This window comes from Macrosteles quadrilineatus, unplaced genomic scaffold (assembly GCF_028750875.1).
Source record: "Macrosteles quadrilineatus isolate MER2022 unplaced genomic scaffold, UCM_ALF_1.0 Scaffold_1__1_contigs__length_201487025, whole genome shotgun sequence".
In the NCBI taxonomy this organism is placed as follows: domain Eukaryota; kingdom Metazoa; phylum Arthropoda; class Insecta; order Hemiptera; family Cicadellidae; genus Macrosteles; species Macrosteles quadrilineatus.
In genome coordinates, this window is record NW_026542594.1 from 55076299 (window position 1) to 55608991 (window position 532693).

General features: G+C 35.7%; 2 protein-coding genes across 3 annotated transcripts; one reads left to right on the top strand and one right to left on the bottom strand.

The window, feature by feature from the left end:
- Positions 1-9872: 9872 nt before the first annotated feature.
- LOC128983124 (bromodomain adjacent to zinc finger domain protein 1A) lies at positions 9873-228444 on the bottom strand. The gene is made up of 25 exons (XM_054402292.1): positions 228104-228444; positions 226449-226587; positions 216575-216714; positions 216321-216395; positions 214895-215090; positions 214068-214423; positions 197620-197770; positions 172079-172256; positions 159307-159408; positions 146542-146740; positions 131905-132020; positions 119578-119740; positions 119146-119376; positions 118610-118850; positions 107124-107324; positions 105117-105287; positions 97607-97702; positions 96950-97142; positions 77670-77795; positions 62106-62367; positions 51733-51929; positions 35619-35732; positions 31743-31936; positions 27614-27777; positions 9873-13594 (listed from the first exon to the last, which is right to left on the bottom strand). The coding sequence occupies exons 1-25, from the start codon at positions 228214-228216 to the stop codon at positions 13483-13485; spliced, it is 4230 nt and encodes a 1409-aa protein (XP_054258267.1). The 5' UTR covers positions 228217-228444; the 3' UTR covers positions 9873-13482.
- Positions 228445-235787: 7343 nt separating this feature from the next.
- On the top strand, positions 235788-473406 carry LOC128983126 (5'-3' exoribonuclease 2 homolog). Of its 2 annotated transcripts, XM_054402296.1 has the most exons (21): positions 235788-236178; positions 245061-245188; positions 267001-267112; positions 300846-301019; positions 334610-334772; positions 335008-335166; positions 336020-336327; positions 342975-343172; positions 349517-349633; positions 362543-362752; positions 368076-368183; positions 373748-373837; positions 377442-377598; positions 377990-378164; positions 395312-395368; positions 404293-404361; positions 408013-408141; positions 414552-414649; positions 470355-470406; positions 471416-471485; positions 473067-473406. In XM_054402296.1, the coding sequence occupies exons 1-21, from the start codon at positions 236104-236106 to the stop codon at positions 473265-473267; spliced, it is 2850 nt and encodes a 949-aa protein (XP_054258271.1). In that variant the 5' UTR covers positions 235788-236103; the 3' UTR covers positions 473268-473406. The 2 variants fall into 2 exon arrangements, with proteins under 2 accessions (XP_054258271.1, XP_054258272.1); XM_054402297.1 differs by lacking the exon at positions 362543-362752.
- Positions 473407-532693: the final 59287 nt, after the last annotated feature.

Consider the following 532693-nt stretch of genomic DNA (forward strand, 5'->3'; position numbering starts at 1 on the left):
TGTATAACACATCACTCAAGACTTCCATTTATCTCTTGATCAACAGCATTGGAGGAACATGGAAGACAACTCAAACCATCAGTATTCGGAATAGAAATTCCCGGTTTGTGTACAAGATCAAAGTCATATCCATTTATCATCCATCCAAAGTCACAGCGAATCATTCGAGGTGACAGTGTGTTTGGTGTTTGTTTATCCACAGTGAAAAGACCCAGAAGTGGCTTATGATCTGTTCTAATTTCAAAATGCCTCCCATATAAGTAACTAGCTGTACCCGCGGGCCTTGCCCCGTTTAACTTCTTAATTTTCAAGATGAGCTCGTTCGCATGGCTCAATCACGTCCTGGTTGAAGTTCGTTCGCTACGCTCACTCACCTTTAGGTTGGAGCTCGTTCGCTGCGCTCACTTGCCTTCAGGTAAGCTCGTTCGCTACGCTAACTCGCCTTCAGGTTGAAGTTCGTTCGCTACGCTCACTCACCTTTTGGTTGCAAATTAGCTGTTGTCATAAATTAAAAAAAAAATAATAGTGCTGCACCCTGTTGGTAATCCTTGTAACTTTAATGCTATTGAACATCATAGAACAGAACCATCTTGTTTGATTGAAACAGCTGATAAGATTCATCAATTCCTTTTAAATATGAAAAATCATAAGGTTAACATGGGAAAATCCAGAGCCACTGGGGCGGAGTCCGAGAGTCCGATCAGAATAAAAACAACTTAGTTTTCCTATTTAATGCCTAAAGAATCGGTGTACCAAATTTCAGCCTCCTAGGTAAATGGGAAGTGGGAGAATTAGTGATGAGTGTGTCAGTGAGTCAGTGAGGGCTTTGCCTTTTATAAGTATAGATTGTGAAATTTCTTAATCCCTCCAATGATGGAAAGTGCTTCCTTATCTACTTGAGCATATCTTCTTTCTGACAGACTCATTGTCCTGGAATAAAACGCAGTTGGAACTTCCTTTTCCCCTCGAACCTGACTAAGCAAGCACACAACCAATGCCATAAGGAGGAGCATCACAAGTTAGTATAAGATGGCTTGAGGGATTGTAATGAGCCAGTATACTATCGGAAGAAAGGAGCTTCTTTGAAGCATTGAAAGCAAGTTTATGTTTTTCCTCCCACCGCCATTTAACATTTTAGCCCAATATGAGTTTTTTTAAGGTTCTGCAACATTGGCTTTGTTGGGAAAGAAACAGTGATAGACATTGAGTACCTAACCCTAAAAATGCCTGCAGTTGTTCTTTGTTAGTCGGCTCAGGAGCATCTTGGATGGATTTGACTTTGTCCGGGTTAAGACCAATTCCGTCAGAGCACACAACAAATCCCAAGAAGTCCACTGATGTAGATAACAAAGAACACTTTTCGCTAGGGAGTGTGATTCCTGCATCTCTAAAACGAGTGAATACTTGTCTTAATGTGGTAATCGAGTGAAAATTTAAAAACGTACGTTTTCATGTCCCTGGCCTTTTACTTCGTAGATACTGGATTTGTAGTTTATTATTATGTGTTTTAATATTTTTTGGGACGGGGGGAACACGTTACACACATTTATTTGGTTTTAAATAGGTTCTAGGTATTTTTTTCGTATTTTTAAAGTCTCGAGATTCACGACCATGACGTGTCCCTAGGGTACATTTTCCAACTTTCACGCTGTTTTTAGACTAATTATTCATGCCAAAATATATAAAGCCATATTTTTATGTCATCAATGGTTATTAAACTTACAAAAAAGGAGCATATTATAATTTTATTGTCATTACAAACTGACTACCATGACAAAATAAGTCTGTCCCTCGATTTGGCGTCACGACCATTTGGGGAAAATTTTCAACTTTGGAGCACGACAGTGGCAAGCCTGGCGTCGATGGAGTCAGTTGGTTTTAGAGACTAGTTCGGGGTGTACGTCAGGATTGTAGTTCCGGTCGTTTCGAGTTGAAAGGAGGAATTACAAGATTAATAAAGGAAAGATTGTGTTTTTTGTAATTTTGGTGTGTCCATGACCGTACGTAGTCATTCGATGAAGTAGACATGGTGTTAATTTTTGTTTATAAGATATTTCAATTGCTAGATTAACCTAGAAGTCCACTTTGTATCCTCGAACATGGGGTGCAGGGCTACCACCAGAACAGAGCCAAATAACTCGTAATTTCACGACCAAAGTTTCACGACCATCGCAGGTTTTTTCACGACCAATCCAGCCTTATGGATTATAGTGTGTTTGGTCGTGACAAAAACTTTAATATAATTGTAAATTAAACAGTTTAGTGCAATTGAAACACATATTTTTATTATAACTAACAGGATAATTGAAGGATTGTTTGGAAAGATTTAGGTTATTCCAGACAATTCACGACCGTACCGCTTGTCCCTGACCATCACGTTTATGATTTCTATCATAAAAATTTAAAAAATTAAAATATCGTCATATTTCAATGTTTTATACACAAAAGAAACACACCTCTATACAAACATAACGATTTTTCGGGTCTCAGGTAAGTTTTTTCAGAGTTATACAAACTTAAAAAGATTTTATTGGCATTTTTTCAATTTTTTGAGCTTTTTTATTTTTTCCTAGAAAGACCATATATACCAAAAGCTCAGTGACCTTTTTATTGTATAAGGGTCATTAAAGTAAATTAGTTTATAGCAAAACATAGTAATAAAAATAATATTAACTATTTTTAATATTCATTTAAACATCCGTTATGGTCGTGACAGGATTTTGTGTTTTTCCACTAAAGATGCTCTTTTAAAAAGAAACTACCAAACATATTGCATTACCATGGACATTTTATGAAACTTCAAATGTTAATGAAATAAAAAAAATAATAAAAGTTTTGAAAAAAGGGGGAAAAAATTTGCAAAGTGCTTTTCCTGAAAACGTACGTTTTTAAATTTTCACTCAATCAATTCATGTATTGTTCCTGCTTTAACCAAATAAATCATTAGTTCATCAAGTAAATCATCATCAAGTAAATCATTAGTTTACTCTGAAAGCAGGGTTAGTATTGCAGATACATAAATCCATTTCCAAACTCCACACTGCTCGCCTTTACTACTTCCTTCACCACTTCCTATGAAGCGGACCTGTTTTCCTCCCTTTCAATTTCATTTAAAGATTGCAGATACCTTAATCTAATCGTCATAAACAGTACCCACACTCCGGACTACTCGCTTTGACTACTTCCTTCACCACTTCCTACGTCACATACCTGTTTCCCTCCCTTCCCATAGCATTTTAGGATTGCAGATACCCTAATCTTATCGTCATAAACAGTTCCCACACTCCGGACAGCTCGCCTTTACTACTTCTTTCATCACTTCCCACGCCACGGACCTGTTTCCCTCCCTTCCCATAGCATTTTATGATTACAAATACCTTAATCTAATCATCATAAACAGTTCCCACACTCCAGACTACTCGCATTTACTACTTCCTTTACCACTTCCCACGTCACAAACCTGTTTCCCTCCCTTCTCATTGCATTTAAAGATTGCAGATACCTTAATCTAATCGTCATAAACAGTTTCCACACTCCGGACAGCTCGGCTTGACTACTTCCTTCACCACTTCCTACGTCTCGGACCAGTTTCCTTCCCTTCCCATAGCATTTTAGGATTCCAGATACCTTAATCTAATTGTCATAAACAGATCCCACACTCCGGACAGCTTGCCTTGACTACTTCCTTCACCCCTTCCTACGTCGCGGACCTGTTTTCCTCCCTTCCCATAGCATTTTAGGATTGCAAATACCACAATCTAATCGTCATAAACAGTTCCCACACTCTAGACAGCTTGCCTTGACTACTTCCTTCACCACTTCCTACGTCGCTGACCTGTTTCCCTCCCTTCCCATAGCATTTTATCATTGCCAATATCCTTATCTAATCGTCATAAACAGTTCCCACACTCCGGGCTACTCGCTTTGACTACTTCATTCACCACTTCCTACGTCACGGACGTGTTTCCCTCCCTTTCCATAGCATTTTATGATTCAAATACCTTAATCTAATCATCATAAACAGATCCAACACTCCGGACAACTTTCCTTTACTACTTCCTTCACCACTTCCTACGTCTCGGACCAGTTTCCTTCCCTTCCCATAGCATTTTAGGATTCCAGATACCTTAATCTAATTGTCATAAACAGATCCCACACTCCGGACAGCTCGCCTTGACTACTTCCTACGTCGTCGCGGACCTGTTTTCCTCCCTACCCATACCATTTTAGGATTGCAGATACCTTAATCTAATCGTCATAAACAGTTCCCACACTCCGGACTACTCGCCTTGACTACTTCCTTCACCCCTTCCTACGTCGCGGACCTGTTTTCCTCCCTTCCCATAGCATTTTAGGATTGCAAATACCACAATCTAATCGTCATAAACAGTTCCCTGCATTTTAGGATTGCATATAACCTTAATCTAATCGTCATAAACAGATCCCACACTTTGTACTGCTTGCCTTTACTAGGCCTACAATGTATCGAGTAATCTTCAGTATAATCTTTGCTCAATAGTAACAAGTGATTCTTTTCCTTTTGTACTGTATTTATAATTTGCTAGTATACTGTGGGTAGATGGCTTATTGAACACATGCTACAACTTAAAGTCTTTTGTTTACTTTTTCTTTGTTATTTAATTCAACCAACATGGTTACTTAGCAACCCATAAGACTAATGTTAAAAAAATTTTACTTTCAGTTTCATTTTCTACGTAATTAGATTTTTGTTGGCAGTTCTAACTGCAGTAAACTTGTTTTTAGGCCAGAAATAAACTATTTACAACATTTGAAGAAAATCGTCGGAGCCGTTTTTGAGATCTTTGTGCAAGCAAGCATACATACAAGCAAACATTGCTCATATTAGAGTATAGGATATCATCAAAGTAAGGGATTGCACTGTCTAAGCCCAAAAGCAAAACCTCAATAAAATGTTGAAATATAGATGGAGCTGAACTAATACCGAATTGTAGTCTTTTTGGTTTAAAAGCACCCTTGCGTATGATTAGTGTCTGAGCTAGCGCCGACTCCTCGTCAACAACCAATTGTTGATAAGCTTGGGCTAAATCTAACTTAGCAAAATATTTCCCTTGGTTTAATTTGGCTAAGAGCTGAGAGATTGGTGGAATAGGGTACAGATGATCTTTTTTAGCGAATTTCCCTATAGGGAAGTAGCTATTAGCGAATTTCCCTATAGGGAAGTAGCTATTACCGTAGGTGGCACGGTAAGACCTAGACCCGGGACCGATTTACTTTTTCATTTTGATGTCCCCAGAGGCCAAAAACACCATTCGTTCAAATTTTTATATATGTATATATATATAGACTTATATATATATATATATATATATATATATACTAGCTGACCCGGCGAACTTCGTATCGCCTAAGTTATAGGTTTCCCCTAAGACAGACCGATGGAAAGAAAGTACCGTTACGTTTAATTTTCAAGATGATCTCGTTCGCATCGCTCAATCACGTCCTGGTTGAAGTTCGTTCGCTACGCTCACTCACCTTTGGGTTGTAGCTCGTTCGCTACGCTCACTCACCTTTAGGTTGGAGCTCGTTCGCTGCGCTCACTTGCCTTCAGGTTAGCTCGTTCGCTACGCTAACTCGCCTCCAGGATAAAGTTCGTTCGCTACGCTCACTCACCTTTGGGTTGGAGCTCGTTCGCTACGCTCACTCACCTTTAGGTTGGAGCTCGTTCGCTGCGCTCACTTGCCTTCAGGTTAGCTCGTTCGCTACGCTAACTCGCCTCCAGGTTGAAGTTCGTTCGCTACGCTCACTCACCTTTTGGTTGCAAATTAGCTGTTGTCATAAATGTAAAAGAAATAATAGTGCTGCACCCTGTTGGTAATCCTTGTAACTTTAATGCTATTGAACATCATAGAACAGAACCAACTTGTTTAATTGAAACAGCTGTTAAGATTCATTAATTCCATTTCTCATAAGGTTAACATGGGAAACTCCAGAGCCACTGGGGCGGAGCCCTTTTAAGAATTTCGAAACGGGAAATAGTTTACGTCCGATTCGCATACCTACAGAATTCACACACCAAATTTCATAACGATCGGTGAAGTCGTTCCGGAGGAGTTTGCAGACAAACACTGTGACACGAGAATTTTATATATTAGATATACGTCCGTGAACGCGATCGATAACTTGAGTAATTTTTGTCCGATTTTGATGAAATTTGGTTTAAAGGTGTAAAGCGGAATAAACTTGAATGAGTTCGCGAACCAGCACGATCGGACCATGGGAACGGGGCTTTACGGGGGGTTTTATGGGGTAAAAATAGGTTTTTCTCACTTTTGACCCTCAAAACACAAAATTTCCCGATTTCTCTTTAGACCTTTTTAAAGAGCTTAAAAAAACAAATAATTTAGTATATAAAAGTATTTTTGTTCGATTATTAGTAACGGAGAAAATTAAAAAAATTGTAAATTTAAAATTCCCATGTTATTCTTATGGAGAATATTGTCAAATGTTGTAGTTTGCTTGTTTAAGGATATATTTTGATCAAACTTGGCAAATTTATTTATTTTGTACTAAGCTATCAATATTTTACTCAAAAACACACTTTATTAGTTTCCTTGTAGCAGCAAACCTAGGTACTCGTTAAACCTAATGTTATAAAATATATTTAACTGAAAATCAATTCAGACAAATGGAAATTCGCTTAGTCGGCAGGTTTGCTGCGGCGGGGGTATTTTTAAAAAAAAAGAGGTTGGCAGCCTCTTTTAACCTTGCATTTGCCCGTCCACATAGACTAACTGCCCGTGCGTGGATCGTTAACAGCAAAGCAAGGAGTGAGCTGGTACAGTACAAAGGTGAACTGTACTGATAAAATGTATTGACAGTGACCAGGATCCGAACCCACGACATCGCTGCCTTGGGCCCAAAGTCCCCACAACGGAAGTCTGGTATGCATTACCGACTCACTAACACTATGTGATCTTGGATAGCTTTGTTTAACATTGCCTTATAATTACCGCAAATACGTATTTTACCATTGCTTTTTACTGAAACAACTATTGGCGTGTCCCAATCCGATACCTGAACAGGTTCTAACACTCCCTGATTAACTAACTTATTCAGCTCTTCTTCTACTGGGGCCTGCAATGCATAAGGTAAAGGGCGCGCACGCTCTTAAGTGAATTAGGTTATAATTCTGGTCAATTTTCAGCTCAATTGGAGGCCCTTTATAACATAAAGAATTTGAAAATACATCAGAAAATTCACTTTTCAGATGTTGAACATCCAGCTGGGCTTTACTTAGAACATCAGATTCATGGCAGTTGAGTGAAAGTACCCCGTTTACTTCAATATTTAGACATTTTAGCCAGTTACACCCCAATAAACTATTTCTATTGCCTTCAGTTATGACTAACGGAAGGAATCCATTGAACTTACCGTATTTCACGTAAACATTAGTCTGACCTAAAACACTTACAGGTTTACCACTGTAATCCTTGAGTTTCCAGGGAGAAGGTTGCAGTTTACAGTTTTTATGAGAAATTTTATTCCATAGTTCCCCTCCTATGATAGAAACACCTGCACCAGTATCAACTTCCATTAGAACTTTGTGATTATTAATGTTGACAGTTGTACACCGTTCCGGAACTTTAGAGCAATTAACTTCCTGGACGTACTGAGTTGTTTCGTTACTTGATTGAGGTGGAAACGTTTCTTCTTGTTCACAATTGGTTTCTTTTGACAAAACTTCATGAGCCCATTGTCCCTTTGATCCGTGTTTTTGGTTGAAATATTCTTTGGGGCGTGGTCTCCCTCCTTTACAAACTCGTGCTAGATGCCCGATTTTCTTGCAAATATTACAAGTAGTCTGAAGATGGGGACAATCCCTTCTAAAATGTCTTAGTCCACAACCAAGACAAACATTAGGCGTATCAGAGTGAGCTGGACTGTTGTTCAATGCTAATTTCCTGTTTGAATGGTCAATTTTATGTGCGTTAGCAAATCATGAGCTACTAAAAGTAAGTTCCTTACTTTGAGTTTGAAATAGTTCATTTGACTTAGCTGCAATAACAACATCCTGAAGTTTAATAGTAGGTTCTTTCAAGATTTTATTTCTTAACTCATCACTCCTACATCCAATCAAAATTTGCATAATTAATTCCCTATCCAAGTATTTGATTCACAGTTCACAGCTAATGTTCTTAGCTGAGAATAGTAAGAGCTAAACGATTCTGCTTCTGCTTGACAACACTTCCTAAAATTAAATATTTCAAAAAGGACATTTTTGGTAGGAGCGAAATAGTCAGTTAATAATTTTATCACATTTTTGTATGTTATTTCATTAGGTTGTGCTAAGCTGTCAAAAATGTAAGCCACGTCCTCGCCAGCTAGATTAAGTAGTAGTGCAGTTTTCCTTACATCATTGGTAATGTCTGCAGCTAAAGCATACCTCTCAAATTGCTTAATTCACGTACCCCAACGCTGTGCGACACTTGCAGGATTCTATATATTATTACATCAACCTTTAAACACTACCAATTTAGTTTTAACCAGTATGATTTAAATTGTATTTCTGTACGTTTTTTTAACCTGTTCTTATAAAGTACATATCTGGATCCGGATCCTAATTTTTAAAGATAATTTTCTTGGATCCGTACATCACTAATATATTTATACATCTAATGAAAAAACAAAAACATTGTTTATCCACTGGCATTAAATTAAAATAAAATACTCCATTTTTGTTCTATTTTATTATTTTTTGGCATGATATACTTTATTATTTATTGTAAACAACAGATTAACATTTAAAATAATTGCTGTTAGACACAGCATGGCACGCTGGGTAACGCTAGTAAATAAATGAAAAAGGCCAAAAAATCTGGTTTATTGAAGTAGTTTTTCTCACTCTGAGTAACCTTACAACCGATGAAAACAAACCCTTTAGAAGCAAAATGCTTATGGAGAATAATAAAATCAGACTGGAATCAGACTGGAATTTTGCCGCCGAAATAAGCTACTCACAGTCGCCATTAGGATCCCTCGTGTGGCGGCTGCGCTACTTTATCTTTCTCTCTCTCTATGCTAATTCTTTGTCTCACTCAGTCAGCTGACTTGGCCGCGCGCTCACGAGTCTACCTAGCGGCCGCCACGGGAACTATCCAAAATTCAAATATTTCCAGACTGAATTTTTTACAAAGGCATTGCGCTTCTTAAAGGGTTTGTATTCATTGTTACAACTCAATAGACTGGGACGGGTGGCATCGTCCTGTAATCCAGCTACTAGGAGGTCACGAATTGTGGATATTTATAGGCATGCACTGCGGATGCGATGCTCCCTGGTGTGGATTAACGTCCGCACTAGTGAGTACTATGACTATCCGCAGTATTATCCTGATAATTAGACCAATTTGTTAATTACAAGGAAAAATGTGGTTCGGATTCCACTATAAACTGTAGGTCCCTTAGTTGCCATTAGCTGTATGGGCTATTAATTAACAGCTGTCTAAGGAATACGTCGGTCTATTCACTAACAAGACTACAAGATCGCGCCACTCATCCTACACTCATATTTGGGTTAAAATACGCACATAGTGGCATCCCCATCTTAAATAATTGATATAATAATAATTTACATTTATTTAAATGGTTTTAGGCTAGTTTTGGTTTTCTAAAACTCGTTGTTGTGGTGAGCAAGTCCGTTAGAATATCACATGTCCCACATTCACCTTACATTTGGATAGTCATAAGATAAACATAACTACTAGAGTTGACTAGAGTCATACAGCAGGAAATTTTTTGTACAACATAGGGACGACAATTTTAGTCAACACAATACACTTTTTATTGACTACAGGATGTAAAAGGACAGATACAACAACACATAAAATGACTATTTTATTAGATAAACTTTTTAACATAAAAATGTTGCATTTCGTGCAGAAGAAAATGAAGGAACAATAAAAAATAACATAGTGAAAAAAAAATATTTACTGGCATATTGACACATTTTTTTTAAGTCTTCTGACACATTATCTAGAATGAAAAGTGAGAATGTGGCATGATACTTTCATGGGAGGAATGCTATATGGACTTCTAATATGAATCAAATGTTAATTAGTTATGTCAAATGTTAATGTTAATTAGTTTCTGTCAAGCCCTGAAACGGGTCTTCAGATCGTTCTCAAGATAGTCCAGAACATATTTAAAAAAATATATATAAAGCTGAAACTCATTATTATGTTTCTTCCACAAAAACACCCGATTGATAGCAGTATATTGATGTGGTGAGATGTAAGCTCCCTAGACTCTCAATATATGGCATAATAAAAATCCCAAATTCAGTAAAGCTATTACAAACTGGAATTCATATCAGTCAAGGCATTAATTGTTGAGAAAGTCCCCACCTACTTTGTACTTAACTTTATCTGCTTGAAATAAAAAATAAATCTGTCAAGGTCCAGGAATAGTGAATTTGTTGACATTTTAGCTTAGACTTCTAAAAAAAGAATTATAAGATAAGAAGAAAACTAACAACTCTATGGACAAATTTACAAACCTTGTTGAATCTGATGGTTTTGGTACGTAGATTTAAAAACTATCAATTCATTCTTTACAAAAAGATAACATTGAAAAATATATTCAAATTTTGCCCATGCAACAAAATGAAATCTATATATTAATAGTTGTCACTTTTTCGTGTATCTACACCATTAGCGCTAATGTTTTGTTGTTGTTAGGGAATGGTCCAAAGCCTGGTCTTGTTTTTAGATAGCTCAATGACAAGTGGCATCTTGGTCCAGTAACAATGTTATTACTTCATGGACATTAAATTTAGATCAAAGTAATAAAACATCGAAATTGCAAAAAAATAAATTTATTTTAAGTTAGACACATTCATTTTGGTATAACATTTATACAAATAATTTAGTGACAAAACTTTCTTGATTTAAAAATTGCCAAAATGTTTTTAATTATTTTCTCTTATCAGTATTTAACACCATAAATTAAATCGTAAACAAGAAAATCGAGTAGCAAAAAAATATACTACAAAAGAGTAAATCTAATAAAAAAATGTAGGCCTAGTTAAAATATAAATGAAAACAGCAAACCATCCAAGAATATGGTTGTTGGCTTTTTGAATAAAGCTTTTGGCTGATATCTGCTATTATTGAGCTCTGAATAGTAATAGAAAAATTATCAAGCCATTTTTTTCATCAATGTTATCCCTCTTGAATCACAAGTCAATGTTTCAAAAGTTTGAGCGAAAAACATAATTAGATTTTATAAATTCATATCAAAACATTGATAATCTTACTTAGAAAGCGCTCATAACACATGAGGGTGGTAGACGTGGACCACATTTGTCAAACGCGTGTTATCAAAAGTACCAAGGAAATACCTGGCACTTTGAACCAACTCGCCAAAACACAACGCTTGTTATTTTCCCACTTTGAGTTACTAAACTGAGCTTTGAAGTCATGTGTGGTTAGTCGAGTGCGTGCTTTAGGCTAGGTCCGAGGTGAAGTAATTTTTAGCAAAATTCCCATATAGGGAATTAGCTATTACCGTAGGTCTCATGGTTCGACCTAGACCCGAGACCGATTTATTTTTTTGTTTTGAGGTCCCCAGAGGCCAAAAACACCCTCTATTCAAATTCACATATATATATATGTGTGTCCGTTAGCGCGATAACTCAAGAAAAAATTATCCGATTTTGATGAAATTTTGTTTAAATGAGTAAACTTACGTTTAATTGAAGGAGTTTGCGAACCAGCATGATCTATGGGCAGGACTATGGGAACAGAGGTTTATGGGAGGTTCTATAGGGTAAAAATTGGGTTTTCCCATTTTTGACCCTAAAAACACAACATTTCACAATTTCTTTCCAAACTATTTTGTAGAGCTTAAAAAAGAGATAATTTTTATTGTTGAAGCGTTGTTGTATGCCTAACGGGTATGGAGATAATAAAAAAAAAATTTTAATTTAAAATTCCCATATGTTTCTTATGGAGAATAAAAAACTTTTGTAGTTTGCTTGTTTATAGATATATTTTTATCAATTTTGTAAATTTTGTTTATTGTATTCTAAGCTATCAACATATAAAAAAAACACCTCAATACCTTCCCTCTAACAGCAAACCTGTACTCATTAAAGTTAATTTTATTTAAATAGAAAATAAATCTGACAATTTTATGGGAATATTTTAGTAGAAATCCAGCCCGGTAAATGGAAATTCGCTTAGTCTGCAGGTTTACTGCGGCGGGGGTATTGTGTTTTGTAATCTGTTTGTGTAATGTGTATAAATGGATGCGGAAGCGTTTGACACAGAATTGTTTATTGATAAGTCAAAAAGAGAAGATGTATCTGGGACATGGAGTGTCCAGATTACAGAAATGAAGTTTTAAAAAGAGAGTTTGTGATAAAAAATGAAATTATTTTGACATTGCTACCTGCTAAATTTAAAATTTTGTTCTATATTATTATTGGACAGTGGCTCCAATATTCAGAAACCTCTATTAATTAAATTCTGCTTAGAAAATTGAATGAGTTTTACAACATGAATTATTGCATCTTTCTTAGCCTTGACTTGTATCTATGATATAACAACCAAAGACATACTCTTCTAGCTCCATAAAAGAGCTAGTTGTTTACACTAGAGTAGTAAACTGGTTCAACTAATGCCGTATCTAGCGCTGTCATGGGTACGGTTTTACATCTTGCTAACGCGCGCTCAACGTGGCGTCTAACTCCCTTATGTGTACAGTACAAAAAGTTACTCAAGGAAGCCAATTTTCGTTTTGTGAAATGTTATAACTAAAAATCTGTTCATAATTTTTAACTTTAGATTCCTTAAAACTTTCAGCATGTAATTTTTCACTAATATCTTAGAAGCACTCACTGTGATCATAAATTTTGTCAATAAAACAAAATCAATGTTTATTACTAGATTAACACAGACAAACTTGACTTTAAATAACATATATTATCAACAATATAAAAGTCCATTTATAAATGGAATTGTATGCAATAAATAAACTATCTAATTAAGGATTAAAATATATATACAAGGGAATTTTTAAAAAAGATAGTGTTAATACTCGTTATTTATACCTATATTATATACTAATTAAAAAAACCTACTAAATAGTGATACAGTATAACTTAAAACATAAGGCGTAAATAATATATCCAAAGTACCAGAAAATAGCTGGAAAGGGTAGATTTACAATAGGTATGCATTGAATTTTCCAACTCTTGTTTGGTGTAATGTAGACAAATATTAAAGTTGAATACCGAATTAACTAGAATACATTTTTTATGGAATAATCAATAAAAACCATTATTTTGGCATTTAAAAACCTAGGCTTGAGTTGGATCAAACAGATCACACCGTTCTTTACAATTTTAAAAATTGAATTCTTGCTAAAATATAGTATTCAACAAAAAGCACAAAAGTTGGCTGTGTTGAAAATATTATAAGTCTGCAGAGAAATGGGTGAGGTCTACACAGAGAGGCGGGGTTTTTTTGTGACGGGGGCTCTGTCCTCCTCACACAGCTGTAGGCCGCGCTCCTCACATAGCTTCTCTAGCAACTGGTGAAGACGAGCTCCACATCTGCAACAGAACACTCGAGGTATTAGGGCTATTCAAGGGAAGAACTTTTTGGAATGAAATAACAAAATTTGTGTAAGAAATCCTGTTACTATACAGGGTGTCCCGGAACACTTTGAAACATTTGATATAAATTGTTCCTTAGGTTGAGACAAAATTTGTGTAAGAAATCCTGTTACTATACAGGGTGTCCCGGAACACTTTGAAACATTTGATATAAATTGTTCCTTAGGTTGAGACAAACACGTTTCACAATCTAAACATAGTTCTCCGGTGATTAGTCATGGTGTCCACTAGGCCAACCAGAAAAAAATTCATGAGTAATTCCAGGTAGTTCAGGTCGTACTTTTCAGTACTAAACTTTCCAACATGTTTTTAAGCCAACTCCCGCAATGCTGTTTAAGCGCTAAAATAGTTTGCTATTTTAGTTATCGGAAAAAGCATTCTCAGTAAAAGAAACAAAATTTATAATATTATTTTTGTAATATTGCTTGACACAAGTATGCAATTTTTATATATTACTGATTAAATAATCCGAAAAGTAAAAACTAATTCTTAAGCCTGCAATTTATCAATAACTTCTTAACAATAGTGATATGTCGATAGCAAAATTTATAGAATCTCCATACAGACATCTGAAAAATTGATTCTTAATACTGATAATTTTAATTTTACCAATCTTTCTGTAAGGATTACTACACCTAGTTATTTGTAGTAAATTTTATTCTCTTTCAGAATATCACATCAACTTTGGTCGATTTCCCATTCATTTAAAAGTTATTGGCAATAATCTAACTAATCTCCAAATTAATTGTGGTGAGAAAATACCAAATTAGATATATTTTTGTTTAACTTAGTACAACTAAATCTAGACTTCTACTGGACCGATTTTATTACTTAATGTTGGAAAGCCTAATTTATGTAGATTTGCAAATAATTATGAAAGTTTGATTTTATTACATATTTGAGGTGAAACAATAAAAATAAACAATATTACATTTATAACACCTTTTTTTCAAGTTTATATTTCCAAGTTTATATTTGTAGCCAGCTTTAGCCTGCCTTTATTGAGTATTTTCCAGAAATACATAATAGTAAGTTGTAGGAAATTTTATTCTGTATCAGAATATCACCTTCCACTTTGGTCGACTTCCTCACAATCTATAATATTAAAACGAAATAGTGTTTTTTTATTTCACGATTCTGAATCAACCACTCGACGGATTTTCATGATTTTTGTGTTGAAAGAAAGATAATTTTGAGAACTAGGGAATGTCGAAGCCATAATTTTAGTTTAGGGTCCCAGTTTTTTAGAAATTAAGTTTTAATTTTTTTAAAGTCTAGCAGCCGACGCTAAGATTCTAAACTAGCTTTTGGCATAAAATAATTTGTTTAACTCAACAGCTGTAAACATTCAGCTTTTGTGTCATAAATTCAGCATTTGGATAAAATTAAAAGACATACTAAGAGTTGACTTATTTATACTATGTGTAATGCTAATCATTAATACGTTCAATCCTTCGATAAGAGGGTGAAAGATTATTTAAATATACATAGGTATAATACTAGGATGTTCAAAGGATTTTTTAAATAATCTTTGTAATCTTCGGTTTGTTTTAGTGCAATATAATTTTCTTTTAACTAACAGCTGGTTAAATATAAAAATGCTCTGTAGAACTATGAGGTTATTTTTTTTACTCTGATTTGTCATTGATTTTTAGGAAATAAGTAAGATTAGTAGACCACCGAGAAAGGTAACACCATCGATGTATACAAGTCGAGGCTCTGTACACGAGTGTTAAAAAAAGGATATGCAAATTATTATACTGCTAAACTTTTTTAGGAAAGGGTAGGAAAATCCAATTTTACACGTTTTAATTCGTCTTGGTTTGTTTACAATCAATGTTTTTGAATGATTAAACTTTGTTTGGATTAGGCCCGGAATTATTGATGTCATTAAGAAGGAGATCAAGAATCTTTAGGAATACAATTTTAAATTACCACCACAACCCAGACGGGTTTTATCCAAAGATATACAGATATGAATGACATAGATTGAGCACAACGTCATCATTGACCTAGGATACTGCAATTAGACTAACCATCCTTTTATGAAATCTAAAAAGTTGTTTGGCGTGTGTTTAGTTGTGGTTACCTTTGGAGGCGCTGAATATTTTATAGTTTAAATAAATGAATATGGGGAATTAGGGTGTACATTGATTCAATGAGGGTGGTTTAATTAATAAGGATATTAGAACTGATAACGGGATGGATAATAAACATAGACAATTAATTACGTCACTAGCTTTACTAGCGTGTTTTACGTTTTAAATTCCTTTAACATGTGACCAGTTCTTTTGTTCAAATGAATATTATTTTATTTTTGACTCAGCTGTTTACCAAAACAAACTTAATGTTGTTGTTTTTACTTTTCTTTGTTTACACTTATTTATTTAGCAATTGATGCAGTGAAATTGATATAAAGGATATGTGTGGACGATTCGTTTAATGATGTCAGGACACCAACGTTATAATTATGTGTACTGTGAATTTTATTGGATGTTTTAGTTTTATTTTAGGGAGTTTATATTCAGACCTACTGGAAATTGTGTATGGTATGAGTAATTGTATTGTGTTGATATTGATTATGGCAGAGGCAGGTATGCGATAGAAATGGAAGGTGATATCGTTGACTAGGCCTAAACACTTTCTCAATTGATAATTACTCTTTCTACTGTAGGCTGCTATAAAATTTGTCTTTATACGTGTAAGCTAGCTGTTCTGATTTACAGTATACACAGTTTTAACTGACTACTCCCGTACGTAGGACGGGCTAACACCTCGTTTTAAATTTATTTGCAAAAACGTTAAGCAACCTCCAAATTTATAATGGTGAGAAAATACTGAACTAAAGATTTTTTTGTTTAACTTTGTACAATTAAATCTACAGTTCTACCATTGTTCTACTGAACCGATTTTATTAATTAATAGGTCATTGGAAAGCCTAATTAGTGTGGATTTGCAAATAGCAATGAAAGTTTGATTTTTTAAAGATTTACTAGGTGAAACCCGTCAAAGTCTGACAGTTGCTGTTGAGGTTGCAAGCAAGACCATTTGACTATAAATCAATGATAAATAACTCAATAAAAAAAAAAATTAAGTTGTTCTTGATTTAGCAGTGTGCTTTATGTACGTCAGATCTTAGTAATCAATAATTCAAATGAAAGCTATGGTATTTCACTGAAGGTTCTTAGGTCATAACAAATAGAATAACGTAATTAGAATTGAGTAAATATATCTAAAACTAAATTCCATATCCAAGATATAAATAAATTTACGTTTTAACTTTAATTTTTTCAAATGAACTGTGATGTTTGAAAATCAAAAACAATAATTTGGGACCATACTTCATAACAATATAATGGACTGCAATAATTGTTGAATATACAATCCATTTTTAACAAACTGAGATTATACTATTCAAATAACTAATAATTAATAAATTAATAAATAATAATAATTAATAAATAATAATTGAAGGGGTAACGCACTTCAATGGTTTAAAAGTTATCTGTCTCAAAGATCTCAACTTGTATCAATACTTAACACCAACAGTAATATTGAATATGTTAACTATGGAGTGGTTCAAGGCAGTACACTTGGGCCTGTTTTATTTTTAATATATATAAATAATATTTCAATACTTAATATTTTTGGTAAGCTTTTCTTATTTGCTGATGACACTTTAATTTTGAACAGCGGCAAAACTTGGCTTGAGTCCCGAAACAAAGCTTTGCACGACCTAATGGAAACCAAGTTATGGTTAAACCAGAATATACTCTCTTTAAATTCTTCAAAAACTAAGTTTATGCCAATTTCTTTAAGTTTAAAATCTGATTATAATCTAGAAAATCTCGTCATTCGCAGCTGTGGTGATTACCTCGACGCCAACTGTACATGCGAATCTATTGAAAAAGTAGAGTCATTCAAATATTTAGGAGTGGTCTTTGATTACCGTCTTAAGTGGTCTAGCCATATTCAATATTTAAACAGTAAAATTAGAAAATATATTTATGCTAGCTGAATCAGATTCTAAATGAAAGTGAAATGAAATTAATGTACTATGCTTTTGTTCAATCACTTTTATCCTTCGGAATCATAAGCTGGGGGGGGGGGGGGGGTTGTTCTAAAAGTATTTTAGAGCCATTAAACATAACACAAAAGTTAATATTAAAAATTGGTTTTGGGAAGTGCAGGCGTTACCCATCTGACACTCTCTTTAAGGACGTGTCAGTTTTAACGATCAGACAACTTTTCATAAAAAATGTTTTAAGTCATATTTTTAAAAATTATACCAACATTTTCTCTATAATTTCCCATACACATAATACTAGATATTCTACCCGAATTGGAATTACATCACTACAACTGTACAAATCCTTTTCATCGACCAACTCATTTTATATTGCACACGTCCTATTTCGTAACTTACAAAACTATTTTCAAAGTGTTAATCTCTTTCACTCTCCCACTTTAAACATATTTAAAGGCCGTGTCAATGAGTGGTTACTTGGTCTAGGCAGGGACGAGGCTGAGCTTATCATCACAGCTGATTACAGACACAGACGCTCCTGACACGACATGCGACCTGACCATTGTACCCTGACTCGTTCTCCGCCGCCCGCCCCACCTCCTCTAGACACACTTTGAAAGCCGTAGAATTCCTGTCACCATTACATTTCATTTATTTTTATTTAAACTTAGTTATGCCACCTAATATTTTTTTCACATAGCTATTCATCTCACAATTTTTTGTTTCTTGTAACTCCATTTACATCATATTTTCACCACATCATATCACATGTCATTTATTTATTTTTTGCATTTGATTATTAATCTTTATGTTTTGGACACAACTACAGTCGACGCACAGGCTCGCTGCCCATGTCGGCTTATTCCTTATAAACACGTATGCTTTTTTTTTTTAAACATAGATGTAATGCAAAGGTTATTAATTTTATTTTATTCTTAAATTCACTTATGTTTTTTTTCTTCCTTTAAATATTTGTGTACATATCTAATTAACTATACAGCCCGATGTGTAACTCACTCACTGACTCACTGATCAGGTATACTAATGTTTACCCACTTCTAGAATAGCTACGGGGTTGAAACTTGGCACGATTTTAGGTATTGTTCTTAAACCACCAAGAAAATTGCCAAAAGTCACATTTTAAAATTTTAACCCCCCTAAAAAAATTCAAAATGGCGGATTTTTGAAAAGTGCGAAAAAGGCGTTTTTTTAAAACGTTTATTGTGCTTAAACCATTTGTCTAATCAAAAAACGGAGCACACTTACAGTATTAAGAATTAAACGAGCTACAATTTTATAACATAAAGTTTCTTACTATCTCCACCCCTTCCCCCCAATATTTCGCTCTAAACACAAATTTTGGAATTTTTCATCATGTTTTTTTTGTTTAAACAACCGTCGCGGCTCAACCGTAGGTCTGATCAAGAAACGGATAGCACCTACGCATCTTTACTTTTGACGATCTACAACTTTGTAATTTAAAATTTTTTCCATCTTCACTCCTTCACCCCCAAATTCATGCTTAAACTTGAAATTTTGCCATTTCTCCTTGTTTTTTGGGGGGTTGGCTGCCCTGGAGTAGGTTAAAATCCGTTTTGGGTATGTTTGACCTATTACTTGTTTTTAAATATGCCTAAAGTTCATCCTTAACCGATTTCGGAATTTTCACTCACCCTAATTAACCCTCAAAATTAAGGGGATAATTTTAGTTAAAATCAAAAATCCCGATTTTGAAGATTCTCGTAAATTAAAAATTATATAAACGCAAGATTATATATAAACAAACAAATGCTTTGTATACAAAATTTTATGGTGTAAATTTTGTTCTATGGCGCCTTTTACCTATCTATACTCCAACCCCCTCAAAAAACCCCATTTCGATAGTTATGTCCTTTGAATTTAGGAATAAGCCTACTTACACACTCATATTAGCGCTAGAACATTGCAATTTTTAGCGGTCTTGGTATTCGGTCCAAATTACCTTAAATATTATGAAAATCGTTATTTTCTCATATTAAACCCCCTTATGGTTTAAAATATCCCCCATGTTAATCAAATAGAGAATTAGCATGCGAAGAATAAAATGGCATTTCAAGTAAAAATTAGTAAGTTATTCATGGTCGTAAGTCATTTGAAAAATAAAATACCCCCGCCGCAGCAAACCTGCAGACTAAGCGAATTTCCATTTGACTGATTGGATTTACACTGAAATGTCTACTTAAAAATATAACATTTATTCTTGATTTAAATAGAATTAGTTTAACAAGTACTTAGGTTTGCTGCATCAAGGAGGGTAAAACTTTTTTTTGTTTGTAAAATGTGAATAGGTAGTGAAAAATAAAAACATTTTCCAAATTTGATCAAAATATGTTCACAAACAAGCAAACTACAACAGTTTACTTATTCCCCATAAGAATAACATGGGAATTTTAAATTTACAATTTTTTGGAATTTTCTCCGTAACTATTAGGCACATAATAACGCTTCAATATACTAAATTATTTGTTTTTTTAAGCTCTACAAAATGGTTTGGAAAGAAATTGCTAAATTTTATGTTTTTTGGGTAAAAAATAGGAAAAACCTATTTTTACCCCATAAAACCCCCCGTAAACCCCCGTTCCCATGGTCCGATCATGCTGGATCGCGAACTCGTTCGAATAAACGTACGTTTACACATTTGTACCAAATTTCATCCAAATCGGATCATTTTTGCTCGAGTTATCGTGCTGACGGACACATATATATATATATATATAAATATATAAATATATAAATATATAAATATATATATATATATATGAATTTGAAAGGATGGTGTTTTTGGCCTCTAGGGACCTCAAAACGAAAAAAAAAATCGGTCCCGCGTCCAGGTCTTACCATGAGTACTACGGTAATAGCTTATTCCCTATATGGGAAATTCGCTAAAAGAGGCCAATCTCATCTTATACACCCCCAAACCTACAACATCCCCTTAAAAAACTCAAATCTAATGTAAAACTGTTTCTCGTCGTTCTAGATATTTTAATTTGTGTAGGTTTAATGTTGTGAAACGGTAGTTTTTTTTAGTTACAACCAAGTTGGAAGTCGTTGTTTATGTCACCCACCCCCCATAACCCCTCTTGCAGGAACTGTACAAGTGGCAATAATAATAACGTTTATAATAAAAGTAAACGATTTTTTTATGTTTTTATTACAACAGCGTGGCTCTTCTAGATGTGCTAGGGAGTTGAAATTTCGCAAACTTGTAGTTCTTGGGCCCAAACCCCCGGGAAAATCCAAAAAGTCGCATTTTCAAATTTTAACCCCCCCCCCCAAAATTAAGGGTTTCCCCCATGTTATTCTTATGGGGAATAACATTGAAAATTGCATTGCAATTTTAACCCACCGAAAAATCCAAAATGGCGGACCTCTGAAAACAACAAAACACGTTTTTTAAAGGGCTATAGCTCGAAAACGGTAAGAGCTAGAATAGATTTGAAAGAATCTTGCGAACGCAAATTAAATTTTCTACAAAACCCTCTTCGGCGTTTTCCAAAAATCGCACTCCTTAAGCTTCAAAATACGCCCTACTTTCAAAATTTAGTAAATTTCTTTCAAAAGTTTTCCGGTTTTCGCTATTTTTTCATATTTAAATCATTCTTTTTTGCAGAAATTATTAATGCTCTGTATTCTCCTTAATTTACTTTAAATTTTACTCATTTAATGTTTTTTTTATCTTTACTCCTTAACCCCCAAAACTTAGGTTTAATAACAAAATTTAAAGGTTTTTTACCACTTTTACAAGCCCCATGTTATTCTTATGGATAATAACATTGAAAAATGCCTACTTTGGTATGCTCATCTGAACCACTTTTAAACGTGCTAGAGACTTGAAACTTGGTAATAATGTAGTAGGGGATCTTATATAACGGTGAAATTTGCAAAATTCCGATTTTAAAATTTTAACCCCGCCAAAAACCCAAAATGGCGGACCTCTGAAAACGATAAAACACGTTTTTTTCAAACGGATATAGCTCGAAAACAGTAAGAGCTAGAAAAGATTTGAAAGCATAAACAGGAATTAAATTGTCTACAAAACCCTCTTAGGCGTTTTCCGAAAATCGCACTCCTTCGGCTTCGAAAAACGCCCTACTTTCAAAATTTTGTAAATGTCTTTCAATTTTTTTACCGGTTTTCACTATTTTTTCATACTTAAATCATTTTTTTTTGCCTTGTATTATTATTGCCTTGTATTCTCCTTCTTTTACTTTAAATTTTACTTATGACATGAGTTTTCGTAACTTTACTCCTTGACCCCAAAAACTTAATTTTAATGTCAAAAGTTTTTACGAGCCCCATGTTATTCTTATGGAAGATAACATTGAAATTTAATGACTTTGTTATGGTCATCCGAATCGTTTAGAAACGTACTAGAGACTTGTATTTTGTAGTATTGTAGTATGGGATGATAAGCTAAGGGCGAAATTTGCAAAAATCACATTTTAAATTTTTAACCTCCCCAAAAATCCAAAATGGTGGACATCTAAAAACGATAAAACACTGAAAGTTGCCGTCTTTGGTATGCTCATCTGAACCGTTTAGAAAGGTGCTAGAGACTTGAAACTTGGTAGTATTGTATTATGGGATCTTACATTAACGGTTAATATTGCAAAAGTCCCATTTTCACATTTTAACCCCCCAAAAATCCAATATGGCGGACCTCTGAAAACGACAAAACACGTTTTTTTTCAATGGGATATAGCTCGAAAACGGTAAAAGCTAGAATAGATTTAAAAGAATCTTCACGAAAGGGAATTAAACTTTCTACAAAACACTCTTAAGCGTTTTTCGGAAATCGCACACCTTCAACTTTAAAAAATGCCCTACTATTAATATTTGGTATATTTTAATCAATTTTTTTTTACGATTTTCACTACTTTTCCGAATCTAATTAAATTCTTTTTGCAATTATTATTATTATTTTGTATTTACTCTGGTTTACTTAGGGTTTTATCCTCCTATCGTATTTACAACACCCCCCCCAATATTAAATCCTCCACAATGGGGGACTGGGGCTAGACTCTAATCTACTAATGACGACTAACAGCTAGGGGGCCTGGGGGCGGAGCCCCCAGCGAGCCAAAGGCGAGTTCTGTATATACTTTGTTGGAATAATGAAATAATTCATTCATTCATTCATTCAAATACAATTTTAAAAATTATCTTGGTATTTTACTTGGGGTAATGAAGTTATGTAGGCTAGTGTAATTCTCGGTTCATCAAGGTTCTACTGAATTATGTTTGGCAGTGAATAAGTGTAGAATGAAATTTATAAATTCAGGGATACATACCTTTTACAGAGTTATAAAGCCTAATTGCCCTAATTAACTTGCCACAACATCAAATCTAGAGCCCAGCTTAGTGCATTAGTGATGTTTTCTAAACTTGGCAAACCCGCAGAATGCCACTTTAGGCCAATAATCCGTTCCAAAAACGTAAGGAAATACAATGTGAAAAAAAAACTTGAGATAGAACTCCTTGTCTTGTGAGAACCAGGAAACAACATAAAACATAACCTCAAGTAAACAAGCCCAAACGTTTTGACATCAGTCCTGCTAAGTGTTGTGTGAAGATTTTGGCTTCTAGTGTACTAATTCAAGCAACCAACTTTTGAAAATAGATGTTGTGAATTGTGATTTTCAAGAGAGAAAAAACTGTGGACGTGGCTAATTTGAAATTCTATGATTCAAAATCGTCATTTAAGTTTATTTACACAGCTTTACAGTGTTTTATAGGTTAAAAATGCATATGCAGCTTATTATTAACCGCGCCGAACTATCCGAATCCGAAAATATCCAATCCGAAATGAAATTTCACTATCCGCACACCTCTATCGACACGTGTGATTATACCCACAGTCTCCAGTCTTTCAAGTTCCTTCTCTACTTTTTCTTGTAATGCATATTGGCATGTGTCTCGGTTTGATGTTAATTGGCTGGGTTTCGTCTTTGACATTAACCCTAGAGCTGGCAGTCATTTTACTCTGTAGTGGCAAGGGTTTTTTAGGCGCCGCGCAACCATTTTTTAAAACACTTTAAAAAATATATAAATAACCCAGAAAACACATTATATTATATATAATTTTTTTCAGCAAAAAACAAGGAATATTATTATACAAATTTTAGATATGAAATTTTAATTCACAAAAAAGATTTTTTAGTATATTTACTAAGCGGAAACTTTTTATATGTATATGCATATATTATTCCGTAATATAACACAAATCAGTGAACTAAAAAAAAAATTTCAACCGAAACTAACCAAACACAACACAAAATAAACAACAGACGCTGGTAATAAGCGATTGAGTCACCATGACAATGTCGTCAGCTGATGCTTTATTTTCATAGAGTTTTAAGTTTTCCCAAAGGCGTATAAATAGTTGAAATGCACATCAATTGACAGATTATTCATTTCTGAACCGAATAAATACTATATTAAGTGATTTTTTTTTCATTTTCGTGAAAAAATCGGCGATTTCCGTTACGCCCGATATCGGGCGCTGCCGTTTCGGCCGCGGCGTAAATCGCCCGATATCGGGCGCATGCCAGCTCGAGGGTTAAAATTACCCTTTTCGTTTGGTATTTTCCCAATGCCTTCTTTGAAAATTTCTTCGTATCGAATCATCAAATCATCTAGTTCTTGAATGTTTTCGTTTTCTTCACTCGAATTCAATGAATGTATGTCAGCTGCATCAAGTCGAATGTCTCTTAGCCATTCTCTTCCGAATATAGAGTCTACACACTTGTTAACAATGTACAGTTTTCCAACAAAACTTTGATCTTTAAATACTGAACATTTACAAAAACAACTCCTCTTGGATTGATTATTTCCCCAGTGTATGTCTTGAGTTGAACATTTGTCTTAAAAATCCTTTTTGGAGAGTTTAAAAGCCTAAATGTATCATATGATACAATGCTAAGAGCCGCTCCTGTATCTAATTCCATTGTCATGAGTCGAGCGTCGATTGTCTTTTACCTCGAGCATAAACTTGTCATTTGATTTTGAATTAAGTTGGTAAATTTCATGAGTGTCATCGCTTGTATTTTCTGCGATTTCATCTGATGGTTTTACTTCTTTGTTTGGTTTCCTTAGACATACCCTTGCTAAGTGACCAAAACGTTTACAAGAGTTGCATTCTGCATTTTTGAACTTACATTGATGTGCTCTATGTGAATCATCACCACATCTATAGCATTTGTTCCTCAGTTTCTCCAAACGAGAATGATACTCAGAGAGTTGTTTACTTGACTTACTATCTGGTTGTTTGTTCTTGCTCGATACTTGGTGTACTTCCTCTTGATTTTTATTTGTCTTTAGTTGAGCATTAGCGTAAGCTTTTACAGATTCATTACATAATTGGATACGTGTTGTAAATTTGTGCTGACGAGCCCAAATACTGGGTTTTGGTTCTAGTTGAGCCATGTTGAATGTGAACATGTGAATCAATTCCTCATATGGCTTGTTATGTGGGTCATCTGGTATGCAAAGATTGTATAGCTGTTCATGTATTTGTGGGGTGATTGCGTGTAAAAATAAATCCACTTTGACTTTTGGACTTAAGTTTCCTTGTAATTTTGTGTAGTTTTCAAAGCGTCGAGTAAAGTTTTGAAAACTTTCCTCTGGTGTACACGGCTGGAAAGGAATATTAGATACATTTTGAGATGTTGCAGAAGCAGACATTGCTGCATGTGTAATGTACTTTTTCTTTTCTGCTTCAAGGAATATTCGTATCCCTCTATATATTTCTTCTAACTGCCATCGAATTTCTAATTCACTTTCTACTGAATCTGTGTGAAGTTCAATATTTGACTGTGTAACTTCAATTTCAGTCCATATTGCTAAAAGTTTATCTGAGTAGTAAGTGCATCATGTATCTTGAGAATGTTCACATGTACGTAAATCATCCTTGAGTTTGTTCAAGCGTAGTTCTAGTAGTTTCCTTTTCTTTAGATATAGGTCAAATTCTTTTCTACTTACCATTTTACTCGTCGCCAATGTTGATTCCACTAATTTTACTAATAAAAGTTCACATTTTGTATAAGAAAATAGAAAGTAAGTTTTTATTAAATCACAATCTGTAAGTAAACATAAACAATTCAACAAGTAAACAAAATAATAATTTGAACACATGTTAGAAATAAAATGAAAATAAAACATATGTAACAAGACCAAAACATATAAGTTAACTAGCTGTAACCCGCGGGCTTTGCCCCGTTTAACTTCTTAATTTTCAAGATTATCTCGTTCGCATGGCTCAATCACGTCCTGGTTGAAGTTTGTTCGCTACGCTCACTCACCTTTAGGTTGGAGCTCGTTCGCTACGCTCACTCACCTTTAGGTTGGAGCTCGTTCGCTGCGCTCACTTGCCTTCAGGTTAGCTCGTTCGCTACGCTAACTCGCCTCCAGGTTGAAGTTCGTTCGCTACGCTCACTCACCTTTTGGTTGCAAATTAGCTGTTGTCATAAATGTAAAAGAAATAATAGTGCTGCACCCTGTTGGTAATTTTTGTAACTTTAATGCTATTGAACATCACAGAACAGAACCAACTTGTTTAATTGAAACAGCTGTTAAGATTCATTAATTTCATTTCTCATAAGGTTAACATGGGAAACTCCAGAGCCACTGGGGCGGAGCCCGAAAGGATTTTCGAAATAAGAATATGCCTATATGTTAATCGGGAATGTGAGCTATCATCATGCCAAATTTCAGCCCAATCCGAACAGTATTTTTCGCGTTCACTTGTCACAAACATACATCCATACATCCATACATCCATCCATACATCCATACATCCAAACTTTCTCATTTATAATATTAGTAGGATGTAACTAGAACTGCTGGAATACATCTTTAATTGAAGTAAAAAATCCAAAAAAACCAAATTTATATTTTTTTGTTAAGTAATACATTAGATAAATTAATAACGATGATTGATGACAAATATGTGCTTGCATAGCTTTATTTTAAGACAAAAATTATGAAAATCGGGCTGGTAGAAGAGCCAAACAAAATAGAAAAAAAACCAAATTTAACTCCCATAAAAAATGTAAAGGGACGCATTTTTTGCATAACTCAAAATATACGTCAAAATGAATGCTGATGATTGATGGCAAATCTGTGGTGCGTCCATACCTTTAGATTAAGGCCAAAATTATGAAAATCGGTCGGGTAGAAGACCTTTAACCCGACTCGGGAAAAAAACCAATAATTTTTATAGATGGCAATAATTGGTTTACCAGTATGCATAATCTAAACATACAAAACATGTGTTAATAATTTAACAGCTTATTGTTATATTGTTATTTAATTGATTTTTCTTTTGATTAAATGTTGTTGTTAACAATTTGCATTTGTGTTTAAAGTGAGTTCATTATGTTAAGTATGCGATTCTAATGTTGTGTGCTTAATCTGTACCATAAATGTTAGTGAGTAAAGTGGTGTATGGATTTCACAACCATTATTTTACTAGAGGCCGTTGTATTTAACCACAACGGGCTCTGATGCTAGTACATTAGACATTCCATCCCCATGTTAAAGTTGTAGCCAGATTTTTAATAACATTTGTATTAGTTGATGTGAGCCACCTACAGATTGCGCTGATCTAAATTACTGATTTCTGCCGATTACATGATGGTTTTTACCAAGTCAAACAAATGTAATGACTTATTATGAGCTATAGCAACTGTTGTGACCCAGCAACTATGTCAGTAAAAAAAATAAGGTACAAAATAGAGTTTTATACACTAGCACAATCTGTGACTGGCTCACACAACTACATTATTTTTTAGTAAAAAATTGGCGACAGCTGATCCACATAGATGGGATGTCTTCATGATAAAATAAAGAGAAAAAAATTCAAAAGAAATTAACAGAGAAAATTTACTTACTGGTAGATTTCTGTGTCTTCTTTGTTATATGAATAACAATTTTCAAAGATTAAAAGAGCATCTGCCAGGACTTCGCCATTGGTGCTGTACTCCAACATGTTCAGTTTGTGTTTCACAGTTCCAAAGTCCATCGGATGCTTTATAATCTTGTGATAATCCTCCACCTAAACATAAAAATCCTTAAGATTTCAAGAAACCTAAACACAATTGTTCCTAATAACCTTTTAGTAATGATGGCTTTAGGCCTTAGGCCAGGGGTTTTTAAGGATTTTGCAATGGATGGATAGGTTAAACAATATAGATACAATAAAGGTTTTTGAATAAATTAGTGGCAACATGGCGGCCAGTAGTAAGGTGGACAATAAGTGTGGTGCATGTTCAACCAAAGTTACCAATCGTACGGGTGGAATGCATTCTAAGGGCGTTTGTGGAAGATGGTTTCAACTTAAATGCTGTGATATTTCAAGAGAAGAGTGTGTACATTTTGAAGACTTATGTGAAAAGTCGTTTTGGTTCTGCACTTGCTGCAGCAATGAAGTTAGGACAGGGTGTATACTATTTTATTAAAGTGAAATTCCAGGTTTTTTCCAGGTTTTTCCTGGTTTTTCGAAGTTTTTCCAGGTTCCCGCGTCTTTGTTTGGTTCCACTTAAACTATAATCAATTTAAGACTTGCAGCTGAAGTATACAATATAAACTTACATCAAATTTGTTTCAAAGTCCAGTGAGCTAGTGTTGAAAAAGTAATAATCCTTATTATAGTATTCATTTTCATTATCATCATTACTTAAGGCCACGGAAACATCTTCTCTCTCGATAGCAGCAAAATCCTGAATATTATCTTCATTTTTTATGAACACATTATCAACGGCGGCGAAATCCTGAATATATTTCCTGCGGTCGTGTGGTCGCTTCCCACAGTGACATAAACGTCATCACAGTCTTACGTTATCATAGAAAAATCCTGGACGTCTCCCGCGGTATGTATACATCATCGACGTCTCTCGCGATCACGGAAACGTAATCATCGTCATCCACGATCGCGGCAAAATCACGAAAATCTTCCGCGGCCTTGTGGACATCATCATTGACTCCCGCGGTCACGTAAACGTCATCGTCATCGACCGCGATCACGGCAAAATAACGAAAATGTTCCGAGGCTGTGTAGACACCATCATTGACTCCCGCGGTCACGGGAACGTCATCGTTGTCGTCCGCGATCTCGGCAAAATCATGAATATTTCCCGCGGCAGTGTAAACATCATCGTTGATCCCGCGGCCACGTAAACGTCATCGTCGTTGTTCGCGATCTCGGCAAAATCATGAATATTTCCTGCGGCCGTGTAGACATCATCATAGCTTCCCGCAGTCACGGAAACGTCATCGTCCGCGATCTCGGTAAAATCATGAATATTTCCCGCGGCCGTGTCTACTCCCGCGGTCACGGAAACGTCTTCGTCGTCCTCCACGATCTCGCCAAAATAATGAATATTTCCCGTGGCGGTGTAAACATCATCGTTGATCTCGCGGTCACGGAAACGTCATCGTCGTTTCCCGCGGTCACGGAAACCTCATCGTCGTCGGCCGAAATCACGGCAAAATCATGAGCATATCACGCGGCCGTGTAGAAATCATTATCGTCGTCTTTCGCGGTCACGGCAAATCACAAAAATCTTCCGCGGCCGTGTATACATCATCATTGCCTCTCGCAGATATGGAAACGTCATCGCCATCGTCCACGGTCACGGAAACGTCATCGTCGTGGTCCGCGATCTCGGCAAAATCATGAATATTTCCCGCGGCAGTGTATACATCATCGTTGATACCGCGGTCACGTTAACGTCATCGTCGTCTCCCGCGGTCACTGAAACGTCATCATCGTCTCCCGCGGTCACGGAAACGTCATCGTCGTCGGCCGCTATCGCGGCAAAATCATGAGAATTTCACGCGGCCGTGTAGAAATCATCATCGTCATCTTTCGCGGTCACGGCAAATCATGAAAATCTTCCACGGCCGTGTAGACATCATCATTGACTCCAGCGGTTAGGGAAACGTAATCGTCGAAGTACGCGATCGCGGTAAAATCATGAATATTTACCGCAGCCATGTAAACATCATCGTCGTCTCCCACGGTCACGGAATCGTCATCGTTGTCGTCCGCAATCGCGGCAAACCATGAACATTTCCTGCGGACGTGTAGATGTCATTGTCGTATCCCGCGATCACTGAAACGTCATCGTCGTCTCCCGCGGTCATGAAAACGTCATCGTCGTCGCCCGCAATCGCGGCAAGACGTATTTGACGACTACAATCTTCTATCGGGGCTAAAATAAAAATCCCGGCTTTTTCCCGGTTTTTTCCAGGTCCCTTCAAATTCAAGGTTATTTCCCGGTTCTCCCGGTTGGTATACACCCTGTAGGACATGATTGAATAACACAAACAAGCTAAGTTGAACTTAGGCAAGTGTGAGAGTGTTGACATTAAAGTAGTGTTGGATAAAATTGAGAAAATTAACGTGTTTTATTACAATTTAGATAAACATATCAACTTTATTGAGAAATCTAAGGACAACCTAGTCAATCCAGCGAGTTAACAAGTGGTTCTAATGTTTTGAATGAAGAATCAAAAGTTAAGCGATAGGGGTGTGAAAAATTGTTGCGTTGTAGCAGTGAAAAATGTTCGATTTGAAGCAACGATTTGATTCAAAAGATTTTAGATTCGAATCAATGCAACTTGATTCGAAGCAATACAGCTTTTTATTCATAATTGTCAATGGATTGAAATAAAAATAATTAAAATTCTAAATTTACCAAATTTTTTGTGTAATGCAAATTTTTGTTGATGTGGTATTAGACCTATTCATACTTGACATATATGAACATTTTAACTGAAAAAATATTTATTTCAATCATATATTAAGAAGAACCTGTATTGCTGGAAATGTCAGTGAGCTGATTGCCTAGCCTATTTAATAATTTTTTCTTGCAGAATCATATTGTTAAGGCTACTTATTTTATAATATTTATTTTACAAATAAAGATATGTTTTGGTGTAAACAAATAAAAACATTTGTAAGAGTTATACTGAAACTTTCAATTGGTTTATATTGATAAACTGAGAGGATAGAATTAAACCTACAAACTACAAAGGTATACATAGCTTCAGACCTACAAAAATACTAAATTTATCAGTCTAAAACATCAGTCTTGCTAGTTAAGTATGAAGTAAATATTTTTCAGACTTGTGTTATTTTTAGAATGATTTTGGAGTGACTTGTTTTGGCTATGTTTACAGTAGTTAAACATGTCTCAATCTGCTTACACTTAACAAAACTTTTCATAATTTGCAAATTTTTACAAACAAATTAAAAAACAATTAAAGCAATATTTTACACAGTAGAACCCCTTTAATCCGAACTAATTGGGACCGGGGGTAGTTCGGACTATTAGTTCGGATTACAGAACATATTGTTGTTTTTACATAACAATAGCTAGGGAAAGTGAAAAATGCTTTATAAAGTAAAATACAGTGTTTATTTAATACAGTAGTAAACATAGGGAATAAACAGTACTGTACATTACAATTTAAATAATTATGGTTCGTATATCAATAAATACAGTATACAATAAAGAACTACTGTACTGTGTATAGAGTACAGCAATGAGGCGTTCGGATAAGTGGACGTTCGGATAACAGGGGTTTGGATAAAAGAGGTTCAACTGTACCAAAAATTAATTAAAAAAACGCTTCGCAAAGGCATCAACACACTCCTGTATTGTGGGTATTGCATTGACTTTCTGCATGCGTTTTTCGTATCCAGGTACTGATTCCCCCATGAATAAAATAGTTTTTTTACTACCACTGAATCAAATCGGAATTTCGATGCATTTACTATGCATCGCACACCCCTAATAAATTGCAAATGTTTCACAATTCATAAATAAATACTGCTCCGGTTATAAAAAAATAGCGTGTTACTAAAAGTATTGTATCAAAATAGTTTATATCTGAATTTAATGCACTGTTATTCCATGTAGTAGTCCCCGAGCAACCTAGTTATCTTTAATAGTCCCCGAGCAACGGCAGTTTAAAATCCCAGCTTTTTTTCAGACACCCTATAGGTATACATACATCAGCCTTTGTGACAGGTTTGAGGAAGGGCCAAGCATCCTCATGATGCATCAGCTGCTCCAAGATCTCTTGCAGAGTGGCGTTGTCCAAGGGAAGATCCTTGGATGCCGATGTATTGGAGCTTTGTTGCAACAACTCCGCCTCCAGAGAGCGACGTGAACGCCGACGTCCTTCTACTTCCTTCTCCCTATCACCTGAAATGAGATCATGATTCATCGATATCTTTAATGTTAGGAAAAATAATTAATGAATTATCTTGTTGGCCGAGAAGATGTCGTGCTCGTCTGCTAATCTAAGATTGCTGGATAGAACCCACAACCAAAAATATGCAGGATTTGAAAATTGAACTATATAAAAGTAAAAATTGAAGGAATTTATAAAAAACGACTCAATCAGACAAAGTGAAATAATTAATTATCGAATGTAGCCTATACCGTTAAACGATTTGTAAATATAAAATAATATGTAAGAGTGAATAGCCAGTGAAGGGATGAACCATAAGTGTTACAGGGAAAAAATAAAAATAGATAATTGAGAATTAGATAATTGATCAGTGACAGTGACTTGTTAAAATAAAATGAACCTACTCAAGACAGTGTTTATAGAATATAAGATATAGTTTTAAGTTTTTCAACCACACGTGTTTTACAACACATGGTTGAATATTATTTGTAAAAAAAAATGTTTTATGTGAATAAAGATTTTTGAACTGAACTGAACTGAACACCCAAGCAGGTGTCATTCTCGATTTAGATACTATTTTTCACTGAGTAACCAATCTAATTATGCTAAGTAACAAAACATTGACATTATAGTAACAAGACCAGAGTTTGGACTGTTCCCTCACAAAAATAAAAATAAACTAGTGGCTTGTAGGGACATAAGTCCCTAAAGCGCTTAAATGTAAAACAAATTATTGTAAGAATTATATTATCTATGTGTCAGAATATATAATATCCCTGTACAACATATCTTTTGTGGAAAAAAGTGAATAGGGTAGTAATTTATTCAGTTACTAAACAATATTTACTATATTGTATTTATATATATATCCTCAACAGGGTTAAAAAAATAATCATATATATTAAAACGGACAGGGGTTTTTTTTATTAATTATTAACCACTTGACGGATTTTCATGATTTTTGTGTTGAGAGAAAGATAATTTTGAGAACTAGGAAATGTTGAAGCCATTATTTTAGTTTTGGATTCCAGTTTTTTAGAAATTAAGTTTGAATTTTTTTTATCTAGCAGCCGACGCTAACATTCTAAACTAGATTTTGGTATGATATAAATTGCTTAACACAAACAAACAAACACACACAACAACAACGCAACAATGTTTTCAGCTGTAAACATTTGAAGCGTTTTGTGACACAAATTCTGGATTTGGATAAAAATAAAAAGACATAAGTAGAGTTGACTTATTTATAGTATGTGTAATGCCATAATCATTGATACATTCAATTCTTCGATAAGAGAATGACAGATTAATTAAATATACATAGTAAAAACCTAGATAAAATTCCTTAGTAAGAATCCTTTTGTATCTTCTGTTTATTTTAGTGCAATATAATTTGTTTTAACTAACAGCTGGATTGATATAAAAATATTCTATAGAATTATGAGGTTATTTTATTTACTCTATGATTTTGTCATTGATTTTAGGAAATAAGTAAGACCATTGCAAGAAAAAGTATTAATGATAATTGTTTTTGTGTTGATGTCTTAATCCCCATTCCTACAAAAAACAACTATCTAATTTCATATATAGGCTAGTTCAGCGTAAACAAAATGTTCAACAAACAATCATCGTCATTCGGCAGAGCTAGCAAGAGGTTTACTGACTACCACTACTTTCATTTTCCTACAACAGTCAAACAATACGTCTCGATAACGATACGGTAAGTTAAACAAAATAAAGCATTGAATGAATCTATCGAGTTACATTAGTCGATAGTCAACAAGGGAGTCTCGTGATTAGTAAATTATAGGCAGATGATTCTTGAATATAAAGTAGGTACCGGTACAGTGATAGATTTAGTTTGAACTGCCAATCAAAATGAGCTATTATTGCATTATTTTTTTTTCATTTTAATCGGTATTGGTTTTTAGTTTTAGAAACCGATATGTTACTCCAAGGAACATCGACGCATCGTAATCGAATGATACAATCTCATTGGGTCTTGGCAGAAAGATGGGTTACACTTCAGTTGAAACTTCAATCGCGGTGTTGCCAGATGGACAATAATTTTTGTACAACTGTGGTAGTGGCATAATGGTGTAATGATAAATATGGCAACGTCAGCCCTGCAAAACAGCTGTCTAATGGGGAAAACAAAGCAGATGAAGCAAAATGAGCAGTCAGTCAGCAGACCAACTAGGACTAGAAACAACTGAGAGAGAGAGAGAGAGAGAGAGAGAGAGAGAGAGAGAGAGAGAGAGAGAGAGAGAGAGAGAGAGAGAAAGAGAGAGAGGGGGGGAGAGAGCCTAGAGAGAGTGAGAGAGACAGATGTTGCAACAACAAAACATAATGGAATAATCGAATGCAGTGAAATGTAAACGTCAGTTTTGAATGTTTTTACTTTGAAGTGAATTTGAAACTTGCAATTTTAATCTGGTGGCAGAAACATGACAACTACAGTTTAAAGTTGATTTTGTAGCTTAACCTAGAAAGTGGTGATTAAAGGCCAATAGGCTACACCGGCTGCAGTGATATGTGTTTTAATTTTAAATTAATAATTTCATGTGGGATTTTATTTAAAGATAATAGGCTTACTACGATTTTGTTTGAAATTTTTTTCTGCAAAATGCTACAAACTCTCAGACAACTGTGGCAAAAATACTATTCTTTAAGCATTTAAAAATTCCATTATATTAGGTACATGTTTTAACATTCTTCAATTATATTTATAGCTAATTTGCTATAGCCTGCAAAAACAATGTAGGCTGGCATTTTAGAGTTTTTAATAGCAATGAGGTAAAAATGCTACCGCAGCTTAACCCTTCCCGGACGGGCGAAATCGTGACATAGAACGGGGAAAGATTAAAGGAAAAAATAAAAATTAAATTTCCTTATTTGTGTTTTGTTATACAAGTATACATAAAATAAACACAATGGAACACTTCATACTGTCAAAATAATTTTTTACTCGTTTTTAACTATGCGGATATATCCGCTACCCGTCCGCGGATAAGTAGAAAAGCAGCGGATATCCGTCACCCGTCTTTGAAGATATGACCATGACAACGTTAGGCAATAAATAAAGAACAATATGTAGACAGCGTAGTGTTGAGCACGAAAAGTCGAGGGGGGAGCGTAGGAGAGGTGGGTGGTGCGCGGGAGAGGGGGAGGCGCGGAGAGAGGGGGGAGTGCGGGAGAGAGCGCACCCATGGAGAGAGCAGGAAAGTGGCGCCTTGGTACCGTGAAACATCTGGTTACTGCTCAAGCACCTGCCAGTCTGTCTGCAGAAAAGGCGGATATATTCGCTTCCCATCCGGAACATCAAAAACCATAAGCGGATATATCCGCCACCCGTCCTTTATCGCCAAAGAATTAGGCGGATATATCCGTCACCCATCCGTGAAGGGTTAAACCCTGGGCTTAGGACTACTTAACGCGCAACTACTTGACTCGACTAGATACTCGAGTTTTTACTCAAATTATTCGACTCAAATTGAAAAATCACTACTCGCCCACCCCTAGTATCGAGTACAATGAAGCGAAGTATTGAGTATCGGCAATTCTTCGCTACCAATGGTATCGAAGGTATCGAGGTATCGAGAATCGGAATCGGCCCATCCCTACTTTATTGTAAAAGGTTACACCTGTAACAGAAATATTCATAAGACAAAGAAAATTTAATCATAGAATTACCTTCCCAAGAGTTTGTACGCAGTTGCTTGGCGAACTGAGATATCTTGGCAGTGGCTGCCTTGGAACTTCTTCTTCTACTTGTACGCTCTCCATCTGATGAAGGACTTGTCTCCTCTGAACATCACAATCAAGTCATTGACTCAGAATATTGCAAGTAGATTACTGTACTTATCCTAAAGTCTGAAGCATGTTTTGATGTAGGTTTCATGTTGGCTGCGTTTGATTGTGCATATGCCAGCTAAATTTTCTTTCACATTTTAGGGAATATTTTATAATTTGTTCATTTCTCCTTGGTCATAATAAAAGAGTACAAGCAGAAGTTTACAAATTGTTAAGTTGAGTTAAAACAGTTTAAAAGATGGTTAAAACAACTTGGAACACGTAGTAAACAAAAACTTTAACAACTAGACAAATCAAACCCAAAAATTGGCTTTTGCTGATCCGTAAAGATGATTAATCTATAAGAAAAGATGTATCAAGACCAACGTTTATTGAGTCCCATACCGATTTTGAATAATCCATTCTCAATGCTCGATACCAATTAGTGCTGGGTCGGTACTTAACACATTCGCTGCGGCACGTCAAATGGCGGGCATATCCCCAGTGCGGCGCAGCCCTCAGCGTCGAACAAGCCCGATTGCCGCGTGTAATTGGCTTTCCAATTTTGGTCTGACGAATTGCAAATAACGTGCGGTGATGTCCTGCTTTACAACGAGAGTCGACATAGTTCGCTAAACACCCAGAGATAACAGCACTGCTTGGAACGTAGCCGGTCCCATTGGAATTGTATTGCCAAATGGAGGGAAAAAGACGGGACAAAAAGTAGATTTTTGAGATTGCCAGATGGGGATTTTACGGGGAAATTTACTACCAATCTAAGAAACAATTTACAAATTTCCAAAGTTTAGTCTAAGAAACAAACATTTAAATGTACATAAAAAAGTCCAAACACGACTAAACACAAGCGCAAACTAACATAAAGGCAAGCGCGAACTTAAAAATCCGCAAAAAATTTGAGCGCGCCCGAACGAAGGAGCGGCGGCAAAAACAGATTTCTATTGTATTTACAGACCATGCTCAGCAAGTAGTAACGTTCTCCGTCAAACACTAGACTCATACTGGCTGCTTTTGTTTAACAAGGTTGGATGGCTCGGACCCGGGACATGCGCATGCGCAGGACGCTACGTGTGTCCCGAATCCGAGCCACCAACAGCGAATGTGTTAACGTCAAATGTTGGTTCCATAGTTAGAGAATCTACGGCGACATGTCGGTACCAATACCTTCAGTACCAAGTTAATTGGTTATATTTTTATTTACTCAATTACAAAATTCAAATTGTCAACCATGATGATTATTTTTCACTTAAGGCTATTTGAAAGGGCACATTTTTGTTAAATATTATCAATAGTAGTCTATAAGATGATGATTTCAGTGTTAGTTGGTTAAGTTGTCGTCACTATCATCAGCTGATAGAGTGATGCAAACATCAACACCATTTCTCAACCATCTTCAAGCAGATGACAGAATGGAAGCTTAATAAAGACTGGATCAAATAAATTATGTATTATTACACTGCCTTAAAACCAACCTTTCCTTATCTGAGGTTAATTATTAATAACATTAATAGTGATGGGTCGGTACCACTTTTTAAATGTTGGTACCAGTTTCTAACCAAAATCGGTTCTCATATCCGGTACCACATTTTAAATTAGGTTACTTAATTTTTTTTTTTTTTTTATATAGTAAGATAATTTAATATAGATAATTACAAGATAATTACAAATAAATCTAAATTTACAGATATTGCTAAAAATTTTGATTCTTTCAATAAATATGTTGGATGCCTGCTCCATCTTCGAATTCTCGAGCAGATCTCCATTTTTTTCGAGATCTTCTCAGGCACATACTTGTTGCCCTTAAAATTGAGCAAGTCAGTCTCGTTCTGATCCAATTAACTACCAGGCTGTAAGGCTTAACCCATTTTTCTGACAATCTCTCAGCTAGTGCTCTTATTAGTGTTTGAAAATCTTTGCCTAGGATTCCGCAGACTGATGTTATAAAAAAGGAGTGAAAGAGGCATTCCGGCTCTCACAGGCTGAAATATACTTTCTTTTCTTTTCTTCTTCTGCATTTTGTATGACATTGTCATGAGGTTTGGAAGCATATGAGGGAGCATCGGTGTCTACGACACGGATATCAAATAATGCCTCCCTCTGTGTCTCCCATACCCCTCTACATGCCAAGTCAGCTTTAATTGCAGGCCCGTTTGCATTTCTATTCTCTGCTATAAGGGGCTCTTTGATACAATTCCCCCATGCCTGTTCCATAATGTTTCCTAAAGCATCTCTAATTTCATTGTGTCGTTTGATAATAAGGCCACCTATAGGACATGTAAGGGCATGGTCTGTGTTAAATTCTTTCCCACAGCCATCACATTTGGTTGGTAAATGGATCGGTGTCCGACCATATCTCAGTGCCAGGGAATCCCTAAATTCTTGGGGTGACATGTCTAAATTTAATTTCTTCAATGGTACACAGGATAACCAGTTGCTATGTTTTGATTTAGGGTCAGCATTTCGTAGAATTACATTTTGCCTTTGTAGTGAAAAATATTTTAAATTTTCATCGACTCTTGACGATCGATTATCGATAACAAAAATGGCTTAGGAAATTTGTTAAACTAAGTTAATCGGGGCAAAAGCGCAAATTTTTAACTTAATTGTATTCAATTTTTTAAACAAAATATCCCTATTTCAATTTTTTAAACTGATAATTTTAAGGGATTAAGAAAATAAAACTCAGCCCTATTATTAGTAGGCCTACAAAAACACTTTAACAACCAACCAAACACATTCAAATCAAAACAATATATACCATGCCAGAAGTGTTAAATATAGGCCTATATGTTGAAATGATTCAATGCTAAACCAATAAATTTAACATAGGTTACTAACCTTGGAAACAAAAATAGCTTAGGAAATTTGTTAAACTAAGTTAATCGGGGCAAAAGCGCAAATTTTTAAAATTACAGGACTTTTGCAGGCGTGTCGGGTATTGCTAATATTATCGACTCTTGACGATCGATTATCGATACCAAAACCAATGTATAAAATAAGTATTGATACCAATACTAATGGTGGTATCGATAATCGACAAATCTCTATATATAAAGAAGATGTGTGGTAATATAAAGATAAATCTTTGTCAGATGAAACACCTTGTTAGTGAATTTGACCACTGCTAATTTTAAAAAAGTTGTTAATTTTAAACAATTTTTGTTCAGTTTATTTCTCATAATTTTTTCTCATGAGCCTGTAGGGGCAAAATATCAAGTTTCATGTGTTGTGATCTTTCTTTGTTCTTTCAACTACCTGGTACTCTTTTATTAGGTAAGTTAGATTTATAATAATGGGACAGGACAGCTGTTTGAATTATTGCCTCTGCATAAGAATGAAATTTTTCAAAACTTTACTTCAATGGAACTAAAACTATAATGAAATCAAGTTTTGTATGAATATTGGTTTTTGTAGGCCTAAGTACAATATTTTAATTTCAGGGTGCCCATTCTCTCTGACTAACAGTATTCTATTGTCAAGTATAAATTTTACAAGAAACTATATAGTGAAATCGGGCAAGTTTTTGTGAAAATCAAAAATATATTTTTTTTTCTTAGATGAGTTATTATTTTTTAACACTTTCTTTTAAATATAGGATTCAGTCAAGGCCGCACTAGCATACAGGCCGTGCTGCTACTTGTGTGACGTCACAACTGTAGGCGGTCCCGCGGCCGCTACACACACAGGTGCTTATACGTTTGTACTACTGCAGTTAGTTCCCACCATGATTTTAACCATTCAAATGAAGTCGTAATGTAATGCAATTTTGTAGTAATGTTCTATGTTAGTGAAGTGTAGTGATTAGCTAGTTTGTTACACTAAAAGAATTGTTTGTGCAGCGTTAGACATTTATCAGTTAGGCTGCTATTTCTTTCGAGCAGACGTTTTTATATAATTGTTTTCATTATCGGATATGTCCTAGTATTTTTTCATTCCTCATTTTGTATATTTAACCATACGATAGCATAGCAGTTTAATAAATAGTAGGACATATCCGATAATGAAAACAATTATATAAAAACGTCTGCTCGAAAGAAATAGCAGCCTAACTGATAAATGTCTAACGCTGCACAAACAATTCTTTTAGTGTAACAAACTAGCTAATCACTACACTTCACTAACATAGAACATTACTACAAAATTGCATTACATTACGACTTCATTTGAATGGTTAAAATCATGGTGGGAACTAACTGCAGTAGTACAAATTCTTTTTATGTTACAGTATTAAAAACACATGTACCAAACAGTGTTTTATATTGTAAGTAGGCTTATCTAGCTTTAGCTTTTTTGTACGTTTCTTTCCTTCCTCAATTATCCGTTATTTCCCCATTTTACTATAATTATTTAATAAAATATTATAGAATGTAGATAAGCATTTTTTAAACAATAGCTTTAGATCTTTACCACAAGAAGGCACACCTCAAGATTTGTGCCGTCGAGAACATAATACAATACTGACATGAGAACTTTTCTCAGACTTTTACATCTTAAGGGCCGCATTTCCATTTATTTCACCAATTATAACCTTAAAAAATACCTTTAAACCAGTAATCAATGCACTTATAATACGCTTAGAAGGATATTGTAAATTTCAACCATCTATCACGGTAAAATAATAAGAAAGTGACTGTGAATTGAGGAGAGTATTTGCTTATCACTTAACACAAATTTAGATTTACAACAGTTACATTAAAACTGTTTTAATAATTTACTGGTAACCCTCCTATGTAAGTAATTCCAACAACATCATTGTCAGAAATATCAACACTGTCCAACACAAGGTTTGTTCCCCTTCTGGTCCCTCAGTTTCTTCAACATTAAAACCCCCTTATCTTTAATTATTATTATAAAAACCTCCAAATTTTTAGCAGGATGGAGATATTAGGGGTCGCCGGATTTCTACCCCCGGATATTTACCCCCATGAAAAAACGCCTACGTCATTTTGACGTCACGAGGGGCGGGGCTTATACATGGTCGAGAAACAGCCCGCGACTGGAAATCTACCCCCGGACATCTACCCCCAGACATCTACCCCCGGACATCTACCCCCGGACATCTACCCCCGGACATCTACCCCCAGTGGTCAGCTCTGCCACGTATCGGCCAATATTCATTGTTGTAATTGATTTTATTAATTGTTTTATGTAAATCAACGTCTCTTCGGTAAATCATTACCCTCTAATATCTAGTATTAAGCATGTGATATGTCATTGCCTTGTTTAACATTATCTATCTTCCTAATAAAATAAGTTGTAACAGCCCTTTTTCACCCGAACTACTTCACTGATATTTATGATTGAGGTCTAATTTTAAATCTTAAGATTCAGCTCAACGCAAAATGGTGTTTAAAACCATATGTTGATAAAGGGCTTCAAAAGTGTGACCCTTAAGCATTTGATTCATTTCCAGACAGTGATTTAAATGGTTGACAAACTTTCACATACAGTAACAGCTAACAGCGCATGCATGAGCGCGGATCGGAAGTGTTTATCACAAAAGATTGACCAATACGATTTTAATACTATTTAAAGGTTCTTCCAAAAGAAGAGAAACCAGTTAACATTGTAATAATAACTGTTATGACGTACGGTATGGGAAATATTTTATTCATTGAATGATCAACCATATTTTGTAACTAACGCAATAGTCATTATTGCTTTTACACTTATTACTCATCAAAAGAGCTAAATGCTCAAAATTTGTATTACTTCAATCTATTTATCGCAGTTATAAAATGAATTAGCATAAGCCTTGAAAGTAACCGTCAGTGTCGACGGGTTTAACCTAATTCTGTTCTGTATACTACCTTAAAATGCCTCATTTTAACATTTTACTAACAGGAAACCTGCTTATTCACTTCCTATTTGGTATTCTTATGAATGAATCTTTTGAACACTTATTTATGGACATAAGTTGACAAGTTTTGTTTTAAGGCAGGATTTTCCAATAAGACTTTATACATGCTCTGAATATGCGAATGTGCTGCAATGGGGGTATTTAGGCGTATATATATATATATATATATATATATATATATATTAAAAGATGTTAGGCTATGCTTAAAAAATTGAATGTGGCCATTATTTTGAATTTGAATAATTGTCTTATTTTAGGTATTTAAGAGAAAATACTTTAAAATCCTTTATAGTATGGCTACGCATCTAAAATCTTAGAAACTAAATTTTTTTACTACTAGGTGATATGAAAAATTTACCATTATACACCTGACTTTTTATTGATCCTCTTTCTCAATTTAACAGTTTACAACTGAATTGTCTTATTTTAGGTATTTAAGAGAAAATACTTTAAATCCTTTCTTAGTACGCATTTAAATCTTAGAAACTATTTTTTTTACTAGATGATATGAAAAATTTACCATTATACACCTGACTTTTATTGATCCTCTTTCTCAATTTAACAGTTTACAACTGAGTTTTTATTCCTACTAGGCCTACATTGAATAAACCGGAAGGTCACCACAGTTTATTCACTTTATCCTTTAAGAAATGTGTGTAAAAACAATGGTTCAGTACGATGTAACACTTGACCATGTGAAAAGTGCGCAATATTATATTATTTTCATAACTTTTTCATCTCCTGTTTACAGTTGCAGACGATCATTCATGTTTTCACAACCTGACTTAAAAATTGATCTGATGAGTACTCCTCACATTTCACTTTTAAACTGTTACTGTATAGTGTAAAAGTTGGTCAACCATTGGAAGCACCTTCTAGGAATAAATCAAAGGCTTAGGGGTCAACATTTTGAAGCCATAATCGAAATATCCTTTTAATTACCATTTTGTGCTGCGCTAGATCTTAAGCTTTTAAAAGACACCTCAATCGTAAAAATCAGTGAAGTAGGTCGGGTTGAAAAGGACTGTTACAACTTATTGAATTATAAATATGGATAATGTTAAAACAGACATCGACATATCGCATGTTTACTACTGGATATAAGAAGGTAAAGCAATTTATAAAATCAATTATACAACACAATGAATATTGGCCGATACGCGGCAGAGCTGACCAATGGGGGTAGATTTCCGGGGGTAGATGTCCGGAGGTAGATTTCCAGTCGCGGGCTGTTTCTCGAACGTGTATAAGCCCCGCCCCTCGTGACGTCAAAATGACGTAGGCGTTTTTTCATGGGGGTAAATATCCGGGGGTAGAAATCCGCTACCCCGATATTAGCACAACTTATCTGCTAATATTGTCCGAACCTAGCCATTAAATCATCTGTTTAAAATTTTCCCAGTTGCACGTACTTAAAATGTACATCATAAAATAGCATTCCACAATTTCTATTATGTACTGATGGTGTGTGTCCGTGCAAATTGTGTGTCAAGTGTGAGTTTCCCATTCCTTTTTTTTTATTATTTACTGGTTATCCTCGTACCACCACACAACTATTCCACTTCTCCAGTCAAGGAACCAACCCAAAATGAAGAGAAGTACTATTTATCAGCACAAAATTTGTTATTATCAATTAAGCCATCCTGAGTTGTAAAGTTTTGATTTGTATACCTGTAAAATGGAGATGTCCGTTGGAAATAAATAAATAAATAAATCAGTGATTGATGATTTTTCTCATTTCACTAAGTTTATATAGTAGTTTCAAAAGTAAGAACTGATAACGGGAAAGACTTGACTTCAAATTCATTTAAAGAATACTGTACTAAACATGGCATTAGGCATGAATTAACCGCAACATACACCCCACAACAATGTGGTGTAACAGAGCGCATGAATCGTACTTTGCTTGACAAAGTGAGAACTATGTTCGTGGACACAACTCTACCTAAGCACTTATGGGGAGAAGCGATACGGTGTGCTGTATTCCAACTAAATAGATCTCCTACTCGAGCAATTGATGGAAAAGTACCAGCAGAAATTTATCTTGACCACCTTAACCTTGAAAAACTTTCTGTGTTCGGCAGTAAGGCTTGGGTATATAGACTACCCAAAGCAAGCAAAGTTGAGCCTAGAGCCACAGCAATGAGAATGGTAGGCTATGCAGGGGCAGGACATAGGTTATGGAATCCTGAAATTAATGAAATTGTGATATCCAGAGACGTAAGATTTGATGAAAGTGATTATGTATTTAAATTAAATAGACCTTTGATAGTGGAGAACGAAGAAGAAGACAATGATAATCCAGAACCGATCTATGACAGTTCAGAAGATGAAGATACAGTAGACAAAAGTGTGCTATCACCTAGACCTACTACTATACAGAAAATACCATCTCCAACTTGTAGCAAAAGACCAGTTAAAATGCCAAAGCGCTTTGAAGATTACGAAGTATACACAGTCTATTGCCTACTTACATACATGTGATAAAGATCCAGTAACATATAAACAAGCTATACAAGCTGGGATTGAATGGAAAAAGGCTATTGAAACAGAGCTCGAAGCACATAGAAAATTTGAAACATGGACAGTTGCAGATCTACCAGAAAATAAGAAAGCCATTGAAACTAAATGGGTTTTTTGGACAAAAAAATCAGATGGAGTTAAAAAAGCGAGGCTTGTCGCTAAGGGATTTCAAGAAACTAGCTACTCAAATGAACTTTACGCCCCGGTTGCAAAGATGCCTACCGGTGTTAATGAAGGTGTTAATGAAAAAGACAAAGTTTTGAAGCTTAATAAACCTTAATATGGTCTAAAGGAATCACCTCATTGCTGGAACGAATCTTTCGACAGTTTTTCAAAACAGAATGGACTTCAACGATCAAAACATGATGTATGTTTGTACTCTAATGAAGATGTTTGGTTAACACTTTTTGTAGATGACTGTTTGACAACTGATGAAGAAAGTTAAGTCGAAATTTTAGTGAAGAAACTGAAAAATAAGTTTATTGCTAAAGATCTTGGTAATCTGGAACATTTTCTGGGAACCAAAGTGACTCAAAACTGAAGATTGAGTAAAAATAAATCAAGACAAACTAATTGAGAAGATTCTTAAACGTTTCAACATGGAAAACTGCAAAGGTAAAAGTACGCCTATGGAGAGTAATCTACAATTTAACCCTAAAGAGGAGGTTATAACCAATGTACCTTATAGAGAGTTAATTGGCAGTTTGAACTACCTGGCTATGATCTCAAGACCAGATATTTGCTTTTCTGTGTCTTACCTAGGTCGTTTTTTGGACAAACCTAACCTAACTGTGTGGAAAGCTTATTAGATTGAATGTATGGCCTATCTACTAACTATAAATATATCAATCAATTTAATTTATTGTTTACTTTATAGAATACTAAATAAATAACAAATGACATTATTAACAAACGCCTTTATATCAGCAATCAGATTCTTTATCTTTATTTTTAAATGTTTGTACAGTATAAAGAATCTCTTGGTAGCATAACGTGTACCTCTTAACCTCTGCTCTTCGAACTGTCAAATTTAAGTATTTACAGCTGACTGAAATTAATTGATATATTTACACGGTGGGGCACACGGAAGATTTCTCAGGTGCCGTTTGACGTCACTAACTGCTGCGTCTGAAGAAACAGACAATTTTATAATTTTTCTATTATTAAATTAAACTGTCATAACCTAACCAAACTAACCAAACGTGCTGATAATGAAAAAATCTAATGAAGGTTTACTAATCTAAAAAATAGTTTTGTTCATAAAATAAAATTATAAATGCCTAAAATTCAATTTTATAATTTTAAATTTAATTTGATTTAATTTAATTTTTAATTATAAAATTAAACTGTCATAACCTAACCAAACCAACCAAACTTGCTGATATGGAAAAAAAAAATGTTGACAAAAAGTTAGTGCTGCCAGAGGGATTCGAACCCGGTACATTCGGATTGTCAGCCCGCCACGCTAGCCACTACACCACAGAGGCCGACGACTCAATGCCGTATCGTTGCGGTATTGGTGTTCCCTTAAAGTGACGTCAGCAGTTAGTGACGTCAAACGGCACCTGAGAAATCTTCCGTGTGCCGTTTCGTATATTTACATTCTTTCAAAATGTAAACATGGAAAATTTGGAAGCCCATGGGATGTAGCTCAAGGGAAATATGAAAATTAAATTATATAACATTGTATTGTCATCCATTTGTGAGTTATGTTTCAAATTTCAAGTCTCTAGCTCATCGGGAACTTAGTTTAAAATTGATATCAAAATTTGTAGGAAAAGACTAGCGAGCTAATAAAAACAAGCCCATGGGGCGTAGCCCAAATGAAATTTGAAAATTAAATTATATAATATTGCATTGTCATCCATTTGTGAGCTACGTTTCAAGTTTCAAGTCTCTAGCTCATCGGGAAGTATAAAAATTTGCAAGAATGCGAGTTAATAAAAACAAGCCAATGGGGCGTAGCCCAAGGGAAATATGAAAATTAAATGATATAATATAGCATTGTCATCCATTTGTGAGCTATGTTTCAAGTTTCAAGTCTCTAGCTCATCGGGAACTTTGTATAAAATTGATTTCAAAATTTGTACCGGAAAAGAAAGCGAGCTAATAAAAACGTTTTAATAAGAATAACTTTGGGGTCATGCTTTTTTGTCAATTAAGAGTTATGTAACATCTTCACAATGTCCGTTGTAGGTCTACAAGATAAAAATGTAGTTTTATAATAAAGTGAATATTGTAATAATCGTCAGCTTTATTTAGCAACCAAATGAACAGTTTTTCTTTACAAAGGGTGCCGAGTTGTGAAATGCCGGGTTATTGGGAACTAGGGTTAAAAATGAGAACAATAAAATTTTTAAGCTTTTTAACCGCCTTTGTTATTTATATTTATATTACAAGTCAGTATTAAGTCATCAGATACAGTACAACAAATCCTTGGTACGAGTTGCGAATGATTTGACTTGAGTTGGCTTGAGTCCATGTTTAACTCGGACTCAAAAAATCACTAATTTTCTGAGACATGTGATGGCCGAGTTATCCAGACTGCCGGGTTATCGAGTGCCGAGTTTGCGGGACTCTACTGTAGTACCATCAATATTTTTATTCTAATGCCTAAATTGATATTTCTTTAGAGCAGCTGAACCTTTTTTATTGTACGATCTAGCACATAAACTTAAACATGTTGTCTCTCCAGTGAAGTAAGGAAATCAGAAACACTTGCAGTATATATTTAAACATGATTATTAAGGTCTAGTAAGTGGAAAGTCTGTTATAAATCGATCGCTCGATTTAAAAACAAGTTGATATCTATTATATTATTAAAGTGATACAATCAAATTTTATGTAAACGGTTAAGGCCATTTACCAGATAAAAATATAGGCATATGGCATATCAAAATGAAGCGTAGAGTGTGTAGATATGCCGAAAAGTATTGATATGGACGAATTCCCGAAGGGCTCTGTCCCACAGGCTAATTTCCAAAGGGCTACGCCTTGCATGTTTTGGAAGTTAACGTTATTCGATTAATTTAGTGAACAACAGCTGGCCAATGCAATTGACAATATAGTTTGTTTGTTTACATTTTTGTTTAGTTATTTTATTATTTACTTTTATGATCTTAAAAGAGGTGCGGTGAATGGACAGTGAAGCTATTTGTAGCTGTTTGACACAAGTGAGTGATTAAAGGTGTTCGAAACATGATGAATATGAGATTAACACACCATGTATGTTGTTCGTTCCAAGAGGTTGTCACCGATCTTTAACCGGTTGCCATTTCATTGAAAAGTATTACATTAAGTATTAAAGTAATAAAGTCGTCATGAAAGAGAGTGGCAAGTTCAGGTACAACCGTACCCACCTCGGCCACCTTAGGACGTAAAAGGTATTAAAGTTCCATTGCTTTTAACATCCTTTCAGATGATTTTTTTTCACTTGGGCCCTTTAAATGAAATATAAAGTCAAAGTTGATTAAATTAATTTAATGGTGGCTTCTGTACACCCGTGAATCCGCGGGTAGAACCTCTTGTGTTTAATTAAATAGGTGTACAGAATCAAACTGTAAGAACATATTCTGAGTTCTATCAAAATGATTTACAAATCCGGATGGTAATTTTCCCCGCACAAACTTGTAAACATTGACCTATTAATGCGGTTTTTATCTGATACAGGGTGGCGCAGAGAAACGGGAAATTTTGAAATAATCATAATAAACCAAGAAAATTGTACAAAAAAATCTTTAATGGTGAAAATGTGTTGGTCAAGTGTGGAAAATACATAAGAAATGTTGGAAATAGGAATAAAGTAAAAAATCACATTTTTAAAGTCACATCAGTTAAGTGTTGTCTTTTGGGCCTATTCGTTCAATCGATTTTGAAGACTTAGCATTGTGTGACGTAATGTGTCCTCTGGGATGTTGGCGACGGACGTGTTCTTCGATCTGAATCTTGAGCTCAATAAGATTTCTTGGGCTAGTCAGGTACACAACGCTCTTTAGTAGTGATGGGCAGATCCAAGAAAATGTCGGTACCGGATCTTCGGATCCAAATACAGATAAGTTTTTTTTCTTTTTTCAAGGGCGGGTTTTTTAAATAAAATAATTCATATAGCTAGGCAATGTCAAAGACTAACTGTGTCCATATAAAAACACTTAATATGTGCCGTTATTGAAAACAAAGTTATCACAATTCTACGTTGCGCAATGATTATCTGATTATCGATCGTAATTTTGAGGAGATACGAAAGAGACAAACTACCAACTATCGCGTTGTCTTTCTAACACAGCTATTCGTATCGTAATCTACAACGCAGTGCGAGTGCGTGATTGGCTAGTCGCTATGACGACACACGGTTGCCGTGACAACCTACAGTGCGCACTGAGCACTGCGCCTTGTGTGGGAGGGGAGATTATACCAACAAACTATTTCAGGAATTCCATTTTGGGATGGATGAAAGATAAGGAAGAAACAAAAAGTGGTCACATGTGCAAATGTAGTGGGCGAGACAATAAGGCTATAAACGAGTATTGTCGCATCGTTGTTCCTTGTTTGTTTACTTTTTCAGATTCCCTATCAAACGCCCCTATCTGATATCTCTCTCTCTACCCCCTCTCTCTCTAATGATGTACTGATTAAACAGATTATGGTTGACGACTTTTCTACTTATAAGTTTCCCTGCGGTTATTTGAGTTCAATCAATCCCATAACCTTCCATCGTTTATCAAAATAATTAATTAATCTGTTTTGTATTTTATTTCCTTTAAACCAACACCTATTTACCATCTGTATTTTATAAAATAAAATGTTTGTTTATGAGGTTTGACTGGCCACACAATTTTGTACCTATTTTATTTTGTATAAATAAAATAGGTTATTTATCACAGTTACTTTGATGATTATATATATATAATGAATGCTTTTTATTATCAAAATAAGTAATGATTTATTAATATTTGATAATAGGCCTACATGGGTCATTGAATACCATAATGTCATGTAGTTTCCTATTTGTAACTTGCAAATAATAATAATTGATAGTTGATTAGTTAGTCGTGATGGAAAATATCCGCAATAAACCTTTGAACAAAATTGATAGTTAATTCTGGAAAATGAAAAATAGTGAACACATTCATAAACCTGTTGTCAAAACAGCAACGCGGGTGTAAGGGTTTATTGTTTCAGAGGCTAGGGTGTTTCAAGGACAAAGTGTTGGGCCTCCCGCTTAGGGGGGGAGGGGTGGTGGTGAGACAGCAAGAGGGGGAGGAAACTGGTTTTGGCTATTTATTGATTAGTTCACCGACCCTTCTAGACAACAAAATTGAGTGACAGTGTTAAATCATCGTGTTCTATATTTAATTTCTTGTTTAATTTGTGTGTTATTCTATTAATTTTAGTGATTTGGTCTATTCCCTCCTGGCCCCTTGCAAATCGTATTATCAATGCTAAATAATTGTAGTCAATTCAAATTATATTTTTGATTATTCAAATCTCCTACACAAAAAGACAAAAGTCAAACCAGGTATGGAAAAAACCTGCTATTGTAATCCCCGTACCCAGCCATATGGGAAGTGGTGAAAGTCTAGTCCAAATATAGCTCAAAGGTCTCACCCTTCCCTTCCCCCCAACCCCCTACTCAATGTTGCTATTCCGCTCATTTCGAGGTCATTGCTTAACCCCTCCCTCCCTTCTATTGTTTTGCCTTTATAGTGTTTCTATTCTGACTTTTATAAACATAAATTTATTGCTTCCCAAACAAACGTCTCCATGCAGCCATTGACAGATTGGCAGTGTGTGAGGTGGCTCCGTCTTGTTCAAACCAGGTTTGCTATATTTTAATATCTGGAAAAGCATGAAGCCGTGGAGCAAAAAATGCCTCCTTCCAGCATATGAATGTGACGTTAAGATGTGAATAGGGATGGCCAAGTCTCGAAATTTCGGGAAATTTTTGGGAAATTTTAAATCTTGTTACACGAGACGAGATTTCTTTTTGGCCGAGATTTTTACCGAGACGGGAATAAAAAAAAAAACAAAAAATAAAAAACGCCTGCAGAAAGTAAATGCAATACCCGCAATACAGGAGCGTGTTGTAGTTGCGTTTCCTTTGTGAAGGCGTTCTTATTTAAATAATTCTTTAAATGTAAATATTACTTTAATTATTTTAATAATATTACTTCAATAACATTTGAGAAGTTTTGTAAAGTGTAAGCAGTGTGAGAAATGTTTTATTACTATAAAAAGTCAAAACAAGTAACTATTTTATAAAAATTAATATTGCTTTTATTTTATGATTTATTTTATTTTAGGATAAGTTGAACTCTATCCTAACTGATATCACTATGTTTCCTAATCGTAGGCATTTTTAATAAGTTAGGCGTGATTAATAAAAAATGTTATGCTGATGTTTTTAAATAAAAGATTGTAAATATTCTTGCCTATTATCATTATTTTTGTATTTAAACAGTCATCTAACAATGTTACAAAATCAGGTAAACATTTTGAACGTGCATTTCCCGTTGTGTATGAGATTCGTCTCGATCTCGTCTCAAAATTTTATGAGAAATAAAAAATCTCGTCTCGTCTCGAACTAAAAATCCAATCCATCCCTAGATGTGAACTTACAGTGGAACGATATTCATCCTCAAAAAAGTAAGGTCCAATCACACCAAGACAAGGCACTGCAAGCCATACAGTAACTTTGCGACTGTGTAACGGACGTTGATGAAGTTCAGTGGGATTTCGATGAACCCAGTGATGCATGTTCTGCTTATTGACATGTCCATTTAAATGAAAGTGACAGACATTCAAACATTTGCAGCGGTGCACTGTCACCATTTTTGTAGTACGCTCTCACGGCAACTGCACCACTCCACTGTTTCTTCTCAACCAAATGTCCATTACAACTTGGGGTCATAACTTCAGTTTCTCATTCCTACAAAACACGTACTAGTAATGCAAGGTGTACCAACGACTTCAAAATTTCCCGTTTCTCTGCGCCACCCTGTATAATACTAAAAACTCTATAATACAACAATTCTAACAAGACAACAATTCTAATACTTGTAAAGTAAGTTTGTGTAGCCTTTCACCTAATAAATCATTGCAAAGAAATAAAGTCACCACTTCTTTATTGTTTGATATTTACAATGATATCTTAAACGTTTAAATGGTTATGGACGATTTCGTTAGTATACATAATCCCGCACTATGCCTACCGACCACACCCGCCGCCTTCAGTTGTGACGTAGCAGCACGGCCTGTATATCTAGTGCGGCCTTGACTCAGTTTTAAACAATAATACAAAACGTAATTTCTTTTGAGATATATGAGTGCTATATTACAATTTAAATCACAAGAGTTATTTGTTTAAACCATTACCAATATACATCACTGACAGCACTAGAAGTTGTTATTGATATTTATTTGTTATGATATTGGATACTTTAACCTAGACTGTTTACAATAAACATTTTTCATTTTAATGCAATTAGTTTCAAATAAGATTTATTAATACATACTTATAGTATATTACAATATATAAATTTTATCAAACATTTGTAAATTACTTATCAATGAGTATTTTTATAAATATTAGCAAAATTCAAGGACATCTGTAATAACCTTTTTTACTGTTGTTTGGTGGTTTGGGGGGAGGCTGGCCCTTGCGACAACTGTGGCAGTACCAGTTGCCTGTTGGTACCTTACGAAGAGGAGGGTTGATGCAGTCAAAGTGATACTTCTTACTGCATGTCTCACAGGTGATCACTGGACCTTTGGTACGACATACTTTGCACACACCCTGTGGTAATTCTTGTTCTCTGAAAAAAAATCAATGCGTTACATTACAGTAAACTACAAATTGCTAAAAAAAGTGCCTCAAAATAGAGAACATGTTTTACTTTTTTTTAGCCCACTATCTAAAGAGAGCATAGGTATGGGTTGTGTCACAAAACTGTAAACTATTGTTTAAATTAAATTTAAACATTCTTGCATTTAAACTGTAAGGGAGATATAGGTTTTATATTTGTAGATATATGTAAACTAGAGGTTGTAGAGGTTGAATTGTAGATAGTGACCTTGCCAACTAGGAAGCGTGCTGGAGGTGTTTTGGTAAACACTGGGTGCTTTGCACTCAGTAGCTGTCTGGTCAATAAATAGGCCACCTGAGGTAGAGAAAGAGGTCAGTTGCCCGGGGCAAGGTGCCCAGGAGACTAAAAATAGGCTTTACCTTCGTCACTGCAGCTCAAATTCTTGTGGTGTAACTATGTTACGGCCGTTTCGGCATTACAATGCCATCGTCAGACTACAAAAACACAAACTCGGCTGAAGTAGCGTCGTTGAAGTTTAAACACGTAACACATACGAACAATAATATACATTTAAAATATTTACAAAAACCGAACAGGCCTGTCGTACTAACGGGTGACATGTTCCCGTTCCGAGCAAAAACCGACTGGAAGATTTCTATGTCAAGCCCGGTGTGGTGGCGTTATCAGTTGAACTTTGTACTCCTGGCTTCTTGTTGCTTTTCTGATTTAAAATGCTATTGAATATGAAGTGTGACTTGTACTGTAGTTTGTCGTTTAAAATTATATCGTTCAAATTATTTTCGGTGTAAGCTTTGTAAATTTCATACTCTTCTAGGGTGTCCAGTCTATTGCCTTTCTTACTTGTGTGGAGTATTTCTAAGCCAGTGTTCAGATCGTTCATGTCGTGATTTTTGTCAACCAAGTGTTGTGCAAACGATGACTTTTGTTTGTCGGCTCTAGGAAATGGATGGTGCTCTTTGTATCTGGTTTTGAATGAACGTCCAGTCTTTCCTATGTAGTAGCTCGGGCAACTTGCACAATTAATCTTATACACACCTGACTTTTCACCTTTATCAATTACGCCACTTGAAACATTCAATTTGTTAATTGTTTTGTTGTTAGTCCTAAAAGTCAATTGAATGTCGTGTTTCTTCAGCTCCTTCGTGAGCGTGTGTTGAATGGAATGGGAGTATTCCACACATACATACTTTTTCTTTTCCTTTTGTAGATTATTATCTCCTGGCCTTTTGTTTTTCTTTTTAGCTATCAGTCTATCAATCATGTTACTTTTATAACCATTAGCTATGGCTATATGTTTAATTATATTAAGTTCTTTATTATAATTGTTGTCCGACAACAGTACATTCAACAATCTATACACCATACTGTTGTAAGCGGCAAACTTTTGTGATGGCGGATGATAAGACGTGTTGTGGATGGTTTGATCGGAAGTGGTTGGTTTGCGATATATACTGAAGTCTAATCTATTGTCTAATTTTTCTATAGTCAAATCCAAAAAATTGATTTTATTTGCTTCCTCTATTTCCATTGTGAATTTTAAGTTTGACGTGATGCTGTTGAGGTATTTATGTAAGACACGGGAACAAGTCACCCGTTAGTACGACAGGCCTGTTCGGTTTTTGTAAATATTTTAAATGTATATTATTGTTCGTATGTGTTACGTGTTTAAACTTCAACGACGCTACTTCAGCCGAGTTTGTGTTTTTGTAGTCTGACGATGGCATTGTAATGCCGAAACGGCCGTAACATAGTTACACCACAAGAATTTGAGCTGCAGTGACGAAGGTAAAGCCTATTTTTAGTTATTATACAGCTCAGGGGCTAAAACATGGATTTTAATGCCCAGGAGAGTTGGGTGAGTACTGGTTTCTCTATCTTGGGGTTGGGCCCTGTAGTCGGGAGTTTTGTACGGGAAGTTTTGATTTAAAGGGGCCTGTAAGTTAATTGGAGTTTTGTGATTTGAGTTGAAGGAATTCTTTTGGGGATAGATACTTTGGTTTGATTAGATTACAAGGGAATAGTTTCGTTTTGTTTTTGGGGATTATAAATCTAAGATTCAAGCTGCCTCCAGAGCAGTTCCTACCAGGCATTTGTTAGTAGGCTATAAGATAACTATCACTGTATTAAACTTGATTACTTAAAGACAATTAAAAATCCTGTTTGATGAACACGATCTGGTTCTCTTATTGAACAGCTACCCAGCTCATAGCATTAAGTAGAATAAGATTAAAGATTCAGGTTTGCTATAAAGCTACGCTCCCATGTGCGTATGCAGGATAACCTATGAAGAGTGAGGGGGTTTTCTGCATATCACACCACCAAGACTGATTGCATGAATATATGATAGGTTACGTACCTTTGTCCGTCTTCAGTCTTAAAACATTTGAATAAACAGTAGGCTAGCCACATTTAATCATGGGTTGTTTGATCCCTCGTGTAGCTCTCGTTCGTTTGCCCCGCGATTAAATGTGGGTAGCCTAGCCTACTGTTTAGTGTTTATTGAGATGTTTTTACATGTGAACTTATGTGTCAATGTGTATTGATGAAGACATTGTTGGATTTCATGGACTATAATTTGATGTTTTGGATTTTGAGTCTTTTGACTGAAACTGAAACTAGTAATCCCCAAACAACTGTTATAAGGCTGAAGGCAGACAAAGGTACATAGCCTATCAAATATTTATAATTTAAAATCAATCCCAATACAAAAAAATTACAATTATCATATTCCACCTGTCACATAGTATTTTCAACTAACTTAAAAAAAATGATTGCCAAGTATAGAAAGTAATCAAGCAAATAAGGGCACACAACAAAGGTGCAGCGTGAATCTGTGTCAATAGTTCTATTTTATGGTAAAAGTACAACTAACTCATCAGATACTATGTGATATTTCTTGATTAGTGATGGGTCCTTGATTTTAACCTTGCCTTCAAAGTCAATACAGGTACCATTGGTACCTCATTTTAGAATACTTATTTACTACTGCATTTAAACTTTTGAAACCGATTATTTTGTATAAGTGTAGATTGGTCATTAAGTGATTAAAAATTAATTCGTACAAAAACACTTTATTAACCAAACACATTTCACATCAAAATATGTAAGTATAAATACGTACCAGAGAAGGGTGAAATATGACGAAATATTTACATTTATACTTTTAGGGATGTGTCGATTCTCGATACCGATTCTCAATACCACCGATACTTGGCCGATGGTATCGCTATCAATAATCGATTGTCAAAAGACAATTCCGATCAACAACGATACCCACGTGACTGGAAAATCAACCCTCTTGATGCGAACTCGCAAGACTACAAAGACGTTTCCATGACCGCGGGGGGTAAATGATGATGTCTTCTCGGCCGCAGGAGATGTTCATTATTATGCCGCGATCGCGGAAGATGACGATGACGTCTACATGGCCGCAGGAAATATTCATGATTATGCCAAGATCGCGGGAGACAACAATCATGTTTGTGTAATCGCGGGTGACTATAATGAGGACATCACGGCCGCAGAAGAAGTTCATGATTTTCCCCAATTACGGACGATGACATTTCTGTGACCGCAAGAGACAATGATGACGGCCACATGGCCATGTTAAATGTTCATGATTATGCCGGGATCACGTAAAACAACGATTACATTTCCGTGACCGCAGGAGATGATGATATCTAAACGGCCGCGGGATATGTTCATGATTTTGCCGTGATTGCGGACGAAGACGATGACGTCTACATGGTCGCCGCGGGAAATATTCATGATTTTGCAGCGATCGCGGTTCCACAACGTTTCCGTGACCACAGGAGGTAATGATAATGTCAACACGGCCGAGGAGGTTTTTTAAATTTTGCCGCCATTGCGGGAGACGGCGGTCATGTTTGTGTAATTGTGGGAGACGATAATGAAGTCATCGTGGCCGCAGGAAATATACATGATTTTGCATATCATGAAATATAAAGATGTTAGGAAATATACAGATGTTTTCCATGACCGCGGGAGGTAATGATGATGTTTACATGGCTGCGGATGATTTTTGTGATTTTGCCGGGACCGCGGGAGACGACGATCACGTTTGCGTAATTGCGGGAGACGACAATGTCATTTAAAAACTACGATGAGTCGTTTTTAAATGTGTTTAGAAAGGAATGTATCATTGCTGCATAAATTTTTTTTTTTTTTACTTGAAAAACACCACATTACCTAAAAAATACTTAATGGAAGGACATGAAGACAGGGATTGGTGTAGTATAAGCAATCCATCCAGAAAATTTGGAACAATAATACAAAAATTGTATCAGTATCGAGAATCGAGAATTTATTTTTCAGGTATCGGTATTGAGGATCGATAAATTTTGGGATTGATAGTTTGATACATCATTTCAAACAATCTTTATTATTTTAGTACATATTTACAGTACATTGAACAGTGTCAAAAAGTGATTCTTTATTATAACTTAAAACTGTTTTCTAACTTATTTCTACCATTTTTTACCATAAAAAGAAGGCTATTTAAATGAATGAAATGAAATGAAAAATTCTTTATTTTACCAGGCAAAGTTAGGGCCACATGGCCCTCTCTTACACTTAACCTGACAAACTTAAATATAAATAAATAAAAATACAATGACATTTCTTAATCTAATATAAAAATACATATTTAACACATCAAGTACAAGTTAACAAAAATTCAATCTATTTAACTAATTAACTAATTAAAAAAAATTGTAATTATTATAAATTAATAGAATATACAACAGAAAAAACTTTCACACTCTCACACGCATACGCACCAGTAATCGCGCAAAGACGCAGAAGCCCTAGGACACGCCAGCCGAGACCATTTGCTCAAAGTAGAGATTTTTTAGTGCCGCCACAAACTGGGAACGTTTATCAAGGGATTTAATGTGTAGGGGTAGGTTGTTCCAAAGACGGCAAGCGGTAACAACAAAAGCCCTGTCATAAGCGGTGGTCACATGATGAGGTATACGCAATGTGATCGAAGAAGAACGAGAAATTCGTGAACTACCCTGAGACACAAATTTAAAATCTGATGTAAAATATTTCGGGGAGCCTGATTTCAAAATTAAAAAGACTAATGACAAAATTTTGATGGATCTTTGATAATTTAGTTTCAAGATGTTTGCCTCAAGGTAGTATGGCGTGATATGCTCCATACGTCGCAGACCATAGACAAATCTCAAAGCGTAATTCTGAGACCGCTGGAGCATATCCGCCTGAATCACAGTCATGTCATTGATCAATGAGTTGCAGTAACTGAAGTGGGGCAGTACAAGTGATTTGATCAAATGAAGTTTTGTGTGTTGTGGCAAAAAGTTCTGCAATCTTTTCAGTGAATGTATGGAGGCAAAAACCTTTTTTCGTGTGTCCGTAACCGCTGTGTCCCAAGTAAGTGAAGAGTTGAAAGATATGCCAAGATTCTTTACATTGTCAAAGTAGGGCAGTGCTTTGCCACCAACTGTGATTGGGTTTATTGAGTCTAAGTCAATTGAAGGGCGAAGTCGAGGGTGGCAGATTACAATCGGTTTTGTCTTTTCGTGATTTAGTCTCAGTCCATGATTCTCAGTCCAAGTAACTATTCGGTTAACGTCTTCATTGATCCTTCTGACACAGTCATTTTCGTTGTTTGCAGTAAAATAGTCATAGATTTGCAAGTCGTCAGCGTACATGTGGTGTTTACAGTTGGTCAAGGTCGAGTTTATGTCGTTGACGTACAGTACAAAGAGCAGTGGTCCAAGGATTGATCCTTGGGGCACACCGCATGTAACAGTCATCCAGTCTGATCTTGTGTCACCAACCTCCACACATTGCTGCCTATCTGACAGATAAGATCTCAGCCATTTAAGAGAATTCTGGGAAAACCCTATTGCCCTTAATTTCTGCACCAGCAAGTCATGATTAACACAGTCAAATGCTTTGGAAAAATCAAATAGAGTTAGAATCGTTCCTTGTCGACGCTCCATAGCAAGTCTAATGTCTTCAGTCACTCGAAGGAGTGCTGTTTCTGTACTGTGCGCTGATCTGAAACCAGATTGATAGTCAGATAGAATGTTATTTTCAGTGATGAATTCAGTGTTTTGACAGTGAACGATCCTTTCTAGGCCTTTAGATAGAGCGGGCAAAATACTTATCGGCCTGAAATCCCCAACCAGAGTTGGTGCTGAGATCTTTTTTAGGGGACGGACAATGGCAGACTTCCAAAATGAAGGGAAAGAACAGTGCCTCAAAGATGCATTAAAAATGAACGTGATAGTAGGAAGGATTGCGTAGAGGATGTCTTTGATAAAGCGGATAGGTATCCCATCAGAACCGACAGCATTGCTTCGGATTCTGCGAATAGCCATCAAAACATCAGACTGAATAACTGGTTTGAAATTAAACTCGGGATATCCCAGGTGCGGGGTTGGAGAGTTGACTAATTCATTCAAGTAACTATTGACTTTGTGCTGATTGGTATTTTGACTGCTAGAAGAAAAGTAAACGTTTAACTCATTTAGAGGGATGTGTACTGGTTGAGAATCAAATTGTTTCCCAAGCCCAAGACTTTTAACTTTACGCCATAAAACTCTCGATGGCTGTTTTTGATTTTCAAAAAGTGCATGAATGTATCTGAGTTTGGAATTTCGCAAAAGCTGTTTAACTCGATTACGAAGATTACAATATTGTTGTTTTAGTTCGATATTGTTGGAGTGCCTAGCTCTTCTACCTAAGCTATCACGTTTAGCCATCAAACCTTTGATTTCAGGGGTCATCCATGGAACAGGCCTTCTTTTTGTCACGCGCTTTGTTAAGATGGGAGCATGTTTGTCAAAGAGATTTAATATGGAAGAATTTAACTCATGAACCATTTCATCGACGGAATTTAAATTTTGAATGAAGTGCCACGGAGTTTGTTGAACGTCTAACATGAATTGTGCAACATTCATATTTTTAAAATCCCGATATTTAATAAGCTTTGCTTTGGGCTTAGGAGATTTGATTGAGTACACACAGAAAATAAGGTCATGTTTGGATATTGAAGGAACTGGAAGCTGCCCATGGTGAATGATATCTTGATGATTGGACACTACGATTAGATCCAAGAGGGTATCAGAATTGGCAACATGATGTGTGGGATCGAGTGGAAGTACAGTTAGGTTACATGATTCAAACAAAGTAGTCAGCTGTCTGTGTTCAAAGTTATGAGTCGATGATAGTAAGTCAGTGTTGAAATCACCCATGATCAAAACATGACTGTATCTGAACATTTCATTAAGCAAGGCATTTTCAAAATTGAGCAGATGCCCTGATCTTGGTGGGCGGTAGCACACTCCTAGTAACAGCGCATCTGCTCCAGATAAACTAATCTCAATTAATAGGAATTCTGGCCCAGCCGAGTACTCCGATGGTGAAGAAAAAATAGTTTTGAACTTTAAATCCTCCCTGATATACACCGCAACGCCACCGCCCTGTTTACCAATCCTATCATTTCGCTGCAGCACATATCCAGGGAGAGACACCTCATTTGAATGAATACTCGGCTTAAGCCAGGATTCAGAAATGCTAATCAAGTCAAAGTTTCCAGGATAAAAGATTTCTCTAACCTCATCAATGTGAGCACGCAAAGACTGGGCATTGATGTGCGCCGCTTTCAGGTGTTTAGGATATGGAGATAAGGAGCGAGAGAGACAATCAGCGGTGGACAATGTAGGGTGTAGGATGGGGGAGGGGGGAGAGATAAGCGGGTCGCTGTGGCGAGCACTATGCGGCTGTGGACTCGCTATCCCGGGTCCACAGGTCGCGACGTCACGACAGGCGCCCCCAAAACCACTGCACAAGGCGCGATCACTGATACACACTCACACACACACACACATACATACATACTGAAATTAAAGAAAATCCCCGTACAAAACAAAACAACACGCTTGTGTGGCTCCGCTAAAAAATTAACAGAAAAATATGACTTTGTGCAAAAAATAATAGAATATACAGACTCAAAACTAAATAACAGATAATTCAACAATGAAATTTAACTATACTTTGAATTCAATTTCCATATAAATCTAGTATTCTCCAGTATAAGCACTAAATATGTATGTATATAGTGTATATATTTTTAATTACTATTAAATGCATTTCCGTTTTTCTATAAGTTTATGGGAAAACAATACATTATTGATGGATAATTTAACCGTGCAAAATAATATCCTCATCACTAAAATAATAAATATAAATAAATTAGCAATAAATTACGAATATAAACCAAACATTGACTTTTAACTTTAGTTCATTTAACATAACAAATAAACTACATAGTACTAAATATTGTCAGACTCAGAATATTAAAAAAAAGGAATAAAATATATATATACATTCATACCCATGTTTCAGTTAAACAAAAATCATGCAATTTCTACGGTGATTAAGGTATCCAATAATTAATTGTGTAAAATATTCTTGCATTTGAACATTGAGATAAAATGATTGTAACTATACATTTAAAAATTACGGGAAAAATAATAATGATAAAAATATATTAATGATTAAATATAAATAGCTGTGGGAAAAAATAGGCATGACAAAAAATAAATGGTTTAAAAGAAAAATACTGGCAAATAAATCAAAATAAAACCTTAACTGTCACTTGAAGTAGAGTTTTGGACCACAGCTGGTAGATCGGCCAGACGCGTCGCCACCTTCTTCTCCCCGCTCTTGTCGACCCAGAGCACTCTGCCATCCTGGGTCCAGACGTTTCCCACGCCGAACCGTGCCACCGCCTGCTTATACACCTGCTGACGAAAGTGTGTCAGGTCTTCCTTTATTGTGACGCCGGTCCCCTTTAGCCGCTTCTTCACGTCGAAGACAGTCCGTCGGGCCCTGTAGGTGCTGAACCGGACGATGATGGGCCGGTGCCGCTCCCTGCCGTCAGTTCCCGGCTCCTGTAGCTTGCCGACTCTGTGGGAACGGGAGATGGCGTCTTTTGAAAGCTCTACTCCAAGCTTGTCACGGCAAATCTTAACCACTAGGTTGTCAGTGCTCTCATCCTTCGTCTCCTTGACGCCAAATATTCGAATATTTTCCCTCCGCTGATACTGTTCCAGCTCATCTGTTCTTTCTGCTAGTCTGTTGTTTACTTCATCAATCTTCTTCTGTAGGCTCGACACATCGTCCTGTAGCTTGCAAATTTCTTGGTTGAACGAAGCCAAAGCTGCCTCAACGGCTGTCTTCACCGCCCTCTGCACGACCGCCTCAACCGCAGCAAGCAAGGCCGGGTCGATGTTGTCATTGTTGGAGGTAGTCTGCTTAGGCATTGTTGTGACAGACGAGGGCGGGCTGGCGCTGGTGGTTGGAGACGGTGCTGATAAGGAGCGTTGGACGTTCCGCTTCTCCACGGCAGATAGCAGCACTGACTTGCCCTTATGTCCTGACCGCAGGTTCGGAGGTGACCGAATCATGAAAGTCTTAAGTTAGGTTAAGTTCGTATATTGTGCTTTAAAACGCTAATAAAACACGTTATTCACAGTACTCACTATTAAATAGTTAGCGGCACTTTAAAAAAGTATAGTTGTTATAAAAAGTCAATAGTCACTCACGTAATAACTAAAATGTCGTCAAATATAGCGGAGCTGAAACGAACGCGTGTTCTACTCTGACAAGTTCATCCCCTCTCTCCCTATTTTGTTGCTATTTATACTATTACAATAGAAATTCTCAACAAAACAAATAACAATCATAAATAAAATAAGAAAGCAGTAACTCAAAATACTCCAAACATCCAAAAGCCCTTCAAGTCCCAGAAGGTTTTGAATTAAACTCTGGGTCAAGAAATTCTTGTATATTATACATAAGTTAAATTCAGAAAGATTTTATATACTTTGTTTAGAAATAAGTAAAAATTAGTATTTTGTCCTTGTTGAATAAAGTAATAAATGTAACATACTAATCTTGGAAAGAAAAGTGGTTATGTAAATAAATTTGTAAAACTACTGCCTGTTAAGTTCTAGCTAAATGGAGGTTTTATGTGTTAACGATGAGTAATTTTAAAATAATCCACGCTACTATTGATAAGAAATCGTAATAAGTTGGAAACATGTATAGCATGTTGAATAATTGAACAGTTTGACATCATATGTAAGTAGTTGTCTCCTCACTTACACATCGTTCTCCTTCTCCTCATCGTCACTGTCCTCTGTGAAGACTCTGCGGTTTATCTTGACGGGGCTGATCTTCTCCCTGGGCTTACACTTGGCACAGTACCAGTTGCCCTTCGGCACACTGGTCAGTTTAGGCTTGAGGCAGTACATGTGGTGACCTTTGTTACACTCGTCACACAACAGCATCTTCTCAGGGTCGCCTTTCCGCTTGCACAACCGACAATACGCCTTGAGGATGGACCTGGCCCAACTGATACTACTATCTGCAAGTTGCACACAAGTCATGATTGTTAGGGTTTCTTTTGGAAACAAATTATTTGAAATAGTCTTATACTTTTTTAAATTTCATACCAAATTTTATGACTAAGATAATGGAGTCATGATTTACTTGGTAATGTTCCAAAGTTATCAAATCCAGTTAGAGCACAGAAAACATACTACTATAACCCAGAATGCCAACCGCGTTCTATGCTGAGTGCATGGCAACGCTGGTGGCGCTGCCTACGATTGACAGGCAAAGCTCTCTCAAAACACTTAATGCTTTTTACCACGCGGTTGGCATTCTGGGTTATAGTAGTATGTTTTCTGTGGTTAGAGGCAGAAAAATGACATAATGAAAATTAACTGACAGTAATTTTGTCTCTGCTTCTCTTCTGAAACAACACAACCAAATGCGTAATAAAGGCCAATGACCTAAATATCATCATTGTGCAATGTTGTATTTTGATGTAAAAATGCAAATCATGGCATTAATTTGAACATATTTGTAGTTAATTCAAATTATATTTTTGAAAATTCAAAGTTTCTACACGGAAAAAGAGAATCTGAAGTCAAACCAGGCAAAGGATTCCCGAAAATACAACTATGTATCATTGTCCTGCTATTAGAATCCCAGGCCAAGCCACCCCTCTAGTCTAAATATAGCTTCAAGGTTGCACCCTCCACTCCCCCATCGCCATCGCTCCATTCACAGTGGCCCTTTCGAGGTCATTGTCCAACCCATCCCACCCTTCTATTGTTTGTTTTGCTGTATTAGTATTTCTAATCTGACTTTTTCTTTAAACATTAAATTAAATAAATCATGGAAGTCGTAAAGAAATAAAAGTGATAACACTTTTTAACTTTATAGAGCAAAACTACTGACTCAACAAGTTCTTGGAAGTACTTGACTTGCCTACAACAATGTCGTCATAAAATATTAATGGTTTTGGGTTTTGGGACTGCTAATGGTTTTTTATTGTCCCGCAACTCTGGTAATAAAAATTATGAAAATCCTAAACAATAATCTGATAAACCTTTTTATGTGCTCCTAACAACAGTGAATTGAAAGTAATTAATTGTTATAATCTGTACCGGAACCGACTACGGTAGGTAATAAGGCTAGTACCTTGATCGGTGGGTGCACCGCAGACCCCTAACTGAATGCATTTATATGTTTTTAAAGTTTAAAATAAACAACTCGTTATTGTGTTGGTTGGAAAAAAGTAACCAATTGTGTTACATTATTTTGTCAAAATGTTGCTGCAAACATGTTTTTTCCTAAAAATGCTTTACCTAATTTTTAACTACTTTATTATGGCTATGACATGCTATGACCTATCTTAGTTGTAAAATAGGTTAAGCCTTTATCTTAACTGTTTTTTCTTGACATAATCATGTTAGGAGCCAAATGTGTTAATAATGTGTGATACTGTAATTGTTGGTAGAAAACCATAAATGTAGGAACTTATTCATTTTTATAGTAATATCAATTAAATAAAATGAGAAAAATTCCAGTAGCCCTGTACTGTATCCATTTTGTACCAAGAACAAATAAAATAGGTAAGGGCAAAAATCGATTATTTTAAAATGTTACATTGGTTAAAATCAGAATTATTAACATTAGCAGGGTTCCAAAACTGTGATTGGAAAATTCTTTGGAGTCTATCATAATAACATAAATATTCGCTCGGTAATATTCGATATTCGAATATATTATGAAGTATTTGATTCGATTCGAACCCAAAAATCACTATTCGCACACCCCTACTTAGGAAAAAGGACAGTATCCTACATTCAAGGTTTTCTAACAACAATTACTGTCCCACACCATGGTGTCTACTAAACCTGGTTTGAAAAATTCAAGGAGTTTTCCAGGAGAATTCAAGACAAATTCCTGAATTTTAAGAGCTACTATCGGAACCCGTTCAACTAATCGCAACCCACTAATAATAATTTATAATTACTATTAATGATTATTTTAATTTAAAACAAAACTTTTCCAAAGAAAATATTTTATACAACATAATAAAACAGTATATCTAGTAGGTAAGGCGACACCAGCTTTCATCTCCTGCGATCGTGGGAATACCAGTGAGCATATCTTGCAGTCTCGTCAACACAGGCAACCGATCGCGGCAAAACAGGTTCGCATATTTTATGATTTCAGCGACACCGATAATCGTCTCCCGCGATCGCGGCACTACCCGTGAGCATATCCTGCGGTTTCGGCGACACCAATAATCGTCTCCCGCGATCGCGGCAATACCCGTGAGCATATCCTGCGGTTTCGGCGACACCGATAATCGTCTCCCGCGATCGCGGCAATACCCGTGAGCATATCCTGCGGTTTCGGCGACACCGATAATCGTCTCCCGCGATCGCGGCAATACCCGTGAGCATATCCTGCGGTTTCGGCGACACCGATAATCGCCTCCCGCGATCGCGGCAATACCCGTGAGCATATCCTGCGGTTTCGGCGACACCGATAATCGCCTCCCGCGATCGCGGCAATACCCGTGAGGATATCTTGCCGTTTCGGCGACACCGATAATCGTCTCCCGCGATTTCGGCAACAAAAGCGGCAGTGTTTGGTTAGCCGACGATTCCGATGACCGGCTGTGGATTCCCGGAGGTTTGGGTGGATTCCTGGAGTTTTCCAGGACATTTCAAGGTAAGATACAATTCTCGGAGTTTTCCCGGTTTTCCCGAATTTCCCGGAGAGTAGACACCATGCACACATTATTAAAAACTTTTACTCCTAAGCTTAACTATTTTACTCTGAAATACTTCATAGCCATGATAAAGTGGTTTTTTTTTTTAAATTAGGTTAAGAATTTTTAGGAATAAGTATGTTTCAAGCAACAATTTGACAAGATAATTTCACACAACTGGTAAATTATTTCCAACCAACACAATATCTAGTTTTTTTTTTTACCTTAAAAAACATCAATGCATTCAGTTTGAACACAGTGTAGTTGCCAGCTGTTCACTTTCAACAGACAACAATGTCTTGACGTTCCCCACCACACATTTGAGTTGTCTTATTATGGTGTAGTTTTTCTTCAGGAAAAAACTAACCCTTAACATTAAGTTTTGCGACAACGAAAAATGTTTAAGCATGTAAAAATAACTTTGCAAATATTAATGTAAATGTTACACATCTGGCCCTTGATAATCAAGATTATTCTTTTGCAAATCATAATCTTAAGCAGCTTGCTATATATAACAATCATATTTCTACAAAAAAATTAACCATAATAATTATAAATCAGATTTTACAAAAAAAAAAAAAAAACAGCATTCAATCTCAACCTCTGAAAATTCTGTATCAAAATGTTCAACACATCTCATCTCACCTTAATATATCTATCTATCTATCTATTAGCGAATTTCCCTATAGGAAAGTATTAGCGAATTTCCCTATAGGAAAGTAGCTATTACCGTAGGTCTCATGGTAAGACTTAGGCCCGGGACCGATTTACTTTTTCATTTTAATGTCCCCAGAGGCCAAAAACACCATTCGTTCAAATTTGTATATATGTATATATATATATATAGATTTATATATATATATATATGTGTCCGTGAACACGATAACTTGAGTAATTTTTATCCGATTTTGATGAAATTTGGTTTGAAGGTGTAAGGCGGGATAAACTTGAATGAGTTCCCGATCCAGCATGATCGGACCATGGGAACAGGGTTTTATGGGGGGTTTTATGGGGTAAAAATTGGTTTTTCTCACTTCTTACCCTCAAAATACAAAATTTCCCAATTTTTCTCTAAACCTTCTTAAAGAGCTTAAAAAAAACAAACAATTCAGTATATCAAAGTGTTTTTGTACGGTTATTGGTTACGGAGAAAACTAAAAAAATGGTAAATTTAAAATTCCTATGTTATTCTTATGGAGAATATTGTAAAATCTTGTAGTTTGCTTGTTTATGGATATATTTTGATCAAACTTGGCAAATTTATTTATTTTATAGTAAGCTATCAATATTTTACTAAAAACACACTACTTTATTAGTTTCCTTGTAGCATCAAACCTAGGTACTCGTTAAACCTAATGTTATTTAAATAGATCAATTGAAAATCAATTCGGCCAAATGGAAATTCGCTTAGACGGCAGGTTTGCTGCGGCGGGGGTATATTAATTACGTAAGCCGATTCTTTGCGTCAAAATAAAATAGAATAAATTCTATGGTTGGGCAATGTCACAGTACTGTATATTACAACGCCGGATTCGGTGGATTCGAGATCCGGATTCGATACATACCTAGTCGTAATATACAGTACTGTGACATTGCCCAACCATAGAGGTTATTAACGTCGCAATATACAGTACTGTGACATTGCCAACCATAGAAGTTATTAACGTCGTAATATACAGTACTGTGACATTGCCCTACCATAGAGGTTATTGACATCGTAATATACAGTACTGTGACATTGCCCAACTAATATCATCAACTTCTAGTTTCATTTTAAGATTTGGAAAAGTTTTAGTATCCCAAAAAATGAGGGATTATGGGCTCAACTGGAGATTACTCTATATATAAGATATATTAACCTTTAAAAATTACCAATTTAATTTTAAACAGTATGATTTAAATTGGCATTCTGTTAATTACGTTTTTTTTTAAAGCCCTTATGACAGTGTGTAACCATACAGGTTATTGTTATTTTATGTATTATATTATTTTTATGTTGGTTTTCTTAATAATTGACACTATTCATGTATATATTGTAGATTATGAATAAAGGATGATTTGATTTGATTTGATTGACGTCTTAATATACAGTACTGTGACATTGCCCAGCCATACAGGTTATTGACGTCGTAATATACAGTACTGTGACATTGCCCTAACCATAGAGGTTATTGATGTCGTAATATACAGTACTGTGACATTGCCCAGCCATACAGGTTATTGACGTCGTAATATACAGCACTGTGACATTGAGTAAAAAAATCGGTCTTTTACATGGATACAGACAGCTTCGTGTTAGTAAAAAAAATCCGGAAAAAATCGGATCCATCAAAACCGGATCCAGCCCAAGATCCGGAATTTTTTGGATCTGATCCGGTAGTCCGATATCCGGATCCGACCATCACTAGTTTTAATGTATAAGATTTTGAACTGCTTAAACTTTGCTCGAATTAGGAATAGAAATATTGATATAACTATATACAGTTTTAATGTACTACTGGATTCCCTTACGTAGGACGGGCCGACGGCTCGTTCGTCTTTATATTTATTTGACGCTATTCAAATTCAAATTCAAATAATCTTTATTTGTTAGTAGTATACAATACATACATAAATAGTGTCAAATATACAGGTATTGAAAAATGAAAAACAAAGGTTTCTTAGAATTAACAATATAGGCTATGCAAAATTTGACATTACCTCCTACAACTCATCGAAAGAATATATAGCTTTGCTGATGAGGTACTGCTTCAATTTAATTTTGAATTTTTTTGTTGACACCTCATCTGTTATGCTTTTTGGAATTTTGTTATAAAATTTTGAACCAGCATATTTAGGTTTCTTTTTGAAAAGTTCCAGAGTGTGATAGCTCATTGCGATACAGCCCCGATTTCTGGTGTTATATTCATGATTGTTACCGATTAGCTCCAATTCCTGAAATCTATTTTTTATGGATAAAACAGTTTCAAAAACATACATTCCATAAACAGTCATTATGTTTTCTAATTTAAAATAATCTTTAACTGAAGTTCTGGGTTGTAAATTACGAATAATTCTAATGGCTTTTTTTTGCATTATCAAGATAGAGTTTAAGTTTTCTTTAGTAGTTGCACCATAAAGAGATAGCCCAAATGATATCACTGAATGGATGTAAGAGAAATAAACAACTTTTAGAGATTCTTTTTCACAAAAATTTTTCAACCTAACCAATGCATAAAGGCCAGAAGAAATTTTAGTGAGTAATTGTTCAACATGACGGTTCCATTTAAGTGTACTTTCTATTTCTAATCCTAAAAATTTTATGCTGTCTTTAACCTCAATTTTTTTATCAAATATGGTAACATTAGGTTGAGTTATATTTTGAGCTGATTGAGTTTTAAAACAAATAATATTAGTTTTTTCAGGATTTAAAAGCAAATTGTTGGCATTAAAAAATTTTTTAAGAGAGTTAGGTCGGAATTAATTTTAATTTCTAATTCAGCAACGGTTGATGCAGTGATTTTCAAATTGGTGTCATCAGCATAAAGACAAAGTTTACTGAAATCAGAAAGCTGAGGGAAGTCTCTTAAATAGCAAATAAATAAAAGGGGACCTAAAATGGATCCCTGTGGCACCCCATATTTAACTGCTGTAATATCGGAACGATAAGGGATTTTATAATTTTTGTTGTTATGGTAAATAATTTCGACAAACTGTTTTCTATCATGAAGGTAAGATTTTAGCCAGTTTAAAGTATTGTTTTTAATTCCTAATTTACTCAATTTCAAAATTAATAAATCATGTGATATTGAATCAAAGGCTTTACTAATGTCCATGAATAGACCCGCAACTTTACCTTTATTGTCTAGACTATCTATAACAGATTCAATGAAGTCTGTGGCAGCTGTAATAACAGACCGACCATAGCGGAAGCCATGTTGACAGTCCTCAAATAGATGATTTTTTTCCAAAAAATTTACCAGTTGATTATAAACTACTTTTTCATAAATTTTTGAGATAGCTGGTAACAATGCTATAGGGCGATAGTTTGATACAATTTTCTTGTCTCCTTTTTTGAAGAGTGGTTTTAATTTTGTAATCTTAAGTTTGTTGGGGAAAATACCTGAAGTTAAGGAAGAATTTATAAGATGAGTAATAGGTTTTAGTAAGACTGATTTAGCTTTTTTTAGAAGTACCACAGGGACATCATCATACCCCATACTGAAAGAATTTTTTAGGCTGCAGATAATAGCATCTATGTCCTTCTCATCAACAAAGCTAAAACCAAATTTCCTGTCACATGGAAGTATCTCACTCCCAGTATTACTACTGCTATGATCATCTCTGGCTTTCTCTAGATTCGACAAGACACTGTCATCCACAATATTTGCAAAATAATCAATGAACTGATTACAAATCAATAAAGGATCAGAACAAACATCATCATTTATTTTTAAATTTATATTTTCAGTTTTTAAAGAGCCAGTTCCTACTTCAGAATTAATTATCATCCAAGATGTTTTATTAACATTACTAGAATTACTAATTTTCTTTTTGTAATATTCTTTTTTTGAAGATTTTAATTTTTCTTTGTAATGTTTGTTCATTTTTTTAACTTTGTCCAACAAAACTTTGGATTTAATATCTCTCGCTGTTTTACTTAAATCAATAATTTCCTGTCTTTCTGTCTTAAGTTCCTTAGAAATCCATTTCTTTTTAGTGTGCTGTCTTGAAAGAGTTTTAGGGAAGCATTCATTAAAATGACCAATGAAAGTTTTATGAAATGTGTCATACTTATTTTCAACCGGTGATAAGAAAAGATCTAACCAAGTTTCATTTTGTAAAATATTAATAAATTGTTCAATATTAGAGTCGCTGAATTTTCTTTTGAATTCATAATAAAATTGAGAAGAATTATTTAACATTTGATTTTTATGTTTATTTATAATTTCTAGAATTTGTCCATCGTGGTCTGAAAGTTGTGTGTTAATACCGACTAATTTATAAAATTGGCTGTCTAAATTTGTAAAAACATGATCTATTGCTGTTTCAGTTGATTCAGTAATCCTGGTTGGAAAATCAACCAGAAACTTAAATCCATTTGCTACTACAATGTTTAATAACATATTACTATTACTATTATTAAATTGTAATAAGTCAATATTTATATCCCCCATGAAAACCACGTGTTTATATTTAAAATTCAAAACTTCAAGCATTATATTTAGTCTGCGAATAAATTCTGCTTCATTATGTTTAATAGGATTCCTGTAACAACCAATAATGAGTAATTTACCGCCTTTAATTACCTTATCTACCTCTATCATACAACATTCAAAAATATTTTCAGATATAAGGTCTTGGATTTCAGACAAAACAATTTCTTTGCAATGAATATATGGTTTTGATAAAATTACAACCCCGCCACCTCTAGACTTTTTGCGACCAAAACTGGCAACGAGGTTATAGCCATTAATATTTAGTCTTGGGAATGTTGAAGTTAACATTTTGTGCTCAGTCAAGACAACTATACTAGGATCAAGTTCGGTTAAAGTTACATCTAACGGTTCTAATGATGACACTATACCTCTAATATTTTGGTGGTAAATACTTAAAGCTAATTTGTTTTCATTACATTTTGGTTGGGTTGAGCTAAAGCTAAAAAAGTTTTAGCTTAAACTTACAGTTAACTTATTCATTGTATATAAAACTTGTACTGGGAATTAATAAAGAGAATTTGAATTGAATTGAATTGAATGGGGAGAGAGGCCTTGTTTGTCCCTTTGGAGAGGAGTGTCCTCTTTTGGGGGGGAGAGGTTGTGCCGTGACTACTTTCCACTGACGAATGTCATGACTCATTTTCTGTTTTTCTATAGTTTTGCCATGTTTCTGTTCCGACGTCCCCAGTGAAACTGTTTGCCACGCACTTCTTCTTACTACGACCGTGGAGAAGTCAGAGGTTGCGTGACGTTGGCAACCAAGACATAGAAATATTTTCTTATCCATTTTGATCTGTTACCTTGTGTTATATAATATAAAGACTGTTGGATAATTGGAATTTGTATTTCCTTTACTACGCTATGGAGTAAATATACAAGCCGATTGTGCCTGATGGGTAAGTTGTGTGATTATTCTTAGAACTTAGGTTAGTTGGCTTAGTATGGTCTAGAAAAGTTGCTAGAATATTTCCCCCAGCTTTTAAGACCCTTTCAAGCAAATCCGGTCTGTAACTTTTGAAATTATTAATGATAATACATGTGTTGTCAAGCTAGCCTAGAAAGTTTTTTGAAGAATATTAAAAGCTGTTTTTGAAGTGTTTTCCTGTGTTTTAATGTAATTGTTTTGTTGTTTAGTTTTACTTTTGGCCACTTTGGACCAGGTAAATTAAAGCTTTTGTCTTAATTGGTGGTATTTGCCACTTTCATATACTCATATGTCCTGCTAGCAATTTTTTTTAACTCAAATATTAATGTTTTTGATTTTGTACTGAGTTAATGTCTGTTTAAAGGTCTTGGTTAACTTATTTAATACCGGTATTGTTTGAATGTTTAAGATCTATTATAGATACAACTTCTTGAAATTTTAAAATCTTTTATTGAACATGTTAATGGTAGGCACATTGTCATACCGACGATCATGAGTCATAAGGACGATCACGCCGTGACTGTGGAGTTATACCGACAATCACGCCGTGACTGTGGAGTTATACCGACATTCACGCCATTACCGCGAAGTCATACCGACGAGCATGCCGTGACCGTGGAGTCATACCGACAAAAAAATATTTTCCCTTTACCCACTGTCAAACCATTGGAAATTGTGTATGCCCACTGTTACAAAAACCACACCAACTAAGAAAAATGGTAATAAACTTACAAAACTAATGGTGAAAAGGTAGAAAATAAAATTTAAAGTTGTAGAATAAATCTCTAAACCTACTTTATATTGCAATTGCAACCTTAATATCGAATAGATGCAAGTACAGTATTATGTAATATTACTTATCAATAGGGATTAATGTCATTAATTTTTAGATAAATAAATATATGCTCACTTACTTATTTTTTGCAGAAGTAGAAGTTCATTAATGAACTCTATTGTTGTTGTTTTAAAATTATTTTCTATGCATTCTATTGATATGGTACTGCACAAATATTAATAATTAATTCATTTATAATCGTACTTCAGCTTGTAACAAGGTTGTTTTACAAGTTACATGCTCTAGGCCCAAGGAGTTATTTCAACTTACACATCCTCTGATATTTTTGGTTTAAACTCAACTCGAACATCATAGTTTTTTTGCCAATTACTCGACTCGACCTGAAAAACCTGTGCTCGCACATCTCTAAAAACGTCCTTTATAAAGTTTTAAGTATAAAGTACAATTCATACATAAGAACAGGTGTTTTGTCATAGTGATATATTTTAAAATAAAATTAATAGTGACTATCTGTGTCCATATACAAGACTAACTGTATCCATGTACAAGACTATCTGTGTCCATGTACAAGACTATCTGTATCCATGTACAAAACTATCTGTGTCCATGTACAAGATTAGGGGTAGCGGATTTTTACCCCCGGATATTTACCCCCATGAAAAAAACGCCTATGTCATTTTGACGTCACAAGGGGAGGGGCCTATACACGGTCGAGAAACAGCCCGCGACTGGAAATCTACCCCCGGACATCTACCCCCGTTGTCAGCTACGCTACGTATCGGCCAAGATGCATTGTTGTAATTGATTTTTTTAATTGGTTTATGTAGATCAACGGCTCTTCGGTTAATCATTACCCTCTAATATCTAGTATTAAGCATGTGATATTGGTCATTGGCTTGTTTAGCATTATCTATATTCCTAATTCAATAAGCTGTAACAGTCCTTTTTCACCTGACCTACTTCATCGATTTTTACGATTGAGGTGCCATTTTAAAGCTTAAGACCCATTGTAGCACATTCTCATATTCAGAGAATGTATAACGCTTAATAAGTCCTAACTTAATTGGAAAATTCTACCTTAAAACAAAACTTCTCAACTTATGGCCATAAATAAGTGTTCAAAATTAATTCATAAGGTTTAAATGGTTGGTTTAATTTATATCCAACAGAAAACAGTGTATAAATTTGCAGTCAGTGGCGATTAAGTATATTATCCGTTATTTCCCAACCAGCTTTGACAAATATCATAAAATATGTTTTTGTTTTATTTATTTTCAATTAATTCTTTGTGTAAACAACTAGACTTTTAGGCCAATGGCCAATGCAAAACTCCAAGGGATTAGGCTACTTCGTATTATTAGAGGAGAATTGATAATGAAATCATTAATTAATTTATTGATCAACCAGTGGCAGGCTTTTTATCAATATTTAATTGCATTGTATTTTTACCTCTAGTAATAAGAAATAAGCCTCCTTCAATGATATGTATTAAATTTCACGATCTGCGCTCGTGCATGCGCCGCTAGCTGTTACTGTATGTGAAAGTTGGTCAACCATTTAAATCACTGTCTGGAAATAAATCAAATGATTAAGGGTCAAACTTTTGAAGCCCTTTATCAAAATATCATTTTAATTACCATTTTGCGTTGCGCTGGATCTTAAGATTAAAAATTACACCTCAATCATAAAAATCGGTGAAGAAGTTCGGGTGAAAAAGGGCTGTTACAGCTTATTTCATTAGGAAGATAGATAATGTTAAACAAGACGATGACATATCACTAGGGGTGTGTGAGTATTCGAACATCGAGCTTTTTCGAGCCGAATAGGACGCTATTCGGCTCGGCTCGTGATTTTCAAAAAGTTCAAAATGTTCGAGCCGAATACTTATTGAACTAGCAAATAAAAATTAAATTAATAAATAAGGAACTAACTTTCATTTAAATTTACTCTCCTCCGTTTCATAATTGTGTCTTGATAAGCACGAACCTCAGCTCAGTCAAGACGCAATGATTATCGATCGTAATTTTGAGGAAACTACCACCTATCGGTTGTCTTTCTAACACAACTATTCGTATCGTAATTACAACGCAGTGCGAGTGCGTGATTGGCTAAGTCGCTATGACGAGACACGGTTGCCGTGGCAACCTACAGTGCGCACTGAGCACTGCGCCTTGTGTGGGAGGGGAGATTATACCAACAAACAATTTCAGGAATTCTATTTTGGGACGGATGAAAGATAAGGAAGAAACAAAAAGTGGTCACGTGTGCAAATGTAGTGGGCGAGAAAGGCTGTAAACGAGTATCGTCGTGTCGTTGTTCCTTGTTTGTTTACTTTTTCAGATTCCTTATCAAACGCCCCTATCTGCTATCTCTCTTTCTCTCTCTCTCTCTAACAATGTACTGATTAAACAGATTGTGGTTGACGACTTTTCTACTTATAAGTTTCCCTGCGGTTATTTTAGTTCAATCAATCCCATAACCTTTCTAATGTTTATCAAAATAATTAATTAATATGTTTTGTATTTTATTTCCTTTAAACCAACCCCTATTTACCATCTGTATTTTATAGAATAATGTTTGTTTATAAAGTTTGACTGGCCACACAATTTTGTACCTATTTTATTTTGTATAAAGTAACAGTTACTTTGAGGATTATATTAATTTTTGATAGTACATGGGTCATTGAATACCATAATGTGATGTAGTTTCCTATTTGTATCTTGCAAATAATAATAATTGATAGTTAATTCTGGAAATGAAAAATAGTGATCTCATTCATAAACCTGTTGTCAAAACAGCAACGAGGGTGTAAGGGTTTATTGTTTCAGACGCAAGGGTGTTTCAAGGACAAAGTGTTGGGCCACCCGGATTGGGGGGGGGGGAGGGGGGCGGTGAGACTGTGTGAAGGGGAGGCAACTGGTTTTGGCTATTTATTGATTAGTTCCGCCGACCCTTCTAGATAACAAAATTGAGTGACAGTGTTAAATCATCGTATTCTGCATTTCATTTCTTGTTTACTTTGTGTGTTATTCTATTAATTCTAGTGCTTTGGTCTATTTCCTCTATATGCCAATTATATATTTTTTAATATATAAGTAAAACTTGTCTCTCCACCTTTTTGGATCCAAACCAACCATGTTCTTTTTTGATTAATAGGATTCGTAAAACAAAAATATTTTGTGCATGGAAAACAACAGGAATAATCATGTGTTTTTTAATTTATTTTGTATTTATTTATACAAAATAGAATTAAATATTCATAGTAGTTACAATATACATATGTAATCGACTTGCTAGTTGTTTTGTCGTCATTCAAGGTCGCGTTGCTGTTCTGTTATGAAAGACAATCTGATTGTCTCAGTCTGCACTGCATATCTCTTCAGGCCTTCAATCGATATCCTTTTATTTCTTGCATCTTCATTTAGTTCAGTTCAGTTCTTATCGTGATTATCTACTATTTGATGTCTTGACAATTCTCAATGTTTTTAAACATATTAAAATAACATTGTGTTTATTGTAATCAACCTTCAACTTAAGTCTACAATGGAAACTCCATGTACAATTTCGAAACTTAAATTTATTAATTATAATACAAAACTGATAGTAAAAGAAAAGAAAAGGGTTCACAATAAATTGTACAAACAGTGGGAAATGAATTTACTTTAAAATCTTTAGGCTAGGCCTATTACAATGGTTTTAATTGTTTAGGTTCAAGTGTTATAATTTACTGCAAGGATCTTTATCTCAGGTGGGGTGATCGAGCGGCATTTGAATTTAATCTTGTGATATAAGCCTAATTAAATTTTGTTTTAAAATATAAAGTATGTTAGAATTATAGATTGTTTGAATTAATAATAGTTCTGAATAAGTTAAGCTTCTATTAGTTCTTGACTTTGAATTTGAGTACAAATGTCCAAAGGTTAGGCCTAAAAAAAATTGTAATGGCTTCCAAAGGGAAAAATGTCTATTGGAGTGATCTCACCAAAATTGATGTCTTCTTTGAAGTAAAGTTCTTGATGTTATAAATGATTAATGTTCGTAACAAGGATGGGTCTTCTTTCAACAAATTCCACTAATTTTGTCTTAATAATGTACTTTTTTTATAAAATTTTGATATTAAATATGTAGTATCCAATTTACATCTTCATACTATCTTGGCTCTATTGGAAGTGATGACGGTCTGATGCATTGTTGCACTCACATATGTCAATGCTGACTTAATCACATAAAATTGTAGGCCACTGTTTACACATATATATTATAACAAATTTCATTTGCTATAGAGCTATATTATAATTTTGAAAAGTTATTTAAATAAAATTATATTGAATTTGAGGCAATTTTGTTACAAAAGTTAGAGGCTATTATATATTTACATGAAATTATGTTATTTGAAAATTTCTATATTATATTGTATTAAATTGATTACCTATTGGTCTGCATGGACAATTACTATATATGGTTTGAAAAGGGATTGACATTTAGATAAAAATATAAAATGAAAAACATATGGTGGAAATTAACTTATTCTATTAAAAAAAATATTAGTGAAAATATTGAATTGTTACATTATTTAAAAATTGACTGAACATTATTATTATTATGCACTTTTTTAAGAAAAAAAGTTTAATAATTAAGATAAGGTTACGCTAGGAAAAGCTCGGCTCGAAAAAGCTCGAGCTCGAACATTTTTTAAAAAGCTCGGCTCGGCTCGGCTTGAGGTTGAAAATCACTATTCGCACACCCCTACATATCACATGCTTAATACTAGATATTAGAGGGTAACGATTAACCGAAGAGCCGTTGATTTACATAAAGGAATTAATAAAATCAATTACAACAATGAATATTGGCCAATACGTGGCAGAGCTGATACGTGAGGTAGATTTCCGGGGGTAGATGTCCGGGGGTAGATTTCCAGTCGCGAGCTGTTTCTCAACCGTGTATAGGCCCCGCCCCTCGTGACGTCAAAATGACGTAGGCGTTTTTTTCATGGGGGTAAATATCCGAGGGTAGAAATCCGGCGACCCCAAGATTATCTGTGTCCAAAGTCCATATACAAAACTACCAAAGACTCTACATGGACACAGATAGTCTTGTATATGGACACAGTTAGTCTTTGACATTGCCTAGCCATATGAATTATTTTTAAAAACCAGCCCTTGAAAAAAGAAAAAAAAGTATCCGTATTTGGATCCGAAGATCCAGATCCGATGTTTTCAAGATCTGGATCCGGATCTGGTACCGACATTTTCTTGGATCCGCCCATCACTAATATAAATATATATTTATCGTCCTAAAAATAAACAGTATGTGTGTTTCAAGTGTTACTGGACGTATTTTTTTTTTATTTTCTGTAAATAAAACTCTTAAAATTCACAAAAAATAAATATAAACATAAAAAAAGAAATATATCCCATTAATCCTGGGATTAAAAGATGTCAATAATGGGATTTCTAGGCATAAAAAATCGACCGGGATCCTGGAATTGAGACCCCTAACCGCAGACCCCTATTAAATCTTAAACACCGCCAGTGCTTCTGACAATCACCAAACACACAACGTAACTACAACAAAGCCTATCATTAAAACGTTGCTAGTGCTAGAAACGGCATTTACTATATAAGAATATTGATAAAACAAAACTTGACTCTAACTGAGACAGCTGTATTACCTAGAGTTGAGATATGTAGGAACAGCTGAGATATACTGGTACTGGCCATCAGAGAGGTTTCCCACCGCTCTCTCACCAGCTGTGCTGCCTTGCTTCCCTTCTCGTTGCTCTCTTTCTTTTCGAAACCTGTAAAAGCGCAGTGTATAAAACACTGAAATATCAGATGAGATGAAAAGTTTTAACTACGAGTATTACCATTGTCTATTAGATATTACCAAAAGATCACATGTAATTCTAGTACATTTTAAAACATGTCAATATAATAAATAATGATGATGCAGTAGAACCTCGCTAATCCGACCTCTGAACCTCTAATAGACCTCTGATGGTCCCACTCCTCGCTTGGTCCGACCGTGCCGCCAACACAATAGGCTTCCTCTAACATAACCTCATTGTCCAAGAAAAATACCCAGAAAACTTTATAAAGTCTAATGTGTTGACATTTGTTGTATATTTAACCATGTCTGCCCATTGTTAATCTTAAGTAGGCTCCCACATTATTGTTTTTGGAAAATCACAGTTCATTTGACAAAAATAAAATGGAATCAAAACAAAGAAATGTCGAACAAAGCTTCAAGGTCAAGCTATCCGTTTACACTGACAATCGTCTGCTCCTTAGTCCTACACATGACACATCTGTCTGCTGTGCGCTTGCTATGTCACAACATTTTGTTATTGGGTATTTGGTAATCATGAAAACTTAAGTAGCCTGTGATTGGGTGTTTAGGCAACTTGTTGAATAATAGGATGAAGAAAAACTTAAGAAAGAATAGAAGAACAAAGAGAAAAAATAAGCGGTGTTTTTATGTTATTGTTAAGTATATTTATCAGTGTATTTTACGACTGTTATGCTATAAGTAGGCTACTATTATTTTTTATGCGTTATCTAATTTTTTTATCAACATTCTTCTGTCCTCAAACAGCGTAGCAGTAGCACATGACTAGCAGTAACTTACTAGACTTCTGTTCTTTATTTTGCTGTGCAATGTTTGGCAATTTGTTTGTTTGAGTAAAAGTTTAAAAATCCTTTAATTTTAAACGTTACAGTTTTTATTACTGAACTAAGGGTAAAATGACATAACATAATTATTATCATGATTGCGCAATAGCCAACTAATTGTATTTTTATGATGTAATATGCAAATTATTACATTAACGTCCATTTAGTTTATGAGTTGGAAATAACTGTTTTATGCCATGTTGGATTAAACCGTGGTCTGTTCAAAATACAGTTTTACTACGTTTTTATGACAATAGACACGTTTCCTCTGATAATCCGACCTTTTTGCTGTTCCGACCATGCTCCCGGTCCCGTAGGTGACGGATTAGCGAGGTTCTACTGTATGTTTTTATTTATTTATATTTATTGTTTTTATTTTTATTTATTGTTGGCCCTAAAAACACAATACACAAACTATTTATTTTTATTATTATCATATTTAATGGTCGGGACAAAATGATTTGATAAAATAATAATTTAAAGATATAACAGTAGTTGTTTGTAAATATATTTGAAATATAAAAATTAAAATATATGTATTACATTGTTAATGATAGATAGTAAGATTGATTAGATTTTACAAAATAAAAGAGATGAAAAACAATTGATGGTTTATTAACATGGTTGAGAACAAAACTGATAAAATGTAAACAAGTAAGTAAATAGATCATAACAATTAATAAGACATATGACTTTATCCTCAAATGGCAGGCAGTAGAGAGTATACATAGAGTACTTCTAACATACTCCCCCCCAAATTGCAACAGGGAACTGGGCAATTTTATTCTGTGACAGGAAGAGGGCTTGAGTGTTCCAGTAGCTGTCTTCAGTGTTACCAAACGAATGAGGTTGTCAGGTCCGGGATTTTTGGCTGACTCTTTTAGTGGGAGTTGTAACAACATATCTTCCTCTTTCAGTCATAGAGTGCGTCGGTTGAAAGTGTTCTTCCCTTGTTTGATTTTCAGGAGATAAAACTTGAACTGGATCTTTGGCAAAATTCTCCTGTTCCCAAAACTTCTGAAGTAAATCATCTACTTTATTCTCCAGTAGGCAATGATACATTGATGATTTATTGTCATTGATGAATAATCCACATGGCCCAGATAAAACCCAACCAAAGATGGTTGATTGAGCAATAGGAGTTAGAGGCGGACCCTTGATAAGTCCAGGAAGAATGATCCTTCCATAAACATCAGCTCCAAGTATCAAATCTACAGACCCAGGGGTCATGAAATCTTGATCAGCTAGTTGAAGCTTCTTGATATGATGCCAGTTAGATTTACTTGGTGTCATAGTAGGTAACTTAGCAGTGAGTTTTGGCAGAATATGAGCTGTTAACGGACAGATGAATTTGTCATTAGATGGACTCCCAATTATAAGGGACACTGCTCCACGAGTAGTTGATGTTTGATTTCCTCCGATACCGATAAGAGAGAGTGAGGATGAGGAGCGTTCAATATGAAGAGTCTGCACTAGATGTTAGCTGATAAAGGAAATTTCGGAGCCTTGGTCGATTAGAGCTCTACACACAATGTTGTTACCTATCGAGCCGATTACTCTAACTTGAGCAGTAGCTAAAAGAACTGTGTGTCGATTTACAGTGGGGAGAGAGTGATTTGAGGACACTTGAGGCGTGTTTGATGGTTTGCTTTCAGAATTTGGCGGATTTGGGGGTCGATTAGTGGATTTGATTTGACTAGATATATCAAACGATTTACTGACAGCGTCATGAATCAATGAATGGTGGCGATTACAACATTTCACACATGATTTTTGAGATCGGCATTCTTTGAGCAAATGAGGGCCAAGACAGTTGAAACATAACCTGTTACTTGATAAGAAGTCTTTCCTTTGATCTGGTGTTTTAGCATGGAACTCTTTGCAATATGCTATGTAATGAGCATTACTACACAGTTTACATACATATTTTCGTTTCGATTCAGCTACCAAAGCTGTGTTGATGTTTGGATAATGCTGAGGAATACCTTGATGTTTTGGTAGATTTACCATTCCACTCGAGTGAGACACTTCCCTAGCTTCAATATTTTCTAAAGCCCGTACACGTCCCTCGATGAAGGTCTGTAGGTCTTGCAGCGATGATGGTTCTGTCGAGATGCCTTGGTGAAGCTCCCATGCCTCGTGTGTATCAGGATCTAGACGATGAACAGTCAGATATACTAAGATGTGATTCCATTGATCGATCGGCGAGCCAAGAGATTTGAGTGAGCCCAAACTCTCATTTACAGTTGAGATCAGATGATTAAGACCTTTGGCAGATTTTTGTTTTAAAGGTTGGATATTGAAAATGTCATCTAGATGTTTGTTAATCAAGACCCGTTTGTTTTCAAACCTAGCTACTAGTTTTTCCCAAGCTGGAATAAAGTTTTCCCCAGTGATTTGAAAACTAGATATCAACTGAGCAGCCTCGCCTACCAAGCTATTTTTGAGGTAATGTAATCTTGTTACATCAGTTAAGTCAGGATTAGAAATTACTAAAGAAGCGAACAGATCGCTAAACGGTTTCAAGGATTGATAATCTCCTGCAAACTGTGGCAAAGATATTTGAGGCAATTTTGGTCTGAGAAAAGAGTTGGATTTACTACTTTCTGTAATACTTGCATTTTGGAGAGATGACGTTGAGACTAAGTCAAGGAGGTCCAGCATTTCCGATTTGTTGATGAGGTAAGCTTCTTTTCCGCGGCTGTAGTGGTCTTCCTTAAGATAGTCGAGATTTTCCAGCAATTCGGTCTTTGATTCACAGATCCTCTCGTGATCTTTGTCAAATTTTTTCCAATCTGCTTCTAAACTTCAAGTCTTGTTTGTAGTTGAGTCTTATTTATAGTAGATGTATCTTTGTTTTTGAAAAAGGTTGAAGCATTTTCCAGGTGTTGTAGTCTTGATTTTTGGAGTTTGATTTTTGATTCCAGTGATGCCATGATGATTATGAATTTTCAAATTTAGGTAGACATAAAAGAAATTTTGATAAATAAAATCTCAGTGATATAGATACAAATGTTTTGATATGCTGTTGATCCGGCTCGAAGGACCACTAATGTTAATGATAGATAGTAAGATTGATTAGATTTTACAAAATAAAAGAGTTGAAAAACAATTGATGGTTTATTAACATGGTTGAGAACAAAACTGATAAAATGTAAACAAGTAAGTAAATAGATCATAACAATTAATAAGACATATGATTTTATCCTCAAATGGCAGGCAGTAGAGAGTATACATAGAGTACTTCTAACATACATTTTGTTTAACTATAAACTTAAATAACACATACTGTGTTAATATTATTGCTTCCAGCCTTCATGATGATAATAATACTGCCTTTTGCTATAGTTTTTCCTCAAGAAATTGACATTGATTTCTTCCTAAAAAGCCAGTCTTTGTTCTGTTATAAGTTATCAGTAGGGGTTTGCAGGGTGGGCCAGACATTTTTGCTTGAAAAAATATTACAGGGTGTCCACTAGGCCAACCATAAAAAAAATTATGAATAAACAAAAAATGCCAGGTAGTTCAGGTCGTACTTTTATACTAAACTTTCCAACGTGTTTTGCGTCAACTCCCGCAATGCTGTTTTAGCACTAACACAGGTCGCTATTTTAGTTATCGGAAAAAGCATTCTTAGTTAAAGAAACAAAATTTATGATACTGTAATATTGCCTGACACAAGTATATTCATTTGTTTATTTATATTACTGATTAGGAAATCCGAAAATTAAAAACTAATCCTTACACCTGCAATTTATCAATAACTTCTGAAAAAAAAGTGATATGTCGATACAAAAATTTATCGAATCTCCATACAGACACCTGAAAAAAAATTCGTAATACTGATGAATTTTTATTTTACCAAATTTTCTGTAAGGACTACTACACCAACCCCTGTCTTTATGTACTTTCATATAGTATGTATTTTTGGAGTTATGGGTTTTTTTTCAAGTGGCCTACAGAAATAATTAATGCAGAAATTACAAAAATTTCACATAGCCAATTTAAGTTTTAAATAGAGGTGGGCCGATACCGATACTCGATACCAAAATACTCTCGATACCGTCGATACTCGATACTTGCCTGTTTTGGGTTCGATACCGATACTGACACTGAACCACTGAATGCTACGAATCGGTGCGGATTAAGTCAAGTCAGTTCAGTCAGAGCGCCGAGCGGGTAAATTGCCGTTGCCGTTACGAATCCTAGCTGTTTGCCTACTTAGTTAAATATACTCTTAACTCGAGTCGAGTAGTGTAGAGGTTAAGCCGATTTCGTTGATATTTGACAAGTAAATAATAAAAATACCCCCGCCGCAGCAAACCTGCCGTCTAAGCGAATTTCCATTTGGCCGAATTGATTTTCAATTGATCTATTTAAATAACATTAGGTTTAACAAGTACCTAGGTTTGCTGCTACAAGGAAACTAATAAAGTAGTGTGTTTTTAGTAAAATATTGATAGCTTACTATAAAATAAATAAATTTGCCAAGTTTGATCAAAATATATCCATAAACAAGCAAACTACAAGATTTTACAATATTCTCCATAAGAATAACATGGGAATTTTAAATTTACCATTTTTTTAGTTTCTCCGTAACCAATAACCGTACAAAAACACTTTGATATACTGAATTGTTTGTTTTTTTTTAAGCTCTTTAAGAAGGTTTAGAGAAAAATTGGGAAATTTTGTATTTTGAGGGTAAGAAGTGAGAAAAACCAATTTTTACCCCATAAAACCCCCCATAAAACCCTGTTCCCATGGTCCGATCCTGCTGGATCGCGAACTCATTCAAGTTTATCCCGCCTTACACCTTCAAACCAAATTTCATCAAAATCGGATAAAAATTACTCAAGTTATCGTGTTCACGGACACATATATATATATATATATATATATGAATATATATATATATATATATACATATATAAAAATTTGAACGAATGGTGTTTTTGGCCTCTTAGTCCACTGTCAAATGTGCACCCGTATGCTCCTTGATGAGGCAGGTGTGGGAGTAGTCTTAATCTCTTCGTTTGACATTTGAGAAATACAATTTCGATGGTGGTACTCTTGAAAATGGTGCGTTTGAACACTGTGGGTAAAAACAAAATGGCCGCCATTAAAAATGTTTAAAGTCAAATTCCATGAAAACCAGCTATTAAAACACAATTTTTTAACACATTATTTAAAGTCCTTTTTATTACAAATCGAATGACACTTTATTTGCAAAAATCGGATAATAAATAAAAACGTTATGTAACTTTTATTATTAACAGTAATTATCAAAATGGCAGTCATTTTGAAATCACAAAGCTAAATTCCATAGAAACTAGTGACAAAAACATAATAAAAGTTACATAACTTTTATATTTATTATCCGATTTTCGCGAATAAAGTGTCGTTAGATTTGTAATAAAAAGGACTTTACATATTGTGTTTCAAAAATTTGTTTTAATTGCTGGTTTTCATGGAATTTGACTGTAAAGAATTTTAATGGCCACCATTTTGAAATTCGATGAGCCTGATCAAAGATTTTTTCGGAGAATGTTTATAGTTGTAGACTTAATGTTTATACCAAGTTTCATAAAAATATCTCTAAGGGCTTTTGAGTTATGAGTTATTTTCAAAAAATACAAAATGGCGGAATTCGGCTTAACTAAGCCGAAATCGAAACAATGTTATACTACATTTTCGACTTATTTTTGCACATAGAATCTGAATCTGCATAGCCCATCACACTTTACTGAAACACCCTTTATTACTTTTTGAAATATTTAACTGTCCTGGGACATTACATCCACACTGATTAATTTTATTTATGAAAAATATAAAATTATGTTTTATGACAGAATGGTTGATCCTACATAAAAACTGTAATATTTTTTTGGTGCAGATTTAAAATAGCTACATTTTGGTATCAACAATTTTTTCATAACTCTAACGGTTACTGATATATTGTTTTTTACCCACAGCGTTCAAACGCACCATTTTCAAGAGTGCCACCATCGAAATTGTATTTCTCCAAGGTCAAACGAAGAGATTAAGACTACTCCCACACCTGCCTCATTAAGGAGCACATGGGAGCCTGTATATGTACATTTGACAGGGGACTATCTGGGGACATTAAAATGAAAAAGTAAATCGGTCCCGGGCTTAAGTCTTACCATGAGACCTACGGTAATAGCTACTTTCCTATAGGGAAATTCGCTAAAAGGAAAATGTTTGAGTTTTATTTAATCCCTTAACCCCTTTCAATATTAACATACTAGGCCTAATAATAATCGGCAACCTAGACATTGCTTGCGTCATCCATTTTACGAACAGCGACAGCTGACACTGGGTGATAGTGATAGGTAGTGGTGTACAGCGAGTGCGATGCATTGAAATTTCAATTCGATTCTAAAAAGGGATGTGTCGATTATTGTCATCGGTACCACCATCCTTTGGTTACCACTTGGACATTGGTATCGGTTCGGTACCAAGACTCGATTGTCAAAAGTCGATTCCGATGATACCGACACCCGACAGGGATAAATATTTTATTTTAACATTTATTAACTTTTTAGCTAAAGTATTAGTTTGTAATCACGGTTAACAATTTTCATAGCCAACTTAGAAACTATCTAGTTCAAAACAGCGACGGTGCCAGTGACATTGTTTAGCTTCAGCTCATTGCACAACACAATCTACATTTCAAGATGTCAGACACAACTCATGAGACAACCGGCGTGCGAATGTCCTGCCAACACGAAATTAATTATACTAAACAATGTCTGTATCAATAAGTCAGACATTTAGATGAATTATTTTTATTTTTAGTACAAAATAAATAACCTAAACACGTCAAAATGTTCAGTTTCCTCCCTGCACGCATCATTAGAAAAATTATATTCAACCATTAAACTTTAACATCATCATCATCGTATGGTTAGGCTTGCTTTATATTGCGCCAAAAAGTAGGTCCATATTTATCTGTACTATCTACCTGATTAAAGAGTTTAGTGAAGTTTTTAAGTGCTACTATGACATAATGTATTTATTGAAAAATATCATAAGCTTTAGTCGATGTAGATTTTGTTATGTTATAACGAATGTGAATGCTGACAATAAAAGTATGTAACAACAGTTCTCATTGGTCAGGAGGCGACAATGCACTACCATGTCAGCCAATCGACTTTTGTGTTTCAATGGAGCAAATAACGATTGCTTAGACATCGTTTTATGTGCTTACTGCTTATTGTGGGTGGGAAGGGTATTGATAATTTATCGTGGTTCGAGATCCGATATGTAGTACGTGTTCGTTTATGCATAATGAGTATCAAAGTATAAAAAACTAGGTTAGTTACAGACAGGTTCAAAACATCGATTGTTCTGATCCATTTTTGACACCCCTACACGGAAGTTGTAGTGACGTCGTGCATAAGGGGGGAGTGTTGCTGAAGGTCTAAGTCCCGGAAGGTCTAATTAGACCTTCGACACACAATTTGCAGTTTGTACTTGTTGCTGAGGGTCTAATCTGGTAGTATGTCGAAGGTCTAAGTCCCAGAAGGTCTAAGAGTACAGTCAATGCAAAAAACTCATCCACTGATACTGTTTTAGACCTTGCGGGATTAGACCTTGGGCACACAATGTATATTTTGTAAATAAATTATAATAAAATGAGAGTTGCTGAAGGTCTAATTCCCTGAAGGTCTAAGATTCGAGTCCCTGAAGGTCTAAGATTCGAGTCCCTGAAGGTATAAGATTCGAGTGCCGGAAGGTCTAAGATTCGAGTCCCTGAAGGTCTAATTCCCTGAAGGTCTAATTCCCTGAAGGTCTAAGATGCGGGCGGGCATTGCGTCGCCAGAGATGAAGGCTACACAAGCAGGCAATAACGCAACAACTTTTAGAGTTGTAATATTCTTTCTTAGTGATAGTTTTAATAACTCTCACGTCTCTTTTTGCTAGCTCGTTATTACAAGTATGATGGAGATATAAAAAAAAAATCCTTATTTATATTATATCATTGATTATTGGATACTTTAATTTTTGTTATTGGCATAGTTGCTGGGCCATAACAGTTGCTATAGCTCAGAATAAATTATTACATCAGTTTAAATTGGTAATTAAAAACCATTGTGCAATCGGCATAAGTAAGTTAAATAAGTTCGGCAGAAATAAGTTAAAGTTGGTGTTAAAAGAACATCGTTAGTTTCCTTGGTGTTCAGGATTCTGTTTTGTTTATTTCAGCTTATCTTAGCCAATAAATAGTTTCATCCATTGACTTTGTACCACAGATGTTAATGACTAATTTCATATATATGTATGACCATTGATTAATCTAATCTTTATATTTGTGCTTTAACTTATTTGTGAAGATTAATAATGTCACATGTTTTTAATAATATTAAAATGATGGGTAAATAAATAGTGATTGAAATGTTGTACAGAAATTGACTATTCTTATTTTGACTTTGATAATTGACAATTACCACATATAGTCAATGTTTCATCTTACTAATATTATAAATCTAAAAGTTTGTGAATTTTTGCGTGCGTGCGTATAAGGCCGGTTCCGAGGCGATCGATGTGATTTTCCACCGTGGGTCCGAGATCCCCGCTTGTTTCGAGGTTCTGGTGAGGGACCTCGGATCCAAATACAACCGAAAACGTGGTCGTTGCCAGAGAATAATTTTAATATCAATATTAAGTGATTTTGAGCGAGACCTTGGAACCCTAATGGAAAGTTTAAAACTTCTTCGCGGAATTTCCGATAGGAACGTAGCGATAGTTTTTACTTGTACACAGTGTGGCATCTATTTATCTATAATATTAAAACGAAACAGTGTTTTTTTATTTCACGATTCTGAATCAATCACTTGACGGATTTTCATGATTTTTGTGTTGAAAGAAAGATAATTTTGAGAACTAGGGAATGTCGAAGCCATAATTTTAGTTTAGGGTTCCAGTTTTTTAGAAATTAAGTTTTAATTTTTAAAAAGTCTAGCAGCCGACGCTAAGATTCTAAACTAGCTTTTGGCATAAAATAATTTGCTTAATATAACAGCTGTAAACATTCAGCTTTTGTGTCACAAATTCAGCATTTGGATAAAAATGTAAAGACATACTTAGCGTTGACTTATTTATACTATGTGTAATGCTAATCATTGATACGTTCAATTCTTCTGTAAGAGGATGACAGGATTAATTAAATATACATAGTAAAATACTAGGATGTTCAAAATATTTTTTAAAGCAATCTTTGTAATATTGATTTGTTTTAGAGCAATATAATTTGTTTTAACTAACAGCTGGTTAAATATAAACTATAGAACTATGAGGTTATTTTATTTACTCTTATTTTTTCATTGATTATAGGAAATAAGTCAGATTAGTAGAGATAATTAGACCACAGTTTAAAATAGTTTGGACCAAAATTAATTAAACCACAGTACAAATTGAGGCTCTGTACACGAGCCTAATAAAAAAGGATAAATGCAAATTATTTTACTGCTCCACTTTTCAAGGAAAGAATAGAAAAATAACAATGTTTACATGTTTTATGAAATCGTGTTGAGTTGTGGTTACGTTTGGGGGTGCCTATATCAGCGCCCCCAAACGTGAAAATATCACTTTTATTTAAACTATGAATATATTGTAGTTTAAATTAACTAATATGGGAAATTACGATGTACATTTATTCAATGAGGGTGGGTAATTATCAAGGATAGAACTGATAACGGTATGGATAATAAACATTGACAATTACGTCATTAGCTTTACTAGCGTGTTTACTTTTTATATTCCTGCTACATGTGACCAGTTCTTTTTTTTTCAAATGAATGTTATTTGAACCAAACAGCTGTTTCAAAACAAATTGTTATTGTTTTTACTTTTCTTTGTTTAGACTTATTTATTTAGTAATTAATGCAGTGAAATTGATACAAAGGATAGGTGTGATGATTAGTTTGATGTTAGGACACCAAAGTTAAATTATGTGTACTGTGAATTTTATTGGATATTATCGTTTTATTTTAGGTCGTTTCTCCTCAGACCTACTGGAAATTGTGTATAGTAAGTTAGTTGTATTGTGGCATTGTGGTGATAATAATTATGGAAGAGGCAGGTATGCTATAGAAGGTAGTATCGTTGACTAGGTCTATACACTTCTCAATTGACTATTACCTTTGACTATTGGATACAGAAGTTGTATAAGATAAAGAAGTGTTGTATTAATAGTCAAAGCTATTACTCTCTCTACTGTATGCTACTTATATTCAGTGTGCGTCTGTGCGAATCGGCTGCAAATCTCACTTCAACGTTTTTCACATCGTAAAAATTGCAGAATTGCTGTTTTATTGTAAAATTATTGGATTTAAAATGCATAAAAACATATTTGGTCGCACAAAATTTGTTTAAAGATGATTTTTTACATTAAAACTGCAAGAAACTTTGTCTTTTTTAAACTAGCTGATCTGAATTGTACACGGTTTTAACTGACTACTGAATTCCCGTACGTAGGACGGGCTAACACCTCGTACTTATTAATAACACAAACCGGATTTTTGTGACAATTACTCCTCCGAAACTACTGAACCGATTGACATGTTTTTGGTGTCATTGGAAAGAGGGTAACTTGAAGTTGTGCAGGAAACTTTCATTTTAGGGAAATAATGAGAGGTTGAGGCCCTGGAGCCCTTTAAAGTTTCGTATTTCTCCATAAGATTAACATGGGAAACAAATATTGTTATGAAACTCCAGCTGTTGTTAGAAATTAAAAGTGAAGAGAAGAACATATGTTAATTGTAAACAGTCAATAAGTTTGCTAATATTAGTTTGCCACAAACATTTACTTACTCGGTTGAAATGAAATAGTTACTATTTGAATTTGGGTTGGCGTAATTATTACAATGGGAAAAAACGAGAGAGCCTGGATAAATTGATATACTAAAAAGAAAACTGAATTAACACTGTGCTGCATTTCTTAGTAATCATTGAAAGAGACGATTTGCAAACTATGGAAACATAGGAAAGTCATAGAACACCACCAAGGGGAAGAAATAGAAATAATGTGTGTTATAAACACTAAAAAACAAAATCAGCTTTCGAAAAATGATAACATATTTACAAGAAATGTTGATTAGGCTATATCGATCTGTTATCTACATCTTGAGTATTCCATAATCTTTGAGTCGAATCTTTTATAGTCATAAAAAATATGACTGTTTTTCGTTTTAAAATAACGCCTGTAATACTTAGCAATTGCTCGATTTCGAGCAACAGGGACACTAGTTAATTATAAAACATGTTGTTGATATTGTATAAAATGTACAGTAAAATTCAAAAATTATATTCTCTACTTGTTAGTCTACTTATAGAGCTAACTGTACCCATTGCATTGAATGAACAGTGGAGTGAATTAACAGGCAAATAATTTGTAAAATTACTTTTTGGAGTGAACCCTCTTGGAGTGAATGAAACATATCGATAATTACAACTCAAGTTGTTGCGTTATTGCCTGCTTGTATAGCCTTCATCTATGGCGACGCAATGCCCGCCCGCATCTTAGACCTTCCGGGACTCGAATCTTAGACCTTCAGGGACTCAAATCTTAGACCTTCAGAGAATTAGACCTTCCGGGACTCGAACCTTAGACCTTCAGCAACTCTCATTTTATAAACATTTATTTAAAAAAGTAACATTTTGTGCCCAAGGTCTAATCCCGCAAGGTCTAAAACAGTATCAGTGGATAAGTTTTTTGCATTGACTGTACTCTTAGACCTTCCGGGAATTAGACCTTCGACATACTACCAGATTAGACCCTCAGCAACAAGTACAAACTGCAAAATGTGTGTCGAAGGTCTAATTAGACCTTCCGGGAATTAGACCTTCAGCAACTGATCCCATAAGGGCCAGGCAGGCCGGTTCACAGAGAATCCTCTCTGTCGAACCTATACTCTTGGTATCATTGGGAACATAGTCAAACACTTTTGTTACTAAATAAAACTATGGCATGTTTTATAAAAGCACTCTTTTGGAGATTCTAGTCCCAAAACATAATCTTTATTGTAGGCTAAAAGTAAAACTTATCTATTGTCATACATCGACTTATTCTACAATCTCTTTAAAAAATACCAGGTTTCAGTCAAAATACTTTTGTAAAAATTGACAGTGTGCTGTTTTAACACAGTCATTCCTTGACCACGATCGGTTTTACTCACTATAGAGAAAAGACGATTAGATCTCATCATAGTGAAATTCAAACATTCACAGTGTTTTTAAATAATTAACACTCAGAAACGTTTGTGTAATGGAAATCTGCAAGCGACTGATGCTGAGGGTAAGGGAGGGCATGTAAACCAGGCTTTAGAGCAAACTTTCTCTTTTCCTACCCCATGTCCCGTTAGACGGTGGGCGGGGCTTCACACTAAATAAATACTCAGTTCATTCATTCACAGTAGAGAATAGTTTAGTGGCAGTGACGTATGTCTCTTGTCTGCACTTCATAGCTCACACGTAGATTTCTTTCGAGAAATTATAAGTGATAATCTTTATTAAAAATAAGTGAAAAACTGTTGACATTTTCAAGTAAGAAAATTTAAGAATAAAAGTGTTAAAAATAAAAAGGTTGTTTAGTTATTCTGTATTTCAAAAATATCCTCATTTATGAATGTGTTTTCAGCTAGACTTGGTGACTTTTTCATAGTTAAACAAATTTTGAAGATATTAGGGGTGTGCGATGCATCGAAAATGCATCAAAATTTCGATTCGATTCGATGCATCGAATCGCGATTCGATTCAGCATGCATCAAAATCACGATGCATCGATTTGGCCTCGATGCATCGAAAATGACCGATGCATCGGTTAGCTCCCGATGCAACGATTACGTCCCGATGCATATTTAAAACTAATTCAGGACTCCAAAATGAGTTTTAGATAGGGAAGTGTCAATTATCGCTACCACCGATACTCGGACATTGCCGATACTAGGAATATCGGTATCAAGAATCGATTGCCAAACATCGATTTCGCCCGATTCCGCCGATACCGACAGCCGACAGGGATGGATAGATATTTTATTTTAACATTTATTTATTTGATATCTATTAGTTTTGTAATCACGCTAACAACTTTAGTAACCAACTTAGCAAACTATTTAGTTCAAAACAGCTAAAGTTTATTTTCAGCTGTTCTCTCTGCAGGCAGATGATATTGCACAACACAATACTGTACAATCTACATTTCAAGATGTCAGACAGTCAGAATTCAGTCTCAGACAACCGGCGCATGAGTGTCCTCAACACGAAATTATACTCAAAAATTTCTGTATCAATAAGTCAGATCTTTAAATGTATTATTTTTATTTTTAGAACAAAATAAATAACCTAAACTTGTCTAAATGTTCAGTTTCATCCCTGCATTACGCATCATTAGAAAAATTCGATTCAATAAATTACAACATCAAAGTCAGAGGGTTAGGCTTGCACTTGCCTATTGCACCAAAAAGTAGATCCATATTATATCTGTACTATCTACCTAGTTTAAGAGTTTAAGTGAAGTTTTAAGTGCTACTATAACATAAGTTTTGATTGAAAAACACCATACGCATAGTCCATGTCGATTTTGTAATATTATAATGAATGGTAAATGTTGACCATCTAAGATAAATCAAAGTATGTAACAAGAGTTCTCATTGGTCGAGAGGCCACGCTGCACTGTCATGTCAGCCAATCGACGTTCGTGTTTCAATGGAGCAAGTGACGATTGCTAAGATACATTGATAAATATCAAGAACCGTTATGTAGGAGGACGTGTTTGTTTGTAAAGAGTATAAAATTAGGTTAAAGTTTAAAACGGTGTGATTTTCTTTTGTCTTACAAAGACCTAGATTTGACAATAAGGTTATAAACGAGTATTGTCGCGTCGTTGTTCCTTGTTTGTTTACTTTTCAGATCCCTATCAAACGCCCCTATCTGCTATCTCTCTCCCCCCCCCCTCTCTCTAACGATGTACTGATTAAACAGATTGTGGTTGACGACTTTTCTACTTAAGATTGCCTGTGGTTATTTTATCAATCCCATAACCTTTCTATCGTTTATCAAAATAATTAATTAATCTGTTTTGTATTTTATTTCCTTTAAACCAACCCCTATTTACCATCTGTATTTTATAGAATAAAATGTTTGTTTATAAAGTTTGACTGGCCACAAAATTTTGTACCTATTTTATTTTGTATAAAGTAACAGATACTTTTTGATGATTATATATACAGTATATATATATATCAATAAGTGCTGCGTGCTGTAATGAATGCTTTTTATTATCAAAATAAGTAATCAATTATAAATTTTTGATAATACATGGGTCATTGAATAGGTACCATAATGTCATGTAGTTTCCTATTTGTAACTTGCAAATAATAATAATTGATAGTTAACTCTGGAAAATGAAAAATAGTGAACGCATTCATAAACCTGTTGTCAAAACAGCAACGCAGGTGTAAGGGTTTATTGTTTCAGAGGCTAGGGTGTTTCAAGGACAAAGTGTTGGGCCTCCCGGCTTAGGGGGGAGGGGTGGTGGTTAGAGGGGGAGGAAACTGGTTTTGGCTATTTATTGATTAGTTCACCGACCCTTCTAGACAACAAAATTGAGTGACAATGGCAGTGTTAAATCACCATGTTCTGTATTTAATTTGTTGTTTACTTTGTTTGTTATTCTATTAATTTTAGTGTTTTGTTCTATTTCCTCCTGGCCCCTTGCAAATTGTATTATCAATGCTAAATAATTGTGGTCAATTCAAATTATATTTTTGATTATTCAAATCTCCTACACAAAAAGACAAAAGTCAAACCAGGCAAGGAAAAAACCTGCTATTGTAATCCCCGTACCCAGCCATTTGGGAAGTGGTGAAAGTCTAGTCTAAATATAGCTCAAAGGTCTCACCCTTCCCTTCCCCTACTCAATGTTACTATTCCGCTCATTTCGAGGTCATTGCACAACGCCTGCCTCCCGTCTTTTGTTTTGCCTTTATAGTGTTTCTATTCTGACTTTTATAAACATAAATTTATTGCTTACGTAGTTCAGTAGTGAAATTTTCTATTGTGAAACAATAGGCCTACTTTAAAACAAAATCACTACCAGTCATGTCGAGTCATGTCATTCTATTCTGTGTCAAGTCAGTATACCATTGCCATTGCCAGTCAGTCGCCGGCGACTGCTTTGAGTTGACCTATTCTGTCGTGACAGCTATAAAAATAGGTTATGACAACTACCTCTTGCTTATTTCTATATTGTACTTTACTCAAACTCAAAATCTCGAATACTCGCCCATTTTGTGTTAATAGTATAAATAAAATTGGATCCATTAAAACCGAATCCAGCCCAAGATCCGATTTTTTGTGGATACGATCGGGCGTCGGTTCTAGCTCAGATCCGGCGGATCCGGTAGTCCGATATCCGGATCCGACCATCACTAAAATAGACAGTAAACACTGATAATCAACTTTTTTGGTTCGTGCTGATTTAAGAATGAACCAGAAGTATTGAAAGCCAACAAATATAAATGTGAAAACTAAGTAACAATACTACCTACGTCATAAAATAAACTCTATTTTATTTAATACAGGTCAATAATAATAAACTTAAAATTGCTTAATTTAAGCAATTAAATTTAATGACATCTTGGTGAAGCTGATGGAACAGCTGGGATTGGACATCCCAGAGTACTCATGTCTCAACAATAATTTTTAATTTAAATTAATTTTTAATTTTTTTTTATATAATTGGATTGCTTTATTGATATATAGGCTTATTCTAATTGTTAGTGAAGGGTGAATTTCCTTAGGCCAACCATAAAATTAGCAATGTCCATTAATGAGGTTAGGTCAGCAACTATCCTCTTGTTCATAATTTTATTTGGTACATTTTTTACTTTAACTTTTTTTAAGGTAAACGATCCATTACAGAAACACATGTTGTATTTAATTTTTGAAGAAAATCATGCCGTACTGCATCGAATCGAATCGCATCGATGCATCGAATCGAAAAAAATATGCTGCATCGCACACCCCTAGAAGATATATAACTATTTTTCATATAACTAGTGAGAAACTGTCTTTATATAGGAAGTTCGTTTTTACTCTCTTAGGGAAAAAAACTTACAGAGTATTTGTAGGCCAAGATGTACATACTGTAATTTTTTTTAAAATTTATAGCTTAATGAGTTAACCAAGACAGTTGATGCAATTTCAAATAAATACAAAAACTAACAAATGACAGATAAATACTTATATAAGCCTATTTATAAATTAGAGGAAACTTTATTAAATCTCATGCTTTAGTCAAATTCAAACATTTACAGTAGGCCTATTTTAAAATAAACACTTAGTTCCATATTTTTGCAATTGTTTTTTGCAATTAATAATAAACTTTTAACACCAAAATATATATTGTGTTTTTTTATGGTATAACAGTTTATAATATTATTAGTGGAAGAAACTGTGCAAAAAGATAGGTATCGGAAGTATCGGTATCGATAGGTATCGAGAGTACTTTGGTGGTATCAGTATCGGTATCGACAATTTTTGGTATCGGCCCATCTCTAGTTTTAAACCCTTCTAAGTGTTGTTATTGAATTAATTTAAAGAAAGACTAGCTGCTTGCCCGTTCTACGTACGGGAATCTTGTGGTAAGTTGAAACCTTATATTCAGAACAAGAGTTGGTTTGCATATTTAGTGTGCATTTTTCCAGATATGCTGGCAAAACTATTACCGTATAGGAATACATATAAACCTTCGCAACTACAATATCTGACAGTTTCAAAGCCAAAACTAAATGACTGTGATAATGGAATGTTCTAGGGAAAACCTGAGGCTAGGCTTCAGGGACATCAACATTTCCATTTTTACAGGCAGCCTTACAGGCAGCCAGGCTGCCTTCAAAGTGCTTAACTCCTACGAATTTAATTCCAAGGTGGTCTGGGACTGCCTCTCTGCAGTATGCGACCTGGACAGGCGCAACAAGGTTACATTTTATTGGGTTCCTGGGCTCTCAGGGATAGAAGGGAACGAGGTGGCTGACAGGCTAGCAAATGTCGCGTCAGCCTCAGACTTTGTGGGACCACAGCCTTTCTGTGGAATCTCTCGTGGGCATGCATGTCACTCAGTCATGTCATGGGCTCAGGAGGAACACAGGAAAAGATGGGTTAGGCTTCAGTACCACAGGGTAAGTTAGCTCACCCTCTTCTCCCCTTCCCAGACGGTCGCCTCCAATGCTCTTCGTTTAGACAGGAGGCAACTCAGACAGATCACAGAAATGGTCACTGGCCATGGCTTCCTGAAATTGCACCTGCATTTCTTGAGGATCCACAATGGAGACTCTGCGTGTAGGAAATGTGGGCAATCAGAGGAGACTGCTGATCACATACTCTACGACTGCAGTACTCTTGGTGCAGTGACAAGGGGCAGACACCTTCCTCAGGAGGAGCTCATAGACAGGATGCTGAAGTTCATTATGCAACTCAGGTTTGACGGACTCTAAAGTACCATGTGGGGAGCGCAAAAAGCCCATCAGTGGCTGATGTGCAACAGGACAAGGTCCGCCCCTACATAATCAATCAATCAATCATCGTCTCCTGCGGTCACGGAAATGTCATCTTCATGCGAGATGGCGGCAAATTGAAAATTCCCGGTAAAATATGAAATTCACGCATCATTTGCGGTTTTCCAGGTTGGTGGACACCCTGTATTAATTAATTGAGTTAGCCTACTACAATACGTTTATACAAGCTTGTTCTTGCTTTCCACTATATCTTGGTGAAATCGTGAACATATTCCATAGTCTGGTATGATCGAGAACATCATTTGCGCCTTGTGGATACGGCAAATTCTGCGGACAAGGCGACATAGAGAACAAGATCCACCGTCAAGGCAAAATCCTTAACATTTTTCAAAAGCACAGAAAAATTGTAAACATCATCTGCGATTTCGGCGTAATTGAGAATGTCTTCCACGATCGTGTTTAAACTGTGTATGTCACCCGCAACTACGACAAAATTGTACATTTTTAAATGCGATTCTTCACAGAGGCTTAATCACAAAAATAAAAGCTCGGCTCAAAATTATTTCCGGCTCATACCGAAACCTCGGGCCAACTTTTGACCCGACCCGCAAAACCCAATCAGCAACAGTGAGTGCTACATACATATCTACTAGCCTGAACAAACTTGTATGTTGTCTTCTTCTAAGAAAGCCTAGTTGTAATTCGCAAACATGTTAGAGGGAAGGAGAGCTTCAACTTACCGAGGGGTCTCTTGAGGTACTTAGGATCCACACTCTGCTCCAGCTGTAGGACAGCACATGCCAGTTCCTTTACTCTTGTCCTCTGCTCCACGTTGGTGTCCATCACAAGGTCTCTGAAGCTGGCCTCAGAACTGGGAGTGGAAGGCCTACTCGTCTCATCTTCCTCCACTGCCTTGCCATTCATCAGTTCAACCTTTACATACATAACTAGGTAAAAACTACCTCAAAAATGTGAATATCAATATTACTTACTGAAACATGTAATAATAGCATATGGAAACTAGGACCTGGAAACAAAATCTATTGATAAAACTCTTTTTTTGTACCAGCATTTGTGTTGATTCCTTTCACTAAAGATGACTTCAAAAAGAAATAAAAATAGTACCCGGTCAAGACTATTTTGGAACCTTGTTAAATAAAATAGTTTTTGTGTGTTATAGTATTTCAGTAAATAGGCTATATAATATTTTGGTAATTTTATCTGGACTGGACATAAAAACTTGCATCTCAATGAAATTTAGTAAAGAATTAAAATAATCAAAATTTATGTCTTAGAAAGGTACTGTATCTATAACCTAACTACAAAACAAAAAGTTACTTGAGAGAATTATATATATAAATTCAAACGTACAAATTACTCCCCAATGAATATCTTACAGTGTTTTTGCTGTTGCCTCCCCACGTAAGTTTGTCACATTGTTGATCGTATGCTTTATTTACAATTGCTTCCCTCCACGCTTCTCTGTCCTTAACCTGTAAATAGAATTATGTCAACAACTTCATATAAAAACACTGAGACGTTGTCTATAGTTTAAAAGATCAGTTTTTCAATTTTTTTGTTGCAGAGATTGCCCAGTTTATTTTTTACTTATTGCCGACCGCAGGAGATATCCAGGATTTTGTAGTAATCGTGGAAGACTGTGATGAATCAAGACTCAAGAATTTATTTGCGATTAGATTACACAGTTACGAAAGGCTTCGTCAACATATCATTTTTTATTTTATTTATCATTTTTTGATTTAAGTCAAATTAAATCAGCATTACAATACATGATTTAAAAATTAATCAGTTGAAAAAAATGCCTTATCTTTAAGCAACTTACAAACAGTGGTACAAAATTTCTTAAATGGTAACATTTATCTAAAGGCAATTTGTTGTAAAATAAAATCTGATGGTAACTATGTCTATTGAAATATTTTTGCAATCTAATACTAGGCCTAGCTATGTGGTCTCTTTGCCTTGTGTTATAGGAATGGACAGAAGAGATTGTATTAAACTTTTCAATATTCTTCTTAACAAAACAAAGATTGTGAAAGATAAACTAGGGAGAGTAAGTATACCAAGACTAGGGAAAAGGTTACGGCATGAGGCATCTGCATCTAAACCAAACATTGCTCTTATAACCTTTTTTTGCCTAACAAAGGCGGTTTTGGCCGCAGCTGAATTTTCCCATAATCTGACACCGTAGTTGAGATGGGGTATGATCCTGAGATTGTGGGAGAAGATGGTCATGTTTCTGTTACCACTGAGAGATATTCTATTCAGGATTTTACCACAACCACAGAAGACAGTAAAGATGTCTACGCATTGCGGGAGTTGATCATGCTATTACCTTGAGGTGACTCGATTGAAAATCTCCTTGCACACTCCTCTAGTTGTAACAAAATTTTCTTTTTTTAATACTTGTTTGTAAGAGCTTCATTTACTTTTGATATGGTATTTATTAGAGGTGTGCCGATAGTGAAATTTAATTTCGGATCGAATCTTATTGGGAGGTTCGGATTCGGATATTTTCGGAGTCGGATAGTTTGGCGCGGCTAATAATAAGCTGCATATGCATTTTTAACCTATAAAACACTGTAAAGCTGTGTAAATAAACTTAAATGACGATTTCGAATTATAGAATTTAAATTAGCCACGTCCACAGTTTTTTCTCTCTTGAAAATCACAATTCACAACATCTATTTTCAAAAGTTGGTTGCTTGAATTAAGTACGGTACACTAGCAGCTGAAATCTTCCCACAACACTTTAGCTCAGCGGGACTGATGTCAAACGTTTGGGCTTGTTTACTTGAGGTTATGTTTTATGTTGTTTGCTGGTTCTCGCAAGACAAGGAGTTCTATCTCAAGTTTATTTTCACATTGTATTTCCTAACGTTTTTGGAACGGATTATTGGCCTTAAGTGGCATTCTGCGGGTTTGCCAAGTTTAGAAAACATCACTAATGCACTAAGCTGGGCTCTAGATTTGATGTAGTGGCAAGTTAATTAGGGCAATTAGGCTTTATAACTCTGTAAAAGGTGTCTACCCTTGAATTTATAAATTTCATTCTACACTTATTCACTGCCAAACATAATTCAGTAGAACCTTGATGAACAGAGAATTACACTAGCCTACATAACTTCATTACCCCAAGTAAAATATCAAGATAATTTTTAAAATTGTATTTGAATAGTATAATCTTAGTTTGTTAAAAATCAATTGTATATTCAACAATTATTGCAGTCCATTATGGTTATGAAGTATGGTCCCAAATTATTGTTTTTGATTTTGAAACATCACAGTTCATTTGAAAAAATTAAAGTTGAAGCAGCCCAATGTCAAGTCATGCTTGTGCAATAGTTTTTTTACAAGCTTTCTCCAGATCACTGGGGAGGGTCTGGTCTGATAAGCCGTCTATTGTCCACCCCCAAGGCGGTTCAACCCCCTCATTAGTGCCGCTTGGCTGCACTCAGTGGGGAACCCAATACCACAAATCAATCTTTTAAATGAATAAAAATATTTGGTAATAATTGTTTTATTGATATTCACCTTGAAATTTCAATAAATTTGGTGTAAAATTTGACAAAAATCGGCCAATTTATTAATATAGTACCAATAAAGTACATTGGTAATTAAATAATAAGTAAAAATTAACAGATTTTCGTCAAGTTTTACCCCCTGCTGTGCGCTATGTCACAAAAGCTGATAATGACATGGGTGATTAGTAACCATGGCAACTAGGCAACTTGTTGAATGCGTGATGAAGGGAAACCTAAGAAATAGAAGAACAAAGAGAAAGTATAATGGTTGTTATCTTTATACCCTTTTAACAATTGCTGTTATATCTTTATGTAAGATTTTATGATTTTTTTTATAGGTTTATAAAATAAATCTTTTTAACCATGGGAATAGGCTATCGATTTATAATTTATCATTTTATCAACGTGCTTCTCTTCTGAAACAGCAATACCGGATGCATAATAAAGGTCAATGACCTAAAATATAATGATTGTGCAATATTGTATTTTGATGTTGAAATTCAAATCATGACAAAAGTTTGTATATTTCCCCTGGTCCCTATCATTAATCATTATCTATATAATTAATACGCTACATGAAACTTTGTCGGTTGAACTCCTCCGCCATTTCTTAACCTATTTTATCCATTGACGTCTCATTGGAAAGAGCGTGTCGCGTAGATTTGCAAACTGACCTTACATTTGTGAAAAAGTCCCTTGGGATCTGCCCCAGTGGCTTTTAAAGTTCCCATGTTATCATTATGAAGAACATAATTGTTTACATTTTGATCAGCTGTATAATTTAATTGCTGTTATTTATTTTTCAATTCAATGAAACTCATTCGGTAAATTTACTAATTTTGTTGAAATTAAATATTTACTATTTCAATTTACATTCGTACATATTACAATGTAAATACCCCCGCCGCAGCAAACCTGCAGACTAAGCAAATTTCCATTTGACTGATTTGATTTACACTGAAATGTCTACTTAAAAATATAACATTTATTCCCGATTTAAATAGAAGTACCTGGGGACCGAGCTTTACTCGGGGGAAATCATTAGTCCACTCTGAAAGCAGTCTTAGTACTGTATTGGAGACACATAGATCCATTCCCAAACTCCACACGGCTTGCCTTTACTACGTCCTACACCATTTCCTACGTCATGGACCTGTTTCCCTCCATTTCCATAGCACTTTAGGATTGTAGATAAATTAATCTAATCGTTATTAACAGTTCCCACACTCCGGACAGCTCGTCTTTACTACGTCCTACACCATTTCCTACGTCATTGACCTGTTTCCCTCCCTTCCCATAGCATTTCAGAATTGCAGATACCTTAATCTAATCGTCATAAACAGTTCCCACACTACGGACAGCTCGCCTTGACTACTTCCTTCGCCACTTCCTACGTCGCGGACCTGTTTTCCTCCCTTCCCATAGCATTTTAGGATTATAGATACCTTAATCTAATCGTCATAAACAGTTCCCACACTCCGGACAGCTCGCCTTTGACTACATCCTTCACCACTTCCTACGTCGCGGACCCGTTTTCCTCCCTCCCATAGCATTTTAGGACTGTAGAAACCTTAATCTAATCGCATAAACAGTTCCCACACTCCGGACTACTCGCCTTGACTACTTCCTTCACCACTTCCTACGTCGCGGACCTGTTTTCCTCCCTTTCCATAGCATTTTTGGATTGCAAATACTTTAATCTAATCATCATAAACAGTTCCAACACTCCGGCTACTCGCCTTGACTACTTCCTTCACCACTTCCTACGTCGCGGACCTGTTTTCCTCCCTTTCCATAGCATTTTTGGATTGCAAATACCTTAATCCAATCATCATAAACAGTTCCCACGCTCCAGACAACTCACCTTGACTACTTCCTTTACCACTTCCTTCGTCACGGACCTGTTTCCCTCCCTTCCCATAGCATTTTAGGATTGCCCATACCCTTATCTAATCGTCATAAACAGTTCCCACGCTCCGGACTACTCGCCTTGACTACTTCCTTCACCACTTCCTACGTCGCGGACCTGTTTTCCTCCCTTCCCATAGCATTTTAGGATTGTAGAAACCTTAATCTAATCGTCATAAACAGTTCCCACACTCCGGACAGCTCGCCTTGACTACTTCCTTCACCACGTCCTACGTCACGGACCTGTTTCCCTCCCTTCCCATAGCATTTTAGGATTGCCCATACCTTTATCTAATCGTCATAAACAGTTCCCACACTCCGGACAGCTCGCCTTGACTACTTCCTCAACACCTTCCTACGTCGCGGACCTGTTTTCCTTCCTTCCCATAGCATTTTAGGATTGCTGATACCTTAATCTAATCGTCATAAACAGTTCCCACACTCCGGACTACTCGCCTTGACTACTTCCTTCACCACTTCCTACGTCGCGGATCTGTTTCCCTCCCTTCCCATAGCATTTTAGGATTGCAGATACCCTGATCTTATCGTAATAAACAGTCCCCACACTCCGGACTGGTCGCCTTTACTACTTCCTTCATCACTTCCTACGTCACGGACCTGTTTCCCTCCATTCCCATAGCATTTTAGGATTGCCCATACCCTTATCCAATCATCATGAACAGTTCCCACACTCCGGACAGCTCGCCTTGACTTCCTTAACACCTTCCCTCGTCACGGACCTGTTTCCCTCCCTTCCCATAGCATTTTAGGATTGCCCATACCCTTATCTAATCGTCATGAACAGTTCCCACGCTCCGGACTACTCGCCTTGACTATTTCCTTCACCACTTCCTACGTCACGGACCTGTTTCCCTCCCTTCCCATAGCATTTTAGGATTGCCCATACCCTTATCTAATCGTCATAAACAGATCCCAGACTTCTCACTGCTACCCTTGACTACAATCATAGACAATGTATCGAGTAATCTTCAGTATAATCTTTGCTAAATGGTGTTTTTCCTTTTGTACTGTATTTGTAATTTGCTAGTATACTGTGGGTAGTTGGCTTATTATGAACACATGCTACAACTTCAAGTCTTTTGTTTACTTTTTCCTTGTTATTTAATTCAGCCAACAAGGTTACCTAGCAACCCATAAGACTAATGTTAAAAAAATGTGATTTTCAGTTTCATTTTTCTACGTAATTAGATTTTTGTTGGCAGTTCTAACTGCAGTAAACTCGTTTTTAGGCCAGAATTAAACTATTTACAACATTTGAAGAAAATCGTCGGAACCGTTTTCGAGATCTTTGTGCAAGCAAGCATACATACATACATACATACATACAAGCAAACATTGCTCGTATTAGAGTATAGGATTAGTTTACCAAGTACTTAGGTTTGCTGCATAAGGGAGGGTAAAACTGTTTTTTTTTTTTTTTTTTTGTAAAATGTTAATAGTTAGTAAGAAATAAAAACATTTTCCAAATTTGATCAAAATATGTTCATAAACAAGCAAACTACAACAGTTTACTTATTCTCCATAAGAATAACATGGAAATTTTTAATTTACAATTTTTTGGAATTTTCTCCGTAACCATTAGGCGCATAATAACGCTTCAATATACTAAATTATTTTTTTTTTAAGATCTACAAAATGGTTTGGAAATAAATTGCTTTATTTTATGTTTTTTGGGTCAAAAATGGGAAAAACCTATTTTTACCCCATAAAACCCCCCGTAAACCCCCGTTCCAATGGTCCGATCATGCTGGATCGCGAACTCGTTCGAATAAACGTAGGTTTACACGTTTGTACCAAATTTCATCAAAATCGGACCATTTTTGCTTGAGTTATCATGCTAACGGACACACATATATATATATATATAAATATATATATAAATAAATATATATATATATATATATGAATTTATATATATAGGCCTCTAGGGACCTCAAAACGAAAAAAAAATCGGTCCTGCGTCCAGGTCTTACCATGAGTACTACGGTAATAGCTTATTCCCTATATGGGAAATTCGCTAAAAATCGAGAAAGCCTGGACAATTTTATATATTTTACCAAATAAGAAAAATTAGTTGACATAGTACTGTATTTCTTGAGCAATCATTGAAAGAACCGATTTGTTAACCATGGAAACATTGGAAAGTCATAGATCGCTACCAAGTAGGAGAAATAGAGATAAAAATCATACTTCTTTGCAATTGCTCGATTTCAAGCAACATGTACACTAGTATACATTATTAATATACACAATCAATGCTAAATAATCGTGGTTAGTTCTAATTTTATTTTTGATTATTCAAAGTTTCTACACAATAAGACAATCCAAAGTCAAACAACCGGGCAATGAATACCCGAAAAACTATGTATCTTGTCCTGTGATTGGAATTCCACTCGCCAGTACTTTAGGTTTAGGGAAGTAGTGCAAGTCTATATATAGCTTCAAGGTCGTACTCACCCCTTCCCCCCCACGGCCTACTCGAATGATTGTTGCTACCCGGGCTCCTTTCGAGGTCATTGCCCAACCCCTCCCACCCTTCTATTGTGTTGCCTTTCTATTGTTTCTATTCTGACTTTTTTTGGGAAACATTAAATCTATTGTTTACGTAACAGCAAAGAAGTAGGCTAGATTTTTATACTTGAAACTAGTACTGTAAAAAAAAGTATTACGCATAGCGCCCCTAGTATCAGGAGACAAGCACGAGTTGACCATGGTAGTTCTTTTCTGCTTTATGTCTGTTCGTTAAAGCAAAACAGCCGATAACGACTAAACTAGACATCGGTATTGCATCATACGGCTTCTTTGTCGTTTGCTGTTACGTCGTTGGAAACGTAATGCTGTAATTTTGTCTTGGGAAACTAATGATGGTTATGAAGATTTAGTTTTCTGTCCAAAACGTCAAAATATATTGTCTATCCGAAAAAGTCGGATGTATAACGGATAGTGTCGGATATCAAATTTGGGCGTATCCGAACCGAACCAAATCCGACCCGATTTTTCGGATATCCGCACACCTCTAGTATTTATTTAATGTGTTTGGAAATGTTTGAATTTGAATTGGCCAGTTAGAATTCTTCATTGCTGCTTTAAGTTGTTCTTTACTTCATAAACACCCCAAATTACTTTGTGTTGGTAGATACAGACAGGGGTTAATGTAGTAAAACCACTCCATATAGAATATTTGGTCCAATTTATACAATAAATGGTATCGGTATCGAGAATATATATTTCATGTATCGTTATCGAGAATCAATAAATTTTGTATTGATTTCTTATACCAACACAAGTACTGTTTTAAAAATGGTTTACATTCAAAAGTTTATTACTAAAACACCGAGGGGCCAGTAAAGAAATTAGCTCAAATATTCTAATTGGATAAATTTAGTAACAAGTTCATACGATGGGGTTGTGTTGCGGGTGTTTGACTTAGCCTTACCTTTAAGGCTCCCAAACATCCATTATTAATCTTTTCTTCAGTTTCCAAGATGAGATCTCTGAGTATTGATTCTAAGATCTCTTCTGAGGCGGTGCCAGGAGGGAAGTTGAGATTTGCATTATCATACCTTGGATTATTTCTGGCACTCTTTCGGCTTTCATCCACAGGGCACTATCAAACAAAAATCATAAATGAAATTTCTAATCTTCCCCAGTCGATTTGTTAATTAAAAAGTTTAAGAATGAAATGTTACTGTTGAGGATTTTATATTGTGCTATCATTCCATTTGACACAAATATAAAATATCTTTTTCCTACAGTTACCTAACAATGTACATGTTCTCTCACTGATTTGAGAAAGCAAAGTGGCCAATTCGCTCATCAGTGAGACAATGTTAATATTGTCTCACTCACTCCAGATTTGCAACGCGAAGGCACGAAATAGTGAGCGCGTAACATGCAGAAAAGGTCGTACGCGCGCGAAATACGTTGGCAGCACTGGCTGTAAATCAGCTGGTCAGCTGTTGTATTGTTGTATCATTAAATGTAATATTAAAAGTTTACTTCTGTGTAAAAATATGTAACGTTTCTTTACCAATTTATTTGTTTTATGGTAACTGTAGGAAAAATATAAGGTGCAACTCAAGTGCAAAGTGCAATTGCCTCACTCGAGAAACCATTCCTCACTCGCCTACGGCTCGTGAGTAAGTATTTCTCTCGAGTGAGTCAATTGCTCCCTTTGCTCACTAGTTGCACAAATAACTATTCATATTGTTTTTATGTAGCTGATTATTTAATTGTATAATATCAGCTGCTTCATAATGTTTATCCTAATATGTTCACGAAATGAATTATTACAGTGTTAGTATTTGAAAATATTGTTTCAATTATTAATACAGTTGTTATGTATTTGATTGAACCAAAGAATGAAAAACAAAATACCAAAAATATTGCACTCATCACAGACCACAACCAATGACTAAATTTGTTGAATGACATTTTAAAGGAGGGCTTCAAGATCTTCAAAAACTCCAATCACACCATCATTTTTTTTTTTTTTTCTCGTATCTACGCCAGTGGCTTTTTTGTAATGAAGTCAAACATTTTTTAAGGGAAAGTGGTCGAAACCCATTTAAGTTTTGTGGATGTGCCGGTGATTGAACCCATCCCTTCCGCATCGAAGTCCGAGACGCTAACCACTAGGCTAGCAACACACAGAATTTTTTAAGATCCCTCAAACGTTATTTTCAGACAACCACCAACAGATTCAGTCCACCCAAAATTTTCTGACCCGACCAACACACAGCCCTGCTGAAAGCAACACACGTTTTTATCCCTGTAATAGCAGGATGTGCAAACGCCAGTTTTGTAATGCATATGCGTTGCAGGTCTAAAGTGGTCTTTTTTCTCTCTAGGGAGTAAAAATCTTTTTTAGCCCCTAGGGAGTAAAAATCTTTTTTAGCCCCTAGGGAGTAAAAATCAGCTGATGTCAACTCAGTTGTACATTTTGACTGTAAACAATCGCATGTAACAAAAGTATCTATCGATTATAATTTATTGTTGCCTTATTGTAAATAGTTTGACATATTGATAGTATAATGTACTAACACAATCGACGAAACGAATGAAACACTTACTAAACAGCTGCTTCTTTCCATTATCAAATTAAATTGAAACATGTTAGAAGTAGTTTTTTGAGGTTACTTTAAGTGAAAACTATTTAGTTTTGTAACATAATTTGTTCAAATAATGATGCAATATGAGAAAAAATATAGTTCATCACACGGGCAAAAAGTGTCTTTTACACTGACATCAGGTCGAAAAGAGTCACTTTAGGCCCTAGTGATGAAATATATTATTATCAACAACTGTGTAGTCACAGTATGTAGGCATATTTACCAATAGGTGGTATAAGGGCTCATAATATTTCATGGGTAGTTGGGCTTTAGTTAAATATCCTGGACGAAAGGTCACTCTGAGCTGAGTTTAGAACTACAGTATATATTACCAGTGCTGGATTCAGTTTAGACATGGGACACCTGCTGATGCTCTGCAGGATCTTCTCCCTGTCGTCCTCCAGGGCTGCTTGTAGAGCATTCTCTCTCACTCCTCGCTTGTTAAGATGGTTGACCAAGGTGTTAAAGTCAGCCTCATCCTTGATGAAAGCCCAGCAGACTCTTGAATCATTTCTCGAGTGCACAGGACAAATCTTTGGGAAACAGAGCAATTCATTAACTAGTCTTGAGCTTTAAAAACTTAAACAAATACATTATTTATCTATTATTAACTATATATAACTAACATTATTTGTATATTATTAATCAAATTAAATAGTAACTAATTTTAAAATGAGGGATTTGTCGATTCTTGATACGAATTTTTGATACCACTGATACTTGGACTTTGGTATCACAGGGTGTCAACCAGATTTCAAACATTTCGACGTGTTTAGATTATTTATTTTGTACTAAAAATAAAAATAATACATCTAAATGTCTGACTTATTGATACAGACATTGTTTAGTATAATTAATTTCGTGTTGGCAGGACATTCGCGCGCCGGTTGTCTCATGAGTTGATTCTGACATCTTGAAATGTAGATTGTGTTGTGCAATGAGCTGAAGCTAAACAATGTCACCGGCACCGTCGCTGTTTTGAACTAGATAGTTTCTAAGTTGGCTATGAAAATTGTTAACCGAGATTACAAAACTAATACTGTAGCTATAAAGTAAATAAATGTTGAAATAAAATATTTATCCCTGTCGGGTGTCGGTGTCATCGGAATCGACTTTTGGAAATAAAATCTTGGTACCGATACCAATGTCCAAGTGGTAACCAATGGATGGTGGTATCGATGACGATAATCGGCACATCCCTTTTTAGAACTGCATCGTGACCAAATCGATGCATACTGGATCGAATCGGGGTTCGATGCATCGAATTGAAATTTCAATGCATCGCACTCACTGCACACCAGACACCACTACCTATCACTATCACCCAGTGTCAGCTGTCGCTGTCAGTTAAATGGATGACGCAAGTGATGTCTAGGTTGGCGATTATTATTATTTGGCCTAGTATGTCAATATTGAAAGTGGTTGAGGGATTAAATAAAACTCAAACATTTTCCTTTCTTGTTATTTACTTGTCAAATATCAACGAAATCAGCTTAACCTCTACTACTCGACTCGAGTTGCGAGTGTATTTAACTAAGTAGACAAACAAAACAGCTAGGATTCGTAACGGCAACGGCAATTTACCCGCTCTGAACTGACTTAATCCGCACCGATTCATAGCATTCAGTGGTTCAGTGTCAGTATCGGTATCAAACCCAAAACAGGCAAGTATCGAGTATCGACAATACCATTACCATTACCATTACCAACTGGCGATCGTTGACCAGATGTCTGGATTGATCTTGTCAAATAAAATTTACTTTTAAGAATTAATAAAAAATAAACTAATATTTACAGTATTTACACTACATGGCGGCCGGATTCAACTCAAAAGTCCATTGCAGTAGTAAAGTATTCCTCAATGGAATAAAAACACTTCCTACTCAGCCATTGTTTTAGTTTGGTTTTAAAAGGTTCAAGAAGGAGTTCTTTAATGTGAAGGGGCAGTCTATTGTAGAGCTTGTGTGCTAACACTGGAAAGCAGTCCTTGGTCTTTGATAACCTACACCTCGGGACATCCACATTCCTTGCAGAGCGCAGGTTGTAATTGTGGAGTTGGTCTCGTGTAATATGAGGGAGCCTAGGGTCAGTTTTCAAGAGAAGGAGGCAGTCTAGAATGTATTGGCTATGTATCGTGAGAATGCCGAGCTGTTCAAAAAGTGGTCTGGCATGATCTCGTCTACCACTCGAAGATAAAATTCTAACAGCAGTCTTCTGCATAATCAGAGCTCTAGTAGTGTTCGGAGCATGGCCCCATAAGACCAAGCCATAGCTTAAATGGCAATGAAACAAACCAAAATAGGCTAGTTTAAGATAGTCAGACGTCACCTGGGATTTTAGTTTCCTTAAAAGACAATTAACTCGAGATAACTTTTTGCAAATTACATCAATATGCTGGTTCCAGGTAAGTTTCTCATCAATGGTAACACCTTACAGTTTGACTGCACTCACACTAGGCCCATCCAACCTGGCTTCAGGGCGGGTCCACAAGCTGCAGAGCAGCTGCTGAGTTTTCCCCTCATTTAACTGCAGTCCGTTTAGCCTAAACCACTCCTTAGCCTCCCCTAGGCAGAAATTCGACCCCGTTGTTAAATTGGCCATGTTACTACCACGATTAATAATGGTAGTGTCATCTGCATATAATAGGGCATCATAGCTCTCTAGGTTGAAATCATTAATTAAGATGATAAAGAGGCTAGGTCCAAGTGTTGAGCCTTGCGGAACTCCGCTCGTAATCGCAGCCACCCCGGATTTTGCACCTTGAATTGATACCACCTGCTGGCGGCCACTGAAGTAGGACGTAAACATCCGTTGAACAGCCCCCCCAGACCCGTACAAGGAGAGTTTCCTTAGAAGCAATTCATGCGATACGCAGTCGAATGCTTTAGATAAGTCCAATAGTGTTAACAGTACGGACTCTTCGGTTTCAAAGGCATTGTGAATAGTCTCAATAGCAGCCCTCACGGCAGAGATGGTTGAACGTTTCCTACGAAAGCCATGTTGTGAGTTATTCAGCAGATTGTTGGTTTCAAAATGATCAAGAAGCTGCCTATTGATGATAGTCTCGAGCACCTTAGCTAGTATAGGAATGACACTAATAGGCCTATAGCTGTTTAATGATTCAGCATCTCCCTTCTTATACACAGGTACAGTTCGTGATATCTTTAGTTCCTTGGGAAAATGTCCCTGTTCCAAACACAAGTTAAAAACTACAGCCAAAGGGCGGGCAATAGCTCGTATAACAGTCTTCAGGAAGATGGATGACATCCCACATACATCAACACAAGGAGAAGCCTTAAACCTATTTACTATATTTACAATATCATCCGGGGTAACCCTTTTCCATTGGACCCAATCTTGAGGCCTTTCCACAAGTAGGCCTGCTACCTGTGCAGCTGCTTCATTGACCTGAGGTGGGGTATCTGCCACAATACGATTCACAGAGTTCACAAAATGTTGATTGAAAAGATCAGGACTAGCCGAACACTTGAAAGAAGATGACTGGTTTCTATTACAATTGATTATATTCCATGCCGCTTTACAAGGGTTAACCGCATTCTCTATGTATTCTTGATTGGCCACTTTCTTTGCTAAGTTAACAGAGTGCTTATACTGTTTCTTGGTATTTAAATATAGGCTATACAATTTATTATACTCGGTTTGATTATTTGTGACCCTACATAGGTCATGGAGCAACAAAACCCAAGCCTTCAGGGATTTTAATTCCTTGTTCCTTTAATACCTCAATACCGCTGGTATCGAGAGTATTTTGGTATCGAGTATCGGTATCGGCCCACCTCTAAAAAGAATTCAAAATCCATAAAGTCGAGTCAAGATATTGTTTATACAGTAGAACGTCGATTATCCGAATTAATTGGGGATTGGGGGTGTTCGGATAACTGATTTTTTGGATAATCGGTCATTGACGAGAAATGACGGGAATTGACGGGAAATGACGGGAAGGGATAGCGGCCGGCGGCGATTTGCCGATTTTGCGTCAGTGACGTCTGTGGATACTTTACAATAATATAAATTTAATTAATTAACATCCAGATTTATTTTTACAATACAGCAACAAACATGTACAACAGTACTTAGAACTGGACTACAGAATCAGAATGTGTACAGAAAGAAATTTAAAAAAAGTCCAAAATAGATTTTTGCTTTAGTCCAGACACTCGTTTTTTTGCTGCTAAATCTCGCAGTCGTTTTAAAGACATTTACATTTACATTTACATTTTGTTGTCATGAGAGCCGAAGCCCCCTGACTGCTTACCCGGTACCTATCCTTCAGGACATACCCGGGCCCCATGATGTAGGCCGAAGCTTACGCATCAACCTTTAGCACATCATGGGCGGATGACTTAAGGTCATCAGGCTCGCCGGCTGCCGAAGCAGACCCTTCGGAAAGAGGGTTGCCCTTCAATCCTAACCAGGGATTCCGGCTGCTTGTTTAAGCGTCACTCCACCTGGGTTCCACTAGGCAATTGAACAGAATCACATTCTTCTTGCTGCTCTAACCACAGCATTGCAGTCTCTAGGCAGTGAAAGGCTTCATCGTGGGATGGGCCGTTTTCATTAGGGAGGTCGATGTCATAATCCTCTTCTTCATCGTCATCGCCGTTCTCTTGGACGTGAGCTATGATTTCATCGTCCGTCATCACTTCATATCCAGGGTCATCTACATCACATTCAAGCCACTCTTGAATATTGTCTTGATCGCAATCTTCAAATTCTGGAGATTGGTTTATAAGGCCAACCAGTTCTGACACAAATTGGGTCGGGGGCTCTTCAGGTGTAGGAGCAGCCTCAGTTGGGCAAAGCTTATTCCAAGCTTTCTTCAGTGTGGTCTCCTTGACGCAGTCCCAAGCTTCTGCAGCCATATAAACAGCATCCTTCATGTTTATTGCTTTATAGAGCTGAAGAATGGGTTTGTCTTCTTCTTGCCCAAGCAGAACCATCCGTAACAATGCTTTTCTGTAATAACGTTTAAAGCTCTCAATTACCCCTTGGTCCATCGGTTGGAGAACTGAGGTTACATTTGGAGGCAAAAAAACCACCTTGAACTTGCCATCTTCTCTATCGAGGTCCATCGAGGAAGGATGACTTGGAGCATTATCGATGATTAGCAAAACATTTCCAGAGCTCCCAGTTGCGATGTGTTGCTTTTTAACTTCCGGTATAAATACGGTATCATACCATTCGACAAAAATGCTTGTGTCCATCCACGAGTTCTTTTGGCTTTTGTAGGTGAGTGGTAATTTTACAATTCCCTTAAAGCACCTCGGGTTCTTAGATTTCCCAATGATAAGCAAAGGTAGCCTATGAGTTCCAGTTTTATTAGCGCACACCATTGCAGTGATGCGGGACTTGCTTGCCTTAAAACCAGGAGCTGACATCTCTTTCTTAGAAACTAAGGACTTTGTTGGCATTTTCTTCCAATATAGGCCTGTTTCGTCTGCATTATAGACATTGTTATCATCGTAGCCTTCCTCACTGAGCAAACTTGCAAACGAATCTTTGAATTTTTCTCCTGCTTCAGTGTCAGCAGACAGCTTTTCCCCTTGAATATCCAACTCCCTAATACCATGCCTAGATTTAAACCGTTTCAACCAGCCGGTTGATGCCTTAAAGTCAGCGTTACCACCAAGTTTCGCATTCATTTCTAGGGCTTTTTCACAAAGCAAAGGGCCACTTATTGGTTGTCCTTGTCCACGTACCTGCATAAACCAAGTGTACACTGCGGTGTCCAAGTCTTGGTTTTCCGCCATTTTCATGGTTTTCCTATGTAGGCTCCCATCTTCACTGTCGAGAACACACGCAAATTTTGTGATGGATTCACTTTTCTTTTTAATGTCAGATATCGTCGCATTTCCAACTCCATATTCCCGAGCTAAACTCGATCCACTAGCACCTTTTTTTAACTGCTCCAATATCTTAAGTTTATCAGAAACACTAAGCACAACACGACGACATAGTCAGTGTAGAATGAAACAGTACAATAGAAACCCGTACGAACTGTCGCTGTCGAATGCTCACAGGCGACTGAGACTTGAGACGGATACTGAGTCAGTGGCAGTAGGAGTGGCGCGCGCGGCCATAGTGCACGACAATTTCGTCACGTAGGCCCGCCCCGCCTCCCGCCTAGCAGTGTGCGGTGGCGTAGCGCTACGGCCAGTCGTGATTGGCGCGCGATTTTATTGATTTTTGCTTCTGTCTCCCTTTCGGTTAACCGACGTTTCGGATGACCGAGCTTCGGATAATCGACGTTCTACTGTATTGCAATTAATTAGGTACCCTAAAAGGAACTCTAAAATAATTAATATATAGAAGATTATATTAAATCAAGAGAAAAGAAAATTAAATGCCAACTTGGCAACATAATGCAGAGACACTAGTGTCCTAATTAACAGCACAAGTCAGTGTTTTTGAATCTTCAGGGTTTTTTTCTTGGTAGGAAGGGTAGTGGGATGTAAACAAACCATAAATCCCTCTCACCAGCCAGGCAAGGGGCACTCAAGGTCATAGACCCTCCCCCTCCCCTCTTGCACCACCCTGTTGCTTGCTCCAATTGCTGACAAAATTGTGAAATGAAACAATGAAGGACAAAAAGATATATTTCTTTATTCAAAAACATAAAACTGTTACAGATTATTTTCAAAGAAACTAATTCATGGTAGTTTGCGTCTTGTAAATATTTTATTAGAAAGAAATAATTTTACTGTTGTAACATTAACATACGAAAACAGTGACTATAGTTAGAGATTAAACTTAACAGCCATTATAAAAAACTATAATTTTTATGATAAAATAGAATTGGGATATCATAATAATTACTAGGCTAATAATAAATACCCCCGCCGCAGCAAACCTGCCGACCAAGCGAATTTCCATTTGTCTGAATTGATTTTCAATTAAATTTATTTAAATAACATTAGACTTAATGAGTACCTAGGTTTGCTGCTACAAGGAAACTAATAACGGAAAGTGTATTTTTTAGTAAAATATTAATAGCTTAGTGTAAAATAAATAAATTTGCCAAGTTTGATCAAAATATATCCATAAACAAGCAAAATACCACAGTTTACAATATTCTCCATAAGAATAACATGGGAATTTAAAATTTACAATTTTTGAATTTTCTCCGTTACCAATAATCGTACAAAAACACTTTGATATACTAAATTATTTGTTTTTTTAAGCTCTTTAAAAAGGTCTAGAGAGAAATTGGGTAATTTTGTGTTTTGAGGGTCAAAAATGAGAAAAACCATTTTTTACCCCATAAAACCTCCCGTAAAACCCCGTTCCCATGGTCCGATCATGCTGGTTCGCGAACTCATTCAAGTTTATCCTGCCTTACACCTTTAAACCAAATTTCATCAAAATCGGACAAAAATTACTCAAGTTATCGCGTTCACGGACGTATATATATATATATATATATATATAAATCTATATATATATATATATATATATATACATATATAAAAATTTGAACGAATGGTGTTTTTGGCCTCTAGGGACATCAAAATGAATAAGTAAATCGGTCCCGGGCCTAAGTCTTACCGTGCCACCTACGGTAATAGCTACTTCCCTATAGGGAAATTCGCTAAAATTAAAGTCATAAAGGATTAAACGAGATAAAACTCAGAGTTCTTGGAAGTACTTTAATACAACAATTATTGTCGTGATAAAATATTAATGGATTTGGGACTGCTAATGTTTTTTTTATTGCATAACTACCCTGGTAATAAATTATGAAGATCGTAAACAAACATCTGATAAGCCTTTTGTTTTATGTGCTGGAACCAACTGCTGTTGATAGTAAACTAAAAGTAATTTATTATTATAATAGGCTGTATGGAACTGAGTTTGTACCCATAAACTGCTGTACCGAACTGATGATGGTAATTAAGCTAGAACCGAACCGTACCGACTTTTTTGTGCACCGCAGACCCCTATCGTCAACATAATGTCGCGGTCATGGCACCATTGTCAACATGTCCTGCACTCACAGTACCATCACTAACATGTCTCGTAGTCACAGGACCATCGTCAACATGTCCTGCATTCACAGCACCATCGCCAACATGTCTCGTAGTCACAGCACCATCGCCAACATGTCTCGTAGTCACAGCACCATCGTCAACAGGTCCATTAGTCACTGCACTGTCATCAACAAGTCCCGCGGTCACAGAACCGTCATCGACATGTCCCGTGGTCACGGCACCATCGTCAACATTTCCCGCGGTCACGGCACTATCGTCAACATGTCCCGCGGTCACAGCTCCTTCGCCAACATGTCCCGTAGTTACAATCTGATAGGACATGTATCTGATAGGATGAAAGCAGTGTGTAAAATTAGGAGATTATATGGGCAAATGAAAGGTAACTAAAGATGGGGTGCCCCAAGGCACAGTTTAAGGCCCTATCCTTCTTTTAGTTGTAATCAACCTTTAAGCTAAATAATACAATGGAAACTCCATGTACAGTATCTTAAACTTAAATTTATTGAATTACAATACAAAATTGATGACAAAAGAAAGGAAAGGGTTCACAATAAAGTTTACAAAGAGTGGGGAATGAATTTACTTTAAAAGCTTTAGGCTAGGCCTATTACAATAGTTCTAATTTGGGTTCAGGTGTTATATTGCATGGATCTTTATCTCAGGTGGGGGTGATCGAGCGGCGTTTGAATTTAATCTTGTGATTAAATAGCCTAATTAAATTTTGTTTGAAATATAAATTATATTCGAATTATTTTCTGTGTGGTTGAATTAATTAAAGTTCTGAATAAGCTTCTATTAGTTTCTTGACTTTGAATGTTCGTATTTAAATGTTCCAAAAATTAGGCCTAAAAATGTTCTAATGGCTTCCAAGGAAAGAAAATGTCTACTGGAGTGATCTCACCAAAATTGATGTCTTCTTTACGGTAAATTTCTTGATATAGTAATTATTAATGTTCTTAACAAGGACGTTTCCTCTTCAATCAAATTTCACTAATTTAGGTTCAAATATAGGCACTTTTTTATAAATTTTGATATTAAAATAGACAGTTTACAATTTATATCTTCATACTAGCTCAGCTCTCTTGGAAGTGATGAAGGTTTGATGCATTGTTGCATTCACACATGTCAATGCTGACTTAATCACAGAAAATTGTAGGCCACTGTTCACACATATATTATAACAATGTTCAATTACTAGAGAGTTAAATTTGAATTTTGAAAAGTTATTTAAGTAAATTTATATTGAATTTGAAGCAATTTTGTTACAAAAAGTTATAGGCTATTATATATGTACATGAAATTAGGTTATTTGAAAATTTTATATTTTATATTGTATTGGAACAATTACCTATTGGTGGTCTGTTTGGACATATATTTTACAAGGTTTGATAAGGGGAGATGGATTGACATATTGATAAAAATAAGAACATATGGTAAAAATTAAATCATTCTATTGAAAAATATCAGTGGAAATATTGAATTGTTACATAGTGTACGTAAATAAATAGTCTTTGTAATGAAAAATTCAAAGGCAGATTGTTTTCATTTGCCCACAAAAATGTTATATAGGTACACAAATTGTGATCAAAATAAGACTGTCAAAGAGGAAGATTTGATGAAATTAATAAAAAATAGAACCGTTTTAATTACTAATTTTATAAATTTTTCTTTGAAGTCTAATGAAAATACTTTTGATGAATTAGTGTATATACAGGGTGATTGAAAAGTCTGGGTACGGCTTAATATTTTGAAAAATAATAAATGTAGACCTACAAAACTTGGAATCAAGTTATAAGGCATATAAATCTATCTTAACACATATCCAGTGATCCGCTACCTCCTCAGGGGGACGGCCCTGAGTGACAACTGTCATTTTGCGCAGGATCAACCTTTTGAAGTGCAGTTTGCGGCGTTGTATTCTACAAAAATAGACCTTTAATTTGATGTGCATATCAACCTATGCTTACATTTAAGATCTTCTCCTGACTCCTGGCGGGCCGTCCCCCTGAGGAGGTAGCGGATCACTGGATATGTGTTAAGATAGATTTATATGCCTTGTTACTTGATTCCAAGTTTTGTAGGTCTACGTTTATTATTTTTCAAAATATTAAGCCGTACCCAGACTTTCCAATCACCCTGTATATAGGCTTACTAACTACTGTACTGCTCAGTTGTAGCAGTAAAAATAGTTCTTCTGTAAAAAGAGTCAACTCTACGAAGTATCTAGGTTTATTATATTTGGACAAGCTGTTAACATTGAAGGCTTACATTTCGCACCTACAAAAAAAATGAGCTTTGTCTTAAGAATATTTGTTTTCTCAATGAAATAGTCCACCTTTAGATTTAGATTTGTAGAATAAGGAGGATAGTAGCTAGCTTACCTTGAAGAAGTACAGGTAGGTCATAGAACATACAGAAGAGAAACTGAACACACAATATTTCCAAATATTCCCCCCTTGGGAACGAAATATTGTGTGTTAAGTTTCTCTTCTGTATGTTCTATGACCTACCTGTACTTCTTCAAGGTAAGCTAGCTACTATTCCCCTTATTAATTCAAAATCCTGGCCTATATCATTGAACAAAAGTAGTTCCTTTAGAGACCCCTCTAAAAAATGTTATTTTTCTATGGTACAAAGTAGACTGGAATACTGTATGCTATAATTTGTTAGGAGCTACTTATGAGTCCAATTTACAAGCTTATAGATTGCCCATGAAAGGTTTATTAGACTGATTTAAAAAAAGAAATTTGAGCACTCTCGACCTTTGTATTTTAGTTTTAAGGTTTTACCCTTAAGGCATTTGTACATTTTATAAGGTATTAAATGTGTTCTACTGCAGAAGTGGAAATATGCCAATTAGAATATTAATAGAGATAGTTTACATTCTGGTTTAAATTATTGTATTCCTAGGTCTGGGAGAACATGTTTTAGTAATTCTTTCTCATATATCGCTCCAAGAATTTTTAACTATTTGCCTGAAAATATTAAGAGAGCCAGAAATGCTTCCATATTCTCAAAAGAGTAAAAAATGTGTCATCTGAAACGACAGTAATGAGCTGGTTCAACAAGTTGGCAGAATGGTTAAATAAACCACAGATTCACCATTATTGATTTGTTTACTGAATTTCTAGAAATTTTAAAGTCCTTTTTTTTATTTTTTATTAATTTTTTTATTACTTTTGACATTTTTTGTTTTTTTGAATTTTTTTGTTTTTTGAATGTATTGGCGGCCACTTTTCTTGAAGAGGGTATTAAAAAGCTGGTGCACAGATATAGCAAATGTCTCAATCTCTTTGGGGATTATGTCAAAAAGTAACCATAAATGGACCAAACTTTTGGTAATAAATTTAATGTTTTATATGAACTTGTCTTTTGTTCATAGCCTATCGGAGGTTGAAAAAAAAAACAACCCTCATATTTTGTACCTTTTAATAACTCCATTTACCTTGGATATGGCATTTTATTTTATGTGGTTAGAAGGGTTTAAACTTAGATTGGCTAGTTAGAACTTTTCATTGCTACATTCATTTTTACTTTACTTGAAAACACCTCATCACCCTAAAAAAACTTGATGGAGGGACATAAAGACAGGTTGGTGTAGTATAACCAATATATTCAGAAATTTTGGCAAAACTAAAAAAATTGTATCAGTATCAATTTTTCAGGTACCGGTAGGAATATTGATATTGAGAATCAATAAATTTTGGTATCGACACATCAGAGACATCATTTTAGAGGACTTTTTCCATGAGCATTTCATTTTATATATTAATAAAATGAGAATACAAATAAAACAAATTGTTTATTACCTGTTGATCTCCCCAGCAAGTCAGGGGCCTTCTTTCCACAACTGTTTTCTTGCCAGGCGTTGTTGCTCCTTTGCCGGGTGACTTCAGAGAACTTTTAGAGGGAGTTTTAGTAGGAGTAGTTTGTGCCTTTGAAGGTGTCTTCATTAAGTTTTCTTTATTGCTTACTTCTTCAAAAAGCCTTTTGACATAGATTTCTGGATCCTCGCCTTCAATGAGCCCTAAATCCAAGGCTGGCGTACCTCTAAAAGCAGAGATTTACTTGCAGTAAACCAATAGACCAATGCATTTGTTAGAAATAACATACATTTACAATCTGGTTTGTTACATACCTATTATTAGCTGAATCCTGTGACCACCACATTTACAAATTTATGTAGACAATAATTAAACGTAATTAGAATCACAGGCACAATAACAAATCATTCTTTTTGTTTTACATAAAAACACATGTGTATTTAATAAAGTCAAATATGAGCTATAAATACATTTATACAACTATTACAAAGTGCTTAAATATATTATATTTTAATACATACTTAGGTAAGCAGATGCCAGCCTGTAGCTCGTTGTCCTCTACAAACAAGCCCGGCACCGCAGGGAACACCCAGAAGCGGCGGTATGCTCGGTCTATCCCCAGCGGCAGCACCTGGTTGGCTTGGTTCTCCTCACTCAACTCACGCGCTCTACGACCTTGGTCTTGCTTACGACGATGCAACAGTTCTCTCTCATGTTCTAGCTGCTCTGCTGTCCACTCTCCATCCTTGAACCTGCAGAGTGTAACACAATTCTCTCAATACCTATATAAACTTTGATTGATTTTGAAACCTAGAACAACTCAAGTGTTTATAAATAAAAAGTATGCTTCAATAAGATTGTTTCTCTTCGTATTTATATGTGTATGTAAAATTTAAAGAAAAAATGTTACAAAAAATAGCTAAAATACATTAAAATATTAAGGTTTAACTCACTTCTGAACAGCTTCTTGTTCTCTCCTCCTGTCATTGCCACTCAGGGTTCTGAGTTCTACTCTGCCTTGTTTTATTTTGTCCATACTTTCATCAATGCGATCGCGGATAGCAGCAAAAGTCAAAATCTGGCTAACCAGACATGACAAAATAGATAATTTGTCAGCTGTAAAAAAAATTCAATTAATTTCTTGCACATAAAGGATAGTAGTCTAGCAGCTGACAATACTTTGATGTGCAAACTTGCGTATACTAAATATTATTGCATAACATTTTAGTTTAATGTCTAGGGAGTTTAAAAACCAGGGTGTTTACCTCCTATTCCCCTCGTTTTCCAACTATGACATCAACAATATGGCGGCAAAGGATTTCTTTTAAATTATGTATTTCACATACTATTTGTCGGATCGGGATAAACTTTTAGCACTAAAAAGTACGGGTGTGCGGATAGTGAAATTTCAGTTCGGATCCAATAGTTAAGGCTTGGTTCGGATCGGATTGGATAATTAGAGGTTCGAATTTGGATATTTTCGGATTCGGATAGTTTGACATTATTCAAGTACTTAATAAATAAATATTAAGATTGAAGTTTAAGTAATTTTCATTTTTATATACATAAACTATAATATGAATTGTAAACTATTCACTATTGTGATATTATAAGTCATTAATCTCGTCTCAGTAATAAAAACTGAAGGTCAAATTTACAACTCACTCAACTTCACAAAAAAGAATACCGTACCTTATATCTTGGTGAATCAATTTATTTGGCAAGACAATGTCTCAGAGTATACCTTGTATGTTATGCAATTTATATGGCAAGGCTATGTCTCTCAGTGTGTACCTTATATCTTGGTGAAACAATTTATTTGGCAAGACAATGTCTCAGAGTATACCTTGTATGTTATGCAATTTATATGGCAAGGCTATGTCTCTCAGTGTGTACCTTATATCTTGGTGAAACAATTTATTTGGCAAGACAATGTTTCAGAGTATACCTTGTATGTTATGCAATTTATATGTCAAGGCTATGTCTCTCAGTGTGTACCTTATATCTTGGTGAAACAATTTATTTGGCAAGACAATGTCTCAGAGTATACCTTGTATGTTATGCAATTTATATGTGTTTGTTTTGTTGTGAACTGATGTTCTTGAAATGATTATTTAATAGAAAAAATGTAGATTAAATTAAAAACACTGTGATGTGAACAAAAGAATGTGTATTATTATTGAAAACTGTTTACAAAAATTAATAATGATAAATAACATGTGTTAATAACAAAAGTACAAGAGAAAACTGTATAAACAGACCAAGGGATGAAATTAAATGCTTTTAACATAACTCCCCCGCAAAAAAGTGATTTAGTGGGAACTTTTTAACAACTTGTTGATTGGTCCAACAAAACTTGTTCCATTGTCATCTAAAAATAGATTTAAACTTGAAAGTTTACTGTTGGGTTTCACACATTTCTTCTTCTGCAAACATATGAAAGTTTTTTGAATTTGTTTGACAATACATAGAAGAGCATTGTCTAATTCATTTGGGGTAAGTGGTCCATTTTGTACAGGCTGTTTGAGATTGTTTATAAATCTTTGGCAATAAGCAGTAACTCTGATGGCTTTGGTGTATGAACTAAATTTTAAATACCACTCATCAGTACTGTTTTCCATAAGTAAAGCACATTTGACGGATCTTCTTTCAGGTACATATGCATTTTCATTATGAATAGATTCATTTATTTTCATATTTTTATCCAACAGATATGAAGGTCCAAACCACCACAAATCCTGATTGATAAAATTGTTTCCTAAGACACCTGTAGATGCTAGGTCAGCAGGATTATCTTCTGAACAAATGTGATTCCAATCTGATGTGTTGGTGAGGGATTGAATTTGTGACACTCTGCTGCTTACAAATGTTTTCCATGTGTTTGGGGGTTTTGAAATCCATGCCAGCACAACTGTAGAGTCAGTAAATAAATAAGTGTTTGAGGTAGGTAAAATTGGTTTTACTTTGTCAACTAGTTGAGCTAATAGCACTGCGCCACATAACTCCAGCCTGGGGATTGAAACTTTCTTAAGTGGACATACTCTTGACTTAGCACAGATCAATTGAACTTGTACATTTGATGTTGAAACACTTCTGAGGTATAAGACTGCAGCGTATGCCTTTTCTGAAGCATCGCAAAAACCAAATAATTCATAGATAACTTCAGACCCAAATAAAACTAATGGTCTGGGTGTCTGAAGATTCTTGAGGTGTGACAAATTGTTACAATATTGAACAAATTCATTAGATAATTCATCAGAAACTGTCTCATCCCAACCATTATTGCATAACCAGGTTTTTTGCATGATGAGTTTTGCTTTGGTTATTACTGGACACAATAGACCTAATGGATCGAATAGACGGGCAATTTCAGATAAAATTTTACGTTTAGTTATTTTGCTTGGTAAGTCAGGTAAATTAATTGAATACTGATAAGTATCACTTTCGGGATTCCACAGAAGTCCTAATAGTTTGACTGAAGAGTCTTCTGATTGAAATTGAAAAATGGTTTGACTTGGTGTTATTTCATCTAGAACTTCTTTGGCGTTAGATGACCACTTGCGCAATGGAAACCCTGCTTGATTTAGTGTTCGAACTAGTTCATTTTTTATGGATAAAGCTTGATCTACAGTATTGGCTCCACTTACAAGATCGTCAACATAAAAGTCTTCTTTCAATATCCTAGCCACTTCAGGAGAATAATCCTTAATGTGGTCAGATAGTTGATGTAAACAACGTATGGATAAGAATGGTGCGCATGATGTTCCATAAGTAACTGTGTTAAGGTCATAAGACTTAATCGGTTCTTCTGGTGATGATCTCCAAAGTATTCTTTGATAGCATTGATCAGATTTGCTCACTAAAATTTGCCTGTAAAACTTCTCAATGTCTGCCGTAAATACAATTTTATGCAATCGAAATCTAATTAGCAAATTCATTATGTCAGTTTGAAGTTTTGGACCAGTATACAGATGATCATTCAATGATGTACCTGATGTTGTTTTGCATGATGCATCAAAAACAACTCTGGTTTTAGTTGTTGAACTCGAATCTCTATATACTGCATGATGAGGTAGATAGTAGTGTTTGTTACTGTCAATGGACGATAATTCTGTGGGTGTTTGATGCATGTGACCTAAATCACTGTATTCTTTCATGAAAGACTGATAACTTTCATGTTTGTCAGAAGTGAGTGTCGATTCTAAACCTTTAAATCTGCTTAATGCTGTTGAATAAGAATCACCAAGCTCAGTAATTGATGGTTTAAAAGGAAGACAAACACAAAATCTTCCAGATTCATCTCGAGAATGTGTGGTCAGAAAACGATTTTCACAAATGTCATTATCTTGCAATTGAGAAGTAGGTTCATGACTGACCTCTTCTATCTTCCAAAAACGCTCTACTGCAGTGTTTATGTCATTGTTTTGAATAGATAATGTGAATAAATGAATACCTTCAGATGATGGATCTGATAATCTTCCTGACAACAAGTAACCTAGTTTGGAATTGATAGCTGATGGAGTGTTTTCTGGACCTCTAACTATACCATCTATCAATAGATCTACGTAAATGTCAGCTCCTAGAATGATATCTATTTGACCTGATTGGTAGAAGTATGGATCAGCAAGTTCAAGGTTTTGAATGTGAAACCAATGATCAAAGGATGTGTTGAGTGAGGAAACGTTAGTTAGCTTGTTCAAGATGTATGCTGTAACTTGAATGTCTGTATCTTGCTTGGTTTGAATGAAAAGTGACGTTAATCCTCGTGTATAACCAGCATGGCTGTTACCTACTCCGTGGACTAAAACGTTGAATGGTTGTCGTGATAATCCTAACTTTTGAAAACAGGTTTGAGAAATGAAGCTTCCCTCACTCCCGGGATCTATCAAAGCCCTACAGTATTGATACTCACCCCAGCAGTTCTTTACCTTGATCCTGGCTGTGGACAGCATCACTCTTGTAGGAGAACCAATGCCTGCTGATAATAGTTTTGTACTATTACTACATTTTGGATTATTCTTTTCTTCTGATTTGCTGGAACCACTGTTGTGTGAGCTAACTTCAGGTTTGGGCTTAGCTTGAAATCCTGTGTCAAGTTTATGCTTAGAACTAACTTTAGGGTCTAATTCTGGCATATACTCTTTAGAGATATGTAATAAGGTATTGTGAGCTCTGGAGCAGACCTTGCATTTGGATGCTTTGCAAGTGTCAACCATGTGAGTAGCTGATAAGCAATTAAAACATCTATGAAGCTGTTTGATCTTTTGAATTCTATCATAAGGTTTGAGACTTAAAAATTCTGTACATTTAAACAAGGGATGATCTTGTACACATAAAGGACAACTCTGTGTAGTACCTTTAGATATTTCAGTTGAATTTGTTCTAATGTGTCTAAATACATTAGTACCTTTGCTGTTGTCTTGACTAGTTTCTAAAGCTTGAATATACTGATTAAGAAATTGTTCCAATTGTATGAAAGTGCCTACTTCTTTGGTTGTATTACTCAATTCCCATTTGGTTCTTAAATTTTGATATAATTTTGATGTTAGCAAATGAACTAGTAATACATCCCACTCCTCAGTCTTGTACCCAAGGTTGTTTAATGCCCTCACATTTACATTGGTGATGTCTAATAAAGATTTCAAATCTGATAGTGAGTTTACATTGGGCAGTGAAAACAAAGCTTTAAGGTGAGTGTTAACAATTATTTTCTTGTTGCAATACCTCTCTTTTAAGAGTTCAATCGCAACTAAGTAGTTGGACTGAGTCAGGGGCAAAGTTGAAAGGAGATTTAAAGGTTCCCCTTTCAAACATGACTTGAGGTAGAAAAACCTTTGCACATCTGATAAACATTGATTTGCATGAATCGTTGATTGGAATAGGTCGTAAAATGAAACCCAATTTTCATATTTTCCATCAAATGGTTGTAAATTGAATTTAGGAAGTTTTAAAAAATTTGATTCTTGTGACACATTGCCAAATGAACTACCAGAACTTGAATGATTCAAATCAGGCCTTGCAAGATTCTTATTTGTATCCAAAATTCCCTTGAAAGCTACTTTTACCATGTAGTAATTTTCTTCGAATTCATCAAAACTGTTGTCAGTTTCATCTAAAGTGATTGCAACTATTTTGCTATGAATGTCTGTGAATTCACTGTACAACTGTTCTAACTTTTCATTTCTGATTTCAATATCTAATAAATTACCTGTATTGATGTCAAAATTGTTCACGAAGGTCTTCATTTTTGAGAGAGAGCCTTTGATTGAAGCTCTCTTGTTTTGTAGAAGCCTAAGTTCTGCCATGATTGTTTGAAATAAAAATTAAAACTTACTGTGATGATTCAATGAACTGTAGAAAAATAAATCCGTTGGCTCGAAGGACCATGTTTGTTTTGTTGTGAACTGATGTTCTTGAAATATGTCAAGGCTATGTCTCTCAGTGTGTACCTTATATCTTGGTGAAACAATTTATTTGGCAAGACAATGTCTCAGAGTATACCTTGTATGTTATGCAATTTATATGGCAAGGCTATGTCTCTCAGTGTGTACCTTATATCTTGGTGAAACAATTTATTTGGCAAGACAATGTCTCAGAATATACCTTGCATGTTATGCAATTTATATGGCAAGGCTGTCTCTCAGTGTGTACCTTTTATCTTGGTGAAACAATTTAATTGGCAAGACAATGTCTCAGAGTATACCTTGTATGTTATGCAATTTATATGGCAAGGCTATGTCTCTCAGTGTGTACCTTATATCTTGGTAAAACATTTTATTTGGCAAGACAATGTCTCAGAGTATACCTTGTATGTTATGCAATTTATATGGCAAGGCTATGTCTCTCAGTGTGTACCTTATATCTTGGTGAAACAATTTATTTGGCAAGACAATGTCTCAGAGTATACCTTGTATGTTATGCAATTTATATGTCAAGGCTATGTCTCTCAGTATGTACCTTATATCTTGGTGAAACAATTTATTTGGCAAGACAATGTCTCAGAGTATACCTTGTATGTTATGCAATTTATATGGCAAGGCTATGTCTCTCAGTGTGTACCTTATATCTTGGTGAAACAATTTATTTGGCAAGACAATGTCTCAGAATATACCTTGCATGTTATGCAATTTATATGGCAAGGCTGTCTCTCAGTGTGTACCTTATATCTTGGTGAAACAATTTAATTGGGAAGACAATGTCTCAGAGTATACCTTGTATGTTATGCATTTTATATGGCAAGGCTATGTCTCTCAGCACATACTTCTTTTTTCTTTTTTTCTTTTTCTTTCCACATACTTCTTTTGCCGTCAAAAGTGCAGTAAAAGAAGTATGTGGAAACAAACCAAAGATGAAAAAGAGCCCATGGTTTACAGAAGAATGTCAGACGTTGATTGACAAAAGAAAAGAAATTAAGCTTAAGTGGTTATCAAGTAAGAAGGCACTAAACGAAGAAGAACAGTAACAGAGAAGGGCAGAACAGCTAAGAATGGAATACTGTGAAATCAACAGAAACACTAAATTATTACGCAGAAGATGTAAAAGAGAATTCCTCAACAGAAAGTTGACAAAAGCAGAAAGTGATAGAACAACAAATAATGCTAGGTATTTTTACAGAACAATGTGCTTCTTCAAATCTGGATTCTCGGAACGAAACTATGGTATTAAAGACAGAAATGGCAACCTAGTAATGGACAAAGAATCTGGGATTAAAATATGGAGAGACTATTTTAGGGAACTCTTAAACTGTGAGAGCATAGGAAATAGAGACATAGAAGACAATTTAAATTACCACAATGTGCAGCCTAATATTATGCCGCATACTGAAAAAGGAGTAGAAGAAGTCATAAAACAACTGAAAAATAATAAAGCCCCTGGAGAAGATGAAATTACAACTGAGACAATCAAAAGCTGCGGAAAAGTCCTTATGAAAGAAATACACAAACTAATAATTAGGGTATGGGAAACCGAAACTATACCATTGGAGTGGACAGAAGCACTTATAATTCCTATCCACAAGAAAGGTGATACACAGTTATGCTCCAACTATAGGGGTATATCCCTTCTGAATACTGTTTATAAAATATTTAAAAAAAAATTATTATCAAGGCTAAATCCCTTCATGGAGACCATAATTGAAGAACAGCAAACAGGGTTTATGAAATGAAGATCTACAATTGACCAAATCGTTTTGCTGAAACAGGGAATTTCAAAATACTGGGAGTACAATAAAAGTGTATATGGAATCTTTATTGATTTAAGAAAGCATATGACAGCATAGACAGAAAATTACTCTTTAAGAACATGGAAAAGCATGGTATACCAGAAAAGTTGTTAAGATTAACAAGACTATGCATAAATGAGTCCAAAGCAAAAATAAAAATAGATGGAGAAATATCTGAAAGTTTCCACATAAACACAGGGGTAAGACAAGGAAATGGAATTTCTCCAACACTCTTGAGGATAGCTATAGAAGAAGCCTTTAGAAAAGACAAAAACCTTCGAGGAGGCATAAAACTGAGAGTAGACTTAAATATATTGGCATTTGCAGATGATGTGGTAATTTTGTGACGGCCTGGCATATCTGCCTCATTTTGTTGTAATTTGTTAACTTTGAGCTTAAGCTGATTGGCATTACTCCCTAATCCTGGCCCTTGGCTATCACCGAATATTTGCTAGGTTGATGTATCAACCCTATCTAGCAATAATGTATTTTGCTTAACTTCAAATAAATCTCCAAGTGAACCTTATAACTCATACTCCAATTCATTTCATTACTCTGTAACCTTACAATAATCCTAACCAGACGTCATGGCTTGGCCGGATATACCCTGGAATGTGCTGACTTTGCAGCGCACGTGGGTCGCGATAAACAATTCTAGCTTTGTTTCTCGCTTCAATTAGTTTCATTAACGCCTGTTGTAATCGTTAGAGCGCAGCAACAGTCGAGCAACTATTGTTGCATTGAATCATGGGTTGAGCGCTCAGCGTGCGCTGATTGGTTGATGATGGTCATGTGACCATGCTGATGCTCCCGTTCTGACAATGCCGATGCCGCAGATCGCGCCAAGATGTAACGGACGACGGTAAGGTACGCCGCGCGCGGTCTCCCTCTTTCTTTTCTTACTCCTTTCTTTCAAGTCCGTGTACGTTTTAAATTCAGTGTTAAAATCATTTAATATTCTGTCAGTCGCGATTACATAATGTTAGTTGTTTCTTTTCTTGTATCATTGTAAGCGATTGTAATTATGTAAAGTTTCACCGTTTGATAATTAATTAATTTAGTTGATCCCTACTCGCGTGTTCTTCCTGCTCCCACAGGCTAGAAGACCACAAGAGAAGGTGTCGACCTGTGACAACTGGTGTCAGGTGTGGGGTGACTGCGACAATGTCACCTAACCCAGGTAAGTGGGATTAGGGATTTGCTTGATTAAATTTTTAGCAGAAGACTCTGGAAACCTTTGCCTATTAGCTGAAAACTTCATTAAAGAATGTAAGAAGGTAGGATTAGAGCTAAACGAAGAAAAAACTAAAATTGATTACTTCGGCCGAAACGCTAACAATAGAGATGTAAATTTCAACATTGCCAACTGTTCAATTAATTGTGTGGAGAGCTTTAAATATTTAGGAGTTACCGTCAATAGTTCAAATTCTGAAGATTTGGAGATACAAAGTAAACTAGCAAATGCCAATAAGAGCCTTGGGGCCTGTACAAAACTTTTGTCATCCAAACTTTTATCAAGATGCTGAAAAATTAAGATTATACAAGACCATAATACAGCCAGTGTTATTGTATGGAAGTGAAACATGGGTCCTCTCCAAAAGAAATGAAGAACGTTTGATGGTGTTCGAAAATAAGTTACTTCGTCAAATATTCGGCCCAATTTATGAAGAAGGAGTTTGGTGCATTAGGAAAAATAGAGAGCTGTGTGCCCTATATAAAGAGCCTGATATAATAGGGCTTATAAAAGCCAAAATAATTAGTTGGCTAGGTCATGTACTTCGGAGACAGGATGGCACAAGACTGAAGGAGGCCATACCTACAGGAAGACGTCTGTTGGGTAGGCCTAAATTAAGATTTTATGACCAAGTCAAAAAGGATGTGATCCAATGCGGAGGAGGCTAATCTACGAGGCAAAAAATCTACTGAGATTTGTGACGCCCCATCAGTAAGTAAGTATTTCTCTCAGTGTATACCTTACCTTCTATCTTGATGCAAACAATTTATATGGAAAGGCCATGTCTCAGTGGCCTTATAGTCGTCATATGAGTTTAAAGCATCAAAAAACATAGTCTATCCGAAAAATTCAGATATTTAACGGATAGGGTCGGATATCAAATTTGGGCTCGGTTCGGATACTGATATCCGAACCGAACCGGACCCGATTTTTCAGATATCCGCACACCTCTACTATAGTCTGTCTAATATAATTGTGCGGCTGGAATTCAACATATGATTTCCCTATTATGGTAAATCTCCCTCTCATTTACCCTTTTCTACACTAAAATACCCGTAACAATCATCTGTTTTATATTGCAGACAGGTTTTTAGGAAGCATTTGTTTATTATGATTGAACTACACACATAATAAAACAAGAAGATTTATTTTAACATAAATAATCTACGTATTAATTTTAATTTCACTAGAAGTTTTGTTGTAATATAGATAATCTTGGGCTAACATTTATGCTTTATGCTTTTGATGGATTGTTTTAAATACAATTTCAGTTCAGGTAATGTAACTATACATTATTAAATTAGTTAATATCGTGGTGAACTGGTTTCACAATTCTAAAGCGATTCTTCACTTCTTATTTAGTTATTATTTTAATACCGTCGACAATGGGAACTTTGTCAAGGTCTCTAGCGGAGCCCTAAGGTCAGATCAGGATGAAAACCATTGGGTTATCCTCTTTATGTCTGAATAATCAGTGTACAACATCAGAGTAGGCCTACTCATGATGAACAACGGAGTCATTTCATTAAACTTGTTTTATTATACCATACATTATTTGCTATAATTTTTTTTACTGAGGATAAACTAACATAACAAATTGATCATACTATTTGAATGAACGAGTTATGTTTAAAGATACACAAAAATTAAACCATTTGTATGAAACAGCTATATTTAAGTTTTTGCATTTTTTCATTGTTTACTAATTGCATAAATTTTCAAATACCTAATAGTAAAAGCCCAATATGCCTGAGTACACACCAAATAGAAAACAAAACTCGTAAAAATACATAAATATAATTTTATTTATAAAACATATATTAAACCACAAAATGAACACAATGATGTAAATTTAACAAAAGTTAGATGTAATGTGAACGTTAACAAAGTACTGGAAACGTTCCATTACATCATTCACTCTCATAACTGGAAAGTAGATGTTCACCATCATCTTCGCTTAGCCATCAGAGTCAGTGTCATCCTGCAGATTTATAATGAATGGTTCCATAATTTCGTCACGCAGTCCTTCTTAAAAAAAATCTTCTTCCTGGATATTTTCAGCATGAATTACGCATTGCTTCCAGTCTTCTACTGTTACATGGTTCATGACATTTTCAAGAAGGTTCCTGACATCCTTTATTTTAAAAGACGTGTTATTTTGCGCTACCTCCCCTTTCACTTGAGCCCAAATTAGCTCTATGGGATTGTATTGACAATGGTAGGGGGTAGGCGAACAACCTCAAACCCATCTGCAACGCAAGTTCATCCAGTTCGTACTGTGGGGGAAAATCTTGCCTGTGCTGCCGCACGGTGGTAAGGAGTTCTGCTACTGTGTGGACTGGATTGTGTTCAATACCGTTATCTGATAGCCACTTCATAATGTCCTGCCTTTCTTGATTTTGAACTTGTAATTTTGTTAAGTCGTTTCGAATGGTTCATTATCCATTACAATAATCTTTTTATATATTTTCTATATTACAATCTTCGGAGTCCATATTATGTGCTGCAATGCATTTGTTTCCTTCTCCAGTTAAGTTTTGCACTGTTTTGGCTATTTCTAACTAACACTAATCAATTAAACCCAGACTGAATAATATTAAACTGCACAAAATATCATCATAATAATCACAATGTTGTTTACTACTAAAATGTAAACAAAGTGACACATGTTGTAAAATTATGAACAGTATGAATCAGCTGTAGGCTAATATGTGGTGGTGGCAGGGGCCAGGGAGAAAACAGGGGAAAACAAATTTGTCCTTCAACCGCACATTAAACTCAGACAGAGTATAATAAGGTTTATATTACCTGGCTTCTGTCTCCGATTCTCAGTAGTTTTATAAAACTACAGCTGTTTCATGCCTATTATTGGCACATCCTCAGGTTTGTTGAACGCCAGCTTCTCTATAAAATATCCCTCGGTGTTGAGTTCGTCATGGTTTTACAAAAAACATGTTGACATTTACACACACGTAAACACACACGAAACATTTAAACATTAATTAATTAACGACTGCTTAACCTGATGCGGCGCCGGTGATGGATAAGTCGCGGTGAGTGAGTGTAGCAAACGAACTTCAACCTGGAAGCAAGTTAGCTTAGCGAACGAGCTCCAACCTTAAGGTGAGTAAGCGTAGCAAACAAACTTCAACCAGGACGTGATTGAGCCACGCGAACGAGCTCATCTTAAAAATGAACGAGCATTGTCTGACATAAAACCACATTAGGACAGGACGACCTGTCGGGCCAGCTAGTAGGAAATAAATCTGACAATTTTAAGGGAATATTTTCAGCCAGGTAAATGGAAATTCACTTAGTCTGCAGGTTAACACGTTGACTGCTGAAAACCTATACACAGGCGCTCCTAAACTGTGGCGAGGCCCGGGCGGAGCCCCGGCGCGATACTGAATCAGCGGTCGCTATTGATTGGCATTGCAATATCTCAGTAAGACGAATCACAAAAGAGCAAATGTGATTGTTCTGCGTTTCCCCGAAAGTGGATGTAGTTCACTGAAACACCCAAAGGTAGCAGAACTGCCTGCACCAATAACCAGAGTCTTTGTAATATGGCTCGAATAGAGAAAATCCTCGAAAACGAGACAAAAGCTTTGCCAGACGGGATTTTTACTGGAATGTTTAGTACCAACCTACACCAAAATAAAGCTTGTATTCTAAACTACAGCCTGTTTCCGGACGAGTGCTGGGCTCAGACAGACGCATTATTTGGCAGGCGAGCACACTACTGATACAGCAGTAGGCGGCAGTCAACGTGTTAAGGAACTGTATTGCTTTAAGTATTGGAGAGTAATGAGAGGAGGAACTTACGGACAGGCAGGTCACAAAATGGCATTTGAGCCAGATGGTCCAGAATGTGTGGCTGAGAGAGCCGCAGAGTGAGGCCAGGATCATCTAGACTAGAGTAGCCACCACGTTGCTGGTACCTGACAAAATAACTGAGCTTCAGGATACTTTGTGAAACAGTATGTGAGTTATTATATGAGTTAAAATAAAGAACATTTTCATATATTTAATTTACCTTCAACTCCCTTATCTTTTACCTATATTTTTGAAACTTTTAATTACATTCTTGAAGTTTCAAAACTATTACATATTTAATTGCAATAATCAAATGCTATTAGGTGCATCAATCTTCTTTAAATCAAATCACAAATCCTTCAATTTCCGTTCACAATAAATCATCAACAACACAAACATTAGCTAATAAAAGGTTAAATACCTGTAGTACTGTCTGTGATCCTGGTTTAGGTCAGCGACCCAGGTTTATACTGATTCTTATATTGTTTGTTAAAAAAAAATCCAGCAAATTTAGTTATAGTATGTAAGAAGCAAAGTTGATTTATTTTAATTGTTTGTAGTGGTAACATTGTTTCTATTTTCATTTCCTTCACAAGTTTGATTTCATTCATAATTCTGTATCTCATGGCAGGCAAATCTCGTAGACATTGTAAGTACAAAATATTATTATCCATTATAATCTAGGAAAGTTAAATCTGAAATTAAAATTTGTATTAAAAATACTATTGAACATGGATATGGGAAAATAATATTCACTGTTGGTTAACCTCAAATTCTAAAACATGTTAAATTAGGTTATAAGTATGTTAACTTGCAAAAAGCACATTGTACGAAAGAAAATGGTAATTGAAATTTATATTTAGAATAGATATATTAGTAATATTTATGCATTTGTATATTTTTTTTACAGACGAGTTCCTGTATTAAAATAGAGCTCTACGGAAGGTCATCATAAAGTAAGATTGTTTCAATTAAATAATTATTTAGGACCGAGATACAGAGGTATAATTTAACTAAATGAAAAGTGTATATTTGTTATGATTTCATTTATTTTATTAATAAAATGTCAGTGGTGTACACGGAAATGAAATGGCTTCTTTTTAACTTAGGCTAAATCCTATTGAAGTTATATAGTTCTGTAGTATAAATTATCACATTTATACTTGTTTATTCGACCTTACGATTATAGGTTATGAACCTAAAGGTTCATTTTCAAGCTGTCACCAGTTAAAACATACTCCAAACTTCCAACCAAATCCTCTTCATAACTGGGAAGAGTTGTTAAAAACACGAAACACGTACACAAAAACATTAAACAAAATTGGCCAATTATAATACTGATACCGTAGCGTGTGTGGTGTAGCCGGCAAAAGATGGCTACATACTCCTCTTTATAATAGTATGGATAGAATATTAATAGATAATAACTTGATAAGATTGCAGTAGGGATGAATATGAATTTATATGAACTTAATAATTGAATGTAATTGCATTGAACCATGTTAGTGGACAATTCATAAAATGCCTACAGTAGACCCTCTCTAATCCGGCACTGCACCACCGTGGTAATCAGGTAATCTGGCGTCTTTTGACGGGAGGTCTTCTGCGATCGCGGCAAAATTCTGATTATCTCCCGCGGCCGTTTAGACATCATCATTCTCCGGAAAGTAAATAAAGATACGTCTTATTACACTTAAATAAAATATGTAGTGAGCTGGCAGATATATCAGCTGACAGATGTTTTAAATAATTTTATTGAATTTTGGTTGTGACGAAGAGAAAAATAAACAAAGAGACATTCTTTTAGGCTGTTCCAACAAAAGTGGTTCATTTTTATTTGCTCTAAACAAATAATTGTTGATTACTTTTAAAAGTATGATAAATTAAACAATAATATTTAGTGGAAACCTCTAGACTTTTATCTAAGGTATTTCTCCTATTTAAATGAGGTTCTTTCCACTAAAATTGGTGACCCCGATTTGAACACATCAAGAACACATAATGCAAATCAATGAAGAAGTATTGGCAATACTAAAACTGATGGAAGAACAAAACCAAGATCTCAGAAAACAACTTAATGATGTCTTTGGTGTTGACTCTGAACATTAAAATCAAAACCAAATATTGATTCAGAAGATGATCTTTTGGTTAATCCAATAAATCAGAAAACTCAAGAAAGAAACAATTCAGTAAATCCAAGACCATCTAACAACACAACTTCAATGCAATCTCCACAATTAAAATGTCCCCATTTTTGGTGTGAGAAACCAGCACTTTGGTTCATACAGATTGAGGCGATTTTCTCTTTATGGCACATTTTTGATGAGAGCCTTTGTTTCACACATGTTGTGACACACTTAGATGAGATGACTGCTTCCGAAATAGAGGATTTACTTTCAAACCCAAATCTGGAAAACCCTTACACGAGCCTGAAGAAAGAATTAATAAGAAGATTATCAGTCTCAGAATATAAGAGAATTAAACAGTTACTTGTAGAAGAAGAACTCGGTACAGATACGCCATCACACTTTCTCAGAAGACTGAAATCGTTAGCTGGCAGCAGCGTTCAAGATGACTTGCTGAGGATCATCTGGATGCAACGACTTCCTGCGCATATTCAAGGCATCCTGCAAACCCAGTTAGGTGCTGGGGTCAGCACCGAATCATTGGCCGTTACAGCGGATAAGATTCAGGAGGTTCAACCTTTGAGTTCAAATGCAATAGGCTGCGACGCTATTTTGTCAAACCGAGGTAAGCCAACGAATACCTTTCCTCAGATCCCACATAGTCACAACAATCTCAATCAAGGAGGAGGTTTTGAGGCAATTTTGGAGAAACTTTCAATGCTGGAGGAGAAAGTCTTTCAGATGACTTGATGACATATAAAAATAGTAAGTTCAGATCACAGAGTCCACCATGACACCAAGATACTTGGCGGCACGAACGGACTGGACTTCGACGTCCCTCACCCTCAACGGCACAATGGTGTCAATCCGCTTTTTGGTCAGAATCACGATCTCAGTTTTGTTCAGCGCGAGTGAGAGACCGTGATCTGCCATCCATGCGTTTATAGTTCGCATGACTCGGTTTAATTTTAGCTGGGCCAGCTCAACACTACGAGCAGCTATTAAAGCTGCAATGTCATCTGCGTACCCAACTAAAACGGTTTCTTCAGGCATTTCAGACCTAAGGAGGCTGTCGTAGGCAACGTTCCAGAGGTCCGGGCCGAGTATGGAACCTTGGGCAGAACCAGAAGTGACACTCATCGTCCGCGGGCCTTCTGTAGTATCATACATGAGGAGGCGGAACCGGAGGTAATCCTCTATAATGCGCATGAAGTATGCCGGGACGTGGAAGTTGTTCTCCAGAGCGTCTAGCATATCGCACCATCTTGCAGAATTAAATGCGTTTCGCACATCGAGTGTAACGAGCAGCACAACCCTACGAGAGTAGTGATTCAAATCCTCAGCTCTCATCACGGCTTGCTTCACCTCCTCAATAGCGTCGACCGTTGATCGCCCCTTCCTGAAGCCGTATTGGCGAGGGCTCAGGTCCCCCACAGCAACCACGGCTGAATTCAGTCGGGAACGGATCAACTTCTCTAGAACTTTCCCAGCCGTATCCAACATGCAATGGGGTCTGTAAGAGGAAGGCAATTCTGGGTCTCCTTTCCCCTTCCGCACGAGCCTAGCTTTTTTCCAGCACAACGGAAATACCCCCTCTGCCAGGCAGGCGTTGTACATGCTCAGAAGAATCAGGGGATTGATTGAAAAAACCTTCTTAAAAGCCTCGCCAGGTACCCCATCAGGTCCAGGAGCCTTGTTGTTTTTGGGGATAAAACGGCAGTCTCCAGCTCCTTATGAGTGAAGAGTGGGACATAGTCCATCATCTCAAACTCACGCAGTGGGCGCAGAATATGATCTGGAAAAAGGGATTTGACAACCCTCTCCATAGCGGCCCCCTCCATGACGGAAGGTGGAGAGCGAGTGGTGAGTTTTTGGGTTACTAGTTTGTAACCCAGGCCCCACGGGTCGGAATCGACATCATCCCTTAGTGTTTTCCAGCAATTGTGTTTGCTCCGGTAGATGGCCCGGCGGAGAGACTTCCTCGCCACCTTATAGCTCTCCAGCTTACGGCGTCTATCCAAGGGTGCCCTGGCCCTAGTAGCGAGTCGTCTAGCTCTCAAAGCAGCTCGGCGCAAATCCGCGATCTCTGCAGTCCACCAGTATACGGGTCTCCTATCGCAACGGAGTCTCTTGCGGGGCATTGACTCATCACGAGCCGAGGCAATCAGCCCCATCATCGATGTAACTATAGCCTCTGCATAAGCCATGCCAGGTGCGGCAGGCACCGCTGGCACTCCCCGCAGGATGGCCTCGGTGAATTTAGCCACGTCCAGTTTTTTGGTGTTCCACCGAACGGGCACTTCCCAAGATGCAGCAACTTGTCTCGGGAGGCGAGCTAAGACATCAAAAATAATGTATTGATGGTCGCTGGTTGTATAATCCTTCAAGACTCTCCAGGCTGTGATCCTTGGCAGAAGAGACTCAGATGCGAGGGTTATGTCTGGGATCGTTCCCCTCATCCCGGGTCGCCAGAACGTTGGCGTGTTGCCCTCGTAAAACGAGTTCGGCCCTGGCAGCAAAGTCCAGGATGTACTTCCGCCGGGAATTAGTGAGGGTCAGTCCCCACTCGACGGCCCTAGCATTGAAATCGCCAGCCACGACTACATGCCCTGCGGTGTCGTGCACGCTCTCTTCCAAGCGGACTATCTTTTCGCGGAAGTCATGGATAGCCTCGTTAGGGGTGAGGTAGACACTGTAGTAGGTGACGTCCTTGCATCGAACCCAAACAAATCCACAGCCCTGTCCATGACCCCGCATTTGCACTTGAGCTGTATTACGCACCCAGAAAGCAGCAGTACTAAGACTATCGGGGAACCAAAAGGGTGGGACCCTATTCCGGTACTGATACTGTTCGCTGACCAAGAGCGCGTCAACACCGTGTTCGAGTGCAAGCTGACTGAGAAGCGCGTCAGCTGTCCTGGATCGCCCAAGATTACATTGGAGTATTCTTATTTTCGTGGGAGGGCTTTTGCTTGCTGGAGTGCAGTTTTAAAAGCGCTGCACTGCCCAGACCCAGCTATATGTTTGGTGTTTTTGTCCGCGAGCCCATTTTCCTTACAAAGAAAGCAAGATTCGACTTGGCAGTCCCTACGAGCGTGACCCACCCCTCCGCACCGGAGACAGTGCTTGCCTCGGTCGGGCCCCTTGCAATTTCGGGAGGAATGGCCAAAACCGAGGCACCTAAAACACCTGGTTACTTCCACCCTCCGTCTGAGCCTGCAGTTGACCCAACCGACCCTCAAATGCTGGAGTGCTAACACCTTACTAGCGTGTGCGTCTGCTATTTCGGCGACCGCCATCCGCTGCTGGTTTCTATTTGGTTTTGTGAGCCTAACCCTAAGAACAGCCGATGTTCCGGCAAGCTTGGGGACTGCTTCCTTTAGGGCCTAAACCACCTCACTCTCTGTCGACACACCATCTATGTCCCGAACCTCAACAGACGTTTTAGGCTCGAGTGCACGGACGGTGCCCTGGCCTTCCACGGCTGCCTTTAGTTTGTTGAATGTAATTTTATTTTTAATAAACATGTTTGCTGTTACTTGTCCTGTATTTAATTTAATTTATGTTGCTAACAGCTGATCATGTGTAAATAGTTAGGATTGTTTTTATTGTAATGAGAATTCTTGAATAAGTTATGTTTGAGTAAAAATGTTGTGTGTGTGTACTTCAGTAAAATAAAGATAATTATTGTAACAGTAAAACCTTAGGTGTTAGTAATTTACTTTCACTTAAGTCAACAGGTTATGGGCCCAGAAAAATCCATTAATTCAACCATAACTGTAAAAACAAGAAGTAATCTTCTAGTAAAACCCTAAGAGTTAAAGTGTAGTGAAGGTGAGTGAAAAAGTAAAAGTAAGACTAACAATGGCATCAGTAAAAGAAGATGATTTCGTAGAAAAACTCAAAGGAGTTGAAACTTTTCCATTGTGGAAATTTCAGATTAAAATAATATTTCAATCCAGTGATTTGATGAGTATTGTTGATGGTTCTGAGAAACTTGAAGATATGGGCGATGGAAAGAAGAAGGCTGATTGGATTAAAAGAGATGCCAAGGCTCAGAAGTGTATAGTTAGTTCTATTGAGAAGGGACCGATGTTACATATCATTAACTGTGAAAACTCAAGAGAAATGTTTTTGAAGCTGTGTAATATTTATGAAAGAGACTCAGAGCAGCAGAAGTACTCGTTATTACAAGAATTCTTTAACCTCAGGTATGAGCCTAATTCTGATATAAGTTCTCACATAAGTAGAATTGAAAACATAGCACACAGACTAAAAACTTTAAAACAAGATATTGATGAAAAAATGATAATATCAAAAATTCTTGTCAGTCTGCCAGATAGATTTAAGTATTTTGTAACTGCCTGGGAATCAATGCCGAATGAAGAAAAGACATTGGCAAATCTAACAGCGAGACTGTTAGCAGAAGAGTCAAGAAGTGAGTTAAAGGAGGTAAGCCTAGAGAAAAATCTTGCATTCCAAGTTGTTTGTCACAACTGTAAAATTCCAGGCCATAAAGCAAAATACTGCAAGAAACCTACACACAATTGGGCTAACTCTGATAATGAAAGGCGATGTTTTAAATGCAATGCTGTTGGTCATTTAGCAAACACCTGTGGAAATGTAAAAAATGTTGTTAACAAGTTTGAAAAAAGAAATGTAAAGCCAAATTTATTTTGTAATATATGTAAAAAGTCAAATCATAATGAAAAAGATTGTTACTTTAGAAAAAGCCAGAACCTAAATGTCGCTAGTAAAACTGTGTCATTTTTGTCGTATGATGATGGACAAAATGTTCGGGGTATTAGTGGGACTATAAACTTTGTATCTGAATGGGTTGTTGATTCAGGCACATCTTCACATATGACAAATTGTGAAGATTTGTTAAGTAATAAACAAAATATTTCTTCTGAAATATATGTTGCAAAGAAAAATCAAACCATGTTAGCTTCAACGAGTGGAACTGTAAAATCTAAAGAATGTATCCTGAATAATGTGCTATATGTTCCTGAACTCAGTAAAAACTTGTTGTCTGTTTCTGCAATAACTAATAATGGTGGTGAGGTTACTTTCTCTGAAAATAAAGTTATGATAGGACTTAGAAAAACTGGAGATCAAGTGTTGGAAGGCATAAAAAATTCAAATGGATTGTTCACAGTGAAGATCTTTGATATTAATAGTAATTTAAATGCTCAGTTAATAGAAAGAGAAACAAGTAAACCGGTAGTGGATGATAGTGTAATTTTGTGGCATAGAAGAATGGGACATATTAGTTTTGATAGTTTAAATAAACTCATTTCTATGTCAGAAGGTATAAAATTGTCTGGCCAATGTTTGAAGACCTGTGATAGAAGAACGACTTGTGAAGTCTGTTTGAAGGCTAAACAGACAAGGTTACCTTTTAATACTGAAAGAACAAGAGCAACAAGACCACTAGAAATAATTCACACTGATGTATGTGGACCAGTAGAACCAAGTACTCATGATGGTAAAAGATATTTTATCACATTTATTGATGATTACACAAACTTTACTATGGTTTATCTTTTAAAAGGCAAGTATGAAGTGTTTGATGCAGTAAAACAATATTTTGCAGAAGTAGAGGCTAAATGGAACTTAAAAATTCACAAGATCCGATGTGACAATGGTGGAGAATATATTTCGAAGGATCTCCAAGATTTGTGTAAAACCAAGGGTATAGTGTTAGACTACACTGTTCCTTACTCGCCACAGCTAAACGGCAAAGCTGAGAGGATGAACCGAACATTTTTAGAAAAAACAAGAGCACTGCTGTTTGATTCAGAACTAAGTAAAGAGCTATGGGGAGAAGCTATAAGAACAGCCGCATACATTGTAAACAGAAGTCCTTGTGAGTCAGTTGACACTACACCATGTGAAAAATGGTATGGCCAAAAACCAGATCTATCAAGGTTAAGAATTTTCGGCAGCAAAGTTTATGCTCGTATAACCAGGCCTAACTTAGGAAAGTTGGATATCAGAAATAAATCATTTATTTTTGTGGGATATGGACTGAATGCGTATAGGATATGGGATGAACGCTCTAGGAAAATAAAAGTCTCAAGAGATGTGAAATTCGTTGAGTACAAAAGCAAGCATGTTGGCAAAGAACAGGAGAAAACAACAATTATTGAAGACGATGACAGTCACGATGAGAATGACCAGAAAGGAGACAAAAATGAAAATGACAAGAAAGAAGACAAAAATGAAAATGACCAGAAAGAAGACGAAAATGAAAATGAAGATATTGAGAGTGCAGATAATCTAAGTGAGATAAGTAATAATGAAGTAGAGTTTGAGTTGGTTTCAGACAAAAATGAAATCAATGAAGAACAGCCAAGTTCAAGTAATACTGATACTACACAAAGCATCAAACTAAGAAGAAAAACTAAACTACCTGAAAGATATAAAGATTTTGTGATGTTGACATATGAAGAAGCAATCAAAGGACCAGATAAAAAGAATTGGCTACAAGCAATTGAGGATGAAAAAAACTCCCTAATTGAGAATGAAACGTAGGAAGTGGTTGACAAAAAGCAAGCACTAAACAAGAAGATCCTAAGTAACAAGTGGGTATTAACAAGAAAGGATAACGGAAAATACAAAGCGAGACTAGTTGTAAGAGGTTTTGCCCAAGAAAAAGGTATAGACTATGAAGAAACCTACAGCCCAGTTGTAAGTAATTGAACTTTACGTTTGTTATTTTCATTAGCTGCCAAACAAAATCTCAAACTAATGCAATTTGATGTTAAAACTGCTTTTCTCTATGGAAATTTAGATGAAGAAATTTATATGTGTGTACCTGAAGGGTTTGATCATAAAGATAAAGTTTTGAAATTAAGAAAGACTTTATATGGACTTAAACAAGCTCCATTTAAATGGAACCAGTTGTTTACAAACTGCTTACTAAAATATGGCTTAAAACAAACTCAGTCTGACCGTTGTGTTTTTACAAATGGCAGTATTCATCTTGCTATATTTGTTGATGATGGAATTCTTGCTGGTTCAGATGAAAGAGAGATGAAGAAACTTTTGAACGAGCTGTCTAGATATTTTAAAATAAAAACAGACGAAAACCCATCAAACTTTCTTGGAATGGAAATTTTATATTCAAGGGAAGGGATATTGTTAACACAAAAGAACTATTCAAACAGTATTCTCGAAAAATATGGAATGATAGATTGTAAACCTGTAGACACTCCCATTTGTCCAGTGAAAACGAGCAAACCTGATGAAGAAGTAAGCTGCCTGACAAAAGATTATCCTTACAGAGAAGTTGTAGGAAGTTTGCTGTACTTATCCAATAAAACCAGACCTGATCTTACACTTGCTGTGGGATTAGAAAGTAGACGTGTTGAGAATCCAAGCAATGAAGATGTTGTAAATGTCAAACGAACCTTAAGATATATTAAAGGTACTCAAGACGCAGGAATATTATTTTCAGCATCAGGAGAAAATTGCCTAAATGTATTGTGACGCAGACTATGCAAATTGCAAGCATACAAGAAGAAGTACTACTGGATTTGTCATAATGTATGGAGAAGACCCAATAAGCTGGTGTACAAGAAGACAACCGATTGTAGCTTTGTCCAGCACTGAAGCAGAATACATTGCAGCGGCGGAATGTGTCAAAGAAGTGTTATATTTAAAACTTTCTTGCAAGAGTTGAGTGGAACTAATGTTGAAACAAACCTAAACATGGACAATCAAAGTGCTATTAAGCTTTGTAAAAATGGAATTTTTAATAAGCGAAGCAAACACATTGATGTTCGCTACCATTTTTTGACTGAAAATGTAAGGCAAGGTAAAATAAACATTTCTTTTGTTTCTACATCTGGGAATGTTGCGGATATGTTTACAAAACCCTTGAACAATGTTAAGTTTCATCAATTTAGCAAAGCTTTGATCAACTATCCAAAATCTTGAACAGAAGACGATAATCGAGATATTTATTTTTTGTTTCTTGTATAAAATTAAAATTAAGGGAAGGTGTTGAATGTAATTTTATTTTTATATAATACGAGGTGTTAGCCTGTCCTACGTACGGGAATTCAGTAGCCAGTTAAAACCGTGTACAATTCAGATCAGCTAGTTTACACATATAAAGACAAAGTTTCTTGCAGTTTTAATGTAAAAAATCATCTTGTAAACAAATGTTGTGTGACCAAATATGTTTTTATTCCATCATAGGCCTATACGATATGCATTTTAAATCCGTTAATTTTAAAATAAAACAGCAATTCTGCAATTTTTACGATGTGAAAAGCGTTGAAGTGAGATTTGTAGCCGATTCGCACAGACGCACACTGATTATAAGTAGCATATTGTAGAGAGAGTAATAGTCAAAATTGAGAAGTGTATAGACCTAGTCAACGATACCACCTTCCATAGCGCATACCTGCCTCTTCCATAATTATTATCACCACAATACAACTACTATACACAATTTCCAGTAGGTCTGAATAGAAACGACCTAAAACAAAACGATAATATCCAATAAAATTCACAGTACACAAACTTTGGTGTCCTAACATCAAAACGAATCGTCACACCTATCCTTTATATGAATTTCACTGCATTAATTGATAAATAAATATGCGTAAACAAAGAAAAGTAAAAACAATAACAGTTTGTTTTGAAACAGCTGTTTGGTTCAAATAACATTCATTTGAAAATAAGAACTGGTCACATGTAGCAGGAATATAAAAAGTAAACACGCTAGTAAAGCTAATGACGTAATTGTCAATGTTTATTATCTATACCGTTTTCAGTTCTATTCTTGATAATTACACACCCTCATTGAAGAAATGTACATCTTAATTTCCCATATTAGTTAACTTAAACTACAATATATTCATAGTTGAAATAAAAGTGATATTATTTTCACGTTTGGGGGCGCTGATATAGGTGCCCCCAAACGTAACCACAACTGAACACGATTTTAAGGATGGTTTGTCTAATTGCAGTATCCTAGGTCAATGTTGACGTTGTGTTCAATCTATGTCATCCATCTGTTTATCTTTGTATAAAACCCGGCTGAGGTTGTGGTCGTAATTTAAAATCGTGATTCCTGATTATTCTTGATCTTCTTTTTATGACATCAATATTTCCGGGCCTAATCCATACAAAGTTAAAGCAGACAAACATTAATTGTAAACAAAAAGCTACCATGAAAAATTAAAACATGTAAACATTGTTATTTTTCTAATCTTTCCTTGAAAAGTGGAGCAGTAAAATAATTTGCATTTATCCTTTTTTATTAAGACTCGTGTACAGAGCCTCGATTTGTACTGTGGTTTAATTAATATTGGTTTAAACTGTGGTCTAATTATCTCTACTAATCTTACTTATTTCCTATAATCAATGACAAAAATAAAATAACCTCATAGTTCCATAGTTTATATTTAACCAGCTGTTAGTTAAAACAAATTATATTGCTCTAAAACAAATCGAAGATTACAAAGATTGCTTTAAAAAATAATTTGAACATCCTAGTATTTTACTATGTATATTTAATTAATCTGCCATCCTCTTACAGAAGAATTGAACGTATCAATGATTAGCATTACACATAGTATAAATAAGTCAATCCTAAGTATGTCTTTACATTTTTATCCAAATGCTGAATTTGTGACACAAAAGCTGAATGTTTACAGCTGTTATGTTAAGCAAATTATTTTATGCCAAAAGCTAGTTTAGAATCTTAGCGTCGGCTGCTAGACTTTTTAAAAATTAAAACTTAATTTCTAAAAAACTGGGACCCTAAACTAAAATTATGGCTTCGACATTCCCTAGTTCTCAAAATTATCTTTCTTTCAACCCAAAAATCATGAAAATCCGTCGAGTGGTTGATTCAGAATCGTGAAATAAAAAAACACACTTTCGTTTTAATATTATAGATGTTTGCTGTCACTTGTCCTGTATTTAATTTAATTTATGTTGCTAACAGCTGATCATGTGTAAATAGTTAGGATTGTTTTTATTGTAATGAGAATTCTTGAATAAGTTATGTTTGAGTAAAAATGTTGTGTGTGTGTACTTCAGTAAAATAAAGATAATTATTGTAACAGTAAAACCTTAGGTGTTAGTAATTTACTTTCATTTAAGTCAACATAGTTCAGCAGCAGAATCGGATTTGTCCTTTGACTTACCCAGTTCAAGGAGGACGTCCCCGCCCCGGGTTTGCCTAATCGACCGCACAACCGTATCGGTCTGCTCTGGCTTAGCTTTAGCCTTTATTATACCCAAGACTTCAGCGAATGATCTCCCCCCTGAGGGCTTAACCAAGATTGCCTCCGTCCTGGGCATTTTTGGCCGCGACCTTTTAAGAGCGGGGGCCAAACCGGGCCCAATTTGGGCAACGTTTGTTGTTTGCGCCTTTACCTTGTGGTCTGAACAGCCTCTTCCTTTTTTGGAGGGCTTTCCGTAGTGGATGGCCTTCTGCGTTTCTTGGAAGGCAGTGCCCTGTCGTCGGGCATAGACACTACCTTCTCCGCAATCTTCTCCATGGCCACCTTGCTTACCAACCGGCAGGCAAAAACTAATCCAAGGTCATCTTCTAGCTTGGCCATGCCATTTTTGACCACTTGGTTAACAGCTTTCTGGGTCCGAAAGGTGTCCAGCATAGCTTTAATGGTCTCCTCCATGTCTCGAAGCCGGGTTTCGATGCTACTCTCTGCGTCAAGGTATTTCTGACGCAGAAGCACCATCCCTGAGCTCTCCGACTGCAATGTTGTTGTAAGGTGTTCCTCCAACAAACAGCCCTTCACCAGACTTGAATGCTGGCACCGGTGGAGGGGAGACAGTCGCTCCCTTTACCAGCGAAGGTGCCAACGATATATTTTCTACCGTCAGAGGGGGTGACCTTGAAACACACCCTCCCCTCTTAAACGCCTTCTCATCTGACTGCTTGCCAAGCAAGCCCTCCATGCTACCTGAGGTTGAAATAGCCATAAAAATGTTTGCCAGCGCATCGTACGGCAAGGGACGGCCCGGAATAACCAGGAACGGGTATACCCTCGGGGACGTAGCCCCTACCCCAGTTCCCTGGGGCCCGGTCTCCGTTTGCCTAGTACCGAGAATCCTGACGTACCAGGGGTCGCCCGTGGCAGTGCAGAGCCCGAACTCTGCACCCATGCCGCACTCCCTGACTAGGGCCCGAAGGGGCTGGTTCCTGACGACACACCAGAGAGGTCCCATCGGCAGTGCGAGGCACAAAACAGCCCTTTTGCACAGAAAGGGCACTCCCAAGGCTCAATAGTGCTTGCCGGTCAAAAAAAAAAGAAAGGAAAACACCCAAACCGGGGTTGAAAAAAAGAAGTGTAAAAAGGAAAGATGAAAGATTTCGAGGTACAAGCCAAAGGTAAGAAGCAAACTTGGCCTCAGAGAAAGTTGGGAGCATAAAGAGAAGGATCTCCCACCCCCTGTTAGTCAACTTTTACGACAAGCTGAGGGAGGCTGCGGTCCTATTCTAACCCGGTACCGCACGGGGATAGATTGTGAGAGTGGCAGCCCTGCACTTAGGGTTATTTCCGTCTGCTCACATGAAGACGACGGAAGTGAGTCATTACTGCTACAGTCTGTCTTCTTGTATTCACCATTGTGTGTTGTTGCGGGAGTGTTTGCTCTCGTGTTATCCACGATTTATTACTAAATACGTTATTAGTTCGTAGTGTTAGTGTTAGTGAAGTTTGTGTGTGTGTGTATAACAGTAATCTTCATGCATTTTATTATGCATAAATATTACTGAATTGTGTGAAATAGTGTTCATAAAAGGTTTTATTTTTTTAGCATCATGTCTAAAGTGACGATTAGACATGTTAGAAGAAACATGTTATATATCTATGTAGGGAATCAATTAGATTGTCTTCAAAATGTATATAGTGAATTTCCCATAAGAAATCCGTATAAAAATAAATACCAAGGCCGCTTTTGAAAAAAAAAAAAAATCAAATGTTTTATTTTTTTCACTTTCTTAGACAGTGTACTGATAAAATACACTGTCTAAATCATTATGACATTACTATTTCTAGATTCTACTATTCTTTCCGAACAAAATGAATATGAGGTCGGCTAGGTTTACTTGTACGGTTGAATTTTTACGAATTTTCAAAAAAAGGTCTTCGCCAAAATGGGTTGGCCATTTCCCACTTTTAACATTGGCCACTGCTAGGGTTAAACATCATTGTCTACTCCCACGGTCAAGAAAAACGTCATCGTCGTCACGCGCGATCGCGGCAATTTCACGAACATCTTAAACGATCGTAGCAAAATCATAATTATATCCCGCGGCCGTGTAGACGTTATCATCTTCTACCACGATTACGGAAACGTCATCGTCGTCATGCCCGAACGTGATCTTCAAAGACGTGTTTTAATTGCATTTTAAGTGTTTTTAATGATAACACTCCAGTAATCCGGCAGTATCGCGGTACTATATCTGCCAGATTACTGAGAGTCTACTACTGTACTTGTCAAAGTTGATGGGATGGTGTAGTCTTACCTCCACTTTGCACTGTTGTCGCCACATCGGCCCCCAGATGCCAGCAGGTGGAGCCGCAACACTTCACTGAGAGTGCTCGCATCCAGAGTCAACTTGCTAAGCGGAGTGCGATGATATGCCTGGGCCCAACGTGCAGCTATGGTGGCTTGTCTAACAGCTTCCTTGGTCTGTTCATCTCCTGCCACATCGTCTTGCCAGTCTGTTGACACAAAACATCACATAAATTCCATGTTGCCAGCACCTGGTGTTTTAGTGATATGTTGGTATCTGAATGCAATCCCGAGAACAAACAGGTGGTGAATTGTATGAATTTCAACTATAGTACCAACAGGGCTCAGATGTTTAATCATTGTATTTGGGTATTTGGAAATGATAAGTACACAAGTTAACTTGAACCAAACTTATAATGTAATGTGATAATACAAACAAACACAAACTGACCGATAATAACACATGGTATTAAGTAAAATACACAACATATAAAAATTCTCGCCTATGAATTATAGGGGTAATGTAACTCCACATTTTAACAGTTAGTCAATATGACACAGCCAATTTGTCCCAGTATCCACTTTTAGCGAATTTCCCATATAGGGAATAAGCTATTGCCGTAGGTCTCATGGTAACACCTAGACCCGGGACCCAATACCTTTTTGTTTTGAGGTCTCCAGAGGCCAAAAACACCCTCCGTTCAAATTCATATATATGTACATGTTTTTGTGTTCGTTAGCGCGATAACTTGAGAAATTTTGATGAAATTTTGTACTAACGTGTAAACGTTTATTCGAACAAGTTCGAGAACCAGCAGCATGATTGGGCTATGGGAACAGCGGTTTATGGGGGGTTTTATGGGATAAAAATGGGGTTTTCCCATTTTTGACCCTAAAAACACAAAATTTCACAATTTTTTCCCAGACCATTTTGTAGAGCTTTAAAAAAATTAAAAATTGTGTACATTGAAACGTTGTTTTGTATGCCTAACAATTATGCAGTTAATTCAAAAAATTGTAAATTTAAAATTCCCATGTTATTCTTATGGACAATAAATAAACTGTTGTAGTTTGCTTGTTTATGGATATATATTAGAATCAAATCTAGCAATTTTGTTTATTTCATACTTAGCTATCACCATAAAAAAAAACTTCAATACCTTCCCAGTAGCAGCAAATCTAAGTACTCATTAAAATTAATGGAAATAAATCTGAAAACTTTTTTATGGAAATCCAGCCAGGTAAATGGAAATTCGCTTAGTCTGCAGGTTTTCTGCGGCGTGGGTATTACTTTATAAAGGAAGTTAATTTCCCTTTCCAACAACAACTCTATTTGTTTTTTTTAGTAAATTTCTGATATAGGGAATAAGCTAACACCGTAGGTCTCATGGTAAGACCTAGACCCGGGACGGATTTAATTTTTTGTTTTGAGGTCCCCAGAGGCCAAAAACACCATCCGCTCAAATTCATATATATATGTGTGTGTCCGTTAGTGTGATAACTCGAGCAAAAATCATCCGATTTTGATGAAATTTTTTACAAACTATTCGAACGAGTTCGCTAACTAGCAGAAACAGTCTATGGGAAGGGGGGTTTATGAGGGTGAAAATAGATTTTTCACATGTTTAACCCTAAAAACACAAAATTTTATAATTTCTCTTCAAACCATTTTCTAGAGCTTAAAAAAAGAAATAATTTTGTATACTGAAGCGTTGTTGTATGTCCAACGGTTACGGAGATAATTTAAAAAATTGTAAATTTAAAATTACCATGTTATTTATGTAGTTTCAATGTAAGTTAAAGATACTGTATTACTCAATAAAAAACATATTTTACTACCATCATATACATATAACAGTCAAAATGTTCCTGGAATGAATTTCTGTAGACATTTAGCGCGATCGCCAGCGGTAAATTCGCCTTGCAGCAGTTGGTATGACTCCTGGAGAGGTGTCATGAAGGCCGTGAAAGCATTGACGATGACCCTCAAAGTGGACTTCCTTCAACAGCAATCAATGATGTAAACATTGAGCGAGTATGACAATCGGAAATCAACAATTTATGATATTGCATTTGAGGTACATTTATCTCATAAAAGTGTTCACACCATCCTTCATGATTATTTGAACATGCATCGAATTTGATCGTGAATGGTTCCAAAAGTCTCCAGATCACAAAGAATCTTGAATGTTGATTCCTGGTGAATTCGTTGTTATGGCCGATGCAGATCCAATTTTTTTAAACTAAATTGTCACTGGTGACGAAACATGCTGTTATCTCTACGACCCTCTACCAAGTTTGTGCCACTCAATTTGTGGTACACGACTGACAGTAACCGACAAAGTACACTTGCCTTGCAGGTATATAAAAGGCGCTTAACAATGCTGCACTACGGCTCGTCAGCTATCCCCCCTCTACCGATATGCCCTCTCCAGAAGTCGTAGAAACTACTGCGAGGCGAATTTGCCACTGGCGATAGGGCTAAATGTCTACAAAAATTCACTCCGGGAAATTTTTGACTGTAGTAGTATATTAACCCTTCCTGGACGGGTGACGGATATATCCGCCTAAGTCTTTGGCGATAAAGGACGGGTTTTTATGGTTTTTGATGTTCCTGACGGGAAGCGGATATATCCGCCTTCTCTTCAGACAGACTGGCAGGAGCTTGAGCAGTAACCAGATGTTTCGCAGTACCAAGGCGCCACTTTCCTGCTCTCTCCATGGCTGCGCTCTCTCCCGCACTCCCCTCTCTTCCGCGCCTACCCCTCTCCCACGCCTCCCCTTCTCCTGCACACGCCCCACCTCTCCTACGCACCCCCCTCGACGTTTCGCGCTCAACACTACGTTATCTTTATTTATTGTTTACATATTGTTCTTTATTTATAGCCTAACGTCATGGTCATATCTTCTGTGGCAGGTCATATATCAATGGCCTATTTGCAAAACAAATAGCCTAAATAAAAGATAGCCAACATATAAAAGCCTAACTATTTAATCAGTTACTAGCCTAGGCCTAGTTAGGCTCAACTGACTAATTTCTACATTAATGTAAATTATGAATAAATAGTACAAACCTTCTGAAATATATTACATTAGTAGGAAAAATGGATAAAAGGAATGGTATTTATTTAATCAAATAGACAATAGACAATAGACAATAGACAAATAATCTTTATTTACACATTCATTAAGAATAGTAGTAGCGTCAATTTACAATTTTTTCTAAATGTTTGGTTGAGGTGTTGTTTAGTCAAAGACCTGTTGATGGTATTCTTCTAAGGAATAGAAAGGTCGATTAATGAGCCATTGATGCAAAGCTGGTTTGAGGTCATCTTCTGACTTGCTTCTTAGATCTGGAGGTAGCCTGTTGTAGATTTTCATTCCTGCGTATGAAGGTTTCTTTTCAAACTGTGTCGTGCGATGTTGTGGAAGGTTGTACTGCATGGTGTTTCTCAGGTTGTGTTGGTGCATTTCGCCACGCCTTGTAGGGTTATTTCTTACTGCAAATAACACAACTTCCTGGATGTAGAGTGCTACAAGGGTAAGTACTTTGAGTGACCTGAATGCTTCCCTGCAGCTGTCGAGTCTGTGGAGTCCTGCAGTTATTCTGACTGCCTTTTTTTGTTTTCTGAGAACTCTTTGCATGTTAGTGGCAGAGGTTCCACCCCATGCTACAAGTCCATATCTCATATGCGACTCGAAAAGTGCAAAGTATGCTACTTTTGTTGTCATGTCATCTGTTGCATTTTTTATATGTTTAAGAGCATAGATGGTTGAACTTAATTTTTTACATATATTGTCCACATGAGGGGTCCAGGTTAAATTCTTGTCGAGTGTGATGCCCAAAAACTTAGCTTCATCTTCCACTTCTACATCTGGGAGTCGTGGCACTTCTTGAGATTTACGGCCAAAAGCTATTTGAGTTGTTTTAGACGTGTTTACTGCGAGATCATTGTTATAGCAGTATTGGTAGGCCATACTGAGTGACACATAGGATTTTACTTCTAGATTTTCAGCTAGTGGTTCATTAAACACTAAGGTTGTGTCATCAGCATACATAAGAGTAAGGCAGGCGTCTCCTATTTGTTGCGGCAAATCGTTGGTAAAAAGAATAAACAGTACCGGACCCATAACTGAACCTTGGGGAACTCCTCGATTTATTGGTTGAAAATTTGATCTTGTTTTTCTTATTAGGCTGTTATCTCTGTGCCTTAGTTCTACAAACTGACTCCTGTCTGTAAGGTAGCTTTGAAACCATTCTCTTACTATCCCTGATACCCCCAGGGAATCCAGCTTTTTAATGATTAGCTGGTGGTCAAGGCAGTCAAATGCCTTACTGAAATCAAGAAAGATTCCTGTTGTTAGATTTCCTTCATCTAGGCTGTCAATCAGGGACTCAACCATCTGAATTATTGCTGTTGTTGTGGATTTCCCTTTTGTAAATCCATGTTGAAGGTTGTTTAGTAGGTTGTGATTTGTGCAGTGGTCTAAAAGTCTTTTTAAAACAACTTTTTCGTATATTTTGGAGAAGGTGGAAACGAGGGAAATTGGTCTGTAGTTGCTTGCTTCTAATGTGCTACCTTTTTTAAATTTCGGGTATACTTTAGTTATTTTAAGTAGTGAAGGAAAGATGCCTTGTTTTAGGGACTTATTTATCAAATCAGCCAATGGTAGTGCTAGTTCATTGCAGCAATGCTTAAGTATTTTTGACGAGATTTCATCAATTCCAGACGAGTTTTTTGCTTTAAGTTTGTTTATAATCATTTTAACTTCCTTCTCGTCTGTGCTTTGAAAGGAGGAAAACAGTGGACCTGTTTGAGTTACGTCAGGAGTTTGAGCTGTGGTCTTTAGGTGTTTTTGTTTCTCTACTGTTTTTTCTCCTACTTGTGTAAAAAATGTATTCAAATGCTCTGCAACATGGGTCACATTACTTATGAGTTGGCCATCTACTTGAAGGGTTATTTCATTTAGGGATGTTTCCTTTTTGGGCCACACTGTGTTTATTGTTTCCCAGATAGCTTTAGATTTATTTTCAGCTTTCATCAACTGGTCAGAGTTAACCTTTTTCCGCATCGTTTTCAAGTACAGGTCATAGTTCTTTTTATTTTCAATAGAAACCCTTCTGTCATCTGGATTTCCCGTCACCTCAAACTTTCTTAGAGCTTTAAGAAATTCGGCTTTAAGTCTCACTGCTTCTGGGTCCATGGAGAATTTTAGTTTATGTTTTCTTTGTATTTTTATATTCTTTTGGGGGCAGGCTGCATCCATAGCTACTCTCACTATGTTACTAAAAGTTTTAAAAGCTTCTTCGGCATTGTTTATTGAGGTAACACTAAGCCAGTTTTCTTGACTGAGAAGATACTTGAGGTCTTGCAGGTTTTTATTTTTTAGGCAGCGTCCAATTTGGGCAGGATAACTTGAGTTGATGTGTGATTTGAAGTTTACAGTACAGAGTTGAGCAGTATGATCCGAAAGTCCTGCATTGATGATTTCTGGAGTGAGTTGGTTTGTGTCCATATTTGTACATATCCAGTCAATGGAGGTTTGAGTTAGATTTGTTATTCTCGTAGGTGGAAGCTGTAGTCTCTGGATGTTGTGCATAGCAAGAGTTTCATTTAAGATAATGTGTTTCCTGTTTGGGTTACACAAATCAACGTTAATATCTCCCATGATGATAAGAGGGGAATTTTCAATTTTTGTTTCCTCAATTAGTTCTGTAAAGGTGTTTAATGATTCCTCAAGGTCTCCGTTTGGGGGTCTGTAGGTTCCCAGTACAAACAGATTTGAGTTCTTGAATTTTATTTTTATAAGAGCTGCTTCAAATAACAGTTCTTTACAGTACTTGGAAACATCTATGGCTACTGTGCTGCTCTCAAGGCTTTCTTTTACAAGAATGCAAACACCTCCTTTTCTGTGTTCTATTCTACTATAGTGAGCCTTGAGGCAGAATCCAGTAGCTATGACGGTGCTACTTATTGTCTCAGGTTTCAGTCCATGTTCTGTCAGAATTACTATGTCAGGTTTGGTTTCTTCTAAAAGGTGCTGTAGTCTATTTATTTTATTTGAGACTTCCTGTGTATTTTGGTGCAGCAGGATGAGTTTGGAGTTTAAATCCTGACTCGATTGTCTAAAAAACAGTCAGGTTGCGTTTCTCTTGTCTCTGCTGATTTTTGCAGTTTTCTTAAAGTAAAATCAGGCTGCGTTGGAATAATCTGAGAAGGTGAGGAAAAAACAAAGTTATTATCCTGTAGCGATGCAGCCTCCCTTTTTACTAAATATCCATAATGCTTCTTCATATGTTCTGAATAAAATCCTATATTTTTTACAAAGAAATCATTGTAATCCTCGTCTTTGCTCTTTGGCTTAGCATTTAGGGGTGGAAGTTTATTTTTATTTTTAGTCTCTTTCAGGCTTTTTTGAGCTTTTACTGTTTGTGACACTTGTGACAGTTTATGTGGCGGGGTTTGGCTGGTTCCCCCTGTTGATACTTGTTCCGTTGAGGTCTCAGATGACAGTTTTTTCGTAGGAGTTTGTCTGACTCTCCCTGTTGCAGTTTCTGTTGGCAGTTTTTTAGTAGGAGTTTGTCTGACTCTCCCTGTTGTAGTCTCGGTTGGCAGTTTTTTAGTAGGAGTTTGTCTGACTCTCCCTGTTGTAGTCTCGGTTGGCAGTTTTTTAGTAGGAGTTTGTCTGACTCTCCCTGTTGTAGTCTCGGTTGGCAGTTTTTTAGTAGGAGTTTGTCTGACTCTCCATGTTGTAGTCTCGGTTGGCAGTTTTTTAGTAGGAGTTTGTCTGACTCTCCCGGTTGTTGTTTCAGTTTGCAGTTTTTTTGTTGGAGTTTGTCTGGCTCTCCACGTTGTGTTTTTGAAGGTTTTGCTGGTTATTTCTTGGCAGTCAGTAGCAAGTTTGTGATTTGTTTGTTCTAGGTATTTAGCATTTTGCAGGGATACGCTGAATATGTTAGCGTAATTAATATATGTTAATAGAATAATAGAATATGTTAATAGAAATTAACAAACTGTATTCTGATCCTCATAACATGTTAAAAATCTGCATTTATAATAGAACAACCAAATCAGTGGGTAAAAGCGATCGTTCACGACATAAAACCGTGATAAAAAAACTAAATAATGATAATACATATTTTTCTGCCGAAATCGTAAATAAAGGGAATAATTTAGAAACATAACCACAAAACATTGCAGACGGAAAATTAGATTCAAATCAAAAAGGTGGATGACGTCAGAACTCGAGACACCAAAGAGAACTAAAGTGTAGAGGTTAGACCAAAGATCAGGAATGGTTTTCAATCATTTTGCCACAAAATTAAAAAAAAAGCTAGAAAGCTTAATGCAAACAATATATTTAGACTAAACCTCGTAAATTTTTTAAGCCAATAGGATTACGAGTTGAAATTCGAGTCGGTGTTGTTGAACAAATTCTAAAAATTATTTAGTTTTTAACAAGAAAGTAAAAAAAGCTAGCCATCTTGAATCTGATGCAATGAGGAACTAACGTACTTCTCTCTCTTCTTTGGTAACGAGTCAAAGGAAGTGGCCACTGGCCATGGAATGATGTTCTCAATTTTAAGAAATTAACAAACCGTTTTTAAACTTTGAAAATGACATAAATTTGATTAATTAATCAACTACAAGTTAAACAGGCCTACAATTATTAATTATTCATTCAAATTAACCAAGAAGACTACTTTGAAAACCTGCACGTTGACCAAATTCGCAAGTACCTACCAACTTTTTCAAATTGAACTAATAAAAAAAAACTTTTTATAACAATCTAAGTTATTAATACAAGACTTCACTATAAATTCTATGATAACTTTCCCATATAGTTTAAGTCAGGTGTAGGTTTAACCTCAATTATCCCATCCATAATGTAAGTTAGATTAATTTATCATAAACTAGGCTAACTTTATTATTGTATTTAAACTAGGGATGGTCAAGTCTCGAAATTTCGGGAAATTTTCGGGAAATTTTCAATCTCGTTACACGAGACGAGATTACTTTTTGGCCGAGATTTTTATCAAGACGAGAATAAAAAAAAAAAAAAAAAAAAAAAAAAATTAAAAACGCCTGCAGAAAGTCAATGCAATACCCGCAATACAGGAGCGTGTTGTAGTTGCGTTTCCTTTTCGAAGGCGTTCTTATTTAATTAATTCTTTTAATGTAAATATTACTTTAATTCTTTTAATGTAAATATTACTTTCATTATTTTAATAATATTACTTTAATAACATTTGAGAAGTTTTGTTAAGTGTAAGCAGTGTGAGGAATGTTTTATTACTATAAAAAAAGTCAAAACAAGTAACTATTTTATAAAAATTAATATTGCTTTTATTTTATGATTTATTTTATTTTAGGATAAGTTGAACTCTATCCTAACTGATATCACCATGTTTCCTAATCGTAGGCATTTTTAATAAGTTAGGCGTGATTAATAAAAAAATGTTATGCTGATGTTATTTAATGAAAGATTGTAAATATTCTTGCCTATTATCATTATTTTAGTATTTAAACAGTCATCTAACAATGTTACAAAATCAGGTAAAAATTTCGAACGTGCATTTCCCGTTGTGTATGAGAAGAGAAATCTCGTCTCGATCTCGTCTCGAAATTTTATGAGAAATAAAAAATCTCATCTCGTCTCGTCTCGTCTCGAACTAAAAATCCAATCTCGTCCATCCCTAATTTAAACTATACCTTGGGCTTTGTAAAATTATTGTAATTGATTCTAAATTCAAAACATTAAATAACTCTTTCTGTAATTATGTTTTAAGTTATCATTTTCACACAGCTCCACCACGCACCCTAATATTTAAGTTAGACAAGTAAAAACAACCCTGAGATTAAGACAAATTAATTAAAATTTTCCTCCAAAATTTAAATTAGGCTAATAAGAAGAAAAACGCAACACTTCAAAGACGGGTGGCGGATATATCCGCTGCTTTTCTACTCATCCGTGGACAGGTAGCGTATACCTCCGCATAGTTAAAAACGAGTAAAAAATTATTTTGACAGTATGAAGACAAGTGTTCCATTGTGTTTATTTTATGTATCTATATATATAAAAGGCAAAGCCCTCACTGACTCACTCATCACTAATTCTCCCACTTCCCATTTACCTAGGAAGCTGAAATTTGGTACACTGATTCTTTAGGCATTAAATAGGAAAACTAAGCTATTTTTATTCTGATCGGACTCTCGGGCTCCGCCCCAGTGGCTCTGGAGTTTCCCATGTTAAACTTATGAGTACTCATATTTAAATGGAATTAATGAATCTTAACAGCTGTTTCAATTAAACAAGTTGGTTCTGTTCTATGATGTGCAATTAGCATTTAAGTTACAAGGATTACCAACAGGGTGCAGCACACTATTATTTTTTTAAATTTATGACTACAGACATCTAATTTGCAACCAAAAGGCGAGTGAGCGTAGCGAACGAACTTCAACCTGGAGGCGAGTTAGCGTAGCAAACGAGCTAACCTGAACACAAGTGAGCGCAGCGAACGAGCTCCAACCTAAAGGTGAGTGAGCGTAGCGAACGAACTTCAACCAGGACGTGATTGAGCCATGCGAATGAGCTCACTTATGAAGTAAAACGGGGCAAAGCCCGCGGGTACAGCTAGTACTTGTATAACAAAACAAAAATAAGGAAAACAATTTTTCCTGTGTCGAATGGTGTCACGATTTCGCCCGTTCGGGAATATGGCAGGGTTTTTTTCACATTTCTTAATCAACCACTTGATGGATCTTTCATGATTTTTGTGTTGAAAGAAAAATAATTTTGAGAACTAGGGAATGTTGAAGCCATAATTTTAGTTTAGGGTTTCAGCTTTTTAGAAATTAAGTTTACATTTTTTTTATCTAACAGCCAACGCTAACAATCCAGACTAGCTTTTGGTATAATACCATTTGTTTAACGTAACAGCTGTAAACAATTGGCGTTTGTTTTACAAATTCAGCATTTGGATAAAAATGAAATGACGGTTGACTTATTTATACTATGTGTAATGCTATAATTATTTATAAGTTCATTTATTCAGTAAGAGGATGACAGATTATTAAAATATACACAGTGTAGTAATGTTTTTATACAGTACATGATCAACTATGACTTGTAAGTTTCTTATTACTTCATATATTACTCCATGCATTTGGGCCGTTGGCTCTTGCTCAGAATCTATATATTTAATACGCGACATGAAACTTTGTGAACAATAAGGCTTTTTTGTTTCAAGATTTAACCCCACATATTATATACCAAAATGTTCGTCTAGGTGTGTAGATGTGCAAACTGGCTTTAGATTTTCGAAATATATCTTTTTAAGGGTGTAGGCTACCCTCAAAGTTCCTTCCATAAGGATAACATTGTGATTGATTTGAATGTTATTATATTCTGAAACAGATGTCAATACATTAGTTTTTAAAGAAAATTAAATCCCAGCTGTTTCGTTTGGTTTTGAAATGTAAACAGTTTAAATGTTTAAATAATTAGAAACCCGGCAAAGAAATGTTTCCTACAGGACACGACGGGAGAAATGTTTTACATTATATTTTCGTTTAAACATGCCAAAGACCCGACGACAAAGAATTATTGCCAGTCGGACACGGCGATTCAACATACGGCAAGCAATGCAAAACGTAAGGAGCCCAGACGAGGAGCTGGAACAGTTAGTGGCAACGTGTACTTACAAAATTACACTGACAAATACAAGAATTCAGCAGCATTCACTTGCGAGATGGCATTAAAATGTCAGAAATGTGGTTCGCTACATTTTAAAGAACAACAAAGAGGACGAGGCGAAGGATTTTCATCCTGCTGCCAGAAAGGAAAAGTGAATCTACCACCATACCGAGAAATCTATTATATCCAGAGCCTACTAAATGGAGCAAATCATTTAAGCAGAAACTACAAAGAGAACATTAGATCATACAACTCTGCGCTCGCAATGGTCAGCACTCGAGCTAAAATTGAAGAACATAATGGTGGAGAGCCTTTCATGTATAAGGTGCAATACAAAGTTTATCACTAAATGGCAACTTTCAACGTCAGAAGGGGAGCATCCCACATATGCCCAAATTTATATCTACAGACGTCGAAACCGCTGTTCAAGAAAGAATGCTAAAAAAAAGCTAATGGCTCTTGCAGCACTGAACTGATGCACATTTTGACCAACATTTGGTTGATATTAATCCATACGCGCAAGTTTTCAGCTTGATGAGCTCCGTCCTGCAAAATACTCCTACTGAACAGAAAAAAGAACTTAGAATGCATATAGCCTACGATCGAGCTCAAGACCAACGTCGATTCAACGACGCAACTTCTAACGACGTTGCTATAATATCCTAATTTATTATTCGTGCGAATTCGCACGGGTTCACCTAGTAGTCAGAATAAACCAAGATGTCGAGCAACCAAGATGTGCCTTTTAATTATTAAAGCCCTACAAGTCCGACTAGCCCTAGTTCATGGCGCGTTTCAGGTTAGCTTGTTCGCTACGCTAACTCGCCTCCAGGTTGATGTTCGTTCGCTACGCTCACTCACCTTTTGGTTGCAAATTAGCTGTTGTCATAAATTTAAAAAAGTCATCCCTTTTATTGTTTATAATACTTTGATAACAGGTTTTATCTTTTAATATTTAACATTGGAGAATTTAAACGTTGTTAAGTGCACAGGTGTGCTGCGATTGGGGTTTAATACATTTGAACTTATTCAAAAGTAAAATAGTTTTCTGTGCTGCACTCTGTTGAAACACTGTGGCACTATTTCAAAAAATAAGAAATAGCTGAAATATTACGGGTTTTGAATGGGACAAACCTACCTAGCGTCTGCCTTATTCTACCCCATTTTACAATTAAAAACCGAAATATTTCAGCTATTTCTTATTAGATCTTTTTAAATTTGGTATTGATTGATAGGGAACTAAAATTGCTAGGTAAAAGTGTTCTTGACATTTTTTCATAAAATCAGCCAATTTCGAGTAGGCCTTCTTTAAGTAAAAAAGTTAAAAATAGCCGTCATTTGAACATTTAAGTTGGATCGAGATGAATTTTGTTTCAAACATGGGTTTCTTCTACCTTAACATACATACATATTTGCTTTACAATATGATTATCTTAAGTTGAATTAAATATATTTTAAATCAATATGTTTTTAACACTAATTTTATTTTAGAATTAATTGTGTTAGGTTAGGCTAATTGATAGTTAAAATCAGACAGACATAAGGCGAGAGTTATAGACCTATCTCCAAGCGTAATATATTTTGGAATTTTCCTTAAAACAAACTTTTTATATCTATCAGATGAGGTGAAGGCAAATGCACTGGTGAAATGCCAAAGCATTTCGAGGGAGAATGGATTGAAACTAAGCCTAGGTAGCAGCACTGTACTATGTGAAATAAAAGTGTAATATTAGGGGGTAGGCAGCCCTGGCCGCCTTTCCATACAGGTGGCCGCTTTTTAGTGTCGTGGCCGCCACCCCCTGCACAATTCAAGCGTAATGGCCGCCTAACCATGTTGGTCTGGAACTATATATACATATATATATATTGTTGTGTTGTGTGTGTGTATATATATACAAACACACACACACACAAGTCTACTAAATTGCCCCTCCTGCAAATAATTCTTAAGATAATCTAGTCATATTATAAACAAGGAACTGTAAAATAATTTTTTTTATCATACAGTGTGGTGTAGGTTTTACTATAATGGTTGTTTTGTTAAATATAAATTTAGGATGGTTATTTAATTACAAACCTGAGGATTTTAGATCTGAATCATCGCGTATTTCATCATCCTCTCCTTCTTGAAGTTCAAAAATCGCTGTTAATAGCATTTGTAGAATATCACATAATGGACCTATAATAGGAAAATAAAGTTGATTATTTCTCTATGATTTTATACTATTCAAAATTACTGTAAATTGGATTCAAAAATAGTCTTTTGGGAAATTGGATATGATTGAAAATACTCAATGAGTTTTTACGTAGAGATAGCAAGGATATTGTAGTGGATAGGTTCAACAGCAGGCTTACCTTACTAACAAAATTATATGTAAATGCACAAATGAAACCACAACACATATCATTTTTGGAACCACAAGCTCCTTCTTCACTCGTAGAGTCGTTATTTGTTCTTATAGGTTGTCGGTGTTGTGATATTTAATAATGTAACACAAAAATTGTAATAACATCCACACAGACAGACGCAAAAAAAATACCCTCTGCCGCAGCAAACCTGCAGACTAAGCGAATTTCCATTTGCCTGATTGGATTTACACTAAAATGTCTACTTGAAAATATAACATTTATTTCCTATTTAACCCTCCCAGTGTTACTTGACGAAAATTCGACAAGCAGCACACTTTGTGTTAGGGATGGACGGGTCCCGAAATTTCGGGAATTTTTCGGGAAAAAAATATTCCCGATTATCGGGACGGGATTACATTTGACTCGGGAATTTTTCGGGACGGGATTTGGTCCGATCGTCGGCGATTTTTCCGCTTCGCGAGTGCCGATAACGCCGTTATTGCGAGCGATAGGTCCGCGAACGCAGGAGACGAAGTCATACCGACGATCGCGCCGTGACCGCGGAGTCCTACCGACGATCGCGCCGTGACCGCGAGTCATACCGACGATCGCGCCGTGACCGCGAGTCATGACGACGATCGCGCCGTGACCGCGGAGTCATGCTGACGATCGAGCCGTGATCGCGAGTCATGACGACGATCGCGCCGTGACCGTGGAGTCATGCTGACGATCGAGCCGTGATCGCGAGTCATACCGACGATCGCGCCGTGACCGCGAGTCATACCGACGATAACCCCGTGACCGCGGAGTCATACCGACGTTCGCACCGTGACCGCGAGTCATACCGACGATCGCGCTGTGACCGCGAGTCATACCGACGATCGCGCTGTGACCGCGAGTCATACCGACGATCGCGCTGTGACCGCGAGTCATACCGACGATCGCGCTGTGACCGCGAGTCATACCGACGATCGCGCCGTGACCGCGAGTCATACCGACGATCGCGCTGTGACCGCGAGTCATACCGACGATCGCGCTGTGACCGCGAGTCATACCGACGATCGCGCCGTGACCGCGAGTCATGGCGACGATCGCGCCGCGACCGCGAGTCATGACGACGATCGCGTCGTGACCGCGAGTCATACCGACGATCGCGCCGTGATCGCGAGTCATGACGACGATCTCGCCGTGACCGTGAGTCATACAGACGATAACCCCGTGACCCGCGAGTCACAAGTTACTATAGGTACCTTTAAATTGTTACCCATTTTTTGGTTTTTATAGATCAGTGCCACAAATGGTAAAAATTGATTTCGTATGTCTTTTTTTCGTAACTGCAATTCAGTACTTTCTTTTTATGCACAGAAAAAAATCCCGTCCCGAAAGTCGGGAAGGAAATAAAAATCCCGTCCCGTCCCGTCCCGAACTAAAAATTCAATCCCGTCCATCCCTACTTTGTGTAGTGTTACTTGTCGATTTTTCGACAAGCAGACATCGTTTACGGCGAAGGCTCTATAACTGACTGAATCGGATTGAACTGGATCGAGTTAGGTATCGTTCTTTCCGTTTCATTCTAAGCTTTCTCCAGAGGTCTGTCTCAGCGCTGTACGTGTACGTTATCTGAGCCGATCGTAATATGTAGCAGACAGCTGACGTGCGTGTATTTGTAAACAGCTAGGTTACCCTCCGACCGATGACTGATGTGTTTTATTACGTTTATCATTGTTTTAGTGTTAAAAATCAAAAGTAGTGATATACGTGTTGCATTACAAGAAGATTTAAGTGGTTTTGAAGTGCTGGTTGATGATCCTGAAGAAGTAGGTAGTGATATTGATGTATATTATCAGCCAGATTCCTAGCTATGGTTAGGCTATGCATTCTTAGCTAAACGCTATGTACTGAAATCTGTTTTTTGCCCATAACTTATTTATTTGCAAATCTACTTCCTTATATTATTATATATTTGTAATCCTCATAAAATTTAGAACAAAGTGGCTATTTTCAAATATTTATAGGCCTATAATTTATACAATTTCATTGAGCGCGAACTTATTTTTTTTTTGAAAATTTTCGAAATTATATTTTTTTTACCTAAACATTTTTTTTTTTTTTTAATGTTCCTTATGTTTTATATATAGTATTGAAGCCCATGATTTTCCAAACAAAATGGTATATAGAACATTAGAATTAACATTGTTTTAAGCTTCTCAGATCCGTTTTAATAAAACCTTGCAAATGCGCCAAAAATAGGTGGACATTAAGGCCTAAACTATGGACACTTGGAGGGTTAAATAGAATTAGTTTAACAAGTACTTAGGTTTGCTGCATCAGGGAGGATAAAACTGTTTTTTTGTATAATGTTAATAGTTGAGCGGAGCGAGCGAAGCTCTTATACGTCGACTCTTATGCATTTCGTAATACGCAAACTCCTCCTAGACGGCTGAATCAATTGGTTTCAAATTTTGCATGGTGATAAAGACCATACCGGTGAGTGCCAACATCTATATGGCGTTAAAAAAGTCTCTCAGGAATCCGCCCCACTGGGTCTCAAAGTTTCAATGTAATCCTTATGGAAGCAGTATTTGACACATAAACAAAGACATATGATCAGCTGTTTGCTTTTGAATTCAGTAGTTAATGAAATAGCTGAGAGCATTATTCCACAGATATTAGAACAGGAACGGTATGGATCATAAATATAACCAAATGACGACAATAACTTGAGGTCCTTGACGTAGGAAATGGTGAAGGAAGTAGTAAAGGTGAGCAGTCTGGAGGGTGGAAACTGTTTATGACGATTAGATTAGGGGATCTACAATCCTAAAATGCTACGGGAAGGGAGGAAAACAGGTCCGGGACGTAGGAAGTGGTGAAGGAAGTAGTCAAGGTGAGCTGTCCGGAGTGTGGGAACTGTTTATGACGATTAGATTAAGGTATCTGCAGTCCTAAAATGCTATTGGAAGGGAAGGAAACAGGTCCGCGACGTGGGAAGTGCCGATGTGGTGAATTAAGTAGTAAAGGCGAGCTGTTCGGAGTGTGGGATCTGTTTATGACCATTATATTAGGGTATTTGCAATCCTATGATGCTATGGGAAGGGAGGGAAAAAGGTCCGTGATGTAGGATGTGGTGAAGGAAGTAGTAAAGGCAAGCATTCCGGACTGTGGGAACTGTTTGTGACGATTAGATTAAGGTATCTGCAATCCTATGATGCTATGGGAAGGGAGGAACACACGTCCGCGACAGCATAGGAAGTGGTGAAGGAAGTAGTCAAGGCGAGCTGTCCGGACTGTGGAAATTATTTATGACGATTAGATCTGCAATTCTAAAATTCTATAGAAAGGGAGGGAAACAGGTCCGTGACGTAGGAAGTGGTGAAGGAAGTAGTAAAGGCGTGCAGTCCGGAGTGTGGAAACTGTTTATGACAATTAGATTAAGATATCTACAATTCTAAAATGCTAAGTAAAGGGAGGGAAACAGGTCCGTGACGTAGGAAGTGGTAAAGGAAGTAGTAAAGGCGAGCAGTTCGGAGTGTGGGATCTGTTTATGACCAATAGATGAAGGAATTTGCAATCCAATAATGCTAAGGGAAGGGAGGGAAACAGGTCCGTGACGTAGGAAGTGGTGAAGGAAGTAGTAAAGGCAAGCAGTCCGGAGTGTGAGAACTTTTTATGACGATAGATTAAGGTATCTGCAATCCTGAAATGCTATGGGAAGGGAGGTAAACAGGTCCGTGACGTAGGAAGTGGTGAAGGAAGTAGTAAAGGCGAGCAGTCCGGAGGGTGGGAACTGTTTTTGACGATTAGATTAAGGTCTCTACAATCTTACAATGCTATGGAAAGAGAGGGAAACAGGTCCGCGACGTTGGAAGAGGTGAAGGAAGTAGTAAGGTGAGCAGTGTGGAGTGTGGGAACTGGAAACCGTTTGTAGCAGTTAGATTAATGTATCTGCAATGCTGTAATGCTATGGAAGGACTGGAAGCATGCCCACGACATAGGAAATGGTGAAAGAAGTAGTAAAGGCTAGCAGTGCGGAGTGTGTGGAATGTTTGTGGCAATTAGATTAACGTATCTAAAACACTAAATTTTATGGAAAGTGATCAAAACAGGTCCACGACGTAGGAAGTGGCTTAGGAAGTAGTAAAGTATGAGCATAGTGTGAGAACCGTCTGTGGCAGTTGGATTAATGTATCTTCAATCCTAAAATGCTATGAGAAGGGAAGGAAACAGGTCTAAGACGTAGGTAATGGTGAAGGAAGTAGTAAGGCTAGCAGTGCAGAGTGTGGGAACTGTCTTTAGCAAATACATTAACGTATCTGCAATCCTAAAAAGCTATGGGAAGAGAGGGAAACAGGTCCACGACGTAGGGGGTGGTGAAAGAAGTAGTAAAGGTGAGCAGTGTTGAGTGTGGGAATGGAATAATGTATCTGCAATGCTAAAATGCTATGGGAAGAGACTGTAGACAGTAGGTTAAAATGATTATGAAGCACGGAATCGATACTTTTTTTTTATACATTCGATCGTTCACAATCGAAATTTCCAACTGAGTTGACAATAGCTGAGTTTTACTCCATAGAGTTTTATTCCCTAAAGAGTAAAAATGCTACTGTAGACCCACAACGCATGCATTAAAACGACTGTTTTTACTGCAGTATGACAAAAGCAATATAATATGAACCCTTGATGACTCCGCTCAATTTTGTGGATGCCTTTGCGAACACCACCTAGTTACCAGTAGTAAGAAATAAAAACATTTTCCAAATTTGATCAAAATATGTCCATAAACAAGCAAACTACAACAGTTTACTTCATCTCCATAAGGATAACATGGAAATTTTAAATTTACATTTTTTTGGAATTTTCTCCGTAACCATTAGGCTCATAATAACGCTTCAATATACTAAATTATTTGTTTTTTGAAGCTCTACAAAATGGTTTGAAAAGAAATGGCAAAATTTTATGTTTTTTCGGTCAAAAAGGGAAAAAAACCTATTTTTACCCCTTAAAACCCCCGTTCCCATGGTCCAATCATGCTGGTTCACGAACTTCTTTGAATAAATGTAGGTTTACACGTTTATACTAAATTTAATCAAAATCGGATCATTTTTGCTCGAGTTATCGTGCTAACGGACACATCTATTCTATACATAATTATTCATATTTAAAAATCTTTGTACAACTAAATCTAGAGTTCTACTCGACCGATTTTATTAACTAATGCTTAATTAGTGTAGATTTGCAAATAACTATGAAAGTTTGTTTTTGTTATGATTTATGGTGAAAAAAAAAAAAAACATGTTTTCCATAAGAAATACATTAAAAACAGTGTTTTTCACACTTTTATTTGGGTGAGACTTTTGGCTGCCTTTTTAGAGTGTTTCCAAGAAGTGTATGGTATCAATTTGTAGGAAATTTTATTATCTTTCAGAATATCACCTTCCACTTTAGTCAATTCCCTCCCCCATTTAAAAGTTATTTGCAAAAAAGCTAAGCAACCTCCGAATTAATCAATTAATAGTAACGAGAAAATACTGAGTTAGGGATATTTTTGTAAAACTTTGTACAACTAAATCTAGACTTCTACTGGACCGATTTTGTTAATTAATGGGTCATTGGAAAGCCCAACTCATGTAGATTTGCAAATAATTATTAAAGTGTGATTTTATTGCATATTTGTGGTAAAAAAGTAAAAATAACAAAAATACATTAAAAACTGCTTTTTCAAGTTTCTGTTTTCAAATTTCTATTTGTAGCCAGCTTTTGGCTGCCTTTATTAAGTAACTTCAAGAAATGCATAGTATTTATTTGTAGTAAGTTTTATTCTCTTTCAGAATAGAACATCCACTTTGGTCGATATCCCCTTTAAAAGTTATTGGCAATAAGCTAAGTGATCTCCAAATTTATAGTGGTGACAAAATACTGAATTAGATATATTTTTGTTAAACTTTTTACAACTAAATCTAGACTTCTACCGGACCGACTTTGTTACTTAATGGGTCGTTGGAAAGCCTAATTCGTGTAGATTTGCAAATAATTATGAAAGTTTGATTTTATTACATATTTGAGGTAAAACAATAAAAATAAACAATAATACATTTAAAACACATTTTTCCAAGTTTAAATTTTCAAGTTTATATTTGTAGCCAACTTTAGGCTGCCTTAATTGAGTATTTTCCAGAAATACATAATAGTAATTTGTAAGAAATCTTATTCTCTATCACCTTCCACTTTGGTCGATATCCTCACCATTTCAAAGTTATTTGCAAAAACGTTAAGCAACCTCCAAATTTGTAATGGTGATAAAATACTAAACAAATGATTTTGTTGTTAAATTTTGTACAATTAAATCTACAGTTTTACTGAACAGATTTTATTAATTAATAGGTAATTGGAAAGCCTAATTCGTGTAGATTTGCAAATAATTATGAAAGTTTGATTTTTTTAAGATTTACTAGGTGAAACCCGTCAAAGTCTGACAGTTGCTGTTGAGGTTGCAAGCAAGACCGATTGACAAAAAATTGATGATAAATAACTCTTTTTTTTTAATTTGGGTTGTTCGTGATTTAGCAGTGTGCTTTATTTACGTCCGATCTTAATTATCAATAATTCAAATGGAAGCTGGTATTTCACTGAAGGTTCTTAGGTCAAAACAAATAGAATAACGTAATTAGAATTGTGTAAATATATCTAAAACTAAATTCCATATCCAAGATATAATTAAATTTATGTTTTCTGATTGAAATTATTATATATACAGTATATATAAAGATACAGTATATCTTTAACTTAACTGATTAAAACTATAAATATCTCAAGTGAAAGTCTTTTAAGTATTTTAAGATCAAGACTTATAAAATAACTTAAATAAAATTTGAGTTATGTATCATTGATTGCTGGCAAGTATTAAAACGATTATAATTATTGTTGATTCGTGATTCAGCTGTGTGCTTTAGGTATGATTATTAGGATCGGAATATTAATAATCAATTGCTCAAATGAAAGCTGGTATTTCACTAAAGGTGTTTAGACTAAAACATATAGGGTAATGTAATTAGAACTGCTGGAATAGGCTACATCTTTAATTGAAGTAAAAAAACAAAAGAAATCAAATTTATATTTTTTTGTTGAGTAATACATTAGGTGGATAAATTAATAATGATGCTTGATGACAAATATGAGCTTGCATAGCTTTATTTTAAGACCAAAATTATGTAAATCGGGCGGGTAGAAGAGCCAAACGACTTTAACCCGACTCGGAAAAGAAAAACCAATAATTTTTATAATCTAAACATACGAAAAATTTTAATATTTTGATAACATATTTAATTGATTTTTCTTTGATTAAATGTTGTTGTTAACAATTTGCATTTGTGTTTTTTTAAAGTGAGTTCCTTATGTTGAGTATGCGATTCAAATATTATGTGCTTAATCTGTACCATTAATATTAGTGAGTAAAGTGGTGTATGGATTTCACAACCGATAATTTACTAGAGACAGTTGTATTTAACGAAATCGACGGTTACATTCAAGGCTTACGCTAATTCATCTTACTGCAATAAATTAAGTGATATTATACATATTTTGAGCATTTAGCATTGTTTTTTGTTTAAAGAGTAATAAGTGTAAAAACAATAATGTTATTATTGCGTTAGTTACAAAAAATGGTTGATCATTCAACGAATAAAATATTTCCCACACCGTACGTCATCCGAGCTATTATTAGTAGGTTATCTGGTATCTCTTCCTTTGGAAGAACCTTTAAATAGTGTTAAAATCGTATTGGTGGATCTTTTGTAGTTAAATACTTCCGTGATTTCATCAGTGTAATGCAGATTAATCTATGATTTGATTTGAAAAAAATATCTGTTTGTTGGGAAGACACGTTCTAATTTCAAAGAGAGGTATATCCGTTACAGTGTAAGTTAGATTTTTCTTTCGTCACGTCTGGTCAGTTCGTATCGCACTTCTGTGCCAATGAACAACCCTCTGTCATAGTTTTGAGAAATTGGTTGTGGGGTTACTGTAAAAGCTGGAATTTCTTGACATGGGGGATGTCAGTTAGTTGTCTCAGCCTTATCAATAACATAAAGTTGTCAATATAATCTCTCTACGGAATGTTAGGTGTAGTGGAATACTTGAAGTTATGTTGGCTTTTATTCTTGAACTGTTAGGGGCCTCCTAGTTCATATGGTCTTGCGGCTTCATTAGCAACAAATAATGCAAATGACAGAGCAATGGGACATTTCCAAAAAGCAAAAATACTGTAAATTGGCTGTTATGTATATATTGACGTTTACATATTGTTAATCAACTTATCTTATAAAGGATTATGTGATCTAGCTTAAAAGGAATATGACCTTTCTGTCATGACAGTAGCTGCTTAAATAGTATTTTCTCTTTGTACAGTGCAGTCTGGCTAATCCGAACTAATTGGGACAGAACCTCGTTCGGATTAGCCGAAATAATGTAAATAATCAAGAAGGAAGCAATTTTATGCGGTTGTAGTGTCGTAATATGAACGAGCCATACACAAAAACCAATATTAATAGTCCATTTACTACAACAAAATTAAAAAACAAAAGTTAAATAAGCGCATTAGTCAATCAAACTTAGCGTAGAGCGATATGAACGGGTGGGCAGACGTGTATGATGTGACGATAATGCGCGCGGACTGTACGTCTGCTCTGACTGTCGTCAGACTCTGACTGACGATGACATCAGAGCAGCTAGCAGCAGTGACGCAAGATCATGTTCAGGGCGACGAGGGGGAAGGTAGTGATGACAGCCAGGGAGCGGGGGAGGAGAGGAGAAAGTGACACACATTGAGGCAGCTGCAGCGCTTGACCTTGCCCTTCGCTACTTAGAACAACAGTCAAACAGTCTACTGCCACGCCTGCAGATGTGATGTTCATGAGAAAATGGCGGATCTACGCGGCAAAAAAACAGACTTACTAAACTGCAGCAAATGACAATGCGGGATTAAATGTCCAATAACAAGTAGGCCTAACCAAAGTTAATTTTTCAGTAAGGTATGTGCAATATTTCTTACAAAATAATTCTTTGTTTTATTTGTTGTTTTTTATTACGATTTGTAAATTTAAACTTTACATAATAAACAAACCATTGCATTCCTTAATTGATTACTCTGTTTATACTTCATTTCAAGATATTTTACCTTTCCCATTGCATTTTATATAGTGCAAATTTATTAAAAATAATATCGGGAACGTGTTCGGATTAAGCGGACGTTCGGACTAACCGTGTTCGGATTAGCGGGACTCAAGTGTACCATATTTTACAGCCAAAATGTCGTTTTATTTTCAATAATGTTACCAAATAACCAGTGCGCCAAAGTCCGTAATATGGGCAGGTGCAAATAATCTGTCAAGATGGGTACCATTTTTTCTTTTAAAGACACTTAACGGCAAGGACTTGACTTGGGGATGAAGCTTATTAAATAATTTAATACCTAAAACAAAATGACTGTTTGCAGTTTTCTGTAGCCTACAGTGAGGTACATCAACTAGACCCCTATTCCTTGTGTTATAACCATGAATGTCTTGGCGCAAATCAAACTCTTTTTCCTTTTTCTTAACATTAATCAGACAATGCAGGATAAAAACATTAATGACAGTTAATATACCAGTGCCCACAAATAACGGTTTACAATGTGATCTTCGGCGAGATCTAGTTATGATTCTCACAGCCTTCTTTTGAATTAACAATACATTATTTACATGGGTACTATTTCCCCATAACAAAACACCATAACTTAAAATTGAGTGAAAAAAAGCATAATACACAGACTTTAAATAATTCTGAGGCAGACTAGAGCTAAGACATTTAAGAAGATAAATAAACCTAGACAACTTACCACTAATGAAATCAATGTGTTGAGACCAGGTCAAACAGGAATTTAAGGATTTTAGGAAGAAGATAAAACTGAGAAGTGCTGGGGCTGGGGTTGACGAGAAGATTGAGGTTTCATTTAACATTTTTTGTTGGGTACCTTCCAGTAAGAATCAATTGGTCAAATCGGTGTTGAACTTATCTAGTGGATTGTCGCTGAGTGACGAGAAAGTTAAAGCACACTTTAAGAGCTAGAATTGACTAATTTTCATTTAAGAGAAAAGTTGAACTTTCATGATCCTCCTGCAACGACAACAGTGGTGATGAATAAATCAAACTATGTCAGTGAAGTCTACAAACAACTATCTGATCCAAGTACCTACAACCCACTAACTCTACCAAACTAACAACATCCTACGCACTAGCATGAATTGACACAGGCAAGTGATGAAAAATCTATTATTCAAAGACATAGTTGGCCATTCTGCCACCCATAACAACACAGATTTCAACAGCTGCTTCATTACTGAAGTAAAATCCCTTCCCCTAACAGGGTGTCCACCAGGCCAACCAGAAAAAATTCATGAGTAAAAGAAGAAAATTCCAGGTAGTTCGGATCGTACTTGTCATACTAAACTTTCCAACACGTTTTGCGCATAAAGTTATCATCTTCCACGATCGTAGCTTAATTCAAATAATTTCCCGGGTCATCATCTTCAAGCAATGTTTTTTGGACATCATCATCGTTTCCCGCGGTCACGGAAACATCATCCTCGTCAAGCGCGATCTCGGCAAAATTACAAACAAATCCTACGGCTGTTTGGGCATCATTATCGTCTCACGCGGTCATGGCAACGTCATCGTCCCCATGCGTAATCGTGGCAAAATCACTAACAAATCCCACGGCCGTTTGGACATCATCATCTAGGCGGTCACGGAAACGTCATCGTCGTCACTGAAACGTCATCGTCCGCATGCGCGGTCATGGCAAAATTACTAATAAATCCCATGTCTATTTGGAATTTGGACATCATCATTGTCTCAACCTGTCACGGAAACGTCATTGTCATATCCCACGGTCACGGAAACGTCATCGTCCGCATGCACGAGCGCAGAAAAATCACTAACACCACTATCATCATCTTCTCACGTGGTCATGGAAACGTCATCGTCATCTCCCACAGTCACGGAAATGTCATCATCTCCCGCGGTCACGGAAAAGTCATAAAAAAAAATGGAAAAGTTGTTACCCGCGGTCATGAAAACGACATCATCGTTTCCCGCAGTCCCGGAAACGTCATCGTCGTCGTGCGCGATAGTGGCAAAATCACTAACAAATCCCACGGCCGTTTGGACATCATCATCGTCTCTCGCAGACGGAAACCTCATCTTTAAGCGGTCGCGGCCAATTAGAAATAACCCGTAAAAAACAAAATTCAAGCAAAATTTCCGGTTTTCCTGATTTTCTAGGTCGGTGGGACACCCTGCCTAATTTGCAACTCCTCAGAATTGAGAACATAGGAGAACTTTCCCACAAGTGAATAACTAAATCCCAAAATCCACACAACCTAAACCTCAGATAATAATCCTACACCAAAACAGCAGGTTCACTTACTGCAGCTCTGTGATCAATGACATGACTGTAAACCTCGCTGATGCTCTCCAACGCGCTCAGAACTACTGCCTAAGATTCATTTATGATCTAAGACGCAGTGAGCGCATCACCCCTTTCTACATTCATTCTAAGTTATTAAAGCTATGTGACCTGAGATCAATCAAAATTCTTTCGCTAACCTATTCAACATTATTTTCCAAAATATTTTGTAGATGATTTTAGGTTTGTAGCTGAAGAAAGTGTCAGATACTCACGCCATGCACCATTAACTTTGCGTATGCCTCGTCATAGGACCACAGTTTAGGACAGAGCGTTTGTTGTAACTGCTTGCCGTCTTTGGAACGATCTCCCTTTAGCTAATAAATCCCTCAATAGTCGTTCCCGGTTTGTGATAGCACTAAAAATTTCTACTTTGAACGTATGGCCATGGTAGGTTTGTCGTAGAGGCCTGTGCGCATGGCGGTGAGTGTGTATGTGTATGAGTGTGTGTGTGTGTGTGTGTATTTTTAAAATTTACTGATTTTTTATTAAAGTTTCTGTATCTATGATTTCTGTTTTGTTTTATTGTATAAGCTGATTATGTTAAAATATTTATATTATGTTTTAAAATACACTACAGGTTAAGTGTAAGAAAGGGCCATGTGGCCCTATCTTTGCCTGTGTAAATAAATGATTTTTCATTTCATTTCATTTCAGGTTCTTGTGAATATATAATTTGCATGGTATAATTCAGTAATGATTTAGTGATGGTGACCAAAACCCATAGATTAGACGGCATATTCTTCTTCTTCCTTCCACAATCTACAAGAAAGGAACAAAAAATACTCTACTATGGAAGAAGGAGCTAGTGGTAAAAAAATGTATGTGTTATGGATTCATTTGAGCATGTTTATCTATTTTTGTCAGTAAAATAAGCTTGTTGTTAAACCTATTCACTGCAAAATCCTTAAATTCTAACCAAAAATAAAATAAGGAAAATTGAATTAGTTTTTATATTGCCATAATTTATAAGAGTGTTACGCTTGAATTGAAAACTTACCTGCAACCTCTTTTTCCACTAACGCTCGTTCCAGAAGCTCAAGTGTCACACCACTTGGAAAGTAGTCTTTGACATTTACAGTATCTTTAAAGGTGTTGAGAAACTCCAGAATCATGATGAAATCTCCAAACAATTCGTTCGGAAACCTTAGGGCGACGGGCAACGGTTCAGGAAGATCCTAAAGGATATTAATACATAAACAGCTTTCAGAATAGTAAATAAGATCCGTTTTATATGCCATATTGATATTACATAGTAGGTTAAGGATGATCATTAAATAGACTAGACTGAATGAAACAAGCAAATCCATCAGTAGACTAACTGCTGTGAGTAGGAACACATTACTCAGGGCTAGCTAGGTATACTGATTGGCATCCATCTGATCTCACAACAAAGGGTGACTCCAGATCAGAGTTTCAAGTTGTATACTTAACCGGTTAATTTTAATTAACTAGTTATGGCTATGATAATGATAAATGTAGGCTATGATAAGGCATTTTATTATGTAACTAGTGGCTTGTAGGGACACAAGTCCCTAAAAAGCTCAAATGGAAAAGAAATTATTGTACTATTTAAACAAATTTAGAATCAAATTATCTATGTGTCAGGATAGATATCCCAGTACAATATATATTTTGTGTAAAAAAAAAACAAAAAAAAAACTGTTTGTTGTTTGTTTTTGTTGATATTATTTTCAATAAAGAATTTGAATGATTCCAGAGGTTAACTGCTAAAGGCAGCAAACATGTTTATGAATAAATATTGGTTTATTAAGGTAGCTTTGGTTTTTTGGTTAATGCTGATAAAAAGGCTTCCCCAATTGAAATACAGTATTGAAAATTGTCAAAAAGTGGTGTGTTGAGATAAACTTAGTTCTTGGTCAAAACCGCTAAATTAGCATCCCTACCCTACCCAGTTACTATTTCTAAGTCTATGCTCCTTTTGTAAAGGTTTAACAAAATTAGTCTTAAGTAAAGGCATCCCATTGACAGAGATTAACCATAAATTTGTTTCTGATCAACATTAAAATACCCCCGCCGCAGCAAACCTGACGCCTAAGCGAATTTCCATTTGGCTGAATTGATTTTCAATTGATCTATTTCAATAACATTAGGTTTAACGAGTACCTAGGTTTGCTGCTACAAGGAAACTAATAAAGTGTGTGTTTTAAGTAAAATAATTATTGCTTAGTATTAAATGAATATATTTGCCAAGTTTGATCAAAAGATATCCATAAACAAGCAAACTACAACATTTTACAATATTCTCCATAAGAATAACATGGGAATTTTAAATTTACCATTTTTTTAGTTTTCTCCGTAACCAATAACCGTACAAAAACACTTTGATATACTGAATTGTTTGTTTTTTAAGCTCTTTAAGAAGGTTTAGAGAAAAATTGGGAAATTTTGTGTTTTGAGGGTCAAAAGTGAGAAAAACCAATTTTTACCCCATAAAACCCTGTTCCCACGGTCCGATCATGCTGGATCGCGAAATCATTCAAGTTTATCCCGCCTTACACCTTCAAACCAAATTTCATCAAAATCGGATAAAAATTACTCAAGTTATCGTGTTCACGGACACACACACACACACACATATATATATATATATATATATATATATATATATATATATATATATATATATATATTATTTTCTTGCATTTTTAGGGCTACTAATATAATAAAATCAAAACATATATAACAAAGTACCCTTTTAGTAATTATTTTATTTTTCATGACGACATGTTTCGGAACTAAGTCCATTGTCAAGTCATTTTTACCATAACCTCATTCTTTAAACTAACAAAATTAAAAATATAATCATATGTAAAAATAATAAAATATGTTAACTAAATCTTAATACATTTTGGTATTAATTTTTTTTTTCATTATACTATATGAATGTTTTTCTTTCTTTCCTTAGTTTTTTAATTTTATCGTAGATAGGTTGGTTTAATTTTGGAATCATTGTGTTAAGTATGTTGTTGGGGTCCTTTTTGTTGTGTATATAAATATTTAGCTCTTCTTTTACATTAAGTTTCTCACGTTTTTTCATATTCTAAAATTGTTAGATTTTCTTTCATGTTTTCTTTTCATTCATATAGTATAATGAAAAAAAAAATTAATACCAAAATGTATTAAGATTTAGTTAACATATTTTATTATTTTTACATATGATTATATTTTAATTTTGTTAGTTTAAAGAATGAGGTTATGGTAAAAATGACTTGACAATGGACTTAGTTCCGAAACATGTCGTCATGAAAAATAAAATAATTACTAAAAGGGTACTTTGTTATATATGTTTTGATTTTATATATATATATATACATAAATAAAAATTTGAACGAGTGGTGTTTTTGGCCTCTGGGGACATCAAAATGAAAAAGTAAATCGGTCCCGGGCCTAAGTCTTACCATGAGACCTACGGTAATAGCTACTTCCCTATAGGGAAATTCGCTAAAAAACCACTATTAGCCTAGTAATTATCAAGTATCTATATAATAATTTGAAACTGTTTTTCTTTGTCACAGCTATTTTGAGAGAACGGCTGGGCGTAGAAACTCGGTAGAGGTGTCTAAAGAAAGGTCTTGGTCTGTAGATGAGCCATCAAAAGAGGAAAGAGGTAAATTCCCTTGGGGCTCTGCCCCAGAAGCCTTTAAGGTTGCCTCTTCAGATGTGTTTACATTACGACCATATGCATAATTCTACACTACCTTTTAATTCAACAGCTGTTAATATTTAAATTGTGATTTATTGAAGTTGTCAAAATGAAGTACAGTATTTGCAATGGGTTTTTCTGATTGATAAATTGGATTTTCTTCTGCATCGTGTCATGTTTTGCAATATAATGTTCTATTCCCAAATCAGTGAAAAATCCTAATATCACAGTAATTCTTAAAATTATTTCTTTTGGAGTTAACTTATATCTATTGTATGGGTTGGTTTCTGCCTTTTTTACCACTTCTTGGAGATTGTACGTAGGTGATATTCGTTGGCATATTGCATCTGTAGACGAAACTTGGGTTGGTGTAATTATTACAATCGAAAAGAGCGAGAAATCCTGGACAGTTTGATATGGGCTAAAAATAAAACTGAATTAACACTGTTATACATTTCTTGAGCAATCATTGAAATAATCGATTTGCAAACAATGGAATCATAGAAAAAGTCATAGAACACAACCAAGTAGAAGAAATAGAAATAATTTTTTTTCATTTATAATCGTTGTCATAGACAACCTAATGCGGCTATGAGAGGGAAAAATTTGTAGAAAACACAAAAAAAAACAAGATAAGATTTTTGAAAAAAGATAAGATACTGTATTTACAAAAGATTTTGATTATATCCAACTGTTGTGTAGATCGTGAGTATTTCCATAAGCTTTGAGTCGCCTGTAATGCTTCGAAATTGCTCGAATTCGAGCAACAGGTACACTAGTATGTTAATTATTATGTAAGTATATGTTGTGGTAATCCTCCTAAAGGTGCGATTGATTTACATATTCTACCAAAAAAGGACCTAATCAACGTCTAATTACTAACTATTTTGCGACTGGTTAGGGTTCTATTACCCAGTTATCGAAACTAATCACGACATAAATATTTTTGGTTAGTTTTAAGAAACGGAAATTACCTCTATGTTCGACTGTTAAATGTAGGTGCTCCCTTTACTACCGTGCATGCTAGGCTATATTTGTTTAACCTTTTTTGCTTGGAGCAACAAAGTACTTAAGTACTTAATGAACAAATACCTGTACGAACCTACTTCATCTTTATTCCCAAATTGTTTTCTAAGAGTAACCGTTTAGTTATTCCACTTCATACAAAATATTGATTAAACACTACAATAAATCTCAAATATAAATGTTAGTAAATTTACAAAAAAGTGTGGAATCTATATATATAATACGTGAAGCCGTCTTTTGTTAACATAATTCCTCCCTTATTTGTAGACCAATTTTAACGTTTAAGGTGTCAACAGATTTTTCTTAACGGACCTTATGTTTTTATTGTAAACTTTTGTATTGCTCGCTCTACTTCAATTGAGAAAAAACGCAAATGGATTGTTTACTTCTAGGTTATGTTGCCAGTTGCTCTGACAAACTTATACAAAGTTTTTTGACTGAATTCACCAACACAATCCAGACATTTCAAGTCAAAAGTAAGAAGATTCAAAAACTCATTTACTATTGAATGTTTTAGTGGCAATATTAGACCTAGCATAAGTGAAGGAATTAGTGTTTATGTATTCAACGATCGAGTAGTTAAGGTAAAGTTTATTTTTATGATTCAAGAGAGTAAAATAATATACGATGTTCAAAAAGAGAAAATGAAAATTGCTATCCAAATCTTATAGCTACAAGAGTTATCCAACCTATTTCGACAAATGAATCCATACTTTCAAACTTTGGGACAGGTATTAAGAGAAACTCCACTGAACAACGTGAGAATGTTCTCATGCGGGGCATATACTGTGACTGACAGACAACACGTTAAAATACGTTAACCAACTTTCAATGGTGTTGCTGTTTTAGCCTATTCAAAGCAGATTATGGCTGTCCAGTTGGTAGCCCAGAGTTTTTGGGTAAAAAATAGGGGTCTACGGTGCACTGAAAAAGTCGGTTCGGTACGGTACAGGACTAAGTACCGACGTCGGTTCGGGACAACATTTTTTTCGGTACAAATTCGGTTCGGTACAGATTACAATAATACATTAGATTTAATTAACTATCACAGTCAACGGTAGTTTTACTCAAGTCAAACAGTAAACGCAAATTAATGAGGCAAGCAAGATTGTGCAATAGATTATTCGTCACCTAACAATGTGAGCAGACGGCGCGACGTAATGTCCTGAGCAGTTGTAATGGGTTATTAATTGCATTTTGAATATAAATAAATTCGTACTATTATTATGTATGTTGTTTCATTATATCCCCTTGTCCCTTTATTGTGTTTTCATATGAATTACAGCATCTTCAGGACAAGAAAGAAAAGATAAAATACATACAATGAGAATGACACGGATTAACAGTTGGTGAGCTACAACAGGCGACTAACACAATAGTCAAGCTGTCGAGTGTCGACAGTCAGCTGCGAGCGCGAGAGCATCTGTATGTAGAAAGGCCGCGTATGCGCACTAATAGGAAAGTGAGTTGGTAGGTACGCAGCTGCGAGCGCGGGAGCATCTGTATGTAGAAAGGCCGCGCATGCGCACTAATATGAAAATCAGCTGGTATATACGCCATCTACTGTTTGTAGAAATGCCGAGTAAACGAAGCGAATACCAAGTCAACACTCAGGCTCAATATCAAGTATGAATATCAAGGATTCAGGATGAATATCAAGTATGAATATCAAGGATTCAGGATGAATATCAAGTATGCTCAGGGCAATATAGCAAAGCGCACTTGGGACGTTTTTCCCGTAAGAATAAGATGGGGATCATTTTTAGCCACTTTTTCAAAAACCCTTATCTTTCCCTGAACATTTCACATTCACATATATTTTCTAACCATATAAATAATGTTAAATCTTTTTTTACTTTTTGATTTTTTTATGTTGTTATATTGTTTACAATCAAAAGTTGACACCCACGTAGTGTACCAGAATTTCAACCGTTTTGCCGTATCTCAAGCCGTTTTTGAGATATAAGCATTTTTTAACAGTTTTATGGATTTTGAGGTGTGAAAAAATTTCAAAAAGTCTGGACTTTGAAAATGTTCGAGGTTCATTGTTGAGATGTTCCAAAATTATCCTCATTGTTTACTTTTGAATTTGTATATAAGTTTGTAACGAGTTATTTTTCCTAGGGGGGTAAATATTTGCTATTTGGGCCGCGCGTCTGTTGAGGTAAGCAAGTGGCGGCAGCGAACCTGGCTAGCGCCCTTTGACCCGGCTTATCAGTTCGGATAAGCTTGGGTATCCTGGGACTACTGGATAGCCGAGAAGGACATTGGAGTCGTGGATCCCGAAGAGTGAGCAGTTAGCGTGTGTCTAGTGAGACGTCAAGTGATTTGGGTGACATCGGAGTGTGGTGATACCGGTGAACAGTGTTGGTGTTAAGTTGGGTGTTAAGACCCACTGCTGGTGAGTGGACGACGTTCTTTTGATTTTGGTTATAAGCTGATATTATTAGTTTGAATATATTAATCACAGAGGATACGCGTCCCGTAACCAGACGTGGATTAGGCGTCCGGTAGTGACGTCACCGGGTTGTGGGGTCCCGGAACGCCATTACCACAACGATACGAATTTCGGTCAGCGTTGTTCGTGGTGTAGTGGATAGAGTGCTCGGCTGATATCCTAGAGGTCCCTGGTTCGAAATCCATCGGTTTCTTTAACTTTTTGTCACAGATTTTGCTTTGAATGTAATTTCTTCTTAACTGTACATCTTTAGTTAGAATTTTTGGCATTTATAATCTTATGTTATGAAGATAATTGAACCTTCATTTGATTTTTTAATTATCAGCAAGTTTGGTTGGTTAGGTTAGGTTATGACAGTAACTGCCGGACGCCTAATCCACGTCCGGTTACCGGACACGTATCCTCTGCGTATATTAATATCTGATTTTATTGCGAGAGATAGAGTTGTAACCGTGCTGGTCAAAGCCTGACGGTAGTTAGGATTTATATTAGTCAGGAATAATATTGAAGTGTATTCCTGACGGTTCTGGGCAGGTGCTAGAGCGCAAATAATATAATTTATTGACTGTAGTAGTTATTATTTTGCGTTGTACCAAGAGTTAGTTATATTACTAATAACTCTGAGGCCCGACAAACCTAGGCTGCACGATTTAGCGTGCGTAGTTGGAAGCACGTGGCCAGTAGGCTAGTAGCTAATATTATTAGCCTATTAACAGAAGCCCAGCTAAGTAACATAAAGTTGGTAGTAGCAGTAGCAGTAGTAGGGTTGTTATTGTTTATTCATTTGATTATTTTAATTTAACCTGAACAGCTTGTTTGGTAATCCAACACGTTATCTTGGTAGCTTGGATAGCGGAGTACCGGCTATCAGATAAGATAATATATTTATCTAGTGTTTGGAACGTATTTAATATTTATTTATCTGCTACTAAGTAGCTCAATATTTTAATAGTGCAATTGCCATTTAGTTTTGCTTGTTTGGCTTGGTATTTATTGAGACCAGCTACTAGTGGTGTAGTCACTCTACCTATAGTGCACTTGTATTGTTATCTGGTATTATTATTGAGTGAACTGTTTGATTCTTAGCTTGGGCATTAGAGTTGTACATTGGATTATAGTGGCCTAGTAGACCCCGCCTGGTGATAACTCGCGTTGTGGTTTTTATTGGCAAGTCGTCGTGTAACTCACCGTGTTTTAGGCACTCTGGGCTTAACTATTGGATAGTTAGGACGAAGCCCGAGTTGCGTAGTCAGCAACGACCCCCTAGGAGTGTGGAGAATCGGCGTAGGCCTGGTAGTGATTATTGCACGTTTGTTTTGGTGACTTGTTTTTGACTTGTTCACAGTGCCCGTGTATGAGCCAGTCCTATACCGGTTAGACCCGGCTTTTGGCCTAGTGGTTTCCCTGACCTTATCGCAGACCCTGGAACAATACCCAGCCATTGTAGGCTGAGCTATCCCCGGCAAACGGTTGCGACTGCTGCACTTTTAATATTATTTTTCCAGTGCAGAAAACATCGTCGCAAGATGGCAAGATGGCCAGTCCTATACCGGTTAGAGCGTCGCAAGATGGCGCCTGCGAACAGGGAATGAGGTTGGCAGTGGCGCTGAGTTGCTGACGTATTAACGGCGCCCGAACAAAATAATTTTATTTGTGCAGATTTGCTGCGGACTTGTGCAGATTGGCTGCGGACCTGAGCTGTTGAGCAGAATTTTAGGCAGACCTGCTGTGATTTTATAGTCGGTTGGGTAGGCCTAACCTGTTTTCTGTTACAGCGTGGTGTGTTGTGAACCCTAATTTATTTAGTGGTTGTATACATAGATATTAGTTAGTAATATTATTTTGCTAATTAATTGAGCTTTAGTGTTGAATATTATTTGAGTGAGAACCCTTATTGTGTATTTGTGGTTTGACTTTCAACCCTATTATTGGTTTGATTTAATAGAACGGTGTTAAATAGATTTTAATCGGTTTCGCTCTTATTTTTGCGGATTAGTCGTGGTATTTGAGTTTTAAATATGGTTGTCACTACGAGTACGACGTCTGTGCTGGGCGGTACGCCTATTACGTCTGCTATTGTTACAACTAGTTCTGGGGTTAGCTCCGAACTGTCGGTAATGACGACGTCGTCATTGTGGCGTACGTCTTTGCCTATTTGGCTGACTATTTCATCGGTCGTGGGTACGACGGTGACAACTTCTCTGACCTATTCCGCGCCAGCGACTATGTCCTTGGGGTCGCAGCCCCGGGACGGCCGCGTGGGTTGGATATATGACCTCTCGAAAGGGGAGCTCATGAGGACGATGGACCAGTATGGTTTGGTGACCTCTGGGACTTCTGCAGAATTACGGCAGAGATTCTCGTCGTTTTGGAAGCAGCGGAATGCCCGTCGGTACAGCGATGACAGGCTGTGTACGGCTGGGGCTGCTGCACCGACATATGTACCGCCGGCTATTACAACTATGGGGCTTCCTGACCCCACGAGAACCGTACCTCAGGTACTGGGTAATACGAAATCGGACCAAACAGAGACATTCGGGCTTAGCAGGGAGTTAGAGGCGATTAAAGAGATCCTTGGGTTGTCTTCGGAGACCGATACCCGGACTCTTAGAGAACATCTGGCATCGGTGGTGCGACAGGCGAGAGGCTCGCCGAGTAATGAGGTCGGCTATGGGTTCGAAAGACCCGCCAACCCTATGTCCCCTGTTGTGGCTGCTCCCATGCCTACCTTTGGGTTACCAAGTAGACCCGAGGGATGGCAGCGACCTAGTGATCATTCGGAGAGGCCAGTCCGTCCTTCTAGAGTGGAGGTGCCACGTGGATCGGATATGCTCTCGAATGAGGCCAGCAGGGTGGAGCCGAAGAATTGCTCCAAGATATGCGACACGGTCCGGAAGTGGGGTTTGAAGTTTGATGGCCGTAGAGACCCTGTATCATTCCTGGAGCGTCTTGAAGAGCTGATGGGGTCCTATTCCATATCATCAGAGGACCTGCTCAGAGCGCTACCGGAGCTGCTGCAAGGTTCAGCACTTCTTTGGTACAGGAACTGCAAGGAGCTCCTGTATTCCTTCGAAGCTTTCCGGCATCAGTTTGAAATCCAGTTTTTCCCACCAGGATATTGGAGGAACTTGGATGAGGAGATCCGGAAAAGGACACAGGGTGAAGGCGAACACTTCCGAGATTATGTCGTGGCCATAAGTACTTTGCTTAGGCGTAGCGGTACGTTGTCGGAGCATGGTAGATTGGACTTGATCTACAATAATGTGCGTCCAGAGTACAAGCTGATGGTACGCCGGCGTGACTTCAGCAACCTGGCCGAGATGGTGGAGTTGGCCGAAGATTATGAGGCTTATATGCGCGAGAAGGCAGCCTTCTGACCTCCTCCTTCTCCGAACGTAGCGCTGGTTTTGGAAACCGCCTACACACCCAGAAAGAAGGCGGAGAAGCGCTCCGAAACGGCCGCAGTCGAAAAGCGGAGTTTTGAGAGACCATCTCCGGAAGCCGAGTTGCTTGGGCGGGTAGCTTTGAATCGGGTCCGTGATCAACGGCCCGCGGCATCGGCTAGAGCGTCTGAGGGTCCAAAGGGGACGGCAAAATGTTTTAGGTGCCAGGAGATTGGTCACTTTGCCCGAGAATGTGGTAAACCAAGGACCGTCTCCTGTTATGGGTGTGGCAAACCTGGTTTGACGGCGAGTCAGTGTGGATGTCGTGCGGGAAACAGCAGGCCAGCTCTGACATCAGGAGGTCAACTGAGCGAGGCCACCCGAAACGAACGACCTCAGAAGAGTGGTCCGAGTGGCTCGGAAAACTGAACAGCTTGGTTGGTGGAGTAGAGGAGGACCAGCTGATTTCGGAGTCAAGGCCCTTTGTGGAAGTTGTGCTGATGGGCAGCGTTTTTAAGGCATTATTGGACACTGGCTCCGTAGTTAGCTTGGTTGGGCGAGGAGTCGCCAACCATCTTCAGCACCGGGGTGTGGAGCCGTGTAAGCAAATCGCCTCTCTGAGGATGGCAGATGGGTCAACGGCCGAATATTCGTTTCGGCTAGCAGGAGAAGCTGCGGGAAGACGGTGGATGGGAGATGCCTTGTACGTCCCCACTCTGACCACAGACATGATTCTGGGTATGGATGTCATCCGAGACCTTGGATTGGTGACATGTGGGACAGAGGTAGTAAGAATAGGCGTGGGTGATGACTGTTCTGGCCAAGGTGGCCGCATTGAGAGTGTCAAAATTGGTGACGAAGACCCCGAAGGCCCTTGCAATGGAAATCCCCGTCTGGTTCCTGATGCTAAATCATTCAGCACCTTGTTGGCTGGTAGTGGCAAGAAGAAGACTTTTAATTTGTTTTAAGTTTGAGACCTGTGGTGTAGGATTCACCATTGGGTAAGGTGTTGGAGTATTTTGTTTTGGCCGGAGTTTGAATATTTTTTTTTCTTTTTGGCCATTTTCTTTTTTTTCATCCCGATGTAAGTGGGGGATGTAACGAGTTATTTTTCCTAGGGGGGTAAATATTTGCTATTTGGGCCGCGCGTCTGTTGAGGTAAGCAAGTGGCGGCGGCGAACCTGGCTAGCGCCCTTTGACCCGGCTTATCAGTTCGGATAAGCTTGGGTATCCTGGGACTACTGGATAGCCGAGAAGGACATTCGAGTCGTGGATCCCGAAGAGTGAGCAGTTAGCGTGTGTCTAGTGAGACGTCAAGTGATTTGGGTGACATCGGAGTGTGGTGATACCGGTGAACAGTGTTGGTGTTAAGTTGGGTGTTAAGACCCACTGCTGGTGAGTGGACGACGTTCTTTTGATTTTGGTTAAAAGCTGATATTATTAGTTTGAATATATTAATATCTGATTTTATTGCGAGAGTTAGAGTTGTAACCGTGCTGGTCAAAGCCTGACGGTAGTTAGGATTTATATTAGTCAGGAATAATATTGAAGTGTATTCCTGACGGTTCTGGGCAGGTGCTAGAGCGCAAATAATATAATTTATTGACTGTAGTAGTTATTATTTTGCGTTGTACCAAGAGTTAGTTATATTACTAATAACTCTGAGGCCCGACAAACCTAGGCTGCACGATTTAGCGTGCGTAGTTGGAAGCACGTGGCCAGTAGGCTAGTAGCTAATATTATTAGCCTATTAACAGAAGCCCAGCTAAGTAACATAAAGTTGGTAGTAGCAGTAGCAGTAGTAGGGTTGTTATTGTTTATTCATTTGATTATTTTAATTTAACCTGAACAGCTTGTTTGGTAATCCAACACGTTATCTTGGTAGCTTGGATAGCGGAGTACCGGCTATCAGATAAGATAATATATTTATCTAGTGTTTGGAACGTATTTAATATTTATTTATCTGCTACTAAGTAGCTCAATATTTTAATAGTGCAATTGCCATTTAGTTTTGCTTGTTTGGCTTGGTATTTATTGAGACCAGCTACTAGTGGTGTAGTCACTCTACCTATAGTGCACTTGTATTGTTATCTGGTATTATTATTGAGTGAACTGTTTGATTCTTAGCTTGGGCATTAGAGTTGTACATTGGATTATAGTGGCCTAGTAGACCCCGCCTGGTGATAACTCGCGTTGTGGTTTTTATTGGCAAGTCGTCGTGTAACTCACCGTGTTTTAGGCACTCTGGGCTTAACTATTGGATAGTTAGGACGAAGCCCGAGTTGCGTAGTCAGCAACGACCCCCTAGGAGTGTGGAGAATCGGCGTAGGCCTGGTAGTGATTATTGCACGTTTGTTTTGGTGACTTGTTTTTGACTTGTTCACAGTGCCCGTGTATGAGCCAGTCCTATACCGGTTAGACCCGGCTTTTGGCCTAGTGGTTTCCCTGACCTTATCGCAGACCCTGGAACAATACCCAGCCATTGTAGGCTGAGCTATCCCCGGCAAACGGTTGCGACTGCACTTTTAATATTATTTTTCCAGTGCATTGTAGGCAGCGTCGCAAGTTGAATGTTAATAAACCATGTGTTATGTATCCAAATACCTAGGCCTACTATTAGCTAAATTAATACCTCTAAATTATCACATGTGTTTACATACAGTAGAAGGGCAAAAGGTTCCACCTATTGTAAATTTCCATATTTCACATTCTCATCAAACACTGTCATTTATTTAATAAGCTAAACTTATAATCACTGGAAGTTATTTATACAGTTTAAATTATTTTACAAAATTATTCTTCTCTTTCACTTTCAAAAATATAATTAAAATACTTAATATAATACCAACCAATCATAAAAGTAACAGTGAATAGTGACATCAAGAAACCAGTGAACTAATTGTTGAAACAGATGTATGAAATTGAACATAAAGAATCAAGATTTTTTTTTTCAATTGAAATAAGTAATTAAGAAGCAAGACAGGAAGATGATTTAAAAATTTTAATTGGTGATTTAACTTTACAGTATTTAAAATATCAAGATTTTTCTCAATTATTTAATACATATCATTTCTACCTCAAGAAATATATTTGTGGAGAAGACTACTATAAACTTTTGGGTGAGATCAAACTGAACTTGTACTTTGCTAAATACTCACATTCCAAAATTTCTATTGACTTTTGCCGTTTTGAACTTTAACCTAAATTATCATTTTACTAAATTCAAAATTTGAACTTTCTTCTTTTCAAAAGTGTAAATTGAACTGTACATAACTTGTGATGAACATTAGGCTTATGCCTATCCAACATCATATAAGCCTACTTTAAGCCGGCACATTCCTAGAACCCTGAGATTAAGAGTTTCATCTAAATATATAACCCTACTTATTTGTACAATTTAACTAATAAAAGGTTTATATGTATTCATCATTGTAAACCTTGGACATTTATTTATTATTTATTTACCAAATAAAGATTAAAGAACTTTACATTGTGTGTGTGAATTCACTTGTGCTAAGATTTCGAGAATAGGCTACTACAACTAATCTTCAAGAATAACTGGTAATATTGTGTTGAATAAAATTTAAAATAAAGACATTATCACCAAATGAATTTTAATTTCATTGTTCCGTCCGGTGCCACTAGGAACGTGATTTGTAAACATTTTGTTTCTTTTTATTTCAGTTACTTAAACATCGTTTGACCAAATTAAACCATCCTATTAATTTTAAATAACACTTCCCCTCGTCATAAGATATCAAACAAAACGGTAAAGCAGAAATCATAACTAGCGCCCAGTGTCACCAACATCAACTAGACATGAAAAACGAGCTTCACATTTGAGAATGGGATAAGAAGTCTACTTGTTTTTGTTGGTCTATGACAGTATTCAGGACTGTTTCATTCGTCATCGTGATCCATTTTGTTTTGTTTTGATTCATATTCCGTGGAGTTTTAACTTGTACCTTTCTTTGACAATATGTATAATGAATATAGTACGATGTAATTTAATGTACAACGGTATAAGCTAAATAGTATCATTGCAGATATTAAACGAAATTAAAAATTTTACTGCTATGGACTATACTCAAGGTTATGTATTTATCCTCTATGTGACTTCTGCCTACTGTCCCCTTCAGTCTGTCATTTGCTAAAAAAAAAAACTTTGAATATTGGATAAAAGTTAATGTGATCAGCTGACAAAAACAAACTACGACTCCGACTCTGATTAGTCTTCGTGATAACAGATATGTACGGATTGCACCATTGTTGCGTTTTTAAAAGTTCCAAAGACACATTCGTTATTTGAAATTAATTAAGTCTACACTTATCAGTTAATCAGTTATCAGCTTATTGTTTGTGAAATGAATGACATTGACGATCCTCCATCGCCTCAACCAGGTACTTCTGCTGCAAGTGAGGACGATCCTAGAGCGTCTACTTCTAGGCATATAACTGAACCGTCTAAAGGTAAGGCGTCCATTTGGAAATATTACTCAAAAGTTGACAAAGTTAATTCGAAATGTTTAAGCTGTAACAAAGTGATAAAATGTCTATATGGCTCTACTAGTGGTATGCGGAAACATTTGGAAAGAGCTCATCGTTCAACCTTCGTGAAATTCTCTAGTGAGGAAAAGGACTTACAGAAAAAGAAAAGTGAATCATTCACTCTTGTAAATAAGGAGATACCTTCACCTAAAGTGGCTAAAATTGACACCTTTTTCAAATCAAAAGAAAAATATGGTCCACAGCATCCAAAAAAATATAATGCTAAGAAATGCTGTAACAAAGTGGGTCGCCGAGGGACTTCATCCCTTTACAATCACCGAAGAGCCTGGTCTAAGGGAAATAATAAGTATTGCTGATCCTAAATTAACTATTCCGTCTTCAACCACAGTCTCGAGAACACTGATGCCTCAGATGTACTCAGAAACCAAAAATAAATTAATGGCATTAATTTCTGAGGAAAACTTAACATCAATATCAGTGACAACAGGTATGTGGACATCGCAATCCACCTTGTCCTTTTTAGCTGTCACAGCCCATTTCATGGACCAAGGTCTGCAAATGAAAAGTTTTTGTTTGGCTTGTGTTCCTGTTCCCGAGAACCACACTGGGGAAAATATTGCTCAATATTTGAACGAAACTTTAACAGAGTGGGGCTTAGGTAACGTTCAAAACAAATACTGCGTTACTGACAATGCGCGGAACATGAAAACAGCCATTGAAAATACTGGCATGGAGCATTTGTTGTGTTTTGCCCACACATTGAATTTGGTCGTTAAAGATGTCAAGAAAAACCTTAGTGGTTTTGAGGCTCTTATCAAGAAATGTAGAGCCATTGTGGGCCATTTTAAACACAGCTCCACAGCAAAGGCTGCGCTACATATGAAGCAGGATCAGCTAGGACAAGCGAAGCTAGAGCTGATCCAAGACGTGGAAACTCGCTGGAATAGCGAGTATTTGATGATGGAGAGACTTTTAAAAGTCAGAGAGCCTCTGTGTTTGGTTCTCTCAAGACCAGAGTGCCGGGTTGACAACCTTTCCTCGAATGATTGGGGCATGGTAGAGGCATACGTGGAAATCTTAAAACCATTGTATGATACAACTTGTGAAGTATCCTCAGATAAGAAACCCACACGAAGCATGGTCATTCCTCTGATCAATGGCTTGAAAAGCGGTTTGCAAGGGACCATTGACAAAAAAAGTAGTGGAATTATGTTAGCAAAAGCTTTATTACAGGCAATGTCAGCCAGATTCCCAATGTTTGATCAAGTGCTACCGGATCAGCTATGCATGTTAATGGACCCAAGATTTAAGGATTCGGTTTTAGATCCCTGTGTTAAAAATGCGGCCAGGGAAACCATCAAAATGGAACTTAGAACACATGATGCCACACAAATTCCCTCCGGACAATCAACAAAGAATGATGATTTATCATCAAGAAATCTATCAAGTGTTTGGGCAGCCTTCTTAAATGTTGCAAAGCAAGCAGAGAACACTAGTCAAAGTCTTCACCAGGATCAAGCGCAAGGTAATTTTATTTCATTAGCATTGCTAACGAGAAAAGTAACAGTGAATAGTGACATCAAGAAACCAGTGAACTAATTGTTGAAACAGATGTATGAAATTGAACATAAAGAATCAAGATTTTTTTTTTCAATTGAAATAAGTAATTAAGAAGCAAGACAGGAAGATGATTTAAAAATTTTAATTGGTGATTTAACTTTACAGTATTTAAAATATCAAGATTTTTCTCAATTATTTAATACATATCATTTCTACCTCAAGAAATATATTTGTGGAGAAGACTACTATAAACTTTTGGGTGAGATCAAACTGAACTTGTACTTTGCTAAATACTCACATTCCAAAATTTCTATTGACTTTTGCCGTTTTGAACTTTAACCTAAATTATCATTTTACTAAATTCAAAATTTGAACTTTCTTCTTTTCAAAAGTGTAAATTGAACTGTACATAACTTGTGATGAACATTAGGCTTATGCCTATCCAACATCATATAAGCCTACTTTAAGCCGGCACATTCCTAGAACCCTGAGATTAAGAGTTTCATCTAAATATATAACCCTACTTATTTGTACAATTTAACTAATAAAAGGTTTATATGTATTCATCATTGTAAACCTTGGACATTTATTTATTATTTATTTACCAAATAAAGATTAAAGAACTTTACATTGTGTGTGTGAATTCACTTGTGCTAAGATTTCGAGAATAGGCTACTACAACTAATCTTCAAGAATAACTGGTAATATTGTGTTGAATAAAATTTAAAATAAAGACATTATCACCAAATGAATTTTAATTTCATTGTTCCGTCCGGTGCCACTAGGAACGTGATTTGTAAACATTTTGTTTCTTTTTATTTCAGTTACTTAAACATCGTTTGACCAAATTAAACCATCCTATTAATTTTAAATAACACTTCCCCTCGTCATAAGATATCAAACAAAACGGTAAAGCAGAAATCATAACTAGCGCCCAGTGTCACCAACATCAACTAGACATGAAAAACGAGCTTCACATTTGAGAATGGGATAAGAAGTCTACTTGTTTTTGTTGGTCTATGACAGTATTCAGGACTGTTTCATTCGTCATCGTGATCCATTTTGTTTTGTTTTGATTCATATTCCGTGGAGTTTTAACTTGTACCTTTCTTTGACAATATGTATAATGAATATAGTACGATGTAATTTAATGTACAACGGTATAAGCTAAATAGTATCATTGCAGATATTAAACGAAATTAAAAATTTTACTGCTATGGACTATACTCAAGGTTATGTATTTATCCTCTATGTGACTTCTGCCTACTGTCCCCTTCAGTCTGTCATTTGCTAAAAAAAAAAACTTTGAATATTGGATAAAAGTTAATGTGATCAGCTGACAAAAACAAACTACGACTCCGACTCTGATTAGTCTTCGTGATAACAGATATGTACGGATTGCACCATTGTTGCGTTTTTAAAAGTTCCAAAGACACATTCGTTATTTGAAATTAATTAAGTCTACACTTATCAGTTAATCAGTTATCAGCTTATTGTTTGTGAAATGAATGACATTGACGATCCTCCATCGCCTCAACCAGGTACTTCTGCTGCAAGTGAGGACGATCCTAGAGCGTCTACTTCTAGGCATATAACTGAACCGTCTAAAGGTAAGGCGTCCATTTGGAAATATTACTCAAAAGTTGACAAAGTTAATTCGAAATGTTTAAGCTGTAACAAAGTGATAAAATGTCTATATGGCTCTACTAGTGGTATGCGGAAACATTTGGAAAGAGCTCATCGTTCAACCTTCGTGAAATTCTCTAGTGAGGAAAAGGACTTACAGAAAAAGAAAAGTGAATCATTCACTCTTGTAAATAAGGAGATACCTTCACCTAAAGTGGCTAAAATTGACACCTTTTTCAAATCAAAAGAAAAATATGGTCCACAGCATCCAAAAAAATATAATGCTAAGAAATGCTGTAACAAAGTGGGTCGCCGAGGGACTTCATCCCTTTACAATCACCGAAGAGCCTGGTCTAAGGGAAATAATAAGTATTGCTGATCCTAAATTAACTATTCCGTCTTCAACCACAGTCTCGAGAACACTGATGCCTCAGATGTACTCAGAAACCAAAAATAAATTAATGGCATTAATTTCTGAGGAAAACTTAACATCAATATCAGTGACAACAGGTATGTGGACATCGCAATCCACCTTGTCCTTTTTAGCTGTCACAGCCCATTTCATGGACCAAGGTCTGCAAATGAAAAGTTTTTGTTTGGCTTGTGTTCCTGTTCCCGAGAACCACACTGGGGAAAATATTGCTCAATATTTGAACGAAACTTTAACAGAGTGGGGCTTAGGTAACGTTCAAAACAAATACTGCGTTACTGACAATGCGCGGAACATGAAAACAGCCATTGAAAATACTGGCATGGAGCATTTGTTGTGTTTTGCCCACACATTGAATTTGGTCGTTAAAGATGTCAAGAAAAACCTTAGTGGTTTTGAGGCTCTTATCAAGAAATGTAGAGCCATTGTGGGCCATTTTAAACACAGCTCCACAGCAAAGGCTGCGCTACATATGAAGCAGGATCAGCTAGGACAAGCGAAGCTAGAGCTGATCCAAGACGTGGAAACTCGCTGGAATAGCGAGTATTTGATGATGGAGAGACTTTTAAAAGTCAGAGAGCCTCTGTGTTTGGTTCTCTCAAGACCAGAGTGCCGGGTTGACAACCTTTCCTCGAATGATTGGGGCATGGTAGAGGCATACGTGGAAATCTTAAAACCATTGTATGATACAACTTGTGAAGTATCCTCAGATAAGAAACCCACACGAAGCATGGTCATTCCTCTGATCAATGGCTTGAAAAGCGGTTTGCAAGGGACCATTGACAAAAAAAGTAGTGGAATTATGTTAGCAAAAGCTTTATTACAGGCAATGTCAGCCAGATTCCCAATGTTTGATCAAGTGCTACCGGATCAGCTATGCATGTTAATGGACCCAAGATTTAAGGATTCGGTTTTAGATCCCTGTGTTAAAAATGCGGCCAGGGAAACCATCAAAATGGAACTTAGAACACATGATGCCACACAAATTCCCTCCGGACAATCAACAAAGAATGATGATTTATCATCAAGAAATCTATCAAGTGTTTGGGCAGCCTTCTTAAATGTTGCAAAGCAAGCAGAGAACACTAGTCAAAGTCTTCACCAGGATCAAGCGCAAGGTAATTTTATTTCATTAGCATTGCTAACGAGAACTTATAATTTTCATTGTGTACCTTAGGAGGCTAGCTGTAGCCTTGAAAATTAATAATATACTGTACATGCTAACTCACAAAAAATTAAATTATTAAACTTTAGGCATAGAGTTTTCATAACTTTGTAACTTACCTTGGGTTATATCTTGATTGATTCATCGGGTACTTGCATTTTCTAACTAAACTAACTTAACTAAAGAAATCTAGCTTATTAAACTAAAAAATAACATTTTATTTTGCTTTGATGTAGTAAAATAAATATTTTAGGGCCTATTGAAATTAAAATTAAAATACAAAAACTTCAATTTGTACTTAGCGTATACTAGCATTGTTTAGGCCTACAAACAATTTCCTTATTTTAGTTTGCCAGTATGTTTGTTTAATGTTTATAAAACAAATTTTTCTGAAAATTAATCTACATTATTTTTTTTTAGGTTGTATTCAACTTGAAACATATTTCTCTGAGCCTTGCATACCAATCTTGAAAGATCCATTTAAATGGTGGGCAGACAACTCAGTGAGGTTCTCAAAACTAATCCCGATTGTTAAAAAATACCTGCCAATACCTGCAACTGAAGTTTCATCGGAAAGAGTGTTTTCTTCTGCCGGTAATATAATTACCAGTCGCCGTCGAAGGCTCCTTCCTGCTAACGCCGAAAAACTCATATTTCTCCATGAGAATTTGAAATATGTGTAAAATGACTTTTCCCTTCGTAAGACTGTATATTTTTTCAGAATTTGCCCCCCCCCCCCCCCCCATCCAATGGTCTCACAGACAATTATGATCTCATATTGAGACTGAAATAGGTTAAAATATTCTGCCTACAGTTTAATTTAAAAAATGGTATGAATATATAAAGTATAAAGTACAATACAATTATAGGCCCAACCCTGATTAGTGATTTGATAAGGCCTAGTGGAATAGTGATATATTCAAAATCAAATCATCGAACCGTATATATCTGTGTACCCTATACTATGGTTGTGATCCAGACTGATTTTATAGTTGTAATCTATCATTAGACTGATTATATGGTTGTGATCTACTGTATTGTTAGACTGATTTTTTATTGCATTTTAGACCTATATATTTTGTTGAAGTGTTAATTTTTTATTTGCATAGCTGTTAATTCTATTTGTGATATATCATTTATCATAAGATTTTTCCTGCTTAACTTATTTTGTTTGATCATTTTACAGATGCTTCTCCTCATTTAGAATGGTAGACTATCGGTTACATGTTTAGGCCTAGATGGATTAAGGATTTTTTGAGTGAGATGAGTAATACTAATAACACCCACATCAAAGCTTAACAAATGTTAAAATATTTAAAATTTTGTATTGTTTGTATTTAAATTTGGTAACCTTGTTTTACTTGTTTCGTCTTTCAAAAGATCTACAGCTGATTTGTGATACCCGTTCAAGATCAGCAAGCAATTTTATATTTTTATTTGCTATGGTTATTATGGGTACTGTATCGTTAGATTTAATCTATATTCTTTATTCTATGTTTTATATTTTTGTTGCAACTATTATTCTCTATTTGTTTACTTATTAATTAAATAATATTGTGTAATATTTATTTCCACAACTTATTTTTTGTTTTAGTCTTAATTTTTTGAGGATTTAATCTTTTGTGGTTTCAGTTACAATAATGATGTTATATTATGCCAAATTCTATGTTTGTGGTACCAGTATGTGAGTTTTTTAATATGAGTAGAGTGTATAATTAATTATTTATTCACATCAAGGGCTAATAGTCCGGTGGCTTAGGGCTTTAGTTTACGAATACCGTTACCTGGTGGATAAAAGCACCAAATTTGGCATGAAGGTACCTTAGGGTATACTAATACATTTTAGCCTAGGAGCCCTTTTGAAATTTTAAATATTTCCACACACGGCACCAAAATCCAAAATGGCCGACAAATACGACAAAAACTACCTTTAAAACAATCCATTCTCCTGTTAACTCTAAAATGTAACTTAAATCCAACCAAGACTCTACAATACAAATCGGAGACATACTAAATAATTATGAAAGAAATCTTATGTGTGTCTGTGTGTGAGTGGGTGGGGGTATGTGTGTGAGTATTTATGTAACGAAACCTCTGTACTGGACATTGCGCAAAAATGGTCAAACCAATTTACTGCAAATTTGGTGTGGACTTTGTTAGTATCATATGTCAACATTTAGATCTGTTTCCTTTTATTTATCTATTTTTTTTAATTTTATTTTGTTTATTTTTACAATTTTCATCTATTTTTTTTTTTTTTTTTTAGATCTACAGGGTTAGGCAAATGTATGAAACCCCCCAGTTAACTTTTTAACGCGTTGCAGTAGGAAAACCAAACTCGGCATATATTTACAAAATAAAAAATTTCGCTTTTTCATCAAAGTTACAACTTTGCCTTAGCCCCCAAAATTGGGTATTTTGGGGGCAGCCCCAAATTTTAAAACTTAAAAACCTATCATGTGACCGCTCATTTTAAAGGGTTTATCAAGATAAATTGAAAGGTGAAAACTAGAGGTCAATATCGCACCCCTAGTCAAAATGGCAGCCATTTTAGTTATTTAAGATGAGTAAGCAAAAGATAAAGTCTTGACAATCCCAGTTAACTTTATAACTTGTGGCAGGGGGAAAACCAAACTCGGCACATGTTTACAAAATAAAAAAAATCACTTTTTCATTACAGTTAGAACTTGTACCCGGCTCCCAAAATGGGGTATTTTCAAATTTTTAAAAGTAAACACCTATCATGTGACCCTCATTTTAAAGGGTTTCTCAAGACAAATTAAATGGCGCAAACTAGAAGTCAATATCGCCCCCCTAATACTACTTACTTACTTTCCGTGCCCGGAAATCAGACTTCGCATTTCCAAAAATTAGCTACCGATATGGCTTTGTCATTCGTATGTAAAAGATCATCTAATGTGCAAGACTGGTCTAGGCATGGACAGATCAGCAGACGGCCAGGGTCCTGGACAGCACCACACGCGCACAAGATGTTTTCTTCGTCTGGTAAGAGACCCCATTTCTGCATGTTTGTCTTGCATTTTGGTAACTCGACCCTAATTCGATTTAGGGTCTTCCACACCGTGTAATGAAGGCCTCCACCAGGAGCCAGTTCCTCCCTGGCTGGTAAGGAAGGGTTAGTCAACGTGGCCTCCCACCTTGCTACCCGATTGATTGAGAGTGATCCATCCAGGACTCGTGTCCGTGATAAAAAGCTCTTTCTGGAAGGAAGCCATCGCTCTGCAGGTTGGTGGCCGTGTAATGGGTCTGTCTCTTGCTTAGTCCTTTCTGCGTCGGCAGCGATATCACGTCGGATTGATGGAGGGGCGATCCCTATGATAGGATAGAGTTTGTGTACTGGGGTTGGTTTCAAAGACCCAGTTACAATCCGAGCCATGTCATTGACTGCAATGTCAACCTTTTTTGCATGTGACGATGCATTGGTGCAGCGTACTCCGCAGCCGACACACTGAGTGCTAAAGCTGAGGTTCTGAGGACAAAATGGGTTAGCACCCCAGCATCTGCTGGTGAGCTTCCTGATGATATTATTCCTAGCTGAGACTTTACCTCTTGTCGCAATACAATGCACCTTAAATGTCAGTGTGCAGTCCAGTATGACACCAAGATATTCCCCCCTAATCAATATGGCAGTCATTTTGAAATATACCTTATTAACTTTGTAACAGGTTATAGCTGGAACACTAAACTCTACATACCTTTATAAATAAAGATAATTCACCTTTTGGCCAGTATTAAAATATTAAATTATTAAAGTTAACTGGGATTGTCAAGACTTTATCTTTTGCTTACTCATCTTAAATAACTAAAATGGCTGCCATTTTGACTAGGGGTGTGATATTGACCTCTAGTTTTCACCTTTCAATTTATCTTGATAAACCCTTTAAAATGAGCGGTCACATGATAGGTTTTTAAGTTTTAAAATTTGGGGCTGCCCCCAAAATACCCAATTTTGGGGGCTAAGGCAAAGTTGTAACTTTGATGAAAAAGTGAAATTTTTTATTTTGTAAATATATGCCGAGTTTGGTTTTCCTACTGCAACGCGTTAAAAAGTTAACTGGGGGTTTCATACATTTGCCTAACCCTGTAGATCTAAAAAAAAAAAATAGATGAAAATTGTAAAAATAAACAAAATAAAATTTAAAAAATAGTTAAATAAAAGGAAACAGATCTAAATGTTGACATATGATACTAACAAAGTCCACACCAAATTTGCAGTAAATTGGTTTGACCATTTTTGCGCAATGTCCAGTACAGGTTTCGTTACATAAATACTCACACACATACCCCCACCCACTCACACACAGACACACATAAAATTTCTTTCATATAATTTAGTATGTCTCCGGTTTGTATTGTAGAGTCTTGGTTGGATTTAAGTTATATTTTAGAGTTAACAGGAGAATGGATTGTTTTAAAGGTAGTTTTTGTCGTATTTGTCGGCCATTTTGGATTTTGGTGCCGTGTGTGGAAATATTAAAAATATCAAAAGGGCTCCTAGGCTAAAATTTATTAGTATACCCTAAGGTACCTTCATACCAAATTTGATGCTTTTATCCGCCATGTAACGGTAATTACACTAAGCCACCGGACTATAACAAATGTTAAATTATTTAAAATAAAGTGTGTGTTTTTATTTTTTTTAAAGTAGATTTATATTTATAATTAGATGATTTCAAAAGAGGATGTTTTTAGTTTATTTGTTTTTTGTGATATTTTCAAATAGATTACTCTTTAACTCCACACAACCATACATTTTTGTACAGTTTAGATTAATATGTTTCTTTTATTTTTTACTACTGGTACCTGGTTTGTGATGATGTGATAATGATAATTTTGTTGCTGTGTTCATTCATATTTAATATTTATAAATTTTTATTTCAAGATATTAATTTTGTATTAAGTATTTTTTTTATTTTTAATGATATGTTTGTCATGTTATATCGTCTCTACTTTAATAAACGTGTTTGTTTTTTATGCATTCTTGTCCTAATTTCAAAATCACTTTATGATGTATATGATTTATCTTAAGTATAGAAGTTAAATATGTATAGCTTTAATCTCACAAATCTTGGCCACTCACCATCTTAACTTGGTAGGTAGGTGGCTTTATCGTTAAGTGGCTTTCGAAAACAATCCTGAGAAAAAATCCGTTCTAATAATGGTAACCGCATACCATACCGATTTTGTATCGAAAACCGAGGTACAAAAGAATGTACCGTACCCAACCGTACCGACCTTAAATTTTCTGTACCGCAGACCCCTTGTAAAAAATGAAGCTCATGAAATGGTTGATATCACCCCACTTTTCAGGATTCTCTACGGAGAAAATTTGTTTGATAAGGGGGATGTCTCAAATCAAAGAAATAAAATGATCCAGCTTAAATGACTTAACACAGGTTATCAGTAATGTAACAGTTTTCTTTAATTCTCGATGCTGGAAAAACTTTGTTGCAACATGTTAACTCGAATTGAAGCAGATCGTTTAGCATTCATTAGAAGTTATCAGTTAAAACTGAGAGCATAAATAATGTAGGTGAGCCTTGACAACGGAAATATAGATATTTAAAATTAGTTTCTAACAAGTGTTTAAACAGCTCTAAGATGTAACTAGAATTACTCGAATTTGAGCATACATTTTCCTCGGCGTTATGTTTAATACTATGCGGCTCATTGAGCCGCACGGGTTCTCTAGTAAATCTTTAACACATGTTTTGAAATCAATACAAAGAAGATCTTCATTTAATCTTGAATCGTTTCTTTAATCTTGAAAACAATTTATTTCAACTTTGACATAAGTAAAAAGTCTTTATTATTACGGGTAACGTTATCCCTTTATATAGTTGGTTTTATATAGTGTACATTACATTGCAGAATTGACAGAATGAGTAATCCAAATGTAGCCTAATATTGCTTACTTGCTTAATGATAAATCACGATCAGCTGTATTGAAGTAAACAAAAATCAGCAGTAAATGCATTCTAATGCTATTCTTATGGAGAACATTTTACGTTATATCTAATTTTGTGTTGAGATTTGGGAATATCACTATTTTTCCCGCCGTCACGGGATCTAGACCTTTAATTTGACCCCTCTCCCATCATTCTACGACTTCCCAGTCGCCCACAATTTTGACGCAAAGAATCGGCTTACGTAATTAATATATAGATAGATTCTACTATACCTTTGGCCATATAAGCTATTTTAAAATCTTAACCGATTCAAAAATAAACAGTATAAACAATCTGACACATACTTTCTCCAATTAGCTTGTCAAGCGTTGAGAGTTAACTAACTATGATATTTAATAGGTATCACAAAAGTTTCATTAGCTTTTGAACCATAATTTTTACAAGAATTGGGGTTGCACTAGTTTGTTTAGAATTATAAGGACCACAACAGACAAATTTAATTAAAATCGGTTTTTTCCAAAAATCCTTTTAGCGAATTTCCCTATAGTTCCCCTAGTTCCCTATAGATCTTTGTAGCTATTACCGTAAGTCTTATGGTAAGACCTAGGCCCGGGACTGATTTACTTTTTAATTTTGATGCCCTTAGAGGAAAAAAACACCATTCGTTCAAATTTTCATATATATATATACATAGACTAGCATATACTGGAACATAATAAACTCATGACACATTACAAATAAATTGTGCAAAATGAATAATTTTGTTTAGCCAAATATATTAACAAACCTGTAAATCTTCAAGTTCCAAATCATCTTTTTTACGATTGTACTCTTTCATTAACTGTGCCAGCTGTTCTTTCTTTTTTCTCTTAAGTTCTTTCAGTTTTGACTTTTCTTCACTTTTTCTCTGCTTTAAGTCAGATTCAGACAAAACAGAACTGAAAATATAAAATTAATCAATTCATTTTGTCATTCATTGTTATTCTACAATTTATTCAAACAAATGTTCAAACCAGAACAACTCACAAATGAACCATACACAATACTTCAGATTCAAATAACAAAGCACTTCTTTACTCAGTGCTTTAAAACTCTTTTTGGAATGCATCAAACAAAGTAAAACAAGAAGTAAATTATTTAAAATTTTCTCAAAACTTAGTATGCTAAATAAACACAATACAGTCGAACCTCGTTTGTAAGAATCTCAATAAAACAAATTCCTCGATAAGACAAATTTTTTTTAATCCCCTTGAAACTTTCATAAAGGTCAATGCTAAAAAAGGCCAAGTCACACCGAGCTCGCTCCCGCGGCGGGAGCGAATTTTGAAAAATCGCTCACCGTGTTATCAAATGTGCCAAGTCACACCGCACTACCGCGCGCCCGCGGGCGTGCGGTAGTGTCCGCCACGTCCGCCTGCTGAGCGATTTTTTGAGACTACCGCGGCGGGAGTTTTGTCTAGCGCATGCGCAAAGGGGCATTTCGAATGCCCAAGCTATTTAAAGTTTAAAAGTAATACAGTTTATTACAGTTTTAAATTAAATTTAACATGTTTCTTTTGTTTGATGATGTAGTCTATGTTCTTTTGTATTTATTATCTTCGTAATTATGTTTATCACCAGAAAAAAATCATTTTTGTTTACCATGCAAAAATAATGTTTACGGTGAAAATTTAATGTTTCCCATAAACATTTTTATATTGCCTGACGTAAACAATATTTTTTATTGTTTCATCAACTTTTTCGATTTGCAACAACCAAAACTTTACAATCAATGTAAACTTGAACTTTCAATAGAAGGCTTAGCAAAAAAATGCATTAGTTTTGAAATGGTCATATGTTTTTATTTAAAAAGTAAATAGTCTTTGTAGTGTAGCGAAAAATAACGTTCAAAAGCTGAAAGTGGATAATTTATCCACAACCATATTTAAAATACTTCGAACACAAGGTATAAATGAAATTTAAAAATAGTTATTCACTTTTTAAAGTAGCCCTACACTAACAAATTAATAAACATTCAATTGCTTCTTAAACACTTTACTTAAAACCTGCAAATTTACATGGCATACTAAACAGGTAAGATGAGTTTCTTATGTAAAACAAATTGTAATGAGCTCATCTCCAAAACTCCCGCCGCGGACGCGAACTTTTGGTGTGACATGGCTCGAGAAAAAACATCCGCGCGCGGTACTCCCGCGGCGGGAGCGACGGATGTCGGTGTGACATGGCCTAAACACCTCTATACAACGTAGTAATTAAGTTAAAAACCTCGATAAGACGAATTTGTTTGTAACATGGGCTAGGACTGATTAAACTCTATATAACGAATATTCTTAGCACAAAACCTCTACAAGACGAACGTGACCTCTATAAGATGAATTTCTCATAATCTTGACCTCCATAGTACGTAGTTTTCAAAACAAACAGAAGCTTGTCTCAACATGAAACCCCCACCTATCCCTCCTCCTTCCTCAGTCATTGTTTGGAGAAACCTTGGAGTGAGGAGAAACCTCTATAAGAAGAATAATAGCAGCATTAAACCTCCACAAAACGACCCTCTTTATTAAGAATACCTCCATAGTACGAATTTTTTCCGTACCCCTTGAAATTCGTCTTATAGAGGTTCAACTGTAATAATCAATTATGTAACAAATGTGGGCATCTTAAAATATAGGATGCCCCCTTATATTTAAATAACAAAGAAAAATAACTAAAATATCTGTTCAGTAAGTTTGCAACCTATCATAAATTAAAAGAGAAATACAATTTTATAAATCAAACTTTTAATTTGGCATGGTAATTTCCTTGCATTTATTTAACGATGAAGATAACTAATAAAAATCAATTAAATATCTATTTAGCTCTTGGGTGTATTAATAGCATTGAAAACATATTTTACTATCATGAATTCAAATTAGACAAATCTATCACTGATAGATTAATCATTGAAGAAGAGTCTCTGTGTGTGTGTGTGTGTGTGTACGCGGTAAACACAAAAACTACAACTGAACCAACTAGACTTAAATTTTGCACAACTAAAGCTCCAGCTTCGAGGATCTGTATAGAACTATTCTCGCTTCAAAAATGACTGAGGACTCTGCCCCATGGGGTTTCAAAGTTTTGAGGTGAAAGTTTTAAATTGATTGGTCTCCATTGCAACAAAGATCAAACTTACAATGTTTAAATGTAAACAAGTAGAACTGTGAAATCCACTTGATTTAACAATTTCACACAGCTGATTTAAACCAATTAAATACTGTAAATATATTGAACTAGCTGTACCCGCGGGCTTTGCCCCGTTTAACTTCATAAGTGAGCTCGTTCGCATGGCTCAATCACGTCCTGGTTGAAGTTCGTTCGCTACGCTCGCTCACCTTTTGGTTGCAAATTAGCCGTTGTCATAAATGTAAAAGAATTAATAGTGCTGCATCCTGTTGGTATTCATTGTAACTTTAATTTACCCAAAAGGAAGATGCCTGCCAAGTTTCAGGTTCCTAGGTCTTATGTTTTCTGAGATTTCGTGATGAGTGAGTGAAAAAGTCAGTGGTATTTGAGCTTTATATATATGGATAAGGAATAAGCAATTAATAAAAGAAGTAGTTCTTTTGTATTAGGAAGTAAGTAAGATTCTATAGCCTTTGCCGAGTCAACTAGGAACTTATCATGAGTTTTGATCATAGCTGATCAGAATTGATTTCTTAATATATATTTTTGTGAAAACAAAAATAAAATTACAACATGTGATTTGATTAGGCTTTAAAATCTATCATTGATTATGGATACTGTAAGCACAAGGCTACAATTTGCATCCCATTGTTATATATGAACTGAAGCCTTTTATGACCTGTGTTTCATGTGGGGTTTAATTTGAGTGCTTTTAATGTTGACAAAATATGTTCCTCTTATAACTCTTCTTACCACTGCATGGAAATGATCACATTGCCATACCTGTAAACAGTACGCAAAATTGCTCATTTCTACTTTATTCATTCTCGCTCGCTAAATCAGCTGATTTACTGTTTGAGTTGGAATAAAAAAAAACACCCCTGTAGCAAATGACATAATCTAAAAAAAGCAAACATAAATTAAATGACATTTTATGTACAACTAAAAAGTTAATTTGTGTGTTATGATAAAAGTTAATAATGATGGTAGGAAATAGTTATTTGTGTAACTAGTGGGCAAAGGCCTTTTACACTCGTGTTACACATTATATTTTTCCTACAGTCACTATAAAGCATATAAATAATTAGTCTTTCAAACACTATACAACACGTTTTTAGATTCAGCTGGCAACACAAATAGTGCCCTAGAGAAAGTAGTACCCGCGGTTTGTATCACTCTGCAATTTTTTTAAAAGAAAAGTCCAGAAATTTCAGAAATACCGAAACTATAAACACGAAATGGCAGGTTAAATCGTAGTTATAATAGTCAATCAGCTGCTCATAGTATTATTATCTTTAACCCTTTGGGTCCCAAGGGCCGATTACATCGGCTCTGCCAATAGGTTTTAAAATGCCCACAGGCCGATCTGATCGGCTTTGTAATTAGCCGTGAAAAGACCCGAGGGCCGATGAGATCGGCCTAGCAACAAGACACGAAAAAACCCAAGGGCCGATGTCATCGGCTTTTAGTATTTGTTATGCAATTATGTTAATTTTCGTAATAAATGTCTATATAATACATCAAAGGACAGATAAAGACATTGTCTGTGGAAATATTTTCAGAAAACATAAATATAATATTTTATATAGTGCTACCAAGAGCCGAAAGTCGACGAAATTTACGTGGCATCACGCTTCGCTTGACAGTTTCCCGCCGACTGTACCGTTGTTGTTTAAACGTCATAATATAAAATACAATAATTTAGTAAACAAATAACTAAGTAAAAATATAAATAAATAAATAAATATTCTCATTTAGTGATTACACAACAACTTTCACCTTCAGAGCTGTTATATAATGAATGTGTAAAACTAGCCTATTCTTCCCGCGTTAGTGTTTTAGCGCCGATTTGCTTCTTTTGGCGCATTTTCCACCGACTTCACTGTTGTTGTTTGCACGTGATTATATAAAACACATCAATTTAGTAAACAAATAACTATAAGTAAAAATAAAAATAAAGAAATAAATATTGTTATTTAGTTATTACACAACAACTTTCATCTTCGGAGCTGTTATATAATGATTCTGTAAAAACTTCCCGCGTTAGTGTTTTAGCGCGAATTTGCTTCGTTTGGCGCATTTTTCTTTAGTTTCGCCCGGTCTTTCTGTGAGTGAACATCGATTTGTGACTATCGCGAATGTTTAGCTGTTTGGTGAAACTTGTGCGTGGGAAAATCCTTTGAAAAATGAGTGACGGAAACCGTAAAAGGTGCCGGTCGCCCGCCAGTGAAGGTACACTAATCAATAATGTTATAGAAAGTGGTTGTAATTTTGTTGACGAAGACAATAGTAGTGACTCATTTGATGAAATACCATCTTCCGAAACGAGTGACGACTATGTGGATGACACTGACGAGGACCCAGACTACAATCCAAATAGAAGTAAGGAAAATAATCGTTTTAGTTTTTTGGCAAATAGGCCTAGTCGAACTGACTATGTAAGTGAATCAAGCTCTGGTTCTGATGATGATGATAATGATCAGTCTAGGCGTAGATGTAACTTATTTGGGCAAAGAGACCCTCCTAATGATGCATCTGAGGAAATAGTAGATGACCCTGAACCAATCAATTTGCCAGGCACAGCACATGACCTTGAACCGTTCAATTTGCCAGGCACAACACATGACCTTGAACCAATCGATTTGCCAGGCACATCGGCTCAAATTCCTAGAGGAAGGGAAGGAATATCTAGAGGAAGGGGAGAAATGTCTAGAGGAAGGAGAGGAATACCTAGAGGAAGGGGTAGGGGAGGAACTAGAGTTAGGGGTAGGGGAAGGAGAGATCAACCATCCAGTCCAGATAGTAGCGAATGGGAGGAGGTGGGAGAGGACGAAGATCAAGAACGGCAACACGACTTCACATACTCTGAATTGCCTGGGCCCAAACATTGTCCTCCCCGGAATTCTAAGCCTATTGATTATTTTCACCTTTTTTTTACGATGAACCTAATTACCACTTTGGCAAATGAAACCAACAGATATGCCCAGAACTTTTTTAACAATAATGACGTAGCTAGAAATAACATGAAAGATTGGTGTAACGTCACCGTACACGAAATGAAAGCGTTTATCGCTGTAATTTTGAACATGGGGATTTTGAAAAAACCATCTATACGAAGCTACTGGTACACAACTCCATCACAAAAAACTGATTGGTTTGGCAAAATGTTCAGCAGGAATAGGTTCCAGTCAATATTAAAATTCTTCCACATTGTTGATTCCAGGACTTTGCCACGACAAAACTCTCCCAATTATGACCCATGCGGTCGATTCCAGCCTCTTATAGATCACTGCAACCGGCTTTTTCAATTCTTCTACATACCGTTCAGAAACTTTCTGTTGACGAGTCCCTGGTTGGAACGAAAAAAAGAATAGCTCTGACTCAATACCTGCCAAAGAAAAAGCATCACAGATGGGGTATTAAGCTCAGGCCCGTTTTTGACCATGTCAGCGCCCTAGGCACAACTAAAATAGTAGCGCCCCTTTGCAATATATAACAGGGTGACCACCAACCTGGAAATCTGGAAATTAAGCGTGAATTTTTTTGAACCGGGAATTATGTGTGAGTTTTGTATTTCTACCTGGAATTGTAAATTTACCGCGATGGCGTATGACAACAGTGACGTTTCCGTGACCACGGGAGAAGATAAAATGTCTCCACAAGGCCGTGAGGGATGATCAGAACTTTGCCGCGATCGCATGAGACGATGATAATGTCTAAACGACCGCGGGATATGATCATGATTTTACGGCGATTGCGCGAGACGATTATAATGTTTAAACGACCGCGGAATATGATCATGATTTTACCGCGATCGCGCAATACTATAATGAGATCTAGAGCCGTGAAGGATGATACAATGAATACAATGAATTTATTTGGCCAATCAACAACAACATTGTTACAGGCTATGTCAATGTACAAGCATGAAGTACAAGCATAAAATAAAATAAATATCAAGACTTAAAAATCAACCAAGCAAAATCGATCAAAACCAACGGTCGTTTAATGATCAGAATATTGCCGCGATCGCATGAGACGATGATAATGTCTAAACGACCACGGGATATGATCATGATTTTACCGTGATTGCACGAGACGATTATAATGTTTAAACGACTGCGGAATATGATCATGATTTTACCGCGATTGCGCGAGACGATTATAATGTTTAAACAACCGCGGAATATGATCATGATTTTACCGTGATCGCGCAATACGACAATAAGATCTACAGAGCCACGAGGGATGATCATAATATTGCCGCAATCACAGAAGACGAAGATAATGTCCACACAACCGTGGAAAACAGTCAGAAATTTCTCACGATCGCGGAAGACGATTATGATCTCCACATGACTGCGGGATATTATTAACATTTTGCCGTAATCGCAGGAGACAGTTACGATGTCTTCACGACCGCTCGGAGATGATTACGATGCCTAGGACCGCGGGTGTTAATAATGATGTCTACTCTACACGGCTGCGAGGGATGATCAGAATTTTACCGCAATCGCGTAAGACGACGATAATGTCCACTCAACCACGGAAAAGATCAGAATTTTGCCTCATTCGCGAAAGACGATGATTATCTCCAAACAACCGCGGGAGATTATTGCCATGCCGCAATGGCGGGGGAGGATGACAATGCCTCACGGCCGCGGGAGGCGATAATGTCTTCAGGGCTGTGAGGGATTATCAGAATTTTATCGTGATCACGCAAGAAGATGATAATGTCCAAACGCCCCCGGGAAAAGATTACAATTTTACCTCATTCGCGGTAGACGGTGATAATCTCATCCCGACCGCGGGATGTGTTCATTGCCGCGATCAAGGAAGACGATAATTATGTCCACACGTCCGCTGGAAATAGTCAGAATTTTGCCGCGGTCACGGGAGACGGACAATGATGATGTATACACAACCGCAGGAAATAATTAACATCTTGCCGCAATTGTGGGAGACTGTTAAGATGTCTACACGGCCGCAAGGGATTATCATTTTACCGCGATCGCATGCAAAAATGGCCACAATTATTTTTTTTACCTTCCCAATTTTTTTGCGCCCCCCCCAAAAAGCCAATTGCCTCGCGCCCTAGGCACGTGCCTACCTTGCCTATTCGGTAAATCGGCCCTGATTAAGCTGTGGGTCCTTTGTGATGCCACCACAAATTATTGCTTAAAGTTCTTTTGTTACAAGGGCGCCAAGTACGAAGATAATAGAGAGGAAATTGAACAACTAGGCCAGGGTTTCTCCGTTGTAAAGAGATTGTTACAGATGAGCAACCTTTTGAATAAAGGGTACCACCTTTATTTGGATAATTTCTTTACGTCAAAAAAGCTAGTGAGATATTTGTACAACAACAAAACTTGGTTGACAGGGACGGATTGATAGAAGAGGAGTACCGAAACAATTGCTCGGGAAATATCCTGTAGGGAAAAAGGTTTACGTAAGAAAAGGCCCAGTTCTATGGATGGCATATCGTGAAAAAAGCACAAACAGAACCCAATTCATTTTAGTTTCGTCAAATGCCAAAGCTGCCAACGTTCGCTATGTTATTAGAAGGGGGGGGAAGGTTGTCATAAAATCTAAGCCCCATGTCGTTTACGAATACAATCACGGAATGGGAGGCATCGATGGCACCGATCAGATGCTGTATACATACCTGGACATTTAAACACATTCGTTGGACATTCGTCTGGACATTCGTTGCATGAAACATTTAAAAAAAGTCATTTTCAACATTTTTGGTAGGATGATTCTAAATGCCTACGTGCTTTATAAGCTTAATACAGACAAACCTGTCTCCCGATTGCAGTTCCAAATAGACATCATAGAAGAATTGGCGTTACTATGGTTCACAGAGAAAAATCCTGGAGTTGATGCCCGAGGATGTGGTGACGGTCCTGGTCCTTCTCCCAATAGTAGAAAGTTTGACCTCGAAAAGCTGGAGGGAACCAAAGAAAAAAAACTGTTGCGTTTGCAGTGGTAAAAACGACCCACAAGGAAAAAGGAGACGGTCCAAAACCATTTGTGTGAATTGCAAGCTTGGTTGCCATTTGGACTGTCTGCCCAACCACAAGTGTAAAGTGTAATTTGGGTGGGGGGGGGGCACTTGTAAATATGTAAATAATTTTTCTAACATTATTTGATGAAATGGACAAGAGGATATTTGTGTTAGGTATTAGTGTTTATAGAGAAAGTTAGTGAAAGAAGACATGTTTCAGACTTATTTTTCATCTGCTCGTGAAAACCTGGTGAGTGACCCTTTTTCTATAAGTGCATGATATTGGAAAAACCTGCATAGAAACTTTATTTTTTAACTTTTTGTGGTCAAATTTGCATTATGTTATCTTTACAATGTAGTAAACTGAAATATGAATTTTTTTTTAAAGAAGCACGCATATTTTATTGGTACTTTTTTAGAAAAAATATAAAAAATAATTGTGAAAAAAAATTTTTTTTGCAAAAAAATATAAAAAAAAATTTAAAAAATAAATTACACTATTACAGTTTACACAGTCGCAATGTACATACAAATGCCTTCAAATTCAAAATTTAAAAAAAATGTATTTCTAACTGCAATAATAAGGGAGTTATACATTTTTCTTCAAAACATGTGTAAAACAGGTGTTATTGGCTTGGGATTCTTGAGTAACAGCTGGCATCAAATGGCTGGGCCACCCCAGCTAACGCAAGCCAAAGTGCACGGGACTACTCAAACTAAATCTAGGTTAAATTATTGGGATCCAAAGGGTTAACTGTTGCCAACCTATTTCCAAGCGTACACAGATTACGTGCATAATAGAACCACGCTGTTTTTGTTGTTTCGTTGGAATCCTGATGTGCGGCAAAGTATAAACCGTACGACAAAGTATAAACCGTACGGCTAAGTATAAATATGCAGTAATTAGCAGCTTTCTGTACTATAAACAGTACAAGGAAGCCAACTTTGTCGGGTGACTGTAGGAAAAATTCTGTGTATATTACGAGCACAAACAGTTGTTGCTGCTCTTAAAATGTAAGGCCTCATCTACAGTTCTCGAGTATGTACTTTGCGCTCTTAATTCACAAATATTTATTTATACTTTTGTGTTTAATTTTGTGGTTATGTTGTGCTAAACAGCTGCTTAAATGAAACCAAAGGTAATCTTACTAATATTATATGTGAAAGTTTGTGTGTTTGTTTGTTTGAAGTTCAATCACGCATTAACTATTGGTTGGATTGGGCTAAAATTTTGTATGGTGATAGCTCACATTCCCAATTAACATATAGACATATTCTTATCTCAAAAACCCTTTCGAGCTCCACCCCCATGTTAACCTTATCTATATTATATACAAAATTTTAGGATTTTTGTGTGCAGCAAATCGACCCCTAAATATTAATTTTTATAGGCATATTGGGTATAAATTTAAAGCTCTTGTTCTCTAGATGTGCCTTTTGCGGGTTTGGATGATATTCCGTGAAAGCTCTTCCTCCTATAGGCTTTTAAAATTTTGCAGTTGGTGCTGAATTCTATTGTCAATCATCTAAACCTTTTCAAATTTGCATAAAAACAGATGGCTATGATACAGTTTTGTTTACATACATAAGGAAATGGGGTAATCTGTAGTTGGTGATGTTTCAGTTCAGTGAATTCAAAGTAAAATGTTGTGATGTTATTTGTATATGAAATGTAAAGACGAAAATTACTTACCTAAGATTTTGTGTTGTGATAGGATTTTTTGTTTTCATAGTATGTTTATTATATTGATGTTTTTGGAAATTCAAGTAAAATATTGTAATGTTATTTGTTTAATGTAAATAAGAAAATTACTTAAGTTAGATTTTGTGTCTTTGGTTTCATTAGTATTTGTAATTTTTCTAAGATGCCTTGAATAGATCACGCACGCTATTAAAATAATAGGCCTCGCAATGTAAGTAATAGGGATATGATGAGAAATAAACATTTTCACCCTTTATTATATATCAAATATATCATGGATTTTAAAGTCACGCAGATTGCTAGTGAGTATCCATATTTAAAAGGAACTAGCTGTTACCCACAGGCTTTACCCCGTTTTAATTCATAATTCATAAGTAATAATAAAATTGTTGATTGGTTAAGTTAAGCTGAAAGAAACAAAACAGAATACAGAAATACAAACAAATAATTACACCTGATTTTAATAAGGAAATAAATTGAAAGAATTAAATACAAATAAGGACAGCTGAGGTTTTTTTAACATTATGTATAATGAAAGTTCCCTTTCGAAAGCAATTAATTACGACCTTAAAGGATGATTTATGAAATAACGGATAGTTTTGCACAAGGTTTCTCGTCATGACGAACATTTTAAGTATATGGTTTATGGGGGTGTGACTTGTAGTTTTCTCAAAAGTTCATGGGTACTTTTGGCTTTATATATAGATTCAAGAATTTTGTCAGCTGTTTCAACTACACAAGTTGGTTCTGCGACATTAAATAGCATTAAAAATTTATAGTGCTATAATGCCGCAATCAATTTTTTGTTATCAAGTTTTATTTATGAAATATTGCAATTTTTTTGTAAAAAATATCAATATTTAATAATCAAAAAATGAAAATGAAAAACGGATCATGGAATTAAGTTCAGCTTAAAAAAGTAGTTAGAAATGATGGGTCACAAGACCCCCTTCATATTTAAAATAATTTATCACATTTCAAAATGGCGGATCCAAGATGGCGGCCGAAAAAAAATACATCAGTCATAACCAAGTGAAAATAGGTCGACAATTACTGGTAGTGTATACTTATCTTTATCTAGCACTATTTTGAGATTATGGTCTTAGTTTGTAAATGCACAATGTTAAAATGGGCTAAAAATAAAGTTTTAAAAAGCCCTCATAACTTTAGAATGAATCAAGATTTTTAAAAACAGTTTGCGGCATTGTAATCAGGGTAAAAATCTAGTTCGAAATAATGGGTCACAGCCCCACCTTTACATTTGAAAAAAAAAATTTCATCCAATATGGCGGATCCAAGATGGCGGCCGGAAATGACCACCTTGTCAAAATGAAGTACTTACTACCCAACAATGTTTAGAAGTGGTCTGGGATTGATATTTGAAAAAATGTAGAAAAAAGTTGGGGGGGGGGGACAATTAAAACTCACCCTGTATATATATATATATACATATATATATTTATATATATATATGTGTCCGTTAGCGCGATAACTCGAGCAAAAATGATCCAATTTTGATGAAATTTGGTACAAACGTGTAAACCTACATTTATTCGAACGAGTTCGCGAACCAGCATGATCGGACCATGGGAACGGGGGTTTATGGGGGCTTTTATGGGGTAAAAATGGGTTTTTCCCATTGTTGTCCCATTTATTTAAAAAACATAAAGTTTTGCAATTTTTTTCTAAACTATTTTGTAGAGCTTAAAAAAACAAATAATTTAGTATATTGAAGCGTTATAATGCGCCTAATAGTTACGGAGAAAATTCCAAAAAATTGTAAATTTAAAATTTCCATGTTATTCTTAAGCCCTGCACACACCAGAGCGATACTCTGTGCGATACTGGAGCGGGCTCGGTAGAATTCGACTGGTCTTGGTCTTGTTCGGGGAAATGTTCGGAGTGAAATTTTGCTGAAATTTATCTCCCTTCTCCCTGCTCGGTTCGGGGTCTTGATCGGGGAAAAGATCGATAGTGTGTCACCGCCTTTAAATCTACACACTACACACAGTACAGTATACAAACACTAACTATAAAACAACACTTTTATAACAACTAGAGAGTCTCACACCAACCCCACCCTACGCTCCTCTGAGGTGTACTGGGTTTCCCGCGCGTCCCTTTCCCGCTCTGGTGTGGAAGCACCTGTACCGCTGCGATATTACCGCCCAAGTATCGCAGATAAAATTCTAGGAATAGTATCGCGCCACTTTTTTTATACTGATGTTTTTATTTATTTTTTTATTTGCAACGGACATCTCCATTTTACAACCATACAAATCAAATCAGTACAACTCAGGATGGCTTATACCGTACATATTACAAACACAACAGAAAACAGTTTGAAAGGATAAAATAGTTCATTGTAAATAAAGAAACTTAGCTTACTAACAGTCTAATGCAAAAAGGAACAATAACAGAGTGAGTTTAAATAATAAAGTGGAAGACTAGAATACATAGTTGATAATCCTGACAATAATAACAAATTTTGTGCTTAAAGACTAGAAAATAAACGGTATCAGCATTCTGACACATACTTTCTCCCATAAGTTTGTCAACAAGCTTTATCATGTTTATAAGCGGTAAGCGGTGATAGTAAATATACGAAAATGGGATTTGTACAATTTTGTTCAGAATTTAAAGGACTATAACATACAAAATCTTTATCAAAATCGTTAGGGCCATTTTTGGAAAAAATCCTATTTGACCCATCTTTAAGGTTCCCTGATAGTCTTGGTACTGCTGCATTCTGGGCTCGTAATGCAGCTAAAGTACAAGTGCGGGGTCACGCGACTGGCCGAGGTTTCGTTTGGGTTCGGTGCAGGGATGTCACTTACATCAGTGTCTACCTTACTCCCAACGAGGCTATTTGTGACTTTCGTGAGAAGATAGACCGCCTAGAAGAGAGCGTGCGTGAGACCACCTGACACGTCGTCGTGGGTGGGGACTTTAATGCTAGGGCTGTCGAGTGGGGAATGACCCTCACCAACTCCCGGGGCAAGTACATTCTGGACTTTGCTGCCAGAGCCAGACTCGTCGTCAACGAGCCAACTTTCCGCCGCCCTGGGATGCGGGGGACGATCCCAGACATTACCCTTGCATCTAAGTCCCTTTTGCCAAGGATCAGATCCTGGAGAGTCCTGGAGGATTACACGGCTAGTGACCACCAGTACATAATTTTTGATGTCCTGGATGGTCATCAGAGACAAGTGGCCACGTTTCGTCAAGTGCCCGTTCGATGGAACATTAAAAAACTGGACGTGGCAAAATTCAATGGAGCCATCCTACGAAGAACACCGGTGGTTCATCCCGCAACTGGCGTGCCTCACGCAGAGGCGTTAGTTGCATCCATGATGGAACTGATTGTCTCGACCTGCGATGAGTCTATGCCTCGCAGGAGATACCGGTGCAATAAGCGTCCTGTGTACTGGTGGACTGCCGAGATTGCGGAATTGCGTCGAGCAGCATTGAGAGCCAGAAGACTTGCTACCAGGGCTAGAGAACCCCTAGACAGACAGTGTAAGTCGGTTGCTTATAGGGTGGCTAGGAGGTATCTTCGTCGAGCCATCAATCGGAGTAAACGCAGTTGCTGGGATAAATTAAGGGACGATGTTGATTCCAACCCGTGGGGCCTGGGTTACAAACTTGTAACCAAGAAACTTGGAACCCGCTCTTCACCTTCCGTCATGGACGGGGTCACTATGGAGAGGATAGTCGAGTTCCTTTTCCCGGCTCACACGTTGCGCCCACTGCAGGAATTTGGAAGGGTGGACGACATCCCACTTTTCAGCCCTGAAGAGCTGGTGGCGGCCGTCATATCCCTGAAGAACAAGGCTCCTGGTCCCGATGGGGTACCCTGTGAAGTCCTCAAGAAGGTTTTGACTACCAACCCCTTGATCCTTTTGAACATGTACAACGCCTGCCTGGTCGAAGGGGTTTTCCCCTTGTGCTGGAAGACAGCTAGGCTTGTGCTTGTTGGGAAGGCAAGGGAGACCCAGATCGCCAAATTCTTACAGACCTCTGTGTATGTTGGATACGGCTGGCAAAGTCCTCAAGAAATTGATCTGTTCCCGGCTGAATTCAGCCGTTGTCGCTGCGGGGGACCTTTCCCCCGTATGGATTCAGGATGGGGCGATCAACGATTGATGCGATTGAGGAGGTGAAGCAAGCCGTGATAAGAGCTGAGGATTTTAACCACTACTCTCGTAGGGTTTGTGCTGCTCGTAACGCTCGATGTGCGAAATTAATTTAATTCGGCGAGGTGGTGCAATATGCTGGACGCTCTGGATAACACCTTCCACGTGCCGGCATACCTCATGCGCATCATAGAGGATTATCTCCGGTTCCGCCTCCTCACGTATGACACTACGGAAGGCCCGCGGACGATGAGTGTCACTTCTGGTGCTGCCCAAGGTTCCATACTCGGCCAAGACCTCTGGAACGTCGCTTATGACAGCCTTCTGAGGTCTGAAATGCCTTAGGAAACTGTTTTGGTTGGGTACGCAGACGACGTTGTAGCTTTGATAGCTGCACGCAGCGTTGAGCTGGCTCAGCTAAAGCTAAATCGAGTTATGCGTACCATAAATGCATGGATGGCAGACCACGGTCTCTCGCTTGCTTTGAGCAAAACCGAGATCGTAATTTTGACAAAAAAACGGATTGACACCATCCGTGCCGTTGAGGGTGGGAGCCGTCGAGGTTCAAACCGTTCGTTCTGTTAAGTATCTTGGGGTCATGGTAGACAGCAAGCTTAGCTGGCGGGATCAGATCTTCCGTACAGCGGACAAGGCCGCTAGGGTGGTTTCTTCTCTTAGCTGGTTGATGGCCAATGTCGGAGGGCCTCGGTCCAGTCGTAGAAGGCTGTTAATGTCTTCGGTCCAGTCCGTACTCTTGTACGGTGCGGAGGTGTGGGCAGATGCACTAAATAAGGAGGCATACAGGATGCGGCTCGCCCGAGTGCAGCGTCAGGCAGCACTGAGGGTAGCATCTGCCTACTGAACAGTGTCCGAGCCCGCTGTCCTGGTGGTTGCTGGAGTCATCCCCGTCAAACTTTTGGCGGCAGAGAGAAAGGCAATTTACCGGCGCCGTGGGGAGGACGAGGCACGATCAGAGTAACGCACCCGCACCTAGCAGCTGTGGCAGGAGACACGGGGACGCTGGACCAGGCGACTGATACAGCAAGTCCAACCTTGGGTTAATCAGCAGTACGGAGTGGTGGACTTCTACCTCACCCAATTTCTGACGGGACACGGCTTTTTCCGGTCGTACCTGTTCAGGATGGGCAAAGCTGTGTCACCCGAAATGCATATACTGCCCAGGCATTCTCGATGACATACATTTTTCCACTGCCAGCACTAGGAAAGGCCCCGCCTGGAGGCTCAACAGTTAGTAGGACTGCTGTCGGTGGACACGGTCATACAGATGATGACGGAGGGTGAGAACAGTTGGACCTGTGTGTCACATTACATCCAGGGTATTCTCCGCGCCAAGAAGCTCGACCTTGACCGGGATGCGGTGTAGGTCATAAAGAATCTAAATGCCAGAAATGGTGCGAGCCCTGAGGGCTTAGGTCACATGTTGGCCTGACTTGAAGTAATGTGACAAACAATTCCAAGGTCTGTGTCCAACAGAGTAGAGGGGTTTTTTTAGTGGGTAGTCTGATAATTTCAGGAGTCTCACACTACAGGCTGGCTACCTGTGTGCGTAAAAGCATTTTCCCTCCTCTCCCTATAAAAAAAGGAGCGGGCGCAGCGCTTGGCACTAGGGTGAGTCATGCCTTTATCCCCACTCCTGGCGGACAGAGCGACGTAGCGACGGCCCGTTTTTCGAGCCCTACCTCAACCTCAGCGCGCAATCCAGGGAGTTATTATCGATAGGCAGAGCCCACGGGTATCACCTAGTAACAATCAATAATTTTGTATCAACTAAAATACCCTAAGCTGTAAGATTCCTTTAACCTAATAATTGACTTCCAATATTGATTTTTTAAAATTTAATTACTTGTATAAGTGAGTGTATTTTTTATACATTACACGATAAAGTATAGGCCTCCATACAATAATATCATAGGTACATCAGCACCATTTCTATATAATCCCAGATAACCTAAATAGTACGTGATCACCATCTCTGTCAACAAAAACAGAGTTTTATCAAAATGAGTGGTAGAATTGAATTTAATTTATAAATTAAATGGTGTTTGTGAAACCATTATTCTAACTTTATTTTCAAAGAATTAACATTGCCTCTCCTGCATCCTGATCCCAATGCAAAGCACGAGTATAGCGGCTAGTAAAAAATGAATACTTACAATAAAACTGTAAATGATGGTTAGCAAACATGAAAAATAACTTGGTACCCTTACTTTTTGTCAGAAGATTGAAGTAATTTCTTTTTTGTATATTTCCGTTTCTGTCTAAAAGCATCATGTTTTCCTGCAATCTTGTTGTTTAAACTTGTTTTAGCATTATGTTTGTATTTTTCCTTCAACTTCTGCACTAGTGTTTTTTGTTCGGTGCCATGAGATCCAGTATGCTTACTTGGAGACTTCTTAGTAAAGTACTTTTCAATACTTTCTTGGCGTTTTTCTTTTTTCCCGCTGCCACCTGCCTTCTGGTTTGCTGGAGAGGATTTTTTTATCGGAGTTAGTTCTGGTGCTTCTCCAGCAAATATTTGGCTGAATTCCACTTTGGATATATTGTACTTTTCAGCAACAGCATCCTAAATTTAAAGAAATACAAGTAAATAGTTTCAATAGTCTACAAAAATCACGGTCCTACTGCTTAGCAACTAGTAGTCTACATGATAAAAGTGATGCTAGTAGTCTGGATGGAATAGCATGCTATGATACAAAAAACAAAGGGCTGTATTTTCTAAAACTATATTTTAGTGATAAGAACGAAAGCAGTTTTCTGTACTAGCCAGAAGTGTTATGTGGAATGTTTAACAATTCAAGCATATTATTTATAGACAATATTTCTAATCTCTCTGTTTTTTTGGTTTAGTAAAAAGAGACAAAACTAAATCCATTGAAAATTTGCTGACTAAATTCAGCAGATAAGCCCAAGTCCGGATTATCTGTGTTATGGTAGTCCACAATCGAATATACAGTACCTACATCTGAAATGTATTACAGTATTATATAATAATAATTGTTCAGCTATGACTTATTCTTATTTAAATCTGACCTACCTTAAGCTTCCACAACCCACCGACTTGTTCTGTAAACTGTTTTATAAAAAGCCGGTTCTTTGCTCGAGAATAGACACCTTTCTTTCTATGGATGAATCCCGGTGCTACTGTAATGATTTTTGATGACTCTTTTCCAGCAGGTTGAACTTCATATTTGTAAGAACTAGCTAGGGGCCAATATTGACGTTCACCATTCCTATGACAAACAATCAATCACCTTATTTCTTTTATAATATTTATTACTCAAGTAGTAAAACGTACTCAAGGGTCAAATCATTGTTTGAACTTGGTTGAATGGTGAGTTTATGTTACTTAACCCTTTGCGGTCTCAAAGCTATTTTAGGAAAGTTCCTCTCAACTTAAATGGCCAGTCCTACTGGACATGGCTAGGTTCTATATCAGCTAGTTATTTTTACACTGCACCGTTCCTCGCAGGTCGTACGGCCAGCACTGCTAGCCACTACTGATTTCCTCATCAGCTCGTCCAATCAGCATAGGTGGCCAATCCAACACACTTTTTTTAACATTGTTTAGTAATTCTCTGGTAGGTTGCACTACTAAAAAGAGATAAAACCCTGATTCACAGAATATAAAATTTTAGATTGTAAGGTTTCCAGCTCTGTGTTACGCCATTTTCACTATAAAATAACATCAGCTGTCAGTGTTTTTTTTTTTGTGACTTTCCGACTTTGTGCTCGAGCTTGTAGGCCAGGCTCGGCTCGGCTCTAAAATCGAGCTGCTTGCACACCTCTAATTTCAAAGCTGATTCAGGCTGGCTTAAGAACTTCAAAAATAGGCATTAGAGAGATGGACATTCAAGGAGAAAAACTTTCATCTGATTTTGCAACTGGAATTGCATACAAAGAGTAATTTGTTAAAGAAGCACTAGAAAATGGTTAACCCAGGACATACACGATACTGATGAGACTGAGATGAACTGGTGAGCCCTTCCATGAAGTCACTCGCATCAAGATGTGAAAAATCTGTCCAAGGTTTCAAATTGAATAAGGAGAGGACGGATATGGTATGTGCTAACTTAGTTAGAAGCTAATTTACAGTTCTACAAAAAGAAAACAATATTGCTAAAAACAGCTTTATGAAAAAAATCCACAAAAAACTAAAAAATAAGGGAATGTTAATATGTTTAAAACCGAGTAAAAAGAACATATTGTTGATTTAGCTTTGTATTCAGTCGAGGAACTTTATGTTCTGTAAGGAAGTTTTCCCTTTTGAAGAAGAAAAGTCCCTTTCACACTCCTACAAAGTATTTCTAGCTTTTCCCTAGAGGGTTTTTATCCTGGATTAGTGACAATTCAGCGACTGCGACAAACTGATCTGATTTATTATGAACTATATACAATATTTACAAAAGTTTCTTCAAAACATAAAGGCCTTGTACTTATGTTTATGTAGTTTATGTACTTACTTAACCGCTTGTCTTTCAACTGTCTTTAGTTCTTCTGGTGTGGGATCAATAACACGGATAATGTAGCAGCTTGTACTGTAAAATTATGAAAATAACATTACTAATTCAATTCTACTGTATTTAAACTTACTGTATGATTTGTTTAGTATATAGTTCTAGAATAGCTATTAAATGAAAATTTATTTTTGATACAAGTCATAAAAAAAAAACTATAAGAATAAATTAGCGTTTTTGTTTAAAATAAATTTACTTACAGTGAGCTTCCAGGGATATCAACTTCAACGTTTTCCCCAACAAAATATCTGTCTTTAGCAAAACAATACACATCCTCAGCCAACTCGTTTAGGGATTTGCGCTGAGTCAGAGTAGTGAGATAGAAGACAGGAATGCGAAGCTGAAACAGTAAATCTCAAGTAAATTTTTGACAGTGACAGTACCAATGGAGGTAGCCTGATGGAAGACTTTATTTGAGTTGTGTATTTAATTAGGCATTTTAAAATGCCCGGTTTTAACGCTAACATTTGTTGGCACAAATGCGCACATTTGAGGACAGTTGAAGTGTGCTGATAAATTGTGAGTGTGTGTTGCAAATTTGAACAAAATTGCGAACTGCACACAAATGAGGTTTGAGGACAGATGTCAAATGTCTGCAACGACCGCACACAAGTTGGAGCGAGCGGGTACTCTTTCAAAAATCAACATATGCGCACATCTATGTACCGTACGTATCCTAGACATTTGACCCAGTCTCTCTGTGTACCGTACGTATCCTAGACATTTGACCCAGTCTCTCTGTGTACCGTACGTATCCTAGACATTTGACCCAGTCTCTCTGGGGAGTTATGACAGGTATTCAACAAAGAGAAACTTAGTACTACATTTTATTCTAACAAGATTGCAAACTAGCATGATCAGAGGGTGTGGTTGATATGGAAACGAGATTTTATAGGGGGTTTTTGAGTGTAAAATTTGTTTTTCCCTTTTTTGATCCTCTTAACATAGAATTTTGTCATTTCTTTTCAAACAATTTTTTAGAGCTTCAAAACAAAAATTAAGTATGTTGAAGCATTGCTGTATGGTACGCTTAATGTTTACAGAGAAAATATAAAAATACTGCAAGTTATAAATTTTCATGATGTTGTTATTTGGTCGGACAGAGATTCTTGGCTTTTGGCCCTCGGAGTCACTTTAACAAGGAGTGCATGTTACAATTTCTTGTTTTCTGGTCAACCCGTGTTCCAAAAAATATTTCACAAATTATAACATTGTAAATGTGTGTACTAGGTTTTTTTTCTCCTAGGACGCTAGGCACGAGCCCGGAATTGTTTTTCACATTACTTCAGGCTAGACCTAGGGGTTGCAGCATTATCACATAGATAAAATCCATTGGTGATTTGGCGGGATTTGAACCCGGGACCTCTGGAAACGAAGTCCCGCACTCTAACCATTAGACCAGCTCGCTCCCCAATGTGTTTAGGATTAAGACTATAGGCTACAATAGAAAAATTAGACTTTTAAAAAATAAATTGTCAATCTTTGAGATGGGATGTACCACCTATTTGCCTATTTCAACCCAAATATGAGTGAAGGGTAATATAAGTGTAGAAGGAGTGAGATGAGCTGTGTAGCTTTGTTACTGACAAAGATGATCAGCTGTTTCATTAGTCAGAGGATCATTTATTTAAAGCCCAATGATCAGGAACAGCTGGGTCCAGTTTCGAACCATCAAAAAGCTGATGACTTTTCTTAGGTTCAATCCGGCAAACTTTTGATTGCTAGGTGAGCACTATAACCACTCAGCTACCCAGCCAATCAGCCGAATATAAAATAACTTAGTTATTAAATTCCCCATAAAGATTTGCAATACTTTGATCCAAAATATAAAATTACTAGCCAACCCATCCGAATCATTCTCAAGAAATCTTTCTCGAATCTCACTTATTGAAGTACCAAACCACTTATTGAAGTACAAAACATACAGTTGTGTAGTAAGTGCATCGTTGATTTCAAGAATAGAAGTGGGTTTATTTTTTAGATAAATAACCTTTTCGAAGCATAATATTAAGTTATTTTTGTTTTTACAGAACCTATTTGAACATTATGATGGAAGTGGGCCATATACGCTTTTTGTTGTAAAGGCTTTGTTGTTACATAGACATAGTTTTCACTAAAACAGCGCACCCTTGATCAAGCCACAAAATCTGAATGTGTAAAAAACAGGTCCTGATCTTGGTTTGGCATGTGCAATCTTTCTTTTGTTTGCGTCTGTCCATATGCCTTATTTAAGTCATAAGGGAAAGTCATGAGAGGTGGGGGTTAACTTTTAAGGAAAATTCCTTCTTAGTCAGTTTGAAAGGATACAGACTTTTGCGTAGTATGACAATGACAGTTTGACCGGAGTCAGCCAACATCGCTTTGATAGTGTAGGTGTACAAGTGAGCTATAACCAATCTTGGATAATGCTTAGGTTTCTCATCAACATGATAATAGAGTTCTTTTTAGCGTGGGTTTATGTGGTAACAAACCTAAAGGGCTTAAATGAGTTTAAAAAACTTTAATGGATACAACTGAGCGTTCTACGTCCCTTGGTAAAGAACCGAATCAAAACTTCTATAAACCGTTTCCTGTGAGTAACAAATTCAACACAACATAACCATTCATTGAAACCCGCAGTTAAGAAAAGATAAGAAGTGGTGTTTGAAGATGGAATTCTTAAAAATATAAACTGTATAATGGTCGGTACGTATATCAAAATTAAGGCTATGTCGTAAATAAAGAAATATAAAAGCTAAAGAATCCATGCGGCACTTACTTTTGTGTTGTTCTTGTTTGGACTTCTTTAAAGTGAATAATCTGTTTACATCTCCGGGGTAATTTTTTTAGATAAGGACAGACTAAGTTTGTTTGTTTGAGACTTAGTAAATAAGTAAATATTAGTAGTTTTAATAAGGAAATGGTTTTTGAATCAGCAGGAATTGAATTAGTTGTAAGTAAAGATTTAAAAATCACTATACTCGGTGTGTATCGCCCACCTCACAATCGTAAATTGTATGTTAACAGCTTTTTTAATAAATTGTACAAATTACTATCAAAACACTTGTCAAAAGAGAGACAATGTTTAGTTCTAGGTGATTTAAATATAGACTGGCATGTACCAAACAATGATAAAAATAGGTTAAAAGATTTAATGAATGAATTTAATCTAAAGCAATTTGTCAAGTCACCAACGAGAGTAACAGCCACGTCATCCACCCTTATAGATCACGTGCTATCCAACATGGAACAGGAGGTGTTGCAGGTGGAGGTGGTAGGCACTGGACTCTCGGATCATTTCGCTCAGATAGGCCGACTGCAACTCCCTACTGAAATTGCTTTTGTTGAGAAAACAAATCGAATCACTTCGACAGAGACTTTCCATGACACTTGCCCTGATAATTTAAACACTTTAAACTTGCTGCTCTCAAAGGAAAGTTGGGAGGCATTGAGAGAAACAACGGATGCTCAACAAAAACTAATAGATTTTTTAAATGTTTTTATGTATGATCTTTCATTGGCCTGTCCCTTGAAAAATAAAAAGAAGAACTATAAAAAAATTACAAAACCATGGTTAACAAAAGGCATAATAATATCATCACAAAAGCTTAAAGAATTAGATTTCAAAAGAAAAATTAACAGATCTGCTGAATTTAAAAACTATTACATTAAATACAAAACTATTTATAGAAGAGTTATAAAAGCTTCGAAATCAGCCCACATAACTAGACAACTAGCTAGAACCAATAATGTATCAAAAGAGGCCTGGAATATAATAAACTCTGACAAAAAAAGTAAACAGCCACCTTTACCTGCTGATATGCCAAGTCCTGAATCACTCAACCAGTATTTCACCAATATTGGCAAAAGGAAACATCAATTAATATCTGAACCCACCTTAAAATATCAAATCGATACCACCTGCCCCAATTCTCTTGCCCTATACCCAACAGATGCACGAGAAGTTTATAAAATTATAACGAATTTGAAAAACTCAAATTCTTGTGGATATGATGGGGTTAGTCACAAAATTGTACGTCACTGTGCAAATTACATATGTCAACCTCTTGCTGATATAATAAATGCCTCTTTACTGCAGGGCATATTTCCCAGTGTTCTAAAGCAAACAATAATTCGTCCAGTTTTTAAAACCGGTAAATCTGACCTTCCTGAAAATTGGCGTCCAATCGCGAACATATCTCAAAAATATACGAGCATGTTTTTGCGCAAAGGCTTCTTGATTTTTTATTCAAAAACAACCTTGTATGTAAAGAACAATTTGGATTTGTAAAGGGGAAAGGTACGATTGATGCTACCGTTGACTTAATTACCAAAATAATCAGTGCTGTAAATAATAAAAACAAAGCTATCGGGGTATTTCTGGATTTTCAGAAGGCATTCGATTGCTTGGACCACGGTGTAATTTTTGAGAGGCTTTATAATCTGGGAATCCGTGGCCTGCCCCTTGACTGGATTAAGTCGTATCTTCTACAGAGAACTCAAAGTGTAAAGGTTAACGATTGTGTACATTCAAATAAGCTACAAGTGAATTTCGGAATTCCCCAGGGCTCAGTTTTGGGGCCTATTTTGTACATTTTATATACAAATAGTATAACTAAGACCTTCCCTAACTTAAACATAACTATGTACGCTGACGATGTAGCCCTCTTGTTTGAAAATAAATCATTAGATAACCTAGAAATTGATAGCTTTGTAAAACTATCAAACCTTTATCAATACTTTAATAGCAATAATTTACACGTTAATCCAAGCAAATCAAGCTGTATACATTTTTCAAAAGCCAACCATTCTGAGGCCAGCCCAGTAATATTTATGAACGAATTTGAGTTACCCTTAGAAACAGAAGTTAAATATCTAGGATTGATTTTTGATAACACTTTTTCTTGGACACCTCACATTGATGCACTGTGTTCCAAGCTGTCGTCTCAATTATTTTTAATGAATAGATTCACAAAATATCAAAATTTATTACTTATGTGATTAGTTTATTTTTCACTCATAGAGTCAAGATTAAGGTATGGAATTATTCTCTGGGGGTCTGCGATACAATCAAATTTTTTACGCGTTTTTAGGTTGCAAAAAAGAGCCATTCGTATTATGGCAGGTGTGTACAGAAGAACACCTTGCCGAAATTTTTTTAAATCCCTTGAAATTCTAACGTTACCTTCGATATATATTATTGAAATTCTATTATATTATAGGTTTAAATCAACAACAAAAGTAACCGGTGCAGATATTCATAATTATAATACCAGGCAAAGACACCATCATAGACAAACCTCTCATAGATTGGAATTAGCTGCATCATTACCTCAAAATCTCGGGCCAAAACTGCTTAACAAACTTCCAGTCTGAAGCTAAGTCCACCTGCTCTGTAATTATTCTTTCATATGTGTTATCAGTGTTATAGTAGGCTACCAGTTTTGTTATTTTATTATTTGCATTATATTATTGTTTATATTTAGAAGTAATTTAAGTTGACGTTTGTAATACAATGTATATTGTCTGACTACAATAAATGATTTGATTTGATTTGATTTGATTTGACTTATTGACACTCAGATTTGAGAAACAAATATTAGTTTGTTTTGATTAATTTAATTCACATGTTTCAGCTGACTGAATAACGTAAATAAACGTTTCAAGTTTCAATTACTTGCAGAATGATATAATAGTTCGTTTTTACAAAAAACTTCTGAAAAATTAGTGATTTGTATACTTTCCTAGCAGAGTGGGTAAAAAAAGCTTTAAAATTACACTTCATTTAGCCCTGATCCAATGGAGGCAAGCTTCCAGGAAACGCACGGCTGAGGGGGGAATATTGTTTTTAATATCTAGAAATAAAAATTAATAAAGCTTTAAATATTTTGCAAATTGATTTTTTTATCTGGCTAATTAGTCATTCAAATTTTTAAGTTCATTAGAAGCAATAGTTTTTGGGATTTTTTTTATCTGGCTAATAAGTCATTCAAATTTTTAAGTTCATTGGAAGAGATAATCTTTGGTTGAGTCAAACTTTTTTTCAACATTACGTATCAACGTAGTTTCAACACCGGTTATAAACACGGGTAAAGTCTAAAGACTATAGGGATGTTGTCGGGTGGTATGCATCATATTGCCACTACCACTATGCTGACGCGGTGCTACTAGGCCTACTGCTCGGAGTGATTAGGGCCATAAGGGATGCATACACATGCCGTTCAAGTGCCCATGTTATTGTCACCACCCTCACATCGCAAAACAAGTACAAGCAGTATCACAATAGAATATTCAAACTAACACAAGTAGACTTCTCATAACATTGTAAAAATATAAAGATTGTTTTTTCTTGTCTAGTTCTTGTTAATAGTGACACTGGGTGCCTGGTTTGACAAATTTTTAAATATTATTTTAGGTTTAATTTTACGATTTGTGTTTTAATTTCTTTTAATAAAACCAGGGGATGAGCTATAGTTTATGATAAGATTGTTTTATTTGGTTAAACAAGGTTTTTAATAACTGAAATAACAAGTACTGTCTTCAGTTGATCTATAAAAATGACAAGTGTTTATCAGAAGGTTTTGGAGTGCGTTGGGAAGTCAATTTTGCAACGGTTAAGATATGGTTAGGGGTAAGTATGATTGAGATGATGGGGTTCGGCTGTTTGGTCCATGCTGCCAAAAACGGTCGTGTGCATATCGATAGTGGTAATTGGATGTTTTCCTTTTATCTATTTATGTAATCTGAGAGTTTATATCACGAAATTATTAACTCCAAAATACTCGAAAGCTTAAACATAACCTATAATAGATGAGTGAACGAAGTGAACGAATCCTATGTATCGTGTAATAGCGGAGTCGGAGAAAAGTTGTCCGCTTGTGTATGAGTGTGTGAGTGTGTGTGTGTGTGTTCGCACCAAAAACTCAAGAACCGTCGCACTTATAGCGTTCAAATTTTGCACAAATAATTATGACACCAGTGGGTGACCTGAAACACCATTAAAATTCTAGACGATTCCGCCCAGTAGTAATTATAGAATACTTAAAAAACATTTTTTAATTTGTCCCATAAGAATAACATTAGGAGCTACCTTCTTCTTCTTTTTATTTGTTTACGTTTTGCGATTAACAATTTTGTTGTCTACTTAAGACAGAGAGAACGACTTTTACTCTAAGCTCTTTCATTCATGGAGTAAACAGTTTGGCATCTATGAATATATATCATTATAATTTCACAGCTTTCAGAATAATAAATTGAACTTTATGTTCAGTATTAAAATTCACCTTTAAATTAAAAATAGATATGGATGTATTTAGAACAAAGCAGCTTTTTACATTATTCAATTTAATGTTGGCATTGAATATTAAATATTCAAAGATGTTGATATATTTTTATATTAAAATGCTATGTGTAGGGGGGGGGGGACAGGTCGACGACGTAGAGAGTGGTAAAGGAAGCGGAAAGGTGAGCAGTGAAAAGAAAGGAGTACGGAAACCCTTTATGACTGTTAAATTAATGTATTTGTAATACTTAAATGCTATGGAAATATAGGGAAACAGGTCTACGATGTACGAAGTAGTGAAGGAAGTAGTCAAGGCGAGCGCTGCGGAGTGTAGAAACCCTTTGTGACAGTTAGATTAATGTACCTGCAATACTAAAATGCTATAGGAAGGGAGGGAAACAGGTCCACGACGTAGGAAGCGGTGAAGGAAGTAGTCAAGGCGAGCAGTCCGGAGTGTAGAAACCCTTTGTGACAGTTAGATTAATGTACCTGCAATACTAAAATGCCATAGGAAGGGAGGGAAACAGGTCCATGACGTAGGAAGTGGTAATGGAAGTAGTCGAGGCGAGCATTCTGGAGTGTAGAAACCCTTTGTGACAGTTGCACGTCGTAGGAAGTGGGGAAGGATTTGGTAAATGCGAGAAGTTCTGAGTGTGAAAACAGTTTGTGGTAGATAGATTAATGTACATTCAATACTAAAATGCTGTGGGAAGGGAGGGAAACAGGTCCACGACGTAGGTAGTGGCGATGGAAGTGGTAAATTCAAGCAGTGCAGAGTGTGGGAACCGTTTATGGCATTAAGATTCATTAGTTAGATGAACATTTATTGGATTTTTAATCATTTTGAGATTATATAATAGCGCTATCGTTGTTATAAATCATCATTGTAAGCAATACAATATTTTTTTGGAGTTTCCTTACACTGTGCTTTGGCAATTTATTTAAGTTAGATTAGTTCAGTTTGGCTTAGTTTTTTTTTATGATAGGCCTCATAACAAATATGGTAATAGGCTTCATTTAATCAAAAGACGTTTTGTACAGGAACGACGGATTTACCTCCTATCGATAACTGTTGGAAATCCATTATGTATATTACCAATGACTTTGGTTAATTAATGGACGAGAAGTTAGGATTGTTGTTGACTGAGATTTGGTTGATTTGCCCATACAAATAACATTATTGTGTTCACCAGTGACACCGGTAAGTAGGCTAGGTGTGGGTGGACTCTTTCATTATTGCGCTCATGTTCACTCATCCCGTTACGCGCAGAATAAGCGTACTACTAGTTATTTATTTGCAGATGTAAACTTGAATTGAACTTAGGGTGTTGGTATTTGGGGCATTTACCTTAGTCTAAGTAAAAATAATAACAATAATTAAAAATATGTAAATGTATAAATATCATCATCCACTTCAAAGCATTATTACAGTAATCTAAACCACAGTAAATAATAATAAACAAGGATTTCACTACACGTAAATACAGTAGACTCTTGCTTATCTACATTACGAAAAATCAGGACTATCGAGAGTCGAGCAAATACACAGTACTGTATATAGCCGGCTTTTCAGTTTTGTTCCAGGTTCACAGTAATGATAGCTGTGCATATGCACTTCCACCAGTAATAATTTTTACTGCCGTGTTATCCGATTTTTTTGATTATTTAATAATATTGGATAATCGGACTTCTAATGAACTGTGCTGCTAAAAAAATCACGATTGCCGATCCGGACTACCGGGAGTCCGGACAAGGCCGATCTGGATGAGCGAGAGTCTACTGTACTAAAAATTAATACAGTATAACTTATGAAGTTAAAAGAATCGAATCAGTGTTGTACTATCGTGAGAATCAGCATAGAACGAAAGTGTAAATGCATAAGTAAACTCAGAATTGATAACGTTATTTTAATAACAGGGAAATCGCCTAACAGAAAAACCTAACAACAGTTATCGCTCGACAACCCTGTTATTCATCCTGTTATGTTATATAACGTACATCTATATATTAAAGACCACTTAGCCTTAACATTTCATTCGTATCTTTTTAAGAGCTTTATTTCAAGATAATACATAGTTTCTAGCTTGTTACATCCCTGAAATAATATGCTTTTACAAAAACCATAACAGAATATTTTTAATTGATTAAAATTTCTAAAACTTAGAAATAGGCTATATGCTTAACAAGTTTATGTTCTAAAAGCTATACAAATTTCATAATGATTACGTAGATTAGTAGTTTCTTTGGTTATAAAACGTTAAAGTCGCCCGTTGTTAAAACGTGCCGAAAAACCTGTACTTTTTGTAAGTTTAAACTGCATAAAATTTGAAACCAACACACATAAATGTAGAAATAAAATTGCTGAGGGGGGGGGACGGCTGGAAATGACACTACTGCCAACCACAAGGAGTAAATTACCCTCGTAAATCGAAAAATTACCTGAGGACCGATCGGGTCGGCACTACTTATTTTAGCAATTTTTTCCTAAAAATGTTCAGTGCAGACCCGATTGGTCCAAATTTTTTTTGTGTCCAAATCTTACTTTTTGTATGGAAACCTTGTAACTATTAACAAGTATGTATAATAAACATCATATAGCTGAAAACTGAACTACAATTCTGATTGGCATTGCGGCAATAAAATCAAAAACTGGCATGGTACTTAATATGTTGAGCGAGGAAGGAGGGAGATTAGTTAATTTATATTACGTGTAAGTTTCTATTTATCTTAAACAAAAAATTGCCTAGGTTTAAACCAACATCATCATAGCTTTAACCAAACACCAAATAAACAAACCCCAATGCAAAACTTACCTCCATTGGAAAGTCATGAAGCATTGCTTTTGCATTTTTCTCTGATTCAAGAGCTTCTTGGTATGTAAGGTTAGCTCTACCACTGAGAGAACATGACCAAACCAAGGAGTTGCAAAGAATAATTCTTTCACAGTAGTCTCTGCAAACAACAAAAGATCAAAGATCTAACTTATATGATAATCTGGTGAAATATAGGCTACAGTAATTAACTTGTAGTTTGAAACTCTCCTTCACAACCACAAGACTGATAGGTCATTTACCACTTAAATTCCCAATAATTATACAAATAAACTCCAGGGAGATGAAGTTAAGTTAAATAAAAGTAGGTCTATATGGATGAAAGTGCAGGTTGTTTTGTAATATTCTTCTACCGAGCAGCCAAACATTTGCAAAGCTGCAGCTTGTTTACGTGCAGGCCGCAAAGGACTAGCTTCCACAGCTTCTCTCTACTCAACACTCTGGACGTTCTCTGGCGTCCAGGCTGACCTTGGACGGCCTGTTGATTTTTGTTTCAATACTGAACTAGTAGCTCTAAAAGATTATTGCACATTATTGCACTTGAGATTAATTAAATCCGTTATGTAAGGGAAAACGTTTTTAATCTCACTTGGTTTGGATTTGCTTTCAAAAAGTGATGGGAAATGGTTGCAGTATTTGTAATTCAATGACAACATGACATTCACTGACATTCATGACATCATAACATTCAATGAAACATATATCAGTGACAGCTAGAAAAAATAATCTTGATCCGAACAGCTGATCGTTATTTTATAGATGATAATGTGATGAACATTGGGAGAAAACTTGGGACAAAAATCGCATTAAATTGGTTTTTTAAACGTCGGTAATTTTATTTACAAAGTAGTGAGGCCATATTTTAATAGCTAAAGAGACTCTCGCCAATCCAGTGAATACATTAAAATGATTTGCATCTTGATAAGTTAGGTACCTACTCTCGTTTATCAGGAGAAGGCCGCGTAAAATGGCTCTTGGGCCGTGACAGACAGGAAGACAAACAGACAGAAATTGAGATGAGACTTGTTTCGGCTTCTTTAATGTATACAACGTAAAATTAACCTAAAAGTTTATGATTCTGAGCAATGTAGGCTACAGACAAAACTCTAATTTTATTTATATAAATAGGCTTACACACAGTTTGACAGAGCGCAGAAGAAAATAAACTCTACGCTACGCGATAGGGCGCACGCAGAGAAAACCTCTGCAAACTGACACCGTGTCACTGAATAGCAAATGACAACAAAATAAGAAGGAATTTGGAGGTAAAAATAGCTAAGGGGCATTCCTGGGATAAGGTGCATGAAGAATGGAGCCAGACACAACTGCCGACACACATTATGCATATTTATATCAACAAAAACTACAAGTGCGGAGGAAAACTCCGCAAGTGCCCACTCGAGGGTTAAGTTATGGTTAAGTTATTGAAAACCACAGAGATAACCTAAGATTGACTTAGTATCATCATGCCATGAAAAACCTTACCTAGGCTACCCGGTTATTTTATCAGTGACCCAGAGGTCAGTGAGTCTAGCCCAGGAAGCTTAGAACCTAAGTTATCAGGTAAATTTGGAAAATGATTAAAGTTACCTACCCTAGAAATTCAACAACTTTTGTCAACAAGTTTTTCTACTTACTCATAGTCCCTGAAGATTTCATTTGTAAGTTCACAGAAAAATACCTCTTCATTATCATCCAAGTCATCGGGTTCTTCATTTCGCTCAAACGGATTTTTGTAGAGCAATGGCATGATGGAAAACTAGAAAATGTTCTACAACAAATTCATACAATCACAGTGATGAAAATGTAGCGACGGAGTTAGGTTATGTGGATGTAACCACGAATACCCGTTAATATCCGATATAATTCCTAGAAACTCACTAATATATAATATATTTTTACTACCATTGACACAAACAAAGGAAATTTAAAATCTCATGAATTCACTTCCAATTCAGAGACGGAGCGGTAGCGAAGTAGCAAAGTGGGTTAAATATCATTAATGAACGATTGGAGGCAACAGGCAAAAGACCTAGCATGCTAAGGCCTCTGAAATTTATTCTCCGTACAACATCACAACATGTAATAAACAGTGTAAGCAAACTGACATATTGTACCAGTTAAAGGCGGCCATGATTGTACCGTACTTTCACCCATTAGCATGTCAACAACCATGTATGTGATGGGAGTTAAAGATTGACATTTTTTATAAAGAAAAATCACAAAAGTTGCAATAAATTATAGACTAACCAACACGAGTATAGATCTCTAATTCCATTATACATTTTGAAGTTAGTTTTTCATGTCTAGTTTATGTCAAAGTTCAGTTATGTGTAAAGTTCACTAACTTTGACAAGTCGTTGCCCTTGATTGCGTAAGCATAGACATTTTTTAAAAAGCAAACTTAGTAGAACCACTCTTTATGTACAAAATGGTGTTTGGTTCACAATTTAAATGTTAAAACTAGAATCGCTATATGATACCGCGCGAAGCGGTTTTCTGACGTTTTTCGGTGGGGGTAGGGAACCCTCTTAACAATGATTTAAATCCGTACCACTCAAAAATCAAATACGGTATTGGTACAGATATGTGGATGATGTCATTTGCCTTTTTGAAGGAAATGAAGAGGAAAGTAAAGATTTTTTTAAATATTTGAACACATTGTCCAAGAAAATAAAATTTACCCAAGAAATTAACGATAATGAAATAAACTATCTCGACCTAACTATTTCAAAAAACATAAACAAACACGATTTCAAAATTTACAGAAAACCAACTCAATCAGACCTAATGATACCATCAAATTCTAACCATCCTTGGAAATACAAACTATCTGCTCTCAGATCCATGCTAAATCGTCTTTTGAACATTCCAATGACAAAGAAAAATTACGAGATAGAATTAAATAAAATTAAATACTTAACATCAAGGAATGGATATAAGCAAAACATTATCTACAATATGATTAGAAGCATCAAAAGAAAGAAAAATCAAAATCAAGAACACAACAAAGAAAGAAAGAAGAAAGAGAAATTCATTAGTATCCCATTCAATACAACTCTTAACAGGACTACAAGAAAAACTTTTCAAAATTCTGAATACAAAATTGGCTTTAAAACAAAAAATAACGCTTTCAATATGATAACAAATAACATTAATACAAATAAAGAACATCAAGACATCTATGACAAATCTGGCATTTACAAAATTAACTGCACTGATTGTGAACACTTCTACATTGGTCAGACAGGACGCTCTTTTAAATCTAGATTCAAAGAGCACATTCAAGCTCTTAAGAGTAACAACAGAACTTCCATGAAATCAAACTTTGCTGAACACCTTTTATCGATCAACCACAATTACACAAATTTAAAAAACAACATGAAAATTCTAAAAGTTTTAAACAAAGGAAATCGAATGGATTCAACTGAAGAATATTTCATATACGAAGAAAATCTAAAAAATCCAAATCATATTTTTTTTAAATAGCCAAATTCCTTCAAGAAACCCAATCTTTGACCAAATTTTAAAATTAAATAATCAGTAACAAAAATGTTTTTCCAAATCCTGTCTAGTTCTATAAATCATCTGTGTATATAAATTATATTTATTTACAAACAAGCAATATAAACAACAGTTAAGTGTATAATGTATTTTGAAGTTTGAAAATGGACTAATGTCCGAAACATGTCACTTCTTTTTATAAAATATAATATACAGGGTGCTCAGTTGTACTTATTTACTTAAATATTTAATATATCAGCAGCCCTTACGTGAACACCTAAATTAATATTTATATATATATATATATATATTAAAATTAAAACATATATAACAAAGTACCCTTTTAGTAATTATTTTATTTTTCATGACGACATGTTTCGGAACTAAGTCCATTGTCAAGTCATTTTTACCATAACCTCATTCTTTAAACTAACAAAATTAAAAATATAATCATATACGTATATACGTATATACCTTATAACAAATATATGACTAAAGCAGTAAGAAATACGTTTAAAAATTCGGATATAAGGGTAAGTTACAGAACTAAGAACAATATTTTCCAATTAATCAATAAAAAAATCAAACACACAGAAGATAATGAAGACGAAAAGTACAACAAATCAGGAATCTATAAGATAAACTGTAGTGACTGTAGCAATTATTATATAGGTCAAACATCTCGAACTTTTAAAACAAGATTCAAGGAACATCTACAAGCATTGAAATCAAAAAATCAGACATCAATGAAGTCGAACTTCGCCGACCATATAATGAACACAGACCACAGTTATAAAAACATGAAAGACAATCTAACTATTTTAGAATTTGAAAAAGAACGTGAGAAACTTAATGTGAAAGAAGAGCTAAATATTTATATACACAACAAAAAGGACCCCAACAACATACTCAACACAATGATTCCAAAATTAAACCAACCTATCTACGATAAAATTGAAAAACTAAGGAAAGAAAGAAAAACATTCATATAGTATAATGAAAAAAAAAATTAATACCTACCAAAATGTATTAAGATTTAGTTAACATATTTTATTATTTTTACATATGATTATATTTTTAATTTTGTTAGTTTAAAGAATGAGGTTATGGTAAAAATGACTTGACAATGGACTTAGTTCCGAAACATGTCGTCATGAAAAATAAAATAATTACTAAAAGGGTACTTTGTTATATATGTTTTAATTTTATTATATTAGTAGCCCTAAAAATGCAAGAAAATAATATATATATATATATATATATATATATATATATATATGTGTCCGTTAGCGCGATAACTCGAGCAAAAATGATCCGATTTTGATGAAATTTGGTACAAACGTGTAAACCTACGTTTATTCGAACGAGTTCGCGAACCAGCATGATCGGACCATGGGAACAGGGATTTATGGGGGCTTTTATGGGGTAAAAATGGGTTTTTCCTATTTTTGACCCAAAAAACATAAAATTTTGAAATTTCTTTCCAAACTATTTTGTAGAGCAACCCTTTCAGGCCCACTGTCCTCTTTAGGGGACATGCCATTTATTAATTTATTGTGAAGGCTGGTCATTGTTTAGTGCCTTAAAACCCACTGTCCTGTCAACAGGACACTTTGGCAACACACAAATATCAATCTCAGCTCATTCTGTTGGATTTTACTAAAGTTACAAAAAACATATGACGTCAGGGCACGGCCGCCACAGCAGTATCAATTTGGTGGCATGACATACACACGATATATTTGTTATACATTATTATAAATTCAACAATTATGAAAGGTTGGTACATTATTTTGTTCCTTAGCAACGTAGGAACAATAATATAACAGTATTTTGCCTCATCAGGACAGCAGACAAATGTTGTAGTCTATCGTCCCATTACTCCATGGTGAGTTGTAATGGTTGTAATGCTTAGAACAGCTGGGTACAGTTTGTCAACAGTGATTTAGTGGTTTTTGTTAGAGGTTATAAAATGAGTTACAGAAAAGTGGAAGCTAACAATATTTTAGACCTAATTGAAAGTGGCAATGTGCCTGAACTTGAATATCTAAGAACAAGTAATGAACAAGTAAATACTACAACAATGAACAAGTAAATACTACAACAAAATATGAAGTGAATTTTGGTCATATTGGTTTTGAAATGGAAAGAGATAATTATTGTTGTTTACTAAATAAATTCATAACATTGTGTATCTGATTTTGTGTCTATTTTTCATTGGATCCCTAGTGTTTATCATGTCCACTTTGACATACGCCCAGTGTCCTCTAGAGGGGACATATATTTGAACAAAAAATTTTTAAATGAAATTTTAATGAAAATTATTTCTATGTGTTCACTGTAATAAGCAAGTGGTAATACACATAATAACAGCTTCTAACTGGAATGGTTGAACATTTTCATTACAAACTTTAAAAAAAAACTAAAAAATTTAAATTTTTTTGAAAATTTGGTTGTTTTGTTTTTATTTTAATGTTATTATTTTAATTTATAAGTAAGTAGTTTTTGTATTTATACAGTTTTTAATACTTTAGTTCTGTAAACTACTAAAAAATATAGCTTTTATTTTTATTTATGAGAATTTCACTTTAATATTTGCCCAGTGTCCTCTACAAAGGACAAGCCTGTAAATTAAAAAAAAAAATAAAAAAAATAAAAAAATGTTCAAAACATGTTTAGAGGACTTGCCTTTATTGATTTATATCAATATATTAGTTTTTTTCCAAAAAAATCAAACTTAAAGGGGGCCTCAAAGGGTAAAAAAAACAAATAATTTAGTATATTGAAGCGTTATAATGCTCCTAATGGTTACGGAGAAAATTCCAAAAAATTGTTAATTTAAAATTCTCATGTTATTCTTATGGAGAATAAGTAAACCGTTGTAGTGTGCTTGTTTATTAACATATTTTGACCAAATTTGGAAAATGTTTTTATTTATTACTAACTATTAACATTTTACATAAAAAAAACACTTTTACCCTCCCTGTTGCAGCAAACCTAAGTATGTGTTAAACTGATTCTATTTAAATAGGGAATAAATGTGATATTTTTAAGGAGACATTTTAGTCTAAATCCAATCAGGCAAATGGAAATTCGCTTAGTCTGCAGGTTTGCTGCGGCGGGGGTATTTTAGAATATGAATGCTTGGTCACTGGGCTATAAAAATATAAACTCCACTTTAAATGTACAAAAAGTCTATATAGTTTCCAATTCTATATGTTTTATTTTCAATCTTTTATTACATTAATGTTTATAAATTAGGACACAGCTACCAAGTTTCTACGGCCAGTGGTCTCTCAAATTAGTGAAGACAAAGTGTCTAATTAAATATATAGATTCCCCAATGTTAACCTCATGGGGGAATACCCAACTTTGATGGAAGATCCTGGCCAAACGATGTAATACAGATTTCAAAAAAAGAAAACCCCTTTGCAAAACTACAGATAAGGGCCAGTTTCTTACACTATATATATATATATATAGATGTCACCAAGGGGGCCGTGCACCAAATAACCATCAGTCAGCAGACCACTAGACCGTCAGTCCACGGCCACCTTTAACTACAGGCCGCGGCCTTGTAGAATTGGCAACGTCGCAAGTGGAGTTGTTTAGTGACAGACGTCCAATAAGATAACATGGCAGACATGTGACATCAGATCATTAATTCGCACTTTATTTACCTTTACCTTTACCGGTTCTTCATCGTTGCCCAGCCATAGCTGGGTAGATTGCGTTAAAAAAAATTTAAAACTAAAACTTTTACTATATACACTATATACAAGGCGATGGATTCTGATGTCCAAACTGAGTCAGGGGTCCCAAAAAATTCCCTGATGGAGTAAAGGGGCCTAGTCTTCAACTCCCTAGTGCGCTACGAACGCTTTAACTGGTAGGCCTCTAACTTCAACACTGAGACTATTATACAGCTTTAAGGCCAGAGTGGGGAAACTATTTGCAGTCTTACTGAGTCGATGGGATGGAAGATCAAGTTGGCTCCAGTTTCGAGTATTGCAACTATGAAGGTCACCCCTGACACATAAATTTATTAAAATATTGAAAATAAAACATACAGAATTGAAAACCGAAACAAAACGAATTAAAAATCTCTATCTCTACATTTTTAAGCTAATTCAATATTGTCATGGTCCAGTAACCAATCTGTCGTAATAGCTATTTACATTATAAGTGTAGCAAGAGCGTTTTTACATCACGCGGGTGAATGTTCACCTACATTCACCTACGTGAGTATACATGGGTTTACGTACAATATTTTTCATCATTATCCATTTCACTCATCTTCTAACAGTAACGTTCTTTTAAAAAAAAAAGCTAGGTTAGGAAAATACTTTAAAGCATAACAATAACATTCAAGCGCACAGCTGATTTCTAGCGTTGAATGTCATTGGCTCCATAAGGTACGGTTACACCAGAGCGAACAGGAGCGAACCGAACGTTCATTGGTGTTCGCTGTAGTTCGCTAGCATTCGCGAACACCTGAGAATGGGAGTAGTCACACCAGAGTGAACACATACGAAGTGTCTTGATCGAAACGTCATTCGCTTGTGCTCCGCCACCACAAGAACTGCATGGCAACGATAATCCCTGAATCGTCACCGTGCATTGTCTCACCTTGCAGTTTTTAAATAGACTAACTGTTTAATAAAAATAATTTTGAAACAGTTAATTTTTTATTTAACAGTTTATAATCATCACTACCAGGATTCCATAACACTGGCCTCGCTTTGTATTCTTCAATCAGCTCCAATATGTTCTCATCAGTCCACTCAATATTTAAATAAAATAGGAATAATAAAATATGGTAGTACAACTAAAAAATCCACCTTTGACTTAAACAACTTGTTGATAGCAGTAATCCAGACACCGGCAAGGACCAGACTCACTCCGATCACTCCGATGTGCACTGAGCTATAATTCTAACTGGAGGTAGCACTGAATGTCAAAGATGCGTGTCGCCAGCCGCCATGTTTGCGTGAGGTGTGAGTTATAAAGAAGCCATGTTATTGGATGAAAAAACTCACTGCTATACAGACCTAGTTATAGAAGCCATGTCATTGGTTAAAAAAACTCACTGCTATACCAACCTAACAAAATCAGCGACACGGTCTTGACAGACTTCTGCCATGGCAGTGCTACCTCCAGTTATAATTTTAGCTCAGTGCCGATGTGGTCACACTGAAGCGAGCACCGAACTCGAGTGAACGCGAATTTCCTTTGATCGTTCGCGCTGAAACCGACAATGGATGGAGCAGGTGCGAACGCGAATATGCGACTTCCGAGCACTGCCAAACACGGCCGATTGGTGTTCGCTGCACCGGTCACACCGAAGTGAATTTCGCATTCGTTACTGCTCGTTCGCTCCTGTTCGCTCTGGTGTAACAGTACCTATAGAGGTATATTTTTTAAGTTATGCACTCAATGCTATTTAAATGGGTTTCTTTACATCACCGAGTGAGTTTTTGATACTTTACATCACTCGAGAAGTAAGGAAGTTGTATACATCACGCTTGGGATAGGGAAGTTTAACATGGCGGGTTAGGTAAATACACAAATACCATTAGCTGCTTCCAAACAAAACAGCTGTTACAACACCACTTACGACGTTGCCACTTCGAAGGCCGTGGCCTGTAGTTGGACGTGGTCAGTCTCACCTCACTCAGTACTCAGTCCAGTGAGCAGAGTGAGAGTGACTCAGTGAGTGAGTTCGAGTTGACTCGTTGACTGTTGACTCAGTCTCAGTTCGTTCAGTTCAGTGCAGTGCAGTCGCAGTGCAGTGTCAGAGGAGTGGCAGTGTCAGCACTCAGCGAGCGAGAGAGGTGTTAGGTGTTGGGGTTTGTCATCAATGTCAATAACGTAATCATTTTTGTTTTCGTTATTCCTTGCCATCAATGAAATTGGATGAAAATATTTCATGAATTGTGTACCCGAATTTTTTCCGAAAATGTAAACTAAATGCATTTTATATATTGATCAGATCTATGTAGGGCTGATAACCTATTATATTTTGTCTCCTCTGAAGAATTTCTGTAATGTTAACAGTGTACCGGTAACTTAGTTGTAAACTTTTATAACCTATTAAGTTATACCTACCACCTTCGTTTTCTAAATTTATAAAATGGGAGTTCCAGCATTTTTTCGCTGGTTAACCAGAAAATACCCATCGGTTATCGTACACTGCATTGAAGAAAAGGTAAGTTAATTAGGCTAGATTCAATAGATTGGGCAAGGATCAAGTTCAAGTTAGGACATTGTCCCGGGTACAGTTTCTTAACTGGGCTATGCTAATATAGATTGAAACTATCGAAATGGAAATATTGATTAATAATCAATATTTTTAAATATGTCTAGGATAAAATTAACCTAACCTAACCAACCAAACTTGCTGATGGTGAAAAAATCGCATGAAGGTTTACTAGGCCTAATCGAATCGATAGTTTCAAGTTAAGCTACGGCAATTATTTGGTATGTCTACAACGCGGTATTATGTACTTTTTTTATGTCTACTTACAGTATTTTTCACACTGAATCCAAAAACGCAATCAGTTTTAGTCGGAGAGATTCCTAAATGATGCCGCCATACAGTAGACAATAAAAATAGGTAAGTTAATTGTATTTTTGTACTTCTAATGATGTAGGCCTATACTTTCAATGGTCAAAATATTAAAAATTAAAAATCTTGAAGCAACCAATTAATTTATTTCTGGACCACCTGATATGGATTGACCCATTCACTAACAACTGTTCTGTGGCGAAATAACTTATAGGGGAAACCACTACAAAGGGCCAAAATATACTTACCCTCCACTGGTGAATAAAATGACCGCCAGATCTAGGGTTAAAGAGACAGAGACAAACAGACAAGAATTTTAACCACAAGGTATTTGTTAGATATAGGCTATTTTAGGTACCTCCGAGTAGGCTAAAATTTAATTTTGATAGCCTAGGCCCCTACTTATCTTATTAAAGATAATTTATTGTTGAGTTAGGCCTATGTCTGATCGATTTTCAATGGACAAATTATAGGTAGGCTAACTACAAAGGCAAGAAGGCCCTAGCTTAACTTAGCTCTGCTTATAAACTTGGTATTGGGACAATGGGTACAGTTTCTTAACACACTCAGTGCGGCATACCTTCAAACAGGCGCTCGCCAATGGCGGCGAGTCCCGGGCGAAGCTCCGCCGCGCAACTGAATCGGTGAACGCAATTGGCATTCAAATATTTCAGTCTGACGAATAAAAATAGAGCAGCGGTGATTGTGCTGCGTTAGCCCGAGAGTGGACGTAGTTCACTGAGACACCCAAAGCTAGCAGCACTGCCTGGATCCGTAGCCAGTGTCTTTGAAAGAAAAGTGGCTCGAAAAGAGAAAATTGCCGGAACCGGGACAAAAACATTGCCAGAAGGGATTTTACGGGGGTATACTTCCATATCTGTTGGCACAAAAAACCTGTAATAAAAATATCGATTGATATATCGATTATTTGATATATCGTTTGGTTAGTTAGGTAAGGTTAACCTAATCTAACTAACCAAACGATATATCGAATTAAACAATCGAATAATCAATATTAGAGGAGACCGGGGCACCTTGGGCCAGTTTTATATATTAGCTTTTATAATTTATTAATGACTTTACTAAATGCAAAACTAATATTTTTATTGTAAAGTACCATATTTCATTGATCTTACAGTTTCATCTTTACAGTTAAATCTACAGTTCTGCTGGATCGATTTTATTAAATGATGTGTCTTTGGAAGGCATAAACTCTTTAAGTTGCTTTTTCGTTTAAAGTGTATTTTATAGCCTAGCGGTAAGTTTAATAGTATGAAAGTTATAAAGCGTTAAAACTGGGTCATTCATTTTGAATCACCTTGTATGTTTAGAATATTATTATAGATCGTAAAGGAAAACAAAAATATTGATATATATAAAAAAAATCATCGATAATAATGAATGTTCCCTTTAACAGGAAAGTACCTAACTTAGGCTAGGCCTATAAATAGCCTGTTATTTTATTTAAAATCGTTATAAGTAACTTGTAAGTAGCTTAGGTAATTATTTGGTATGTCTACAACGCGGTATTATGTACTTTTTTGATGTCTACTTACAGTATTTTTCACGCTGAATCCAAAAATGCAATCAGTTTTTGTCGGAGAGATTCCTAAATGACCGTACAGTTAAATAATTAATATTAAGCTTCAGTTTTGTTGATTTATTAACTTATTTATGGTATGGACGAGTCCAAGTGCTAGTGGCGACTAACACTTAAAGGGGAGGAAGGATTGTGGAGTGGAAACAGCTGTTAGTTATTTACCATTCAATACAAAAACACAAATCGTAATAACATTTAACAACGATTCATTATTTGGTGTGTCTACAACGCGGTATTATGTACTTTTTTGATGTCTACTTACAGTATTTTTCACGCTGAATCCAAAAACGCAATCAGTTTTAGTCGGAGAGATTCCTAAATGATCGTAAAACGAGGGTCAACATTACGAATCTAAGGTTCATTGAGCTAAACGCCTGTAGCTCTGAATGGCTCCCCGGCAATGGCTGAGCTCTCATTGAAGCAAGGTTGTTGGCATTGGAGAAGGATGACATTTCCCGCCCCGCGCCAGTGGTGCTGGTACCGCGGGCGTGAATCCCGCCCCTATCACTGAACGTGTTAGTGTAGTTTCAGAATATGTAATATTGTATACAATTTAATTGTCGATCGCCAAAAGCAGCTGTTTTTGTAGTCAGGTGACCAAAACTTTCCACCACCAAAATCTATTTTGAACTCTCTAGTTTTTTTAACTATTTTTCTCGCTACATAACTTAATACTTGCTCAAAATTTTTTTATAACTTTTATAATTGATAGCCTATTTTAAATGTTAACATCTATCTAAAATATGACTTAACCTAAATATTGTTCAAATGGACCACTAAGTTAAGTTACTTACAAGTTACTTATAACGATTTTAAATAAAATAACAGGCTGTTTATAGGCCTAGCCTAAGTTAGGTACTTTCCTGTTAAAGGGAACATTCATTATTATCGATGATTTTTTTTATATATATCAATATTTTTGTTTTCCTTTACGATCTATAATAATATTCTAAACATACAAGGTGATTCAAAATGAATGACCCAGTTTTAACGCTTTATAACTTTCATACTATTAAACTTACCGCTAGGCTATAAAATACACTTTAAACGAAAAAGCAACTTAAAGAGTTTATGCCTTCCAAAGACACATCATTTAATAAAATCGATCCAGCAGAACTGTAGATTTAATTGTACAAAGTTAAAAGTAACCTAATCTCAAAATTTTTTGACCACTAGAAATTTGGAGGTTACTTGACGTTTTTGCAAATAACTTTTAAATTGTGAGTTAACCGACCAAAGTGGAAGGTAATATTCCGAAAGAGAATAATATTTCCTACAATCTACTATCATGCATTTTTTGAAAATACGCAATAAATGTAGCCTAAATTTTGCTTAAAATAAAAAAGTGTGAAATTTAATGTTTGCTATGTTTATTGTCTACACTGAAGACGGGTATTTTCAATTTCTTTTATTTTTAGGCAATTTTTGGTACTTTTCTTAAGTATTTTCAAAATATGCACAACAGTAGATTGTAGGAAATTTTATTCTCTTTCGGAATATTACCTTCCACTTCGGTCAGTTTCCTCACCATTTAAAATTGATTTACAAAAACGTCAAGTAACCTCCAAATTTGTAGTGGTAAAAAAAGTTGGAGATTACTTTTTAACTTTGTACAATTAAATCTACAGTTCTGCTGGATCGATTTTGTTAAATGATGTGTCTTTGGAAGGCATTAACTACTTGAGTTGATTTTTCGTTTGATGTGTATTTTATAGTTGTAAGTTTAATAGTATAAAAGTTATAAAGCGTTAAAACTGGGTCATTCATTTTGAATCACTCTGTATTTAATTTACAAATTTACAACTGATCTTGTTTAGGCTAAAATATATATTGGGCCTATGGATTAAAAAATTAAACTGTTCTAAGCTAACCTAACATAACTAACCAAACTTGCATTTCAAAATTCCGTTTGATACTGTAACATAAAAGGCAAGTGGAGAATATAAATTTTTAAATTTTACAGCAAGTTTGGTTAGTTATGTTAAGTTAGGTTAGTTTAGAACAGTTTCATAATCATTTCAATTTAATGCTTTTAAATTAGGCCTAAGTTTATTGTTTGTAGATAGGGCCTACTGAACAATATTTATTTAACGTAGTTGTCAGGTGATATGTTTCAATTCGTTACCCTAATATGTCATGTAAACAAATAAAATATCAAAATGTTGAGAGAAAAACATTGATAATAGGGAATGTTCCCTTTAACAGGAAAAGTAAACTTACCATTAATTCAAGTTAATAACTTAGCCTAAGTTAACTTAATTTTAGCCACGTTTTATTCTAGATTCATTACCTTTTAACTTATATAAGTATTTTATAAAGCCAGATTGCAGGTGCATCCTCTATTATGAGATAGGCCTATAACTTACCTAACTTACGTTTCCAAGTTATACACCATTTTTTAAATAAAACAATTGCACTTAGACCCTAAGTACTGGGGAACTGATCCTTGCTTAGTTGTGGTTAATTGGTCTGAATCGTTTAAACAATATCGTAAACAAATACATTTTATTTAGTCCTACAATAAGCTAAAAATTTGTATTATAAACCATGGACATTTTATCGCTGAAATAATAATAAGTCTGTAGTCCTAAATTTAATTTTAAAAGTAGTGTGCAATTAAAACTTAGTTAATCAAAAATAAGATAAGTTAAATTTAAGGTAAGACGCGTCAAAAAATTTTTTTCACAAATTTTTTGTTATTGTTTAGTTTTGTGGACCTGTTTTTTTTTTTGTTTCCATAGATACCAAAAACAATATAAAAATAATAATATAGGCCTATCTATGTTTTATAAGAGTTTTTATGAAACTTTACAAGCTCCGTTTTGTCAATATTCATAACTCGTATTTTTTAAGGCAGGCGTCAAGAATTTTTTTACACAATTTTTTTTATTGTTTAGTTTTGTAGACCTGTCTTTGTTGTTTCCATAGATACCAAAAACAATATAAAAATAATAATATATCTATGTTTTATTAGAGTTTTTCTGAAACTTAACAAGCTCCGTTTTGTAAAGTTCAAAACGTTAATTCATAACAACTCGTCTTTTTTAGTTTTTCGCCATTTTCCGAAAGTTGAGGTTTTTAACACTTCGGTACACTTTTTGACCATAATTATGAACCAATTCGAACAATTTTTTTTACTTGTTCCTTGTAATGTTTTCTATAGTAATAGGAACCAGTTTTTGTGTTGTTTAAAAATTATTTTTTATATGGGCTTTTATGTGTAGTAAAAAGATGTAAAAAAAATCAATAAACAACAATAATCCATAAAAATGTTATTATTCAACCAAATTAATTTTTGGTTCCTATTATTGCTCTTTACTATGGCTAGAATAAGCCCAGAAAAAATCAACTACATATGTTAATATTTGTAAAAGTTATGTGTAGGTACCTACAATGTATGAATTTAACATGGGCGAGATAGAGACGCCCGTCTTACCTTAAGTTACACTTTTAGGGCTATCATTTTGACTATGTGTAACTTAAGTGTTTGACAGAATGTTTCTCCCCTCTAGTCATTGAACCCCGTCGTGCGACTTTTACGCTCACCGATGATAGCGGAAGTTAAGGGAACTACAGTTTAAATAGTTTAATCCGAACCACATCGTTGCCTTGTAATAATAGCTCTAGGATTATGGGGCCACACACATATTACAAAATACACTTAAGGGGGGGGGGAGGGGTAAGACTACACTGTGTTATATGGTGGAGGGGGTTTGGCTCAACGTTATATAACGCACACATTCCTCTTTAAAAATGCAAAAATAATCAAAATGATATCTAAATCAGTTACTTGTACAAAAAGATACGTCCACGTACCTATTCTTCGTAACAATCTTGTTTGTTTGTATGAATTTTGATTTTATGAAGATTACTAAACTAAAGTCATAACAAGTTTAATGATCTATATATTAATACGCAAGCAGGTTTCTTTTCACAGTCATAACTCAATAACGGTTTGACGGATTTTAACGTTTGAGGTGTCAAATTAAAGATATTTTCACGTAGATGTGCAAATACGTCTCAGAATATTAAGAAAGGGCGCCACTTAAGTACACTTAAGGGCTAAAGTTTGGAAGGAGGCGCCATCTGTTGACATTAGATCAAACTCATTTCCCTTTGTTTACAAATAACATATGGACGTAGTTTGAAATAGTTTTTAAGGTTAATCACAGACTGCAGGACTTAAAACTTCCAGAGCAAAGCCGGAACAGATATTTTCATTTAAACGTCTGTTAAATAAGTCTGGTTCATAAAATAGTTTCCTAGCAAAACTTGATAACACATTGTTCGTAATATTTAAATTAATTTAACTTTCTTCTTATTTTACTGAATTACCATGTAGTTTTGGTTACAGTTCGGTGTAATGAACAAGTGAATGTTTGAAAGTGATTATTCTTAGTGCAGTTACCTACCCGTTGCATTACCGTATCACGTAATTTACAATGTATATCAAAATTCCGTTGTAGTGTTTTCTGTTGTTTGGTTAACTTACGTATTTTTAAATCAATTTAAAATTAAGCCACCAGTAAGATGAAGAACTGTGAGTGGCTGGAGGGAACGCGGACGTTACCGCTTTCATCAACCTACCAATGGAACATTTGAAGGATACAGAGTACCATCGTGGTGATACATCATGGATACATCTCCTCAGACAAATGAACGTTAAATGTTTACATTGTGGTGGCTTACATTTTAAGCAAAGGAAAGACCGAAGCAGTTCAATTTTCACTCATTGTTACCATAAATGAAAGACCCGTTTACCTCATCTGCGGAATTCACTATACTTTGAGGAAGTTATTGGAAACTCCCAATCTGAAAACAGGGCTGCGAGGCTTAGATCTAAAATTCGTCAATTCAATTTCACCTTTGCCATGGTCAGCTCTGAAGCTCATTTAGATGAGAGGATCACACAGGGGATCTACAATTTAAAGATCCATGACACGTGTTATCTCCGAGTAAATAATCTAATACCTTTAGAAGGTCATCTTGAACCCGCACAGATGTATAGTTGAGTACGACGTTGGCACTGGAACCCAACAGCGCTTGAAACACAATTCAAACAAAAATGCCAGGAAAAAATATGTGGGAATAGGGTCACATTGCCAACCTATTTGCCTAATCTTTAAAAATTATAGCGGAATTTTAGAGGATTTTTAGAAGGGACGAGAGGTCCGATGAGTACAGTGAGATTCGTGTGCTTACTTATGCTACTTAAATAAATGTCGCAGCTATTTTTAAAGCTGAAACAGAGCACAGCCTGGCCAAATAAATCTTAGGTCTCTTCCAAAAACTAATAATGTTAAACGTGAATCCGTTCTAGATCCGTCGTTTAGATCCACTTGCTTACCCTCTTATGTTCCCAACCGGAGACTTTCGTTGGCGCCCCTAATTTAAACACGGCTAAATCAGAACATATAGGTAGGACAAATAATTTAACAATGCTATAGTACGTGTCCTACTGGTTGGTGAAAGAGAGAGATTTAATATAATAAATAGGTTACATACCTTATAAATCCGGATTTATAAGGTATGTAACCTATTTATTATGTTGAATTCAACAGCTCAGGAGCTAGAATGGAAATTAATTTTAAGAGCAATTTAGCTTGCTACAAAAAGTCTAAAAACTCACTACAGTGTGTGGTTGACATCTACTTTCTCATAGAGGGAACCCACCTACAGTACATAAGAGATAGGATATCGCCAAAGCATTACGAGAGCGGATCTAAATTTAAATATTGTATACTACTTTTATAATCTTTTTACAACATTATATTTTTCATATTTATATAATCATTCAGAAATTACTTAGAGTGACTCTTTGATTAAGTCTTGCTGTTTATTTTTTTACTGGTTATTCTTTCATTACAGCCTGCAGTTTTGCTCGGTTTCGAGCAACAGGTTATCTAGTTTATTTAAATCCATATCCCACTAGTCAAATTATGCTTAAGCTGTTATTAAAGTCTACTACGATCGAGTTACGTAACACAATGGTGGGGAGGGGGGGGGGGGTTGCTCAAGCATTACAGTGTGTTACACAACACAGCATTACAGTGTGGTGGGGGGTGGGGGGTTCAAAATGACAATAAAGTGTGTTACATTATATTTGTAATCCAAGCCCCTATGGCCTTTGACCATTGGATACTGAAGTCAGAAATCCCATCTAGACCTATATGGACCAGCTGTCACATTTTTAAATAAAGAAATAACATAAACTTAGTTGTGTGAGCCAGTCACAGAATGTGCAAGTGTCTAAAAAATTTTATTTTCCATCTCTTTTTTTTTCTGACCAAGTTTAATAGTCAATTGAGTTCAATAGTCAAAGGGTAGGCTAGAATCTTCAGATTCATGTGGAACTATTTCCCACAATTTAATAAGCCTAATCTTGAATTTGTTAAATGTATAACATTGAACTTATTAATCAACAGTTTTCAGATGAAAAATTGTAAAAAATCTAGTTAGTCAAATTATAGCCTACCTAATGAATAACTAAATAACTAGTTAGTTAGTCAAAAGTTTTCGAAGTAGATTGGGCTTTATATAATACAGTCACGTATCCACATATGTGGATACGTGACTGTATTAAGGGTTTTGAAATAAGGGTATATTAGGACAGGTAAAGTGAAGGCTATAATGAAAATAGTTACCTATTAATTTTTCTTACCTCCAGATTGATTAGGACAGTAGAAATAGTAAGTTTAAAGCAATAAGTTATCAATTTCATGAATGCAAGCATTTTTAAATAATTATTTTTGTTGTCTAGTTTCATTTAAAAATGTTTGCCAATACGGGAAGGGGTACCAAACTGTCAATGGTCCATTACTTTGTGCTAATTAGGCCTATCTTATATTAAGACCTATACCTCTCTATACAAATTCAAACCGCAAATGAATAAAGCGTATTAATTTTAATTGTTATATTACAGCCTAAACAATTAGATGGAACAGACCTGCCAGTAGATACTTCCAAGCCAAATCCCAACGGAGTTGAGTTTGACAATCTATATTTGGATATGAATGGAATTATTCATCCCTGCACACATCCAGAGGACAAGTAAGTACATTCTCACCATTGCTTGATTTCTGGAAATTGATACACTGGAACTTAACCTACCAGTTCCAGGAATCTTGTGAGACACCTTTTCTCCCTCCCTTTCACCCCCCCCCCCATTGTGTCAAATTGTGTGTTCCAATGATGAAGTTTTGGATATACAGAGTGTTCAAAAAAGGTGGGGACATAATTTACTTAGTGATTCCTCGAGTCAAAATAAAGAGAATATAACAAATAAGTTTTTTATCCAAAACTGCTCAGTTAACCAGATATCTGTCATTTTGTATTTTTTACATTAACATTTTTATCTTTAATTTTTTTCAAGCGATCTTTTACTTATGAAACTTGGTAGCCTATATCTGTTAAGGTAAGAGACCCATGCTAGAAAATTTTTTTTTTTAATTCAACTAAAAATTATCTCAAAATGGTGGCCTTATAAATTCTTTGAACTTAAATAATTTCTAAAATATAGCAGATTTTATAAAAAATTTTAAGAAAACTTGTATTTAGCATTTTTAATTCCCTACAAACGATACCAAGTTCAAAAAGATTTATTAAAATTCAACAAAATATCAAGATTTTTTGTAGTAAAATGAGGCAAACCTAACTTAAAAACACCTATACAGGTTTAAGACAGGGATGTATTCTCTCACCTACTTTGTTCAGCCTATTTGTAAACGACTTGCCAGCGGTGGGGGAGGTTGTAATTTTGGAGGAACTAGGGTTAACATACTTCTCTAAGCATCTAACGTAAGAGCCCAAGAAGGCTTTTTAATTTCTCCCCGGCTAGGCTATACAAAGTTTTTGTATATGTCAAAGTTATGTTTTGGTCAAAATTTTTGAGTTTGAGTTTTGAGTGGATATATCCATTTTGAGTCCCCCTGAACCCTAAAAAGTGGGTTTTGAAGTGATGTGTGTATGTGTGTGTGTCTGTAGCCTATGTGTGGATGTGTAAACTAATCCATGGTATCTCCAGGCGTTTTTTCACTTTTTGGAAATTTTGATTTTTATAGGGATTTTCCCATAAAACCCATACTAGGTGGCGTTCGCAGAGGCATCCACAAAATTGAGCGGAGTCATCAAGGGTTCATATTAGGCTATATTGTTTTTGTCATAGGCCTACTGCAGTAAAAACAGTCGTTTTTAATGCATGCGTTTTGGGCCTAAAGTAGCATTTTTACTCTTTAGGGAGTAAAAATTGTTTTTAGCCTCCATAGAGTAAAAATCTGCTGTTGTGAACTCAGTTGTAAATTTATATTGTAAACGATTGCATGCATCGAAATATGTATCGATTCGTGCTCCTTAATCATTTTAACCTACAGTCTACAGTCTCTTCCCATAGCATTTTAGCATTGCAGATACATTGATTCATTCCCACACTCAACACTGCTCAACTTTACTACTTCCTTCACCACCCCCTACGTCGTGGACCCGTTTCCCTCTCTTCCCATATCATTTTAGGATTGCAGATACATTTAATGTAATTGCCAAAGACAGTTCCCACGCTCTGCACTGCAAGCCTTACTACTTCCTTCACCATTTCCACACGTCATAGACCTGTTTCTTTCCCTTCTCATAGCATTTTAGGATTAAAGATACATTAATCTAACTGCCACAGACGGTTCTCCCACTATGCCCATACATTACTACTTCCTAAGCCACTTCCTACATCGTGAACCTGATTTCATCACTTTACATAGCATTTTAGTATTTTAGATACGTTAATCTAATTGCCACAAACATTGCCCACACTCCGCACTGCTAGACTTTACTACTTCTTTCACCATTTTCTATTTCGTGGGCATGCTTAGGTTTGTAGATACCTTAATCTAATGGTCATAAACAGATCCTATACCCCGAACAGCTCGCCTTTACTACTTCCTTCACCACTTCCTACGTCACAGACCTGTTTCCTTCCCTTCCAACAGCATTTTAAGATTGCTGATACCTTAATATAATCGTCATAAACAGTTCCCACACTCCGGAGAGCTCGCCTTGACTACTTCCTTCACCACTTCCTACGTCATGAACCTGTTTTCCTCCCTTCCCGTAGAATTTTAGGAATGCAGATACCTAAATCTAATCGTCATAAACAGTTTACACACTCCGGACAGCTCACCTTGACTACTTCCTACGTCGCGGACCTTTTTCCTCCCTTCCCATAGCATTTTAGGATTGCAAATACCTTAATCTAATGGTCATAAACAGATCCTATACCCCAAACAGCTTGCCTTTACTACTTCCTTCACCACTTCCTACGTCGCGGACCTGTTGTCCTCCCTTCCCGTAGAATTTTAGGAATGCAGATACCTAAATCTAATCGTCATAAACAGTTTACACACTCTGGACAGCTCACCTTGACTACTTCCTTTACAACTTCCTACGTCGCGGACCTTTTTCCTCCCTTCCCATAGCATTTTAGGATTGCAAATACCTTAATCTAATGGTCATAAACAGATCCTATACCCCAAACAGCTTGCCTTTACTACTTCCTTCACCACTTCCTACGTCGCGGACCTGTTGTCCTCCCTTCCCGTAGAATTTTAGGAATGCAGATACCTAAATCTAATCGTCATAAGGGTCATAATTTGAATAAAGTACGATTCTAAGTAGTGATTACAAAAAATATTTATTAATAGTTATTCTAATGACAATTGCACTTTTTAATACTGGTAACCTATAGAACACCACAAAATACGTAGAAAGCACTAATAGATATATATGTCAATGGTAGAGATAGTTTTATACTGAAAATTCTCGTTTTGTGTAACAGAGGTCACACTAAGATAAATCTTAATTACATGATGAAAAAAATGGGAAACCCAATGTATTTTTTATTTTTTATTGCTCAAATATACTGTTGTTAAATATATTACAGCCCTGTTTCTTTTGTTTTACCTATATCTTCATAAAAGCTTAGAAAAGATGTAATTATTTTCCAAATACGAGTTTTACACAGGTTTTTTAACCTCATAATGTGTGTATACGATTTTATAGTCATGAAAATCATTGTGTACTAATTTAAAATCAAACTAAATTGAAAAAATATAACAATTTATACATATTTACACTGTACGTATTTTAAAAATATAAATTAAAAATGTGACATTCTGTTACATGTGTGTGACCTCCGTTACATGTGTATGACCTCTGTTACATGTGTGTGACATCCGTTACAGAGATGAATCAGAATCTCACACTATGACATAAAGAACAACTATATCTTAATATTTAATATGTCCATAGGCATCAAAAGAAGATTGAAATAATGAAAAAAAGAATATGCTAATAATAACAGTTCAAACTAATACAAGTAAGTTAGTCTTCCAACTAAACGTTAGAAACAATTTTCTTTATTTTCTCCATCTCTTTTTTTTCTATTTGGTAATGGCGTTGTGACACTGGATAAGGTGGTTTGGTCACACACATTAACCCAGCAATGGTAACTTCCTGTTTGTCTTCAGGTGTAGGCCAGAAGAATTTATTGCCACTTTTGGACATAAACGCTACTACCAATATATCTCCTTCTTTCTTCTCCTCCACAACTCCTAAAATTAAAAAAAAAATTCAAATTATTTAGGGCAAACAATAATTTTTATCAAAAAGCAATGAATTATTTAAATTTTTGAATGATTTTTGGCCTACTGTTATAAGATTAATGTAAACAAAATTATAAAAAGAAAGTAAAAAATTTGTTGATTTTTTAAATTGAGTTTAAATTTTAGTTACCTGGATACCAGTCGTTGTCATAAATGACACAAACCCAGCTTCCCACATCAATGCGTCTTGTACGACATAAATTGTCTTCTTGTGGGTCATCCAAATTGTTTTCCAAGCTGGGACCATTAGTTTTATCCAATAGATTGTCTTCTTGTGGGCCATCCAAATTGTTTTCCAACGTGGGATCATTAGTCTCAAGTGCATGTACTATTAATTTGGCTAAGAAAAAGTATTTTAGCGAATTTCCCTATAGGGAAGTAGCTATTACCGTAGGTCTCATGGTAAGACTTAGGCCCGGGACCGATTTACTTTTTCATTTTAATGTCCCCAGAGACCAAAAACACCATTCGTTCAAATTTTTATATATGTATATATATATATATATAGGTATATATATAGATTTATATATATATATATGTGTCCGTGAACACGATAACTTGAGTAATTTTTATCCGATTTTGATGACATTTGTTTTGAAGGTGTAAGGCGGGATAAACTTGAATGAGTTCGCGATCCAGCATGATCGGACCATGGGAACAGGGTTTTATGGGGGGTTTTATGGGGTAAAAATGGGTTTTTCTCACTTTTTACCCTCAAAACACAAAATTTCCCAATTTTTCTCTAAACCTTCTTAAAGAGCTTAAAAAAACAAACAATTCAGTATATCAAAGTGTTTTTGTACGGTTATTGGTTACGGAGAAAACTAAAAAAATGGTAAATTTAAAATTCCCATGTTATTCTTATGGAGAATATTGTAAAATGTTGTAGTTTGCTTGTTTATGGATATATTTTGATCAAAGTTGGCAAATTTATTTATTTTATAGTAAGCTATCAATATTTTACTAAAAACACACTACTTTATTAGTTTCCTTGTAGCAGCAAACCTAGGTACTCGTTAAACCTTATAATGTTATTTAAATAGATCAATTGAAAATCAATTCGGACAAATGGAAATTCGCTTAGACGGCAGGTTTGCTGCGGCGGGGATATTAATAATCTATTGGGAAGATGGTCTTAAAATTATGCCTGTTTATTAAAAATACATTGCTTAACAAAGAATGTTGTTTGATGTTCTTACATTTTTGTCTTTTTAATTAAAAGTCAAGTTTCAATTTATAAACAAGTGGACCTAAATTGTCCTGTTGCCCAATCAATTTATTTACATTAAATTTTTGAAACACAAGTTCCATAAAATCACACTTCCAACAATCTTTTGTAAATAATGGGTTATAAGTTAAATAAATTGATTTATTATTGGCAAATATGTGTTTTTAATAACTTACAAACTAATGTTAGTTAGTTAAGAAAAGCAAAATAAATTAGTGATAAAGTAAAAGGATACAATGACTTTCAACGATGTGGTATGGAGGATTGTGCGGATGATGCTTACAAGCCTTGTTGAAGGCACAGGTAAAGCAACTAAGCCTTCTGAGAAAGATTTTGCATGGTTCGTCTTTCCATGTAGCTTGTTGAATCTGACTAATGCCAACAACAGCCTGAAGCTTTTCAGGCCTTTTCAAATACATCTCATCAATGTCTGTAGATTTAATCTTTATTAGATTTACCTTACTGCAAGTTTTGCTTACACACTTTATAAATGATTCTACATCTGTTACATCATTGCCACATTTCACCATGAGATCTGCACTTCTTTTCACCACTCCACCGATTCCATCGGCAGAGCCTTTGCCGTGCCCACTAATGGAAAAATTCCATGTCATGGATTTCAAATTTGGTACATACTCCTTTATTCTAGACATGAAAAATATATTGAACCTATTTTTGTATTGTGATGATGGTCCATCACTTAATACATGTAAAGTGTCAATTTCAGGGCTTTTGTTTATTTTATCAAACAATGGCAAAAGATGAGCCCAGACAGCATGTGCCTTGTGATCAGTGTTATCGGTTATGGTACAAAGTGATTCCAATTTATTTTTGGAGTACATAACTACTGTGTGGAGTGACAGTTGCTGTTTTGAACCTCCAAAGTGGCAGCTTTGGATTTCTTTATAAGACTTGCATAAATAGTTTTCAGAGAAATCAATGTGGAGCAAACACTCGTTTTCTTTAAGTGATTTCTTAAGTGTGTCCATGGTATTGTATTGGTGTGTTATTTATTTTAGATAAATGTACTTTGTAAAGATCTAGCTGTTCTTGTAGCTTCATTGCTAGTTCAGAAACAGTGCATTGAACTTCCTCTTTGATACTCACCCTCATCAGTTTAGGATTTTTGTCAGAAATCGGTTTTGTAATCTGTTTCCACTGCAAGTAATTTACTTCAGATTGATCAATATTTGAAGTCTTTATCCTGCTTGACTCACATCTCGTGCAAACACCTGACATGCAATCTAGGGATTTCTTGTTACACACTGTCTCTTCAACTAATTCATCTAATGATTTTGTCACAATCTTTGTTTGAATAAATTTTTTATGTACAAGGATGAAATTGCTGCAAATTATACATGCACATGTATCAAGATCGTTCAATTTTGGGAATACAACCCAAAATGGCCTCAGTTTTAAAAATGTACTGTAACAAACTTTATTGTTTGGATGTTCTTCATTGAATTTTTTGTGTAAACCTTTAGCTGTATCTAGTAGAAGTCTTTTTTGTTTTTTAACTTTGCGTCTTGTAATGCAATCTTTTTTACCAGGGAGTTGTTTACTGTTAATGTCCTGGCAGTAAAATCTTCTAACTAAATAGATTGTATTATGAGGCAATCTTCTTTTATGCTCTTGCTTAGTTTTTCCAATTCTCCTATAAGCTTTGTAGCTTCCAACTAGATTTTTGGCCTTATTTATTAGTTTTCTTTTCCTTAGTAAAGGCGTTGAAACCATGGCGTTGAATTCACTAATTTCTGCTTTGCTTTTAAGGGTGTTTTTCTTTTGAATTAAACCTTCCTCGATTGTTTCTAAATAAACCAGCCGCCTTTTTACTGGAGTAGGTACTTTTCTGTTATTTGCCAGTTGTGTTATTTTTTTCGTTGGGGATGGGGATTTGGTCACAGAGTTTTTATATCTTTGAAATCTTGTCTTATATCTTTCTGCTTTTCTCTGTGCAGATGCGAGCTGTTTTTGTGTTGAAAGTAGGTCTCTATAAACCTTAATGGTTTTTTTTCGATTTTTTCCTCAGTTCTCTTTTTTTTGCACTGTGACTCTTTAAACTGTTGTTTGATATATTATTTAAGGATTCATTTTGGATATCACACTGTATAACAGCCTCATTTTGCCCATTCTGAAGTTTTTTTCTTTCTCTACAGCGTTTTACTCTTTCTCTAACTAATTTTCTGTCTCTTCTTTTTTCCCTTTCATTCATATCTTTTCTCAACTTCCAGGTACCAGCCTCTTTTCTTTTCAATTTATACTGCTTGTCATACTCTCTCTTTTTTTCCAGTTGTTCTTCGGTAAGCTTTGCTCTATGTTTTCTCTGCCTCTCCCTTTCTTTCAAACGTTTCTCCTCTAATGCCTTTTCACTTAGCTTAGTTCTGGGTTTATTGTTTGATTTTTTAATCGCCTGTTTTGAACTAACCGAATTTTTTACTGTAGCAGGCTTAATTGGCCTTTTACTTTTATCGTTAACTTGTGAACAACTAGGCTTCACCAAGTTCAAATTATCTGGAGGGGTACTGGTGGTACATATTTTCTTTGGTGTTTGCACAGCTTTAGTAGAACCAGTTTTAGTTACTTCTAAATTATCTGGAGCTGCAGTACTTGAAGTATTTATAGGCCTCAGACTTCATTCTGACCATGCCATTGTGGGATTCATGCAAGTAGTACATAATATAAGTTCAGTATTTAGGTGGAATAACAGTTCTTATTCCCCACAGAAGACAGTTATTATGTAGAGTCAGTGCATTTTTCTTAGAAAAGTAAGGTCTCAAGTTCTCATCTGGACACTTATTAGGCCAGCCAACTTTTACATAGTGCATCACCTTCTTCAAAACAGGGTCCATAACAGATTCCTCAGCGGTTTCAGTACAAGTAATAGGAATCTCGGACTGCACTTCTGTTTGAATTGTCGCTACTATTGTATGGTGTCTCTCATCTTTGGAATCAAAAGAATTTGGTTGAAATGACGGTAATCTACTCAAACCATCGACTTTACCAAAATTGTTTGTAGATATGTATTCAATGTCATACATATCACGTGAGACAGTATCAGTGCCAACGCTGAAGTCTATTGGCAGTTGTGGTAGGTAGGCCCTTTTTCAGATCCAAAAATTGTAAGCAAGGGTCTGTGGTCTGTCTATAAAATGAAGTGTTTTCCCAGTAGATATGGTCGAAACTTCTTTATCCCAAAAATGATGGCCAGCCCTTCTCTTCCTATTTGAGAATAGTTCGCTTCAGTGGAAGTCAATGTTTTCGAAGCATATGCAATAGGCTTTTCAGAGTTGTCAGGAAATCTATGAAAAATTGCAGCACCGATTCCTACAGCTGATGCATCTGCAGCAAGAATGATGGGTAACTCAGGATTGTAATGTGTTAGTATAGGTGCATTCATTAAAAGGCTTTTAATTTGTTGAAACTGCGTTTACATTGGTCACTCCACAACCAATCTACTCCTTTCTTCCGCAGTTGATTTAAAGGATAACAAACTTTAGAAAATTCTGGTATGAATTTGGAGTAGTATGTAATCATCCCTAAAAATGCCTCCAACTTTTCACATTCAATGGTTGTGGTATATCGACAATGCTTTGAACTTTAGAATCCGAAACTTGTAAGCCATTATTAGTTATTACAAACCCAAGATGTGTCACTGTTACTTGCATAAACTTGCATTTATCTTTGTTTAATTTGAATCCAAACTCTTTAATTTTATTGAAAGTATTCTCTAGATTTTTGTAGTGTTCTTCATCATTGTGCCCTGTAACAATTATATAATCTAGATAGTTTGCTACGCCTGGCAACCCATTTAACATGTTGTACATAACTTTAGAAACTATAGCTGGAGCGGATGCGATTCCAAAACAAAGTCGCTTGTATCTGTAAAGTCCTTTGATGGTATTAATCACTAGTAGGTTTTGCGAATCTCTACTGGTATTGACAAGTAGGCATCAGATAAATCTATGACTGAGAATTTTTCTCCTCCATTCAACTTGGCAAATATTTCCTCAGGTGTAGGTAGAGGAAACTTCTGAATCTTTAAAGCCTGATTCAATCCTGTTGAAAAATCTGCACTAATTCATATTTGACCAGAAGGGTTTTTGACAACTACACAAGGTGCAGCCCAATCAGAATAGTCAATTGGTTCTATCAGATCAGCTTCTACAAGTCTGTTGATTTCCTCGCACACTTTGTCCTTTATTGCAAATGGAACTGGCCTTGCCTTTTTGTAAATAGGAGAAGCGTCTTCCTTTAAAATTAAGTGTGCCGTGAATTTTGTACAATGTCCACTTTTGTTACAAAAGAGTTCCTTATTAGAATCAATTAATTTACTTAAGCTCATTCTTGGAAGTGAACTTTTGATTTTGATCAAATTGGAAATTTTCCCAATCTTTCCCAAGTTTGTCGACATATAACAGAAACACAACTTCCTGTGTCTAGTTGCATATATTAATTACTAGCTGTAACCCGCGGGCTTTGCCCCGTTTAACTTCTTAATTTTCAAGGTTATCTAGTTCGCATGGCTCAATCACGTCCTGGTTGAAGTTTGTTCGCTACGCTCACTCACCTTTAGGTTGGAGCTCGTTCGCTACGCTCACTCACCTTTAGGTTGGAGCTCGTTCGCTGCGCTCACTTGCCTTCAGGTTAGCTCGTTCGCTACGCTAACTCACCTCCAGGTTGAAGTTCGTTCGCTACGCTCACTCACCTTTTGGTTGCAAATTAGCTGTTGTCATAAATGTAAAAGAAATAATAGTGCTGCGCCCTGTTGGTAATCCTTGTAACTTTAATGCTATTGAACATCATAGAACAGAACCAACTTGTTTAATTGAAACAGCTGTTAAGCTTTTTCTCAAGTTCTCACTGGGTCTCAAAGTTTCAATGTAATCCTTATGGAAGCAGTATTTGACACATAAACAAAAACATATGATCAGCTGTTGACTTTTGAATGCAGTAGATAAAGAAATAGCTGATAGCATTAATCCACAGATATTAGAACAGAAACGGTATGGATCATAATCAAATGACGGCACTAGCTTGAGGTCCGTGACGTAGGAAGTGGTGAAGGGAGTAGTCAAGGCGAGCTGTCCGGAGTGTGGGAACTGTTTATGACGATTATATTAAGGTATCAGCAATCCTAAAATGCTATTGGAAGGGAAGGAAATAGGTCCGCGACGTAGGAAGTAGTGAAGGAAGTAGTAAAGGCGAGCTGTTCGGGGTATAGGATCTGTTTATGACCATTAGATTAAGGTATTTGCAATCCTAAAATGCTATGGGAAGGGAGGAAAAAGGTCCCCAACGTAGGAAGTGGTGAAAAAAGTAGTAAAGGTGTACAGTCTGGAGTGTGGAAACTGTTTGTGATGATTAGATTTAGGTATCTGCATTAGTAAAATTCTATGGGAAGGGAGGAAAACGGGTCCGCGACGTAGGAAGTGGTGAAGGAAGTAGTCAAGGTGAGCTGTCCGGATTGTGGGAACTGTTTATGACGATTAGATTAAGGTATCGGCATTCCATAAATTCTATGGGAAGGAAGGAAAACGGGTCCGCAACATAGAAATTGGTTAAGGAAGTAGTCAAGGCGAGCTGTCCGGAGTGTGGAAACTGTTTATGACGATTAGATTTAGGTATCTGCAATCCTAAAATTCTACGGGAAGGGAGGAAAACAGGTTCGCGACGTAGGAAGTGGTGAAGGAAGTAGTCAAGGCGAGCTGTGCGGAGTGTGGGAACTGTTTATGACGATTATATTAAGGTATCTGCAATCCTAAAATGCTATTTGAAGGGAAGGAAAAAGATCCATGACGAAGAAAGTGGTGAAGGAAGTAGTAAGGGTGAGCTGTTCGGGGTATGGGATCAGTTTATGACAATTAGATTAACGTACTGTATTTGCAATCCTATGATGCAATGGCAATGGAGGGAAACAGGTCTGTGACGTAGGAAGTGGTGAAGGAAATAGTAAAGGCAAGCAGTCCGGACTTTGGGAACTGTTTACATAATGACGATTAGATTAAGGTATCTGCAATCCTAAAATGCTATAGAAAGGGAGGGAAACAGGTCCGTGACGTAGTAAGTGGTGAAGGAACTAGGAAGTAGTAAAGGTGAGCTGTTCGGGGTATGGGATCTGTTTATGACGATTAGATTAAGTTATCTGCAATCCTAAAATGCTACGGAAAGGGAGGGAAACAGGTCCATGATGTAGGATTAGGAAGCGGTGAATGAAGTAGTAAAGGCGAGCTGTCCGGAGTATGGGAACTGTTTATGACGATTAGAATAAGGTATCTGCAATCCCAAAAAAATGCTATGGAAAGGGAGGGAAACAGGTAAAGGCGAACTGTCCGGAGTGTGGGAACGATTAGATTAAGTTATCTGCAGTCCTAAAATGCTACGGAAAGGGAGGGAAACAGGTCCGTGACGTAGGAAGTGGTGAAGGAATTAGTAAAGGCGAGCTGTCCGGAGTGTGGGAACAGTTTATGACAATTAGACTAAGGTACCTGCAATCCTAAAATGCTATGGACAGGGAGGGAAACAGGTCGGTGACTTAGGAAGTGGTGAAGGAAATAGTAAAGTCGAGTTGTCCGGAGTGTGGGAACTGTTTATGACGATTAAATTAAGGTATCTACAATCCTAAAATGCTATGGAAAGGGAGGGAAACAGGTCCAAGACGTAGGAAGTGGTGAAGGAAGTAGTAAAGGCGAGCTGCCCGGAGTGTGGGAACTGTTTATGACGATTATATTAAGTTATCTGCAATCCTAAAATGTTACGGAAAGGGAGGGAAACAGGTCTGTGACGTAGGAAGTGGTGAAGAAAGTAGTCAAGGCGAGCTGTCCGGGGTATGGGAACTGTTTATGAAGATTAGATTAAGGTATCTACAATTTTAAAATTCTATGGAAAGAGAGGTTAACAGGTCCGCGACGTAAGCAGAGGTGAAGGAAGTAGTAAGGTGAGCAGTGTGGAGTGTGGGAACTGGAAACCGTTTGTAGCTGTTAGATTATTGTACCTGCAATGCTGAAATGCTATGAGAAGGGATGGAAACAGGTCCACGACATAGAAAATGGTGAAAGAAGTAGTAAATTCTAGCAGTGCGGAGTGTGGTCAATGTTTGTGGCAATTAGATTAACGTATCTAAAATACTAAAATGCTATGGAAAGTGATGAAAATAGGTACACGATGTAGGAAGTGGCTAAAGAAATAGTAAAGTATGAGCATAGTGTGAGAACTGTCTGTGGCAGTTAGATTAATGTATCTTCAATCCCAAAATGCCATGAGAAGGGAAGGAAACAGACCCCTCGACGTAGGAAGTGGTGAAGGAAGTAGTAAAGGTTGGCAGTGTAGAGTAGGGGAACCGTTTGGGCAGTTAGATAAATGCATCTAATACTTAAATGCTATGATTAGGGAAGGAAATAGGTCTTATGACGTAGGAAATGGCGAAGGAAGTAGTAAGGCTTGCAGTGCAGAGTGTGGGAACTGTCTTTGGCAATTACATTAATGTATCTGCAATCCTTAAAGGCTGTTGGAAAAGAGGGAAACAGGTCCACGACGTAGGGGGTGGTGAAGGAAGTAGTAAAGGTGAGCAGTGTTGAGTGTAGGAATGGATTAATTGATCTGCAATGCTAAAATGCTATGGGAAGAGACTGTAGACTGTAGGTTAAAATGATTACGAAGCACGAATCGATACATATTTCGATACATGCAATTGTTTACAATAGAAATTTACAACTGAGTTGACAACAGCTGATTTTTACTCCATAGAGGCTAATAACGATTTTTACTCCCTAAAGAGTAAAAATGCTACTTTTACTGCTACATACGACTGTTTTTACTGCAGTATTACAAAAACAATATAATATGAACCCTTGATGGCTCCGCTCAATTTTGTGGATGCCTCTGTGAACGCCACCTAGTTACTTTGATTGTTGTATTGTTGCGGCCATGTGGGAATTTTGCAATATACTCTCTTTCTCAAACACACAGTGATCAGCTGGCCTGCTAATGAATACTGAACAACACAGATTATATTATTCTCATCCCACCGACAAAACCTGGGCTTCAACACATGATAAGAAACCTAGAGGCCTATTGTAATATGTGGAATCTAATTAATTGTAAATTCAAACAAATAAATAGTAAAATAATGGTTTTTAGAAATGGTGGCAGACTTTAAAAAAATATTTGACTTGATTTTATATGACATAAATTTGATTTGCAATAGTGCCATTGCATAACTTAGGTGGGTTTAGATTCCTTAATATAGTAGAGTCCCGAAAACTCGGTGTAAGGTGGACTGGAAGGTTGCTGAGTTTGTGAAATGCCGAGTCATCAGAAACTAGGGTTAAAAATAAGAACAATACCATTTTTAAGCTTTTTAACCGCCTATTTTATTTATATTTATATTACAAGTCAGTATTAGGTCATCAGATATAGTACAACAAATCCTTGGTATGAGTTGCGAATGATTTGACTTGAGCTGGCTTGAGTCCAAGTTTAACTCGGACTCAAAAAATCACTAATTTTCTGAGCCAGGTGATGGCCGAGTTATCCAGACTGCCGGGTTGTCGAGTGCCGAGTTTGCGGGACTATACTGTAGTATCCCTGAAGTATTCAGCATGGACTAGAAATCCTAAAGGGTGTATTAAGAAACTCAACGGGAGAGTCTATTGATTTGTACCCTATCTCGATGCCGTTATATGACTCCAGAACGTTATTATTGATCATGTTTGCGTTGTCGTTTTTTGTGGTGAGAATGGCGCATTCGCAGAGCCAATCAAACGATTTTTTCTCAATATTTGCTACATCAGGATACACAACAGCGAGATCTTCCACGGTAGCTCAACAGTACCTAACCCTGTAGGAATTGTTATTTTGCCATCATATTCGGGGTGGTTTCCATTGCCAAGTTGTAGTAACAGTTCCAAAAATTGTCCAGCTGTTTAAATAATAAATATCGTTGTTTAAATAAACTCATGTTTTTACTTAGAGATGATTGAAATATTTTACTCCAAATGTACAACAATTTCACACATGCTTTATTTCTTCAGCTCGTGTACCCCTCGGCACCACGGGCAGAGTTTGACTGAAGTCACCAGCAAGTAATACTGTGACTCCACCCATTAACTCGATATTACCTCTTATGTCTTTCAAAGCCATGCTTAAAGCCTCAAAACATCTTTTGTCTGCCATAGTACTTTCATCCCTTACAATTAGTTTACACTTTCTTATTACTTCTGCCATGTTGCTTTGTTTTGTTATACTAGTGGCCTGTAGGGGCCATAGCCCCTAATTTAGACTACAGTAAAAAAAAAAACCATATATAAAAAGAAAAATATTCGAAATATGTTTTTTAAATTATCAATTTTATGTTACTTAAATTTAACAGTGTTTCTTGTTTTATATCTTGGTTTTCCTTCCGTTGGAGTCGTATATTAGTTGCTTCTGATGTGTCAATGAAATACAATTGTAAAATAATGATTAAATCAATAACCCAACATACTGTATTAACAAATGGAAACGTGCACACGATTTGGCCCGAGCCCGGAGAACGACGAATCAGAGCTGAAATCATACAGCCAAACATTGCACATCTTTTTTAGTTTGAAATTGAAGATTTGTTTTGTAATCTTACGAATTATGTTATAGTTTTCATTTTGAGAACCAAATGTAAAGGTTAAAATTATTATTAATTATTATGAAGGCAACTCCCCATTTTGCGGTAGTAAGTCAGAAATATATCTATGAATTTGTCCCTGAATTTTAAGACAGTAAGGCCCATTTCCCGGAATCTCTTTTTGTGTAGCGCCAAGCGACGCAAAAGCCATTGTACTGTTGTATTGCCTTATGTTTTTTATTATTTTTGAATCATGTAAAAACAGTTATTTTAGTTCGTCATTTACTTGTGGTTGTGGCATGTCCATTGTGGCAACATGCTTTGAAATGTCCATTGTGGCCTCCTCTGCGAAGTTAAATGCGCCACAATGCATGCAAGTGCTTTAAGAGGACATAGATTGTGAGAAACAACACTCAACTCATTTTTCAGCGTTCTTCTAAAGACAGGTTGTAAAACAGCTTCTGGATTTCTTTCACAGTTAGGCCCTACATGACGTTCTCTTTGGCATTTCTTAAGTCTGTTGAATTCCTGGACACTCTTCCACGTCTTGCAAGTCTTCCCCTACCCTGTCTAGTTATTTCACTCATTAGTCATTATAAAAACGGAAAACAAAAAAATTAAACACAATTCATTTTAAAACATTATTTACCAACATTGACTTTTGGAATAAATGTAAACATTGCAAATAAATAAGTAACAGCTGATAGAATGCAGACGTTTTTCAGTCACCATGCATTTCTTATGGTGGATATTTTACGTTATATCTCGCTTTCTGGCAACTTTATGGGAATTCTGCTATTTTTCCCGAGTCCCTGGGGTCAAGACCTTTAATTTAAGACCTCTACCACTTTTCTGCGACTTACCAGACGTCCACAATTTTCTGGTAAAAAATTGGTCTTACAGAATTATATATAAAGACTAGCTGTGTGCCCGTTCTACGCACGGGGATCTTATAGTAGTCAGTTGAAACCTTCTTATATTAAGATTAAGAGCAGCAATTAGTTTGCATATTTGCAGATATGCTGGCAAAACTATTATATATAAACCTTCGCAAATACAGTATCTGACAGTTCAAGCCAAAATAAATGCTTCGCAATTAAATGTCGCCCGGATCGTGTTGGTCCATATGTCCAATGATTATACTTAAAAATGTTTTATAGATCCATGAAGCGTAGCCCTAAAGTAGGCCTATAATTGAAAGTTACTTTCCACATCGGTTAACTTAAACGTATTTTAAGTACTACCTCAACCTCACCATTTAACACTTTATTCCGGTTGACATTTTCAGTATCAAAGGTGCTCTTGTCCATTCCGTGAAACACTGAGAAATAAGGACATTAATGCGTTACCAACATACAACAAAACAACACAATACAACAATCCAACAAAGGCCACGAACTATTGATACATAAACAATATAAAGGCGTAAACAATTCATGATGGTTTGCCCAACAAATGTTTTACTCAAATAGGTTATCATTTTCTTAGCATACCGGGTAAGCTAAGATTTGGAATCCAGGCAGAAAAAGCAAAACTTATACAGAGTTAAGACATCACTTAAATTAAATACGGACGGCTCTAATAAATAAGGTGCAACACCAACGATATCTAATTTGTGAACTACCGGTTCTAAGGAAAAGAACCAGTACCTACGTAAGAACCTACCTAAGAATTACAGTAAATCGGACCAATTAAATACATTAATATCTAGCTTCGAGGTTATTGATCTCTTGCTTTTGGATTTTCTCGTAAAAAGTTATAGCGTAAACCTATCGGTGTCAGTTTGAAAAAAAAGCAACCTTACCCAAACAACTTTTTCTTATTTAATAGATTACGCATTCTCTAAACAATGATTAGTATATCTATTAACATTAGAAGGAAATGTGACGAAAATCACACAATGTTGGGGTTTTGGTCATTTGTAATTTTATTTTTTAAGTAGGTAGGCCATGTATTCTATGGAAAAGTACCGGTATCAAGGATCGTCGTCAAAAAGGTTGTTATGAATAAATATGTAGGCTTACGTACCCAAGATATGAGCTATGGGCCTATTGGCTGTATGGTCCAGCAATTGCATCACACGGTGAGTAGAAACAGAAAGTGACACATTGGAAAAGCGATTTGGACGATGTCTAGTTATTTAATTTCATTTACGGTTACACTATTAGACTATATTATTGCACTTGCGATTAATTAAGAATCGCAAGTGCAATTTCCGTTATGTAAGAAAAACGTTTTTAATCTCACTTGGTTGGGATTTGCTTTCAAAACGTGATTCGAAATAGTTGCGGTATTTGTAAACAGCATTTGTAAACATGTCATTGACAGCTAGAAAAAATAATCTTGATCCGAACAGCTGTTCGTTATTTCATAGACGATTCTGTGATAAAAATTGAACGAAAATTTGACAAAAATCGCACAAAACTGCATTTTTGAACGTCCGTAATTTTATTTACAAAGTAGTGAGGCTATATTTAAATCACTAAAGACACTCTCGCCAATCCAGTGAATACATTAAAATGGCTTGGATCTTGATATGTACTCTGGTTTTCACGGAGAAGATAGCGTAAAATGCCATCTTGAGTGTTACAGACAAAGGGACAGACAGACAGACAGAAATTGAGATAAGACTCGTTTCTGCTTCTTTAATGTATAAAACGTAAAAATAACCTAAAAGTATATAATTCTGAGCAATGTACAGACAAAACTCTAATTTTATTTATATAGATTGCACACTGATGTATCTGAATGAATGAGGTTTGGGGGCAGCTTAAAGGCAGCATGTGCATTCCTACCACCCTCTAATAATGGAGCAGTAATGCCAGATGACGCAACTGCCAAAGCGATACCCCCCTCACTTCTTACTTTAGCCAAAAGTAAAGTAATCAGAAATGTTTTCCCAGTACCACCAACCAGGTGCGTCTAAGAAGAAGGCCTGGCCCCTGCCTGTTTCAATCCTGCTAAGAACTTTTATTTTTACAACTTAGGGGAAATTCCTTTTAAAATGATAAATATTCCCTGATTTCAGGTTCTAACGAGTAATTAAATAAAAAACCTGTTTTATTCACTTCTAAAAGAAACTTTATATTCTTAAAAGATTCATAACATCACAACTACTCTGTTTTGTTTACAAATCAGAATAATAAATCAAACATATGATCATATGTTAGTTCCATACAGTACAGTAGTTAATAAAACCAAAGTCTTCTAAGTTGAATTCTTAACACACTCCCAACCTTTGTGAATTGAGGAGTTCGACAACAATTTACAAACACTTCATTCATAAAATCAGAAAACGTTAATACCTGAACAGTACAACAATTGGTATAAAACCATTTGTAAGTTCATTCTTGTTATCACTGTCATAAGTCAAGGGACGGCTGTTCATAAGACAGTCACACTCACATACAACGTCATCAGTTCTTCGTAACACAGTGATGCTCATCCTAAAGTTTTCTTAAGAAGGTCTTTTAACACACGTAATCACCGCTTCCAATATCCTCCCCACCATGGTGCAGCGGGAGCATTAAATTTTCACTTTATTCGTTGAATACTACATTCCTCTTCAATTTTGATCCAATCTAAATCATTGAATGCGTTGTCAAGTCCAACAAAATTCATCCCATTATCTGATTGTATAATCTTTGGTCTTTCTCTTGTTGATATGAAGTGTCTGAGCGCTTGTATTAGGGCAGACATACTCAGAGAAGTCAGGATCTCTAGGTGTACATTAATATTATTTAACTCATCTTTGGGAACTTTCTTGATTATTTCAAGCTTAAGCCACGAATCAAACACAGAATCATAATCATGGTACTTACCAATAAATTTCAGTTTTTTGGTAGTAGAACAAAGTCTCTTTTCTGCGACGTATTTGTTGTCCTCTAGTACAGGCTGTCCTTCACTCCAAGGAAGTTTCACAACATATCTCCCAGAATCTTCTTGTTGAACAGTATTTTCAAAAAACTCAGCTACTTGACTATCCTTTTCACTCTGAAGTTTTTTCGTACCAGGGTCCTTAATTCCTAAAAGTTCAGGTTCCCAAAATAGATAGATTAACTTGATTTGTAAGAGTCAATAACATCGAAGAAGTCATTCTAGTTTCACTGTCTGATTCCGATTCACCAACTAGTGTCCATCCTAGTTTTGTTTTCACAGCAGCCAAATCATTACATATTTTTACATACTCCGATGTAATCAAATTAGGCCAACTGTCAGCTCCAAGAAGCAACTGTATATCACTTACATCTTCTGAGGATTCACAAAAATCCGACAAAATCACATCTTTTGCTTTGAGATTTTCATATATTCTGACGTCCGACACTTTACGTATGAATCCACAGATACGAGGTGTGTCCAAAACTTTGAAATCCTCATTAAAACCATCAGTTGTGGATTGAAGTTTTACAGAATAAACTCCATGAGACCTTAATTTTTTTTTCTGTCCCCCAAACAACTCTTGACTTGTTACAGTTTTACCCATTCTCTTCAGTTTTAAATAAGTCGCACAAGATTTCAAAATATAACTTTTTTGCTTCCAGAGTCAATCAACGCACGAACTGTATGCTCTTGGGTTCCTACGACGATTTTCACAAGAAGCGTGCTTAGGTAAACCACTGTTGATTTACTGATACTCGACACTAATGCCTTACTTGTTATATCCTCAGAAATCAGTTTCTGTTCATCAGATTTTTCAGTTTTATTCAAGGAAAGGGTAGTTTTCTTTTGTAGATCTTCACACATAATCGGATAGTGTTTTCTTAAACAAGCTGCACACTTTACTATAGCTTTACAGGAATTACTCATGTGTCGACCTTTTAAACACTTGAAACAAGATCCTTTCTTCTTTAAAATATCTTTTCGCTCAAGAATAGTCATATCCAAAGCTTTCACACAATCTTGAGATCTGTGGTTTTAATCACAAAACAAAACACACAAGTCAATGAATAAGTAGGTACCTTCCGTAGTCGATACAAGTGCCGCCGCCGAAGTCTGTTTCTCAAAAGGCTTCCGTTTGTTTTGCTTCTCAAAACCTTTATTTGTTTTGATAGAAGATCCCCACGAAACTTGAGAGGAACTCGAGGGATGTTTTACATTGTGTTTAGTACTTGCAATTCCAAACCCTTCCAATGCCATGGATACTTTTTTGTTCTCCCTCTACCTCGTTTTTAAGAAATGTCAACATATTCTCCAGAACTTCTTTGGATGAACTTTCATGAATGTTAGAGTTATGGTTCGTTGTTCGCTGCCAAAGTTTGAGGATTTCTTTGGGCAGACTTGACGTTACCATTGGAAATAGCAGTGAGGCACAATGCTCTGAAGTCACTCCCAGTGCATTAAGATTCCTTAAGTGTGACTGGATCTTGTCATAAAGAACCGACAAAATTGGTTTTTCTTTACTTGTGACGTTCTGTATCGTTAGAGCCAACATTTGCATCATGTAATACTCTTTCAAAAGATCGTCTCTTCCGAATCGACTCTTTAGAGCTTCAACTAACTCCTTGTACATTTCAGGCATTGCAGGGTAGCTTTCAACCAAGTCTCGGGCAGGTGATCCAACTGCAGTTGCCATTATAAGATACTGGATCTTATCTGCTTTGTCTACATTCTGATCTTCGTCGATCTTCTTAAATTGAGACCAAAATGGGAGCCACTCGCCTAGTTCCCCGTTAAACTCTTTTAGTTTCAAATAAGGTAGCTGGTATGAGCGTCCTGATTTAGCCGATCCTGAGCCCTTTTGCGTTATTTCACTTCTTTCATCTTGATGTGGAATCATTTCTTTAATTTTTAGATGTTCCACTTTCTTAGAAATAAGATGATATTGTACAATATATTCATTTTGCCCTTGAAGTTGTCTTCATCTCTCGCATCACCTTCTAATAATTTATCATATATTGATGAATTTAGGTCGTTGAGAGTGCAAAAATGAGTATTTATTACTTCAAGCTGTGCTGATACTTGTAAAATCAACTATTTCTTCCTTTAAAATATCTTAAAGTTTTTTAACTGTCACAGTAAATGTCATTCGAATAGCTGATCTTGATTTCTTTAGTTTTGTCAATTCAGCCATGTTTTCCAATTCACTGTTTCAGTAATCAAAACAATCTCTCATGTGTTAAATAAAACAGGGTCAAATTTACTCGTTATCAAGTCCTGTCACGGTCGCCATATTTTACAACTTAGAGGAAATTCCGGCTGCACTTTACTTTAGGTCCTACACTCATTCGAACAAAATATCGAATATTCGATTGTTTCATTCGATATATCGTTTGGTTAGTTAGGTTAGGCTAACCTTACCTAACCAACCAAACGATATATCGAATGAAACGATCGATTAATCGATGTATCGATTGATATTTTAACTCGAATGAGTGTAGGGCCTAAAGTAAAGTGCAGCCGAAATTCCTTTAAAAATGATAAATATTCCCTGATTTCAGGTTCTAACGAGTAGGCTAATTAAATAAAAAACCTGTTTTATTCACTTCTAAAAGAAACTTTATATTCTTAAAAGATTCATAACATCACAACTACTCTGTTTTGTTTACAATCAGAATAATAAATCAAACATATGATCATATGTTAGTTCCATACAGTACAGTAGTTAATAAAACCAAAGTCTTCTAAATTGAATTCTTAACAATTATAAACATTTCCTATTACACCACAGATATTGCCTTGCAAATGGTTCTCTACGTGGTGGGTTATATCCTTTGAGAGATAATTTTTAAACCTTTCCCAATGACTGAAGGCATTGGATAATTGGCAAAAGTCCATCATAATGGTAAATAAATCTCTAAGTTTATTAGCGAATTTGCTCAAGTGCAGCTTCTTCCAAGGTTGTAGCCCAATGTTCGTCATCCTCCACCAACCCTAAAGCCTTACAGGCAGATTTAGAGCTGCTGTGCAGATTTAGAGATGATGTGTTGGATATATGACATCATTCACAGTTTTTAAACATGAGGATGACGTGGGGCCTCAAACCTCATGTAGTAGTAAGCATAGGTAATAACATTCGCTGTTGTTTGGGTGTATGGTGTACACTCTACCCAAAGCTTGTTCTTGTAATACTTAGCAATTGCTCGAATTTGAGCAACAGGTTCACTAATAGACTTGTTAAAGGAAGTAAAATAATAAATGATAACCCTGTGATGGCTAGAGAATGACCGGCTGAAATATACTGGAAGGGGAAGTAATAGGACTAGGTGAGACAAATATAATAGTATTATTTACCTATTGCCGAAAAGCTAAGGAACGTTCCTGACTATTACTGCAAAATAACAGTATTTCCTATCTCTCTGCAACTACACAGCTGCGCCACACTGGTGACCAATAGAAGTTAATTTATTTTCTATACTGTACTAGGATTAGTAAAACAAATAATTTTTTTTTTCAGGCCAGCTCCAAAAAATGAGGATGAAATGATGATAGCTATTTTTGAATGCATAGATCGCTTATTCCGTATTGTTCGGCCCAGGAAACTGTTATATATGGCAATAGATGGAGTGGTAAGTTTATTTATTTCCTATGTTATAATAGACTACTATGTTAAACCCATTGATGCCTATATATACTCCCTTGGATATATAACATAACATGCTGTGTTGTTAAAAAATGGGCTGTGCCCAACATTCGAAATGGTGGGATACTCAGACGTACGGGTCGAATGAACTTCTTTCTTTTACAAAACATACTTTCACTCAATACACACTGCTACACTTTTGTTAATGTAAACAATTTATAACTTAGAGTATTTCACTGGAAAAGCCAATGCTTATTGCTGCAGTTAATTTTAACCTTAACATATTTTTTATCATTTATTTAGGGGAATAAAAACTGATAATCGTTTTATGACACCATTAAAATGTAATAAGCTTGAAATCTAGTAAGTGAGGAATTTTTTGGTTAGAGAGGTTGAGGTACTTCACCTGAGTGTGCAATCCTGGGAGCATTATACATCAATGGTTGAACCCTTGAGTATGACAGATGTACATATCGGCGAATTTCCCATATAGGGAAGGAGCTATTACTCTAGCTAGACATAGTGCAATGGAATACGGGAATAAAAGGAGGTAACTTGAAGATTTTGTATGAAGAGATTTATGATTTGTAACTGAAACAGATAATGTTTGGATATTTGCTGTGATTATATTATATCACAGCATTATATATATATATATATATATATATAATATAATAACAATTTATATCAATATCAGCAGTATATATATAATCTATATATCTATATCTATATATCTTTATAGATTGGATATATAAAATCCAATGTATGTTTGTATGTATGTTTGTTTGTATGTTTATTTGTTTGTCCTTTATGGACTCCGAAACCGCTTGATAGATTGTAATGAAACTTTCAGGCATTATTAAGCATTATTCAAGGATGGTTTGTGTGAAGTTTGGTGCAGATCCATCAAAAGGGCTCCGCCCCAGTGGCTCTGGAGTTTCCCATGTTAACCTTATGAGTACTCATATTTAAATGGAATTAAAGAATCTTAACAGCTGGTTCAACTAAGCAATTTGATTCTGTGATGTTCAATAGCATTAAAAAGTTAATAAGTTTACCAACAGGGTGCAGCACGATTTTTAAAAAAATTTATGACAACAGCTTATTTGCAACCAAAAGGTGAGTGAGCATAGGGAACGAACTTCAACCTGGAGGCGAGTTAGCGTAGCGAACAAGCTAACCTGAAGTCAAGTGAGCGCAGCGAACGAGCTCCAACCTAAAGGTGAGTGAGCATAGCGAACGAACTTCAAACAGGATTTTGAAAATGAACAAGCATTTGACATAAAACCACGTTAGGACAGGACGACGTCTGTCGGGCCAGCTAGTATATATATAAAATCCAATGTATGTTTGTATGTATGTTTGTTTGTATGTATGTTTGTTTGTTTGTCCTTTATGGACTCCGAAACCGCTTGACAGATTGTAATGAAACTTTCAGGCATTATTAAGCATTATTCAAGGATGGTTTGTGTGAAGTTTGGTGCAGATCCGTCAAAAGGGCTCCACCCCAGTGGCTCTGGAGTTTCCCATGTTAACCTTATGAGTACTCATATTTAAATGGAATTAAAGAATCTTAACAGCTGGTTCAACTAAGCAATTTGATTATGTGATGTTCAATAGCATTAAAAAGTTAATAAGTTTACCAACAGGGTGCAGCACGATTATTTTTTTTAAATTTATGACAACAGCTAATTTGGAACCAAAAGGTGAGTGAGTGTAGCGAACGAACTTCAACCTGGAGGCGAGTTAGCGTAGCGAACGAGCTAACCTGAAGGCAAGTGAGCGCAGCGAACGAGCTCCAACCTAAAGGTGAGTGAGCATAACGAACGAACTTCAACCAGGATCTTGAAAATGAACAAGCATTTGACATAAAACCACGTTAGGACAGGACGACGTCTGTCGGGCCAGCTAGTATGTATATATGATTATTATATATATACTAGCTGGCCCGACAGACGTCGTCCTGTCCTATTGTGGTTTTATGTCACATGCTCGTTCATTTTCAATATGAGCTCGTTCGCATGGCTCAATCACGTCCTAGTTGAAGTTCGTTCGCTACGCTCACTCACCTTTAGGTTGGAGCTCGTTCGCTGCGCTCACTTGCCTTCAGGTTAGCTCGTTCGCTACGCTAACTCGCCTCCAGGTTGCAAATTAGCTGTTCTCATAAATTAAAAAAAATATATAGTGCTGCACCCTGTTGGTAAACCTATTAACTTTTTAATGCTATTGAACATCACAGAATCAAATTGTTTAGTTGCACCAGCTGTTAAGATTCTTTAATTCCATTTAAATATGAGTACTCATAAGGTTAACATGGGAAACTCCAGAGCCACTGGGGCGGAGCCCTATTGATGGATCTGCACCAAACTTCACACAAACCATCCTTGAATAATGCTTAATAATGCCTGAAAGTTTCATTACAATCTGTCGAGCGGTTTTGGAGTCCATAAAGGACAAACATACAAACATACATTGGATTTTATATATATAGATATATGACCAATTTACAGACAGACAACAAACTCACATCAGCTGATAGGGTGAAAGAACGATTGAATGTCAGCGTAAACATCGCGGACGTCTGTGTGAGCGTGTGTGTGTGTGCGTGCGCGTGTATGCAGTTCTCGATTCTGTACCACAGGGACAGAGCATTGACGGCCCTAGTACCCTAGGGCTACCAGCCGCTTGTTGGTGTTGGGACGAGGACAGCTGAGTGTATCTGTGTGTGTGTGTGATTGTGTGAACTTGTATGTGTGTATTGGGAAGTAGATAGGTTATCTTTTGGGGGGAGGGTGATTGGGCGTTGGGAGGGGGGAAGGGTCGACTAATTGTCTAATGTAGTATTACATTCACTTACCATTAAGTCCTCCAGCGTATCTATTATTCCAAATTTTTTTTCTTCTAAAATAACTTTTTTCCCTTCATCACTTAGTTTAAAAAAAATTATAAATATATATAATACGACTCTCTTCCACACACAGAGGTATTCCTTCTTTGTGGAAGATATTTAGCTAATTTAAAAAGCTTTTTAATATTTTTATGTTTATATTAAATTTTATATTATTAAAAAACCAAACAATATTGTAAACATTTTTGTATGGAACTAACATGATGTAATTTGTAAATATTTTGGCGGAATAAATGCTATTTTGATTTGATTTGATATTGAGAGAGACATATTGGATAGCTATTTTATTTTGATAACTTTGTTAACAAATTTATACTGTGAGAGATAATGAGAAATGCTAACATTTGATAGAGCAGGAGGAGTAAGCATGAATTGACACACTGACAAGCTTACTGACAGACAGCCACAGCCGCTTGTTTATTATCAGCTGTTCATTTTAATCAGCTGCTAGCTGACATCAGTTTACTGATTGTTTACTTTTTGATTTGCATCTACACTGCTGTCTGTTGTGAACAATTTATAGATCTAACAAAAAAACCACTAAGTGGTAACACTTTCCCCGCCAAGTCAGCAATCCAAAAAAGTTAATAAATCATTACTTTTTCCGCCAAGAAAAACAATGTAATGTATGTAAGTTTGGCAACTTGGAGGCAGACTTTCGCTTGGTTTTTAAAACGTTTTTATTAGCTCGCTTTCTTGTCCGGTAAAAATTTTGAAATCAATTTTATACTAACTTCCCGACGAGCTAGAGACTTGAAACTTGAAACATAGCTCACAATTGGATGACAATGCAATATTATATCATTTAATTTTCATAACTCCCTTGGACTACGCCCCATGGGCTTGTTTTTATTAAATCGCTTTCTTGCAAATTTTGATACTTCCCGATGAGCTAGAGACTTGAAATTTGAAACATAGCTCACAAATGGATGACAATGCAATATTATATCATTTAATTTTCATATTTCCCTTGGACTACGCCCCATGGGCTTGTTTTTATTAGCTCGCTTTCCTACAAATTTTGATATCAATTTTATACGAAGTTCCCGATGAGCTAGAGACTTGAAACTTGAAACATAGCTCACAAATGGATGACAATGCAATATTATATAATTTAATTTTCATATTTCCCTTGGGCTACGCCCCTTTGGCTTCCAAATTTTCCATGTTTACATTTTAAAAGAATGTAAACATATAAATTTATTTAAGTCAGCTGTAAATACTTAAATTTGACAGAAGTGCAGAGGTTAAGAGGTACAGGTTCTGCTCCCGAGATATTCTAAAAATATAAAACAATCATTTCAAAGTAAAGATAAAACATCTGATTACAGATAATAAGGTTTTGGGTTTTGGTTATGTATTAAGAGGCTATATAAAATAGATTTAACATATTTATACATTAAAGACTAAAAACTAGATAATAATTTATAAATAAAAATACTTTTTAAAAATGCCACCTTAATACAGCTTTTGATAGCGTTTCGCATCAGACACTGATTTCAATATTACAACATTTTGGTATTACTGATAATTCACTAAATTGGTTTAAATCATATTTAGAAAACAGGCAGCAATATGTTGAACTGAATACGATTACAGAATTCAATCAATTACTTAAAGTCAAATCATTTCTAAAACAAGTAAAATATGGAGTCCCTCAGGGGTCTATTCTTGGTCCAATTTAATTCCTCTGTTACATTAAAGGCCTTCCTTCAGCTCTAAAGAACTTAAACAGTAAATTATGCCTCTATGCTGATGATGCAAATTTAATAATTTCTGGTAGATCAAAAAATAACCAACATTGAATATACAGGCAATAGTAGCCTTGAATCTGTGAATATTTATCTTGCAAAATCTTATTGCTTAACTCAGAGAAAACCAAATACATAAATTTTTCAACTGCCCAAAAAAAACTTTAAAACCTCATTTAAAAATTTATAAAAATTACTTAACTCAAGTGACTCATACTTAACTAAACTCTTAGGACTAGTAATTGATCAAAATTTATCTTGGTTGTACCACATTGATAAACTAAAAAGTAAAATTTTTCCAGGTCTATTTATGCTGCACAACTTGTCTAAACTCTGCTCGTTGAATGTTTTACTAAAGGTTTACTAGGCTCACATAAACTCACATATTGCATTCGGCATTGAATTATATGGTGCAACAACCATTCAAAATTTAGATAGTATATTAATTTTACAAAAGAGAGCCATACGTATCATGTTAAACTTAGGAGAAAACCAATCGGCAAAACATTATTTTGCTAAATTAAATATCTTTAAAGTGTATGGATTATATATTTATAAAACTATAATTAATCTAAAAAGTTAAATGAATACACATACACTTTCGAAATTGGGAATGTCACATAATTATTATACTCAGCATCGGAACTACCCAGCCATCCAGAGGCATAATTTCGAGTTTTTTAAAACGTTTTTATTAGCTCGCTTTCTTGTCCAGTACAAATTTTGCAATAGATTTTATACAAACTTCCCGATGAGCTAGAGAGTTGAAACTTGAAACATAGCTCACAAATGGAAGACAATGGAATATTATATCATTTAATTTTCATATTTCCCTTGGGCTATGCCCCATGGGCTTGTTTTTATTAAATCGCTTTCTTGCAAATTTTGATACTTCCCGATGAGCTAGAGACTTGAAATTTGAAACATAGCTCACAAATGGATGACAATGCAATATTATATCACTTAATTTTCATATTTCCCTTGGACTACGCCCCATGGGTTTGTTTTTATTAGCTCGCTTTCCTACAAATTTTGATATCAATTTTATACGAAGTTCCCGATGAGCTAGAGACTTGAAACTTGAAACATAGCTCACAAATGGATGACAATGCAATATTATATAATTTAATTTTCATATTTCCCTTGGGCTACGCCCCTTTGGCTTCCAAATTTTCCATGTTTACATTTTAAAAGAATGTAAACATATAAATTTATTTAAGTCAGCTGTAAATACTTAAATTTGACAGAAGTGCAGAGGTTAAGAGGTACAGGTTCTGCTCCCGAGATATTCTAAAAATATAAAACAATCATTTCAAAGTAAAGATAAAACATCTGATTACAGATAATAAGGTTTTGGGTTTTGGTTATGTATTAAGAGGCTATATAAAATAGATTTAACATATTTATACATTAAAGACTAAAAACTAGAAAATAATTTAGAAATAAAAATACTTTTTAAAAATGCCACGTTTTTAAACGCACTAAAAAATATAAAATAATTTATAAAATGTTGAGAGAATAAATACTTGTAAGATTTAAAACAAAAAACGTGGGGCGCATGGGGAATGTTGCTGAAAGTCAACAGTCCCGGAAGATCAAATAATTTATACCTGTGCCGCTAGGTCAAAAACTACAATGTTTGCAGTGTCTGTAGATCAAAAATCCCAGAAAGTCAAATAGTACAGTCCGGGCTAAAAGTTTAGTCTATGTTAAAGCAATTGACTTATTGGGAATTTGACCTAATGCAACAGCAGGATTAATATAACGAAATACGGTAAAATACAAGTTCAGTTTCGCTGAGTCAAAAGTGTCGGAAGATCAAAAGCAATAAAAGTGAACGTCGATTCAGTGTAAAGTAGACCTCCTGCAACGCTTACTACACCAACAAAACTCGCTTTTAGTTACTTCGTGTTTTGTCATAATTAGAATAGAGCTAAAATTATCATATTTAGTACATAGCTTATTTATTAATGCTTCTTGCCAACTGTTTGGTCAACACTGTAAATAGGTATAGTTTATGTAATGAAAAGCCTTTTGTCAAAATTTGTGGCATAAAATACACGCAAGGACGATCTGAACATTTCTGGTTATTATATACGTTTGTAAAAGGAGATCCATTTAATTGTAGAACTATTTTATGAGTTATAATGTAGTCTACATATAAACTGTGTAATGTATTACGCCACGGAAGGGTTGAAACCTGTCCAAACTATCATATATATTATTATAACGTAAATGGGGTTTTTTCACGATTCTGAATCAACCAGTCGATGGATTTTCATTAGTTTTGTGTTGAAAGAAAGACAATTTTGAGAACTAGATAATTTCAAAGCCATAATTTAAAATTAATGTCCCAGTTTTTTATAAATTAAGTTTTAGTTTTTAAAAAGTCTAGCAGCCGATGCTAACCTTCTCCAATAAGTCAATGCTTCTAGCTAGCTTTTAGTACATTATAATTTGCTTAACATAACAGCTGTAACATTCAGTATTTGTGACACAAATTCAGCATTTGGAAGAAAATTCAAATACATACTTATGGTTGACTTATTTATACTATGTATGTGTAATGCTGACCATTGATACATTTAATTCTTCGGTACGAGGATGGCAGTTTAATTAAATGTGCATAGTAAAATACAGTAGTAGGATGTTCAAATTATTTTTTAAAGTATTCTTTGTAATCATCGATTTGTTTTAGTCCAATATAATTTGTTTTAACTAACAGCTGGTTGAATGTGCTATGTATACTTATAAAAGGCAAAGCCCTCACTGACACACTCACTCTCACTCACGCATCATCACTAATTCTCCCACTTCCCATTTACCTAGGAGGCTGAAATTTGATACACCGATTCTTTGGGCATTAAATAGGAAAACTAAGTAGTTTTTATTATGATCGGGCATTCGGGCTCCGCCCCAGTGGCTCTGGAGTTTCCCATCTTAACCTTATGATTTTTCATATTTAAAAGGAATTAATGAATCATAACAGCTGTGTCAATTTAACAATTTATGACAACAGCTAATTTGCAACCAAAAGCTGAGTGAGCGTTTCGAACGAACTTCAACCTGGAGGCGAGTTAACCCCAAGGCAAGTGAGCTCAGCGAACAAGCTCCAACCTAAAGGTGAGAGAGCGTAGCGAACGAACTTCAACCAGGACTTGATTGAGCCATGCGAACGAGCTAATCTTGAAAATTAATTAGTTTAACGGGGCAAAGCCAGCGGGTACAGCTTGTTATTCTATAGAATTATTAGGTTTTTAGCTGTCATCGTTATTCGGGGACCGAGCAGGTCCCTAGCAGCGACCACAGAATTAAAATTTTAATTTTAATTCTGTGGTCGCTGGTCCCTAGGGCCGCAAAATTAGCTGCCCGCTTACTTACTTAAAACATGAATGCATATTAAATACACAATCAGTATCCATAGAATTATTTTATTGTCACCGTTGCCTAGCAACAATTTATTTTTATTTTTGCTGATGCCTCGAATTATTTCTTCACATAACCTTAAAGTTGTAGTTGTGCTAACCATCAGTGTGCATTATTATAGAGGTGAATAGTGGCAATAGGGTATAGTGTGGTGCAAAATAGCGTTCGTACCACGGACCGAAATGGTTTTGCAGCTCTCGATCGAGACGAAGTCGAACTATCTCGAGCCGGCAAAACCTTATTTTTGGCCCTAGGTACGAAATATACTATTAAATGGGTTGTAGCTTAATCGGGTTTCAACTTTATTTAATTTACAGTCTGTTTCAAAAGTAGAAAAATAAGCAAATACATTAACAGTAATACAACGTTAAAAGTATAGTGATTTACCACTCTCAACACTAGCTGACAAAGATAATTTTGATAACACAGCCGAATCTGAATGGGAGGTTTAAATGTCGTAAATGGTGTTGTGATTGTCCAATAAATTTAGTGCAAGATGAGAGCTCGCCTTGTGGTCGGAAACTTGACCAAAAGTATGTATTTTTCCAACTTATCTATATTTACCCTATGCTATAAATAAGACATGTAAATGGAATTTCTTCTATTTGGTTTTATTTTCTGTTTACATTTAGTTGTTATTTCGTTACCTACATGGCAACCCATACGGCCCAAGTTATTTTTAAAATTTTAAATTCGTTTCTTGTGTTTATTTTTGAGCCTATTTTAATTTATAAAGGGATTCATCACATCTACAGGAAAATATCTTTCATTTGGTACCAACCTCGTGTAATTCGTTCCAGTAGTATGGTCAGGCTAGCTGTCATAAGTTTTGCAAAAGTTGTTTTGTATAAGACGATTTTGAATGATTTTCCAATTTGATTATCTTTTTTCACTAGATTTTGTAATTTCTTCTTTGACTTTTCAAATTCTAAGATTATTATGAAGTGTTCTGTTAGTAACAAACCAAGGTGCGTTGACAATTTTACGTAGCAATTTTGATTGGTATCGTTGAAAAATTTCAATGTTTGATGTACTTGATGATCCCCAAAGTTGGATCCCATAAGTCCAAATTGGTTTTATAACTTTTCTGCAAAGTAACATTATTTTGTGTACTAAGTTTTGATTTAGATCCAAGAAGACAATAATTAAGCTTAGTTATTTTAAAATTTAGATATTGTCTTTTAGTCCAGATATGTGCCTTCCAATTAAGCTTTGCATCTAAGTGCATGCCCAAGTATTTTATTTCTGTTACTTTAGGGTGGTAAATATTGTTCATGGATACTGGAGGACATGTAGCCAGATTTAGGGTAAAAGTAATGTTTTCTGATTTATTTTCACTAATTTTGAACCTCCATGTTTTAAACCAAAGTGAAATTTCATCCAAGTTTAACTGTAAATTTGCTGTAGTTTGAACCGGTTTGTCGTGGACAGATAAAATGGTCATATCATCCGCAAATGTGGCAACGATAGTATTTACAATTTCTGGTAGGTCCGATGTAAAGGGAATATACAAGTATGGTTCAAGTACGCTTCCTTTGGGGATTCCTGATTCTATAGGGTAAAGGTCAGTTAAATAATTTTGATGTTTAATTTGGAAAGTTCTGTTTGTAAGATATGATTTTTAAATATGAAAAACTGAATGGGGTAGCTAAATGTGGCATTCTTGTCAATAGTTCGATATATCGATAGTAATATACACTAACACAATCGTAATAAACGAAATAATTTAATTATATTTACTAAACAGATGCTTGTTTGCATTAGCAAAATAAATAACAATTTAGAAGTCATTTTGAGAAGTTATCTTAGTATTTCTGTTAAAGAAATGACATTTCTTCATAATCTTAACATCTCAAATTACTTTAATACTTTCTTCTGAAATGGCTACCATACTAAATTCAAACTCACATAACAAGAAATTAAATAACATCTAAACATAAATTAAAAAGTTTTACACCACAATTAAAAAAACAAATGTACGATTGCTCTTGCTCATTCTTCGTCAGATTAGGCATAGGCACGAGACCCTCCTTCATTGCGCAGTCTGTAGTCTTGGAGATAAGAGAGATATGCGGTAAAGATAAGCAAGAACTGGAAAGGTCCGTTGTGGGTTTGCAATATTTATCTCAAAATTCAGCGCAAGGTTAACTAAATTTTGGAATTAGGGTCTGAATACGTGATTGGTGAAATCCAGGAGGCAATACTGAACTTGCACTACTTATGTTTTATCGCATTTTTTACCTTATCTACCAAAATTATGCTATTTTCCTTTGGCACTTTAGGGGGAAACGACTATTTCACCCTGAAAATCACGTTTGGAAATCGAGAAAAGCTTTAGAAATCGGCGATTATAAGCGCTTGAAAAATCTTTTTTTCTTTTAATGGAAGCCTATTTTTTATTATTCGAGTCATTTCAAACTTCTTTTCCTCTTGCACTTTTTCAGCAAACACATATTTCACCACGAAAAACACGTTTGAAAATCGTTAAAAGCGTTATAAATCATTAATATCGCCACATTTGACTGGTAAGTGTCAATAAAAGAGTGTAAAAGAGTCCTTGGAGCCTAGACGTTGTAACTCATAAAACAATGTAAGAACTACAAAGACAATTTATAATTTAACAATATACTAGATATTTAAATTACAATCACTCTGATGTTTGAAAAAATACTTTTGGACTGTAAATAAATCTCCAGCTGCTGTCTGAAATTAACGTAATTAACATCGCTCTTATGGGGGACAAATCCAAGATGGCTGTTAGCTTTCATTGACTCCACTGGAGAACAATAAAAAACTACAAAGAACATTTCTAATCTCACACTATACTCGATGTTAAATTATAATCACTTTGGTGTTTGAAAAAATATTTTTGGACGATAAATCGCTCTTCAGCAGCTGTTTGAAATTATCCAAAATGGCCACTAGCCTCCAAGGACTCCCTAAAATAACCTTTAGCTGAGCTCCTCAGCCCTAACCTAAGCTGGGTTTACCCAAAATCGGTAATTTTCGGCACTTTGCTGATCTAAGCATGGGTTAGGTTAGGTTAGGTTAGAGTAAGCTAGGTTGGATTACTTTGGTTTACCCACAAATTGGTAATTTTCGGCACTTTGCTATTTTTTAATAAGTAAGGTAAATTAATAAGTACGCAATTAATAAGTACGGTAAACTATATTACTGCAGAGGCCGGTCTTTATAAGTTATATTGTCTATGAGAGATTTATTTTGGACCTATTTGCATAAGTATGGTGATGCAAATGCAGTTGTCATCGAATTTATAATCATCGATCAGTCTAAGTTTTATTTTGTCAATAAATAATGTAAATATCCTTTTTGGTTAACAAAGGATGCAACCGAATCTGTAAATTAAGACAAGTATGCGAAAAACTTAAGATTTCCAACCACCATTATTGCCTTGTTTACAACTATAAAATCGGAAGTAAAAATAACAATTAGGACAGCGTATACTAACTATTTGATTTTTGTTGTGAGTTGTACAGTATACAATATCACTTCTTTTTGAAATTATGTCAAGTCCAAGAGACATACATCTAGTTTTGTATTAAAGTCTTCTGTCAAGAACTACACGAATGTAAATGTTACTGTGGACAAGGTAGCTGAAACATTTGCAAATAGGTGTAATAAATTTAAGAATATTGTATTAGTAAAAGTATCATATACATTTGTCATTGATATCTCTGTATTAAATAATGTATTACCTAATTATTTGTAGGGAGTAAATTAGTTAGTAGACTATCTATTAATCGATTTGCAAGGTACATTATGAATATTTCATAATGTAGCTTGTAAATCGATTAATGTATTTAAACCAGACGCTCGTCAAATAATGCAGTTCAAGGCGGAAATGTAGTGAGGGATACATCAGGATTAGAATGTGTGTTACAGAACAAGAAACTGATGACAATAGTTGGAATAACTAGTCAATGTCAACGCACTCGATAAAAGCGCGGGATTAAAAAAGGCGCGAATATGTGCAAGTACTACTGTATAACCAACGACAACACCTATGAAAAACCAGACATAAGCTATATTACAACCAGGCCTACGAAAAAGTCAAACTATGTAAATAATGAATCACTGAATATGATTAGACGAAATCACAGAGGTACAAACTATGTTAGATATTTACGTGGTAAAGGAGTGTAGTTTCCTGATAGGTCTAAACAACGTCATCAGTTACCAAATCAATTATTTTTACTAGTTTTAGTCATACAATTGTTCTCATTTAAACTTGCGCTATTATGCTAATTCAACCTAGGGCAGATGTAGTTCCCACAATATATCTATACTTACACGAGGAGAGCGTGGTTTCGGTGATTTTGTAAAGTAAGAAATAATAGATGTAGAAAGAAATGTGTAGATTTTGAACTTTTTTCTTTTTTCATTGATTTACTGTGTTGATTATGCACCACAGTGCTTTGTACTGTAATTATTTTCTGCCATTATGAAAAATTCATTGCCAATATTTCTTTCAAGGTCCCTTGCATTATTTTGCGTGTACTAATATGTACTAGGTGTACAATGCAGTTGTCTGCTTGCAATTTTGAGCGGAGCTATCATAGTACTGTAATCCAATACTTTTGCAAAGTCAATGCTAAATATAGTTCACGTAATTGAGATGTCTCCTACAAGTCCACTAAGTCAATTGTATAATTGTTTCTCATAAATGGGATGACTACTTGTAGTATCCAAAGTCAATGCTTTATCTGTTTCTCTTAAATGAAATCTCTACTTGCAGTATCTAAAGCTAATGATAAATCTATGCTAAAACTATTGCCTTGGGTGTAGTACGCCAGTGTCACGGTGATAACGGCGGGAGTGGTCGTGGTAGGCACGGATGAGTCGTTGTTCTTGCAAGGCTGTTTTTTGCCTGTCTTCTGGCTCAGTCAGCACTTACACCATCGGGAAGAGATAGTACATCCAAACTAACAAAAATAGGTTCCAAGGACCCATATTAGATTTAATACAATTGGCGGCAAATGTTATTGTTGATTAGTATGTTAAATAACAATAAAACTGTTGTAGGAGTTTGTTCCTAACCGTAGGTGCTCTGTATAATATTTAAATCGCTAAAATTATACCCCAACAATCAACGTTTACAATCGTGATACGTAAACAAATGATCCAATAATATGTAAGCCGAAGGATCGTCGTAAATTAATGTCTTTCGTGTAATACAACAATATGATAATAAACAATGTTACTATATCACTAATAACGTGTACGTAGACCGTCGTAATTAGGCTCAAATTAAAATATAATAATGCAATGTCAGTATTAAACAATCTTAATACTTGTGCGTAACAATATTGCTGTACTACAGAGAAACAAGGGTTTTCGAGTCGCTGTTGAATAATAGGACAACAAGAAATTTAATAATAATACGTTAATGAATACTATTACTATTAAACAGTTTCAATCCCAAATATTTTACGGGCAAGCAAGTCGGTTGTATTATGCAGAAATAAAGCCTATAGTAGAATTATGAACGAGGAAACTCAAATAGTAAACCGCACGAATACCGTTATCAAACAGCTGATTGGGCCCCTCTTATCTCTTGCCCATTCATCCAGAGTACAATTGACGAGCTTAAACAGTGTACAGTACATTTCTTTTTACGTACAGGTCTAGAAGGGTAGGTACAGGTCGACTAGCATTTACAATTCTCACCAAATATTTGGTAAACTGAATGATAACTGAAAGATAACTGAATGCTCTGACATGAAGCAGTGTTCTTCTTTACCTATAAAACAAGGTTGACACCTTTCTTCACTGATCACGTAATGCGTGATTTTCTATAAAGTCTTGGAAAAATAAAAGGAAAAATAGATAGACTACAGGTGTACTGTATGTGGTTTACACACAAATATTCATCAAACTGTGTGATAGTTTGTTATAGCAATGAACAGTTTGAGAGTACCTATCGTATTGTTTAAGTCGATGGAAAATCTCTGTTGATCCTGTTTTACAAGCAAACCAAAAAGATACAGTAGTCACCACTCTATGCGACATATTCTAGCCAGAATATTGTAATCGTATGATTCTATAAGCATTGGTAGGATTGCAAAGTACTACACAAACATTATTTCAAGGGTAATAACAGTCACAATTTCCGCTGACTTTAAAAGAGTCAACTAAACTATTATACTAATGGACACACAACTAAATGGAACAACTAATGGAAATTCTCACGATGTACATTCGTTCGATATAAGCATTGAGTATACACGTCAGTACATACGTGTATACCCAATGATATAAGCAACGGTTCTTGCAATTTATTGCTTATTGTTTTTTAGAGTTGTTTTCGGACTTACTCACACTCGTATAAGGTTTTCCACGTGTGTCATTGATAATGTAGCCATGTTGCTTTGAAATGGCGACCATACAAAATGTATGCATTTTAAGCCAAGTATGAATGGAGATGAGTGTGGGATGAGTGGAGCGATCTTGTTGTCCTGTTTGTGACTAAGGCCGACATAATCCTTAGACACAGCTGTTAATTAATAGTGCATACAGTCAATTAATAGCAGCAGAGGTCAAGTTTGGTATCAAATTAAAGGTTTTATTCATAAAAATACATTGCTGCAAACCCAAACTCAAACGAGGATGATGATAATAACGTTAATGATGTCGCTAAAACGTATCGTTTGAAATTTAACAGCTGAAAATAAGTGAAATAGAAAAGGTTTTGGTTAAATCCATCAAATTGTAATTGGACACTAGTAAATACTAGTGCACTTGTTGCTACCTCCCCCCTTCGGTTTCATGTATTCCTCTCAATCAGTTCAAACCTAGGAGGATTAAACATTAATGTTAATTAATGTTAAATCCTCCTAGATTCAAACCTGAAACACCCAGATCGAAACTCGCCTGTCGTTATTTTACCATCGCCTGTTTTTTAAATATATTTTTAAAAAAAGAAATATTATATTGATTTACTTTGGTTTTTAAAAATGTTAACGTTTTATTTTGTTAAAGATTTATGGTGATACGTAAATATTGTGGTGTAGTAGAGTATATTATATTGTAGTTAAGTGTTAAATTTTGAAATTTTAGGGTGAATCGAGATGAATCTTTGTTTATAACATGGGTCTCTCCTACCTTAACATACATACCAAGTTTGATAAACATCGGTTGGAAAAGTGCAAAGATAAATATTTGTATGTAAAAAATACAAAATGGCGGATATCTGGTTAACGAAATTATTTTGGAAAAAATGTTATCCTTGATTTTCTGTTTATTTTGACCCAAGGAATTACTAGGTAAAGTATCTCCCCGCTTATTTTAACACCCTGTTTATGATGTATTCTTATAAGTGAAAAATGTTAGCTGGTAATAAAGAAAGATGTTTTATAAATAATATGAATGTACTGGTGATCTGTATATTCACCTTTTTCTTGTCCTTAGATAAATTAAATTAGATAAATTAAAAGTCCACTCAGCAGTCGCATCGTACGATGTAGTTCTTTCCATGCGTTGCGAAATGCTACATTTGCCGTCCTCTTCAACCCAAGTTATCTACTGAACCACTGATTGTAAAAAATTCAAAAAAATATATTTTACGCATTACACTTTTGGCTACAACTTTGCCACAGACAAAACCTCTCTAACCCAAAAACAAAAAAAAATCTCGCATGCTAACTTTTTCATGTTAGAAATCACGATTTAAAACTATTTCACCATACAAATCATTTTTTATTAATTAGATCGGTAAATAGTTTAAAGTTCCAACAAAATAGTCATCGAGTAGGACTAACCAAGAAGCTCTGTGCCAAATTTCAAAATTTTAGCACAACTTTAAGAACACCAAAACACGAAATTATTGAAGACATGCGTCGAGAGGACTATCGTTGTTTTTAACAGATTATACTTTTGACCTTCCGGCACTGTTGACTCAGCGAAACTGAACTTATATTTTATCTTATTTCGTTATATTAAAACTGCTGTTGCATTAAGTCAAATTCCCAATAAGTCAATTGCTTTAAAATAGACTAAACTTTTAGCCCGGACTGTACTATTTGACTTTCTGGGATTTTTGATCTACAGACACTGCAAACATTGTAGTTTTTAACCTAGCGGCACAGGTTTAAATTATTTGACCTTCCGGGACTGTTGACTTTCTGCAACGCGTCCGGCGCATGCAATAGATCATAATAGTTTCAATAGGTGAAGTTAATTGTAAATCAGCATGCGCCCCACGTTTTTCGTTTTAAATCTTACAAGTATTTATTCTCTCAACATTTTATAAATTATTTTATACTTTTTAGTGCGTTTAAAAACGTGGCATTTTTAAAAAGTATTTTTATTTATAAATTATTTTCATTAAAGTTACGTTTGTGGATAATTTCACAAATCAACTTCTCTAATTAATTAGTCCAACTAAGTATAATAATTTCGAGGTAATCAGTAAATATAAAACCATATAATATTAGTAAGATGACTATTATGCTTTTATGAAATGTGGCACAAATAAGGTCAAATTTTGTAAAATAAGCTCTCACCTAGCAATGTATTAATGGGAGAGATACTTGCTCAATGAAACTAGTTTTATGGTATTTTTTAAAGTGATCGAGCAAATAGCAAAAGTCTGCCGCCAAGTTGCCAAACTTACAAGCTTACAGCGGAAAAAGTAATGATTTATTAACTTTTTTGGATTGCTGACTTGGCGGGGAAAGTGTTACCACTTAGTGGTTTTTTGTTAGATTTTATTTATTTTTGTAGAAAATTAACAGTTAAAATAAAAATCCTCTTTTCTCTGATATATAGACCACAGCACAACTACATCTCATTTAATTTCAATAATATTGTTTGTGTAGAACTAAATTCTACATTTTTGGTCTTATCTGCTTTAAACCGATTAAAAACTTTTTGACACACGTACCAAAATTACTATTTAACAAACAAATTTCATATATGAAAATAACTCAATTTCAAGTATGGGAAGTTCTCAAAGTATTCCAGACAACTCCACTTTTCAAAACATCCAGGCCTCGCCAGTTTTTCCTCAGACAACTCCAAAAGCTCCTGACACTGACAAAACACCTTTGACCAGCCATTCCCCTTTAACCAATAATAATATACCCTATGATGCACAAAACAACCAAAGTCAGTTAAAGCCACCTATTATCCAAGTTAGTGCAGAAGAGGATGTGTGTTAATCTCTGCTTGAATCCAAATGGGTGACTGATGACATAGTACAAAGTTACTTTGATGTGTTGAATAACAAAATAAACTTTGAAGATGTTCATTTCCTGAATCCTGTAGTTACAATTGCAGTAAATACCTTGGTAGAGTACACACACATTTTACAGTTACTAGATATTATGAAGAAAAAAATCATATTTATTCCCTTAAGGCCATGTCACACCGACATCCGCCGCTCCCGCCGCGGGAGTACCGCGCGCGGATGTTTTTCCTCGAGCCATGTCACACCAAAAGTTCGCGCCCGCGGCGGGAGTTTTGACATGAGGTCATTACAATTCGTTTTACAGAAGAAACTCATACCTGTTTAGTATTTCATGTAAATTTGCAGGTTTTAAGTAAAGTGTTTAAGAAGCAATTGAATGTTTATTGATTTGTTAGTGTAGGGCTGCTTTAAAAAGTGAATAACTATTTTTTAAATTTAATTTAGACCTTGTGTTCGAAGCATTTTAAATATGGTTGTGGATAAATTACTGGAGTGCAATTAATAAGTGGATAAATCCACTTTCAGCTTTTGAACGTTATTTTTCGCTACACTACAAAAACTATTTACTTTTTAAATACAAACAGATGACCATTTCAAAAATAATGCTATTTTTTGCTAAGCCTTCTATTGAAAGTTCAAGTTTACATTGATTGTAAAGTTTTGGTTGTTGCAAATCAAAAAAGTTAATGAAACAATAAAAAAAATTGTTTACGTCGGCAATATAAAAATGTTTATTTGAAACATCAAATTTTCACCGTAAACATTATTTTTGCATGGTAAAAAAATGATTTTTTCTGGTGATAAACATAATTACGAAGATAATACAAAACAACATAGACTACATCATCAAACAAAAGAAACATCTTAAATTTAATTAATAACTGTATTAAACTGTATTACTTTTAAACTTTAAATAGCTTGGCCATTCGAAATGCCCCTTTGCGCATGCGCTAGACAAAACTCCCGCCGCGGTACTCTCAAAAAATCGCTCAGCAGGCGGACGTGGCGGACACTACCGCACGCCCGCGGGCGCGCGGTAGTGCGGTGTGACTTGGCACATTTGATAACATGGTGAGCGATTTTTCAAAATTCGCTCCCGCCGCGGGAGCGAGCTCGGTGTGACTTGGCCTTTAAATAACTTCCCAGCTATTCAAAGGATTGGTGGATCGGGCTCACACTGGAGCCTGTTGGTATAAAATAGATGCCAAAAATGTTTCTACCACTTTGACTCAATAAATGGCAAAAACCCTTTCCCACAAATTCACCAAATTCTTCAATCTTGATGAGGACATTCTTATAATCAATGTGAATGTTACTCAACAAAATAAAGGGTTGGACACAATAATCAATAATAATAATCAATCATTGAGATGGGGACGCCACCACGCCACCTAGGTGCGTATGATACAATGGGGACTGTGGGATCCACATGATTTTGACCACAGATGTTTTATCTAAGAATCTTGTAGGGACAAACTGCAACACTTCATTCAGTATTGAACTTTTTCATAATATAATACCTCATGTGGCACCTGAGGATATTATGACAAAAAGAGCCCAACTAGCGCTACTTTTGCACGAAAACCAACACATACATTTTGACAAAAGCCTTGTTTGCGGCTTATTGTTTAGCAAAAAGAATGAAACAAATTGCAAACTGTTAACTGAAAAATGTAAAATGTTTGAAAAAGTAAAGAAAGATCTGTTAGCTAAGCTTGAAAGAAATAACTGCCCAACCAACAACTCTTATAATAAACAACCAAAGAACATACAAAAGCCAACAAATCAACATTCCCCAAAAAGGAGATCAGGTCTAAGCCCCAGTCATCCATATAAGTTTGTCTTACCTACAGCTAACAAATTCAAACCACTTGAAGAAGACATACAAAAGCCACATCTCAGAATGGATATGGTCCAATCCATACGAAACAACATTCTCCAACTCTAACAGTTGTGAGTGACAGTCATGGTAGACACTTGGATCATCTCATAAAAAATAAAAACTCGTCTCTTCAAGTTTGCAGTAACGTGATGCCAGGTGCACATTTGGATATAGTAATGAGTAAATCTATAACAATAGCTAAAAATAAATCTGATTATGTGGTACTCATCGCTGGAGCGAATGATACTTACAATGGACAGAAAAAGGTAGTTCTCAATAAATTGAAACCCGCAATTTTATCCCTAAAGCCTTGCAATGTCTTGATCGGCAGTATACCATTCAGATGCGATTTGGCTCTCAAATTAAATTAATCAAATTAATGAAGACATTATGGAAGTTAACCTTTACATTCATGAACTTTCTCAGACTTAACCTTGTGTTAAATTCTTGGATCTTACTGGTTTGCCTGCCCGCTGTTATGAACCATCTGGTATTCATCTTAACTTTCTTGGAAACAGTTTTTGATGTAAACAGTCATAGAAATATTTTGGCAGGAGTTGCCGTCGTTTTTCGGAAGCAATTTCAAAGACCTTCTCCATCGGACTTTCTCAGCGAACACCTTACATGTCAAATGCATGCTGATTCTGCTGTTGTTTATGGTCTAGTGACTAAGGCTGAGTACAATTTAAAGCCAACGGATGAAGATTACCTTACAGCATTCACGCAGATGGAGGAAGATTTCCAGAAAAAAAAAAAACTGAAAGAATTAATATGCTCTCCCATGGGCTGTGTTCGTGACAACATCAAGCTAGAACTGTTTGCCAAGAGAATTGTCAAATTCCAGAGGAACACAAATGCTCAGGTAAAGATAATTACATATGAGCTCTGAATTCATCAAACGCTTACAACAGCTCATCTCTAGAGAAAGCTCGATCCACACTGACCCAAACTCCAGCAGTTCGCAAGTCTCGACTTCTAACTCTCCTAAATTGGATATTGTTTCCCCTTCTACTGTGAACCATCAACCCCTTACTGGAAAGGATGGTCTACTCCAATGGCGCAGACTTCAGACACCAACAACAGATGGCTACATAACACATCAGTCTTCCCTTCCCTACCTACACCGTCACGTTCAAGTGCTAATGTTTGTGATATAAGTGAAGTTATCTGTTCAGAAAGTCCAAGTGAAATTGTTCAAGAAGCTGTTGGGTGTGTTGCTTTTGCTAATGAACCACTGGTCACCGATTTAAACTCCTCGGCGATACATCCGAAAGACCCCATTTGAACAAGGTAGTTAGGTTTCCCAATAAAATAACCAACACTATTCAACCCACCTCAAAAAATAACTTACCTTTCACTGTTTTCCATCAAAATATTGAAAATTTAATAAGTCGCATTGAGCCTTTGCAAATTATATTAGATGAAATAAATCCTAGAATCATAATCCTCACCGAACATAATATCAAAGAAGATGAATTAAAATACCTTAAAATTAATAATTATGTTGTAAGTGCTTGTTATAATAGAAAATCTACGGTTAAAGGGGGTGTAATGATTCTCTCTGAGGAGGGTCTCTCCGGTAGGCCAGTGGTCTTGCCAACATCTGATACATGTTTGGGTGAAGATAACATTTTTGAATTCTGTGCTGTTCTAGTTATAAGTTGAATGGTTGTCAAATTATTGTAGTTGGTGAGTATCGCTCACCCTCATCAGATCCATTTGAATTTTTGAAACGCCTAAATGCATTAATTAACATTTTGATAAAAAGATGTAAATATATTATAATTGGTGGGGACATAAATATCAATGTTTTGGTGGATTCAAGGGAGCACTTAGAACTTAAGAATGTATTAAAGAGTTATGGTATGAAGTATCTTGTAAAATTTCCAACTAGAGTAACTTCTACAACTGCCACTTGTATTGATTTTATGTTAAATATTCCCACAAATTTAACTAAAACTGAAGGTTTAATTTCTAGTTTATGCGATCATGATGCACAAATTACTGAAGTAAATTTAGAACATTCTTTTAGAAATGATAATGAGTATATAACGTTGCATAAAAGAAATTTTACAGAGCAAAATATAGCAAAATTTTCAAACATGTTGTCTGTAGAAAATTGGTTACATGTGTATTGTGCCCCAGTTCAAATTAAGCTTGATGTATTTCTAGATATTTTTTTATTTTATTTTAATGTATGTTATTCAGCAAAATAAACAAAAAATGTACAACATGATTGTGTTCTATCTCATTATGTTTTCAGTCTATCTGTCTGTATGTGATTTTTACAAAAACATTCATAACTCCTTACAGCTTGAGCTACAGTTTTCACTAAAGTACCCCCGCCAACCCCCTTGCCTAGACCCAACCAGATCTGGTCGCGCGCACAGAAACTTTGGCCGAACTGTATCTCCAGGGGTTTTTTTCTTTTTTTTTTTTAATTTTGATTTTTAATGGGGATTTTCCCATAAAAACCCATAAAAAACCGGAAAAATCTGATGTTCTCAAAAATGGCCTGAACGATTTTGATAAAAATTTAGTATGCTGTAGCCCTTTAAATTCTGAACAAGATGGTACAAATCCCATTTCTGTAAAAATTACGGTTCAAAAGTTATTGTAAATTATGTTATTTTCCCATAAAACCCCATAAAATAACTAAAAATAGGATTTTAGAAGAAAATCCAGTTCTGATTTAACATAGTATGTTATGGTCCTTACAATTTTGAAAATTTTTTTCATTTTATAGAAATTTTGATTTTTAATGGGGATTTTCCTGTAAAACCCCCAGGTTATAGTCCTTTATATTCTGAACAAAATGGTACTGTTGTGTTTAAATAAAAGAATCCTTATAAATAATACGTGAAGGCGATTTCTTGAAAACACTACTCCTCCGTTAATAATGGACGGATATTTACAAACGACGTGTCAAAATAAAATATTTTTTGTGTAGACACCCCCTTTCACCAATTCATGTAGTAAAAATCCTCGGGCTTTGCCCCACAGGCCATCAAAGTTGGAGTTTCTCCCATAAGATTAACATGGGGGAATCTAAATATTTGATTGGAAACTTTGTCCCCACTAATTTGAGAGAACGGTTGGGCGTAGAAACTTGGTAGAGGTGTCCAAAGAAAGGTCTTGGTCTGTAGATGAGTTATGAAAAGAAAAACTAAGCAAAATCCCTCAGGACTCTGCCCCAGAAGCCTTTAAAGATCCCTCCACAGAGTTGTTTACATTTTGGCGATGAGAATAATACTTTTTAATGAAACAGCTGTTCATTTTTAAATTGTATTTCAAACAACACATATTTATTGGGAGTTGAATTCTACCAAATAAGTATTTGCAACTAGTAGATTCTAATAATTTAAGTAACTCATTTTATTTAAGGTGTAAACAGAAAACTAAACTATAAAATACAAACATAAACAAACATTAGAAAATAAACACCAGCTGATCAGCTGGAATAGCAATCCTCCCGCTTTAGTTTTCTTTGTATATTTACAATTTTCTAATTTGGTCTACATGTCTTTTCCATATACATCCGTCTTCTGTTCTAACAAGGTAGATAACATTTCCCATTTGTTTCTCAATTTTCCCAACCGTCCATTTTTTATTTGAAGTAAGAGAGTAGTCCCTCACCAGCACTCCTTCCCCTACAGTAAAGTGTCTCTTTGTCACTTGTATCTCTGTCTCTTTCAAAATAGGGTTTTCTACTAATAGATCTAGTTCAGTTCTTATATTCCTCCCAAACATGAGGCTATAAGGAGATTCCCCAGTAGTAGAATGCTGTGTTTTTCTCAACTGTTTTAATATAGTGTTTACTTTATCTCGACACATCCGTTTGCAAATTAAAAGGCTCTTCACAGTTAGGACCACCCTTTCAGCTTGTCCATTTGACTTAGGACAAAATGGAGCTATGGTTTTTTGTATTATTCCATACCTTGTGAGAAAATCTTGAAAGGGTTTTGAAGTTAGCTGAGTTCCATTGTCTGATACCAGGACATGAGGAAACCCAAAGGTTGTAAATAATCTATCCAATTGCTTAACACACCAAGCTGTGGTTGTAGATTTTGTAGGTATAATTTCTACCCACTTACTGTAAGCGTCAACGACGATTAAGTACCACCAACCCCGCAGTGGACCAGCAAAATCAATGTGTATGCGTTCCCAAGGTCCGTTCGGGAGCTCCCATGGGTGAGTGGTCTCCTTAGGTGGATTTTTCAATTTTTGTTGACATGAATGACAACGTTTCACTATAGCTTCAATTTCTTGATCTATATTCCTCCAATAACAGTAGCTTCTAGCTAGCAATTTCATTTTTGTCATGCCCATATGACCAGCATGTAATTCTTCCAAGGCTTGTTTGTGTAAAGTGGAAGGTACACAAATTCTATGCCCTCTGAATATACAACCGTCTTGTAAACAAAACTCATTATCATTCAAACTGAGTTCTTTTAAGCTTTTTCCTGATATAATATGACCATATACCTTTTTAAGTTCCACGTCCTTTTGTGTTTCTTCTTCAATTAGTCTTCTTGATACAGGCATCATCTCTACTTGATTCATTAGATACCGTTCATGATCGTCACATACATTTGATACTTCTGTAACAGGAAATCTTGATAAATAATCCACATTAGCATGTTGTGTCGTACTTCGGTATTCAATCGTATAGTCAAAACCCGATAAGAAATTAGCATAATTAAAAATCCTAGATGCAGTCATAGATGGTAAGGTCTTTGTCGGGTTGAAGATTTGTCGGGCTACAAGGGGTTTGTGATCAGTTATTAAAACATACTTCCTTCCATAACAGTATGCAAAGAATTTCTTTAAGCCCCAGTAAATTCCCACAGCTTCTTTATCTATCTGACTGTATTTGCGTTCTGTTTTCGTAAGCGATCTTGATGCAAATGCAATGGGCCTCTCAGATCCATCCTTGTATCTATGTGATAAGCAAGCTCCTAGCCCTATAGGACTTGCATCTGTTGCTAGGATTAATGTTTCATTTGGGTCATTGTGAGCTAGAGTTTGATCACTTGATCACTTGTTATTTTTGCTTTTACTTTCTGAAATGCATCTTCACATTCTTGAGTCCACGTAAATTGTTTTCCTTGCCGTAACAAACCATTCAGTGGTTCCAGTAAGCTGGACATGTTTGGTACAAAACGTGTGTAATAGTTGGCAAGACCCAAAAATACTCTTAGCTGGTGTACATCACCTGGTCGTTTGGCTTTAATTATAGCTTTGATATTATCAGCAGATTTGTGTAAGCCATTTTCGTCTATGACATGTCCTAAATATTTGACACTCTTCTGGAAAAATTTACATTTGTCACGATTCAAGCGCAAGTTAAACTGTTTGATTCTTCCAAAAACTTTCTGTAGCCGATCTGATGTCTCTGAAATAGTACTCCCCTGTAATATCATCAAAAAAAACAAACTGTACCTTCCAGACCATGGAGAACCTTATCCATAAACCGTTGCCAAATACTTGGTGCAACTTTTATGCCAAACATCATTCGATTTACTCTATAAAGTCCCAGATGAGTACTTATGGTCTGTATTTCTCTAGACTCTTCGTCCATCGGAAGGTGTAGATAAGCATTACTTATGTCTAATGTGCAGAAATATCGACCTTTATTCATGTTAGAAAAAATATCTTCAATTCGAGGGATTGGGTATTTGTCGTCACATATAAGTTTGTTTGCCGTCACTTTGTAGTCAGCACAAATTCTTACGTTTCCATTTGCCTTTCTTACTGGAACAATAGGAGTTCCCCATTTTGAATTTTCAACTTTTGATAGTATTCCATTACTCTCCAGTCTATTTAGTTCTTCTTCAACTGATTTCTTCAATGCGTAAGGAACCTGTCGAGGTTTGATAAAAATAGGTCTAGCTCCTTCTTTTAACTCTATGTGACCTTGTTCTGATGTAATTTTTCCGATTCCGGGTGTGAAAATTTCTTGAAACTTTGTCAATAGCTTGTCCATTTTTTCTGAACAACCACTTTCAACCACTTTGATATCTGCCCAATCCATTTTTACTTCTCTCAGCTACTCTCTTCCAAATATTGGCTCAACCTTTTGTCTCAGGACATACAACTTTCCATAGAAATTAAAATCTCTGTATTTACAATCGACAAAACAAACTCCAAGAGGCTTGATGATTTCACCAGTATATGTTTTCATTTCAACAGCGGTTTTGAAAAGACGTTTATTTACTTGTAGTGATTCAAAATCGCTGTAAGATATTGAGCTTAACGCTGCTCCTGTATCAAGCTCCATTTTCAGCTTCTTTCCCTCAATGTCCACATCTATTAAAAACTTATCACTTCCAGATGAAGTTGATCCCATTGTATAAACCTCGTGGATCGATGAATGGTTGTCCTCTATATCAATTAAGTTTGATTTTAATTCCTTGCTTTTCCCAGTTTTTACATCAGTTTCACTTCTAGATAAGCAAACCCTTGAAATATGTCTAATCTTATTACATTTCCTACAGAATTCGTTCTTAAATCTGCATAAATTAGCCTTGTGCTGTTCACTGCCACACCTGTAGCACTTGCCTCTTAAATCTTCAAATGAAACTATGGCTTTGTTTCCCTTAAATTGACTTTGTTTGTCTTTGTATCCAGATTGTAGGCGGTTAATGTTTCAGTTTCTTTTGGAATTGAATTTCCATTTTTCCGGTTAATTTCAAAACTTTCTTATTTGGATTGTTCTATGGAAATCGCAGTTTGTACCACTTCGTTGTAAGAAATTTTTCCATCTTTTTCTTGAAGAAGTCTAATTCTAATTTCATTGTCTTTTAACCCCCGTATGAACTGCATTTTTAAGAACATATCACTTACCGTACTTTCACAGTTATAACAATAAAAATCACAGTCCGTTGCTAAACGTTTAAGTTCTCTGGCATATACGGCTATGTTCTCTCTAGCTTCTTGAACCTTGCAAACAAATTTATGTTGGTTAGCTAGTATGCTAGGTGAAGGCTCAAGACAATTTTTCAATGGTTCTGTGAGTTAAAGGTTTTGTCACCTGGTAACTCAGGAGCTAATGTATCACACAATGTTTGGTGCATCTCTGGAGAAAGTGTACTGACAAACAAACATGTCTTGGTCTTTTCATCTGTAATTTTCTTTAACTGAAAATAGCTTTCAAGTCTCATCAAGAAGTTGTTAAATGTCTCGTTCTCTGTGTAAGGTGTAAAGTTAATGTTAGGTACATGACTATCGTGTTCAACTGATATAGAAGTTGTGTGTTCATCTGTAGATTTGTTCGGTATAAAGAATGGCTGTAACAATGCTCTTATCTCTAAATATACCTCTTCTACATCAGCCCTGTAATCTTCTTCTTGTTCAAAATCTCCATCTTCATCTTCTATTTGTAAAATATCTTCGTGTACTGAGATGAATTTATGCCAAGCTTCCTCTGCTACAGTTAATCTGCCAGGTGCATCATAATAGACTGTTGAACCCTTGCTTTTTAATAGGTGTAGAGTTCTTGTAATCTAGCCTTTTAGTGCTCCTCTATGATGTTTCAGTCTTCTGATATCATTTCTTTCATCACTCGTCGCCATTTGTTGTGTTTAAATAAAAGAATAGATTCTAATAATTTAAGTAACTCATTTTATTTAAGGTGTAAACAGAAAACTAAACTATAAAATATAAACATAAACAAATATTAGAAAATAAACACCAGCTGATCAGCTGGTATAGCAGGTACAAATCCCATTTCTGTTAAAATTACGGTTCAAAAGTTATTGTAAATAATGTTATTTTCCCATAAAAACCCCATAAAATAACGGAAAAATCGGATTTTCCCAAAAATGGCCTGAACGATTATAACAATTTAGTATGTTATAGTCCTTTAAACTCTGAACAAAATTGTACAAATCCCATTTACTCTCACCGCTTACACATGATAAAGGTTGTTGACAAACTTATGGGAGAAAGTATGTGTCAGAATGCTGATACCGTTTATTTTCCATTCAAACAATGTTAAAACGTAGTGTCTTAAAACATTGTTTAAATAGATAAAGCTTAAAGTATGGCAAGAAAAAAGGAATTTGGCATCAAATATTTTTAAAAGGCGATATTTTTAAACGTTTCAAGAGTTTTTATTCATATTTTGCAAAAAAATAGTGGTCAATAAGATAAATATTTTTACAGAATTTCTATGCTGTAGGTCAAATAGTAAGGAGTTATGAATGTCTTTGTAAGAATTACATACTAGATAGACTGAAAACGGAATGAGATAGGACACATGTTATACTATATTTTTTGTTTCTATTGATACACTAATAACATGTCAAAGTTTGTTCATATGGTTGCAAGACATGTGTATCTCTTAGCACTATAACTCGAGTAAAATTATCCATTTATGGTGAAATTTGGTACAAGCATGTAAACCTATATGTTCATTTGAATAAGTTTGCAAACCAGCATGATCAGACTATGGAGATAGGGTTTTATGGGGTAAAAATTGTTTTTTTTTTAGCAAATTTCCCATATAGGGAATAAGTTATTACCGTAGTACTTATGGTAAGACCTGGACCCGGGACCGATTTACTTTTTAGTTTTGAGGTCCCTAGAGGCCAAAAACACGATCCGTTCAAATTCATATATATATATATATATATATACTAGCTGTAACCCGCGGGCTTTGCCCCGTTTAACTTCTTAATTTTCAAGATGATCTCGTTCGCATGGCTCAATCACGTCCTGACGTCCTGGTTGAAGTTTGTTCGCTACGCTCACTCACTTTTAGGTTAGAGCTCGTTTGCTGCGCTCACTTGCCTTCAGGTTAGCTCGTTCGCTACGCTAACTCGCCTCCAGGTTGCAAATTAGCTGTTGTCATAAATGTAAAAGAAATAATAGTGCTGCACCCTGTTGGTAATCCTTGTAACTTTAATGCTATTGAACATCATAGAACAGAACCAACTTGTTTAATTGAAACAGCTGTTAAGATTCATTAATTCCATTTAAATATGAGTACTCATAAGGTTAACATGGGAAACTCCAGAGCCACTGGGGCGGAGCCCAGAGGTCGGAGGGTAAAATCCTTTTTTAGCGAGCGTCTACTACCCAAAAGGAAGATGCCTGCCAAGTTTCAGGTTCCTAGGTCTTATGGTTTGAGATTTCGTGATGAGTGAGTGAATGGTATTTGAGCTTTATATATACTAGTGTACCAGTTGCTCGAATTCGAGCAATTGCATTACAGGCAACTCAAAGATTATTTCTTCTACTTGGTTGTGTTCTATGACTTTTTCTATATTTCCATTGTTTGCAAATTGGTTATTTCAATGATTGCTCAAGAAACAGGGTGTCCACATTCTGGAAAGTCAGGGATAGTCATGGAAAGTCATGGAAAAAAAATTATGGTCATTGAAAGTCATGGAAAAAAAATTATGGTCATTGAAAGTCATGGAAATAGGCAAAAAGTCATGGAAAGTCATGGAAATCCCCAATGATGGATGGATTTCAGGGGACCTTTCAATGCTCTAGTCGGCCGTAACCGTGACAATTGTAGCATTTTTCCGAATTTTTCACAAATGTACGACAATTTCAATTTATACAGTTGTCTTAGTTTATGGGTTTTGAGTTTGTATTAGTCCATTGTTGTACCTATTGTACTCCATTGACATATTTCAATATTTTCTGTGAAATAACTTGTCTAGGCAGTATTATTCGTGTGTGTACGGTATATTATAATTTTTGAGTTAAGTTCGTGAGTCATGGAAATCAATGGTTAATGGTCATGGAAAGTCAGGAAAAATTGATGACAAAATTTCTGTGGACACCCTGAGAAATGTAGAACAGTGTTAATTCAGTTTTATTTTTAGCCTATATCAAATTGTCCAGGATTTCTCACTCTTTTCCATTCTAATAATTACACCAACCCAAGTTTTGTCTACAGATGCAATATGCCAACGAATATCACCTACGTACAATCTCCAAGAAGTGGTAAAAAAGGCAGAAACCAACCCATACAATAGATATAAGTTAACTCCAAAAGAAATAATTTTAAGAGTTACTGTGATAATAGGATTTTCCACTGATTTGGTAATAGAACATTATATTGCAAAACATGACACGATGCAGAAGAAAATCCATTTTAAAATTAGAAAAACCCATTGCAAATACTGTACTTCATCTTGACAAATTCAATAAATCACAATTTAAATATTAACAGCTGTTTCATTAAAAAGTAGTGTAAAATTATGCATATGGTCGTAATGTAAACAAATCTGAAGAGGCAACTTTAAAGGCTTCTGGGGCAGAGCCCCAAGGGAATTGACCTTGTTCCTCTTTTGATGGCTCATCTACAGACCAAGACCTTTCTTTAAAGACCCCTACCAAGTTTCTACGCCCAGCAGTTCTCTCAAATTAGTTGTGACAAAAACCCCGTTTTCCTCCATAAGAATAACATGGGATGGGAATTCAAAGGCTACTGGGGCAGAGCCCCAAGGGAATTCACCATGTTTCTCTCAAAATAGCTGTGACAAAGAAAAACAGTTTCAAATTAATATATAGACTAGTGTACCTGTTGCTCGAATTCGAGCAATTGCGAAGCATTACAGGCGACTCACGAAGATTATGGAAATACTCACGATCTACACAACAGTTAGATATAATCAAAATCTTTTGTAAATATCTTATCTTTTCTCAAAAAGCTGATCTTGTTTTTTAGTGTTTCTAAAAAATTTTCCCTCTCATAGCCGCATTAGGTTGTCTATAATAACGATTATAAATGAAAAAAAAACATTATTTCTTTTCTTGTACTTGGTTGTGTTCTATGACTTTTTCTATGTTTCCATTGTTTGCAAATCGGTTATTTCAATGATTGCTCAAGAAATGTTGCATATTGTTAATTCAGTTTTATTTTTAGCCTATACCAAATTGTCCAGGATTTCTCACTTTTTTCCATTGTAATAATTTCACCAACCCAAGTTTCGTCTACAGATGCAATACGCCAAAGAATATCACCTACGTACAATCTCCAAGAAGTGGTAAAAAAAGGCAGAAACCAAGCCATACAATAGATATAAGTTAACTCCAAAACTAAGAAATAATTTTAAGAGTTAACTTACTGTGATATTAGGATTTTCCACTGATTTGGTAATAGAACATTATATTGCAAAACATGACACGATGCAGAATAAAATCGATTTTAAAATCAGAAAAACCCATTGCAAATACTGTACTTCATTTTGACAAATTCAATTTAAATATTAACAGCTGTTTCATTAAAAAGTAGTGTAGAATTATGCATATGGTAAACAAATTTGAAGAGGCAACTTTAAAGGCTTCTGGGGGCAGAGCCCCAAGGGAATTTACCTCGTTCCTCTTTTGATGGCTCATCTATAGACCAAGACCTTTCTTTTGAGACCCCTACCAAGTTTCTACGCCCAGCCGTTCTCTCAAATTAGCTGGGACAAAAACCCCGTTTTTCCTCCATAAGAATTACATGGGATGGGAATTCAAAGGCCACTGGGGCAGAGCCCCAAGGGAATTTACCACGTTTCTCTTTTGATGGCTCATCTACAGACCAAGACCTTTCTTTAGACACCTCTACCGAGTTTCTACGCCCAGCTGTTCTCTCAATTTAGCTATGACAAAGAAAAACAGTTTCAAATTAATACATAGATTCTTGAACCTTACAATATGTATAAGCTAGCCCGATAAGGAATAATTATTATGTTCCTTTGAAACTGATATGCCACACTGATTTCATAATTTCAAATTTTTAAGAGCAATTATAGATTTTTGAACAAAACATTTAAAACGTATCATAATCTCATCATTTTGTTGAAACTATAAAAAATTGCCATAATAATAATAGCTTTGAATGTTTAACACTATCAAAAGCTTTTGAAAGGTCCATAAATATTCCTGTTGTAAAATTTCCTTTGTCTACTGAGTCTTGTAACAGACTCAATGAAAGATACAGCAGCACTAACAACTGACCTACCATGTCTGAACCCATGCTGGTTATCATCCAATAAGTTATTTGTTTCCAAAAATTCAGATAACTGCACGTGCACTGCTTTCTCAAATATCTTAGAGATAGATGATAGTACAGATATTGGTCGGTAGTTTAAAACATCTGCTGTATCATTCTTTTTGTGTAATGGAATTATTTTTGCAAGCTTTTATTGTTTTGGAAATATGCCTGATACAAAGGACGAATTTACTAGATGACATAAGACTTTACTTAATTTACTTTTAACAGCTTTAATTACTGTCACTGGCAATTCATCATGACCATATGAATTTTTATTTTTTAAAGATTCTATAATTTTTTCCACCTCCCTTTCATTTAATTGTTTAAATCTAAACTTAGGTTTTACAGTCAGATGACAGTTTGAGTTAATGATTACATCTTCCTTGACAAAGCAACTGTCACTACTTTTGTCCAAGTCCATTACAATATTAATGAAATGATCATTAAAGGTATTCCATATTAAGTGTGGGTCTGAAATTTTTTCAGTACCTACTTTAAGATTAAAATTAGAAAATTGTTTGTCCTGCCTATCCCCAATTTCAGAGTTAATTATACTCCACACAGTTTTTTTTATGTTTGAAGAATTATTAATTTTACTGTGGAAAAAATCTGTTTTTGTTTAGGTTAGTTTAGCCTTATAATCTTTCTTTTCCTGGTCTAACTGATATTTCAGTCTACTATTTTTATTCTTGCGATACTCCTTGGTTAGTTTTATTATATTAGTTCGTTTGGTTTTTAAGTCCTCTGATATCCAAACTGGTTTTTTATTAATTTATGTGATTAACATTCTTGGAAAAGCTAGATAAAAATAATAAAATAATAATTTGTGAAAGTTATCATATTTATCCTTCAGAGCAGCATTATATACATCAGTCCATGTTTCTTTAGACAAAAAAGAAGAAAAAGGTCAATGTTTACTGGTGAAAACTTGCGTATTTCTTGTTTTTTAAGCCGCCCAGTATTTTTTTTTTAATTCTTTGATTTAATTTCTAGTAACTGACCGTCATGATCAGATAAAAAGGTTATTAGACCTTCTATCTTAATTTTAGATGAATCTATATTTTTTATTAAAAAATTATCAATAGCTGTTTTTGTGTTTTCTGCAACCCTTGTAGGAAAATCCACTAGGTACAATATTTCTTATTATGGCTTTTTAACATTTCTTTAAATAATTTGTGTTTGTTATCATTTTTAAGTACATTAATGTTAAAATCCCCTGCTACAACCAATTTGTCACATTTCTTATCCAAATACTCAATAAGAATACTTAGCCTATCTAAAAATATGCTTACAATTGAATTAGGTGATCTGTAAATCCCTACTATAATATACTTTTCTTTATTTATAATAAAGGTGCTGGCACAAAACTCAAATTGCATACCTTCTAACAAAACATCACTATGTTGTATATTATGTATATATTTAGATTAAACTTAACCTTTCAGAGGGCGCATTGGTTTTCAAAACGGGAGAGGGCGCACCTGGAGGTTACTTCCAGGTCAATAAAAACAAAGATTTATGACAAAAAATTTTGTATTTAAGTGCACAAATTAATTTTTATTTTAAATTTGAAACATCAAAAATTTGTTTACTGAAGTCTTAATTATATAAAATAACTTAATTAGATTATATAAATATAAAATAAAACTATTATTCTATGAAATGTTGTAACATAAAAGTATATGAAGAAATCTTTTACAAGAATATATCAAAGAAGTTAATTTAAATTTTACCACTAGCCTATGTCGTATAATGTAGTTCTAGATGATAACACTCACAATACCTGATGTTTTAAGTAATTTAACATAATGGGTATCTTAATACTAATAATGACTCTGTACACACGTTGTTCGCGAATCTCCCTTTCAGCACTGGCTAAGAGTGTTGCAATTCCAAATTTAACTTCTTCACTCATCTTGTAAAAACTATATACCGTATTTACTAAACAATGTCATGAATCGTAAAAAAATAATTATTTACACGCAATAATCAACGCACACACTAAACTAGAGGTCGCACACGGAAGTTGCCTCCAGGCTGTACAAGGAACGACAGAGCGCACACGGAAGCTACTTCCAGCCTCTTACAAAACTGAACAAAACTAACAAATATAAAATAGTAGGGGTGAGTTATGACCTTCACTCGATTCCAGGAATGAGGTGCGTGAGGTACAGTGACACTCACACTGCCGACCGACATCACTCAAAATAATATAATCGCGAAAAACAAAACATCCCTGGAGGTTACTTCCGTGATGCGACCTCTGGTAGGTCAATATCCTCCCATATCCAAGTACCAATAATGTATGGTTCACTGTTCAGCAACATTTGTTGTTAGTTACTTAGTGAACTCTAGATAAAAGTATGTTTTTATTAGTAAAACTGCTAAACATTTGGTTTACATTTCCATCTTTGTTTTGTTTTTATACACCTGGATTGTTATCTTAATCATCACTTTTCCCCAAAGTCATAATAATTACTTCATTTCAATTTTTTATGCGCTTTTTCTACACTACATTATGTTAATTTCAAGTTTATGTTCAGGCACCAAGGGCTAAAATGAATCAACAAAGATCAAGACGTTTTAGAGCATCTAAAGAAACAGTAGAAAAGATCCAGGAAATCTCTCGTGCTCGGAAGGAAATGACTGCTAAAGGACTAATCTTGCCTCCAGAAAAACCTAAAGAAGCTCATTTTGACAGCAACTGCATTACACCTGTAAGTAACAAAATTGTTTTATCTGTGAAAATTGAGGTAAATTTTTATTTATATAAGAAACTAGCTTGGTAAAAATTTGCAATGGTACTAGCAAGATATAAAAAACAATAAATACATTCAAACATCTATATCTATAAAAGAGGAACTATGTATGTATGTATTTATGTATGTATGTATGTGTGTGTATATACGTTATGGACTCCGAAACCGCTCGACAGATTGTAATGAAACTTTCAGGCATTATTAAGCATCTTTCAAGGATGGTTCGAGTGAAGTTTGGTGCAGATCCGTCAAAAGGGCTCTGCCCCAGAGGGTTTTAAGTGGGCCAATGTCAGACTTTTTGATCTACAATGTTTACAAATAAATATTATTTAAAAGCAGATGTTTACTTTCACCAACTGTTTTGTAGGTTTGAATAATCACAACATTCTGTATTAGCATTAGTCATGATTTGAAATAGTGCCACAGTGTTTCTACAGATTGCAGCACAGAAAACTATTTTACTTTTGAATAAGTCCACATGTATTAAACCCCAATCGCAGCACACCTGTGCACTTAACAACGTTTAAATTCTCCAATGTTAAATATTAAAACATAAAAACCTTTATAAAAGTACTGTATTATAAACAATAAAAGGGATGACTTTTTAAATTTATGACATCAGCTAATTTGCAACCAAAAGGTGAGTGAGCGTAGCAAACAAACATCAACCTGGAGGCGAGTAAGCGTAGCGAACGAGCTAACTTGAAAACAAGTGAGCGCAGCGAACGATTTCCAACCTGAAGGTGAGTGAGCGTAGCGAACGAACTTCAACCAGGACGTGATTGAGCCATGCGAATACTTATGAAGTTAAGCGGGGCAAAGCCCGCGGGTACAGCTAGTACTTTAATACTTTTCTTTGAAATGGCGACCATACAAAGTAGGTATTTTAAGCCAAGTATGAATGGAGATGAGTGTAGGATGAGTGGCACGATCTTGTTGTCTTGTTAGTGACTAAGGCCAACACATTCCTTAGATACAGCTGTTAATTAATATCCCATACAGCTAATGGCATCTAAAGGACCTACAGTTAATAGTGGAATCCGAAGCACATTTTTGCCTTGGTATTAACGAATTGGTCTAATTATCAGGATAGTACTACGGATAGTTGTAGTACTCACTAGTTCGGACGTTAATCCACACCAGGAAGTATCGCATCCACATCATATATACCAATGCATTTTTGTGGGCATCACACAAACAGTGTACGGTACATCACCTTTACAATCTTGACACAATATTTCTTAACTGTAAATAATACTGCACTTGATTTGAACTTCTGTGTAAGTTACAGTATTTTTATAGCTCTACTAACAACAGTATTCCTGCTACCATAACATTGATTTAACCACTTAATGTTAATTATCTTTTAGGTCACTGTTAATTAAGCTTATAGTTTAAATTCTCCATATAGTACAACTAAACACTATTAACAGTACAACTGTACATTTGTTATTTTAGCGTCTAGTATAATGGTTTGTTGGATATAGTTACCTATTTTTTTAATAGGTTAGTTAATTTGAGTGGTTAGATTAAGTTTTACCAATGACTAGTATTGACTATTGGATACTGAAGTTGTATAAATTCAATTGTCAAAGCTATTATATACTGAAGTAGACATCCCATCTATGTGGACCAGCTGTCACACTTTTTTTTTCTAAAACCCCCGCTGCAGCAAACCTGCCAATTAAGCAAATTTCCATTACTAATCGAGAGGTTAAATACCTTATTGCCAACGTAATCCTTGGTAGACTTAATGGCTACCGGTTTCGACACACTTATGGTGTAATTGTCAAGCCTAGACGTGGTTTTTCGCTCCTAGGAGGTCGTCATAAAGTCTTTAAAAACACATAACGAGACGAACAAATAACAAAAACGAACACGTACACACATTTTAACGAATAAAGTATGGACATACAACTCACGGCGCGGCTGCGGGTTCAGGGTGTAGGTCTAGACTGACCATCGTCGTGTCCTTCCCCTCCCCTCCTATCCTTTGTTGTTATCAGTGCCATTGTCTTCTGATAACTTTTGTATGAATGAGGCTGTTTCGTAAATAATGTTTGACTCAAAGGATGTTTTTTCATTGAGGATGTGTTGGGGATGTTTCTTGCCGGCCTTGAATATCTCATATTCTTCGATTGTATCCAGGAAACGACCTCTTTTTCTACAAAAATGTAATACATTGATGGATTTGTCAATAGATGAGACATCGTGGTTATTACTTATCAGATGATCAGCAAATGCAGAATTGGGTTTGTGGATGGATGGTTTTGGTAGGTATTCCTTATATCTAGTTTTGAATGAACGGGCGGTTTGTCCAATATAAAAACTAGAGCAGGTGTCACAATTAAGTTTGTAAACACCAGATCCTTCCGATTTGTCAGTAGTGGATTTATTCCTATTGCTTCTCTTAATGCAGATGAGAGTCTATTGTTAGTACTGAACTATACTACAACATTGTTCTTTGACATTTCTTTCTTCAATGTGCTGTTAAAGTACGTGCCAAACTCAGTAGATATATATATATATATATGTGAGGCGGAAAGGAAAAAGGGACCTCTTCGCGGCAAAGCTTGGGTAAATCCAGATTCAATGGTACGGGGGATTAGTAAAATAATCGGTAATTATATCGATCACAAACATGTCGCGAAAAAATTTTTTTGTTCTCTATTCTTATGCTAAGTTACGTCCTGAATTCAAAAGTGATTGTCATTTTCGTCGGAAAAGAAGTTTTTCCGGAAAAGCGGAAAAACGGAAAAAACAAAAATTTAGCGGTATTGGTCATGTGTATACTCAAATTAACCGGTAAAGCGAGCTGAACAAGAATTTGAAAAAAATTTCAAGATCCGATTAATATTAACGGAGATACGGCCGAAAAAGTGCGGTTTCCCCGGAAAAACGAAAAAACCAATTTTTGCAGAAATGAGTCATGTGTATACTCAAATTAACCGGTAGAGTGAACTGAACAAGAATATGCAAGATTTTTCAAGATCCGATTACTATTAACGGAGATATGGCAGGAAAAGCGTCGGTAAATCGAGTTAGCGTCAAAATGGCCAAAAAAAGGTTAGGTTAGGTTAGGATAAGTTAGGTTAGGTTAGGTTAGTTTGGGTTAGGTTAGGTTAGTTTGGGTTAGGTTAAGTTAGGTTAGGTTAGGTTGGGTTGGGTTAGGTTATGTTAGGTTAGGTTGGGTTAGGTTAGGTTAGGTTAAGTTAGGTTAGGTTAGACCTAACCTAACCTAACCCAACCTAACCTATTATAATCAAAGGTATAAAGAATATATATTCACCAAATAACCTCTAAATCGCTCCCACAGACAGCAGCACCTACGGATCCTCCTGATGCCGTTGTTCCTCTGACAAATGAACTTTTCCGGCCGCGCTTTTTCGGCCGTATCTCCGTCAATATTAATCGGATCTTGAAATTTTTTTGCTTTACCGGTTAATTTGAGTATACACATGACCCATTTCCGTGAAAGTTTTGTTTTTTCCGTTTTTCCGCTTTTCCGGGAAATGGTGTTTTTCCGGCTAAAATGGCAATCATTTTTGAATTCAGGATGTAATTTAGCATAAGTATACAAAAAATAGTGAACAAAAAATTTTTTTCGCGACACGTCCGTGATCGATATAATTACCCAATAAACAACGGCTAGAATAACTGTCAAGTTGATATATAAGGCTCTGTTAGATTGGGTGAATCCATATTCAATGGTACGGGGGAATGGAAAAGTAGCGTTACATTAGTACAATAATCAACGGCTAGAATAACTGTCAAGTTTATATATAAAGCTCTGTTAGCTTGGGTAAATCCAGATTCAATGGTACGGGGGAATTGAAAAGTAGCGTTACATTAGTACAATAATCAAAGGCTAGAATAACTGTCAAGTTTATAGCTCTGTTAGCTTGCGTAAATCCAGATTCAATGGTACGGGGAATTGAAAAGTAGCGTTACATTAGTACAATAATCAAAGGCTAGAATAACTGTCAAGTTTATATATATAGCTCTGTTAGCTTGGGTAAATCCAGATTCAATGGTACGGGGGATTAGTACAATAATCAACGGCTAGAATAACTGTCAAGTTTATATATATAGCTCTGTTAGCTTGGGTAAATCCAGATTCAATGGTACGGGGGATTAGTACAATAATCAACGGCTAGAATAACTGTCAAATTGATATATATGGCTCTGTTAGCTTGGGTAAATCCAGATTCAATGGTACGGGGGAATTGAAAAGTAGCGTTACATTAGTACAATAATCAAAGGCTAGAATAACTGTCAAGTTTATATATATAGCTCTGTTAGCTTGCGTAAATCCAGATTCAATGGTACGGGGAATTGAAAAGTAGCGTTACATTAGTACAATAATCAAAGGCTAGAATAACTGTCAAGTTTATATATATAGCTCTGTTAGCTTGGGTAAATCCAGATTCAATGGTACGGGGGATTAGTACAATAATCAAAGGCTAGAATAACTGTCAAGTTTATATATATAGCTCTGTTAGCTTGGGTAAATCCAGATTCAATGGTACGGGGGATTAGTACAATAATCAACGGCTAGAATAACTGTCAAGTTTATATATATAGCTCTATTAGATTGGGTAAATCCAGATTCAATGGTACGGGGGATTAGTACAATAATCAACGGCTAGAATAACTGTCAAGTTTATATATATAGCTCTGTTAGCTTGGGTAAATCCAGATTCAATGGTACGGGGGATTAGTACAATAATCAACGGCTAGAATAACTGTCAAATTGATATATATGGCTCTGTTAGATTGGGTGAATCCATATTCAATGGTACAGGGGAATGGAAAAGTAGCGTTACATTAGTACAATAATCAAAGGCTAGAATAACTGTCAAGTTTATATATAAAGCTCTGTTAGCTTGGGTAAATCCAGATTCAATGGTACGGGGGAATGGAAAAGTAGCGTTACATTAGTACAATAATCAACGGCTAGAATAATTATTAAGTTGATAATACTTTACTCAACGCCTGATATATATCGACATAAGATATTTACCTATGTAGGCCTTAGGTGCATCCATAGTCAATGGTACGTTAGCATGAACAAGCTGCGTTACATAAGTGAAATAATCAATGCCTATATTATATGCCGAGCTTTACATTAATAGAATAATCATTTACAGTAATCAATTAACATATTTAGGCCTTGGGTGCTTCCATAGTCAATGGTCCGTTAGCATTAACAATATGCGTTACATTAGTGAAATAATCAACGCCTAGATTATAATTAATGATTGAATATATATATATATATATATTTTAGAATATATAAAATAATATACCCCTACACATGGACAGGAATCGTTACTTTATTAAAATACTATACTACTACATTTACTATAATTCTGATTTTATATAATACAAAAATAACACATAAAATCTTTAATGCTATATAACAGGCATGGAAAATGGAAGATATCAAACTGGAATGACAAGCAAAAGGGGAAGGTTCAAGTTTAAAATTTCTGCCGAGCTTCTGTCCTATTAGTCCAGTTTAACGAAAACTAAACTGGCGTTTTCCTATTGGCCCAGTTTAGTTACCTAAACCACGCCCACTTTTCAACTTATTTAGCATATTACTAAGCAAATACAAGGTATACAATCATAATATTAAAACTTTATCTTTAAATTACAACAAAGATTTGCCAGAAAAACAATTAACAGTAAGAACAATCTCCTTCTAGGGGTCAAACGAACATTTGCGAGAATTTAGGTTAATCTGCGCTTCACCATAGACCTCTAGGGGTGAAGCCACTAGGGGCCCATTTTAGGCTTTTTAAGGTAGTTAGAGGGACGAAATGTGAACTTTTTTGCAAAATGCCAGTAGTACAAAGTGGCGGACACATTCTATTAAAGTTTCAGAGCGATAATTGAACTAGGTGTGGATATATTTGCATTTAAAAGTGGCGGGACTAGTGATAGTGCCGTGTTGAAATGGCCTTACGCAAGCTAGGGACCATTCTTAAAGCGGGACTCATTACAAGTCCCGCTATAGTATGACAACCATAACATTGGAAAATACTCACGTTTGGAATTTTGCTAAATAACATCGGATTCGTATTGAAAATATAAACAATAGGATTACTATACATATTTACAAATCTACTTAAAAGTATAGTTATAGACATAATTCTATTAGAATTTCAATAGGACAGTGTGGTAGTCCCGTGTTGCGGTATACAATAACAGTGCGGGCTGATTTACTTAAGTTTGACAGCAATAACTACCAAATACGCTAACTAATTACATAATTCTTAAAAGTTTTCGATTTGAATTTATCTCGTCAACAATAGGATAATTTCTTTGTTTATAATTTTATTATTATTTTTATAAGAGTTGTAACACTTTTTTGGTTTGGACTTGAGAATTTGTGAATAACAAGGCAGTAATAGTGAGTAGTACAAAGACTTTGTTCCTAGGAGTTTGAAAATACCTTATGACAACAGTATTTACTATAATAACATGGCTAGGACTTTATAAACAAGTTATTCTTAATGGAATATATATGTAGAAAAATAGGTTTAAGTGATTATCCTGAATATATATTTAGAAAAATAGGTTTAAGCGGGACCAATAACATGTCCCATAATTACACTAAATGATTTACTTCAGTTTTACATAAACAAATACAATAAAGGCTAACTAATTAAATAATTCTGAACAGTTTTAGTTTAAAATTTATCTTGAATTGATAATATAAGAGGGACCGAATGGTAGTCCAGTGTCAGGGGACCAATACATGGTGCCATAAATACCATTAGATTGGTACTACTTAGGGTGGCGTTTCAATAATAAACTTAGGACTGGTATTGGTGCCGTTATGCGGGATAAAATAACAGTGCGGGGTCCTTTTATAACGTTTGACATCATTAACTACCAGAAAGGCTAACTAATTAAATTATTCTTGACAGTTTTTAATTTGACTGTATCTAACAAACGATAGGATTTTTTCCCCGTTTACAATTCTAATTGTTAACAAATTAATAACACTTTTTTGCTTTTGACTTGGAAATTTGTGAATAACAGGGCAGTTATAGTGCGATGTACCTATAATTTGTAACTAGAAGTTTGGCAACAATTTGACAACTGTATATACTATAATAACAAATGTACAACTTTATAAACGTGATATTCTTAATGGAATTTATATTTATAACAAAAGGTTTAAGTAATTATACTGAATACATTAGGAACATACGAAAGGGTGTGTATTGTAGTCCCGTGACAAGGGACCAATACACGGTGCCATAGATACCAAGAGTTTGGTACTAATTCCGGTGACGGATTGATACTATAAGAGGGACCGAATGGTAGTCCAGTGTCAGGGGACCAATACATGGTGCCATAAAACCATTAGATTGGTACTACTTAGGGTGGCGTTTCAATAATAAATTGGTATTGGTGCCGTTATGCGGGATACACTTACACTTGCCTCTTAAACTTCTTCCTCACACTGATGGTGTTCGGCAGAAAAACACTCATGTTTGGCTGATGACGCCGAAGAGAAGGAATAGCCCAAGGGATGATGACGCCAAGGAGAAGGAATGTCCCTTAGAGCGGTGGTGAGGATGACAACTGATTGTAAGAAGGATTATCCCAAGGTATGATGATGCCAAGGAGAAGGAATATCCCAAGGGATGATGACGGCGAGAAGAAGGAATACCCCAAGGGATGATGACGGCGTGGAGAATGAATATCCCAAGAAGGAATTTCCCAAGGGATGATAACGGCGTGGAGAAGGAATATCACAAGAAGGAATTTCCCAAGGGATGATAACGGCGTGGAGAAGGAATATCACAAGGGATGATGACGGGGAGGAGAAGGAATATCACAAGGGATGATGACGAGGGCAGTTCTTAACATAGGCTCTAACACCATCCAGCACAGGACATGACTTTTTACACAGTTTACACGGGACTGGTGTTGATCCTACCTCCCGTTTCAAGACGGGACTGTGGTGATGTCCCGGAGTGCAGGACGCGGTGCCTCCTAACAGTCCCGTGTACAAAAGGGATGCGGGACCAGTATGCGGTGCCGTTTTACTTTGCCACACGGGACTAGTAGTGATCCAGCCTCCCGTTTAAAGATGGGACTGCGGCTATGTCCCGAGTGACGGTACACGGTACCTTATTGAAGTCCCGTGTGAAAACGGGATGCGGGACCAGTTTACGGTCCCGTGTATTTATCCTCCCGGTACTGGTAGTGATCCCGCCGGGATAGGTACCAGTGCCGCCTGCTTTAATTTCGTTTGACAGCAATAAAAAATAGCAAATAGACTAAGTATTTACTTTATTCTTAAATGTTTTTGATTTGCATTTATCTTTTCCACAATAGGATTCTTTATCTGTTTATAATTATCATAAAAAAAAAGTTATAACACTTTTTTGCTTTTGACTTGAAATTTTTTGGATAACATGGCAGTGATAGTGCGTTGTACATATACTTTGTAACTAGGAGTTTGGCAAAACCTTATGACAACTGTATTTAATTTATTTCGTGTAAAAAAACTTTATAAAAGTGCTTTTCTAATTGCAATTTATATTTAGAGAACTAGGTTTAACAGATTATTGTGATTATATTAGAGTTCAACAAGCGGAACAACTTGCAGTCCCGTATTACACAGGATTTTTGCTGGTGCCACGATGCGGGACTGTATACCAGTGCCGCCTGCTTTAATTTCGTTTGACAGCAATAAACAGCAAATAGACTAACATTTTACTTTATTCTTTAAAGTTATCGATTTGCATTTCCATTTTCAAAAATAGGATTCTTTATCTGTTTGTAATTATAATTTTTACAAAAGTTATAACACTTTTTTGTTTTTGTTTTGACAATTTGTGAATAGCAAGGCAGTAATAGTGTATTGTACCTAGACTTTGTAAGTAAAAGTTAGGCAAAACCTTATGACAACAGTATTTACTATAATTCGTGAAAAAAATTCTAATTAGAGTGTTATTCTAAATGATAATATCATATATTTAATTATACAGAATATAATAGGGTTGCTGCAATTATGAATTATATTTAATTATACAGAATATAATAGGGTTGACGTGGTGTCTGGTTGACGTCTACGTGCGAGGTGGCGGGTTGACGGCACCGAACATGGAGCGTACATGCACAGCCGCCTTTAACTCCAGGCCGCGGCCATGTTGACAGCATCAAACATGGAGCTTCAAGACAACCCGCCACCTATGATAAAAGCTGGTGGTGGCGGGTTGTCGTGGTGACACGTTGCCGTGGTGACTCATTGACGTGAGTGTGTATGCACGGCCACCTTTAAGTAATTTATTTATTTAAATTTAAATTTATGTTCATAAATTTAAGTTTAAATCAATAAAGTGCGAATTAATGAGCTGATGTCACCTGTCTGCCATGTTATCTTATGGGACGTATGTCACAAATCAACACCACTTGTGACGTTGCCAATTCTACCAGGCAAGGGCCTGTAGTTAAAGCCGGAAGACTCCTCTGCATGAATGGAGTGGTGGTAAGCAATTGAGGATACGCACTGCCCTTTTTTGTACGGTAAAGACCTTATCACCATGGGAAGAACCACCCCAGACTTCAATACCATAAGTCATGACTGAGAAAAAACAACCATAGTAGACTGCAACTAACATTTTCCAGTCAAGAAGAGGTTGCAACGTCCTAAGTGCATGGCAGATGCGGTTCAACTTGCAACAAAGCTGTGATACATGATTGGACCATGACAACATTTTATCCACAGTTAGACCTAAAAATTTCACAACAGAGCACTCTTCTATCTCGAACTTATTCAACGAGACGGATTCAGGGATCTTATTGAGAGTTAGGAATTGCATGAAAACGGACTTATCGGAGTTTAGTCTAAGATTGTTCAGCGATAACCAACTTAAAAGCGAACTAACTGACTCTTCAACTCGAGATTGCAAATTGGAACATGGACCTCCAAACAGTAAGGTTGTGTCATCCGCATAGAATATTGATTTAGCTGAATGAAGATGTGCTGATAGATCATTAATATACACGATAAAAAACCATGGTCCGAGAATAATACCCTGAGGAACCCCGAACTTGCATTCTGCGAGATGCGACCGAAATCCTAAAATCTCAACAAATTGCATTCTATTTTAAAGATACGATCGGAACCAAGCTAGTGGAACTCCTCGAACACCATATTTTTCCAGTTTCTCACAAAGAATATTGTGATTAACTGTATCGAAAGCTTTCGAAAGATCACAGAATACACTCAGGGCTGGTTTGCGCTGTTCAAGGTTGGATAATACATCCTGAACAAACTCAACAATTGCTTGAGTGGTTGAGCGACCCGCTCTGAAGTCATATTGGTTTTGTATGAGAATGTTATTCATGTCTAGATGATTCATTAACCTGGAATACATAACCTTCTCCATTACCTTTGATAAAGTGCAAAGAAGAGCAACCGGCCTATAGTTGTTAACATCGCATTTGTCACCTTTCTTGAAGACCGGGACAATCTTTGCTGTTTTGTAAATATCGGGGAAAATACCTGATGACATGGAAGCATTAAACAGATAAACTAAAGGGTCTAAAATGGATGTGTACATTTGCTTTAAAAGAGAGCTGGATATTTCGTCAGAGCCTGTAGACGTTTTTGATTTAAGCGATTGAATTGCTTGCTCTATCTCTCTGGAAGTAACTGGAGACAAAAACAAAGAATGCATTAGAGGGGTCTGCTGGACAAGATTGGCTGCAGTAGACGATTCACCAAATATAGATCCAACAAAAGAACCTGAGAAATGTTCCGAAAAAAGATTTACTACTTCAGAAGGTGACTGAACCAATGAATCCTGGGATTTTAAGATGGGTAAAGAAGAAGGTTTCAACTCACAGGTCTCTCTACGAACAATATGCCAAAGGGCCTTTTGCATGCAGTCAGCTTTCTCTAATTCACATGAGATATCTGTACGTTTTTCCTGAATCAAAAGCCTCCTGAACAGTTTTTTTCTCTCTTTCAAAAGTTCCTTTAAGGCTGGATCCTTAGTATTTCGGACGAGAATACCCAAATCGACATTACTATTGGCAAAATCTTTCAACTCCTTACTCAATGGTTTTTTGTTTCTCCCCCTTTTTTTCTTAATTTTCTTTAAAGGAAATGATCTATTAAAACATGTTTGGACAATACCATAAAAAAATTCAAATTTACTGTTCACTTCATTGACCTGGTGCAATCTACTCCAATCTACCTGAGACAAAATTTCCTTAAAATTAGAAATATTACGTTTACAGAAGGATCGTTTCTTAACAAATAATTCTGTTGGTTTGAAATTGGTTCTTATTGTTACTAGCTGAGAATCATGATCTGATAATGTGTTTATAAATGAACGACATGAAACTATTTCAGTGTTTAAATTGGTAACAACATTGTCAAGGAGGGTTTCACTGGTGTCAGTGATTCTAGTGGCATGATTGAATTCACGTAAATTGAAAGATAAAAAGATATTTCTTAGCTTCTCAATACTTGGATTAACAGAATTAAGAAAATCAATATTCCAATCTCCACACAGTACAATTAACATATATTTTCTTTTCAATAGATGATGAATTAACTTTTCAAATGAGTTAATGAATTCTTGTTCATTATTGTGTTCAAGTCTTGTTCAATTCAAGTCTTCATTTAAAACCATACTATTTACAATTTTAATATTTACAACGCAAAACTCGAAGGAATTGGCTTTACATAGCTTCTGAACCATGTTATTTCTATACTTTGACACTTTAAGATTAAACATACTATGGTTGTTATAGTAGATACAAACACCACCACCCAAACCTGAACCTCGACAAAATTTAGAGACACAAGTAAAATTAGGAACAATAAAAGGCTCGTCCTCATGCAGCCAGTGTTCCGAGAGACACAGTATGTCTGGAGGCTGGCTCCAGGAGGCGCAAAGCTCATCTATTTTGTGTCGTGCACTTCTTATGTTGAGATGGTAAATAAAAAAATCAGTTGACGTTAATTTGTCGGGTTCAAGTTTGAGTCGAGTTCCCTTTCTAAAAAATAATTTTCAAACGGAGATTTTGCAATTGCTGGTAACGGTGGGAAGTCATCATTGGAAGAGAATGTGGACTCTCTGAAGGAACTATTGATGTTAGGGGTCTGGCTTTCTCTGAATGGCTCTGCTGATGATGGGGAGGAAGGTGAAGGCTGTGGTGAAGTTTGAGATGTCACATCAGGGTAAGGTTCAATAAGAGAGGTTGTGTTGAATAAGGCGTCTACGGCAGTAGGGGTACTTCTCTCAGCAGATGGACCACCTCTTCCAGCTTCACGCATCTTGGAAGGTGTAACAAGACCAGAAGGTGTAACAAGACCATCTGCCAAAACCGGAGCTGGGGTAGATGACTGACTCTTGGCTCGCCTGATGAACTTGGTGATGTGACTAGCTAAACTCTGTTTACCACGCCGGCTGTAGTGGAGTCCATGTCTTGTAAAATCCTGTCTCGTAAGGACGGTGTTGACATCATGATAAAACAGTTTGAGGTTTACAGAATAGTTTTTTATTGCATTTGCCAGAGTGTGGTTACTGAAGTATATGTTGTTATTGAGTGAGGAGTCATCGTGACGATAAGGCACACTGTTGATGAGGATGTTGGTTTTGAGTTTAAGTGAAAGGAGTGATCGTATTCCCTGTGAAATAGTAAGCTGAGATGGTTCTTTGTAGTGCAGATCGTTTGTACCAGCCAAAATAATGACAAAGTCGTCTTCATTAAAATCCCTCACCATGCCCAGGCCGTCATGAATCACATGCTTCAGTTTGGCGCCTGATTTTGCATATACAAACACTTCATAGTCCTGTTCTAACTCCCCCAGGTAATTAGCAAACTCTTTTCCTTGGCTGTCAGCCAGTATTGTAAATCTCTTCCTTCTAGTTACAGAACTTACAGTGGGATGAGCCTCAAATGTTACTGGCACCGATTCAGGTGTTGCCGGTCTGTGGACCTGAGCTTGGACTTGAACCAGGTGACCACAAGATTCAGATGGCGAGGATTCAGTTGCAAGAGACGCAAACCTGTTGTTTACAATAGTCGAGTTTAATTGATCCGGAGTTTTACTTGGTGTAAAGGATTTTTTAGGTGTGATGATTTTCTGTCTTTAGATAAGGTCGAAGTTGGTAACTTGTTTTTTTCTTTTTCTTGTAGACGAAGATTATCAGATTGAATTAAATTTATTATTGCGTTTTTGTTTTTGATTTCTTCTTTCAGTTGACACAGAGACGCCTCCATCTTCTCTATCTGAAGTTTTAACTGCTTAATTACTTGCTCAACGTTTTCTTCGTAACATAAAGAGTGTTGCGTAAAGCGAAAAAATAAAAGTTAGAAAATGTAAAATGCGTTGTTAAAAAGAAGAGACAAATTTTGGCGATGCACTAACCTTGAAATATTACATTGAAGTGAAGGTCACAAGATGGCGGCTTCATCATCTTGGTTAGTGTCGTCTTGAGTAGTGGGGAGTAGGCGGGAAATTTGAATGTACATTAATTTTTAACTTAAAATTAATTCTTCTTTTGTTATGTATTTAAATTAAATAAAACTCTTCTTCATGGGGTTATAATAATACATAAAATAATTACTCCTTCTAACATACCGCCCGCCAAACTAAATTATTTAGTTTGAATAAAGTAAAATTAAATTGAAATTTATATAAAAATAAAAAAAGGGAAATCTTCATTCAAATAGTTCTTGATGTGGGGGCGGTAAAATGTTCTTTGTGTTTAATTTTCAATTGGAAGTGGACAGAGCTTCACTACAGGTCTGACCAGTGTCTGTCCATTCTTTAGGCGCAGCGAAACCACACGAACAATGCCGTCAGGTCCATAAGTAGTTGCTGTGATAATTCCCATAGGCCAACGAAGTGGAGGAAGGTTGGGTTCTTTCAAAAGTACAATATCTCCTACTGCAAGATTATGTGGTTTTTTAGTCCATTTTGTACGCTGCTGCAGCGTATGTAAGTATTCACTGCTCCATCTACTCCAAAAATGCTGCGATGCTTGTTGTAATAACTGCCATCGAGAAAGACGATTAGGTGGTAAAGCAGTTAGGTCATGTTGTGGTGGAGCAACTAGCGAATCTCCGATTAGGAAATGCCCTGGTGTGAGAACTTCAAATTTGTTTGCATCGGTAGATATGGCACATAGAGGGCGGGAGTTTAAGATTGCTTCAATTTGACAAAAAAGTGTAGACATCTCTTCAAATGTAAGTATTTGCTCTCCAACAGTACGTTTCAAATGATATTTAGCTGCCTTTATGCCTGCTTCCCATAATCCACCAAAGTGCGGGGCAGATGGAGGGTTGAAATGCCATTGAATTTCCTTAACGCTTAGCGCCACTAGAATAGCTGGAGTGTTAAGTTTCAAAAACTGATAAACTTCTTTGATCTGCTTGTACGCGCCAATGAAATTTGTACCATTATCAGAATAAATATCTGAGCAGATTCCTCGTCGACCAATAAATCGGTTGAGGGCAGCTAAAAAATCATCAGTCAAAAGACTAGAGACAACTTCAAGATGTACTGCTTTTGTGGATAAGCATACAAAGAGACACAAGTATGACTTGTATATTAAAGGTTTGCGTGCATGATGAGTTTTGGTTTGTAATGGACCACCAAAATCGATACGAACTTGTTGAAAGGGCTTGTTTCGTTGAAGTCTTGCAGCAGGTAAAGATGCCATGAAGGGTTGAGGCGTTAGAGCCTTGAATCTAGCGCATTGATTGCATAATCCTAAGCGCTTTCGTATCAAGTTGCGGCTAGAAAGAATCCAAAATCTTCTATGTATAATTGATTGTAAACTTCGTGGGCCAATGTGAAGATAGATGCGATGATAGTGATCAACAATTAAAGACAACAAATGTGCTTGCTTAGGCAGCAAAATAGGATGCTTTTGGTCATAACTCACATCTGAAAGTTTTAATCGACCTCCAACTCTCAAAATTCCATTAGAGTCGATAAAGACGTCAAGTTTAGCGAGAGCTCCCGTCACTGGAATATTAGACGTTAAATTGCTAAATGCATCAGCAAAGTAGGTACTCTGAGTTTCATAACCAACAGGTTAACAGAAGTATGCAATTCTTCAATGCTTAAGGGGGTAAAAACCCTTTTATCACGAGGTTTAGAACAGTTGTTTGCGAAGCGAAGACACCAAGCGGTCACTCTCTTCAAACGCTCAAATGTTGAAAAACGTTCCAATATGGACAGATCACTAGTGACCACCTTAGAAAAATTACTCTGATGAGAGCATTGTCTAGCTTCAGGTAGTTGTGTTAGGGGAACTTGATCATAGTCTTGTTTAGGCCAAAGAGCTGAATCCTTTAATAACCAGCTTGGGCCTTGCCACCATAACTCATGGTTGATTAACTGGCTTGGAAACAGTCCTCTTGAGGCACAATCTGCAGGGTTGGTGGCTGTAGGAACTTGAAACCAACGATTCGGGTTGGTTTTCTCTTGGATAACAGCAACTCTGTTGGCGATAAAAGTCTTTAAAACATGGGGAGAGTTATGAATCCAATTTAGTGTGATCGTAGAATCAGACCAAGCGTAGACAGCAGGATAGAAGTTCAGACGTTTGTGTAGCATGGTTTTACAATAGTCAATTAAGTTGGCGAGTAATACTGCAGCACAAAGTTCCAATCTAGGCAGTGAAGTGGTTTTTAAAGGCGCAACCTTTGATTTGGAGAGAAAAAGATGGCATGATACTGAATTATCTTCATGCACAACTCGTAGATAAACAACAGCAGCGTAAGCGTGGGTTGAAGCATCAGCGAAGCCATGGAGCGAAATTTCCTTGAAAGCAGGAGACAAAAAATAGCGGGTTATTGTAACTTCACTTAGTAAGGGCAGCTCATTTATAAACTTGAACCATTCGTTTTGGATCGATGTATCAGGTAAGTCATCCCACCCTATGCCTAGGGTCCAGAGATGTTGAATCAGAATTTTTGCCCAAATAACGACAGGTGAAACCCACCCGAGAATATCGAAGATGCGAGCAATGTGAGACAAAATGTTCCGTTTTGTTGGAATTGCATCAGGAGTCTGAATTTGGTAGCTGAAAACATCTGAAGATGGACACCATTTAATGCCTAAGACTTTGATTGTAGGTATGATGTTATGATCAGTGAAGGTTAACTTAGGCTCTCGGTCCTCTTCAGTGACTGTAGACAAAAATTCTGAACTATTACTGCTCCACTTTTTGAGCTCAAATCCACCTTTACTCAAGAGAGAGTTTAAATCATTCTTCAACTATAAAGCTTCGTGGAGCGAGTGTGCTCCAGATAGTAAATCATCAACAAACATGTCTTCGAGGATAGGCCTAATTGCTAGTGGAAAATTCTTGCCTTCATCTTGGACTAATTGTTTAAGCCAGAAATGGCGAACTTGTTACTCCGTAAGTAACTGTAGTAAGTGTGAATTCTTTAATTGGTTCTGTGGGAGAAGCTCTCCACAATATGGTTTGAAAGGGTTGATGTTCAGGATGGACTCTGATTTGTCGGTACATTTTTGAAATGTCAGCAACGAGTGCAATGGGATGGAGACGAAAATTGCATACAATTTCCACTATATCCTTTTGTAGTTTAGGACCAGCATGTAAAATATCATTAAGTGACTTTCCGTTCGATGAAGCAGCAGAGGCGTCAAATACAGTGCGAAACCTGGTAGAGGAACTTGATTCCTTTAAAATACCATGATGCGGTATAAAATACTGAGGCGGAGGGTCATTGTTCGTATGCGGGCGCATGTGGCCTAATTGAAGTTATTCATCCATAAAAGATTTGTATGAAGTTCTCAATTGAGGTTGAGCCGCAAATCTTTTTTCCAAGGAGCGAAGACGGGAAGAAGCGTTTTGGTATGAAGAACCTTATTCTGGAGCATTTTCAATAAAGGGCAGTTTGACAATGTACCTACCACTATCAGGATCCCTGGTGTGATTTTTGATAAAATGATCTTCACAAAATTGATCATTATCACTAGAATGAAAGATTTTAGGAAATTCTTCCAATTCCCAAAACTGCTTTAGTTGAATGTCAAGAGAATTGTTGTCAAAGGTGCATAAATGTGAGGTTAGGCCTAGGCTTGAGGCGTAAGTTGTTGCGTCTGAAAGTAAGTTGATTTGAGCCTTTCCAATAAGAACCCAACCAAAAATGCTGTGGTAAGGTGTGGGAAATCCTGTAGGCGATTGTAGCCGCCCACTGTCGAATATGTCGGGATACAAGTCGGCACCAAGAAGAAAATCAATTTGACCCGGTATATCGAATTTGTCATCAGCAAGATCCAAATTCTGAAAGGCTTCTCTAACCTCAGAAGAAATCGAACAAGTTGTAAGTGGCGAAGTTATTTTTTCCAAAAAACAGCAGTAGCAGGTATCGTAGGTTGATTCTGGTGTTTAGGTTTGAGGAGACAGTTAAAAATTTCTTTAGTTTCGTTGACAGGTACTTGAGACAAACCTGTAATAGGTAAATGATACCGTTGGCGCGGTAGGGCTAAACTCCGAACACAAGTTTCGGTGTTAAAGGACAATTGTGAGCCAGGATCCACAAGCGCTCAAAAGCATTTAAATTGGCCAGTCATGTGCCTAACAATGTGTCACAGACTGTTTTTCAGGAAGCCTATTTGGCATCTTTAAAGTTGCAGAGTTAGCAGTTAGGCCTAAACCAGCATGCTGCTGCATGGACTTAGGACTTTCATCAGATACTAAATTTGAAGTAGGCTCACTACATATATTAGAAACATTCTTAGATTTATTAGCAGAACAGTCTTGAGACAGGTTTGTGATTGCATATTTTACACAAACTAAGAGATTGGCATTTATCCAGCATAATATGTAAGTTGCTCAAACAATTAAAACAAAATCTTTTAGATCTAACAAATTCTTTTCTCTGGTGAGGCTTCAATGCTTGAAAGCGAGGGCAACGGTGGACATTATGCATTTCAGAACAATAAATGCAAGACGAAGGTGAAACATTGGAAACAAATGATCTGTTTGTTTGGCCTAACCTAACCGCTGGCAAAGTGGCTGGATTAGTTTTGTTAAATGTAGGCTTCTCAAAATTTTCTTTCCTTTTAAGCTTTTCACTTTCTAGAAGTCGTGTTAGTAGCTTATTTTCTTCCTAGAGCTGAGAAATATTTTCTTTTAGATCAATATTAACAGTCGTTGAAGCATCTAATTTATTAAGGACTCCAGTAATGTCAGGTATCAGGTCGACAATAGCATCATTGCTATATTTATCTGAAATTGCAGGGAGTGTCCCTTGAAGATTAACAGCAAAGTCGATTACTTCATCGTTAACTAGTTGTTCTTTTAAATTGCTGAGGTCTTTCTTCACTTCACGCAATAAATTTCCACGCCCTCGGCGCGTCAAAGGTCCAGTCATTTTCTTAGCTCCTTCGAACTGCTATCGGGCTGTGTGCAGTACAGTTGTGTGTTGCGGGACTGCCTATCTGTATTTGCAGGTGCAACAGTGATCATACACTGAGTTTCAGCGATTGCTGAGAGATGTCGTGAGCGTGTACTTTTGGCGTGTTACAAGCTCCCACAATATTTACCGCAGATTCCCTTGAGCTGCGTACCTGACTCTCTAATTTGCATGCGCAGATTTCGAATTTGAACTCAACGGCAATCTTGCTACAATGATATTGAAATCTTGTCTAACCTATCATAACGATCAGAATTATTGCTCATTGATATTATTAATGTCTATTGAGAAAATAAGATTTGGCTAATGTATATCAAGATCTAAAAATAAGTAGCTAATACAGATCGTTGTTTACTCACTAAACTCGTCGTTTAATAGTAAAATAACTAAAAATTCCTTCAGCACATTAACTAGCAGACTAACATCGGTAGGTCAGGCCTACCACCCATCTATAAAGGAGGAATCAAATTATAAATTATTTAAATCTAAATTAAAAAAACATTTAATAGGAAAGGCGCCTTATACAATGGAGGAACTCATTGAATAAATATTCATACTTAAAATGTATTTATATCTAAGCTAGTTTAGTACTTTAACTTTATACTTGACACTATTTTTGTACCCATGTACATGTAAGGAAAATAAAGAAGGGGGGACATCTAAAATTGACAAAACATATTTTTTACAGCTATAACTCAAACTATAAGAGCTAGCTAAGATTTGAATGCATTTTCATGGTCAGCAATTAAATTTTATACAAAACCCTTTTATGTGTTTTCCGAAAATTTCTCCCCTTCACCTCTAAAAACGCCTTCCTTTCAAAAATTGTCAAATATATTTTAAATTTTTAATAGTATTCGCTATTTTTTCCGTACATAATATTTTTTTTTAAAGATATTATTAATGCTTTATATTCTTCTTACTTTGCTTAAAATTTTACTCATTCATGTTTATTCATAACTTTACTCCTTGACCTCCTAAATTTATGTGTAATATCAGAATTTGATATATTTTTCCACTTTTACGAGGTTATAACAGATTCTTTACTAATTCTATGGCCCCCTAAAATATCAAACTACCCCACCCCATTGTTATTCTTATGGAGAATAACCTTGAAAGTAGCTGACTTTGGTATGAGGATCTAAAAAGTTTAGAATACTGCTAGAGAATTAAACTTTACAATAGTGTACAACCTTACCAAAAATTAGCCCTTACAATTTTCAAAAGCTACGTTTTCAAGACTTAACCCCCCCCCCTTCCGAAACTACCTACCTAACACTTTTTACTTCTACAACTCGAAAACGGATCTAGCAAAGTTTTGCAAGAATATTCATGGTCAGGATTTAAACTTTCTAAAAAACCCTTCTAGGCATTTCTCGACAATCACGCCCCTTCACCCTACCACTAATGACGACTAACAGGTAGGGGGCCTGGGGGCCCAGCGAGCTAAAGGCGAGTTGATTTTATATTACTTGTCGTCAGTTCCAAATTTGGAACTGATTTGGAACTGACAACAGGTAATATAAAACCAATATTAGTCATTATTACAGTTCCGGGGCTAGTAAAATGAATTTTAATACTAATTATTAGTACCTGTTAACTTAGGCCTAGTAAAAAATTAGGCCTAGCCTACTTGTTGGCTGCAGCATTAAATTAAAAATCACTTTTTATTGTGTGTTTTATTTTTTATCACCTTTTCTTCCTCCTCACTAACATGATAATAAACCTCGGTAACTAACTTAATAACTTTAAGAATAATTTCAATTCAATCAAGAAACAGAATTTGTAAAAACAAATTTATTTTTAAACCAGATAAACTAATATAACTACATGTATCTTAAGTTAAAAACATCAATATACAACAAGGTGTTTTAAAATAATTACTTGGATAATCACTTCATCTGTTTGAAGGTTATGGGTACTAGGGATATGCTCTTCACTCATTACATTTATAAGAATGATAGCCATTTGTCTCTGATAGACGGAAAATATCAAACAAAAACGTAGTAGGCCTATTGTAATGGAAGGGGTCAAATATTATAAAGAGGAAGTGTTTGGAAATGTTGTGTGAGTAGGTCTTGAATTATTCACCCAAGTGGAGGTGTTTAGGGATAATCTAAGTAAAACTACGACGAAAAACGAATTTAAACTATAAAATAATCAAATGTATTTCTCATTTATGTTTTCATGACAAGGAACAATGTTGGACAAGGAAACAGACAGCTGATAGTAAAAACAACATTCATATCATCTGTATTATGACTATTACAAATAAATAAAAAGGCAGGCATTTTCAACACTTTCCCTTATTTGCATAGTCATTCCGAGAGTCCAAGATTTTCTCGCAGGACTTGAAGTCTTGTTTGAGGTATAGGGTTCGTTTCATCGTCAACAAGAGTAACTTCGGCAAAGTTAGACGATACGTAATCGTATAGCCACTCGGGTTGCCTTCTTTCCCGAGTCGAGTGCCGAGTTGCAGGATCGTTGGATAACTCTGCATCTTCACTACCACTGCTACTTGACGGGTCCTCAGTCGGTATAGGCTCATGATCACCCTTCACTGGAGAACTAGGCTCATCAATAGTCTCTTTAACTTCTTGCCAATCTTCTTCAACGTCATTGGTTTTCTCAATCTTGATGGGCCACTCAACTTTCTTGTCACAGTCTCCAACGATTTCGTGAAAAACGACGTCACGAGAAACTACGATATCTCTTCTCTCTGGGACGTAGATTCGATATCGTTCATCGCCATCGTATCCAACCAGGTAACCAACCCCAGCTTTCTTGTCCATTTTTCGCCTCCTCTGAACAGGAACATGGACGTAGCACTTTGAGCTGACCACTCGCAGATGTTTGATCCTCGGCTTTTGACCAAACCAGAGCTCAAAGGGTGATTTGTTGGCAACTGCTGACTTTCCCACTCGGTTCAAAACGTAGCCAGCAGTGATGACAAGTTCCGCCCAGATCGCTGCAGGAAATGTTACATTTGGATTGGCGAACTTGAAGGTCCGGGCCATTTCGACGATTGTTCTGTTCTCTCTCTCTACAGCACCATTTTGCTCGGGTGTATACGGCGCTGTCAGACGTTGGTTAACACCATATTCTCTGAGAATTTGACGAACTTCAGCGTTGTCAAACTCACCACCGTTGTCGCTGAGAAACTCTTTGACGTGATGACCAATTGTGCGTGCTTTAGACAACACTTCACGCAACGCTTCCTTCACAGCAGATTTTTCCCTTGCGACAAAACAGTATCGGTACCTTGAAAAGTGGTCTTTTATGACGATCAAGTATCGGCGACCTCCGAAGGATGGGTCAAACGGGCCGTAAACATCACCGGATAACAACTCACCGGGGGCTGAGGGGCGTTCTCGTGTTCCAAATGGTAGACGGTGTGCTTTTCCAAACTGACACGGTTCGCAGATCTCGTAGTTGGCTGGCACTTTGATTACACATTTCGGATTCGAGCTTCGATCGGACGTAGCGTTTATCCATGTGACCCCAGCGCTCATGATATAACTGCAGAATTTGATTGTCTTCTGCTGCATTAGCGCAAACCTCAGATGGTTGAATTGTGTGAAATGAGGCACGATACAAAGTTCCACCACAGTTTCGAGTACCTTTGAATACAGTTTTTTCGTTAATAGTGAACCGACACTCGGTATTAGTCGATTCAAACCTGCTATTAGGGTTTCGATCATGAGCTGCGAGAATGGACACTAAGTTCCGAGAAACGTCAGGAACATACCAGACATCATTGAGTGTGAATGTTTCCAGTTTTCCATTTTCATAGTTCACTACTTCAACGACTCCACTGCCAAGAGCTTTTATAACTTCCTTTCCCGCCGCCTTTAATGTTGTGTTCGAGTTTGCAGGAAAAGGTTTGTACTCCGTGAACCAACTCAGATTTGACGTAATGTGCCGCGTAGCGCCATTGTCGATCCACCACTGTTCGTTCGTGGTCACGATATTCGTGTCACTGCTGATGGAAATCAGCGCACTTCGGTTGTCGGTCACGTTAACTTGCGAGCACTTCGTTCTCTTCTTATCAGTGTCACTCGTTTTTGAACTAGTGCTAATGCCATTAGCTCGAGCTGGATACGCAGGCTTGCCGTCAGCTTTCCATTTAGAGCACTGGCGAATCCAATGACCTTTCCCCGAACAGTATTTGCACGAAGTGTCACCTTTTGGTTTCCTATTCTTCTGACCACCGCTGTTTGTGGCACTAAGAATGTCACCAGCTTTTGAAGTAGGAGCAACATTACGCTCATGAAGGATCAATGCAGATGAAACATCTTCAAGTTTCTTGCTCTCGTTTGCCTTCATAAGTAAGTAGCTAGACTTGAAGGATTCAAAACGCTTCGGCAAAATGTGTAACACTTTTGACACAAACAGGAGCTCAAGAAAATCTTCGACTGTTTGGATGTTACGCGTTTTGAGGCCAGCTGCAAATTCGCGGTTTTGATTCTTCAATCTTGAAAGCACGGTCGGGGCATCCTCGGTATCATCCCATTCCATACTGAAGAAATCCAAACACTGACGAAACAACTGATCTTCTGCCTTGTTATCGAACTGCTCGATCAAAATGTCCCACGCTTCCGTAGCTGATAATCTTCCAGAAATACGTTGATGTAGATCATCACTAACGCACTGAGAAATGACTATTTTTGCCTGAGTCGTGGATTTGTTGAATTTCTGAAGTTCTTCCTTTTCGGCTTTAGTCGGAGGCTCAGACAGGGTAGGCTTTTCTCTCTTTCCCTCGACGATATCAACCGCGTCGAACAACTCTAGAACGTCCAACACTCGATCTTTCCACGTTGGCCAATCTTCTGCTCCTTTCAATGGTTTTATACCTTTCACGTATTCCATTTGTAGAGCCGGACGAACTCGATCGAAAGATATACCAAAGAAATAATACTCTTGAGACAGAAAAATACGTCAGTATAAATTGTCCTTACCGTGTACGTAGTAGACTAGATTTCCTAACACTGTTATGTACATAAAACGATGCTGGGCCCATAACCTCTTGAATTATTCTCCCAAGTGGAGGTGTTTAGGGATAATCTAAGTAAAACTACGACGAAAAACGAATTTAAACTATAAAATAATCAAATGTATTTCTCATTTATGTTTTCATGACAAGGAACAATATTGGACAAGAAAACAGACAGCTGATAGTAAAAACAACATTCATATCATCTGTATTATGACTATTACAAATAAATAAATACCCCCGCCGCAGCAAACCTGCAGACTAAGCGAATTTCCATTTGCCTGATTGGATTTACACTGAAATGTCTACTTAAAAATATAACATTTATTCCCTATTCAAATAGAATTAGTTTAACAAGTACTTAGGTTTGCTGCATCAGGGAGGGTAAAACTGTTTTTTTTTTTTTGTAAAATGTTAATAGTTAGTAAGAAATAAAAACATTTTCCAAATTTGATCAAAATATGTTCATAAACAAGCAAACTACAACAGTTTACTTATTCTCCATAAGAATAACATGGGAATTTTAAATTTACAATTTTTTGGAATTTTCTCCGTAACCATTAGGCGCATAATAACGCTTCAATATACTAAATTATTTGTTTTTTTAAGCTCTACAAAATGGTTTGGAAATAAATTGCTTTATTTTATGTTTTTTGGGTCAAAAATGGGAAAAACCTATTTTTACCCCATAAAACCCCCCGTAAACCCCCGTTCCCATGGTCCGATCATGCTGGATCGCGAACTCGTTCAAATAAACGTAGGTTTACACGTTTGTACCAAATTTCATCAAAATCGGATCATTTTTGCTCGAGTTATCGTGCTAACGGACACACATATATATATATATATATATATATAAATATATAAATATATAAATATATAAATATATATATATATATATGAATTTGAACGGATGGTGTTTTTGGCCTCTAGGGACCTCAAAACGAAAAAAAAAATCGGTCCCCCGTCCAGGTCTTACCATGAGTAGGTACTACGGTAATAGCTTATTCCCTATATGGGAAATTCGCTAATATTCCCTATATGGGAAATTCGCTAAAAGGCAGGCATTTTCAACAGTAGGATGGTAGTGTTGTTAAACAATAACTTGTTGTGCTGACCTACAGAAGGCTGTTGCTTTAAGTAGGCCAGTGTGTTATGTATCTTGCCATAACTCATATAATTATACATTTTGGGAAATGGGAGCTTGAAATAAGATGCTCAGTCATTGGAGGCTAACATGAAAGAGACTTTATTCCTGTTCTCTATCTAGGACAAGTAGTGGGCTATACATGACATAGAGTAGGCCTACAACATTCTAAGACCCAATACAAGTGTATATATAACATTACTCTCTCCTAAAAAGAAAAACATTTACTTTTTCAGAACAAATAATTCCTTCCTCTAAAACAAAAATAATGACTAACTTTAAAATTTCATAAAAAGAACAATTTCACTTAAATTTAAACAGTACAGAGAATAAAAGTTGTCCTTAGAACTAACCTAGCCTAATTTTTAAAAAGCCTCAAAATTTTAAAAACATTTTACACTTTTTTTTGTTTTTGTGAACATTTTTTTTTACAAATTAAAATTTACATTTCTTACAACCCTTTAATTCAACAAACTAAGAAATTGTACCTTAAACGGAAAGTAAATTAAAATAACAGTATAGGCCTAAACACAGAAACTTAAAGCTAACATAAAAATAAATAGGCCTAGTTAAAATGTCATTAAAAAGAAATGAGATATCATTGCATTAACAAAATATAGGTTAGGTGAACATTTGGGTTGGTTTACAAATCAAAAACTTTCTTAGGCACTCTTGTTCTCACGGGATGTCGCCTTTTGGGAGTAGAACTTAAAGGACTACTATCGCTGGAAATAGGATCATGGACTGCGGAAGTGGCAGATTGGTTAGGACTGACAGCACGATTGGACAAAGGACTTTTTGGACTGGCGCAAACAGGATTGTTTGGTTTAGGCGAGGAAGGGCTTAGCATCAGACTTCGCCTATGAACAGGTCTACTCACATCTTCACTTGGAAACAAAGCCTCGGGCCTAACAGACTCCTTTGACCTTGAAGTCACAACATCATTTGACACTTGGTTTTTAAGTGGCAACATTTGATTGCAATGTCGTTTCCAGAATACATCAGAATTACATAACTTAACTAAATAAGAAACAGGACTAAGACACTTGGCAATTTTTGCCTTTACCCAATTTGAGGACTGATAAGTACGGTAGTCTTTTACCAACACAACTTGATTTTTCAACAAACGAAATATTTCTACCTTTAACATTTTCAGAAAACCCTGATGAGTTTGTTTGAACAAATCTATCAGGTCGCAACAAATCAAACCTGGTCCTCAACTTCCTACCGAACATAAGTTCTGCTGGTGACTTACATGTTGAACAATGGGTTGAGTTTCTATAGTCAAACAAAAATCTTGAAATAGCCAAGTTAACATCATTACCTTGCTTTAAAGCAATCTTTACACTTTTCTTTACAGTTTGGACTGCACGTTCCGCTGCTCCATTTGTCGCAGGGTGGAACGGTGCTGTAAGACAATGATTAACTCCATTCAGTTTGAGAAAAGAGGCAAACTCGTGAGAAGTCCATGTAGGACCGTTATCTGTTACAGCAGAGTGCGGTAAATCGTAACGTGCAAAAATCTGTCTCAACTGATAGACGACAGAAACAGCAGTGATTGAGCGCATGGGAACGACTTCAATAAATTTGGAATAAGCGTCAATCACTATCAAATACATCTGATTATTAATAGGTCCAAAGAAATCCATGTGGATACGCTCCCATGGACCATGAGGAACGTTCCAGTTACACACCGTTATTTTTGGGGGGTCCTTTCTTTGATCCAAGCACAACTCGCACGAGTTTGCGATTTCTTCAATACACTCATCTAACTTAGGCCACCAAAAGGTTGACCTGGCAACAGACTTCATTTTAACCATTCCTAGATGAGTACAATGCAATTCACTTAACAAACTTTTTCTCAGACTGGTAGGTATTATCACACGGTAACCCCAAAGCACACAATTGTTTTCTACGTTCAACTCTGATCTTTTCAAAAAGAAAGGTCTTAAATCACTAGACATACCTGAATCATTTGGCCACCCATGAAGTGTATAATCCAACACTTTACTTAACACAGGATCCCTTGCTGTTTCCTTACTAACAACTTTAGAGGATATAGGAAAACAGGTAGTTTGTATAAACTTAAAAAAATCGAAATCATCAACAATTTCATCATCGTTAGAACACTTGACTGGCAACCTAGACAGAAAATCAGCATTACAATGTTTGGATGATTTTACATATTCAATATCAAAATCAAAAGCACTCAAAAAATGAGCCCATCTTTGCAGCCTATTTGCTGCCATCTGAGGGAAGCCTTTCTTTTTACCAAAAATGGTCAATAGTGATCAATAGTGGTCAATGGTGATCAGTCAACAAAGTGAAATGACGTGAATAAAGATACTGATAAAACTTTTTCACGCCAAAGACCATTGCCAAAGACTCTTTCTGGATCTGGGAATAACCTATCTCACTCTTGGAAAGCACACGAGAAGCGTATGCTATCGGTCGCTCTGAACCGTCAGGAAAAACAGTTGAGAGAACACACCCAAGACCATAGCTTGACGCATCACAAGCTAACCGCAAAGGCAAACTTGAATCATAATGTGCCAAACATGGGGCTTGGGTCAATCTCCGCTTGACTGACTCAAATGCATCATTGCACTCTCTTGACCAACACCATTTTACATCTTTTGACAAAAGCTTATACATTGGGTGCATAACACTAGCCAAATTACTCAAAAAGCGACCATAAAAATTGATCATTCCCAAAAAAACTCTTTAATTCACTAACATTTGAAGGTGCAGGGGCATTTAAAACTGCTTCTTATTTCTTTGGATCAGTGTGAGTACCAAACTTATCAATGTGAAATCCTAAATAATCAATACTACTCTTAAAAAAATCACATTTTCCCCTCTTAACTGTAAAACCAGCTTCACTCAATAAGAACATTTCTTACACATTTCAGGTGATCTTGTTTACAATTACCACCAAAAATCAAAATATCATCTTGAAAACTAAAAACACAGTCTAACCCAGCTAGAGTTTAATCAATTACCTTTTGAAATATAGAAGGGCCACTAGTGATCCCTTATAGAATGCTCAATACACAAACAAATCTTTATTAGTTGAAATAGTGGTAAGCTTTTTCGACTCTTCGTCCAACATCAACTGGCAGTAGGCCATCTTTAAATCAATTTTACTATAAAAAGAACTACCAGATAGCTTTGCTAAGAGATTCTCCATTTTAGGCAGTGGGTACCGCTCAACAATTAGGTTAGGATTTAAAGTGACAGAAAAATCTCCACACAGATTCTCACACTACCATCATTTTTGGGAATACAAACAATAGGAGTACCCCAGTCACCAAAATCAACTGGCTCTAAAATACCTTGATTGATTAAGTTATCAATTTCACTATTTACCCTCTCTTGGAGAGCAAAAGGCACAGGCCTAGGCTTACAATAAATAGGTACTGTACCTGGTTTTACCCTCAAACTGACAGGTTTTCTAGTAAAAGTTCCCAGATTTTGGGAAAATACCCTTGGAAACTCATTGTAAATCATACGTACATCATCATTATTTACAACGTGATTCAAATTCAATATCATTACATCAAGTTCCTTCAGCCAATTTCTACCGATTAACGGTGAACCACCATTATCAAACACATAGAGATCAAGGGTTTTACTTTTAGAATCATACATAACATTTACCTTAATGTAACCTAAAGGCGCAAGTTTTGATCCATCATAAGACTTTAAGTTTAAATCATTTTCAAAAAGTTTAGCATAAGAAAATAAGTCATTATAGACACCTGTAGATATTGCTGAAATAGGGCTTCCAGTGTCTATTTCCATATTTACCATCTTTAAATCAATTTCAACCTTGAGTGTGATTGGAGGTTCATGCTTCGAACTAGGACTAGGCTTAAAATTACTACCACTCTCATTATGATACAAACTCGTGTCGAATATACTATTATCTTCATGAAGTACACCTACCTCACTGGAGCTGTTTACGAGCACATCATTGCAATTGCCTTCATCATTAGAAGAATCATCATTGTTTAGGTTTTGATCAATTTTGTTATGCCTATAAGAAGTATCTTTACCTTTTTTAGGACACACAGCAAGCAAATGCCCTTTTTGCTTACAAAATCTACAAGAAAATTTTAAATATCTACAATTGCTCCTATAATGATTTGTTCTACCACAACAAGTACATTTCATATTACTACTTGAAAACTTTTGAAATTTACCACTAGCACTAGACCTGCTATGTTGTTGTTTTGTAAAGAGGTTAGAGTTTTGACTTTGTGTCTGCTTAGTCTGCTTCTTGGTTCCACAACCACTCGTTCCCTGACTTGGTCTGCTAGTCCATTGGTTACCCGTTCCCTGTCCATATTTATTAAATTTACTGTAATTCATGCCTGTTGATTCCTGAACATGGACGATCTTTACATCTTGTTCAGCTGTTTCCCAAGACAAAGAAAATTGGACAGCACTTTTAAAAGTTAGGTCTTTTTCAATAAACAAACGTTTCTTCAAACTATCACTTAATAAACCTGAAACAAACTGGTCCCGCAAGGAAATGTCCCGATTTTCGAAATCACAATCAACTGCTGCTCGCTTTAAACATAAAACAAAATCAGAGATACTTTGAGAACTACCTTGAGTTATTTTATGAAACTTGTAGCGTTCTGAGAGAACTGATGGTTTAGGGTTTAAATGATTTTTCATTAATGCAACAAGTTCAGAGTACGATTTAAAATCTGGCTTATCGGGTTGACACATGTTTCTAAGCATATCATAGCACTTTTGTCCGATAAACATAAGCAAAAAATGTTTCTTCTTAGCATCAATATCATTAATTACAAAAAATTGCTCTAAACGTTCAATATAACTGTCCCAAGATGTTTCTTCTTCGTTATAAGGTTCTATTGAGCCTAAGTACGGTGCCCTGAAGGTACTTACAGCGGCTTGCGTACCTGAAGATCCACCTCCATTACAGTACCTCCTTTTCCTTCATTTCCCGTCATATTTCAATCACTTTACAAACAATTACTGCACTGTATATTATTTTAAAACGTTAAAAGAATCCTCGTCGCCATTTCTGTTATGTATCTTGCCATAACTCATATAATTATACATTTTGGGAAATGGGAGCTTGAAATAAGATGCTCAGTCATTGGAGGCTAACATGAAAGAGACTTTATTCCTGTTCTCTATCTAGGACAAGTAGTGGGCTATACATGACATAGAGTACAACATTCTAAGACCCAATACAAATGTGTATATATAACACAGTGCACTTGATCGAGGGGTCTGTTTTGGAGGGTAGTGTTTGTGTGGTGCACCGGAGGGGAGCTGCTGGGGGAGCTGGAGCCCAAGGCCCTTGGCCTTGGGTCCAGGTAAGAAAATGTTAAGAGTTTTCAAAATTGGGGTTTAGAGTCTTTTCCAAATTGGGGTTTCAGTTTCTAACTAAATGATTTATACAGTTCCAGTCTACTCTACATATTTGTTTGATTTTAATCTTTGTGTTCTTTGTGTTGTTTTGAGTAATTATTAAAGTTTGGTTTTGTAAGCGAGTGCTGAGTTTCATTCCTGAGCTACGTCACCCAAAGTAACTGTAGGTATTTCCAGGAGAGAAATACATACCGTTACACTATTATCTTGAAATAAAATCGCAAATTAAACTCCTAATTTAAAATTAAAACACATTTCACTGTAGCCCGGTATAGCCTATTTGGTCTTTCTTAAATAAACTCACCACTTTATAGGTTAGTTATGATTCAAACTGTAGTTGTCATGTTTCTGCCAACAGATTGAAAATTGCACGGTCAAAATCACAAACAGAATATGTTTATTTTACTTTCTAAACTTCCACTAAAAAAAATCAATTTTATTTTAAGTTACAAATTCACTTCAAAGTAAAAACATTCAAAACTGACGTTGACATAACTCCACTCCAATCCATTGTTTTGTTGTTACGCCGTCACCATCTCTCTCTCTATTCAATCTAGTCGGTCTGCTCATTCTGCTTCTGCTTTGTTTTCCTATCAAACAGCTGTTTTGCAGGGCTGACGTTGCCATATTTATCATTAAATCATTATGGTGAATGTTGGCAAAATTATCAAAAAATTGCTATCTATAATATTAAAACGAAACAGTGTTTTTTTATTTCACGATTCTGAATCAACCACTCGACGGATTTTCATGATTTTTGTGTTGAAAGAAAGATAATTTTGAGAACTAGGGAATGTCGAAGCCGTAAATTTAGTTTAGGGTCCCAGTTTTTTAGAAATTAAGTTTTAATTTTTTTAAAGTCTAGCAGCCGACGCTAAGATTCTAAACTAGCTTTTGGCATAAAATAATTTGCTTAACATAACAGCTGTAAACATCTAGCTTTTGTGTCACAAATTCAGCATTTGGATAAAAATGTAAAGACATACTTAGGGTTGACTTATTTATACTATGTGTAATGCAAATCATTGATACGTTCAATTCTTCTGTAAGAGGATGACAGATTAATTAAATTATACATAGTAAAATACTAGGATATTCAAATTATTTTTTAAAGCAATCTTTGTAATCTTTGATTTGTTTTAGAGCAATATAATTTGTTCTAACTAACAGCTGGTTAAATATAAACTATAGAACTATGAGGTTATTTTATTTACTCTTATTTTGTCATTGATTATAGGAAATAAGTAAGATTAGTAGAGATAATTATACCACAGTTTAAAATAGTTTAGACCAAAATTAATTAAACCACAGTACAAATCGAGGCTCTGTACACGAGTCTTAATAAAAAAGGATAAATGCAAATTATTTTACTATTCCATATTTCGAGGAAAAAATAGAAAAATAACAATGTTTACATGTTTTAATTCTTCATGGTAGCTTTTTGTTTACAATTAATGTTTGTCTTCTTTAACTTTGTTTGGATTAGGCCCGGAAATATTGATGTCATAAAAAGAAGATCAAGAATAATCAGGAATCACGATTTTAAATTACCACCACAACCTCAGCCGAATTTTATACAAAGATTGAACACAACGTCATCATTGACCTAGGATACTGCAATTAGACAAACCATCCTTTTATGAAATCATGTACAGTGTGGTTACGTTTGGGGGTGCCTATCAGCGCCCCCAAACGTGAAAATATCGCTTTCATTTCAACTATGAATATATTGTAGTTTAAATGAACTAATATGGGAAATTACGATGTACACTTATTCAATGAGGGTGGGTAATTATTAAGGATAGAACTGATAACTGTATGGATAATAAACATTCACAATTACGTCATTAGCTTTACTAGCGTGTTTACTTTTTATATTCCTGCTACATGTGACCAGTTCTTTTAGTAATCGTGAGTTCTTTTTTTCAAATGGATGTTATTTGAACCAAACAGCTGTTTCAAAACAAACTGTTATTGTTTTTACTTTTCTTTGTTTACACTTATTTATTTAGCAATTAATGCAGTGAAATAGATGTAAAGGATAGGTGTGGCGATTTATGTGTACTGTGAATTTTATTGGATATTATCGTTTTAGGTCGTTTCTATTCAGACCTACTGGAAATTGGGTGTATAGTAGTTGTATTGTGGAATAATTATGGAAGAGGCAGGTATGCTATGGAAGGTGGTATAGTTGACTAAGTCTATACACTTTTCAATTGACTATTACTCTTTCTACTGTAGGCTACTTATAATCAGTGTGCGTCTGTGCGAATCGGCTGCAAATCTCATTTCAACGCTTTTCACATCGTAAAAATTGCAGAATTGCTGTTTTATTGTAAAATTATCGGATTTAAAATGCATATCGTATAGGTCTATGATGGAATAAAAACATATTTGGTCACACAACATTTGTTTACAAGATGATTTTTCACATTAAAACTGCAAGAAACTTTGTCTTTATATGTGTAAACTAGCTGAACTGAATTGTACACGGTTTTAACTGACTACTGAATTCCCGTACGTAGGACGGGCTAACACCTCGTAGCTTTTAATTTGTAAACAAAAGTTAATAGTCTGACTAATTTAAATCACGTTTCTGTAAACTCATTAGAAAATTATACTTATAGTTTGTTTACGCGACTACCACTGTTGTTAAACTACAAAAAAATATCGTCCATCTGGCAACACTGATTTTGAAGTGGAACTGATCTTTCTGCCAAGACCCAGTGAGATTCCGTCATTCTGATGCATCGATGTTCCTTGTAGTAACTTATCGGCTTCTAAAACCACCAATACCGTACCGATTAAAGTGAAAAAATATGCAATAATAATAGCTTATTTTTATATGTTGTGTTACTATATTATGGTATAAAATATTTTTATCACTGTTCAAACTAAATGAACTGAATAATACTGTACCCCTACTTTATAATATCTTCAAGAATCGTCTGCGTATGATTTATTAGTCACAAGACTCCCTTGTTGACTATCGACTACTGTAACTCGATAGATTCATTCAATGCTTTTGTTTAACTTATCGTTATCAAGACATATTGTTGACTGGTTGAACATTTGGTGTACGCTATATGAATTCAGATAGTTGTTTTTTGTAGGAATGGGGATTAAATAAGACATCAACACAAAACAAATATCTTTTTTTAAATACGGGTGTAGAAAATCGTTAAGTGGCACTATTTATAACTGCTCGACTCATTTCGAGTAGTAATTACTACTCGACTCGAGGTCGAGTATAAGTCAAGTAATTACTCGAAGGTCGAGTACTCGCCCAACCCTACTCACATAAACTATGATGATCTTAATTTAAAAACTGATGACAACATACCATATACTAACCTCCATTTTACCACAGTCAATTGTGGTGTCTATCTTAGGTATTAAGAAGTTTTAAATTTCTCTGTCTTAAAGTTGGGCAGGAAATAATTGTTAAAAGTTTTATGTAGACAAACCATTAGCAAAAATGTCTTTATACATTCATTGTAAGGTATAACATGTACAAATAAAATTTCAATATGTTCAACATAGGGTACTCCATTCATGGCGAGGCTTTCAACTTGTCTGCATTACTATATTCACGAGAGACTAAACAGTGATCCTGGTTGGAGGAACATCAAAGTGATCTTGTCAGACGCCAATGTTCCGGGGGAGGGGGAGCACAAGATCATGGACTACATCCGCCGCCAGAGAGGTGATACAACAAGATAGATTATGTCCTTAGATCCTCAGTTACACATGTGTTTCTATAAATAGATACTTATCGCACGTAATACTTTACCAGTCAATATGAAACATTATCATTATTGGATAAGTTTTTTTATACAGTAATAAAACTTTCAATTGTCTTTTTTGTTGGATTTGTATGTTGGTATTTAGTTATCCATATATTATTATATATTATTTCTTTGTTGAAATATTTGTTGCAGCCCAGCCAGATCATGACCCCAACACCCAGCATTGCCTTTGTGGAGCTGATGCTGATCTAATTATGTTAGGACTAGCCACTCATGAACCTAACTTTACCATCATCAGAGAGGAGTTCAAGCCCAACAAGCCGAAAACATGTGATATCTGCGGACAAGAAGGTGAATTTTCATTATTTGATGAAATAACAGTTTGTTTTAACTTTGTTGTGAGATTTTTCACTCACACTCTTCATACGTGATTACATGCATGTTATGTATCCTACATTAGAAATACAATAATGTTAATCAGGCTTGGACTAGGACAAGTTGGGGCCCTCAGGTATATCCTGTATCGGATTTTTCCCCTATTTAGTTTTAAGTATCATACTGTAATTGACAAATGTCCTGTCATTTTATGATTTAATGGCATTCTGTAAATAAATAAATAAAAAATAAATAAATAAATATAGCTGTTAAGTTATGTATCTCAAATAGTTTTAATTCTACAAAATATTAGTATCCTATTGTATACTACTCTCCAAAGCTGTTATTAAAATTATCAGTGGTTCTAAACAATAACAAAAATCATAATATTCCTGATAAAACTTATCGTAAATTCAAGAAATGCAATCTTCACTAACTTCTTGTAGTTTTTTGTCAAACTACTACATAATCTTTTCTTAGAACACATTTTTTTACACAGTTTGACATTTCTAATGTATATGACTTTTGGTTCTTGAGATATAAGCTATTTTGTGTGTGGTGGCCCTTCCCACTTCACCCCCTCTCCATTATGTTATTAACCATCTAGGAATGCAACAAAATCCATTTTCTTAATCTACTAGGTACCAACAGCAGCAATCAAAGGTAAAATTTCGTTACACTTTTATGCATGCTCAAACCCCCTCAGCGCCTTGACTAATATGTGGTAATGGAAATAATTGTACTATCTTAGACTGTATTGAAATATTCTGGTTCCTGAGACATTATTGTCAAGTGTGCTAGGTAGGTGAAGATTGTGTAATGGTTGTAGGTCATGAGCTGAAGGACTGTGTGGGACTGGCCAATGATGTGAGTGATCCTGGGAAGCCACCTATGATTGGAGTTGAGCAGCAGTTCATCTTTGTTAGACTCAACGTGCTGCGCGAGTACTTGGAGAAGGAGCTACAGATGCCTGGTATACCGTTCGAGTATGACTTTGAACGAGCTGTTGATGACTGGGTCTTTATGTGCTTCTTTGTTGGGAATGACTTTCTGCCTCACCTACCTTCACTGGAGATCAGGGAGGGAGCTATAGATCGTCTGGTCACTTTGTACAAGAAAGCCGTCATGAAAACTGGGGTGAGATTTGTAACATTAGCCTACATTTTTTGTGTCAAACAATATTATGTTTCAACCTTTTTTCAAAAGTTAAAGTACTTGAAATACAGCATAGTTTTGATTATATTACGTAACCTGGCGAGGCTAGGTCGAATAGCACAGGAAAGAATAAAATCATAGTAACAAATTATAGAAATTTTGTTGTCTAATCTGTTAGAGGCTTTAAAATGTGTCTTTCATTCAATATACTAACTTTTTCAATATTGAATCTATCATTATAATTAACATAAATGACAAAAAAAATACCCCTACTATAAATGTTTAGGTACGGTAGTAAAACAAAAATTTAAATTTAAATGAATTGTATCTATACAAATTTCAGTATTGGGCAGTAACTGTAAAATTTAAGATAAAGTGAATCTCTTCCGGAGTGTCAATGTATCGGTTTGTACCAGAACAAAGGAGTTGACAAACTGTGTCGTATGGATCATGGTAAAATAATGAGAAAGTACAATGTATTTTAAGAGTATAATCAGAAGCGACGAAAGTGGTTGTCCCGCTGCATTGTACAGTCATCACTTTGAGTAGCTTGCGATTTTATGGTACACATTTTATGGCATAGCAGTCTAAATTACCAGATTTGTACTTTTTTGCATAAAAACTATATTTATTGGTTGTCGTTATTGTCAACCTTTATTATGTATAACACATTCCAAGAACACTGTAACCTACTTTTTGCCATCCTTCACATCCCCATTTCAGTCTAGCGACAGCTTTTTTCATGTACTGGTCGATTCCATCCTGTGCGTCTCTTTGTGTTTTAGAATTACCGGTCAATAAGACAGTGTAATATGTTCTTGTGACAATGTTCTATGTTGTTTGTATTTATTTATTGCCATATACTTTGTTATTAATTTCAATTATTGTGATTTTGTTTACTTTAGTCTTGTCTGAATTCTATTGCAAATAATTCACTTATGGACTTTTAAAAAGTCTGACATTATCTTCTACATTTGGTGCCGAAACCCGACATTGTCATGTCAATAAAAATATCAGAGAGGGAAAGACACCCTCCAGACAGATATACTCCAGTAATTGGGAATAACAAGGACAAAACTGTTAATCCAAAGCCAAGTAAAGACCAACCATTAGTTTCTGCCAAATCTAGTACTTTTTCTAGTTGACTACGACTAATGGAATTGGAGTTAAAGAGACTGGAAGAAATACAGAAATTGGAAAGAGTCTATGAAAAAAGAGAAATGGACTAGTGATGGACAAGACCCGAAACTTCGAGATTTTTTCGAGATTTTTTTTATTTTGAAGCTTGGGGCGGGATTGAAATACTAACAGGATATTTTCAAGACAAGATTTAAAAAAAATTTTAATTTAAAAATAATAATAAAATTTTAAATAAAAGAAAAGTTATATTAAAAAACACTTTCCGAAGGCGCTTTTATTTAATTATTTATTCTTTACATGGAAATATTGCTTCAATTGTTTTATATTTTTTTTTTACATAAAATAACAATAACAATAAGACATGTCACACATACACATAACCAGAATCTTTCATTGTCCATTTACATGACTAATGCAAAAGTCGTCGTAGTTACAAACAACTTTTAAGTGTTTTACTTCATATCTAAAAAACTTATGTCAGCTAAATTTATTAAAACACTTTGTTTTTCACGTATCAACTAGGCTACGATATCTTCAGCTCCAATTGGACTACAATGTTGTTAAGAGTTAAGACTAATAAATGAGACTTACATGTATGTTCTTCTTTCTTTGTTTTTGTTGTTTTCAACAGTGTGCCGTAGGAATTTTTACCCGCTGAAATATCCCTTTACATCATATGAAATGAAATTCCCCTCAACTACATTGACTAAAGACGTCAAGGAAGGGCCATTGCGTTATGAGTTACATTCATCATTACACTTTTTTTCCTTTGGAAATCGATCCTGACCAGCATTGTGTTGTGGGGACGTAACGTTGCCTCGCTTATGACTTTCAAACCAATAAAGAACACAAAACGTATACATTCTATCTCTGAATAGGGGAGAAAGTTTTGGACTTCTCATCCCATTGTAAATTGAGAAGCTCGTTTTTCGTGTCTATCTAGTTCATGTCCGGTGACAATGATCGCTAGTGTCAACGAGATTTATCAATTATCAATTAGGCCTATTGAGAGGTGGACTTCATTTGTTTCTATTATTAGTTAAAGGCTAAAGGAATTTTATGATTTGTGCTTCTCTTTTTGCTTAAATTTAACTAGGAGATGAGTTATTTTTTATGATAAGATCGATTTAATAGGTTTAAATGAGGTTTTAAATTACTGAAATAACAAGAAACAAATTGTAAACAAAACACGACTTTTACAGTGAACCGGACAGAACTTAAAATAAAATTGGCTTCAGCTGTTCCAATAACGACTAAGGGAGTATGCTTTATCATGTGTATGAAACATACTCCCTTAGTAGATTTCACATCCTTATGGAACAGCTGAAGCCAATTTTATCGTTAGCTCTATCCGGTGCACTGGAGATGTCTTGTTTTGTTTACAATTTGTTACTTGTTATTTCAGTGATTTAAATTAAAACCCCGTTTAGCCAAATAAAACGATATAATACTTAACAATAAATCATCCTCTAGTTATATAACCAAACAGTTAAGCACAAACCAACTCTAAAATAATAGAAACAAAATTTCGTCGACATGAGGCACCAGTGTCACCAGACATGAACTAGCTATTGCATAATAGCTTAACAGTACAGTGCCATAAGTCATAAGTTCTTTATTCCAGAATTACAAAATTACATTGCATTGGAATAGTCAAGTTTATAATGAAATGTACAAAATATAAAATATTAAAAAAAAACTCTACTAACTAAACAATTTGACCTTCTAGTAAATCTAACAGGACAGAAATCACTGACTACATGACAGTGGAAAAATCGCGGACTCTGTAGCAAGCATTTTCAATCAAAATTTGTTTAAGTTTTCTCCTAAACCTGAGCAAATCAGTCTCCAGCTATGAAATGTGAAATGTGTTTTTAAAATCGAGATAAAGACTTAGTTACTGTTACTGTACGGTATATTTTTGAATTCGAATTACATTTCCACTCGTTAATAATACCATAGATCCATAAACAGTCTATGATAATACTACATTAGGCCTACACTCTTTCTCACGTTCACTCTATGTTCTTACTCTTCAACGTCATAATGATACTTTTGGTTATTTTCTCCCAGTCTTTCTGCAGTACACTGTTGCTTGTAGGGCTATAAATAAACTATTTACGTCTGTATTGATTTTATTTTTATGCCGGTACACGTCTTACCCATACCAAAGAAATAGTCCCTTAAATTAATAATTAATGCGAGTTAATAATGTTAAACATAATTTACGATTAATGCTTTAAAATCTTTGCTAATATAGCTAATAAAATTAATGCTTTATATAGAAATTGGAAATGGAACTAAACCAATCTTACCTGTGACTAATGTAATTTTAATCAGCACGTAACTAGGTTCCAGATTGTTGAGTCCTGACGTCGCAATCGTAGCCAGCTGACATAGGCTAAGTAACTTACTCGTAATGGCGTAATAAGAAGAACAGCAACAGCGTCCAGTCCAATTGCTGTTCATTAGTTAGTTGAACGTTCCTTACGTTCGCTGCAGTGTTTATGAATAATGTGATTATTTAAGAAGTATGAGGATTAAATGAAACACCACACTTTACTGTTTAGCCATTGTTTTATATCTGTTATTGAGACAACTGAGTTACTCAAATTTATCGGGTTGTTGGAAAATCGTCTAGCCGAGTTCGAGTAGTGAAATACTCGAATAACTACTCGTGGATTCGAGTACTCGCACACCCCTAAATTTGATCTTTACAAGACAGTGATGATATAATAATTTATAACTCAATTTTTTTTTGTGAACTATGTTTTTTTATAGTTTACTATTGTTGAATTTAATATTAGTTTAATTTGTAGCAGCTGATTATTACTATTGTTTATGTTTGTGGTTGCTATGTTGTCAATCATTCTAAAAGTCAATACATATTAGTTTTACTGAAGTCTTTACAATTATTATTTCTTAAATAGTTAACATGGTGTCAGAATAACTTGTGAGAATGGATTGTAAACCTGCACCTCTTGATTTGAGCAATACATCCTCAGCCAAGGAAGAATGGAGAGTATTTAAGAAGCAATGGGAAAACTACCTGGTGTTAGCAGAGGCAGGAGCAGTATGTGACACAAGGCTAAGTACACCAAGACTAAAAACTGGCTATGTTTAACACATTGATAGGTAAAGAGGGCCTTAAATTGATTAAAAAACTTGTAGATACCAACAATACAGATCTTGCTGGTATCATAGGTGCATTGGATTCATATTAAAGATTTTTGTTTAACAAAATAATCCAACTCAAGAATGAAAATATAAAGGATTTTATAGGAAGGTTGAAAGAAGGAGCTAAAAGTTGTGGTATTGATGGTTTGTCAAGTTTAAATAAAAATGAGTTACAAGAGATCATGCCACAATTAGCAGGAGCAAAATACTTAAGTATTCTTGATCTAAAAGATGGATTTTGGCACGTCAAACTTACAGAGGAAGCGAGCAAACTCACAACATTTTGGACTCCTAAAGGAAGATTTCGCTGGACACGACTACCCTTTGGTATATCTACTGCCCACTTCGGGTAAACCTGTAGCTTACGCGTCCAGGTCATTGACAGACACAGAGGCATCATACGCGCGGATAGAAAAGGAATGTTTGGCGATTGTATTTGGACTTCAGCGTTTTGAACAATTTATCCATGGAAGGAATGATGTTCTTGTGGAAACAGACCACAAACCACTGGAGTCAATATTTAAGAAGCCGATTGTTTCTGCCCCAAGACGATTACAAAGAATGCTACTAAGACTTCAGAGATACAATTTCAATGTTATTTACAGACCTGGAAAATCCATAGTTATAGCAGACTTCTTATCAAGAGCACCTTTACAAGACACACAAGGTTACAAAATCGATGAAGCAGTGATATTTCAAAATGAAATAGAAGAAATAGAAGCTTTGAATCACATAAACATAACAGACGAGAGGATAAAGGAAGTACAAGAGGAAACAAAGTTATGTCCTATGATGGCTCAACTAGCAAAGACGATAAACGAAGGATGGCCTGAAAAGAAAGGAAAACTTTCAGATGACTTAAAGCAATACTGGAACATAAGAGATGAACTGACAACAGCCGAAGGTTTAGTTTTGAAAGGAGAACGGCTTGCAATTCTAGCAAAGCTGAGACCGTTAATGTTACAGAAATTACATTCTTCTCATCAAGGATAGAATCAAGCTTAAGACGAGCCAGAGAAGTGATGTTTTGGCCAGGAATGACGAAAGACATCAAACCGACTGTAGAAAAATGCTGGCCTTGTCAGAAGTATGCATCCTCACAAAGAAAAGAACCCTTAAAACTTCATGAAATTCCATCTCGACCATGGCAAAAAGTAGGAGTTTTTAAATCATGGTTGACTACTATTCGTCACTTTTTGAACTAAGAAAAGTATATTCGCTTAAAACAGCTGGACTAATTAATTTTTGCAAAGAACAGTTTTCAAGATATGGAATATCCGATGTGGTAGTCTCAGACAGTGGCTCACAACTACTAAGTAATGCCTTACAAAGAGTTTTCTAAAGAGTGGAAATTTGAAGTAGTAACCTCGTCACCTTATAATCATCAGTCAAACGGAAAAGCCGAATCATATGTGAAAGTGGCAAAAAACTAATTAAAAAAGTTAAAGAAAACAAAGAAGATTTGAGTGTTGCATTGTTGGAGTTGAGGAATTCACCTATTAAAGGAATTGGAGCCAGCCCAGCTCAATTACTGATGGCTAGAACAACAAAAACACTACTACCAGTGTTGGAAGAAAGTCTTAAGCCACAGATAAAAACAGAGATAGAAGACAAGATAAAACTGAAACAATTGAAATACAAGAGGCAATATGACAAAGGTACATGCAATCTAGAGCCTCTAGAAGTGGGCAGTCATTTTATGTTTGTGGTTGCTATGTTGTCAATCATTCTAAAAGTCAATACATATTAGTTTTACTGAAGTCTTTACAATTATTATTTCTTAAATAGTTAACAACTATACAGTTTGTTTCATATGTATTTGACATTTATAGATAGATAAAAAAACTGTTGGACTTTATTGAGATATTTAAGAAACTTTTTACACATATATAAGAAACTGTTTACAAAACAAACAATGCAAGGTGTATGATTTTATTACAACTGTCCATTTAATTTTTTATCTTAAGCATATTCAGAAGGTTGTAAATCAATGTTTAACACCATTTTTACGATTTTGAGGAATTAAAATATAATGCTTACTGAAATATGCCTTTATGTACCCAGTCGAAAAGACCGTGTGCATCTGAAACCTCACGCTTTCAATTCAGTGCGACCTCTGCCAGATTAAGACCAAGGCAAAAGACTAAAGCCTAATCATTTCATTGAAGCGAAGTCAAGTGTAAAATTATCGGGTGTTTCAATATTTTCTCTAGACCAATCTCTCTCAATCTGATTAAACCTTTTCTCTCTTTCTTCTCACTTTAGTGTTGATTTGTTGCTGGTTAATGTTATGTTTATTTGTTGCCGCACAGGGGTTTATCACCGACAGTGGAAATGTAAAGCTGGACCGTGTACAGCTGATTATGTCAGACTTGGGAGACATGGAGGATGAGATATTCAAGACTCGTCAACAAACTGAGCTGATGTTCAGACAGAGAGACAAGGCCAAGAAGCGCAGAGAGAAGCAACAGCAGATGAGACACAACATGACTGGACAGTGGGCTCCCCAGGTGATCTGTTCAGCTGCAGAGTTGTATTAAATATCAGCAGGGATCGGTGGATTTTTAAAGTCAGTTGTCGGTTTTTATCTGTTTACTAAAACCAAAAACTACTGAAAACCAACAATCAATAAAACTCCTAAATTAAAATTAAAATTTTGGTGGTAAAAAACTGTAGAATGATGAGATTTAGCTATTCAGTTAATGCGCAATATAAACCCTTTGCGGGGTTATTTGGCCCAATTAACTCGCCGGTAACATCCGATCGTGAGCTAGGACCTTGCCCAGCTTAGTGCATCGGCAATCTTACACCTTTTTAAACGCTAGTTAAACCTGCAGTCCTGCAGAAAGCCACCTTAGGCTAATAACCCGTCTCAAAGATGTGAGAAAATGCGCTGTGAGTTAACATAAACCGACGACTTGAGCATAAAACTCATTGTTGTGTAAGAACTGAAACAACATAAAACATAGCCCCAAGTAAACAAGCCCGAGCGTTTGACATCAGTTGTCTGCTGAGCTGAAGTGTTTTGTGAATATTTGGGCTGGTGGGTGGGCTAATTCATTCAAGCAATCAACTTTTGAAATAGATGTTGAGAATTGTGATTCAAGGGCAAATAAAGAACAGTTGATTGTGGCTAATTCAAACTTCTATCATTCAAAGTCATCTTTAATTTGAATATTTCTCCTGGTCCCTAGAGTTTCATATGCAATCAATGGTAAATAATCGTGGTTAATTCAAATTATATTTTTGATCATTCAAAGTTTCTACGCAAAAAAGACAACCGAAAGTCAAACCGGGCAAGAAATTAGCAAAAATTTGTACCACTGTCTTACGTTTGAAATCCCCCTTGCCAGCCCTTTAGGGAATTGGTCTAAGTCTAAATATCGCTTCAAGGTCCCACCTACGCTTTTCCCCTGCCCTACTCGACTCACTGTGGCCCGCGCTCCTTTCGAGGTCATCATCCAACCCCTCCTACCTTTCTATTGTTTCTATTCTGACTTTTTTGGGAAACATATGTATTGCTTACAGTAGTAGACTGTAAAACAGTACTATAAAACCAAAACACTACTGGCATATCCAAGTGGAACTATTGAACAGTTTGTTGTGAAATTGCCTTCATAAATACAATGGCTGTAACTATTAGGTAACACAGCGCCCCTAGTATTATCAGGAGACAAGCACAAGTTGACTTTCATTTGACCTCGGTAGTTTTTTTCTGCTCTATGTCTGTTTATTCCACATGAAGCGAATGGTAAAGCAAAACAGCCAATAACGACCAAACCAGATATCGTTATTGCATTATACAGCTTCTTCTTCGAGCTCTCTAATATTTTAGGCTAGGCCAAAGTAAAACTTGAGGAAAACAAATAAATACAAGATAAAAAATTTTTATTGCGTTACTTTGATTGTTAATATAGCTCAACTGCATTTTTTTATACGTCTAATGTGTTGATGGTGTATTAAAATAACTTTCTGTTTTCTATTTGTCGGATTGTTGTACCACACGTGTCAACAACAATATAGATTGTTATTAAAGTTTTTTTGTTTGTTGATTCGATTATTGTTCAATGTTTTGATACTTGTCGTAGTCATAGACAACACGTCGAGCGCTGTTAGGTCGTTGGAAACGTAATGCTGTAATTTTGTCCTGGGAAATAATTATAGTTATGAAGATTTGTTTTCTGTCCAAAACATCAAAATACATTGTCTATCTGACAAAGTTGGATATTTATTTATCGTATAGTGTCGAATATCAAATTTGGGTTCAGTTCAGATACGGATATCTAAACCAAACCAAATCCGACCCGATTTTGTGGATATACGCACACCTCTTCTTTACTTTATTTTATGCATTTTCTAACTATTGACTCAACAAATTTATTCTACTAATAAATTTGTCGCTTGTAAGACAAAGTGACGTAAATTCATATGATATTAATATTTACTTGCACCCCTTTGTCTTGCAAGTGACAAATTTATTAGTAGAATACATTTTTGGAGTCAACTAGTAAAATTACTTAACAATAGTTAGAAAATTCATAAAATAAAGTAAAGAGAATGTGTGCGTATATCCACAAAATCGGTCGGATTCGGTTTGGTTTGGATATCCGTATCTGAACCGAACCCAAATTTGATATTCGACACTGTACGTTAAAAATCCAACAAATGTTTGTTACTTATTTTGTATATGTGTTGATACAAAAATTTATCGATTCTCGATTCCAATACCGATACCTACCAAATTGATTTTTGATACTGATAGTAATTTTTTGTTTTATTTAATTTTCCAAAAGGATTGGTAATGCTACACAATTTGGTTTAGCTGTCAACAATATGACAAATAAGTAGGGGTGTGCGAATAGTGATTTTCAACCTCGAGCCGAGCCGAGCCGAGCTTTTTAAAAAATGTTCGAGCTCGAGCTTTTTCGAGCCGAGCTTTTCCTAGCGTAGGCCTAACCTTATCTTAATTATTAAACTTTTTTTTTTAAAAGTGCATAATAATAATGTTTAGTCAATTTTTAAATAAACACAATGTTATTTTAATATGTTTAAAAACATTGAGAATTGTCAAGACATCAAATAGTAGATAATCACGATAAGAACTGAACTGAACTAAATGAAGATGCAAGAAATAAAAGGATATCGATTGAAGGCCTGAAGAGATATGCAGTGCAGACTGAGACAATCAGATTGTCTTTCATGACAGAACAGCAACGCGACCTTGAATGACGACAAAACAACTAGCAAGTCGATTACATATGTACTAGTGGCTTGTAGGGGCAGTAGCCCCTATGTATATATTGTAGTAATTATTTTGTACAAATTATTAGTCCCATGGGTTACCCTACCTTGATCATCTTTTAACATTATTGTTTTATAATATGTATAATAGTTATTACATACCTGCATAATGCATTTTGAGGTGTGCTCTGTTAAAAATAAAAATTACAAAGGATTTTTCATGCAGTGTGTTTATAATATAAACTTTCTAATCATAATACAACTAAGGACAATTTTCAATGATAATCTTCATGACTATTAATTAAATGTATATACATTTCTTTGAATATAGACAAATTCACTTAGATAAAATACATGGAGATACATTTTTCAAATAAATGCCAATTTTTGTGAAAATTTCCCTTGTAAACTTAAACGGCATATTAGGATCTGTGGATATTAGTTTTATTTTTGGAATTGAAAATATATTCCCTTTGCCTACTCCAGTAATTACTACTAACTTTACCCTTTTTCCAGTAATACCTAACACAACCAATCGTACTCCATTAACTAATCCAGACCCTAGCTTCATATTTCTAATGAGCATCACTATTGAACCAACTTTTAAAACTAATTTGTGTGGTGGTATTCCAGATCGTGCAATTAAATTTATATAGTCAATTGGTATGTTCAACCTCTCTTAAGGGTTAGTATACATATACAGTGCATATTACATATTACCATGTGCTTTAAATAAAGTTAAACAACATGTTTTAATGTAAACAAAGCAGACATGACCTAGATTCCCATGTTATTTAAATGTGAATTATTTTATTCCGTCACAACCTTTTGGTGCATAGTTAAGAAAAATGAATAATTTTCCCCAAAATTTCATGCCCAGACCTTTAAAATGAGACCCCTTCCAGCTTTCTACGCCCTCCGGTTCGCTCACAATTTCATTGTAAAATTTTGGGGTTACAGAATTAGATATATAGATATTGTAACTACTATGAATATTTAATTCTATTTTGTATAAATAAATACAAAATAAATTTAAAAACACGTGATTATTCTTGTTGTTTTCCATGCACAAAATATTTTTGTTTAATGTAAAACTGGATTGTATGTTTAACAATAATTGCAGTCCATTATTGTTAAGCAGTATGGTCCCAAATTATTGTTTTTGATTTTAAAACATCACAGTTCATTTGACAAAATTATAGTTGAAGCAGCCCAATGGCTTGTGCAATAGTTTGTTTACAAGCTTTCTCCAGACCACGGGGGAGGGGTGGGTCTGATAAGCCGTCTATTGTTCACCCGCAAGAAGGTCCGACCCTCATTAGTGCCGCTCGGCTGCACTCAGTGGGGAACCCAATACAACAAATCAATCTTTTAAATGAATACAAATATTTGGTAATAATTGTTTTATTAATATTCACCTTGAAATTTCAATAAATTTGGTGTAAAATTTGACAAAAATCGGCCATTTTGACCGATTATTAATACAGTATCAAATACCAATAAAGTAGTACTTAATTGGTAGGTAAAAATTAACCGATTTTCGTCAAGTTTTACCCCATGCTGTGCGCTATGTCACAAAAGCTGATAACGACATGGGTGATTAGTAACCATGACAACATGTTGAATGCGTGATGAAGGGAAACCCAAGAAATAGAAGAACAAAGAGAAAGAATGACGTTGTTATCTTTACAGTACTGTAACAGTACTGTAAATAAACTATTACAGCGCCCCTAGTATCAGGAGCGAGACAAGCACGAGTTGACTTTCATTTGACCATGGTAGTTCTTTTTTGCTTTATGCCTGTTCATTCCAGACGAATCTAATCGTAAAGCAAAACAGCCGATAACGACTAAACTAGTTATCAGTATTGCATCATACGGCTTCTTTGCCGTTTGCTGTTAGGTCGTTGGAAACGTATTGCTGTAATTTTGTCCTGGGAAACTAATGGTAGCCATGGAGATTTAGTTTTCTGTCCAAAACGTCAAAATATATTGTATATCCGAAAAAGTCGGATAAATAACGGATAGTGTCGGATATCGAATTTGGGCCCGGTTTGGATACGGATATCCGAACCGAATCCGACCCAATTTTTCGGATATCCGCACACCTCTAAATGAATCCTATTAATCAAAAAAGAACGTGTTTGGTTTGGATCCAAAAAGGTGGAGAGACAAGTTTTACTTATATATTAAAAAATATATAATTGACATATAGAGGAAATAGACCAAAGCACTAGAATTAATAGAATAACACACAAAGTAAACAAGAAATGAAATGCAGAACACGATGATTTAACACTGTCACTCAATTTTGTCATCTAGAAGGGTCGGCGAACTAATCAATAAATAGCCAAAACCAGTTTCCTCCCCTTCACACAGTCTCACCGCCCCCTCCCCCCAGCATCCGGGTGGCCCAACACTTTGTCCTTGAAACACCCTTGCGTCTGAAACAATAAACCAAACCCTTACACCCTCGTTGCTGTTTTGACAACAGGTTTATGAATGCGATCACTATTTTTCATTTCCAGAATTAACTATCAATTATTATTATTTGCAAGATACAAATAGGAAACTACATCACATTATGGTATTTAATGACCCGTACTATCAAAAATTAATAACTCATTACTTATTTTGAAAATAAAAAGCACTCATTACAGCACGCGCCACTTATTGATATATATATAATCCTCAAAGTAACTGTTACTTTTATACAAAATAAAATAGGTACAAAATTGTGTGGCCAGTCAAACTTTATAAACAAACATTTTATTCTATAAAATACAGATGGTAAATAGGGGTTGGTTTAAAGGAAATAAAATACAAAACATATTAATTAATTATTTTGATAAACATTAGAAAGGTTATGGGATTGATTGAACTAAAATAACCGCAGGGAAACTTATAAGTAGAAAAGTCGTCAACCACAATCTTGTTTAATCAGTACATTGTTAGAGAGAGAGAGAAAGAGAGATAGCAGATAGGGGCGTTTGATAAGGAATCTTAAAAAGTAAACAAACAAGGAACAACGATACGACGATACTCGTTTACAGCCTTATTGTGTCGCCCACTACATTTGCACACGTGACCACCTTTGTTTCTTCCTTATCTTTCATCCGTCCCAAAATAGAATTCCTGAAATAGTTTGTTGGTATAATCTCCCCTCCCACACAAGGCGCAGTGCTCAGTGCGCAATGTAGGTTGCCACGGCAACCGTGTGTCGTCATAGCGACTTAGCCAATCACGCACTCGCACTGCGTTGTATATTACGATACGAATAGTTGTGTTGGAAAGACAACGCGATAGGTGGTAGTTTCCTCAAAATTACGATCGATAATCATTGCGTCTTGACTGAGCTGAGGTTCTTGCTTATCAAGACAGAATTATGAAACGGAGAGTAAATTTAAATGAAAGTTAGTTCCTTATTTATTAATTTAATTTTTATTTGCTAGTTCAATAAGTATTCGGCTCGAACATTTCGAACTTTTTGAAAATCACGAGCCGAGCCGAATAGGACGCTATTCGGCTCGAAAAAGCTCGATGTTCGAATACTCGCACACCCCTACAAATAAGTAGGCTGAAATTTAGAAGATTATACATATTTGCTTTTTCAGCCTATTGGACAGTATTCAGGACCTATGCAAAACCCTCGAGAGGCAGCCTATCACCAGAGAGTTCAACATCTGCACACTCAGTCTGCCTCTGGAAACTTCTCCTCACCACCCTACCAGGTATTTTTTCACATGGCCAAATACAATTTTAACTTTGGCCAAATCTAAGTTTTAGAGTATACAATTTTGTTCTTTCCTCTCTATATATGTTTTACAAATAATAATACACAAAGATGTTTAAAACAAAAGTCAGTTCAGAATGGGCTTGGTGTAATATGGTTGAGAATGGTATGAACCGAAAGGTAGGCCAGCATAGACAGGAATTCACTGCTCTGAATGACTGATTCCTGGAAAAACACAAACTGAAACTGAGACTGAAATGTGGAAAAACACAAATAATCAATCAATCAACTTATCTGCTAACTACAGGGACAACTCAATCTACATTATCATTTTTAATAAAAATCTTAACTTGACATCCCAAATTACTCATGGATTTTTTCTATAAGAATATTCTTAAAAGTAACACACCTTGAAACACAACTAATTAATAGTGATGTGTCAATTGGGGAAAATTATGCTTTTGCCGCGATCCAAATGACGGCAACGAAGTTCCCGTGACTGTGGGAGACGAGATGTTTCCCTTTTTACTGTGATCATGGATGATGACGATGACCTTCCGTGAAGACGGGAAACGATGAAATGAAATGAAATTTGTTTATTGTCTTTTTAATTTATACAAACTAGTTAACCACCCGTGCTCCGCCACGGGAATATTGTCAGCAATAAAAGACATAATAATTAACAAATACCGTTTATCTTTGTGTTTTATTTAGCAACTGCTTGATTTTTTACATGGCATAGACCTGATAGTTGGCCTGTATAAACTATTTATGTTAATCTAACCGATATATTAGTTTAACCAAATGAATGTTTTATATTAATTCCAGTTTCGTTTGAAAAATAAATAGAGTACGAACTGCGCAATGCTGATAACCTAATAAGCTACTTATGCTATGGAGATAATTTGTTCAGGTTTATTCCCACATTCGTCGTTTTTTTTTTTTTTCGTTACATTCGTTGTGTGGAATAAAAATAATCTCTTAAATCACGCATCAGCAGTCGGTCGCATTTCCCGGATCTTAGACCCATTCTGTGAGTAACAGATGTGTTTACGTTGTATACATAAAGTTGGTTCATAGCATACTTTGGTTCAATTTTAAAGGGTATTAACGGTCAAATCCGTGGTGGTAAAAGGAGTCCCAGATCTCAAAATCATATAGACTTCCAGAATGATATTGATTCATCTAAGTGAGACTTACCATTGCAAATGCAGAGTTGTAGGCATATGATCTTTTATTAATCAAATAGTTTTTTGAAAGTTTTTTTTTTTTGTTTCTTTTGATACTTTACTCATATTTGATGTAGCCCCGTTGATAAGATTTTTGTTGAATTCAGAATGTTGATAAGGAGCTAATTTTACCTTCCCCTTGTGACAATATAAGGAGAATATATTTGTTTCCCTGTTAGTCTGTTCTGCCCATAAATTCATAGATTTTCAGTAATGAAAAATCCAATTTAACAACCCCAATTAAAAAAGTCAATGGTTTTTTGTAAGAACTTCCAGAGCCCATTTAACACCATCACTGCTTTTTACATTTTTTATTCGATGGCTTTCTACGTGTTTTGTTCGTAATGGTTGTCTCTTTACGCACAGTTAATGACTTTTCACCTTTTCTTTTTTCTTTTTGTACTTTTTTCACACCCTGGGAGTTATGATAAAGTTTTATAACGATGTAATGAGTCAACATTGGCATTAAACATCTAGTCACACACTTCTTCGCCAGAACCAAAATCGTAAGGCACAGTTTCTCAAGCAACTTCCCTGTTTACTTGAAAAAATAGTTATAGGGTACAGTTCACTGAAAAATTGTAGTTCCGCATATCCATAGTACTCGCCATCTCAAGAAGAACATCAAACACTGACCTTGAATAAGATTCATCCCTATAGTAAAATGTTTGTATTTTTCCCACTCATTAGCAATTTTCTTTTGGCTACAACTTGCAAGCGGAAGTTTCAAATTTAAACTCAATTACCACTTTCCTTCAGAAAACTAACACTTTATTCGAAAATACAAAATTTGCACCAAAACATAGGCTACAAATAATGTTCAAATACATTTATAAATAATACATTGTGGTATAAAAAGTTGAAAAATACACTTTTCTTTGTTCCAAATCGTATTTTTTTTTACAGGAATTCCTAGATTATAATTATTACATACTGAATATGAGGTTATAAAAATAATAACAAATGTCTGGCAAACATTAAACAGCTGACGAATAATTTATAAACTGTGTATTATACTCTTCAATAAGAATTGTATTGACTCAATCTTTGAAGATCTGTAGGTCTTAACCCTTAGAAAAAACGTGAATTCTAATGAAGTTCGGCAAATCTATGCATTATCCCCTTTAATTTGACACATAGAACTTGTGGATCGGTCCAGTAATTACTGAGAAAACAGTGTTACAACTGTGTATTAAATATATAGAAGATCATTGACAATGTCATAAAATTTATACAAATTATTGACAATGTCATAAAAAACATCTAAAATTATAGCGTAGTCAGTTAATGAAAACAATATAGCTAACTACACACAAGGAGAAATCTAATAAAACATATTTTAAAAATTACAACCAAACAATCTTATTGTTTAGAAAATTCAAGGCATTTGTAATAATGGGAGTTATTAAACTCCATAACCAACTAAATCCAACAGTAATTTGGTAAATTTGCTAACGCTACTTAAAAATTAATAAAAGTCAATGTAAACAATTCTTTTAGAGAGTAAAAAGGGTTGTTCAAAAGCCAATTGTAGAATTTAGATTTGAAAGTATTTTCAGGATATTTTTTTTATATATTTATTTAGGGAATAAATGAGATATATTTAAGGAGGCAATTTGGTGTAAATCCAATCATGAATATATATATATATGTCCGTTTTCCCCTATTTTTGACCCTAAAAACACAAAATTTCACAATTTCTTTCTGAAACCATTTTGTAGAGCTTAAAAAAACAAATAATTTAGTATATTGAAGCGTTATTATGCGCCTAATGGTTACGGAGAAAATAAAAAAAAAATGTAAATTTCAAATTCCCATGTTATTCTTATGGAGAATAAGTAAACTGTTGTAGTTTGCTTATAATTATATTTTGATCAGATTTGAAAATACATTCATTTCTTACTAAAATATTTACATTTTACAACAAAAAACACTTTTTAAACTAATTCTATTTAAATAGGTAATAAATGTGATAATTTTAAGGAGACATTTTAGTGTAAATCTAATCCAGGCAAATGGAAATCCCCATATATTTATATATATGTCCGTTAGCACGATAACTCGAGCAAAAATGATACGATTTTGATGAAATTTTGTATAAACGTGTAAGTAAACCTAAATTTATTTGAACGAGTTCGTGAACCAGCATGATCTGACTTTGGGAACGGGTGTTTATGGGGGTTTTATGGGATAAACTACGTTTTCTCCCATTTTTGACCCTAAAAACACAAAATTTCACAATTTCTTTCCAAACCATTTTGTAGTAAAAAAAACCAAATAATTTAGTTTATTGTAGCGTTATTAGCCGCTTAATGGTTACGGAGAAAATTCCATAAAATTGTAAATTTCAAATTCCCATGTTATTCTTATGGAGAATGTCAACTGTTGTAGTTTGCTTATGATTATATTTTGATTAAATTGGAAAATACATTCATTTCTTACTAAACTATTAACATAAAATTTAATTATTTGATTAGTTATGATAATTATAGGGCAATGATGACAATGAAATTGATATATGATTCTGAACGGATGGTGATTTTGGTCTCTATGGACCTCAAAACGAAAAACCAAATCGGTCCTGGGTCCAGTTCTTACCATGAGTACTATGGTAATAGCTTATTCCCTATATGGGAAATTCGCTAATATACCCCAATATGGGAAATTCGCTAAAAAACATACACAACTAAATTTGTAAAGGACGGGTATTTTTCAGAAAGCCTTGCCCCAGTAGTGGATCAATAAAGTCAACGTAATAAACTGAACGCACCTGCTTTGATATCGAGCATTGTTGAACGACGTAGCTGTTGATAGTTCTCGTATTGACCACCACACAGCGCCACAACATGAGTGCGAGCGATACCATTCTGTCAGCATTCCAGCCACATCCGCTAGGCTGCTACCATGGACTCGGGAAGTCTAGTAATGGTATATAGTCAATGCTTGAAGTATATCTATGTTTCCTACTAAAATTAGTAGCACTTCGGCTAGCATCCTCGTTCATCGTTTGTAGGAATCTTCATCTTGTAGGCGTTCATCATTATATAGACTATGAACGATACTGAATTCAAACACTGAGACATGGCCTTGTCATATAAGTTATTTGCATCAAGAGACAAATACTGAGACATCGCCTTGCCATATAAGTTATTTGCATCAAGAAACAAACCCTGAGACATGGCCTTGCCATATAAGTTATTTGCATCAAAAGACAAACACTGAGACATGGCCTTGCCATATAAATTCTTTGCATCAAGATACAAACACCGAGACATGGCCTTGCCATATAAGTTATTTGCATCAAGAGACAAACACCGAGACATGGCCTTGCCATATAAGTTATTTGCATCAGGAGACAAACATTCGGGAAAAAATCGGTCATGTACATGGATACAGACAGCTTTGTGTTAGAAAAAAATCGGGGAAAATCGATCTTGTACATGGATACAGACAGCTTTGTGTTAGTAAACAAATCGGGGGAAAATCGGTCTTGTACATGGATACAGACAGCTTTGTGTTAGTAAAAAATCGGGAACAAATTGGAAAAAATCGGATCCATCAAAACCGGATCCAACCCAAGATCCGGAATTTTTTGGATCCCATCGGGTGCCGGTTCTAGCTCGGATCCGGCGGATCCGGTAGTCCGATATCCGGATACGACCATCACTAATGCAAACCCAAATTCAAATAGTAAATATCTAATTTCAAGCAAATCAGATTTTATACATAATTTTCCTTGAATTGTAAAAATAAATATGAATAGAAATTAAATTATCCAGCTGATCATGTTGTAAACAAATACGTTCTTCATAAGGATAACATGGGAACCTTAAAAGCCACTGGGACAGAGCCCAAGGGACTTTTTCAAAAATTTAAGGCCAGTTTGCAAATCTACGTGACACACTCTTTCCAATGAGGCGTGAATGGTCAAAATCTGTTAAGAAATGGCAGAGAAGTTCAAAGGACAAATTTCTTGTTGGCGTATTAATCTATATATATAAAATTCAATGTATGTTTGTTTGTTTGTTTGTCCTTTATGGGCTCCGAAACCACTAGATAGATTGTAATGAAATTTTCAGGCATTATTAAGCATTATTCATGGATGGTTTGTGTGAAGTTTGGTGTAGATCCGTCAAAAGGGCTCCGCCCCAGTGGCTATGGAGTTTCCCATGTTAACCTTATGAGTACTCATATTTAAATGGAATTTAAGAATCTTAACAGCTGGTTCAACTAAACAATTTGATTCTGTGATGTTCAATAGCATTAAAAAGTTTATAGGTTTACCAACAGGGTGCAGCACTATATTTTTCTTAATTTATGACAACAGCTAATTTGCAACCAAAAGGTGAGTGAGCGTAGCGAACAATCTTCAACCTGGAGGCGAGTTAGCGCAGCGAACAAGCTAACCTGAAGGCAAGTGAGCGCAGCGAACAAGCTCCAACCTAAAGGTTTTTAGGCGTAGCGAACAAACCTCAACCAGGACGTGATTGAGCCATGCGAACGAGCTCATATTGAAAATGGACGAGCATTTGACATAAAACCACATTAGGACAGGACGACGTCTGTCGGGCCAGCTAGTTACATATATAGATTAAATTGCTTCTGTTTTGTTTATGTTTGATTGGAAGTTTTAATAAAACAGCTGATCAGATGATTTTTTTACATTTTATTAACCTATAATAGACCTCCAAACGGACAAGGCTAACAGGCAGTTGATATTATATCAGAAATACTGTCCACACTAGAGTTATTATGGTGGGTGATGTAAATTTTGAAGAATTGTCAACATTTGGACTCACACAACTGTCTCTCCCAGCAACGAGACTGACCAGCACAACAAAGACATTGATCCACTGTGTATGTACCAACTTCCCTGAGAAGTTAATGAGCTTTGAAGCTAAGCAAGGAGGGTTAACTGACCATACCTGGCAAACCTGCAAGCTTAGTACAGACACAAATACTAGAATACAATAAACTGCATCCAAATGGAACTTTAAAAACCACAACCTTAATGTCCTAAGAGAACAACTATCCATGGAGTGCTGGGAAGTTGTCAAAAATGCTCCAATGTTGAAAAAGCATACCAATATTTCAGCTCAATCATAAAACATATCCTGGACTATGCCTGCCCACTAATAAAAACTAATGCAAATAAAAAACGTAAATTGAAATTTGAATATGACACGGAAGTTAAGATATTAAAGGAAGAATTCCTCTGGTCCTTTCAAAGGTATGAAGCACCAGGAAACGAAGATGGCAGAGAAAAAATGGCAGCAAAAAAGAGAGATTATGATCTAAAACTAAGGAACTTAAGACAAGGTGCTGCTGTGGTGTCACACTTGCTTAAAGTGTGCCAACAAATCAAAGGCCCTGTGGGACATCATAAATAAAAAAATAAAAAAACAATGGTAAAATATCCTTATACCAACTGGAAGTACAAGGAAAAATTGGAGATGACCCATCAAAAATCGCTTCTCTCTTCAACAACTACTTCTCTGAGATATCAGACAAAACTCTAAAAGGAAAACCAAACAAATTTCCCAAACAGAATACCACTCTCTACACCTCAAAACCATGCTAACAAACACATTCAGCCATTAATCGTAGCCCCTACCACACATAAAGAGGTAATGGACACAATTAACTCTCTAAAACCAAAACAATCCTGTGGAGTTGATGAAATCCCAGCTAAAGCAGTAAAATACTGTGCTAAACAGCTGGTACACCCCCTTGTGATAATCTTACTAATATTATAAATCTGAAAGTTTGTGAGTTTGTGTGTATGTTTGTGTGTTGCTCAATCACGCATAAACTACTGGACGGATTGGGCTGAAATTTGGCATGATGTTAGCTAACATTCCCTATTAACATTTAGGCATATTCTTAATTCAAAAATCCTTTCGGGCTCCGCCCCAGTGGGTCTGTAGTTCCCCATGTTAACCTTATGAGTATTCATATTTAAAGGGAATTAAAGAATTTAGTCAGCTGTTTCAACTTTACAAGTTGGTTCTATAATATGCAATAGCATTAAAAAGTTATAAGGTTTCCCAACAGGGTGCAGCACTATTATTATTTTGTCTGTGCATATATGACAACAGCTAATTTGAACTAAGCAGCAACAAAAAGCTGTGATACACAATGAGAACTGTCAAAGTAGGATTGTTTACAGTTAGGTTTGAGTTTTTAATTTAATGAATAATTTGTGATATTGTGCGAATGTTTGATAATTTATTTTTTCTGTTGTTTAGGTGCAATGGTAGAACATTATGGCAATGGTAGAACATTATGGCAATGGTAGATGTGTTATACTATATCATACCGTAAATTTATGAACCAAATTTTATCAAACTGTTTCCTCCCCCCATTACAAACGCAAAGCTTGAGTATAACTGCAATAAGCATTTTATAATTATATGCCAACCCCATACGAAAGACGGGTGCTCTGCTAGTAATTAATAAATCCTTCAGCTCCAGTCAATTCCCACCACAGTTAAAACTTGGTGTATATCCTAGGCACAAGAAGGGTTTATCACAAAAATTAGAAAACTATCGTCCTATTTTACTCCTGTCCACTTTCTCAAAGATAATAGAAAAATTGCACTCAAAAGGATGTCACAACACTTAGAGAATCAAAAACTACTAACAAAAAATCAACATGGCTTCTTGAAAGGAAGGTCAACCATCACTGCCATTGCAAGCTTTGCAGCCTTGCACATTGCAGATCAACTTGAAGATAACAAACATGTCTCAGCCATTCTGCTTGATTACTGTAAGGCATTTGACTGCTTAGGTCACAAGCTTCTACTTAACAAACTATCCCTGCTAGGGATTAAAGGCAAGCCTTTGACTGGATAGCAAGCTATCTAGAAGACCGTGTACAGATAGTTGAAATACAAAAAACATTAAATGGAAACACACTTTCAGATCTAGCACAAAAACAACTACCAGGGGAGTTCCTCAGGGTTCGGTTCTGAGTCCTTTTCTATTTATACTTTTCACTAATGCCTTCACAGACTTTATTGATAATGAGAATGCCAAACCGATCATGTATGCTGATGATTTAACTTTGATTATTAAGAATGATATAACTCATGTACTGTACTCAGAGATCACTGAACTAACCAATAAAGCAACAACGTACTGTCTTCAAAATGACTTGGCAATAAATCCAACAAAAACTACGCAAATAAATTTCAGCAGAAGACAGCTACAGTTAACTGGAGCTACAAATATCACTATCAATGAACAGTCCAAACTACTAGGCATGACCATCGATGCTAAACTCTCATCGACAGAACATGTGAATAGCCTGTACAAAAAAATAGGATCAGGAATTTATGTAATGCGTAGAATTAAATGGATAGGTGGATAGGAAGCAACTAAGACTGCATACAATGCCTTAGTAGAGTCCCACATAAGATATGGGTTAATGGTCAGGGTCGGAACCACAGAGCAGAACCTTACAAGGATACTGCGACTCCAGAAAAAAGCTATAAGGACGCTAGCTGACCTCAGCCCTACAGAAAGCTGCAGGGAAGGTTATAAATCACTAAAAATCATGACTGTGATATCACTATACATCCTTGCAGTGATTGAACTATACTGAACAGAGTGAACTTACAAGAGGAACAGATTCTCACTCTCACAACACTCGAAGAGCTACAGACTACCTTCTCCCAGCTCACCATACAACTCAATACAGCAGGAAGCCTACCTACATGGGACGAAAGGTCTTCAATAGCCTGCCCAACCACTTGAAGATCTTAAGAAATCAAGACCTGAAGAGGAAACTCAAAGACTGGCTAATGGATCAACTATTATACTCAATAAAGGAATTCTTTGATCAAATAAGCAAGATGAAAATTCAAATTACAATCTATGTATATGACACTATTCTATTTATTAAAGAAATCTCAATAAATCAAATTGATTGATTGATTAAAGATCGATAGCTTCAAGGTCAAGCTATCCGCTTGCACTGACAATCGTCTGCTCTGCTCCTTGCACATCTCTCTGCTGTGCGCTTGCTATGTCACAACAGTTTGTGATTGGGCAATTAGTAACCATGACAAATTTAATAGCGTTTGGTTGGGTGATTAGTAACCATGACAACTTGTTGAAAGTGTGTATGAAGAGAAATCCAAGAAAGAATAGAAAAAAAAGAAAATGAATAAGCGATGTTTTTATGTCATTGTTATCTTTATCTTATTTTACTACTGTTATTATTAGCGTTAAGTACTATGATTTTATACTTGTTTATGAGATATCTAAAATATATGTATTTTTTATCGACATTTTTCTGTCCTGAAACAGCATTTAGCAGTAGCCTATGACCAGCAGTTGCAGCAGTAGGTACTAGAATTTCTATTAATCTGTTCTTTACGTGATTTATTGCTGTACAGTGTTTAGAATTTTTTTTTTGTAAAAGTTTGAGTAGGCTGTGTTTTTTAAATTTACAGTTTTGATTACTAATGAACCAAGGTTAATGACTTAACATATCGTGACTGCGCAATGGCATACTAATTGTACAGGGTGTTTTTAAAAGAATGCCGGGATTTTATACGGTAATTGCTTGGATACTATTCAAGGTAACTAAACGTTTTATACGTCAAATTGAAGCTAAAATAATAAGTTTTGTAACCCGTGTTGCAAGGGAGAAAACTTTGACTTTGGCATGCTCAAAACAGGTGCGGGGTGATAGGCCGCTATTGTGACTCATACTCCTGACGCCAGTCGCCAGTACGACGTTTACAGAACAGAATGCACATAACAACAGAAGGCACAGAATGTAATCTGTAGTTCGCATAGTTCGTATCTAGTGCTAAATTAAACTAAATTTAAATCTACTTGATAAAGAAACTTGAAGCTGGTTCAATAAGTTGCATGGCACCAAAGTGTTTTGATAGCACATTCACCTGGCCGGCTAAAAACTTGCGATGAAAGAACATAGTCAACATAGTTACATAGTCAAAGAAATCCGACGATTCTGCATCAGAAGCCCGAAGAAATCTATTGCCCAACGAAGTCTTCAGTTAAACAAACCTAAATTGGTCACTTTATGATGTTATCTATAAAAGATAGAGTCTTTGTGCCGAAAAAGATTCAGTTAAGACATCAGACAAACCTGCCAATCGCCCTAACCGTACAGACTTAGCCAGTTTTACGCTCATATAGATTGATGAAAATCTGACAGAATTGTATGAAGCAATGAGAAAAAAACTTTATTCTTTTCTCTTCAATTTCTTTTTTTTTATCGTTTAATTATCTTGAATAGTCCCCGAGCAACGACCGTTTGAAATCCCGGCATTCTTTTAAAAACACCCTGTATTTTGATGATGTAATATTAAATTATCACAATAATGTCCATTTATACAGTTTTAGGCTTTTTTATGGGGGTTTTATATCATGTAGGATTAACCGTGTTTTCAATTATCCGTGGTCTCCCTCCCCCCATTACCCCAGATAATTGAGACTCTTACAATACTGTAGATTTGATTTTTTCCTTTTTATATTTCAAAAATGTTAGGTTGTTTTGATGTAAAAACAAATTTATGTTTTTTAATTATAAGTCTTAGATTTAACCGTTGACAATATGTCCTGTCATTATATAATTTGACACCTAAATAAAAAATAAATATACTGGATATTCATAACATAGTCTACTCTTAGGGCCGGTTTCGGAGCTCGGGACTAACGCTATTCCTGGACTAAAATCCAGTTCAAACCAGTTTTTATTCTAGGACTAAAAAATCGGGTTTCGGAGCTCCAGGATTACGCTAGTCAACGACTAAGTCTATTCCGAGAGTTACATAGTCCCTGAATTACTCTCATGGGTTTCGGAGTCACGGGCTACTTAATCCTCGAATTAAATGTTATTCGATCGGGTTTCGGAGCCAAATATATAATCCACAACTGGGCAACAAAGACTAACTCGAGGAATAAATATGAGCAATTTTTAGTCCAGGTGGAGGGCAGGATTAAGGGGCGGACTAACTTAACTTTTGGCGTAAGTACTCAATTTGTGAAGTTGTATCTATATATATGTCAAATTCTTAATCGGCATAAAATTTACTGGCAATTTCATTCCTCTTGATATTTTTCCTTAAAATTTTATTTTTCTCTTAAGTATGTATGCAAAATCATCTTTGAATGAAACCCGTTTATCTACAATTTATGCTCAAGACTATAATAGGCCAAACGGTCCCTAAAATTAATATTATAAGGTACTAAACGTAGATTTTAAAATAATAATATATGAAGACAGAAAGAAAAACTTAACTGTATGAAAAAAATAATATAGGGCCTATCAAATCTAAATACGTATTTAATACGCGGTACATAATGTTACATAGGGTTACATGCATTTAAATGGTCCATTTTAACGAGTTTTGGGGGACGTTGGTTTAACCGGAAACCCCGTTATTCGGACTGGCCTCGGCACTGAGGAGTCCGGATAGTCTACTGTAATGCAGTATTTTACTATGGAATACTTTTAACCAAAATTAACAGTATGCCTAAACGCCTAACGAAAAAAGACTTCTGTATTAGTATTATTTTCAATTGAAACTCATATCTAGTTTAATAATTTGGAATTTGGTTAAATAACAAATATTTCAGCCGTGAGCTAACTCGGATAACCTGGAGTCTCAGATAACCGGAGCTCAGATGATTGGAAGTTAACTGAAGTTTCTTGGACACCTACTTAATCTCTACTACATATTGTACTTCCAGATGAATTGTTAAAATACAAAACAATCAGAGAACACAAATACATTCTAAGCAGATAAATTATAACTATGCCTACTCTTAGAGCGTTAAACCAACAAATTGTTGTAATAATGATAATTTTTTACGGTTGATTTGCATTCAAAGAATAATAAAATATTTCCCTTTATTTTTTTATCATCATACAGTATTCATTTCAAAATAATTGTAAGACCTTAAATAGACAATTATTGGGGTTTGCATTAGGATTACAAAAGTCGCAACCAATCTCTAATATCTCAAATGCCTACAGTTTTTAGATTCTCATAAAAAAATAGCTTGGACAAAGTAAAGGCATAGGCTAACACATTTGACACCTTATTCTTCAATCGGGAAGTTTTTTTTTATAAAACTTAACAGCAATAAATAAACCTTCAGGTTTTTTTTTTTTTTGTAAATGATGCTTCACATAACTGGGTTTTTTATTTCGGCATACGTTTTTGAACACGATATCTTCTTTTAGTTACCATCTTCAGTGAAACTCAAGGAATCATTATCCCAACTGATAAGTGATTAGAACCAGACTAGAGAGTAGACACTAATGTAGCTATGAGCGCTGACCGTGAACAACTTTGGCAGGTATCGTCTTAAATTCGTCTGTCCGCTGCCCCTACCACCACTCAAAAACTAAAATTCCCCGTGATTCCTACCTTAGTCCTAGAATAAGTAGTCCAGAAGTTGGCGAATAAAGTTAGTCGTCGAATAGACTAGTCTGCGGACTAGGGAGTTAGTTCGCGAGCTCTGAAACCCGATTTTTTATTCGATGACTAACTTTATTCACTGATTAAGTAACTCCAGGATTACGTATTCCCGAGCTCGGAAACCCGCCCTTAGAGGTTTAACTTATTCTGTCTATTGAACAACAGCAGCTTCTTGTAAATTGGTTTCTGTGCTGAATATGTATATTATTATAGAACAATCACGGACAGAAGCGTCCTCATGAAGAGGTGGATGAAGAGGAGGAAGAGGTATCACATGATGAAGTTCGGCTGTGGGAGGATGGCTTCAAGGATCGCTACTATGAGTCCAAGTTTGATGTGGCTAAACACAATGTTACATTTAGGTACAAAGTGGCTTCTGAGTATGTGCGAGGCTTGTGTTGGGTCCTCAAATATTATTATCAGGTAAAAATTTTTGTTCTTTCCTAAAAATAGAGTAAGTTCATATATAAAATAATATATACGTTACATACCTCTGCCCGTCTTCAGTCTTAAAAATAGTCGGGGGATGACTAGTTTTGGGTCAAAGACCATTATCAAATCCACATCAAATTGAATTAGTCTATAAATCCGACAGATGTTTTCATCTAAACCAAAACACAGGTCAACACACACACACACACACACACAGGGTGTATACCGACTGGGAGAACCGGGGAAAAGCCAGGATTTTTTTTAGTGATTCCGGGATTTTTATTTTAGCCCCGGTAGAAGATTGCAATCGTAAAACCCGTCTCCGAAGCTCGTGCAATAGAAAAATTCATGTACTGCCCCGATTGTGGAAGACTGTGATGACGTGTCGGTGACCGCGAGAGATGACAATAGGGTTTGCAAACTACGGGTGCCATCCAGGATCATGATGTAGCCGCGGGAACCAATGGTGATGTTTACACGTTCATGGGAAATGATCATAATTTTGCCGCGATCATGGACGACGACGATGACGTTTCAGTGACCAATGGTCACCAATGGTGATGTCTACACGTTCATGGGAAATGATCACAATTTTTCCGCATCATAATTTTATCCGCGGAAGCCAATGGTGATGTCTACACGGTTGCGGGAAATGATCATAATTTTGGTATCGGTATCAAGAAACGAGAATTGATACATTTTGGTATCGACACTCACTATTTTTTTTTTTTTTTACGAGTCTTGAAAAATCTGGAATTAGTCTTAAAATGTCTGGAATTAGTCTTAAATTTAAAAATGGAAATAAACTAGACACCCTGCATCCAGGATTTTTGCGATCCCCGAAAACTGTGATAACGTTTCCGTGACCACGGGAGATGATAATTTTGCTGCTATTGAGAGAGACAAGGTTTTCATGACCTTAAGTGATGATAAATAAAATGCCTATTTTAATAAGGATTATTATTTTTTCAACACTTGCTCACTGAACTTTGAAATTTAAATAAATAATTGTGATATATATTGATATAGGCTACCTATACTTAACACGTTCGGTGTTAGGGACGGGAATTCACGCCCCGCTGTACCAGCACCACTGGCGCGGGGCGGGAAATGTAGTCCTTCTCCAATAACATCAACCTTGCTTCAATGTGAGCTCAGCCATTGCCGTGGAACGTTATAATCGTTGCCAGCCTGTGGCTTAGAATATAAGCTTTACTCTGGTGTAGGTTGGTAATAAAATTTCCCGTAAAATCCCGTCTGGCAATACTTTTGTCCCGGTTCTGGCAATTTTCTCTTTTCGAGCCACTTTACAAAGACACTGGCTACAGATCCAGGCAGTGCTGCTACCTTTGGGTGTTTCAGTGAACTACGTCCACTCTCGGGCTAACGCAGCGCAATCACCACTGCTCTATTTTTATTCGTCAGACTAAAATATTTGAATGCCAATTGAGTTCACCAATTCAGTTGAGCGGCAGGCGATTGGCGAGCGCCTGTTTGAAGGTATGCCGCACTGAACATGTTAAGCTCTAAGTCTTAAATGGGGGGGAACATGGAAATGGGAAACATTCAGACAGGAACCTGGAAAACAAGGATTAGGAAAAACCAGGAAAAACTCTGGAATTTTACTAAAAAAAAATAGTATACACCCTGACAAAGATACAAAACCCGTTAGGCCAGTCACATTTATTCACAGAACAAACTGACACAGGTTGTATGGCAGACACAATGGAACTATCTCGATAGAATTTTGTAATTCTACTGGGAATTTTTTGGGGGAATAGTATATCCGATTCTCAGGACAGGATTCAATCTGATCGTCGGCAGTTTCGCCGTGTCGTGAGTGGCGATGATGCCATTTCCAAAATGGTGAGAGAATTCCCCGGTATCGCAGGTGACAATGATTAAGTCTCCGCTGTTGTGACAGATGTTCACGATGGTTCCACGAACCTAGGAAGCAATGACAATGTGTACGTAGTCTGTGATCGCTGTAGATGTTAAGGATGGCGCTGCAAACATGGGACATGAAGAAATATGGTTGTCACCAATCATACTGGTGTGATATAAGGACTTAAGGTTACATGATACTAATGTAAAAGTGCCATTTCAAAACTACTTTTAATTTTGATTGTTTTATAACAATAGTTTTTTTTTCAATGACTAGTTGTAAGAAACATTCTGTACAAGTAGCACTCTAAGAAAGGTAGTGATGGGTCGGTTGCTGATTTTATCGGTTCTTAGTTGTCGGATTTCGGTTTTTCGGTTTTCCCCCTTAAATACAATTTTCTCTCTACTCATTCAAAGGTAGTACAAATGTTTAAAAATCAAAACTGTTTCAACTTACTTCATGTGAGGGCTATTATATTTTGAAGCAAGATTAGACTAGACAACATACCCTAACTTCAATACATTATGGTATCTATAGGTACAATTCACAATTGTCTTATTTTAAAATTTAAGATACTACCCACAAAATACACAAAAGTACACAAAATGTTAGCCTATACTCACAAAATATTAGGTTATAATTTTGTTGAAAACTGTAATATGATAGGTATTGGAAACATCAGCATTATCAACAAATCCATATTCAAGAATACCGAAATCTTACATCATTAAGATGTTAATATAAGTTTATAAATTTTTCTTTATTTTATAGGTTTTCTAACTATTGTTCAGTAATTATACTTGTTGATTCAAACAGTTTACTATACTAATAAATTATTTATGTCTTTGAAAATCAGGCAATATTAAATTTTCTTAGTATATTTTACAGCTCTTCCAAAGAATAAAAAAACCCTATCTTAGGCCTGGCTGGACCTAATTATGTATTGAGGAGGGCCTATATAAATTGTTTGAGTAACAAAACAAACCATGAGGTTAGGTTATCAAAGTCACTATCATCATTGTGGTTCATAAGATTTATATTTCATAAGGTGTACAACACAATAAAAAAATATAAAAAACAAAAAACATATTTAAACCTAAAAATCAACATTATATGACAAAGTTGCAGAACATATAATGACAATATTTGAGACTAAGTAGGCCTGCACAACGATAAAAATATGCCAACAATGCTTGTGGTTGTGTCAATTGGAAGATAAAATACTGTAGCCATAAAAACATATTTCATGTTATAAATATAACAGTAGATTAGTTACCATTTTAATATGAAACAATAAACAATTGTATGGCGGTAGGCAATGGCCAGCAGTAAACAACGATGTAAAGAGCTACTGAATTGCGCTCTCAGTGGCTCTGCGGGTGCTGTTTTCACTCTTGCCAGCGTATCCCATACACTCACCATTACAGTGTTTGGAAGTAGCGACGCTACAGTAGCGCGCTACTTTTTTGTAGCGTTAGCTGTAGCTACGCTACTTTTAAGATTTTGTAGCTTTAGCTGTAGCTAGCTACATTTTTAAAGTAGTTGTAGTGGAATTTCAGCTACTTTTCTCGCTACATTAACATTGATCGAGATAGTGATTTTTATCACAACCTTACGTGAAACAACCTTTTTCAAACTGAGATTTTCGACAAAATTAGGCCTACTTTCTTGGCTTCATACAGCTGGTCACAGTTGTTTCATTACCTATTACAACGTTGCTTGGACATGGAGGCCATTATCTGAGTGTTATCCACATTTTTGGCTCTCATTTCTTTAATTTACTACTCTATGATTACTGTCAGATAAAATAAAATAAAATCGCTAGATGCAGACGACGTTTAAACGTTACCGGTGACAAGAGAAGCTATTGAATGCTTGCAAGTGATTGACAGGGAAATTAGTAATAAATTTAGTTTCTTCATTGTATCAATTTAGTTTAAACTTGGGTTTTAATGGAAACCAACACTAAACCTTAAAATAATGAGAAAGCTGGTCTATCAACATTTGCTTCAGCTGTTGATTATGGTTCATCATCACAAGCCCTTCCTTGGTTAGATTACAAAGATTTTTCAAAGGTTTACTAAATGAACGAAGAGGAAATTTCCTTATGAGATTTAAGATATGCCTTGAATACATAATAATTGTAACGAAAAAATCTCCATAACATGAAACTTGCATTGAAAAAGTAGCATACAGTAGTTTGCTCCTGCTAACAGCTCTTGTCAAGGACTATTCCTAGGCTATGCTATTGGATTAATACGGAGAAGGTATTAATCCTCGTCACTTCTGCATCACTGAGCAGAACTTTTGGTAATTTATGGCCTCGGCGCTCAGAGACGCCACGGGCCCAGGGCACTCAAGGTCATAGACCCTCCCCCTCCCCTCTTATACCACCCGGTTGCTCCAATTGCTGACAAAATCGTGTAACGAAACAAGGAAGTAGAGACAAAAAGGTATATTACTTTATTCAAAAACATAAAACTGTTACAGATTATTTTCAAAGCAATTAATTCGTGGTAGTTTGTGTCTTGTAAATATTTATTTGATCTTAGAAATATGTTTTTTGAAACCCCATCTGACTTAAGAAAAAAGTAATTTTACTGTAGTAAAACTTTCCTAAAATTATAAAAAATTTAGGCCTAACCTCTTTGTTGACTGATTTAATGTCATAAAGGACAATAGGAAAATAAAAGATTAAGATACAGATCTGTACACTATATCAGATATTTCTTTTCTTTATAATTAATCATGTAAAATACTCAAATATATTTTTAATTATTTATGGAATAAACAATAAATAATTAAAGTAGTACCTTTGGATAAACAGTCTTTCTTTTGACTTCGTTTTCTTTGCACTGTTGCGTCACAGCTTTTGTCAGTTGATGACTGACTCTGGCTAGTGGCGGGGCGGCAATTGCTCTGTTGTGTCTTTATTCTTAAACGTCTCGTGAGCAAACTTAATATTTAATTCTCATTTGAAAATTTTAATTTGTATGCAATAGTAGATATAATATAAGAGTGTTTCTTTGAAAATAAATTATTATTCTTTTTTGGCCCGACCTACAGACTTTTTATGTTAATTCTCGGTTTCGTTTTTTTTTTTCTCAAAACCTGTACAGCCGACCACAGACAATAGGTAGCAACCACTCATCTCTAAAGAAAAGTTGTTTTATTGCATATTGTTACACTGCAGAGTTAGTATTATTTCAGTATTTAAATATTCATAGTTTGTATTAAAAATATTTTTGCGAATTCTAATATTTGTATGTTTTTATTGTTTTAAATATTAAATTCAAACAGCCGCTACCGAGCAGGGCTCGGTACCCCATACTAACACACAAATATTATACTTATACTAGAATACAAGTGATTAAAAATACATTTGAACTATTCACTGTAGAGTATATTTATTTGTTTGGTATATTTCAGGGATGTCCCTCATGGAAGTGGTACTTCCCTTACCACTACGCACCATTTGCTTCTGACTTCATCAACATTGGTAGTCTAAGCACAGACTTTGAAAAAGGCACAATACCAGTAAGTATTCCTATAGAATGTAGAATACTAACTAACATAACAAATTATAATAAAACCTCACTAACTCGACTATTTGTGGACTCGGATGTTGCCAAGTTATCCAGAACATTGAAATTTTTAATGGGTTTTAATAAATAAATCCATAACAGACTAATTTTTACATATAAATTTGTTACTTACATCAGTATTTACTATTTTCACATATTGAGTAATCAATCTTTAAAGAAATGTTGCATTTTTTTTAAGGTAGAGGAGGGAAAATGCTTTTACACACACAGGTAGCCAGCCTGTAGTGTGAGACTCCTGAATTTATCACAGACTACTCACTAAACAAACCCCTCTACTCTTTTGGACACAGACCTGGAATTGTTTGTCACATAACTTTGTCAGGCCAATATGTGACCTAAGCCCTCAGGGCTCTCACCGTTTCTGGGATTTATATACTTAATGACCTACACCGCATCCCGGTCAAGGTTGAGCTTCTTGGCGCGGAGAATACCCTGGATGTAATGTGACACACAGGTCCAATTGTCCTCACCCTCCATCATCATCGGTATGACCGTGTCCATCAACCGGCTAAGAGAGGAAACCACCCTAGCGGCCTTGTCCGCCGTACAGAAAATCTGATCCCGCCAGCTATGCTTGCTGCCCAAACCCCAAGGTACTTGGCAGAACGAACGGTCTGGACTTCGACGGCCCCTATCTTCAATGGTGTCAATGGACGATGGTGTCAATCCGTTTTTCGTTAATATCACGATCTCAGTTTTTCTAAAAACGAGTGAAAGACTGTGGTCTGCCATCCATGCGTTTATGGTACGCATAACTCGGTTCAGCTTTAGCTCAGCCAGCTCAAAGCTACGTGCAGCTATCAAAACTGCAACGTCGTCTGCGTACCCAACCAAAACAGTTTCCTTAGGCATTTCAGACATCAGAAGACTTTCATATGCGACATTCCAGAGGTCTGGGCCGAGTACGGAACCTTGGGCAGCACCGGAAGTGACACTCATCGTCCGTGAGCCTTCTGTAGTGTCATACATGAGGAGGCAGAACCGGAGATAATCCTCTATGATACGCATGAAGTATGCCGGAACGTGGAAGGTGTTCTCCAGAGCATCCAGCATATCCCACCACCTCGCGGAATTCAGCACAACCCTACGAGAGTAGTGAAGTGGCTAAAATCCTCAGCTCTCATCACGGCTTGCTTCACCTCCTCAACAGCGTCAACCGTACGGTCTCTTGTTACATCCTGAATCCATACTGACGAGGGGACAGGTCCCCGCAGCCAAGATGTATGGAGTAAAAGAGGTGGGCCAGACAGAGTGCGCCCCTCTCCCCCCCTCGCTTATCAGGCTGAGGCAGTGACGTCACTGCAGTCCTTGAGCCGCTACTCACAGCCAGCACACAATACTCTCAGATGTTAAGTTGCGTTGTTTACGCCAGTTTGTACTATGCAATTTTTGAAATCAATTTTCCTTTGTTTTTAATAATATATTAATATGTTATTTTAATTATATTACTCCTCAAATATTAGATCAATTGTTGATTAAATTGATGTCCATTTCTGCAATTGTTGTTATATCACTAAGAATTGATCTACTCTGATCCGTTAAATAGCATCTAATTTTATGATTTATATATTTTTGGGATAGCCTACTTAACTACAGTTTATCATGAATATATTCTGTAAGTAAGTAAATTAGATACCCTTAAGATTTATAACTCTTCAAATTATTAATTAAATCAAGCAAACATTTTTCGCTATACAGATATACCAAATCAAAGTAGCTTTTGGTAATGCACAACCATCAGATTAGTGTAATTAGGAATTGAACTTTAAATTTTTATGAATGAAAAGTAAAAACCTTTTAAATAAAAAGACTTTATTTACAAAGTGTATCTCTTTCCATTGGACATGTAATCAGTTATTAATACTTTGCGGTATTAGAGTTCTTGAAATATTTTACAATTTACTACTGACGATGACGTTTCTAAGTTGATTGTTTTTTTTATTTTTCTTTGCCATTCATTTGTTTTTCCCTGTTAAAAAAAAACTTCAATCTAATTAGGCCCTACTATTCTTCTTTGAGCAAATAGCTCAAGACGGTTTAGAGGTAAACAATTACAGTAACTTTATGGCTTAATGTCTTTACTTTCTTCACAGGGTCATTTTTTCATATCAAGGCTTTTAAAATATTTAATTTTCAATTTAAAAAAATTCCTTTTCCAAAGTCTCAAGTTTAATTTAGCCTACATTACAGTGTTTTATTTTTACAACACAGCTTGGACAAATTTTTTGTTTGCCTGGTAAAGTTTTATAAATTTTTGTTTTCTAAACATTCCTCCGCATCACTGCGATAATGCTGTTTTCAGAAGACACAAGTTTGATTCAGGGCTCACGAATATTTTACCTAAATGAAATAATGATTTATTCCACCATAACTACATATGCATACAAATTAAATAAAAACTCTGAATTACGTTGCCACAGCATCCAGTTTATGTGACAACGTTATAGTTCCGTCCCCTGGAGCAGCTGATGGAGTATTTCTTGCAGCCAGCAGTGCTGCCATGTGCCTGAGGCTTGACACAACCTGATCCGGTTACTTCTAACCAATTTATCTGTGACATTGTTATAGTTCCGTCCCCTGGAGCAGCTGATGGGAGTGTTTCCTTCAGCCAGCAGTGCTCATGTGCCTGAGCCTTGGCGCTATCTCATGAGTGATCCAGTTACAGTAGACCCCCTCTTAACCGACCCTAATGGGACCGGACCTAGGTCGGATAACTTAAAAGGTCGGTTAAAACGGGCAATCCCTAAAATCATAACATAATGAAGTGCTATTCATTTGGAATAATAATCGTTATTTTGAAGTCATACTTGCATTATTTATAAAATAAACTACTCTTAACTCCTTTTCATATTGGTAGAAAAGTCACAAATAAACACAACACAAAACACGGTTAAGTCAAATAGGCCTACTTTCAGTGGAATATATTATAATACTAGGCAAGAGTCAATAAAATTCCTATTTTAATAACTTTAGTACTGTAATGGATTAATTGATGCTTTCCAAATACATCGTAATACAATACAGAACCTTTTGTCGACATTAAAGATACAAGCGACCATTTTGTTTCAAGACAGGACGTTTATTTATAGCCTCTTACTGGAGGCTCGAGGCACAAAAACTATCTTGACCTTGGAGTTGTTAACCCCCCTTCCCTGCCTTCCCTACAAGTTGCGTTGTTTGTTTACTCCGGCGATAAGATAATCAGTTTTCAAAATCGTAACGCACTTTATGATGTTAACCATTTGCCGCACAGATAACAAATCAGATCAGATGTGCTCGAACAATGATGACAAACTGACAATAGGCTATGCTATATTTTTTGTGATCAACACAAAATAACTTATTGTTAGTCATATCCTGTGGAGATAAGCGTATGGTTCAGTTCTCATCGCCCAGCGTGGGAGCGGAAATGCCGATATTCCTAGAAAGCGGCGGTTAAACCGAGCTGCTCTCAAAGCAAGGTCGGTTAAAACAAACTGTATTATTTTACGATCGAAGGCGGATAACCCGATTATCGGTTAATACGAGGTCGGTTAAGAGGGGGTCTACTGTACTTACAACACAATTTATCTGTGACATTGTTATACAGTTGAACCTCGTTTGTACGAACCTCGATAAAACGAATTCCTCGATAAGACGAATTTTTTTTAATCCCCTTGACACTTTCATATAGGTTAATGCTAAAAACACCTCTATACAACGTAGTAATTAAGTTAAAAACCTCCATAAGACGAATTTGTTTGTGACATGGGCAAGGACTGATTGACCTCTATACAACGAATATTCTTAGGACAAAACCTCTACAAGACGAACGTGACCTCTATAAGACGAATTTATCATAATCTTAACCTCCATAGTACGTAGTTTTCAAAACAAACAGAAGCTTGTCTCAACATGAAACCCTCACCCATCCCTCCTCCTTCCTCAGTCATTGTTTGGAGAAACCTTGGAGCGAGGAGAAACCTCTATAAGAAGAATAACAGCAGCATTAAACCTCGATAAAACGACCCTCTTTATTAAGAATACCTCTATAAAACGAATTTTTCCCGTACCCCTTGAAATTCGTCTTATAGAGGTTCAACTGTATTTCCGTCCCCTGGAGCAGCTGATGGGAGTGTTTCCTGCAGCCAGCAGTGCTCTTGTGCCTAAGGCTTGACACCACCTCATGAGTGATCCGGTTACTTCCAACCAATTTATCTGTGACATTGTTATAGTTCCGTCCCCTGGAGCAGCTGATGGGAGTGTTTCTTGCAGCCAGCAGTGCTCATGTGCCTGAGCCTTGGCGCCATCTCATGAGTGATCCGGTTACTTCAAACCAATTTATCTGTGACATTGTTATAGTTCTGTCCCCTGGAGCAGCTGATGGGAGTGTTTCCTGCAGCCAGCAGTGCTCTTGTGCCTAAGGCTCGACACCACCTCATGAGTGATCCGGTTACTTCCAACCAATTTATCTGTGGCATTGTTATAGTTCCGTTCCCTGGAGCAGCTGATGGGAGTGTTTCTTGCAGCCAGCAGTGCTCATATGCCTGAGCCTTGGCTCCATCTCATGAGTAATCCGGTTACTTCCAACCAATTTATCTGTGACATTGTTATAGTTCCGTCCCCTGGAGCAGCTGATGGGAGTGTTTCCTTCAGCTAGCAGTGCTCATGTGCCTAAGGCTTGACACCACCTCATGAGTGATCCGGTTACTTCCAACCAATTTATCTGTGACATTGTTATAGTTCCGTCCCCTGGAGCAGCTGATGGGAGTGTTTCTTGCAGCCAGCAGTGCTCTTGTGCCTAAGGCTCGACACCACCTCATGAGTGATCCGGTTACTTCCAACCAATTTATCTGTGACATTGTTATAGTTCCGTCCCCTGGAGCAGCTGATGGGAGTGTTTCTTGCAGCCAGCAGTGCTCTTGTGCCTAAGGCTTGACACCACCTCATGAGTGATCCGGTTACTTCCAACCAATTTATCTGTGACATTGTTATAGTTCCGTCCCCTGGAGCAGCTGATGGGAGTGTTTCCTTCAGCTAGCAGTGCTCATGTGCCTAAGGCTTGACACCACCTCATGAGTGATCCGGTTACATCCAACCAATTTATCTGTGACATTGTTATAGTTCCGTCCCCTGGAGCAGCTGATGGGAGTGTTTCTTGCAGCCAGCAGTGCTCATATGCCTGAGCCTTGGCGCCATCTCATGAGTGATCCGGTTACTTCCAACCAATTTATCTGTGACATTGTTATAGTTCCGTCCCCTGGAGCAGCTGATGGGAGTGTTTCTTGCAGCCAGCAGTGCTCATATGCCTGAGCCTTGGCGCCATCTCATGAGTGATCCGGTTACTTCCAACCAATTTATCTGTGACATTGTTATAGTTCCGTCCTCTGGAGCAGCTGATGGGAGTGTTTCCTGTGGGAGTTTTTTAATGTAACAGTGCTCATATGCCTGAGCCTTGGCGCCATCTCATGAGTGATCCGGTTACTTCCAACCAATTTATCTGTGACATTGTTATAGTTCCGTCCCCTGGAGCAGCTGATGGGAGTGTTTCCTGCAGCCAGCAGTGCTCATGTGCCTGAGCCTTGGCGCCATCTCATGAGTGATCCAGTGAGTCATTACCCTCATTCATTATTGCAAAATGTGTAAATGTAAACTTCCCGTGTGCTCCTTCATGAGGCAGGTGTGGGAGTAGTCTTAATCTCTTCGTTTGACCTTGGAGAAATACAATTTCGATGGTGGCACTCTTGAAAATTGTGCGTTTGAACGCCGAATGGTAAAAAACAAAATGGCCGCCATCGCAAACTTGTTTTCTTACTTATATCAGTAACCGTTAGGGTTACAAAAGAATTGTTGATACCAAAATGTAGCTATTTTAAATCTGCACAAAAAATATGATTACAGTTTTTATGTAGGATCAACCATTATTTCATAAAACATAATTTTATATTTTTCTTAAATAAAATTAATCAGGGTGGATGTAATGTCCCAGGACAGTTAAATATTTCAAAAAGTAATAAAGGGTGTTTCAGTAAAGCGTTGTGGACTGTGCAGATTCAGATTCTATGTGCAAAAATAAGTCAAAAATGTTGTATAAATTTGTTTTGATTTCGGCTTAGTTTAGCCGTAATCCGCCATTTTGAATTTTTTGAAAATAACTCATAACTCAATAGCCCTTGAAGATATTTTTATGAAACTTGGTATAAACTTTAAGTCTAAAACTATTAACATTCTCCGAAAAAATCTTTGATTAGGCTCATCGAATTTCAAAATGGCGGCCATTAAAAGTTTTTAACTCTAGATCTGGCGGTCATTTTATTCACCAGTGGCAGGTATATTTTGGCACTTTTGTAGTGGTATCATATATTTTGCCACAGAACATTTATTTGTGAATATAATTACACACATATATACAGTGTGTAAATTAAGTATGGAAACAAATCTGTATTTTTAAAACCGAAATAGATAGAAATATTCTATTTGTGGCAATAATAGTTAACAAAGATTCCGCAATTTTTTACATGAAAAATATTTTTTTACCCCCCTAACAGGGTAGGTGGTAGGGGGTGACTTATTTTTTTCAAATAGCAACCCCTATTGAGTGACCCCTCATTTTGAAGAGTTTGTCAAAAGAAACACAATGACGCAAATCCGAGGTGAATATCTCACTCCTAGCCCAAATGGCGGATATTCCAAAATTTGATTTATTGTACGTGAAAAGCACCAATTTCACAAATAATGGAAAGAAATCTGTATTTTTAAAACCGAAATAGATAGAAATATTCTGTTTGTGGAATTGATTGTTGACATAGGTTCCGCAATTTTTTTAATCAACAATATTTTTTCAACCCCTTTAACAGGGTAGGGGGTGGGAGTGACTTATTTTTTTCAACAACAACCCCTATTGAGTGACCCCTCATTTTGAAGGGTTTGTTAAAAGAAAAAGAATGACGCAAACCCGAGGTAGATATTTCACCCCTAGCCTAAATGGTGGGTAATGAAAAATTTAATTTTTGTAAAAAAAGCCCATTTTGGAATATCCGCCATGTTAGCTAGGAGTGAGATATTCACCTCGGATTTGCGTCATTGTGTTTCTTTTGACAAACCCTTCAAAATGAGGGGTCACTCAATAGGGGTTGCTATTTGAAAAAAATAAGTCACCCCCTACCACCTACCCTGTTAGGGGGGTAAAAAAATATTTTTCATGTGAAAAATTGCGGAATCTTTGTTAACTATTATTGCCACAAATAGAATATTTCTATCTATTTCGGTTTTAAAAATACAGATTTGTTTCCATACTTAATTTACACACTGTATATTTTCTTTTTCAGTGATGAATTTAGAATGTAATAATATAAAAATATTCTTTTCCTAGCAATGCGTTTAGGCCTAGTAGCAAAAAGTTTGCAAATTTTTGGATTATGCAAATTAGAAATTTCAAAAGCAACCCACAAGAAAACCACAAAATAATTTTTTTACACATTTTATCTAAATGTAAAGGTTGTGTGAAATATGATTCCCTACGTAGAAATATCAATGTTTTTTAAATACTCATGAAAATAAAATTATAAAATATAAATTCTACATACATATTTTCTTTTTTGAAAAACTACCAAATTTCTTTTTGTCACGTAGGAAATAATAGAATGCATCAACAAAAAATGAAATGATACTGTACAATAGGTAATAAAAAGATCTTTCTGAAAACATATAGTTATATTTAGTTGAATTCTAAAATGTTGGAGAAATTTACGTCAGAATGTAAAATTTTGAAGATTTTTTTACAAAAACATAATATTTATGACATTTTTAAAAACAAATACAATTTTTACAATCAACCGTATAGATTCAAAGGGAATTGTAGGGAATTTATTGAAGTTTCACAATATGTACTAATATTGTATACAATTTAATTGACAATAACCAAAAACAGCTGTTTTTGTAGTCAGGTGACCAAAACTTTCCACCGCCAAAATCTATTTTGAACTCTCTAGTTTTTCAAACTATGTTTCTCGCTACATAATACTCACTCAATAATGTTTTATGCATGAAAATGAATTCTCAGAATCTCATCTTTCTAATGGTATAAGATTTATTGTGTTTTAAAACTGTTTTCATATTTTAATAATAGAAAAACCCGACCCATGTCATCTTGGTCTATAATCGACCAGCGCCACTGAGAACTCACGTTTTAATGGTCGAAAATCGACCAGCGCCAGATAGAGGGTTTTAAAGTCAAATTCCACGAAAACCAGCAATTAAAACAAAAAAACCTACTACTGTTCAACGACTCCAGTAAGCTATTAAGATTAAGCTATACCAGTGGAAAAAAACTAAAGCCAATTACCTACACTACACAAGTATCAGTTATGAGTTTCCATACCAAGACTTCAATCTGGTGTTCTCTTTTTAGAGGGGAAGACTGTAATATATTCCCATTACCTGGCTCTTATAAACAATTATCTGAATCATCTGCAAATTGTTTATGTTTAATTTTTTTTTCTATGATTATTAAATTCAGTTTTGTTCTAACATTTTAAAGAATCATTTATTAGTTTTCATCAAATGAGTCAAAATTGAATGATGTGATTACGTTCTGGGGTGTTGAAGGTTTTGGGTTCTGTGCATCTGTTTGTGTGATTTCATTAAACTTGTTCAGAAGTATAGTTTGTTGTTGAACAGACGTTGATAACATTGTTGAAAGGTCTTCAGTCATGATGTAAATTAAATGTTTATCCTTTAAAAAAGTTATGAGTCATTTATAATTCCGTCCTCGTCGCCACTAAAACATATTTCACTTTGAAAACTAATAAATGATTCTTTAAAATGTTAGAACAAAACTGAATTTAATAATTGTAGTAAAAAATAGAAAAATGTAAACATAAACATTTCAAAGATGATTCAGATAATTGTTTCAGCTTATAAAATAAAAATGTATAAGCTTATATTACTAGCTTATAATATTAGTACTTTTATGAAACACAGGTAATGGGAATATATTACAGTATAAGTTTAATTTTTATTTGTTATAAGAGGTCTGTGAAAAAGCGAGTAAGGCATTTGAACTTTCATATTGGGAAACATTTTTTATTTTGCAAAAATAATACGTTTATTTGTGGCCAATAGACATTCTTTGCAAATGTATTACTTAATCCAAACTTGAATTCCAAGTATCAAGAAATTATTACATTTTCAAAATGTTGTCTTTTTATAGGATTCTCCAATCATAGATTTCTACCCTGAAGATTTCAAAATAGATCTTAATGGAAAGAAGTTTGCTTGGCAAGGAGTTGCTCTTCTGCCTTTTGTCGAGGAGGACAGATTATTTAAGGCCTTGGAGCCTTTCTATGAAAACCTTACACCAGCTGAAAGTAAGTTTAATTACTGTTAAGAAGATATGGTCGTACAAACATCCTGAAAAGTATTTTTGCCACACTACACAGTAAACAGCTACCTTTTGTACTCTTTTAAGTACTAAGGTAGTAAAGTCACTAGAGTACAGAAAATTTACCGGTCAATTTAGCAATAGACTTTAAACAAAGCTACCTCCACGACCATAACAATGCTACCTACCTCCCCCGATTGTACAGACTCGCAAACCCCAATAATACAAATCAATACTGTATTCCGTTGGTCACTTTGATTAACGACTGCCATTGTGTAAATAAATTTAGCGTATACTTTTATGATGGTGAAAATGTTGTCATCCAAACTAATTTGACAGTGTTTAGAAACTTCAACATGATCCTTTGCTGTTTGCAGTCAGGCGCAACGTGAGAGGAGACGACAGGTTGTACATCAACCAGGCTCACACTTGCTACTCGTTCTTGGCAGACATCTCTCTGAATGAGGCCAACATCAGCACAGAGACGGATGTGTCCACTGATGGCATGAGAGGCTGTGTGCTCATAGCGGAGGACAGGGTGAATCAGGGCGGGTAAGTCAAACACAGTTTATTGTAAGTGAACAGCTCCTGTTACAGTACTATCTAACATCAACTGCGCGGTCATAGCCCAATTACAAATGGCATCTGGGTCTAAAATCAATCTCGCTTTGAATTTAAAGGTGAGCTCTGTAACCACTCTGCTATACAGACAATTAATGATCAATCGATCCTTTAAATTCCCTTGCCTCAGCAGACCTTCATACGATGCAAATTTCCATTCGTCCTATTGGATTTTTACTTAAAAATTCTTAAAATTGGCAGATTTATTCCTTATTTAAATAACATTATATTTTTAGAGTACCTGGGTTTGCTGCTATAGGGAAGAAAAAGTGTTTTTTATTTAAATAGTATCGTATATGAAGTAATAATTTTGCCAAATTTGATCAAAATAGATCCTGTTTTGTAATCTTCAGTATCTATCTCAAGATGTACATAACAGAATATATCAATTTATCCAGGCTCTCTCGCTTTTTTCCATTGTAATATTTACGCCAACCCGAATTAAAATACAGTAGTCAATATTTCATTTCAACCAAGTCAGTAAATGTTTGTAGCAAACTGTAAAATTATCAAACTTATTGACCGTTTAAAATTAATATATGTTTTTCTTCTCACTTTTAATTTTTGACAACAGCTGGAGTTGCATAAAAATTTTTGTTTCCCATGTTAATCTTATGGAGAAATATGAAACTTTAAAGGGCCCCAGGGCCTCACTCTCTAATTATTTATCTAAAAAGAAAGTTTCCTGCACAACTTTATGTTACTTTTTATGTCAATACTTTCCAATGACACCAAAAACATGTCAATCGGTTCAGTAGTTTCGGAGGAGTAATTGTCACAAAAAACATGCTTGCGTATTAACCCTTTGGGTCCCAAGTGCCGATCACATCGGCACTTCAGTTTTATCTGAAAAGACCCGAGTGCCGATCACATCGGCACTGCCGTTACGATCGAAAAAGCCCGGGTGCCGATGTCATCGGCACTATGTATGTATGCGAAAAAACCCAAGTGCCGATGTCATCGGCTTTTCGTAAATCTACTACTACAAAATTATTTATAAAGCTATTCCACTGAAAGATATATCAAACGAGAGCAAATTAAATTCTCTAAGCAAGTAAATTCAACAACACGCTCAAAACGTACTTTATATAGAGCTTGAGAGTAAGAAGAACGACGAAATTAGCGTGGCCTTGACCGGTCTGTCTGTACAGCTGTTGCGCATCAAAACAAAACATTAACTCGACGTTGTTTGTTGTTGACATTCACTGTGAAGTACTAAATGTTGTTTGTTGTTATTCGTGAGTTTGTTTAGTGAATTTTATTATGAAATTAACTAAAATGAGTTTCTATATAAACTATTGTTGCTAAAATAGATTGTGTACGTACAGAAAGTTTTTCAATTTGCACTGATTATGTCTTGAGTATTAGAAGCTTTGTTTGAACGTTTGGACTAGGACTAACCTGACTTCTCTGTCCTATGTGTCTGTTGTTTTATTTCTTTTTAAAAGCTCTTATTACTCCAAACTAATACTCTATTCCTTACTTTTCATTGATTAACACTTTTCCATTTGCATGTGCATGAACTTGTTTTTAGTGTGAATAAACTAAATTAGGCTGCCTATCTTACCGTTTGAACTAACTTCAAACGGGTATGCCTAGGCCTAACTTGAGATCTCTGTCCTTCATTTATCATGAGAGAACTTAACTTTTTTTGAAGTATAGTTACTTATAATCATCCTATATGCCGATATAAAGTTGTATGTATCTAAAAATTAGTATAAAAGCAGGCCTAGTTAAAACTTACAGCCAATCAAAATGAGTGAGAAAAAATCAAAAAGAAAACATTCCCCTGAAAGTGAACGAACACTTATTTCAAATATACTGGAGTCCGGTGTAACATTTATTGATGGAAATGAGAGTGATGATTCACTATTAGATATTTCTTCTTCTTCAAGTGAGGACGTAGACGACACTGACGAAGATCCCGACTACGACCCTAGTGGTAAAGATGGACTTACCCGTAACAGATATAGTTTTTTATCCAACTTTAGACAAAATGGAAGAAACTTGATGTCTGATACCGGTAGTGACAGTGACAGCCCTCTAATGCAGGATAGGCCTAGGACTGAATGTGATGTAAGTGTAAACCAAACCTGTTCTACGTCAAACAGTGAAGATCCTGATGATCCTGTAGGCCTACCTATTGATGAGCCAAGCACTTCTACAGGGAGGTCTCATGTTGTGTCGAGGACCCTAAGCAATAGGCCTACCGGTAGACAGAAGAAGAGCCAAAACAATAACACTAGATGTAATAGGCCTACAAATCCCAAATCAAAATCAAAAAAACAACCGGAAAGCCCAGAAAGCAGCGAATGGGAGGAACTTGACTCCGAAGATGACCCTGAATACAACCACAACTTTGGATTCTCAGAATTGCCCGGCCCTAAACATTGCCCACCTAGGAATTCAAAGCCTATTGAGTACTTCAACCTTTTTTTACTGTAAATCTACTAAATACCTTAGTGACTGAAACAAACAGATATGCTGGGCAGTTTTTCAGAAATAATCCAGCTGTAAGAAACCGCATGAAAGATTGGGTCCAGGTTAGTCTAGGAGAAATGAAAGCTTTTATAGCTATTGTACTCAACATGGGCATTATTAGAAAACCCTCAATACGAAGTTACTGGTACACTTCTTCCTCTCAAAAATGTGATTGGTTTGGTAAAGTACTTAGCCGAAATCGATTCCAAGCCATTTTGAAATTTTTCCATCTAACAGACTCAACCGCTCTAGCACCACTTGATTCCCCAAATTACAACCCCTGTGGACGATTTCAACCTCTGATAGATCATGCAAACCACCTTTTCCATCATTACTACATACCTCACCAAAAGTTGTCTGTGGACGAGTCACTAGTTGGCACCAAAAAGCGAGTCGCTCTCACACAGTATCTTCCAAAAAAAAAACATCACAGATGGGGGATAAAATTGTGGGTGCTTTGTGATGCTTTGACCAACTACTGTTTAAAATTTTACTGTTATAAAGGAGCCAAATATGAAGACAATAGAGAAGAAATTCAGCGTCTAGGGCAGGGCTACTCGGTTGTTAAAAAGTTGTTAGAGATGGGAAATTTCCTAAACAAAGGATACCATCTATACCTTGATAATTTCTTCACTTCAAAAAAATTAGCTAGATTTTTGTATCAAAATTTTACATGGTTGACTGGCACAGTTCGTACCGATAGAAAAGGAGTCCCTAAAAAGCTATTAGGCAAGTTCCCTGTAGGCAAAAGAGTTTACGTTCGTAAAGGACCTTTCTTATTCATGGCCTTCCGTGAAAAGGCAACCAACAAAACTCAATTCATTTTACTATCATCCAATGCCCGAGCAAAGAGTGTGCGTTACACAGTGAAAAGAGGAGGAAAAATGTTAATTAAGTGCAAACCTCACATAGTTTACGAGTATAATCATGGGATGGGAGGTATATACGGGACAGACCAGATGCTCTACACCTATCTGGATGAGCGTAGGTGTATGAAGCATTTCAAAAAGGTAATTTTTAATATTTTTGGTAGAATGGTCTTGAATGCATATGTCCTGTATAAGTTGAATACAGACAGACCCCTCTCCAGACTTCACTTCCAGGTATCCATCATTGAGGAGTTGGCAAATGAATGGTTTTTAGAAAAAGCTCCGGTTGCTGAAAATAGAGGGGGCGGCGATGGATTTTCACCCAACAGGAAATTTGGATTAGAAAAACTAGAAGGGAATAAGGAAAGCAATTGTTGTGTGTGCAGTGGGAAAAATGACCCCATGGGTAAAAGAAGAAGGTCAAAAACAATTTGTGTTAACTGTAGGCGTGGATGTCACTTGGACTGTCTTCCTCGACACAAATGTAAATAGATGAGCCGTTCAAGAAAAAATGTAAATATGTAAATAGTTTTAGCGCTAAACGTTTTATTTCAATTTTTTAACAGAAAACATTATAACCTGTAAGAGATATGTGCATAAAATGAACTGCTTTCACATTCTTTTCAGTAGCTTCTTAGTGTCTAAAATAGGTGAAATGGGTGGACTATCTTTCTCGACACAAATGTAAATATATGAGCCGTTCCAGAAAAAATGTAAATATGTAAATAGTTTTGGCTCTATTTTATTTCAATTTTTTAACAGAAAACATTATAACATAAGAAAGATGTGCATAAAATGAACTGCTTTCACATTCTCCTCAGTGTCTAAAATAGATGAAATAGGTGGACTGTCTTCCTCGACACAAATGTAAATATATGAGCCGTTCCATAAAAAATGTAAATATGTAAATAGATTTTGCTCTAAATGTGTTATTTCTAAATGTTTTATTTCAATTGATTAACAGGAAACATTATAACATAAGAAAGATGTGCATATAATGAACTGCTTTCACATTCTTCTCACTATTCTTCTCAGTAGCTTCTCAGTGTCTAAAATAGGTGAGAGACTTCATTTTACCTTTTTATTTCTTGCATGATACTTATTTTTAATTAGGCTACTGTAAATAGATCCAGGCTTATAAATGCATGTAGAAATGTTATTGTAAAAGTATTTCTGTAGTATGTGGTAAATATTTAATAAACTTGGGTTTTATAATTACTTTATGTGTTTTTTTTGTTATATGTCAATTTCGGCAGAAAAGTAACGTTTTTTATTTTTATAAATAAAAATACTTATTTATTATTATTTTTTGCTAAAACTTTCACAATATGTTCTTTATTTAGTGGTATTTAATAAAATAATAAACTTATAGGAAAAAAAATACAGCTAATATTCTTTTTATGGGTTACAAAATGAAAATTTGAGAAAATATTAGGCCGTTCATACATATAAATTGTATATATATATATATTTATTCATATATTTTTAAAATTTTACTTATCATTGTTAAAGTAGATTCTATTAGCTAAAAGATTAAAAAAAAAAATTATAACTCTAGCTGCTTTCTAAGGTGAGTTATGAATATTTATTTGATAATAGTACAAAACAGCTGAAAATGGCTTGGGATTCTGGGGTATAGTGTGCATAGAGTAACTGGGTCATCTGGTGTGACAACACAACTAGTGGTCTGGGTCACCTCTGATACAAAATTAACATAATGCTTGGGACCCAAAGGGTTAAATAAGTATTTATATATATAGATAGATGTATAGTCCAATACCGCGCTTTTATCGAGTACGTTGAGATAAGACGCGGAAAAAATTAATATTGATCATTAAATATACCGTACTGTACAAAATAATTACATATGCACTGCAGATTTTAGGTACAATACTCAATGGGGGCATGATAAGACTCTAATGTAAATATGTAGAATAATATGTGTTGTTGCCACCAGTGATATTTGCCACCACTCTAGGATTTGTGTCATTTGCCACCACTCTATACCTGGCTGGGTAAGTCATCAGCCCCAACCCTAAAACTCCTGATTCATCCAGAATGTATTCATCGTCCAGAATTCAAATTTTTGTATGTCATAAGATAATAGTCGAAGTTCCTCATATAATGTTTTCTCTAAATCTAATAGTTTCTGAGATGGTAATGGTGGCACATTCAAGTTCTTCCCCCTGTATATTCGCAGAATACTAAACACTTAAACTGCGGTTTTTCAAGATTTTAATGGGATTTAGCCTTATTGATGCGTCATATACTGTGACAATAGTTATTTGTGCAACTAGTGAGAAAAGTGAGCAATTGACTCACTTGAGAGAAATCCTTACTCACGAGCCGTAGGCGAGTGAGGAATGGTTTCTCGAGTGAGGCAATTGTACTTTGAACTCGAGTTGCACATTATACTTTTCCTACAGTTACCATAAAACAAATAAATTGGTGAAGAAACATAACTATTTTTACACAGAAGTGAACTTTTAATATAACATTTAATGTGAAGTGACAAATACAACAGTACAACAGCTGACCAGCTGATTTACAGCCAGTGCTGCCAACGTATTTCGCCCGCATACGGCGTTGCCTGCATGTTACGCGCTCACTATTTCGTGCCTTCACGTTGAAAATCTGGAGTGAGACAAAGTAATTAGAGTGAGACAATGTTAACATTGTCTCACTGATGAGCGAATTGGCCACTTTGCTTTCTCAAATCAGTGAGAGAACATGTACATTGTTAGGTAACTGTAGGAAAATGCTATTTTTGTATTAATTATCTAATCTTATGCCATGTAAGGAATATTCAAATAGTTTAAAATACCTTAACATGGATACTGTTTAACTTGTGATTATGTGAAGTTTGGACTCAAAATGTGCGTTCTTTTTAGCCGAACAAGATGGTAAAATTCATTTTCACATTTCACAGTTGTAACTGGAGTTAAGACCATTTATTTAATATACAAACAATTATTTATACACATAGGAATGGTCAGGCGGGAATTCCGGGAACTGACCCTACTGGTTACTGGTGGCAAATGACACTGGTGGCAAATAGTAGGACACCGAATGGGCAAATCACGTTCAACCAAAAAGGTCTACCAGTCAAAGGAAGACAGAAGTTTCTTCATAATTCTACCCGCTCATTGTTAAAGCTAATTCCCTGATTTATGGCCCTCCCTGGCACATGAGGGGTGCCAATCAATCGAATGGGAGAGGAAGTGAAAGTAGTCTCGGCGAGAAGGCGCGAACTGCCCCGACGTTCCTAGAAGGATATGGATGACGTACTATACAGGCTGAATCAAGTGTGTCCACTATTGATTTCAGACAAACCGTTTGTCTCACAGTCATGAAATGAAAATTAACCCTACTAAACCTTTCAGCCTTTCATGAGTTTTCATGACCTTTACGTTACACTTGTGTGCTGTGATCACATATTTTACCTTTTTATACAGCAACATACTGCAAATGTTCTGTAATCTCTATTTTGTAAAAAAAATTATCCCTGCAAATATTTTACATATGAAACTTTAATAGGCCATAGTTTGTATGTTATTTTTAGCCCTGATATTAGAATGAATTGTTTTTTACGTTGTTTGTTTTGTAAATAATATACACGATGTTTATGTTAACGATGATTAACTTGATGTAAATATGTATTATCTTTGACTATTCCAATAGTCAATGGTATTATGTAATAAGGATTCTATAACTATTAATGTTATGTAAAAAAATTGCCAATTTTGTCTCACTTGCCGTGGAACATTGAAACTTTTATACTTAGAGTTATTAAATTTAAAGTCAATGTTTAATTAAAAAGGTTTAAATACCTGCTATTAAGCAATCCATTTAATTGCAGTTGCTAAATTTTACATCGACCAGACGGCACGCTCCTTTACTAAACGTTTCAAGGAACATCTCCCAAAAGCGTCAACAGTACACCAGACATCATCTTTTGCAGAACATTTAATTTCTCAAGGCCATAATTATACCAGCATTAGTAACAACATGAATATTTTACATTTCTCTAAAGACAGATTTAAATTAAACACCTTAGAAGAGTTTGAGATTTATAAGGCAGTAACATCCGACCACGAAAATGTGTTAAATGACCAACTAACGTTTTCGTCCAATTTTATATATGACACTGCCATAAGGATACTGGAGAGTGGAAGTGTTTTAGACAGGACTAGGACCTAACCTGATGTGATAAGATAACGGACGTACACCAATGCAATGACCACCCGCAGTCAGGACTTAAACTCCGTCGGGTTAGCGTCGTCTGTTGTCGTAACTGATCAGTAAATGTTTCGTGTCCGTAACGTGTTTTGCGTCGTGTGTAAATGTTTATTTATTTTTACTTGTTAAATATGACGCTCTTCATGTGAAGAAAGAAGAAGTCCTTGTACCGCCTGATGATGATTCCACATAGGAGTCGAAACTAGTTGCAAAAAAAAAAAAAAAAAAAAAGCAACTGCAATTAAATGGATTGCTTAATAGCAGGTATTTAAACCTTTTTAATATTATTTGGCAATCCGGAGGCTACATCCACAATCAATGTTTAAGTATGACGTTTTATGAATATTTCTATAGTATTGATTTAATTGTGTGTTTCAATTTGTAAAATCATGCAAAACATAGAAGTATTTCAGAATTTTTTTTATAATTTCAGCTGTTCACGGGCTTCACCCCGTTTGGCTTCATAAGTAGGTAGTATCTGGGGACCGAGCTTTGCTCGGAAAAATCATTCCCCCACTCTGCGATGCCAGCCTTTACTACTTCCTTCACCATTCCCTGCGTCATGGGTCTGTTTCCTTCCCTTCTCATAGCATTTAAGTATTACAGATACATTAATCTAACTGCCACAAACGGTTCCTACACTCTGCGATGCCAAACTTTACTACTTCCTACGTCGTGCACCTGTTTTCACCTCTTTCCATAGCATTTTAGTGTTTTAAATACATTAATCTAATTGCCTCAAACCTTTCCCACACTCTGCACTGCTAGAATTTACTACTTCTTTCACCATTTCCTATGTCTTGGACATGTTTCCATCCCTTCTCATTTCAGTATTTCAATTTCAGATACATAAGTCTAACTGTTACAATTGGTTTCCAGTTCCCAGACCCCACACTGCTCGCCTTTACTACTTCCTTCACCTCTTCCTACATCGCGGACCTGTTTTCCTCCCTTCCCATAGCATTTTTAGATTGTAGATACCTTAATCTAATCGTCATTAACAGTTCACACACTCCGAACTGCTCGCCTTAACTACTTCCTTCATCACTTCCTACGTCTCGGACCTATTTCCCTCCCTTCCCATAGCATTTTAGGATTTGATGGTACCTTAATCTAATCGTCATAAACAGTTTCCACATTCCGGACCGCTCACCTTTACTATTTCCTTTACCACTTCCTACGTCACGTACCTGTTTCCTTACCTTCCCATAGCATTTTAGAATTGCAGATACTTTAATCTAATCGTCATAAACAGTTCCCGCACTCAGGATAGCTCGCATTGACTACTTCCTTCACCACTTCCTAGGTCGCGGACCAGTCTCCTTACCTTCCCACAACATTTTAGGATTGCAGATATTTTACCATCCTTATGGAACAGCTGAAGCCACTTTTATTGTTAGTTCCGTCTGGTTTTCTGTAGATGTTGTGTTTTGTTTTCAATTTGTTTCTATTATTTTAGGGTTAGTTTCTCATTTTTTGTGTCTCACTGTTTGCTTATATAGCAACGATAGTAGTATAATAATATAGTACGGTAATATAGTGAACGAGTTATCGTTTATGATTAAATAGTATTATTTGGTTAAACGAGGTTTTAAATTACTGAAAATAACAAGAAACAAATTGTAAACAAAGCACGACGTCTACAGAAAACCGGACAGAACTAACAATAACATTGGCTTCAGCTGTTCCATAAGGAGATCTACCTTATTCTTATCGTCATAACAGATCCTACACTCCGCACTGCTAAGTTAGCCTTTACTACAATGTATCGAGTAAGCTTCAGTATAACCATTGCTCAATAGTAACAAGTGATGTTTTTGCTTTTGTACTATATTTTGTAATTTCCAGTGTGGGTAGATGCAGTAGATCTAGTGCGGCCTTGGTAGTAGATGCCTTTATAAACACATGTGTTACAACTTACAAGTCTTTTGTTTACTTTTTCCTTGTTATTTAATTCAACCAACATGGTTAGCAACCCATAAGACTAATATAAAAAAATGGGACTTTGAACAGCATTTGAAGAAAATCGTCGGAGCCATTTTCGAGATCTTTCTGCAAGCAAACAAGCATACATACATACATACAAGCAAACACTGCTAGTATTAGAGTATACGATTAATAAAATTATTAATTGGTTAAGTAAGCTGAAATAAACAAAACAGAATACAGTAATACAAACAAATAAGTACAGACGAGGTAGTTTTAACATTAGGTATATGGAAAGTTCCCTTTAGAAAGGAATTACGACCTTAAAGGTAAAGGGCAATTTAAATTTAAAGAAATAAATAATAAAATAGTTGAGCAACTAAATGATGACAGCCGATTTTACTACTCAGTGGACACTTTGATTCAAGAAGAGGGAGACCAGATACATGTGCCTGATGAATTTCTTCACACTTTAGTACCAAGTGGTTTACCTCCTCGCAAGTTATGCCAAAAAAAGGTGTTAAATGATGATAACCGAGTTTACTACTCAGTGGACACTTTGATTCAAGAAGAGGGAGACCAGATACATGTGCCTGATGAATTCCTTCACACTTTAGTACCAAGTGATTTACCTCCTCGCAAGTTATGCCAAAAAAAGGTGTAATTGTAATTTTACCAAGAAATTTAAATCCACAAAAAGGACTGGTTAATAGAACCAGATTAATGGTGAAAGAGATGAATGATGAAATCCTAAGTCTTGAAATTATTACTTAAAGTTCAGCTGGAAAACGAGTGTTACTGCTCCAATTAAGCTTAGAACCATCAGAAGGAAATTTTCCTCTAAAATTCAAACGTTGACAGTTCCCATGATTGTCGAATCGCTTTTGCCATGACTATTACAAAATGAAAGGACAGGCACTTGAAAAGTTGGTCTTTATCTGCTAGAGCTGCATACCCTGCTTTCAGCATGGGGTACGCAGCAATGTCAAGATGCCGCGCTTTTGATGATCTAAAAATAATGGTTAAAGAACAACGAAACCAAGGTCATCTGGCTAAAGACATTAGAGTGTTTACAAAAAAACATAGTACTGGTATGTGAAGAGTTTCTTATTGTAAGATGAACATTTTAACTGCTCTGTCAGTCAGTATTCTAAGCCTACTCTGTTAAAACCTTTATTAAAACTAGGGATGGTCGAGATTGGATTTTTAGTTCGAGACGAGACGAGATTTTTTATTTCTCATAAAATTTTGAGACGAGATCAAGACGGGATTTCCCTTCTCATACACAACGGGAAAAATTTTTACCTGATTTTGTAACATTGTTAGATGACTGTTTAAATACAAAAATAATGATAATAGGCAAGAATATTTACAATCTTTTATTAAAAAACATCAGCATAACATTTTTTTATTAATCACGCCTAACTTATTAAAAATGCCTACGATTAGGAAACATAGTGATATCAGTTAGGATAGAGTTTAACTTATCCTAAAATAAAATAAATCATAAAATAAAAGAAATATTAATTTTTATAAAATAGTTACTTGTTTTGACTTTTTATAGTAATAAAACATTCCTCACACTGCTTACACTTAACAAAACTTCTCAAATGTTATTAAAGTAATATTTATATTTAAAGAATTAATTAAATAAGAACGCCTTCGCAAAGGAAACGCAACTACAACACGCTCCTGTATTGCGTGTATTGCATTGAATTTCTGCAGGCGTTTTTAATTTTTTTTTTTTTTTTTTTTTTTTTTTATTCTTGTCTCGATAAAAATCTCGGCCAAAAACAAATCTCGTCTCGTGTAACGAGATTTAAAATTTCCCGAAACTTCGAGACTTAACCATCCCTAATTAAAACAGTATTGAGCTTAAGATTTTTATTTATGGTTAGTTAAAAGTTAAGCGCTTAAAAAGTCTCTCCTTTTTTTTCGTATAGATAAATTAAAAGGTAATTAAAATTGTTTAATGATTTTTAAATACTGTATAGTTAGAGTGAGGTGAATAAAAACAAGTGATAGCTTGAGAGTGTTCACTAAGCAAGTCTAGTCTACTCTTAAATAGCATGTGAATAAACACAAGAGTTCACTCGCGAGAGTTGTCTTGTGGTACGGAGGGTTCCCTCTTACCCCGGCAAGTGATCACTTGTAGAGAACACTGTTTTTTTTTTAAAGAGAACACTCGTTTTTCATAATAAAAACAAACAATTTAACTTGGGCAATTTAAATGTTTGCAACAGCTTAATTCTGTGGCCAAAGTAATCAGATTTAGAATATTCATGAACAAATTACACAGGCCTACTAATTTATAAGTTTATTTATTGCTCTGTGTATATAAAATTTTGTCTAGTTGTTTTTTCAAAAAATTGTTTTTATGAACTGTTTAGTCAAAATACTCAACTGATAAATGTGCTTTTCAGAATAAATCTTTATTATTTTGTGGTTTTATGTATTTAATATATTTTTTTTGTGATCTGTCAGCAGATATTCGTATAATATTCAGTTTTAGAAGTTCTTAAGATATTGTAAATCTAATATCTGCTGAAAGTAGAAATTAGTGACATTTAAACTTCTTCACAATATCTAACAAATATAAATATCTGGATATTGATAATCTATAGATATCTTAAATATCCAAGTTATATGTTTATAGTTTATAAGATATTCTATAGATAACTCTGTGCTGTCTGGGCACTTGCATCTTCAAATCTGAGTAATTGTTTGCACTTGTTAGGGCTTATACTTCTTCTAATCCCATATTGTTTTCGTTCACGAATATGCATGAAAGCAGCCAAAGGCAAGTGAACAGTTACAAGTGTGGGTTGACCCTGACTTGTAAATCTAAGAGTGTTCTCTTTCTAGACAAGTGTTTGTTTTTTCTTTATTCACATGTTTTTAAGAGTTGTCTTGTGTCAGAAAAGGGTTCCCTTGTAGTGGAATTGAACTCTTCCTTTATTCACTTGCTGACAAGTGTTCACTCAAAATAATACAAGTGGGAGAGTTCTCTAGTTTTTATTCACCTCGCTCATAACAGGAAACAACTAGTCTATATAAATAATACCCCCGCCGCAGCAAACCTGCCGACTAAGCGAATTTCCATTTGTTTGAATTGATTTTCAGTTAAATATATTTTAATAACATTAGGTTTAACGAGTACCTAGGTTTGCTGCTACAAGGAAACTAATAAAGTGTGTTTTTGAGTAAAATATTGATAGCTTAGTACAAAATAAATAAATTTGCCAAGTTTGATCAAAATATATCCATAAACAAGCAAACTACAACATTTGACAATATTCTCCATAAGAATAACATGGGAATTTTAAATTTACAATTTTTTAAATTTTCTCCGTTACTAATAATCGAACAAAAATACTTTTATATACTTAATTATTTGTTTTTTTAAGCTCTTTAAAAAGGTCTAAAGAGAAATAGGGAAATTTTGTGTTTTGAGGGTCAAAAGTGAGAAAACCCAATTTTTACCCCATAAAACCCCCCGTAAAGCCCCGTTCTCATTGTCCGATCATGCTGGTTCGCGAACTCATTCAAGTTTATCCCGCTTTACACCTTTAAACCAAATTTCATCAAAATCGGACAAAAATTACTCAAGTTATCGCGTTCACGGACGTATATATACAGGGTGAATAAAAAGTCAAGACCCCCCCGTCTAATATTTTTCCAAGTAAATATACAGAGATATCCTTTTGGTGGTCGAGCAACCTTAGCAGGAAGTTTCATTTTATCATTTTGAAATTTGTGAGTGTCCCCCAAAAGGGGGGATTTGGGGGGCAACTCAAATATTTTAAATGTAAACCCCCTTCAAGTGACACCTCATTTTGAAGTGTTTACAAAAACTTAAAGAATGGTGAAAACTAGAGGTTGCTATCTTTTCTCTATCCAAAATGGTAGCCCGTCAAATGTTGTGGAAAATCAATGGTAAAATTGTTAATATTGGCTGCCATTTTGGATAGAGAAGAGATAGCGAGCTCTGGTTTTCACCATTCTTTAAGTTTTTGTAAACACTTCAAAATGAGGTGACACTTGTAGGGGGTTTACATTTAAAATTTTTGAGTGTCCCCCCAAAAGGGGGGATTCGGGGGACAACTAAAAATGTTTCAATAGAAACCCCTATCAAGTGACACCTCATTTTGAAGTGTTTATAAAAACTTAAAGAATGGTAAAAACCAGAGCTCGCTATATCTTCTCTATCCAAAATGGCAGCCAATATTAACAATTTTACCATTGATTTTCCACAACATTTGACGGGCTACCATTTTGGATAGAGAAGAGATAGCGACCTCTAGTTTTCACCATTCTTTAAGTTTTTGTAAACACTTCAAAATGAGGTGTCACTTGAAGGGGGTTTACATTTAAAATATTTGAGTCGCCCCCCAAATGCCCCCTTTTGGGGGGACACTCAAAAATTTCAAAATGATTAAATGAAACTTCCTGCTAAGATAGCTCGACCACCAAAAGGGTATCTCTGTATATTTACGTGGAAAAATATTAGAGGGGGGGGTCTTGACTTTTTATTCACCCTGTATATATATATATATAAGTCTATATATATATATACATATATAAAAATTTGAACGAATGGTGTTTTTGGCCTCCGGGGACATCAAAATGAAAAAGTAAATCAGTCCCGGGTCTAGGTCTTACCGGTTGACCTACGGTAATAGCTACTTCCCTATAGGGAAATTCGCTAAAACTAGAGTTTTGTCTGTACATTTCTCAGAATCATAAACTTTTAGGTTATTTTTACGTTTTATACATTAAAGAAACCGAAACAAGTCTCATCTAAATTTCTGTGTGTCTGTCTTCCTGTCTGTCACGGCCCAAGAGCCATTTTACGCGGCCTTCTCCTGAAAAACGAGAGTACCTATCAAGTTCCAAATCATTTTAATGTATTCACTGGATTGGCGAGATTGTGTTTAGCCATTAAAATATGTCGTCACTACTTTGTAAATAAAATGACGGACGTTTAAAACCCCAATTTTGTGCGATTTTTTGTAAAGTTTTCTCCCAATGTTTATCACATATTCAACCAGATTCAACTATGAAATAACGAACAGCTGTTCAAATCAAGATTATTTATTCTAGCTGTCACTGATAGGTTTACATTGAATGTTGTTTACAAATACCGTAGTCCGTAACCAATTCCGATCACATTTTGAAGGCAAATCCAAACCAAGTAAGATTAAAAACGTGTTTCCTTACATAACGGATTTAATTAATCGCAATTGCAATAATTTTTTCAATAGGCCTACAACAAAATCATAAAACTAAAGACGTTTCACAGGCTAAGTAGCACACTGTGCACTTCAGCAAATACATAGTTTACCAAGATAACTATTGCTTACCAAGACAGCTGTGTCATTCAAGAAGAAATAGTACAAACTAATGTCACCAAAAGTCTAAAATTCATTCTTTATTTTATTTTTTAAGAAAGAAAATTAAAGACAACGAGGCTTTAAATAACCGGTATTATCAATTTGTATTTATTTCTCTATTGAATAAATGTAACGGTAGTTACCTCACCACTGTTCACAATATTTGACCCTGCTATTACAAAAATATGTCAGTCAATTTAATATTCAAACTCGTGTACATGTTGCTCGAATTCGAGCAATTTCAAAGTATTACAGAAGTTACTGTATTTCAAAACGACAAACAGTCATATTTTCAATGAGTTTAAAAGAGTCAACTCAAAAATCACCGGTGTGTAACTCATGTAGATACTCACGATGTATATACAGTAATCAACATTTCCTGTAAATATTTTATGATATTTCATAACTTGGTATTGCTTTTTAATGTATCTACAAATATTTCCTGACTTAGAGCCGCATAACGTTGTCCATGTTTATCTTATTTATTGATAAACTTATGCATGGTACCTACCACCCTTGTCGCCAGCAGTAAGTTGACAAATTTCAGTAATTCTTTAGTAAAGATAAAAACTTGTTTGATCACCTTAAGGACTTCCTGTTGTCTTTCACAATTTTATTTGTTCAATCGGCGTTTTTTTTATTTAGCTGAATAAAACATTTATGTAATTGAAGTAAACTAATATAGGCCTATTTATATTCACTGTACTCTATTTAAAAAATATATCAATTAATATATCGAGAAACAAACAATTACACGTAATAAAAACCTCGCTAGTCCGCTGCATTGTGATAGCTGAAAATCGACGGAATAAAAACCGCCACTACAAGAAACAGAAGTTGGTACGCCTGCAGCTCCCTCCACAGCTGCGCGCGCTGCTGGCGCTGCCGCTCAACACATCCCCACCTAAAAGACGAGCAAGTTGTAAGTCGGCCGGGTCGATTGCCGAGCAGTTTGTTTCTCGCATATAATAATTTAGTTTTACAGGCCGGTCAACTGGACTGACGACGAAATAACTTGTCGACGTACTGGTTTTCAGTATTTATCTATTTATTTAAAAAAGACGGTCTAGTGGCCAGACCACCAAGTATCTTGTCGGTCAACTGGTGGCCCCCCGATTTAAGAATGAACCAGAAGTATTGAAAGCCAACAAATATAAATGTGAAAATTAAGTAACAAAACTACATCATAAAATAAACTCTATTATTTAATACAGGTCAATAATAATAAACTTAAGATTGCTTTATTGATACATACGCTTATTCTAGTGTTAGTGAAGGGTGAATTTCCTTAGGCCAACCATAAAATTAGCAGTGTCCATTAGTGAGGTTAGGTCAGCAATTATCCTTTTAATTGTTCATAATTTTATTTAGTACATTTTTTACTTTAATTTTTTTTAAATAAAGGATCCATTACAGAAACACATGTTGTATTTAATTTTTAAAGAAAATCATTGCCGTGCTGCATCGAACCGCATCGATTCGAATCGAAATTCTTTGAATCGCATCGATGCATTGAATCGAAAAAAATATGCTGCATCGCACACCCCTACTTTGGAGCGAAACTTTGTTGATTATTGCTGTCATCTACAATCACAACAAAATTCTGATCATCTCCTGCAGTCATGTAGACATCATCTTTTGCCGCGTTCACAGAAACTTGATGGTCGTCACCCACAATCGCGGTAAAAGCGTGAATTTTTCGACTGTGCAAACTTTTTTTTAAAGACATGTATTAAAATAGGTCTTTGCGTTATTCGTCAATTCAACAAATTTTAATTCACTACAAAAAGCCATTATCAAATCAAAAGATTTGTGAAAAAAAAAAATGGTGGCTACTCAGGTCGATTTTGAGTTTAATGTTAAATGTAATATTTTAATTTGTCCAGGAATGATACCTTGTAAGGTTTAACATTGTACATATAGTCCCTAAACATTGTATAAAGTGTCCCTAAACTCTCTACATACTAACATTTCAATTTATCATTCAAGGTACTGACATTTATCCTCAACGTATTCTCTGAAGAAGTCCTATCAGTGTTATCTTGTGACCTTTTATTGTGTCTGACAGTCTAACTTTGTCAGCTAATACATCTGACCTCTATCCCTTAACTTCCTAATTAGCCTCTTGACTTTCCTTGATGTTTCAAAAGTTGTTTCTGTTTTTTTTTAGGTCTTTACCTTCACCAGTTACCGGCCTCCCAGTGATTCGTATGAACTCAGTTATATGGTAAGTAAACTAAAAGTAGCCTATATGTTAGTATTTTTGACATCTTATATGTGGAAATGTCCCAGACCTGGTTAGAAATTAATTATGGTTTTTGAATTGAATACTTACCTTAGTCATCTATTTCAAATCAAGTAAATCCTTTTGCGACCTAGGTTTCAGCAAATTGTTGTGCTATCATCAGGCTCTAGTGCAAAATATTTAGTCCATTAGATGTTGTTTAGTTAAAGGTACATAAAGTTCATGGGGACAAATAAAAAGATATTTACCAATCTGTATTAACTTAACAAAGACGAACACATTGTGAGTTTACTGGCTGCGACAGATAACATCCAACTCACAAAATAAAACGGGTTATGGGGGCTATTAAATTGGGGACTATAAATGGCCGGACAAACCGGATGAATTATCAACGGTTAACCCTCCGAGTGTCCCTTGTTTTGGCCTTAATGTCTGCCTATTTTTTGCTCATTTGCAAGGTTTTATTAAAACGGATCTGAGAAGCTTGAAAACAATGTTAATTATACTGTTCTATATACCATTTTGTTTGGAAAATCATGGGCTTCAATATTATAGTCCAGTAAAATAAAACATTTTGGTATGCAAAAGGTCGGGTAGTTCTGATTTTTGAATATGTTGTTAGTATTAGGCCCATAACTTAAAATCCAAGTTATCCACCTCGAGATACTGCCGCTCGCCGCGGGGCGCGCCACTTGTTATCGAAATATTAAAAATATGGCAATTCCTATTGTTTTTCACTCAATCTCGCGAACCATTGATTTTACCGAAAATTTTATATTATTACATTAAAGAAGAATAAATTTGTGACAGTTTAAGCCCAACAGCAAGTATGTAGCGTAAATAATGGTCAAAATACAGACCATCAAAATAAATAAATTTTCCAAAGACGTATACAAATTGTGGTTTTTTCAATATTTCCACATTATAGTTGTTTGAAGCAAAAACCGTATTGATTTAGAGAGTATGCCAGTTTATTTCCTATTAAAAGAAAATAAATGAAAGTATGAATAAAAATACCCCCACCTCAGCAAACCTGCAGAATAAGCGAATTTCCATTTACTTGATTTGATTTTCACAAACCTATTTAAATAACATTAGGTTTAACTGGTACCTAGGTTTGCTGCTACAGGGAGGGTAATATAGTATATAAAATAATAATAGTATGATAAGAAACAAATAACTTTACCCAATTTTATAAAAATGTGTCTATAAATAAGGAAAAAACAATAATTAAAAATCTTTGCTATTGGAATAACTTGAGGTTTTTTAATTTACATTTTTTAATTTTATCCGTAACCAATTACAGTAAAAAACATTTTAATGTACTAAATTATTTGTTTTTAGTAGCTCTACAAAATTCTTAAATGATACAATTGTAAAATTGTATGTTTTGAGGGTTAAAAATTTATAAAAAAATATTCTTACCGGCAAAATACCGATAAGGCAACCGTGCCTATGGCCTTATCATGCCAATCATGCTTCGCGAACTCGTTTTAATAAATAAATGTACGTTTACATGATTCAATGATTTATTTAGGCCATTAGGCAAAAGCAATAGGCTAAGTCACTTACAATACAAAGTAAATGATAAATAGTCCATCTCTTGATTCACAAATAAAAGTAATGTTTGTACCAAATTCCACTAAATCGGATGATTTTTGGGAATCATCGTGCTAACTGACGATAATAACTTTTTTGGATACAGTTTAGTAAAATCTTTAGTTTTTTTTTTATACAGGGTCTCTAAAAAATTCACCTAGTTTGAACATGTATTTATTTATTTTACTAGATATAAACTACTCTTCAACGACTGATACCATAGAGAAGGCTATGCTGATACATTAAATGAAAGGTAATAAAATAAAAGTTATTTTAACACTATCACACCTCAATATGCGAACCATTTGTAGCCCTGCAGACATGCAAGCTATTTTTACTCATTTTTATCATTAATATTTTATTATTTGTATTATAATTTATTACCAAAACTATGTTCAAGGTCAAATGGGTGAACGCAACTTATTGCCAACGTACAAAACTAAAACTTTGAAGTATACTCTACTCAGATCGAAATGATCATTACTCATCCATTTGAACAATAGTATCGTGAGGTATTTTTAAAACTATGGAGTCTTTTTCGGACACCCGGTATAGGCCTATATACATATATATTTATATATGTTAGAACAATTTGAACCAACAGTATTTTTGGCCTTTAGAAATACCAAAATGAAAAAGTAAATCGGTCCCGGGTCTAGGTCTTACCATGAGACCTACTGTAATGGCGTATTTCCTATAAGGGAAATTTGCTAATAATCAGCATATCATTTATATTGAATGGTGTGTGTTAAGGAAACCACTATTTAATCTTTTCATCAATTTTGTTGTCTCGAGCAATGCGAGAATAGCGCACGTCAACATGTTGCTCACTGTTAATGTTCAACTGACGTCATTTTTTATAATATTTCTCAACTTCCTACGGATTTGATGAGGACGGATCATCCCAAGCGCCCATCAAGTTACAACATTTTGTCTGTTATCCCTCGTCCTCAAGTCAATCCACCAGAGCTTTTCATTGTCTTTATGAGGGCCTGTTCGGTGGCCTAATCAGACCAAATTCCACACCAGAACTTGTCTGTACCTCTTGTAGTGAAATTTCCGATCTTTGTGAATTTTTTGTGTTCTTCAATATCAATCCTGTATTTAAATTCATATTCAGCATGTCCTGTATAGATGGGCGCACTTGGCGTGGAAAAATTACCCGCTGCATGGAAGATCTGTAGAGTGATTGTAATTGGAAGATCTTATTTGCCTGATCTTTCAGCCTCAATAAACTGTTAACTATGTTAAACTGGTTTATTTTGTTTTCATGTGAAAGTATTGTTCCCAAAGCTTAGCTAAAATGTCTATGTATAAACATTTGACAGCTTTGGGAAGAATAGTTTTGCCGTTGAAGGTATATTTTGAAGGTCTATTTTGGCATGTAAACCTACATTTATTAAAACGAGTTCGCGAAGCATGATCAGGCCATGGGAGCGATTGCTTTATGGGGTCTTTTGTTAAGAACGGGGTTTTCGTATTTTTGACCCTCAAAACATACAATTTTACAATGTATCTCTAAACCATTTTGTAGAGCTTAAAAACAAATAATTTAGTACATGAAAATGTTTTTTACAGTTATTGGTTACGAAGAAAATTAAAAAATTTAAATTAAAAAATCTCAAGTTATTCCAATAGCAAAGATTTTTAATTACTGTTTTTTCCTTATTTATAGACACATTTTTATAAAATTGGTTACATTTATTTGTTTCTTATCATACTATTATTATTTTATATACTATATTACCCTCCCTGTAGCAGCAAACCTAGGTACCAGTTAAACCTAATGTTATTTAAATAGGTTTGTGAAAATCAAATCAAGTAAATGGAAATTCGCTTATTCTGCAGGTTTGCTGAGGTGGGGGGATTTTTATTCATACTTTCATTTATTTTCTTTTAATAGGAAATAAACTGGCATACTCTCTAAATCAATACGGTTTTTGCTTCAAACAATTATAATGTGGAAATATTGAAAAAACCACAATTTGTATACGTTTTTGGAAAATTTATTTATTTTGATGATCCGTATTTTGACCATTATTTACGCTAGGTGTTGGGCTTAAACTGTCACAAAGTTATTCTTCTTTAATGTAATAATATAAAATTTTTGGTAAAATCAATGGTTCGCGAGATTGAGTGAAAAACAATAGGAATTGCCATATTTTTAATATTTCGATAACAAGTGGCGCGCCCCGCGGCGAGCGGCAGTATCTCGAGGTGGATAACTTGGATTTTATGTTATGGGCCCAATACTAACAACATATCAAAAAAACAGAACTACCCGACCTTTTGCACAGCAACCCCATATTTTCTGACAGATTTACTGGACTATTATACATAGAACATAAGGAACATTTGTTTCCAAAAAAATTTTTAGGTAAAAAAAAAATATTTTGGAAAATTTTCAAAAAAAAAAATTTCTCGCTCAATGAAATTGTATAAATTATAGGCCTATAAATATTTGAAAATAGCCACTTTGTTCTAAATTTTATGAGGATTACAAATATATAATAATATAAGGAAGTAGATTTGCAAATAAATAAGTTATGGGCAAAAAACAGATTTCAGTACATAGCGTTTAGCTAAGAATGCATAGCCTAACCATAGCTAGGAATCTGGCTGATAATTTACATCAATATCACTACCTACTTCTTCAGGATCATCAACCAGCCCTTCAAAATCACTTAAATCTTCTTATAATGCACCACGTATATCACTACTTTTGATTTTTAACACTAAAACAATGATAAACGTAATAAAACACATCAGTCATCGGTCCGAGGATAACCAAGCTGTTTACAAATACGCACGTCAGCTGTCTGCTACAATATTTTCGGAACTAAAATGAATAGCGCTTAGAGACAGACCTCTGGAGAAAGCTCTGAATCTGTAAAATAAAACGATACCTAACTCGATCCAGTTCAATCCGATTTTGTCAGTCATAGAGCCTTCGCTGTAAACAGTGTTTGTGAGTCTCTGCAGCGACAAATAACACTCGGAGGGTTAAAATATACCCTATTAAATTAATAACCAATGTTTAAAAATCAACAAATAACATTATTTAAATTTAATAAATTTTCTTTTACAACATTACTTACCATTAAGCCTTTGATTTCTCTTTCTTGAATTGTCTTATTTCCACTTATAGATACCTTTTTGCAACACTGGACTGATTCGCCCCTATCTCGACGCTCTAGAATGCCTAATTATTATTCCATTTTCTCTAATTATTTATTACATTTTTCTGACAGTAAACCGTCATACAGAACTCACATTTACTCAGAACTTTCATTTCCGAAAACAATCTTATTCTGTACAGTAAAGAAGTATACACATAAGAAATCTCTTGTGATAGTCGGATCCGGATATCGGACTACCTAGTTAATGCCGATATCCACAAAAAAATCAGATCATGGGCTGGATCCGGTATCAATGGATCCGATTTTTTTTTCAGTTTTATTAACAAAAATCGTTTTTTTTAAATACAATTCATACATAAGAACAGGTGTTTCATCATAGTGATGTATTTTAAAATAAAATTAATTGTTAAAATAATTAAAATAAACTCTATATATGCATCAACATACAAGGTATAATACCCCTGCCACAGCAAACCCGCAGACTAAGCAAATTTCCATTTACCTGGCTGGATTTCTACAAAAAAATTATCAGATTTATTTCCTATTTAAATAACATTAGTTTTAATGATGTAAAGTTCTTTATTAGTCTATGTGTGTTGGTAAATAAATAAATAAATAAATTTCCAGGGTTTACAATAATGAACACATATAAACCTTTTATTTATCAAATTATACAAATATGGTTATAAATTTAGATGAAACTCTTATCTCAGGGTTCTAGGAGTATCGTGCCGGCTCAAAGTAAGCTTATGTGATTTTGGATAGGCATAAGCCTAATGTTCATCACAAATTACAGTTCAATTAGGTATACACTTTTGAAAAGATGAAAGTTCAAATTTTGAATTTAGTAAAATGATAATTTAGGTTAAAGTTCAAAACGGCAAAAGTCAATAGAAATTTTACAATGTGAGTGTTTTAGCAAAGTAGGCCTAAGTCAAGTTCCACTGGAGAAATCCGTTTCAGGAAACCGATTTCATGAAACGAGAAACTTTAGTTGCTCGCAACAGATGGATTAGTTTAACACAGGGCAGTGCACTCTGCGTTGCATGAAACTGTAATTTCATTTGTTTCTTGCAACTGGTTTACATGAAATCCAAAAAACAGATTTCGTATAGGCTTCAGTTTCACGTTTCTATTGGTTTTATTGACTTCTCAGTGTATTGTTATTTTCCCTCAGCACTCAGAGCTAACCTCCGGTTGGTGTCCTTCTTTGTTATTAGTGGACTAAGTAATTCCAACAAACATTCAAAAAAGAGGCTTTGGCATTTTAAAAATAAAATAAAATTACAAGATCACTGCATAATTAATGAGCTACAATGTACGTACTGTGTTGACCACCCCTAATAGCCCAGTCAATCTAGGTTTTTAACCGGAATGCGAGATATAAAGCTAATTTTTTGCACAGATGTCCGTTATGGTATGTAAAATCACACCCTAAAAGTCCCCGCCCGTCCCCTGTGTGCTTCCCCCGTTTTAACAAAATATAGGGGGGGAGGGGGCGCGACTTATTTAAACGTGGCTGTGAACGCGATAACTTGGGTAATTTTGGTCCGATTTTGATTAATTTTGGATTGAAGGTGTAAGATGGAATAATCTTAAATGAGTTGGCAAATCAGCATGATTGGACCATGGGAACGCGTGTTTACAGGGGGTTTTATGGAGTAAAAAATTGGTTTTATGGGGTAAAAATTGAATTTTATCTTTTTTGACCCTCAAAACACAAACATTTCTAATTTCTCTCTAAACCTATTTAAAAAGCTTAAATAATCAAATATTTTTGTATATTAAAGTGTTTTTGTAAGGTTATTGGTTACGAAGAAAGTTGAAAAAATTTAAAATTTAAAATTCCCATGTTATCTAGAATCTATATATTAATAGGCAAGCATGTTTCTTTAAAACCTTTTTTCTCAGCTCGTGTGTATCGTACGGAAAATCTACGCATACCTTTAGAAAGCTATTTTCCTGTAGGTGTGCAGAATCCCTTTATAAACTAAAATAGGCACAAAAATAAGCACAAAAAATGAATTTGAAATTTTAAAAAATTAACATGGGTTTTATGGGTTGCTATGGTGATGACGAAATAACAACAAAATATAAACAGAAAATCAAAACAAATGGAAGACATTCCAATCACATGTTTTATTTAACAGTGTGGGGTGAAAATAGAGAAGTTTGCACAAAACATACTTTTGGTCGATTTTTCGACCACGGGCGTGCTCTCGTTAGTTCTTAAGGAGAATAAGTTAGCTGTTGTAGTTTGCCTGTTTACGTATAAATTTTCATCAAACTTGGCAAATCAACTTAATTTATACTAAGCTGTTGATATTTTATTAAAAAACTCACATCATTATATTCTCTGTAGCAGCAAACCTACGTACTTGTTAGGCATAATGTTATTTAAATAGATTTAATTTAAAATCCAATCTGGCAAATGGAAATTCGCTTAGTCTGCAGGTTCGCTGCGGCAGGCGTATTTTCATACAAAGTTGCACTGTAATAAATTTACTTTATCAATGGTTTTTGTCAAAACAACACTTAATTTTTCCCCCTTTAAAAAGTATATTTAAGCTGGCAATAGTATGAATAAACTACAGAATAAACTTGGACAATGGTCTAAAAACATAACATAAGCATGGTTTTGGTATTCAATAAATAATGTAGCCAACAGGATACAGAATTATTTAAAAGTTTTACTATTATATATTTTAAGTACAATCATAAAATATTACTAACATAAAATAATATTTGAAAAATTGGATTAACTACCTTCAATATGATACCTAATTTTTAATGGGTAGATCAGTAATAATTATATTGGAGCCATAAAAGTCAATAAGTTTGTTGGAAACCTTTGTGTTCGTTCCGGATGTGAGGTTCAGAAAGAAAGGCCATTGGAAAACCGATCACTACACAACACAGTTCATCAGCGGACACGGCAACTTCAAGGCCAAGCTGAAATGTTTCAACCTCGTCGAAGATGATGAGAACTAGAGACGTCACAACACGTACTGATGGAGTGGAGTGCCCATTCTACAAAGAAGAAAGTGGGATGAGGGAATTCCTCAGACAAAAGACATGGGCTTGGGAGAAGATTTCTTGAGAAATAAATAATCTTCGTTGGAGTTCGCCAGAATGTGCCGAAGGATAGGAAAGAAAAAGCATGAATTTAAAAATGCAGGAAACAGGCTGGAATTTGAAATGGAAAAATGTTTTGAAAGAAAGAAACAAATTAAGAAGATTGAAACAAATCCGACAATCCTAGTACTTGGGTACCTGTGATTGAGGGTACTTGGGGAGGGGAGAGGTGTTGGTTAGGCACAGAATGTGCCTGGAAGGACAAAAATTGAAGCTGACAACTGGAAGAGGAATCAAAAAATTTTTCAGGAAAGCGGCCTGGTGAATAAGTCTGACTTAAACCAGGGGGGTAGGAGGGACCGCTGGGCTTCAGCCAAACACCTCTCTAGTCGTTCTGTTCATTCTGCTTCTGCTTTGTTTTCCCATAAAACAGATGTTTTGCAGGGCTACGTTGCCATATTTCTCATTTAGTTTACACTGGCCTAGCCTATATATTAAGTTAGATAGTTGTTTTTTATAGGAATGGGGATTAAATAAGACATCAACACAAATATAATTTATTAAATACGGGCGTAGAAAATGAAGTATTGGCACATTTTTATAACTACCCGACTCAAATGTTTGAGTAGTAGTTACTAGTTAGTTTGAAAAAAGTCTAGTAATTACTCGGAAGTCTAGTACTCGCCCACCCCTACTGTTTTAGCACAATGATAATATTTAGACCCAAGAATTTAAGAGTGTACATTATTCCTCAGCTATTTATATGAAATCGAAAATAAAATTTTAACAAAATAAATGCTTGGATTTGTTCATGTAGCGCAAAAATACAAATGTATTATCTTTTATTTCTGACAGACTACCAAAAAACAATAATTTAATCAAGGTGTAACTTGACTTCTGAAGGTTTGTATTATAAAATCTAAGAATATGAATTACTTTCATAAATCCTGTTCTAATTAATGTATTGGCATAAATCTACCTTTATTCCTATCTAAATAATCAATTTCCCATAAACTGAATGGAATGGTTTCAGTCAGGTCACTTTAATGGTTTAATGATGTAATCTCATGCTTTATTTTCATTATGTTTCAGTGTCAGATTTAGAGATCCAAAATATCCAGATTCATTCCTTTTCAAGGCCAAACGCTTGAATGGGGCAATGTAAGTATAAATTTAGTCTACAATTGTGGTTCATAAATCTATACTTATTTAATACGCAAGCAGGATTTTTGTGACAATTACTCCTCCAAAAGTACTGAACCGAATGACATGTTTTTGGTGTCATTGGAAAGAGGGTAACGTGAAGTTGTACAGGAAACTTTCTTTTTAGGGAAATAATTAGAGTGAGGCCCTGGGGCCCTTTAAAGTTTCGTATTTCTTCATAAGATTAACATGGGTAACAAACATTGTGTTAAATATTTATTAGTTTTCTTTATTTCATTCATATTTAAATTATTCCAAATAAATCAATCAAAATTCATTAACCAATGTTTAGGTTTACAATTTATTATTATTAGTTTAAATTACAATTCATTTCAATGTTACAAATTATCATATGTTATTATATTATATCACATTGAATCTAAAAGAATATTTCATTATTAAAATTGGCAACACTGTAAATGCAAGCAGTTTAACTACTCAAAATTAAATGTACAACAATATATTAAAAACAAAACATGTGACTGTGATTAAGATCAACAGAGAAGACAGAATTACCTGAATGAAGATGCATGAAAAAAGTGTTGGTATGAAAAACTAAACCCAAGAAAATCATTATTAAAGTTTTATTTAACTTCATGAAGATAAAGTTTATTTAAAAAGATTTATTTTACCAAGAACAGTAAGTTATTCTTTCAATGTAAATAAAACAAAATTCTCCTATACAAAATACAGTCCACTTATTCAAAAATTTAAACTATTTTTCCAATCTATTTGATCCATTATCATTCTAAAAACAATTATCAAATATCATGACACATTGTTTTGTAACTCCAGCTGTTGTCAGAAATTAAATATTAATAATTGGTCTCCATGGAAGCATGAGAAAATTCACAATGTTTACATTTGCTTTGACATTTAAATGTAAACAACCAGAACTGTCAAATGCCTATTTCACAATTTCAAACAGCTGATAAAAAAAACAACTATGTGGTAGGTGTATTTAATCTTAAACTTTATGATGGATTATTTATTATAAATCTATTTCGATGATTATGAAACAAATTTTCCCGTTGCGAAACAAAAATTAATAGTGAGAAGAAGAAGTATGTTAATTGTAAACAGTCAATGTGTAAATTATATATGTTGTATTAAAAATGTGTATAGTTTTGGATGGTGGTTTGTGTTTAATGATATAAGTTATGAGTTATTAAATTTTTATTTTAAGGATTTGGCATGTGAGTAAGCCTATGATAAATAACACCATTTCAGAGTTCTGCCAATTTTGCCTAACTCTGTCCTGTAGAGTTTAAAGTAGCCTACACCTTATTGTCTACAAATTGGCTAAATAACTTAGGTACGGTACTTTATAAGAGCTGACAGCCTTTTTACGTTGACTTAAATTGTAGGCTTACCTTTTCCCGTCCATGGGCAGTTTGATTGTTAAAAATTAACCTTTTAAACTGGAATAGGACTGTTATGTAAATTGTGAGTATTTCCATTGGTTAATAATCTTTTAGTTGACTCTTTTAAAATCATTTGAAATTATGACTGTTATTAGTTTTTAAACAAGTACAGTAGACCTTCTCTAATCCGGCACTGCACCACTCCGGCACTCCAGTAATCCAGCGTCTTTTGACGGGAGGTCTTCCGCGATCGCGGCAAAATTCTGATTATCTCCCGCGGCCGTGTAGACATCATAATTCTCTCACGTGGTCATGAAAACGTCATCGTCGTCATGCGCGATTGCGGAAAATTCATGAACATCGCCAGCAGACGTATAGACGTTATCATCGCCTCCTGCGGTCACGGAAACGTCATAATCGTCAAGCTCGATCGCAGAAAAATTACGAACATCTCCCGCAGACATATAGACGTTATCATTGCCTCCCACGGACACGGAAACATCATCGTCGTCAAGCACGATCGCGGCAAAATCATGAACATCTCCCGCGGTCATGTAGACATTATTGTTGCCTTCCACAGCCGCAGCAAAAATTGTATCATCTCCTGCGGCCGTGTAAACATCATTGTCTACTCCAACGGTCACGGAAACGTCATCGTCGTTTTGCGCGATCGCGGCAAAATCATTAACATCTCCCGCAGTCATGTAGACATTAATCGTTGCCTTCCGCGGTCGCGGCAATGATTTTATCATCTCCCACGGCCGTATAAACATCATTGTCTACTCCTGCAGTCCCGGAAATGTCATCATCGACTTGCGCGATCGCGGCAAAATCATGAACATCTCCCGCGGTCACGAAAACGTCATCGTCGTCATTCGCGATGGCGGCAATTTTACGATTATCTCCCGCGGACGTGTAGACGTTATCATCGCCTCCCGCGAATACGTAATTGTCATGCCCGATCGCGGCAATAGCGGTTTCCGATCACGCGAACTTCGGAGACGTGTTTTAATTGCATTTTAAGTGTTTTTAATGATAACATTCCAGTAATCCGGCATTTTCACTAATCCGGCAGTATGGCGGTTCTATATCTGCCGGATTACTGAGAGTCTACTGTAATTTTTTTATAAATAACTCCTGTACTTCTTTGCAATTGCTCGATTTCGAGCAACATTTACACTAGTTAGTATTATTCTTTTAACATAATGTAGTTTTCTTATCATTGAAAAAAATTAATTCAATTTCTTATTACAATATTAATTCATAATTTTTTTCAGTGGCATAGTAGCCAGCATAAAGAGTGGTAAAATATATATCAATATCAATGTTCATGTCTGTCAGTATTTTGGTTCATAATAGTACCAAATTACAATACCAAATAAGTACTAAATAATACCATAATTTATCCAGGTATCTCGCTTCTTCTTATTCCCTCCATTTGGCAATTCTGAGGGCCAGCTAGTAGTTTTGTTTAATGCTGCTATCTGTCACGTTCTTGTAAAACTAAAACTACAAAACTACGTCTACAATGACTGTAAAACAGTAATGCTATAATATACCTCCCATTTGAACAGAACTAAATTTAAAGGTTTTTTGCGGGATCAACCATACTGAAACGTCATTGACGTCGTCCGCGATTGTGGCAGAATATTGAACATCTTCCATGGCTGTGTAGACGTCATCGTCGTCTCCTGCGGTCACGGAAACGTCATCATTGTCTTCCGCTGTTACTTAGAATCTTGTCCATTTTTAATAGTGAACAAGAATAACAAAATTTTGTCTGATGTACCATGCGACTTCCTTCGAAATAGTTTTCTGTGGGTGGACGACGATTCTATTAGATGAGAAACTGTTACTTTTATACTTGGTATCCTGCAAGAAGTATTAGTGGCTTCGCTCCAAGAAACTTATAGGGAATTCCAGAATCTTGTAGCAGAGTTCGAGCTCGACGAAGAAAGGTTTAAAAAGGCTTGGCCGTTCTAAGCGTCTGTGTGACCTGTTCCATTTGTTAACACGGTGAGCGATTTTTTGACATTTGCGTCCACCGTTGGAGCGAGCTTGGTGTGGCGTGGCCTTTAAAAGAATATTTAAAATATGTAAAGTGTCTTTCACTTATTTTCAACACTTGTAGTCATATAGGAAACAATGTTCAAAAATATTTTAGCCATTAAAATCTTGTAACAATCCATACAAATTAAGTAAATTTAATCTAACGTGTCTTAGTTTCTATTGGTTTGCATTGCAGAGAGCCTCCCAAGGTGCTGAAGCCTGGACAGATGGGCCGGGAGGAGAGCAGGAACTGGCGACCACAGATAGGCATGGTGCGCTCCAACCAGGCGGCTTCTCTAGGCCAGGCTGGCCATCGCATGCTAGGGTGAGAAAACTCTGTATAACAACTCAGGTGGCTTCAGAGATTTTTCCTCCGGGCACTTGTGTTTTTGTCAGTTGCCAATTGTAAAAGTCACAGTGCTTTGAATTCAACATTCTAGGAACTGACCATCAATATTAGGGATGGGTCGATTCATCTTCGATTCCACCGATTCTTGGCTTAGAATAGACATAGACATATTTTATTTTCACATAACATTCTTTTAGGGATGGACGAGATCGGATTTTTAGTTTGAGACGAGACGAGACGAGATTTTTTATTTCTCATAAAATTTTGAGACAAGATCGAGACGGGATTTCCCTTCTCATACACAACGGGAAATGCACGTGCGGAATTTTTACCAGATTTTGTAACATTGTTAGATGACTGTTTAAATACAAAAATAATGATAATAGGCAAGAATATTTACAATCTTTTATTAAAAAACATCAGCATAACATTTTTTTATTAATCACGCCTAACTTATTAAAAATGCCTACGATTAGGAAACATAGTGATATCAGTTAGGATAGAGTTCAACTCATCCTAAAATAAAATAAATCATAAAATAAAATATTAATTTTTATAAAATAGTTACTGGTTTTGACTTTTTTTATAGTAATAAAACATTCCTCACACTGCTAACAAACACTTAACAAAACTTCTCAAATGTTATTAAAATAATTAAAGTAATATTTACATTTGAAGAATTAATTCAATAAGAACGCCTTTGCAAAGGAAACGCAACTACAACACGCTCCTGTATTGCGGGTATTGCATTGACTTTCTGCAGGCGTTAATAATTTTTTTTTTTTTTTTTTTTTTTTTTATTCTTGTCTCGATAAAAATCTCGGCCAAAAAGAAATCTCGTCTCGTGTAACGAGATTTAAAATTTCCCAAAATTTCGAGACTTGACCATCCCTACATTCTTTACATGTGTTGGTACATACAGAGTAGGTGCGTTGTCAGGGTTAAAGAATATAAAAAATAAAATAGTAATCAAGAAGATTATGTAAATTAACAAAATTGAATGATAAAAAACTATTCTAAATTAAAGGGGTATTGTGAAAATCTGCAATTAAATAAAAGGCTCTGTCAATTAAGTGTTCACCTATTTTAAATTTTAAATTATTTTCACTTAACAATTTATAGTTTGCAGGCAGCACATTGTACAGCCTCAGCCCAGCATATCACGGGCGTCGCCGCCATAGGGGACATGGGGGACGTGTCCCCCCCAATATTTGAAAAGTCAGTTTTGTCCCCCATCCTAAATGTTAAAAGGAATTTCAAAAATCATACAGAATGCGTGTTCACCTGATCGATCGCTGCCAGCAAGCAAGGTGCTCGCTTCGCTGTGTGATTCGGAAGCGTGCGACATGGAACGGTGGTGGAGGGGTGTTCCAATCCACGATCCTCGAGTTGCACTGGATGCCTAGACGCTTGTCTTCTTGTATGTCTTCTTCTCGCGTTTCAGTGATTCAGTCAGACTTTCAGTCCGTTCCGTCGCCGTCAGTCGGCAGTGGTTGATACTACATTAGAACATTTAGATGTAGGCCTACGTTAACCTTTTTCTCCTCGTTTGCTGTATCTGTCGGTAGTATCGGTTATAGTTCTTTTAGGTTAGTTTTAGTTGATACTTTTTGGAAGTTGATACTTGAACCTTGTACTGTTTATTGTCAAATGAAGCGAGCAGAAGGCCAAAAACAAATTGTTTATATAAAAAAACTGCTTGTAAAAATGTAAGATTGTGGGTTTAAATATTAGTGTTAAAACGTCATTGAATTCGATACTATACATATTGTGACAGATCTAAGAAATTGAGAAAAATTTAAGGTTAAAAAAACATATCTACTTGCTTGCATGGTATATAACATGTGAAATGGAAGGTTTTAGGACAATTGGGCACAGTTCTAGCCGTTAGAAATGGCTTTATAAAGTCACCATACGGCTTTTGGGAGATATGGCTTCGTAGTCTACAGTAAACCTATTTTTTTTTAAATTCATGAATGCAAGTTCGTCATAGTTTATTTTTAAAATGTCTACCTGCTCATGACAAAGACAAATAACAGGTGAAACGGGAGGTTTTTGGACAGTTGGACACAGATATAGACATTAATAATGGCTTTAGAAAGTCAGTAAACAGCTTTTGTGAGGATACGGCTGTAGCCTACAATATTTTTTGAGATTTATGAATAAATGCGATCGTCATAGTTAGTTTTAAAAATGTCTACTTATTCATGAAAAATAAAGGTGAAAATGGGAGGTTTTGCACACAGTTCTAGACGTTAAAACTGGCTGTATAAATCACCAAACGGCTTTTAGGAGGATATGGCCGTAGTCTACGGCGTGTTTTTAAACTCATTAATGCAATCCTCATAGTTTAATTTTTAAATTGTCTATTTGCTCATGAGAAACAACAGGTGAAATGGGAGTTTATGGACAATTGGGCACGGTTTTTGGTGTTAAAAATGGCTTTAGAAAGTCACCAAACTGCTTTGAAAATTACAAATTTTGTTTCTTCAAATTTACTTTCTCGCTTTTTTCTTTATGAATTTCGAGGATTCCTCAGACAGATGTCGTTTTCTTTTGAAAACTTGGAAATCTTCTGCCACATTTCTGAGAACTCCGAGTCATTTCTCTTATCTTTTAACGTTTGGATGGTGGCTTTGATTACATTAGAAGCCCCTCCCAATGTAGCTTCCTCATGCTGTAGCTGGTTCCTCAATACATTAGTGAGCGTGAGGACTTCACAGAAAATGAATAGATTTACGATGAAATCTGCCCTAGTGATAGTGTTAAGAAGACCTGATGCTTCTATAGCACTTGTGTCTTTATATTCTTCAATCTCAAACCTTAGGGCCTCACATACAACGTCAAAATGTTTCATTAGCTGCTCATAGTTTTTATAGTGACAGGTCCACCTCGCTGTACTCTGAGCAGTTATATCAAATGGCCTTTTTATCTGAAGAAGATCTGTATGTTTTTTTTAAAAAAGGTGTGATTGGAAGGCCTAGAAAAATGAATGTATAGAGATTCAAGTCCATTGAAAAGAATACTTGAGCACTCCACGTTTCAGCAAAAATCTGTGACAACTAAAGCGGCTTTATGTGCATAACAGTGGAAAAAAGTTGCCTCCGGGTACTTTTCCTTGCCTGTAAACCAGAATTTTTGCCAGACATAACTGAGGCTCCATCATATGTTTGAGCAACCATCTTAAGGGCTTGCAATCCTAAATTTTGAAGGACATTAAGAACCACGCTAGCCAAGTGATTTGCGTCACAATCATTAGAACAGGCCTTAAACAGTAAGAATCTCTCTCTTGGGACGAGATGTTCATCAACATAGAATGAAAGCTGTTTTTCCCGCTGGCACTTAGCCTCGTCAATCATGATTGAGAAAATTCCACTTTTCTTCACTTCATCTATTAATTATTTCTGTCATTATAGCAGAAATTATATCGATGATTTCGTTTCAAATAGTTTTGCTACAAAACGATATTGTATTTTCAAGACCCTCTTTGAAAACGGGATCATGGCGGGAAAAACAATTTACACAATTCCAGGAAGTTTCCTCGGTTGTCTGACTCAGTCTTCTCATCATGCCCTCTTAAAGCTAAACCTTGAAAGGTTAGGTAAGAAATAATGTCGACTATTTTGTTCAGATAATACTTATTTCTTTCAACTTCCAATTTATGCGCATTAGACAGGGCTATCATCACACTTCCTGTTTCCTTAGTTTGTTTACTCATAAGATATCTTTCCAAACATGTCAAATGTACTTTACATTTTTCATGTTTATCAAGTTTTTCCTTTGTTTTCATCCAGTTTTTGAACCCTGATTTTGTAAACACCTCCTCAGTGTATGATAGGTTAGTACTGTATATCCTGCAAACATAACAGAACACAGCATCACAGTTAATGCTGTACTCTAGCCATTGGTACATGTCATAGTATGCAACTGAGAAAAATCGGTTTTGTTTACCATAATTTGTCAAAGTAAATTGCTCAAGTTTGGGCCTTACAGGGCCGGATTCAAGTGTTCCGAGATCGAGATAAGGAGTACTGTGAGTATTCTCGCTAGGGAAAATTGCACTATTATTACATCGAAAAGTAGACATAGTTCCCCCATCACCATCAGTAATGATGCCACTTGCCAAAATCAGTAACACGACGCATCTCGGTATCACTACACACATTAATCTGCACAACTATCACAACACCATTAAAACATTACATTTATCACACGTACATTGCGGGGTGCGTACTAACAAGTGACAGACAGTGATGCCAACTTGACAGGAGACAGGATAGATTGGTGTGCTACCTGGCAGAGACGGCGGCGGCGGGACACCAAAGCGCACGTTGATGTAGCCCACTTAAAGAACATGACTTTTGAAGGAGCGTGCGAACGAGAGAACAGCCTCGTTGTATCTGTAGTTGCTTAAATCAAACTCTTAGTTATCATAAATGCTCAATAGGTTAACTATTGTTGCTTTATAATAAGATTTTAAGTATAATTTTACATGGCCTATTCTTTGCCAAATTACACTTTAAAAACATATTTTTCCTATTTTTGTTTTTTATTTTAATTAGAAATAAAATTATTATTTTTGCAAAAGTTTTGGGGGGCTTAGACCCCACCCCCCAGACCCACCCCCCTTCAGCCGCCTATGATTCAGTTAAGGAGTAAAAAAATGAGCTTTACAAAATTAAAATCGAATTACTAGGTATGGAGATACGTATTAGCAAATAATCTACCAATTTGGCGACCATTTTCCAATATGGTGGCCAAACGACCATGATTTGGACCACGTGATAAGTTTGATTTTTATAGTTGTTAAACAAAGCCCCGCAAGGATATTTGGGGGACATATAAGTGCACAAGGGGCATGTTCCAGCGCCTAGACTATATAGCCTATCAAGTTTTGAAATCAAAGTCACCCTGGAGGGTGAAGGACTCTAGTAAGATTATTTTAAAAAATATCTCTAAGTCACCATATTCTCAACCGTGTGTATGTGGGGATTTAATTATTATTAGGCTATCAGTTTTCTTGTTTTGGTCTTCTAATCTAAATCTGTCAATAACTAAGAATTTCCAGTTTTAATATCAAACAGTCTATATGAAAAATAGATTCAATAAGATTTATTGCAGCCATTAAACATAACATTTTGTAATAGGCATTGTTACAATAGTACTTAAAAATAGATCATACATCAATTATAAATTTCAATATATACAATATCCTATTTAGAATCTAAACATGATGATATGTCACTATTAAAAAATTCTTCCTGCGTGTAGATTTACTGTAAAAAATAGATGGATTATTATATTGTTTAACACTAATACCGAAACCCCGGTCTGACAGGCCCACGGGAATTTTCAAAAACGCATGTTGGCAACACTGTTTACTTGGTAGATTCCATTCCCCCAATACCTTCCCCCCTTTTCCTCCCCTACCTATTGATATATCGTTTGTTCATTTTGCATGGGTGCCGTGACCTTGACAGGTCGTCTGTTCATAACATGTCCGTCTCAGAAGCCCAGCATTAGTGTATTTTTAACCGGGGTCTCACAGACCGAGGCTTTCGTTTTGTGTGTTTCTAAGCGGGGTCCATTATTTTTCAAATGGGGTCTCACAGACCGTTTAACACTAATACCGAAACCCCGGTCTGACAGGCCCACGGGAATTTTCAAAAACGCATGTTGGCAACACTGTTTACTTGGTAGATTCCATTCCCCCAATACCTTCCCCCCTTTTCCTCCCCTACCTATTGATATATCGTTTGTTCATTTTGCATGGGTGCCGTGACCTTGACAGGTCGTCTGTTCATAACATGTCCGTCTCAGAAGCCCAGCGTTAGTGTATTTTTAACCGGGGTCTCACAGACCGAGGCTTTCGTTTTGTGTGTTTCTAAGCGGGGTCCATTATTTTTCAAATGGGGTCTCACAGACCGTTTAACACTAATACCGAAACCCCGGTCTGACAGGCCCACGGGAATTTTCAAAAACGCATGTTGGCAACACTGTTTACTTGGTAGATTCCATTCCCCCAATACCTTCCCCCCTTTTCCTCCCCTACCTATTGATATATCGTTTGTTCATTTTGCATGGGTGCCGTGACCTTGACAGGTCGTCTGTTCATAACATGTCCGTCTCAGAAGCCCAGCGTTAATGTATTTTTAACCGGGGTCTCACAGACCGAGGCTTTCGTTTTGTGTGTTTCTAAGCGGGGTCCATTATTTTTCAAATGGGGTCTCACAGACCGGGGGTTTCGGTTAACGTCAGCCTAGGTGGGGTTTCGGTATTAGTGTTAAGTAAAGTTAAAGAATGATCAAAGCCAGAGTATGACTAAAACGTACATATTAGCTAGGAGGTAGTGTGTACCTAGGTATGACAATATTGTTTGCTTGCAGGAGGTATAGTGGAAGATTCTCTGGAGAGAGTGGTGGACCACCCAATTCCTCACCAGGGATGTATGCATCTGTACCACCTCCCCAGTCTAACTATGCTGGTTAGTTTTGTCTTAATCTATTGTTCTCATTACCTAATTTTGTCATTCAAAGTGTCCAAATGATCTAAAAACTGAGAGCTGTACGTGATTTTATGACGAAAACGTCTGTGAATTTTTAATAGTACCTGAAAATTTTATATTTTGAATGTCAGCAATAAAATCTGCTAATAATCAGCAACTAATCTTTATTCACGTCGTAGTTTCAAGTAAGAAAATCAGAATTGAAGTAAATTATCTTGATGTGGCCGTGCTTGTGGTAATTGCTTAGATTGTAGAAATCATCACGGTAGTTGCTGCGACTGTGATGAATCATCATGGATGATGGCGTGAGATGACCACGGATGTTGCTTCTATTTTAGCATCAACAGTTTTAGGCTGGGCGTATGCTGAGACGCACGCGGCGCAACGCATGCAACACAGCACAAGGCAGAAAACTGTACCGTCATGTTATCTTACGGCGCCGCATAAGCTGAGACGCACGCGTGTATGTGACTGAAACACGCGTGGGCCGGCCTGTCACAGTTTTCGACGCATGCGACACAACTTGGGTGCAAGCACGAAACACAATATAGACGAACCGATTCCTCAACTCCCTTGTCGGACTCGAAGTAGTAGGTACTTTCAGACATCTTGACAACTAACCAGCTGTGTTCTCTGCAACTAAATACGCAAAAAATTTTTTGCAATTAATATTTGAATTCACGTTAGCTACATCTAGTTACTATTACGAATCATAATAATTCCATTCACATAATTATTTCTCTGTTCACTATGTATTAATTAGATATATTAAATAACATAAAAGCTGGCTGTGATATGCAGCTAAGGTATTAATGTGCACTTTGACGGAGTAGGTAGCTTCTTTCCAATAGAGTTTGAACCACGACAGGTAATGTGTGTGATTTAGTAGTGGTTAGTGGAAGATATATTGGGCCCAGGTATCTTTATTAACACTCATACTACTGCATTTCACCACATATTGGTAGCAGAGCGTTAAGATCCAGCTAAAAATGCAATTTCAATAGAAATAGAATAGTTTAAACATGTCTCAAACCAGCAAACGCTTTGAGCAGACAGGAAATCAACAGGCAACAGGTCGGCACCACGTGGTGGCCTGAGAGCATAAGCATGCATAACTAGACACGTTATGAAATATAAATGTGATATTTTCATATTGACACAATGTTTTATATTCTTTGTATTTATTTATTTATTGCCATATGTTTTTGTTATTAATTAATTATTGTGATTTTGTTTACTTTTGTCTTGTCTTCATAAATTGCAAATACAGTCCTTTTTTATTCGTAATAGTCTGACATTATTTCTACATTTGGTGCCAAAACCCGACTTAATCATGTCAATAAGAACATTAGCGAGGGAAAGACACCCTCCAGACAGATATACTCTAGTAATTGAGAATAACAACAACACAACAGGTAATCCAAAGCCAAGTAAAAGACCATCCATCAGTTTCTGCCAAATCTAGTACTTCTTCTAGTAGACGACGACTAATGGAAGTGGTGTTGAAGAGACTGGAAGAAATACAGAAATTTGAAAGAGGCCATGAAGTAAGAGAAATGGATTGACAGCGACAAGTTGAAGAAATTGAGCGACAACGACGAATGGAAGGTAGAGAACTAGAGTGACAGAAGCAACTGCTGACAGCGAGAGCTGAGCTTGAGTCTGCTTCAGTGTGTGGCAGTCAGCAGTCAAGCCCCTAGTAATCAATCTGAAACCAAGGTAGGACTTAGCTTAAATCTTGATGATGAGGAAGAACCGCAAAGCAAGGTTGAAAGGTGGTTGAATGAAAAAGAACCGATAGTTCTTAAGTCCTCATCAGCCATCATGACCTCAGCCGTGCAAAAGCTTGCGGATACCTTCTAAAAAGCTATACAGCCTGTTTCATTTTGTCAAAAACTTCCAAGCTTCAGTGGCAAGCCTGATGAATGGCCGATATTTTTTTTCGGCGTATGAAAAAACCGCCTATTTTTTTAGTGAGGATGACAACCTCATAAAAGTAAGAAATTGTCTAGAGGGAGAAGCGTTTAGAATGGTTAAACCTCTTTTTGTCTCAAGACAAAATCTTAAGTCAATTATCAAGACCTTACAGATGCGTTTTGGTAGACCAGAACTCATTTTGGAGTCAATGTTAAAAAAGACTCGTAGGCTACCTTCTGTCAAGGAAGACGACACTACAAGTGTTGTATTGTACTTTAATGAATAAAGTTATATGAAATGAAATTGTTGAGTTTTTGACCAATTTTTAATTTTACTGCTACCGCAGAGGCATTGCACCTAGAAAATTATGTATCAAAGCCTTATTTACCAAATGAATGTCTCAACAGACTTCCCTATAGTTTAAAATACAGGTGGGCTGAGCATGTAAGTAATAATGCTCTAAGCAGTCCCGACTTGAAGGAGTTTTCCACTTGGTTGGAAAAACAATGCTCAATCCTGAGTATTTACTTTCGTCCTTCAGAAGAAAAACTCTGGCACAAGAAAACTTATATAAAGCCGGTTTATACCAGTTCTACTGAAGACAAACCGTTTAACTGTATGTTTTGTCTCGACAGCCACAAAAGTGAACGATGTGGGGTTTTCAGGAAGACAGATGTATCGCAGAGATGGAAAGTGATTGTTGAAAAGAAACTATGTTTCTTCTGCTTTCGGCGTCACCAGCTTTAAAATTAAAAGTAAAAAAGGTTTGTGGGATAAATGAGTGCAGGTTGTTTCACCATTGTCTTCTCCATACTGACAAAATTGAGAGGTTTCCCAGACAGGACAGCGAACTGCAAAATAAAGAAATTATTAGCAGTCATGTTGTTAATAACCGTGTTCTACTAAGAGTATGTCCAGTGACATTATATGGCCCAATTTGTCAGATCGACATTTACGCACTCTTAGATGACGGGTCATCCGTATCTTTGCTGGATTCAGCTACAGCCGATAAATTAGGCGTCAATGGTAGTATTGAACCCCTCCTGACGTGCTGGTCCAATGCAACCCAACATCCATGAGTGTGAAAGTTAAAATCAAAGGGTTATATGAGGACGAAGTATTTACATTAAACAATGTACGTACCCAGTCACCATTGGACTTACCAAAACAAATGGTGGATACAGTCAAACTGAGAAAGAAGTGGTCTCATTTACGATCAATTGGTCAACCTTTACCGTCAGCAAATTTGAAACCTACAATACTTATAGGTCAAGACAACTGTGACCTCATTCTAGCAAGGAAAATTATTGAAGGTCCTCCCAACTCTCCAGTCTTGTCTTGGAGCCGTTTAGGCTGGACATTGCAAGGTAAATGTCATGAACACATTGGGCGAGTAGATAGTCAATTCACTTTAACGTCTTTTGAAAGTGAAAAAGTTCATGGTGTTATCAAAGATTCTTTTGAAATCGAGAATTATGGTGTGTCTGCAGTAGAAGATGACAATATGAAATCAGTTGAAGACGAAAAGCCCTCAAGATTTTAGAAGATACGACCAAAAAAGTAGGAGATAGTTATGAATCTGGCCTACTATGGAAATCGGAATACTTCAAATATCCACCGAGCTATGAAAATGCGCTGAAAAGACTTAAGGGTACTGAGAGGAAAATGGCAAGAGACAAAAACTTTCATAACAAATACAAAGCCAAGATCACTGACTATGAAGAAAAAGGTTACATCAGAAAACTACGTGATGACGAAGTTAATGTGATATCTAATATAATATAAATACCTTGTCACAGCTCTAAAGTTTCTGTATATTACAGCTGTTTCGGCATCAAAATGCCATCCTCTGATACACATACATCCACCTGAATTGGCATCGTTAAACTGTACACACACACGAACACGATAAAAACACAAAAACACGTAAAACAAGAGACAGGCCTGTCGCGTACATGATTGCTACGAGTACGGAAGCTGACTGTAATAAACGCACCTCCTCATATGTCGTGGGTTCGGATTCTGGTCACTGTCTATATAAACTTCCTTTGATTATGAACTTACAATCCACTTGATAAGCAAGTCCTATTTCAGTGATACAGTATTGACTTTATTGCAATGCAATTATAATGATGACAGTAACAGCCACACCAACATTCAGTGCAATACAAGGCAATACTAATGATCTAACTAATCAGCAATCACACTTCTCCTAATCAAGCACTGTCAGTTACATCATTAACAGAGGTTCATTATACACCAGTGGTTACTGTTAACTGGCTCAACTAAATAAGCCAAAACTGAAAATGAGTCTTTTAAGTTACATTTTAAGTAATTAAAATTTACTTACGTAAGTGGCTTGAAAAATTCTTCCTACCACAGTTAATGTCAGTTTTACAGTTGTAACAAAAACATTTGGAAACTTAAAAACAAGAATGTATTAACTGTACAAAAATCAATTCTCCAGTCATTTGTCTAATAAGATGAATCATAAAACACATTACTGTAATAATTCATTTGTAGAAACAAATATTTTAGTTTATTATATTCAGTTCTTTAAATTACAAAAGTTCAACGTAAAAATTTTTTGATGATTTTTTTGCATTTAGACTAATGAAATCACAACATAGTCGAATGAACTGTATGACCCTGATGGGCTCAATATCACCATATAATCCTTATAGATTTATCAGTATGATGGATTGGTTTATGTACAATGGTACAATGGGACCAGTACAACTGTGTGGTACCAAATTTTAAGGGAGGTAAAGACCCTGAGCAAAAAACTGACAGGACTTTCCCATTTAGATACATCTACAAATAACCTGCACCTGGGTCTATGTGTTAGCCATACAGTAGTTTAAACTATGTGCAAAGGAACGTCTAACATTGGATGTGCAATGTTTAACATCGGCGCTAATATAACTCCCAATAATAAAATGTTAACAACATACAAAATGTGCAGTAACATTCTTGGAATATCAAAGAATGTTACAGACTAAGTTGTCAACAAAATGATGTAGTTGAGAAATTATCACGGAATTCCCCGGGATCACGTAAGATATTCACAACATTGTCATTTTAGCAATAACAGTTGAGAACCTATTGTTATTCCAAGTACTTACATTATTTTTTAAAAGTAACAGTAAGAACAGATTTTTTAAGAAAGTTTTGTGTTGTATTTCATCACACTTTAACTTCTGTTCTTAATTTGTAATTCGGTTTTTAGGATTTTTTAGGATTCAAAATTTTAAATTACCCAATTTTACTAACATCTGTGATTACCATAATTATTAACCGAAACCAAAAACTAAAATCAAGTCTGAAATGTGTGACAATGAAAGCATTAAAGAACAATAGCTTTGTACAAGGTAAAACATGTATTTATTATTTATCGGTCCCGTTAATTATCATACTGTACTTAATGTCACCATTTAAATTATTTTTTTATTTTTTCAAAATTTTTTACAACGGAAATGAAAAGGTATGTTTACTAGTTTTGATTGTTATTTTTTAATAGTTTGGTATATTTTAGTAATTTAATCTTTATTAGTTAGGCTATAACATTTGTTGTACATTTCTTCTGAGATTTTTTTGTCCTTTTAGGGGTTTTTATTGTTCTAGTTGGTATAAACCAACAGTTTGGCAAGTGGCAAGTGGTGGAAAAATCAACCAGGGCGGAGGGACGAGCAAAATTTGTTGTAGGGATAAAATAAACTGTTATAACCAAACCTAACCTAACCTAACCAAACTTCCTGATTATGAAAAAAATGAATGAAGGGTTACTAATTGAATTTATATTAATTTTCAATCGATATTAGGGTAGCCCAGTTAAGAAACTGTACCCGGTCTCCGTTAAATCCTGCCCACTACACCCCTTTCCACTAATACTCCTCCCCTGAATCCTAAATCACTCTTACGCTCTGGGAAGTCAAACGGCACTGTGGCCTATCTGACGGTTTTGACAGTTTATAACCCCCTCGGCAAAGAATAGAACGGCACTCGCTCCGTTTACCCCATCTGCCTGATTGGATTTACACTAAAATATCTTTAAAATATCACAAAATTATTCCCAATTTAAATAGCATTATTTTAACGAGTACTTAGATTTGCTGCAAAAGGAAGGGTAAACAAGTGTTTTTTTTTTGTAAAATTGTAATAGTTTAGCATGAAATAACTGCATTTTCCAAATTTGATCAAAATATCTTCATAAAAAAGCAAACTACAACAGTTTACTTATTCTCCATAAGAATTTTAATTTTAAATTTAATATTTTTTTGAATTTTCTCTACGACTGTTAGGCGCATGACAACGCTTCAACATACTAAATTGTTTGTTTTTTAGCTCTACAAAACTATTTGGAAATAAATTGCAAAATTTTATGTTTTTAGGGTAAAAAATGGGAAAACCCAATTTTTACTCCATAAAACCCCCCATAAAGCCCCGTTCCCATAGTCCGATCAAGCTGGTTCGCAAACTCGTTCAAATAAATGAACAAATGTTCGTTTGAATAAATGTAGGTTTACACGTTTGTACCAAATTTCATCAAAATCGGATTGTTTTTGCTCGAGTAATTATGCTAACGGACACACACACACACACACACACACACACACACACACACACACACATATATGTATATATATATATATATAACCAGAAGGCTTTTATGTTTCTTGATGAAAATGCCAAATTACTTTTATATTATTCTTGAGGATTTCTTGATAGCGTTATGATAAATGAGCCATGAAACATTGCAAATTTTCAAAACAAACAAATATGAACTGTTTAGGCCGGACGCACACAGATCAAGCATTTCACCTGAAGCAAGTGTTGCGAGGCAAAATGTTTTGCTGGGTACGAGCGATCCATGTATTTCAATGGGACGCCACACACTGATCAAGCAAACGTTGCGAGGCGCCTCGCAACGCCTTGAAACATTTGAGCAGTTGCTCGACGAATGGATCCCATACAGCACAATGTTTGATGTTTCAAGGAGCAAAACGTTCTGGGCATGCGCCAAATCCCTTCTAGCTAGTAAAGCTTAGTGGCTTTCAAAATTCAATTGACCGTTTGTTGTTTAAAAAATAACTTTTCTTTGAAAAATTAATTTTGAAGTTGCGTTAAAACTTAACAATTATATTTTGAATTTCTATTGAACAATATTGTTGTTTAATTTTTCTTGCTACTATTTTGGTAGTCATACAGCCCATGCAATGTAGTCAAATAATTAAGAAATTACCAAGGTTACTCAGTTCATTAATCATTATTTAAATAACCATCACGACACTATCTAATAATAATTTCTTACGGTATTTAAAACCCTTCCTATAAAATAGTATAGCAATTATTCGACAATGATTGTAAAATTTTCCTGGATCTGATTTTATTTCTGAGAGGAAAGCTGTCTATCAACAGATTGATTGGATGAACCCAATGGTGTCTTTCTATTTAGTCCAGCATTTTGCAAAAACTTACATACAGTTGACTTTCTCGTCACATATGTTATAGTATATTTCGTACCTAGGGCCGAAAATGAGGTTTTGCTGGCTCGAAATAGTTTTTTAGTTCGAGACAAAGTCGAGAACTTAAAACGATCGAGAGCTGCAAAACCATTTTGTCTCGTGGTACGAATGCTATTTTTCACCACACTATACCCTATTACTATACACTATTCACCACAATAATAATGCACACTGATTGTCAACACAAGTACAACTTTTAGGTTATGTGAAGAAATAATTTGAGGATCAGCAAAATAATAATAAATAGTTGCTAGGCAGTGGTGACAGTAAAACAATTCTATTGAAATGCTATGGATACTGATTGTGTATTTAATATGCATTCATGTTTTAAGAAAGTAGGCGGGCAGCTGATTTTGCGGCCCTAGGGATGTAAAAACCTTCTCTGTCCCCAAATGACGATGACACCTGGCATGGCCAGCAAAACGTAAGTTCCAGCCACCAATTAACGTATGTAAAACAGCTAAAAACATCATAGTGTGGTGAAAAAACAATACTGTAGTATAAGACCAGTAAACATAATATGTTTATAATATTTATTTTTCTTAACTTTGCTTGAAACCAGATGCTGAATCATGCTTGAACCTCCTGCACACTGGAGAAGCAAATAAACAAAACGCTTCAAGCAATCGTTGTGCAACATTTTGCTTCAGGTGAAATGCTGGATCAGTGTGCGCCCAGCCTTACAAATACAGTAGTTGAATTTTGAGAACATATGATTGAGTACAGATCAAAGAAAATAATAAAATTAGCCTAAAAGAAAATTAAAATTCAGCTGAGTTGAATCACTTTTTTACTATCTTAAATTTAAACTAGAGTCGGGACCACGTAAGTTTGCAGTTGGTGGCAGCCAATCACAAGACAAAGCTAGTGCGACGTTGCCACATCGCCCGTTGACAACACTAATTAAAATATACTAAGCAATATTTTCAAATCAGCTGGTATTATTAGATTTGGCAACACCGCACGGTTCTCATTGGTTCATTCAAAACCATAAAGTAAATAGGCTCCTCCCTCAACTGCAAACTTACGTGGTCCCGACTCTAGAGGGGAACTTTGTTTTCAGTACCAACTGGTGAGCCAATTCAGAATTTCTTAAGACCAGTTGGTTGAATTTAGGGTTTTGATGTGGGTTTTTTGTGAAGGGCTTTAAGGGTATAGGAGACTTCAAAATTTTGGTTGTGGTGAGCGGTGTGACGTCGCCAGTGTGACGACGTCTTAACTTGACAGGAGACGGGACTAGTGAGAATAAAAACTACATAATTAGTTAATACCACGGGCTGCACGGACCGAGATAAAGGTGTACGGTTGCAGGACTAGGATGGACTGACGTAGTGGTTAGATACACGGGTATAGCGTGGTCGCGGCAGCCAATGGGAATTTATAAAAAATCACCTGATATGACGTCACAGACGTGGCGTGATATGGTGTGATGTACACACACACTAACACACATTTACATTTGATACAAATCTGGTTTCCAACAAGAAATGCTGTTTTGCAAATATATTCAATACATGAAATCATTAAATATACTACATCCCTCCCGTGTAATTTTTATATACATCTCAGCAAATATAAAAGTTAGAACATGTAAAACAAAACTATTAATTTCAAAAACAAACTTCAAAAATCACACATACAATTTTTACAAATCAAGGCGTTCTACTGGTTTTATTATTCTACTGGGATATCTACGTGCTGTTGTAGTAACAGGTGTTTGGGGATGTACAATGGGCGATTGTTGTGGAGAACGGGCAATGGGAGTGCAATAGGAGGGGAAGGAAGTATGACGTGTAGCAGGAGTACTACGATCAGGTGATCGGTTGGTTATGCTGTGTCTATTTTTAGACTGGGAGTGGGATTGCTGTAACGGAATTTTGGGGGGATCAGCTGATGGTACTACTGCCGGCTCACATACGGTTTCAGGATGCGCATTCCTATCATTGTTACTACTTCCCTGCAAACCTACCAATTGATCAATATGTCTCTTCCAAACAACACCTGAACTTAGTATAACTTCATACAAAACATTACTCAATCTTTTATGTACAGTACCTTCTACCTATTTATCTTTTGAGCGGTAGTCTCTAATTAATACAGACTGATTTGGGTACAGAACTCTGGTTTTACTGCCACCAAAATACTCTCTTTGTTTGTTTTGTTTACACTCAACATGACTTGGTAAGTTAGGTTTTAGCAAATCTAACCTGGTCCTTAGGGGACGTTTAAACATCAGCATAGCTGGAGTCTAATTGGTAACAGCATGCACGGAGTTTCTATAGTCAAGCAATATACGACTTAGAGCAACATTAAAATCAGTGTTGTCATTAAGTGCACATTTAAGCTTAGTTAATACCACTGAGTTATATCTTGCTGAGTTCTCGGCTTGGTCGTTTGATTGGGCATGATAGGGAGGTGAGAATGTTTGTATTACTCCATTTGACTTTAGGAACTGTTTAAACTCAAGTGATGTGAATGGTGGACCATTGTCACTGTGACAAGTTACTGGCAAACCAAATCTAGCAAACAAATCTTTTAAATGTACAATTGCTTGTTTGGCTGAGGTGGAACCTACTTCAAAAGCCTCCAGCCACTTAGTATGAGCATCTACTACAATTAAAAACATTTTACCTCTTTATTGGTCCAAAATAGTCCAGATGTAATCTTTCCCAAGGCTTAGATGGATAGTGCCAATTATGCAAGAAACTTTTAGTTGGGTTAGAACGTTCCATAAGGCAGGAAGAACAGCTGTTTGCTAAGGCTTCTATGTTTTGGTCTATATTTGGCCACCAAATATACGACCTTGCCACTGACTTCATTTTTACGATTCCCATATGACTACAATGTAACTCTTTTAAAACATAATCCCTCATAGAATTAGGAACCACAACTTTGTACCCCCACATTAAAATGCCCATCTCTACAGTCAATTCTTCCTTCCTTTGGAAATAAGGTAACATATCACCTCTCTCTTCCGGCAAAAAACTAGGCCATCCATGCAGGACATAGCTACACACTTTGTGTAAAATAGGGTCTTTTTGCGTTTCGACTTTAACGTGTTCAAAGGTTAGTGGCACTGAGCTTTCAAAAATACAATTTAAATATGTGCCTTGCCATTGGAAATCATTACTTTCAATCGGATGTGGGACGTGTAATGGTAATTGTGACAGAGCGTCTGCGTTACCATGACTTGCTGACTTAACATATTTGATGTCAAAAATGTAGCCTGACAAAAACAAAGCGTATCTTTTTAGCCTACTAGCTGCAAAGACTGGCAACCCCTTCTTAGGGCCAAAAATACATATTAATGGTTTATGATCTGTACATAAGGTAAACCTTCTGCCATACAAGTACTGGTTACACTTTTTAACACCGAAAACAATGGCCAGAGCTTCTTTTTCTACCTGACTATACTTAACTTCAGTGGGTGACAAAGTACGTGAAAAATGCGCAACAGGTTTCTCTACTCCTTCACTTGATTTGATACTTAACACACAATCTAGCCCTGTTGAACTTGCGTCAGTTGCTAATATTACAGGCAAACTTGAGTCATAATGAGCAAGAATAGGAGCATTTGTCAATAATTCTTTAACCTTGTTGAAAGATTGCATACATTCAGCGTTGAAATTAAATGGAACATCTTTCTTAAGCAAATTATATACAGGACTCAGAATGGTAGACATGTTAGGAATGAATTTTCCGTAGTAGTTTACTAAACCAATAAAAGCTTTTACTTCAGTTACGTTCTTAGGTACAGGTGCTTTTACTATTGCTTCAACCTTGGCTTGGGAGGTGTGGAGACCTTCCTTGTCGATACAAAATCCCAAATACTCTAATTTGTCTGAAAAGAACTTGCATTTACTCTTTTTGGTGGTAAACCCCTAATTATTTAGCGTGTAAGAACTTCCCGTAACCTACTCAAATGAGTGTTAGTATCTTTAGCTGTAATCAAAATATCATCTAAGAATACTGCCACACCTTCCAAGCCTTGGAGTGTCTGTTCAATGACCTTTTGAAAAATGCCAGGAGCTGATGAGATGCCATATGGCATTCTCTGATAGGAAAATAGCCCTTTATGAGTACTGATAGTGCATAATTTCTTTGACTCGTCATTTAATTTAATTAATTTACAAATTTAATTTAATTTGTAAGCTTGGCTGAGATCAATTTTACTAAAGGTTTGTCCACCTTGTAAATTAGCAAATAGCTCATCGACTCTAGGTAGAGGATATTTTTCCACTTCTAGGAATGGATTTAAAGTTACTTTTAAATCCCCACAGATTCTAATTTCCCCACTTTTCTTTAAAACTGGGACGATAGGCGTCCCCCAAGATGAGCTACTTATAGGTACTAAAACTTCCTCAGTTTGTAATCTTTCTAGCTCTGCCTCTACTTTACTTTTCAACGAAAAAGGTATCGGTCTAGGTTTGAAATACTTGGGAGTAGCATTCTCTTTTAACTTAAGCTCTACAGGATCTCCCTTGTATTGACCTAACTTGTCACTGAAAACTTTTGGAAACTCTTTTTCCAACTCAACTACAATTTTGTCAAACTGCTCATTGTGTGATAACAACTTAAAATTTTTGTCACTCAACAAATTGGTTTTGAACGATATATTTACCCCTAATACTTGAAGCCAATTACGCCCCATTAATGGATGGGCGCCTTTTAGCGAATTTCCCTATAGGGAAGTAGCTATTACCGTAGGTGGCACGGTAAGACCTAGACCCGGGACCGATTTACTTTTTCATTTTGATGTCCCCAGAGGCCAAAAACACTATTCGTTCAAATTTTTATATATGTATATATATATATATATATATATATATAGACTTATATATATATATATAGACTTATATATATATATATAGACTTATATATATATATATATATATATACGTCCGTGAACGCGATAACTTGAGTAATTTATGTCCGATTTTGATGAAATTTGGTTTAAAGGTGTAAAGCGGGATAAACTTGAATGAGTTCGCGAACCAGCACGATCGGACCATGGGAACGGGGCTTTACGGGGGGTTTTATGGGGTAAAAATTGGTTTTTCTCACTTTTGACCCTCAAAACACAAAATTTCCCAATTTCTCTTTAGACCTTTTTAAAGAGCTTAAAAAAACAAATAATTTAGTATATAAAAGTATTTTTGTTCGATTATTAGTAACGGATAAAATTAAAAAAATTGTAAGTTTAAAATTCCCATGTTATTCTTATGGAGAATATTGTCAAATGTTGTAGTTTGCTTGTTTATGAATATATTTTGATCAAACTTGGCAAATTTATTTATTTTGTACTAAGCTATCAATATTTTACTCAAAAACACACTTTATTAGTTTCCTTGTAGCAGCAAACCTAGGTACTTGTTAAACCTAATGTTATTAAAATATATTTAACTGAAAATCAATTCAGACAAATGGAAATTCGCTTAGTCAGCAGGTTTGCTGCGGCGGGGGTATTTTAATCACATACAGATCTAGGTTATCCTTGAAATCCTGGTAACTAACATTGACTTTTATCTTACCAATAGGTCCGTTAGTATACGAACTTAAGGATAGATCGTTAGGCTGTAATTTACAAAATGACAGATTTTTTTTGTAAAATCCTCACTACAAACACTGACACTAGCTCCAGTGTCAACTTCAAACGTGACTTGTTTACCTTCTACAATACCATCAATTTTAATTGGAGCTACTTTAACGTTGACATTGCTATTATTATCTACCTCAATTTCGTCCTCAATTTGAAATAGTGTAGCAATATCGTCAACATACTCATCACAACTATCATTAGAATTTATCTGAGATTTCCTGTCAGAAACAAAGTTATGCATTTTGTTGTTTTTACTAAACTGTCCATTAGTCCTTTCAGTTTTCAAATTGTTCTTATCATTCTTAAAAGTAAGTATAATTTTTGTTTGACTTACCTAACAGCTTTGATCTGCACACTTTAGCTAAATGATTCTTTTTTCCACAAAAATGAAATACCACAACACCCAATAATCTACATTCATTTCTCATGTGACCGAAGCCACCACAACAAAAACACTGCACTGATTTGTGTTGAGGTCGAGGTGTTGACTTTGACGATTGATTGTGATGCTGGGCGCCGCCGCTGCTCCCTGAATCTCGTCGTCGTTGTGCCGCTGCCACTCGCAACACCTTGCCGCCGCTGCTGCCAACCGTAAACGCCGCTGCATTCTTCTCCGCCGCTTCCGCTGATGAGACGATTTTCACAGCTTGAGCAAACGTTAAACTGGACTCTGAAAACAGTTTCTGTTTGATAGTGTCACTTCTTATTCCACTAACTAGCCGATCTCGAAGAAAGTCGTTCAACGATGCGCCGAACTCACAGTGCGTGGACATCTTCTTCAAATTTGCGACGTATTCGGCAACTCCTTCCCCCTCTGATTGGTTGTGTTTACTAAACTTGTATCGTTCCGCGATGAATGATGGTTTAGGATGTAAATGATCCTGAATTAACTTTACTATATCTTCAAAAGATTTCGCGTTAGGTTTATCGGGCATGCACAAATCGCGTAACAGATTGTACGTTTTCTTCCCGACTACTGTCAATAAAGTACTCACTTTTTTGGCATCACTAATCCCGTTACACTCGACAAATAACTCAAACCTTTCAACGTACGAGGTCCAAGATTCTTCACTCCCGTCAAAGTCTCCGATTCCGCCGATGATTACAGACATTGTATCTTGTTCAAAGAAGACACGAGATAAAATTAACACTGGGTTGTTGTAATCGGACATTACCCCAATACTTATAAAAAATACGGCCGAACAGTTACACCGCACACACGAATAATTAGGTTCTTAATAACGCCATCGTTATCACTGTAACTTCCTCGTCGCCAGTGTGACGACATCTTAACTTGACAGGAGACGGGACTAGTGAGAATAAAAACTACATAATTAGTTAATACCACGGGCTGCACGGACCGGGATAAAGGTGTACGGTTGCAGGACTAGGTTGGACTGACGTAGTGGTTAGATACACGGGTATAGGGTGGTCGCGGCAGCCAATGGGAATTTATTAAAAATCAACTGATATGACATCACAAACGTGGCGTGATATGGTGTGATGTACACACACACTAACACACATTTGCATTTGACACAAATCTGGTTTCTAACAAGAAACGCTGTTTTGCAAATATATTCAACTAGCTGTCCCCGCGTTTTACTTCATAAGTGAGCTCGTTCGCATGGCTCAATCACGTCCTGGTTAATGTTCGTTCGCTACGCTCACTCACCTTTAGGTTGGATAACTTCATATTTGTTGTGGTGTTTCCGGACCAATTGATTGACAAATAAATATAAGGTTAAAATACCTGCTTGTCGCATTGTGGTCCAAGTATTGTCCTAGTGGATTATGTACATTTCGGCGCGAGCGCCATCGTCGGATCCATATAAGAACTGTTTACACTAAACTTCCCTGAAGAGGTGCGTAAGATGTTCACAACACAAAACACATATAAAAACCGGTCGACCGTTAATTAACATTTTTTAACTCTTGCTACGCGTGCACGGGCAGGATATGGAGGCGCGCCAGACGTGTGTCGAGACTCGACTCGTGAAACACTCGTAATTTTCGAGTACGTAATTTTTGTAACCCGTAATTTTCGAGTCGAGTCTCGACATACGTCTGGCGCGCCTCCATATCCTGCCCGTGCACGCGTAGCAAGAGTTGAAAAATGTTAATTAACGGTCGACCGGTTTTTATATGTGTTTTGTGTTGTGAACATCTTACGCACCTCTTCAGGGAAGTTTAGTGTAAACAGTTCTTATATGGACCCGACGATGGCGCTCGCGCCGAAATGTACATAATCCACTAGGACAATACTTGGACCACAAGGCAACAAGTAGGTATTTTAACCTTTTATTTATTTAGGTTGGAGCTCGTTCGCTGCGCTCACTCACCTTTTGGTTGCAAATTAGCTGTTGTCATAAATAAAAAAAATAATAGTGCTGCACCCTGTTGGTAATCCTTGTAACTTTAATGCTATTGCACATCATAGAACAGAACCAACTTGTTTAATTGAAACAGCTGTTAAGATTCATTAATTCCATTTAAATATGAGTACTCATTAGGTTAACATGGGAAACTCCAGAGCCACTGGGGCAGAGCCCGAGAGTCCGATCAGAATAAAAACAACTTAGTTTTCCTATTTAATGCCTAAAGAATCAGTGTACCAAATATCAGCCTCCTAGGTAAATGGGAAGTGGGAGAATTAGTGATGAGTGAGTGAGTCAGTCAGTCAGTCAGTCAGTCAGTGAGGGCTTTGCCTTTTATATATTTAGATACATAAAATCATTAAATATACTACAAGTGGCATGATTATAGATTGGTTTTATTTTGTCTTCATGTACCACATCAAAACGATGGCCTGTCATTCGAACTCTTAAAGAGTTTGAAGTCTGGCCAATGTAATCTTTTGGACAATGTTTACACGACAGTTGATAAATCACATTGTGAGTTTCACAAGTTGATCTACCAACAATCGGATAAACCTTGTTTGGAGCTTTGCTATCAAATTCAGTTGTAATACTCATAATTTTGCAAATACCACATCGAGGCTTGTGACATGGTTCACAGCCGTGTTTAGAATTGTTTGAAGGCCGAGAATTTTGAATTTTGGGTCTCACCAACATATTTTTTTAATTTTGTGGCTTTTTAAAAATAACACGTGGTGGTCGAGAAAATAAATTTTCAGTAGGTACTGGGGGAAGATTTCAAAATATTGAATGCTACTTTCATTACACTGTTAATCTTTTGTAGTCCAGGATAGTATTGAGTAATACATTTAGGATCACTTGAAAAACTATTATTTTGGTTGAGTTTTTTGGGTTTCATGATCTGGTTGGATATTAGTTTTTGAGGATAGTCTCTTTCAATGAAAACAGAATTCAATTTAGTGATATATTTTTCAAAATCAGATTTTTCACTGCAGAGTGTTTTAGCACGAATTGATAAGCTTTTTGGAATTGAATTTTTCATATACATTGGTTGACAACTTTAAAAATGTAAGTAGGCCTACTGCATTTTGTAAGTTTCTTTTAAATGAATTTTTGTTTTCAGTTTTTGATTGTCAATGAAGACATCTAAGAAAGAAACAATTTTGTCTGAATAATTCCAAGTGAATTTCAAGCAAGGAAATTGGTTTAAATTTTGTAGAAATTCTTTTAGTGAATTTATTCCGTGTTGCCAAACAATAAAGATATCATCTATACATCTTAACCAAAGAAGAGGAGTTAAAGGATTGTTTGAAAGAAAATTTTGCTCTAATAGACCCATGAAAAGATTAGCGTAGGCTGGGGCCATTCGTGTACCCATCGCTGTGCCTTTAATTTGTAAGAAGTGTTTGTCCATGAATCTGAAATTGTTCATGGTTAGTATCATTTGAATGAGAGTTGCCAAAAAATGTGTAGAAGGTTTAGAATTTGTGTGTCTAGAGTTAAGAAAATGTTTGGCAGCCTTCAGACCATCATCGTGGGGAATATTTGTATATAGTAATTCAACATCAACTGTTACAAGTAATAGGTCTGAATTTTGAGGGAGGTTTAAGACTGCAATTTTGTTTAGAAATTCGTTAGTGTCTTTACTGTACTAGTGGCTGTAAATGTTCATCAAAAAGGCAGATATTCTTTCAGTTAGTGATCCAATACTTGAGACGATTGGTCTTCCTGGTGGTGGTCTTGATGGTTTATGCACTTAAGGAAGAGTGTAAAATACTGGAGTTTTTGGGGTGTAAGGTGTAAATAAATCAATAGTTTTCAAAGACAAATTTTCATTTGGACCGCATTTTTTTATAAATTCTTTTATGTCTTCGTTGAGTTTTATGGAGCAGTCATCTTCAAGCTCTTTATATGTTGAAGAATCTTGTAATCATCCAATCGAACAATTTATCAATGTAGTAACATCAAATTTATCAGATCCTTCATTTCCCGACAGTTTGCCCAAAAACAAAAATCTTACAAATTAAGAATTCAAAGCAATCAGATCCTTACAGAATAACCAAAATATTGTAATACTTCCTGCTGACAAAGGAAACAGCATAGTTATTTTGAACAAAACTGATTATATTAACGAATGTGAACGACAATTACAAGATTCTGTTTCCGTTACGGAGGAGAGTACGGTATTGAAAATATAATGAGATTCATAGTTGAGACGTTGAGTTTTTCATTCAAAATTTGTGTGCTGTCCTTGGTTTTTGTTTCTTTATATATTTCGAATTCTTCCAGAGTATTTAATAAATTTCCTTTCCTGCAGTAATGAAGGATATCAAGACCATCATTTATTCTAGCATATCATGTTTATTATCGATGATGTGTTGGCAAATTTAGATTTCTGCATTTTTAGTTTAGGAGCTGGTCGGTGTTCTTTATACCTGGTTTTAAAAGGCCTCCCACTTTGTCCTACATAGGTGTTCGGACAATCGGCGCATTTAATGCGGTAGGCCTATACACCTGTCTTCTCATACTTATCACCTTGTGGGTGTTTACCTTTTGATATGTTTCGTAGCCGATTGGAAGTTTTAAAAGCCAGTTTGACACCATGTTTACTCAGATCTTTCTTCAGGTAGTTGTTGATTTGGTGGTTCTACTCGACACAGCAATATGTTGTTCTGTTATTATCAATATTTGTTTGCTTGTGACATGTATTGTTCTTTTTCTTTAAAATGATTTTGTCCACCATATCGGATTTGTATCCATTAGCCACGGCAATGTGCTTGATTATATTCAGTTCCTTTGTGTAATTTTCTGGACTTAGTGGGACATTTAGAAGTCTGTAGATCATCGAGTTGTATGCGGCCAGTTTTTGAGAATATGGGCGATAAGATGTGCTATGAATAATGCAAAAAAATAATAGTGCTGTACCCTGTTGGTAAATCTTAAAACTTTTTAATGCTTTTGCATATCATAGAGGACCAACTTTTTTAGTTGAAGCAGCTGACAAAATTCTCTAATTCCCTTTAAATATGAACGAGGTGTTAGCCCGTCCTACGTACGGGAATTCAGTAGTCAGTTAAAACCGTGTACAATTCAGATCAGCTAGTTTACAATAAAACAGCAATTCTGCAATTTTTACGATGTGAAAAGCGTTGAAGTGAGATTTGCAGCCGATTCGCACAGACGCACACTGATACACTGATTATAAGTAGCCTACAGTAGAGAGAGTAATGGTCAATTGAGAAGTGTATAGACCTAGTCAACGATACCACCTTCCATCGCATATCTGCCTCTTCCATAATTATTATCACCACAATACAACTACTATACGCAATTTCCAGTAGGTCTGAATAGAAACGACCTAAAATAAAACGATTATATCCAATAAAATTCACAGTAGGCCCTACACATAATTTAACTTTGGTGTCCTAGCATCAAAACTAATCGTCACACCTATCCTTTATATAAATTTCACTGCATTAATTGCTAAATAAATAAGTGTAAACAAAGAAAAGTAAAAACAATAACAGTTTGTTTTGAAACAGCTGTTTGGTTCAAATAACATTAATTTGAAAAAAAGAACTGGTCACATGTAGCAGGAATATAAATAAACGGTATCAGCATTCTGACACATACTTTCTCCATAAGTTTGTCAACAACCTTTATCATGTGTAAGCAGTGAGAGTAAATATACGGAAATGGGATTAGTACAATTTTTGATCCAAATTTAAAGGACTATTACATACTAAATTTTTATCAAAATCGTTTGGGCCATTTTTGTGAAAATCCAAAACGGGTTTTTATGGGAAAATAACATAATCTACAATAACTTTTGAACGGTAGTTTTTACATAAATGGGATTTGTACCATTTTGTTCAGAACATAAAGGATTATGACATACTAAATTTTTATCAAAATCGTTCGGGCTGTTTTTTTGGGAAAATCTTATTTTCTGTTATTTTATGGGGTTTAATGGGAAAATCCCCATTAAAAATCAAAATTCCTATAAAATAAAAATACCCCCGCCGCAGCAAACCTGCCGACTAAGCGAATTTCCATTTGTCTGAATTGATTTTCAATTAAATATATTTTAATAACATTAGGTTTGACGAGTACCTAGGTTTGCTGCTACAAGAAACCTAATAAAGTGTGTTTTTGAGTAAAATATTGATAGCTTAGTACAAAATAAATAAATTTGCCAAGTTTGATCAAAATATATCCATAAACAAGCAAATTACAACATTTGACAATATTCTCCATAAGAATAACATGGGAATTTTAAATTTACAATTTTTTTAATTTTCTCCGTTACTAATAATCGAACAAAAATACTTTTATATACTAAATTATTTGTTTTTTTAAGGTCTTTAAAAAGGTCTAAAAAGAAATTGGGAAATTTTGTGTTTTGAGGGTCAAAAGTGAGAAAAACCAATTTTTACCCCATAAAACCCCCCCTAAAGCCCCGTTCCCATGGTCCGATCATGCTGGTTCGCGAACTCATTCAAGTTTATCTCGCTTTACACCTTTAAACCAAATTTCATCAAAATCGGACCAAAATTACTCAAGTTATCGCGTTCACGGACGTATATATATATATATATATAAATCTATATATATATATATATATATACATATATAAAAATTTGAACGAATGGTGTTTTTGGCCTCTGGGGACATCAAAATGAAAAAATAAATCGGTCCCAGGTCTAGGTCTTACCGTGCCACCTACGGTAATAGCTACTTCCCTATAGGGAAATTCGCTAAAAACTATGAAAGTTGTAAGGACCATAACATACTATGTTAAATAAAAACCAATTTTTTTTTCTAAAATCCTATTTTTCGTTATTTTATGGGGTTTTTATGGGAAAATAACATAATTTACCATAACTTTTGAACCGTAATTTTTAGAGATATGGGATTTGTACCATTTTTTCAGAATTTAAAGGGCTACAACATACTAAATTTTTATCAAAATCGTTCGGGCCATTTTCGAGAAAATTCAATTTTTCCGGTTTTTTATAAGTTTTTATGGGAAAATACCCATTAAAAATCAAAATTTCAAAAAAATGAAGAAAACGCCTGGAGATGCCATGGATTAAAACCTACATACCAAATTTCATCGAAATCGGACCACAGGTGTAGTCTATAGCTCTGTACACATCCAGACACATACACACACACACCCACACACACACACAGACATCACTTCGAAAACCACTTTTTTTGGGTCCAGGGGGACCCAAAACGAATATATCCACTCAAAACTCAAACTCGAAAATTTTGACGAAAACAATACTTTCTCCATATACTATGGTATAGGGGGAGAAAGTAAAAGTAAACACGCTAGTAAAACTAATGACGTAATTGTCAATGTTTATTATCCATACCGTTATCAGTTCTATCCTTGATAATTACCCACCCTCATTGAATAAATGTACATTGTAATTTCCCATATTAGTTCATTTAAACTACAATATATTCATAGTTGAAATAAAAGTGATATTTTCACGTTTGGGGGCGCTGATATAGGCACCCCCAAACGTAACCACAACTGAACACAATTTCATAAAAGGATGGTTTGTCTAATTGCAGTATCCTAGGTCAATGTTGACGTTGTGTTCAATCTATGTCATCCATCTGTTTATCTTTTTAACCGACTTCCCCACTACCAACAAAAGGAGGAGGTTCTCAATTTGTTTGTGGCGATGTTTTTTTTTTCTATGTATGTTCACCAATTTCTCTGTGATTCTTTTACCGATCAGTGTGGTTCCACCACCAAAATAACCAGGAGAGTTTCTATTTGGTACCTTATATATTATGTTTTAAGTATAATATTAGTTTCGTTGAAAAATTCTGAAAACCTTAAATATTCAACATTTACTTTGTTTACATTTGTGCAGATTGTTTACATTTGTGCAGAGAAGGCAATAAATCATAATAACATTCCTACATCTGTTAGTTGAAACCATTTAAATGAAGCTACAGACAATTCTTCATGAAACAGTTGCTTCATATTGATCAATAAACTATTTCTTGCCATGGAGCCTAAATGAATTACATTGAGAAAAATGCTTTTTGTTTTGGTTACTATAAAAAATGTATTTTAACGTTTGACCTGATTTGTGTATACAGTAATTCTGTTTTTAGTATTGAATATTCTGACTTACAAAAAACTTATATGTTTCAGTGAATAGCTGTATGATATTGACAAATAAAGGTGTATTGTGAAAACCAAAGCATTCGTAAAACAGGTCTAAATATAAATTAAATGCAATTATTCCTTACACAACCTAAGAAGTGTGACGGTGCATAATCGTCAATTGTCTTAAAAGTGTTAAATATTTTAATTACTAAACATGCATTTGCAGATGTGGAATGTTTATTGATATTCTCTACCCAGTTACTGTTTTATCTATGCTATATCATATCAATACTATTATGCCTGCTTCGGAAAGTCCTAGAGGGAGTTGATTTGCAATTTCGACTAGGCTATATCTTGATGAAACAAAACCACCAACATGGCTTGCACCACTTTTAGCTGAACCAATCTTTCATATACATATTTCATTTGCAGATGTGGAATGTTTATTAATATTCTCTACTCTACCCAGTTACTATAACTTATAACATATCATTACTATTATGCCTGCTTTGGAAAGTCCTAGAGGAAGATGATTTGCAATTTCGACTAGGCTATATCTTGAGCAAACAAAACCCCCTACATGACTTACACCACTTTTAGCTGAACCAATCTTTCATATAATATTTTCCAAAGGTACTATACGTGTTAACGACCAATTTTCCACTTTTGAGAGATTGTTTAGTGCTGGTAGCTGAGGAATAACTTTCATATTGTTCCAAAAGGCTTGAGACGTTACTGTATTTCTTTTTATAATGTATAAGTACACTGATTGCAGGAAACGATGATGTCTGACATTTCAATGTATCTAGAAAAGACAATTAGTTTTTCATCAGGCCTAATGTAATGGACAACTCTTTCTTTCTTAAATAATATCTAAAAATGGTTATTTTCATAACCAATTAATATGTAACCAGAACAGGTGACTCAAGCAGATTTACAATAATTATTGTTTTGTGGAACTTTTGATTGTTTTGAACAGTTTTGCTTATCAAAAAACCTCAAGTACTATATAAATAATATATAATAATATATTATTATATATTAATATATAATAATATATAACTAGATGACCCGTGCTGCTCCGCAGCATTGAAATTAATAATAAAAAAATAAAATACTAAACTTAATAAGGTTCGGTACAGCTTTAATTAAACTCTTATAGGGCTGCTGGATTAATTTCACATTATGACCAAATTAAAGTATAACACATTCCATATAACACAGAGAAAATCGTCCCGATGTATTTTTTTCCGTTTTGAAAATCAATTAATCCAGAACAATATCCACACACTTCCTAAAAGCACCTACAGAGAAAGCACGTACATTTGTTAACTCATATGTAACACAGCGTGAATGAGGTTTTTTAAGAATGTTTTATTAACAACAATATTTCTTGTAAAATAGACATCTCTGTCGGTAGAATTGCATGTACGCATATTCTCAGGAGTAGTTCCCTCCATCTGGTAATCTTTATTAATATTACGACTTTTATAATACTTCCTTCCAAACAATGTTTGCTGTTCGTCCACCTTTTGATTTAGTTTCTACTTTTACAGTATCGAAAGATTTCCCTCTCGATAAGGCGACGTACAACTTGACCGTGACTAAATACTGGTTCAGGCAAGTACACACCAACTCGATCAATCGTTTGGCCCTGCGCCTTATTGATGGTCATGCAGAACGCAACCTTTATGGGGAATTGTCTTCGTTTGAAAGAAAATGGTCAGAAAATGGATCTGATGGAGAGAGATCAATGCGGGGTAATAGTGCACGTTGTCCAATATTTGTGCCAGTTATGATTTCTAAGTCTAAACTGTTTTCATACATTTTCTTGACAATAAGTCTTGTTCCGTTTAGAAGACCTGCTGTGTAGTTTAAATTTCTTAATAACATCACAATGGCACCTTCCTTTAAGACTAATTTGTGAGAAGGCAAACCAGTCATCTCAAGGCTGTTGAGGAATTCAATAGGGAATTGCAATAGTTCACTGTCATCATCTGTAATTAGTTTATTCACACTTATATATGTTTTGCTTGAGCCTGGGATGAGGTCTAAAACTCTTTTATTGATTTCCTCACAATGCTCATTCTTTGGTGCTAAAATGGCACATTTTGATAAGTACGATGAGTCCATAGGCGTTTGTAGGTTTTTTCCATAAATTTCTGAAACTATGTCTGAATCAGAGATAAGTGGTGGGGGTAAGTCCACAGATTTGTCACCAATTGTTGGGTATTCCCCATTGCAAATTTCGAGCAAAAAGTTAGCAAAATCTAACTCATTAGTTTTAGCCCTCATATTTTTTGTTAATTTAAAAATTTTGAATAGTGGCCATAGGTATGAAAACTTAATTGAATTCTGAACAGTAGAGGCTCTAGATGAATGAGGCACAACCGGCAACACTTGCCGGAAATCTCCACCTAAGATAATGATTTTCCCACCAAATGGCACATCGTTATCCATTATATCTTTCAGTAGCCGGTTGACACACATTAGAGCATATTTGTTGGCCATAGGTGCTTCATCCCAAATTATTAATTTTGCAGAACGAATGATAGAAGCCTCTTTACTGTTGACTTTTAAGCCGGAGACAGAATGTTCATTCAAATTCAGTGGTAATTTAAATCGGCTATGAACTGTGCGGCCAAAGGGAAGTAACATAGCAGCAATCCCAGTCCATGCAACGGATATGATTGGCATTCCAATATTAATGCAGCTCTGGATTAAGCATTTATATACAAATGTTTTTCCGGTGCCACCAGGTCCATCTATGAAGTATGCCTTAACACTTGCAGACTCATCATTGTTTAGAAGTAAGTTTAGAATTTCATCAATCACAACACGTTGTTCTTCATTTGATGAAGCGATCATTTTCGCTAGTTCATCATGTTGGATTTCATCTATAGTTTCCTCTATACATGTATTTTGAGGCAATTCATCAATAGATGGTAAATCAAATGACTTCAGAGAGAAACCATGTAATTTTAACGTTTCTGAAATATCTTTCAGAGCTAATTGGTAAGCTACTTCGGTCGGGTATGATCTAAGGAAATCTTCAGACATTGAGTCCTTAAAGAGATTCCACAAATTCAGAACATTTGATGGACACTGAAATATACAGATGTAGGCAAACAACTGTCGAAGCTGGTATGGCATTTGAAAAGAAGAGGCCTCTTGTAAGGCTCGCTGCCATTCCATATCATCCAATATTAATCCTCGTGCTGTTGCTGCTGCCTTAAATGTAGGATGTGTGAAATTTTCATACGTTTTCAAATCTTCAAAACTGGTAGCACCAATTACATGTAGTAATAATATACGTAAATGATATCGCTCGGAATCCGCAGGTGAAACATTATACATTTGGCCAATCGTTCTAGAATAGTGTTTACGTTTTTGCCATTCATTTTTCTTCCATACAAAGTGAACTGGTGTTTCGGGATATACATAAGGACTTCTAGTTGAAGGATTGCTGTTCAACTTGAACCATGCTACTAATTGGGTAGTTTTTAACTGTGCTTGGATTAAACCTTCCTCCGGTGCATCGTTTCTGAAGTAAACATTCTGAGAATCAGGTAAATGGACTGGCAATCTAACCACAGTGTGAGATTGATCGTGCATGCAATATGCAAACATTCTCCAAGCAGCTTCACTTGGTCCAACATATCGAGCATTCAGGAATAAATTAATTTCATCGTGATCAAGTACATCGTTTTCCCTTGATACCTCTATATTGCAACAATCGTGACCTTTATATACATACTTATGGATGTACTTTATAGATCGTACACTGGAGCAGATCTCTACATTAATATGTGCACGGAAATATAGAAGAAGAAATGGATTGTCTGGTACAATGAACTGATTTGTAACATTTACATCGTCTCCAGTTGCACGTTTAGTTATGGTTCTCCCATTATTTCTACGCTTGTAAATCGGATAGCCATTAACATTATCTTGCGTTTCCTCAATAAAGGATTTAGGGAAATCTTTTTTGCATTTTCCATCCTTCATACATACACAGGAAGGATTTAATATACCACACGGCCGATGCACCATGTGCTTACTAACTAAGTCATACAAATCTTGGTTTATGGGATCGGGAATTATTTTTTTTTTATTTTGTATATTGTATCTTAAACCGATGCTTGTTGTGAAATCTAGACATGCATAACTTCAATTTGAAAATTCAACCATGGAAATTGGTCGAGTAGAAGGGCCAAACGAACTGGAAAATGAACAACTAAATTTAACTACCAATAGAGCAAATTTATTTTACGTATAATCCGGGTTTGGACTGTAGCTACATATATTCCAATGCTTGATGGGACATCTGTGCGTACATACCCTCAATTTGAGACCTCAATCTTGAAAATCGGTCGGTTAGAAGAGCCAAACGAACTCGGAAAAGAGAAACAAAATTTAACTTCTATAAGAAATACATGGAGAGGAAATTTTTTTAACGTATAAACCAAGTGGGGTTATAGATAAATATTTGTCGATGCTTGATGGAAAATCTGTGCGTGCATACCTTCAATTCGAGACCTCAATCATGAAAATCGGTCGGGTAGATGAGCCAAACGAACTCGGCAAAGAGAAACAAAATTTAACTCCCATAAGAAATACATGGGGAGCAAATTTCGTTTACGTAGAAATCGCGTGGAATTATAGATACATTGATGCCGATGCTTGATGGCAAAACTGTACGTGCATACCTTCAATTCGAGACCTCAATCATGAAAATCGGTCGGGTAGAAGAGCCAATCGAACTCGGCAAAGATAAACCAAATTTAACTCCCATAAGAATAACATGGGGAGCAAATTTCTTTTACTTATAAGCCGAGTAGGATTATAGATAAATATATCCCGATGCTTGATGGCAAATCTGTGCGTGCATACCTTCAATTTGAGACCTCAATCATGAAAATCGGTCGGGTAGAAGAGCCAATCGAACTCGGCAAAGATAAACCAAATTTAACTCCCATAAGAATAACATGGGGAGCAAATTTCTTTTACTTATAAGCCGAGTAGGATTATAGATAAATATATCCCGATGCTTGATGGCAAATCTGTGCGTGCATACCTTCAATTTGAGACCTCAATCATGAAAATCGGTCGGGTAGAAGAGCCAATCGAACTCGGCAAAGATAAACCAAATTTAACACCCATAAGAATAACATGGGGAGCAAATTTCTTTTACGTATAAGCCGAAAAGGATTATAGATAACTATATTCCGAAGCTTGATGGCAAATCTGTGCGTGCATACCTCCAATTTGAGACCTCAATCATGAAAATCGGTCGGGTAGAAGAGCCAATCGAACTCGGCAAAGATAAACCAAATTTAACTCCCATAAGAATAACATGGGGAGCAAATTTCTTTTACGTAGAAATCGCGTGGAATTATAGATAACTATATTCCGATGCTTGATGGCAAATCTGTGCATGCATACCTTCAATTTGAGACCTCAATCATGAAAATCGGTCGGGTAGAAGAGCCAAACGAACTCGGAAAAGAAAAACCAAATTTTTTTAATATATAAGATAATATATAAAAAATTATACAGTCACTAAAAATCATGAAGTAATCTCTTTTTGTAAAAAAATACAACCGACTTCAAACGCTCTAAAAAGAATGAAATAATTTCAATAAAGTAAGCTTTTGTATTAGGCAAGTTCACATATTTCGGCGCGGCTCAAACTGCAAATATGATTGAAATTAAATATTGTGTGTGTATTTTGAAAATCAATAAATTGTAGCTGGATAACTAAATATATAAAAACATACTGAACTGTTTTATTTATATATTAAAGGAAATATTTTATTGTATTTTATGTTTACTTCAGAATAAATGCATTATGAAAATAACACACACAAATGTTCTATATGAATAGGAAAATAATTTAGTTTGATATTATGATAGGGAAAAGAAGCTAGTTTAGTATTAAAACGTTACTTTTCCAAGTTAGAAACATTTAAATGCGTTATAATCTTTTTAAAGATACTCGTTAATACCACTACAATGCCGATCTCTGATTACGGTAATAAAATAACACTTAACGCATAACTATGAAAAAGACATGCAGATTAACACCTTTAGTTATAGATAGTCACCTGCAATATGGACACCCTCTTTCAATTTTGTATCAAAAATCATCATAGAGCCGCGCCGACTTAAAATACGTGAGCTTGCCTAATACAAAAGTTTACTTTATTGAAATTATTTCATTCTTTTTAGAGCGTTTGAAGTCGGTTGTATTTTTTTACAAAAAGAGATTATTATAAAACCCGGCTGAGGTTGTGGTGGTAATTTAAAATCGTGATTCCTGATTATTCTTGATCTTCTTTTTATGACATCAATATTTCCGGGCCTAATCCAAACAAAGTTAAAGCAGACAAACATTAATTGTAAACAAAAAGCTACCATGAAGAATTAAAACATGTAAACATTGTTATTTTTCTATTCTTTCCTTGAAAAGTGGAGCAGTAAAATAACTTGCATTTATCCTTTTTTACTAAGACTCGTGTACAGAGCCTCGATTTGTACTGTGGTTTAATTAATTTTGATCTAAACTATTTTAAACTGTGGTCTAATTATCTCTACTAATCTTACTTATTTCCTATAATCAATGACAAAATAAGAGTAAATAAAATAACCTCATAGTTCCATAGTTTATATTTAACCAGCTGTGAGTTAAAACAAATTATATTGCTCTAAAACAAATCGAAGATTACAAAGATTGCTTTAAAAAATAATTTGAACATCCTAGTATTTTACTATGTATATTTAATTAATCTGTCATCCTCTTACAGAAGAATTGAACGTATCAATGAATACATATAGTATAAATAAGTGAACCCTAAGTATGTATTTACATTTTTATCCAAATGCTGAATTTGTGACACAAAAGCTGAATGTTAAAAGCTGTTATGTTAAGCAAATTATTTTATGCCAAAAGCTAGTTTAGAATCTTAGCGTCGGCTGCTAGACTTATTAAAAATTAAAACTCAATTTCTAAAAAACTGGGACCCTAAACTAAAATTATGGCTTCGACATTCCCTATTTCTCAAAATTAACTTTCTTTCAACACAAAAATCATGAAAATCCGTCGAGTGGTTGATTCAGAATCGTGAAATAAAAAAACACTGTTTCGTTTTAATATTATAGATACTCATAAGGTTAACATGGGTAACTACATAGCCACTGGGCGGAGCCCGAAAGGATTTTTGAGATAAGAATACGCCTATATGTTAATCGGGAATGTGAGCTATCATAATGCCAAATTTCAGCCCAATCTGTCCAGTAGTTAATGCGTGATTGAACTTCAAATAAATAAACAAACAAACACACAAACTTTCACATCCTTATATATAATATGTGAATGTGTCAAAATTAAGTATTTTTGTGTAAACGCCCCCTTTGACCAATTCATGTAATAAAAGTCCTCGGGCTTTGCCCGACAGGCAATTGAAATCCCAATGTATTTCTTATAGAGAAATAGTTATTTGTGTAACTAGTGGTGAAAGTGGCACTTTGCTGCACACAAGAGCAATGTTTACGCACGAGCCGCAGGCGAGTGTGGAATGATCTCGAGTGCAGCAAAGGCCTTTTTCACTCGTGTTACACATTATATTTTTCCTACAGTCCCTATAAAGCATATAAATAATTAGTTAATCAGTCTTTCAAACACTATACAACACGTTTTGAGGTTCAGCTGGCAAAACAAATGGTGCCCTAGAGAAAGTAGTACCCACGGTCCGTATCACTCCGCTATTTTTCCTCGGCAAGAATTGTGCTCCGCGTTTTGAGAATATAGTTCCGTATGATTTTGTAATTTGAAGTGGTTTCCGTGCCTAAAAAAATGCTTTAAAGGTATTTTCTTGTTTATTAAGATAGTATGAATGTTTTAAAAACGTTTAAAAGAAAAGTCCAGAAAGTTCAGAAATACCGAAACTATAAACACGAAATGACAGTTAAATCGTAGTTATAATAGTCAATCAGCTGCTCATAGTATTTTTTATCTTAAAGTGTTTCCAACCTATTTCCAAGCGTACACGGATTACGTGTATAATAGAACCACGCTGTTTTGTGTTTTGTTTCGTTGGAATCCTGATGTGCGGCAAAGTATAAACCGTACGGCAAAGTATAAATATGCAGCAATTAGAAGCTTTCTGTACTATAAACAGTACAAGGAAGCCAACTTTGTCGGGTGACTGTAGGAAATAGTTATTTGTGCAACTAGTGAGAAAAGTGAGCAATTGACTCACTCGAGAGAAATCCTTACTCACGAGCCATAGGCGAGTGAGGAATGGTTTCTCGAGTGAGGCAATTGTACTTTGAACTCGAGTTGCACATTATACTTTTCCTACAGTTACCATAAAACAAATAAATTGGTGAAGAAACATAACCTATTTTTACACAGAAGTGAACTTTTAATATAACATTTAATGTGAAGTGACAAATACAACAGTACAACAGCTGACCAGCTGATTTACAGCCAGTGCTGCCAACATATTTAGCGCGCATACGACGTTGCCTGCATGTTACGCGCTCACTATTTCGCGCCTTCACGTTGCAAATCTGGAGTGAGACAAAGTAATTAGAGTGAGACAATGTTAACATTGTCTCACTGATGAGCGAATTGGCCACTTTGCTTTCTCAAATGAGTGAGAGAACATGTACATTGTTAGGTAACTGTAGGAAAAAGATTTTGTTTACTCAAACAGACGAATAATTTTTATTAACTACAGCTGTTCATAGTAGTTAACACATGATACACACAAGAGCGTTCGTTTTCAGAGTGAGTACGTTTTCTGTTACGATAACTGTGAATAACTGTGGGATAACTGGAGTGATTGATTTTCAAACAAGAGATTAGAAATATCAATCTATTCCAGTAGCCCATTTTTTTAAATGTATATTGTGAAACTGTTTACAGTTGAATCTTAAGGAGGTTATGTACATCGTGAGTATCTATCTATATATTAATAGGCAAGCATGTTTCTTTAAAACCTTTTTTCTCAGCTCGTGTGCATCGTAGGGAAAATCTACGCATACCGTTGGAAAGCTATTTTCCTGTAGGTGTGCAGAATCCCTTTATAAATTTAAATAGGCTCAAAGATAAGCACAAAAAATGAGTTTAAAAATTTGAAAAAATTAACATGGATCTTATGCGTTGCTATGCTGGTTACGAAATAACAACGAAATATAAACAGAAAATCAAAACAAATGGAGGAAACTCCAATCACATGTTTTATTTACAGTGTGGGGTGAAAATAGATAAGTGAGTACATTACATATTTTTGGTCGAGTTTCGACCACTGGACGACCTCTCGTAACCATTAATTACATTATCTTTTAGATGACTCAAGTCATCAGAAATTATGACTGTTATTCGTTTTGAAATAACGCTTTGCAATTGCTCGAACTCGAGCAACAGGTGCACTAGTTTATAATATTAGTAAGATAAGATAAATACTGTATATGTAAATCGGTAATAGCTTATTTCCTATGTGGGAAACGACAGGGTCTCCAAAATGTACACAGAGGGAAAGGCTTAAATGTCGTAGTGTCTAAAGATGTCTCTACACTACACGACAGGGCAAAGATTACTCTTAGATCTTTTTTTGGAGACGAAACAATAGCAAAGTCCTTGGGTTTTCACTTCTCCCGACAGAGAGACAGTGCATTATATGAGTAGACCCTCTCTAATCCGGCACTCCAGTAATCCGGCGTCTTTTGACGGGAGGTCTTCCGCGATCGTGGCAAAATTCTGATTATCTCCCGCGGCCGTGTAGACATCATAATTCTCTCACGTGGTCATGAAAACGTCATCGTCGTCTTGCGCGATCGCGGCAAAATCATTAACATCTCCCGCGGTCACGGAAAAGTCATCGTCGTCATGCGCGATCGCGGCAAATTCATGAACATCGCCAGCAGACGTATAGACGTTATCATAGCCTCCCGCGGTCACGGAAACGTCATCGTCGTCAAGCACGATCGCGGCAAAATCACGAACATCGCCAGCGGACGTATAGACGTTATCATCGCCTCCCGCGGTCACGCAAACGTCGTCGTCGTCAATCACGATCGCGGTAAAATCACGAACATCTCCCGCGGACGTATAGACGTTATCTTCGCCTCCCGCGGTCACGGAAATGTCATCGTCGTCAAGCACGATCGCGGCAAAATTACGAACATCTCCCGCGGACGTATATACGCTATCATCGCCTCCCGCGGTCACGTAAACGTCATCGTCGTTTTGCGTGATCGCGGCAAAATCATTAACATCTCCCGCGGCCGTGTAAACATCATTGTCTACTCCCGCACTCCCGGAAATGTCATCGTCGACTTGCGCGATCACGGCAAAATCATGAACATCTCCCGCGGTCACGAAAACGTCATCGTCGTCATGTGCGATGGCGGCAATTTCACGATTATCTCCCGCGGACGTGTAGACGTTATCATTGCCTCCCGCGAATACGTAATTGTCATGCCCGATCGCGGCAATAGCGGTTTCCGATCACGCGAACTTCGGAGACGTGTTTTAATTGCATTTTAAGTGTTTTTAATGATAACATTCCAGTAATCCGGCATTTTCAATAATCCGGCAGTATGGCGGTCCTCTATCTGCCGGATTACTGAGAGTCTACATATATGTGGACACACACATACCAACCCGAAACACTCATAAAATCTATCTCTGGATCTTACAAAAACTAATATTTGCACTGTTCAAAGTAATCCATTTGTGTTGTAACCCACGCTACCGGTACTGACAAAATTGCATGATATACTTACATGAAAAACTACACGGTTACGTCCATCTCATCAGATTTGATTGAGTATTGATTTCTCCACGAACGATCATTTTAAACGGTTGTTATCGTCCACTAGCCGACTATTTCCCAAACGATTGTTTCCCCTGTTGGAAATAAAGATAACGAGTTGCATATCGGGGGAAACAATGCTTAACGTGTTTTGTATAGAGTGAAATAAAGTCAATTAGCGAGGGAGGGTTCGTTAATCCCCGGCCCTGGTCACGTGGCCCAATAACTGATTGGTGACTGGTGCGGGGCAACTACTAATGACTTTCGACCTGACCCCAACACACACATCTATAGCATCGTTATAACTTATAACCTTACTATTACCCTCAACTCAACTCACTGTAGTTGAATAAACAACTTTTCCCTACAGTTACCTGACAAAGTGGGTGTCCTTGCACCGATTATAGCACGCCAAGTAGCTAATTGCTACATTTACTTACTTTTGCGGTACTAATTTTTTGCGCACTCATTTTTGCTGCACTCCACTATTCCAACCAAACAACACAAAACCGTGTGATTTTATTAGGAACGTACTTAATACTTGTATGCTTAAAAATAAGTTGGCAACACTTAAAGATGCTACGACAACGATCAGCTGCTGCAGAGTTTCCCATTTCGTCCAACGCTTGGATTTAACCAATAAATACAAACCTTTTGATTTAACCGAACCTAAAAACTTGTTGTAGGCTATAGTGTTTCAAAGACTAATTATTTAAATGCTTTATAGTAACTGTAGGAAAAATATAATTTGTATCACGATCGTGAAGTGGCACTTTGCTGCACATGAGAGAAATAATGTTTGCGCACGAGCAGGCGAGTGTGGAAAGTTAACTAGAGTTCACACTAGTTACACAAATAACTATTTTCACAATACTGAATTATCTTCAGTTTTGCTCTTAGGGTCGATTACATAGCCAAGTTTTCACGCTATTGGCCGGCATTTACTGGTCTGTCTAGTGTACCATAGCTGCTGGACTTAGATGACTATTCCGCGGCCGCCGTCTTTGCACGCAACTGGCCGTAACCGTAAATTGAACGAACTAAATATTAAAACTATCCAAGTGTACTTTGCAGTTGCTTGTGCAAAGCGCCAATTAGGATTAGAGGTTAGTCTTGATCTTGATGCCGTAGAAACAGTTGATACGGAACGGAAATGGGAGTTATATATAATTATATCGTATGCCTACACGGCACTCGCCTTATTTAATCTATCCTTTCCTTTAGTAACATTTCGCCACTTCAAACTATCTATATTTTAGAACTCAAACTTAGATTTATATTTATTTACTTAAATATGATATTCACGAAAGCCGTGTTAAGGGTGTTAAAATAATTGCTACAAACTGCTGTATCATATCAAGCTGTCCGTTGATGGTTGTGCCTCCAAATGTATACAAAGTCCTTAGGTTGTTTCAGAAGACTCGAAACTCAGTCATATCATGTTCTTTTTATCTCTGTTCAGTTTGTTACTTTATCCCCCTATTCCATATTATATAGAGAAAGTCAAAATGTTCGAGTTTGAGTTTTGAGTGGATGTCTCTGTTTGTGTTTGTGTGTACAGAGCTACAGACCACACCCTGTTGTCCAATGAAATTTGGTATGTAGGTAGTCTCGTTTAGTTACTATCAATATTTTTAGTACAGTATAAGTTTAGTATCAGTACAGTATTATTAACACCTCAAGTAAATTACTCGGGTGCTGTGACCATATGAATACCATATGCAATTAACTCGTCAGAAATGCCTAAACACAAATATTTCAATACAAATACTGTACTGACATTAGTTATTCTGTTAGTGTTTCGTTGTAATTGAGTGTTACTGGCTGTGTAGCGCTATATCTGTATACTATACTATCATTGTTGACCCGCTGACCGCTTACCCAGGCCCAAGGACCCAGCCAATTAAGCGCACTGTCATAACATCCATCACAAAGTGTGCGTAAGCCTGTAAATCCGTTCCGGACAAAAAGGGCAGTTTTTGTAGCGGGACAATGGACCCGCTCAATCTTTGGCTGCGGTGCGGCTGGCGTGGTGTGGGAGTCTAACCTCTTTAACTGAAATGCACTCTCCACCTCGCTGCGCTCGGCTTGATAATTCCATCTGACATGGGTCTCTCGGTTCTTGACAGCTATGTAAGTAAGTTTATCAAATTTATACAAGTGTGAAATTTGAAAAAAAAGATTGCTGGTTTTTCAGATATAGGTATGGGGTTTTTTACGATTGTTTAAAACATATTTAGCGTTTCAATACTAAAAAAATGTGTTGCAGTCAATTTATTTCTGCATGAAAATTAAAATATTATGAAATATAAAAGAGGCGTCGTAAAAAAACTGTCAAATGTGATCCTAATTATTCTATGTGATAATGCTACGATTGTCACGAAGGTGTGACTGGCTACCTTCTACTTGACATCCCCTCTGGCTTTGTCATCTAGTAGATGCGGGTTCTTTTAGAGTAATAGAATAATGACATAGTAACAAACACACCTACAACTGAAGCTTCAACCGGTGTTCGTATTAGCTACAGTAAAATCAATTACTTTGTACTTAAACTTGACACTTAGTAATATGATTTGTCCATACAGTCCTGTGGGGTGGTGTACTCTCGGCATGTGTAGTACAATGCAGGCACCCACCTAGACAACTACCGACCCTTCACCCTTGTCAGACGTTTGGTTATGAATTAATGGAGAATTAAGTTTTCCGTCAAATGTTATTCCGGCTGTCGACACCCGTCCCTCACCCTCACTCCCCCACGGAGTTGTCGAGAGGCCATTGTTAGCCCCTAGCCTGGGGGAGCCACTACTCCTCCACCTCCGCTCTCCCGCTCTCCGCACGTTTATCATGTTTAAATGTTTTGTCTTCGTATATCGTGTTTCATTTTTGACGATTTATATCTTACACTTACAGGTCATGTCCACCATGTCTCTTGCGACGGCGGGCTGAATGTTATTCCTGTCGGCTTCCACTTTTTATTCGCAACTTTACATGGTGTTACATGGTTTGAAACGCATCAATTATATGTAAAGCTATCAAAAGCAGCTCTACTAACAAAAATGTGCACTGCTTGCTTCTAAAACTTATCTAGATTTATATGATTATTAATTTGAGTTGCAGGATGCGCTTTATAGTTACTTATAGTTTAGTTGGCGTTTTGTATCTAAAACATCATTCACAGTGTTTACGTTTTTTGTAAGGAGACAGCACAGACTCTGGAATTTTTACGAATCTTACGTCAACAGTTTGCTTTTAGTTGATAAACCAATGACAATGGCATCTGGGTCTGCAATTGATTTAGCTTGGAATTGAACCAGCGACCTTCAGATTGGATGAATTAATGAATATATAGTTTATTCCAAAAAAATATTGGCTACAAACTGTGATTATAAAATAAAATAAAGTATATTAGACGGATACTTTTGTCACTAAAAATACATGTGAGTTGTAATAAAGCCAAAATATATAACAATAAAACAAAGAAACTAGCAGACATAGGCAGTGCTACCTGTGCGTCTGCCAAGTTGCTGTCAAATAGAAAAAAAGAAAATTTATTGAACTTTTGGAATGGCAATTAAAAAAGACAATTCCAAGATGGTGGGAAACCCCTAAAGACAAGACTAGGTCAGGAGAGTGCGGGGTATTCTGCGGCAATCCCAGGACGACACCTGTAAACACCAGATTCGCGAAAGCTACGAAATTTCCGTTATTGCTTTTCAATAATTGATTAGTGAGTGATTAAACCAGAAGAACGTCGAAAGCTTCTATTGAAGTCGCGGTAAACTAGGAGTTGCTGTTTGGATCTTGTCTCGATGATCGTTGCTTTTAGCGAATTTCCCATATAGGGAATAAGCTATTACCGTAGTACTCACGGTAAGACCTGGACCCGGGACCGATTTTTTTTTCGTTTTGAGGTCCCTAGAGGTCAAAAACACCATGCGTTCAAATTCATATATATATATATATATATATATATATATATATATATATATATATATATATATATATATGTGTGTGTGTCCGTTAGCGCGATAACTCGAGCAAAAATGATCCGATTTTGATGAAATTTGGTACAAACGTGTAAACCTACGTTTATTCGAACGAGTTCGCGAACCAGCATGATCGGACCATGGGAACGGGGGTTTATGGGGGCTGTTATGGGGTAAAAATGGGTTTTTCCCATTTTTGACCCAAAAAACATAAAATTTTGCAATTTCTTTCGAAACTATTTTGTAGAGCTTAAAAAAACAAATAATTTAGTATATTGAAGCGTTATAATGCGCCTAATGGTTACGGAGAAAATTCCAAAAAATTGTAAATTTAAAATTCCCATGTTATTCTTATGGAGAATAAGTAAACTGTTGTAGTTTGCTTGTTTATAAACATATTTTGCCCAAATTTGGAAAATGTTTTTATTTCTTACTAACTATTAACATTTTACATAAAAAACACTTTTACCCTCCCTGTTGCAGCAAACCTAAGTATGTTTTAAACTGATTCTATTTAAATAGGGAATAAATGTGATAATTTTAAGGAGACATTTTAGTGTAAATCCATTCAGGGAAATGGAAATTCGCTTAGTCTGCAGGTTTGCTGCGGCGGGGGTATTTATCACTATTCGGAGTACTTGTTGTAGGAAAATTAAATTAGACAACTAAACAGAATACATGTAGCATTGCTAGTGTTTATCGGTGATAATAGATTTATAAGATAAGAACACCTACAGCAAAAGTAGTACATCAGGTGTGTAACTGTAAAATGCTGCTGGATAAACCGTGCAAAGACGGTCTCGTGAAAGGGTCATGCAGCTTATCTCTGGTGTGTAACTGTTAAGTACTGCTGGATAAACTGTGCAAAGACAGTCTCGTGAAAGGGTCATGCAGCTTATCTCTGGTGTGTAACTGTAAAGTGCTGCTGGATAAACTGTGCAAAGACAGTCTCGTGAAAGGGTCATGCAGCTTATCTCTGGTGTGTAACTGTAAAGTACTGCTGGATAAACTGTGCAAAGACGGTCTCGTGAAAGGGTCATGCAGCTTATCTCTGGTGTGCAACTGTAAAGTGCTGTGGAAAGACAGTCTCGTGAAAGGGTCATGCAGCTTATCTCTGGTGTGTAACTGTTAAGTACTGCTGGATAAACTGTGCAAAGACGGTCTCGTGAAAGGGTCATGCAGCTTATCTGTGGTGTGTAACTGTAAAGTGCTGTGGAAAGACAGTCTCGTGAAAGGGTCATGCAGCTTATCTCTGGTGTGTAACTGTAAAATGCTGCTGGATAAACTGTGCAAAGACAGTCTCGTGAAAGGGTCATGCAGCTTATCTCTGGTGTGTAACTGTTAAGTACTGCTGGATAAACTGTGCAAAGACAGTCTCGTGAAAGGGTCATGCAGCTTATCTGTGGTGTGTAACTGTAAAGTGCTGTGGAAAGACAGTCTCGTGAAAGGGTCATGCAGCTTATCTCTGGTGTGTAACTGTTAAGTACTGCTGGATAAACTGTGCAAAGACGGTCTCGTGAAAGGGTCATGCAGCTTATCTGTGGTGTGTAACTGTAAAGTGCTGTGGAAAGACAGTCTCGTGAAAGGGTCATGCAGCTTATCTCTGGTGTGTAACTGTAAAATGCTGCTGGATAAACTGTGCAAAGACAGTCTCGTGAAAGGGTCATGCAGCTTATCTGTGGTGTGTAACTGTAAAGTGCTGTGGAAAGACAGTCTCGTGAAAGGGTCATGCAGCTTATCTCTGGTGTGTAACTGTAAAATGCTGCTGGATAAACTGTGCAAAGACAGTCTCGTGAAAGGGTCATGCAGCTTATCTGTGGTGTGTAACTGTAAAGTGCTGTGGAAAGACAGTCTCGTGAAAGGGTCATGCAGCTTATCTCTGGTGTGTAACTGTAAAATGCTGCTGGATAAACTGTGCAAAGACAGTCTCGTGAAAGGGTCATGCAGCTTATCTCTGGTGTGTAACTGTAAAGTGCTGTGGAAAGACAGTCTCGTGAAAGGGTCATGCAGCTTATCTGTGGTGTGTAACTGTAAAATGCTGCTGGATACACCGTGCAAAGACGGTCTCGTGAAAGGGTCATGCAGCTTATCTCTGGTGTGTAACTGTAAAATGCTGCTGGATACACCGTGCAAAGACGGTCTCGTGAAAGGGTCATGCAGCTTATCTGTGGTGTGTAACTGTAAAATGCTGCTGGATACACCGTGCAAAGACGGTCTCGTGAAAGGGTCATGCAGCTTATCTGTGGTGTGTAACTGTAAAGTGCTGTGGAAAGACAGTCTCGTGAAAGGGTCATGCAGCTTATCTCTGGTGTGTAACTGTAAAATGCTGCTGGATAAACTGTGCAAAGACAGTCTCGTGAAAGGGTCATGCAGCTTATCTCTGGTGTGTAACTGTAAAATGCTGCTGGATACACCGTGCAAAGACGGTCTCGTGAAAGGGTCATGCAGCTTATCTGTGGTGTGTAACTGTAAAGTGCTGTGGAAAGACAGTCTCGTGAAAGGGTCATGCAGCTTATCTCTGGTGTGTAACTGTAAAATGCTGCTGGATAAACTGTGCAAAGACAGTCTCGTGAAAGGGTCATGCAGCTTATCTCTGGTGTGTAACTGTAAAATGCTGCTGGATACACCGTGCAAAGACGGTCTCGTGAAAGGGTCATGCAGCTTATCTCTGGTGTGTAACTGTAAAATGCTGCTGGATACACCGTGCAAAGACGGTCTCGTGAAAGGGTCATGCAGCTTATCTCTGGTGTGTAACTGTAAAATGCTGCTGGATACACCGTGCAAAGACAGTCTCGTGAAAGGGTCATGCAGCTTATCTCTGGTGTGTAACTGTAAAATGCTGCTGGATACACCGTGCAAAGACGGTCTCGTGAAAGGGTCATGCAGCTTATCTGTGGTGTGTAACTGTAAAGTGCTGTGGAAAGACAGTCTTGTGAAAGGGTCATGCAGCTTATCTCTGGTGTGTAACTGTAAAGTGCTGCTGGATAAACTGTGCAAAGACAGTCTCTTGAAAGGGTCATGCAGCTTATCTCTGGTGTGTAACTGTAAAGTGCTGCTGGATAAACTGTGGAAAGACAGTCTCGTGAAAGGGTCATGCAGCTTATCTCTGGTGTGTAACTGTAAAATGCTGCTGGATAAACTGTGCAAAGACAGTCTCTTGAAAGGGTCATGCAGCTTATCTGTGGTGTGTAACTGTAAAGTGCTGTGGAAAGACAGTCTTGTGAAAGGGTCATGCAGCTTATCTCTGGTGTGTAACTGTAAAGTGCTGCTGGATAAACTGTGCAAAGACAGTCTCTTGAAAGGGTCATGCAGCTTATCTCTGGTGTGTAACTGTAAAGTGCTGCTGGATAAACTGTGGAAAGACAGTCTCGTGAAAGGGTCATGCAGCTTATCTCTGGTGTGTAACTGTAAAGTGCTGCTGGATAAACTGTGCAAAGACGGTCTCTTGAAAGGGTCATGCAGCTTATCTCTGGTGTGTAACTGTAAAGTGCTGCTGGATAAACTGTGCAAAGACGGTCTCTTGAAAGGGTCATGCAGCTTATCTCTGGTGTGTAACTGTAAAATGCTGCTGGATAAACTGTGCTAAGACGGTCTCGTGAAAGGGTCATGCAGCTTATCTCTGGTGTGCAACTGTAAAGTGCTGCTGGATACACCGTGCAATGATAGTCTCGCAAAAGGGACATGCAGCTTATCTCTGGTGTGTAACTGTAAAATGCTAAAAGATACGCTTTGCAATGACTGTCTCGTGCAAGGGACGTACTAAGTCGCAAGGAGGTTGAGACTTAATTAGTATCCCGGCTTAATGAAGTTGTCGAGTGTTGGGCGGCGGGCGGCAGGCAGTAGGTGGGCGGTGAACGTGCCCGCTCGTCCACTCAGCACCCCCTACATCTCTCTAGCTACCCCACTAATTACCACCACTAAACATTCCCGTACACCATACACTATCCATGGCCACCGTTTTAATGTCACATTTCGTAGTTTTTTTTATAATTTGATAACAATTTACCCAGATTTATGATTTTTTTGCTTTTATCTTTATCTCTGAAAAGAAAGACACAAAGAATGACTACACTGTGTTTTGTGTTGTACCTGTACTGCGAGAAGATTAGACAGAAACCCCTATCCCAATTATGTAATTTATATACGTAAGCACGAATACTAGACTAGTATTCGTGTACGTAAGTATGTTAAGTATCATATACAATTAATATCCTATAAACTCATATTTCAGTTAACTTGCACGCGGTTGTGTAGTCAGTAAACAACTTATATCTCGTTGTGCATTAGTATATTGTTACCTTTTACTTTTGATCTCGCGCATTAATTTAAGACGAAAAATCTACCGGCTATCGGCTGATGTGCTCTGAGGACATGACTTAGAAAACTGAACCGATCTACGAGTAAAAATAACGCCCATTGTGGAGCGAACGTCGCGATGCATTTACCCTTTGTTTTAAATAATTTAGCTGTTGGGAGTTGAAAGTTCACGAATAGTTTTCATGTTTAATTGGTAGAAGCTACACAAAGGAAATCATTGTTTCTAAGATCCTGATTTACGTCAGATTTTAATCAGATGAGTCTAATTATGTAAACAATGAAGTGCAGGTAGTGGAACACCTGCAATTTGATTACGTGATTCAAGTTGTGCATTCTTTTTACTCAAAGTGCATAGTGCAATCAATCAGTAAACAAATGGAAAGTTTCAACCAGTCCGTATGTCTCATCAAACGCCAATAAAGTTTGGGCACGAGTGAACTCAAAACGAATTACAGTATTACCTTCATCTCATAACCATTTCTATGACTGTTCAATCATTTGGTTTATTTCCTACACGAAAACAAAATTTATGTCAAACGTACCACACAAACTGGCAGATTCCCTAGAACACAGTCGTTGATTGTCGGCGATCTATTGTTGAGATACTTAAGAGGATAATGTACAGATGAACGTTGAACGTGTGTCGTGGCGTGATGAATCGTCGTAGACAGTTGGTCCACCCACCTACAACCTCCATTACTATTGGGGCAGCCCCTCTACCAAAAACCGTAAGATAATTCGTCTTAATGTATAAGACGTTAGCGTACGTTGATGTCACGCAATGTTAAGATTATGATCTTTACTTAGTCCCAACGCTGGCCCCGCTCGCTCTCCCGTATAGATTTATTTAGGAAGCGTTAGTGCAAAGTTTAATAATTTTACATCTTTTATTATTCATAATCGCGCGGTCCGGGTGGTGTGCTGTGTGCTGTGTGCTGTGTGCTGTGTGCTGTGTGCTGTGTGCCGGGTGAGGAGTGAAGAGCCCTCAAGTCGAGTGGCCGGGCCGTGCGATTTGTCCGTCGTTGCCATGGCGACACGCGGCGCGGCGGCGTTGCTAGGCGACCGACACCGGCCAACCTTGGCTATTGTAGCTACCGTTAATACATGAAAGGAAATTTGGACAACGCTTTATAAGAAACAATAAATCTCAACAGAGACTAAATCTCGGGTGCACGTCTGTCTCGGTTACCAAGTTCACTTCGAACTTGGTTGCTGTTTTGGAAAATGATGTTTGTATTACTTACTTACTGGTACGGATTATTCGTTTTACATTTTACCCAAATACCCCCGCTGCAGCAAACCTGCCGACTAAGCGATTTCCGTTTGCCTGGATTGATTTTCGATTAATCTATTAAATAAACATTTTTGTTGAACGAGTACCTAGGTTAGCTAATACAGGGAAACTAATAAAGAATGTTTTTATTAAAATATCAATAGCTTAGTATGAAATAAATAAATCCGCCAAGTTTGATCAAAATTTATGCATAAACAAGCCAACTACAACATTTTACAATATTCTCCATAAGAATAACATGGGAATTTGAAATTAAAATTTTTTGAATTTTCTCCGTAACCCATCACCGTACAAAAACAATTTTATATACTAATTTATTTGTAAGCTCTTAAAAAAGGTCTGGAGAAAATTTGATAAATTTTGTGTTTTAAGGGTAAAAAGTTAGAAAACCCCATTTTTACCCTATAAAACCCCCCGTTAAACCCCGTTCTCATGGTCCGATCATGCTGGTTAGCGAACTCATTCAAGTTTATCCCGCCTTACACCTTCAAAAAAATTTGATCAAAATCGGACAAAAATTACTCAAGTTATCATCCGGACGGACACACACACACATATCTATATACTGTATATATAAGGCAAAGCCCTCACTGACTGACTCACTCACTCACTCATCACTAATCCTCCCACTTCCCGTTTACCTAGGAGGCCGAAATTTGGTACACTATAGGAAAACTAAATTGTTTTTATTCTGATCGGACTCTCGGGCACCGCCCCAGTGGCTCTGGAGTTTCCCATGTTAACCTTATACTCATATTTAAATGGAATTAATGAATCTTAACAGCTGTTTCAATTAAACAAGTTGGTTCTGCTCTATGATGTACAATAGCATTAAAGTTACAAGTATTACCAACAGGGTGCAGCACTATTATTTTTTTTTATTTATGACAACAGCTAAATTGCAAACAAAAGGTGAGTGAGCGTGGCGGACGAACTTCAACCTGGAGGCGAGTTAGCGTAGCTAACGAGCTAACCTGAAGGCAAGTGAGCGTAGCGAACGAACTTCAACCAGGACGTGATTGAGCCATGCGAACGAGCTCACTTATGAAGTAAAACGGGGCAAAGCCCGCGGGTACAGCTAGTATATATATATATATATATATATATATATAGTACAGCAGCTGTGTACTCTAATTAAATGAGCAAAAAAACAAACACTCTCCTTTAGGCTACAATTTTGTAAGGATACGATATTTAAAAAGACTTTAAAACTTTTGTTTTAGCTTCCACTAGTTGTTAGCAAATCTAAACCAGGTTACAATGTCTTACAATAGATAACAACAAGTTTGCATAAATAGCATAAATAGTGGCCCAACGAATGTTGATTATGACATGATGGCAAGGAAGTCCCCTCGGACCACTGCTTTTTCCTATATAACCCAATTAAACATAAATTGGCGCTTAATTATATTTGCTGACAACACGGCTTTGGTATTATACGGGAACATGGGACGAGGTTTACACACATAATCCTCTGATCTCATCAAGAATAAAACTGGTTTGACTATAATTTACTTTCTTTCAATGTCACAATCTGTCCCGTAGTCGCGCATTTCAAGCCTTCGCTACAAACCTCAAAGGTTAACGAGCAACCAAACCCAGATCGTGGGTATCATACTTCGTTTGTGAAAGTAAGCAAATGTCCGCCCTCATACGACAATTATACTTCGGAATTAGGAGAGCCAGAGCGTGAGGTAAAACATGCCAAACGGATACGGCGTTGTACGAAATTGTACGATGACACCCAAAAGAACCTCCGAACTGCCTTAAATAGACAGGCTAACCTACGGAGGAGGGATGTGCGGTACAATGTTGTTCGGTCCGTTCTAAAGCGAACTCACGTGCTCTCGTCGAAAACTCACGTGCTCTCGTCGAAAACCGAAGCTATTGCGAGTCGATTAGTGCCGAAATTTGAAGGGTCCTGTTATTGTCATAGGTCGGTACAAAGTAAACCCCCCGAATGGAAATAGAAACAAGTATTTCGAGTTAAGGGTCTTAGGCCTTTTATAGGACGGCATGACGATTAATAGTCGTTCTACCTATTTATTGTTGGAAAAACCGTCTTTAACATCACAAGAATATTGTTTTATTTTATACGAGAGTTTTCCTTTCAGTTACGGGAAACGATGGCACCCAATGTTGATTTCTCTGAAGTGAGAGAATTTTTTTTCGTGCATTTTTTTTTTCTCGCCCCGAACTAAAGAGGGGGTGTAACGGTAAAAATATTACGAGATCAGAAAACGAGCGTTTAGGCGATTTCAAATGGCCCGCGCAGAGTCATTAGTTCACCGAGCGGCCACGCACTGCGCTAGCGTCGCGACTCCTATAAAAGCCGCGCAGGACACGGGCATGGACACGGGCCAGTCGCAAGATGCATGGAGTAAAAGAGGTGGGCCAGACAGAGCGCGCCCCTCTCCCCCCCTCGCCCATCGGACTGAGGCAGTGACGTCACTGCAGTCCTCGAGCCGCTACTCACAGCCCGTACACAACACTTTTAGATGTTGTTTTGCGCTGTTTACGCCAGTTTGTACTACGCAATTGTTAAAATTGGTTTTGCTTGGTTTTAAATATATTAATATGTTATTCCTTATTATATTACTACTCAAATATTAGAGCAATTGTTGATTAAATTGATGTCCATTTCTGCAATTGTTGTTATATCACTAAGGATCTACTCTGATCCGGTAAATAGCATCTAATTTTATGATCTATATATTTTTAGGATAGCCTACTTAACTACAGTTGTTCATGAATATATTAGTAACTAAATTAGATACCCTTAACATTTTTCAAATTATTATTTAAATCAAACAAACATTTTTCACTATACAGATATACAAAATAAAAGTAGCTTTTGGTAATGTACAATCATCATTAGATTAGTGTAATTAGGAATGGAGATTTATATTTTTATGAATGGAAAGAAAACACATTTGAAATAAAAACACTTTATTTACAAAGTGTATCTCTCACCATTGGACATGCAATCAGATATAAACACATTGAGTTGTAGAGTTCTTGAAATCTTTTACTTACTCTTAAATTTAGTACTGACGATGACGTTTCTTAGTTGATTGTTTTTGATTTTTTTTGCTGTTCATTTGTTTTTGCCTGATTAAAAACTTCAATATCATTAGACTCTACTATTCTTCTTAGAGCAAATATCTCAAGACGGTCTAGAGGTAAACTATGAACTTTATGGCGTAATGGCTTAATGTCTTTGATTTCTTAACAGGGTCATTTATTCATATCAAAGCATTTTAAATAGGCCTAGGTAAAATACCTATTTAATTTTCGATTTAAAAAATTCCTTTTCCAAACTCTCAATTTTCATTTAGCCTACATTGTGGTGTTTTATTATTACAACACAGCTTGCACAACCTTTTTGTTTCCCCGGTAAAGTTTTCTCAATTTTCGTTTTGTAGAACATTCCTCCGCATCACTGCGATAATACTGTGTTCAGTAGACACAAGTTTCATTCAGGGTTCACGAATGTTAAACATTCCCCAAACTCAATAATCATGAAATTAATTCCTTTAAACATCTTCAAAATAAACAAATATAAAAATGATTGAAATCCAAAAATCGTTTCTTTTGCACATTTCAATAAAGACAAAGCATATTTTGTTTGCGAATAAAATATGACTCTTATGTCGGATTGAGTTTTAGTTTTAAAATAGGTAACTGTCATTGCATATAGCTAGCATTTTTTATCTCAGAAAGTAAACTCGTATAAAAACACCGAACAACGTGCACTTACATAAAAGAGAAAATCCTCTTAACACGAAAATAATAAAGTCTAAAATGAAACATATGTTTATACATACGGAATTAATATTTTTCTTTAAAAGTACCTGTGAAACAAGCTTCCCTCGGGGAAAATCATTAGTATTCTCTGAGCGTATTCTTTGGTCAATGCCATTTATCCAAACAGATTTTTGTGGTCTATTTAATTCCTGTAAAATAGTAATACAGTATCGTAGTTGACTTTGATTTGTAAGCAACATTTATGATTCTCATGTAAACTATTAAATAATTGGTTGTTTTTTTTGTTTTTTTTTATCAACAAACCCAAATAAGTGTATCTTTAAAAAGGAAAAAAAGAAATAAAACATGAAAAAGGATGGCGTTTCATTTATAACTAACACCAAAAAGCAGTTGAAGTAACTTTTAAACAGGCAACTTTTTTACCTAGTGCTAAAAGATATTTTTTATTAACTGACCTGAAAAAGGGGAGTGTTATATCTTAATCTAAAATAATTCTTAAGTGTAATATTATTCCAACTGAATCGGTAGACGCCCGCATTTCATCACTTTCTATGCAACATTCAGGCCTAATTGGTTATTTACTATTGTCAAACTGTTCACAATTCATGTTTAGTTCAAAATCATAAAAATCATTATTTAGTACACAAAGATATTTGTGTCATAACGGTAAATACCTCCTCCAAACCAGCGTAAATCGTGTCTCAAAAAGTAAGGTTTGTGCGTTTAGCATGTATCTAGCGGCGAAGCAGCCGCGGCCGGGACTGCAGTGACGTCATCGCGCGCAGTCCGCTCTGTCTGGCCCACCTCCTTTACTCCATACATCTTGGGCCAGTCGGACGTGAGTGCTGTGCTGGGCGAATAGCTAGCAACATCTCCCTGGTAGGGCGAGGGCGGAATAGCCCGGTAAATAAACCAGTGGTGAAATAACCCTGGTAGCGTCGAATACTAGGTGTTAGGCTGAGGGCGACAATCGAATCGGTTAATTGTAAGTATAATTGGTTTTAATTCCAAGAGTGAAACACGGTATATCCATTAAGTAGAAGTTTTATTTTATTTTCGAAGTTAATATTTTAGTTTTATTACGACCAGTGTTTCACTCACGGAATTAACGCCTAATTACTAATTTGTTTAAATTAAGGCCTAACCCGGGCAGTGATGAATGTGTCATTCACTGAAAGCTGATGCTTTAACGACCATATCTGAGCCCATATTTTAAAACAAAATACTATTATTATTACCACTAACCCTGGACTAACTCAATTAGATTAGCTATCCGAGGCCGACAGTACAATTTTGTCCCAGGACGAAATTGCACCGTCACAATACCCCCGCCGCAGTAAACCTGCAGACTAAGCGAATTTCCATTTGCCCGATTGGATTTTCAATTTAAATAGCATTATGTTCAACAAATACCTAGGTTTGCTGCTACAGGGAGAGTAATTAAGTGGGTTTTTAGTAGAATATCAATAGCTTAGTATAAAATAAGGTAATTGCCAAGTTTGATCAAAATATATCCGTAAACAAGCAAACTACAACAGTTTACTTATTCCCCATATGAATAGCATAGTAATTTTAAGTTTACGATTTTTTTGAATTTTTTCGTGACCAATAGTCGTAAAAAACTCTTCAATAAACTAAATTATTTTTTTTAAGCTCTACAAATTTGACCAAGAGAAATTGGAATTTTTTTGTTTTGAGGGTCAAAAATGATAAAATCCAATTTTGACCCCAAATAACCCCGTTCCCATAGTCCAATCATGCTGGTTTGCGATCTCATTCAAGTTTATCCCGCCCTACACCTTTAAGCCAAATTTCATCAAAAACTGACAAAAATTACTCATGTTATCGTATTCACGGACACACACACAGATATATTTGAACGAATAGTGTTTTTGGCCTCTGGGAAAATCAAACTGAAAAAGTAAATCGGTCCCGGGCCCAGGTCTTACTATGAGACCTACGGTAATAGCTACTTTCCTATCGGGAAATTCGCTAAAAACTAAGAAAACTATACATGCTTACAGACAGTTCAAGATTCAAGATTTATTAGTTGAGCCGTGTTTACTCTGGTTCTGGTGGGGGTGTCTCCTCCTGGTACTGGAGACACTACTGTCGGGGAAAAAAGTTTAGACACTCGAGTTTGGAGCTCTACAGAAAAGTAACCAACTAACTAAGAAAAACACGTAGTATATATAAATTTTTCATTGTTTTATTCTACGTATTCCTGTGAAAACAAAATTTTTTTAGATCGTTTAAGAAATTTTTTATGACAGTCGGAAGGTAAAATCTGCCTGTTTTTACAGTACCAAAAACCATCTTATGACTTTGAAGATTCACACAATGTAAACTAAACGTCAGAACTTTATCAAACTTTAATACAATATGGACACATATATAATGAATTAATATGTGTAGTTTCAGAATTTTTACTCTACCCAAAACGTTTTTGTTGTAACTTTTGTAAATCAACTTTTTCTCAAAAACGGCAAACGCTTGACAAAAATGTAAAAGCTTGTTTTGGAGGTGATTGGTTTTGTATTTGAAATATTGATACTCCTCAACCAAATTGTTACGCATATTATTTATATAAATTAACATTTAATTTGGATAGTGCAGAGGCCGAATACGGCACTTCCAGACCGCCACCGGCTCTGACTGGGCGCCTGGTAGGGTTGACACAGCGCTCTATACATAATAACATAGCACTATGCTGAAAAAGGGCTAAGATATTCTACTGATTTGTTATTCCGCGGTTTTCTTGTACTCAATATTACTATTAGACAGTTGTTCATTAAACCTTCCAATATGTTAAAATAAATAAATATTAAACCTTCCTGGAATTTTTTCACATGGCCTGACTTGAAGTAATGTGAAAAACAATTCCAGGTCTGTGTCCAACAGAGTAGAGGGGGTTTTTTAGTGAGTAGTCTGTGATAAACTCAGGAGTCTCACACTACAGGCTGGCTACCTGTGTGCGTAAAAGCATTTTCCCTCCTCACCCTAAAAAAAAAAAAAAAAAAAAAAAAAAAACCTTCCAATATACAGTTAAGACAACAAACAAAAAATGTTCACTAGCCAACTTATATATATATTGAACATTGAACTTTAGATACACTATACCAAGATTAGGTTACAGAAAAGAGCTTTCAAATTCGTTTTAAATCGCACATCAATTGCACCGAAACCTTCTAAATTATATTATCTTTACCTTTATACCTTTATACCATGCATCCATCGATGACCAGTAGTGACTGGACAGATTTCGTCAAAGAAAAAACATTTAAAAACATTTAAGTTTTAATACTTTATATATTTATGCGGTTAACATGGCTGTAGATTACGAGGTCCATTCACCATTTTCCTCTGTGAAATATTCCTTCATGGAGTATAGGGCCGCGCCTTGAGTAGCTCCTCTACTCTCTTTTTAAAGCTCTTAAGAGGGAGTGACTTTATGTCCTGGTGCAGGTGGTTATAAAGTCTGATGCCAAGGACCGGATAACAGTCTTTTTGTTTACTAAGCCTGCAGAAAGGAACGTTTAAATCTTCTCCTTTTCTCGTATTATAACGATGTAGCTGGTTTCTGCAGCTGAGGTTATCAATATTTTCCTTGGTCTGCACCAGACAGTTATAAATGAATTGGCTGTAGATATTCATTACTCCTAGGGCTCGGAAAAGTGGCCTACAATGTTCGTGTCTTTCGCTGGACGTTATGGCTCTTATGGCAGCCTTTTAAACTATCAGAATGTTCTTGGTCTCTGAAGCGTGTCCCCAGACAATGACACCATAGCTCATCAAGCTGTGGAAGAGGCCATAATAGGCCAGCTTTAAGTATGCATCTGTGACCAGATTTTTTAACTTTCTTAAGAGGAAAACAGTTCTGGAAAGTCTGCTTTCCAACTCATTTTTATGTTTGTCCCATGTCAACCTACTATCCAGCCAAAAACCTAGTAGATTGACAGGTAGTTGTTGCAGAGTTTGGGGTTTTAAACTGCATATAGGTTCTTGGGTTTTGTCATTGTTTATTTTAAGTTTGTTCGTTGAAAACCAGGCTTTTGCCTCGTCCAGGATTTCAGCTGCTTCGAGTTTTAGTTGGTCCAATTGACCATTGCTCGTGATGAGGGTGGTGTCATCAGCAAAGAACAGGGTTCTCCCGTCAGTCCTCAAGTCGTTGATAAAAATCAGGAAGAGAACAGGCCCCAGGATAGAACCCTGGGGGACCCCTAAGCTGACATTCAGGTCACTGGAGAGAGCTCCCCTTATAGATACCACTTGCTTTCTGTCTCTCAAATAGTCATGAAAGGTTTTTAGTGCAACGTTCTTTATCCCGTATCTTTCCATTTTCCTCAGCAGGACGTCGTGTGAGATACAGTCGAACGCCTTGCTGAGGTAACATAGGGTTAGGTTTGTCAGGTATTTGTTGTCAAAAGCATAATTTATTTTTGATGTTAGATTTAGCAACGCAGTGGTTGTTGATCTGCCCTTTCGAAACCCATGTTGATCATTCGTGAAAAGATTCGAGCCTTCAAAAAACTCACCCAGTTGGTCCTTGGTATCAGGGATATAGGCCTATAATTAGATAATTCTTCCGGGTCACCTTTCTTAAATACGGGGACTGTTCGGCTTATTTTTAGAAAACTTGGAAAAAATCCCTCTCTAAGACATATATTGATCACTGTAGCTAGAGGTTTGGACATACAGTGGATGGTATTCTTTAGAATGTTCACATTTAATCCATATATGTCAGGGCTGTTCGAGTTTGAGAAATTCTTAACAATAGACTCAATTTGACTTGGGGTTACGAGTTTCCAGTTTTCTAATTTGTTCATGGGGTTTAGAGGGATATTGTCAGCTGGATCGACATTGCAATTGGTGAAACGTGAAGCGATGTCAGTAACACTGTTAATGAAAAAGGTATTGAATGATGTATCTGGGCTATTGTTGTTTTTGCAAATTGTATTGATTTTTCTGCTTGAGTTTATAAGGTCCCAAGCCGCTTTGTTCGGGTTGTGGGAATTTGTGATATAGTTTGAATTTGATTCCTTTTTAGCTTTGGTTACTTTACTCCTGTAGTCTTTTTGGGCACATAGATAGAGATGATAGTAGTGCTGCTTATCAGTATGATTTATTGCAGATTTATAAATGTCATCCTACTAATATTATAAATGAGAAAGTTTGGATGGATGGATGTATGGATGTATGGATGTATGTTTGTGACAAGTGAACGCGAAAAATACTGGTCGGATTGGGCTGAAATTTGGCATGATGATAGCTCACATTCCCGATTAACATATAGACATATTCTTATTTCAAAAATCCTTTCGGGCTCCGCCCCAGTGGCTCTGGAGTTTCCCATGTTAACCTTATGAGAAATGGAATTATTGAATATTAACAGCTGTTTCAATTAAACAAGTTGGTTCTGTTCTATGATGTTCAATAGCATTAAAGTTACAAGGATTACCAACAGGGTGCAGCACTATTATTTCTTTTACATTTATGACAACAGCTAATTTGCAACCAAAAGGTGAGTGAGCGTAGCGAACGAACTTCAACCTGGAGGCGAGTAAGCGTAGCGAACGAGCTAACCTGAAGGCAAGTGAGCGCAGCGAACGAGCTCCAACCTAAAGGTGAGTGAGCGTAGCGAACAAACTTCAACAAGGACGTGATTGAGCCATGCGAACGAGATAATCTTGAAAATTAAGAAGTTAAACGGGGCAAAGCCCGCGGGTTACAGCTAGTTTAGGAATAAAACTCTATTTCTCAGATTGGCCAGGTCAGATGTGTACCAGCTTTTGTTGTTACCGATGTACCACACATCGAGGAAGAATGTGTGCAACTTTTGCAGTGATATGTGGGCGAGTGGCTGCCATCTATGTATATACATAGTCTAGTCAGACAGGCGGTCTCACGGCTGCTTAAAATTTTATTCAGTCCAGATTTTAAACTCAAATTAGACTGCAATGTACAACTTTCCGCTAATCCATCCATGCCTGTGACATAATTGGTCAACAATTATCACCCAGACTGATTTTTGTCATTCATTTGTCAAGAATAATATAATTTTATTATGAAGGCGTATCATACTTATTTATGTGTTTTATGCAATTTAAAAAAAAATTATTTTCCCTCTATTTTTATTTTTGATAGTTTAAATATGAACTTGGACTAGGAGATATTACTTTTGGTTTGAATTTAATTTATAACTTACTGTATTGAGCGGGGGTGATATACCCCGTGATATGTTCTTTGAGGTTGACTTCAATGCAAACTTTCTTACATAATCACGTAAAACCCGCTGTAGATATTTCAGCTTAAACTTACCAAGGTTATTTTTATAGATAGTGAGAATCGAATGATAATAAATATACAAATTACAATTAGTTAATGCTAAAATAAATTAAAACTAACTTAAAATTTTCAATTTTTAACATGAGGCTTATGGGTTGTTAAGTATCTTTAAGAATTAACAAGTAAAATGTAAACAAAAGATTGCAAACCTAACATATTATGGTCGTAACGAGCCATTTACAGTATAATTAATATGAAATTACTACAGTAATTAGAGACTAAAAGAAAAAGGCCATTTTGATGAATACCATTGAGCATATAACATACCTATGGTGTATTTCTGAGCAATGGGATAAATACGACTGTTAAATTAAGTGAATGATTTTGCAGTGTGGCAGACTGCTTGATGATAGGTATCTATATAAATAAAATTAGAGTTTTGTCTGTACATTGCTCAGAATCATAAACTTTTAGGTTATTTTTACGTTTTATACATTAAAGAAGCCGAAACAAGACTGATCAAAATTTCTGTCTGTCTGTCTGTCTGTCTGTCTTTCTGTCTGTCTTTCTGTCTGTCTGTAACACTCAAGATGGCATTTTACGCAATCTTCTCCAGGAAAACGAGAGTACCTATCAAGATCCAAGTCATTTTAATGTATTCACTGGATTGGCGAGAGTGTCTTTAGCCATTAAAATATGGCCTCACTACTTTGTAAATAAAATTACGGACGTTCAAAAATGCAGTTTTGTGCGATTTTTGTCAAGTTTTCGTCCAATTTTGATCATATAATCATCTATGAAATAACGAAAAGCTGTTCGGATCAAGATTATTTTTTCTAGCTGTCACTGATATGTTTACAAATGTTGTTTACAAATACCGCAACCATTTCCGATCACGTTTTGAAGGCAAATTCCATCCAAGTGAGATTAATAACGTTTTTCTTACATAAAGGATTTGATTAATCGCAAGTGGAATAATATAGTGTAACCGTAAATTAAATTAAATAACTAAGCATCATCCAGGTCAGGAGCCAGGGATTCTTTGTGTATAAAATTGTTCTTGAGTTTTGATAACCAGAAAATAGACCTTGAATCAGTGTTGTATAGGGCTGGGAAACTTAAATTTATTAATGATCGTCGCCAATAGCTTACAAACAAGGTTTCCATTCATTGAAGGTGCTTCAATGGTGGTTGTGTAAAGTGTAAAGTAAAAAATCACAACTGCAGTGGGTGATTGTGACAGAGGTTTACGGATGATGCTTAGTTGGCTTTTCCAATGTGTCACTTTCTGTTTCTACTCACCGTGTGATGCAGTCGCTGGACCATACAGCCAATAGGCCCATAGCCCATCTCTTGGGTACGTACGCCTACCTATTTATTCATAACAACCTTTTCGACGACGATCCTTGATACCGGTACTTTTCCATAGATAGAATGGCCTACCTACTTAAGAAATAAAATTACAATGTCCAAAAATCCAACATTGTGAGATTTTTGACACATTTCCTTCTAATGTTAATAGATGTACTAATCATTGTTTAGAGAATACGTAATCTATTGAATAACAAAAAGTTGTTTGGATAAGGTTGTTTTTTTTCAAACTTGATAAGTTTACATTAAAAGTTATAACTTTTTACGAGAAAATCCAAAACCAAGAGATCAATAACTTTGGGACTAGATTAATGCATTTAATTTGGTCGGATGTACTATAGTTCTTAACTACTGTAAACGTTGGTTTTTGGTACTGGTTCTTTCCTATAGAACCGTCGGTAGCTGCAAGAATCATGTTTACGTACCAACACATCACTGTAGGCCTAATTTACAAATTAGTTATCGTTGGTGTTGCACCTTATTTATTACAGGCGTATTCAATTTAATTGATGTTAAGTTTTGCTTTTTATGTCTGGATTCCAAAATGTTAGTTTATGCTAAGAAAACGATAACGCATTTTAGTAAAACATTTATTCAGCAAACCATCATGAATTGTTGAAACGCTTTGAACGTTGTTTATGTATCAATAGTTCGTGGCCTATTTTGGTAATTTTTATTAAATTACCAAACTAAATCGTCTATAGTACTTCATTTCAAAAAGCAAGCCGATTCATTTAGCATTTCGACAGAATTTCGGGTCATCTTCGGTCTAAGCAAATATAAATTGTTATGATAAAATTTTATGACATTAACAAAGATTTAAAATACTAATTTTATATGTACTTTGTTATGCCTAAAGCGTAGCAAATTCCCTAATTAAGTTCTGTATTTTTGTGTGTATGTCTGTTGTTAACGCAACGTTGTCCTTATTTCTCAGTGTTTCACGGAAAGGACCTAAGAGCACCTTGATAATGAAAATATCAACCCGAATAAAGTGTTAAATTGTTAGGGTGGGACAGTACCTTAAATACTTTTAACTATTAATTGTGGAAAGTAACTTTCAATTATAGGCCTACCTAGGGCTATGCCTTATAGATCTATAAAGCATTTTTTTAGTTTAATCGTTGGATTTAACATATTGACCAACAAGATCCGGGTGAAATTTAATTGCGAAGCATTAATTTTGGCTTGAAACTGTCAGATACTGTATTTGCGAAGGTTTTTATATAATAGTTTTGTCAGCATATCTGAAAGTATGCAAACCAACTGCTGTGCTTAATATAAGAAGGTTTTAACTGATTACGATAAGATCCCCGTGCGTAGAACGGGCACACAGCTAGTATAAAAATATATAAGTTGCTTACTGTTTTCACAATCCATATGTGTTATTGCTCCACGGCCGTTTCGGAGATTACTCCACCAATCTTATGTATTGTATTTACATTTTCACGAGATTTCCTCATTCCCATTACGAAAACGGGTAAAAAATTATACATGTACAACATAAGACACGACACAAAAACATATTCATGTGCACGGCTTAAAACGGTCATTCAGGTTTATAACTAATCTTATGGATAATAAGTACAAATGCGTACCTCACTTATAAAAAAATTTATGTTTAAAACTTGGTATTTAGTACCATATTTATAAAAAAATTAAAATAAACTTTTGTAAATAATTAGTTCTATTGTTTTGTTGTTGTGGTTATATATATGTTGTTTTAAAATGCAGATTTGTTGTTGTTGTGTCTCTGACTGAATGTTTTTGGTTTAAACAAAGAATTTAAATTAGCTGATTTTAACTAATTGGCATATTGTCAAATCAATATTTATCTAAACAGGCTAATAAAAACACGCGGATCTACTTTAAACAGTGCAAGTCAGTAGACTTTGATCAAATCCAGTAGTATTGTACAAGTCTACAGAGACGAAATTTGAGTTTCTTACTTCAACCTGATGCGTGATCAAGCTCGACTGGCTTTCACTGCTCTGAAAGCAGAAAGCAACCCTAGTACATTATAGTTTTTCAGTGAAAACAACGAGTATCTTGGCCTCACTCGTGCCTTGGACGTGCGTCTTGTGAGGAATATCTTTCCTTTTAAAAAATTAATATCTCTGTTAGATAATCATTCATTTCCTGGAATTAACTTTAATAATCTTGAAACTTTTATTGTGGTTCAGCACTTGTAAAGTATCACATTTTATCTAATACTTCTTTATTTGATCTGACTTATTTGCCATCACATGTTTTCAGTTGTATAATGACACAATAATTTTCAGGTGGCTACAATCAACCAAGACAAGGCAACAACTACAGATCTAATAACTATGGGTGAGCATTTGTGCATGTAATGTAATTGTATCGTAGTTGTTATGATTGTTTAAATTTGATTTCTTTATCAGTCAGTCAAGGTATTTATGTAAATAATTTATCTCATTGTCCTCAGACGACTAATCTCTCTTGTTCTGTACATTTGTGCAATACGGTGTAGTAAATTCATACCTGTTTTACAAGGGCTACTTCTCTTTGGTGTTTATAAACGTTAAACGCTCGTCGAATTTCCCCTGTTGTATGAGTCAGTTCATATAGTCGAATATGGCAAACTGACCCGCAAGACGTATTGCAACTATAGTTGTCAATTGACAATTCTCTAGTTTTTTGACAAACTTGGCTCTCTCTCTCGTCCAATAGTGTTCTGGTGACTGTAGTGTTTTTTAACCTTCGTGCTGGTCCCTGAACTACACCTCACTTATCAAAACTTCTAACACTCAACTTCACCTGTGTCTTCTTGAGTTTGGCTGGAGGCTCGAACGTTTGCTGCTGCTCCTCTGACATTTTCGACTTAACTGAATAGTTGGATTAAACGGCGAGCGGCGTTTTCGCGAAAATCAGTTTGGACTTGATACCATGAGCGGCTGCTTGCCGCTCAGCTGAAGATATTGTATTATATGAACACCAAAATCCAAATCGAACCTGTATTGAATATAAAAACTTGAATGTGTTCATCGTTTTAGTAACTTAGTTATACAACTATTAAATTTTATGATGTAATTGTCTAGTTAATAACAGTATTTCAGCTTGGAAATTTTAAATATTTGATCTATTTTTTTAGGTTTCTGCAATACCCTTAGGCAGGTGTTTTAATAAAACCTGTAAAAAGTATGATTGAACTGCAACTTTATCACTCTTACTTTCACTAGTGATAAAAATTTAACCATGCGAAATAAATAATTACAAATCATATACTACATACACAATTAATTGTTTTTTTCGCTGCCTGTCAGTTTACTACACCCTTAATCTTAACAATGGCTTGGATCTGTAATTCACTGTGTTTCAGACCCGATCGCGGCAGAAACTTCCAAAGTAGAGACAACAGATATCAGCCATACCAGGACCGAAGACCCAGGGTAATTATGTCATCATAAAAATCACTGAAAAATGTAATCCGAATGAAAAAATATATGAATTATATTTAAACTAGGTGAAACCCGTCGAAATCGACGGTTATTTTCAAGGCGTAATATTAATAAATCATCTAACCGCGATAAATAGAGCAATACCTTCGTTATTTTACAAAAGCTGAAAGTTTCTCAGCAAATGCTCCCAAATCAGTTAAGAATGATCGGCGATTATGAAATTTGGATCTTGGTTACTTTGGCAACAAAAAGGTAACAAAGGTCTGAAATTTACAAATAATGTTCGTTATAGTATAAAGCTTGGTTCTTTCATATTTTCTTCAGAAGAATGTTAGAAATCATTTCCTCCATTGCCAGACACTTTGTGTGGTTTAAACCCTCTGCCAGAAACCCTTAAAACTTAGGTATGACGAAGATTAATTTTCGTCATTTTATAAAAGCTGAAATTGATATATGTTACTTGGGGAGCTATCAAAAGACGTTTTCTCAAATTATGTTTTATGGTTTTATGGTTAATTATGTTTTTTTGACAAATTGTCTATACATGGATTTAGGACATAATTTTATTACAAAAAACACGGTCGCTTAAAATATTTTTTTTAACACGCCAATTGGGTTATGATTATTATAGTATGTGTTTTATGTAGACAAAAAGATGCTGATTCATAAACTATTTTTATTTATTCTTTTTTTACGATTTCTTTTTTCTTTTTTATGTAAAAAAATATAATAAACATTTTCCGAGTTTTGTTCATCTTCACCCCGCTGTTCATCTTCACCCCGGTTTACAGTAACATTGAAAATGCTTCTTTTGGACAATTCAGTAACTCCCAATTAATGTGTCTTGTTTAAAATAATATTTACAAATTAACAGCTGTTTCATTAAAAAGTATTATCCACATGGCAAAAATGTAAACAAATTTGTCGAGATATCTTTAAACGCTTCTGGGGCAGAGCCCTAAGGGAATTTACTTCGTTTTTCTTTTGATAACTCATCTACAGATCAAGACCTTTCTTTTGACACCCCTACCAAGTTTCTACGCCCAGCCGTTCTCTCAAATTAGTATAGACAAAGTTTCCAATTAAATTTTTAGATTCCCCCATGTTAATCTTATGGGAGAAAGTCCAACTTTGATGGAAGATCCTGCACAAACTAATAAAGATATCGAAAAACTAAAAACACTTTGCAAAACTACAGATCAGGGCAATTCTTTTGACACTTTAATCATCAAAATCGGTCCAAAAATGAGGGAGGAGTTTTGTTCACAAAAATCGGCTTAGCGTATTATATATATAGATTTAAATAAATTCAATCGATCTCATGCAGCCCTTTTAAGTAAACAATAAACAGCTGTAGAAAATATGATGTTTCACAGGTTGAAAACACAAAACACAGCTCATCTCATAGTAGTGTAGTGAAAAAGGTATTACATGAATTTCGTAAATATAGTCTGATTAGAAGTATCCCTCTTGCTCTTAATATAGTAGATTAATATAAACCTATTACCTAGCGTATTAAATATATTGGTGACATAACAAATGAATGATCGTATGCTATTTTTTTTTATTTAGGGAGGCCCTAACCAAGGAGTGGCCTCGTCAAGAGACAGCTATAGTAGCAGCAGCAGCAGCAGAGGTGGCTTTGGTGGGTCTGAGAGTGGTGGAAGGTATGGAGGGGTTGTCAGCTATGGAAGTGGTCCACACAAGAGTTACAGACCACCTCCTCCACAGCAACACCACAGCTACTCTGGCGGATACTACGGCAGGAGATGAACCAACAACTTTAGTCATCTTTAATTTTTTTTTAAATTTTGTATGAAACCAGTTCAAAATAATATAAATATTTTATTTCATGGCATGATAATGTATTGATTTACATAATAAATGTGGAAGTACAAGATTTTACGAAATATATTCCTTGTTTTATTTACCTATATTTCTTTAGAATTAAAATTAATTTCCTTCCAAGAAACTTGATTGTATACCTGAGGTTCAAGTTTTTGTTTTCAGACCTTTAACTCTTCAAATTAATTTCAAATATGAAGGTTACTGGTTAGATTCCTAGATAGATTGGTTCTGGAACCAGATGTAATTTGTCATTTGGGCTATCTGTTAATGATACAACATAAGATAGACAATAGAGAGTAACAAGACCGGGGTTTGGTTGGATCCTTCCCTTCAGTAAAAAAAAAAAAAAAAAAAAAAAAAAAAAAACGGGAAATAAGCTGATAACGTGTATAGAACAAATAATAAATGAACCTACTTAATGAAGCAACTATAACTGTTTACAGGTAATATGATAATGTACTCGGTAGTGAAGGAATCAGTAAAAGTCAAATCTGTGATCGGGGGTCCAATCAAAAAGTGGAAGTCCAATGTAGACGTTTAATGAGGTTTCAAGTTTTGATCAGGCAGTAAATAAACAATGAACGCATAGTGAAAACCATAAATTCAATATTGATTGATTTTTCAGTTCCTATTCTGAGCTCACAATCTTCCTTTACACATTTGTATACCTTATTGAAATTTACAATTTAGACTAAATTCTCTTGATACATCAACTAAAGACCATAAAACACTCTCTTAAGACTTTGCAGTTTATTAAATGTTTTTCAGTCCACACTATGAGCTCACAATCTTCCTTTAAGTATATATTGTATACCTTTTTGAATTTACAATTCAAACAAAATCCTCCTGATTCAACAACTCAAGGCCAAAAACATTCTCCTACACTTAGCCGCCGCTTATTTAACTTTAAAACTTGTTCACACTTTTGTCACTATTATCTACGACCAACAAGATCGTGGTGTACTGAATTTTAGAGCCTCTAATGAATATAGAAATGCAAAATTACTCGTTATAAATCTTTGTTTGAGTTCTATTATTATCGAAAAGGTAAAAACTATAAAACATTGCGTAGTCAACGATCGCGTAAAGAGAGTTACGTACGCTACTTTACCTACGACCGTTTCTTAATTACTAAAAATCACCACTCATAACTTCCATTAGAGGTTATGTATTCGTTAATAACCTCTCATTGCCACTGGATGCAACGACTTATTGTCCCAACCACTCACTCAATGTTTAATCAAATAAATTGGTCTTAACAGCTGAGAAGTTGACGTTGGAAGTACTACAATTTTACTTATTTTCTCTAAATCTTGAACTTCATTGGTTCAAACTTGTACTGTGAAGTAACAAAACAATACGGAAATAGTATATTACGTTACTAGCCCGGTAAGTGGTTTACCGTGCGAGTACGTTAAAGCGTACCGGGCGAGTTACGTACGATACTTTACATCATAATACACAAAATCTATAATATTAAAACGTGACAGGGATTTTTTATTTCATGATTTTTGTGTTGAAGGAAAGATAATTTTGAGAACTAGGGAATGTCGAAGCCATAATTTTAGTTTGGGGGTTCAGTTTTTTAGAAATTAATTTTTAAATATTAAAAACTCTAGCAGCCGACGCCAACATTCTACTCTAGCTTTTGGTATAATATCATTTGCTTAACGTAACAGCTGTAAACATTCAGCGTTTTTGACGCAAATTCAGCATTTGGATGAAAATGAAATGGCATACGTAGAATTGACTTATTTATACTATGTGTAAGGCTATAATCATCGATACGTTCATTTATTCAGTAAGAGGATGATTGTTTATTTAAATATACATAGTAAAATACTAGATGTTCTGATTTATTATTTTATGAGTCTTAAAAAAAGCTATTTGAATAAAAGAATATTCTATAGAACTATGAGGTTATTTTATTAACTCTGTGATTTGATTATAGGAAATAAGTAAGATTCTATAACCATTGCTGTACACGAATCGAAGCTCACTAATCTTCAAAAGAAAGTTTATACAAATTATTTTTCCTACAGTCACCCGACAAAGTTGGCTTCCTTGTACTGTTTATAGTACAGAAAGCTGCTAATTGCTGCATATTTATACTTTGCCGTACGGTTTATACTTTGTCGTACGGTTTATACTTTGCCGCACATCAGGATTCCAACGAAACAACACCATTTTTGTGGTTCTATTATGCACGTAATCCGTCCTACGCTTGGAAATTGGTTGGCAACACTTAAAGATAATAATAATACTATGAGCAGCTGATTGACTATTATAACTACGATTTAACCTGTCATTTCGTGTTTATAGTTTCGGTATTTCTGAACTTTCTGGACTTTTCTTTTAAACGTTCTTAAAACATTCCTACGATCTTAATAAACAAGAAAATACCTTTAAAGCATTTTTTTTTGGCGCGGAAACCACTTCAAATTACAAAATCATACGGAACTATATTCTCAAAACGCGGAGCACATTTCTTGCCGAGGAAAAATAGCGGATTGATACGGACCGCGGGTACTACTTTCTCTGGGCACCATTTGTGTTGCCAGCTGAACCTAAAAACGTGTTGTATAGTGTTTGAAAGACGAATTATTTATATGCTTTATAGTGACTGTAGGAAAAATATAATGTGTAACACGAGTGCAAAAGGCCTTTGCTGCACTCGAGAGCCCACTAGTTACACAAATAACTATTACTACTCGACTTTTTGAGGAAAGGTTAGGAAAATAACAATGATCACATGTTTTAATTCATCTTAGCAGCTTTTTCTTTACTATAAATTTTGAACCGCTTAAACTATGCTTGAATTAATTAGTAATAGACACACTATTATATACAGTTTTAATGGACTACTCGATTCCCGTACGTAGGACGGGCTAACAGCTCGTAATTAATAAATTTTAAACGCATAACACAATTTATTTTGGACATAACATAAATTATAATATTTTTATATTACAGAAAATAAAATAGGCCGTTGCAGTTAGCTGTTTATTTCATCAGCTGACTATAGCACTGCACGGTAATAGTATATTACGTTACTAGAAAATAGGCGTTTACCGGAAGCGTATGGTAATCCCGCACTCGACTTCGTCTCGCACGGGAACGACCACACTCATCTGGTAAACACCTATCTTCAGGACTAGTAACGTAATATACTATTTCCGTGCAGTGTTATAGTCAGCTGATGAAATAAACAGCTAACTTCAACGGCCTATTTTATTTTCTGTAATATTTTAATAAGTAAATAAAATATGTGTTGAATTTTAGCTTGCGATCTTAATTTTTAAGACCTATTAATGGATTGTTCAAGCAAAAAAATACTCATAAATATTTAAAAAATTAGTTATATACAAGTATTTGACCGAAATATTGGACGCCATCTTGAATTTTGGACTTCCGATACTCCGATTTCTTTAGACTTTTTCCCCTGGTAAATGCACATAATTCTAAGTCAAAATAACCAACAAAACCATTTAAAGAAATTTTTTTAGGGTTTTCGTATGGATTTACTTGACTACATAGTTTGTTCAAACAATGGTGCAATATGACGAAAAATAATTCTACATATAATTCAAATAATTCATGGAAAATCTACATTTTCCTTGTTAGTCCGTAACCAATATGGTAACCAATAAATTGAATGTTAAAGATATTAAAATTCAAGTTGCAAATTTTAACGATAAACGCATATTCCTTATATGTATACAGCATCGCTTTAAAATATTTTTCTGAAGCTATAAAATTCCTACTAAAGCTAGGCTATAGTTAGAGCCGTTTCTTAAATCTTTTTGCTCGCAAACCTTGTTCATATATTTAAGCGATTAGCTTTTGTTTTTGTGTTCCCATGAAGCTTAACAACTCTAAAGTTTTAACCGAAACGGTGCCTATCGGTGTCGTTTAAAAACTCAATATTATCAACCTAGTGGCTGAGGGTCGCGGGTTCGACTCCTAGTGAGATCGTTTCTGGACTCTGATGCGATTCATCAATCAATGATGCTATCCAACAAAAGGTCGATTAGGATTGCATAATTGACAAACTTATAAATATATACATATCTATATCTATAATACCCCCGCCGCAGCAAACCTGCAGACTTAGCGAATTTCCATTTGCCTGATTGGATTTAAACTAAAATGTCTCCTTAAAAATATCACATTTATTCCCTATTTAAACAGAGAGTACTTAGGTTTGCTGCAACAGGGAGGGTAAAAAAGTTTTTTATGTAAAATATTAAAAGGTACTGCGGTTTAGTAAGAAATTAATGTATTTTCCAAATTTGATCAAAATTTGTTCATAAACAAGCAAACTACAACAGTTGACTTATTCTCCATAACAATAACATGGGAATTTTAAAATTACATTTTTTTTTAATTTTCTCCGTAACAATTAGGCGCATAATAACGCTTCAATATACTAAATTATTTGTTTTTTAAGCTCTACAAAATGGTTTAAAAAGAAATTGTGAAATTTTGTGTTTTTAGGGTCAAAAATGGGAAAAACCTATTTTTACCCCATAAAACCCCCCATAAACCCACTTCCCATAGTCCGATCATGCTGGTTCGCGAACTCATTCAAGTTTATCCCGCCTTACACCTTCAAACCAAATTTTATCAAAATCGGAAAAAAATTACTCAAGTTATCGTGCGGATGGACACACACACACACACATATATATATAACTAGCAGAGTACCCGTCCTTCGTACGGGGTTGGCATATAAGTTTAAAATGCTTATTGCAGTTATACTCAAGCTTTGCGTTTGCAGTGGGGGAGGACAAAGTTTGATAAAATTTGCTTCTTTAAATTGACAGATTACACATCTACCATAGCCATAATGTTCCACCACTTCACCTAAGCAATAAAGAAAAATACATTATTAAAAAATCTTAAAAAAATCACAAATTGTTCATGACATTAAAAACATAAACATGACTGTAAACAGTCCTACTTTGACAGTTCTCATTGCGCATCACAGTTTTTTGTTGTTGCTTAGTTCAAATTAGCTGTTTACATAAATGCAAAAAAAAATTATAGTGCTGCACCCTGTTGGTAAATCTTATAACTTTTTAATGCTTTTGTATATCATAGAACCAGCTTTTTTAGTTGAAACAGCTGACTAAATTCTTTAAATATGATGAATACTCATAAGGTTAATATGGGGAACTACAGAGCCACTGGGGCGGAGCCCGAAAGGATTTTTGAGATAAGAATATGCCTATATGTTAATCGGGAATGTGAGCTATCATCATGCCTAATTTCAGTCCAATCCGTCCAGTGGTTTATGCGTGATTGAACTTCAAACAAACAAACAAACAAACAAACAAACAAACATACAAACTTTCACATTTATAATATTAGTAAGATAAGTATGGTTGTGATTAGGGCTACTACTATATTAATAATTGAAAACATTATAACCACATTTAGTACCCTTTTAAATTCATTAAAATGAATTTAAAAGGGTACTTAATGTTGTTATAATGTTTCCAATTATTAATATATATATATATATATATAAATTTGAAAGAATGGTGTTTTTGGCCTCTGGGGACATCAAAATGAAAAAGTAAATCGGTCCCGGGCTTAGGTCTTACCATGAGACCTACGGTAATAGCTACTTCCCTATAGGGAATTCGCTAATAAAAGAGGAACTATGTATGTTTGTGTGTGTGTGTGTGTGTATATATATATATATGTATATACGTTATGGACTCCGAAACCGCTCGACAGATTGTAATGAAACTTTCAGGCATTATTAAGCATCTTTCAAGGATGGTTCGAGTTAAGTCTGGTGCATATCTGTCAAAAGGGTTCTGCCCCAGAGGGTTTTAAGTGGGCCAATGTCAGAATTTTTGATCTACAATGTTTACAAATAAATATAATTTAAAAGCAGATGTTTACTTTCACCAACTGTTTTGTAGGTTTGAATAATTACAACATTCTGTAGGTCTATTAGCATTAGTCATGATTTGAAATAGTGCCACAGTGTTTCTACAGAGTGCAGCACAGAAAACTATTTTACTTTTGAATAAGTCCAAATGTATTAAACCCCAATCGCAGCACACCTGTGCACTTAACAACGTTTAAATTCTCCAATGTAAAATATTAAAACATAAAAACCTTTATCAAAGTATTATAAACAATAAAAGGGATGACTTTTTAAAATTTATGACAACAGCTAATTTGCAACCAAATGGTGAGTGAGCGTAGCGAATGAACATCAACCTGGAGGCGAGTTAGCGTAGCGAACGAGCTCCAACCTAAAGGTGAGTGAGCGTAGCGAACGAACTTCAACCGGGACGTGATTGAGCCATGCGAATACTTATGAAGTTAAACGGGGCAAAGCCCTTGGGTACAGCTAGTATTACTAATTTAGTATATACTTTATATAGGCTTATACAAGGTGTACAATGCAGTTGTCTGCTTGCAATATTGAGCGGAGCTAGCATATTAAACCAACACTTTTCTAAGGTCAATGCTACATCTGTTCCTCGTAAATGAGTTAATATCTCATCATAGTAAGACTCTAACATCCCAACAAATTTTTCTAAAAAATCATCAGAACCTAAGCCTCCACCTATTTTTATTCCTGATGTGGGTAATGTGAAGGCAATGATTCAAACATTTGAATCTGTCGTTGACACTACTGCTTTTGCCTACAAATGCATAAATAACAATTCAGTTAAGATTCTTCCAACATCTGCTGATATTTATAGAAAAATAGTGAGAAAACTTAACGAGAGTAATGTCAGCTTCCATACATTTCAGCTTAAACAAGATCGAGCATACAGAGTTGTATTGAAGAATATGCACTATTCAGTTGATACAGAAGAACTAAAAGAAGCACTACGACAGATGGGTCATGAGGTAAGAAATATTTCTAATGTACTTCATTCAACCACCAAACAGCCACTGTCAATGTTCTTTGTTGATTTAGAGCCGAGTTCAAATAACAAAGACGTCTTCAATATTCAGTATTTGTTACATGCTAAGATAACTTTTGAACCCCCTTATAGGAAAAGGGAAATTGTTCAATGTAAAAGATGTCAACAATATGGTCACACAAAAACCTACTGTAGGCATCCATTTAGATGTGTTAAATGTGGAAAAGAACACGATACAATCAAATGCACTAAAGACAATTCTACTCCTGCAATATGCGCCTTGTGCGGAGGAGATCATCCAGCAAATTACAGGGGATGCATGGTCTTCAAAAATATCCAGAGTCGAACACATCCCCAAGCTCGAGGAAGAACTACCGTACCAAACCAAGCTGAAGTTGCTCAATCATCACATTCTGCCTCTTCTGACAATCTAACACGTCCTGACGTTTCGTATGCGGAGGCAGTTAGCAACTCACGAGTAAGTAACAAAACTAAACCCAGCACAAGTTCTGATAATGTGAATGCACGCACGCCAAGTAATGCTTCTAGTGATGCATCCACAGAAAAGTTAACAAATACAATAACTTCATTCTTTGATCGGTTTGAAAAACTGTTTATGCAACAATCTCAACAAATAGGTTCCTTACTTGACCTACTAACAACTGTTCTTAAAAAGCTCAATTAATGGTGAAAACCTTGAAGATAGCCTTGTGGAATGCTAACGGCTTGGCACAGCGATGCCAAGAATTAAAACTGTTCATTGCTAAACATAAGTTGGACATTATTCTTATTTCTGAAACTCACTTTACTGATTTAAACTTTTGTAAAATTCCAAATTTCAGTCTATACAACACTAACCATCCTAGCAATAGAGCTCATGGAGGTTGTGCTATCTTGATTAAAAGTCATATCAGGCACCATGAATTGCCAAAATATCAGTTCGATTTCATCCAAAGTTCATCTGTTGTAGTGGAGTTTGAGACAGGCCCACTTACTATAAGTTCTATTTACTGCCCACCTAGACACAACATTACACGCCAACAGTTTAATGATTTCTTCTGCACTTTAGGCTGTAAATTTTTGTCAGGAGGAGACTACAATGCCAAACATCCTACATGGGGCTCCCGTCTGGCAACTCCTAGGGGTCGACAACTATTGCAGTCAATCCAAGAACGGAACCTTGATACTCTATCGACAGGCGAACCGACATATTGGCCCTCTGATCGTCAAAAATTACCAGATCTTCTTGATTTTTTTGTTACAAAAGGTGTATCCCGAGATTTTGTGACAATCGAGCAATCTCTGGACCTTTCCTCAGACCACTCACCTGTAATTTTAACGATCGCTTCAAATGTTATATTCAAACCTATTCCACCACATTTATGCAACAAAAATACAGATTGGAATTATTTTCGTGAATTAATGGATCAAAATTTAAAGATTTCTGTGTGTTTGAAGAGCGAAGAAGATTTGAATCTTGCTGTTGAACTTTTCAACAAAACAGTTCAAGACTCCGCTTGGAGAGCAACTCCAGACCAGAATAAACATAATTTAAAATCAGGAATACACTATCCAATTGAAATTAATAGGAAAATTGCCGAAAAACGTCGACTCCGTAGAATATGGCAAAACTCTAGAGACCAGACGGATAAAAGAAATCTAAACAGGGCCACTCAACAACTAAAAAGGTTACTGTTTAAATTAAACAATGACAGATTTCAAGATTTCACATCAAACCTTTCTCCATCTGAAGCTAGTGACTACTCCCTTTGGAAAGTTACAAAAAACTTAAAACGTCCACAAATTTGCATTCCACCTATTCTAAAAGAAGACGGTTCTTGGGCCAAAAACAACATCGAGAAAGCAGATGTATTTGCTTCATACTTCAAGGAAGTGTTCAAGCCATATAATATTAATTCAAATGTTGAGCAAGAAATTTTGGAATTCCTCGATTCTCCAAATCAACTTGATTTACCAATAAAATTGTTCACACCATCTGAAGTAGCTAAAGTGATAAAAGACGATTTAAACGGTAAAAAAGCCCCCGGTTATGATCTGATAACAGGTAAAGTGTTGAAAGAGCTTCCTAGAAAAGGAATAGTTTTCCTTACAGTACTTTTCAATGCAGTTTTACGCCTTGAATACTTCCCAATACAGTGGAAGGTTTCACAAATTGTTGTTATTCCGAAACCTGGTAAACCTTTAAATCAAGCATCCTCGTATCGGCCTATATCTCTTCTTCCTGTGGTTTCTAAAGTTTTTGAAAAACTTTTCTTAAAAAGACTCCAAATTTTAATTGATGAAAAAGAATTGTTGCCTTCCCATCAGTTTGGGTTCCGCCGAAGGCATTCCACCATTGAGCAAGTTCATAGAATAGTGAATGTAATCAAGGAAGATCTTGAAAATAAACGTTTTTGTTCATCTGCTTTTTTGGACGTAGCCCAGGCGTTTGATAAAGTCTGGCACACAGGATTATTGTTCAAAATTAAAACTTTGCTGCCCCATACATACTATGGAGTGTTGAAATCGTATTTGTCCAAACGCTTTTTTCAAATTAAATATCAAGATATAGTTACAGATGTGCATGAAATTGAATCAGGTGTACCACAAGGCAGTGTTCTTGGACCTATTTTGTATATTTTGTTCACTTATGACCTTCCAAGTACTCAGGGTATTACGGTTGCAACATTTGCAGACGACACTGCTTTTTTATCATCAAATCAGGATCCTATTCTGGCATCATCAAACCTTCAGGCTGCATTAGACGATTTGTCTCAGTGGCTACAGAATTGGAAAATTAAAGTAAATGAAACAAAATCCGTTCAAGTTACATTTACTATGTCTACAAGAACTTGTCCCCCAGTAACATTGAATAATGTCATGCTTCCACAATCCAACGAAGTTAAGTACCTTGGTATGCATCTCGACAGACGGCTTACATGGCATTCACACATTTGGAACAAACGACTTCATTTAAATTTAAAAACAAACAAACTAAATTGGCTCATTGGTCGAAATTCAAAATTATCTGTTGAAAATAAATTACTTTTATACAAAATTATATTGAAACCTATTTGGACCTACGGTATCCAACTCTGGGGAACCACTTCCAACTCAAACATAGAAATAGTTCAAAGGTTTCAATCGAAAAAATTGAGAAAAATTTTACAAGCACCTTGGTTTGTCACAAATAAAGTAATTCATCAAGATACAAAATTACCCTATGTTAAAGAAGAAATAAAGAAACGAAGTGAAAAATACCTAAGAAAATTAGAAACCCATCCAAATTTCCTGGCAGTCAACCTCCTCGACAATAGTGAAGCTACATATAGGCTCAAAAGAGTTAATCCAATAGACCTTCCAAATCGTTTTTAGTTAAACTTTTTAAAAGTTTTTTTATGTTAGTGCACTTGATGGAGTGTAACTAACCCATGTTAAGATGGTTATAAAATTTACTTATTATTCTAGTATTGAATAGATTGTAAATAAATACTTGTTAAAAAAAAAAAAAAATCATAGTAAGTTTGTAATACACTTGCAGTATTCAAAGTCAATTATAAGTCTGATTCACGTAAATAAATTGTCTCCTTACAGGAATCAAAGTCTATGTTTCATCTGGTTCTCATATATTTGAATGTCTACTTGCAGTATCCAATGTCAAATATATATTTGGTTTGCATATATAAAATGCCTATTTGCAGTATCAAAAATCAATGGTACGCCTGGTTTACTTAAATTGAATGTCTATTTACACAGGTTCTAATGTGAATGATACGTCTGGCTCACGTAAACGAATTGTTTACATGCAGTAAATGGATTAAAGTATTAATATTATTAATTTCCATTATATCTTTAGACAGAGAATAAAAAAAAACCTAGTACCTGCACCGGTGGGGTTTTTATTAAACATTTATAAATAAAAAAACTTTTTTAAAACAATAGATAATATACAATTACCTTCACCTATTGAAATAATGTCCTATTATCATCAATTGCATGCACCCCACGTTTTTCGTTTTAAATCTTACAAGTATTTATACTCTCCGCATATTTATAAATCATTTTCTACTTTTTAGTGCGTTTAAAAACGCTTTGTTTTAAAAAAAGTTTTTTTTATTTATAAATTATTTTCTACTTTTTAGTTTTTAATATGTGTGGATGTTAATCTATTTCAAGCATCTATATCAGATTAAGACAGAGGCATGTGGGAAATCTGAGGTTTATTTTAGTTTCTTTTCATATAATTATGTATTAGATTGAATGTATGGCCTACCTACTAATTATAAATATATCAATCTATTTAATTTAATGTTTACTTTATAGAATACTAAATAAATAACAATAATTGACATTATTAACAAACACCTTTATACCTGCAATCAGATTGTTTATCTTTATTTTGAAATGTTTGTTTGTATAAAGAATCTCTTGGGGAGCATAACCTGTACCTCTTAACCTAGGGGAATTATGAAAATTAAATGATATAATATTGCATTGTCATCCATTTGTGAGCTGTGTTTCAAATTTCAAGTCTCTAGCTCATCGGAAAGTATCAACATTTGCAAGAAAGCGAGTAATTAAAAACAAGCCCATGGGGCATAGCCCAAGGGAAATATGAAAATTAAATGATATAATATTGCATTGTCATCCATTTGTGAGCTATGTTTCAAATTTCAAGTCTCTAGCTCATCGGAAAGTATCAACATTTGCAAGAAAGCGAGTAATTAAAAACAAGCCCATGGGGCATAGCCCAAGGGAAATATGAAAATTAAGTGATATAATATTGCATTGTCATCCATTTGTGAGCTATGTTTCAAATTTCAAGTCTCTAGCTCATCGGAAAGTATCAACATTTGCAAGAAAGCGAGTAATTAAAAACAAGCCCATGGGGCATAGCCCAAGGGAAATATGAAAATTAAATGATATAATATTCCATTGTCTTCCATTTGTGATCTATGTTTCAAGTTTCAACTCTCTAGCTCATCGGGAAGTTTGTATAAAATCTATTGCAAAATTTGTACTGGACAAGAAAGCGAGCTAATAAAAACGTGTTTTAAAAAACTCGAAATTATGCCTCTGGATGGCTGGGTAGTTCCGATGCTGAGTATAATAATTATGTGACATTCCCAATTTCGAAAGTGTATGTGTATTCATTTCACTTTTTAGATTAATTATAGTTTTATAAATATATAATCCATACACTTTAAAGATATTTAATTTAGCAAAATAATGTTTTGCCGATTGGTTTTCTCCTAAGTTTAACATGATACGTATGGCTCTCTTTTGTAAAATTAATATACTATCTAAATTTTGAATGGTTGTTGCACCATATAATTCAATGCCGAATGCAATATGTGAGTTTATGTGAGCCTAGTAAACCTTTAGTAAAACATTCAACGAGCAGCAGAGTTTAGACAAGTTGTGCAGCATAAATAGACCTGGACAAATTTTACTTTTTAGTTTATCAATGTGGTACAACCAAGATAAATTTTGATCAATTACTAGTCCTAAGAGTTTAGTTAAGTATGAGTCACTTGAGTTAAGTAATTTTTATAAATTTTTAAATGAGGTTTTAAAGTTTTTTTTGGGCAGTTGAAAAATTTATGTATTTGGTTTTCTCTGAGTTAAGCAATAAGATTTTGCAAGATAAATATTCACAGATTCGAGGCTACTATTGCCTGTATATTCAATGTTGGTTATTTTTTTATCTACCAGAAATTATTAAATTTGCATCATCAGCATAGAGGCATAATTTACTGTTTAAGTTCTTTAGAGCTGAAGGCAGGCCTTTAATGTACAGTAATAGAGGAATTAAATTGGACCAAGAATAGACCCCTGTGGGACTCCATATTTTACTTGTTTTAGAAATGATTTGACTTTAAGTAATTGATTGAATTCTGTAATCGTATTCAGTTCAACATATTGCTGCCTGTGTTCTAAATATGATTTAAACCAATTTAGTGAATTATCAGTAATACCAAAATGTTGTAATATTGAAATAAGTGTCTGATGCGAAACGCGATCAAAAGCTGTATTAAGGTCCATGAAAATTCCAACAGAGTTGTCACCTCTAATAATAGCATCAATAATAGTCTCAACTAGATCAATACCAGCAATTGTCACAGATTTCCATACCTAAAACCATTTTGTTCTTCGTCAAATAATTTATTATTTTTTTTCAAAAAAAACTTACCAAACGGGAGTGCATTGCAAGCTCGTAGAGCTTAGATATTATGGTGGGCAATATTGATAAAGGCCTGTAATTTGATGGTACTGTTTTTTTCATTTTTGTGTAAATGGAATGGCTATTTGGATTATTTAAAGTCAATTGTGCATCAGCCTTATTCTGGCGACCATAATTATTGGTTATTCATTTTGTAGTAAATTATGCTCAATGATTTCCGATTGTTCTTCCATTGTTCTCTGTATGGTATTTGTAATGTGCTATTTAGATGATTCGTTGACTAACATGTTGCAACTCTATTTTAGTTTTTATTGTTATTCTCACAAAAAATTTCATGACAACCAATTAACCCATAAGGCCCATGTTAAATTTCCAAAAGTTTAAATTAACGTAGGGAAAAGCCCTGTGGTGCGATTTGTACCATTTCAGATTTATACCTTCCCATGGTTGGTTAATATGATTGGGGTAAATTTCGTGCAGATCGCTTCAGCCGTTCAGGAGGAGTAGGGTAATTGTAAAATAAAAGCAGGAGTGTAGTATAAGAGCTTCGCTTCTCTCCGCTCAATAAATGTACCTATAGAAATGGTCTATTAAACAAGAACAAGGTTTAAAACGCCTTCTTTACAGAAAATTTTGAAACAAATGCTAATGGCTTGATGAAGAGAACAACCCCAAAACAGTTAGCAATTAGCTCGAAAGGAGGGGGTAAAGTATGACCTTCTTGTACTTACTATACTTGTCAAACAGTACAAGCCTACATTACAAATGCATCTATATCTTCGAAGGTAAGAAAATTAGTTTAACATTAAACATGTACAATCACGGTTTAATGTGCTGGTTACGTTAGTCACACTGCGCACTCGTCATACCAAGCACGCCCAATCAGCCATGTTGGTAAATAATTTAAAACACAGTAGAACTATTATAACAAGACTCATAGGAATTATAAAATAAGACTTGTTATCAATGTTGACTTCTTTTCGAGGTTTGCAATAACAAGTGATTAGGTGTGAAATAATTTCAAGCGGATTTGAAAATTACCATTGTTATCAAAGGTGACTTGTTATCGAGGTTTTACTTTTTTCGTTTTTGGATATTTTGAAATATTCCAATACATTTTGAATTTAACTACTGTTTCCTCGTAGTACAACTCGTTTTCTAACCTTTGACGGGTACGTTGTGCAATAGTCGATATTCATACTCGGGGTATTTTCCCACCGCATTTCGTAGGTGAGCACTTGGTGGAGTGTAGACTGTAGAGTGGTAACGATATTTCTTTGAGGTGGGCCGTGTGGTAGCTGCGGGAGACCCGATGTACAAAGCCCGCCCAGCCCGCTCTCCCACGGTCACTGATTATCTGCAACTAGTCGTCTGTACTTTCTTGTAGTTTGCACCTTTTTGATTCCACAAGTGCCCATTGTAGGCGACTTGTCCCACGCAATACCGGGAGGCAAGTAACTAACTGGAAGATTACCGCCAAGTTGAGCGTTAACGGGGCTGATCTGCAGTCAGTCAGACGAGACCCCTACAAATCAACACTGCGCACCCCAGCGTGTAATCACCTTTACCTATCTATATATTGAGTTTATAGTGCATTAGAACAAGACGATTTAACACGTTTTCATTGTGCAGTAGTATAAAACGAGTTTTTTTACGAGAATCGAATGTAAGAATTAATTTATTCCATCCCAATCTTTATGTGAAAACTTGTCAACTAAAAAAATAAATGTATCAAATCGTATGTACCGGTTTTTAATGTTTGTTTCAACAAAACGAATTTCGTTGCATCAATTTTGATTCATATAGGCCTACTTGCCATTAATATAGACTAGAAATAAAAGTTTAATTAATATAGATTAACATGTTCAATATAGGGTACTATTAACGTGCCATGTTTGAGGTATATTTTATTTTAACATTGTTAAGTCTACTACTCCATCAATTCAATTTTTTATGTACTTTTAGACCAGTTGATTATCACTTTTTTATGTTTTCGAAAAGGGATCTAATCGCACGTCGTAAAGGTATCAAAGAGTTGCTTCGGTACTAAGTTGCAACGCAATTAAGCAAACTTGATATAAAGCAATAAGCAGCATCCACAATACTACTGACATGTACCTCCAATCGCGTGTGACGTGTAACCGACCAAACGACGACATGTGACCAAGCGGACGGGAACGATAAACAAATAGAGTACACAATCATTAGCCTATTTTAACAATGCCCTATATGTTTAGTACATCAGGCAATACGCCATACGGGCAACAAGACCAAGTCAACGTAGGCATTAAGGAATCAAAAACGTCCCTACAGTTTAAAGATGTTACATAGATCTCTTGAGTTATTGGTTTTAGTAGTTTCCAAAAACGTCAGTTAGGTATTCCTCGAAGTCTTAACTTTCCACAAGTTTAGCTCATCGCATCGGCCTCGCACTGTCTTATGCGGACTTAAGTTAGACATCTAGTTACTGTAATCAAATTTAAAAATTTTATTTTACTACGTTAGTTGTATTTTTCCGTTTTCGTGCATTGATCGCATTGATCAATGCATTAGGTAGGCCCTAAGTAAAGTTATGTGCAAACGCTGAACTCAATATGTTTGTACATTCAAACATATAGTAATAGTTCTCTATTGGTTTTAGTATTTTCCAGCATCTGGTGTGGTGAGTATTCCAAGATGACATCCTAGAAGGTGGATTGGTCGATATAACACTGCTAGCCATCTACATCCATCGCTACACACAACACAGAGACTCCGCCTCCACGGCGGCGGCGGTATGGCAGTGTGACTGTGCAAGTCACTCTCTCTGGGTGGTCAGCGGCTCATCACTGTACATCTACATGTCTGCATCATCACCACGACCTCGACGGCGCCATCAGGGAACGTTCCCACCAACGAGACGTGGAAATTAGTTAAAACTAAACAACTCTCTACCGGCGGGGCTGGGACGGTGTTGGTGATGAAAACAAGGGTTCACTTTAGACAAGTTAATCTTGCTACAAATTATAGAAAATCAACTTAGTCTATAGGCCCACAAAAATGTAGTGTTAGAGTTATTTGTGTATTAATTCGATGGTACTACCAAGAGTTATGAAAATTGAAAGTATAGTGTGTGCTATCCATAGGACAATTAAGGCGATTACAATAATTGTGACCTAATTGTAACAAATCAACCTCCAATCAGGGTCATATTTGCCGTTTCAGGCTTTGTTGCTTTGACAGATGCCTAAGGTAAAAGTGTCATCAAGCCCTGAAAACCTAAATGTACTCTTTACTGTACTTCGTTCACAATAATTTAGGCGGTTTAAGGGGGAGTTCCCTTCACGTCGAACGTCGATAGTTGGCACTGTTTTACGGGCATTTTTACGTACAGTACCCTCAAAATTTGTACTCTAAATCAGTTTTGACGCCAATTTCATAACTCATGGTTTTACAGGAAAATGTTAAGTTGTGAAATGGTATTACAAAAGATAATACAGTATTATATAACATACGACATTTTAATCAAAATCATTCGTGCCGTTTTGACGGGTATTAAAACAAGATCACCATTAACAATCAACATTTTTTTTTAATGAACAAAACTCCTGGAGACACCATTGATTAAAACCCACATACCAAATTTGGCCAAAATCTGAAACCACACACACAGAGAGATCACTTCGAAAAAACCCACTTTTTGGGTTTAGGTGAACCCAAAACGGATATATAGGGTGTCTTGAAACAAACTTTGTCAGGTTAATTCAGCATGTCAAAAGAAACAAAAATGTCGATAACATGTTGTGTCCTATCTCATGCTGTTTTCGGTCTAACTGTCTGCATGTGATTTTTACTAAATCATTCATAACTCCTTAACTGTTTGAACTACAGCGTTGAAATTCTGTAAAAATGTTTATCTCATTGACCAAAATATGAATAAACAGTTTTAAACCGTTTAAATGGCGGCTTTTAAAAATATTTCATGCATAATTCCATGAAACCCGTTAATTTTACAAAATGTTTGCAGGACATGTAAATCTAGTAAATTTCATGCAGATTACAACGATATCTTTTAAGCTAAGTTTGGACAAGTAGTAACTGAGAAATTAATTTTTTTCTTGTCATACTTTCAGTTTTCTCCATTGAAACCATGTTAAAAAGTAGTTTTATCAATTTAACATTGTTTAAATGGAGAAAACGGTAAGTATGGCAAGAAAAAAATATATAATTTCTCAGTTATTCTTTGGCCAAACTAAGCTTATAAGATGTCGTTGTAATCTGAATAACATTTACTAAATTTTACATTTCTTGTACATATTTTATAGATTAAACGGTGGAATTTGGCATAAATTATTGTTTTAATCCGCCGTTTTTTTAAATGGCTCAAGAATTTTTGTTCACACTTTGCATAAAAATAGGCGTCAATAAGATAAACATTTTTACAGAATTTCAACGTTGTAGCTCAAGTGGTTAATAAGCTATGAATACTTTTGTATAAATCACATACAGAGAGATAGACCGAAAACGGACTGGGATTGGACACATGTTAGACATCATTTTTTGTTTCTTTTGACGTGCTGAATAACGTGACAATGTTTGTTCATATGGTTGCAAGACACATATAAAGGATATAGTAATTTTAGTAATGATTTTACATTTTATTAATAACTTAATATATCTTTGGTTTGTTTTGTAGAGTCTTAGTTGGATTAAAGTTTAATTTAAAGTTAAAAGTGCAATTGACTGTTTTAAAGGTAATTTTTTGTTGTATTTGTCGGCCATTTTGGATTTTGGTGCCGTGTATGGAAATGTTTAAAATGTCAAAAGGGCTCCTAGGCTAAAATTTATTACTATACCATAAGGTACCTTCATACCAAATTTGATGCTTTTTATCCGCCATGTAACGGTAATTACACTAAGCCACCTCAATACTATAGGTATTTGCTGCAACTCGACTATGACTATACACACACAAATCCGCGCTGCGAGTGCTCTTGCGCCCGACGCCGCCTCCCGTTTTCGGACTGATTCTGTCAACTGGCTGCAACCCAAATAATTTTAAAGATAAACCAACTTTTTTATTTGAAATATGTTTCTCTATCTTGTCTCATATCACAAATCAACTAAACAACGAGGGTTAAATTTTAAAAAAATTAAAAAAGTTAAATTCAAACTTAAATTACAAGAAAACTACTAAATTTATCGATTACACACTAATAACGTATTTTGTAGAGAATATTATAAGGATTAAAATGGCGAAATAAAATTAACCCTATTGCTGTTTGTTTTCGATATATTGATTAAATAATAAAAGCTTACACGAATAAACTTAAAAGGGTGTAGGGGGAGTAGAAAGAGGGGGAGGGGCGGGGACTTTTTAGAAAAATGTTCCTAAAAAGCAAATTTACAATGTTCCTTATATGATCAACTAACAATGATGCTAGAATAATATTATTCACAACACTGATATTAATATTTCATCATTACAAACTTTTTTAGGCCTACCCTAGTTGTAAGTTTTATGAAAGTTAAAATGTTGATCTTAACTTCTAAAAGTATTTTAATTTCATTATTTTGTAATAAAATATTTTTCTATACTAATTTGTACTCTGAGGCTTATTTTATATCCCTAAAATTGTACACTGCTACGTCTGATACCACAATGGCTTGTAAAGTATTTTGGATTTGAAACATTACTTGTTCAAGTTTTTTGAAGTCATAAAATTTCATTATGAATTGGTAGAAGTTTTAGAAATTGAGTAATTTTGTATATATGTAAAACTAGCTATGTTTTGTTAATGCAAGTTTATAAATACTGAATTGAATGTTACTGCAGTGTTGTATAATAATTTGTAGATTTTTAAAAATAGTACAGAAATTGATTTCTAAAAAAAAATAGTTGGGAAATCTATGTTAAGCAGTTGGGAAATTTGAGGCCTCTCCCCCCCCTGGAATTTAACCAAGCAACGCCACTGACTAACATCCATTAAATAATCAGCCATTTCACTAATTAATTACTTCCGACACAATCCCTTTATTGACTTGGCTATTTAGCCAATCATTAAGCTACGTACTTTCCACAGTGTCATGTTAAAAAATCCAAAACTTGAACAGTTCTCATCCATTATCGACCTACCAAAGGGCTCAATACGACAAAACATAGACGACTTGTTTTACACGTCACTGGTATTGTCAATGATCGCCTAGTCATCGACGTGTTTTGTTTGTCTACCGAGTACTAACACGAGTGGAGCACACAAACGCCTAATTAGACTTGCTTTAATTGTGTGCAATCACTGCTTTGTACGCAGACACACCCCAATTAGTGTTCGCACATGATCTAACAGTGCCTCGGCGGAAACGTGTTGTTTTCCGGAACCACCACCATTGTTCCGCTTCCGGTTAGTGATCTACGTGATCCGACAAAGACGACGAGCAGCCCTTTTGTCCTCCTTCGATCCAATTTTCAGTCAGGGTATGAATATGCGGGACGCTTCCTTGCATTAGCCCCCCTGCACCACCTCGCTCGTGCCTCGACAAAGCAGACATCGCTCGGGTAAATCTCCCACTGTGATCTCTGCGACCGTCACGTCCACATTGGGTTGCCAGAGAAACGTACGCGTTTTACAATTATAATTAATTATGGTTGCGCCCTGTTGGTTGAAATTTAGGGTAATTCGTTGACACTCTGACAAAAAATGGTCTATTATAACTGTATTCAATCATCTAACTACCTAAATCCCGTCACCCGACTACCATGGTGTAATGTTCCATGATGTAATGTTCATAAGGTTGAAATGTTATAATATTTAATTTTATAATCTACAAATTAATCCTGACAAGGATTATGTTAGGCTACGTTAAGTTTAATTATAACTTAGGCATAACCTACAACTTCAATTGTGTATCGTTACATTTTATAGTAGTAGGCAAATAATGTAAATGTCCAAAACAGACATATTATTATTTATTAACATAGTTAAAAACCTTTAAATTTAAATCAAATCAATTAGTTCAGAAGAATAACCAGTGATGATCGCTGAGAATACAGAACACTGTACACTCTAAGTAACACGAGAGAACTTGTAATGCCAATGGAGCCTACTCCTATAGGTAGCCTATATTTAGTTCTAACCCACCTGCGACACTACTAGAGCTATTTGTGTTATTGGTATTATTGGTATTATTGGTACTGAGTAAGCATCAGTAATTACAGTTTTGAAACAGAGAAATTATACTAGCAGAGTACCCGTCCTTCGCACGGGGTTGGCACATAAGTTTAAATTGCTTATTGCAGTTATACTCAAGCTTTGCGTTTGCAATGGGGGAGGACAAAGTTTGATACAATTTTCTTCTTTAAATTGACGGTATACTATGGTATTACACATCTGCCATAGCCATAATGTTCTACCTCTTCACCTAAACAATAAAGAAAAATAAAGTATTACAAATTTAAAAAATCACAAATTATTCATGACATTAAAAACATAAACATGACTGTAAACAATCCTACTTTGACAGTTCTCATTGCGTATCACAGTTGTTTGTTGCTGCTTAAATTAGCTGTTTACATAAATGCAAAAAAAATTAGTGCTGCACCCTGGTTGGTGGTGGTGGTGTTGGTAAATCTTATAACTTTTTAATGCTTTTGTATATCATAGAACCAACTTTTTTAGTTGAAACAGCTGACTAAATTCTTTAATTACCTTTAAATATGAACTAGTGTACATTTTGCTCGAATTCGAGCAATTGTAAAGTATTACAGGATTTTCAAACCAATAACAATCATACTAAGCTATCAACATTTCAACAAAAACACACCTACCTTCCCTGTAGCAGCAAACCTAAGTACTCATATTAAAATTAACTTAATGTTATTTAAATAGGACAAAAAATTACCATTTTCAGGGAATATCATTCTAGAATTAAGCCAGGTAAATGGGAATTCGCTTAGTCTAAAGCTTTGCTGTGGATACACAGTTTTAATAACAGCAATGATTGAAGAATCTGAATTATTACTTATATCCATGAATTTATCTAATAATTATTTCCTGTAAAATATTATTACAGCAGCTCAAAAATATTGGAACAGACTCGGTCAACAAATGACGTAACTGAAAGAATCCCATGCTAATGACATTAACATATAGTTTGACAGTTCCATTTAATCAATTTTAAATGTTTACATTAAGGCGAGTGACACATTTTATTTATGTTTATGATCCATACCGTTCCTGTTCTAATAATCATGCAGTATTTAATATGTTTGGACCAGCTGTGTGGAGTTGTGAAATCAAAATAAATTTGACAAAAAATTAGTTCTGCTTGTTTACATTTTTTTAATTTTGTGGGTTTGTTCTTTGTTACCATGGATACCATCAATAAATATTTCACTTTTCTGACAACAGCTGGAGTTCCATAACAAATTTTGTTTCCCATGTTAATCTTATGGATAAATACGAAACTTTAAAGGACCCCAGGGCCCCACTCTCTAATTATTTCCCAAAAAAGAAAGTTTCCTGCACAACTTCACGTTACGCTCTTTCCAATGACACCAAAAACATGTCAATCGGTTCAGTAGTTTTGGAGGAGTAATTGTCACAAAAAACCTGCTTGCGTATTAAATAAGTATAGATACTCATAAGGTTAACATGGGGAACTACAGAGCCACTGGGGCGGAGCCCGAAGGGATTTTTGAGATAAGAATATGCCTATATGTTAATCGGGAATGTGAGCTGTCATCATACTAAATTTCAGCACAATCCGTCCAGTGGTTTATGCGTGATTGCCCTTCAAACATACAAACAATCAAACAAACAAACAAACACACAAACTTTCACATTTATAATATTAGTAAGATAGTAAGATAAGATAAGTAAATCAAAACATATTTTTCGAACATTTTACAATAAGAGTTAAATGTGTATTTTAGCATCACCCGATGTAGGTTGAATCTGAATTGGTCTCTTTGTACTTAGAGTTACGTATGTGAAAGCCTACAGGGTCATTTCAGCCATCAAAGTGGTGTACTGGTGTAGATAACAGTGTAAAACGTCAACGTGTATCATACAACCACAGGTAGACGATAAACACCGTGTTGACAAAGACTACAAGTCAAATAGTGTATTGATAAAGCTTATAAGCCGCACTTAAGCGCTCTCGCTGTGAGCCCACTTTGGATAAAGTGCGCTTATACCTCGAGAACTCTCAGCATTCTTAAACAAACATAACCAAGATTTTCCGACTTCTCTGTCTAGTTATTTTTTGCCTCTTTCGTCAGAGGACTCGATTCATCACTTGATGCTAACCACTTCCCTTTTACACGTTTGTGCATTTCGAGTGTTCTAAATGTAGCCTGTAGTGCTGTAGCTGACGCGGCGAGACTGAAAACACAAAACTTTCATTTCACGACATTTTGTAAAGATTTTTTTTATTTTTGGGAGCAATTTACTGTACATTTTTACTTTCTCCCCCTATACCTATAGTATATGGAGAAAGTATTGTTTTCGTCAAAATTTTCGAGTTTGAGTTTTGAGTGGATATATTCGTTTTGGGTCCCCCTGGACCCAAAAAAGTGGTTTTCGAAGTGATGTCTGTGTGTGTGTGTGTGTGTGTGTCTGGATGTGTACAGAGCTAGGGACTGCACCTGTGGTCCGATTTCGATGAAATTTGGTATGTAGTTTCTAATCCATGGTATCTCCAGGCGTTTTTTTCTTTTTTTTGAAATTTTGATTTTTAATGGGGATTTTTCCATAAAAACCCATAAAAAACGGAAAAATCGAATTTTCTCAAAAATGGCCCGAACGATTTTAAACGGCAAGAACGATATTGATAAAAATTTGGTATGTTATAGTCCTTTATATTCTAAACAAAATGGTACAAATCCCATTTCTGTAAAAATTACGGTTCAAAAGTTATTGTAAATTATGTTATTTTCCCATAAAAAACCCATAAAATAACGGAAAAATCGGATTTTCACAAAACTGGCCCAAAACGATTTTGATAAAAATTTTGTATGTAGTCCTTTAAATTCTTAACGAGATTATACTAATCCCAATTCCATATATTTACTCTCACCGCTTACACAATATGATAAAGGTTGTTGACAAACTTATGGGAGAAAGTATGTGTCAGAATGCTGATACCGTTTATTAGTATTGGTATTATAATATTTTATTGTATCTTCTACGATTTTAATATTTTATAATTTTTATTAAATACGAATTATTTTATCGATCATTTTATTTAAGAATTTATACCTTTAAAATTGAGTAAATAATTTGTATTCAATGAAAAAATTATTGTATTGCGATGATAATATGAAATATAGTGTAAATTAAGTATTGAAACAAATCTGTATTTTTAAAACCGAAATAGATAGAAATATTCTGTTTGTGGCAATAACTGTTAACAAAGGTTCCGCAATTTTTTACATCAAAACAATTTTTTTTATTAGGGGTGACTAATTTTTTTCAAATAGCAACCCCTATTGAGTGACCCCTCATTTTGAAGGGTTTGTCAAAAGAAACACAATGACGCAAATCCGGGTTGAATATCTTACCCCTAGCCAAAGTGGTGGATATTCCAAAATTGGTGCTTTTTTACAAAAATTAAATTTTGGAATACCCACTATTTAGGCATGGGGTGAGATATCTACCTCGGGTTTGCATCATTGTTTTTCTTTTAACAAACACTTAAAAATTATTGGTCACTCAACAGGGGTTGCTATTTGAAAAAAATTATTCACCCCCTACCCCCTACCATGTTAGGGGGGTAAACAAATATTTTTGATGTAAAAAAATGCGGAACCTTTGTTAACAATTATTGCCACAAACGGAATATTTCTATCTATTTCGGTTTTTATAATACAGATTTGTTTCAATACTTAATTTACACACTGTATTAAAACTAGCAGAGTACCCGTCCTTCGTACGGGGTCGGCATATAAGTATAAAACGCTTATTGCACTTATACTCGAGCTTTGCATTATTGCAATGGGGGAGGACACAGTTTGATAAAATTTGCTTCTTTAAATTTACGGTATACCATAGTATTTACACATCTACCGTAGCCATAATATTCTACCACTTCACCTAAACAGTAGGGAAAAATAAATCATTTTAAGTTTGCAAAATATCACAAATTATTCATGAAATTAAAAACATCAACATAACTTTAAACAATCCTACTTTGACGGTTCTCATTGCGTATCACAGTTTTTTTTTCTGCTTATAAATGCAAAATACCCCCGCCGCAGCAAACCTGCAGACTAAGCGAATTTCCATTTGACTGATTGGATTTACACTGAAATGTCTACTTAAAAATATAACATTTATTCTTGATTTAAATAGAATTAGTTTAACAAGTACTTAGGTTTGCTGCATCAGGGAGGGTAAAACTGTTTTTTTTTGTTTTTTTTAATGTGAATAGTTAGTAAGAAATAAAAACATTTTCCAAATTTGATCAAAATATGTTCTCAAACGAGCAAACTACAACAGTTTACTTATTCTCCATAAGAATAACATGGGAATTTCAAATTTACAATTTATTGGAATTTTCTCCGTAACCATTAGGCGCATAATAACGCTTCAATATACTAAATTATTTGTTTTTTTAAGCTCTACAAAATGGTTTGGAAAGAAATCGCTAAATTTTATGTTTTTTGGGTCAAAAATGGGAAAAACCTATTTTTACCCCATAAAACCCCCCGTAAACCCCCGTTCCCATGGTCCGACTCGTTCGAATAAACGTACTTTTACACGTTTGTACCAAATTTCATCAAAATCGGATCATTTTTCATTTTTGCTCGAGTTATCGTGCTGACGGACACATATATATATATATATATATATATGAATTTGAACGGATGGTGTTTTTGGTCTCTAGGGACCTCAAAACGAAAAAAAAAATCGGTCCTGCGTCCAGGTCTTACCATGAGTACTACGGTAATAGCTTATTCCCTATATGGGAAATTCGCTAAAAATAATAGTGCTGCACCCTGTTGGTAAATCTTTTAACTTTTTAATGCTTTTGCATATCATAGAACCAACATTTTTTAGTTGAATCAGCTGACTAAATTATTTAATTCCATTTAAATATGAATAATCATAAGGTTAACATGGGAAACTGCAGAGCCACTGGGGCGGAGCCCGAAAGGATTTTTGAGAAAAGAATATGCCTATATGTTAATCGGGAATGTGAGCTATCATCATACCAAATTTCAGCCCAATCCGTCCAGTCGTTAATGCGTGATTGAACTTGAAACAAACAAACAAACACACAAACTTTCACATTAAATTTATAATATTAGTAAGATTAGTTGTTTTTCCATTCATGACCAAAACATCAAACATATTTAACTCCCTGTACTCCATCATTTACAGGAAAATGTGTTCGGTAATGATATTAAAATGTTGAAAGTAGGCCTAGTCCACAAAATCTCATAAAATATAAACATGTAGGCCTATACATATTTAGAGTGTTTTGTGATTATCTTCATAAAAACATAACCATCTTTTTATTTCCTGGTGAAAATAACATTTCACTTCATGAAGTGTAAATTTATAGTATACCACATCATTGACTAAATCCTTATATACCTTATACAGTATAGCAGATCCTTATATGTAATATTCTACGTGAAGACGATTTCTACCAAACACTACTCCTCCGTGAATAATGGACGAATTTTTCAAACGATGTGTCAAAATTGAGTATTTTTTTGTGTAGACGCCCCCTTTCAGAAATTCCTAGAGTAAAAGTACTCGGGCTTTGCCCCACAGACCATCAAAATCACAATGTATTTCTTATGAATGAAAGATTTTGTTTACTTAAACAGACGAATAATGTGTATTAATTTGTTGCATACTAAAACAGCTGTTCATAGTTAACATGATACACACAAGAGCGTTCGTTTTCAGAGTGAGTTCGTTTTCGGTTTCGATAACTGGAGTGGAGTGATTGATTAGATTATCTTTGAGATGACTCTAAGCCTAAGCACGGCCCCCTTTAACTACAGGCCGCGGTAGAATTGGCAACGTCGCAAGTAGGGTTGTTTAGTGACAGACGTCCCGTAAGATAACATGGCAGACAGGTGACATCAGCTCATTAATTCGCTCTTTATTGATTTCAATTTAAATTTACGAACATAAATTTATTAAAATATTGAAAATAAAACATACAGAATTGAAAACCAGAACAATATGAATTGAAAATGTATACCTGTACTTTTAAAGCAAAGTCAATATTTTCATAGTCCAGTAACCAAGCTTTCGTAAATACACAAATACCATTAGCTGCTTCCAAACAAAATACCCCACCGTAGCAAATCTGCAGACTAAGCGAATTTCAACTTGTATGATTACATTTTTACTAAAATATTTCCATAAATAAGATATAAAATTTATTCCCAATGTAAATAACATTAGATTTAACGATAGCTTAGGTTTGCTACGGGGAAGTTAAAAAGTGTTTTTGACCATGCGTCAATACTATAGGATGAAATAAATAAATTTGCCAAATTTTATCAATATATATCCATAAACAGTAAACTTCAACAGTTTTAATTTCCTCCATAAGAATAACATGGGTATTTTAAATTAGGCCTACACTATTTTTGAATTTTCTCCGTTACCGTTACGCATACAACAGCACTTCAATATACTAAATTATTTATATTTTAAGCTCTACAAAATGGTTTAAGAAGAAATTGCAAAATATTTTGTTTTTAGGGTTAAAAATGGGAAACCCCCATTTTTACCCCATAAAACCCCCCATAAACCCCCGTTCCCATGGTCCGATTATGCTGGTTCGCCAACAATTATTCGATAACATTTATTTGCTGAAATTATTCGGCTTTGGATTTCTAGTTTATCAGTATTTTGGTTAGATATAATTACTCCTAGGTATTTATAACTGTTGACTTTTTCAAATGTATGGCCATCAATTTCTATTGGTTCTTCAGTATTATCCAGGTTTCTTGAAAAGTGCATGTACTTAGTTTTTGAATCGTTTGTTTTAGGCCTACTTTTTCTGTTTCTTTCATAAATACTTCGGTTAAGGCCTTCAGATCTTCTAGTTTTTCTATTGATTATAACCACATCATCTGCAAAGGCTAAGATGTTTCTTAACTGTTTTTTAAATCTTTGTAATCTTAATCTTATCTAATTTAATCTTTAATCTTTGTAATGTAATCTTTTTTGTTTTATTAACTGCAGCTACAAAAAGGAATTGTCGATGAAATGGGTACATAAATGATGATTTAACATTAATTTTTTAGTACCCAAGTAAAAATTATTTATTAAAATATTTACTGACTATAGTTTGGGCTCTTAGGCCATTTTCAAAGTAAACAAAAATCAAAATAAAATATATAAATAAATAAATAACATATAATATTACAAATCCTTTTCTAACTTGTACCATAATTTTGTCTTCATTGATTAATTTATATACTGTATGATATATGTTTGTACTTATTTTCATTAATATTTATAATATTTTTTATAATATTTTATTTTCATAATATTTTGCTATTGTTTCATATATTGGATTATTTAATTTCGGAATCATTGTATTTATAATATTTGATTTGTTATTTTTGTAGTTCATATAAATATTAATTTCATCTTTTACATTCAATTTTTCTCTGTCTTTTTCAATTTCTTATATTGTTAAGTTTTCTTCAATCTATAATATTAAAACGTGACAGGGTTTTTTTATTTCACGATTCTGAATCAACCACTTGACGGATTTTCATGATTTTTGTGTTGAAAGAAAGATAATTTTGGTTTAGTGTTTCAGTTTTTTAGAAAATGAGTTTAAAATTTTAAAAAGTTTAGCAGCCGACGCTAAAATTCTACACTAGCTTTTGGTATAAAACCATTTGCTCGACGTAACAGCTGTAAACATTAAGCGTGTGTGACACAAATTCAGCATTTATTTGGATAATAATGACATGCAATAGGTTGACTTATTTATACTATGTGTAATGCTATACTCATTGATACGTTAATTTATTAGGTAAGAGGATGACAAACTATTTAAGCTATCTTTAAAATTTTATGTTTGTTTTGGTGCAATATAATTTGTTTTAACCAACAGCTGTTTGAATATAAAAATATTCTTTGGAACTGGTTAGTTTATTATTCTGTGATTTTGCCATTGATTATAGGAAATAAGTAAGATTATGTAACCACTGATTTATACAAAGTGTTTTCTATACAAATTATTTGTCTGTTCGACTGTTTGAGGAAAGAATAGGAAAATAACAATGTTTACATGTTTTAATTCATCTTGGCAGCTTTTTTGTTTTCAGTAAATGTTTAACCACTTGAACTTTGCTTGGATTAGAAATGGAAAAATCTATATATAATGCCAAAAGTACCCATGAACTTTTGAGAAAACTACAAGTCACACCCCCATAAACCATATACTTAAAATGTTCGTCATGACGAGAAACCTTGCGCAAAATTATCCATTATTTCATAAATTGCCCTATAAGATCGTAATTGCTTTCCAAAGGGAACTTTCCATTTACTAATGTTAAAAATACCTCAGCTGTTATTATTTGTTTGTGTTACCATTACTGTATTCTGTTTTGTTTATTTCATCTTAACTTAACCAATCAATAGTTTTATTAATACTAATGTAGTAATAGACGGCGGAAATTATAGTTTTACCCTCAAAAAATTCCTACAAGAGGTATTTCTTCGGTTTTCTGTAGTATTATGTGTACTGATCAACATACTAAAAGTTTACCAAAGTTTGACCACCGGAAACGCCTTATTTTCAAGATGGCGTCTAATATGGTGTAAATTACCTAACGCCTGCAATTTTTGCCCTAGAAAAGTAATACTGGTGTCTACCTATATGTTTTCGGTGCCACTGAATGCAAAAAACACATTTAAAATGGCAAAAAATTTATTTTTTACAAAACAACACATTAACAAGTACGTTTGCAAGTATTCATTGTCAACTTCTTCAACCCAAACAGGCTCATTGAATTTTTTTTCACAGTTTTCAGTTTGGCACAGTCCACATGCAGACGAGCATGGTAGTCTATATCTTGTGCAACTGCATCGCATTGTTTGACATGCAATAGTGCAATTGCAGTGTAGAATATATAGAAGACTTTCTGGTGCAACAGGTTTATTAGTCATTATTGGTACATACTTATTGCTCTCTAGCTTCCATCCCCAATTAATAGCATTCATATTTTTCCATTCCAGTCCAATTCATGATTTAAAAATACGCTCTTAGGCAATGGTATTTTGTTGAAGACTCGGTTGGAGGAAGTTTTTCTGGAGTAAAAAATGATGTAGGTAGCATAAACAATCTTTTTACTTAAGAGTTAACAGTGCAATGAAGTTAGGGAATCGGCACATCTGCCCCCAAATAAAACTGCCATTACTTTGCTTCCGAGCATCTATATGTCGGTGTTTTTTCGGAGTTAGAAACAAATTTGCACAATCTTCAATCGTTGCATTTCTGCTAATAAGCCTCTGGAATGCTGACTTATTTCCTACACTGAATATGTGTGATGTTGAATCACATCCGGTGAATGTATGGATTGCGAACACAAGTTCTTACCCAGTATTTGTTTATCTCATTAATGTCATAGACTTTATGGTTTGTACAAATCTGGAGTAACCGAATCAGCCGCATTCTTTTCAAAACGCAGAACTTCTTTGTATGCAGAAATAAACCCCATGTAAAGTATCGACAAGAAATTGAGATCGATATAGATGGTGTACCTGAACTGCAAGGCCGATATGTAAAGGAGCAACAACAGCGCGTGGTCGGACTGCTTGGATGATGGCTTGACCAATTCCTGCCACCTTACGATCCGTATTTTTGCCTACAAAAACACCATTTAACAAAGTCTGCAAGCATTCAGGTATGAAAGAAAGGGCGGAATCCAGATTCAGGAATCACTTGTATACGGGTCTGTAACGGACAGAGTGGAGGCCTTGTGGATGTGTGCCAAATGTGGATTCCTCGTCCTTTTCAAGTGTGCTGAAATAGGATCTAAGAATATTTGATGTTTTCCCCTCATTGTGACAATATCTAGAAGACCTTCTCCTTCAGAAAAATAAAGGTTATTTCCATACTTCTGTTTTAGCTGTTCTTTCAAATAACGTCTCTCAAATGGTTTTGAATCTTCTCTTTCAAGAAATTCCTCCATTTTTTTCTTGTACGTGAGATATTGTTAGTTGTTCATTATCATTAGTTTCTAAATGTCTACATACTTTCAGGAATGCTTGTACCTACTTGATCTTCATTTCTGGGTCGTCTGGGCTTACTTTTTTCGCAATTTGTCCATTTTGAAACTGAACTGGTACGCTAAAGCCAGAACGAAAGTTACTGCTACAGGAGTGGTGGTAAACACAGTTAGTGGCGATCAGATCATGTCCGTAATATTCTATTCTTCCTCTCACAATACCAACCCATTCGTGCAATCGACTACTACAGCCATTTTTATTGTTTTTAAAAATTCTTCTGTCTTTACTCAGCTAGCACTAGAACTTCTTTCTGTGACTGCAGTACTGCAGAAGAGACAGTCTGTTTGGCTGTTGAAGGGACCGAGATACCCTAGCGCTTCTCTTTAACATTTCTAATTTATTCCCAGCTTTAATTTGTTGTCCTTCTTATTAATATACCGCTGTCTGCATTTCGCGTGAACTTTATCTCCTGGGTACACACACAATTAATTATTCTCCTCTTTCCAAACCTGCCTTGTTTATTCCTTCAGCTCCCTTTTGACGAACTTGTAAAGTGTCTGTAGAACAATATAAATCTTCTAAGCATATAGGACATTTAGTGATGTTTACTATATTAGAACTCATTACATAATAAACATGAGTAAACAATAAACAGGTTAGCCAACTGTAAATGTGAAATTTATTTACAAAATACTTACTTGAAAAAAAAAACTGTACTATTTTCTTGCTGAATTCAGTAAAATTATGACATTTCTTTATTTCCGTAGACTTCTGCTAGGAAGTAAGCCTATTTATTATTACATTTACCCTCTTTTAATGTATTTTATATGTAATATTTAAGGTACCCTAAAAAAGTAGGCCTACTGAAGAAAAAACCTATAAAAATGTCAACCTCACTTTTTACGATGAAAATATTTTGAACCTAGCCATTTTTGGATTACTTTAATTAAATGATACACGTTTTATTTTGTGAGGTTTTTTTAATAAAAATGTATCATTAGGGATGTTTACTTACCGGTAATGTATTTGTCTAAAATTAGGTAAACGTTTTTTAGAACAATTTAGACTAAGACAAATGAAAAAAAATTAGAGCCTAGTTTTTATTAGGCTGTTTGAGATAAAAATAATACTGTAACTACTCAAACATGATAAAATATTGTGACCTTTTGTTTTTAAATTGAAATTTATGAAAAATGTATATGTTTCATTTAAGTTTAGGGACCCTGTAAACGAATAAGTAGACTCTAACCACTCCTTTGGGATGAAATTTGTAGAAGTTTGATATTTGACACCATCTTGGACGCCTTCTTGAAATTGAGACCTTTCCAGTTGTCAAACTTTGGTAAACTTTTGGTATGTTAATCAGCACACCTCACCCTACCAAAAAACGAAAAAAATCCTTTTGTAGGAATTTTTTGAGGGTTAGGTGGTTTATTTTCATATCTGCAGGCGTCTATAAAACGGGATGGAGCCCGTGGGTAACAGCTAGTTGATATAACTTCTTCAGTTTTAGTTGAACACTCAATTCCCGTACGTAGGACGGGCCAACAGCTCGTATTAGTAAAGCTATGTTTGGAAATTAGTAGATGATCTGCAACATTTGATTTCATTGATGTTTTGTTCTTTGATTTATATGCTTGTGTTCGTTGTATCTTACTTTAAAATTTCTATAGGTTTGTCCAATGTAGTAGCTGTCACAGTCAGAGCATTAATTTTGTAGATACCAGATGTGTTGTATATGTTTGCTGTATTGTTTGTTGGTTTTATTGTTTATAATTTAAAAAATGTAATTTTTTGTATTGTAACTTAATTTGATTGGAGTGTGTTTGAATGTTTTCCTTATTGCTTAGTTTAATTTTTTGTTGTATGGGACGCACATGAATTTCTTTTCTTCATTGTGTTTCAAATTGTTTTCTAAATTTGAGTTTAATTCATTTCTTTTCTTAATTTTCTTCTTCATCATATTATCAATCATTTTGCTTCTATATCCATTTTTTTCCAGCTAGATACTTTGTGGTGTCGACTTCTTTCTTGTAGTTTTCTTTATTTATAGGAACGTTGATTCATCTGTGTATTAGTGAATGAAAAGTTGCAATTTTGTGATCAAAGTTAGAAATATTTTATAATATTATATGTTATTTATTTATTTACATATTTTATTTTGATTTTTGTTTACTTTGAAAATGGCTTTATAGCTAAAACTATAGTCAGTAAATATGTTAATACATAATTTTTACTTGGGTACCAAGTTTATTAATGTTTAATCTTCATTTATATATAGTAGCCCTATTATTCTATTTTTCATACATATATACTTGTATTTTCGGCCTCTTAGGACATCAAAATGGACCGAAAAAGTAAATCGGTCCCGGGCCCAGGTCTTACCATGAGATCTACAGTAATAGCCACTTCCCTTTAGGGAAATTCGCTAAAATTAAAAATCCTCGGACGAAAATAAAAGTTTGTTTTAGAGTTTGTTCAAAAGTTTGTTTGTTTTGTGTACGCGCTTGTTTTAGATTATAGGATATATATTTACTGTAGCGGAGGGTGTTTTTGGCCTCTGGGGACCTCAAATGAAAAAGTAAATCGCTCCCGGGTCTAGGCCTTACCATGAGACCTATGGCAATAGCTTATTCCCTATATGGGAAATTCGCTAATAGTATAACAACTACAGAGATAAACCAAACTATTACAGTTTTGGAAGGGGATTACATCATTACTGACTAATCGTTATTTTCTTTAAACAGACAAGATCTGTTTGGTATCTAAATGAAAATTATCATTCATGCGTTGAGATTTGACAAATCCACCCTCCTCGCGTCTTGGAGCCTTTTGAGTCTTACATATTCAATTTACATTGGGGGTCCTGTATGTATTCAAACCGTTGCGCGTATCGGTGTAAACGTGATACGACAACGTGACGCCTCCGCCCAGTGATGACAAATTGGCCGGTGTATCATCGGGGGTTAGGGAGTGTCATCTACAGATACTGAGGGTCGCCATCGCCACAACACATCACCAGTGGCCGAGCATCGAGACAGGAGGCCTGCTGATGTAATACTATCGTGGGATTTAAGGTCCATTTCCTATTCTGCGACTGTTACGACTATAATCGCGCGGCTCCAGCCGCGCGGCTGAAATAAATGACTACTTTAATGCAAAGTAAATGCAACCGTTTCCTATCGAGCGTCTACAGCGCGCGACTGAAGCGACTCGAGTCGCGCGGCTGTAACGATAGTTTATACATACGAAGTTTGAGGTGTGTACCTTCATAGCTGATTAAAAGTTAATGGAACTGGTTCGTCACCACCCATACGTTCACCCCCAATACTTGAAGAAGATGTCTCTGAATAAGAATACTCTGAAACCGCTATTTTCACCGTACCATGAACAATGGATTAGGTTGTTCATTGTTTTTTACCATGCACATTAATAATTCCTTTTCCTCCCTTTCTCCAAGTAATATATTCGCTGCCAACTGTGCTTATTCCATGACGGTCAGTAGTGCAATTTCACAAGTCACTAGTCGTGGGAGTCGTAGGAGTCGCGGCATAGGAATTGAGACAAGCGTCTCCAGCCGTACGGCTCTAGACGCGCGGCTAGAGTCGTAACAGTCGCAGGATAGGAAATGGAAACTAGTGCAAATTGCACACAGGGTTTCTGGTTCCATCCCAGGGAAAACGTTTAATGTAATACCCTTTTCAAAGATTATGTTTGTTTGAGATAGTTAGCAGGTGAGCAAACCTACTCATTTACAATAAATTAAATGTGTTGCCTTTATATCTACAACAAGAAGTGTGTTTTACCTACCTATATAGCAGTTATAATAAAGTACATTAGCTTATTTAAAATCCATTTTAATAAGCTGTTTTGCTTCTTGCTTACAATCTGACTGGTTAAAAATTAAACTGGAAGGTCAGCTGTTCACGTTTAAATTCATATTCGCCCCCTTAAGGCTAGGGCCACACTTGGCGACTTTGTCGCGGCGACAAAGTCGCGGCGTCAATGAATGAAAGTCCGTAGCATTAAATTCAATGGAGGCGGCCACACTAAGCGACTCGCGACCAGCGACCACCGGCGACAGAAAAATAAACGCGACCGGGAGCGTTTTTCGGTCGCGGCGACAAATACGCTCCCCATGTTATCTTACGGCACCGGCCATACTAGGCGACAAGTCGCTCTCTCACACCACCTTTGCTGCTCTATTTTCATATCTATAGTATTTAGTTTTGGACTGGCATGGAAAATATGCTTTTAAAATACAAATATTTTCATCGACAAAATAAGTGTCAGCATGTTTACATGTGTCCTGTAGCATATATGAGATTTAACTCTACTGGTGTAACAGGAAACCAAAACCTCGTGTATTTTTTCAAATGTCGTGCGTCGTCTTCAATGTCATTAGCTTGCCAAAGCTATGCACATAAAAAAATACTACAAAAAAGTTATAATATCAAAATCACCATCCATAAACAATGATGTTTCAGGAAATTTGCTCCACACCTGTGGTTTCTCATCCTTTTAGCGAATTTCCCATATAGAGAATAAATTATTACGGTTGCATGGTAGGACCTAAGCCCAGGACCGACTTAATTTTTCGTTTTGAGGTCCTCAGAGGCAAAAACGCCCTCCGTTCAAATTCATATATATGAGTACATATGTATCTATATACATATGCAGTGTATATATTTTATGTTTATATAGGTCTATGTGCCCATTAGAGCGATAACTTAAGCAAAATTGATGAGATTTTAATGGTATTTGGTACAAATGTTTAAACCAACGTTAGTTCAAACGGGCTCGCAAATTAGAATGATCAGACTATGAGAATAAGGCCTTAATAAGGTTTTAAGGGGCTTTAATGTGGTATAACATTAGTTCTTTCTTATTTTTGACCCTAAAACATAAATTTCACAATTCCCTTCCAAACTGTTCTGTTAGCTAAAAAAATAAATACTTTTGTACATTTTATGCGGTGTTGTAAGCCTAGCGGTAACGGAGATAATTTAAACAAATGTAAATTTATAATGCCCGTATTTATGGAGAATAAACTGTTGTAGTTTGCTTGTTTATATATATATATATATATTTTAATAACATTTTGCAATATTGTTAATTTCGTACTAAGCTATCAAAATTATAATTAACAAGCACACCTCATTAGGTTACCTTATCTGTACCAACAAACCTAAGCATTAATTAAAATTCATCTTATATAAATCTATATAATTAATACGCTACATGAAACTTTGTCGGTTGAACTCCTCCGCCATTTCTTAACCGATTTTATCCATTGACGTCTCATTGGAAAGAGCGTTTCGCGTAGATTTTCAAACTGACCTTTATTTTTTTAAAGTCCCTTGGGCTCTGCCCCAGTGGCTGTTAAAGTTCCCATGTTATCCTTATGAAGAACATAATTGTTTACATTTTGATCAGCTGTATAATTTAATTGCTGTTATTTATTTTTCAAATTCAAAGTCTTTTAAACTCATCGGAAGTTATAATGACTTTTATTTGTTTTTAAATAGATACTTTACTTCTTTGCAATTGCTCGATTTTGAGCAACGTGTTAACTAGTTGGAAATAAATCCGACAAGTTTAAGTGAATATTTTAGTGGAAATCTAGCCAAACAAATGTAAATTCGCTTAGTCTGCAGGTTTTTTTTTGCGGTGGGGGTATTTAGATATACAAGAGATAGCAACATCAAGCATTAAACAGTGATCTGACGATTTAGACGCCCACATTGGTTTTAGAAACATAATTTAACACTTTAATTTAGTAAACAATAAACATTGTATTCCTTTGTTGCTGGTAAATGGTTAAAAACTATTACGTGACCTAGTACGAAATATAAAGAGGCACCGGTGCACGTACGAAAATGCTTTAACTATATGATTTAATTTGTAAGATTCGCTTGAATTGTATGATACTGCAAATAATAGTAAAAAACATCAATGTATTCTAAGATCATCCAAAAACATACATAAACAGTCATAGATCCTTATTTATTTCCATAATCAATGACACGATTTTAAAAGTACAACATAACATCTTGAAACTCTACTGGTATGGTAAAAAGTAAACTGAAAGGTTGAAATTGTCGCCTATTGTGGCCACCCCCAGCGACTTTGTCGTCGCGACAAAGTCGCGCGAAAAAAAGTCGCCGCGTCAAAGTCGCCAAGTGTGGCCCTAGCCTAGATAACATGGGGAGCGTATTTGTCGCCGCGACCGAAAAACGCTCCCGGTCGCGTTTATTTTTCTGTCGCCGGTGGTCGCTGGTCGCGAGTCGCTTAGTGTGGCCGCCTCCATTGAATTTAATGCTACGGACTTTCATTCATTGACGCCGCGGCTTTGTCGCCGCGACAAAGTCGCCAAGTGTGGCCCTAGCCTAAGCGACTCGCGACCAGCGACCACCGGCGACAGAAAAACAAACGCGACCGGGAGCGTTTTTCGGTCTCGGCGACAAATACGCTCCCCATGTTATCTTATGGCACCGGCCATACTAGGCGACAAGTCGCTCGCTCACACACCCTTTGCTGCTCTATTTTCATATCTATATTGTACAGTTATGGACTGGATTTGTTGATTGGTAAATATGCTTTTTAAAATACCAATATTGTCATCGACAAAATAAGTGTTGACATGTTGACATGTGTGCTGTAGAATATATGAGATTTAACTCTTCTGGTATAACAGGAATCCAAAACCTCGTGTATTTTTCAAATGTTGTGCGTCGTCTTCAATGTCAATAGCTCGCCAAAGCTATGTTCATCCAAAATATTACTAAAAATTTACAAAATTAAAATACGCCATCCATAAACGATAGTTTTAGGGAATTCACTCCATACCTGTGTGTTCTCTTCCTTATAGCGAATTTTCGCTATAGGGAATAAGCTATTACCTTAGGTTGCATGGTAAGACCTAAACCCGGGACCGATTTGATTTTTCGTTTTGAGGTCCTCAGAGGCAAAAACACCCACCGTTCAAATTCATATATACGTAATATGTATTTACATATACAGTGTATACATTTAGGTCTATGTGCCAATTAGTGCGATAACTTGAGCAAAAATGATGAAATTTTAGTGGAATTTGGTACAAATGTTAAAACCAACATTAATTCAAACGTGCTCGCAAATCAAAATGATCGGACCATGGGAATGGGAGGTTTAAGGGGCTTTAAGTTTAATGGGGTATAAAATAGTTTTTTTCTTTTTTTTGACCCTTAAACATAAATTTCACAATTTCCTTCCAAACTGTTTTGTTGAGCTAAAAAAAATGATTTTGTTAATTGAAGCGTTGTTGTAAACCTAACGGTTACGGAGATAATTTATACAATTGTAAATTTAAAATTCCCATTTTGATGAAGAATAAACTGTTTAGTTTGCTTGTTTATGGATATATTTTCAAATATTATAACAATATTTTAATAAATATTTTTAATTTCATACTAAGCCATCAAAATTTAAATTAACAAGCACACCTCATTAGGCTACCTCATTTGTCACAGTAAACCTAAGCATTAATTTAAATTCATCTTATTTAAATAGGAAATAAATCCAACTAGTTTAAAGTGAATATTTTAGTGGAAATCTAGCCAAACAAATGTAAATTCGCTTAGCCTGCAGGTTTGTTGCGGCGGGGGTATTTAGATATAAAATAAATAGCAATAGCGAGTATTAAACTGAGATTTGACGACGTACACGTCCACACTGGTTTTCAAAACATAGTTTAACACATTAATTTAGTAAAAATTGTATTTCTGTTGTTGCTGGTAAATGGTTAAAAACTATTACGTGACCTAGTACGAAATATAAAGAGGCGCCGGTGCACGTATGAAAATACTATAACGATATGATTTAATTTGTAGAAGATTCACTTAAATCTTATGGTACTGCAATTAATAGTAAAAACATCGATTTATTCTAAGATGGTAAAAAAACTTACAAAAACGGTCATAGGTCCTAATTTATTTCCATAATCAATGACACGATTTTGAAAATACAATATAACATCTCGAAACTCTATTTATATGTATGTATTTATATGTTTATTTTATGTATGGAAAAAATTAAACTGAAAGGTCGAAATTGTCGCCTAATGTGGCCACCCCCAGCGACTTTGTCGTCGCGACAAAGTTGCGGGAAAAAAAGTCGCCGCGACAAAGTCGCCAAGTGTGGCCCTAGCCTAAGGCTAGGGCTACACCATCGATCCCTGAGATCGATGGGCCACACTGGCCACACTTGGCGACTTTTTCGCGACAAAGTCGCGGCGGCAATGAATGGAAGTGCGTAGCATTAAATTAAATGGAGGCGGCCATACTAAGCGACTCGCGACCAGCGACCACCGGCGACAGTTTGGTCGCGGCGACAAATACGATTCCCATGCTATTTTACGGCAGTCGCTCCCTCACACACCCACTACTGCTTGTTGTTCATGTCTATATTGTTTAGTTTTTGACTGGCAATCGTTAAATATGGAAAATATGCATTTAAAATGCAAATATTTTCATCGAAAAAATAAGTGTCGACATGTTAACATGTGTCCTGTTATTCCAGACAACGAAGACATTGTTGCGGAAAAAATCATGTACATTATAAGCCAAATGTTGTACAGTTATAGGGGAATGGTCTTTAAACAACATACTAAGAGTACCCACCGGTGGGGGTGGAGCTAAAGGTCCCTAGGGGCTCTAAAGGTCCCTTTTGTAGGTTGATCGTAAATAACTCGAAAACTATGATTTTTTTATACAATATTAAATTAGCAAATTAAAGAAGATGAAGCTTCCTACAAGAAAAGTATATGATGTAACTATTTTGTTTCAACCATTTACAAGATATAATTTTTTATGCAATTCAAAAAGGGGCTTTAATAGGGTGAAAATTTTAGTTTTCCCCATTTTTTTACCCTAAACACATGTTATTTCACAATTATCTTTCCAAACTATTTTGTAAAGCTAAAAAATAGTAATAATAAATTAATTGTGTAAATTAAAGCGTTTTTGTATGCCTAATGATTACGGAGATAATTTAAACAATTGTAAATTTAAAGTGCCCATGATATTTGTATGGAGAATAAACTGTTGTAGTTTGCTTGTTCATGGATATATATTCTAATAAAATTTGGCAATATTGTTAACTTCATATTAAGCTATCAACATTTTAAAATTTAAAGCACGCCTCATTCATTATCTTATCTGTAGCAGCAAGCCTAAGCACTCATTAAACTTCATATCGTTTGAATAGGAAATAAATGCGACAATTTTAAGGAAATATTTTAGTGGAAATCTAGTGAGCCAAATGTCAATTCGCTTAGTTTGCAGGTTTGTTGCAGGAGGGGTATTTAGATATACAATTAACAGCAACAGAAAGCATTAGACTGTCATTTGACGACTTGGACGTCCACATTGGTTTTAAAAACATAATTTAACCCAACCACATTTATTAAGTAAAAAATGTATTTGTTTTAATGCAGGTAAATGGTTAAAAACTATTACCATATTACGTCCTAGTACGAAGTGTACAGAGGCGCCGAACTATTACATCCTAGTACGAAATATAAAGAGGCGCCGAACTATTACGTCCTAGTACGAAATATAAAGAGGCGCCGAACTATTACGTCCTAGTACGAAATATAAAGAGGCGCCGAACTATTACGTCCTAGTACGAAATATATAGAGGCGCCGAACTATTACGTCCTAGTACGAAATATAAAGAGGCGCCGAAATATTACGTCCTAGTACGAAATATATAGAGGCGCCGAACTATTACGTCCTAGTACGAAATATAAAGAGGCGCCGAACTATTACGTCCTAGTACGAAACATATAGAGGCGCCGAACTATTACGTCATGTACGAAATATACAGAGGCGACGATGCACGAATGAAAATACAGTAGGCCTAACTATATGATTTAATTTGTAAAAGATTTGCATAAATTGTTGCGTATTGGTCTTGCAGTGACTAATACTTAAAAAGAAGGAAGGTGAGAAGACTTTCTTACTGCTGATAGCCTTTTTCGAATTCAGCGTGAAAAACACTGGGTATTTTCTATAGTTTAGGCCGTTTAAGGGAACCAAACAAATAAATTGTTAAAAACTCTTCTTCTCATCATTTTAGTAAGCTATGATACAGTTTATTATTTTAATAGAAGTTAAATAGATGTCAAGAAAAGATAGACCGCAAAATGATATTTTTGGGATAGATTTACATTGACCAAAGAATACTCTCAGAGTATAGTGATAAAGTTCCCCTAGCAAAGCTCGGTCCCCAGGTACTATTTTATAAACTAATAAACACTTAATAAATGGTCACGTTTGTAGTAGATTTATCTACTGTGAAAAGCATGTAGTCTGTATAACAAACATTATAAACTAAAATGAACGATTTGTTAACCAATCAATCGTTGAGATGGGAACGCCACCTAGGTGCGTATTTTAACCCAAATATGAGTGAAGGATGAGTGTAGAATGGTGTGTGATGACCTGTGTAGCTTTGTTACTGACTAAGATCAGCGGTTTCATTAGTCAGGAGCATTTATTTAAAGCCCAATGATCAGGAACAGCTGGGTCCAGTTTCGAACTAACGATAATAAGCACGATTGCAGAGTCGTGGGTGAAGTTCAATTAATCGTATGACTCGGCTAATGCATTGTTCAAGCCCGAGACTGCAAGGGTTGGCAATGTTTTGATGACAGGGTAAGCCCAGAGTCAACACGACGACGCAGTTCCAGTCCCAACGTTTCATTACATCTTTGTTTGTCCTGTAAATGGAGGGAATAACGTTACCGTGCTGTCAATCGATACTCTCCATTCTTCTCTCTCTCTCTCTCTCTCTCTCTCTCTGTAGCTTCCTTCTCTCATACTGTGTTTGACTTTCAACGTGATTTACTAAATCAGGCTTGACTTTGACCCAACAAGTCAGTTTGATGTATTCAAAACAATTTAATTATTATCAACATAGAAAACGTAAGAATATAAATCCCTTTACCTGACCAAAATAATAGTATCTATCTATTTATCTATCTATCTATCTACCTACCTATACATTTCATACTCTACGCGAAAAGTTTGTTTCCGATAAGGCTTTTTTATTCTAAATCCTACGGAAATATTATACATCAAAACACGCGTATAGGTGTGCAGATTTGCAAACTGGCTTCAGATTTCAAATTCAAGCAACAAAACTCGTATGAAATTCCAACAAAATCGTTTTTGTATGCCTAACGGTTACGGAGATAATGCAAACAAATATAAATTTTAAATTCCCGTGTTATTCTTATTGAAAATAAATAAACTGTTGTAGTTTGCTTGTTTATGGATATATTTTAATCAAATTTGGCCATTTTATTTATTTCAATACTTAGCTATCACCATTGCAGTAAAAAAAAAACATCCCGATAAATACCCTCACTGTAGCATGCTATTTAAAACTAAATAAATCTGAACATTTTAAGGGAATATTTTAGTAGAAATCCAGCCAGGTAAATGGAAATTCGCTTAGTCTGCAGGTTTGCTGCAGCGGGGGGTATTTCCTTCAACATCTTAAACCAAACCTAGATATTTTTCATTGCCAATTGAGATGGGTTTGCAACCAACCCAACTGTGAGTGAGGGATGACTGTAGCATTTGTTTGGTTTAAAAAAGTGGGAATAAGTATTTTTAGGTTTAAGGGATTTCAACAGATAAAAAAACTGTAGGAAAATTATTTATTAAAACAATATTTTGTTGGCTATGACATAAATCCCAGCCAGGGCAGCTTACCCAGGTTTTTCAGTAGACATTGAGTTGTACTCAGACTTTTTTTCGTAACCTTGTTCAAGCTAATGCAAAGTTTTGAATCAATTAAACTTGAATGAAAGTTAATGGGCTGTATGAAAATACTAGGATTGCTTTCATAGGAGCAAAAGCCAGTTGAGCAGAGCGATCACATTTCATAGTTATTAATAAATCAATAAATTAAAACAAGGTGTATAGATATAATACAACTATTTCATCAGTTTAACTTGCCACTTTGTCTCAGAACTATCAACATCTATAACAAGTTTCATAAGTAAAGAAGTGGACATTACATAAATATCCTTTGTATCGGTATTTTGTCTATGTTTTCTTGGTAATATCATCTGGTGAACCCACAGTTCTGGTTGAACCCGACCAATAGACTCTTTCTCAATCATGGCCAGATTTGGCAATTCAGGCAGAAAAAATCCTCCATGTATCCATACAGTTAGCAGATACCTATGTAATTTTTTAAGACTTGCCTGTTTTGAGAGAATTTCACAAATAGTTTTCACTTGCTTACTGTTTTCTCAAATGTTGTACATTTATTAACATTTGAAAAGAATTGTTTTCAAGCAAGTTTTATACTTACAATTATCTCAGAACAATATTATTATTATTACAATATATAACCAGAAGTAGTTGTTCGTGCGTTTCGGGCGTTTATTGTTCGTATTCATTTTCTACAAATATCAGACAGCTTTTGAGAATGTATTCTAAAATTTTGCAGAATATGACATTCTTATGCCAATTAACTATTTTCTTGTAAACTAAAACGCAAAAAACTAATTTAGACTTTCTTACTTGGGCAATTATATGCCACAAGTCGTTGCCAACATGCTGATCAATACAACATGACGATCAGGTGCGTTGACAAAATGACAATACAATGCTATCATCAAACATATTTAAAATTTTACGATAGGTTGGGAAGTATAGAATTCGTTGTTTTAACTCAGGGATAGACTGAGTGTTTTGTTGATAATAGCCAACTTATATAAACATTAATTTAGGAATATGCTTTATTAGTAAAAAATAGCTTGTTAAAATTGTTTACTTAGCTCTCATTTACATAAGATGAATATTATATCTTTGCTATCAAACACCTGTGGTTATATTCAGTCGACATTGGCACACTCAAACGATTCACAACAGGATAAAAAGTTTACTTGCACTGTTAAAAGTAAAATAACACCGCATCTTCATAATTAACATTAATAATATTTAATAAATTATTATTGACTAGCAGAGTACCCGTCCTTCGTACGGGATTGGCATCTATAAATAAAAGAGGATGTTTGTATGTTTGTTTGTTTGACAGTGATAAACTCAGACACCGCTGAACCGATTGCCACGAAACTTGGTACATACGTGTAGAATGTCATGGAATAGGTTTATACACCATCAATTTCGTGATCCGTCCAATCGGCTCCGCCCCAGTGGCTCTGGAGTTTCCCATGTTAACCTTATGAGAAATGGAATTAATGAATCTTAACAGCTGTTTCAATTAAACAAGTTGGTTCTGTTCTATGATGTTCAATATAGCATTAAAGTTACAAGGATTACCAACAGGGTGCAGCACTATTATTTCTTTTACATATATGACAACAGCTAATTTGCAAACAAAAGGTGAGTGAGCGTAGCGAACGAACTTCAACCTGGAGGCGAGTTAGCGTAGCGAACGAGCTAACCTGAAGGCAAGTGAGCGCAGCGAACGAGCTCCAACCTAAAGGTGAGTGAGCGTAGCGAACGAACTTCAACCAGGACGTGATTGAGCCATGCGAACGAGATCATCTTGAAAATTAAGAAGTTAAACGGGGCAAAGCCCGCGGGATTATAAATAGTCAAAGGCAAGACAACGTCTGCCGGGTTCAGCTAGTATAAGTATAAAATGTTTATTGCAGTTATACGCAAGCATTGCGTTTGCAATTGGGGAGGACACAATTTGATCAAATAGCTTCTTTAAATTTACGGTATACTATAGTATTACACATCTCATAGCCATAATATTCTACCACTTCACATAAACAATAAAGAAAAATACATTATTAAAAATTCGCTAAAATTCATAAATTATTCATGACATTAAAAACATAAACATAACTGTAAACAACCCTACTTTGACAGAGTTCTCATTGCGTATCACAGTTTTTTGTTGCTACTTAGCTCAAATTAGCTGTTTACATAAATTTGGATTTTATCATCATTGTAAGCAATACGATATTTTTTTGGAGATTCCTTACACTGTGCTTTGGCAATTTATTTAAGTTAGATTAGTTCAGTTTGGCTTAGTTTTGTTTATTATAGGCCTCATAACAAATATGGAAATAGGTTTTATTTAATCAAAAGACGTTTTGTACAGGAACGATGGAATTACCTCCTATCGATAACTGTTGGAAATCCATTACGTATATTTACGACGAGAAGTTAGGATTGTTGTTGACTGATATTTGGTTGATTTGCCCATACAAATAACATTATTGTGTTCACCAGTGACACCGGTAAGTAGGCTAGGTGTGGGTGGACTCTTTCATTATTGCGCTCATGTTCACTCATCCCGTTACGCGCAGAATAAGCGTACTACTAGTTTATTTGAAACAGCTGACTAAATTCTTTCTTTAAATATGAATACTCATAAGGTTAACATGGGGAACTACAGAGCCACTGGGACGGAGCCCGAAAGGATTTTTGAGATAAGAATATGCCTATATGTTAATCGGGGATGTTAGCTATCATAATGCCAAATTTCAGCCCAATCCATCCAGTAGTTAATGCGTGATTGAACTTCAAACAAACCAACAAACACACAAACTTCCACATTTATAATATTATATATATATATGATATATAGTAAGATTAACTTAATTAACATAAATAGCCTATTATAGTACAGGAAAAATACTAAATAATAATGAAAAAAATAGTTCAGAGATGAAACTTTGGTTTTAACTTCGTTTTCCCAATAGAAGTCAAGATCCGATGAGTCCTTAAGAGTCCCAATGGGGGAATTTGGTTTTTAGAGGGTGGGGAGGGGGAATTTTTATATAATTCATGATTCACTATTTGAAGTCATTTTCAAGATTTGTATACTCGGTGAATCGATAGGAACCATATTTAGGTCAATAGAACCACCTCCATAAGAGATTTAGCATATTGGTACATGTTTTTTCTAGGAGGGGTAGGGGAAATTTTAAATAATTTATGATTTTTGACTTATGACTTGTTGAGTCTCGTTTTCAATGGTTTTCTACATGCCAAATAGCATGGAACCACTAATTTGTCGATATAACTACATTATTAACATATCTAGAGTGCTACCTAGACACCTCTACCAAGCTTCTACGCCCAGCCGTTCTCTCAAATTAGTGGAGACAAAGTTTCCAATTACATAATATCATTGACTATTGAGTCAAAGAGAATTTACTTTGTTTTTCTTTCGATGGCTCATCTACAGACCAAGACCTTTCTTTAGACATTCCCCCATGTTAACCTTATGGAAGAAACCCCAACTATGATGGAAGATCCCGCCCAAACTAATAAAGATTTAAAAAAAAATAAAGCCTCTTTGCAAAACTACATATCAGGTCCATTTCTTTTTACTCTTTAATCATCAAAATCGGTCTAAAAATGAGGGAGGAGTTCTGTTCACAAAAATCGGCTTAGCGTATTATATGTATAGAAGATATAGATACTAGTGCACCCGTGCGGTTTTATGCGCCGCAAAATTATTTTAAAAATGAAAGGAGAAAAACTAATATAAACTTTAGTAGAACAAAAATGTTGACAGTCAAATAGCACTTCTTCGAACACTACGTTAGATGTGGGGAAAACGTCAATCTGGAAGTACCCTCTGGTCACAGACTACGGAAACCTGTGAAAATATTACAGTATTATATTGTCTGTTCTCTGGTACTTCCAACTGTTCTTCCAAACAGTTTGGCGATACTCATATTTACGGGTTCGTTGTACTTCAGGTTTGATTTAATCTCTTCCCAATTTGAATTGCAAGTAAAGGTAATAAACATACTTTAATACTTTTTAGTGAAATGGCGACCATACAAAGTAGGTATTTTAAGCTAAGTATGAATGGAGATGAGCGTAGGATGAGTGGCGCGATCTTGTAGCCTTGTTAGTGACTAAGGCCGACATATTCCTTAGACAGCCCAGACCGCTAATGGCAACTGAGGGACCTACAGTTTATAGTGGAATCCGAACCACATTTTTGCCTTTGGTATATCAGGATAGTACTGCGGATAGTCGTAGTACTCACCCGTGCGGACGTTAATCCACATTAGAGAGTATCGCATCCACAGTGCATGCCTATAAATATCCACAATTCGTGACCTCCTAGTAGCTAGATTACAGGACGACGCCACCAAACCTTGACCTGTACCTTGACCTGTATCTACTTGTGTATCTTTTAGGTGGACCAAAAACAAGAAGCCGGAACTCAAATGGAAAGTTGGCAAAGGGTCTTATGATCTTTGAAGGGGGAGGACAGTTTTTCACCTTCGGGGCAATCGGGCACTAAATGGCGGTTGAGAGATTAGGACCCTAGTAAATTTCTTCGACCATCGGGGCAATCGGGCGTCAGCCGTATTTAAATACATATTTTTTATATTCTATATTCTAGTGTTTATATTCTATGAGTTGTTACGTTCCGCAGGTAGAAGCTTTGTTTTGTTAGTAAACATGGTTCGGACGGTTTTAATTTCAAACCTCGGCCAGCAGTGTGCAGCGGTGGGGGAGGTAGGGGTAACTCCGCCCCTCCGCCATTCCAGCGTTGGCGCGCATGCGCACTTCGTCACATTGATCTGCGCCGCTAAACTACAAACAATTACATGTACTGTAGAGTAATTATCATAACAGAGCCGAGCCCGAGCCCGGGTTCCCAGTTCCCATGTCGGGTGGCCGTGATTATCTCCAGGATGTAATCGTTCATTATCAACTTCTCGGCCCGCTTTGCTGCAAGTGGCGCCAATGAATAATTAATCTTCCTTCGCTCATCTCATTTTTAATGGAGGAGTCTCACGATGACAGAGAAGAGAAAACGGAGAACTTCTAACAACGTTTAAAAAACTTGGATAAACGTTTTAAAACATGTACACTTATACAATTATAAACATTAGAGTTTAATGTTGTTTTAACGGTCCGTGGCTTCTACATATTCCCGTTCTCTATTTTCGGGCATTCAAACATGTATGCCAAAATAATAATTTCATACTGTACTACTATAGCAACAGAGTCCACGGCCATTTCATTCGTGTAATGTTGTTTGAGGATATTTTCATTTGGATCATTTACGGCCTACACTCAATACGGACTGCTATGCTCAACTAAAGTTGTATGAAGCTGCTTCGATTGCGATTGCTGAAGTCATAGGGAATTTTTCTCACAGAATAAAGAGTGTACCAGTGGATGTAGAGCTTTGAAACCTTTATGTAATTAACATTTATTATTGATTTAAAATATCTGAAAATAACAGCCAAAATAAAGGGTGTCCCAATAAGAACGCCGGATATGAAATGTTAATGAACCATATATTTTCACGCTAAATTTACAATATGAAACATGAATCTTAAAGCATAGTATCTCCGATTAGTAGAATATTATGTCTCGTAAGTGTCCACCTGCTGCCTGCTGACAAGCCCGACATCTCTTGACAAAGTTTTCCATCACTTTTTCACACACTTCCTGTTGAATGACAAGATCAATTTCCTCCTTCAGGTCTTGGATTGTTTGAGGATTATTGGCGAAAACAAGTGACTTTAAATATCCCCAAAGAAAGTAGTCACACGGTGTTAAATCGCGCGATCTTGCTTAGATGGCTATGCAGCGATGTGTGCTTCATCGCTGAACAGCAAAGTTTTTGTCATTTTCTTATTGATTGCCAACCACCCAGTTTACAAAATCAAGCCGTTTTACGGGATCTCTTGGCTTGATCTCTTGTGCGAGTTGAATTTTGTAAGGGAACATGTGAAGGTCTTTTACCAAAATTCTTTGTACTGTGCTCCGAGTTAGGCCTAACTGCTAACTACGCCGACGAATCGATGTTCTTGCGTTGTCTTCTACACTATCATGTACAACCTCAATATTTTCAAGGGAGCGAACTGCCCGACTGCGCAATGGTCTTTTAATGTCCAAAAACTGAGCAAATTTTTTCGAACTTAGAAGTTAATCTTCGGACAGATGACTCATTTGGTGCATTGTCCCGGCCGAAAATAACGCGCATCTTCCGCACCGTTTCAGCAAACCGTTTCCCGTATTTGTAGTGCACTTTAACTATGATCAAGCGTTGATCCGTCGTGTAGCGATTCATGACAAAAAATGGGACCTAATACTGATAACATAGCTGATAATTTGGGAATTCCTATCGAAATACATATAAGGATAAGACGCTCTTGAAATCCGGCGTTCTTACTGGGACACCCTTTATTATTAAAATCCTGATTATTCAGTACTATGTTAATTAATTAGCCTACACGCTACTTACTACATACCTTTCTTCACAGAAAACATACTACTGTTTTCTGTGCTTTCTTCCTGAACCTTCAACTATACTACTATCCTGATGAAGGGTCCACTGCTGATATTTGATGCGTGTTGGTACGACACAGGTTTTCTATATTTTCTTCTCTCTGGAGGTATTCATTCACTTTTAGGTCGACAAGCTTCGAGTGCGTTGCTGGGATGATTGATGAAACATACATAACCAGATTCCAGAACCCGCACTTTCTTATCTATGACAACCTTCTACAATTCATTTGAATCATACGGGAAACATTGTTTCTTTAGCAAAGTCTTTTTTAGTACACTAAGATTTAAAATTCGCTAAAACTGGCAATAATCTAATTAACCAGTTAAAGACGTGTTGATTAATAGGGTACCTAGTATTAATCCTAGATTGAACTCAACATAGGCCTATCAGATTATTAGTTTTCGTAGGTCAGCTTGGGCACGGTATATTAATTAAATAAAGAATGCAATTGTTATGGAACGGGTACCAACTTAAATAATGTAGGACAATGCATGTTGTTAACATTGTGGGTATAATACCTTTCAATGAAATGGCTACCTTACAAAGCAGGTATTTTAAGCCAAGTATGAATGGAGATGAGTGTAATGCTAATAAAGATAATGTTGTAAATATTATTAATGTAAATAGTTAGTTTTTTTTCTTTTTTTGTCCTAGGACGCTAGGCACGAGCCCGGGATTGTTTTTCACATTACTTCAGGCTAGACCTAGGGGTTGTGGCATTATCACTTAGATAAAATCCATTGGTGATTTGGCGGGATTTGAACCCGGGACCACAGTCAGGCACCGAAGTCCCACGCTCTAACCACTAGACCAGCTCGCTCCCCCATGATACGTCAAATTCAAGCGTAAACCACAAAACAAAACTAAATGATAATTGCAATAAACTGAATATTTGTACATAATATTTTAAAAATCCGGGGGTAAAATTCCGGGGTAAAAATCGGGCCTTTACATCTTCAGTTGTCTAAACGCTGGTTATATGGACAGGGGGTAAAATTTCGGTTTTTATTGCTAATCTAATTAATTACTCTCTGTCTAATTTCAATAGACTTCCAAATCCGCGGGGGTAAAATTCCGCCCGCGAACAAACTTTTGAGCGCTCAGGTTACTACGTCATAGTGACGTCAGCTTTGCCCATGGGGTAAAATTCCAGGGGGATAAAATTCCGGCGACCCTACCGTACAAGTAGAGTATATACTAAACTGTCCATTCCTGCCTATCACAAGAAAAAATTATAGTAATTTTAGTTGTAATAAAAATTGAGTATAAGGGAGTTTAGGACTTGGTAAGGAAACAAAGATCCGATCTTGGGCCATCCTTCTTAATTGCAATACTAATTGGTCTGCGTAAAAGACAGTTCTATTTGTTGACGACGCTTAAAATGTATTTCTTCAATCGAAAATGAAGTGTAAAATTTGCAATGTAGATGTATTATTACTAACTACAGAATCATCAACATTGAATTAGACTGCGTTTTTATCATCCCCACTAAATGTAGAAATTACCAAATATAAATTGTTCCATTGAGGAGTTTAAATACGCAATAATAAATCAGTAATGAGACATTTGACACGGATTGATCATTGATTGCCACGGAGTAATGTGTCAGTTATACAGTATTACTCTAGCTAGACTGTGACGAGTGTATAATATTTGGCAAACACACGTTTGACATATAATGACGTTAGGGGAAGATGATCCGTACAGTCAACACGGCCGCGGCTGTAGCCTAACAGCCTAAGTAATTCCAATTTCATATTACGGTACCGGTCGTCGTCTGGGGGGAGGGGGATTATTTGAGCTGTAGCGAGGGGCGCGCGCGGCTCAAGTGGGGGCGAGGGCCGCTCAGCACGACGTTTGTTAAAAAGCACTTTTTGAAAATTAATTAGTCTCGTATTGTTTGTAAAAGTAATTAATATTATATGACTGGGGGGAGATATTATGACTTGGCTTTGAATAATATAACGCGACACGGCTTGATTTGATTTTTAATTTACATTTTAGTTTTAATTTTTACAAAGCTACTTTTCCGTAATTGCAGCGTTGTTATTTATACCTCAACAATGGGAAATATATTTAGTAGGCTCAATCTGTTTGACTTAAATGTTGTGATTATAATGAGAGTTTGGTCTTAGGAATTATGTGGGGAAACTGTGAAAATATTGAACGTTATATATTCAATACGACGATTTTCTTGTCGACAAACTATTTGAGTACTGTATATACAGTATAAAGGTTTAAAATAAAAATAAATTTTAGTTTAAACATTTACTACGGCACATGATAAAATATTTGGGATAAAATATATATACGACCGAATACACTATACAGTATACAATAGCCACAAATCATTGACACAGATTAGTTGATTAATTTAGCCAATCGAAATGCAAATCTTGACAATTTGTCACGGTGTTAGCGTGAAAAATGTTTCAAATGAATATCTGACAGTAAAATTACTTGCAAACAATGGGTTATGTTATTACTCACTTCCTATATTTGTATATTTGTACAAAGGAAAATCCTGTATTCATATTCGTGAGCACTTTTTGTTTGTTTTCTTCAAAATTAAAAGCTTTAATAATACACATGTCAGTTTCATATTCGAATGACCCTAGCATGGACCCGCCACCGCCATACATCCACTAAAACGATATACAGTATCGTTAAAGTAATTTTATTGAATATTCGTATATATAAAAATACATTAAATAATACCTTTATCAAAACTACAGAAAACGACATTACATATACATTGAAACGACAACACGGATTGGTTTAGTTATTCCTATGAGTAGACACGGCGGCGCCTTGCATTTATCTAGGTAGGCAATCTGAATACTGCAGTCATATTGCATATCTTACCCCGTCAGTAACAAGCGGCGAGTTAGCTATTGCTACGACAACACAGATTGGTTTAGTTATTCCTATGAGTAGACACGGCGGCGCCTTGCATTTATCTAGGTAGGCAATCTGAATACTGCAGTCATATTGCATATCTTACCCCGTCAGTAACAAGCGGCGAGTTAGCTATTGATACGACAACACAGATTGGTTTAGTTATTCCTATGAGTAGACACGGCGGTTCCTTGCATTTATCTAGGTAGGCAATCTGAATACTGCAGTCATATTGCATATCTTACCCCGTCAGTAACAAGCGGCGAGTTAGCTATTGCTACGACAACACAGATTGGTTTAGTTATTCCTATGAGTAGACACGGCGGTGCCTTGCATTTATCTAGGTAGGCAATCTGAATACTGCAGTCATATTGCATATCTTACCCCGTCAGTAACAAGCGGCGAGTTAGCTATTGAAACAACACAGATTGGTTTAGTTATTCCTATGAGTAGACACGGCGGCGCCTTGCATTTATCTAGGTAGGCAATCTGAATACTGCAGTCATATTGCATATCTTACCCCGTCAGTAACAAGCGGCGAGTTAGCTATTGCTACGACAACACAGATTGGTTTGGTTATTCCTATGAGTAGACACGGCGGCGCCTTGCATTTATCTAGGTAGGCAATCTGAATACTGCAGTCATATTGCATATCTTACCCCGTCAGTAACAAGCGGCGAGTTAGCTATTGATACGACAACACAGATTGGTTTAGTTATTCCTATGAGTAGACACGGCGGCGCCTTGCATTTATCTAGGTAGGCAATCTGAATACTGCAGTCATATTGCATATCTTACCCCGTCAGTAACAAGCGGCGAGTTAGCTATTGCTACGACAACACAGATTGGTTTAGTTATTCCTATGAGTAGACACGGCGGTGCCTTGCATTTATCTAGGTAGGCAATCTGAATACTGCAGTCATATTGCATATCTTACCCCGTCAGTAACAAGCGGCGAGTTAGCTATTGCTACGACAACACAGATTGGTTTAGTTATTCCTATGAGTAGACACGGCGGCGCCTTGCATTTATCTAGGTAGGCAATCTGAATACTGCAGTCATATTGCATATCTTACCCCGTCAGTAACAAGCGGCGAGTTAGCTATTGCTACGACAACACAGATTGGTTTAGTTATTCCTATGAGTAGACACGGCGGTGCCTTGCATTTATCTAGGTAGGCAATCTGAATACTGCAGTCATATTGCATATCTTACCCCGTCAGTAACAAGCGGCGAGTTAGCTATTGCTACGACAACACAGATTGGTTTAGTTATTCCTATGAGTAGACACGGCGGTGCCTTGCATTTATCTAGGTAGGCAATCTGAATACTGCAGTCATATTGCATATCTTACCCCGTCAGTAACAAGCGGCGAGTTAGCTATTGATACGACAACACAGATTGGTTTAGTTATTCCTATGAGTAGACACGGCGGCGCCTTGCATTTATCTAGGTAGGCAATCTGAATACTGCAGTCATATTGCATATCTTACCCCGTCAGTAACAAGCGGCGAGTTAGCTATTGCTACGACAACACAGATTGGTTTAGTTATTCCTATGAGTAGACACGGCGGTGCCTTGCATTTATCTAGGTAGGCAATCTGAATACTGCAGTCATATTGCATATCTTACCCCGTCAGTAACAAGCGGCGAGTTAGCTATTGATACGACAACACAGATTGGTTTAGTTATTCCTATGAGTAGACACGGCGGTGCCTTGCATTTATCTAGGTAGGCAATCTGAATACTGCAGTCATATTGCATATCTTACCCCGTCAGTAACAAGCGGCGAGTTAGCTATTGCTACGACAACACAGATTGGTTTAGTTATTCCTATGAGTAGACACGGCGGCGCCTTGCATTTATCTAGGTAGGCAATCTGAATACTGCAGTCATATTGCATATCTTACCCCGTCAGTAACAAGCGGCGAGTTAGCTATTGCTACGACAACACAGATTGGTTTAGTTATTCCTATGAGTAGACACGGCGGCGCCTTGCATTTATCTAGGTAGGCAATCTGAATACTGCAGTCATATTGCATATCTTACCCCGTCAGTAACAAGCGGCGAGTTAGCTATTGCTACGACAACACAGATTGGTTTAGTTATTCCTATGAGTAGACACGGCGGTGCCTTGCATTTATCTAGGTAGGCAATCTGAATACTGCAGTCATATTGCATATCTTACCCCGTCAGTAACAAGCGGCGAGTTAGCTATTGCTACGACAACACAGATTGGTTTAGTTATTCCTATGAGTAGACACGGCGGCGCCTTGCATTTATCTAGGTAGGCAATCTGAATACTGCAGTCATATTGCATATCTTACCCCGTCAGTAACAAGCGGCGAGTTAGCTATTGCTACGACAACACAGATTGGTTTAGTTATTCCTATGAGTAGACACGGCGGCGCCTTGCATTTATCTAGGTAGGCAATCTGAATACTGCAGTCATATTGCATATCTTACCCCGTCAGTAACAAGCGGCGAGTTAGCTATTGCTACGACAACACAGATTGGTTTAGTTATTCCTATGAGTAGACACGGCGGTGCCTTGCATTTATCTAGGTAGGCAATCTGAATACTGCAGTCATATTGCATATCTTACCCCGTCAGTAACAAGCGGCGAGTTAGCTATTGCTACGACAACACAGATTGGTTTAGTTATTCCTATGAGTAGACACGGCGGCGCCTTGCATTTATCTAGGTAGGCAATCTGAATACTGCAGTCATATTGCATATCTTACCCCGTCAGTAACAAGCGGCGAGTTAGCTATTGATACGACAACACAGATTGGTTTAGTTATTCCTATGAGTAGACACGGCGGCGCCTTGCATTTATCTAGGTAGGCAATCTGAATACTGCAGTCATATTGCATATCTTACCCCGTCAGTAACAAGCGGCGAGTTAGCTATTGATACGACCATTTTTATTTTCAATTACAATTTCATACAATAATTTCATCGAGCACAAAATTCTCATTTGTCATTCATACAACAATTTTATCTAACAACAAATTCCAAAAATAGATAGGAAACTACAGGATAAGGAATTTATTTTGCATGATTTTAAACAAAAAACAATCTTTGGGACGATATGGGAATATTTTTATCATCAAAAATATTTTTTTGGCCAAATGTCAAATACCAAATAAATATAGGTCTAGGACTTATTTTATCAGATCAGGACAAAATCATGTTCAGCTGAAGTCTTTGACGCCAGCTACCTTTTACGTCCAAGGAATAAAAGAGCTACTTTGACCTGGTAGTACAATGGAAGATAAAGATAACGTAATAAGAGAACGTGTTGGTTGTTTACAGGCGATTTATAGCTTTCATAATACTTGTCAGATATACAGAGTGGCTGAAAAGTAACTTGCACCCCCACTTAACTTTTCAACCATTTGAGATATTTGAAATCGGTTTGCAGCAACCTTCTCAGATATGAGGGGCTACAATAATTATGGTCAATTTTGAAAATTTTGCCCTTAGGGGTAGCGGGGGTAGGGGGTAGCTCAAAATTTTCAAACGACAAGTATAGTCGAGTTTGGTATCATTTTACAGGTCTTGACGAAACATAACAAATAACATAAAGAAAACCAAAATCGGCTCACTAATAATAAAATGGCGCCCTAAAACGTTTCAAATCCAAATAACCATGAGGGTGGCAAAAGAAAATAACTTGCACCCTTTTTAACTTTTTAACTATTTGAGATATTTGAAATCGGTTTGCAGAAACTTGTTTGGAAATTAAGGGCTACAATAATTATGGTCAGTTTTAAAATTTTTGCCCTTAAGGGTAGCGGGGGTAGGGGGTAGCTCAAAAATTTCAAATTGCAAATATAGTCGAGTTTGGTATCATTTTACAGGTCTTGACGAAACATAACAAATAACATAAAGAAAAAAGAAATCGGACCATTAATTACAAAATGGCAGCTAAAAATGATTGAGACGATGGTTATTTAAAGTAATTTTGAACTGCCATTTTGTTAATAATGGCCTGATTTCTATTTTCTTTATGTTAATTGTTATGTTTTGTCAAGACCTACAAAATGATACCAAACTCGACTATACTTGATATTTGAAAATTTTGAGCTACCCCCTACCCCCGCTACCCTTAAGGGAAAGATTTTCAAAACTGACCATAATTATTGTAGCCCTTCAAATCCAAACAGTTTGCCGCAAACCGATTTTAAATATCTTATATGGTTGAAAAGTTAAGTGGGGGTGCAAGTTACTTTTCAGCCACCCTGTATATTCAAAGGTCATGAGCACATAAAAAACTATACACAACTATGCACATTACTGTATTATCAGAGTGATTATAATAACACCTAGTTTAATTAACTAGGCGAAACTCGTCGAAACCGACGGTTGTTCTTAAAGGCTTACGACGATTATTCTAATTGCGACAAAAAGAGAGAGATTATAAAGAATGTGAGCATTTAACATTGTTTAATGAAAGAAACCCAAACTTTGATAGAAGATCCTGCCCAAACTAATATAGATTTCAAAAAATTAAAAACACTTTGAAAAACTACAGATCAGGGTAATTTGTTTGACACTTTAATCATCAAAATCGGTCTCAAAATGAGGGAGGAGTTCTGTTCACAAAAATCAGCTTAGCGTATTATTTATATAGAAGATAGATATAGATGGTTGTATTTAATTTCAATTAACACCTTTATCAAAACTGCAGAAAACATTATTATTGAAACGACGCTCTTTCATAGGATTCAAGAATAGGCGACAAAGTTTATCAACAAAGCCACTTACCTTTTTAAATATGATTTTTGATTAAATATAGGTTATGCGAATTAGTTTATTTGTTAAGATTAACTTTGTAAAATATGTTGATATAATAGTGAGATAAACAAATTGCCAAGAGGAGAAAAGAAAATTAATGTAAGAAAATGACACAAACAACAATGGTAGTCGATATTGACAAAATAAGGAATACAATTTGACATTTTCTCAACTACGGACATAATCTTTTCGTTGTTACACTGTTATATTAAATTCATGTTATGTTATGCATATGTTATGTTAAAAAAAATTGATGACGTTTGCAACATTGTGTGAAACTGGGACATACATACAATAGGTTGCTGTACAAGTTTTACAAGTCAGAGAAAGTCTAGTCGCTTCGCCCGTTCGATAAACATGTGTCAGTTAAAGTAAAATACTCGTACTTGGAGTATGCTAAGCACATTGTGGTAACGACGTTAGTATATAAATTACACAATATTTCCTCAGCTTTTGGCTTGCTAATACGGCAAATATGGGTCGGGGATTAGTGATCCGTCCCCCTTGTTTGCACCCCTCCCCCCACACTGTTGAAAAAGGCTTAAGTCATGGTATCCTGAGAGCAAGGGTATTGATTGGGGTCAGACCCTGCTAGTTCAAACCAAGGAATCATTAGTCATCAAAACAGTCATGCTTGAGATCCGAGGCGGCAATACATTGTCTGTCTTGAAATAGTTTGTCTTGGTATTTAATCTAATTCATATTTCGTTAGAGTTTGATCGTAGTTTAGTTAATAAAATTTAAATAAATAAAACAAGAGGGCTGAGCTTTGCATGGTGTCCATATCATACTATTGTACCACATCTTTCGCAACGTTTCGTACGGCTCTTTGAACCTAGACTAAAATCATCGATACTTAAACTTATAATATAAACCTTCTCTAGACGTTAAATATATAATGAACTAGTGTACATGTTGCTCAAATTCTAGCAATTGAAAAAGTATGACATGAGTTATTAAAAAACAAATAACAGTCATTATTTCCGATGATAAAAAAGTCAACACAAAGATTATGTGCCTAATGAAACTACTCTCGATGCCCATACCAGTTTAATATAACCAACAATTCCTGTAAATATTTGATCATTTTTAAAACAGATTATTTTTTTAGTGTTTTCTCTGAAATTATCACAAAGCTAAGTCCATGTTTCCTACTAAAAATGTTAGGACTAACATCCTCGTTCGTCTGTAGGAATCTTCATCTTGTAGGTGTGCTTCATCATTATTGGCTAATAATGATTTATATATTTAAAAAAAAACATTGTCTATTCTCTATTTCTTATACTTGGTTCTATGACTTTCCTATGTTTCCATAGTTTACAAATATGTTCTTTAATAATTGCTCAAGAAATACAGTACTATGTAATTTCTTTTTCTAATTTGGTGAAATATATCAAATTATCCAGGTTTTATCGTATTTTTCCATTGTAATATGTACGTAAACCCAAATTTAAATAGTTGATATTTCATTTCATACAAATCAGTAAAACCATGTAAAACTTTATTAGATTTCCTTGAATCGCAAAATCTATATATTTAACTCCATCAGCGAATCGGTCTCGACAAAATATCTTGAGCTAGGAAAGAGGTAGCATGGCCCTTTAGGATTCGTTTTAAAGCTTAAGGTCCAAGGACGGTGGGAAAAATATCAAAAGTGTCAAAATCACCCCTGCTCTGTCCCACAGACCGTCAAAGATCCAGTAATTAGAAAAGTACCGCTACAGTGTTTCTACAGTATAAGCTGTCATAAATATACCAGCTGATGTAAACATTGTGAGTTTGTTTATTGATTTTAGTGTTCTGTTTATAGGTTAGAATGGTAATGCAGTGTTGGAATGTATCATGTAAGGGGAAGACAGCGACTGCAAAGGAATGGTGCACAGCATAGGAAATGGTTATGGCCAAATTAAAACAGAGGTGAAGGGCAGCAATTGCTGCTATAGACCCCTAGTAAATATTAACAGCAATTAAATTATCTAGCTGATCATAATGTTAACAAATGTGTTCTTCATAAAGATATCATGGGAACTTTAAAAGCCACTAGGGCAGAGGCCAAGGGATTTTTTCTCAAAAACTCAAGGTCAGTTCGCAAATGTGTGCGACACGCTCTTTCCGATGAGACGTGTATGGCTAAAATCCGTTAATAAAATGGCGGAGGAGTTCAACGGACAAATTTCGTGTTGGCGTATCATATAGATGATGTTATACAATATTTTGTCTTTTAATAGTTCACAGACACTATAAGTGTATATATAAACTAACTGTTGCACCCGTGCTTTGCATCGGGAAAATACGCGAAATAGAAACATTTTGATCTTTACATTTGTTGTATAAAATAGTTACACATCCGCCAACGCTTTTAGAAACAAAATTCAACCTTTTTGGCCTTTAGAGAAACTCTTATGGCTTTTAAATCTGTGTGGCGGTGAGAATTACATCTTGTAAGTAGTGGAAACTGCCATTTTGGTTTTGATACATTTTACATCTTGTGTAGGCTGATATGAGAAAAACCTACCACATTTTCGAATAACATTTTCACATACATGCTTTACCTCCATCTCCCTTATTTACATATATTTATCCTGCATTTTTGACATTTTAAATTTCAATCTTTAAGTTTCACAACTTCTAATAGAAAACCTAAATATAATACTTAATTATTAAATTTAAATAAACCTTTTTAGGCCAATCTTTTTAAAATTAAATCATAATTCATTCCATCTTCACTCACAATAAATCATTAGCAACACTAACATCATCTGTTGTAAACTTAAGAAATACTGTTTGTGCCTAATGAATAAAAAGTATTTTGAAATATTAAAGAAAATATCTATACTATAAAAAGTAGTAAATCACACTTACCGTTGATACTTACGTAAACATAGTAACAGATGTGAATTAATTTTAGAAACAAAAGAACACTGTGCACAGCTTAGCTTTATGATATTTTCCTTGGTTTAATTTAATCAGGTGTAACAAAACACAAAATAAATTCTTCGAAATGCAATATAGTAATAACTGCGAACTGCAAGCTATGTTAAGATAAAACGA

Excerpts from the sequence above, each read along its gene's own strand:
- LOC128983126 (XM_054402296.1), top strand. The coding sequence starts at position 236,104 with ATGGGAGTTCCAGCATTTTTTCGCTGGTTAACCAGAAAATACCCATCG. Across the intron at positions 334,773-335,007 it reads CTACATCCGCCGCCAGAGAG|CCCAGCCAGATCATGACCCC; the intron begins GTGATACAACAA and ends TATTTGTTGCAG. Across the intron at positions 368,184-373,747 it reads TTGAAAAAGGCACAATACCA|TTCCGTCCCCTGGAGCAGCT; the intron begins GTAAGTATTCCT and ends ACATTGTTATAG.
- LOC128983124 (XM_054402292.1), bottom strand. The coding sequence starts at position 228,216 with ATGCCATTGCTCTACAAAAATCCGTTTGAGCGAAATGAAGAACCCGAT. Across the intron at positions 216,715-226,448 it reads TTCATGACTTTCCAATGGAG|CTTCGCATTCCTGTCTTCTA; the intron begins GTAAGTTTTGCA and ends TTACTGTTTCAG. Across the intron at positions 172,257-197,619 it reads TGGAACTTGAAGATTTACAG|GATCTTCCTGAACCGTTGCC; the intron begins GTTTGTTAATAT and ends AATATCCTTTAG.